This window comes from Pongo pygmaeus, chromosome 1 (assembly GCF_028885625.2).
Source record: "Pongo pygmaeus isolate AG05252 chromosome 1, NHGRI_mPonPyg2-v2.0_pri, whole genome shotgun sequence".
NCBI lineage: Eukaryota > Metazoa > Chordata > Mammalia > Primates > Hominidae > Pongo > Pongo pygmaeus.
The window spans coordinates 144,496,842-145,053,408 of record NC_072373.2 but is presented as its reverse complement, the minus strand read 5'-3'; the positions used below and the strand labels follow the sequence as shown (position 1 = coordinate 145,053,408).

Sequence of the window (556,567 nt, the reverse complement as noted above, 5' to 3'; positions counted from 1 at the left end):
CACCTTGTGACGTTTATGGTACCGGAGGGTGTAGGTAAAGTTTGTTTATGCTTCCCACGACCTCCCACTGCGGTCCGGATGGTTTGTAATTGGGTTTGCTTTATAGCAGCAAGGCCTGATAGGTAAAAGTCTGCTGGCTTCACCGCGGTGCCTAGATAGGGGCTTAGAAATGTAAAAAGGTTTGGGAGAAGGGGAGGGATGGTACGGAGAGGTTTGCGGGGGTGGGAGGCAGGGGTGTTGGCAGTACCAAGAAGCTTTTTTGGGGCAGCTTGTCCCTAACACAATCTAGCTAATAAAAGGAATGGTGATTTTTAATTAATGTGATACATGTAAAGCACCCATTACTATATGAGGCATATGAGATGTGCTTATAAATGCTGATTCCCCACTTTTTATTGGAAGACTTAATGAAAATATCAACCACGTTCATAAATTACAAGACTCAATATTATTAAGATGTCAGTTTTCACCAAGTTCATTTATAGATTCAACCCAATCTCAATGAAAATTCTAGCAAACTGTTTTGTAGAAATTAACAACCTGATTCTAAAATTCCTATGGAAGCAAATGCAAAGAATCCAGAATAACCAAAGCAATTTTTTAAAAGAAAGATAAAACTGGAGGATTTATCCTACCTATATCTATAAAGCTATTTAAGCTAAACAACTTGGTACTGATGAAGAGAGACATATAGATTACACACAGGCAATGGAACAAAATAGAATCCAGAAATAGATTCACACATATATGGTCAATTGATTTCTGACAAAGATGTTAAAACAATGTAAAGGGGAATATTAAACCTTAACAATCAACATAATGATGTTACTGGCTTAAAGGAATATATTGACACCAAGTCAAAAGAAAGACAGGAAACGCTGACATCAAAGGTTTACATAAACATTCCTGGAAAGCAGGAGAGGAGTGCATAAAAGAGAAGCGGTTAAGAGCTTATCAGTCAATCTTGCTTTTAACTTTTACAATGTTATAAGTATGTGTTTCTGGACTTGTCAGTGAGTCATTCTTGTAAATAAACATCAATACATTTATACTCATAGAATACATTTGTTTTTGTTTTTGTTTTTTGAAACAGGGTCTAGCTCTATTGCCCAGGCTGGAGTACAGTTGCTCAATCTCAGCTCACTGCAACCTCTGCCTCCCGGGCTCAAGTGATTCTCCTGCCTCAGCCTCCCGAGTAGCTGGGATTACAGGCATATGTCACCATGCCCAGCTAATTTTTGTATTTTTAGTAGAGATGCGGTTTCACCATGTTGGCCAGGCTGGTCTTGAACTCCTGATCTCAGGTGATCCGCCCACCTCGGCCTCCCAAAGTGCGGGGATTATAGGCATGAGCCACCCCACCCGGCCTCAACATATGATTCTATGTAATGCTTTTGATGTTGCTAGAATATCCAAATGGTATCTTACTACTATAACACATTTTGGTGGATGACTGACTACATATACAACCCCTGTCATAAGATTATAACAGAGTTGAAAAACTCCTATCACCTAGTGATGTGATAATGTCACTGCAATAACGTTGTAGAGCAATGTGTTATCTACCTATTTGTGGGGATGCTGGTGTAAATAAACTACTACTGCACTGCCAGTCTATAAGAGTGTAGCACATACAGTTATGTGCAGTACATAATACTTGACAATGATAATAAGCAACCATGTGATTGGCTTACATATTTACTATACTATTATCATTATTTTAGAGTATACTTCTGCTTGAAAAAAAAAAAAAAAGCCAGCTGTCAAATAGCCTCAGGATGTATTCCGGAAGAAGATGGTGTTATCGTAGGAGATGACAGTTCCATGCCTGTTATTACCCCTGGACGTCTTCCAGTGAGATAAGATGTGGAGGTAGAAGACAGTGATATTGTTAATCCTGACCTTGTGTAAGCCTATGCTAATGTATGTGTTTTTGTCTTAGTTTTTAACAAAAAAAAGTTTTAAAAAATTGAAAAATAGAAAAAGGCTTGTAGAATAAGGATATAAATAAAATATTTTTGTATAGCTGTACAATATGTTTGTGTTTTAAGCTGTGTTATTACAAAAGAAAGTTTACTCATTTTAAAAGTTTGGCCAGGCACGGTGGCTCACTCCTGTAATCCCAGCACTTTGGGAGGCCAAGGTGGGTGGATCACAAGGTCAGGAGTTCGAGACCAGCCTGGCCAATATGGTGAAACCCTGTCTCTACTAAAAATACAAAAATTAGCAGGGCTTGGTGGTGGGCGCCTGTAGTCCCAGCTACTCTGGAGGCTGAGGCAGGAGAATCACTTGAACCTGGGAGGCGGAGGTTGCAGTGAGCCGAGATTGCACCACTGTACTCCAACCTGGGTGACAGAGGGAGACTCCGTCTCAAAAAAAAAAATAATAAAAATAAAATAAATAAATAAAAGTTCATACCATTTCCATTGTGCAATGAAAAATAAATAAATGAATAAATAATTTAAAATTTTAGACCAGGAGAGGTGGCTTATACCTGTTTATCCCAGCACTTGAGAGGCCAAGGCGGGAGGCCTGCTTGAGTCCAGGAGATTGAGACCAGCCTGAGCAACATTGGGAGACCCCATCTCTACAAAAATTTTTTAAAATTAGCCAAGGATGATGGCATGTGCCTGTAGTCCCAGCTACTCCGGAGGCTGAGGTGGGAGAATCACTGCGTCCAGGAGGTCGAGGCTGCAGTGAGCCGTGATTGTGCCACTGAGCTCTAGCCTGGGCGACAGAGCAAGACCCTGTCTCAAAAATAAAAAGTTTATAAAGTAAAAAACTTACAGTAAGCTAACATTAATTTATTATTAAAGGAAGAAAAATGTTTAAAATAAATGTAGTGTCATCTAAGTGTACGTGTTTATAATTTACGGTAGTGTACAGTAATGACCTAGGCCTTCACATTCACTCACTGCTTACCTACTGACTCACCCAGAGCAACTTCCACTCCTGCAAGCTTCATTCATAGTAAGTCTCCTATACAGGTGTACCATTTTTAATCTTTTTTTTTTTTTTTTTTTTTGAGACAGAGTCTTGCTTGTTGCCCAGGCTGGAGTGCAGTGGCACGATCTCAGCTCACTGCAAGCTCCTCCTCCCGGGTTCACGCCATTCTCCTGCCTCAGCCTCCCAAGTAGCTGGGACTACAGGCGCCTGCCACCACGCCTGGTTAATTTTTTGTATTTTTAGTAGAGACGGAGTTTCACCGTGTTAGCCAGGATGGTCTTGATCTCCTGACCTCATGATCTGCCCACCTTGGCATCCCAAAGTGCTGGGATTACAGGCGTGAGCCACCGCGCCCGGCCCCCATTTTTAATCTTTTATATCATATTTTGACTGTACCTTTTCTATGTTTAGATATGTTTACGTACACAAATACCAAACACTGTGTTCCAGATGCCTACAGTATTCAGTAAAGTAGCATGCTGTACAGGTTTGTAGCCTGGGAATAATAGGCTACGCTATATAGCCTAGGTGTATAGAAAGCTATCCCATCTACGTTTGTGTAAGTACACTCTATGATGTTCATACAACGACAAAATTACCTAACAATGCATTTGTTAGGATGTATCCCCATCATTAAGCTATGCATAACTGTATTTGAATACCCAATCTTGTTTTCTGCATTTTCCATAGTTTGAATATTCACTGAAGGGTATAGTTCTTTGTAAAACAAAATGTTTTTATTGTTAAAAAAGTAAATGAGCTTATATAAAGCAACAGATACCCCAATGTCCAATCTGATAATACTTTGGAAGAACGTTTAACAAGTGAACCGACATGAAGTGCAAAATGAGAGAAATTTTCTCTCATCTGGAATATCTGTCACAAAGCAAAGATGAAATCTATCAGATAAGGAAATTGTTTTATGTGTTTTAAATTGTCACTTGAAGAATTATTTTTTAATTAAAATTTAGAATTTTTTATTTAGAATTTATTTTGCATTGATGCTTCCTTCCTTTAATGATTTTGACAGGTAGTGATCATTATTATATATAATCAAATATATACTGTTCTTCAGTATGTTGGCTGATAATAATAACAAATCATGCTTTTATTATCTTTTTTAAACCAAAATAAACCTCTGAAACTTTTAGTATAATCCTAGCACAGAAAAGATTCAGTTTATTATTATGATTACTCATTATGTTTTTAAAACATGTAAAGTGTTACGAAAACTACAAAATAACTTATGATTTCAAGAATTCCAATTTTTTGCTCCTGAATCTCAAGCCAATAGATCTCTATGACATTCTTTGTATCTGCTGGGTGAAAGGGAGCTTTTTTCACATCCTTATCTTCGCATTCAAAATTCCTATCTGTTTTAGAATAACATAGCTCAGCTGAAAGTGTCAGGTAGCCTGGGTATTAAATCACACATTTGCAAACCCAAAATACTTTTTACCTTTCTGTCTTCTTACATCTGTACCATTCATCTTTCTCCCCTTAATTTCTTCTTTTTCTCTCAATAAAATTTTTATTTATTTAACACATACGTGTTCAGCAAGTATTTATTGAGGACTCCTATTTTCCAGTAATGGTATTAGATACTGTCAATGAAAATATTAATAAAATATAGTTGCTGTTCTTAAGGATCTTACAGTCTAGAAGATGATTTTTTTAATTTTGAAAAAATTTCAAATACAGAAAAGTACAAAAATAACAATACATTAATGCCATTCAATACCCACAGCCCCCCAAATTGAACAAATTTTATATTTTCTTTTGTTTTTGGCCTTCCTAATTTATGAGGAATAAAGCATTATAAAGTTAACCAACCGTTATGGTTTGGCTGTGTCTCCACCCAGATCTCATCTTGAATTGTAATCCCCACGATCCCCACATGTCAACGGAGAGACCCTGTGGGAGGTGATTGGACCATGTGGGCGGTTTCCCCCAGGCTGTTCTCATGATAGTGAGTGAGTTCTCAGGAGATCTGATGGTTTTATAGGTTCTTGACAGTTCCTCCTTCACACACTCACACTCTCTCCTGCCGCCTTGTGAAGAAGATGCCTGCTTCTTCTGCCATGATTATAAGTTTCCTGAGGCCTCCCCAGCTATGTGAAACTGTGAGTCAATTAAACTTCCTTTGTTTATAAATTACCCAGTCTCAGGTAGTGTCTTTATAGCAGTGTGAGAATGGACTAATACACCAACCCTCTGCAAGTGCAACCTTCTATCATGAATTGGTGTGAATCATTTCAGTCCATTTGTAATACTTTTCTTGAATATATGTTCCCATTATATATAGAAATCATTCATGCATGTTTTTGTTTACAAAGATAGCATTGCTCTGTACCTAATCTTTAACACTTACCTTACCATTTTGTCTTAAGCTATATCCATCCAAGTTTATTTTAGCAGCTGTATGCCATTTTATTGATTATACCATATCATTCTATGCATTTTACTGCTGATGGACATTTAGGTTGCTGCCATCTTTTGCCATTACAAAAAACAAAAAAATTCAGCAGTGAACATCCATGAATCATTTCCTTATGCACGTGTGTAAAATTTTCTCTAGGGTAAATATCCAGAAGTAGAATTGCTAGATTATAGGAGGTATTCATTTTTAGTTAATATATGTTGCCAAATTACTATCCAAGGTGGTTGTTCCAAATCCTTTAATGAACATTTGTGGCATACCTTCTATATGCCAACATAGACTTAGAGACTGGGACAGGAGGAGTAAGCACGGCAAAAATCCCTGCCCTTGCGGAGTTTACATTTTAGTGGACAAAAACAGTCAAACATAAGTACATAGTGTGTTAGAAGGTGATAAATATTACGAGTAAAAATAAAGCGGAGAAAGGAGAAGGAGGAGGGCTGAGAAGTTGGCATTTTAAAAAGAGTGGAGAGTAGGCCTCGCTGAGAAGTTAACATCTTAGCAAAAACTTGAAGGATATCTTGTTTAAGTTCTCCAGGCAGAGGGAACAGCCAAGGCAAAAGAGGAGATGCCTACCTAGTGTGTTTGAGTAACCTCAAGGACACCAGTGTGTCTGCAGTGGTGTGAGCTGCAGGGAGTAATGGTAGGAAATGAAGCTAGTAACAGGAACCAGGTTATGCTGGACCTCGGCCATTGTGAGGACCTTGGCTTTTAAATGGAATGAAATTGGAGCTGTTGGAGGGTATTGAGCAGAAGACTGACAAGATATGACTTGTTTTAAAAGTGCATCCCTCTGACTGCAATGTTGAAAATATATCCTAAAAGTATGAAGGATGGAAGAAGAGGTGTGAAGGATGACTCTTAAGTTTGTGCAAAGTGACCCTGAAGATAAAATTGCCATCAGCTAAGATGAAAAAGACGGCAGGAGGAGCAGGTATCTGGGGAGAACCAGCAGTTCAGTTTTTAGTGTGTTTTTGAGATGTCTATAAAGTGCTTCTCAGACTATCTGTTAAAGGGTTAGTTGACGTGGTTTTGTTTTCATTTATTTCACAGACTAATAATTCTGTAAAATTACAACATAAATAAATTGCTAAAAGAATGAAATAAGGACATTTGTAATACAAACCTCAATTTTGTTCATACATAACATAAAGTTACTGTGTCAATTTGCTAAAAAGTTTTTAAACACCCAATTTCAGTACTACTTTTATTGCAGATGGGTAACAATTATTTCATAAACTAGTGGTCTAGTAGCAAATATTTCCTGGCTGGCATTGAAGGAAAGGCCAGGCTTTAGATAACTATGTATGAAACATCCAAGTGGAAATGTCTCGTAGACAGTTGGATACTCAAATCTACTTTTAATAGTCACCAAAGGACAGAGGTAATGTGTATACATTCATTTTGAACAGAATTTTGATTAATTCCGGTTCCACAACTATTCATTGAGAATATGCCACATTTGAGGCACTATCTGGTTTTTCATGGCAATGCTATGAGGAAGGGACAGATTAAAATCTGTGGGCAATCTGGACAGGCTAGTAATTTGGCATCCGTTCATACTAATACCCCTTAAAAATGTATTCACCGTTTTTCTAGTGGAAATAGGGAAAAACTGATTTCTGTTAATAAATATATATATTATTTCTTTACATTTGAAACAACTTATTAAAAACACACTTTTCCAAACTAGACAACTTTTGGGGAGAGTGCTGAACTATTCAAAATATAGGTATCAGGCCGGGCACGGTGGCTCATGCCCATAATCCCATCATCTTGGGAAGCCAAGGCAGGCAGATCACTTGAGGTCAGGAGTTCAAGACCAGGCTGGCCAAAATGGTGAAACCCCATCTCTACTAAAAATACAAAAAAAATTAGCTGGACGTGGTGGTACACACATGTAATCCCAGCTACTCAGGAGGCTGAGGCACAAGAATCGCTTAAACTTGGGAGGCTGAGGTTGCAGTGAGCCAAGATCACGCCACTGCTCTCCAGCCTGGGCGACAAAGCAAGACTCCATCTTGAAAAAATTAAAAATTAAATCAAAATGTAGGTATCAAAGCAGGCTGAACTCAGGAATGGGAGTATTGCCTTTTGGTTTACCCTCATGATTGGTACCTTTACATGGCAAATTTTTTCAACGTAGATTTTATTTCAAATCTGAAGCTATTTGGTTGAGAGAAGAATACATTTATGTCTCTCCTGGCATGTAAAAATTTCCCTATGGAAACCCAAACTAACTGACAACCTATTCGCAATTCACTACAGGGAAGTTTGGTATCTTTTGAAGAATGCCCCTTAGGGCAGCATTGGTTGCCCTCACCCTTAGTTGCTCAATGTGGTTGCTCTTGCCCTTTATCTGGCCTGGCTCTGATGAAAGCATTATCATCCCAAATTTTGCAGATGAGATTTAGAGAGTTTAATAACTTGTCTAATGCCACCTATGCAGAAAGTGACAAATTTAGGCTTCAACATAATTTCCTTACTTTAAATACAATATTTGAGTGACTTCACTTTAAAAAATATTTAAGTGCTCTAATGACAATAAAAATTATACATGTAGAACTGATATTCACTGGCTTTTAATGCTTTATGATATTGTAGGACTGTCACTACCATACAATGACCCTCCCACCACCAACTATTTCTGGGTGTAGAGAGTTAAGTCTCAGCCATACTGACAAGTAAGTCCACTCTGCTACCACATGGCCCTGTTTTTACCTCCACAGCTCTTGCTTTGGCCCTTCTGGAGATATCTGCTGCCGGCAGACTGCAGATGAGTGCTAGAGCCCTGCCTTCTCTTATGGGAAGGGCCAGCAATTCTGGAGCCACGTGGGGCCTATGTCCTCCTTAGTCCCCAGTAGACTCAAGCTATTCTGTGCAGTTAAGAATGCCTTTCTCCTGACTTTAATGTTGTATAGATCCTAATTTCTCATTGATGTTCTAGTCCATTTTTTTTCTAGAATTGCCAAAATTGGCCCTTTCTTCCAACAGCTAAATCTTTGTCCCAGGGTCAGGCTTTTTTGTCTCTTTTTCTCCTTTCTGAAGCTGAGTACTCTTCAGATGCTTCTCACTTCCTCATGCAATAGGTTGTGGTAGTTTCCCCAAGCGCTTGGAAAATATGTAGTAATCCCAGCAGTTTAGGGCTCAAACAAGAACATTTCTGCCTTCCAGACATAAAATAGGGTCCTCCACGCCTAGTTTCTAAGCTAACTCTTTTAAAAAAAATCCATAAAAAGAATGAGTCACTCACCGAAATAATTAGTAAAAATCTACCTCATATCAATTTATCAGATTGTCCTTTTGTAAACCCAATCTGAAACTTAACAAGATGTCCTTAAAGAATCAGAGAAATATTTTCAATTATGACTTCTTGACTCTTTAGATGTTCGCTCAATCAATAAAACTAAAACTAATTTTTACATATCTTCAAGTTTCAGGGAAATTCAATTCAACCTCCCCTGGAAGAGCATGGACATATTCACTAGCTACCATGATGATATTTCATTTCTGACCACTCCCATGAAAGAACAGATGGTCAATCAATCATGAATTTGTAACATGAAGAAATTTCTAAACATTTCCAATTTAACTTTTAACTTTCTTGGTATTGTGACTTATGACTCATTCCATCAAATGGACATCCCCTTGGCATGTCTCTAAAGAAAAGATGACAGAAGGGCTTGGTGTCTCAGCCAGATCACAAGGTTGTAATTCTTACTTCCTTAAATCTGACTGTGAAGGATTATAATTTTTTTTTTAAGGAAAGCCAATTATTTGGAAAAATACAAAGAAGCTTCTGTTAGAGAGTTTTTTTAGATTTACTTCCAAGAATAGTAAATCAATTACATAATTAAATATATGTTTTATTAAATACCTATGTCCAGCCGGCCATGGCGGCTCACATCTGTAATCCCAGCACTTTGGGACACCAAGGCTTGGGCCCAGAAGTTCAAGACCAGCCTGGGCAACATAGTGAGATCCCCTCTCTAAACAACAACAAAAACAAACCAAAACCTATGTTTGACATTATATCACAGTGTGATATAAAAGATGTAAAGGAAATATAAAGTAATGAGACACCATCCCTGCCTTAAAGTCTAGAGGGGGAGACATCTATGTAAACAAGCTATTGCAACACAATGTAATACTTGGTATAATGGAAAAACAGAGGAAAGAGTGTCTAATTCTACCGAGTGCCTGTACGGCTGGACAGAGAAGGTGACATTTGAGTTGGGTCTTGAAAAATAAATAGTCGTTTACCAAGTAATGAGGATGAAGAAAGACATTACAGATGGAGACAGAGGTAGAAGTGGTGGCAGCGGGAAGAGCAGACACACAGTTATAACCCAGCACAGCACAGGGGACCAGTCAGGAGCTATGTAACCAGAGCTCTGGCTCTCAGCCTGAGACCCACACACTCCTGGACCTGCACAGCAGTATGTCAGGGGCTGTGCAAAACCACAGGATGAGCATGTCACAGTTGCCTAAGGTTTCTTTGTGTTTATTCAATTTTCTGTCAATTTTAGTTGATAGTGGCTTTAGACATTTTTTAAAAAATTGAAACAAACACGAATCCATTGCAGAGCCAAATGCAAAAACTTCATAAATTCTTTATATGAAACAAATATATCTCAGTTGTAGAAGTCTATTTCATGTTATAAACCTTCTTTCCATCAACCTACTTACTACTCACTCCTGGCCCCTGTGATTTCCTGCTCCTTGGCTGTTAAGGGTCTTCAGTTAAGAAGCACTGGACTAAAATGTGGGTTGGGCTGGGGACAGAAGCAGGAAATGAGGTTAGAAAAATAACTAATTACCTTCCAGATTTATTTCCAGTGTCTTTCAGAACCCTGTTTATACAGGGTTTCATATGCCAGATTGAGCATATTTAAGCAGGGTGATGTCAGGATTCAAACTATGGAAAATTATGTGGCAACTTGGCAAATAAATTAGAGGGAAAGAGATAGAACAAGTCAAAAGACTATTGCTACCGTCTAGGTGAGAGATAAGGCATATCTGAAATAAGGCAGAGGCAGAGGATGGTTAAGAGAAAATGGATTATTTGAGAGACAGTCAAGAAAGAAAAATGACAGAACTTAATGATATGTTAACTGTGGGCAGTAGAAGAGGAGAGTCAAGGATGACTTTCAGATTTCGTTTTGCAACTGATGGACAATGATACTATTACCTAGGGTAGAAAATAAAGAAGGAAAAAACGTTTCTGAAAGATAATGAGTTGACTTTGGCTCTGCTAAGTTATGGTGCTATGGTCATTCATTCATTCACTACATTTAATCTTTATTTAGCATCTATTAAACAACATGAACTGAACTAGACAGGTAGTTGGAAATGTCCAGTAGCTAGAGGAAATTCAGGTCTGGAATTTAAGAGATATGTTAGGCTGAGAATGTAGAAATGGAAGTCTGGTGTGTTTAGTGGTTATGGCTGAAGCTAAGGGGAATATATGATGCTGATGCCACCAGGAGAGTGCGAAGAGTGAGAAAAGAAGACTCAAGACTGAGCCCAGGGGAAAACGAATCTTCCAGTTCCTGGGAGTGGACAAGCTAGAAAAAAGTTGTCAGAATGTTTAGATAATATCTCTTTTTTAGTTTTATTTTCTTCATAATTTGTATTGTAAAATTCATTTGAATTTTGTGAACACAAATTCTTCAGAAATTTGAAAGAATCTATATGATCTTTCTGCACATCATGTAAAAATCTTCATTCAGGATCCTTAAAGTCTCATATGTTATAAATGATCAGCGTCTTCTCAATTAAAGATTTTATTTAAATTGGGTGTAAAAATTAATTTCGACCAATTACAGAAGTCAATTACATTGCTTTATTAAATTCTGCCAGTTTACAAATTAGGAAGTTATTATTATTATTTATTATTATTTTTTAAGACGGACTCTCGCTCTGTCGCCCAGGCTGGAGTGCAGTGGTGCGATCTTGGCTCCCAGGTTCAAGCGATTCTCCTGCCTCAGCCTACTTACAGGCGCGCGCCACCACGCCTGGCTAATTTTTTGTATTTTTAGTAGAGACGGGGTTTCACCGTGTTAGCCAGGATGATCTCGATCTCCTGACCTCGTGATCTGCCTTCCTCAGCCTCCCAAAGTGCTGGGATTACAGGCATGAGCCACCGCGCCAGCCCCCTGAAGTCTCATATGTTATAAATGATCAGCCTCTTCTCAAAGATTTTATTTAAATTGGGTGTAAAAATTTATTTACACCAATTACAGCAGTCAATTACATTACTTTATTAAATTCTGCCACTTTACAAATGAGACAGTTATAATTATTTTTTAAGGGAAAGGAGGAGAACAGTGTTCAGAGAGTTGAGCGTCACTGTATGAATCCCACCGGACTCCTAATCACAGATAAAATGAACCTTGGGTTACTCACGGATTCAAGTTTCTTCCCCGGAGACTCATACTTACAGCTTGAGTCAAATTCTAAACAAAAGTTATTCCGGCAAGAGGGAAATGTAACCCATTAGGGTTCTGGGGCGCCCACGACACCCAGTGGAGCGCAGCTTCCTCTCCACTCCCTAGGAGGGCCCAGCTCGCTGCAGGGGGTGGGCAGGAAAGCTGCCCGAAAGGATTCTGAGCGGGCAGCCTTCTTAACATTTTCTCTCCTGGTTCCTAGGGTCCACACCCCAAAAAGATTCTTCTCTGGGTGAGATTGCGGTGGGTGTGAGGCATGGACCGAGCCTGTTAGACCTGGGGTCAGGCCGGGCTACTGTCATTAATATACCTAAGCCACAAAACTCTTTCCTTGGTAGTGGAAAGCTGCTGGCCTCACCGGGTTCGCGTTAGTGACGTCACATCGTGGCAACCAATCATAAGTCGGCTTTGAAAGACACTGTTAGGGAGCGGACATTGTATTGGTAGAGGTCCTCTGTCAATCTCGCAGAGGAATCGCCTCTTTTCTCTTAGCGACAGATGCGTCCTGGCAACAGTCGGCAGAGTTGCTGCGGTTTGTGCCCTTGCGATTTGTTTTTCTGAGAGAAGAGAGTCAAACTCCCACCTCCAGCTCTCGAAGGAGCTTTTCCCGAGGGCACTGCAAAGAGGCTCCTTTTCCTTCAGATCAGCAGTATCAGGTAAGAGAAGCTCTGAATGGGAAAGGCGGCGTGGAAAACAAGTATTTTACTCACTCTTTCAAGGGTATTTGAACACTCGCTGTGTCAGCAACGTGCTAGGCTAGTGGCAGTGAAGACTACAAAAAATATAAATCTCTCCCTGCTTTAAAGAGCTTCCAGCCTAGTGAGGGAAACAAAAATAGCAACGAGAAAGTAGTTAACGACACTCTAAGAACTTTGAGGGCATGTACTGTCTTGTTCCCATGTGTATACACCCAGTGACTATCATATTGCCTCGTACATAGTAGGAGCTCAATAAACCATGAATGAGTGAGTTAATGAACGAATGAATGAATGCCAAAACAGCATGATTCTGATTATCTGTCTGGGGCGGGGGTCAAACAATATAAGATTAATGTGGGCTGAAATAGATTACTTCAGGACTGTTTAGAAAGGGCTGGAGTAGATAAACAGTGAGGAAGATGAACAGGGAACACAAACTCTTTGAAAGTAAGGACATTGTCTTATTCCCCTAGTGACTAGTTTACCCAGTACCTAATTGCTGCTCAATACTTTCTCCTTCTTCTTGTGTATGGTGAATGCTAAATGAATTCACAGCAATGTTTTAGGAAGCGCTGAGTTTGAAGCCCTCTGCCTTTGCAGAGGCCTGACATACGTAATTACACATAGTGTGATTGGAAAGTGTCAGGGAGAACAAGATTGTTTCAGCCTGAGTGAGGAAGTCAGGGAGGCTTCAGGCTTTGGGAGAAAAGTTCATAATTGCCTTGAATGATGAGAAAGATTGAAGCAAGCAGAGAGATGCCTGCATGGTGTGGACCAGGAGCAGCAGGAGGGGTGGGAGGGAAGGGGATTCTCCAGAGAGGGAGGTGGGAAAGTCCTGGACTATTTGGGAATGAATGGAAACCGTGTGAGGCTGGAATAGAACAGGAAAGGTTGACGCAGTGAGGCAGACTGTGAAAGTATTGAAGGCCATACTTACATGAGTTCGGACTCTATTTTGTTTTGCAAAGTCTGGTGTGTAGACCACAAGTGCAAGACTGTCTCACAATGCTTTTAAAAATGCAGAGCCCCAGGCTCAACCCAGACCAGCAAAATCAAAGGAGGTCCAGGAAATTTGCATTTCAAATGAGCTCCATTTCTACAATCTGGAAGAGAATGCTACTGTGAATGATAGGGACCCACAAAAGTCATTATACAGGGAAGAGACTTGATAAGAGATGCAATTTTGGAGAACTCTGAGGTTGGCCTCTTGAGTAGTTGTTCTGGTTAGAACAGAGGCAGAGAGGCCAGTTAAGTGTCCATGATCTAGGGCAGAGGATTCAGGGAGGAGAATCTGTGGATTTTTTAAATTACATATTTATTTTCACTAACCACCAATTGAAATGTATTCAATTGGTAACAAACCACAGTAGTACTCACAGGCCTGTGACTTTGTCAGCAACTCTTTTCATATTACATTATAGAGATTGTAAATATATTATTTATACTCATCATTAACTCACAATTAAGGTAGTTATTAGAACCACAGCTAGATTTTGTTATTTAACGTGTTAATAAAGAAGTACAAATTATTTTATCATAATTTAAAAAAATATTTTAATAACTATATTTCCATATAATCTGTCTTCTTTGTAATCTCATGTTTTTATTTGATGCATGGGCTTCACCAGGCTGCCAAAAGTTCATGGCACAAAACAGGGTTGGAGCTCCAGTTTTGGAGGACATGTTAAAGACCTGAACCAGAGGAGGCTGTGGGAGAGAAGGGCTTGGAATTCAGAAGATATTTGGAAGGGAGAAGTAATAGGATAGCATCTACTCAAATAAGTGAATATCCAATCTTGGAAAGAAGTGGAAATAGGTATGGAAGGAAGGAAACAAGAGTATAGACTAATAGACATTGTAGGAATAGTTGTCTCTAGGGGTGGATGTTGTATACTTGGCAAAATATGGCTGAAGGGCCCAGGAAAATCTTGAAGTTTAATCAGGGTCTTAGTGAAGATTTACTGAGAATCAATAGTTCTTGGAGACACATTTACCAGAGGCCCAAGATGTTAGTCTTGGGTTTTATTCTATATCAATGTTTGTTTGTTTTTTTTTAAAAAAAAGATATCCCTGGAGAGGTACCTCACACCTATATTTGCAGCATTTTGGGAGGCCGAGGCAGGAGGATTTCTTGAGGCCAGGAGTTCTAGATCAGCCTGGGCAACGAAGCCAGACCTCATCTCTTAAAATAAAAAGCCGGGTGCAGTGACTCATGCCTATAATCCCAGCACTTTGGGAGGCCGAGGCGGGCAGATCACCTGAGGTCAGGAGTTCAAGACCAGCCTGGCCAACATGGCAAAACCCCATCTCTACTAAAAAATAAAAAATTAGCTGGGCGTGTTGGTGGACACCTGTAATCCCAGCTACTTGGGAGGCTGAGGCAGGAGAATCGCTTGAACCCGGGAGGCAGAGATTGCAATGAGCTGAGATTATGCCATTGCACTCCAGCCTGGGTGACAGAGCGAGACTCTGTCTCAATTAAAATAAATAAATAAGTGTAGAAAGATGAAAAGCAAGCATGATGAGCTTATAAATTATTTGGGAAGAGGAAAGAGGATGATGACCACCTAGATGAGGTCAGCTAATTGAAGAAGACCTGGGAAGATAAGACTTTTGTAAGGAAGACCCCAGTTAAAGAGAAGGTGCCAGTGCTACAAGTCCTTTCATAATCAAGATCTCTTGGCTGGGAATAAGCCACACATACACACAGGCAACAAATGAGAACATGTAAACAGGTGTGTGCTATCAACCTAGATAGCAAACAGAGAGGGGGACTCTCTAAAATAAAATGTTTATTTGGGAATAGGCATTACAATGGGAAGATGCATGTGGTAGTAAACTATATGTATGTTCAAGGAGATAAAAGGACACAAAGGTTTTTAAAGGAAAAATGAGGAGGATTATATCATTGTCTTCAGATAGTTATCCTTGGCTACAGAGTCAGTGACAAGGGTGGCACCAGTCTGAGGTTGGACAGGCAGTTCCTGGGCAGATATCCTTGCAGAAGTATTTTTGTGTGTGTGTGTAGAGTGGCAATGGCCTTTATGCAAGGTTGTGATTCTGTATAGTCTTTTGTGATAGTTCTTGTTATCAGGCATTTGTGACATACGCTCCGTTCATGGCCTTCCCTAGCTCTGTTTGTCTGAGTTTTTAACACAAGTGGCTCCATGCTGATTCTGACAACTTTCACAATGCATTACATGAATAAAGTGAAGAGAGGAGATTAATAGCTGTTTAAATCACTGTATTATGACAATTTAATATATGTTACTTATGCCTTCATCTATAGTAGTTAACCTCCTGCATAATAGAAGCATCATAAAAGGATATAGTCATGGGCAAGTTGGAGAGTTAGTCTGGAAGCAGATCGTAGACAGCTGTGAATGCATTGTTCCTCGTAATCAAGTGGTGCACCATCACAGGTTTTGATCTGTTATGCAGGGGACTTACCCAATACACACTTTTGTCAACCTCTAATGTCTCTTGCTGTTAACATAGAATCTAGAAAATGTGACCTTTGTGCATTGATGGCAAAAGGTGTTCTGAAATTGGTAAATTAATTTACAAAGAAAATAAGTAGTGTTAATATCAAGAATATTTTTAATAAAAATGCTTAAACATTTCTAAGTGTTACCTTCCAAAATTTCTATTTTGAAATCTACTCAGCTCTAGAGGTTTGAAAACCAGTCAAAACACAAGCCACTGGGTTAGGCACAACATTGATTTTAGAAGTAGATGAATTATCTCTTCTGCTACTCTTTTTTTTTTTTTTTGAGATGGAGTCTGGAGCTCTGTCGCCCAGGCTGGAGTGCAGTGGCGTGATCTCGGCTCACTGCAAGCTCCGTCTGCCTCCTGAGTTCACACCATTCTCCTGTCTCAGCTTCTGGAGTAGCTGAGACTACAGGCGCCTGCCACCACGCCTGGATAATTTTTTTTGTATTTTTAATAGAGACGGGGGTTTCACTGTGTTAGCCAGGATGGTCTTGATCTCCTGACCTCATGATCTGCCCGCCTCAGCCTCCCAAAGTTTTGGGATTACAGGCGTGAGCCACTGCGCCTGGCCTCTTCTGCTACTCTTAATAATTACAAATTGATTTCAGCTGGGAACAGAAAAAAATGTTATGCACATTTCAAAGTAAACTTAGACTAAAGTAGGATTGGGTATTGAAAATTTTTTCATAATCTTTTAATATGCAACTTAATAGAAAAAAGTTTGTTAAATATAACACATTCATGAAATATTCAATTAATTTTATGAAAAAAAACTTCAGTAAGCCCTGCTATAATTTGAAAGTAATATCTTTTATTGGGGATTTGTTTTTAAAAAGAAAGATCTACATAAAAAATAAACCTTGAATATATGTGTTTATTGAAATTATACAGAGTATATTATTCATTTGGTTTCGATACCCCTAGTTAAAAGTGATTTATTTTCTAGACATAATGTTGGTAGGATTTTCATTATTTACAATTACTAAAATAAACTGCAAAATTTTGCCTGAAACTGAAATACAATATAAGGTGGCTACTCCCAAAGTAATCATTTTCCTTTCAGTGTAGACTATATTCACCTGGCTCACTTCAGCTTATGAATGTTTCTATCTATGGTGCCTAGAAATATAGATATTATGCTTTTTAATGAAGAAGAATTAAGACCCCTAAAAGCCTTTAGAACAACCTGGTCACTAGTACCTGGTCACTAGTCACTTTGCCCTTAGTCACTAGTCAGTAATTTAGACAGAAGTCAATTAATGTTTGTGAAAGTAGTAAATGAGCTGTTCAGGTAAGGCAGCTTGCATTAATGCACATTCCAATTTTGGTGCCTAATTTATTGCCGAAAATTTGACTTTGTTTTTCCCTGAAAACTGGAAACTCAAATTATGTACAGAGCATTTAATAGCAGCGTTTGAAAAGAACAGGACACTTGTTTACTTTGATTATTTGGGGATGATCGTAAACTGATACCTATATTCAAGTTTGATTCTACGGCAGCACTTCTTAATTCCTGGAACCTGTGGATATGTTACCATACGTGGCAAAGAAGTAAAGTCACAGATGAAATTAAGATCAGTGGAACTTAACATAGGGAGGTCATCCTGGATTATCTAAATAGGCCCAATGTAGTCACAAGGGTCCTTAAAAGTGAAAGAGAAAGAAGAGGTTAGAGTATGCTATGTGAGAAAGACTTAACTCTCCCTTCTGACTTTGAAGTTGGAGGATGGGGCCGCAAACCAAGAAATGCTGGTGGGCTCTAGAGATTGGAAAAGACAAGAAAGCAGATTCTCTCTTACAGGCTCTGGAAAGAAAGGAATGCAGCCCTGCTAACTCTGGTTTAAGCCCAGTGAGACCTGTGTCAGATATCTGAACTACAAAGCTGTAAGATAATAGATTTGTGTAGTTTTAAGTCACAAAATTTGTGGTAATTTGTTACAGCATTAAGAGAAAACTAATACAGCATGCATATAGATTATTCCACAGACCATTAGGTAGAAGCCTTTTGTTTAGACTGGAAATTCATAGGCTAAGCATGGCAGAAGGGAAGGAGGACCAAGGAGTTATTAATCTAACTTTTTTTTTTTTAGTATGTTCACTGTGCTAGTTACAGGGGTTACAAAAATTGGAAAGAAAATACAATCCCCATGCTCACAGAGTTGATAGTCCAGTTTGCAATCTAACTTCATATACCTTCAATTGAACTCCTGAACTTCTCTTTCAAATCTGCTCTTCCCATGGGATCTCCATCTCAATAAATAGCAACTCCATGCTTTCAATTTCTTAGGCAAAATTCATTGATGTTATCCTTCTCATAAGTGATATGTTCAAGTCACCAGTGAATCCTGTTGGGTCTACTTAACAAAACATACCCAGAATCCAGTCACTTTTCCCATCTCACTTTCACCTCCCTGATCTAAGCACCCTCATCTCTCCCATGAATTTTTAAATGTCTCGCAACTGGATTTCCTGCTTCAGCCTTTTCCTTGCTGCAGTCTTTTCTCAACACAGCAGCCATATTGATTCTTAAACTGTGGGACAGATGGAGTAAAGTAACTTCCCAGCTGAAAGCCATCCAGTAGCTCTCCACCTCATTCAGAGTGAAAACCAAGGTCCTAATACATGACCTAGCCCCACTTGTGGTATATTATATAGTTGTTTCCAATTATATCATTCCCAGCCATTACCTCCCATACCTGTAAGAGGATCATACATTCCTACCTACTGCCAATCAGGCAGAGAATCCCTCCCCCATTATCAGGATTGACTTACTTGCTTGGGCCAATAGAATGTGAGCAGGAGGCACAATATGTCAGTGCCAAGGAGAAAGTTGGAAGCATTATGTAGTTCCGTTAGCTCTCTTGCTTTTTTCTCTGCTGTGAAAGTGGTATGTGTGAAATAGGGCCTGCTTCTTCAGCCTGGATCCCGGAATAAGAAGACTTGAAGCAGCTCATCCGCACCACAATGCATAGCATGAGAAGAAATAAATGTTTGTTATTGTATGTCACTGAGATGTAGGGGTCATTTGTTACTGCAGCAAACCTGACTAATATATCCCTGTCACCTTTCTGACCAGCTTTGCCTGCAGTCTTTCCCTGACTTTGCTCCAGCCATCATGACCTTCTTGCTGTTTTCTTAAATATGCCAGGCATGATCCTGGCATATTTAAGAACCTTTAAACATATGCCCAAAACCTTTAAACATACTGTTCCCTCCACCTGAAAATACTCTTCCTCTCCCAGATATCTGTGTTTCTTGCTTTCTCCTTTCTCAGGTCTTTGTTCCAATGTCCAATTCCTTTTCTTACCTTATTTTTTTTCCTTAGTAGTTCTCACTACTTGAAATACTAATTATATTTTCCTCCTTTATTTGTTCATTTTCTGTCTTCTCCTGGAATGTGAGCTTGTACAAGGGGTTTTGACTATTTTGTTCACTGCTGTATCCCTAACACCTAGGATAGCATCTGGTGCAGCATAGTCACTCAATATATATATGTGGAATAAATAGTGGTGGTGGTGATGGTGTGTGCATAGGGTGAGGCTAAGTGGTGTTAAGAGTTTTTTACCATGTTGGCCACGCTGATCTCGAACTCCTGACCTCGTGATCCACCCACCTCGGCCTCCCAAAATGCTGGGATTACAGCCATGAGAGCACCACATACTCCAGCCTGGGCGACAGAGCAAGACTCTGTCTTGGGGGAAAAAAAAGAAAGTTTTTCAAGTATTTTACATCAAACTAAAATGCAGCTGGGATAGCATATGGAGAAGGGGTACATTGATAAGGAATCTTCTGAAAAAAGGAATAGATGAAAGATTTGAAATTATGCTAAGACTGGGAAGTGATATGGAGGACATTTGACAGTCTAAAGAGTTGAGTCAGATCCATTCATTGCAGAATATCTTAAAAATAGAAATTGTCAGAATCATAAAATATTGATTAGATAATAAAATCCTGCTTTTTAGCTGGGCACGGTGGCTCATGCCTGTAATCCGAGCACTTTGGGAGGCCGAGGCGGGCGGATCACCAAGTCAGGAGTTCGAGACCAGCCTGGCCAATATGGTGAAACCCCGTCCCTACTAAAAATACAAAAATTAGCTGGGCTTGCTGGCATGCACCTGTAGTCCCAGCTGCTTGGGAGGCTGAGACAGGAGAATCGCTTGAACCCGGGAGGCGGAGGTTGTGGTGAGCTGAGACCACGCCACTGCACTCCAGCCTGGGCGACAGAGTGAAACTCTGTCTCAAAAAAAAAAAAAAAAAAAAAAAAAAAAAAAATTCCTGCCTTCCTAGGTAAAATCAATGATTTAAAATAGTTTCATTTGCAATGAAACACAGCAGTTATCATTGAAATCCAAGGGATCATCTAGTACAGAGGTTAAGAATGTGGCTATTGGAGCCAGGCTGCTTGGGCTCACAGCCTGACACCACTGCCTATTGCGCTCTGTGTCCCTTCAGGAGAGTCACCTGAACCTCTTGGGGCCTCGTTTTCTCATTATAAAATGGAGATGAAGATAATAGTAATAATAAAATGTGGTTATCTAGTATTCAATAGTACAGTAGGAAAATTATAGTTAACCATAATTCATTGCATATTTCAAAATGCTAGAAGAATGGTAATGTTCCCAACACAAAGATAAATGTTTCAGATGATGGATAATCCCAGTTATGCTGATTTGACCATTATACATTGTATACATGTATCAAAGTATCATATGTACTCCCAAATATGTACAACTATTATATGTCAGTAAAAATGTTTTAATGTGGTTAAGATTAAATTAAAAAGACATGTAAAGTACTTGGAACCGTGCTTGGCACATAGTAAGCACTTCACAAATGTGAGCTATTATTTTTATCATTTAAAAAATTCATATGAGAAAATCTAAAGGGAAGATGTTTACACACGAACACAGACACACTCACATCCACACTTTGGACAAGATTTTGTGATCCAGCATCTAGGAATAAAATAAAACTTGTGATATTTTGACCATGGGCTATGAAATAATAGTCTGTGTTGATTTGTTAAAGTGACGCAAACCAGTCAAAGATGATTGAGTTGATTGATGACACTTTATTTAATTAAGTCTTCACAATCACCTTGTGGGGTAGATTTTATTATTATCCCCATTAAATAGATGAATAAACTGAGACTTAGAGAAGGTAAGTAATTTGCCCAAGATCACTCAGCTGGAAAAAGTAGAGCCTGTTTAAAAACTCTGCTGGCCAGGCTCCTGCAGTCACACTCCTGACCATTTAAACAGAATGAGACAAAGGTAAGCATGGCGGAGATGACAAGGATTTGATGTCATGGTGATGACCTTGGCCAGTGTTCTATCCTGTCAAAATTGATAAACAGTTCCATGGAAAACTTTTGGAGGCATTCTCTCCGATAGCCCAAATAAGGCCTTAGTGGTTATATGTTCACATGCTAAGACAAAAGTATGAGCTCAATTACGTTAATTTAAAAATTATATATGCATATGCACATTGTGGGCCTGTCACTCCCAGTGGCCTATCTTGTCTTTGTAGCTGGGCTACCTGTTGGGAAGCCCAGCAAAAGGCAGCACAGAGCAGCTACCTGGGATGGGAACTTCAGTGAGAGGCAGGGAAGCCAAGTCCTCTGTCGTGCTTCCATGGCAGGACCTGTGGCTGAGATTTTGTTCTGGCAGGTCACCATGGTGCGCTTCAGGTAAACGGCTCCACCAGAACAGTAAGATCTCATCAGTAAGATTGTTGTTGCAATAAGCCTTTGTCACAGAACACCCGTTCTATGAAGATACAGGTTGATTTAGCCCAGGGTAAAACTTAGAAAACAGATTCTTATGTTTATTAAATGATAATGTTTAGTATTTGAAATTGTAAGTTGTTTGCAAATTGTAACAATTTACTAATAGTATCATCTCTTTATGCAGCCCAAGTCAGAACCATGGCTCCAAAACAAAAGAAAAAGTCATCACGTGGCAAAAAAAGCCCAAAACCAGTATTAGCTGGTAGGAATATTTCTTCATTGAATGGGATTTTTTTTGTGGAGTATTTGTATATATTAGCAGCAAAATGATTATGGTTTTACATATCAAATGAAATAAAATATTTCTGTGACATAAAGTCAAATGTATGAGGAATAAGATATATGGAGATTCATTCTTACTTTTGACTAATTTCATTATGATACCAATTAAATGCTATATAATGAATGCTGTAGTAAACATATCACCAAGAGATAACAGTGTGAAAGACAATTATTCAGAGTTTCTCTGTTTAATTATTCACAAGACAGTTTAAGTCTTCATTGTATATTTGTACTTATATTTTGTGTTTTGAGGTTTGGTAAAGATTATAATAAACTGGCTGGGAGTGGTGGTTCACGCCTGTAATCCCAGCACTTTAGGAGGCCGAGGCGGTTGGATCACGAGGTCAGGAGTTCGAGACCAGCCTGACCAACATGGTGAAACCCCGTCTCTACTAAAAATACACAAATTAGCCGGGCGTGGTGGTGCGCGCCTGTAATCCCAGCTACTCAGGAGGCTGAGGCAGGAGAATCACTTGAACCCGGGAGGCAGAGGTTGCAGTGAGCAGAGATCACGCTACTGCACTCCAGCCTGGGCAACAGACTGAGACTCCATCTCAAAATAAAAAAAAGATTGGCCGGGCATGGTGGCTCATGCCTATAATCCCAGCACTTTGGGAGGGCAAGGCGGGCGGATCACAAGGTCAGGAGATGGAGACCATCCTGGCTGACACGGTGAAACCCCGTCTGTACTAAAAATACAAAAGATTAGCTGGGTGTTGTGGCGGGCGCCTGTAGTCCCAGCTACTTGGGAGGCTGAGGCAGGAGAATGGCGTGAACCCAGGAGGCAGTGCTTGCAGTGAGCCGAGATCACGCCACTGCCCTGCAGCCTGGGCAACAGAGCAAGACTCCGTCTCAAAAAAAAAAAAAAAAGAAGAAGAAGAAATAAAAGATTATAATAAATTGAGATGTATTTGATTCAAAAATGTAAATTTGACTTCCTTTTATTATATTCTAGCTAGTGAAGACATGGAACCAGTAAATATGGAGAGCATGGGTAAGTGGAAATATAATTTACAACTTACGTCCTCAGTTTTATAATATTTTAATAATGCAATAAGCAAGCAGGAATACTATAAACTGAAGTGATCAATCAAAATGTACATGGGCTAAAATGATACCATTCCATTTAGAATATAAAATGAAAAATTTTTTAAAGAAAAAATAAGAGTAGAGAATTTCAAACTGAGAAACAAACTTCAACCAAGCAGTTCGTTAAAAATGCATTATATGATTATTGAAAGACCTTTTATAACTATAAAGTGTTATAAGCCTGCAACTTATGACTTTTATCAGATAAGTATTTTTTCAAACTTTTGCTCATAGGTAATATTTATCTGTACTTCACGCTAAGATGCCACTATTTCAAGGAAAGAGGCTGGTTTTTAAGCAAATAACTAGATCGTAGACAACTAAACTAATGTTGTTCCTACATGTAAAGGCTAAATAATCTTATAACAAGACTTCTTTTGGTGGGATGGAGGGGGAACCTCTCTCTTAGAGTTGACTTAGATGACGCGCTTCACTTTTAGAAACAGAAAGGAGACAATGAGGGGGGCAAGGAGGAAGACCTAAAAGCCCTGTAGGCCACTGTAAATATTTTGTCTTTTAATCATATGAAATGAGGAAATATTGGTAGTATTTAAGCAAAGGGTGACTCCATCTGACATGTTTTTAAAGGGTCAGGTCATCCTGGCTACTGTGTAGCAAATTGCAGGAGCAAGGACTGAAGCAGAGAGACTAGTTAGGAAGTTTTTCCAACAATCCAGGGGAAAGATGGTGATGACCTGGGCCAGGGCAGTAGAGGGGGCAGAGGTGTGGAGTGTGGAGGCGGGGAGAAAGTGGGAGAATGTCAGCTAATGTAAGTGGCTCTGTTATCAGCACCCAGCACAGTGCCTGCAGCAGGTTATGCTGCCCGATAAATATTTATTGAGTTAGTGAAACCTGGGAGTCATCTTTAATTTCTTTCTTTCTCTCCCTCCACACCTCCCTACCCCTTCAAACCACCCCAATTTCTATGAATTCCACCTGTTTTAAAATATATCTCAAACCCATCTGCTTCATATTATCTTCCCACTTGCAACCTTAGTCCAAACCTCTGCACTCCTCACATTGGTTAGTTCCCACGGCTCCTATTTAATATCACTGCTTCCACTCAGCCTCCTTCTGTCCATTTGGCACACAGCAGCCCAACCATGCTTAAACTCCTCTTTCTTGCTTAAACTCCCCCATGGTCTTACTTTGCCATTGGGCACACCTTGCAGTGGTCCTGGCTCCTGTGCTCAAGTGGTCCTGACCTTGTTTCCTTCTCCTCTTCACCAACCTACAGCCCATCAGCCTTGCTTAGCACAGAATGTTCCAAATTTATTCCAGCCTCAGGGCCATTGCTTTTGCTGTCCCTGATGCCTAGATAGATCTTCCCTTTATGCAACTTTGTCTTTCTTATCATTGAGATCTAGACTACCATCTCACTTCCTCAAGAGACTTTCCTTGACCTCTGTGTCACCTATTACCTTGTTTAATTGCTTTCATAGCACTTAAAATCCTGAAGTTAAAGTACAGTCAATTCTCGTTCCTGTATTCTATACAGTCCCTTTGAATACTGAATTAGCCAATACTGGACTGCTGCTCCTAGGGGAAACACAGGGTTAGGTTCCTGTGAGCTTCTGGTCACATTTTCATTAACTAGTCAATACATAACCTTGTTTTATATGTATTTCTGTTTAAATACTCCTTATTTAATGTATATTGTTGATTCCTTAACACTGAACTCATGGCCAAATCATGGCAAACAGCACTATAACTCATTACTGAATAAATGAATGAGTGAATGAGTTGTGTTCCCTCTTGTTTCTGTCTAAATAGACCACCACAGCTACCCTTCTTAGTTCCATTTCTCATCCTGTTTTCTCCCAAATAGCACTTATCACAATTTGTATTTATTTTTGTTTTTTATTTTTCTTCTTCTTTTTTTGTAGAGATGGGTTCTCGTTATATTGCCCAGGCTGTCTTGAACTCCTGGGCTCAAGGGATCCTCTTGCCTTGGCCTCCCAAAGTGCTGGGATTACAGGTGTGAGCTACCATGCCCAGCCCACAATTTGTATCTATGAGTGTACTTCATTATTTATTATCTGTCTCTCTGTCTAGATTGGATACCCTGGCACTAGCACCATGCTTTTCACATAGTGGGTGCTCAGTAAATATTTCTTAACTAAATGAATTGACTGGTAAGAAAATCTGTGAACCTGATAAAGGGGCACAGTTTGAGATGTATTCATTGAAAGTAAATGAACTGAAAAATAGGAATATGTTTGCTTAAGGGAAAGAAAAAACCAACCTCAGAACATTATGGTGAGACAAGTGTAGGTTTTGAGTTAGCATCCCCTTCTCCTCAAGCCTGTCTCTACCCCCAGACTCCCCTCAGGTAGCATCAGGACCCCTCTGACTTCCTCATGTTGGGCCCTGACCTTGCCAACTGTTAATCAGGGCTGATGGCTGTCATGCTCCAAGAAACTGAGATCCCTTTTTCTAACAAGGAACCAAGGTATCAATAGGCTAACTAAAAAACTGTCAGTCCTAAGGGCCTAACAAGGTGATGCCCAGAGGTTTCTGGAGAATAAATATAATTTTTACACATAGCTAATATTTGTGCAGCAATGACTTTGTGCCAGGCCCACTCTTCTCATTGCCTTAGCTCTATAAAGTAGGCATTATCATGGCCATTACAGACATGAAGGTGCTGTGACTCCCAAATGTTAAATAATTTACCCAAATTATAATACGAGTTAGTGGTATATGAGTTGCCTATTGCTGCTGTAACAAATTGCCACAAACTTAGTGGCTTAAACAATATAAATGTATTATTTAACAGTTCTGGAAATCAGGAGTCCGAAATTACTTTCACCAGGCTAATGGCAAAGTGTCAGCAGGGCTGATTATCTCTGGAGGCCCTGAGAGGTGAATATGTTTCCTTGCCTTTTTCAGCTTCTAGAGGCCACTGTATTTATTGACTCCTGGCCCCTTCCTTCCTCTTCACAGCCAGCAGCATAGCATCTTGGAATCTTTCCCTGTGACCTCTGTTTCCCTTGTCACATCTCCTTCCTTGACTTTGATCCTCCTGTTGCCGTCTTATAAGGCCCCTTGGGATTACACTGGGCCAATGTCAAAGGCCCAATCATCCCCCCACCTCAAAATCCTTAACCTTCAGTATCTGGGATAAATGTTTTAAAAAATGAAAAATAAATAAATAAATAAAAAGAACATAAAAACAAAAACAACAAAAAGTAAAGATCCGTGACATAATTATATCTACAAATCCATTTTCTTATGTAAGGTAACAATACAGAAGTGTATTAGTCTGTTCACATGCTTCTAATAAAGACATACCTGAGACTGGATAATTTATTTGAAAAAAGAGGTTTAATTGACTCAGTTCTACATGGCTGGGGAGGCTTCACAATCACGGTGGAAGGTGAATGAGGAGCAAAGTCACATCTTACATGGCAGCAGGCAAGAGAGCGTGTGTAGGAAAACTTCCCTTTATAAAACCATCAGGTCTCATGAGACTTATTCACTATCATGAGAACAGCACAGGAAAGACCTGCCCCCATGATTCAATTACCTCCCACTACACATGGGAGTTATTCAAGATGAGATTTGGGTGGGGACACAGCAAAACCATATTAACAAGTTTCAGGAATTAGGACATGAACATATTAGGGGGACATTATTCTGTTTGCCAGAAGTGGTTAATAGCACAGGCTTTGAAATTAGACAGACCTGGTTTAAGTCATAAACTTATGACTTAAAGTCATTTAGTGACTGTGTGGCCACAGATGACTTCACCTCCCTGAGCCTCTGCTTCTTCATCTGAAAAGCAAGATGGACTATCTACCTCATAAGATTGATATGGAAATTAAATTAGTAGTACATGCACATTTCCTTACATAGGACTGTCACAAAGTAGGTTCATGTTAACTCTTTTTACTATAAAAAGATACTATAAAGACAGATAAGTAGATCAATGCATGAGAATAGAGTCCAAAAATAGACCACATGTGCATGGTCAATTGATTTTCATCAAAGATGCAAAGATAATTCAGTGGAGAAGGGATAGTCTTTTCAACAAATGATGCTAGAACAGTTAGATAGCTGTAAGTAAGAAAGTGAACTCAATCCACACCTCACACCATACACAAAAATTAACTCAAAAGGAATCATAGAGGTAAAACCAAATATTCTAAAACTTCTAGAAGAAAACAGGAGAAAATCTTTGTGACCTTGGAGTTGGCAAAGATTTCCCAGATATGACACCCACAGCCAAAATCCCAAGAAATCTTAAAGCTTTCTTAAGATTTTCTTTTTTAAAATCTTAAAGATTTTTTTCTTTTATGGAATACTTGCCAGCAATGGAATGAACCATTGCTACATTCAACAATTTGAATGAATCTCAAAATAATTATGCTAAGAAGATAAACAAAAAGAGTACATTTATAAATATTCCAGAAAAAAGCAAACTAATCTATAGTGACAAGAAAACAGCTTAGTGGTTACTTGGGGTTACTTAGGGATGAAGGAGGTGTATTGGAAGGCAGGGGCAGGAGGAAACATTTGGGTCTTATGGGTATGTTCTTTATCTTGATTGTGGTAATGGCTTCATGGGGTATGTGCATATATTTATCAAATTGTACATATTGTATGCAGGTTATTGTTTGTCAATTATAACTCAGCAAAGCTGTTTTTAAAAAACTAGATAGCAACCAAAATGTTAAAAAAAAAAAAGAATGTACAGTTGAAATGTATGAGAGTTGTTTTAAACAACGCTCATTATGTAGGACAATATATGTGTAACCTATGATTTATATTGCATAGCCTTCTATTGTGTGCATGTAGTAAGATTCTGAGGCATGAATTGTGTAGAGCTTGAATCTGCCTTTGGTTCCTGCTAGGTGAATAACTGCCATTCACTGGATCCTATGGAAAGTCATCTCTGTTCCCTCCTTGTCTATGTGTAGAGAAGCAGGACCCTCTCCATGGATCTTCTGTGTCCACTTATTAGAGAGAAAGCGTAGCATAGTAGAGTTCAGGGACCTTGGTTTTGATCCCAGTACCACCACTTTCAACTCCCAGAGGCTAACCTTGGACATGTTATTGAACTCTGTGGTCCTCAGTTTTCTCAGCTAAAAAATGGAGACAAATATAGTAGCCACCTCTGAATGTTGTTGTGAAGACTAAATGAGTTAATAATACACATAAAGTGCTTAAAACTGTGTCTGGAGCAGTAGGTGCACCATGGAAGTGCCCTCGCAGACATTGTCCTTGTGATTGGCACTCCTGACCTCAGTCAGCTTCAGAAGGCCCTGAAGGCCTCCTCCTCTGCACCAACGCTTGTTTCACACTCCTTGCAGCAACCAGCCTCCCACTCTGCTGAAGGCTCCAGGGAGCCCATCTCATTGCTGATCACAATAGCCTCATTGCTGTAGCCTATGGTGCTGTTCTCAGTGTGTGCCTCAAAGCCTACCCAATAGCAGTTGTTTTACAGTATTTGGCTGGTGACCCTTTGGGGTGGCCAGAAGCATCAGGCCTTGCCCTGGTTAGTTTGGTTCTCATGGTGATGGAGCGTGATGGTACTGGACTATAGAAGTTTTGTGTGATCTGTTGGCTGCCAGTTATCTGCAGTTATCACTGATTGCCAACTCGAACCAGAAACAGTCCACCAGTTTTACTGACTTCTAGATAAAGGAATATTAGATCCTATATTAGAGTTGCCTTGAAAAAGTCCAATTACTGTGAAAGGATCATTTTTTGTGTGTGAAAAATATCAAGCCAGTAGAATTTGAAGTGTGTGTTTAGTAGGGGCAGATAACATAGAAAACAATCTTTGGTGCTGTCTTTCCAGTGTCGAGGATGATAGAAAGCTTTCTGGTCTTCCTGAATGCCTCTGTTTATTAGGGACAGCTGCCTTCTTTTCGGCACTAGCACAGTGTGAGTCTCACAGTCCCACCTAGTGGTTTTCTCAGACAAAACTACAGAACTTTTGTTACCCATTCGACACTACAAATGCAGTCTGTTTGCAGAGGATTACTTGATTTGAATCAAGTCAACAGTTACTTATTGAGCATCTCATAGGTGCCAAGTGTTACGGTTAGTCTTTTGAGGGAGATAAAAGTGTATAATTTGTCCTTCATTCATGAACAACTTGAATTCCCAATGTTATGCCAACTGACTGCAGTTTGAAATATGCTTCCGCATATAATCAGTGTTATGCATACAGTTATTTAAAACCTCCAAATTACCTGAATTATTGTACCACAGAGCCCCTGGGGTGGGGGAAATATTTCTATTGGAAAATAAGCTCAAAATTCCAAATGAGAGGCCACATACACTTTCCCCCTTGCTGGCACATCTATTGAGCAGTTGGAGGGAGGATGGCCTGACATCCAGGGGCGTGGGTGCTGGAGGAGATGGGAGTGGACCCTGGGAGCTGGGGAGAGAGTCCTGGGGACAGATGCAGAGCTGAAACTGTTGTGGCTGATGATAGTGATATGAAGGATAAAAAAAACAGCAAGAAGGCTTGAGAGAGGGGAGGGCAGCAGGCAAAATGCTCCTTTGTCCTCTAGTGTCCACCCTCCCGGGGCATGCTGCTGCTAAGGACTGGCCTGAGGTGCGAAGAAGGGATGGGAAGACCAGAGATGGAAGCCTCTTGAACCTCTCCTCTCTCCTCTTCTGAGAGCAATACTGGGACTGGCAGCTAGATGGGAGGAAAGGGATTCCCTACCCACTTTCCTGTGTCCGAGGGTTTATTAATACAACCAACTGAGAAGTCACTATTTGAAAAATGTGAGGAATTGAGTAACAGTAAGTTTGACTGTGAAAAAGAGAAGCCCTAAAGAGCAGAGATCCCTATATAGGCTCAAGGGAAGGTTTCTTTTCTTTTTTCTTTCTTTTTTTTTTTTTTTGAGACGGAGTCTCCCTCTGTTGTCCAGGCTGGAGTACAGTGGTGTGATCTCTGCTCACTGCAACCTCCACCTCCCGGGTTCACGCCATTCTCCTGCCTCAGCCTCCCGAGTAGCTAGGACTACAGGCGTGTGCCACCATGCCTGGCTAATTTTTTGTATTTTTAGTAGAGATGGGGTTTCACTGTGTTAGTCAGGATGGTCTTGATCTCCTGACCTCGTGATCCGCCTGCCTCGAGCAAGTGTCAGCCACCACGCCCAGCTCTAAGGGAAGGTTTCTTTAAAATGAGAGACCATTGAGCAAATCAGCTGAGGGAAAGCAGCATGGAAGTAAGAAAAGCTGAAAGGAAAGGAATAGTTGAATGGACCCTGGTGGCTGAGGAGGGCAGGTCCTCTGAGTGCATAAGGGCAGAAAGGTGGTGCCCGTTTTGATTAGCAGGTGGGCAGAGCTGCAGGACCTGGCAGGATTCTGTGCTATTCAGACCCTGTTTTCTCTGTGAAATAAAAAGCCAGTCACCTGGTAAGAGAGAGCAGCAGGGGAGAGGGTGAGGTTGGGGTGTTTTAGGAAAGTAATACAGGCTGAAAGCCTAAACAAGTGGTCATACCTTCCAACCAATAATTTCACTTTTTAAATCTATCCCAAGAAAATAATTTGAAATGCAATAAAAATCTATAAACTAGATATTTGTTTGTAGGATTATTTACAATAATTGGAAACAAGCAAGAAAAGAAATTAGAAGGCTTACCAACACGAGAATGGTTTAAAATTATTCTATAGAATTCAGTTCATCTAAAATAATGTTTTAGACAGATTACTTAGTGTCGTTGTAAAATACTTGTGACATAATGATAAATATTAAAAGCAGCATTTAGAAGTTCATATGAGGTATATATGGAGTGGCTAGAAGAAAATAAAGCAAAATATTAATAGAGGTTTTTCTTCTTGAGAGGTAGTATTATGGACCATTGTTACTTTCTTCTTTTTTAAAAATTTTTTTGGCATTTAAAAAATAATGGATATCTTTACTTTAAATACAGGAATAATAATTTTAAAGTCTTAAAATTTTAACCCAGATAATTATTAAAACCAAGCAATTGCATGTTTTCTAATGCTAATATTTTAAGTGGTCACATTTAATGTCCAAATTCCACTTTTCTTTCCTAGGTCATCCAGAAATTTATCCTTTAGTATTAACCACCAAGACCCAGGAAATATTTAGCTGCCGAATAGGTGAAGATGTCACAGATGAACAACCTTATAAGCTTATCAATAAAGAAGATATTTTTGAGGACCTGCGCAACAGAGCTGCAGTATCTGATTTCCACCCAGTCAAAAAAATTGTCCAGGTAAGCACAATATCCCTCTTTATTTTCAGTCCTACCTCAAGAAGTTCCTGGTACATAATAACAAAAGTTGGAGAGGTTGTTGGTTCAAATCTGGCCCCATTGCTTTGGGCAAGTGCTAGCTTGCCCACCCCTCCTTGGGAATCCTGTTTGATGATCCTCTGTGAAAAGCAAAGTTCCATCAATGACTTGTTATCTAATCCCACACCCAGAAAAGCTCATCCTTGCCCAGTTTTTGTTTTGTTTTGTTTTGTTTTTTGAGGCAGGGTTTCACTCCTGTCTCCCAGGCTAGAGATGCAATCATGGCTCACTGCAACCTCCACCTCCCAGGTTCAAACAATCCTCCCGTTTCAGCCTCCTGAGTAACTGGGACCGCAGGCACAGGCCACCATGCCCAACTGATTTTTGTTTTTGTAGAGACAGGGTTTTGCCATGTTGCCCAGGCTGGTCTCAAACTCCTGAGCTCAAGTGATCTGCCCGCCTTGGCCTTCCAAAATGCTGGGATTGCAGGCATGAGCCACTGTGCTCCGCCTTTGCCCAGTTTTAACTAGAATATGAATCTGTCCTTATTTTCTGCTTTAATTGTTTAATTCATAATTTTGGTTCTGATTTATCTCTATGCATGCTACAGAGCACAATACCAAACAAAAACTGATTCTTTTTTCCTGTTAGAAGTAAAAGTGCATGTACATTTCCCTGGATGCATTATATTTTTAAGAGCTTTTTAAAGTTAATAAAATAATTTTGCAATTTGGTGTTAACAGCCATAGATTAGCACAATGGTTATCTTCTATAATTGGTTGATTAGAGAAATATGAATTTTGTGTTAGCATCAAAATAAACTGAATGACCATTGAACATTAACTTCCTCTCTCAATTATATTCTTGTAGGAATATCCTGGAAATGAGCTTCTGCTTGTTTATGACAGAGACTTCAAATATGGACTTAACTTTTATCTTATTGGAACTGAAGAGGGCAAAGAAAGCTATTTAAATGTGAGCAAACCCCAAGCCCTTGTAATTTGTTTGTTTTTGTTGTGGTTGTGGTTGTTTTTGAGATAGGCTCTTGCGCTGTCACCCAGGCTGGAGTGCAGTGGCACAATCATGGTCACTGCAACGTCAATCTCCCAGGCCCAAGTGATTCTCCCACCTCAGCCCCCCAAGTAGCTGGGACTACAGGCGTACACCACCACATCCAGCTAATTTTTTTTATTTTTTGTAGAGATGAGGTCTCATATGTTGCCCAGGTTGGGCAATTTGTTGATTAGCGGAAGGAAGCGGAAGTGGTACCTCTAGGGGATCCCTATACATAGTGATGATTATTCTTGTTCAGCTCCGTCTCCTTGGGACCCAGATCAGGTTCTGGCACCTAGAATAAGTAAGCAGTAAATGGGGGATGAACTAAATCAAGTATCTCAGGGTAGCAGATTTGCCCTTCGCTGACATCGTGAGAGAGGAAACAGTGAACCTGGCGTACTGCTTTCCTAGTTCTCTTCTTGCCAACTCCACGACTTTGAGTAAGTTACTGAGCCTCTCATTGGTAAAATGGTGGCACCATTATTGCACATTTCCAGGGCTTTCATGAGGATTCATATAGGTAAAGCCCTTTGTTCAAGGTGGGCAAGAAAGGTAACAGATGTATGAAACTCTCTTTCCGATCTTCCACTCCTGTTTGGTCAAATTGAAGGAAGCAATTTGGGAGGTTTGTTTAAATTGTTTGAGGATGACAGAGAGGTTTGTGTGGCTGTCCAATAAGCAATAAGAATAAAGGGAAACCATATAATTAAAAAAAATCTAGGCTGGGCACAGTGGCTCATGCCTATAATCCCAGCACTTTGGGAGGCTGAGGCACGATCACTTGAGGCCAGGAGTTCCAGATGAGCCTGGGTAACACAGCAAGACCCTGCCACCGCAAAATAAAAATATTAGCCAGGCATGGTAGCACGTGCCTGTAGTCCCAGCTACTTGGGAGGCTGAGATGGGTGGATCACTTGGGCCAGAAAGGTGGAGGTTGCAGTGAGCCATGATCATGCCCCTGCACTCCAGCCTGGGTGACAGAGTGAGACCCTGTCTCAAAAAGAAAAAAAAAATAAAAGCTAACAGTTTATAATTAAAAATCATCTTTCATTTAGCCTTAACATTTTCAATTTTATTTTTATGATTGCTGTTCTCTTTTTAATTTTTTATTGTAATGAAATATTTTAAATGTTTAGAAAAAACTAGAGAGTAGAATAACAAATATCTACACTTCATTATCCAGAATTTTAAAATATTAATTTTTATTATATTTACTTTAAAACTTTTTTAACAAAAGAAATAAATATTACAGACAATATTCCACTCCCTCTCATATCGTCACTAATTCCATTTTCTTCACTCCTCCCTATAAGGAACCATTATTCTAAATTGTTACATATTGTTCTTGTCTGTGGTTTTACACTTTACCATATATTTATGTTCTACAATAATGGATTTTATAGTCTTATTAACTTAACATTCACATAAAAATTGTGTCATTTTTATACTCAGTCCGCAACTTCATTTTTCACCAAATTATAAAATTCTAGGATCTATCAATATCAGTACATTTAGATACCATATATACATAGATCAAATTTGTTCATTATAACTGCTCTATGGAATTTTATTTTATGGTTTACCACACTGTCATCAATCCATTCCTCTATTGGTATTCATTTGGTTGATCGTTTTTTACTATTACAAATAAAGCAGCAGTGTGTGTGTATATATATATATACACATATCTATATGTAGAGATGTGTATATATATATACACACACATCTATATGTAGAGATGTGTATATATGTGTATTAATACATCAGCAGTGTGTGTGTATATATATATATACATCTATATGTAGAGATGTGTATATATATATATACGTCTATATGTAGAGATGTGTATATATATATATCTCTTCTTGTCTACTGTCTTTTTCTTCTTTCTATATTCTTGATATCTCTTTTTTCTTTTTCCTTTTTTTGCTTTGTTTCCTTTTCATAATTCAAAAGTGTGAATTGACAAGAAAAAAAGTAAGAAGGTGCTTAATGAATTTATATAAAAGTAAAGTTTGTCACAAAATATATACATACAGCTATAACCTAAACTTGGGCATATATTGTAGAATGCTATTTATTTTACTTTAGCCCCCAGAAGTACCAGAAGAACAAGAAGAATATAAAGAACATATTCCTGAAGATGTGTATATTTATAAACCACCTGTCTCTAAACCATGGGTTTCTTTGGGCAGTGAAAAAGAAATTGAGGAAGAATCAGTTACGGAATCTACAAAGCAGGTTAGAGGGTTATATATGATCTGTAATCATTACCTCCCTGTAGCTGAACAACACTTATTCCTGAGGGATTCATAAGGTTTACTGTGTTTGCTATGGAGGCATAGTTTTTGGTGTGTTGTTTTGGTTTGCTTTTATAGAAGAATGGTCATTGTCTTAAGTGGGTGTTATGAGTTGAATTTTGTCTCCAAAAAAATGGTATGTTGAACTTCTAACCTCCAGCACCTCAGAATGTGATTCTGGCTGAAAATAGGGTCATTGCAGGTATAACTATTTAAGATGACGTCATACTGGAGTAGGGTAGGCCCCTAATCCAATACGACTGGTGTCTTTGTGATAAGATGGCCATGGGATGACAAAGAGACACAGGGAGAATGGCGTGTAAAGAAGCAGGCAGAGACTGGAAAGACGGATACGCAAACCAAGGAACACAAGGATTGCTGGGTGTCACCAGAAGCCAGGAGAGAAACAGGGAACAGATTCTCCCTCAGAGCCTTCAGAAGGAAACAACCCTCAAACACATCAGTTTCAAACTTCTAGCCTCCACAACTGTAAGAGAATAAGTTTCTGTTGTTTTAGGCCACCCCATTTGTAGTACTTGGTTATGGCAGCTGTAGGAAGCTAATATAGTGGCATTCCCTCTCAAAGGAACTCCTGTGAGGGAGAATTGTGTGTGAGTGGTTTATTAGGAAAGTGCCCCAGAAGAGAACATGACAAGCAGCTGAACAGGGATATGGAGGAAGCCCTGCCAGGCTGCACTCTCAGGCAAAAGTCTGCAGAGGGAAGAAGGCTTCAGCCAAACCCAAAGAGGAACTCTGGAGTGTAAATTTTACCTCAGAGGTGTCCCACACAGAAGCCAAGGAGAAGGGTTTATGTATCCCTCCTGCCAGTCCACCATTAGTCAAGATGAAACTGCCAGTTACTTCCTGTTCTTTGCACCTGCTGGCAAAGTGGTCCCAATAGCCCTAGAGCAGCCATCCAGAGAGGAGGAGCGGGTGCTGCTCATGTGAATGGAAAGCATGCAGAGCTGGAGGCGCTCACAGAAAGTGCACAAAGGGCTCTGAGGGATCTGAGCAGAGTACCAACATTGCCTACACGTCAGTTTTTCTTCAGGGACTTCATTATGTTACCTTTACTGTTTACATGTGTTACAGATTACGTATATGATTTCTCGAAAACGAAGTGAATTTGGTGCACCAATTAAGTTCAGTGACCAGAATGCTTCCAGTGTAAAAGATGCCTATATTGAATGTACAGCCTACCCAGATAAAAATTTTACCCTTAAACAACTTGAAAAAGATGTTGGCATGCAAGTAATCCCCCAAATAAAGGACATAAGCACTCAGACAAAATGGTAAGTATGTGATGGGTGTATGTAATTTTATAGCCAGTTACAGTAAAGTCTAGTAACTTCCATTATTATTTTGAGAGCTCTTTATAATAAATAGAGATGGATTAATGATGATGACACATAGATCTCCACAGAGTAATTCAATTCAGGAAGATCTAATTATATTCAATAATACCTTTAAAAATCATAACAGGAAAATGAGATACAAGTATAGAAGATTGTAAAGACTGGAGTGGGAAAATGAGTGATGCTGTTTATCATGACAGTGCTCGTCATCTCTCATCTGGCATATTGCCATTGCCCCTCATTGCTCTGTTCTACCACCTAAGTCATCATTCTTAAACGTCAAATCAGATGGTGTTACTTCATTGTCTAGGTTTCTTCTCTGGCTGCCATCACTTAAAAAATACATCCATCCAGAGCCCCTAGGATGGCATATGCGGTTCTCCCTCCTCCATGACGAGGCACTGTCTGCCTCTCCAGCCCCATCATCCCTTGTTCCTAAACAAGCTCTCTGTGTGCCGGCCCTATGAGTTGCTTCCAGTTCCCAGAATACCTGCAGTTCCAACTCCTCATGCCATTGCCCATGCTGAATCTTCCTCCTGTCTGTAAGTGGTAATGATATTGTTCTAATTACTCAGACCAAAACCTTGGATTTTGTTGGGTCTATCTTCAAAATTTACCCACTGCTATTACCTTAGACCATTCATCATCATCTCCTGCTTGGATTACTGTAATTCCTTCTAAGTGGGCTTCCTCTATCCATCCTTTCTCTCCTACATTCAGTTCTCCATACAGAAGCCCTGATAATCCTATTAAAATGCAAGTCAGATCATGTCACTGATCAAAACCTTCCAATGGCCTGTCATCCCAAATGAACCTACAAGGCTTCATATGATCTAGATCCCTTTACCCCTCTGCCCTAATTTCCCACAGTTCTCCCTGCTCATCCATCCAGCCACACTGGCTTCCTCATTCCTTGATTTACCACACATACTCATACCTGATGTGTTTAAGCTTACGAGTCCTTTACATAGAATGCTCTTCCCTTGTGCTTATTCCCTCCTTCATTCAGATCTCTGCTCAAATGAGGCATTCCCTGACACTCCTGTATAAAAGCAACAACTTGGCCGGGCACCATGGCTCATGCCTTTAATCCCAGCACTTTGGGAGGCTGAGGTGGGCAGATCACGAGGTCAAGAGATCAAGACCATCCTGGCCAACATGGTGAAACCCCGTCTCCACTAAAAATACAAAAATTAGCCAGGTGTGGTGATGTGTGCCTGTAATCCCAGCTACTTGGGAGGCTGAGACAGGAGAATTGCTTGAACCCGCGAGGTAGAGGTTGCAGTGAGCCAAGATCGTGCCACTGCACTCCAGCCTGGCGACAGAGCGAGACTCCATCTCAAAAAAAAAAAAAAAAAAAGGCAACAACTCCATTACCATCTATCCCCTCACTCTATTTTTCTCCACTGTGCCATAATCACTTGATTTGTGTTTTTCATCGTCTCTCTTCTCTTCACTCTGCCCTTGGAATTTAAGCTCTATGAGATAAAAACTTTGTATATTTTGTTTACTGCTATGTTCCCAACTCCTAGGACAGTTCCTGGCGTATATTTATTAAATGGAGGAGAAAAAAGAATGGAGGAGGGAAAACAGGAAGAAAAGGACATAGGTTAAGGAAGAATGTGCAGAATGATGACAGACTTGAATTCAGTGTTAAGTGAAGAGCTATGAAATACACAGTGAGACAGGTCATGACCAGGAGAATCAGGGCTCAGCAACATGGAATGCAATACAGAAGATACTTTACAGATCTATGTGAACTAACAGGTTAAAAACCATGAAAGTGCAATGTTAAAGTCAGGGCACATATATACGGACTCCAAAAGTTGGGCCAAGAAATGAGTCAGAAACAAGAGAAGAAGATGAACAGACAGGCCAAAACAAGAGGCGGTAAGGAGAAAGGCAAGAATTGGTGGTCAAGTCCTGGCAGGGAAGGAGGACATCAGATATCCGTAAATATCAAGAAGTGAGGGCAAGAGAGGAAGGAGAGAGGTGATATATTAGTACCAAATGAATTTGAATTTTGAGACAAATTTCTAAGTCAAGCCAGCCAGAGATTTATTTTATGTTCCTACTAGGGTACAGACAAGTCCCAAGAATGAGTCAGCCAGGGTAGACTCAGTAGGTAGACTCAGAAAACAGACTGATAATAATAATACTGGCAGTGTTCCTACATAGAGGGAGTAAACAGATGAGAAATAAGGGCAGGTCTTGACCCACAAAATGAAAAAAAAAAATTTTTCAAAGAATTAAAAGGAACTCAGATGGTTTAAACCTAGATGACTGGGAGAATGCTGGTACCATGCATTACAAGCAGGAAATTAGGAAGGGTAGCTGGTATGAGGTAGAGAAAGTAGGATATGTGATTATATTGAAGGGAGTCAAGAAAAATCAAAGATGAAGTTCAAAGAATAATGACAGTGAAAGCAAATGCCTAGTGTTCCACCACATACCAGGCATTCTTCTAAGTGCTTTACACACATCAACTCAATCCTCACAACTGCTCTCTGAGGTAGGCACTATCCCCATTTTACAAATAGAGAAACTGAAGCAAAGAGAGGTTAAAAATGAAAGCCCAATGTTTTGGGCATAATTTAAACCTGAAGCAATAATGAATGGTTTTGCTGAAAAACAACAAAACAAATCATATTTTGAAAGTAAGAGTGACTTAGGCATGTTGCTACTTTGATAAAACTACAAAGAAACATATCGTTTTTTTTTTTTAACTTAACCCTGTCTAGAGAGCAGAAATTAAAAGGTGAAGCTGAGATTTGAACCCAAGTCTCTCTGGTTCCAATACTAATATTATTTCTTTCTACCACTCTGCCTTCTGCTATGGATACTGACCTAAACAAGGAAAAAAAATGAATTATTCTAAAAACTCCCTTTACCCCTTTGTCTGATTACTCTCCGTTTAATATATTACCTCTCACAGAGACATTCTGCATTGTGCTGACATTTGTTCAACAAACACAAATACTACATAATATTTTGTTGATCATTTAAAATGTGCTAGGCACTGTTTTTAAAGTTTTGCATGTATCAACACATTCAATCCTTACAATGACACTATGAACTAGCTACTTTAAGAATTTCGTTTAGAGATGAGAAAACAGGCACAGAAGGTTAGATAATTAGCTCAGGAGTCATATAGCTAGTAAATGATAGAACCAGGCTTCAAAGCCAGGCAGCCAATCACCAGAGTCCACACTCTTAATGATTGTGCCCTGTGACTTTTCCAAGCTCCACATGCCAAGATCAAGGGCTCACCCAGTCTAATACTTGAGACTGATAAAGCCCAGATGTACAATGCCATATGAGGTGTTCACATACAGAGGCCACTAAGAGCATACTAGATGGAGCAAGCCTTCCTGCCACCATCACTGCTGAAATGTATCTTATTCCTAGTTTTGTATGTTTAGAGCAGAGTTTCTCAACTTCAACACAATTGACATTTGGGGCTGGATAATTCTCTTTGAGGGAAGGCTGTCTTGTGTTTTGTAGGGTTTTTAACAGCATCCCTGGGATCTACCCACTAGACACCAGTAGCATGTCTAGGTTGTGACAACCAAAAATGTTTCTAGACATTGCCAAATGTCCCACGAGGGGGTGAGGTGGACACTGACTTAATGAAATGAAGAGAGAGATAAAACGATAAAGGTGGCAAAATGTTAATAATTGATGAATTTGGGTGAAGGGTGTGTGGGAATTCCTTATACCCTTCTTACAACTTTTCTATAAGTTTGAAATGATTTCTAAATAAAAATTTTACAAAAATAAGATCTTTTTGATTATGTTGGAGAGAAGTTCATGCATGTAGACTTTGAATAGTGGTCAATATCAGTTGTCTAGGATAAAGAAAATTCAATGTATATAATTTAAATATAAAATAATATCCTAACATCATTGTCACAGAGACACATTTTTGACCTGTTGTGGCCCATATTTGCTCTTCTTTGACCTAATCTTTGGTATTGAATTTTCTTTTAATATATTAGGACATATCCTAAAAATGCTACTACGCAATATTATCCAAGAGAATTCTCAGAAGAGGAAAAAGAGACACTCAAACAATCAAAGCCTTTGGTTGATTTTCTTAACAATGCATCCATAAGGTAAAAAATTGCATATTAAATTTTAAAAATAAAACATAAAATGTATATGTTTACATAGAATAACAGGTCTAAATAAACAATTCCATATATGGTATCTAGATAAAAAGTATGAAGACAGTTGTCAGGTGTGACACATTCTACAGATTCTCAATATTTCTTTCTTCTATTGCTAAGCAACATCTTAGCCCTATCAAGCTAAGGCCACATCAAACTGTGTGAGGAGTTGAGTGTGTGAGGATGTTTTCCTAATTGCAAATTAACATTTACTTGTATTTACCACTGTTACTTTTATGTAAGTCTTTTTCTCCACTCCTCACTCCTCTTCCTCATTAACTTTTTATAGGAGGAGGAGAATGCTGTGGACATTATTATGATGATAAGTATTTGCAATATCTTTGTAGATGAGAACCTGAATTTAATTCAAATGTCTTTTTGGACATTTCACTCTTATCACCAATTCCTGTGTTCCTGCACTCTTACTGGCTTTGAAAGAGAAGCATCTTCAAAATGCCCCCTAAGCTGTTAGTAGGACCCTGGGTAGAGTTCCAGGGCTTCTAAACCAGAGAAACAGCTTGACAAGTTGTCATCAAGCTGATACTAGAGTTTAGAGAAGTGGATCCAATGGAGGACAAGTCTGCCAGTTATACTCAATAGGCTGGTTTCTATTTCTTTCCAAAATTAAAAACTTGGTGGTCAAGTTCATATATAGCCCAAGTTAAACTTTTTTATTTTTAAGAAATGTCATTGGTTCTTTCATACTGGATTAAATATCCTGAAAATTCCAACAACTCTCAAAGTTGTTACCTATGCCTAGGGAGACTGTGGCTCAAAAATTCAGTTAATGATTCAGAGAGAACATTATTTGCCACTCACTCACAGGAAGGATGCTATAATTTTTGCTATATGGGCAATGAGGTAGAAACAAGAAAACCTGAGTTTCACCCTCCCCTTATCAAAATTTAGTAGTCATTACAATTTTTCCTGTAAGAATATTAAAAATGAGAAGTTTGTTTACATATAATCAATATCCAGAGAAAACTAGATCTTGAGGAAATAAGAAAATATTCAAAATAAATCCACATTGTATATTATCTTTAGACCTGGGCTTTTATTCTTCCCTCTGAATTGCCGTGCTTATAAAGAAAAAATAGTGGACAGCTTTATGATTCCATCCCTGAGATGTGGGAAGGAGAAGCCAGATCTATAAGAAGAAAGAGGAAAATTGGCACAGGAATTATAATAGCACTGGCCAAGAGTGGATAAGAAACCCATGTTTATATCACTGCAAACGTAACTTCCAGCTTTAAAACTGCTTAAGGTTTATTCAATAGTTTTTAATTAAGGTAAGCCTGATTTTGTTCTGGAAGAAAGCCCTTTTAGAAATGGGAAATTTCTTTCTCATAGGATTTTATCTAAAGCAAACTTAAGGGAAGCATTATTTGCAAAAGAAGGTAATGACATGAGACGAGAGAGAGGAACTTCAGGGGGATTCACAAAACAACTAAGAAACCTTCCTTTTGGGGTTAAAATTCCTAGACAACAGTTTTGCTAGCCTCCAATTTGTTACTCTCAGGAGCTACATGGTTCCAGGAAAGCAAGAAACCGGAAACCAGAAGAAAGATTTCACTTCTTCCGTTTGAATTACTTCCCCATTCTGGCTAAGGAGGTAGAATCAGGAAACCAGAGCGAAAGCCACGTCTTTAACTTTTCTCTTGAGAATTCCCTTCTCATTTGGGCTTAACCAGAAAGAAATAAGATTTGGAAAATGCTTACTAATGCTTCTACTGGAAACTGTTTAAGCCTCGAGAGTCCTCTACACAGGGTTATTCAATGTTCAATTTGCTTATGAATCACCTGAGGACTCTTGTTAAAATGCAGATTCTGACTCAGTAAGTCGGGTGGAGCCTGCGACTCTGCGTTTCTAACAGCCCCAGGTCATGTTGGTGGTCACTGGATCACACTTTAAGTGGCCAGGTCTTAGGAAAGGAGTCTATTTTGAAAGATGAAATACAAGAAGAATTTAACCAAGGGAGGACTCAGTTAGGCAATGACTGGTAGTGTAATGATCAATGACAGGGGTATCAAATGGTGCCCTTTTTTAATTTTAGGAGTATCTATTTTTACTGTTTATATTGAACTATCTAAAGGGTTTTTTCTTATTTTAAGAAATTCATAATTGAGAACCACTTTTTCAGCTTACCACACCTATATAAAACCAAGAAGTTTACAGTTTTGATCAGTAGGGTAAAACCTTGGGTGGCATTCTAATTGTGGGAGGGCGCTTAGCGACTTTGGGAGTATGCAGAGCTTTCAGATCTAAGCATAAAAAGGGACAATAACTATCATAGTAACTACTTTAAGACAGGAGTCTGTCAAACCAAGGTCCCTAGACTATTAGCAAATGATCCTAGCACTCAGATGGTATCTTAAAGAAGCAATATTAGTATTTTTAGCAGGATAATTTTTCATTTTGGGGACTGTCTCATGCATTGCAGGAGGTTTGGTAATGGAATTAAACACAGTAGCACCTCCCAGGCATTGTGACAACTAAAACTACACACACACACACACACACACACAGACACACAGACACACACACACACACACTTCTAAACTCCAATTCTTCCCTTGTTCAGAATCTCTTATTTGTTGTTTTGAATTACGTATGTATTGGGGCTATCCTGTTAAGAATAAGTGATCATTTAGTACAGAATATGCCTAAGAAACTGCCATTTGTGACAATTAGGGCTTTCCAGGAAGCAAATGACATCAAGTTAGAGGCAGAAGTTTACTGAGGATTACACTGTGAAAAATAAAGGAGGAGGAGGCAGGACCGGGAAGGTAGAGCATCAGACAAATTCTCAGCCTACTCAGCAGGAGCTCCAGAGCAAAGACGCCTGCTGTGGGAATGCTGCACAAGGAGGACTGGCCAGGCCCAGCCATCCCTGCAGCTGCATGCTCAGGCATTGGCCTGGAGAGAGTACAGCCTTGGCTTGGAAACTGAGGCAGATCATGAAGTTGCTCGAGGTTCTGAGTAACATGCCACCATGATGTTTTTTTCTCTTAAGTCATTTATTTCACATGAGGTTAATCATTATTACCAAATATAATTGAGAATTATTATTTTTTGTTCAGTATAAATGAAGGAGGAGGAGTTGCTAAGATAGTCACATTATTGGATACTAAAAACCAATATCTTAATTGCTTTTTTATTTTTACAAATTAGTGTTGAAATAGCCCTGCAGCAAAATGAAATCATGAACACATTTATTGATGACTGGAAATACCTCGCAGAAGAAGAAGGCACCTTTGGGGACAAGACTGATACCCACCTGAAAGAGTACCAGTCCTTTACCGACCTTCATAGCCCAACGGAGAAAATGATTACCTGTGTCTCATGGCATCCAACTATCTATGGTGAGATGGAAATGATGGGGATTCCCTTTTGTGATAACATTGAAATTGTCTGTTGCTTTCATGTGTAAAATTGCAAACTAGTTCAATGTCAATAAGACACCTTCCGTTTGCTCTGTGCTCGCTAGGTACCTGCCATGTGCTTTCCACGCCTTCACTGTCATGTGTCCTCCCAACAACCCTGTAGGACACACACCTGTCATTATCTCTGTTTCACAACAAAAGGACCCAAGCTCAACTCAGGGAAGTGACTTGCCCAGGTCACCCAGATGGCATAAGGCAGAGTCTGGGTTTGCTTGGGCCTGTTGCTCTCCCAAGGCTAAATTTCTTCCTCCTAACACTGCCTTTCCGATTACTAGACAAGAGAGGAAATGTGCCTCCTTTAAAGAGCTCAGCAGCCAAGGGAGGTAGGTAGGGATGTGCAAAGATGGAAACATGGAAAGAGAGAGGTATTTGTCCTCTTTCTTCCTCCTTTCACCCTCCACTGGCCCTTTTCTCACAAAAAAGAAACAAAACAAGATTTTCTTTTCTTCTAAAATCTTCTGAGTCCCCTGTATATTTTATACTAACAGTACATATCAGTTTGGACCAGCCAGATTTCAAGTGCTAAATAAGTAGCATGTAACTAGTGGCAACCACATTAGCCAGCAGAGCTCTAAGAAAACTCTTGGTCTCCTGTGGACAAAGTGAAAATGAAGAGTGGCTGTGTAGAAAAGCAAAAGCTAGAGACATCTCTCCATGTATAGTTGCTGCCAACTTTAATTTCTACATGTGTTTCTCTCAGGGCTAATAGCTGTGTCAGTGGCCGTGCGACTTTCTTTTGAAGACAGAGTTCACTTTTCTGGTAAATTATTGCTGCAGCCATCACTGATTCTTTTCTGGAGCTTCTCTGATCCTATACATCCTCAGGTAATTAGGGAGAGTTGCCTACATAGACTAAATTTTCAAATACTACTTTCATGTATACCTTTAGCAGTTTTTATTGCAAAGTACTTTATAATCATGTAATGTTGTAAACATTTATAAAGTTAGGCTTTCTTCAATGCAGAACTTGTCATCATTCAATTTGAGCAAAACTAAAGTTTACAATTTGTTTATTGAACAAATCAACATGGTATTTTTTTCAAAGATTGTAAGAGGAATGTTTAAACTATTTTTAAAACAAACTCTTTTATGGACTTTACTCGAATACTAATTGGTCAAATGCAAATAGATTTTAGTTTCACATGAGTTTCCTCAATTCCAAGGATCACTGGGTAATAAATAAAGGTGAATGTGTGGGAGAGCACTGGGGAGTGGTAGGGACTGTGGCCTTGGAGAGTGCATTACCTGTCTCTAGGCTGGCTGCCCTCTTGTTGCCAGGTGGTCCCATTGTTAAGAGAATTGAGAAATTTGGAATTTTGTATGAAGTCGCCCAATTTTAAATAGCTCAACTAAAACCAAACCAAAACACACAAAAACCCAACTAAAACCAACCAAAACACATAGCAATTCAAATAAAATGAGGCTGAAGGCTGGGTTTGCTACACAGGGTTCTAGTTTTCATGGTCTGCTCAATAAGAGATCTGCCTAGTGGGTGGGTGGTGTATAGTGTTAGATTAAGTTATTTCAATGTTTTCAATATAATAATATTTTGTTTCTAAAAAGTATTCATAATTAAGACTTTCCCTAATAAACCCTAGCCTCACCTTCTTCCTTTTTCCCAATTCATTTGAATTAAGGTAGTTTTACTGTAATAGATTCTAGATACTTTAATGATTATAGACCCAGAGATCAAAATGAAAGATCTCTAGCCCTTTCTTGTCAGCCACAAAAACAGAGCCACTCTCTCACTAGAGTTTTCTAACCTTTCTACCCTATAGATCTCCTCTCCATTCCAGGAGTGCCTGGCTCAGTATTCAGCAAGCAACAAAACAGACACAGATCCTGTCCTCACAGAGCTTCCCTTCCATGGTTTTCAGGAACACTAATTTCATAGTCTTTTTGTTATAAACATTGTAACATGCTCCCAAAATAACTACAATTTGTTTCCACTGAGGGGTGGGTTGGGGAATACCTGGGTCCCCTTGAGAACATACTCACTGTCACTCGTATGGCCAATGTGCACAATAAAATTCAGCAAAAGCAGCTTTTAGTCCAGAGGCAGAACTCTGAGAATAGACTCTCTACACACCTTGCTCATAGATAGCTATAAAATTGGACTTTTAACTGTCTTAATATTATTTTCTCACCATGATCTTAATCTGTTTTCTCATTCTTTCATGAATTTGCTGGGTTTACTTTAGTTAATGCTGGAGAGCCCAGATGACATCTTCTGCTTCAAGTTCTGTCCGAGTGATCCTAATATCATTGCTGGAGGCTGTATCAATGGGCAGGTATTTAACGGAATTTTTTTCAGCTATGTATTAATGTAGACAATCTTTGGTATTAAGTTTTGATTTGGCAGTTCCTTGGACTTAAGGATTCAATTCAGCAGAAGGAAGGCATGCCAATTGTGTGCCAGACACCACACCAGGAAGCAGGGTATAGAGACGTGTATCAGCTCCTGAGGTGTTCACGGGGTAACCCAGCTTCAAAACTGAAACAGAACTGGGTGAAATCTATTTGTGTTGCTGGGACTGAACCTCATATTGTATAAGATTCCATGGAAGAACAAAAGCTACAAGCATTACTACCTCTTGGAAAAAAAGTCCTCTTCTGAAATTTCCTTGGGAGTAGGAGTTAGGGGATGATCCAGAACTTAAACAGAAATTCACTAGAAAGCATACATACATCACTGAATTTATAGACAGACAGATATATATATATATATTATATATATCTCTCTCTCTCTCAATACCGTTTGCTTTTATCTTCTTTTTAAGTTATCTAATATCAAATTTAGATCCTATCCTCCAATATCCTGTTTCTCTAGTGAAGCAAAACAATCATAAAACTGTTTTATGGTCAAAGTTTAAATTCATTGTGATTGAGTGGGTTTGACCATCAAAAGAGTATATGATTTTTGTGTGTGTGGTTTGAAAAACTTCCTTGTGGTTAAAATGTAAATGCCTGCAGCTTCCATGTCCATTTATCCAGCACCAAAATAACCAGGAAAACAGTTTTTTCTCCCTCAGTTTTGTTCAACAATAACTGAGGGTCATAATGACTCAGAGCCCATCCTCCAAGCCCTGCAAATCCTGAAATGCCTTTTTCACTTATTACAAAGGTAATGTGACTTTATTTTAGAATATTTCAGAAAAGCACAGGATGAAAATAAAATCACTTACAATTCTGTACTCCTGACATTTTGTTAAAACTTTACTGTTCTGAAATACCTTTTAGTCTTTGGAAACCTAATTTAGTGTTACATATCTACCTTATCCTGACTTTTTTTTAAAAAAATGGCCTTCTAGATACTTAAGAATTCAGAGATGGCCAAAATAGTCAATTAAATAGAAATAATCACTTCCCAGCCTTCTTTGGACAGTCGGATGTTTGTACTCAATTCTGGAGTATGGGCTGTTTTTTTCTGGGTCCAAAGCAACTGTCCCTACAATCACAGCACATCTCCAAAAACAGGAAGAACTTTTCCTAAAGCAAAGGGAATTGCATGACATTTATTTTGGATTTTTTTAAAATACTGGCCTTTATTAATGTAAGCACAAAAATGAAAGTGCTCAAGATACTTTTACAGAGCAGAAAACATTCTTTTTATATTAGCTTTAAAAATTGCTGACTTACTTAAGATATAAGCTAAATTTGATTATCCCTTAAGGTGATTGACTTATCAGGCTACAAACCAATAGTTAAAAGAAAATTAAGACTCAATTAGATATTTTCTGAAAAGGTTATGGTAACATTTATTTCTGCTTTAGATTGTCATGTGGGATATCACCGCGCATGCAGATCGCATAGAAAACATTAAGGCAGGTGGCGGTAGAAGTAAAAGAGCCACACTGAAGGTAAGCTTTTTATAATATTTCACTTGCAAGTTTTTTCCATGTAAAAGTTTATGGAAAAGTACATAATGTAGTTGCCAAGGCTAATAAAAACTCAAGAGAAAAAAGGAAAAAAAAAAAGAGAATGTTATTTCCCAAGCCTTCACCTGTGCTTGTGAACATGTTCTGAATCACTTTTATGTGGGCCCTTGATTAAAACACAATGAATCAAGTTGCACCATCTACCCAAGGATATGAAGTTCTGTCTGGTTGTTATTGTTAAATGAAATGAAGGGACCAAGTGACTTGCCTCAAGTGAGGTGATTGAAAGAGCACTAGACAGAAGAGCGGATACCCAGGCTGTGGACCGTAGTCCTGTGAGTTTGGACATGCCACCTCACCTCAGCAGCATAGCTTTTCTCATGTATAAAATGAAGGGGTTATATCATATTTGATGATAATATACCATGATTTTGTGGGGCTATGGATTCTGTTAAGACGGTTGAGAAGATTACTCCATACCTACCCACCATATTACGCATCTACTCCAGCCCAGTTCTTCAGCCTTAACATCAACAAGCCTCTTACCAAAGAATGGTAAGATGCAGCCTTCTATAGGCACAAAGAAATACTCCTTCTAAAATGAGGTGTCTCATTGATTCTTTACGGAGTAGGTCAATAATACTTGTTAAGTTTAGAGATATAGTCTTAGACCAAACTGAAGGGAAAAGTAGATAATCCTATTACCTAAATATATGATATATAGAAAAACTAATTTATGTTTTTCCTTGAACTGGTATATCTCTAAATTGTTCATTTTAATTGGGATGATAAGTAAAGTATGAGTTCATTCATCAGCCCTCTGAAATTAGCACTTAACTTTCTTTTAATATTTTTCAGCCTATGTTTCTCCTTGAACCAGAGAGTAATAAAGAAGCAATGTATATCAGACACTGTGCAGTCTCTTCAATAGAAAATGGACATAAGAAAGTAATTACAGATATACACTGGTTGTCTGACACATTTGAGGTGAGACTTGATGGCCTTATACTTTTCTGCTGCTGAATTACACATTTTCAGATTTTAGGCAAAGAAGATGTTTCAAGTCAACAATTCATTTACACTTAAATTGTGAAATAACCAGGAACTAAGCATCAAAAAATGGGGTTACTGTTGCCAGACCAGTATCTGAGTTGGAGTAAAAATAAGGCCAATCTTTCAACTCAGTTGGTTTCTAACTAAAAAATGTGGGTGGTTTCAACGCTGGTATAATACAATAGTGGAGAAGATGAGGGCTTGAAGTGTAAAAATGAACTGCAAATATTTTACACCCTTAGCATGTATGAATTTAAGATTTATGATCTCAGATATCTGGGGGAAGGGAACCCTAAAGATCTGTGGCATACCATGTAATTTTGCTGGGCACAATCTGGAATTGAGTGTGCTGAGAGGCTGGTGGGTGAATACTAGTTGTGCAGTCCATGAGCCCAGCTGACTGCCCGGCTTCTGCACTGGCGTTTTTCTTTATGGTTGTATGCTTACTTGACTATAAACCTCACAAAGCATGGGATCTATAAATTTGGAAACTGGCAAGTTCCCCAAATGTTTCCCTCAAGGGCATTAAAGATCTACTATGTACTTTGAAGAATTAACAGGTGAAATATCAAGAATATTCTGAGAAAATCACATTCTTATACACCAATAACAGACAAACAGAGAGCCAAATCATGAGTGAACTCCCATTCACGATTGCTTCAAAGAGAATAAAATACCTAGGAATCCAACTCACAAGGGAAGTGAAGGACCTCTTCAAGGAGAACTACAAACCACTGCTCAGTGAAATAAAAGAGGATATAAACAAATGGAAGAACATTCCATGCTCATGGATAGGAAGAATCAATATCGTGAAAATGGCCATACTGCCCAAGGTAATTTATAGATTCAATGCCATCCCCATCAAGCTACCAATGACTTTCTTCACAGAATTGGAAAAAACTACTTTAAAGTTCATATGGAACCAAAAAAGAGCCCGCATCGTCTAGTCAATCCTAAGCCAAAAGAACAAAGCTGGAGGCATCACGCTACCTGACTTCAAACTATACTACAAGGCTACAGTAACCAAAACAGCATGGTACTGGTACCAAAACAGAGATATAGATCAATGGAACAGAACAGAGCCCTCAGAAATAATGCTGCATATCTACAACCATCTGATCTTTGACAAACCTGACAAAAACAAGCAATGGGGAAAGGATTCCCTATTTAATAAATGGTGCTGGGAAAACTGGCTAGCCATATGTAGAAAGCTGAAACTGGATCCCTTCCTTACACCTTATACAAAAATTAATTTAAGATGGATTAAAGACTTACATGTTAGACCTAAAACCATAAAAACCCTAGAAGAAAACCTGGGCATTACCATTCAGGACATAGGCATGGGCAAGGACTTCATGTCTAAAACACCAAAAGCAATGGCAACGAAAGCCAAAATTGACAAATGGGATCTAATTAAACTAAAAAGCTTCTGCACAGCAAAAGAAACTACCATCAGAGTGAGCAGGCAACCTACAAAATGGGAGAAAATTTTTGCAAGCTACTCATCTGACAAAGGGCTAATATCCAGAATCTACAATGAACTCAAACAAATTTACAAGAAAAAAACAAACAACCCCATCAAAAAGTGGGCGAAGGATATAAACAGACACTTCTCAAAAGAAGACATTTATGCAGCCAAAAGACACATGAAAAAATGCTCATCATCACTGGCCATCAGAGAAATGCAAATCAAAACCACAATGAGATACCATCTCACACCAGTTAGAATGGTGATCATTAAAAAGTCAGGAAACAACAGGTGCTGGAGAGGATGTGGAGAAATAGGAACACTTTTACACTGTTGGTGGGACTGTAAACTAGTTCAACCATTGTGGAAGTCAGTGTGGCAATTCCTCAGGGATCTAGAACTAGAAATACCATTTGACCCAGCCATCCCATTACTGGGTATATACCCAAAGGATTATAAATCATGCTGCTATAAAGACACATGCACACGTATGTTTATTGTGGCACTATTCACAATAGCAAAGACTTGGAACCAACCCAAATGTCCAACAATGATAGACTGGATTAAGAAAATGTGGCACATATACACCATGGAATACTATGCAGCCATAAAAAATGATGAGTTCATGTCCTTTGTAGGGACATGGTTGAAGCTGGAAACCATCATTCTCAGCAAACTATGGCAAGGACAAAAAACCAAACACCGCAATTCTCACTCATAGGTGGGAATTGAACAATGAGAACACATGGACACAGGAAGGGGAACATCACACTCTGGGGACTGTTGTGGGGTGGGGGGAGGGGGGAGGGATAGCATTAGGAGATATACCTAATGCTAAATGACGAGTTAATGGGTGCAGCAAACCAACATGGCACATGTATACATATGTAACAAACCTGTACATTGTGCACATGTACCCTAAAATTTAAAGTATAATAATAATAAAATAAAATAAATAGCACTTGAACATAAAAAAAAAGAATATTCTGAGAAATTAGAGTTGTAAGAGGTGATTATCATTATACCAGTTGTAAGAGGTATTCAAATGGATGGTGCAAAGCAATGATACTTTTAGAAGTCATAATGAACCAAAATAAATAGCCCACATATAGTTTCTGTGATATATTGAAAGTTTACATATAATAATGGGAGTTGTAATACAAGTAAAGGAACTTCATATCACTTCCATTTCAACACTCAATTAAATGCATGCAATTTAATTGAGATGATTTTAAATTTAAATGAAAATAACAGGCTGGGCGTAGTGGCTCACACGCCTGTAATCCCAGCACTTTGGGAGGCCGAGGCGAGCAGATCACGAGGTCAGGAGATGGAGACCATCCTGGCTAACATGGTGAAACCCCGTCTCTACTAAAAATACAAAAACAAGATTAGCCGGGCGTGGTGGCGGGCGCCTGTAGTCCCAGCTACTCCAGAGGCTGAGGCGGGAGAATGGTGTGAACCCAGGAGGCGGAGCTTGCAGTGAGCCAAGATCGCGCCACTGCACTCCAGCCTGGGCGACAGAGCGAGACTCCATCTCAAAAAAAAAAAAAAAAGAAAAAAAAAGAAAATAACAAATCATAGAAAAATACAATAAATCAAAATAGAATATCAGACTCTGGAATGAAGATAGTTTTCAAAGATGATTAATGTTGAAAGAAATCAGAAAGGAATGATTGACAGATTCAAAATATACACATATAAATTTCTAAATTAAAAAATAATGAGAGGCCGGGCATGGTGGCTCATTCATGCCTATAATTCCAACACTAGGAGGCTGAGGCAGGAGGATGACTTGGAGTTTAAGACCAGCCTGGGCAACATGGCGAAACCCCGTCTCTATGTAAAAACAAACAACAAAAAAATTAAATAATGAGAGGGATAAAGAGAGGTTAATTAATGGGAACAAATATACAGTTAGATAGAAGAAATAAGACCCAGTGTTTGACAGATTAGTAGGGTGACTATAATGAACAATAATCTATTATACATTACAAAATAGCTAGAAGAGAATAATTTGATTGTTCCTAGTATAAAGAAAATAAATATTAATATTTAAGGTAATGGATAGCCCAAATACCCTGATTTCATCTTTAAACATTGTATGAATGTATCAGTATATCACATATACCCCCCAAATATGTACATCTGCTATGCATCAATAAAAAATAAAAAGTAAAGAACAAATAACAAAATGGAGGAAAATATTTGTACCAAATATGGTAAATATAAAAATTTTTTATAAATAAGCAAAAGACATATAAAATAAAACAGTAAATCAACATGAAAATCATTCAGCCTTTCTAATATCAAAGAAATTAATAGTAAGGCAACAATAATGTGCCACTGTGGATTTATTTAATTTTTAAATGAAAAATTTGATTAATATATTAAAAAGAATAAAGTGGTGAAACCAGAACACATTGCTGATTTCAACATAAAACTTTTGGAATGCAGTTAGTCAAGGTGGTTCTTAAGTCATCCAGATTTTCAAACTGTTTGACCAGTAATTCCAATTTTAGAGAATTCATACTAAGAAATGATCCAATTTGTATCTCTAGCTACAAAATTATATGCATACCTTGAAAAATCATGTCACAGTGTTTCCATGAAAGAAGACTGGAAGAGAATATATGGGAGAATTATATATGATTCTAAAATATTCTGTTTTCCAAACTTCTATAATACTGTTATGTTTTTGGATTTTTAGTCATTAAAACGTAAAACCCCAGAGCAAGCACATCTCGGGTCTCTGACTTCATTATAGCAGAAAAGCCTCAGTAGAGAGAGAGGTAACACCATGCAGGTTCTAGAATGAGTGGAAGTTGGTAGTTCAGGCCACAGAGATGTCCATCAGGTTTGTGGTTGCCTGGCTTCTGGATGCCTGCAGACATGACCCGGGTGCCACCTATACCTTCCCCACCCCTGTTTTCACCTAACTTCATTTGCTGCTAGAAGCCCCACCTCTGTTTATTATTTTGCTCATCAGTTCTATCAGTTAGAGAATTGAGGAAAGTCATGTGTTTCCCTCTCAGTTCCAGAGTGGCATCTTCACAGGTTGCCTCAAAGCCTGCTGCCTCCTTTGAGAGCTAGTGGGTTGGAATTTTGGACCTTCTAGGACCTGAGGAACCATAAACCCTCCTGTGAATCCTCTGTGTGCATGCAGACTTTTGCCGGTAATTACAAAAAGGTCAGGTCTTACAACAGTCATGGCACACTTTTATTTGGTGTCTCATTTAACACTTAGCCTCTTTCCCATTGATCTTACCTGCTTAGCAACCTCATAAAAGCATCTATGTTCGACTGTACAATTCAGTGAAAAACTGACAGAGCCTACATGTCTAATAATAATGGATAATGCAATGGTGGTATTATCCATTATTATGGTAATATCATCCATATATTATAAAAGGATTAGAATAATTTATGAGGCCGGGCGCATGGCTCATGCCTCTAATCCCAGCACTTTCAGAGGCTGAGGTGGGTGGATCACTTGAGGCCAGGAGTTCCAAACCAGCCTGGCCAACATAGCAAAACCCCGTCTCTACTAAAAATACAAAAATTGGCTGGGCATGGTGGCACATGCCTGTAATCCCAGCTACTCAGGAGGCTGACCCAGGAGAATCACTTGAACCTGGGAGGCTGAGGTTGCAGTGAGCTGAGATTGTGCCACTGTACTCCAACCTGGGGCACAGAATGAGATGCTTTCTCAAAATGATAATAATAATAATAATAGTTTATGAATATATAGGTAAATGTTCAAATTATGTGGAAGGAAAAATCTCAGTATAAAAATTTATATGCATTCTAATTACAACTATGTAAAAATGTTTCTGTGACAAAAGACTAGACAAGAATATGTTGCAGAATTGTATTTAATTTTAAACCTTCTGTTTCACAAACTTCTGAGATAGTGGTATGTCCTTTTTTTTTTTTTTCGGGATGGAGTCTTGCTCTGTCGCCCAGGCTGGAGTGCAGTGGCGCCATCTCGGCTCACTGCAAGCTCCATCTCCCGGGTTCACGCCATTCTCCCGCCTCAGCCTCCGGACTAGCTGGGACTACAGGTGCCCGCCACCACGCCCGGCTAATTTTTTGTATTTTTAGTAGAGACAGGCTTTCACCGTGTTAGCCAGAATGGTCTCTATCTCCTGACCTCGTGATCCTCCCTGCCTCAGCCTATCAGAATGCTGGGATTACAGGCCTGAGCCACTGCCCCCCCGCCGGTATGTTCTTTTATTAACATTTAAAACAAAGAAGAAAAGAATTTAAAAGGTAAATAGCTATGAGAAAAACAATTTTATTTCTCTTTCATTTTTGAAAAATAGATTAACAGAATGGGCTCCGTCTTTGAGAATCGAAGTGGAATATGCTGTCAACTTGTCACATGTTCAGCAGATTGGTAAGTGTTGTTTCAAACATTTCCTAATGTGTTTTCATACATGGTGTTTTTTCTTCGATGCTCCTAAAATCAGTGTCTTCTTCTCCTTAATATTTATGGTAGCAATTAAATCTAATATAACTAAATGAAAGAATGTTATGGATTGTTGCTAGCTTAAAAATTGTTTTATAGAGGTAAATATGTTATGTAAAGAAGAATTAACTAAGCTTTGTGGTTGATAACGTTGTATAGCATTATCCATAGTTCTTCTTCTTCACATTCTCATATTTGTAAATTTGTAATGTATGTTATTTATATTCAATTTTATCTAAGAATTTTGAAGATTACAACATTTAATTGGGAAAGCCTCTTTTTAAAAGTAGAAGAGTTTTTACATTTTTATTGTATATTTATAAAAAGTGATTTTATAAACAACTCGGTAGCTACATTGAAGAAGATTTACTTAAATAAAATTACATCTCCCAGTTTATAGAACTAAGAATTCATAATGAAACAGGAAATATGAAGAGTAATATCATTATCTAGCATCCAAATGCTGGACAAACTTTCCCATTCCAAATAGCTTTGACCCCAGTGGAAACAATGACACCATATGCCACAGAAAAAGTTGTGGAGTGGCAGAAGAAGGCACAAGTGATGTTAGTAGCAGCCATGGGCCAGGGATGAGGGAGACATGATTAATCCTGTGAGCATGTGTTGGGGAAGATTCTGTGACTACAGGCAATGAGAATTGACTGTGGCTAACTTAAGGGAAATAAATAAGTTTATTGGAAATAATTGTATTGGATATTTATGCCAATACTCTACTGAGTGCTTTAATAGGTTAACTATTTTTATATTTGCAACAACCCTGAAAAATATTTACAGATAGAAAATATGAGGTGCGAGATTGCGCCATTGCACTCCAGCCTGGGCAACAAGAGCGAAACTCTGTCTCAAAAAAAAAAAAAAAAGAAAGAAAGAAAAGAAAATATGAGGCTCTGAAGGCAAATTCATATTCCACCTATAGCTGACTAAATATAGAGTGAGTTATATGTAATACTACTGAATGTCCTATATTGTAGCTAGTAAGTAATGACATTCCTGAATCAAAGGAAGAGCTGACTTGGGCCTTGGAAACAGCCTCAGAGATTTGGGTAGCAGGAACAAATGGCCAGCCCCTTTTCTCTGAATGAATCAGTGCCAATCATTGTGTCCCGCTGCTCAAGATTCAAATTAACTGGAAGGGGTGTGCCTGGCTCCCACTGTATCGTGAACCCATCCCTTTAGCCAGGGAAGAAATGACAGAGCACCTTGAGTGACGATCCCAACCTGACTGCATGTAATGGAGAATGGGGTGGTTCCCCAAAGAACCACCAGAATGCCCCGTCTCTACTAAAAATACAAAAAATTAGCTGGGCATGGTGGCACATGCCTGCAGTCCCAGCTACTCAGGAAACTGAGGCAGGAGACTCACTTGAACCCAGGAGGCGGAGGTTTCAGTGAGCCGAGATCGTGCCACTGCACTCCAGCCTGGGTACTCCTTGTCTTGTTGGGTTCCTACTGTGTACAAAGCACATTATATCCAACTCTGTGTATGTTATTTTCACTATATCACTTTTAAGATTATATGACTTTGATGAAACACCAAAAGTGCAAGCAGTGAAAGAAAAAAATAGATAAATTGGACTTCATCAAAATTAAAACTTTTTGAGCTTCCAAAATTACTACCAATAAATTGAAAAGACAACCACAGAATAGGAAAAAATATTTACAAATCATATATCTGATAAAAGACTTGTATCCACAATATATAAAAGAACTCTTACCATGCAACAATAAAAACCCAAATGACCCAATTAAAAAGTGAACAAAGGTTCTCAGTAGATATTTCCCCAAAGAAGATACACAAATGGTCAATAAGCACATAAAAAGATGCTCAGTATCATTAGCTATCAGGGGAAGGCAAATAATGAGACCTAGAATAGCCAAAACAATCTTGTCAAGGAAGAAAAAAGTTGGAGGACTCACACTTCCAAATTTCTAAACTTTCTACAAAGCTATAGTAATAGAGACAGATGTACTAGAACTAGCATAACGATAGATACGTAGATCAGTGAAATAGACCTGAGTGTCCAGAAATGAACCCATACATCTTTGGCCAACTGATTTTCAACAAGGACGCCAAGACAATTCAATGGATAAAGAATAATCTTTTCAACAAATGGTGCTGGGACAACTGGATATCCACATGCAAAATATAAAGTTGGATTCCTATCTCACCCCATATACAAACGTTTAAAATGGAATAATGACCTAAATGTAAGAGCTAAAACTAGAAAACTCTTAGAAGAAAACATAGTCTCGTATCTTCATGACTTTGAATTGAGGGGTGATTTCTTAGATGTTACAACAAAAGCACAAATGCAACCCAAAACTACTTTTGATGAAATACAACTTTATACCCACTAGAATGGCTATAATCAAAAGACAAAAAGCAACAAGTGTTGGTGAACGTGAGGAGATTTGGATAAATTGGAGTGATTACACATTGCTGATAGAATGTAAAAATGGTGCAGTTGCTTTGGAAAACAATCTGGCAGTTCCTCAAAAGATTAAACACAGTTACCATTTAACCCAGCAATTCCAGTCCTAGATACACCCAAGAGAAATGCAAACATACACAAATGTTCACTGGCAGCATTTGCAATAGTCAAAAAGCTGTGGTGGGGAGGTGCGGAATTCAAATTTATTTATCAAATGTACTGATGAGTGGATACATAAAATGTAGTATACTCACACAATGGAATATTCATCAGTAAGGAGTAATGAAGTCCTGATACGTGCCAGCCACAACACAAATGAGCCTTAAAAACATGCTAAGAGAAAAATGGCAGCCACAAAAGACCATATATGATTCATTTTATGAAATGTCCAGCATAGTAAAATCTGTAGAGCTAAGAAGCAGATCAGTAGTTGTCTAGGGCTGGTGGGATGGCTTGGGAAAAACTGCTAATAGGAAGTGACTGCTAATCTGCATGAGGTGTTTTGGTGAGTCGGGAGAGTGTGATGAAAATCTTCTAAAATTGATTGTGGTGATGGCTTCCCAACTCTGTGACTATATTGAAAACCATTGAGTTATACACTTTAATTGGATGAATGTTGTGGTATATGATTTTATATCTAAATAAAACTTATATTTTTAAAAGATTGCATCAATTTCAAACTCAATTCTCATATGTTATTAGTCCCAAGATGAGGGAGGCTGTTAACTCAATAAACAGTTTAATTCTCTAAAATATAAAGTACAAAGCTGTCTCATTTCATAAAAATCTTAGTTTCAGATACATTAAAATATAGCCATGGTCACAATGCTAATATGTAGCAGCATTAATGGTAGTCCTGAGGCGGCACCTCTTGTTTGTACTTAATAAAAAATATATATAAACTTTTTTTTAGCACAATATGTTTTTGGGATATTAGACCACAGAAACTTTTAACCCCCCAAACAACAGAGAAAAAGAAGGAGGAAAGTATTGAAATTCCTTTTGATGTACCATCTACTTTTTTGCATCTAGATCTCTCCTGGAAACCTCTCACTAAGGTAAGTAATGTGGGGTTTAGTCCATCCTGTTTGCATAATACACTATTTACTTTGCATGCATAGACATACACACACTCTCTAAAAGTAGAGCAGCTCAGATTAACACAAGACTGTACAATTTGTGTTTATTCAACCAATAAATTCCTTGATTGAGAGGATTTTTAGTTTTATTTTATTTTTAATTGATACATGTTATTGTATATATTGCATAATGATTTACACAGATTTACTTTGAAAAGTTGACAATGAAGAAGTATATGGTTGCTGATGTAGCTGATGTTTGCAATATACAGAAAAAGGGAGCAGAAAAACATTTCAGTCATTCTAACTGTGCCAATAACAATGATAGGTTTCAGAGTTCCTGGGAGAGCTTCAAGCTCTCATTATTTTTTAATTATTATTTTTGGATTCGGGGGTACATGTGCAGGTTTGTCCCATGGTTATATTGTATAATTTTGGGGTTTGGGCTTCTGTTGAACCCATCACCCAAGTAGTGAACATAGTACCCAATAGGTAGTTTTTCAACCTTTGCCCCACTTCTTTCCTTCCCCCCTACAAGTTATTTTGATGCCTCTTTAGATCCAGGTAGAAATCAAAATCATCATGAATTCAAGATAGATATTTCATGTATAAACAAGCCACAATTTCCAAATGGTGTGTGTAATAATTATCCAATAGCATGTCAGTTGCCTGAAAATTGGTTGGTGCTCAAGTTAGCCCAGAAAAGCTAATTTTCCTCTCTACTGTAGCCAAAATTCTGCATATTTTGCCTATCAATAGAAGGAACTGGTATTGTTCCTTCTGTACGTTTTTTGGGATATTAGACCACGGAAAGCTTGATAATACCTATGACCAAACAGAACTGAAAATTAACTGAATGAGAAGTTGTTTGTATTTATCTCACATGGCAGAGCTTGAAGAAAAGCAGTTTTAATTTGAGAAAAATATAGCTATGGACAAGATATGTGTGGAAAATATAAATGGACTTCAAACTTGATGGCTCTCTTTCTTTAGAATGTCTAGTTTTAAGTTTAAACTTAATACTTTTCTTCTGATTTACAAATATCACAAGAATTATATTATTTTGTATTTGCTCCCAGTGGAAGAGAGAACATGGAGGAATAAGAATATTGCTGAGATAACTGGGAAAGAATTGGAAAGAGAAGATTATAAATTTGGGGGACTGGGGGTAGGATCTACTGAGCTATGAATAGTTCAAACAAACAACCCCAAACTCATCAAAGAATAATTGCATAGCATGTGTACAAACATCCTGAAGGAGAAAGAGCTGAGGGAACTGTGAGGGAAAACTGTGAAGTGTGACAGTTTCTCTTTCCAGCCACCAGGATGCAGTGCAGGCCCAGGGCCTTCTGGAACTCCAGTGCATGTGTTCCTGAGAGGACTTGGAGGTGGCCAAGCAGATGCAAGGTCCCTGCACAACTTTCTGGGGTCTCATTTAACTGAAAGATTTAGGGAACAGGGTAACAAGTTATTATTTTATATTAAAACTACTAAGGATGTATTATGGAATACAATACAATACATTTTTCAGAAAGAAAATGACACATGAGAATTTGGGATGTGGAAATGTGTCCTCAGACAAGCTCCTTTCTGTAGCTGGGTTTAGAAATGTGGTTTAGGTGCTTTCCATGGAGGAAAGAAACTAGAAATTTGAGGGAGGAAAGGGAAAGAAGAAAAAAAAGGAGGTGGGTTTCCTTCAATATGGGAGCAGAAGGGAAAGGCAAGAATAAATTACCCAAGGATAATTTCAGGATATGTGGAAATAATCTTTGCTATATGTTCTCCCAAAAGGTAAGGCTGTCCAAGGGTGAAACAAGTTTAGACCACTGTCCAACCAAGATAAGCCTGAATGAAGACCATCTTCTTTGCAAAACACAAGGTAACTGCCTTTGCTTATTTAAAAAAAAAAAAAAAGGCCGGGCGCGGTGGTTCACGCCTGTAATCCCAGCACTTCGGGAGGCTGAGGCGGGCGGATCACGAGGTCAGCAGATCGAGATCATTCTGGCTAACACGGTGAAACCCCGTCTCTACTAAAACTACAAAAAATTAGCCGGGCGTGGTGGCGGGCGCCTGTAGTCCCAGCTATCCCGGAGGCTGAGGAAGGAGAATGGCGTGAACCCGGGAGGCGGAGCTTGCAGTGAGCCGAGATCGTGCCACTGTACTCCAAACTGGGCAACAGAGCGAGACTCCGTCTCAAAAATAAATAAATAAATGAATAAATAAATAAATAAATAAATAAATTTACTAGTTTGAGTGTTAGTAGCTGATTATGACTAACGTGAGTTACTCACTAGGATAGTCTAATTTGTAAAAAGAATACAGAAAATCAAACCCTCCAATGTGGAACTTTATAATGGCAATAATAGCTATTGCCAACACATTAAAATTGCCTATACACAAAAAAGATTCAGTTCATTTCAGCTTCTCAGAATATTTATTGAGCACATTTATGTGTCTTCAAAAACTCATTACATTAAAATAAAATGAAGCCCACTTAATGAATGTTACGTGCTCAAAGAATAATGCTATAGGATGGAACACATCTGAAGTCTAGTAAAATAAGTTATTAAGTATCAAGAAACAAATTACCATTCTCAATTAGAACATAATTTTTAAAAATAATATTTATACAGCACCAAGATAAAACTGAATAAAGAAAGAAAACTGACTTTTAAATCTATCTCAGCTCAACCCACACATCTTTGTTGAAATAATTGAAGGGTGCACATATAAGCTGTCAAAACTATTAAGATAAAGGTATGCATGAATATCCCACCTGGAGAGCAATGCATAATGAAAATGTTCGAGAATAACTAGCAATTGAAATATTTCCCAAACATTCACCTTATCAAAAGGATTTCCATTTATAAATTTTTCAATGTTAAATGATAGAATATCTAAGAAAAACATGTTACACATAACTAATACCCAGCTTGAGCAAAATTTCACTTTGAAGCCATGTGTTTTATTGATATAACCCAAAACCTCATGCTAAAAAATACTGAATCACTAAACTTTTATAGACATTTTCAAAGCATTATTAAAACATTGCATGCTGTTTCTCTATTAGGGCCTCCTTCATTCTAGAGGGAATCTAACGGGAGTTTTCTCCCTCTCCACCTCTCCTCCTCTTCCTTCTTTTCCTCCTCTTTTGTATTTGATCACTGGTTATAATGTATCACATTCCAGCCATGGTTCAGGTACAGTGCTAATATTGCACATACTTTCATTCATTTAACAGATATTTATGATTTGCTTACTTTGTGCTAGGCCCCAGGGGTACGATGGTGAGCAAAAACAGATGCTAATGATCACAACAATCTGCAAGCTGGGAATTTCCATTACCATTTTATGATTAAGAAAACCAAGGCTGAGAGAGGTTAATATAACTTGTAAAAAGGTAACCTTATTAAATGTCCTAGTATTATTTTTTAACCTAATGAAAACAGGTGGCCAGGAGGATGAGACTACCTTTATCCAGTTTATAGGAAGGATATCAATATCTCTTTTAAAGTGTGAGGGGTTTTTATTCATTTTTAACAACCACACTGAGGTATAATTGACGTACAATGAACTGCATGTTGTCAAAGTGTTCAATTTGATATGCTTTGACATATGTACACACCCATGAAACCATCAACATAATCAAGATAATGAACATATTCACCACTCCCAAAAGTTTATTCATAGAGGAATTCCCTTTGGGAGACTTCCCTCCAGCACCTCCCTCACTCCCAGGCCACAACGGATCTACTTTCTGTCACTATACATTAGTTTTCATTATCTAGAATTTTATGTAAATCATACAGTATATACTCTTTTTTTTTTTAAGAGATGGGGGCTCACTCTGTCACCCAGGCTGGCATGCAGGGGCATGATCATAGTTCACTGCAGCCTCTAACTCCTGGGCTCAAGCGATCCTCCTGTCTTAGCCTCCTGAGTAGCCAGCACTACAAGCATGCACCACCACGTGCAGCAATCTGGCTTCTTTTAATCAGCATGATTATTTTAGAATTAATTCATGTTGTCTGAATGAATCGTTTTTATTACAGAGTGGCATTTCATCGTATGGATACACAACAGTTGTTTATCCATTCACCTGTTGATAACATTTGGATTTTTAACTTAGGCCTATTACAAATAAAGCTTCTATGAACATTCATGTACAAGTCTTTGTATAGACATATGCCTTCATATTTTCCTGGGTACATCCCTAGGAATAGAATGGTTGTATTATATGGCAGGTATATGTTTTACTTTTTCAGAAACTGCCAAAGCATTTTCCAGTTTTACCAGTTTACATTCCCACTAACAGTGTATGGAGAGTTCCATTTTCTCCACATCCTTGCCAACAGTTGATATGGTTAATCCTTTTAATTTAACCATTCTAAAATATACAGTCAGATCTCATTTACACTAGCTTACATAATGACTTAAGTAAGCAGATTTTCACATGTCTTTTTGCCACCTGTATATCTTCCCTGGTTAAGTGTCTGTTCAAATCTTTTGCCCATTTATCAGTTGGGTTGTTTGTTTTATTTTTATTTTTGAGACAGAGTCTTGCTCTGCTGCCCAGGCTGGAGTGCAGTAGCATGGTCTCGGCACACTGCAACCTCTGCCTCTGGGTTCAAGTGATTCTCATGCCTCAGCCAACCGAGTACCTGGGATTATAGGCGTGTGCCACCATGCCCAGCTAATTTTCGTATTTTTAGTAGAGACAGGGTTTTGCCATGTTAGCCAGGCTGGTCTCGAACTCCTGTCCTCAAGCAATCTGCCCAAATCGGCCTCCCAAAGTGCTGGCATTATGGATGTGAGCCACCACATCTGGCCTGTTTGTTTTCTTATTATTGAATTCTGAGAGTTCTTAATATATCTTATATACTAGTTCTTTCTCAGGACTAGTGATATGTGATTTTTAAATATTTTCTCCTAGTCTGTGATTTGTTGTCTCATCTCTTAGCAGTCTTTTGAAAATCAGAAGTTTTTAATTTTGAGGAAGTCCAGCTTATCAATTTATTCTTTTGTGGATCATGATTTTGGTGTTGAATTTAAGAAATGTTTGCCTAGCCCACAGTTGCCAATGTTTTTTCCTAATTTTTCTAGTTTTGTGGTTTCATATTTAGGTCTATGATTTCTTTTGAGTTAATTTTTGTAATTGGTATATGTTATGGATCAAAGTTCATTTTTTTGTGTATGGTATTCCCACACCATTTGTTGAATACACCATCCTCTTTCTACTGAAGTGCTTTGCATCTTTGTCAAAAAACACTTGTCCATATATATGTGAGTCTATTTCTAAACTCTATTCTGTTCCATTGACCTATCTTTAGAGCAATACCACACTGTTTTGATTATGCTAGCTTTATGATTAGTCTTGAAATTAGATAGTGTTAGTTTTCCAACCTTTTTTTTTTCAAAGTAGTTTTTGACTGTTTAAGTTTTTTTGCTTTTCCATGTGAATTTTAGGAACAGCTTGTTATGCATAAGAAGCTAGCTGTGATTTTGACTGAGATTGTATTGAATCTGTAGGTCAGTATTATGAGAATTAGCATCTAACAAAATGAGTCTTTTAACCCATAAACACAGTATATCTGTTCATTTATTTAGGTCATTAATTTCTCAGATATGTTTTGTATTTTACAGTGTACAGGTCTTTCACCTCTTTTGACAGGTTTCTATATTCTTCATATTTTTTGGTGCTCTTGTTAATGGTACTTAAACTTTTTAAATTTCCAGTTGTTCATTGCCAGTGTATAAAAATACAATTTGTATCTTTTTTTTTTTTTTTTTTTGAGAAAGAGTCTTGCTCTGTCGCCCAGGCTAGAGTGCAGTGATATGATCTTGGCTCACTGCACCTCCATCCCCTGAGTTCAGGTGATTCTCCTGCTTCAGCCTCCCGAGTAGCTGGGACCATAGGCATGTGCCACCACACCAGGCTAATTTTTGTATTTTTAGTAGAGATGGGGTTTCACCATGTTGGCCAGGCTGGTCTTGAACTCTTGACCTCAGGTAATCCACCTGCCTTGGCCTCCCAAAGTGCTGGGATTACAGGTATGAGCCACCACGCCTGGCCTACAATTTATCTTTGAATATTAATTTTGTATCCTGAAATCTTGCTAAAATCTCTTACTAGTTATAGTGGCTTCTTTTAGACATATTGAGTTTTCTATATAGATAATAATGTCATTTGCAAATAAAGACAGTTTTACTTCTTTTCCAATCTGGATGATTATTTTTTTCTTACCTGATTGCACTGTGTAGAGCCACCAGAATGTTAAATGAAGTATGAGAGTGGACATCCCTGTTTTGTTCCTGATCTTAGGGGGAAGGTCACTGTATGGCCATGATCTGCCTCCTGTATGAATGGCCAGCTTTCAAGACTTTGAGATCAACTATGGTATTTCAGATTTCCTTTGGTCACACTGCCCACTATCTACCCATTCTGACCAGATTTGGCCCTGTTAACTAGAATATACTCATAAGGTTCTTGATCACATTTTGATTCTTGATCCTGTACTGGTTTCTCCTTTGACTGTATCACAAGTCCTCGCTATCCCACCATTTTTTCTTGAGGCCTGTTGAGACTTAGTGTCAGTGTCTGGTACTCTGTCATTATCTAGTGGCCAGGGACCACCCACCCTTTGTCTGCCATTTTAGGTCCATGACAACCCATGCTCTTCTAAGTGGTCACTTTAAGAAATTCTGTATTTATTCTGATAAGGAAACCCTTGCTCTAAATCCTTTTGGAATTCCTCTGTTGGAATAGCCTTTAGAGCCTGACATATATTCTTCTAAGCAATGTGGCATAGCAGCTAAGACAGTAGATTCTGGAGTTGATGGTCTGGGTTTAAATCCCAAAGCCACATGTATTATTTGACCAAGTTAAATTACTTTACCTCTCTGTACCTTAGTTGTTTTTTTGCTTTTAAATCCATTTGAAAATAGAGTGAGGAAGATGAGGGGAGTAAATAATAAAGAGAACTACCTCATAGGGTGTTGTGAAGATGAAATGAGTTATACACGAAGCTCTCAGAATAGCACACAGTCAACACACAGCAAATGTTAACTACCATGTGTGAGACCTTGCATAAATTACTTAATCTCTCTAAGCCTCAGTTTACTCATCCTTGGAGGAGGATGCATGCATAACCACCTGGAAGTTCTTGTGAGGACTGAATGAAATGGTTCCTATAAAGCACACACTTTAGTACGTGGCATGTAGTAAGCATTCAATAAATATCAGTTGCTGTTATTATCACTGTCTCAAAGGATGGGAAATCCATGACCTATGAGGATGATTTTGAATCTAAGTATCCAAAGTTATTCCCATCAACTCTGAATAAACGTAGTTAATCACATTTTTCCCTAGCATCACCTTCTTTGACTCTATCATAGCCTTCCCCAACCTTTTTTGCACCAGGGACCAGTTTTGTGGAAGATAATTTTTCCACTGGGTGGTAGGGGGAGGTGGCGGGGGGGCAGGCATTAGATTCTCATAAGGAGCGTGCAGCCTAGATCCCTTGCATGTCCAGTTCACAATAGGGTTCACGCTTCTGTGAGAATGTAATAATGCTGCTGCTGTCTGACAGGACATACTACTCAGGCAGTAATGCTCTTTCACCCACCTGCTGCTTGTCTCCTGCTGTACTGACCAGTTCCTACCAGGCCACGGACCAGTATCTGTGGCCCAGGGGCTGCAGACCCCTGCTCTACCACATTAAATGCTATTAACTCAGCCTGTTTTCTTGGAGCTCACACTTCTCTTAGCATCTGTGATTTTCCTATCCTGCTACTTCTTCCGTTATTCCTCCTCTATCTCCTTTCCTGGCTCCATTTCATCTGCTGCCATCTACTCATGAATGTACCTTGAACTTTAACTTCAGCTGTGTGCTTTCCTCATTGGTAACACAGTCTACCTGCATGGCTCTAACTTTTATCTCTGCTGAGAATTCTCCATCTGACTCTTGCTGTCTCCTGGGTTTGAACCTAATCTACCCTATCCAAGTCAATGTGTCCAGAACAGGATTGATAACTTGAGTCATTCCTGATTCTCTCTTCAGGCCTCCACTTCCAGTCTCTCACTCAAGTTAATCATGTTTTCCTTTACATTTATCACACCTTTGCCTCTTCCTCTTCATTATCAGTTGTAACCCTATAGATCAGGGTCTTGTCTCCCCTTGTGAGACCAGAAGTCTCCACACTTCTAATCTTATAGCCCCTTGTTTAACATTTTTGAGTACAGATTCTCAATGTATGTATATGTATTTACAAATTATATACATATTCTACTTCTCTAACATATTTGTGTACATGATTTAAAAAGAGAGGAACAGACATTGAAATGAGAGTGAAGAATTTGAAATAAATATTTTAATGATTTTAATTGTATATATTAAATGGGTACTAAATGCCTTTTTGCTCTTCCTACATGTATTATAAATAATATCTTTTAATGAGAATAATGTGATTGACTATGCCCAGTCATGTTTGAAATGTTGGTTTACACTTTGTAATACAGCTATTTAAAGATCTAGTTTGATGTTTGGTTTATTTTGATACTCGTTTTTGATGTCTTACTTAGTGGGAAAAGATACCTCTCAAAACATGTAGATCCAAAACAAAGAAAATATTGGTTGACTATACCAACTAAATCATGATAATCATTTTTAAGTTTTGTCCAGAATTATACTAAAGTTTTTTTCAAATGTAATATGTCTTTTTAGTATAGCTGAAGTTTTATTCTCCTGTTTTAGTTTTCACTTGTCTGTTTGTTGGTTGGTTTTATGGTTTTTTGTTTCCTCTTGGGTAATATGACTCAGAGGATATATTGAGGAAGTGTGATGACAGGAGGGTTTTATGAGCATATATTTCTCTACCATCTTTTCCAGGAATTGAATATCATATTTTTGAAAATCTAGTAAGTTACCTGGAAAAATGTTTAGGGCATAGCTTTAAGAGAATAGAAAAGCAGCATATAAAACTAAAATAGGATATTATCCAGTTTTTCTTAAAAAAAGTGAATTTATAAGAAAAGTCACAATATTTTAATATTTTAATATTATCTCTGGGAGACATGATAATGGAATGATTTTTGTTCTTTTACTCACGCTTTTCTTTATTCTCAAAGGCTTAAATAAATGGCATTTATTAATTTTAGATTACAAAAAGACTTTTAAAACAAGGTAACATCAAATACTTTTAAAAAGAAACAGGTTGCCGATGATGTTTGTGTTTCAGCCCCCGAATTAGCTATGCTCTTACACTATGTGCATGTATAGCTAGAGCTATAATATAGTACAGTCATTGATGTTTGGTTTGGAACAAAAAAGGGTTCTTTTGCTAAATTAGAAATCTAAAAATGCTTGGACTTATGCTCAGTACATTGGGAAGGGAATGGGGCAAATGCAGGTGGCAAGGGGCAGAAAATGTAAACTGTCTATATTTTAAAAGATGTTTCCCTGTAAATATGTACTCCTTCTACCCACACTCCTCTGAAAGATAAAATGTTAGCACAGAGCAAAACAGAGAAGGCAGAAGAAATGAACCCATACCATAATCTGGAAAGTGGGATGGCCAATCTTCTCAAGCCAATAGATGACTTCTGCACAAAGTTCTTTGTGGGAACAGAGGTAAATTGGAATTATCTGCTTTTAAAATTAATACTTATTTATACTAAAATATATTATTACAATATCTATTGTACATTTTGCTATGTAAAGACATAAAAGTTATACCATTTTCATATTTTAGTATGCTTGTTTGCATTAAACATTTTTAACTCTGATACCTCATAGATTCACCTTTAAAATGTTCCTGAACATATGTGGAAAAATCTGTAAAATTGCATACTTTTTAACTAATAATATATTTTTCAATCTACAAATATTCATCAAATACCTTTATCATTTGGAAGAAACCATACTAAGTGTTAGAGATTTACTAAGAAACTATAGTGTTTTGTTGGGCTAACACAATCTAGTAGAAGAGACAGTAAAAAACTCACTCATTTCAAAAGATAAATAACAATTGGATATAATAATGATAATGGCTACCATTTTCTAAGGACATACTATAATAATAACCAAAGTGAGTTCACATTTACTGGACATTTTCTATGTATCAGTGTCTGTGCCAAGTTATTTTCCAAATTATATCCCATTTAATCCTAGTAATCCTGTAAGGTTGATATTATTATTGCCATTTTATAAATGAAGAAATGAGGCTCAGAACTTTATCTATAGTCATACAGAGGCAGAGATGCTCTTTTCACTCATGACTCTCATTCCCTGAAATACAGAGTATTTTTCCCAGGCCAAGTCACCATGAGAAGATGCCATAGCTCTGTCTCACCAGAATGCAATCTTCATCCACACTTTGGTATGAAGAGGAAAGCAATCAATTCCACAAGCTCTGGAGAACATGACTGTGTCTCAGGCACAGCACTGGGTGCTGGGATCAGAAGTGAATAGCATGGTCCCTCTCTCCTCAAGGCACTTTCTGCCTAGTCAAGGAGCAGACACATGATAAACACCAACACCAGTCCAGAGGCCATTCCGATAGGAAGAAGGAGGCTGGGGAAGGCGACCCACAGGCTGCTTGGATGTTGGAGGTTGAGAAGGAATCTCAAAGATCAGGTTGAGAGTAGAATTCCAAGCAAAAGTAACAGCCTGAACAATATTTTGGAGTTATGAAAGTCCAGGATTTGTCTGGAGATAGTGAAATAGTTTGGTGTAAGAGGGAAAGGTATGTCTAGAATGCCTGATTGGAATCTAATACTGAAGGGCCTTTCCTGCTGTGTTAGGTAATTTAAGTTTCATCTAATAAGCAATGCAACACTACCAAATAAATATGTGCTTTATAACTTGGGTTTCACAGCAAAGTTTAAAAAAATTTTTTAATTGTGGTAAAATATATGTAACATAAAATTAATCATCTTAGCCATTTTTAAATGTACAATTCAGTGGTATTAAGAAACTCCTTTCCCAAAGGAGTTCAATAATCTGTTGGAAAAGCACATTCATATTGTACAACCATCACCACCATCCATGTCCAGAACTTTTCCTCATCCCAAACTGGGCGTCTGTACACACTAAACAATAACTCCCTCTTCCTTTCTTTCCCTACCCACTTGTAACCACCATCTACTTTCTGTATCTACGAATGTGACTATTCTAGATACCTCATGTAAGTGGAATTATACAATATTTGTCTTTTTGTGCACCAAAGTTTTTAAAGCAGGTGAATGACACCATCAGACCAGATTTAGAAAGATCAATGACTGCAAGATCTTAAGGCAGAAATTAAAGCATGACACCCCCTGCTCAAACTCTTCAGTGACAACTCAGTGCAACATGAATAAAATCCAGACTCTTTGCACCATGACCTATAAGATTTGTCCCCTGCCTATCTCTCTACCTTATCTGCACCAACCTCCCTCTCACTCTGGCAGCTGTTTTTTCCTTTTTTCTTTTTTCTTTTATTTTGAGATGGAATCTCATTCTGTCACCCAGGCTGGAGTGTAGTGGCACGATCTTGGCTCATTGCAACCTCCACCTCCCAGGTTCAAGCAATTCCCCTGCCTCAGCCTCCCGAGTAGCTGGAATTACAGGCATGTGCCACCACGCCCAGCTAATTTTTTTGTATTTTTAGTAGAGACGGTGTTTCACCATGTTAGCCAGGCTGGTCTTGAACTCCTGACCTCAGGTGATCCGCTCTCCCTGGACTCCCAAAGTGCTGGGATTACAGGCGTGAGCCACCATGCCCGGCCTTTTTTTCTCATCCTCCTAATACAAACTCTTGCCTGCCTTTGGAGGCCTTGCCCTACTTGGAATTTCTTTACTCATCCCTCAACAGATACTCACTGTACATTTAATATATGCCAGGCATTGCTATTGGCCCTGTGGATATAGCACTGAACAAACAGACAAAATTCCCTGGCCTCATGGGGTTGGCATTCCATTGGAAGGTTCTACCAACTTGTGACACAGCTGACCCATCTACTTTGGATAGAGATGTTCAGGGAGGCCTTACTGGGATCTCGACTGGCTGGCGTGGGTTGAGGGAAGGGAGTGGAACCCTGGAAGGAGAGAAGACAGGCAGGCGGTGATTTCAGGTGGGCCAGCCCAGAAATGAAAAGGGCCTGAGCAGTGGGGCCAAGAATGTCAACACAGGGGTCAGAGAAGTGGAGTTGGGTAACAGAATTACAGAAGTGGCTAGAGAAGGATATAAAGGTTTCCAGCTAGGTAACTGATGATATGATGAGTCTTCAACACACATTTATTAGATTGGTTCCAACTAGTCCTCGTTGACTTGATTCAATTTCATTGTTTCATGTACTGGCTATGAGACCCAGGAGATATTAATAACTTTCTTACAGGACTTTGGTGAGGGCTAAGGGTCACATCCATAAAGCTCCTAAGAACGCTGGCAAGGACTGAGTGCTCAAGAAGTGGTATCCCTGAGGGTGATGTGCAACATGGCCATAGATTAGCAAAACATGTACCCATCTGTCTGCTTCCTTAGACTGTAAGGATCATGAGTGGAAGAGGGCTTGTCCTTGGATTTGGAATTTCCAACACCAAATACAGTCCTTGTTTGTTAAATGAATTAACACAGATGAATAAAAGCTCAGGTGGGTGAATGAGTGACCTTGTCCCCAGTGAGTTTATCCTTCCCTTTGCATAAATCAAATGTGCTCTCATCTCCCCTTCCTGGCTACAGATCCCAATCCATCCCCCGCTTTATACAAACTCCTGTGTTTTTCTCTTCTCATCCAGTGAAGAAACAATGGAATTAGGAGACCACATGGGGTGACCTAGAGCAAGTCATTTAACCTCTCTCAGTTTTCTCATCCATCCAATGACAGCGAGGGACTAATTATTTTCTGTAAACTTCTCCTACCTCTGTAATTCATCAGTTCTCTCTGTCTTTCCCCTTTGCATGACTGTTTCTTCCCCTTCTTACATCAGGTCCATTTGCCTTCCCCTCTCCTTAAAACGGCCATAAGACAGAACAAGAATACATATCGCTTGCTATTTTATTTAGATTGAACTTTATGTTTCCTGTTCTCAACCTGAAAAGTAGTAACTACTACCATGTATGCATTCATAGTCCCTCATTCTCGCTTATTCCACAAATATTTATTAACAATTGACTTTCTAATGGGCTGAAAAGTAATCACTGAATAAGATGGGCTGATCCCTCCCTTTATGGATCAACAACAAAAACTTTGGATGCCCAGCGGTTGGGACTATTGTCCCAGATGGAGTATCTGCAGAACTATCATGTTCTCCACATCATTATACGTGGATAAAAACACAACAAACTCATTGTTTCTTCAATATAAAATTGAGTACTTATTTTGAGGCTTTCCCTCTCCCCCACTGGATCAAATTACTTGATTAAATTGACTTGTTGTTTTGCATTTGTTTTGCTTAACAGTCAATCTTAGCACATGAGTGTGAGGTCTTTTGTCTCTTAAGTTGTCATTGTACTCATCAGGAACCTGTAATATTTTTAGGAAGGCGAAGTGATATACACAGATTGGAAAATGGAAAAAGACCCTGAAACTGGCCGACTTATGTGTAAGTTTTGTGATTGCCCTGTTATTAATAAGATGTTCCTTTTAATTTAAACTACCCAAAGGAATCTTATGCAGTACAGAGTCACCCTGGTCTTGCTAATGGGAGTCTTGCTAATGGGAGGGAGGGCTCCTAAGGTACTGACTAATAAGGTGAAGGCCTTGAATAAGCAGCATGGTCATCACCTGGGAGCTTGCTGAAAATACACATAAAAATCTTAGATCCTACCCCAGGCCTACTGAATCAGAATCTGGATTTTAATAACATTTTCCAGGGTATTTGTTTTCACACCAAAATTTGAGGAGCACTGACCTATATGTTGCTTAAATGACTGAGAAACTTGAGTGATTTAATTTAAAAATAAAGTGCTGTTTCAATAATTCAATATGTTCATCTATGTGGAAAATCTGAGTCAATGTGAGATTATAAGCAAAATGTAAGATAATCTAGAAGACCCCAGCAGAGTACGGGAAAAGGGACTGCAGGACCCTCCTTTGGGGCTAGGACAGGTTGTGTCTTTATGTCTGCCGCTCCCAGGACCTGGGCCTCTGGAAAGCTGAGCAGAAGCATGTGGGTCACATCCAGGCAGGAGAAGGAACTGCAGTCAGGAATACAGGCACCCCAATAAGCAAAGCTCCCTATCTCTAGCAGGCTCAGAGCCTTGGGGTTCACTACAATTATAACTGCTCATTTTAAAGCTTTGAATTTTGTCATAGTGTGAAAATATATTTTAATGCATTTCACAGTTTGGGATAACCATAAGCAAACGAAGAGGTAGCTCCTGGGACTGCTAGGCCCACAAAGGCTGGCAAGAAGGCTTCAGAACACCATGAGGGAGCAGTGTGGTAGAGCAGCTGGATTCTTTGCAGAAGGGTATCTAGTCAATCATGCGAGTGGAAGTGTGAGTGACTGACAGAGGCCAGAGGTCAGAGCCACAGCCTATAGGGGACAGCTATTGGAGCTCAGGTCTTCCCTTGTAACCTCCCGGCCTCACTCCTACTGCATGTGGTTCCAGAAATCAGAGTCTGTTGTAAGATCTGAGAAGACTATCAGCCGTGCCTCCAGGGTAGCCATTTAATCTTGCAGCCAAAATGCTCCCACTTTCTTTCCTGAATGGAACCTCAAATGTGTGTTGTTGACAACAGCGGGCCATTGAGAGAGGATTAGATGGATCCTAGGGAGGGACAAGTGCACACAGAACAGAGACTGATTTTCCACTTTCCGTTCATTCCCAATTTCATGATTTAAAGATGAACTCAAAATTAGATATTGGATATCATGAATTACATTCAACTTCTTTTATGCTTACTCATATATCTGTTTATTCAACACTTAATGAGTGTTCATTGTGCACGTACTGCAAGCTAGGCATTATAGAACACGACAGCAGTCTTACCATGCCCCTGGGACACAAGCTGAAGACCGGATGCCATGACTTGGTTGTGCACAGGGGACACTGATTCCTCCTGGTCTCAGAGATTTTCTTGGGGTGCCACTTCCTCCTAGAGCCAGCTTCCTAAAGTGCTTTGGAGGGGGCCCATGACAAACAGGGTTTTTGTTTGTTTGTTTGTTTTGTTTTGTTTTGTTTTTGAGACGGAGTCTTGCTCAGTCACCCAGGCTGGAGTGCAATGGTGCGATCTCGGCTCACTGCAAGCTCGGCCTCCTGGGTTCACGCCAGTCTTCTGCCTCAGCCTCCCCAGTAGCTGGGACTACAGGCGCCCACCACCACGCCTGGCTAATTTTTTTTTTTTTTTTTTTTTTTTGTATTTTTAGTAGAGATGGGGTTTCACCATGTTAGCCAGGATGGTCTCGATCTCCTGACCTCGTGATCCACCCACCACGGCCTCCCAAAGTGCTGGGATTACAGGTGTGAGCCACCATGCCTGGCTGACAAAAAGGTTTTTAAGAAGAAACTTCTAAGAGACGATTACCTTAATTGAGATGTGTGTGATAAGTAAGCCCAAACAGACTTTCCAGATGATCTAAGTGACAAGCCAAGATAAATGCTGGCTGAATGATGGCAGTTGACATAATCATATCATATACTGTACTCACAAATTGGCACAAGTCATGTGCCAGGCTTCTGTGAATAACTCATGTAGTCCTCACAGCAGCCCTATGGGTAGCTGTTGTAGCTGGCATTACCAGAATTTGAACACAGGTAGTTTGCTCTATATTGCCTCCAGCATTAGATAATGGCTCTGAAAAATGGCTTTTTCATTTTTTTATAATAACCTGGCCTGGAGGCTCTGGCAGTCCATTTAATAATTTAAGGACCACTCCATTCATTGCTGAATGACACTGTCTTTCAATGGACAAAAGAAAGAAAAAGTTTTTATGGGCTGAGAGCATCTAACATTATGTTAAAGTGCAAACCTTACGATTGTCAACATCACTATCATTGGTAATCATTTCAGTTCTTAGAGGGCCCTGCTCCCCAGAGTGAGGTGGTGTCTAAGGAAGCCTCGCTAACGCGGAGGGCAAACCCAGGCTCTGAGAAACAGGAGCAGCAGCAAGAAGAAAGCTGCTGGTTTCCAGGGGTCTTGAGCCTTACCAGGAATCTTCTAGATCACTTCAAGATGGCCTCAGAAGTAGGTCTTCTGTGCTCTCTTCAAGCAAGGGGTTTGGTTTGAGGAAAATTAGCCTTTTTTTTTAATCCAGAAAAGCTACATTTAAGTTTGTATTTATTTTAACTTAAAAAATGTTTTAAATGTGGTAAAATACACATAAGCATAAAACTTACCATCTCAACCAGTTTCAAAAATGTAGTTCAGTGGTGTTAAGTACATTCATGTTGCTGTGCACTCAATCTCCAGAATTCTTTTCTACTTGCAAAATGGAAACTCCATACCTATTAAATACTAACTCCTCATTTGTCCCTAGTCCCCCGGCCCTCGGCAAACACCATTCTACTTTCTGGTTCTATGAATTCGACTACCCTAGAATCATGCAGTATTTGTCTTCTTGTGACTGGCTTATTTCATTTAGCATAATGTCCTCAAGCTTTATCCATGTTGTAGAATAGATCAGAATTTCCTTCCCTTTCAAGGCTGAATGCTATTCCATCGTATGTATACACCACATTTTGTTTATCCATTCATCCCTCAAGGGACACTTGGATTCCTTCCACATTTTGGCTTTTGCGAATAATGCTACTGTGAACTTGAATGGAGAAATACCTGTTTGAAACCCTACTTTATAAGCTTCTTACAAGATTTCGTGCATCTTTTTCTGCTTAATGTGCCACGAGTGTTCTGGGGGAAAAACCCCATCTCTCACATAGCAATTAACATGGTAAAATTCAGAAAACATTAGTATAAAGTGGCTGGACGTTGCGGTGTGGCCTTGACAGCCATATGTTTTTGTGGTCATGCCTGGGGCATAGGGTTGTGGGCAACAAGAAATTAGGAGGATTCAGTTCTGCAGCCAACTCTCAGGGAGAGGAAACCCAAGCAGAATCCTCCTGTTATCTGAGTAAAGAGACCAGAGAAGCAGGAAGACCCTGGGACCTGGGGCAGAGGCTAAAGTGAACTCTTGATCTTAACAATAGAACCTGTAAGGCTTCCCACTGGCAACAAATGGAAGGACTGTGGCTCTTGTCAGAAACCTGGCTATCATTCTCAGCATTTCATCTCTGTCTTCCTATTCAAGCTGTCTCCAAGTCTTGTCAATTCTAGCTCACAAATATTTCTTGATTATCCCTTCTTCTCCCTTGCATCTTAGACCACGCCACCATCCTCTCTCACCAGAATTGCCACTGCAGCCTCCTCTGCTTTTACCTTCCTCTAATCCATTCTCCCCACAACAGCCAGAGACTCTTTCAGAAACGTCAATCAAATTATCTCACTTGGAGACCTAAAGGACTCATTACAACACACAACACTTAGAGTGTAATCTGAACTCCTTTCTTACAAGGCCCAGCATGGCCTAGACCCTCCTAATCCCCGTTTGTTTCATGTCTCACTCTAAAATGACCAGATTGCTGTTGGAGGTGCCTTCCTCAAGTGTGTAAAAGCACTAAACACTTCTCTCCTTAGGACTTTGGTGTGTGTTGTTTCCACTGTCTGGAATGTTCCTTCACACCAAAATCTTCCCATGTTGAGCTGCTGTTCAGGCCTACATGGTGCATCTCCACAGAAGCCTTTTCTGACCCTTCAGTCTAAATTACAAATCTCCTTGTTATTCTTACTTGTAATATTTTTTTCTTCACAACACTTTTCACAATTTTTACATTGTATACTTTGGGATGTGTTTATTGAAATTCTATCTTTCCCACTGGACTGTAAGCTCCTTGGGGGCAAAATCATGTTTATTTACTAACCATTGTCTACCCAGCCAGCTACAGTACCTGCTATTACATATAGGCAATCTATAAACATTTATTGACTAATTGAGTGAATTAATGAATGAGTAAATGAATAACACAAAGTATTCATTTGAGCTTGAAAAGTGGCCTGATGGGATGTTCCCTGGACATTCCATAATAACAGAAGGAGCCAGCCCTTGACAGATCTATTCATCCCAGCTGGCCTCTGGTTCTCCACTCCCGGACCCCATTCATGGGGCCCTGTCTGTCCATTGGAGGTCTGTCCATTCCTCACTGCAGGAATGCAAACAGTGTTATTAAAGATGAGATGGCCTTCTTTCACTCCAACAGCAAAGAAGCCAGTGAGCCACCACACCGTTCATGATGGAACTGTCCATACTATTCAGAGATCACCTTTCTACAACGACATTATTCTCACGGTTGGGGGTTGGAACGTGGCCATATGGAAAGAAGGTGTTATGGTAAGTTGCCTGCAAAATGGAGGCGTGAGTGTGTGATCTTTTGTTATTGAGAAAAACAAGAGGAACGGTTATGTTCTGACATAATAGTGCCTTTGGGACACTTTTTAGAGAAATTAGAACAGATGGCAGGAACACCAGCTTGTCAGCAGAACCACTGTAATCCTTTTGAAAACACAGTCATTTGTTTTTCCTTCCTGAGGGGAGAAAACAGTTTACAAGTTCCTTGTTCTCTGAAACTTAACAGTCTTGGAATATCTACTGTGGGCAGTTGACTTCACTGGCATTTTTGGGGGGTGGGGGCCAGGGTCTCACTGTGTGGCCCAGGCTGGAATGCAGTGGCATGATCTCTGCTCACTGCAGCCTCGACTTTGCAGGCTCAGGTGATTCTCCCATCTCAGCCTCCTGAGTAGCTGGGACAACAGGTGCACGCCACCAAGCCCAGCTTTTTTGTGTGTGTTTTTTGTAGAAATGGGGATTTCACCATGTTGCCCAGGCTGGTCTCAAACTTCTGGGCTCAAGTGATTCACCTGCCTCGGCCTCCCAAAGTGCTGGGATTACAGGTGTGACACCACACCTGAACTTGACTTGCATTTTTTCCTCCCTTGAAAATACAAGATGGGATGCCTAATTCTGATTGAAGTGCAAGGAGAAACACTAGGTTTGTCATCTTTCCCTCTGCACCAAGAATATGTTGGCAGGTGCAGAAAGTGGGAGTGAGTAAGCTGAGGGTATGTCAGCAGGCAGACCCTCACCTGTCCAGGGACATACAGTGGTTAAAGGGAAGCAGCAAGAGTGTGGTCAGGATTAGGAGAGGGGCTGGATCTAGGCAGATAGGAGCTAAACTGCCAAAAACTAGAATGATTGATAAAATCCGGTGAAGCAAGGGTGTGGGGGAATCAGTACTTTTGGTGGGATTGTAAGTTGACATCTCTTTGGTGAGCAATTTGAGATTATCAAAGCCTGAAACTATATATGTATGTGTATATGCATATTATATATATGTATATATGCGTATGTGTATACCAACTTTGAAATATATGTGTGTATGTATATAGGCATATAATGTGGAAATATATACACACACATATATATATTTCAAAGTTGGCATACATATATATGTATATAAATGTATATATATTTAACTTAACAGTTCCACTTCTGAAACTCTAACATATACAAATACTCAAAAACTGTATATTTATCATTGAAAATAATTTAGAAACTACTTAAATGGTCATCAACAAAGAATTCTGCTTTATGCCAATGTACTTCTGTACGTTTGATTTTTTTTTTTTTTTTTTACAATTAGCAAGTTTTGTAGTTAAAGAAAAAGAAAAAGGAAATTCAGGCATGATTGTCCAAAGACTATGCCAGGGTCAGGAATTTGGTTATAGAAACTCAAGGTGCTGGGAGAAGTAGACAAGGAAAACAAGTTTGAAATGTCACCTCCACAGAGTCCATGAATCTGCGACATTCTTTCTTCACAGGAAAATCTCTTACGCATGTATTGGAGGGTGGGAGACAGCTCCATGATTTAGTTTAGTCCCTGCCGACATAAGTAGGCGAAGAAGCACCCCTCGTCAGTAGATGAAGCCTGAAGTGGGTAGAAAGCACATTCTATTCTTACTTCTGAAAACCTCCCAAAGAAGGCAGACTACCCCATGGTAGAGAAAAGAGAAGATGATTGCATGATGCTTTGATGGTCTAAAATCTCTTACTAGTGTATTTATAGGTGATCAACTGCTTCCATCTGAAGTCACTTTATACGAGAATTTGCCAATTCTGATGTTGATTTTCAACATGCAGTACACAGCTGGAACTGGCAGACTTTTCATTTGTTTTACTCTCTACTGTTTACTGAGCTGTTTCCATGGGAAGCAGATATCTGATAGCAAAATAAAGGCATAAGCGGAATGTCCTTATAATCTTTACTTGTCTAATGTCCACCAGTTTCCACAGAAATAGTCGTAAGGTTAGAAGCAGTAGTGGGTTTAGAAGTCGGATTATTAGAAACTTCAACAACTTAATTGGAATGTTTAATATTTTCTGAAAAGCAACTAAAAATGGCTTCTGAAAACAAGAAAGAAAAGCTGGTGTTATATAAAAACCCTACAACAAAGAGAAGTAAGACTTCCTGTGGGCATCATTTTGTTGTTATATGATCATAGCTAGCTTGAGTTGTACTTAACGAACATCATGGTGAATTTCCCTCAGATAATAACAAAATCTTCTTTATTTGTCTTTTTAAAAATTTGTTTAAAGACTGGACCCCTCCTTCAGTCATGCTGTGCACCAAAAAGGTACACCTCAGGCCACTGGTCCCTGACTCGGCCCGGAGTTTTCTATATCGGCCGAGAAGATGGATACATTGATATCTGGGACCTTCTGGAGAAAACCCATGAACCGGCCCAGTCTCAAAACATTTGCATAACTATGATCACCTACATCAAACCCTGGATCTTTTCTTGTATGTTAATTCTAACTAAATAAGCTAAGTCATTTTGGGTAACTCGGGAACATCTTGACATTCATCTGAAAAGCCTCCAATGTTTATTTCTTAGTTTTTTGTTTTTCTTCCTGCTCATCCCTTCTTATCCCTTCCCTTCTCTTCCTTTCCTTTTCATTCTTCTCTCTTCCCTTTCCTTCCCATCTTTCCTCTTCCTTTTCCTTCTCTCTTGCTCTCAAACCTTGGACACAACCTGAGCTCTTCTCACTGTTGCCTCATCAAGAATGATTTATGAGACACGTGTCAGGCAGAGGCTGGTTTTGAACCGCATGATAGGAAACATCCTTCTCTTCTCCGGGTCAGACAGGGTGACCTGGATCTTTGTTATCTTTTGCTGATTTTTTTTTCCCAGATAGAATAAATTTTGTTTCTTCAATTTTCATTACAAATCATATTTTTAAATATTATATCACTTTTATGGTTCTCCCCTGGCTAATATCAAGCAATTCTCTTCATAAGATAAAATGATTATCTGGGGTTATATATGTATTTAAGCTTAACCTTTGAACCAACTATGAGGAAAAAGCACTATATAACAAAGCAAGCATAAATTCAATGATGTGTCCATAGAAATGTGATGTATGTCCTTTGTCTCCATTTTTTTTCTGTTTCACCCAAGTAGTAATTTCTATGTAAATCCAGTATGTTTGCCTCTTTTTATTTTATTTTTTTGCAATGACGTCTTGCTCTGTTGCCCAGGCTGAAGTGCAGTGGTGTGATCAATCCTCTTGCTTCAGCCTCCCAAAGTTCTGGGATTATAGGGGTGAACCACTATAACCCACCTGCCTTTTTAAAAAGAAGTTTCCCTTTGTTTCCAAAGGTGTACAGCATGAAATTCTCTTTCTATCCATTTCTCAGAGACATTCGATTTGGAAACTCAGTCTTCAGCATCTTGAGTGTGATAGTCAGACTACTGCTTAGCCATATGTGCCACCCAAGTATCTTTTCCCACTTTGGTGTAAAACATTGCTTTGTACGCCTACAGGGATTATGAATCCAGGATTTTGCAATTTGAAGCAGACCTACTAAAAAGGAAAAGAACACACACACAGTGAGATAGAAAATTAAAATTCTCAGGCCGAGCATGGGGGTTCACACCTCTAATCCCAGCACTTTGGGAGGCTGAGTGAGGTGGGAAGATCACTTGAGTCCAGGAGTTCAAGGCCAACCTGAGCAACATGGCCAAGACCCTGTCTCTACAAAAAATACAAAACAAAAATTAGCCGGGCATGGTGCTATGTGCCTGTAGTCCCAGCTACTCAGGAAGCTGAGGTGGGATGATTGATTAAGCCTGGGAGGTTGAGGCTAGCCTGGGCCATAGGGGGAGACCCTGTTTCAAAAAAAAAAAAAAAAAAAAGAAGAAGAAAAAGAAGTAGAAGTAAAAGATTAAAAATCTCAAATACTTTGCATATTATACCCATTTTAAATGTTCAAAGGAAGCTACTTGTTTTTACAATAAGACTTGTGATTCTGGCTACATCTTTGAAATTCTTCTGGATGATGGTACCCTTTAGCCCTTTCTGTGTTCAGTGAAAATGAACTTCACGACTTTTCTTTGAAAATCTTTCCATGTGTTCTCCTTGCTTTCTTCTCAAGTATGCCCAGTGGGCCCAGCCACAGAGAGAGTCAACTTCAGCCAGGAGCCACATTCCTTATACAGTCACCAGAAATACAAGTTTTGAGGCAGCAGGGGGACCAACAAAGGCTCAGTCTTAGCTTTCATTTCATCAGCTGGAAAAAATGACTTGTACATGTTTACATGGTCCAGCCATGAACATCTAATGAAAATGCCAAGATCACTGGAACCACAGCAGGTCCTTTGGGGGAACACAAAACAAACACATATTTCATGTTTAACTGCTTAAGATGGTTTTCTGTTTGCTGATTTCTTCCTCCCATTTATTTTAAATCTTTCAGCTAAACAGCAATTTATAGCCATAGCAGATTATTATGGAACACTGCATATATTAGAAATTCCTTGGACATTAAGTCGCCCTTCCACCAATGAGGTTAGTAACTAACTTATGACTGAGAATTAATGTGACCAGATATTGCTGAGATATGTCTTTACAAAAATGTTAGAAATGACAGCATTTTTGCTCTGTAAGGGAACAAAAGACTCATACAGTAAATAAGAGGATGTATTTCTGTTGTATGAGTTAAATAGTTTGAAGCTTTAAAAAAAAAGCCCCAAACATGACATGGGAGGGAAACCAAGACAATGAAGTCCAGATTCTGAGAGAATAATGACTTGGGGATTCATAATCAGAAAATGTCATTTTTCCCATTGTAACTGAAGTGTGGGGTGCTGATTTCAGTGATACCCTTCCCTGAGGGCCCAGTTGACATGTTCATGCATCTCTCCATCACCCACCCCCACTGGCTCCCAACCCAACTTGGAGTATAGCAGGCAGCACAGCTGAACTGGCAGTATTCTGCACCCCCTACACTGTACCCACCACCCAAGTGTTTCAAACAATGTTAATAATGAGGCTTTAAAAAGATCAATGAATAGAAATATGTAAATGTATATACAATGAACATTAAACATACAGATTGCAGTCTGCTGCAAGTCCAAACATCGGCCTAGTTACTGGCAGGCAAAAGGCTGTCTCTCCCCTGGTTGCCTTCCCCAAGGTCTCTGCTGACTTTCCTGCTTCTATTCTATGCCTACACTCGAAGCCCTCCAGGGACCAGGAGTTCAGCTCTGCTTCCAGTCCCTCTAGGATCTACAGTGATACCCTCATCTGGGTTTTCTAATTAGATTGATGATATGAACGTCCCTCAGATTTAGAAGGAAGAAGGAAGAAAGGGGGAAAAAGAAACCCCTGAATATTTCTACTACAAAATTGCACATTTTTGCAGCTCTCTCCTTCCAATCCCACTTTGGAAACCTCCAAGTCACAGAGCCCTAAATGTTAGCACAATAGCCCCTGAATTGTACCAGCTCCTCTGGTAGTGGGCCTGTGAGTACAATTTCCAAATTATATTCACCTAAAAGATTTAAAGTATTGCAAAATAGATAATCTACATAATGACTAGGTAGATGATCATTAGATAATGATCAAGTGGATTAGGGAGGTAGATTACGTAGGTCGTCTACCTAATTACAAGCAGCAGAAATTCTAACAGCCTTGTAAAGGTCATGGGGGCTTCCTGCCTGTCACCCTCTCATGGACTTCTGTTTCTAACAGATGGCAAGTGTCAACCACTACTTTGAAAGAGAAGTCAAGCATCTGGAATACGTAGAACAGCGCAAAAAAATTCGTGAGCAAGAAAAGAAAGAAATGGAACTAGAAATGGCAAAGAAAAAAGTTGTAAGTTAAATTTCAGAAATGAAAGATGTTTTCCTCGAACACCAGTGGAAATATATTTGTTTGGCTTAATCCACAGTTTCCATAGAAAAGTTATACTTTTTCACATTCTTCTCTTGTTCTCATGAGAGTCAAGAGGGCATTCCTTTGATTTCCTAGCTCACTGCCAGTTAGACACCTAGTGAGATTCTGTCCAATTTAAGTTTCTGAAATTTTCTATAATTTCAAAGTCCTTTAGTACATATACATTAATTCAAAATTTGAAAGCTTTCATTATAGAATTTTAATATCTGGTGAATAATGCATTAAAGAAGGTGGTGCAAAAAGAGTTGAATATGGAATCAAGACACGTGGGCTCAAATCCCAACTCTGCCACTGACTAGCTGTGAGATTTGGAGCAAGGCTGTCACCTTTGTTGAGCTTCAGCTCTCTTATCTTGAAAATGGGAATACTAATAACTAGGATTACTGTAAGGCTGTCAGTTAAAGAAAGTGACAAATAGACCTTCAGTAAATAGAGCTATTATAATTATAATGATAGATGATAGATTAGATAGATGATAGATAGATAGATAGATAGATAGATAGATAGATATGAGGGGGTAGAGAGAAAGAGGTGAATTTTACTGTATATGATATGCTGAAGCTATGAAACTTGAAATAGAGGAGAATTTGGTACAGGGCACATCCATCTTAAACTCTGCCAAAAAAGAACCTAAGCTCTAAAGCACCCCATGCTCCTCTTTCTCAGCTTCTCCCTGTTTGATACGAATTCTGAGACTCTGCTGGTCTTCCTTTGCCCACTGGAATTTTGGGCTTTTAAATACTCTGTGAATTAAGCTTTTCTCTCTTTCTCACTTGAGATCACCTGTCTCAATTTCTGTTTCCCTCTTGCTGCCTCTCTCCTTTGCTCTTTTGTTACCAGCATTTCATCATTGATCCCAACTGTAGGTTCTGTATAGCCAAATACATACATCCTCAAACACAATTACTCACATGAGGCCCTCAGTCTCAAAAGCATTAGCATGTGGCACCGGGCGCAGTGGCTCACACCTGTAATCCCAGCACTTTGGGCGGGCAGATCATGAGGTCAGGAGTTCGAGACCAGCTTGACCCACATGGAGAAACCCTGTCTCTACTAAAAATACAAAATAAGCTGGGCGTGGTGGCACATACCTGTAATCCCAGCTACTCGGGAGGCTGAGGCAGGAGAATCGCTTGAAGCTGGGAGGCGGAGGTTGCGGTGAGCCGAGATTGTGCCATTGCACTCCATCCTGGGCAACAAGAGCGAAACTCCATCTCAAAAAAAAAGCATTAGCATGTGGAAATATTGTAATGTGCTGCATTAGCAAATAAATTAACATTATCACTTATTGATAGATACTAATTAGTGCAATAAAAGCAAAGGATCTCATTTCAAAAACATGTTTGGTGTCAAAGTGTAAAAGAATGCCAATTAATTAACCTTTCATTGCATTCCACTGCTACAAACAAATTGATCTTAGTTTTGTTCTTTTGCACTCTTAACAAATGTTGGTTTGTTGAGATTCTATTGTGGGAGATAATCTGCCACCCTTCCCCTTCCCCAGCAATTATCCACGATTATTATGAGTGTTTAAATACCATAGCAACAGCTCCTAATTATCTACATCAGTGGGAGCGAGTAGAATTGTGGATAATCCAAAAATAATTTGCATGTGAAATACTTTTTAAACACCTGAATATTATAATAATAATATCTTAAATTGTATTATACTTTTCAATTTCCAAAACGTTCCCAACTTCCTGTAACTTCATTTCCATTTGATATGGTTCCCTCTTTTAAGTAAAGCCACCACTTCTCAAATTTTCTCTGGAACTCTTAATAGATTGTGGGTATGTGAATGAATTTGAAAGGGTTCCTCTGTTACATTTAGAACATAAAAAAAGTCACTAAGGAAAAACAACTAATGTTAGTCAGAAATGTCTCCTTCTAAGCAACGGCTGGTGAAGGGGGAAATGGCAACAGTAACAACCTCAGAAGATTGCAATGGAGCTTAAATGAGTTAAAATATTTACAGCACTTAGCCAATAACTGGCACATAGAAAGTGTTCGCATGTTTGTCTAGCAAGGCTGGCCTATATGAGTGCTCACCAGGTGCCAGGATGAGGCTGAACAGTTCAACACAGATTTCAGGAAAATCATGCACCTGTCTCTTTGCAAACATAAAATCTGGAAACAGCTCACTCCTCAATGGATAATAATAATCACTGCTCTAGTCGCATATGAAATGGGAATTTTCCTAACCAGAATTTCAGCTGGAGACTCAGCCTGGGAGAGTAGTCATTGCCGTGTGATCCACAAGCTATGCCATCCATATGGGACTCAGAAGACGGGGATTTCGAAAGAATTCTGCAACCTCTAGGCTATTAGTCACCCTCCAGTCTACATAAGGGAAACAAGAGTTATAGGGAAGAAGGCTGGAAAAAGGGGCTTTTTTTTTAAGAGACAGTGGTTGGGGACCATGTTTCCCCCCACTCCCTCCTTTCCCAGCACATCTGACTGCCTCCCGCCCACCTGCCCTCCTGCCTTCCTCCCCTCCATCCAACCCTTTCCAGAAAACAGCAGCCAGGTCAGCTATTCACAAACAGCCCCTTCTCATCCTTTGGTATTTTTAGATATCAGTGTTTTATAGGGATGTCTTGTTTTTCTTCCCCCCCCAGAAAATATATCAGAAGTCAAAAGAACAAATGCAGGCTGAATTAAAAATGGACTACGAGAGTTATCTGGAACTGGAAAAGACTGTTCTTATCAACCTTGGCCTAATCAAAGTCACAGAGAAGGGGTCATACATGGATGTGATGTAAAAAAGCTTCCTGAAGGGATGTTTTGGGGACTTCTTCCCTCTATTTTTATGTCAGGTGAACTGGCAAGCTGAACATATATATATATAGGCTTATTTATAGACTTTTATTTCCCTGCTATTAAAACTTTTGAATTTTAGCAGTGAGATCTATTTCAGTTTTTGTACCACATATGTACCAAATTTTGTACTGAATATGAAAGTGTTCTTTTTTAATGAATATTTTCAATAACAAAATTTTTATTTTCCTATAATAATAGAGAACTTTGGATGTCCCCTCCATCCCAATCCTTGCCGTCCACACAGAGGCCCTCATCCCGGGCAGAAGGGGAAATCAAACTGCTCCTACTTATCAGCTTGCTTTTGGCCACCTTTCCAAAAAAAGTGCTTCCCCTGGGCCACTGCACAAACTGTAGGGCCGTGTGCTAAACAAAATATTAGCAAATCAAATCCAGAAATATATATATATATATATTTTAAAGAGGTTAACACATGAAGACCAAGTTGGGTTTATTCAAGGAAAATAAGGTTAATTTAAGAGTAGAAAATAAATCAGTGATTAATCAAAAGAGAGAAATTATGATGCCAAGTCGATGCAGAAAAACATTTTATAAAAGTTGACATCAATTCATGATAATAACAATACATTCTTAGCATTTACAGAAAGAATTCCTGTAATGTGATGAAGGGCGTGTAAAACAATGCTACACCAAACATCGTACTTCATGGTGACAAGCAGAAAGCTTTCCTCTGAGATGTGGAACAAGACACAGCGCACACCATCAGGTGCCTAACATCGTGTACTGCAGTTGCCTTTTTGTTCCCATGCTGATTAAGCCTAGCATAGGCACCGAAAAGCAACAACAGTATGTGAAACTGAGACACAAAAGAGCTTGGAGGCAGATTGTGAAGGCTCCTGTTTACCAAGCTAAGGAGCTGGATTAGAATTTATGGGGAATGAATAGAAGGACTAAACAGGAAGTTGACCCGATCAGCTTTATTTTTAGGAAACAAGGAATGAACTAGAGCAGGGGAGTCTCATGGCAAGAAATCCTATTAGGAGGCAGGAGGAATTGTTCAGGGCAAAGGATTAGGATGCCCTGTACTAAAGCTTAATGTGAAGATAGAAATCAAAGGCTGGTTGGATGGGGAAGGGAAGACAAAGGATAATACCAAGGTTTATAAGTTAGATTGCTAGAGGAAAGAAAACTTTGTCGGATAGGTTTTAGCTCTTAACCACCTGTGTGTCCTTGAACAGATGACCCAGCTCTGTGAAACAGATTCCCCTTCCATCAAGTCAGGTTGAGAGAACTTACCTTGCAGCATTTATGTAAGGGGCAAATGAGCACCTGCAGATAAGGGGCCTGTGCCTGGCACATATTATTGTCATCATGGCTGAAATATCCCAGGGCTCATCCTTACACTTGAACTTCTTTTATTCCTTCTTTTTTCTGCACTCACTTTCTAGGTGCATGCATCCACTCTCAAGGCTTTAAATACTACCTCTGTCCCTGACCTGGCCTTCTCTCTAAAATCAAGAGATGTGTATCTATGTGACCTTTTGTATCTCCACTTGGATGTTTAATAGGCATCTCAAACTTAAACATGTCCAAAATTGAGTGCTTGATGTTTCCCTTCAAAAACCATTCCTCCAGCAGTCCTCCCAGCCATGATGCTGCTTGGGGCAAAAGCCTTAAGGTCATCCTTCATCTCCTTTCTTTCACAATCCACATCCAATCTGTTGGCAAGTCCTGTTGACTCCACGTTCAGTATGCATGCGAAACCTGATCACTTCTCTTCTCCCTCACTGCTAGCACCATGGTCCAAGCTGCATCATCACCAGCTTGGATTTTGCAGCAGCCCCCTGTTCTCTCTGCTTCTATGTTGTCATTTTCAGTCTCTTTCAGCCACAGCCAGATGGTAGTTTTAAATGGATGCTGTCAGATGCTGTCATCCTTCTGCCCAGAATCCTTCCTCAACCTCATAGTATGATCACTCAGAGTATGATCCCAATGCCTGTCTGTGCCCTGCAAGCCCTTGTGCAGGCAGGCCTTCCACTGCCTCCTGGTCCCATCCCTCCTTCCTCTCCCCTCCATCACACCCATCCCAGTCATGCTGGCCTCATGTTCACCAAACATGCCAAGCATCTTCCTCTCCCTGGGCATCTGTGCTTGCTGTTCAGTACTTTCTCCAGAGATTTTTCTAATTTTATTTTCACGAGTTCACTCTAAAAAATGGTTTGTTTGTTTTCAGAGACAGGATCTCACTCAGTTGCACAGGCTGGAGTGCAGTGGTGCAATCATAGCTCACTGCAGCCTCAAGCTGTTGGGCTTAAGCAATCCTCTTGCCTCAGGCTCCTGAGTAGCTAGGACTACAGACACATGCCACCACACCTGACTTTAAAAAAATATATTGAGTGCCTTCTATGTGCCAGGGTCTACCATTTTAAACACAATGGTCAGGGAAGGTGACACTTGAACAAGGCCTGAAAGGCATGAGGGGTTTCACCTGTAGTCTTCTAGAAGTGTGTTCCATAACCCAGTCTCCCTCCCTTCAATGAAAAGAAGCTGGGACTACAGAGAACAGGTGTGTCATGACTGAGTGTCATAAACCATGACCGGAGGCTGAGCACATTGTTGTCTCAAATAAAAGCAGGGTGTTGTTAGCATAAAGGACTGGAGTAATGGATATTGAATAAGTGTCTGCCTCAGGGTTAGCAAATATAAAGCTTAGTATAGTGGCTAGCATATGGCAAGCAGTAAATATGTTTTGCCTGATTTACAAATACAAAATGGTTGTAACATTCTTGCTATAGAAACTAAACATGGGGCTCCTTATGGTTATTATAGCAGTTATTATTAGTTCAGTGTGATTCTTTTTTGTCTTTTTTTTTGAGATGGAGTCTCACTCTGTTGCCCAGGCTGGAGTGCAGTGGCTCGTTGTCGGCTCACTGCAACCTCCACCTCCCAGGTTCAAGTGATTCCCCTGCCCAGCCTCCTGAGTAGCTGGTATTACAGGCATGTGCCACTATTCCCAGCTAATTTTTGTATTTTTAGCAGAGACAGGGTTTCACATGTTGGCCAGGCAGATCTTGAACTCCTGACCTCAAGTGATCCACCTGCCTTGGCTTCCCAAAGTGCTGGGATTACAGGTGTGAGCTACTGCACCCAGACCTGGTGTGGTATTTTCATTGTGTGTTTATAACCTCAATTTTCCTGAGTCTCATCACCTGTGGCTACCAAGAGGTCACATAAGCAGCCATAGCCCAGGTTTCATGGGACCTTGCTCCACTTGCTTCTCAGGTATGCTAGCCTTCTGCAGAGTGCCCCCAAGTGTGTCCAGTGGCCACTGGGATGAAGATGGAGTCACATATGTTCAAGCCCACAACCACCAGGTACTCAGGGATCCCTTCTCTCAAAATGCTAGAGCTGCCTAATGGCCTGTAACATGGGGGAAGGTCCTGGGACAGTGCTTCTGGATTAGTTCAAATTCAGCGAGAAGCAAACACTAAGGCAGTAGCAGAGGTGCAAGAAGCAAGGGAGAGCCTCCAGAACTCATGCAGGTCTGGTACCTGTGGAAGGAAAAAGGAAAGGACAGAAGATGATAGGATTCATCTCAGACCACTCAGCGTGGTTATTTATTCATGATACCTCTCTTGGACACTAAGACTTTGAAACAGACAAACTCATAGTGATGTCTCTTCCTTCTCTGGGATGAGTTTTCTCCGAGGCTCTTCAACCCCTTAAGCTAAGGTCCTTTTGTTTGGCCCAGACCTTCCATTTTGCAGACAAGGCCAGGCATGCTGAATCCCAGTAAAGAACACAGCTGAGGCTCAAGCGAGGATGCTAACCACCTGTACTGAAGATGTAGGAATATCAGGTGTGAATGAGAATGGAGTTAACCGGTGCACCTCCTTCCAAACCCCACAGCTCCAACCCTTTCCCCTACCACCCATTGTGAGTCAATCTGATCTTCTGACCTTAAGTCATTTGGTCTGGCCTACAGTGTAGTGAAAAGACAGGGGTCTTTAGGTCCTGGCAGACCTGAGTCCAAATTCCAGCTTCATCACCTTGGGCAAACTGCACTATCCCCCAAGTCTTAGATGCCTTGTCTGTAAATGGGGATAATAATAATACGTAGCCTACCCCATACAAAGACAATGTATATAAAGCACCTGGAATATAGTTGGCGCTTAATGAATATTGTTGCCTTTTCTTACTTGGTCACAGGTGTATGCGCATGCACACACACACACACACACACACACACACACCAGAGAAACGGCAGTGTTTCCTCTTTGTTCTATGTAGTAATCTCTGATTTTAACTTTTTGTTGCTGCTAATAATAACAGGAATGTTTCCCAGACTCAAATGCAACTTAAGCTGTGACTGTCCATGCCTGGTTTAATATTAGCCTTTGATCATTTTAATATGAGACCACAAGTGTTGGACATAGTATTTAACATAAATTTTAAATAAATTTGAACAGCTTTCTTTTTTGCAGAACTGATAATGCTACTCAGAAAATTGATCATTCTAATATTTGATTAATTTCGATTAAATTTAATGATCATTCAGCTTTACAAATTGCTTTTTATCCGCCAAGAAACATGTAATTAAACCAGCATATTTTCAGGTCCTCAGATAAGCACATCGTGTGTGTGCACTTCAGATGAAAAGGCAATTAACTCCAGTGGATGGTGGCCTAGGTGCTCTTCACGGCTTCACTAATCCAGCACTGTAAATAATTAACATCTCCCTGCACCATTCTACCTTGGAGCGCTGCCCAGGGTCAGTGCTGCTCCACCGGGTTGCTAGGTTGCCATTGCCAGGGCAGATCTGTGCAACTGAGCAAGGTCCTCACAACGGAAATTAAATATCTCAGTGAAGGGCCGATGAACCCGTGTGTGATGAATTTCCTCGTGACATGGCTGATGAGCTCTCTGAGGGCCACAGGCTCATGTGAAACAGCACACACTGTCAGAGCAGAACCCTGCACACCAGCAAAACCAGCCTTGGGAGCTTATTGGGAAACGATGGATTTTTAAAAGTTGTGTAATTGCTTTTAAATGCTTTCGTGTTAACAAATATGACATAAAAAACATAGGCGGTGAGTATGACAGATAATATGGGTTGTGTTTTTCTACAATGCCAATGCTCCAAACTTAAAAAGACAGAAAATAAGCTTTCCCAGACTCATCTGTATATGTGATATTCTGAGATGTTTTTATTCTTTATTCTTTTCTTTCTTAAAGAAGAAAAGGAAGAAAGATGTAAAATAGAAGATTTCACATTCTTCCCTGTCAACTAGAGATGCATTTTCCAGTACTTTTAGGAACCATATTTTTAAGAAGAATAATTGTCTTTAGAGAAAAAAAAAACTCTAGAAAATAATGCTAAGTAAAATCTAAAATACAGAAAGTATCTGCTTTGGCTGGGAATGGTGGCTCACACCTATAATCCCAGCACTTTGGGAAGCCGAGGCAGGTGGATTACCTGAGGTCAGGAGTTCAAGACCAGCCTGCCCAACATGGTGAAACCCTGTCTCTACTAAAAATACAAAAAATTAGCTGGGCCTGGTGATGAGTGCCTGTAATCCCAGCTACTCAGGAAGCTGAGGCAGGAGAATCGCTTGAACCCGGGAGGCGGAGGTTGGAGTGAGCCGAGATTGCACCACTGCACTCCAGCCTAGGCAATGAGAGCAAAATTCTGTCTCAAAAAAAAAAAAAAAGAAAGTGTCTACTTTATTTCAGCCTTAGTAAAAAAGCTAAATTAACAATTGAATTGATACCAATTGTTCATTTATAATGAAGTTTGTATGGATCTAAATATCACAAAAAACAGGCCAGTCATGGTTGCTCACCCCTGTAACCCCAAGACTAGCCCAGGCAACATGGCAAAAGCCCATCTCTACTAAAAATACAAAAAAATTAGCCAGTGCGGTGGTGTGTGCCTGTAATCCCATCTACTCAGGAGGCTGAGGCACAAGAGTCGCTTGAACCAGAGAGGGAGAGGTTGCAGTGAGCTGAGATCGTGCCACTGTACGTCAGCCTGGATGACAGAGTGAGACTGTCTCAAAAACAAAACAAAACAGAATGAACTCCCGATTATCCAGAATCCTAACAACCAATAGCTAGAACTTCATTATTTTCTAGTTCTGCAATGAACATTTATGACAACAAAAGACAAATAAGCAACTTTTTATTAAAGAGTTATCATCATGTGTAGAACCAAATTCAAGGTCCATCCAAATGTCAGAATTCAGCCATAGTCATGTCTGCAGGACTGGACAATAATTACTGATGGTTATCAGTATAAAGACAGCTCGTCTCAAGCTTTGTAATGTTGGGTAAATAACCTTTCTGATTCATTTCTTCATCCAATAAATGGTGATAATAAATCCCACTGCATGGAATTATAAAGATTAAATAAGATAAAACATATGAAAGCACTTTGTAAAGTCTAAGTGCTTTAAAAATATATGTAAAATACATATTAAAATATTTTACATAGATGCTGAACTGCTTTGGGATTCTGAGGTGACTTTTGAATTATCAAAGGAAGTTTAATTATATTTATTGTAGTATATTTTTATTACATCGTAATTCCTGATAGTGTTTAATTAACAGTCAGCTTGGCCTGGTTTGGTGGCTCACACCTGTAATCCCAGCACTTTGGGTTGGCTGAGGCAGGCAGATCACCTGAAGTCAGAAGTTCAACACTAGCCTGGCCAACATGGTGAAACCTTGTACCTACTAAAAAAACAGCTAACCAAGATATCCATTCTCTTACCCTATTAGATAAATAATTTACATGTATTAGTAGCTAATTAATTTAGTTTAATAATTATGTGGGTCCTTTCAGCAGATGAGAGTAGGAAAAAAATAAAAAATGAAAACAATAATTATATGGATCTTAAAGTCTGAAACTTAGAAAAAGGGAAAAATATTAGACATGGTCATATGAAAGCCACTTGTTTAAAAGGCAGGATGACATTTTGTATGTTCCTTTCAACCCATCCATGTCAAGTAGGGAACAATGTAGCCATTACTCAATCATACATTTTATTTTTTAAGACTGCTGGAATTTTGTCTGCATTTCTCTGACAGGCACCTTAGCATCAGGAGAGGGCAAACTCCAGAAAAACACCAGGGCTCTAAGTAGGGAGTACTTGTGAGGTGTCTAGTCCTCAGAAATGATATGCTGTAGACAGAATTTGAAATAAAAAAAACTGCATCAGTTCATTATGAGAATCTCAATTTTAATTGATTGAGAGTAACAGAAAATCTGGACAGGGAGGAAGATGGCAGAAAACCACTTGTGCTGGTCAAATATCCACGTGCACCTCTGCATTTACCAGCCTCCTTTGCAGTCAGATTGGAACCTTTGACTGAATCCTAGCCAACAGGATGTGGGTGGAAGTGACGGAAGCCACTCCAGGCCTGACTTTAACTCATCTCATGAAACCTTTCAACTTCATCTCCCCCTGCTATGTGTTCCAGAGGCCATAATTTACAAAGTAGAGAAAAGTGTCTCATTCTGTATCAGACTTTTCACAAGCAGGTGATAACCCTTTATCATATTAAACCACTGAGACTTCAGGGTTTATTTGTTATGCCATTAGCTAAGCCCATCCCGATGAACCCGGGCAGATTAGAGAGCACACCGTCTTACTAGAACAGGTGTGTTCAACTCTCAGTTGGAACCCAGGATTTGAACTTAAATCTATGCACTGTTAATAAGACACTAGGAAAATTAAAAAGCCAAAGACATCAAATGGAAAAAAAACCTTTCCTGAATTGAAAATACCTGCGTCAACAGATTGAAAGAGCATAAAATATTCTAAGCAAATTCCAAATTATGCAGTAAGTGGGTGAATTGAGATTTACATACCACTCCAAATCCTATGCTTTTAAATTCTCAACACTGAAGCCAAAGTGGTCATTTAAAAATCAGGCCTGAAATCCATCACTTCCCTGCTTACAACATTTCAATGGCTCCTCTTTGCCTCGGGGATTGGGTCTAATCTCTTTGCCTTCCTGTGGCATGGCCCTGCTTGCTAGTAAACTCATCTCTTACAGCCTTGCTCTCCCCTACTTCTGCTCTAGCCATTTCACTCCATGCTGTTCTCCACACATGCTATATCCTCTCACCTCTGCTTCCTTGAAAATGCTATTCCCTTTCCCTGGATAAAAAGCTACCAAAAATTCAAAAATGCTCTATGAATTAGTATGTTATGCAGCACAACAGTATCTATACACATTTGAAAAATTATTCACATATAGTCCTCCTATGGAAAAATGAACAGTCCTCCAGGTAACCAAAGTAAAGATAGACTAAATGCGATTACATCAAGCTAAAAAGCTTCACGCAGCAAAGGAAACAGTCAGCAAAGTGAAGAGACAACCCACAGAATGGGAGAAAATACTTGCAAATTACCAATCTGACAAAAGATTAATAACCAGAATATATAAGGAGCTCAAACTACTGAATAGCAAAAGAACAATCGGATTAAAAAATGGGCAAAATATCTGAATAGGCATTTCTCAAAAGATGACAAATCCAACAGGTATATGAAAAAATGATCAACATCACTAATCATCAGAGCAATGCAAATCAAAACCCCAATGAAATATCATTTCACCCCAGTTAATGTGGCTTTTATCAAAAAGACAGGCAATAATGAATACTGGCAAAGATGTAGAGAAAGAAGAACTACACTGCTGGTGGGAATGTAAATTAGTACAACCACAGTGGAGAACAGTTTGGAGGTTCCTCAAAAGACTAAAAATAGAACTACCCTATGATCCAGCAATTCCACTACTGGGTATATACTCAAAAGGAAGGAAATCAATATATCAAAGAGACATCTGCACTCCCATGTTTATTGCAGCACTATTCACAACAGCCAAAACATGGAATCAACCTAAGTGCCTATCGACAGATGACTGGATAAAGAAAATGTGGTACACACAGTGGAATATTATTTAGCCACAAAAGAGAATGAAATCTTGCCACTTGCATCAACATGGATGGAACTTGAGGTTATGTTAAATGAAATAAAACAAACACAGAAAAATATCACATGTTCTAGTTCATCTGTGGGGGCTACAAAAGTGGATCTCATGAAGATGGAGAATAGATTGGTTGTTACCAGAGTCCAGGAAGGTGAGGGGGTGGTATGGGTGAAAAGAAGTCAATTAATGGGTACAAGTATATGGTTTGATAGAAAAAATAAGACCTAGTGTTCAATAGATTAGTGGGGTGACTATAGTCAATAATAATCTATTGTAGATTTCAAGATAGCTGGAAGGGAATAATGTTTCTGGCATAAAGAAAAGACAAATATTTAACCTTAAATATTTGGACAGACATGTGGATATTCCACATGTACTGATTAATCTTTACAAACTATATAAATTAAGTGATGGTATGTACCCTGAAACTACATTACATCTATGTGCATCAGTAGAAATTTTTGTTTAAAAATAATGAAGAATGCTTATAAGAATTTGTTTAGAGATTATAAAAGGAATTGATCATGTGATATTAATAGCTTTAAAAGTCACATAGTAAGAGAAATATCTGAATCACAGTCTGGGCTTTGGAGTCAGAATTTTGAGCACTCAGCCACTTACAGCTTTAATCATTTAACCATGACGAGCTTCTGCTACAGCAGAAGGAATTCTCAAAAGTGGAGCCATATTTCCCATTCCACAGGTTCTTGCCATATCCCATCAAGAGACAGACTCCATTTCCCCTCCTCTAGAAACTGGGTGGCACTTTGTGATTGCCTCAAAGAACAGAATGCTGTGGAAATGACACTGCATCTCACCTGAAGCCAGGTCATCAAGGGTGAGACAGCTTCCACCTGGCTCTCTCTCACTGGGCACTTACCCTGGGAACCCAGCCACCATTGTGAGGCACCTCACAGAGAGGGCACATGGAGGTGTTGCAGTCAACAGCTCCAAATAAGGTTTCGGCCCATGGCCAGTGTCAGCTGCCAGGCCTGTGAGTGAATGAACCTTCAGATGATTCCAACCCTGAGCCTTCGAGCTACCCCAGCTGATGCTGAGTGGAGCAGAGATGAGCTTTCCCTGCCTCAACCTGTCCAAAGGCACATTGGTGAGTAAAGCAAAGGCTGTCATTTATTATTATTATTATTATTATTATTTTCGAGATGGAGCCTTGTTCTGTCACCCAGGCTGGAGTGCAGCAGCATGATCTCGGCTCACTGCAACCTCTGCCTCCTGGGTTCAAGTGATTCTCCTGCCTCAGCCTCCTGAGTAGCTGGGATTAGAGGCGCCCGCCACCACACCCGGCTAATTTTTGTATTTTTTTTTTTTCGTAGAGACGGGGTTTCACCATGTTGGGCAGGCTGGTCTTGAACTCCTGACCTCAGGTTATCTGCCCACCTCAGCCTCCCAAAGTGCTGGGATTAGAAGTGTGAGCCACCGTGCCCGGCCAATGCTGTCACCATTTTAAGCCACTAGGTTTTGGGACGGTTTATTATGTAGCAATGGATAACTGGAAAAACCACTTCACATGGCTCTTGTGAGGATAAACTGAGACAGAATATATAAAATGCCCAGTACAGTGTCTGAAACATAGTAGATCCTCAGTAAATATTAGTTATTATACCTATAATGTGTCAATAACTGCTTCCATCTGCACACTGCCTTTTCCTCTTCTATAGTCAAATCTCCGTTTGCCTCTCTTTCAGCAGAATCCTTGTGACTAAATTTAGGGCTCATCTAGATAATCCAGGACAATCTCCCCCTCTCAATATCCTTAGCTTAATTAAATCTATCATATCCTTTTTGCTCTATAAGGTAACATTCACAGGTTCCAGGGATTAGGGCATGAATCTCTTTGGGGCCATTATTTGGGAAATTACCTCCCAAATAGTCGGTTTATTTCTTTCTACTTTGTTCCAGGAAAGATGACAAGGAAGTATAGTGTATAGTAAATCCTTGCCTTTAATACATACAATCCAGTAGACACAATAAGCTGTGTACTCAAATACCTAGAACAGAAAACAGGAAATAAGTGCTACATGTCTTAAAAATTGATAAAGGTGGAAAAAATAAAACCTATAAATAACAGAAACCTCTAGTGAGTGGGATTGCAGATTCAGGACCATATCAAAGCAAGGCCCTAGGAGTTTGGTGCAGCTAGAGTGCCGGTGGGGAAGGCAAAAAACAGGTGAGTTGAGTTAAACAAGCCCCTACTTATATCATGAAAGGCTATTATAAACTCATTGTTTATCACCAGTTTTAAATATATAACTTTGATTTGATGTCTGCAAACTACTGGGAAGAAAAGCAATTAAAAAGAACAATAACAAGCAACAAATTGAAAAAAAATAGCAAAATTAATTACAGAACATTGTGAATAGAGCTCTGTATTCATTTCCTGACAGACTACCATGAACTCTGTACCTTAAAACAAGAGAAATTTGTTCTCTCACAGTTCTAGAGACCAGAAGTTCGAAACCAGCAGGGCTAGTTCCATCTGGAAGCTCCAATGGAGAGAGAACCCATTCCTTGCCTCCTCCAGCTTCCTGTGGGCATTTGTTGGCTCGTAGCTGCATCACTCTAATCTCTGCTTCCACCTACACACTGCCTTCTCCTCTTCTTTAGTCAAATCTCCCCTTGCCTCCCTTTCAGAAGAACTCCTGTGACTACATTTAGGCCCCATCTAGATAATCCAGGAAAATCTCACCATCTCAGAATCCTTAACTTAATTAAATCTGTCAAATCCTTTTTGCCACATAAGGTAACATTCACAGGTTCCAGGGATTAGGGCATGGATGGCTTTGGGACCATTATTCAGGCTCCTACAACCTCATAAAAACATTCCAAAGTTGGAGAGAAATTCTAATAAAGATTTTACTTATTAGTTTACTACTTTATGTGGAACATAAAGGACAAAACATTAATAAAGGGGCACATAAAGGTCTGCCTCCAAGGGAATTGTGTGACTTAGTAAACAGAAAAGAAAAAATGTTGAGTTTGTGGATTAAAAAGCAAACTTGAAAGTGTGCCTCTTCACTTTCTGCTGGCAAGGAAAAAGAAAAAAAAGAGAAAAGAAAGAACAAGAGAAAAATAAGGTTTTAAAGAAAATAATTTTTAAAAAAGAATTTAAAAAGTACTTGACATACTTTCTCAGGAAAGCAAAAGCAGCCTGCACTGTGACTTAAACATAACAGTAGTAGAAATTCTCTTTCATTGTTATTTCTCTCTTTTTTGGCCTATAAAGGTCAGGCTCATAGAATAAGGAATTCATTGGTCTTCAGAGCATTCAAGGAAGCAGTGGGTGGAGAGTGCTAACCGAGAAGCTGACAAAAGTGTTGACTTCTGGTACTAAAGAGAGAAAATAGATAAAAATGAAGCAGATGATAAAAAAAGAAATAGAAAAAAGAGAGAGAAAATATTAGCCAGAACAAAATTGTAATGTGCAGAAGGGATCTACGTGTCCATAAGTAGGAAAATGGCAAAATATGTTCATCAGACAAGGACCCTTCAGCTGTGATGAGGAACATCCTTCATTCCAACAAGAAAGGAAGTTTACAAATTATCAAGGGAAAAATCAAGTTGCAAAACAGTATATCCAATATGACCCCACTTGTGTAAGACTGTGTATGTGTATTTGTACCAACATTCACATTTCTCTGTATGTACAGAAAAGTCTGGAAGTGTAGCCATCAATGTGTTCATTATGTTTACTTCTGAGGGATGGAATGGGAGAAGGGACAAGTGTGCAAGGCAAAGAGGGGACTTTTACCAGCCCCAGCGTTTATAAACATCAGTACATGGCTAATCTTTAACCTATACTCCTCACTCCAGATTATTTTGAAGCAAAGATAAAACTTTTAATAGATCTCTGTTGCTTGAATATTTTTATAATAGGTCTTTATTATTTGATAATGGTTGTGTTTACTGCTGGAAACTGTTAATAGATGCCATACTCTTAATAGCAATAGCTGTCATTTCCTATTGCAGTGTGAGGCACTGTTCTTTTATTTTTTTTTAATTCATGTCTTACTTAGATTTTGTAGGTATGTTTAATAAATTTAATACCCATTAAATTTAAATAGATGCATCTAGATAATATACTTTCTTTTTCTTATTATACTCTAAGTTCTGGGATACATGTGCAGAACATGCAGGTTTGTTACATAGGTATACACGTGCCATGGTGGTTTGCTGCACCCATCAACCCGTCATCTACATTAGGTATTTCTGCTAATGCTATCCCTCCCCTTAGCCCCCAGGCCCCTGGCAGGTCCTGGTGTATAATGTTCCCCTCCCTATGTCCATGTGTTCTCATTGTTCAACTCCCACTTATGAATGAGAACATGCAGTGTTTGGTTTTCTGTTCCTGTGTTAGTTTGCTGAGAATGATGGTTTCCAGCTTCATGTCCTTGCAAAGACACGAACCCCTCCTTTTTCATGGCTGCACAGTATTCCATGGTGTATATGTGCCACATTTTCTTTATCCAGTCTATGGGCATTTGGGTTGGTTCCAAGTCTTTGCTATTGTGAATAGTGCTGCAATAAACATACATGTGCATGTGTCTTTATAGTAGAATGATTTATAATCCTTTGGGTATATACCCTGTAATGGATTGCTGGGTCAGCTGGTATTTCTGGTTCTAGATCCTTGAGGAATTGCTACACTGTCTTTCACAATGGTTGAACTAATTTACATTCCCACCAACAGTGTAAAAGTGTTCCTATTTCTCCACATCCTCTCCAGCATCTGTTGTTTCCTCACCTTTTAATGATCGCCATTCTAACTGGTGTGAGATGGTATCTCATTGTGGTTTTGATTTGCATTTCTCTGACGACCAGTGATGATGATGAGCTTTTTTTCATGTTTGTTGGCTGCATAGATGTCTCCTTTTGAGAAGTGTCTGTTCATATCCTTTGCCCACTTTTTGATGGGGTTGTTTTTTTCTTGTAAAATTGTTTAAATTCCTTGTAGATTCTGGATATTAGACCTTTGTCAGATGAGTATCTTGCTATTACAAATTAGTCTGCTATGATAATTTCTGTACAAGTTTTCCTTACAGATATATGCATTCATTTCTTTTGGATAAATATCTAAGAATGGAATGTCTGGATCCTGTGATATGTATATGTTGAATTTTTTAAGATGTTGCTAAATATTTTGCAAAGTGGTTGTGCTATTTTACATTCCCACCTGCAGTATATGAGAGTCCCATTTCCTCCACATTCTTGCCAGTAGGGTCACTCTTTTAAAATTTAGCCATTCTAATTGCTGTGTGGTGGTATCTTTTTGTGGTTTTAATTTGCATTTCCTAATGACTAATGATAGTGGTTAATTTTCATGTCTTTATTTGCCATTTATATATACTCTTTCATGAAGTGTTTGTTCGTGTATTTTGCTCATTCCAGGGAGCAAGGGGAGTGTTTTTTTAATTATTATTGAGGTTTTGGAATTTTTTATATATCCCAGATGCCAGCCATTATCAGATATATGCAAATATATACTCCCAATCTGTGGTTTATCTTCTTATTCTCTCAGCAGGGTCTTTCAAAGGGCAGAAGTTTGTAAATTTGATGAAGTTCAGTTTATCAAAAACAATTTTTCATGTATCATGTTTTTGGTGACCAATCTGAGAAATCTGTGCATCATCCAAGGTTTTCTCCTAGAAGTTTTATACTTTTAGGCTTTACAGTTAGGTCTATGATGTATTTTGAGTTCATTTTTACGCATGATATGAGATGTGGATCAAAGCATTTTTTTATGCAGATATTTTATTGTTGCAGCACCATTTGTTGAAAAGACTATTCTTTCTTCACTGAATTGTCTCGTCAAAAATCTGTTGTCCATATATGTATGAATCTATTTCTGAACTATTATTCTATTTATGCCATTACTATACCATCTTGATTACTGTCACTTTATAAGTCACCTTAAAATCAGATAATTTTGGTCCTCCAACTTTGTTCTTTTTCAAAGTTGTTTGGTTAGTCCTTCATATGTGTATGTATATTTTAAAAATTTACATATGCAATTCTGACTTTCATAAAATTTCCACTAGGTGATTTGTTAGAAGCCCAACAACCCCCTTGTGACCTAGGCCCTGTTTAAATGCATTAAGGATATGGCTGATAATGGCTTAAGTACTGTTCCCTACCGGCTGAGGCTGAAAGTAGACCTGAGAAGTTGAGATGGCTAATACAAAAGCCAACAGTTTTTCAGAAGTGAACATAACATGGAACTGTAGCAGGAGCATCAAGGGACCCCACAGTTAGCAAAAAGAACCAAGAGCACCTAAGGAGAACTTCCAGTACTTTCTTAGGCATAGTTTAATATGCTCCCATTTTAAAATAAAGTACAAATAAACCCTATCCATCATTAACACTTTAGCATTTGAATCAGGTGATGAGACCACATTCTTCCAGGCAAGATTGTAAAACCAAATGGAAGGCAAGATTTCCCCGGAGGTAGAGAAAGAGGAGACAGATTCTGTTGGGCACAGGAAGGAAAGGCAAGACTGGTTGGGATATCTGAGACCCAAGGCAGCCAGAGGTGGCACATGGCCATGGGGGCCTGAGGGGAAAGGATTTACCAAGAGAGGTGAGAATATGCTGTTTTGGCCACTTTGCAAATTAACTGGGTGCCCCATGGCAGCAATTGCCTAGTGATTACCTGGAAAATCTTTATGTGTTTTTTTGTTTTTTTTGTTTTTTGACTGCCTATATGCAGTTCAGCATTTCCACTTCCTGCTGCATTTACAGAAGGGTCCCAAAGTTTATCTTGTGACATTTGGTCCTTTATTAAGAGGAAGCAATAGGAGGTCATTTTTAGAGGATAACATCCTGTGCTTTTACCATTTCCATAAAAGGGAGGGGATTTTGCTACTTCTCAAGAGAAAGCAGTATGAGAGAATCACTTCCAGCTTCTCTTTAAACCCCTAATTTACTGTTCCCCAAGTCACAAAGAATGACTCATCTGAGTAGTGAATTGAGAAGAACTTGAGCATGCTTGGCTAGGGGCCTTCTGCATTCTCTCACCACACACCAGCCTGTTGGTAACACATACTTTTGTGGTGATGACAGGCTCTGCCCATGCCAGGAGAGGTCTTTTTTCATTAACTCCACCAGTGACTAGGTGGGGATGATCAGATCACAGAGGATATATGAAGAAGCTTACTTGGCCATAGACCCAAGCCATATTCTCCAGCTTATCTTTATCAAAAGTAAATTTGGTATTTTGATCTCTATGTCTGGCTCCTATGCCCTGGTTCTAATCTTAGGAAGGAAAGATACGTTTTTGGTAATTTCCTACCAACCCTATGTTGATAGTTCAGGGGAAAATACGCTGGTAGGAGAGGGTTAAAAGTGTGAGAGGAAACAAAATGAAAAAAAAAAATGTGATCAGGGAAACAGCACTGAGAAGTCCTCAAGGCAGAAATGCAGGCTGTAAGAATTGGGCTTTGGCTCTGTTCCTGCCAGTGTGGAACCTACAGGGTTCATGAAGAATGGGCCCCATTTGGGACACAATCTCAGACTGCAGACAACCTCCCCAACCCTGCTATCACTCTGTCTATCACCAGCTCCGGGTGAGAATTAGTCAAGTGTCTTACCTGGACATGGTGCTTTTGTCCCTTAAAAAGAAAACAGACTGGTGTTATCTGTGTGTTCAACTTTCAATGCAGCTTTGACTTTTCTTGTGTCCCAACATTTGTGATAGAAAAGATGGAGATTGTCTTAGTCCACTTTGTGTTGCTATAAAGGAAAACCTGAGGCTAAGCAATTTATAAAGGAAAAAGGTTTATTTGACTCATGATTCTGGTGGCCAGAAAGTTCAAGATTGGGTGAGGGCTGCTGGCTGCTTCCATTCACAGGAGAAGGTGAAGGAGAGACAGTGTATGCACAGGTCACGTGGCGAGGAAGGGGTGGTGGTGGAGGGAGAGTGTGCAAGGAAGTACTAGGCTATTTTTAACAACTGGCTCTATTGGAACAAATACAGTGAGAATTCACTCCTTACTCCACATCCCAGGGAGGGCATTAATCTATTCATGAGGAATCTGCCTCCATGACCCAAACAACTTTCACCTCCCAAGACACCACACTGAGGATTAAATTTTGACAAGAGATTTGGTGGGGACAAACAAACCATAGCAGAGACTAAACTCAGTATTTCCCAGAGTGTGGTATGCATGTTAAGGTGTACGTAACTGTACATAGAGCTCACACCTTAATTATTTCAATAGTTATGAATTCATTTTAGTGTATGGAAAAAACTGTTTAACTCGTTAATGACAAGTGATACTGGTTTTCCATATATGGCAGCAGTGTGAAGTTTTACATTTCAATTTTTTTCAATTGAAAAAATAATTTTAGATAAAGTAATTATTACACACAGTATTTAAATATGGTAGAAATTGTGCAGGTTGTCTGTGAATGATGGGAGTCTAGGATAGCTAAAAGTAATTTGGTAAGAATTACAAGATATACCTAAGGTCAGGAATTCAAGACCAGGCTGGCTGACATGGTGAAACCCCAGCTCTACTAAAAATACAAAAATTAGCTGGGTGTAGTGGCACATGCCTGTAATCCCAGCTACTCAGGAGGCTGAGACAGGAGAATGGCTTGAACCCAGGAAGCAGAGGTTGCAGTGAGCCGAGATCACACCACCACACTCCAGCCTGGGTGACAGAACAGGACTCCAACTCAAAAAAAAAAAAAAAAAAAAGAAAGAAAGAAACAATTACAAGATATTCATTACTTGTATACAAATGAATACAAAATATTCAATACTTTTTAGAGGCTATTAATAGCAATGCTGGTTCTTTCTAACAGTGATGAATTCTAAAATTTGTGATGAATTAATACCACAAATCTTTTAGAGGTTAATTATAATCACACAAAGTTCACCAACAATTGAATCTTTTTTTTGGCTTCCAAAATGACACTTACTGTGAAATGTCCTGATTTACCCACCCACTGACTTGTAGTCACTAATTTTCCCAAGACCACTTTAACTATAAAAAAAAGACAAGTCATTTTTAAAAAAGAGATAAAACATTACTTTCTTAACCACAAATAATTTATTACTCAGGAGTGGATATTTTAAAAATTATGTAGACATTGCGATTATAGTATTTAGTCTTTTCCTAATGTCCTGATGCCTGCAACTTACTTTGAAATGCACACAAAAGTATGACAAATAATGGATAGATATGTGATTAAGCAAATATAACAAAAAGCTTATAAATTATAGACTCTAGATGCTAGATATATGTGTATTCACCATAAAATTTTCAACTTTTCTATAAAGTTGAAAGTGTTCATAAATGTTGAGGGAAAAGACACCAGTATGGCTTCTTTTATGTATATTTCCTTGGCTTTATAGGTGAATTTGATATAGAGTTCAGATCAAATGTAGATTTATAACCTTGGACAGATGGCATTTTATGCTCTGACATTTCTTATCTACCAGCCTAGACAAGTAGTTTTCACTTACCTAACGATTCAAACTTGCTCTTAGGTTAAAGAGTGGGTTTTACAATGGCCACAGGGGGAAAAAAGGTAAGAACAGACGCAAACAGGCTGGCAACCTGCATCTCCTTTCTTGAACAAAGGTCAAGAACAAGCGGTCACTGTTCAATATCTGCAGCTGTGAAAAAAATGTGAGCTGCAGGCATGCTGTTTCATAACTTTCACACACAAAAAAGTCTTGAATGTGAGGGGCTTTCCTGTTTCTTCATTTTATGTGTATTGCACTTTTCTAAAGTTGAAATTTTAAACTCTCTTGGGAAAATTATTTTGAAGAGTGGAATTTCCAAAGTATATAGAATATAGAGGGCAACACCAAGTTTCTACTACATCTATACCTCCATTAAGCAAAAAAACCAGATTAACCCAAATAACTTAAAAGCATGTCAAGTGGCCTTATGAAACAAATAAGAATGAAGTTAACCCAACCCAAGGGCAATGTTTACGCATTTTCTCACTTGCTTAAAACAAACACTTGACATTGAGGAAAATAAAAACATTAAATGTAGTGCCTGTCCCTCAAAGTGGTTTCTCTGCTATTTTTTCTAATAAGGAAGAGTTCTACTTATAGGGTTCATTCAAGTTTATGAAAATGTTTTCTTTTAACAAAATGAAAAATAGTTTTTCCCAGTTCTAGAGAAAGTGCATATGAAGTAAATTAGGTCAAAATTAAGAGGATATATTTTGCTTTTTATGATTTCTATAAAGAAATGATGCATTTTAACAAAATATTTCTTAAAGATGTTCCTTTGTTATGGTGAGATGTGCATTTTCATATACATATCACATAAATAACTGTTTAGACTGTGTTCTGCAGCAAAGAAATGCTACAAAAAATCACCCCAAATTTACCCACCCACTGACTTGTAGTCATTAATTTTCCCAAGACCACTTTAACTATAAAAAAAGACAAGTCATTTTTAAAAAAGAGATAACATTACTCTCTTAACCACAAATAGTTTATTACTCAGGAGTGAATATTTTTAAAATTATGTAGACATTGCGATTATAGTACTTAGTCTTTTCCTAACAAAAAGACAACCATTCTTAAGTATCTTATTGTAGTCATTCATTGATTAACAATTAATTGAATAGCTTCTATGTTATAGTCCCTAGGCATATGGCAATGAACTGGATATACAAAGTCCCTGCTGCCATAGAGATTACATTCTAGAGGAGTGGACATAGACAATAAATGAATAAACAAATAAATAAATGAGATAATTTCAGATAATGATAAAGCCTTGATGAAAATAAGCCCAGGTGATATGACAAAAAGTGACAATGGATGTTGGTATAGTTTTTTAAACATTTTTCTTCTTAAATTTGGTTTAAATGTAAACATTTACCAAAGTGATAAATATCTGCAGTTTAGTCAGATAGTACCATAAGTATTTATTAATAGCATTTGTTACAAAAAACAGAAATCTCCATCTGCTTCTTCCCCTTATTCTCAGAGCAGGCTGTTCAGAAGCAGGCTCTTTGAAGTGACATTTGAGCAGAGAAGCGAATGACAAAAAGGAGCTACTTAAGTAACATCTGGATAAAGAGCTTTCCAGACAGGTGCAATGGCAAGAGCTGAGAGTCTCAGACAGGAATGAGGGTCCCCAGTGTTGCTAGAGCCGGGGAGCAAGGGAGAAGGCCTAGGAAATGATGCAGTTTATCTTTTTCATATTAGCTTCCATGAATAGACTGGATCGTGGGTGTGGAGAGGGGAAAGTGATAGCAGAGACGAAATATGAGATTGAGGGATGATGGTGGCTTAGACTAGGGTGTTAGCAGTGACAAACTCCAATGCAGTTTCAGACACACAGCACTTAGACCTGTTGATGGCTGGGATATACAGGGTGGACGGGGTAAGAAAGACTCCAATTTTGGAGCAACAGGGTTCAGATGATTAGGAAAGTGTTGTGTATATTTGTCACTGTTTTGCCTGCTCAGCATCCAAATCTCCTTCTGCAGTCATAGAATCTACTTACTATGTAAGTTCTAAGAAAGGATGCAAGCTAATTCCTCTCTGCCTCCTGGAAGCTGGAGTACAATCTCATGCTTCTGTCTAGGACTGTGAATCAGGAGTAATGCAGAGTGAGGATGTTTTCTAACTAACTCCAGTGGGGAGTACATGAGGCTGCTTAGTGACAGTGACAGCAACAGCAGCGTCGTAACCAGGCATGGCCTTGATTGCTGTCATTCTGACGACCTAACCTCTCTTAGTTTCTGTTTATTTTCCAAGTCTATTTCTCAAGCTTGCCCATTAAAAAAAAAATTTAAAAATAGAGGTATGACATATAAAGGGCACAAATCTTAAGTATGCAACCTGATACGTAAACACCTATGAAACCACCACCTAGACCAAAATATAAAAGACTTTCAGCACCCTAAAAGTCTTCCCTCTGATACACTATTTTCTCAATAAATTCAACTTCTGCCTGAGTTAGCAAGTCCATTTCTAGCTGAGGCAGAATGCAATCAAGAAATCTGACTTGTGGCACTTTAGTGTTTATCAAATGTGACCCTTATTGCATTCAGAATGAAAATTGGTCAGGAAAAAGAGCAAAAGAGCATTTTTGTACCAAAGTCCTCAGGTGAGTAAGCCTCAAATTAAGACTTGTTATTAATCATAATACAACTTTATCATACCAAAGTACCTAAAAATTGATATATTTAATTTATAAAATCTTAACCATCAAAGTCAATCTGTGGTCTGGAAACTAAATTCTTTTCAGGGACCCTACCAGTACTCAACCCTGTTTCTTTAGGGTCCCTAACATGTAAAGCTACATAATCTGGAATTTTCCAGACAGTTATTTATTTTTTATATTTTATTTTTTGAGATGGAGTCTTCCTCTGTCACCCAGGCTGGAGTGCAGTGGCGCAATCTCAGCTCACAACAACCTCTACCGCCCGGGTTCACGCCATTCTCCTGCCTCAGCCTCCCGAGTAGCTGGGACTACAGGCACCCGCCACCATGCCAGGCTAATTTTTTGTATTTTTAGTAGAGACGGGGTCCAGACAGTTATCATGTGGGACTTTACTTAAATATATATGAAGTCTTGCTGGGCGCGGTGGCTCACGCCTGTAATCCCAGCACTTTAGAAGGCCGAGGCGGGCAGATCACAAGGTCAGGAGATCGAGACCATCCTGGCTAACACAGTGAAACCCCGTCTCTACTAAAAAAAGACAAAAAACAAAAAAAAAAAAAACAAAAAATGAGCCGGGCATGGTGGCAGGCGCCAGTAGTCCCAGCTACTCAGGAGGCTGAGGCAGGAGAATGGCGTGAACCCGGGAGGCGGAGCTTGCAGTAGCTGAGATCGCGCCACTGCTCTACAGCCTGGGCGACAGAGTGAGACTCCGTCTCAAAATAAATAAATACATAAAGATATATATGAAGTCTTCTGGCCTTCTTATTCTAGTAGTAACTCTATGAGCACCATCACCAAGTACAGATGCATTAGTACTAATCGTTAACAGGACATTATAAGACATTTTAATAACTATTAACAATACCAACGTTCAATAGAAGGAACTCACTGAAAAAACACGGAGTCATTTCAATCTCATTTGATGGCGCTCCATCATTCAGCTGCTCAGGCCGTACTCCTTTCATAGTCCACTGGCAGATTCTTTTAGCTCCTGCTTCAAAATATATCCAGAATCCAACCATATCTCACCATCTCTATTGTTTCTATCCTGGTCCGAATCTTTCTAGCCTGGACTACTGCAAAACTGGATGCTTGAAGGTAATAGTGAAATGCCTTCAAAATTCTAAAGAAAAGTGAGTTTGAACATAGGACTGCAGGCCCAATAAAAATAAAGTGTGAGGAAAAAATAAAGGCCTTGTCAGACACACAAGGACTCAAGTTTCTCTCCCATGTACCCTTTCTGGGGGAAAAAAAAGGCACCTGTAAATATACTTCAGCAAACAGAAAAGACAAATTCAAGAAACAATGCAGCAGAATAAAAAAGAAAACAAAAGAAAGAAGGAAAAAATAGGAGAACAAAGAAAATACATCCCAAGATGATAGCTAAAAATCACTTTGTCCAAATTCGATGAAGCTGATTAAGAAGCATAAAATGATCTCAGGGTTAGAGTGAAGAACATACTTTTTTCCTTCCTGTCAATTCTGTCAAAAAAAAAAATAAAGATAAGAATACAGTTCCAGAATCCCAAGGTGAGAGCTAAAAGCACTCTGAACAAATCTAGTAATTCAATAGTATGATTAAAAGAACAGCTACAGTAAAGCAAGTGTTTTTCTTCTGTCAAGAAATAAAAGCAGGCTGGAAGCAGTGGCTCAAACTGTAATCCCAGCACTTTGGGAGGCTGAAGCGGAAAGGATCGCTTGAGCCTACAAATTTGAGACCAGTCCTGGCAACATAACAATACCCCGTCTCTATTGGAAGATTTTTTTTAAAAAAAAGAAATAAAAGCAATTACTTACTCCAGGAACCATTAAAGTATGCAAAAGCCATGACCCAATTACGTAGCAAATGACACATGGCATGATTTGGGGAAGTTGACGGCTGGCTATAAAAGAATCCATCTGGCCTTTATGAGTGAAACATTCTGCTTAAATCAGCACATACTTAAGGATATAAGGTAGATAGATAGAAGGAGATAAATCACCTGGTTTACCTGTGCATACTTTTGCATAGTGTGACTGCTAGTTACTGATTTGCAGTGTTTAGAATAAATATACAGTATATACAATATACAAATAAATATACAGTATAAAGGGAAAATATACATCTATTAAAACTGATTATATAAACTAATAGTATAACAAGAGAAGTCAGGAGGTAAAGGACAGTAATGAGTTGGAAGGGAAGTATAAGGTTGGTCATTTCCTCAATGTTAGGGAAATGTATTTAAAATCAATGGATCAAAAAAATTATTAACTAAAGTTATAAAGGAGAACAAATGAACTAAAAACATAACAAAAATGGTGAGAAGGAATGAAGTGAGATAAATTGTTTATCATTCATAAAATGACAAATTCGGCTTAAATGATAAACAGCAGCAAGAAATGTGCTGTTACCTCTAAGAGGTGAAATTGGTGTGGATGGCAGACAGAAACACTTGTACTTTTATTTTCTATCCATCTGAATTGTTTAGAATTTTTATTCATGTACATGCTCTAAAATTAAAATTGTTTTTAATCCAAAAAAATATTAGAGGCTGAGCATAGTGGCTCACGCCTGTAATACTTGCACTTTGGGAGGCTGAGGCGGGTGGATTGCTTGAGCCCAGGAATTTGAGACCAGCCTGGGCAATATACTGAGACTTTGTCTCTATTTAAAAAAAAAAAAAAAAAGAAAAGAAAAATTAAAGCTGGCTGCCTCAGAAAGGAGCAACAGTTAACACTACAGAAAGATCCTAGGAAATTATAAAAAGCAGGTATAAAAACTCTCAAAAAATATTTGCAGTAAAATGCCATTTAAAGTAAAGACATCTAAACTTATCCAACACTTCTGGTACAGCAGAGTCAATAAAAGCAGTTTATAGCTATAACTTGGTGATTAGACAACAAAAAAATGATAGAATTCTCTAAGAGGGCAGAGATCAACTTTAAAACTATTCTCATCCAAAATAACATAGTAATATAGTAATACAAGCATGGCCCTTAAAGTATCTCAGATTCTGGAAAATTTTGGACAAATAAATGTTATTTACATATATTGATGGATAATACATGATGGTCCAAAACTTTAACACCTTTGTTTAAAAAGAATATTAAAATAAGTGATCCTTAAAACCATGCGATCTCAGCTACTGCAAGCTCCGCCTCCCGGGTTCACGCCATTCTCCTGCCTCAGCCTCCTGAGTAGCTGGGACTACTGGCGCCTGCCACCATGCCCGGCTCATTTTTTGTTTTTTTTTTTTGTTTTTTGTCTTTTTTTAGTAGAGCATAACACAAAGATTATAATATTTTAATAAAATTTTTACATTTCTAGAACAATTTATTCAATTCATACATGATATAGCAACAAAAGGAAGGAAACTGAGACAGCTTTCCTATAAAACATTCAAGAGTACTTTCCTTTGACTACTCAATATATATGTTCTCTTGGTATTCTTCTGAATTGTTAACACAAAGTTTTAAAAAATGAAAATTGCATATAAAAATATTTATCTTTTTTAACAATGGGTTTTCAAATTAAATAATGTCTGTTTATCAATATTTATTGCATAGAAATATTTTAAGTACTTTAATATTTAGAAAAACATCAGGAAGTCAGTTTTTCAATGGCTGCCATATCTTAAAAGTTGGTAACTTAAAGTCTATTTATAATTTTAAAATTACATATTCTGTAGATATAAAAGTTTAAAAAAATACATTTTGATTTAATACAAAAGCCTTCTAAATTTACATTTTCAAACATTACTGTGATTCTATAACATTGTATATATACTTAGCCAAAATAAGTTAATTTTTAAAAATCAGTAACATGTAATATGCTGGCAAGACTTTAGAAACAAATCGGGGTAATTATAAAGTCAATGTTATAAATGTACTACTACAAATAAATAATTAAAACAAAGCAGAATATAAAAATGCATAGAACAGGGGCAGATTTATTAAATCTAAGTCACCAGTGCAGAAATCTGGGTACTTAATCCCTTAAGGAGTTAGAGGATTTCAAATTTAAAAGATGACTTTTCCCAGGGGACATTGTGACTTTCTGTGAATAAAGGAAAGAAAGTCTATTATTTCTATTCAGATGCTTCTAGAGTATTATTGTTCAAGTGTTTTTATGTAATTCCTCCTTTAATTTAAATGTTCTTTCCCTGAAAAAAATATTTTAAGATAATAATTTTGGCCTCATGACATATATACTTTAAAAATACATGTGATTCTACAGTAATCCCTCCCCCATCCTGATATCTATACATATATGCATTTATAAATATATACATAGTTTCAGGATTATAAAAATATTTAATTTTTATAAGCTTAAATAATTACTGTTAATACAGAAAACATTAATACTTGTATAATTTCACTTTTATTTATAAAAAGATTTTCTTATAGCAGCATTTGCATTACAAATAAAATTTGACCAAAGGATGTTGCAGTGTACCAGGACCCGTACTGCAAATCAGACTGAGCAGCTGTGATGTTCCTCTAAAAGAACCTCTAGAGGCCGGGCGCAGTGGCTCACACCTGTAATCCCAGCACTTTGGGAGGTCAAGGTGGGCGGATAATCTGAGGTCAGGAGTTCGAGACCAGCCTGGCCAACATGGTGAAACCCCATCTTTACTAAAAATACAATAATTAGCTGGGCACGGTGGTGGGCGCCTGTCATCACAGCTATTCAGGAGGCTGTGGCAGGGGAATCACTTGAACTGGGGAGGTGGAGGTTGCAGTGAGCTGAGATCGCACCAGTGCACTCCAGCCTGGGCGACAGAGTGAAACTCTATCTCAAGAAACAAAAAAAAAGGACATCTGTCTCAGCTACAGAAGAGTGGTTCCCATAAAGCAGAAAAACTTTGAGGGGCTAATAACTTATGTGAACCTCCTTAAGTGCATTTGAAAGTTATCTCCATAGAGTTGGCAAGATTTAGTAAAATATCCTAAGAAGTCCAAGTTTTATTGATCCCCAGAAAAGTTCTCTAGTGAGATAAGTAAAAATTATATTAATGAATAGTGTTTTTAATTGAATCAGATAAACTTATTAGAAATTAATTAAAGATTTCAAGAGTAAAAAAATGAAAACATCACTGTGGGTGGTATAAGAAAATAACAACAGATTTGAAACTTTAAGACATTACAAAAAAAAAACCCCTCAATCTCAAAAACTCATATTAAGCTTGTTTTTGTTGAGCTCACGTTCCAGATTTCCAATCAAAGTATCAATACTTTCTTGTAGATCTCTGAGATTGTTTTTTCGATCCACTGTAGACTCAATTGTCTGCATTGTCAAATATGTCTGAAATGTACACTCTTTGGGCATGGGAATTGGCTGTTCAATCATTACTTCTGGCCCATCCATTTTGCTATAATTTTCTCCGATTTCTCTATCTTCTGAAGGGACATCATCATAATCCACATCATTTAAATTTTCTTTTGTATTTAAAAAGTAGTTTTCCCCACAGCTGCTCCAGTCTCCTGCATAACGATTGCTAAGTGGACTGTCTAATCGGTTTTGCTTTGGCCTAAGTACTCCTGATGAATCAGTACCACTCAAATTTAACATATGAGGTCGTTCTTTCTTCTGCCTCAAATAATTCAGAGAAGACTTCTGCTCTGGGAATAAATTGTCTGTTGATTTTTTGACAGTTGAACGCTGCACTAGAAATAAACAATAATTTTGCTTTAGTGACAGTAATCCAACTGAACTTAAAAAAAAAAGCTAAAGATAAGCCATTTAATCATCAACTACAAACATGCATTAAAACAAAAACATGCACTCTATCAAAAGAAAGCATTCCATAATTATTTTTTATTACCAGACATAATCTAGATTAAGGATAGAAGCAGTATAACGTTCCATGGTGCTAATTCATGCTACATCATAACGTCCCCAAACAAATCACATTTCCAATGTCGATTAATTTTCTGTGCAACTTTATTATTATCTAGCTATAATTCAAACAATAGCTAAGCTGGTAGCTTCTCCTAAATTAAAAGCTACAGCAAAAAGCAGGCAAGGCATGTTGGTGTACAAACAAACAAAATATAACAAAAAGTTCCTTTGTCTGCAAACATCTAAATGAGGCAAAGGCATCTAAAGTGATCAGCCTAATAAGTTCTGACCCTTGTGGGCTTTTCTGCAATTCTATTAGCAGCAGAGTCATAGTTTACTAAGCAGATCAAATTTCACTTTGATAAAATGTGCTAATACTAGATTTGACCACTTGTTACCTGAGTTTGATTATACAGCATTATCTACTATCTTCATTTATTGCCTGGAAATAGTACAGATATTTTATTTTCTCATTCTGGTTAGGTATTCAACAATCCCAAATAACATTTTCCATATTAAGACTAGTTTCTTCTGAGAGTATGCATTGTGTTAGCCATATAGACGATCACCACAGAGACACATTACTTCATTACAAACCAAGGTTTACTCTTGTGTGTTGAACAAAATATTTAAGGCTATTCTGTATATAAAATAGACAATTTAAAATGCTGACACATAGCTATTAAAGATTACCCATAATATCTTTCTCTTTCTGCTTGTTTATTCTCCATGAATAAGTGCCCCTTCATCTCTATTTCCCTTCACTAAGATAAAGCAACATAAATCAGTGATAACACACCAACTTTGTACTCTCCAATATATAATGAATGCTTGTTTGCTATTATATAAAATAAGACAACTGAAAAACTATAAAAACATATATATGGTTCTAGTTTTCCAGACTTAAAGTGATATTCATAATATTTTTCAGAGATCTCATACTTTTTTAAATTTAGATTTTATTGAAATATTTGATAACTGTACACAGGTATGTTTTTAACATTTATATTGCATTTTTAAGATGGTTATTATGTATCACTATAGATAGCCAAAATTTCTTGATCTAAAATTTTCTAGAAAATAAAGGTTAGATATTTACTTCAAATTGATCTTTAATGTTAGTATTAATATAGAATGGTCCATACCATCAACTGATATAAGTGCAGAATGGATAAATGAATTTTCCACTGTGTAATTATTCATATTCTTTTTCCTCCTCTAGCTGCTTATCACCACTATCTCCTTGCTTTTCCCCCCTCATTCTTTGTGCTATTTCTGTTCTTTTTAGTGCTTAACTGTCATGCCTGTTGTTTTCACCAACCAATTACAATATTCTGCTAGCCTTGAGGTTATCTGGTCTGATCTAACCATGTATTTTTGCTTTATGTCTTAAACTTGTCCTATTGTGCCTGCATTTTCAGACATTATGTCTGCAAAATCCAGATTCATTTTGTTGCCAGTTGCTTACAGTTACTTACCTAAGACCCTATTGAAACATTATTTCTGTATATTATCTTGGAAAATATTAAGAAACCAATTAAACTGATATTTTATATCTTTTAGACTAAAAATTTCAATTTCTGAAAAACCAACATCACTGACTTTTTAGACTACTGATGTCAGAGTGGTTTACAACTAAATATATGGTGAAAATGGCTAATTTTAACCTCAAAAGTTCTGGTTTTCCCATCACTGTTGACTACCCACCTTCAATAGAATAAAATTAAAAATGCAGTCTATAAGGTTGCTGAAAAAGAATTCAAAATGTAATAAGTACTAAGAAACTTAATTTTTCCTTATCTTATTTTCTACCAGTAGATTTGTTTCTAATTACTACTTTATTATCCTTTTATCTATAAATACCTTATTTAATAAAAATATACTGACTGTCTAGTTAGTGCCAAATACTCTGCTAGGACCTGGGAATATAAAGTTAAAAATAATCCCCAACCTCACCAAACTTAAAATCTTGTAAGATAGATGAAATAAAAATAAATAAGAGAAAAACTGATACCTTTTCCAAAAAACTTACCCCAAATATATTTATCATAGAAAATGTGGTATAGCGGCCAGGTGGTGGCTCACGCCTGTAATCCCAGCACTTTGGGAGGCCAAGGCAGGCAGATCACTTGAAGTCAGGAGTTTGAGATCAGCCTGGCCAACATGGTGAAACCCCATCTCTACTAAAAATACAAAAATTAGCTGGGCGCAGTGGTACATGCCTGTAATCCCAGCCACTCAAGAGGCTGAGGTAGGAGAACTGCTTGAACCTGAGAGGCAGTGGTTGCAGTGAGTCAAGATTGCACCAGTGCACTCCAACCTGGGTGACACAGTGAGACTCCATCTCAAAAAAAAAAAAAAAAAAAAAAGGAAGAAAATGTGGTATAGCAAGGATCTAGGAATTATACTCTCTCTAAATTGATTTCTCCATCTTTAAAGTGATAGGGTGGCCAGCAGTATTATTTTCAGTATTCTTAAAACAGAAAATGAATATCTAAAAGAAACATTTTTGTGAAAACTCAATACATAAAACAGATAAAAAGAAGGCTGTTCTGGTCAATGGGCAAGTGTGTTTCCATTTTGTTCCCCTACCCCTTGCTGATCTGGCTTCTAAGCTGCTTCCAAAGAACCCCAGAGCTTAGTAGAAGACAATCTAAAAAACTATTGGCAGGATGACTTTTACCTTCTAATGCTGATATGCTGAAGTTCTAACCAATTACTTTGAAGATAGGATTTTTCAAATATAAATCTCAAAGCAAATTATCTTCTTGCCCAAAATTAAAAAACAAAAAATAACATGAAACAAAACAAAAAGTTTAGAAAATAAAAAATAAGGGGGCGACTCTCTTTAACTCTGGAATTGGAGAATTTCCAAATGGAAAAATAAGATATGCATACCAAGGAAAGCTAAAACCTTCTATTGAATGCATGGAGATAGGACAGGCATTCACTGAGTTAATATGCTATGGCCTACTAGTCTTTGCCACATTCTCTATGTCACCATCAACTTTCTCAGGCCAAGTAAGTGCACCTCGTCTACTTGATTTCTGCCTTTTCTTGAATTCAACAGCAGGTGATTGACAGGGTAAAACTGTTGTTTCTTCTCATCTTTCTGCCCTGTTCTTTGTCTGAGGTACTACAACTAAAGAAAAATAACAGGTTATAGAAAAAGGAGCAGTTATTTTTAAAACCAACAACACAAATCTTTGGAATAAGGTGCTGTACACTAGGAACAGCTGTTTAAGGCTGTCTTTAGAATACAGTGAATTTGAAATCTGAACCTGCTTTTTCTATAACACAAGATATACATTGTTTCTTCTCTCAAACCCAAAACTAAGGTGGCTACTATTACAAAACAATAAAATGACCTTAACCTCTGGCACAGAATAATTAATAATTAATAATAACAAACTCAGGCACTGACAGTAAACTTAATGGAATCTCCAGGGAAGCAAGTTTTCATTTGTGGTAATGACAAGCTGGCTTTCTCCTAAATTCTTGGTGTTTACTAGAATTAAAGCTGTTCTAGAAAAAGGAGACACAGTTGACACTCTGAAAGATCCGTTATGTTGAGCATCAAATGCTGAAATTAGCTCAATTACCCACAGAATCTTGATTCAGGGTTTTAAAATAGTTAAAATAACATTCTAATTCAGTTAAAACATGAATTAGAATAATTTTTAAGCCTGCATTTAAAAGAAAGTAAAAGCTTTAAACTTTCCAAATTTTAAAGTTGAATTTTTTTTTTTTTTTTTTTGAGACGGAGTCTCACTCTGTCCCCCCGGGCTAGAGTGCACTGTCGCAATCTTGGCTCACTGCAACCTCCACCTCCCTGGTTCAAGTGATTCTCTTGCCTCAGCCTCCCAAGTAGCTGGGACTACAGGTGCCCACCACCATGCCCAGCTAATTTTTTTGTATTTTTAGTGGAGGCGGGGTTTCACTATGTTGGCCAGGCTGGTCTCAAACTCCTGACCTTGTGATCCACCTGCCTCGGCCTCCCAAAGTGCTGGAAAATTTTTATTAACTTAATTTTTAATTCACTTTAAATGATGAAATCAAGCATTCTCTTGTACTTTAATCTTTCTGTATATATATACATAACAAAAGAGTAACCAAAGACATTGACTGAGCGCTCACTTTGTGCTAAACATTTTGCTCATTGCCTTAGATGTTTTATCTCAATCTTTACAACAACCCTGAGGCAGGCATTATTTAGAGAGAAGCAAACTGGGAGTTGAAGAGGTTAAAGTTTTTGCTGTAGCCCATCCTGCTGGCAAGTGCCACCATCCAGATCTGAACCCAAACCTAACCCCAGGGCCAAGCATGGTTACTAGTGTGCTCTACGCTAAACACCAAAGTACTTCACACTTGGTCCCATGCAGTGTGGGGCGAGAGTAGCAGGGGTTACTAAAAGCTAAGAAAATTTTGGAATTTAAATGCAGGGTCCTTTATAGAATGTCAAATTAAACACATATTTCTTTTAACTCTGAAATTATATCAGAGATAATTAGGAAAATAACTGTCAGTCTTTAGTTATTGATTGAAATAAGGATTGGATAAGAAAGATGGAAAGGTCAAAGATAATTCCCAATTCAAGCTGAGATAATTTGACTAATGACCATGAATGCAGTTAAAGACATAAAGAAGAACTGATTTAAGGAGAAAAATGAATTCTGCTTTATACCAGTTGAACTAAAAATGAGAAGAGTAAATAAATTAGTGTTTATTGAGTCTCTATTACATGTCAAGAGCTATGCTGAGCACATTACCTACACAATTTTTTAAAATCCTAATAAAAATTTATAAACATATTATTAAATCCATATGACAAAAGATGATACAAGGCTCCACGATGTTAAGAAACCAACCCAAGGTCAGATTGCTAATAAGTGGCACAACCAGGATTTAAATCCAGATCTGACCAAATCTAAAATGTGCAAATGAATCTACATGCCTACAATGTCATCAGCAAAGGCAGAAAACATTTAAATGAAAAAAATCTAAAGGGCAGATATCAATTCACAACATTTTGAAAAAGCAAAATCTAGAAGAATTTCTTCAATCATATATGAGCATATTTAATGATTAGTTAATTCAAATACCCTATCATTGAAAGTGAAAAATATTTCCATAGAATCATTTACCTGGCCAGAGTTGGAGTAAGTAATGAAGAACTTCAATGTGTTTTTTAAAATCCAAAGCACTTGCAAGTTCTTCTGAATCAGTAAAGACTCTGTTGTTATGGGTGGAAGGCTCTTGCCTCTGACTTAATAATACTGGTCCAAAGCACACAGCCAAATTCTGGCACGTCATCTTATTCACTTCATGATAGGAAGCCACCAATTTCAAATGATCCAACAACATCTTTAGGGTTGCCTAAATTAAATTAAATTTCAATTAATATAGTCATAAAGGGGCAAATTCAAGGACACAATTTATAGCAGGAAATACAGATAAGCATCTTGTCACTTTTAAAAAGATTTTTTTAAAGATTTGCTTATAAATTTGATGTTTGGAACCTAGAACATAGTTTCTAATAGAAACATTATATGGGGCCTAAATTATGTTCCAGCCGGGCACAGTGGCTCATGCCTGTAATCCTAGCACTTTGGGAGGCTGAGGCAGGAGGATCACCTGAGGTCAGGAGTTCAAGACCAGCCTGGCCAACATGGTGAAACCCCACTCTACTAAAATACAAAAATTAGCTGGGCATGGTGGCGGGTGCCTATGATCCCAGCTACTCAGGAGGCTGAGATGGGAGAATTGCTGGAACCCGGGAGATGGTGGTTGCAGTGAGCCGAGACTACACCCCTGCACTCCAGCCTGGGTAGCTGAACGAGACTCTGTCAAAAAAAAATTCTGTTCCAACTACACAATTTAGTCCATTAAATGGTTAAAATATACATTCTTTATTAAATACTTATGAATGCATTCCAAATTTCAGCTGGAATCCCCGGGAAAATGCATCCATTAACTCTTTCTCTTCTAACACGGCAACAGCAAAGGCTGTGATGAAAAGGGGATTAGGGTAAGAATGTTCATTTTTAAGTACAGATAAGTCCTGTAGTTGTAAGTTGTAATCATTATCATGCTTAAATCTAGGAAGCTAACCATTCCGGAACATGGCCAGGTTCTACAATGATTTCGATTATGAAAGACATGTTTAAAAGGCCAATGTGCTTCTTAACTAATATAAATATAAATAAATATATAGAGAGTAAATAAACCTAAAAAAGAAGAATAGTACAGTTAGAAATGAAAGAAAAAAATTACCGAAAAAAATATTTTTTAATCCTTAAAGAAACTAGTAAGGGGAGTTGGCTCAAAAAGTGGAATGGTTATTTAGGTTTCAACAATTATGGAAAGAAATCATGTTTTTTGATATAGTGGCATAGGATCAATCATTTAACAAAATGAGTAATTTTTTTCTTCAACATTGTATTGAAGACATTGATGCCAATTAAAAACTTTAATTTTTTTTTCTTTTTTTTGAGACAGGGTCTCACTCTGTTGCCCAGGCTGGAATACGGTGGCATGATCACAGCTCACTGCAGCACCGACCTTCCTGGCTCAAGCAATCTTCCCACCCCAGCCTCCCAAGTAGCTCGGGCTACAGGCGTGCTGGACACCATACCCACTAATTTTTTAAAAATTTTTTGTAGGCCAGGCATGTGGCTCACGCCTGTAATCCCAGCACTTTGGGAGGCCGAGGCAGGTGAATCATCTGAGGTCAGAAGTTTGAGACCAGCCTGGTCAACATGGGAAACCCCAACTGTACTGAAAATACAAAAAAATAGCTGGTGTGGTGGCGCACGCCTGTAATCCCAGCTACTCAGGAAGCTGAGACAGGAGGATCGCTTGTTCTGGGAGGCAGAGGTTTCAGTGAGCCAAGCTTGTGCCACTGCACTCCAGCCTGGGTGATAGAGCGAGACTCCATCTCAAAAAAAACATTTTTTTTTTTTTTGTAGAGACAGGCCTTGCTATGTTGTCTAAGCTGGTAAAAATCTTGTTTAAAGAAAAATCAAAATAACATTATTTCTGGAGCCAAAAGTGACAAATGAATTTGCTGGTCAGAAGGCCATTTAGTAGCTGTGGCAAGAACAAGTCCAGCGAGATGAGGTAGGAAGCCAGATTACAATGTGCTGAGTAGTAAATGAGTGGTGAAGAAGCGATAATAGCCGGAATAAACAGCCTTTCAATGTTTGGCTATGAAGGGAAGGAATGAAGAGAGAATGAAAACTAGAGAAGAATATGGCATTTTAAATCAAAACAAGTCAAATATATGAATCATATTTCTTTTTTAAATTCATAATTATTTCCTAACACAACTCCATACACACTGGCCTCTTAAGGGTATTTCCAGCAATAATTGTGATCATACACACACACAAACACAAACAACACACTACACCTGGTTAAATATATGTTCGATCTCAATAGCAAGCAAAGGAATGCAAATTTTTTTGTCTACTAAATAAGATGAGCCAAAAAATGTAATTGTCATGTTCCTTTTGAAAATTAGTCTGGCTGGGCGTGGTGGCTCATGCCTATAATCCCAGCACTTTGGGAGGTCGAGGCAGGTGGATTGCTTGAGCTCAGGAGTTCGAGACTAGCCTGGACAATGTGGTAAAACCCAGTCTCTACAAAACATACAAAAAAAATTAGTTGAGGGTGACGGCACACGCCTGTAGTCCCAACTACTTGGGGGGCTGAGGCAGGAGGATCGCGTGAGCCGGGGAGGTTGAGGCTGCAGTGAGCTGTGTTCGCACCACCGCACTCTAGCCTGAGAGACAAAGTAAGACCCTGTCTCAAAAACAAACAGAAAAAAAGAAAAAGAAGAAAGAAAATTAGTATGAAAACATATAAAGGCCTTAAAATGTTCATATTATTTAAATAAGCAATTCCATTTCTGAGGTTCTATTCTAAATAATTCTAAACTAAAAATAAACCTGTGTACAAATATTTACAAATCACTCAAAATCTAAATATACAAAAGAGAATACTGATAAATTATGATGTCAAATTCACTCAATGGTATATCACACAGTTATTGACTGACTGACTGACTGATCGAGACAAAGTCTGGCTCTATCGCCCAGGATGGAATGCAGTGGCATGATCTCGGCTCCCTGTAGCCCTCCCTGGGCTCAAGCCATCCTTCCACCTCAGCCTCCCAAGTAGCTGGGACCCTAGGCACGTGCCACCATGCCCGGCTAATTTTTGTAATTTTTGTAGAGACAGGGTTTCGCCATACAGCCCAGGCTTATTCAGTCTTTTTAGAAAGGATGGCAATAGCATGGGCCTTAGAGTCAGAAAGACTTGAATTTATGTGATAGACTATAATATTCACAAAAGCTATGTAACTTTTGGCAAGTGATTTAAATTCCCTAGCACTCATTTCTTCACTTATAAGTGGCACTTATAATTTTACCTAGTGCTGGGCATTGTAGCGCAAGCCTGTAATCCCAGCACTTTGAGAGGCCAAGGCAGGCAGATCACCTGAGGTCAGGAGTTCAAGACCAGCCTGGCCAACATGGTGAAACCCCGTCTCTACTAAAAATACAAAAATAAGTCAGGCATGGTGGTGCCCACCTGTAGTCCCAGCTACTCAGGACGCTGAGGTAGGAGAATCGCTTGAACCTGTAAAGGTGGAGGTCGCAGTGAGCCGAGATCGCACCACTGCACTCCAGCCCAGGCGACAGAGTGAGACTCCATCTTCAAAAAAAAAAAAAATTTTTTTTACCTAGTGTTGGGAAACCAGTATCTCTACTTTCTCCACCCACCCCCTTAAACTTCACCCCACCCTTCTGCTTCTGTACTCTTTAGCTGTTCCCTTCCCCTAATCCAAAGGAGGAGTAATTGTTAATCCAACTGGACAGAGCACAGGACATTCAGGGGACCACAGTAAACTCCCAAATAAAGTTACTGGACTTACAGTTTCTACCCACTAATTCTTGCTCTTTCTGCCCCAACATGATAAAAAAATGTAGGCAAATTTGGCCTCATCTAGACAAGCTCAGTCATATCTTTCTCCTATTTTCCCTTCTATTCTAAGGAACAACAGATAAAGTTAGGCTAAGGCTGGTTCTGAAGACCTACCTATCCTTCTCTCTCTCTCCTGGATGCTGGTCTGAAGATTTTGGAGAGGGGGCGAATGGAAAGGATAAAGAGGAAAAAATGAGGTGGGAGTGTTGTTTGTCTTAAAGTTAAGCCATGTATACCAAAACAGTTATCATATCTAAAAAATACTAAAAGGAGACACACCAAATGTTAATTATAGCTGCCTCTGGATATTGGATTGCAATTTTACATTCTTCTTTTCTGTATCTTTTCAATATTTCTATAATGAACAAATATTATTGTAATAACATTTTAACAATACAATTTAAAAAACTTTAGTGAGTATTTATTCATGCTTAGGCTAAAATCACATACAGAAAAGATAAAACTTTTCTAGATTTATTCGTTTAAGAAGCTTTTATGGACTTAGGCTGTTTAAAGGCAGTAATGGCAGAGCTTTTAAATCCATGAGTGCCACAAATGTCAAATATCTAAAATTATTTGTAGCTCTGGAGCTAGGTATACAGTTCATTAACTGGCTTTCAGGAAAAATGTATTCTGGTAATGCTTACCTTCTCAATCTCAGGCAGACAATCCAGCAGGTCAACAGTGTACTTAGAGTCACTTGGGTCATTCTCACAACCATTTGATGACATTTTCAAAGGACTTTTTGCCATTGCATCTAATACAGCCTCATAAAGCTGCTTTGTTATCAGAGGAGAAGGGAGTTCTCTTAAATAATCCTTAAGAACACCTTTAGAAAACAAACAAACCGCAGACAGTTGGTGATTGGACTGCAGAGTGAAATAAAGAACTATGGTCAATTTTTTTAAATTTAAGTATTATAGCCAACTTTCAATATTTTGAAAACAATAAAAGCAACAACAGAAAAAGAATTATAATAAAATACTAGCATTTGTATTCTTTTAAGTTGCCTTGGTAATTGATTTGTTTTGAAAGCATGCTAAAAATGTACGTACGTAATTTTCAGTTACCATACATTTTAGGTTTGTTAATCATAAAGTAAGCTATTCTTGATACATACACTCTTATTGATTCTGCCCCGTATAAAAAGCTTCTCTAAATGCATGTGAAACAGAAATTAAGAAAGCAAGGCATATTTATGTTAATTATAAATTATTCCAATTACACAAATTTTGAGTTTCTAGACTTTAAATTGATAAAGATACCAATTGTCTGAAACCCTTGGAAATAAATACATTTCCTCTTTAACACTGGAGAAGTGTCTTAAACAGATATATTGGTTGGCTGGATAAGTGCTAATGCTACATTATCATATGGAAGAAAAAATCATTCCTAAAACCAAACAAACCAAAAGCTAAGAACAGAAAACATCAGATGTGTCACTATAATGGGAATGAGGAAAGTCAATTGCAAATATTCCACATGTAGTTTTGAACTAAGAGATATTACTTACAGTAGAAGAAACTGGAAAGAATAGTGGTTGTTATATATAAGCAAGGTAGGTAAGATACTAGCTAAAGGCTGGCATGTGATCACAAGGGAAAACAGGAGATATTCCTAACACCAAAAACCTAAATATATACAATATTGATTCAGAACATGCTCTCAGCCTAGCTTAGTTTGAACTTAAACCTGATTCTATAGGAAGCTTCCCATCTCTTTTTTTTTTTTAATTGTGACAGGGTCTCACTCCATCACGCAGGCTGGAGTAAACTGGCAACCTCAAACTCCTAGGCTCAAGCAATCCTCCCACCTCAGCCTCTTAAGTAGCTAGGACTACAGGTGGTTGCCACCACAACTGGCTAATTTTCTTATTTTTTGTAGATCAGGGTCTCACTATACTTCCCAGGTTAGACTTGAATTGCTGCCCTCAAGTGATCCTCCTACCTTATTCTCCCAGAGTACTTGGCACGAGCCACTGTGCCTGGCCCCAAGTTTTAAATATTTAATAGTAACATGATTCATTAGTTTCTTATGCATCCTTCTAATGTTTATGCAAATATAAATACAATTTGTCTCCCTCATTGAGGGTTGAGTATCCTTAGTTTAAAAATCCAAAATGCTCTAAAATCCAAAACTTTTAAAATGCCAACATGATGCTCAAACAAATGCTCATTACAGCATTCTAGATTTTTGATTTTTGGATTAGGGATGTTAAACTGGTAAGCATAATGCAAATATTCCAAAACCCAAAGAAATCAGAAATAAGAAACCTGTATATGCTATTTTGTTTCTTGCTTTTTCATTTAACATCATATCCTTGAGATCTTTTCAGGCCATAGAGAGCTTCCTTAATCATTTTTATAGCCACATTATAGTAGTTCAATGTAAGGATGTCCCATAGTCTTATCTATTCAGTGTCTTACAGATGTATAGTAAAATTGTTTCTTATCTTTTGTTTTTCCAAAACATGCTATAATTAATAACCTTGCACATAATCACTTTGTATATATGCAGGTATGTCTGTAGGATAAATTCTCAAAACAGGACTACTAAGTAAAAAATGCACTTGCAATTTTGAGGAAAAAAGAGGAATAAGAATGTTTCTTTCCTAGGCTTGGAACTTGAGTATCTGGGTGGACACTAGTGACATTACTTCAAATAGAGAACACAGGAGGAAAAGCATGTTTTAGGGGGTAAAGAGAAGAGTTTAATTTTGAACATATGGAGCTTAAGGTATCTATGGGACATTCAAGGCTGCTGGATATAAAAATCTGGATGAAAGAGATGACTGGAGACATTTAAGATTAAAGAATGATCAACTTAAATATAACTGGATCTCGGGAATGATTAGCAGGGAGGCATACAGAGTGATTAAGAGAAGGCTTAGAAAATAACCCTGAAGAACATCAACTTTCCAGGGGTCATCAGGGAAGAGGATCTTCCAGTGGTGACTAAGGAAGAATGGCAAAAGATTTATGTATGGTGAGAAGAGGTGGGGATGGGGTGAGAGGAGAGTGGCAAAAGTGCTGCCAAGTCGAGGAAAACTGTTTCAAGAAAGAGTCTATGATATCTAATGATACCCAAACAATAGTTGGGTTAGATAAGAATAGTGTTAAATATTGCAGAGAACAGTGTTTTTTCAAAATTGGCTGCACACTGAGGCTTTAAAAAAAATTAGATTCTGGAGCCCCATGCCAGCCCTACTAAATCATAATCCACAGAGGTCAGAGCTCCTGTCCCTGTATTTTTAACAAATTCCTCTTATGTTTAGGCAATGGGGTTTTGTAACCAGGCATAGAAAATAATGATCTAGAGACAATTTAAGAACCCAAAAATGTCCACCAGAAAAGGAAGTCAGCAACCTTGGCAAGCACAGTTTCAGGAAAATAAAGGACACTGAAGTCAGGTTGCAGTTGGTTAGGAAGTAAATGGGCATTAAAGAAATAGACAAATGCACACACCTGTTCAAGAAATCTGGCTTTGAGAAAAGTTGATAACCATAGAGGAGAGGGGAGGGCGGGGGAGAAACAAGATCAAAGTGGAGATTTTTCTTTAAAGACAAGAGACACTGAAACATTTCAATGCTAATGTAAAGGAGATAGTAAAAAGGTTTTCAAGGTTCAGGAGAGAGGAAATACAATCGATTGACCAAAGTCCCTCAGAAGAAAGAAGAAAATTCTGAGAACACATGAAGGAATTAGAATTTGTCCAAGATGTAAGAAAGATCATTTCTCTATTATTACAGAAAGGAAGTGGAAAGAATGTATGCCAAAGAGGGCACATTGGTAGGCTGGGTTACAAGAAGTAGAGCAAGTTCCCATCTGATGGCTTCTGTTTTCTCTGTGAAGTTAGGAGGCAAGGTCGTCTGCTAAGAGTGACATGGGTGAAATGAGGTTTAAGGGGAGTGAGAAGATATTAAATAGACACTCCAGAGAATAAGAGAGCTGATAAGAAAACATACAATTATTAGGCACCATTCACAGCCTTCTAATGACTTTGAAGTACATGGATTAACACTGATACCAAATAATACTGATTTTTTTTTCTCATTGCAATCAGTAACCCAGATACAGGCTAGAAAGGCAGACCAGTGTTTCTAGGCAAGATGGAGCAATAGGGACTAGATTTACCTTCCTGCTTGCAACAACTGAAAATGCCAGACAAAATATCTGACAAAACTACGTCAAAGACATTGGACATCAGGCAAAGGACAAGGATCCCTGAGAGATGGGAACGAAATGAAGTGTGCCCACAACAACCACAGCTTACTGCCTGGAGAGACTTTCCAGGTCGCAGTAAGGAAATGAAAACCCAGGTAAAGCTCAACAGTTGAAGGGGTGCTAGAAATTCAAGGAAGCTAAAGCTGCTAGACCTTGCAGGACAGAGCACTTGGGAGTAGAGGGCTGCCTAGAGATGACTCTGGAAATCAGCAAGGAGTCCCAAGTGTTCATCTGAGTACTTGCACACGCAGGTGGGGCAACTCCCCAAGGCTGGAGAAAGAACCAGCCAAATAGATTAGAGAGAATAGTTCTTGGAGTTTTCATAGTGCAGGCAATCACTCTCATTCCATGCAGCCACACCGGAAAACTTCGTAATTCATGGGATTTGGGTACAGCATTATGTTGAATTGTGGCCCCCACCCCTGACCAAAAAAAAAACACGTTGAAGTCTGAATTCCTAGTACCTCAGAATAGGACCTTATTTGGAAAGAGTCTTTACAGAGGTAATCAAGTTAAATGAGGTCATTAGGGTGGGCCCTACTCCAATATGACTTATAAAATATGTTCTTATAAAATGGGGGACACAGAGAAAGACACACAGAGAGAGCAGATGATATGAAGAAACACAGGGAGAATGCCATGTGAAGATGGAGTATTGGAGTTATACATCTACAGGCAAAGAAAGGGCTGTCAAAGGTTGCCAGCAAACCACCAGAACTAGGAAGACGCAAGGAAGGATTCCCCTGCAGGTATCAGGGGGAGCAGGGCCCTGCTAATGCTTTGATTCTGAACTTCTAGCCTCCAGAATTGTGAGAAAATACATTTCTGTTGTTTTAGCCACCAAGTTTGTGGTACTTTGTTATGGCAGCCATAGAAAGCTAATATAAGTACACAGTATATAGAAGAGTTTTGCTTCAGTAGAGAATCAAAGAAATAGACAAAGAAGAGCGTTATTTAAAAGTAGTTCACATTCTGCCTAATAAAGCTTAAAAGCAAGACTAAAAACTCTTTGCAAGTAACGTATTTGCATACCAAACCACAGCTATAAATATAGAAATACAGAAATATCCAGCGCCCAAGAAGGTAACATTTACATTTGATGTCCAGTAAAAAATTAAGAGGCATATAAAGGAGGAGGCAAATATAACCTATAATGAGCAGTAAAATCAATTGAAACCAACCCAGAAAAGACATACACAATAGAATTAGTAGACAAGGACATGAAAACACTTATTATAACTGTATTTCATATGTTCAAGAAGCTAGAATAAAGACTGAACATATTAAGTAGAGACATGGAAAATACTGAAAAAACAAACCCATATCGAACTTCTAGTAGTGAAAACTAGGATGTCTGAAACTAAAAATGCAATGAATGAAATTAATATCGGAAGACAAGACTAATATAACTTGAAGATACAGCAATAGAAACAATCTAAAATGAAACAAAGTGGGGAAAAAGCTGAAAAAAAATACATTATCAGTGAGCTGTCACATAACGTAAAGTGCCTAATACATGCTTAATTGTAATCTTCAAAGGCAAAGTAGTGGCAGTGGGTAGGTGGGGTGGAAACAAAAACAGTTTGAAGAAAAAATAGAGAAAAACTACAATTATAGGTGAAGATTTCAACACTCCTCTCAGCGAGTAGAAAGAAAACAAAGATGTAGAAGACTGGGACATTATTAATTAACTTGACTTTATTGATAGTTACAGCAAAGTCCGTCCAAAACCACACATTCTTTTCAAGAGCTCAAATGAACATTTACCATAAAAGACCATATTCTGGGCTTCAAAATAAGCCTAAATAAATACAAAAGCATTTAGGACCTATGAACCAGAAGATTGAATGTGCACATGAGAATCATTCTCTCACATACAAAACTTATATAGATGGTAAAGATACAGTTGATTAGGTAGATCTGAATGTTGAATCACTGACATTTCCTGAAGGTAGAGCTACAAATTACTTTTGAAAATCCACTAACCTACCCCCACCTTACCTCACTTACTCTTTTTGGCCTTACCACCTACTTTAGTCATACCCTATACATATTACTCAGACCAAATGGCTCTCATAAACAATCTCAGTATATGTGGGTTGCTAAGCCTATGACCATTCCTCAACATTTAGCATTCCTTGGTGCTCGCACAGTTTTGACATCTATATGCAATCTAGGTAAAGGAAAACGGAAACAATTTGTAAGTTAATGTTCCAGAGGTCAGAGAACATATAATATGTATGGTAGGAAAATGTATAGTATGTACAAAAAAGAAAAATATTAATGTTTTCAAGATCATTTACTTATATTCTAATAAAGTTTTCCCTGAATGGCAAATAGGATAAAAATGACCATGATAGGATGAAAATCAGAAAAGGCATGGTCAAATGAACTTTCAGGTACTGAACCTACATACTGATTATGTAGCACTGACATGAAATCTATTTTACAGTAGTTAGACACATGTAATCCTCCTCAGAAGACTTATTTTTAATAATCACTAAACAATAAATGACTTTTAAAAAGTCTTCTGTTCTTTGGTAATAAGCCCTATAAAGAATTATGAATAGGCTGGGCGCAGTGGCTCACGCCTGTAATCCCAGCACTTTGGGAGGCTGAGATGGGAGGATCTCCTGAGTTCAGGAGTTCGAGACCACCCTGGGCAACATGGTGAAATCCTGTTTCTACTAAAATACAAAAACTAGCTGGGCATAGTGGCATGTGCCTGTAGTCCCAGCTATTCGGGAGGCTGAGGCACAAGAATTGCTTGAGCCCCAGAGGCAGAGGTTGCGCCACTGCACTCCAGCTTGGGCTACAGAGTGAGACTCTCTCTCAAAAAGCAAACAAACAAAAAAGAATTATGAATGGACTTTATACCTAAAATTTTGTACTTGATTTAAAAAAAAAACTGGTTTGTCTGGAGTATTTCATTCCATGCTCCAAACAAACCAACTACTAAAAACACATTAAACTGTGAACAAAATCTGTCACTCATGTCATTAATTTCTCATTTTTTAGACCTACTGAACTATTAATTATATTTCAAAGTTTATTCAGAAATGTGAGTTCATGAGGAACAAACACATTAAGCAACACTGTCACTGGCCAACTCCTCAAATCAACAATACCCTTTATTTTTAGCCATGATAACTTTGTGTCATGCAATTATTTTGCAGACAACTCTTAAAGCATTTCATTGCCTTTTTATCAAGAAAAAAATAGCTCTAAATTCTTCTAAAAAACAGCTTTACCCAAATGGAATAGTACAAAGAATTGAGCTAAGAAATATCAAATTTATAAATTACAGAAACTCTCAATTTTAGGAAAGAATGCTGTAAATCCAATATTCATTGACCTATTGTTCATATCTGCTGCATATGCTGCCAATTTCCAAAACTAGGAACCCTTTCTTCATTTCATCTTTTAAAATTACACATGTTTAACATAATTTTTATTTATAAGACAAAGCTTCACCAAGATAAAATCTATTTTTATTTATAGAGTGTACTTGCTGGAAATTTGTATTTATAAAACTTCTCTTTCATGGATTCATAAAATGAGTCTTTTGCTGATTTTGTTAATTACACATTAACAAGGAAAGAACATTCTTCAGGTATCTCAATTTTTTGTAGAAATATGCCTCTTCCTATATAAAAATTAAAAGGAACCATTATTTCTGATTTGCTAAAATATATAAGAAAAAAGTGATAGTTTGTTTTATCTTATTATTAAAATGCTTGGAATCAAAGTTTTAATGATCCAAGAGTTACATATTAAATACTTGATGAAATACAGTCTTTCAGCACTCAAAGGGTGGGAAGCTCAATTATTCAGAAAGCCTCAATCCTAAAAGTAAGCTTTAAGGATTTTCACCACAAAAATTCTCTTAAATATGTATAAGATGAACCTTCCTCAAATTTTAACTCTAACAATTAATTGTGAGTAAAAATAAGAAAGCAAGTTATAAGAGAAAAATAAATGGATTACAGCAAGAAAAAATGGCAGTTGTCAGTAGAGAGGAGAAAGAACTACCCAAATACACAGAAGATCTGGAGATAAACACTGAAGCATCTATAAATGAAAGGACACGTCTGAGATTTTCTCAAAATAATCAAGGGGTGAGAAGAAGCAAATGCGGGGGATGAATGAGACAAGTCTGTTCATGTGTTGATATTATAGAAACCAGGTGATAAACAGAGAGGACTTTTCATAGTATTCTCTCTACTTTCACATATGCTTGAAAACTTCAATAATTAAAAAATTAAAACAACAAAAACAAATATGGAATTATTATAAACCAGTAGCTCCTGAAGGTTACCAATAAGGTTATGAGCCATTTCTTAATGGCCAAATTCAAAGGCCCTTTTCTTTTCTCATATAATATCTCCATAGAATGACTGTATCACACCTTTGCTTAATCTCTGTTGTCTCTTATTTCCCAAACTTTCTGACTCCTTTCCTCTCAATCTCTTTAGGTGTTTCTTCTTTCTTTGCCTGCCTCCAAAGTTTGGAGACCCCCAAAGTTCTTTCTTTCCAAACTTTATGGACTATTGCAACGCTTTAACTACACATATATGCCAATGACTCTCTTTCCACTCTCATCTTTCAGGGGTAATAGAAGTAAGTATATTTCCAATGCCATACATTGAATTACAATCACCACTTGGGTAAATAAGAGATCCCTCAAATTCTACTGCATCCTCTTCTTAGCTGCAGATGAGCAGTTTCAACTTTGCTTGATCTACCCACTTAGATCTCCTACTAGCACTTCAAATTCTATATATCCAAAGCCCAATTCATTATCTTTCTTGACACTCCCCCACCAAAGGCAGTAGCTCTCCCTGAAGCTCTCTTTTTCTACTAATGGTACCCAATCAACCAGGTCTCAAAGTCACGTCTGTCTGGGCTCCCTCATTCTCCACCTCCTTTCAAATCTAATTCTTCCTATTTCTACTGCTACAAGCCCCTTTAGCTCTTACTACCTCTTTGCTTGGACTAGAAACCAAGGCTTTCTAATTGGTTTTCCTTCCTCTGGTCTCTTCTAATTTCAATCCACCACATAGAGTTGCCAGATTAATATTCCTGAAAACAATCTCTATGATATCACTCCCCTACTCAAAAAATCTTAATGGATCCCCTCTGGCTAGTAAATAAATTTAAATTCTCTAACCAGATAGTCAATACCCTCTATATCACCTAAGTACCAGTCAAACTCAACTTCCAAAGCATTTTATTTATCCCTCTATGAAGGTACCTTTTTCTTTCTGCTAGCTACTATAGCTAATTTAAAGTAGGTCTTACTTCCCTTCATCATGTCAGCTGTTTGCGGGCAAGGGACCATAGCTTAATACCTTCCCATAGAAAATAACACAGTAAGTAATGTTTGTGAAGGAAGAAAAGACTTCAGAATAAAAACAAATTTCAGCTACAAACGTATTTTAGTTATCTTTCTTGCAGATGTAGTCTTTCCAGAAAGAGTACATAAAATAAAATCTATTTATTACCTGTTATTACATTTATATCTGGGTACTGGTTTTCACACAGACCAACAGCTTTGCTATCTCTCTCAAAAGCCTCTCGCAGTTCTTTCTTGACTGCTGCCGAACCACATAATCGATACAGGCCTACTACCTAGGAATAAAATTATGGCCACATTATGGTAAATTTGATAAAGGGAAAATATAATTACATTATAGATCACATGAACTTTGCAATCAAATATGTTCTGATGTCATTTAATTTAAAATATCTCAAATATAGCTTTTGAAATCTCATTATATACTATGTTGATTCGTTTAATAAAAATATCCTATTCTTTCATTTAAATTCAAACAATACACTATCAGTTCGGTAATGCTGGCTACCTATCTTAAGCAAAACACAATCCCTTCTTTTCAGTTTTATATGCTCAATCAAGATCTCCATGCCCCAGGAATGTGTGCCCTTTCACATCTTTTGTTCTAGACTGAAGTAGTACAGCAGACACTGAACAAGGGTTTTGGAGTCATAAAGCCCCACTCCTTGCTTCATGAATTTGGGCAAGTTATTTAATCTCTTTAAAACTCAGTTTCTTTTATCCTTAAAATAAGTATATTGTTGAAATAAGGTTCTAGTATACTATTTATATAAAACTTTTTAAGACAAAAGATTCTCAGGAAGACACAGAAGCAAACCTAGGGTTTTTTTTTTAAGTTGTCAAATTAATTGATTATAAAATGATGAAGGAAATTTAAAATAATATATTAAAGGTAAAATAAAACCTCTACTTCAAAATTTATATAAGATACACAGACACTAGCCATCCCACCAACCTACATTGAAAAGATTTGTCTTTAAACACTGTCATACAGGTTCTAAAATATAAGTCTTAAGTTATTCACTATAAATTTACTTATAAGAAATAAACATGATCTCTGTAAAGAGAAAACACGCCCGATTAAGCTATCAAAGTTCTTTGAAAGAATAAACCTTCAAAAAACTTGAGGAGAGAATAAGTGGTTGTCAGCCATACTTCCACATCTAAGACTATTTAGAAAGATCAGTCACTTTGATTTGAAGGAAAAATTATGGAGAAAAAAACTATTTAAAGAGAGAAAGTAAAAGTAATCTTCCAGGATTTGAATTAGGAATCACTGTAAAATGCAATAAATGATCTAGAGGAAGAAGTATACAAATGAAATTTCCAGGTTTACTTATGACACTAATCTCTTCTGACTCATTAAAGAACTGATAGAATACACTATAAGGTGGGTCTCAATATGAGAAAGTGTCAATAATAGATACAGGGAAATATTATCTAAAACATTTGAGATGATAAGCTATAGGTATTAATTGAAAGATAGTAAAGAACCTAAAACTATTTCCAAGAGGTGATAATGCAAGGTGCTGCTACATTCAAAAGGATCAAGATAATATGGGAAACCAAGAAATACAATAGGAAAAAAATTCATATTTCCTACTCTTATCCACATTCATGATGCATTCACATTGAGAATGGAATGAGTTATGCTGATCACATCATCTCAAGAAAGACACAGTAGAAATGTAGACAGTTCAGAAAATCAAACTAAAATATTAAACAGGATCAAAGGAAATGCTACCATAACAGAAGAAACGAACTTGATTATAGCCCTGCTGGTGTGAGCACATTTAAGTGCCATAAAGTACCATAAAAATGACGTATCCCCTTAAACTTGAGAAGAAGATGAGCCTAGAACAACTTAAAGAAAGTACTACTTAACTAGTACACAATAAATTAATGGGATATTTTACCCCCAAAAGTTGAAATCACAAATATAATTTTTTAAAAGATGAATAAAGAAAGGAAGATCTAATACAGTTACTTCAAGGAAAAGATATTTTAGAATATATCCCTGCTTTCCGATGATGAGATCTTGAATCAAACCCTTGAAGTACATGCTCGATGCCTCTATGAAAGACAGACCATGAGTATGATCTCCATAGCAATTTCTCCCATTTTAAGCAGGAGATGGGTGGTAGTAGCATTCAAAGCATTTCAAAGATGTAAAGATGCATGCCACAAACTCTTTGTATGTGACTATCAAAGCCTATTTTCATGTTTACAATAAATACCCAACAAAACAATAATTCCTGACTAAAAGGGTAAACAAAATTTAAGCAGTATGCCAGTCTGTAAAATACAAGCACAATAAGCCTCTCTCTATTGTGGGGGGGAGGGAAGGGCAAGTGGGGGAGAAAGAAGCAGGGGAAACAAAACAAAAACGTCTTTAAAAAGTACAGTTCGGCCGGGCACGGTGGCTCACGCCTGTAACTCCAGCACTTTGGGAGGCCGAGGTGGGCAGATCACGAGGTCAAGAGATCGAGACCATCCTGGCCAAGATGGTGAAACCCCGTCTCTACTAAAATTACAAAAATTAGCTGGGCATGGTGGCACACGCCTGTAGTCCCAGCTACTTGGGAGGCTGAGGCAGGAGAATCACTTGAACCCGGGAGGCGGAGGTTGCAGTGAGCCAAGATTGTGCCCCTGAACTCCAGCCTGGCCACAGAGTGAGACTCCATCTCAAAAAAAAAAAAAAAAAAAAAAAGTACAATTCTAGGCTGGGCGCAGTGGCTCACACCTGTAATCCCAGCACTTTGGGAGGCCGAGGCAGGCGGATCACAAGGTCAGGAGTTCGAGACCAGCCTGGCTAACATGGTGAAACCCCATCTCTACTAAAAAAATACAAAAATTAGCCAGGCATGATGGCCTGCACCTGTAATCCCAGTTAATTGGGAGGCTGAGGCAGAATTGCTTGAACCCAGGAGGCGGAGGTTGCAGTGAGCTGAGACTGCGCCATTGAACTCCAGCCTGGGTGACAGAGCAAGAATCTGTCTCAAAAAAAAAAAAAAATACAGTTCTAAATAAAAATGAAAAGCATTGCTAAAAATGTTTTCTTGGCACTTAGTCTTTATATACCTGCTCTTTCTAAATATTTCAGAAAATAGACTGTAAAAATATAGTGCCATTTGAGTTACTTATTTTAATATTCAACTATAAAAGTTTCTGTTTAATAATTAGCTTTTAAGTCTGCATAATCTCTGAACTTTACACTCACTGCCTGAAAAAAGATAAAAGAAAAAAACAGAATCTTAAGAAAGAAAAAGAACTAACCAAAAGTTGGATTGGAAAAATAAAGGCCTCACTCACACAAAGACAACATAAACTGGAGACAGAATGATGTATCTGAGTTAGAAGTTTCATCCAACCCCACTGGGGGGCCTGGAGAGGGGAAGTTTCAATAGTTGAGATGTGTTACCTCTTAGCTTCAGGAAGCTACTCCATCTTTTTTTTTTTTTGCAACGGAGTCTCACTCTATTGCCCAGGCTGGAGTACAGTGGCACAATCTGGGCTCACCGTAACTTCCACCTTCTGGGTTCAAACGATTCTCCTGCATCAGCCTCCCAAGTAGCTAGGATTACAGGCATGCGCCACCATGTTGGGCTAATTTTTGTATTTTTAGTAGAGACAGTTTTCACCATGTTGGCCAGGCTGGTCTTGAACTTCTGACCTCAGGTGATCCGCCCACCTCGGACTCCCAAAGTGCTGGGATTACAGGCGTGAGCCACCATGCCCAGCCACTCCATCTATTTTTATAGATACAAGCAAGTAAGACCCACAGAGATTAAGTGACTTGCCCACCATGACACAGCTAAGTAATAACGGAGGAGAAACTAGAATCCAGGTATTCTGCATCTTAATGCAAAATTCCATTAACTTATGCTGTTTCTATAGTTTCCATGTTAAGCTTAAGTTTACTAAATAAATATTTCAGATTTTATAATATTTACTCTGTTTTTTAACTTAACTTTTTAACCAATATTATAAATTCAGATAGTACTAAAGCAGAAATAACTCAATGTAATTTTTAGTCTTAATATGTATCACAAAAATTAGTATAAAAAATTACTTATACCTCAGATTAATATCCTTTGCTTATGTTATCAGCTCTGACTTTTCCTTTTAATGCCATTTTGAAGCAATCCTGATTTCTAATTATAAGACCCATGAAGCTCTGTGTTGCAATATAAATTTATGGAATCATCTAGCATGCTCTCAATAATGGACAACATGAGTCAAGTTAAAAATTATACCCTAAACAGTAATGGAATAAAAATAAAGAATAGGAATGGTAAAATATCTAAGTTTGATTTTTTTACATTACCTTGAATTCCTTCCCCCAAGACTTACAATTAATCAATCAATAAAGGAAGCAGTAGGGAACCACAGTAAGATAATACCTGACAGCCTCTCTTTTCAATTTCCATAATACATTTCTGTATCAGAAGGGGCACCATCAGTCCTATATTTTCTTTCTCTACAACTTTTTGAATATCAACTCCAAATATTATTGGTTCTTGGTTTACATCTAGTCCATGAAGAGAATTCTCCCACTGTTCCATAAGAGTCACTTTCACATAAATAAGACCTCTAGGTTCAAGTTTGACAGCCAATTGATGAGTCTTTGTCACTCTAAATAAGGTGGGAAGAACAACAGTTCCATGACAACAAACTCGATTTTTTCTTGGAGTGGGTTCCCAACTGAATACTACTAGTTTCAAATGTTGTGCATTTTCAATTTCTATGTTGAAAGTGTGATCCATGTCTAAAAATGTTGTTCGACATGTGAGCAAAGCTGTTCTTGCTTTGTTTACTGAATCTACCTGAATTGCACAAAAGACGTCTTTTGAATCTATCCGAGGTGGTTTTAAATCCTCAGCACCATAGAAATGTACACTCATGAGCCCAGATATGTACTGTGAACACTTAGGTTGATCAGAAAAGCTATAATGCCTAAAAGCATCAATGTCTATTTCATTCTTGCTACAACTATTTGAAATTATTTCTTTTCCTTTTCCAAATTTGTTTTCAGATCCATGTTTGCTAGCTTTAGTTATAAGTTCAGGTGAGTCTCCATCACTAAGGTAACCACCTTTGCAGGAATACTTAGAACTCATGGAGTTTTTCTTCTGGTAGCTGTGCTGGGAGGATACACTGGTATCAAGATGGTATCGGCTTATAACATTCCTCTTAGCAGCGGTGGTTGTGTTCCCAGAGGGCAGTATATCAGTATGATGAATTTCTCGGCAGTTATATTTAGACAAAGAAGGAGTATTATCTGGATTGTTTATATAATTCAATGTTCCCTTAACGCTTAGCTTTCGGCTAAATTCTGGCAACTTTTTCATTTTCATGGAAAGTTTCCTCACAGTTCGTGGAGATTTTATTTTATCTGGCAATGACCAATTAATTGAACTGCCTTTTTTCACAGGGCTAAGATTTGGAGAAGATGGTTCTATAATTCCCAATTCAGTACTATTTGTAGCAGCCAGGATCCCAGAACCTTAAAAAAAAAAGAAAGAAAGAAAGAAAGAAAGAAAAATACGTTATAAAGCAGTATGTTTTGATTTCTACTTTTATTCTTATTTTATAAACCATCAACTAAACAAGCTCTCACATAGGCAGAAATTCTTCTCTTATTTCATCTCAATGGGGAGATCTCATTAGAAGTTCAGGTCAACTTCCATCATGATATTCAAGCAGAATACTGCATTATCCCAATTATTTAAAATTTAAGTTAATTTTTCATACTTTGTCTAACTATTATAGAGAAAGATCTAATAACCTCACATCAAAAGCTAATGTATGTAACACAACATTTCACAACTAAAATGAGAAAAAGTGTTTATTCATTTTAAAAATCAACAAATGACCTTTCTTTAAAAAGTATTAATATTCTCCCTCCATCCCTATGTGTCCTAATGACAAATAAGTAGTTTCTTTATAGAGAAAAAACTATTTTAAGTATGCCTACAGGGCTTTTCTATTAAGAAGATAATAGAAAATGGAGTGTTTGATAAACTGGATAAAGCATCCCCTTGTACTAAAATTATAGTTCAATTCTATTGGCTTACTAGTTTGAAACATTCTAGAGTTAATCAGGGTCCTGCTTTAGTCTATAAACATCAATCTGTCTATTTTATCGCAGCCTAGAAAAGCTATCCAGTATATAAAATTGCTTTAGATTAAATACATTATCACATAAAAAAACTGACTCTTTTTACATATTGTAAGTAAATAATTTCTACTGAAGTCCTTAACTAATTATTAAAATGAAATACTGTACATGATAGCAACTTCTACTACAGATAAGACTGAATTTATTAAAACCAAAATGCTTTGTTTTTATAAAACCCAAGAGTCAAAATATTACCAAACTCTACAGTTGCTTAAAATTAAACTACAACTATACTAATCAAATCACATACTATCTTTAAAAAGAAGGTATAAAGTAATAATCTTTAAATATAAATTTATGAACTAGGCTAGAGTCGAGTGAAACTGGCACACTCCTTCAGCACCTAGAACAGTAACCGGTACATAGCAGGAACTCAATATTTAATGAATAAATGAATAACCAATTGTTAGTTGCCTTGTAAACTGGCAAACTTTGTAGAAAATGCAATATAGAAATTAACAATAATAATTACCAGGCATAAACACCAAGTAATGATACTGGTAATTGATCTGAGTGAAGTAAAAAATATTCTGAAGATCACTGCAATAGCACTGGAAACAATCTATCAACACCTAACATTAAGGAAACAGTCAAATAGATTAGGGCACATCAACGCAGTTAAATACTGTCCTACGATGCTTGAGAAACAATACTACCCCTACATGTAACAATGCAAGATGAAGATACCAAGTAAAAACAGCAGAAATCAAAAATAAAGTCCACTATGATTACAACTAGATAAAAGATACATATATATCATGGTGGCTCAGTTATCCCATTACTTTGGGAGGCTGAGGCAGACAGGAGTTCAAGACCAGCCTGGACAACATGGCAAAACCCCATGTCTACAAAAGATACAAAAAAAATTAGCAGGTGTGGTGGTGTGCTATAGTCCCAGCTACTAGGGAAGCCGAGGTGGGAAGACTGCTTGAGCTGGGAAGGTCCAGTGTTTCTCAGGCTGGGAGGCTACAGTGAGCCGTGACTGTGCCACTTGCACTCCACCCTGGGAAACACAGCGATACCTCATCTTTAAAAAAAAAAAAAAAAAAAGGATACATATGTATCTGGGAGTTAATGAGGAAAAAAACAAGTCATAATTGTATTAGGATGAATTAGCTTTCCAATTCTCTGATCAAAAATTATTTTGAAATTCAACCATTTTCTTTGCCAATTTCTCAACAGCTTTCTGCCAATACTGCTAAGAAATAGATCACTTTAGGTAACGGTTTTTCCACCAAAATAAAACAACAAAAAAAGATGACATAAATAAACTGTCTAAATATTTCCTTTGGTCAATTTAGGATTTTTGACCAAAAAATATTTTAATTATATATTATAATCATATATTTTACAATATTAAATGTAAATATTTAATATTTGAAATATATATTTATAATTATTTTATAATTATAAATATATTTTAATTATATATTTATGAGAAGAATGAAAGTAAAAAAGGAGATAGTAAAAAAAGCAGATAAACCATACTTTTAAGTCGTGTTTTTAAAAAAATGTCTGTTAGTCTTTCCAGGTTCACAATTTGCCACAAACATTAAAAAAAAAAGCTTAAGGATAGTCACTTAAATCAAGGTGTCTGTCACTTCATGAACACCAACTTTCTGTCTTTGCTCTTATCCTTACACTCTCTTGCCTTCTCTGAACTATTCCATATCCATCGCTATCTGTAATACTATAGCCTTCCCTATCACTCCACCCTGATCACAATCTGCATTCCAAATTACTATTCTATATAGTATTTATTTCTTTCCCCATCCAGATTACAAAAGCAGCACACATTTGCTCTGGAGAATTAGCCTATAATTAGAAATGCTCAAAGAAAAAAATTTAATTACCTTCAATCTCAACACCCAGAAAAAATAAAAACAAATAAACAAAAAAACACAACATTTCCAGGACAGCTTTCAGCTTTTCTTTCAAAATTGCCATCATATAGTTCACATTGTTTTGGAACTTGCTTTTTCTCTTAATATACATTTACTCCACCTTCCTATGTCCCTGAGAAAAGGTTTGTCCCTGAGAAAAGGTTTTAAATGCAAGTAGTTTATTCGCAAAGTACAGAAACATCAGCAAGGGGGTTGAGAAAATTCAGGGGAAAATTCAAGCCGAATTATCAAGCCTGCTATCACTATGGGCAACTGGAGCTTGACCTCATGAGAAAACTCTGGGAAACAACATAGAATATAAACTCAGAATTATTCTGCCCAAGGGTTGAGGGAGCTGACGTAGTTCTATACCAGCTCTTGTCAGTCACTGGTTGAGAGGCACGCTGAGGCTGCCCTGCAGAGAGATTCTCTAAAACTTCAGAGGAAGTCGTTAAGCAGAGGTGAAGATGTTGGTGGCTGGAAATAGGATTCTCCCATTTAAATAGTAAGTAATAAAACTCAGGGGATATAAGACAAAGCACTGACAGCATCTCCTATACCCCACATCTTTAAATATTCTGCATCATTTGAAATTCTGTAAATTAAAATGACTTGATATAAAACAGAACTGCTTTCTATTCTACATTTGATATTTGCAAGCAAATGTGCCTTATGTTCTGTTTCCTGGGTAGTGTGTCTGGGACTAAAAGAAGCATATCAGAAAATTAAAGGCAATTTTTTTAGATCAAAAACTTTTGAATATTCACAATTTCAAATGGGTCAACCTAATATACATAAAACTTCAATTATTTCATTTTTCAGTTCCATAACTACTGTAGCGTTTATTTTCAAATGGGTCAACCTAATCTACATAAAACTTCAATTACTTCATTTTTCAGTTTCATAACTACTGTAGCACCTATTTGCAAGGGCCTTACTTCTACTTCTCATTTCTTTCTCTCTTCTTTCTTTTGCTCATGAGGAAACTTACGCATAAAAAACACAAACTAATGACCACTGGTACACTAAAAACAAAACTTTTCAGCTGCAGCCAGGCCAGGTGTGAATGAATGAATGAATGAAGCAAAATAAGACTTACTTTTTCTTCAACTCCCTATGATTTCTTGCTTCCAACTAATAGGCAAGCAATTACTGTCTCAAAGGATTGACATATTAAAGCACACCAGATTATAAAGTCAAGTCTGTGGCTCACAGACATGGCTCACACTCATAATCCCAGCACTCATAATCTCAGCACTTTGGGAGGCCAAAGTAGGCAGATGGTTTGAGGTCAGGAGTTCGAGACCAGTCTGGTCAACAAAGCAAAACTCTGTTTCTACAAAAAATACAAAAATTGGCTGGGCATGGTGGCAGGCACCTGTAGTCCTAGCTACTCAGGAGGCTACGGTGGGAGGATCACCTGAGCCTGGAGGTCAAGACTGTGGTGTGCCATGATTGTGCCATTGCACTCTAGCCTGGGTGACAGAGTGAGACCCTTTCTCAAAAAAATAAAATAAAAATCAAGTCTGTGATAGTAATAATTAAACCAGCATGTACGTTAAAATGTTTATAAACCTTTTTGAGTTTTATTTTCATGAAAATATATTCACTTCACAAGAAAAAGTACATGAATATAACAAACATCTTTCATATTTAGTTTTAGCTACTATCAAATAATTGAAAAACGGAAGAAGAAAGAAAAGACAGATATATGATCATTTTTACCTGCAAAAGGAGATTTCAACATGGGACTGTCCTCCACCATTATAGCTTCCTGTGTCTTGTGTCCTAGCCTTTGCTTGTACTGCTGCACAAATTCTGTGGAATGGGCAGGATCTATAGGATTCATTCCATTTGACCATGTGTTCTGAATGTCACCTGCATGTTCGGAAGAGCACAGTAAGTCTTCAGTATGCTGCTCTGCTTTCATCAGGTCACTGCCAGACAACATGCTCAAACTGACAGCAGGGAGCTTCAGAACAGCAGAGTCTGCCTCACCAAAACTCAAGGCACTTGATTTACCAAGGTCATCATCCTCAGGAATGGGGTTGTACCATATTTCTCCTTCATCATCTGCATCATCTTCCTCATTAAAATCTAAAGCACAGTTTTTCGATAATGAAGAGTTTGTAGCGTTACATACCACATATGTACAGTACTCTTTAGATGATTTGAGGAAAGACTGTGATAGCTGATGTTTAGGTAGAGACACAGGTGAGATGGATAAATGACTTCTATCTTGGCATTTCTTATTTTCTTCTTCCAGATTAAGAGGCTTCAGAACACTCTGATACAGCCAATTGCGTTTCTTTGAAACAGTGATGCTGTTAAGTGGCTTATGACCTCTGAATTCAATATTATCCTTCAGATCTTCAAGTTCTCTTCTCCTCATTGAAGACCCATAGGCATTTTCAAATAAATCTGTTGCAAAGATAGAATAGAAGGTAGAATATAATGTCTGGTATATCAGACAGACATGTCACTTCAGACCGGTTATTTAAAAAAATTTTTTTAAACAAAAAGTAACAACAATCACATTCAGAGACTAAAATTGAACTAGAAAAAATTTGAATTTTACATATAGATATGATTTACATTATTTAGAAATCAAACTGCTAATATAAGTGTCAAAGAATTCTAAGAAAAAGGATATACAAACTCTGAGACTGCCTTTATAAAAACTACAGTGCTAACAAAGCCTTTACCCTAAGCAAAACATACCTTATAAAAAGATTATCTAGAATGCTTTATACATAGTATACCTCTAATCAATATTTGAATAAGTTTCAATTCATTATTACAAGGAACAGAAGTACTTAGAAATATAATATTCCTCCTACCCTTTTCACACAAAGATTAACTTTCAAACCTAATAAGAAAGTATGCCTTACTGATATTAAAATGTCAACATAACATTGGCTTCCTATCCATATAACACAATGGCACCTTATGTAGGGTTTAAGTTCTAAATATCTAGGGCAGAACTAAAAACAAAAATCCCTTCAGAAGGCCCCAGATTAGAAGCAGGTATGCCATCTCACAGTATGCACTACACAGCTATTATTTTTTTTGGCCAGGCACAAACTTAAGCAGCAGAGAAATAAGAATGAACAAAACAATCCCTTCCCTTAAGAAATTCATAGTCCAGGCCCTGCGCAGTGGCTTATGCCTGTAATCCCAGCACTTTGCGAGGCCGAGGCGGGCAGATCACGAGGTCAGGAGTTTGAGACCACCCTGACCAACATAGTGAAACCCCGTCTCTATTAAAAATACAAAAATTAGCCGGGCATGGTGGCGCGCACCTGTAGTCCCAGCTATTCAGGAGGCTGAGGCAGGAGAATAGCTTGAACCCAGGAGGCAGAGGTTGTGGTGAGCCGAGATCGCGCCACTGCACTCCAGCCTGGGTAACAGAGCCAGACTCCGTCTCAAAAAAAAAAAAAAAAAAAATAGTCCAATGGGAGACCTCAAATGCTTAGATACATGCATATCTTAATATAAGTAAGACTCTACAAATGTATACATAACATTAATTTCATCTAAAGAGGAAAATATTTTGTGTTTCCAGAGTTGTAAAGCAGGCTTCAATGACAGTCCATAAGCTAAGTATATAACTATCATTATAATAAAAATTCACCGTACATAATTAAAACCACATTTGTAAAAATCTAAGATCATCTCAGGTTTCTAAATTATGGAATTATACGGTCAACTCATCTTATTGGCACAGCAAGTAAAAAATAATGGTCTAAAAATAGAGTGATAAAACACACTAAGCTACAAGGAGCTTAAAACAACTAAAAAATCAGATTTACGCGTAATCAAGGTTTTCAGTAACCTCCCTTCTACTGAAAAGAAAATCCTTTAAAAAATCCAAATGTCCAGCCTGGGCAACATGGCAAGACTCTATCTCTACAAAAAATTTAAAAATTAGCCAGGTGTGGTGGCACACACCTGTCATCCTAGCTACTTTGTAGGCTAAGCTGGGAAGATTGCCTGAGCCCAGGAATGTGAGGCTGCAGTGAGCTATGATTGTGCCACTGCACTCTAGCCTGGGCAACAGAGTGAGACCCTGTCTCTTAAAAAAAAAAAAAAAAAAAAAAAGTAAATTTTTCCTTTTACAAAATCCTAAACATGTACCCAACCAAGCAGATTAATAATAAATAAATAAATAAACAAACCGTAAACACAAATTGCAAGTCACATTCAATTCCAGATGCAGGAATTAGACTAGAAATCAGAAGGGAAGGAAGCTCCCATGAATACCTACTATGCCAGGCATTTATTTACTCCACAAATGAGTGACTGTTATGTGGCAGGCATGAGAGATAAAGCAGTAAGGAGGCCCCCAACCTCATTTAACCTCTAGAACAATCCTATAAAACAGGTATGATTACCATCATGGGCATCAAAGAGTATGAGAAATATGGTCAAGTCGCTAGCCCTAGGATTCAAATTTAAGCCTGTCTAACTTTAAAACCCATGCTCCACTCACCATGCTACCCACAAACCACACCATGCTACCCATACCATGCTACTCACAAACAGTACAGAAGTAGGCAACCCTCTCTGAATATGGGGATATTCATCCCAATTTGTCTTATAAATTAAAGTGGCTGCTGGTAAGAACTAAGTGAAATAATGTTCAAAATACTTGAAAAACTATAAAGTTCTACTCAAAAACGTCAAGTAACTTGTTCAAGAATACCTTGTTGGTAAATGGAAAAGGCAGCACTCAAACTCATTCTGACTCCAAAGTTTGTGGTGATATACCTAGGCTACTATAAGGGAAATTCAAGAGTCTTTCTTTGGTTCTGTCTCCATTACACTTAAAATCAACAACTGAAAATCAAAACATACTCAGCAATCACTGGGGTTTCTGGGTTTTCAGTGATCACATGATTTTGCCAGGTGCACTGAAGTCTAAATCTATTTCACATTTAAGTTCAAATCCAGTATTACTTAACAGTATTTCAGACCTTCACAGGATATTATAGTTTGACCCAATTTAAATGTGAAGCAAACAGTATAAAATTACATTACTCATGATGGCTATGAGCCACATCTTACTTTATCTTTTTCTCAGACATCTCTTAGAAATTCCAAATTTTTATATAGCTAGACACATTCATTATTTATGTCTTTTTGGAGTTTTCTGACATACACTATAAATGAGTCTTTAAACATGTTTCTACTACATTGCAAGGAACTGCAGTGAGAAAAATAAAGCTACCAGTATCCCACATTTAAGCAAGTTGATACTTCCGTTGATATAATCATTTAATGAAAGTATAATATTAAAAGGAATTATTTTTTTACTAGATAGGGTCTCACTCTGTCACCCAGGCTGGAGCACAGTGGCACTATTATGGCTCACAGCAACCTCAACCTCCCAGGCTCAGGTGATCCTCCCACCTCAGCCTCCCAAGAAGCTAGGACTACAGGCTTGCACCACCACACCTGGCTAATTTCTTTTTTTTCTTTTGGTAGAGACAGGGTCTCACTATGTTGCCTAGGCTGGTCTGGAACTCCCAGGCTCAAGTGATCCTCCTGCTTCCCCCTCCCAAAGTGCTGGAATTACGGTGTGAGCCACCATGTCTAGCCACTATTTTCAATGAAATTACAAACTATAAAAGCTTGAATCCATTCACTCTGATTGCTATTGCCAAATATTTTAAAATAAATGATGCTGAACTTTAAACTTATAGATAAATGGCACATTATTATAATTTATATTGTGTATTATAAATATATAATATTACAAAGGCCAAATTTATTTATTAAACTGAATTAATCAACACATTATTCAAGATAATAAACTTGAGCAATTATTTATAAATTATTTAAAACATTTTTAACTCACTTAAATGGATCCATATGAATGTAAATTCATAGATATGGAAAGCTATTTGCAATCTTCCCTCCCATTTAATGCAACAATGTTTAACCATATTAGCATAAATTTAAGAGTTTTAGCTTCATATATATAAAATATGTTATTTATAAATTATAAATTTTTTTGTAGAGAAAGGGTCTCACTGTTGCCTATATATTGCCTATAAATTATAAATTTTTTGTAGAGACAGGGTCTCACTGTTGCCTATATATTAAATTATATATTATATATAAAAATACATACAATATATAATAAAATATATTTCATATATAAAAATATAACATATAAGTTATATATATACACACACACACACATATTGAAAGAAGGTCCAACTAAAAATATAAAAATAAGTATGCAAAGTTACAAGGCAAAAAAGTCCTCAGTCTCTTGCAACTATACATGTTATGGGATAATTTTCAGATTCTAATTGAAGTAATTTTACTTTGAATCTGTAAGAGAAGAAATGGCAATTAAAAGTTTTTCACTCAGAAAAATATTCCACACAGAGGTGAACTACCCAAGTCAATTCTGTTTTCTCAACTATTATTTCATAATAAATCTACATTACTTACTGAACATTTAACTAGTGCCCCCAGCTCAAATGCATCAGTAAATTTTCCAAGAAATTATATATTTCAACCCTCACTGAAAATGTGTAGTACCGACCGGGCGCGGTGGCTCATGCCTGTAATCCCAGCGCTTTGGGAGGCCGAGGTGGGCGGATCACGAGGTCAGGAGATCGAGACCATCCTGGCTAACACGGTGAAACCCTGTCTCTACTAAAAATACAAAAAATTAGCCAAGCATGGTGGCGGGCGCCTGTAGTCCCAGCTACTCGGGAGGCTGAGGCAGGAGAATGGCGTGAACCCGGGAGGCAGAGTTTGCAGTGAGCCAAGATCACGCCACTGCACACCAGGCTGGGCGACAGAGCTAGACTCCGTCTAAAACAAAAAAAATGTGTAGTACACCTAGAGAGACATCTTTTCATCATTTTAAAAATTCTGCAGAAATAAACTCTCTTGCTTTTCCTTACTTCTCTTTAAAAATCCCAAATAAAAGTATCTTATGAACACTGTATTAGATGTTTAAATCTATGTTTTAAAAGCATTAAACATTTTAATATTTATTAAAATCCTGTTTCTAAATAAGTACAAGTATCCCCTGCTTACAGTCAAACTTGGCAGTCCAGATGAAATTACTAGAATAAGCTTAAGTCTTAAGTTTCTGTGTGTGTATATGTGTGTGTGTATCTTTATCTTTCCTAGACAAATCTAAAAGGGGGAGAGGGATAGAATGAAAAGGAAAGAAGCACCTTTTTTATTTTCATTCCCTTGTGGCTAGCAATAAAAACCCTAAAGAAAAAAAAAAGCTGTGTGTTAGCTTTTGAGACGGGAAAGTAGAGAAGAAAACTCTGAGACTGTTTTCAGTTCCACAAAAGTAACAGGGAGCAGCAAGAGAAAGGAGCACAAAAGATGAGCAGAATAAATAAATACCCCCAAAAAGGTACCCTCTAGCTCAATTCTCAGTGCTCCTCAAGGCAGTACTCCTCAACTTCGATCTTTTCACTCTCCATCTAGAATCCTAATGATCTGAGGCAAAGCAGTATTCTCACAAAGCCTGCTTGCCTTCCCCTTGATAATAACAAGTAAGTGCCAGGCACAGTACCAAATGGATTATCTTTTTTCATCCTCACAGCAACCTGAGGACTGAGGCTACACAAGGTTGAGTAACTTATCCAAGGTCACAAGCCTGGTAAGTGGTAGTCTGACCAGAAACCCAGAATCTCTATTCTGTTAACCATTGTACTACATGGCCTCCTCTCTTGCATTTCCAAAATCTCACTAATACTTCTTAGTGCAAGATGAGGCCAATATAGAGGGAACTGCTCAAATGTGTAATATATAAGTAGTAAGTACCTTAATTCATATACATAAAACTGAAGCAAAAAGAGCCCAAGTGCTTTGCTCTATTAGGGGTAGTTTAAGTACCAAGTATCAGAATAAGGTAGAATGTTTTTTTAAAACTTCGGGGATGTGAGAGCTCTAGAAGCTTACTATTCAAAAGCATGGTCCACCAGACAGCAGCATCTACATTGGGAGCAGAATCTCAGGTCCCACCCCACACCTATAGAATCTGCATTTCAACAAAATTTCCAGGGAATTCATATGGACATTAAGTTTGAAAAGCACTGCTCTAAAACAGTGAACCACATTTTGAGTGACAAAGGTCTAGCAAACAGCCTTCTTAAAAAATAAACACAACATTTCTTGGGAGCCACTGGTCTAGAAATGTAGGACTTTCAAATCAACACAACACTATTTTCTGCTGAATTTGTAATTCTCGAAGTTTTCCAGCCACCAGCAACTCCAATGTTCCATGGCACTCTTCCAGAAAAAGAAAAAAAAAAAGCAACTGCACTTGCTTTCTAGCACCACAATAGCAGAATCTCTCAGGAAGAGATTTAAAACTAGAAGACTGTCAAAAACTATATACCTATTGCTACTCATCTTGAAGAGAGCCAATACAGAAAAAAATTGTTGGAAAAATTCATAAAGACTATGTAATTCATAAAGATAAAAAATCAGAGTTACAAATACTTGAGAAAAGTAGATGGGAATCAAGTCATAGTGTCAACTTCACTTTAAGATGGTTAAAGATCATACCAAACTAATTAATACTACCTTAAAATAACTGTCTAAAAATTTTAGACAAAATACTAAGTTATACAGTCTAAAGTTTTTTCTTTCACAGACCATGTAGCAGGAAAAGTGGAGGCAAAGTAGGCTAATTATTTTTTAAAGCAATAAAAGGTGCTTTTGAATTTGTTTCTGAAAACTATATGCTAATTAAAACTTATTCATAAAGATTTATAATGATGTATAGTTGGCAAACACATTAAGATTCCTTTGTAATCTTAAGGCTTGCAGAAACTTGACAATTTTTATTATGTGTAATGACTTTAGATTTCTTAAATAATCATCTCAATTAGGAACAATTCGGCCAATCTGTGAACACTACATACTTAACTGCATCAAATCTTTTGGCATTATAATATTATCAAAAGTTCTTAGTAGGAGCCAGAAATCAAAATAGAAAATCATTTGTGTTTCCATTTGTCATATAGTCTCAAAAATTTTCACAATACCTATATAAAGTATCTCCATTTCACTGAATAATTATTCTGTATTACAAATTCTAAATATAATTTTATTTTGACAAAATATGAATAATACTGTACAGAAAAATGTGCTATAAACCTTTTAGGATATTTAACATCTTTACATAAACAAGAATGTACTGGTTCATCTAGACCGCTCCAAATAAGTTTTGCAGAAAACACGATTTAAAAGTAGAAGTCAAGTTACATCAATTTGAAGTAAGTAAATATTTAAAGGTAAACGTTTAAAATGGATACAGCAATTGCTTTTTTTAATTTAATTTAATTGTTTTTTTTTTTTTTTTGAGACGGAGTCTTGCTCTGTCTCCCAGGCTAGAGTGCAGTGGCGCCATCTTGGCTCACTACAAGCTCCGCCTCCCAGGTTCACGCCATTCTCCTGCCTCAGCCTCCCAAGTAGCTGGGACTACAGGCACCCACCACCACGCCGGGCTAATTTTTTGTATTTTTAGTAGAGACGGGGTTTCACCGTGTTAGCCAGGATGGTCTCGATCTCCTGACGTCGTGATCTGCCCGCCTCGGCCTCCCAAAGTGCTGGGATTACAGGCATGAGCCACCGCGCCCGGCCCAGCAATTACTTTTTAAAATGTCTTTAAACCTGGCCTAAGATTCTCCCATCTTCTCTGCAACTTTGAGGAAGTTACTTACCCCGCTATGCCTTGTTGAAATTCACCCATATCCTCAATCCAAGCAATTTAATAGAATTAATTGGATCAGACCTTTAAAGAACTCTAGAGTCTCTGATCTTATATAAACAGGGGCTTTTTTCAAACTCATGACGCCTTGGGTTTGAATCCACATAGTAGTTTGAATCCATACACAGGTACCTACTGAGTGATCTTGGGCAAACTGCTTAATCCCTCTGTTCTTTTCCTTGTAGCTGTCGTTAAATGACAGCATATCTCCATTTTGGGGGCTATAAAAATTGTATGAGAACCACCTAAATGTATCCAGAATGGACTTAATAAGACCAACTAAACTTCATGAAAAATAATTTTTTTAAAAAGCTCTCCAAATCTATACTAGATATGTAAACACTGCACAAATTATTTTTATCCCTCCTGAAAAATGAGTTAGTGATTTAAAAGGAAGTAACATCTGAGAGTTGTTTAAACCAGAGATTATGGTAGCTTTGGCTTAGATTTCTCATAAAATATCTAAAATACTATCACGTAATAATTCTGTTTCATTTTAATTTCTAAGCAGTTTCATTTAATTAGTTGCTTAATGCAAAAATCAAATTCATTCTTAAAGGAACTGTATTTATTACTTTAAAAATCCTTGAATGTTTACTACTGGGGGCATTAAAAGCCATCACATGGTAAATGTTTTAGCTCTGTGACAAAAGGGTGAAAAATATTTGACTATTTTTTGTTATGGCTGAAATTCAACTATGGTACCAAGAGTTAAAACTAAGCCAAAGTGGGGGAGGTAAAAATATTGTGGCAATAAAATATAATAAATGATTACAAATTACTCCTGGAAATGCATGTTTAATATGAACTTAATATAAAGTACACCTCTCTTAACAAAGAATTTACATTCTATTATCCTTTTGTTCAAGTGAAATGGAATATTTAACTTGAGAATAAAATTTGACAGGTATGTATTAGAGCCGTATAGACAGGAAAAAACTTTGCAAGTTGGCACACACTTTGAATGAATCATTTGATTTGTCTTCATTGATAAGAAGTTTTGTGAACTTTGTTTCTCCCCACTGTTGTGTGTTTATTGGTTAAACAAAGTTAATGTGTATAAATCCAGTCCTGTAGGATTTGTAATTACTACCAGAGAAACCGCCAAGTACTGTGAATACCTTTTACATTTCAGGATTTAATGTTTTCAAAATTATTCCTGACTTATAAATCTTTATGCTCACTAAAAATTTTTATATGTAAGAGTATTCAAAAGACCATGTTGTTGTGGCTGACTTTGAAGATATTATACTCCTTTCAGGAAAGATATTTTGATATTTACAACATAATTGACAGGTTTCTAGAATTGATAACCTAAACCTTCAGTGATAGTTAAAAATCATGCACATACAAAATAGGGAGCATAATCCTAAGGATCAATATACTTTTTAAAAAACTAATTTACTTCTCATATAAATAGGGTTTAAGTTTGCAAATGACTGCTTTAAAAAAAAAAAGTACCTGAGGAACATTTTTCTTTTGATTAAAATGTTAGTGTCCTTGATTTTTCACAATAAAAAGATTACTTACTTTGTTGAGGTTTCTTTGTCGGGGGGAGGCAGGTCGGTGTATGTGAAATACTACCTGACTAAAAAATTCTACTTATGGTAGGGTTTTTTTGTTTGGTTTGTTTGGGTTTTTGGTTGTGTGTATGTATGCATGTGTGTGCGTGCCTGGGAGAGGCAAAAAAAAAAAAAGTTGTAATGAGTAAAATGACAGTTTATGAAGCCTATAAAATCTACCTTGAATCAAATTCAAATTTACAAACTCCCCAAAAGTCTACGGATTTGCCTAGAGCTACAAAGAATAAAAATCAAGACAGTGCCGCCCATCTGTAAACTTACTAAAAGTGTGTTAAACTTAACCTTTACTCATTTAGGTAATACTTAGGGAATAGGCACACTGGTTTTTCGAGAAGAAAACACAACCCCAATTCTTCATGCCATTGTCTGATTTAAACAAACAAACAAAAAAAAAAGCAAAACGAGTAAATGCATTACATTAAGTAACCCCGAAATTACTTTAAGCTGCCACTTACATGACACTTAGTTTCGCCCGGTAACGTACCTGTCTGCAAAAACATACCTTTTTCTTGGCTCTTAAGACAGAAGCCCAGTCGGTAAACAGTAAGGCTCGCGGTGCTAGCATTTTGATCGCAAAGTATCCTACCTGTCAGCGTAATTCTTTGGTCTGGAGGCACCGACAGGACACGGTTTTCACGCACTTTCAAAGCTCCCACATTTGGGGAGACTGCCTGCGTTCCTGTGACTTTGGGGGCCGTCCTATGGGCACGACCCTTCATTCCCAGAGACAGCAGACGCCCTTTGTACATCCACTTCTGCAGCTTCTTGACTGTCACTGCCGGCGGCTTGAGGAAGGAGGGGCCTTCCTGGCGGTCTCCTTTGCCGCCGCGTATCACAGAGGACCCCGCTGGATCCCTGAAAGGGCTTCCCGAGGAGCAGCCGTGGTTCTTGGAGCCTGAAGGCTGGAGGCCGGTGGGTGCAGCCGCCCGGGCGCGGTCCCCACTCCAGCCATCCATCCTGCCTCCACGTGGCGGGGGCTCGTCCCAGTCCCCGTGCGCGCCGCACCTGATCCAGCTGTCGCTCGGCCACCGCTGGAAGGGAGGCGGCTTGGCACCCACCCGGAGGCTCTCGAGGCTTCTGCTGCAGGACGGCCGCATCCGAGGAGTCCGCAGCTGGCCTCCCCGCGACTCCCTCTGAGGCGACCGGGGCGGGGACACCTGCTGCCGAGGGCGTCCGCCCCCTCCCCGCTCCCCGTCTCGGGGGCAGGCTCGGCGTTCCGCGGCGCCGCGGGAAGGCGGCTGGCCCGGAGCCCGGGCTCCCGCGGGGAAGCCGTGATCAGCCAAGCCCCCGCCACCCCGCCGCGCGCCCGAGTCAGGGGGCAGGTCGTGCATGGCCTGGATCAGCAGATAATAGGCCTCTCGCAACTGGGTCCGCAGCCTGCCTGTCTCCAGGAGGCCGCCCTCCGCCCCCAGGGAGGAGCCCGCCGCTGGGGGAGGCGGGGGACGCCGTTCCGCCTCCGCCCCCTCAGGCTCGGGCGCAGACTGCGAGCTGCCGGGCAGGTTTTCGTAGTAGTCGGCATCGTAGTCGTCTTCGTTCTCGTCCTCTTCCTCCTCCTCTCCGCTGCCCTCGGAGCCCTCCGGGGAGTGCGGAGGGGCGTGGGCGAGCCCATGGCTCCGGGGGGCGGCCTCCTGCCCGCCGCGCGGCCGAGGCCCGAGCGCCCCCAACTGCTCCGGGTGCCCTCCGGGGACCCGCGCCCCGGGACCCCACGCCTCAGGTGACAGCGAGGGCTGCTGTAGGCTCGGCCCGGCTCCCCCGGCGTGCTCACGTGGGGGGGTGTCTGCGGCACCCCACGCGTCTCCCGCGGCTGCCGAAGAGGCCGCCACCGCAGCTGCGGCTGCCGCCCGGAGCCCTAGCCCCCCGGTGCCGCGAGGACCCCGCCTTCCCCTGAGCCTGGACAGCGTCCTCCTCAGAGGGTCCGCCATCCCCTCTGCCTTAGCCGCGAGGCTCACCCCCGCCGGGGGGAGAGGTGGGAGCCCCGCTGCGGAGAAAACCGCGCTCGCGGAGGCGGCGGCGGCTCCCCATGACCGGCGCTGGCCCTCGCCGGCTCCTCACATACTTGGCATAACTCTGCCGCGGGAAGGCGTGGGGGAGGGCGATGGCGCCGCAACGCGCATGCCCCGGAGCCCCGGGCCGCGACGGGGCGCGCGGGCCGGGGGCGGCAGTGGTGGGTTCTCGGGGTGGGCGAGTGGTGCAGGTGGAGGCGGAGGTCGCGGGCCGGGAGGTAGGTAGTAGGTCGGCTGAAGCTGACCGACGGAAGCAGGGGTGGGCGCGCAGAGCGCGAAGGGTGCGGGGAGAGTTGAGGCAGAGGAAAGAAGAACGAGCAGGAACGTGAGTCTGGGCTGGTGGCTGCAAAGTTTTGGTTAAGGAGCCCGAGAAAGGGAAAGTGCCCTCCTGGCTGTCACCCCAGCACCTTCACCGCCACCGCTGCACGAGGTGTGTCTTCGGCATAGCAAGTCCTAGCTTGAGAGAAAACAAAGATTGTTTTGACGGACAAAGTATGAGTGCAGGTGTATCTCGGTGCATGTGTTCTAGAACTGTATCAATCATTTTAATTGCCCAGAGAGCTAGCTAGCTAAAAGAAATTTACAGCGATTCCTTTTCTATGAGTTCTTTTATCAAAAACAAAACAAAACCCACCCACCGATGTCTCTTTTAAGTCTGTTTTTCCTTCTTTATTTCAGTTAATGCATGCTAACAAAATTAATTCTTACATCAGCCAAAACTTGTAAAATGGAGCCACAAACATTATGTCGCTCCATCACCCTACCTACAAGATTATCATACAGGTTTGCAGCTTTCTAATAGAAAAAAGTTAACGCTTCATTTTAATTTAAATAGTGAGTTGAGAAGCAATTGAATTGAAATTGAGACACAGTGTAATCTGGAAATAACAGCTGTCTCCCAAAAATGTTAAATTCCAGGTTCTGGATAGCAGTTGCAAACTCAAGTACCCCTCGTTGCCAGAGATTAATTGATTCAATGACTGATAAGAATCAGTCGTGCTATCATCCGTGATTTGAGTTACTTTTTTTTAGTGTTTACATAGTAGAAAGGGCCTTTTTCTGAGTTACTCATAAATATACTGACACCCAGCACAGTACATGCACTTAGTAGATACTCAAATACTTAAGAAAATATTTGTTGAATAAATGTTTGCATTACTGAATAAAATGAAATAGTTTTGCCCTAATTTACCTTATTTGCAACTGTAGTATATTTTCCTATGTCAGTTGTTTTTTTGTTGTCCAATGGCTCCAATCTCTGTGCTTTGACTATACTACCTTTATTAGTACCTAGTCTCTGCTTTCTGGAATAATTGTTATCTGCATCTGAGATTTGCAGATAAGAGAGAAGATTTGCAGAAATCTTACCCACTCTCTAAAACTGTGCTCTAGGCCAGGCGGGGTGGCTCATTCCTGTAATCTTAGCACTTTGAAAGGCCGAGATGGGCAGATTGCTTGAGCTCAGGAGTTCAAGACCAGCCTGGACAACATGGCACAACCTGGTCTCTACGAGAAACAAAAACAAAAAAACACAAAAAAAATTGGCTAGATGTGGTGGTGTACACCTGTAGTCCTAGCTACTCTAGAGGCCGCGGTGGGAGGATCTCTTGAGCCTGTGAGGCTGAAGCTGCAATGAACTGAGATCATGACACTTCATTCCAACCTAGATGACTGAGGGAGACTCTGTCTCAAAATAATAAGAATAAAATAATAAAACTCGGCTCAACAGCCTTCTTGTTTATGAAGTCATCTCTGATCTCCCAGACAGGAACTCAAGTGCTAAACTTCAATATTACTTTATTCCCACCCACTCATAGTATAGTTACTGTTTTTTGTTTTATACAATTTGTATACATGTCCTTTCTCCTTTACAAGAAAATTCATAAACTCCCTAAGGGCAGAAACTGTTTATAATTGACCTTCATATTCTCCACAGGAGTATAACTTTAGCATCTTATATATTGTGCATGATGAATAAACATTTTTGAATTAGTATCAATTTTAATTTAGAGAGAACAAGTGGCTTTAATTCCAGTCTATTGCCTAACTCTCCACTAGACCATGCTATATTAGTGTTGTTTTAAAATTCTTTCTGCGATGAGTAAGAGACAGTTTGTTAAATAATCTCAATTTGCATCTAAGAAAATGCAATGAAATGTGATGAAATGTTACACTATAATTTGCATATATTGATATTTATAGTTCTACAATATTTTCATTCCATGGGCCCCAGGCTATTTAATGAATAGTCAAGGCATAAAACTATGTCCCAGTGAAATATTCCCACAGGAAATGACTGATAGCAAAGTTGCCAATAATGGTTCTATAAATACAATTTGATCTCTATCTCAGAAATTGTTTCCATTCCAACTCTGTTGCAAAATCTTTTTATTCTTTGTAGTTAACATAGCTGTTAAGAACACTATAAGCTTCATATATATCTATATGCAGATAGATATATATGCGTAGAAAAATATAACCTTAAAGATCTAGATTGAACTTCATCCTGAATTCAGTTTATCCACTTGTTCAGGAGTTATAAAACATTGGTTATTGGCCAATATAAAATACTATGCATTGTTCTAGGCGTTACTCAGAACTAAGTTTGATGCAGCATACCACAACTGAACTTAATGCTACTTTAAAGTTGAGAATGTTCTAACTCATGAATTCACAATTTTAATCATTTTGTGTCACAACAGAAATTAATAAGGCAGTCATGGCCATGTGACACTATTTAAAGACCTTAATAATGTAAATTCCACTTTTCTGTATGTGCATTACACATCAATAAAAAGTTGGTAAAAATGTAATTCTGAAGAGACAATGCCCACAAAACTTATATTATGCCTAATATAATTAAGATAATGACAAGATGTGAACATAAACTATACTTTGTAAAATCTTTTTTTACAATTTGTATCCTATTCCCCCACTTATCTCAATTTTCATATCTTTCTAATCCATAGATTCCCATGAAAATTAGGGGATGGGAATCATTTTTCAGTGTTTATACTTGTTTCTCAGTGCCTTGGAAATCATTTTGATGCCCCATGAATTACCAACTATGTGTTGGCACTGTCACAAAAGATATAACAACTATGGGATAACAGGGCTCCAGTAAGGCAGGGATCCAAACTAGGGATGGAGTAGCACTGACTGAATCTGGGAGAAGGGGGAAAAAAGCAGGGCAAGTTGAGGCAGAGGGCTAGGTTTAACAGTAATAGAAGGGAAGTGTTTAGGTATGTTATGGTTATTTTCTCGTCAATTTAGAGTGCATTTCTGTCTCACTGATGTTCAGTCTTCCATTATACTCTTAGTGGAACCAAAGGCAAATTTAGCTCTACCATTTGTCCAGTACTCTCTCCCTAAACTGCCTTACAGGGATGTCCTGGAGTAGACCTCCCTGGTCTGCCATGCAACTCCGTTAGTATGGAGTAAAATGTACTTCAGCCTAAAGCTGACCACACTAACACTGCACTGAGAATCAAAGATAGCATGTTCTCAGTACAGCAATTTTTACTGTTTCATAATTAATATCTGGCAATTTGCAATAGTGCTTAACCCATCCCCACCCCAATCAAAGTAATAAAAAAGATAGGCTGGGCCTGGTGACTCACGCCTGTAATCCCAGCACTTTGGGAGGCTAAGGCGGGCGGATCACTTGAAGCTGGGAGTTCAAGACCAGCCTGGTCAACATAGAAACTGTATATCTACTAAAAATACAAAAATCAGCTGGGTGTGATGGCTCACACCTGTAATCCCAGCTACTTGGGAGGCTGAGGCACGAGATTCACTTGAGCCCGGGAAGTAGAGGTTGCAGTGAGCCTAGATGTTGCCACTGCACTGCAGCCTGGGTGACAGAACAACACTCTGTCTCAAAATGCAAACAAAGGCCGGGCGCAGTGGCTCACGCCTGTAATCCCAGCACTTTGGGAGGCCCAGGCGGGTGGATCACGAGGTCAGGAGATTGAGACCATCCTGGCTAACACGGTGAAACCCCGTCTTTACTAAAAATACAAAAACAATTAGCTGAGCGTGGTGGCGGGTACCTGTAGTCCCAGCTACTTGGGAGGCTGAGACAGGAGAATGGCGTGAACCTGGGAGGCAGAGCTTGCAGTGAGCCGAGATCGTGCGACTGCACTCCAGCCTGGGTGACAGAGCAAGACTCTGTCTCAAAAAAAAAAAAAAAAAAAAAAGGCAAACAAAAACAAAGTAGTAAAAAAGAGACTTTTGTTAAATGCACATGTATTTTCTGATGTTTTAAAAATGTATGCTTTAGAATAGTCACTGATATTTCAGAATCTCTTATTATATTAATATACTTGGGATATATAGAGTAACTTGCCCAAGCTCACCATAATAAGTAAAGAAGAATTCAAATCCCATCTGTCTGATTCCATAGACACTACACTCCTGTGTTATTTCTTTGAATAGAAAAAGAGACTAGACAGTTGATGTAATAATCCTTGCACTGGCTTGAACCTTTGTTTTTATAAATTATTTAGTTGGTCACCTTTCAGAAAAGAGTTTAATAGTTTATGAGCTTTTGTGAAATGCATCTGAACATTGGGAAGCTGCTTGTTAAACATTTGAATGCTTCTCAGTACAGTCCAACTCAAGGGTGTTAGAACTAAATCCTATATTTCCATTTAATGATAAATCTATTCATATTACACCACAATGCAAAAGTGCATCCTGAAATGTACTCTGATTTTAAATGTAGGACAAGCTTTAAATACATTAAACACAAAATATACACTCAGATAAGCCTGTTTCAAAAGTAAATAGGCAGTGAGAAAAGGGAAAGTTGTAGGCTGCCTTTCCTAAATTACATCATTGGACTTCAGGGTAACAAATTAGTTCATGAAGGGAACTTGCTCTGTTTCAAAGTTGTCAATCTAATAAATGAAGTAAAGTTGATACAATGTTGCCATTTTGAAATAATGGATCTAGGCAAAAATCACCAGTGGCTTCTAACATCAGAGACAGACAACCTGACCTACAGCCTCTGATCAAGTATACACCACCACCTATGATTTTATTCATGTTAGAGTTCTTAGAAAAATAAAACCTGTGTCTGACCAGCCTCAAGATTTGATTACCAATTTCCAGGAATTGTAGAATACAAAGAAGCGTGTTAAATAACACCAAGGGGATGCAATCAACAAAATCCAGACTGTGGGAAGCTACAGGACAAAGGCCCCAGTTTCTTCAACATACTAACCAATTGTAGTGAATGGACTTTATTTGGAGTCTGATCTGAACAAACATCTGTTTAAAAAAATTATGAGCCAATCAGGAAGATTTGAATACTGACTAGATATTTGATGATATTGAAGAATTATTGTAATTTTAGATGCGATTTTTTGACAAATAGCGCTTTATCTCTTAGAGGTAAATGTTGAAATATGAATGACAAGATGTAAAGCCAGGGATTTTTTTCAAAGTAATTGCAGAGGAAGGAGACTGAGGATGTGGAAGAATGAGGATGAGTTTTGGGCTGGTAAGTGTTGAAATTGGGTGATGGCTACATGGGAGATTGTTAGACTGGTATCTCTGTTTCTCTATATGTTTGAAATTTTCCGGAATAGTTTTAAAATCTTAACATGAATCAGACTTTTATAATAGATCCTGGCAACTGTTTAAAGCAACACAACTTTCAGGGCAGCCAAATGCAGAGGTGGTAAGAGAATATTGAAATCTAGGTCCAAGAACTATAATTCCAATCCAGACCTGAGGTGGTATAATGGAAACGACTGGAAATCAGACAGAACTAGTTTAAATCCTGACTTTCTCAGTCATATACCCAAAAACCACTGATCATGGAAATGAACTCTTGCTCATCTTTGCTAATTCCAGACCATTATTCTCCCTTTCTAAAAATCTGCATCTCTTTTGAAATATATGACATTAAATGATACTACTGCTTTTTGCTGTTTATAGTCATCTGCTTTTTGTAGTTATCCACTAACTTCCCTGCCTTCATTCTAGTGTCTCCCTCATTATTTCCTTTTCTTCACCATTTTTCTTGTCATCCTTTTGGTGATTTCATTATTCACAAAAAGGATCCATCCAATACCCTGGTCTCTTACTTTCTTGAGTTTCTCTTCTCTAATAATCTTAACCTCCACCCACCTCAGCCACACAGTCCTAGAGTCTTACATTAGACTTTGTCATAACCAATAACTACAAACTCTCAAAATATCACTTCCTATTTTCCAGCTCACTCCCTCTGGCAGTCAGACTCCATTAACTCCATCCCACTAACCTACAGTCTCTATCATTCCCCTTCTGTCCTTTCCTCCCTGCTTTCTCTGTTGAGATTGTATGGTCCTTGTAGAATCACTCCCTTGCATATATCACCATGCTCTGTTGTCATATAAGTCTTTGTCTTTTTTGTAGAGACGGGGTCTCACTATATATCCCAGGTTGGTCTTGAACTTCTGGCCTCAAGTGATCCTCCCTCTTCTGCCTCCCAAATGCAGGAATTACAGGCATGAGCCATTGCACCCAGCCTATTGTCTCTCTTTCCCATTGTCCTCCTCACTTGGCAAAACCTCAGCCCTGGTTGAAACTGATTTTCCTTCATACTCTGCATTGGCACTTGGAAGGCTTAATGTGGCTGGAGAAAATCACATCACAGACAGTCCCCAGGTGTTGCTAGATAACTTCACCAAATATCCCTGGTCCATTCACTCTTTTCTCAACTTTCTGACACCATCATCCTCTCCTCACTCTCAGTTATCACTTTTCTTCTTGTTACACTGAGATAAACGCTCAGGAGAGAGTTTCCTCATCCTTCCACCACCGGCTCTACCAGCCTGTTTTATCTGTACTCTGATACTCTGCCATGTGCCCGCTGCCCTGTTACAATAGGGCTGCCCCTACCCCTAACCAAGGCCAAATCTCTGGCCTCCTCTACCTCTCTCCTCACCCCTCTCGTCTCACTGCCATCCATTCGTGCTGGCTTCCTCGTTGCACACTAAATGCACTCCTGCCTCAGGACTTTTGCATCTGCTGTTTCCTCTGCCTGAAATGATTTCTTCATGACCTACTCCCTCCTTCCATTCAGCTCTCACTTCAAATGTTATCTCCTCAGAGAGACCTTCCCTGACTCCCCCACCATCTAAAATAATACCCTCTGCATTTCCTATCCACTTCATTTTGCTTTATTTTTCTTTATTATACTTACTACTATTTACCATTGTATTGGATGTCCATTTATTTGTGGTATCACTACCTTCTAAATGCCAGAACCTCACTTTGCAGAATATTTCTGTCAGGCATAGGTGCCCCATACATGTTTGTTGAATGAAAGTGTGATTGTTGTGCCCAAGAGCACGTTAATATATGTTTCCATTTCCTCCATGGTAAAATTGTTTTGCCATTGTTTCACATGGTGTTGTTAAGAGAATTAAAAGAGTAACAGTCAAGGTACATGAACCTTAAAAACATTATGTTCCAGCCAAGCTTGGTGGCTCACGCCTGTAATCTCAGCATTTTTCGAGGCCAAGGCAAGTGAAGTTCAAGACCAGCCTTGGCAACACAGTGAGATTCTGTCTCTGTAAAAAATTCAAAGAATTAGCTGGAGATAATGGCCTGTGCCTGTAGTCCCAGCTACTCGGGAGGCTGAGGTAGGAGGATCACTTGAGTCTCGGTGGTTGAGGCTGCAGTGAGGCTAGATTGCGCCACTGCACTCCAGCCTGGATGACAGAGCAAGACCCTGTCTCAAAAAAATAAAAAAAAAAAACATTACACCAAGTGAAAGAGGCCAGACACAAAATATCACATAGTATGATTCCATTTATATGAACTGTCCAGATAGGCACGTCCATAGAGGCAGAAAGTAGATTAGTAGCTGTTCGAGGCTGGGGGAAGGAGGAAATAAATGAATGCTTTCTAAAGGACATAGGTTTTCTTCCTAGAATGATGAAAATGCTCTGGAATTACATTGTGATAATGATTGCACAAACTTGTCAATATACTAGACTTTAACATGGTGAATTTTATAGTATGCAAATTTTATCTCAATTTTTAAAAAGAGGACTATTTTCTCACCTTATTTTTATTATTATTATTATTATTATTTTTGAGATGGAGTCGCGCTCTCTTACCCAAGCTGGAATGCAGTGGCATGATGTCGGCTTACTGCAACCTCTGCCTCCAGGGTTCAAGCAATTCCCCTGCTTCAACCTCTTGAGTAGCTGGGACTACAGGCGCCTGCTACCACGCCCAGCCGATTTTTGTATTTTTCTAGTAGAGATGGGGTTTCGCCACATTGGCCAGGCTGATCTCGAACTCCCTGCCTTTTTATCATTAGCTATCCTCCCAACTAATATTCATGGAAAATCTTAAAACATTTTATTGGAACTTTTAAGAGAGGATTGGAGATACAAATAGCTTGAAAGCTACTTCATTGGGTAATTGTCAGAAATACTGTCACATTCCCAAATGCTAGTTTTTCAATAAAACCTTTGATTCTATAGAATTTTCTTTCAGTATCCTTGGTGGATTGGTTCTAGAATCCCGCTCAGATACCAAAATTCACAGATGCTCAAGTCCCGTATATAAAATGGCATAGCATTTGCATGTAACCTAGGCACATCCTCCTGTCTACTATAAATCATTTCCAGATTCCTTATAATACCTAATACAATGCCTACATATCACTTCATTCAAGTGATTCAACACAGTACTCAGTGGATGGCAAATTCGAGTTTTGCTTTTTGGAACTTTGTGGAATTTTTTTTTCAAAATGTTTTTAATCTGAGGTTGGTTGAATTCATGGATGTAGAACCCACAGACATGGAGGACCAACTATCTACTCAACAAATAAATACAAATGGCTTCTTAAAGTTCACTTTATCAATTACCAAAGAATTCAAATACAGACTTATAAAATTAAACAGGACTTCTGCCCCCTCAATCTCTCACTTCCACCAAGAAAACAAAAACATTTTTCAGCATTTAGAAATAACAGCCTACTTTCATTTCCTGCTGGAAAGTCATGGTTCTTTCATGTAAACAAAACCAAAGAACATTACCCTTATAAGCAAAAAACTACCTGGAAAAACCATAATTACACTGAAAAAGATAGGTAAGTAAACATATCTTTAGCCTTTTGTATTCTTTTACTGGATAATTTTCTCTAAGGTAGAGGGTGAGGAGCTATATATTATGTAACATTTTAGAAATAGCAGAAAACCAATTAAGGGGAAAAACACAAACCAAAATACCCGATAACTTCTTTCCTGATTAAAATTATCTTCCAACAATTCGATTATATGTAAAGAGGAAACTGTGGCTACACATGTATTTATTAACTGTTTCTGGTGGTCCAGAGGAAGCTGGATTATTTTTACCATAAAAAATCAGTTATTTTCAGCCGGTTGCGGTGGCTCAAGCCTGTAATCGCAGCACTTTGGGAGGCCGAGGGGGGCAGATCGTGAGGTCAGGAGATCAAGACCATCCTGGCTAACATGGTGAAACCCCTAAAAATACAAAAAAATTAGCCAGGCTTGGTGGTGGCCCCCTGTAGTCCCAGCTACTTGGGAGGCTGAGGCAGGAGAATGGCTCCAAACCTGGGAGGCAGAGCTTCCAGTGAGCCGAGATTGCGCCCCTGCACTCCAGCCTGGGCAACAGAACGAGACTCCGTCTCAAAAATAAATAAATAAATAAATAAATAAATAATCAGTTATTTTCCTCCCAGCCTCATTTTCGTAAGAGCACATACAACTATTATTAATGATTCTTTAATTTTACTGTAGAAACACCTCAGTTTTATCTCAGTTGCTGTTTTTTGTGGGTTTTTTTGTTTTTGTTTTGAGATGGAGTCTCGCTCTGTCGCTCAGGCTGGTGTGCAGTGGTGCAATCTTGGCTCACTGCAAGTTGGTTCACGCCATTCTCCTGCCTCAGCCTCCCAAGTAGCTGGGACTACGGGTGCCCGCCACCACGCCCAGCTAATTTTTTGTATTTTTAGTAGAGACAGGGTTTCAGCATGTTAGGCAGGATAGTCTTGACCTCCTGACCTCTTCATCGGCCCACCTCAGCCTCCCAAAGTGCTGGGGTTACAGGTGTGAGCCACTGCACCCGGCCCTCGGTTGCTGTTTTAAAGGGTGTTGCATGCATGCAATTATGGCACACACAAGAAAGTGAGACATAGTATATATATATATATATATAAGTGTATATATATATATATATATAAGTGTATATATATATCAGTATATATATATAAGTGTATATATATATCAGTATATATATATAAGTGTATATATATATCAGTATATATATATAAGTGTATATATATCAGTATATATATATAAGTGTATATATATATCAGTATATATATATATATATATATATGAGACATAGTATATATATATATGTCCAGTGTATGGCCAGATATGTCCATTCAGTGTAGAAATGATACGTTCCAAGAAACATATTTCAAGTGAATTCTTCTTAGGTCAGGAGTTCAAGACCAGCCTGGCTAACCTGGTGAAACCCCGTCTTTATTAAAAATACAAAAAAATTAGCTGGGTGTGGTGGCAGGCACATGTAATCCCAGCTACTTGGGAGGCTGAGGCAGGAGAATCACTTGAACCCAGGAGGCGGAGACTGCAGTGAGCCAGAATTGTGCCATTGCACTCCAGCCTGGGTGACAGAGCGAGACTCTGTCTCAAAAAAAAAAAAAAAGAAAGTATATTCTTTCAAAACAAGAAAGTTTTTAAAGTAACGTGTTTTTAAAAGGTTATCAAAGCAGTGAAAGATTTTGCTTTTTTGTATATTTGAGATAAATACTGATAAATCACATCAGGAACTTAGGATAGTTTCTTTGCTCTGAAGAGTTCTCCCTCCAATTACTCATCAAAAGACAAAACAGTAATTGTCAAAGAAATTCTTTTCTGCATTATTATACTTTCCTTGAAGGCTAAGATCATGTGTTATTCATTGAATCCATTGGGCCCAGCACTGCACACCTCTACCTATCTTTTAAAGCCTGGACATCCGTCTCAAGTCACATTCCTGTTACCGTCTTAGCGTTTTTACTAAACAAGTCATCCAAGAGTTAACAAAGTTATTTCACACAATAACACTGAATCCAAGATGAAGAATAGAACTATCTATTTTGTCATCAGAGTAGACAAAATCACCATCTCTGACTCATTTAAGATGAAGCATAGTCCAGGTGCAGTGGCTTATGCCTGTAATCCCAGCACTTTGGGAGGCCAAGGCAGGACAGCTTGAGCCCAAGAGTTCAAGACCAGCCTGGGCAACATGGCGAGACTCTGTCTCTACACAACATTAAAACACACACACACACACACACACACACATTAGCCGGGCATTGTGGTGTGCACCTGCAGTCCCAGCTACTTGGAAGGCTGAGCCTGGAGGATCACTACTTGAGCCCAGGTGTTCTTGGATGCACTGGCACCACTGCACTCCAGCCTGGGCAACAGAGCAAGACTCTGTCTCAAGGAAAAAAAAAAGAAAGAAACATGACAATTTTCCAAGAAAAGAGCAGCTTGAAAGCTATGTTTCATTGCATAATCACTGTTAGAAATGCTTTCACATACTATATTCTAGTTTTTTGATAGAGTCCTCAAGTCTACATATTAAACAGATAAATACAGTGGCTGCTTCTTTTTTTTTTTTTTTTTTTTTTTGAGATGGAGTCTCGCTCTGTCACCCAGGCTGGAGTGCAGTGGCGCATCTCGGCTCACTGCAAGCTCCACCTCCCAGGTTCACGCCATTCTCCTGCCTCAGCCTCCCAAGTAGCTGGGACTACAGGCGCCCACCACCATGCCTGGCTAATTTTTTGTATTTTTAGTAGAGACGGGGTTTCACCGTGTTAGCCAGGATGGTCTCGATCTCCTGACCTCATGATCTGCTGGCCTTGGCCTCCCAAAGTGCTGGGATTTCAAGTGCGAGCCACCATGCCTGGCCACAAATAAATTCAGTGGCCTCTTAATTAAGAGACAAGAGGAACCTACAGAGTCATCAGCAACACTGTGATGGTCACTGGAGAGGTCAGTACCCTATGGAAGCTCAGTAATTGCTCTGAAAATAAAAACCTAACGTAGAATTCATGCAAAGACAACTTGATTTTACACATCTACAACAGGGTTCTAAACTCAGTGCCTACTGGGGCCAGGCAGGTCCTGTCAATGAGTGTTCAAGTCCAGACATAACCAGAGGACTTAGTAAAAAGGAGTAAGTACTTTCTCAGCTGCAAGAATGGAGAACTACAAAGAATCATTCCCTCACCGTTTTCCCATGTTCCTTTCTTCCACCCTTTGGCTGAGGAATTGAGTTTCACATTTTAAAATGTACTACATAGGCTAACTCTGGGTGGGTCAACCAAACACATGTGCTAGTTGCCAGTGCTTGACCTCTGATCTTCAGGGAACAACACACAAAAATTTTTTCCAGAAGAAGGGAACGCATAGTATCATAATTTTAAATAATCTACCATTAGCCTCATGACCAAAAGGGTTAAGGCTTATGGTAATGATAAAACTTCCCTTTCTTGCCTTATTTTTCATCGTTATAATCTCAGTATCAGCAGGAGCCTCACATTTGCACAGAATTTATGAGTAGTAAACTGTTTTTACTTTACCTCTTAGTCTGATTCTCACCAAAAACCTTTGGGAATAAATAAGCAGAACAGAGATGATCATAACCACATTCAGATGAGATAGCTGAGACCCAGAAGGGACAAGCCATTTAATCATGCTTATTCAGGTTTGAGGAGGATGCAACCCTAGTTTTCCAAGCTTCTAGTACAAGTCTCCTCATTTGTAAAGCATGTTTAATCTGATGAAAGTGATGCTTTCTTTAAAATCATAGATAACTTAAAAACATAGAAAAGCAAAGATAAACAAAAAGAAAAATCTCATGTAACCACTCCCACAGTCACAATTATTAAAATGGAATTCAGTTTTCAACTTCAGGTGAAGAGTAGTTGCTGGAAACCATGTTTTTCAATATTTCAACCTCATAAGTAGTACTAAAATAATATTCTGGTAATACAGAACAATTAGCGTGTGATTTTTATTGTAAACAGCATTGGTACTTGCTAGTATATTGGATGTAACATGTGTGAGGAAGGAAAAAGTTAAAAACTTATTTTACAATGAGAACATCAAATGACCCAGTAGGAATGTCATTTCTACCAGGATCTCTGTGAAATTACATTGGTGGTAAATGTTTTTCTTTAAATGTAGAAGAGGTTCGCTAACCTGAAAACTTTTTTTTTCACCATGCACGCCAGTCAGCAACCTCGTAATTAAATGCCTGAAGATTGTTCACATAAAAAGGGAACAAAGCTCATAACAGAGTTCAATGCCTAAGTCAAGACTGCCCTGAGGCATGAGAAGTTTTATGTCTCTGTTTACCCTAGAAGTAAATTAAATAAATGCGTATTTAATATATGAATCACAGTTATATTTGGTTCACATATTATAGACAAGGAGAAACAAGAGAATTTTTTTTCAGATAAAATTTCTTAACAAAAAGCGAACATACACCCACGAGTCTGGATACTTCTCCCCAGAATGCAGTCATAACAAATACAATATAAAATAACTGCAAAGCCAAAAAGCAAAACAGGGTTTTGGGTGTTCTGGTTCTGGGTTTCGAGTGTTACGTTTCTAATTATAAAACATGGACAGAATGCATGCAGCACCACACCTATTTGAAGACTCTGAAAGTGAATAGTAGCAGGTGGATCGTGGAAAATCAGAGTTCAATGGATGACCAAAATGATGATGAGTTTACTTCTTTTTTCTTTTTCTTCCAGTATCTCTTGACCTGAATGCAATGCAGCCTTAAACCTGGAAGTAGGCACGGGGGCCCAAAAAGGGAGAGCTCCAGGAGAAACCCTCTAGGTTTCTGTTACAGAGCTGGGTAGGAACTCCTAATGCTCAGAGAAAGTACAGAAATCCTTGGGGTTTTTTCTTCTCTCTGCTGTCTTGGGTTCCAACTCTCAAGCAGTCTTGTAGGGGTGATGGTGGTGACCACAATAGGAGCCTGCAGGAGTCAACACTCTATGAGAAGGAAACTTTCTCTCTGAATGGTGGAACTGCGGTCCCAAAAGAGTGGGGCAAGCCCCCATTGCTTTTTTTTCCTCTCTCTCCATCCTTCTGCTACTTGGCCCTGTATGCAAGCACAGTTATAGAAGGGTGCAGCAGAGATGGGTAACTAAAGCCACAGCTTGGTAGCCAAAAACAAAAACAGGGAGCACCAGGGGACTGGAAAGAACTATACAAACTGGGCAGATGGATTATGAACTCCTGAACTCATCAGTGAGCTCTGCATACATGAATCTGATTCTAGTCAGCAACCAAAGACTTTGAAAACCAAACTAACAAACGTGCCACCATTCAGGGCCCAAAATGGCCACCAGATGACCTATATGTGGGACAGATCTGAATAGCACAACAGAGGCTTAAAAAGCTGAGCTGACATTAGAACCACAGCTCACAGAAAGTGGGTTGAAACTTGCAGCCTATTGTCTGCTGAAAAAACAAACCAAAAAAATCAGCATTCACTATAGAATGTAAGTGAGACCCAGAGTTTCAGAATATGATATTCAATATGTCCAAGAGATGATCCAAAATTACTTGGAGGTAGTCAGGCATGTTGGCTTATGCCTGTAGTCCCAGCACTTTGGAAGACTTAAGTGGGAGGATCACTTGAGGTCAGGAGTTCAAGACCAGCCTGGGCACCGTAGCAAGACCTCATCTCTACAAATAATAATAATTCAAAAATTACTTGGGATACAAGGAACCAGGAAAATCTTAGCTTGCCTGGGAAATGATAACAGACACCAATACAAACTTAACACAGATGTTGGAATTATCTGTCAAAGACTTTAAAACAGCTATTATATAAATGCTTTACCAAACACTTGCGAACACTCTTAAAACAAATGGAAAAATAGAAAGTCTCAGAAAAAAAGAAGATATAAAGAAGAACCAAATGAAAATACTAGAATTGAAAAATACAATGGCCAGAAAAAAAAAACACCTTTACTCAATAGGCTCAAAAAAAAGATAGAGATGACAGAGGAAAGAATCAATGAACTTAAAGATATGTCAATATAAATTTTCCAATCTGGGCCAGGCACAGTGGCTCACATCTGTAATTCCAGCACTTTGGAAGGCTGAAGTGGGAGGTTCATTTAAGCTCAGGAGCTTGAGACCATCCTGGGCAACATAATGAGACGTTTGTCAAAAAAAAAAAAGAGAAAAAAGAAAGACAGAACAAATGAACGAAAGAAAGAAAAAAGAAAGAGAAAAGAGAAAGAAAGCAAGCTTTAATCTGAACAACAGAGAAAAAAAATCCCTTTTAAAAAATGAATGCAGCCTTAGGGGCCCGTGAGTTACTAACAAAAAGTCTAACTTTCCGAGCCTGGGCAATATGGAAAAACCTCATCTCTAGAAAAATTACAAATATTTGCTGGATATGGTGGTGTGTGCCTATCGTCCCAGCTGTTCAGGAGGCAGGAGGATCACTTGAGCCTGAGAGGTTGAGGCTGCAGTGAGCTGCGATCATACCACTGTACTCCAGCCTGAGTGACAGAATGAGAACCTGTCTCAAAAAACAACAACAACAAAAAAAACAAAAAACAAAGGCTAACTTATGTAATTAGAGTTCCAGAAGGAAAAAGTATGGTGCTGAAAAAATATTTGAAGACATAATGACTGAAAACTTCACAAGTTTAGCAAGACATAAACATAGAGATTTTTAAAAATCCAGTGACCTCTGAACAAGATAAAGCCAAAGAAATCCATGCCCAGAAATTATAATTAACTTACTAAAAACTAAAGACAAAGAAAAATAATCTTAAAAGCAGCTGGAGAAAAATGATGCATACCTCTAAGAGGGGCAGTGATTTCAATGACTGCAGATTTGAGCCTGGAGATCAGAAGGAAATGTTGAAAGAAAAGAGCTGGAAACTCAGAATTATATACCCCTGTAGCACTGTTTCAGGAATAAAGTAAAATAAAAATATTCTCAGAGGAAGGAAAACTAAGATAATTCATTGCCAGTAGACCAGCTCTAAAAGAATTTTAAATAAAGTTCTTCAGCTAAAAGAGAAATGACACTAGAAATAAATTTGATTGCAGTGTTCAATCTGCAAAAATTTAGTAAAATTATTGATATGTTTCAGCCAGGGGTGGTGGCTTATGCCTGTAATTCCAACACTTTGGGAGACAGAGGCAGGTGGATCACTTGAGCCCAGGAGTTTGAGACCAGCGTGGGCAACATGGTGAAATTCTGTCTCTACAAAAAATACAAAACTTAGCTGGGCATTGTGGCATGTGCCTGTTGCCCCAGTTACTCAGGAGGCTGAGGTGGGAGGATCACTTGAGCCCAGGAGGCAGAGGCTGCAGTGAGCTGTGATCACGCCACTGCACTCCAGTCTGGGCAGCAGAGCAAGATTCTGTCTCAAAAAAAATAAAAAATGAAAATTATTGATATGTTCGGATTTAGGTCTACCCTTTTATTATTTGTTTTCTGTGTGTTCTCTCTGTTATTGTTTCTCATTTTCTCTGTTGTTTGGGGTTTTTGAATAAGTTTTCATACTCCATTTTGATTTATGGCAATTTGGCCTCTGTCTCTTTGTATAGTTTTTTTTTTTTTTAATTAGTTCATCTGGGGAATAATATACATACTTAACTTTCCACATTCCACTTAAAATCAATGTTTTACCACTTCAAGTGGAATATAGAAACCTCCCAATATACAGGTCCTCTTACCCTCCCAGCTTTATAATAGTCTTATCTCTTCTATCTACATATGTTGAAACCCCATCAGAGAATGTTAAAATTTTGCTTTTTTTTTTTTTGAGGTGGAGTTTCTCTCTTGCAGCCCAGGCTGGAGTACAACGACGTGTTCTCAGCTCACTGCAACCTCCACCTCCTGGGTTCAAGTGATTCTCCTGTCTCAGCCTCCCGAGTCGAGTACCTGGGATTACAGGTGCCCACCATCACGCCTGGCTAATTTTTGTGTTTTTAGTACAGATTGGGTTTCACCATGTTGGCCAGGCAGGTCTCAAACTCCTGACTTCAGGTGATCTGCCCGCCTCGGCCTCTCAAAGTGCTGGGATTACAGGCACAAGCCACCATGCCCAGCCTCAAAAGTTTTCCTTTCAACCATCAAATACATTTTGAAGAACTTAAAAGGTAAATACTAGTCTACTGTGTTTACCTAAATATTTACCGCTTCCATTGCTCCTCCTTCGTTTCTTCAATGAAATTATTTGGTAGAATGAAGTGCATGTTTTTCTTCTTAACAGGTCTGACCTTGTTAACAACTGCTGGGAGTCTAATCTGCCATCAGCCTAGTCCACACTGAGTCTATAGAGCAGCAACCTTCATATGGAGGAGCCTAGCACCTTGGTAGCAGGTCGATGGTGCTGGATCCCTTCTAACATGGAGGGAATTTGTTCTCCCCGGCCTAGAAACATAGTCATAATATAAATTTGCTTTTCCTACAACACATCTGCCAGTACCATCATCTGTGGACTTTACAGAATGCCTTATTCTCTGTCATAACTTTGATTCTGTTCAAGGAGTTCAATCAAAGACAGATAGCATAGGATATGTGCTCAGATTTCATGGTCTTAACACTTACCCCATCACCCAGAAGCAGATAACCTACTAGAAATGGTTGAAAGTAGCTGGATGCAGTGGTGTGCGCCTGTGGTCCCAGCTACTCGGGAGGCTGAGGAGGAAGGATCGCTTAAGCCTGGGAGGCGGAGTGAGCCAAGATTGCTCCACTGCACTCCAGCTTGGGTAACAGCGCGAGACCTTGTCTCAAAAGAAAAAAAGAGAAAGAAAGAAATGGTTAATGACCTCCTGAAGGCTTAGTTATGGTGCCAACTGGGAGACAACCTCCTGTGAAAGGGTGATGTTCTTTCTATTTTACAAAATGGAGTGTGTGCTTTGTATCAGCAACCAATATAGGATATTGTTTATACCACAGTAACAATATAGGAGTCCCAGAATCAAAGTGTAGCAGCAGGGGGTAGAGGTTCTTCTCACTATTATGTCTCAACTCTCTCACAGAATTTGTGCTTCCTGTCCCTGAAATTTTGTGCTCTGTTGGCTTAGAGGCCTTAGTCCCCATGAAAAGAACGCATCCATCAAGGAACACAAAAATATCTCATTGAATTGTAATTTGAAACTATCACCTGGTAACTTTGGGCTCCTCATGCCATTGAACTAACAGATAAGAAGAGAGGTGAATTAGTCAGCTATTGGTGCAATAATAACTGTATAATAAAAATAACCACAAAATATAAGGGGCATACAACAATGAATATTTACTTTTGGCTGATGGGTCTGCAGATCAGTTGGGGCAGCTCTGCTATCAGACTACAGGTCAGCTTGACTACACATGCCTCACTCTGCTGCCTGGCTGAAGGAGCAGTGGCTACCTGTGGTATGCCTCTAAAGGCTTAGGCTTGGAACTGACATGTCATTTCTCCTGCATTCTATTGGCCAATGAAAGCCACAATACCAAGGCCAAGGATACACATTAAACTTTTCTAATCCCTGTGCTTTGAATTTCTAACTAGTTCCTATGGGCTGAATTTAGTCTTCTTCAAACCTACTATTTATACTTGATACTACCTGGCATCCCATTTCTTTGGATAGCTGCAGACTGGGGTCCCTCCCTGATCTCTTCCCATATAGAATCTAGTGATGCAAAACTAACATTTCTGGAGATCCAAACCCATGCCAAGCACTAAGTCATATATCATCTCATTTATCCTCATAACTCTGAGAAATAGGACTTGCTATCTCAACTTCACAGGCTCAGGAAGGGAAAGTAAGTCATCCAGGGTCACAGAAGCGGTAACTGACTTTTAGAATTCACATGAAAAAAAAATCTGACTTGAAAGCTAAAGCTTTCCTTCTATATCTTACTCATTCCCCAAATACCTAGTTCTTTTACCCCCCAACTCTAGCCACAGGCTTATCCCTTTGTTTACTGAATCTTGAGTTCTAGCTGTTGTCTTCGGAAAATCTGATCATTTCATAGTCTTAGGAAAAATGCTCATTGAGAAATCAAACAAAGATTTTTGATTAAAGGGTTCCAAAAAGATTCAGTGAAGGAGGCACGACCCAAATGTTGGCTGGTAGAGATGAGTGGGAAGGCATCCACCCTTGTGGAACAGCATGAACAAAGACAGAGAGGTGGGAAAGTACACTGTGTATTTTGGAATAGCAAGGGGTCTGCTTCAACAAGAATGTGAGATCAACTCCTAAGTAAGACTTGGAAGAGGGGGAAGAGGTTTAACATCCCATTCGGGGAAATGACTGCGGTGAGGTCGTGTGTGAAAGAGGAGTGAGTGCTTTTTCCCCAAAAGGAAATCACAATGAAGTAGCAGTTACTGCCAAGACCTGTCAAGGCTAAAGGAAAGCAAGGATTTCATTCCATAGCATTATGTTAACAAACGAATAAGCCAAACTATAAACTAATTCTCCATGTAAACATTCCAGAACTATTGCTGGAGAAACAGAGTATTTGGTATGCTAAAGAAAACGCGTGAATGAGGTCAATTACAGGCCAAGACAGAAAGGCAAAGAGGGATCAGAAAGATTAGTTATAACTGGAAAGATTATCAATGGAAGAGCCTGCCAGAAATCTCCCTTTGAGAAGACATGGAGAAGATAGCTATCAATATAAGCAAGAAATGCAAAGGCTGAAATTGAATTCATAATTTAATGAAAGGTTTTTTAGAAACTCATAATGGATTTCTGCCCAAACACAAACATCCTATTAATATAAAATTCCATCCTATTAATGTAATTCTTATTCATGGAAATAGGCACTTTGACCATAAATGATCTCCCTGCACCCTTTAGAGAGGCAGTGATTTCTGAACCAATAAAAATAAGAATCACCAATGATTTCTGATTACCTATGGCCAGAGAAAAGGAAGGAGAAAATGATACTGTTCTGTGTCCTTTGAAAGACAAGCAGTGGGTCAAAGTTGCTCACTTAGTTCATTTAATGTGTCCTCAGAGCATGATAAATCCATTTAGAAAACATGCTTAATTTCACTGGCATAGTGAAATGTTCTAAAGCTTTGGACTTTAGGGGCTGTCATTTAACTTTTGACTACTGACAAAATTTTAGTGCAGAAAACTGCCCAAGTTAGTTGTCATATCCATTTCCTTTCAAAATTCTAAACAAGGAGCTCTTTCCTAAATTTTAACAGTTTTACCATAGTTTTTATTTCTTTCTCTTTTTAGAGATAGGGTCTTGCTCTGTCACCCAGGCTGGAGTGCAGTGGTGTGATCTTGGCTCACTGCAGCCTTAACCTCGGGCTCAAGCAATACTCCTGCCTCAGCCTCATGAGTAGCTGAGACTGCAGGTGTGTGCCACCATGTGTGACTAAATTTTTTCCTATTTTTTTAACAATGAGGTCTCACTATATTGCCCAGGCTGGTCTCAAACTTCTGGGCTCAAGCAATCCTCCTGCCTTGGTCTTTCAAAGTGCTGGGATTACAGGTGTGAGCCACCACTCCCAGCCACGCTTTTTCGTATCTTCACATTTTTGCATGTGACACACTTGATCCTGAACACTTGTCCCCTTCACATCCCCAACTCTCTGCTGCTTAAGCCCTTCAGGGCCTTATTGCTTATAGAATACATTCCAAACCCCCTTCCTCAGCCTACAAGGGCCTGCACGATGTGGCTTCTACCTGCCTTTGTATCTTCAGTGTCTTAGTCTGTTCCAGCTGCTACAACAAAATACCATAAACTGGTGGCATATAAACAACAGAAATTTATTTATTACGGTTCTGGAGGCTGGGCAGTCCAACATCAAGGTGGTAGTAGATTTGGTGTCTGGTGAAGTCCCACTTTCTGGTTCATAGATGGCACCTTCTCACTGTGTCCTCACATGGTACATGGGGTAAGAGACCTCTCTTGGGCCTCCTTTATAAGGGCACTAATCCCATTCAAAGGTCTCATCTCTTAATACCATCACTTTGGGAGTTAGGATTTCAACGTATGGCGGGTTGGCAGTGGACACAAATATTCAAATCATAGTATTCACTTCATACCACTCTCCCCCTCCCCCTCCCACTATGCTGGTCACCTTTTTGTTTCCCAAACCTGCCAAAGATTTCCTGCTCAGGGACTTTGCACAATAGTTCCTTTTTGCAGAGAATTCATGGCTCTTGTTCAGCCTTCTGGTCTAAGCTTAAATGTCCTTGTAACAAAGAGTTTCTGGTCATAACATATATCACAAACTGTAATTATCTTCTTTGTTGATATATTTTACTTATTTACTGTCTGTCTCTCCCACTAGGATGTAAACTCCATGAGGGCAGAGAACAAGCACAGATACAACCCAACTTATCCTTCAAGTGTCAGCTCAAATATTGTTCTTCGTATACTCAGGGCCTGGCACATAGTAGTTGGTGGATGGATTAATGAATGAATGAATGAATGGAAAAGGAGTGAGGCAAAAGGCAGCGGCCTTAAAACAGACATATAAATCAGACTGAGGTTGTGCAAAAAAAGTATTTCTGAAACTGAGATACTCCACAAAATCCATGGTGTCATTAATATAGTATCATTTATAGACCTTATAATTATTTGTTTTAGGTTAAATAAACAGTGTCAATTTGATACTAGTGGGATAGGTGAGGTCCTGAAACACTGGTGGGACCTCGACCCTGGCCAGTGTCCAGGTTCTTGACAACATGGTAAGAAGGAATTCAGCAATGAGTCACAAAGTAGTGAAAGTACAAAGATTTACTGCAAAGCAAAAAATACACACTCAGGAAAAGGGAGTGCAGGCGTACATAAGAGAGAGTCACGTGCATGGGGGTTTGAGGTGGCTACCTTTAGGGTTTTCTTTAACTAAGGGGTGGAATATTCATGAAGATTCCTAGAAAAAGGTAGAGATTTCTCAGAACTGTTGTGTCAACCATTAAATATGGGTGTCCCTGGAACTGTCATGGCACTGGTGGGTGATTTAGCATGTTAATGAGTATATAATAAGGTCCTAGGTGAAACTTACATCAAATCTAGCACCATGTTGGGTCCAGTTGGGTCTTAGCCAGTGTGATCTACATCCTGGTTTTGGGGATCTTATAAGCCCCTAGCTTCTGTGGGTATTTCAACAGTTTCCTTTTGCTAGTCATGTGAAACCGCTGCCTGGAATTTTCTATTCTCCTGCAGCCGCCCCTGTATTATTTCTGTCTCACATTAGTTCAGGTTGTTACAAAATAAATTGCCTCAAAGTTGTTCATTTAATATTAAAATTGTGGCAATATTTTAAATCAGAAAACCTGGCAATTCTTGCCACTTTCATATCACAGAGCTAATTATGGGAGCAAATAAAGTTGAAAAGTTCTTCGGACTTGAATATATGCTACAAAATGATATCTTCAAAATGACTGTCCTAACAAAAAAAGGAAGGGTAAAATAAGTCATTGTTTAACATTGGCTATTTAACTATTGTCTACCACCATGGAGCCAGTTCTATTAAAGTATATCTCTTAAGAAAAGAGTACCTTGCCATATATATTAAATGCTAAATATGCTTTAAATAACTGGTAGTTATGAATATGATTTAAATAATTGGTATATATAGCTTCTGTTTTGCTTTATAGAATACTAACATTGAAAGTTAATTAATGAAATGCACATTAAGGAAGATAATGTTTTAATAGTCTATATCATTCCAATAACAAGCTTTGACTTGCTACTGTAGAACAGAATGGCCAGTTGTTATTCTTCTCCACTTCAAAAGAAGAATGCTATTCTGATAAGGATTTTTGTTATTATTAAGTGCTAACTGCCTGAGATATTTTAAATATTTACATTATTTGGTGAGTGGAAGTCCTAATCTCTCTTCTAATTACATTTTTCTGCAAGCATCCTGCCAAACAGCCTTCAAAACAACTTACATTTAAATAGCTCTTTGCATTTTTTTTACCCAATCTGTCCCAATTTTTAGGAATAAAACAGCAAATCTTAGCTAGGAATTTACTTTTCAACTGTGAATGTCAAAGATTACACCAATTTTAAGGAGGTTTTTTTTTAACTTTTACAAGTTGAAAACAGTTCTCTGAACTATCAAGAAAAAACTAAAAATTGAAATCTGTTTCTTAACAGAAGCATTAAGATCATAAATCATGGCAGACAGAGGGGAAAAGTCATCTCAAAAGGGTAAAACACAATCCTCCAAGAACAGAACACTTGAGCTCAGCCTAAAGGGCATATCTTCAAAGTGCACATGTTGGTTTGTTATTTTAGAACTGCTCTTGAGAGCTGGGGTTATAGGAAAGGCCTTGTTTCCATTGGCTGCTATAAATAAAATGTGAACCATTATATCATCTCTTAAGAGAGTTTTATAGAAACACCAGGCATAGCTTCAAGTATAGCAATTTATACAAGTACCTCTCTAAATATATGTCTTGGAATCGTTGCTAAACCAGGTAATAAGGGACATTACCGCTTTTGCTAAGGCATATTTGTGTGACAGATTAGACCCTGTTTAGGCACCTATTTACAGGTCAAAGCCTGCAGGCCTTGAAAAGAGAAAGCAGGGAGTTCACCCCGCCTGGCCTCCAGCTCCAAGGCAGCTGTGTAATCCCACTGAACCTGTTTGGCAGCTCATGCAGTAACTGCTGCAGCTTGCAGATAAGACCCTCTTGGAAAGCCTGATAGCCCTTGTCAATAATGAAGCCTCAAGAGCAACTGGAATTTTCTAAAACATCAAAACACATTATCTGATTTGTGCTGATACCCAGTCATTACAGAGAGCCAATTGTGTAAGATTTTTGTTAAGGAAAGATAGATGACAATTCTTTGCTTCTTTAAAGGTGTCATATGTAAATCTCGAATCTTACCTTGATCATAAGCACCATTGTTTGCTTACCTGTTGCATCACTGAAGCAAAATAAGTCATACTAGCCACAAAAACAAGACTAACATCGGATTTCCACAGCTCTTACGGCAGTGGGTTGGAAAGTGCTATTAAAACATGGCTGTTTCATAATTTCCCTATTGGGTAGGTATTACAAGATCCCATTTTTTACATTATCATGAATTTTATTGCCTCTAGAAAAGCAGAACTGGTCTAGGTTAAGGGGCAAATGAGTGCCCTACCTACAACCCATAACAAAGTGAGGCTTTTAGCCAGAGGAGGAATGAAGCTGTTTAGCACTCTGGATCCAGGGCTGCATACTAAGGCATCTCACTCAGGGAATATGGAATGTTCCTGAAATTCTGCTGGGTCTATCCTTTTTGCTTTTCAAAAACCTGGTCACTGAAGAGAGAATATATTTATTAAAACTAGATACCAATAAGCCTCTCATTGTGAAATAAAAGAAAAGTTGCTGGAACACAATACTCAAAAAGACCAGAAAGATGTTTCAGTCAGAGAAAGAAGAAAAAGACTGCGTGGGTAGACAATGACAAGAGGGCTGGAATGTAGAAGCCCAGGGGAGTCAGAAAAGAGAAAAATGTGTTTATGTGTCTGGCAAAGCTGTTTGAAACAGTGCCCTATCTCTCTGTGTCTAATCAGTCACAGTTTATGCTGATAGAGCTTTCACTGCTGTCTTTTCCCTTTAATACCACTTCCTAGTGTAACAGGTAGAGTTCCTTTCACAGTTATGACTTAGCTTTTCTTTTGTAAACAGCTTTTCACTTATTTAAAAGAAGTTGTACATACATATGAATGGACTCACAAGGAAATAATGAGAAACACTATAAATTCTGTGTTGAGGCTGTAGAAAGCCGAAGTGCTCTAATAATAAGTTTGTTGTAGTAAATTGATAACCACAAAGTTCAATCAGATTTAAAGAAGCAGAGTGAGGGAATAAACCATGAAATAGCAGGTCTCAGAATATGAGGTTGTGGGCCATTGAAGAAAAAAATTAAAGGAGTTCATAAAAAGTATTAAAAGAAAATAAACCTTTTAACAAATTTTTTTCTTTTGAATCACAGTGAAAAGTTTCTCTCTCAATAACAAAATCTTAGTCAGATATAACTGACTAAGTTTGCTACGTTTTATTACCTAAGGTAGCAAACTGGAAAGAAACACTTAAAAGTACTTAAATATTTTTATTGCTTTAAATCAAGTTTAAATAAAGGAGGAGATGATTCAATATTGCCTAAGTATTTTCATGACATTTCAAGTTTCTTCCTAAATTAATATCTAATTTAACAAGAAGTTTATTGAGGATTTTCATTCACTTATTTATTTCCCCAATAATGAAAACGGCTTTATGCTTTTCTGACTATATGAGTAATGAATTTTTTAAAAATTCAAAAACAAGTTATAGACAGAAAGAAAGTAAAAATGTCCTGAAACCTCATCACCCTGTGGTAACCACGTTAACATTTTGGCAACTGTCCTTTCACACATCACACATCTCCGTATACACATTTATATAAAGAGAGTAACATGCATGCTATTCTTATTACGGCCCTTAATTTTTTAAATATTGCTTGGTGGGTTGTTTTCTTCATCTTTGGGAATCAATATCAAAATTTGGTATACATATGTTCTTTTCCTTCCCCATGCTTATGAAATCAGATACATATATACCCTGTGTGTCTGTGGGTAATAGGCATTCTATGCATTTCGCCTCTCTCATCTAAACTGTCATGGATTCCCCTCCAAAAACCCTGGATAGTTCTAAATCATTCTTTTTAATAGCTGCATAATTTTTCTATTATCTGCATGAACCATAATTTATTTAATCGTTTTTCTACCTAACAATTTTTAACTTTTTTTTTTCCCAATGGCACACCAGGATGCAGTAAATATCTTTCTATGTATAGCTTTTCATACTAATGCTTTTACGTAAGTAGAAAAATTCTTCCTATGAATAGATTGCTGAAAAAAGAGTATATATCTTTTTAATTTTAATTTTGCTTTCCAAAATACTATAACAATTCACATTTCTATTAGCAATGTGTGAAAATAGCCTTTTCCACATATTCCTGAAAGCAGTAGCTGTTATCTCTTTTTCATTTTTGCCAATATGATGTCTGTAGAGAGAAAGCTCACTTGTTTCTTTAATTTGCAGTTCCCTGACTCCTCATGAGATTAATCATTTTGGCATCTTTTTCTATGTTTAGAGGCCATCTTGGACTTGCTCTTACGTGAATTGCCTGTTTACGTCCTTTGACTGTTTTTTAAATTATGTGACCTTCTTAGCCTTTTGTACAGTGAAACTCTTAACCTTTTATTTTTCACATGCACTGGAAATATTTTTCCTAATTTATTATCTGTCTTTTTAATTTGTCTGTGGTATTTTTTTTCACACTATAATATTTCTTATATTTGAGTAGTTCTCTCCTTTTACTTTTACAGCTTCTGGGTTTCCTGCTAAAAAATCCCTCCAACATCAGCTGGGCGCGATGGCTCACGCCTGTAATCCCAGCACTTTGGGAGGCCGAGGCGGGTAGATCATCTGAGGACAGCAGTTCGAGACCAGCCTGGCCAACATGGTGAAACACCATCTCTGCTAAAAATATAAAAGTTAGCCAGGCATGGTGGCGGGTGCCTGTAATCCCAGCTACGCAGGAGGCTGAGGCAGGAGAATCACTTGAACCTGGGAGGTGGAGGTTGCAGTGAGCCGAGATAGCACCATTGCACTCCAGCTGGGTGACAAGAGTGAAACTCCATCTAAAAAATAAAATCCCTCCAACATCTAGGGCAAAATTTCTTTTTTATATTTTCTTATATTGACAAATAAAAATGGTGTATATTTATCACATATGACATGATGTTTTGAAATATGTAAACATTGTGGAATGGCTCAATTGAGCTAATTGACATATACATTATCTCACATATTTTTTATTTTTTGTGGTCAGAATATTTAAAATCTACTGTCTTAGTGATTCTCAAGAAAATAATGGTTATTTACTATAGTCACCATATTGTACAATAGATTTATTGAACTTATTCCTCCTATCTGAAATTTTATAGGGCTAAATTTTCATCATTACCTTTTTTTTTTTTTTAAGAGACAGAGTCCTCGTTCTGCCAACCAGGAGTGCAGTGGTGTGATTGTAGCTCACTGTAGACTCGAGCTCCTGGGCTCAAGTAATCTTCTCATCTCAGCCTCCTGGTTAGCTGGGACTATAGTTATGCACCACCACACCCAGCTAATTTTTAAATTGTATTTTTGTAGAAATGCGGTCTCACTACGTTGCCCAGGCTGGTCTTGAATTCCTGGTCTCAAGCAGTCCTCCCACCTAAGCCTCCCAAAGTGCTGGGATTACAGGTGTGAGCCACCACACCCGGCCCCATTGTTACATTTTTAACATTTATAACTCAAGTCCATCTGAAATTTGTTTATATAGTATAAGGTAAGAGTGTCATTTTTTAGTCTAACCTATAGAGAGAGGCATTTATCAGCTAAATATGTGAAGCAAATCATTCTTAACCACTGAATCGAAGTATAACATTTTGCATTTACTAAGTTACCATATGTCCTGGGACCAGGGGTACATCCAAAATATAAACAATTAAAACAGTACGGGTACCGACCAGTCAGAACAGACGCTGTCTGTAAAGCACTGCAACAGGGATATCATGCAAACCAAGAGGATAGCAGTCCTGCCTTGAATCTATTTCTGGGTTCTCTATTCTGTTTTAATGACATACTTGTCTATTCCTATGCCAGGATCATATTGTTCTAATTTCAGTCATTTTTGAAGTATTTTAACATTTGAGCAAGCATGTCCCACACATTATTTTATTTCATAATTTCTCTGGCTGTTCTTGGACATTTATTTGTACACATGAACTATAAGTTCTGTTTATCCAGCTCCCAAAAATAAACTATTCTTGTGTAAATAAACTGTGATAAAGTTACATCAGTTTTGGAAGATGTTACAGAAACTACAATTTCTCTTTTACTATTCTCCTCTTCTTCCTTCCCAGTAAATGCTTTGGCCAGTTGCAGTGGCTCACGCTTGTAATCTCAACACTTTGGGAGACTGAGGCAGGAAGATCACTCAAGGCCAGGAGTTTGAGACCAGACTGGGTAACATAGTGAGTTCCCATCTCGACAAAAGATTTCAAAAATAGCTGGGCATGGTGGTGCATGCCTCTAGTACAAGCTTTTCGAGAGGATGAGGCAGAAAGATTGCTTGAGCCCAGGAGTTCAAGACTGCAATGAGCTATAATTGCACCACTGAACTCCAGCCTGGATGACAGAGTGAGATCCTGTCACTTAAAAAAAAAAAAGTTTACACTGGGCACATAGTCCACTAGAATAAAGGCTCCATTTCCTAGCCTTCTTTGCAGGTACCAGTATGCATGTGACTAAGTTCTAGCCAATGAGATGCTAGCAGAATTAATATATGTAACTTTCAGGAAGTGCTTTATAGTAATACTTTAGGGCAGGGCCACATAGCAGGAGGCGAGCAGTGAGCGAACAAAGCTTCATTTGTTTCCACAGCCACTCCCCATCACTCACATTGCCACCTGAGCTCCACCTCCTGTCAGATCGGTGGTGGCATTAGATTCTCATAGGAGCGTGAACCCTATTGTGAACTGTGCATGCGAGGGATCTAGATGTGGCTCCTTATGAGAATCTAATGCCTGATGATCTGTCACTATCTCCCATCACCCCCAGATGCGGCCGTCTAGTTGCAAGAAAACAAGCTCAGGGCTCCTACTGATTCTACATTATAGTGGTTTGTATAATTATTTCATTATATATTATAATGTAATAATAATAATACAAATAAAGTGCACAATAAATGTAATGTAGCTTAATTATTCCGAAACCATACCCCCTACCTCGGTTCGTGGAAAAACTGAGGTGCTTTTGGCACCAGTGACTGGTTTCTTCCACGAAACCAGTCCCTGATGTCAAAAATGTTGGGGACTGCTGCTTTAGGGCACTGCCCAGACATCACTTCAGAGCTGCTGAACTCATTCCCTCAGCTGCTGGCTCTCAGCTGCATCCTGCTTCAAGAACTGCCATCAGCTGCAGGGAGCCACCTCGCCTAACATTGCTTCCTCTTCCCAGGGCTGCCCATCAACCCACCTCCAATGACTGGTCGGTCCAGTCCCCTTACTTTAAGGGAAATCAATGCTAAAGAGCTACCACACTTCCAGAACTCCTCGAGGAATTGGCTGAGGCCTTTGTTGCAAATTTTGTGGTAACTCTTTGCCCAATAACTCTTCCCCCAGATATTGATCCCAAGATCACTTCTCAGTGAACTTCCTGCTATCAGTCTCTGGCTCAGAGTCTATTCCCCTGGAACCCACCTTAGATGTGTCCTCAAAGGGAAAGGCTATGCTCTCTCCTCCTGCTGGCTGGGTGAAGACATGGCAGAGCATCAAGGGAAAAGAAGCCTGAGGCTCTGGCATTGCGGAGCACCTTACCAGCCCTTGAAGGGCCTACCCAGACTTTTACATAGGGAAAAATAAGCTTCTAGGTTATTTAAACCACTGTTAGTATGAATATGCCCTAATATACAATAATTAACTTTTTTGTGATATTAAATTCTCCCATCCTAGAACATGTTGAGATCTTTTTTTGTACCTCTCAAAAAAATCTCATCATTTTCTTCATATGGGTCTCATACTGTTCATGTTAAATTTATTTAGAAATAATTTATAATTATTTCACTACTGCAAGTAAAATGTTTTCCCATTTCCATTTCTTAGTGATTATTTTTACTTCTTATTTTTGTTTTTGTTTTCTTGAGACAGGGTCTTGCTCTGTCACCCAAGCTGAGTGCAGTGGCATGATCATAGCTCAAAGAAAAGAAATTATAGTGGTTTATTTGTTTTTACTTTTTGTTTCAGTTTTTATTTTAGATACAGGGAGTACATCTGGAAATGTGTCACATGGGTATATTGCACTCAAGTTGTGAGCATAATACCCAATAGGTAGTTTTTCAACTCAGACCCCTATCTTTTGTTCCCATGTTTATGTCCATGGATGCTCGACGTTTAGCTCCCACTTATAAGAGAGAACAATGCAGTATTTGGTTTTCTGTTTCTGTGTTAATTGTCTTAGGATTATGGCCACCAGCTCCATCCATACTGCTGCAAAGGACATCATTTCCTTCTTTCTTATGACTGCATAGTATTCCATGGTGTATGTGTACCACATTTTCTTTATCCAGTCCATCATTGTTGGGCACCTACGTTGATTCCATGTCTTTGATGTTTTGAATAGTGCAGCAATGAACATATGAGTGTATGTGTCTTTTTGGTAAAATGGTAAAAAAAAAAAAGTGTATGTGTCTTTTTGGTAAAATGATCTATTTTCCTTTGGGTATATACCCAGTAATGGGATTGCTGGGTCAAATGGATCTCTGTTTAAAGTTCTTTGAGAAATCTCCAAACTGCTTTTCACAGTGGCTGAACTAATTTACATCCCAACAGTGTTAAGCATTCCCTTTTCTCTGCAGCCTTGCCAGCATCCATTGTTTTTTGTTTTTGTTTGTTTGTTTTGAGATGGAGTCTCGCTCTGTCGCCCAGGTTGGAGTGCAGTGGCGCGATCTCGGCTCACGGCAACCTCCATCTCCCGGGTTCAAGCTGTTCTCCTGCCTCAGCCTCCTGAGTAGCTGGGACTACAGGCATGTGCCAACACACCCGGCTAATTTTTTTTTTTTTGTATTTTTAGTAAAGATGGGGTTTCACCATGTTGGTCAGGCTGGTCTCCAACTCCTGATCTCAACTGATCTGCCCACCTTGGCCTCCCAAAGTGCTGGGATTACAGGTGTGAGCCACTGTACCTGACCTGTTTTTTTGACTTTTTATTAATAGCCATTCTGAGTGGTGTGAGGTGGTATCTCACTGTGGCTTTGATTTGCATTTCTTTGATGATTAGTGATGATGAACATTTATTCATGTGCTTGTTAACCGCATGTTACACTTCTATTGAAAAGTGTTCATGTCCTTTGCCTATTTTTTAATAGGGCTGTTTTTTGCTTGTTGATTTAAGTTCCTTATAGATTCTGGATGTTGGACCTTTATCACATGCATAGTTTGCAAATATTTTCTCCCATTCTGTAGATTGTCTGTTTGCTTGTTAGTTTCTTTTGCTGTGCATAAGCTCTTTAGTTTCATTAGTTCCCACTGTCAATTTTTGATTTTGTCTCAATTGCTTCTGGAGACTTAGCCAAAAATTCTTTGCCCAGGCTGATGTCAAGAAGGGTATTTCCTAGGTTTTCTTTTAGTGATATTATAGTTTAAAGTCTTACATTTAAATGTTTAATCCATCTTGAGTTAATTTTTGTATATGGTGAAAGGTAAGGGTCCAGTTTCATTCTGCATATGGCTAGCCAGTTAGCCCAGTGCTATTTATTAAATAGAGTGTCCTTTCCCCATTGCTTGTTTTTGTAGACATTGTCAAAGATCAGATGATTGTAGGTGTGCAGCTTTATTTCTGGGCTCTCTATTCTGTTCTATTGGTCTATGTGTCTGTTTTTGTACCAGTAAAACGCTGTTTTAGTTACTATATCCTTGTAGTATATAGTTCGAAGTCAGGTAGTGTGATGCCTCTGGCTTTGTCCTTTTTGCCTAGGATTGCTTTGGCTATTCAGGCTCTGTTTTTTCATGTGATTTTTAGAATAGTTTTTTCTAATTTAGTGAAAAATAACACTGGTAGTTTGATAAGAGTAGCATTGAATCTGTAAATTGCTTTGGGCAGTATGGTCATTTTAATGATACTGATTCTTCCAATACATGAGCATGGAATGTTTTTCCATTTATTTGTGTCATCTCTGATTTCTTTCAGAAGTGTTTTGTAGTTCTTCTTCTAGACAACATCTTTTACCTTCTAGGTTAGCTGTGTTCCTAGGTATTTCATTTTCTTTGTGGCTATTGTAAATGAGATTGTGTTTTTTATTTGACTCAGCTTGGACATTATTGGTGTATAGAAATACTACTGTTTTTTTATATTGATTTTGTATCCTAAAACCTTACTAAAATCATTTATCAGTTCTAGTATCCTTTTGGTGGAGTGCTTAAGGTTTTCTAGGTATGGAATCATATCATCAGCAAAGAGAGATAGTTTGACTTCTTTTCCTATGTGGATGCCTTTTATTTCTTTCTCTTGCTTGACTGCTCTTGCTAGGACTTCCAGTACTATGTTGAATAGGAATGGTGAGAATGGGCATTTTTGTCTTGTTCCAGTTCTCACAGGGAAGGGTTCCAGCTTTTGCCCATTTTGTATGATGTTGGCTATGGGTTTGTCAATGATGGCTCTTATTATTTTGAGGTATGTTCCTTTGAGGCCTAGTTTGTTGATGGTTTTTATCATGAAGAGATGTAGAATTTTATTGAAAGCTTTTTCTGCATCTATTGAGATGACGGTATGGTTTTTGTTTTTAATTCTGTTTATGCGATGAAACACATTTATTGATTCACATGTTGAACCAGCCTTGCATCCCAGAAATAAAGCCTATTTGATTGTCCTGTATTAATTTTTTTTTTTGAGACAGGATCTTGCTCTGTAGTGCAGGGGTGCAATTTCAACTCACTACAATCTCCGCCTCCCAGGCTCAAGCAATTCTCTCACCTAAGCATCCGAGTAGCTGGGACTACAGGCACATGCCACCATGCTTGGCTAATTTTTAAATCTTTTGTAGAGATGAGGTCTTATTATATTGCCCAGACTGGTCTTGAACTCCTGGACTCAAGCAGTCCTCCCAAAGTCTGGGATTACTGGCATGAGCCACCACTTCTGGCCTGTATTAACTTTTTGATGGGCTGCTGGATTTGGTTTGCTAGTATTTTGTTAAAGATTTTTGCATCTGTGTTCATCAGGAATATTAGCCTGAAGTTTCCTTTAGAAATTACAGTTCTTTACAGAGTATATTGAGATGATTTGTTTTTCTTTCTTTTTTTTAAGGGACAGAGTCTCCCTGTGTTGCCCAGGCTGCAGTGCAGTGGCTATTCACAGACAGGATCATAGCATACTGCGGCCTTGAGCTCCCGGGCTCAAACAACCCTCTCGCCTCAGCCTCCTGAGTAGCTGGGACTACAGGCATGTGCCACTGTGCCTGACAAGATGACTTTTTTTTGAGATGGAGTCTCGCTCTGTTGCTCCAGGCTGGAGTGCAGTGGTGCGATCTTGGCTCACTGCAACCTCCACTTCCTGGATTCAAGCAATTCTCCTGCCTTGGCCTCCTGAGTAGCTGGATTACAGGTGTGCACAACCTCGCCCAGCTAATTTTTGTATTTTTAGTAGAGACAGGGTTTTGCCATGTTGGTCAGGCTGGTCTTGACTCCTGCCCTCAAGTGATTTACCCGTCTCAGGCTTCCAAAGTGCTAGGATTACAGGCATGAGCCACCACACCCAGCCAATTTTTTAATTCATATTTATTGCATAGTGGTTAAAGAGTACTCTAACTCTGACTCTACAGTCCGACTGCCTGGGTTTGAATTCTGACTTCACTTCTTACTTTGGGTGAGTTTCTTGATTTCTCTGGCCCTCAGTTTCCTCACTTGCAAAATGGTTTGATGCACCTCACTTATAGAGTTGTCACGAAGTGTTAAAAAGATACACTTAGATACATTAAAAATATAAAGCACTTGTTTGAGCATTCAGTGATTCATGAATTGGGCAGCACTAGACCACAAGCAGTTTAGCCCTCCACTGGGTGGGGGGTGGTGAGAAAGGAAACTTTTATAAGGTGTTCATGGAAGCAAAACAAAATGTATTTGCGGCTGGGCACAGTGGCTCACACTTGTAATCCCAGCACTTTGGGAGGCCAAGGTGGGAGGATTGTTTAAGCCCAGGAGCTCAAGAGCAGCCTAGGCAACATAAGGAGACCTCATCTCTACAACAACAACAACAACAACAAAATATATATGTATACATACATAAAAATAGACATATATGTATATATGTATGTGTATATATGTATTTGGCTAAAATAGAATGTCTCTGGTTAGAAGCTAGTTAGGGGCTTCTGATTAGTCAAGCTTAGGTTGTTTTTTTGTTTTTTTGCTTTTTGTTTTAGAGATGGAGTCTCACTCTGTCACCCAGGCTGGTATGCAGTGGCGCGATCTCAGCTCGCTCCAACACCTCTGCCTCCCGGGTTCAAACGATTCTCCTGCCTTAGCCTTAGGAGCAGCTGGGATTACAGGCATGTGCCACCACGCTCAGCTAACTTTTGTATTTTTACTAGAGATGGGTTTTCACCATGTTGGCCAGGCTAATCTCAAACTCCTGACTCAAGTAATCCACCCGCCTCAAAGCTTAGGTTTTTTGTACTGTTTGCATGGGCTTTAGTTTGCTTTTGTAGCAACCCAGGGTACTGGAGTCATCTCAACCTAATGGTCTCCCAATTAAATTTATTTTTAAAAAAGGATTAAGTGAATTTATACATATAAAGCTCTTAGAACATACCTGACACATAGTAAGTCCTATATAAGCATTAGCTATTATTATTATGATTTTTGTCATGAAAATTTCCAGTAAGGGCCCATCATAATAGACAGATGGTGAGTACTTTGTCCTTCAAGTCAATTCAAAGGCTTACATATTCTGGATATTATGGTAACTTGGTCATCACTCATTGTATTAGAAAAGGACAGGTAATGTGATCATATATTGAATGTCAATACAACAAAGGTTTATTTCTCATTCCACATGTCCAGTTTGAATTACTGGGGGTTGGGAGGTGGACCTGCTCCAGTTATTCATTCAAGGACCCAGGTGAGTGGGGGCTCCCAGTGGCTTCAAGGGGAGAAAAATCAGGGAGAATTCATGTCCATTCTGAAATGCATTGCACCAGATGTCATCTACATTTCTTTGACTTACTGTCCCTTGATGAGAACTAGTCATGTGGCCTTGGCTTATTGCAAAGGGGCTGGGAAGTATGGTCTTCCTGTATTCCCAGGAAAGAGAGGAGAACCAGATATATGCAAGGAGTGACATATCTGTCACATCTATTCACCTCACTCTTCATGGTGATTTCAATCTGTTGTGATGTTTTTTATCCAGTCATTCTCTAAAATGATGATAAAAAGCATACAATCAGAATTGGACAAAAGTTGTCCATACAAAGAGTATTACAGTTGGGGATTATATTTTTGACAAAGGTCGTATCAACAATAACAATGGCAGTGATAAAAAATAACTATAATTTATTGAGAACTTATTATTAGTCAAAGACTTTTCCTGGATTATCTCATGCTGAGAAATTATTCCTAGTATTATCTGAATGTTATAGATAAGGAAATGAGGCTCAGATACCTTAAGCAATTGGCCCAAGGTCACAGGTAGTAAGGAACAGGGGCAGGAATTGAATTCAAGAGGGCTGAACCCAAGATCCAGGTCTTACCCACTATGGCACAGAGCAGCAAATGTATCACAGCTGTGACCAGTGACATGCTCTATAAACAAAGCTATGATTTGAAGCCTCTCTAATCCTTTCCAGTGACAATATCATGCTTTGATTCACATAAGTTGGTACTAGAAAGCTTCTTAGAGATCATCTAGTACAACTCTTTCTATTTTCTTCAAAAGAAACTATGTTAGGATGAAGTTAAGCCATACCACCTGGAAAAGAAGTTTCTTTTTCCTCTATATCTCAGTTTTAGTGTGAATGGTCTAGGTCTTCAGGGTAGATTTGCTCCTCATGACCACTCAAGGACTGAAATTCCTTTTAGGAAATTGCTGTGCCCTCTCATAGGGCTTTGTCATCAAAGCGAGGCCACCATGTCCAAGTTCCAGCCAGCAAGAAGCGGGAAGAGAGCATGCACAAGGTACATCTAGGCTCAGCCTTCCAAGACCTTAATGAAAACAGAAGGGAAAAGGAGAAAGAAGCCCCAAAGGGCAGGAATAAATGGTGAAAAGAGAACATGACATTCCTTTGTTTTTGTGGTAGGAGGTGATATTATCAGCTGAAAGTAGAGAATTTTATCAGCCGGGGGTTAAAAAATATACACCAGAGAACAAAACTGCTTCATGTCTTTTCCCTCTTTTTTATTTCTGTCCACCTCCTCTTATTACAAGTGTACTTATGAGGAGGGGAAAGGCTGGTGCATGTCAGTGAGCCAGCACCTCATCCCTCTAAAGAAAAGGAGCACTGAAAAGTGGGACGTGCTTTTATCCTGAAATGGTTAACAGGGATGCTGGGACTGAGGTTTTTCTGGTTAATGGAACTTTCAATTAAGCCATTAATCAGAAAATTATTTTGCTTGTTTTGTATTTTTAAGTAAATTTTTTAAAGTAAGTGATGCAGTCACATAGTTTAGAAATTAAAATGATATTAAAAGATATACACAGAGATGTGTATCAGGGGAACACACCCCTGTTCCCAATCCTGTTGTGAAAATGCACTGGTCAATTAAGGAGATTATTTTATTCTGGCTACTGTAATAGTGAGAATGTTTATCAACAAGGAATGTTTCTAAGAGAAGGCAAGGGGCAGATAAGCAAGGCATCACCATGCATAGGTCTCATGGGATTCCCGAGAAGGACAGAGTTGGATCTTACCTCAGACAGCAGGTGCTCTTTGCTGGTTCCTGGCACACAAAGAATTGGGGATTTCTTTTTTTTAATTATTATTTTAGATGGAGTCTCTCTCTGTCACCCAGGCTGGCGTGCAGTGGTGCGATCTTGGCTCACTGCAACCTCCTCCTCCCAGGTTCAAGCAATTCTCCTGCCTCAGCCTCCTGAGTAGCTGAAACTACAGGCACCCACCACCACACCTGGCTAATTTTTGTATTTTTAGTAGAGACGGGGTTTCATCATGTTGGCCAGGCTGGTCTTGAACTCCTGACCTCAGGTGATCTGCCTGCCTCAGTCTCCCAGTGTTGGGATTATAGGTGCAAGCCACCGTGCCCAGTGGGTTGGAAATTTCTTAACCTTCACTGTTTTCTGGAAGCACAGGGCTTAAAGTTTGACATTGTCAGTGTCTACCCCAAACTCCTCCTGCCCTCTATACGTGAATATTTTTATTGGTTTCTTACATGGTGACAGTATTTCCTAATACAAATGCAAGTAAGTATGAATATATATTCTTATCTTCCCCTTTCTTCCACAAAGAGTAGTATAAGTAAATATATCTTCTCCAACTTTCTTATTTCATTTTATTGTATATCCTGGATATCTTTCCACAATCATATGGAGAGTTTTTAATTTTCCTCATTTTCCCCACTGAGTAATGTTCCATTGTACTACAGTTATTTAACCAGTTCCCTATGACACTTGAATTACTTCCAACATTTTGCTATTATAAACAATGTTTCAGTTAATAACTAGTACATATATCGTACATGGACAGGCATAGCTCCAGGATACATTCCTAGAAGTGAGATTGGTGGGTCAAAGAGTCAATATATTTGTAATTTCTGTAGATATTGTCAAATTGCTCTCTATATGGGTTGGACTATTTTGTCTTCCTACCCGCATTGTAAAGGTGTGCTGTGTTCGTGTTGCCTTACCAACAGAGTGTGTTGTTAAGTGGAATTTTTCTAATCCCCAGTTGTTAAGAAATACCATTTCAAGTAGTTTCAATTTGCACTTCTCATAAAAATATATATTTGATTCAACTATTGTGAAAAATAACTTAGAAAATAGCCAGGTGCAGTGGCTCATGCCTATTAAGAGATCCCTCAGGGGATCCTCCTGCCTTGGCTTCCCAGAGTACCAAGACAGGAGGATCCCTTGAGGCCAGGAGTTCAAGACCAGCCTGGGCAACATAGCAAAACTCTGTCAGTACAAAAAAAAAAAAAAAACACAAATAGGCAGGTGTACTGGTGCACCTGTAGTCCCAGCTACTCTGGAGACTGAGGTAGTAGGATCACTTAAGCCCAGAAATTTGAGGCTGTAGTGAGCCATGACTGTGCCACTGAACTCCAGGCTGGGTGACAGAGCAACAGAGTAACACATCGTCTCTAAAAAAAGAGAGAAAGAAAGAAAGAAAATACACTCTACAGAAGACACTAACCCTTTGAATAATCAATGATCAGTTTCTCATCCCCACCAGTGCAAGCCCAAGTGAGCATTGCCATTCCACAGGAAAGAGTATTATCACGGTGGAGAGTAGCGTGTCTCAGAGTTCGTTCCGCAAAATTTTACCAAGTTTGCGACACTGGAACACTTTACCAAGAAGCTAAAGAGGCTTCTTTGTTTAATGACTCCACAAAGCCTTTAAAATGTTTTTTGTTTTTGTTTTTTTTTTAAATGGATCACTAGGAGGGGAGAATTTTGGACCCCTTTTCTCAGAGAATCTTCCATAGTTTCCATGGAACACATTTTGGGAAACATTGATGGAGAACGTTTAGGAGGTTGGGTTGAATTTATACCCAGTTAAAGGCCAACCCTGAGAAGTCATTTTATTTAAGATAAAATCCCTATTGTTTTCTCATAACTTGTTTTTTTCTAATAATAGAGAAAAGGGGAGGATCTTGGTTAATGGAAGGTTTTTATTAGTTGGATTACCTGAGGTACTGGAGTCAGAATCCAGCCTTGGTTAGTGTCCCTCAGGGCCAGCCCAAGGAAATCAAGACATTGGCAAACTGCTGTGTCTTAGGTCTCTTTACTCCTTGCCTGGTTTGCTTAGTGCCCCCATCACAAACAAGCTGGCAGGAAAAGATCTGAAAACTCATTTGCTCTAAGATGGTGTTTGTTCATTTGCTCAATTGAACAAATTGTTACTTATTGAACAATTTCTAACTTTATTGCTTTGTGCTGGGTCCCTGAGGTAGTCCCAGAAGAAACGTAAGGCTCCAGTGCACTCTCCAGCAGCCCCATCTCCTTAGGAGGGTAAAATATGCCCAGCAGTGAGCTAACAATGTAAGTGTGATTAAGTGACAAGATGAGACTTAGGATAATGTTACTTCTCCTGGGTAGCTCCTCTCTTGGGAGTCTGCTTTTTACCCTCTGGTTAATGCTTTATTGGGAGCTCTAGCTGTGGAATTTCCTCAATTCCACAAGCCAAGATAAGGAGGCATTTTCCCTCTTTTCTTTTTTGGTGAGCAGGTGTTCCCTTGTAGTTGGCTCTGGATGACTCCCACAGTGAGGCCAGCCAGCTGCTTTTGGGCATCAGAGAGGGCTGCCTGCTGGGCCACCATGGGTAATGCTTCAGTAGCCTTTAGCTCCACCTAAGGTGTATCTCTGCTAATTGCAATAATCTTGTCAATAATATACAAATTAGGGAGAAAAGGCCCAGTCTACTTTATATTTTTGTCCCAGTTCTCTTTTCACCTCCAAATTTGTCTTTAGTGCATTGTGGCCACAAATTCCTTTGGCAGAAGGTAAAATAAGTAGGTTCTCAATTTGAGCACTGATGAGTAGTTTCTTGGAGCAGTCTAAAAAGAAATGTGGTTTTTGACAGCAGCTAAAAAGAGGACATATTAGAAATGCCAAATTGCTGTTATAAAGAACTGGCTTCTGGAAGGGACTGAACAATTCAGACTTCAAGGATATGTAGACATGTTTTGAAAGTTCTTGTTTAAATATGATCTCAGGAAGTTAGAAGCAGGAAGTCAAGTCAACTAGATAAACTTTAAATGCATACGACTTCATCTTGAAATCTTACTCACAAAAAGTAGTTTTATAATAAAATACTATGGCCAAATGCTTATTTATAAAGATGTTTGTCTCAACATTATTTATAGTGGTGAAAAATTTGAAAACCATTTCAATGTCCAGTGGATAAATGGTTGATTAAATAAAGTCAAACAGCATAAAAATTATGAAAGACAAAGTCTCATTCTGTCACTGATATAGTTTGGATATTTGTCCCCCCAAATCTCATATTGAAATATAATCCCCAGTGCTGGAGGTGGGGCCTGATGGGAGGTGATTGGATCATGAACGGGAATTTTTCATGAATCGTTTAGCACCATCCCCTTGGTGCTGTCCTCATGATAGTGAGTGAGTTATTGTGAGATCTGGTTGTTTAAAAGTGTGTGGTACCTTCCCCCACTCCTCTCTCTTGCTCCTGCTCTTGCCATGTGACATGCCCGCTCCCACTTTGCCTTCTGCCATGATTATGGGCTTCCCCAGGCCTCCCCAAAAGCCAGGCAGATGCCAGCACCATGCTTCCTGTAAAGCCTAGAGAACCGTGAACCAATTAAACCTCTTCTTTGTAAATTACCCAATCTCAGGTATTTCTTTTTTTCTTTTTTCCTTTTTTTTTTTTTTTGAGACGGAGTCTCGCTCTGTCGCCCAGACTGGACTGCAGTGCAGTGGCGCGATCTTGGCTCACTGCAAGCTCCGCCTCCCAGGAGCTGCCATTCTCCTGCCTTAGCCTCCCGAGTAGCTGGGACTACAGGCGTGTGCCACCACGCCCGGCTAATTTTTTGTATTTTTTAGTAGAGACGGGATTTCACCATGTTAGCCAGGATGGTCTCGATCTCCTGACCTCGTGATCCACCCACCTCGGCCTCCCACAGTGCTGGGATTACAGGCGTGAGCCACCGCGCCCGGCCAGGTATTTCTTTATAGCAACAAAAAAAGGCCTAACACAGTCACCCAGCTGGAGTGCAATGGTACAGTCATAGCTCACTGTACCCTCGAAGTCCTAGGCTCAAGCGATTCTCTCATGTCAGCCTCCTAAGTAGCTGGGACTACAGGCATGCGCTATAACACCTGGCTAATTTTTTGTGTGTGTGTGACGGAGTCTCGCTCTGTCGCCAGGCTGGAGTGCGGTGGCGTGATCTCGGCTCACTGCAACCTCCGACTCCCTGATTCAAGCTATTCTGTCTCAGCCTCCCTAGTAGCTGGGATTACAGGCATGCGCCACCACGCTCAGCTGATTTTTTGTATTTTCAGTAGTGACGGGGTTTCACCATGTTGGCCAACACCTGGCTAATTTTTTCATTTTTTTGTAGAGATGGACTCTCAATATGTTGCCCAGGCTGGTCTTGAACTCCTGGCCTCAAGGGATCTTCTTGCCTCAACCTCCCAAGCACTAGGATTACAGGTGTGAGCCATCGTGGCTGGCCAAAAATTGGGTTTTTAAAGAATTCTTTTTTTTTTTTTTTGAGGTGGAGTCTCACTCTCTTGCCCAGGCTGCAGTGAAATGACACGATCTCGGCTCACTGCAACCTCCGTCTCCCAGGTTCAAGTGATTCTTCCGCCTCAGCCTCCCGCCTAGTTGGGATTACAGGCACCTGCCATCATGCCCGGCTAATTTTTGTACTTTTGTGGAGACGGGGTTTCACCATGTTGGCCAGGCTGGTCTCGAACTCCTGACCTCAGGTGATCCGCCCGCCTGGGCCTCCTAAAGTGCTGGGATTACAGGCATGAGCTGCCACACCCGGCCAATAATTCTTTTTTTTTTCTTTTTGAGACAGAGTCTCACTCTGTCGCCAGGCTGGAGTGCAGTGGCGCAATCTCGGCTCACTGCAATCTCCGCCCCCTGGGTTCAAGCGATTCCCCTGCCTCAGCCTCCCGAGTAGCTAGGACTACAAGGGGGCACCACCATGCCCGGCTAATTTTTTGTATTTTAATAGAGACAGGGTTTCACCATGTTGGCCAGGATGGTCTTGATGTCCTGACCTCGTGATCCACCCACCTCGGCCTCCCAAAGTGCCGGCATTGCAGGCATAAGCCACCGTTCCTGGCCAAGAATTCTTAATTCTTATCTATATTGTTTAGGATATATATAATATGTGCATAGAAAAAAACACTGTAAGAAAATACTATTAACATGTTAACAGTGGATTTCTCTACTAATAATGATTTCTATTTTTAAATTTCTTTTTCTTCCAGAACTTCTATAGTAAGAATGTATCTCATCTTCATAATCAGAAAAAATTTTAATGAGTATTACTTTTACAAATAATTTATATCTAACTATATAACATTAATGTTATGAGAATTAAAACAATGTAACTTAAGTAGAACGAATTGTTATTGTGTTTTTGTTGTAAACATTGTTCCTGTCCTTGAAAAGGCTAAGTATATTTGTAGTAATAAAACCATATAGAGTTTTTTTTTCTTTCTGTGCTTCTATGACATATGGCTTACTGTTAGTATTTCTGTGAGGCAATTGAAAAGCTGTTCTCCATCATTGTTTACCAAATTTTCACAAATCCCTCTTGGAAAAACTAGTTGAAATCATGGTAATGCTAAGAAACCCTAATCCTCCTCCACCTACTCTCCTGGGCTTAAAAAAACATTCAATGCTAGGCTGCATGATCTAAAATAAACCTCCAGGGCAAAAGATTAAATTAGGGACTGGTTTGCTGCCCAGCAAGCCTGACATAGGATAGTCTTCTTACTGTTGCAATGAAACAAAAGTGGAAAAAGAATAGAAAAACCTAAGCAGTTCATAATTAGCCAGAGCAATTGGATGAATTCAGCAACTTCTAAGTAAGTTAGAAACACACGAGACATTGTCCTATTATCTAGAAAAAGCCACTTTACTGTCTAAGATTTTAAGTAAACATTTCCAAGTTGGTGCCAGAGGCATTAAAGAAATGGCAATCCTGTTTCTTTAAAATAGCATCAAAATCTTTTTTACATATTGAGCAGCAAAGCTGGAGGGGCCTCTTTCATGTATAGCAGCAAATTCCAGTGCTTCATTCAGAATTAAATCATTTACCTCAGGGTTCCAGACAGTCTGGAACCCCTTAGTAAGCCCTTTTCCCGAGTGGCAGCTTGGTGTAGAGAATAGAGAGTTTGAAAACTCAAAAGCACCCGACAAATATAAGGGCTTATTATCTTTCTTCCCCAACTATGGAGCAGTCAAGAAAAATTAACCCTCTCATTTGTTACCCTCAATAACAGGGTTTAACTGATCTGTAGCCACGGATGGCTCAGATAATTGCCCTAATTAGTTTGGTATGAAAAGAGGCTGGGGTGGGGAATTTGGAGCTCAAATAATTAAGGCAAAATAAAAAGAAAAAAGAGCTTATGCCTTATAGATTTGACATATGGATTCCAGATGTTAAGGAAGACATTTTACTGCTAAGGCTTTTAGGCCACTTTTTTTGTGGTTAAGGACAGGATTGGAAGGGAAGGCCTCAAGGCAGAACAGCCTAAAAAAGGAGGGAAAGATCCTACTGATCGTTACCGAACACCTGAGGGTGTATGTATGTGTACCGGTATATATCTCCAAACTGAAAACTAGCAGCAGCGTCTTAAAATACCCCTAGACTGGGGGTGTTGGGGGAAGGTCTTGGAGGAGTGATTTCTGAGTTGGCTTGTTGGGAGCTTTGCTGGCAGATAAGTCACCTCCTCAGTTGGAAGTGATTGCTCTGTTAGTTCACTGCAGTTTCCCTCAGGAATTCTAAATTTAAAATGTGAATGCAAACTTCCTAGCATGCCATGCCAGGGAAGGTTGCTAGGATCTGGGTCCCATTTAGAAACAGAGACAGGTAATTACACCACGAAAAGGGCTACACTTTTACCTCAATGCCATGCACCAAATCCTGTTTCTTCCTTTCAGAAAATGGTAAACAAGGGAAAGAAAGAGGAGTTTCAGACCCTGCATACCAAAATATTACAGACACACAGGAAATGACTCTTCAAATCCAGGCTGTAAACCTGTCATTTCGTGGGCTTGTCTGTGGGCCTAGAAAAACGAGACAAAGATCACACTGAAGACATTACTGTTTGGGGCTGGCTGTACTGGAGGCCTTTCCATGCCAGATGCTATGATTCTAAACTCAAGTCATAAAATGAAATGTTAGAGGAAACCAATGAAATTTGAGGCAAAACTTGTGGCTTAAAGCTCATTTTGCTTTAAAAAATGTAGGCTTTGAAAAACTGTTCTTTACAAGCAACAAAAATTTTTTAAAGAAACTGAAAAGCTAAAAAATATTTTTTGGGGGGAGGGAGTAGTATTCTCAGCCCTATTACTATCTTTTAAGGCTTTCAATTACAGATACTCCAAACATGTAATAAGTTACTAAGTCCTTAAAATATGTATTAATCTTCCTAAAACATTTGCATATTGACTTTAATCCATGCAAAAGATGTTTCCGGTGTATTTAACCAATGCTGCTCATCTGTTTAGTGAAATGGTTTTGGATCCATTAATTCTCCAAATATTTGTATTCTGAGTGCCTTCTAAGGGTAAGACATTCTTTGAATCAAACACACACAAAGAACTAAGCCAATCTATTGGTTAATGCAGTCATTCCTCCCTCTGCAGCTTAATGTACTGGCCCTAGAGCCAGAATGCCTGGCTTTCCCAGCTCCAGTGCCTTGAACAAATTATGTAATCTCTCTGTACCAGTTCTCTCCCCTGAAAAGTAGGATTAGTAATAGCACCTACCTCATCAAACTAAATGAATCAATACATGTAAAGCACCTAGAAAAATGCCTGGCACATAGCAAGCATTCAATAAATGTTGGCTATTCATTTAGTGCCAAGTATGAGGGAAAGCAATGTAGAGGTGGATATGGAGATAAATAAAACAAAGTGCATTAAAGAGGGAATATTTGAACTGGTTCTTGGAGAAAATACAGAGTTCACAAGGAAGACAAAAAAGGGCCAAGTCAAGCAAATGGTGTGAGTGAAGGCACAGAACTACGAAACTAAATAGCATATCTGGGGAATTGTAAATGATTCATTAGAGCTAGATTAAGAGACATGTGACATATGCTGCCTCCATCCAAAAGCAAAGATTTTAAAAAAGAGAGAGAAAAAATAGAGGCACATGGGAATGAGGGAGTAGAAACCGCAGGACTTACTGACCAAACCTATGTGATGGAAAGTGAGGTAGGGCAGGTTTCTGGGTTTATGGTGATGCCATCAATCAGAAACAAAATATGGTACATGGTGTGACCTTTGACACAATGTGTTTGGACATACAGTATGGGAGGGACCTTTAAGAACCAAGTGGAGATGTACAATTGGATACACAAATCTAGGCTTTATAAGAGCACTCTGGCAAGCCATACAGTATAGGGGATCATCAAAGTGTTACTGATTGTGGTAGCCACGAACTTCGTTGAAATCTTCAAGAACAAGGGTAGAGAATGAGAAGAATAACAATGTAGACTAGACTGGCAACCAGGGGCAGTTGGAAGAGAAGGAACCAGAGAAAACAGAACCAGAATAGCATGGAGCCCTGGAAGAAACCAAAAGAGTAAAATTAGTTTTGCATTAATTGATGGTTTTAGTGGAAAAATGACAGAAAACCCAATTCAAACTTGTTTACATTGTTAATAAGACATATTGGCCCATATAACTGAAAACACAAGCCTCTGGATGGGGGGATGGCATTATACCAAGACAAATGAGAATCAACCCTAAGTCAGGGGTGAGGAATTCAGCTTACTTGTAACATTTAGCAGTCATATTGAGTGCCTACTATGTGCCAGGCATTGTTCTGGTCAAGAACAAAACAGGCAAAAAGTCCCTCATCTGTGGACAGAACACACAAATGTCTCTTGGTATCTCCCCACACTCTCTTTTCATTGAAAGGCAATGCTTCAAAAAATTGGAAAAATTATCTATGTGGAGGAAGATGAAGAGAGAAAACTTTGGAATGTAATGAAAATTCCAAAACATTTGCTGGGAATTTTAACACGATTTTGTAGGAATATGTGAAACTTCTGTACTATTATGAAATGGATGGGTGACACAGGGAAGCAGTACAGTATGGATAAAAATTCTAAAAATCCAAAATACCACCCATGTTTTAAAGTCCAGTTATGAATTCAGATTAGTCAGTTTTTGACTTAATCAAATTGAGTTGCTGAGTTTATTCGGATTATATAGACCTGTAAAAATACTTAAGAGGTTTCAAATGTCTCTGGTAGAGCTTTGTACCTAACTTGTGTGACATATTTTATATGTAGATTATGTTCAGACCTGCATTAATCCATTCATATTTTAAATTTAAAAATATAATTAGCAATAAAAGAGAGCCTCATGCTCAGCCATTATATCCAACTAAGCACTACCAGTTTCTCCATCCCTCTCTTCTCTGAAGCTAACACGCTGTACATCCATGGGTACACTGTGTCAGCTCACTGGGCCTATTTTCCATTCCACAATTTGAAAATTATGAAACCTACCTAATTGGATTTTTGGAAACTAAAATATTATGTGACTAAACTTTGTGAATTCAAAAGCACTACACAGCATTAAATTTTAAGATTAGAAAGTTGCAAGTTTACAAGTGAGTCCAGATCTTAGTGTTTTAATGGTGAAAATGCATTGCCAATTTTCTCAGTAATGTTTTTTTGGCCAAAGCAGTTGAATCAGTAATATTTTTCTGATTCCAGTTACAATGTTTCCCATAAAACCCTATGAAGCTATTTACACTTCAAATTTTAAAACATGGCCCACATATGCTTAGTTATTTTCTCAAATTACCCTGTACAAAAAGCCATTCATGCTTGATATAGTTTCTTTCTTTTTTTTAGAGACTGGATCTTGCTCTGTCACCCATGCCAGGGTACAGTGGTGCATCATAGCTCACTGCAGCCTTTAACTCCTGGGCTCAAGTGATCCTCCTGCTTCAGCCTTTCCCAATAGCTAGGACCACTATTGTGCACCACCATGCCTGGCTAATTTTTTTAATTTTTTTTGTAGAGATGAGGTCTGTATTAGTCCATTTTCGTGCTGCTGATAAAGACGTACCCAAAACTGGGCAATTTACAAAGAAAGAGGTTGAATTGGCCATACAGTTCCATGTGGCTGGGGAAGCCTCACAATCATGGCATAAGGCAAGAAAGAGCAAGTCACATCTTACCTGAATGGCAGCAGGCAAAAAGAGCTTGTGCAGGGCAACTCCCATTTTTAAAATCATCAGGTGTCGTGAGACCCATTCACTCTCATGAGAACAGCACAGGAAAGATCTGCCCTCATAATTCAGTCACCTCCCAACGGGTTCCTCCCTAGACATCTGGGAATTGTGGGAGTTACAATTCAAGATGAGATTTGGGTGGGGACACAGTCAAACCATATCATTCCACCCCAGCCCCTCCCAAATCTCAGGTCCTCACATTTCAAAACCAGTCATGTCTTCCCAATAGTCCCCCAAAGTCTTAACTCACTTCAGCATTAACCCCAAAGTCCACAGTCCCATGTCTCATCTGAGACAAGGCAAGTCCCTTCTGCCTGTGAGCCTGTAAAACCAAAAGCAAGTTAGTTACTTCCTAGATAGAATGGGGGTACAGGCATTGGGTAAATACAGCCATTCCAAATGGGAGAATTGACCAAAACAAAGGGGCTACAGGCCCTATGCAGGTCTGAAATCCAGCAAGGCAGTCAAATCTTGAAGCTCCAAAATGATCTCCTTTGACTCCATGTCTCTCATCTGGGTCATGCTAATGCAAGAGGTGGGTTCCCATGGTCTTGGGAAGCTCTGCCCCTGTGCTTTGCAGGGTACAGCCTCCCTCCCTGCTGCCTTCATGGGCTGGCACTGTCAGTGACTTTTTCAGGCGCATGGTGCAAGCTGTCAGTAAGATCTACCATTCTGGAGTCTGGAGGATGGTGGCCCTTTTCTTACAGCTCCACTAGGTGGTGCCCCAGCAGGAACTCTGTGGGGGTTTCAACCCCACATTTCCCTTCTGCACTGCCCTAGCAGAGGTTCTCCATGAGGGCCCCATCCCTGCAACAAACTTCTGCCTGGGAATCCAGTTGTTTCCATACATCTTCTGAAATCTAGGCAGAGGTTCTCAAAGCCCAGTTCTTGACTTCTGTGTACCTGCAGGCTCAACACCACACGGAAGCTGCCAAGGCTTGGGGCTTGCATGCTCTGAAGCCATGGCCTGAGCTCTACGTTGGCTCCTTTCAGCCACGGCTGGAGTGGCTGGGACACAGGGCACCAAGTCCCTAGGCTGCACACAGCACAGGAATCCTGGGTCCAGCCCACGAAACCACTTTTTCCTCCTAGGCCTCTGGACCTGTGATGGGAGGGGCTGCTGTGAAGTCCTCTAACCTGCCCTGGAGACATTTTCCCCATTGTCTTGGGGATTAGCATTTGGCTCTTCATTACTTAAGCAAATTTCTGCAGCCAGGTTAAATTTCTTCTCAGAAAATGGGATTTTCTTTTCTATCGCATTGTCAGGCTGCAAATTTTCTGAACTTTCAAGCTCTGCTTCCCTTATAAAACTGAATGCCTTTAATGGCATCCAAGTAACCTCTTGAATGCTTTGCTGCTTAAAAATTTCTTAAACCAAATACCCTAAATTCTCTCTCTGAAGTTCAAAGTTCCACAAATCTCTAGGACAGGGGCAAAATGCCACTAGTCTCTGCTAAAACATATCAAGAGTGACCTTTGCTCTAGTTCTCAACAAGTTCCTCATCTCCATCTGAGACCAACCACCTGAGCCTGGATTTCATTGTTCATATCATTAGCAGCATTTTGGTCAAAGCCATTCAACAAGTCGCTAGGGAGTTCCAAACTTTCCCACATTTTCCTGTCTTCTTCTGAGCCTTCCAAACATTCCAACCTCTGCCTTGTACTCAGTTCCAAAGTCACTTCCACGTTTTTGGGTATCTTTTCAGCAGTACCCCACTCTAGTGGTACCAATTAACTGTATTAGTCCATTTTCATGCTGCTGATAAAGACATACCAGAGACTGGGAAATTTGCAAAAGAGTTTAATTGGACTTATAGTTCCACATGGCTGGGGAAGCCTCACAATCATGGCAGAAGGCAAGGAAGAGCAAGACACATCTTATGTGCAGGGCAACTCCCTGCACTGATGGTTTTTAAAACCATCAGCTCTCATAAGACTCATTCAGTATCATAAGAACAGACCTACCCCCATAATTCAGTCACCACCCATGACACGTGGGAATTGTGGGAATTACAATTCAAGTGAGATTTGGTTGGGGACACAGCCAAACCAGATCAGGATCTCAACATGTTGCCCAGGCTTAACTTCCTTAAAGTAGAGGAAACGACCAGAAGTATCAAGTAACTCGATTCTCTAAAATGAAAGATACTTGGACAGATGATTTTTCTTACGTATATGGATTTTTAAGAGTTTTCCCCACTAGGTTTCCACTAGCTCAACCAAACTTCACCTCTGTACCCACATGGACACTTGTGCAAACACGTTCCCAGGACATCTCTAAAGGGGAAAATAATCTATTCTCTAATGTGATGATGAATGTAGAGTGATATGACAGTCCATTTTCCAACCAGGAGATACAAATGGCTGAGTCAGACTTCCTCCAAAATATTTAGACTCTTCCCTCCTAAGTCCTGTCTTCCTCCTCATAAAACATACTCTGCACATCTCCCAGGAAAGAGAGAAAAAAGTTTGCTTTCATGCTAACTTAAGAACCTTGCAATATTTCAGTAACTTCTGAGATATTTGCTCCACCAACACATGCATCCAAATTTTAGATTTCTCCAGAGCTTGGGAATCACAACTTCACAAATATAACTTGATTTGGTTGTATTTGGTGTCATGTCATACTATGGTCTTGCTTTATCACTTGATGCCACTCCTTAGTATATGATACCACAGATTTCCAAATTCATTACAAAGACTACAATCTTAAAAAAACATATTCTTGCTTTAGCAATTACTTCAATTTTGGGATTCATATATTTGCAAACCTAGAGGATGGGCAGCTATAGAATTGGTTTTTCTAAACTCGAGATATACTGGAAGCCATCATGCTGTTATGGACCTTCACTCCACAAAGCACCATGGCTGATGCAATCACTCTTAATGACTTTTATAAATTTTAATCTACTTGATACACATGCCTAAGTAAACAAATCTCGCATAGTTGTTCAAATTTTATCTTCCACAATGTGGAAAAACAGATTTAAAAAAATAGTCAGATTATGTCTTTTTCTTTCTAAATTATTTTTTTTGTAGAGATGGGGGTCTTGTCATGTTGTCTAGGCTGGTCTCCAACTCTTGGCCTCAAGCTATCCTCCCACCTCGGCCTCCCAAAGTGCTGGGATTACAAGCATAAGCCACCATGCTTGGCTGTCTTGTTCTTATACACTGAATGTGCACTGTTCTGTAATTCTTATCTCTTAAGGGCTTGAGATTCATGGAAAGATTGATGCAGAGTGTAACCTTTTTATTGTTCAAAATGCTACAAATAACTGCATTTTGGAACTCAAAGATCACACCTTCCCAACTACTTCTTGTTCATTTTATTATTACTATACGCAAAGCATTAAAACAGAAGCTGGGTAGAGAAAACATGTAGAAGTTAGGGTTACCAGATAAAAGATGTTCAGTTAAATTTGAATTTCAGATAAACACACTTTTTGTATATGTCCTGAATATTAAATATACTAAAACATTATTTATCTGAGATTCAAATTTAACTGAATGTCCTGTAAACTTACAATTTAATAAAGAAATTAATGAATAACCATAAAGCACAGATGACAAGTACACTCATACAATCAGGAGAGGAAAAGATCTCCACTAACAGATATCCAGGTACAACAGAAAAGTACCTGGAAGAGATGACAACTGATGTCATTCTTGAAAGATGACTAAATTTTGACTGGTGGACAGGTGGTTTAATGTGATGATTTTGAAGTTCAAGTGTTCCAAGTTAAATTCCAAATGAATCACTCACTAGCTGTGTAACATTAGACAAGCTACTCAAGCACTCTTTATTATAAAATGAGAATACTAATAATACCTTGCTAGGTTGTTTAAGGATCAGAGAAAATATATGCACAAAGCACCTGGAACACAGGAGGCACTCTTTAAATGGTAATACTTCTTATTACAACTTAAAATGGTAATACTTCTTATTACAACTTAAAATGGTAATACTTCTTATTACAACTTAAAATGTCACACGACAAATAGGGTACTTGTCACAGACAAACATTCAAATGTTAATGTTATACAGTAATAGTAATATTGAATAAGTAATTTTATTTCCATGATCTATTTACACTGTACAAAGACTGTTGAAAAGCACCCTACAAGTTCACAGTACATTACAATATATTTACTTTAAAAATATATTCCTTTATAAAAGGTTTATAGAACATTGGCATGTCAACATGTGACAAAACTCAAAGCATGTCACCAATTCTGTGAGAGCAAGAATGCATCCAAGTGTTATCAATTTCACAATCACAAGTCACCAGTTGAGTTTTAAATACATACATGTTTTAAATAAAAAAAGAATTTTATAGTGGAAATTTCTTGAGGCAATACTTATTAGTTCATTAATGTATGCACTTTCATGGAGATGTGGCATAATAACCCACAATATCAACTTAATCTGTCCAAAGAAACATTTCAACAAGTTTAGCAGTACAGAAATTCTGGTCATTTGTTTCTACTTTTTCTTCTTTGCTGGTTCTCCTGGCTCTACTTTGCGCTTTTTAGAAGTATGCTCATCTTTTTCATCATCTTTAAATAGAAAAGGAAGAGTTTCAATCAGTAATTTTAAAAAACCAAACATGTTAAGCATTAAAATTTCACTGGCTTTATACCAAAATTATTACCCTCATCAACTAATGTTTCTCTCAGAGTTTCCCAATAAAAAACAAGAATTAACTTTTAGAGCTCTGATTTTTAAATGCAAGTGAAAGTGAGCAATTTTTTTTTTTTCAATTGCAGCCATACAAAATTCACCAAGTGACTCTTTAGGTGCTATATTAAGGTAGCTTAAAATAAGCGACTTTACTTCCCCCAAATCAGACTTTTGAAAAAGGCTCCCAAATACTCAGCAAGCTTGTCCAACCTGCCTTATTTGTTGTTGTTGTTCTGTTTTGTTTTAGGCTTTTAGCAGCCTGAAGCCATGGTTTTTAGTTTCTGTCTCTAGTGATAAGCAGAAAAGAAGGATGACGAAGGCGCTTTATTGGCCCAACCAATAACAGAAACTAAGAACTCATGACTGTATTCTCTCCCTTGGACACCACTGCATGATAGTATTTACATTGTGTATATTCAAATACAATCAATGCTTTGTAAGAATGGAGCATATTGTTTTCTTTCTACAAAAAGTAGGTATCAATCTAACGATGACATTATTTAAGTGGCTATCAGCTGTCCTTTTCCTTTCAATCTGCTTTCTCTCCTCCAAAAACTTCTTCTTCTTCCCCATCACCTTCTCCACCCACCCCAAATCCTTATTTTGAGGTTAAAAAGCACTCACAAGTAGGTTTCCCCAAACCTCTATTTGGAATTTTATTCTAGTAAGTTCTAATTCCCACCCCCGCCTTCCCCGTCCCCATTCCTAGGATGGCCAGAACATTCTAATGGCAACAGAAAAATACGTATCTTCCTACTTCATATTATGGAGAATTTGGAGAGGGGAGGGAGGTTAGAGAAGAGCCTTAGATTAAAACAATGTTCTTTACACCTTTCCAAAATGTTAATAGTATCTGTAGCCACAGAAAATTTCCAATTCATAAAAATGTTGTCAAACCTGAAGACGTGAACTCTTTTATTCTATTTTAAAAACTCCAACTACATGGTTAAAAAAAAAAATACAGGGTAGCACAGACTAGTTGCTAATTCCATCTCCCTAAGCAAATGTGTGGTATTAAGAACTCCATATAGACAGAGTAACATGGAAAAGATGTTAGATTTATAAAATACAAATTTATTTTGAACACATTACTAATTAATTGTAGCTTTTGACTTTATTTTCTTGATCAACAGATACTCAAAAAGTTCAACAGGTTATCATGTGGAGATCTATAAAATATCTTGATATTGAAAGGAGCCTTCATATTAAAAAAAATGTGGGGAACTACTGACATCAAATCATAAATTCCTTGAAGGAAATATTAAAATCTTAAGCCTTCAATTCCCTTCTGCTAACTGTACCATAATCAGAATATCTCATTTATTGATGCAGATAACAATCAATACCATTCATCTTCACTCCCCTTCAAGCACAGCACGGTGATGTTACTCACATGCTTCACAGAGCACTATGGATTTATGTAGGCAGTGGAATAAAATACAATTCAGATCAACTCACCCCAGGAATTTACAAATCAAAGTTTTAATCAGTAGTTCATCATGTTCACACAAAAATACTGGCTCTACAAACCAAATAACATGGTATACCACCCAAACAAGCCAAACCTTTTCTTTTTTTTTTTTTTTTTGAGATGGAGTCTTGCTCTATTGTCCAGGCTGGAGGGCAGTGGCGCCATCTCAGCTCACTGGAAGCTCCACCTCCCGGGTTCACGCCATTCTCCTGCCTCAGCCTCCCAAGTAGCTGGGACTACAGGCACCTGCCATCACACCCAACTAATTTTTTGTATTTTTAGTAAAGACGGGGTTTCACGGTGTTAGCCAGGACGGTCTCGATCTCCTGACCTCGTGATCCACCCACCTCGGCCTCCCAAAGTGCTGGGATTACAGGCGTGAGCCACCGCACCCGGCACCTTTTGCTTTTTAACTGGAGTTAATTATCACTAAGCTCCTCTTTTGAGATTTTCAGTAGTGATAATATAAAAATGGAAAGTACTAAGTTTACTATAATATTCACTATGCATTAACATACATTTAGAAGATGATACTGAGATATTTTTGCTTTTAATTTGCCACTTATTACAAGCAAATTAACTCAATAACAAAACCACAAACTACTGAAGTTAAAAAATAACTGGCTATCAGTGATTTCAGCAGAAGTGCTATGCCATCTAGTGTCATGACAAGGCACTGCTTATAAACTAGAGTAGGGGAAAAAATCTGAGCAATGTTCATTTATCAACTTTACTGAGCTTTTTTACTCGGTCTCATATAGTATAGATGTACTGGTAAGGAAACAATTTTTTTTATTATGGAACTCAAATCACTCAAGTTAAGTAAGTTTAACTTATCAATATACACACTTTCTAAATTCTAAAAAGTGTAAACTAAAAATCACTATATTAATTATGCTTTTACAATTAATTATTATACATGTCAATAAAGCTACAACTAATAACTAAGCTTTGCTTACCTACATTTTACAACCACTAAAACCAGAAATGGCAGGGTGCGGTGGCTCACGCCTGTAATCCCAGCACTTTGGGAGGCTGAAGAGGGCGGATCACGAGGTCAGGAGATCGAGACCACCCTGGCCAACATGGTGAAACCCCATCTCCACTAAAAATACAAAAATTAGCTGGGCGTGGTGATGTGTGCCTGTAGTCCCAGCTACTTGGCAGGCTGAGGCAGGAGAATTGCTTGAACCCGGGAGGCGGAGGTTGCAGTGAGCCGAGATCGCACCATTGCACTCCAGCCTGGGCAACAGAGCGGGACTCCATCTCAAAAAAAACAACCCGAAGTGCTCATAAGCAGCAAGACCCAATGATGAGTTCTGAACCTTTCCCAGCTCTTCCTCTAAAGTAACTGGACGACGTTAACCGGCAATAAAAGGCCAAAGGGCAGAATGGGGAAGCAAAATAAAAAAGTAATTTGCTAATCTAAAATTTGGATAAGAGTGTAGAGTTTCTGATATATATTTTATGAATGAAAAAGAAAGGCTAAAAAATTATGACATAAATTGATTTTAAAGTGGGTTTATGATATAGGAATCTGAAATGGCAAAAATCACTTCTAAAAAGTGGGTCTTTCTCTGTTATTTGATTTTGCCTGTATTTGTTTTCCAATAAAGGAAAGGACCATCATGTGATCAAAAAGACAGAAATTATCTATGTGAACAGCAGTGTTACTTGCCACATATTTGGAACTCCTTCTAACTTAACTCAAAAACTAAGCTAGAAAAAAGATAATTCTTGCTTGCTTGCTTGCTTGCCCTGGTGTATAATCCTGTTTTTTTTCCATATAATGACAAAGATGTGAGAGCACCAGCCTATGGAAATCTAGTTTGAGTATCAACCCTAGTATCCTTACTACCATTCTCCCTACAGAAGAACAGCTATATCTCACTGTTGAGAAATGGCTATTCATCAGGAGACCAAATCCCAGTTTAATAAGGCATAATTTCTATTTAAAGGTCTGGATTTGAATGCCTACTACTCTGCCTCTTCTTTAGCTGCGTGAATGAATTTGGGTAAATTCCCTAATCTCAGATTGTTTTATCATCTGTAAAACAGTAATAATGAGTCATGTAGCACTTCTGTATCAGGTTGCTGGGAGTAATAAATTAGAAAACTGTGTGAAAGTGCCTATTTTAGAATTTGGCATTTTCTAGTTTGTGACCTTGGACAAGTTATGTAAGCTATCATTTCCACATTTCTCTATCTCATTTCACAAGGTGTTGTAATAATTAAAGATTATTTAAGCAAATATATTTTTACTAATTATGAAAAGGATTGGCCGGGTGCGGTGGCTCACGCCTGTAATCCCAGCACTTTGGGAGGCCAAGGCGGGCAGATCACGAGGTCAGGAGATCCAGACCATCCTGGCTAACACGGTGAAACCCCGTCTCTACTAAAAATACAAAAAAATTAGCCGGGCGTGGGACGCCTGTAGTCCCAGCTACTCGGGAGGCTGAGGCGAGAGAATGGCGTGAACCCGGGAGGCGGAGCTTGCAGTGAGCCGAGATGGCGCAACTGCACTCCAGCCTGGGCGACCAAGCAAGACTCCATCTCAAAAAAAAAAAAAAAAGAAAACAAAACAAAAAGATTGTACAATATGAGGTATTATAAATGTTTACATCATTTAAGGTCTGCAAAAAGATGCTACTTACTGAAGATGCTCCTTCATTAGTGACTTCTAATACATATTGGAGTCAGCAAAAGTAATGGAAAAGCTAGGTAGAATCAAAATTAAAGAACTCCTGCCAGTCAGTTCTCCTTTCTCCTAAAACAAAACATCACTCCCTGCATGACTGTTAAAAACCGGCTAAGTAGCCCTTGTATTGTGGGAAGATCAGAAATCTGTTTAACAAAAATGGCATACTCTTTCTTAAAAACAATGGTCCAAAACATTAGTTCAATTCAACAATTACTGAATACTTACAATGTACTCGATACAAACATAAACACTTCAAATCCTGCTGTTTGAGGAACTCATCATAAAGCAGACAGACTTTTTAAAAAGTCACATACAAGTGATGAGGGCAATCAACAGCATTAGCATAAACAAGGTACAGAGGAGCAAATAATTATTAGAGGTGATATCTGAGATTTCTTCTTTTGATTTGGATTTTGAAGGATGAATTAGTTTACTAGCCAGAGATAAGAAAGAACACTCCAGAATAAGGTGCAACGTATACTGAAAGGCAGGGAACCATACAATTCAGTTCTGGATTTCAAGATCTTCAAGTGCTAGAAAGGGGCCATTAAAAATGACTGTGGACAGGGAGAAAGGGCCTATCAATAGAAGGCCTTGACTCTATCCCGTTGAAGGGTTTTAAGCAGTCAAGTTATATAATCAGATACGACTTTTAGAAACTCAACACTAGCTGCAGTGAAGGATGGTACAGATTGGATAAGAGTGTATAGGCAAAGATTACTGTGATAGTCCAAGTAAGAGATGAAATTATGCTATTACGAACTAAAGGAAAACAACTCCGTCATTATCTTCCTATTACTATGTAGTAATGCTCAGTTAAATTCGTTTTGTCATACTAATTTTAGCTCTGAAGCACAACTGCTTTAATAGAAAATGAAGCCTTTGGCCGGGCACGGTGGCTCACACCTGTAATTGCAACACTTTGGGAGGCCGAGGCAGGTGGATCACCTGAGGTCAGGAGTTCAAGACCAGCCTGACCAACATGGTGAAACTCCACCTCTACAAAAAAAAAAAAAAAAAAAAAAAAGCCCGGCGTGGTGGCAAGCGCCTGTAATCCCAGCTACTTGGAAGCCGAGGCAGGATAATCGCTTGAACCTGGGAGGTGGAGGTTGCAGTGAGCCGAGATGGCGTCATTGCACTCCAGCCTGGGCAACAAGAGCGAAATGCTGTCTCAAAAAAAAAAAGAAAAGAAAAAGAAAATTAAGCCTTCAGTACTTTGTAGCTACAGTCACAAGAATCCATGAATTGATTTGTGTTGTTCTAATAATAAGGCATCATAAATCAGACTACTGGATGAGATATCAGATATTTTACTTTAAAGCCTGAATAATTTATGATCTTTCACTAAAATACAGCAACTACTACTAGCTGAGCTATCAGAGACTTCATGTTAAAGCCAAATATATATGATCTTTCTCAAAAGCAGAGCAATAAGTATCCAAAGACCATCAAATTAGTTTGCCAATTCGCTAGATTTAATTTTCATTCATTAAATATCTCATTCTTTTTAAGTCCATCACGGGTATCAAAATAGATCACTACCGGATTCTGACTTTCCTTACCTGATTCCAACGTCTCCTCCCCTTCTGGTAGAAGCCTAGCTTTCTTAGCATTCTGTGGAGCATCATCACCATTGTCCTCATATATGTTAGACCATTTTATTGCCATGTCAAGCTCTGGAGGCGGAGGCTTCTTCTCAGTGGTGTAGGTCTCAGGAGGTGGTACATAATTTGACTTCCATATTTTGAATTCCTTTGGAGGCTGTTAAGCAAGCACATTAAGAAGCACTGTGACGAACCGAGGTTCCTACAATGGACGTGGGCACATGCAACTCCCTGCCGTTCGCTTATCGTTCAGGCTGACTTTTTTTTCTTTAAGGTTGAAAGACACATTTTTCCATCAAAATCACAATACTGTTAAGTGAAAAGCCAAAGGGTTCCCTATACGAATAAAGCTAATAACTTTTAGTTACCAAAGAAGAATCCAGTCTCAGAGATACTACGCCAAGGCTGACCCCTTCAGGAAGCTGCAGCAGACACTGTCTTGGAGGCAGCACCGCAGGCACTTCGGCGTCAAAGGGAAGGGGTCTCAGGGAGAAGCTGCAGCGGGGGGGGCGGGGGAGTCACCACTGTTAGTCCTCGCCGCGCGGGGTCGGGGCACCGAGCGCGGAGGTTTGGGTCTCCTCACAAGGGGCGGGGCTGCGGGTCCGGTCTGACACCCACCAGGCTGGGGGAGGGGGCCAGGTTTCCCAGGGCTTGAGGTGGGAGGGGGTGGTGCGGCATCCCGCGGGGGTGACTGCGTGTAGGGGAACGGACAGCAGGTCCCCAGCAGGGGGCTCAGGAGGAAGGGGGCGCAGGCCGGGGCCGAGACCGGGAAACGGGGTCGGGGACCTCACCTCCTCAGGCGCCTTGACGACGTGCCTCTCCCAGTCTATCTGCTTGTTGAGCGGATTGTAGAGAAAGGCCGGGCGAGTCACGCTCCTAAACAGCTCGTCGGGTCCCGGGAGCCGCTTCTCCGCCTTGTTCCTACAGCCGCCCGACGACTTCGCCGGATCCGGGGTTCTGCGACTTGTCTCCTCCGGCTCGATGTTATCCTCCTCGTCCGAGGAGCCTGAGCTGCTGCTCCCGTATGCCGCGAAATAGCTCAGAGGGTCCTTCTCCTCCGCTGCCATGACGGCTGCGAGCTACTACCCAGCCCTCCGCCGGAAGCCAGAAACCGGAAGCCACCCCAGGCCCCGCCCCGCGCGTGGCCCCGCCCCAAGTCTTATAAATAAGCCCGCCGTTTGCGCCCCCTGGCGGTTGCGCCACGCTCCTGCTCCCCCGCGGAGGGGCTGAGGCTGGAGGCGGGCTCGGCACGTTCCCAATCCAGGGGCGGGGGCTGCTTTTGCTCATTTCTGAGGAGCTCTGAGAAGAGACGAAGTACTGAGCCAGGGATCCCAGCCAAACTTCCCGCATTCGATAGCATTTACTAAAGGCATAGAAGAGCTAAGAATTTTGTCTTTTCGCTGTCACTCCACTTTAGCCCTTGCCCAGAGAGGGTAGGATTTTTTCCTGATCCACTGCATCTCGTCTTCCAAAAAAAAATTACTCTCAGTGTATTTCCCTAGGTTGTCATGGAAGCCCTCTAGGGGTGGTGGACTTCCCAAGCCAAGAACCAAATCATTTCCTGCTTGACCTCATTCAAGTGCGCTCTGAATAGCTTTGATAAAACTCCTCTTGGATCATACCCTACCACTCGGGTAGTCCAAACTCTCTGGCTTCTCATTGTCAGCCTCTTCTCCGCCTGCTTTGCTCCATATGGCCCTTAAATGTTGGTGTTTCCCAACATATTGTACTATCTTTCCGTGATGCTTCTAACATTTTAAAGGGCATTACAAAGTTGCAAGTCAGCCCATCCCTTTCCACCGCATTAACTACTTTATGCTATGATTCCCAAATCTGGGTGTGTAATCTCAATCTTTCCACCCAAACTCTAGACCCGACCACCACCTGGATCTTACATTTTCCATATGGTATCCTTCTGGGGCCTCAAACACTCACCTGTTGGAACTGTAACCTGTCTTTTCATATAATTTTTCTTTGCATTTTTGTTCCTTCTTTTGGTAAATGGTGTAACCATATGCCTAGTATTCAGGGAAACTAGAACTCTTTGACTCCTGGTGAACTAAATGGGAATGACACCCAAATGAAGTTGTTATCAGTGTATTTAGATTTCACTTAAGGATGCCTGCTCGTTTAGATGATACTCACACTCACACATAACTTGCCATTCCTCCCTGGAAGTAGGCTCCAGGGCAGAGTTATATAACTATCTTGTTCACTCCCTCTTTCCTGTGGTACGATGTCTATGAGCTCCTTGAGGGGAGGAGCTGGACTGTGCTTTGCTCATTTTTAGATTCCTAGTACCCAGCGCAGTGCTTGTCACAGAGCAGATAGTTAATAAATATTTCTGGATTATAATAATTTATGATGGTGTGGGTCTAGATAAGTGTTTCTCAAGTTTTCCCATCCAGGTTCCTATGCTGGGCAGAGAAGAATGATGGTCTCAAAGTGCAAAGTTTGGGAGTCCCCAAAACCATCCTCACTCTTGACACCAATTTCAGGTTTTGCGAAGTTCAGGCTACCCTCAGGTTGGTTTGATAATTTACTAGAAGGACTCACAGAACTCACTGCAAGCCATTATACTCATGGTTACAGTTTATTACAGCCAAAGAATAAAGGCGGGGGGAAAAAAACAAACAGCCAAGGGAAGAGGCACACGGTGCAGAGATCCACAATCAAAGCTTCCAGTTGTCCTCTCCTAGTGGAATTGTGAACAGTATGAACTTCTCGTGGCAGAGACATGTGACAGTATGCATGGAATACTGCCATCCAGAGAAACTCACCTGAGCCTTGTTGTCCAGAGTTTTTATTGGGGCTTGGCCATATAGACACAGTTAATTGCCCACGAGTGACCTCGGTCTCGTTCCTCCAGAAGCTGAGCTGATACATTGTGACCCAAAGTCCCATGGGCATACATATTTATTTTTCTTAATACAAGATCTTGAAAATATATGGAAATTTTGCATGGTTGTGTTTAATAAAGCTCTTTTAATAGACAAAAATATTTAGACATTACCAAGTAAAACTGACACTCTGAGTGACTTTTAAAACGGGCTGACTGTTGAATGCCTCAGAGATTGAGGTACTCAGTTTGAGCAACATGAGTTCTTGTTATCAAACCATGAGTGGTCTCTGTGAGACTTGGTCCAAAGACCACTTCTTACTTGACCTTTCAACAAGATAGGTGCCTTCTTGAAATGCTTTTCTCTTGCCTTTCACTAGATCATACTGTAGGGACCAGCCCCACAGGGTCGGTGGGTCTCTCCCTGTGTGTGGCAACGAGAGAGTGTAAAAATAAAGACACAAGACAAAGAGATAAGAGAAAAGGCAGCTGGGCCCGGGAGACCACTACCACCAATGCGCGGAGACTGGTAGTGGCCCCGAATGTCTGGCTGCACTGTTATTTATTGGATACAAGGCAGAAGGGGCAGGGTAAAGAATGTGAGTCACCTCCAATGATAGGTAAGGTCACGTGGGTCACGTGTCCACTGGACAGGGGGCCCTTCCCTGCCTGGCAGCTGAGGCAGAGAGGGAGAGGAGACAGAGAGAAAGACAGCTTACGCCATTATTTCTGCATATCAGGGACTATTAGTACTTTCACTAATTTACTACTGCTATCCAGAAGGCAGAGCCAGGTGTACAGGATGGAACATGAAGGCGGACTAGGAGTGTGACCACTGAAGCACAGCATCACAGGGAGATGGTTAGGCCTCCGGCTAACTGCGGGCGAGCCTGACTGATGTCAGGCCCTCCACAAGAGGTGGAGGAGCAGAGTCTTCTCTAAACTCCTCCGGGGAAAGGGAGACCCCCTTTCCCGGTCTGCTAAGTAGCAGGTGTTTTCCCTTGACACTTACGCTACCGCTGGACCACAGTCCGCCTGGCAACGGGCGTCTTCCCAGACGCTGACGTTACCGCTAGACCAAGGAGCCCTCTGGTGGCCCTGTCCAGGCATAACAGAAGGCTCGCACTCTTGTCTTCTGGTCACACCTCACTATGTCCCCTCAGCTCCTATTTCTGTATGGCCTGGTTTTTCCTAGGCTATGATTATAGTGCAAGGATTATTATAATATTGGAATAAAAAGTAATTGCTACAAACTAATGATTAATGATATTCATATATAATCATATCTAAGATCTATATCTGGTATAACTATTCTTGTTTTATATTTTATTATACTGGAACAGCTCGTGTCCTCTGTCTCTTGCCTTGGCGCCTGGGTGGCTTGCCGCCCACATCATACACTTTAATTCTCTTCCTATTTCACAGGGCCCTTTTCAGTTTTCTCTGTTGTCTCCTCTGTATCACCTCTAGATGCAGAAGCACCTCAGGCTCAGTTCTGAGCCTTCCTCTCTTTTTTGTCTACCCTCCATTTCAAGGCAAACTCACTAAGTTCCAAGGTTTTAAATATTAGTTTATGCTAATAACTCCCACATTTATGTAACTGGTCCAAAAGTCTTCCTGAACACCAAACTCCTGTATGCAATTTCCTACTTTGATGTCTCATAAGCTCCTCAAACTTAGCATTTTTGTAGCAGATTGTCTACAAAGATAGCTGCCAACAATTCCTCTTGTCTCGTGTTTCCTAATGATTTGAGTCAGGTTATGAATCTTTGGTAAGAATATTATGAAAGTGGTATTATGGTCTTCTCATTGCCTTCTATCAGAAGGCACATGATTTCAGTTTGTCGTGGCACTGATGATTTTACCTTTGATTTCTTGTTTAAGGTTATATCTGCGAGGCTTCTCCACTGTAGTTACTTTTATCCTCCTTTGTAAATAAGTATTTTTGTAGGGAGGTATTTAAAGACCATGTCAACATCACATTCTCCTTCAAATTATTTGTTTATTTATTCATTTTGCTTGAGACAGAGTCTCGCTCCATCACTCAGCTGGAGTCATCTCAGCTCACTGCAACCTCCACTTCCCAGGTCAAATGATTCTTGTGCCTCAGCCTCTTGAGTAGCTGAGATTAAGGCACCTGCCACCACGCCTGGCTAATTTTTGTATTTTTAGTAGAGACAGGGTTTCCCCATTTTGGCCAAGCTTGTCTCCAACTCCTGGGCTCAAGTGATCTGCCCACCTTGGCCTCCCAAAGCGTTGGGATTACATGCGTGAGCCACCATGCCTAGCCTGTTCATTTATTTATATTAGCATTGACTTATGGTTTCTTATCAAATGAGTTATAATCGATTATTATTTATTTTGATGTTGAAATTGTCTCTGATTTGGCCAATGGGAGCCCCTTCAAGCAGGCTTTTGTGTCCTTTGGACATGTCCTCCCCAAGATTCTTTGATCACATGTCTGCTTCCCGGAACAAGCTGTTTCAGGCTCATGTTATACTTTGCCTTAGAATTAGCCATTTCCAAGGAAGTTTGTTTCCTTTTAATGGAGAATGGGTATTTAGAAGCCAAGGTCTGGATGCTAGGTGAGCTCATTGCTAATAAGGTGTTCATGTTTCCAGGTTCTCCCACTAATTCATTCCCACCTCAGGGCTTCTGACCTCAATGTTACTTCTGCCTGGAACTCTTCCCTCTAGAACTTCCCATGGCTGGCTCCTTTTTTATGAGTTAGGTCTCTGCTCAAAGCCTCACCTGCTCTGAGAAGCCTTCTACAATAATACTATCAAGTATCTTCCAAGTTACTTTTTAACTCATGCCTTATTTTGTCTCCATGGTAACTAGAATTATCTTAGTTTTCTTCATTTTTGGACTCTCTCCCGCAATGAAAACGTGAGTTGTATGAGAACACAGGCTTAAGAGTCAAACAGCCCTGGATTTTAATCCTAAAGAGCTGTGTGATTTTAAATCATTGACTTTATTTTGAATTTGTTTCTCATCTGTAAAAAAAAAAAGTGACAATAAAACCTTCCTTGCAGGGCTATTAGGATTAAAAAACAAGAAACAAGATCACACATGCGGAAACACTAAACTCATCATTTGGCATCTAGTAAGGCTGTGGATTCCAAATTTTGTTGCCCACTGAAAATCACCTGGAAATCTGATGCCTGGCTTCTACAACCAAACATTGTGATTTATTGGGTATGGGGTGCAGCCTGGAGATTGGGATCTTTAAGCGCTCCCCAGTTGATTCTAAAATGGACAGCAAAATTTGGGAGCCATTGCAATAAAAAACTATTTCTGGTAATTAAATAGTATGGCAAATTCAGTAGGAAGATTTTAGCAGCAGCACTCAAGTTTTTTCTGTATTATCTGTCCTTAAATTCAGCTCTCCTTTCAGAAAGCCCTCATAAGATTACATTTAAAAACTGTAGATCAGTTTGCTTCTTGGTTTGCTTTTTCTCCAAAGTCAACAGTGGACATATTTATCCAGTGATACAATATAAGACTAGAGTGTGAAACTTCCACCTCCTTTTTACATTGCTTAGGTAAAAAGATGGTAGCTGTAAGACTTGATTTCTACCTCATACCATACACAAAAATTACTTTGAAATGGATCATAGAGCTAAATGAGGAACTAAAACAACTTCTAGAAGAAAGCATAGAATATCATCAGGATGTTGAGATGGGAAAAATTTCTTAAACAAGAGACAAAAATCACTAGCCATGAGAAAAAATGTGATAAATTGGATTTAAAATAAAAAACTATTTCTGAAGACAAATAAACAAAAAACTGCCATTATCCTGGCCTGCCCCTATTTTACCAGTGTTTGACATTGCACACAATGAGTGATATGCTGACTAAAGACGAATCACCTCTTCAAAAGTGAACTCTCGCTCCCCTGAAAGTAGTGAATTATCTCAATTGATTGTTCAGTCACAGACAGAACTCCTTGCTCTACTCTTTCTCCCCCTCTCACTAGTGAACTTGGCAAGTTTTTAAAAGTAAACAAAGTGAACTCATCATGAAAAGACCTGGAAGAATTTTGATGCATATTGATAAGAGAAAGAAGCCAGTCTGAAAAAAGCTACATACTATGATTCCAACTGTATAACATTCTGGGAAAGATGAAACTACAGAGACAATAGAAAGATCAGTGGTTGCCAGGGTTGGGAGTGAGATGAGAGGGAGGCAGTTATGAATAGGTACAGCACATGAGCTTTTGAAGGCAGTGAAATTATTCTGCATAATGGCAGATACATGACATTACACATTTGTCAAAACCCACAGGACTGTATAACACAAAGAGTGAACCCTAATGTGAACAATGGACTTTGGATTAATAATAGTATCAAGATTCACTCATCAGGCTGGGCGTGGTGGCACACACCTGTAATCCTAGCACTTTGGGAGGCTGAGGCAGGTGGATCACCTGAGGTCAGGAGTTCAAGACCAGCCTGGCCAACATGATGAAACCCTGTCTCCACTAAAAATACAAAAATTAGCCAGGCGTCGGGGCACACGCCTATAATCCCAGCTACTTTGGAGGCTGAGGCAGGAGAATCGCTTGAACCTGGGAGGTGGAGGTTGCGGTGAGCCGACATTGCACCACTGCACTCCAGCCTGGGTGACAGAGCCAGACTCCATCTCAAAAAAAAAAAAAAAAATTGGCCGGGCGTGGTGGCTCCTGCCTGTAATCCCAGCACTTTGGGAGGCTGAGGTGGGCAGATCACTAGGTCAGGAGATCGAGACCATCCTGGCTGACACAGTGAAACCCCATCTCCACTAAAAATACAAAAAATTAGCTGGGCGTGGTGGCAGGCGCCTGTAGTCCCAGCTATTCGGGAGGCTGAGGCAGGAGAATGGCATGAACCTGGAAGGCGGAGCTTGCAGTGAGCTGAGATTGTGCCACTGCACTCCAGCCTGGGTGATGGAGTGAGACTCCGTCTCAAAAGACAAAAAACAAAAAACAAAAAAACCCCAAACAAACAAACAAAACAAACAAACAAAAAAGATTGACTCAATTATAACAAATGTGCCACATCAGTGCAAGATAATATGGGAAACTGAGGGAGAAGGGGATATTTGGAAACACTCTGTATTTTCTGCTTTTTTATAAACCTACAACTGCTCCAAAGATAAAGTATTAAAAATATATACATATACATAAAAATGAACTAACGTGTTTTTGTATTACAATATGGTATCTCTGAAAAGTAACTTTTTCACTGCTGCATTAATGAACTTAGTTAACAAATTGCATCCTGTCATTCATCCTAAATTACACACTTTTGGCAATGGCTAGTTTTCAGGGCTAAAAGGAAAAAAAATGACTTTGTAGAAGTCAAAAACCCACAAACCTAGCTTTATGCAAACCTTAATTTTATTGTCTATGTAGTTAGAAAACAGTCTCAAAGAAAACTCAGTGTTAAAACTAATCTATATATAGGTGTTATTGTATATCTGAATTATAATCTTTGATTCAATTTTTAAAAAGGTGTCCACAAATTGAATTTTAAAGTCTGCTTCTGCTTTTTAAAGCACCTTCCTTAAATGTAACCTATTTTCTTTCTAACACCACTATTTTTGCTATGCATTGGAGGTGAAACATTTCTCTAGAATCTTTAGAAAATGCTTATACTAAAAAAAATCCAATCTTCAAAAATTTTTAAAGCTAATATGCCAATCTTCTTCATGACGGATAAATTCATCAGTCCATCCAGAAATGCAACTCAATCTCACAACCTGAAGTAATGTTTTCTATAGATATTGCCACGTATTAAAAAAAGTTTTAGATACTTCCTATTGAAAATTTGGAACTCCAAAATAGCACTACTTTAAAAAAATTTTATTGTTAATAGCAAAATTTCCATTTCTATGTTTTTGCAATAATAATAGAAACATATAGGAGACAGATGTCAGGAAACAGATAAAATTGTAATTTAAATAAAAACAGTGAGAGCATAGAATTTATAAACATGTAAAATTAGTCAAATTTTGTTTTACAACAAAAAGACAAATCTGGCTAATGGCCCACTTATTCAAATAGCATTAAAAACAGAATTGTCACACACACCAAAAACAATTTGTTCTAGTTATTTCAACTGTACATTGGTCCTCATTAAAAGAGAATGAAAAGTACAGAGAAAATATTTTTTAAAAATCTCATCAGGCTAGGTGAGGTGGCTCATGTCTGTAATCCCAGCACTTCGGGAGGCCACGCTGGGTAGATTGCTTGAGTCCAGGAGTTCAAGACCAGCCTGGCCAACATGGCAAAAAAAATACAAAAAGTAGTGAGGCATGGTGGCACACACTTGTAGTCCCAGCTATATTACTTGAGAGGCTGAGGTGGGAGGATCACGTGAGCATGGGAGGCAGAAGTTGCAGTGAGCTCAGAATGCGCCACTGCACTCCAGCCTGGGCAATAGAGCAAGACTCTGTTGCAAAAAAAAAAAAAAGGGAAAAAATACCTCATCAAATTACATGTAATAACTGAGGTTTAGGCCAAGATATTTTTCTTTAGGAATGAAAATGATTAAGCCAAGAATGTGAAAATCCTAACAAAGTAGTATAATTAGTAAGGTTAATTAGAAATGATTTTTGGCAAACTGAGATCTTAGGTGGCTCACACCCCATCAAGTGTTCCTCCAGTATCAAAAAGAGGCTGTTTAAGTGCCTATAAGACAATGGAGTGGAAAAGATATTTTTTATTTTTATTTTTCTATATTGGCAGTTTTCCCATCAGTGATTGGTTTTACTACTGAACAGGAACAGCTTAATGCTGAAAATTTGCTGCTGAATGACTGGCAAAGACTATTAGACTCTGAAAATTTCTAGCACAAATGCACTGAGGAAAAAACATTCTTCCCAGTAAGGGTCTATTCTCAAATAGAGATATATTCCCTATTAAAATCAGTCTTAAAATAGAAAATATTTTAAAAAATACTGAAAGACCTTAAAAAGAAAAGGAAAAAAAGAAATTACTAAAAAGTACATGATCAACATGATTTACAGTTAGCTATCCTAAAAGTATGCTTTTTTAATTCTAAAAATCCTATTTACAAAGTATGCTTACATTGCATTTTAAAAGACATGTATCAAATGTAAACAAATCATTACAGCCGTTTTATAAAGAGTCATATTCTTTAAAACTTTTTTTGTCATCATTAAAAATTAAAAGGCAATAAAGTGTCATTGTCGTGAAACAGTACGTGATCTTAAGGGAAGAAACATCTCACTAGAGTTTCCACAAGTTCCTTCTTCTTCTAACTGTAGGTCTGGTGGCAAAGGAGGAGCCCCTGGGTCCCCAGGTCTGGGAAGTGTAGTTGAAGAGAAGATGGTATTTTCAGTTCTGCCTACTTCTAGAACAGGCAAATTCAGAGAAGAATTAGTAGAAAAAAAGGGTGTTGTGCTGGATTCTCCTTCTGGATGGTACATGACAGTGGATGCCCTCAGTTTTTCAGAGAAATTACTCTCATCTGAATTTGATCTGGAGAGGTTGTTCGTGGCTCCATCTGGAAAAGGTTCACAGCTGCTACATTTTAGTCCTACAATAAAATTATTCAGATGTAAATGAAAAAGCAACTAAAAAAAAATGGAGTCACTGTCCATCTTGTGACTTGTTAAAGATTACAAGCTAGTTACCCCACAATCAAAATTTAAATAGCAACTTGTAATTTCTGTCATAATCTATTTCAAATCTAATTTGCTTTTCTCAACAACAATGAAGTATACTATTATTTGCATTTTCTATATAACAAAATAGTCTCATGGAAGTTAAACGACATGCTGTTAATTCTCATTTAAGGTACAGTGTACATATAAACTTAACCACCTAAAATTTTTTATAAAATAAGAAATAGCTTTCACAATAAATATTCTTTAGTATTCTGGTACAAAAAATATTAGCTAATAAAAACAAAATGTAAACAGGGCAGATGCTAAAATTCTATCTGTTGATCAATGGCAATGGCTAATTCTTGAATAATAGGATATGAGAACTAAAAGGAATTTTAGAGGTCACCTAGGATAGTCTCTTATTATTAAAGATGAGAAAAAAGGGTGGGGCGTGGTGGCTCACGCCTGTAATCCCAGCACTTTGGGAGGCCGAGGTGGGCAGATCATGAGGTCAGGAGCTCGAGATCAGCCTGGCCAACACGGCGAAACCCCGTCTCTACTAAAAATACAAAAATTAGCCAGGCGTGGCGGCAGGTGCCTGTAATCCCAGCTACTCAGGAGGCTGAAGTAGGAGAATCGCTTGAACCTGGGAGGCAGAGGTTGCAGTGAGCTGAGATTGTGCCACTGCACTCCAGCCTGGGTGACAAGAGCAAGACTCCGTCTCAAAAAAAAAAAAAAAAAAGCACAGGACAGTTAAGTCATGTCCAACATTCCAGGACTACTTTGTGGGAAAGTGAGAACCACAATTCAATAGATAATGTCCTGTTTCTCAACCTCATCGTTTACTCAAATGACAGTGGTTGTTCCCATCAGCTACGGTACGAATGTATCTGCCAAAAGTTCACATGTTGGAAACTTGGTTGCCACTGCAGCAGTGTTAGGAGCTGAGGCCTTTGGGAGGCAACAGGGTCATGAGGGCTCTGCCCTGGACTAATGCCATTATCACGGGAATGGGTTAGTTATTTTGGGAGTTCAACTCCTTTTTCTTCCCTTTTACACTCTTGCCCTCCCTCGCTCTTCCATCTTCTGCCCTTCCACCATGGATGACCCTTGCCAGATGCTGGCACCATGGTCTTGGACTTAACCAGCCTCCAGAACTGTAAGAAATGAATACATTTCTTTTCTTTAAAAGTTACCCAGTCTCAGGTATTGCTACAGCAGAAAACAACTTAGATACCATCAAAGAATTTTATGATATGCAAAGGGTATAGTTAACCATTATCCAGAGGATTGAAAGAATAAACACAAATACAATTTACCCTTCTGTTAGGCTTAGCAAATATTCAACCTACAGGCACAGAAACCCTGAGTTGACAATTTTTAGGTAAAACCTGCATAGTCTATAAAGGACACTTACATGTCACTTCTTCCACTAGTTTTTCAACCTCACAATACAGTCAGCCTGTCTATTCCATGCTATACAAACTACTTTCTTAGATACGGCTCAAAAGGGAAAACTTGTAATGTGTCCCAGCAAGGGGACACTTATAGACTATGAGTTCCTTAAGGCCAGAGCCCTAAATTATTATTTTCTGTATCCCTAATGCCTAGAAGAGCTGTAGAACATCACATGCACGTTTATGTGCTCTGGAGAGAGACAGTGAGGAACAGAGGCAGGAGGGGTTGGGGATTTAAATTGTGTAGGTAATTCCACACAATATTCCAATCAGTGAGTGTATATTCTGGAGTGAGAGTGAAATGGGACAGGTGAATCTGCTATTCTCTTAATCTGTTTCCATGCTTTCACATCTTGCCAGACTAAAGTCATGAATATTTTATGCAACGTGATTCCTATAAACATATGCCAATTACTTCATCTCGTGATCAACTGGTGATCACAAGAAAAACTAGCAGAGTTGGACTTTCAAAATACTTTGCCTAAATACTGTTCTTTATGTGTGATGTATAGTATTTTCAGAGCTTACACTTGAATAGATTAATTTTACATTCTACTGACTTTAGAAACAAATCCTTATGTATGTAGGGATTTCATAATAGTTTTCTATAAATGGTATTAAATGAATACAAATACAGGATATTGAGAGATATTCCACTTTTTCAATGTAATAGTGTCATATAAGGTAAAATAAGTACAAATTGAATATAATTTTGAAGTTTAAACTTTTTTAAAGCAAAATGATCGTTTCTGGTTTTTTTGTTTTGTTTTTTGAGACAGGGTCTTGCTCTGTTGCCCAGACTGGAGTGCAGTAGCACAATCATGGCTCACTATAGCCTCAATGTCCCAGGCTCAAGTGATCCTCCCACCTCAGCCTCCTGAGTAGCTGGAAACACAGGTATGCACCATCATGCCTGGCTAATTTTTTAATTTTTTGTAGAGACAAAGTCTCGCTATGTTGCCCAGGCTGGTCTCAAACTCCTGACCTCAAGCAATCCTCCTGCCTTGGCCTCCTAAAGTGCAGGCACCTGGCCTGCTCTGCATTTTTTAAAAGCATTATTACATTTAAATTAGCTCTTAGATAATTAAGATATCTTACCTTTCAGATGTTCTAGTTTTATATTTCTAAGTTTCAGCACTTCATCTGTAATCTTCTGTATCAGGAAGTTCTGTGTTTTTTCTCGCCGAATAGATTCAACAAGGGTGTCTAGACCTTTTGGGTTTTCCTGTAAGTAGTCTAACAATTTTCCAGCCCTTTTTCTACTTGATGTTCGACAAGAAATTTCTTCAGTGTCTTCTCTACTGAGTATTTTTTTTGCACGTAGATGATCAAAATGTCTCTCAGCTATGATTTTCTCACACAGGTATACACGTAAATTTTCTAAGGCCTAAAAGACATAAAATATGGTTCAATGTTATTTTGTAACACCTAAAAAAATCACATACGTGACTATTAGTTGGCAGTCTTAACTGGTGTGAGACAATGTTCTAAAGTCAGGAGGCTCAGGCCTTCTAAAATGCATGCTAATTAAGATGAAGGTCCAAGTAGACTCAAGTAGGTCCTAGACATTCCTCACTGCTTTTATCTCACCTTCAAACCTAAAAACCAAGACCAGGCTGTTGTGAAGAGGGACCAGCTGAATCTAGAGGGCCTGGGTCTTTGGAAACAGGGAGGTCTGTTGAGGGCCATCTTCGGGAGTAAAGATGAGGGCAAAGACTACTGTACATTTTAGCTATCAGTTAGCAAGGAATGCAGAATTAGTCAGGACCAATAACTTAGTGAGAGGTCTCACAGTCTGTAACTTTCTCATGTTTGTTATTAATTACTCCATTTTCTTAGAGTAAAACTGTTAAAAACAAAAAACAAAACCCTAAACTGAAAGAGCCCGTAATATATCTGTCTTTGGGGTCAGCTGGAAAGACTACCCTCTAACTCAGTGAATCAGTCTTGGTGGAAGGGAGATGGAAAGATGTGTGGGGAATAGTGAGTGTTGGAAAAATGAAAGAAATAAAGAAAAAGGACACCACAAAAAAGCAAACCTAGACTTGAGAAGTGCCTGAGAGCTTAATTAGTAGAAAATCCATGTTGATCTCAATAAATGGCATTAATAATTTGATACCGGTGACTGTATTTTAGCTCCTCTATTTACTAGATATATGATCTTGGGCAAGTAATTAACTCCTCTGTGCTTGTTTCCTCAGCTGACTGTTATATGAGGAATAAAGATATGAAAAGTGCTTGGTACATAGTAAGTGATCAATATATGTTAGTAATAATGACAAAGGTAATGGAACGTCTTCAAGCACCCTAGTATATGATAGCAGGAAAGTAGGCTAGGTGAAGGGTTCCTGTGGTTCTTGGTCTACGAAGTTCCACATTTACTTGTTTATTCTCATGACAAGTATTTTACAAATCTAAATTCCTAATATGCCAAGTGCTGAGCACTGAGTATACAAAGATGAACAAGATTTGAATCCTACATGCAAAGGGCTCATGGTCTAGCTGGGAATACATATCACAGGCAATAATTATAAAACAATGTGATAGGGCCCAGAAAAAAAATATTATAGGTCAAATACTGGAAAAGCACAGAGTGAGCAAATAACTATGTCCAGGACCTGGTCCTTATCACATCTGGCATGGACTATTAACAATAGAAAGCTAGCTGTACTTACTACTTCCTTCCCCCTCCTCAACATTTCTCCTTCAGGAGAAAATGGAAATCTGGAGTATTATATGAATTTTACTAAATTTTTTTTAAGGACCTCACTCTGTTGCCTAGGCTGGAGTGCAGTGGCTTGATCATAGCTCACTGCAGCCTGGAATCCCTAGACTCAAGTGATCCCCATCTTAGCCTCTTGAGTAGCTAGGACTACAGGTGTGAGCCACCATGCCCGGCTAATTTTTAATTTTTTATTTTTGTAGAGAAGAGATCTTTGCTACATTACCTAGGCTGGTCTTGAACTCCTGGACTTAAGTGATCCTCCCACCTTATCCTCCTGAGTTGTTGGGATTATAGGTGTGGGCCACTGTGCCCAGCAAATTCTAATATTGAAATTTTGTTAATTTAAAAAAAATTTTAAAACAATGTTCTGCCCTGTCTTAAAGGATAAAGTTCCTTTACATGGCAGAAGAGTAAAGAAGTTAAGGGCATGGCTCTAAAGTTGGACCAACCTCAGTGCAAATCTTGAATCTAGTACTCACCCTTGTGAGAGCTGGCCCAAGTTACTTCACCACTCCAAGCTTCAGGTATGTTACTGATAAAATAAGGATTAAAAACTTAACTCACAGGACATCAAGGAGGACTAAATGGGAATACCATATATGAAGGCCACACATAGTCTCTGTACACAGTAAGTACTCAATAATAACTAATTATGGAAGACAAGGTTCATTGATAATATGGCTCCTACCTCTCCAGCTTAATCTATCACTACCTTTGTCCTGAAAATTTATGCTCTACCTAAAACTGTCTCTCCACATTTCCTTATGTATTTTTTGTCTTCTTTTCTTCATCAGACCCTAAAGCCCCTATTCGTCCTTTAAGATTTAGGTCAGTGGTCATCTTCTTTGGAAAGGTTTATCTAACTCCCCAGAATGAGTTAGGCACCCCCTCCTCTGTCCTTGTAGCACCTTGTGTATACATTTCACCTTTCTATACACCAGGACTCCACTTCTTTCACCTCATCTCCCAATTCATTCCCAGACATTTCCATCCTGCCCCAGTATTCTTCTCGAAGTCACCAATGACCCCCTTATTGCCAAATCTTTTCAGTCTTCATTTTATTTTTCAGCTGCATAAACACAGTTGACTACTCCCTCCCTGAAACAAGAAAATTGTTACATGAATACCACGCTCTCCTGGTTTTCTTCCCATCTCTGTGGATACAACTTTTCAATCATTTTTTGTTGTTGTTGCTACCCTACTTTCAAGCTAACAATTCACTTTTTAAAACTCTTCTCTTTAAAGGGTTTTAAACCATTTTTCTCTTCTAGCTCGCAGCTTTCTAGGTAAAATCATTCAATCCCACACTTACATTTCTAGCTCAGATCTCTCTTCTGATCTTTGACTTTGCAGATGTAATTGCTGATGTGACATTTCCATGTACTAATCTGATTACATCCTCTTCCTCAACTCCCACGTTCAATCCATCACCAGGTCATATCATTTCTATTTCAAAAATTGCATCTGGAATTCTCCTGCTCCATCCATCTCCACTGCCTTCACCCTGATCCAAATCACCATCCTCATTCATCTCTATAGATTCCAAAAGCCTGCTCACTGGCTTCCCTGTTCTTATTCTTGTTCTCCTCAGTCCATGAAACAGGCTTCTTTAAACAATACAATTCTTCAACAAGTCCCTACTATACTTGGGGGGAAAAACCCCAAATACTTTACTAAAAGGCTCTTCATGAAAATGGCTCTAGCCCACCTTCCTAACTTCACTTCAGATTACCCTCTGCCTTCCTCCGATTTCCCCAAGTCACCAGGGTCTTGCCTGTTTTAGGTCCTTGACAAATTCTATTCTGCCCAGAATGCTCTTCCCTCAGTTCTGTCAAGTCTTTCAGGAATCAGTTTAAATGTAACCCCTCCTGACCATCCTATCTCAAGTCGATTTCTGCTATTATTGTCTTAGCACTGTTTGATTCCTTCATAGTAATTGCAATAATGAAAACAAAATTTATTTGTTTTAAACTGTAACATCTCTGTTTGAAGCAGGCAGCTACGAGGTATGTTTTAGCCAACACTGTATATCCTGCACTTACTAGGGCACCAAGTAGTTAATGTTTCAGATGAATGCAAAACTCACTGCACTTATTTTGTGATTTAAAACAATCCCCCTCAAGAAATTGAGCTCTTTTCAAGTTAGGATTGTGTTTTCATTTTTAATTTTTGAACTGTTAGAACCAACCACAGTATCAGCCTCACAGTAGCATGTAATCCATATTTATTAAACTGTACTAAATCCAACCAACACAATGAGGCAAATAACTAGATAGGAGGAGGGGGAGACACTAAAGAAGTGGGAGGTCCCAAGACAAAGGGTAGTAGCATACCATTCATCAAGAAAGGCAATACAGCAGCAACAGCAAGCAACTTTGGGAAAAGGATAGTAAAAGTTCAATTTTTTGACAAGGTGAGCAATCTGTAGGATATAAAAGTAGATTTCCAGTAGACATTTGGAAATAAGGACCTAGAGTGGAGAGAGAAGTCCAAATATGTGGATAATTTTAAAACTTTCTAAGATCAGAAGACATTTTGAAAATATGAAAAAAATCTCTAAGAAAAAAGCATGCACATAGTTTTTTTCATAGACCTTTTGAAACCCATCCATGGTTTCCTCAAGGTTATGTATTTCTGATATAGGTGTAAAATGAAATCCTGAAGATAGATAATATCAATGAATTGACAGAGAAAAACAAAGACCTGGAAGCCACTCTTCACATCTGTACTTGTATACAGATCTTATTTCCTTCCACTTGTAATTTCTCAGTTCCTGTTTTATTAGCTGTAAAATGGGAATGGCAATTATCTTCTTTAGAGGTTGTTGTGAAGGTTAAGTGGGAACATTGTAAACTGAGTGACACAGCATCTGGAACATAGGAGGCCTAGCTCTTGGAAGTTCAAGGTTTTACTGGCACTCACCATGAATAAGACAACATTTATTTTACAGTAGTTATTTATGTTCCATTCTTATCTCAACTAGAATGTAAAGCAGGAAACTGATCTTCATTTTTTTGTATCCTTCCAGACCCAAGGCCAGTGCTTTCCATATAGCAAGTGCTCCATAAATCTCTGTTGAATGAGGAAACTAAGCACAACTCCCAGTCATATCCAGTTTCCTTCTGCTGGTGAGTCACACCAATTGTGAGTACAGTGTAATAAACCTTACAGGGAAGAGGAAGGGATTTGAAGTGGATGAACACTGAAAAAGTTGCCATCCTGTCCAGTTCATCAAAATGACTTTGTAAAAGTACTGCAGTGTTCAATAAGAACACGTTTCATGTTGAGTTTCTGTTTTTCATTTGACTTCAGATAAAGTATTTTAGTGATACTCATATAGGTCTCATCTGACAAAACAAGTAACGCAAAGGAAAAAGAATGTCATAGCTCAGCAAAGCCATTCGTTACAAATAAATATGAAGGTTTATGTGGTTCTGCACCATCCGAGAAGAGCATAATTTAACTACTGAATATTTTCGACGTTTACCTGTACATTAATTCTCAGCTACGTGTATTCACTCCCCCAACCCCAATTTAAATATGTGGGCGTTTGCTTACTAGGGGAATTCCAGGTTGTGCTTTCAGCTGTTGAGCTTCCTCAAGCCCCCTATGCAAAAGAGCTTCACATTTTTGGTCCACTGCTTGGGATCCTTCACCTGGTACAGCCTTCGCTCTAGGCTGAGTGAGCAGCCTAAGTAGCCTGACTCAAGGATGAATCTGAGCCGCCGGTCCCTAACGAAGCATCTCCAAGAACCCAGCTGGGGGAAAAGCATGAGGAGATGGGTGAGGAGTGGGCAAGAATCAAAACTCCACTGGGCAACAAAGCCCGAGCTCTGCGATTAGCGATGTAACACCTGGATTGACAGATCACTGGAGGATCACTGCCACCAAGGTCCCTCGGATGCAGGGCTCGCCACAGTCCTCCTGTGCTAGGACTTTCCGCTCCTCCGACCTGGAGGATCCTCCTTGTCCTCGGACTCCAGGCTTCCGCTTCCCTCTCCCGCTGGGCTGCAGCCCGCCCCCGCCCGCCCTGGGCACAGCCGCGTTACTCACGTCCTTCTTCACTTCAGTGAGGTCCTCCTCGGTGAGGGACGGTGCGGTGGGCTCCATGGTGGAGGCGGGAGATGGCGCTTCTTCCGGGTCCTGGAGCTCAGGCTGCGCCGCCCCGCCCTGGCTGGGGGCTTCGGCCTCCGGGTAATGGGGAAGAAGGAGAGGAGGCGGAGCGGGTCGGGAGAAAGACGGCCGCCCCTTCGGGAACCGAGGGACTCGGGGGTCAAACTGTAGCGCTTCCGGCCCCGCCTCTGAGGTCGACGGCGTCGCAAATCTACGCAACGCGACGCGGAGCTCGGAGCAGCGTTCCTTCCCTCTGGTAGAGGCTCAGGCGCAGGCACCGCCCCCCGGCGAGGCGCGTCCCTTGGCAGAGCCCGCCCTGTCTCTGCGGCAGCCTATCGACGCCAGCCCGCGGGCCGATCCAGTTCCCGTCCCCTACCAGAGCCTTTCGGGTGGCTCCGCCCACAGCGGGCGTTTCCTCAAGCCACGCCTGCGCAGGTAGTTGGTAAGTGTCCCGGGTTAGCTTCCTCATGAGGCGTCGTTTCCGTGAGTGGGGTCCGTCAGTGCCCAGGCAGCTGGCACTCTCAGCCTTTGCTGCCTGCTCACTTCGGGGGAGTCCGGTCTGGGCTTGTCAGTACCTTGGGTTCCTCCCCTTTTCCCAGACCCTGCCCTACAGTTTCCTGTTGCTATGTTTGCCAGTTACTGTTTTGGTCACACACGAACGCACTCATACACACATACACATGCATACACACAAACAGCCTAACTACAATACTAAAGAAATTTTTGAAAGAAAAAAAGAAACCACCTACAATCCCACCACTTTAACACCTAATTTAACGTTTGCATACTTTTTGGTCACTGTTCATTATAAACATAGTTTTTCCTCAGTTAATCTGTGTAATGGAGATAGATATGCTTACCTTTTAGGGCTGCTGGGATCATATGTAAAGTTCTTAAAGGTAGTTGGCACACAGTATGCACTCAACTGATTATTTATTTATTTATTGAGACAGGATCTCATTCTGTCGCACAGGCTGGAGTGCAGTGGTGCGATCTCGGCTCAATGCAGCTTCCACCTCCAGGGCTCCAGCGATCCTTCCACTTCAGCCACCAAGTAGCTGGGAGTCCAGCTAATTTTTTTGCATTTTTCATAGAGATGGAGTTTCGCCATGTTGCCCAGGCTGGTCTCAAACTCTGGGCTCAAGCCATCCACCCGCCTCGGCTTCCCAAAGTGCAGGGACTACAGGCATGAGCCCCCCAGCTCATCCTACTCAAACATTTATTGAGTCCTTACTAATATGTTCTAGGCCACTTGTACTATGAGTCCTCCATTTTATAGGGGGAGACTGATGGAGACGACTATCCCCAGACCATATTGTAACTACTATGGCGCTGTGTAAGAAGCAACCTGAGAAGTGTGGATGAAAAGCTACAGGTAGAGCCCTGGGCCCAAGATGGTCGCTTGGACAACATGCTAAATAAAGTATAAACTAGATGGTATTTGAAGCTACGAGAGTAGATAACAATGACAGGAGGACCAAGGAGAAACTTGGGAACGCCAATGTTTAAGAAACGGGAAAGCAAAAAAAAACACACACACAAAAAACAATGTAACCAGAGCCACAAAAACCAGAATCACAGCACAGGGATTCTGATGTTTACATTATGTCCTGTTTCCATGTTGACACATTATACAAGGACAGTTTTTTTCTAATTGCTTAATTTTTCATCATCTACTTCCGATTTACTTAACCATTCATCCTTTCATTTAACAAATGTTTTTTGAATGTCCACTATGTGCCAGACACTGTTCTAGGTGCTAAGAAAACAGCTGTGAACAAAACCAATAAAAATCCCTTTCCTCATGGAATTTATATTCTAGCTTATGTGTGTTTGGGGCAGACGAGGTAGGCACTTGAAAACTTTTATCTAAGTTTATTTATTTATTTATTTGGAGACAGAATCTCGCTCTGTCACGCAGGCTGGAGTGCAGTGGCACGATCTCTGCTCACTGCAACCTCCTCCTCCGAGATTCAAGTGATTCTTCTGCCTCAGCTTCCCCAGTAGCTGGGATTACAGGTGCATGCCACCACACCCGGTTATATCTAAGTTATTTTTAAAAAATAATTAATTAATTTATTTTTTCGAGATGGAGTCTCACTCTGTTGCCCAGGCTGGAGTGCAATGGCACCATCTCAGCTTACTGCAACCTCTGCCTCCCAGGTTCGAGTGATTCTCCTGCTTCAGCCTCCTGAGTAGCTGGGACTACAGGCACACGCCACCACGCCCAGCTAATTTTTGTACTTTTAGTAGAGACAAGGTTTCACCACGTTGGCCACGTTGGTTTCGAACTCCTGACCTCAGGTGATCTGCCTACCTCAGCCTCCCAAAGTGCTGGGATTACAGGCGTGATCCCCCATGCCTGGCTATATCTAAGTTATTTAATTTATTAGAAGATGATAAATGCTAAGAGGAAAAAATAAAACAGGGAAGTAGGTTGAGGCTGTATGGATTGGTAAAATTTAAACTAGGGTGGTCATGACCTCACTGCTCACTTTGGAGGAGTCTGTTCTTGGCTTGTCAATACCAAGATAAGGAATTTGATTTATGCTTAAAGGAAGGGAGGGAGTGAACCGTGTGGATATAAGGAGAGAGCATTATGAGTACAGCCAGCAACCAACAAAAATACTCAGTGTAACTGGAAGGAAATGAACTCCTTGTGTGTTGAGTCATATGGGTGTGCTGAGTCAGACGGGAAGCCACTGGAAGGTTCTGAGCAGAGTGACATGATCTGATTTGTGATTTGAAAAGAAGCACTTTCACTTCTGTGCTAAGGGGAAAGAAGATGGAAGAGGGAAAACCATTTAGGGAGCTATTGCTATATCCAGGCCCCAGGAGGTTGTGGTTCAGACCAGGGTGGAGCAGTGAGGGTGGTGGGAGCATTTTGAAATGAAGCAAGGAAGCAGTTTGATTTCATTTTGAAAGGATCACTCTGGCTGCTAAGTGGAGAGTAGATGGCAGGGGCAAGGGCAGAAGCAGAGACTACGTGGAGGCTACCACAATGTCAGGTTCACGACTGAGCCAAATGTCATGCTTGGGGTCAGGTTCCAGCCCATGCTGAGGTCCAAGGGGAGTGGGTGGATGAGCAGAAAGAACACTCAGGGGACCGTAGGCAGGTGAAAGATGATTTTACTCAGCAGCAGCTCTCATCAACAGCTTTCTTACACTAGCTCTCTACACTGTCTGCCCTGTCTCAGGTGCTTAGTCTGGCGGTTCCCCCACACAGCTGCGTGGCCGACTCTCCCTTGCCTTCGAGGTCAGCAGCTTAACTCTTCCTCTCTCTGGGCATGAGCAAGCCAAGCTGTGTCCTGGCTCCCCACTGTCAGTCTCCAAGACGGACAACTCTGGCTCTCTCTCTCTCTCTGGGTGCCAGCACGCCTGCACAGTGTCAACAGGGCAGTTATGCCTTTTACAGACAATAGTGGCTTAGAGCCAAGGGATGGCCTTCCCATGTTATGGCTACATAGCTGTGATAACAAGTGGAGTTATATGCCTGCACTCTAAACTCACTGAGTCCCTGTGGATGTTTACCTCATCCTATCCTTGACCAAAGCACAGCCATGTTCCTTACACACAGCCATCCAGGCACAGCTTAGGATGGTTTGACCAGGGTGGGGGCAGTGGTGAGCACTCCCCACTGACAACTTAAATCCTTCCCAAGTGTTCATTGTTATTAAAAAATTGTCATAGAATTTACGTATTTTCATCCTTTTTCCTTTCAAATTATCATTGCCTTTGCATAAATTCCCAGAACCAGGAGTAAAAAGCCCAAGGAAATGAATATTTTATGGCTTTTCGTATATATGGGTGCTCTCCAAAAGGGCTGTATTGATCTATCTGTGTGTGGGAATGAACTGTTTTTACCACAGTCAAATCAGTTCTGCCGATGAAGGGGAGGATTCACCCATCAAAGCAAGTGAATTGAATGCTGCCAATTTAATGCACTCATTTTGATCTGGCCATTTTGAGGTTGCTACTGCACTGTTGTTCTTTTTTAAAGGAAACATTTTAAACCCACCAAACTATAAAGAATATTACAAACACCCTACGCTCACTACCAAGATTGAACAGATAGTGATATATTGCCACATTTGCTTGTTATGGCTTTTGATTACCAAATGTTAGTGGCAGACATCTTTGATTCTTGAACATTCTTCCATGCCCTTACTATACATCTGAGTCTTTCTCTTTTCTTGACCATCATCTCATTTCTGACACCTCCAACCCTTTTCTATCCTCAGTATTCATTCCCTTGTTTATTTAGTCAACTAAAAAGTTAAGTGTCTGCTCTGTGTTAGAATTGGGAGTTACAGAATAAGGATCAGGGATTGGGTGGGACTGAATGAGGGTTCCGGGAGTTTTTTTTTATAGCTGAAAGAGTAATATTTTGCTTTTCAGACTATGTGTCAATGTTCCCAAGATGAATTGCCTAGCTTAAAAAGCCACATCTGAGTACCACGTGCTTAATCACAGAGCTTGTTTGTGGCAGGCTTTGCAACTCCCAGTCCTTCTTGCTTTCTAATGCATCATAACTCTTTCATTAGTAAACTAATTTTCCTCTTTCTGCTAAATCACAGGATCTGGCTAACAATGAAGTTTGGGCATAGTTTCAAGAAAACAGCCCCACCCATCCACTACCTTGCAATAATCCTACTTCTTCCTCATCCCTTAACACAGCCTCCATACCCCCTCAACTTCCAGGTGCTCCATTTGCCTCCTACTGTGAAATAGAAGGCACCTGAGAAATGTGCCATGAGGAATACGGTTTAGGTGCTACAATCATAAGGCTGCATAACATCATGATACAGATGAGATATCATTAAGAATGAGGATGTCTGATATCTGACAGACAGTGTATTAGTTTCCTAGGGCCATCATACCAAATTACCAAAAACAAGGTGGTTTAACAGATATTTATTCTCTCACAGTTCTGGAGGCTAGAAGTCCAAAATTGGCAGTGCCATGCTCTCTCTGAAGCCTCGAGGGAGGATTCTTTTATTGCCTCTTCCTTGGTTCTGGTGGCTTCTGGCAATCCTTGGCATTACTCAGCTTGTGGCAGCATCACCCCCACCCCAGCCTCCATCTTCACATGACCTTCCTCTCTGGGTCTCCTTCTGTGTTTCTGTGTCCACATTTCCTTCTTTTTAAGGACACCAGTCACTGGATTTAGGGCCCACTGTAATTCAGTATGACCTTATCTTAACTTGATTACATCTGTAAAGACACATTTTTTTCTTCTTTTGAGACAGGGTCTTTCTTTGTCACCCAGGCTGGAGTACAATGGCACAGTCATGGCTCATGACAGCCTCAAATTCCTGGGCTCAAGCAGTTCTCCTCCTTAGCCTCCCAAGTAGCTGAGAATACAGTCTTGTGCCACCACGCTCAGGTATTTTTTTTTTTTTAAATTTTTACTTTTGTAGAGACAGTGTCTTGTTATGTTGACCAGGCTGGTTTCCAACTCCTGGGCTCAAATGATCCTCCTGCCTCAGCCTCCCAAATTGCTGGGATTACAGGCATAAGCCACCATGCCAGCCAAAGAAACTATTTTGAAATAAGTTCACATTCCAAGTTCCAGTAGATGTGAATTTTGGGGAGATGCTATTCAAGTCAGTACAGCTGAATTCTAGATTTGCCAATTATTAGCTGTAGGATCTTGGATCAATTAGTAAGTATGCAATAAAGATAGTGATAATAAGAATTCAGAGGTAAGGAAGAGGAAACCATTCTGAATGATAAAACAACATGAAAGAGGAGTTAACCCAGTATTTAAGCTGGGTGGGAGGATTTTTAACAGGAGGAGCTTTAACTGCTTCTTGATTATTTATTCCATACTTCCTGTCAGATGTCAGATGTGTATTGAGCAACAAACACTATTCCAGGTGGTTGTGGAATTATAAATTGTGGATTATACATTTTCTGTAAATGGTTGGAAGAAAAAAGTGGCCAATTCTGAGACAGACACTCTTAGGTTTTAATGACAAGATACTATGTGGTGAAATTCAGATGTTTCAGCACAGGGACTTTGTGAAGACTCCTGGGGGTCCTGTCTCTAGGAATGGCTCTCGGCTTAGGAAGGAAAGACCAGGAAAGTGTAGGGTGGTGGGCATGGACCTGAGAAAATGCTCTGACAATATTTGCTAGTGCACCCCAAGACTAGGACATTGCTGGGGCTGATGAGGGAATCAGAGATAAGGGATCATTTCCTTTGCCTTCCCCCTAGAGGACTGGTTTGAAGAGTGCAGGCAGGCACCTGCTATGAGTCCTGAATGTTTGGAGGTTGCATACCTATATACCAGCAGGGGGATATTGGAGGAGGGGCTAGATCTCCCAGTCTTACAACTCCCTGGGAAGAAATAATCACTAGCAGTTTATTTCACATTCACTCTGAGCCAAGCACTTTACATCTGTGGTGGGAATTTAATGCCTATAACAGTCCTTACAGGTAGGCTTTATTATCCTCACTTTAGAGATGAGAAATCCGAGGCTTAGAAACATGATTTGCTCAAGACCGTTCTCCCACCAAGTAGCAGAACCGGGATTCCAGTTCAGCCTTGATAATAAGGCCAGTGTTCTTAATTACTAGCTGTAGACTGAGCTAAGTGCTTCAGGACATAATGATTCAGAGAAGCTAGGATGCTTGAGCATTCTCTGAATCATTATATCCTGAGCCTCACAAATGGGTGTATCTGCTCCAGCTTAGGATCCATGAAGGGCACTGTGCAACAATGAGAGTAGCTGAAGACCGGCAATGTTAACTAATGCAAGTCTCAGAAAGAGGAAGATGATATTTGCAAACTCCAGGTGGGGTTTGATGGCAAGCATAATTCCAGAAAATAACTTTTTTTTTTTTTTGAGACAGGGTCTTGCTCTGTTGCCCAGGCTGGAGTGCAGTGTTGCAATCTTGGTGATGGCATGGGTGGCCCTTCTGGAGTGGCTGCTATCATGACACTGGCTGCAGTGGGGGAGGCATGGCCAGGGCTGCGAGCTCTACAGGGTTGGGAGGAGCCAGGAACTGTGGAAGCCCTGCCCACTTCCAAGTTGGCAGGGCAGGAGCCTTGAGCTCCCCAGGTACAGCCGCAGCTACCCAGGCACAGCTCCAGACCTGGACATCCCTGTGCTCTTGGGGGCCAGAATCAGGCAGGAGCCCAGCCCTCAGACACAGCTGCAGCCATCCAGCCATGGCTGTGGACCCAGGCATCTCTTGGGGGCCAGGGAAGCCCCCCTGCCCCTGCAGGCTCAGAAGTACCTGCTCCTATTGCCTGGTCTCTCCCCACTCCCGGTGCCCACTCTGATTTTGGAGCAAAGTTGAGGCCAAGCCCAGGCCCTGTTGCAACCCAGCCAGGTGTATGCATGCTCAGAGCAGCACTGACATGCCAGCCCCCTGCTGCCTTGGCTCCCCTCCAGGCTTTGGGCACTGACGAGCACAGGAGGGAGGCTGAGGGAGCACTGAGGGTGGCTCGGCATGGGCCTGCGGGAGCCCCTCAACACAAATAGCTTGGGCAGTGGCAGGAGGCAGACAAGCCCCTGGGCAGAAAGGGGCAGGTCCTTGGTGAAGCCTCACCTTCAAGCCAGGGATGGCCTAAAGCCTGGTGGTGGGGCTGATGGGCCAGAATGGGAACTTATGGTGCTATTTTCAGGCCCACCCATTCCCACCTGTGAACCAATCAGCATGTACCCTCCCCTCTGAAGCCCATAAAAACCACTGGACTCAGCCAGACTTTGGTGACCAGATGACCTGCCTTTGGAGAGGAGCTACGTGCTCCAGGATCTCCTGTCTGCTGAGAGCTGGGCATAAGTTGGGACTACCAGCTGCAGAGAGGAGCTGCCCACTCTAGGGTCTCCTCTGCTGAGAGCTGAACACTGTTGGGACAACCTGCCTGTGGAGAGGAGCTACCCACTGTGGTTTCCTCTAAGCTGTTCTGTCACTCAATCAAGCTCCTCTTTGACTTGCTCACCCTCCACTTGTCTGTGTACCTCATTCTTCCTAGACACAGGACAAGAACTCGGGATGCACTGAATGCCTGGGCTAAAAGAGCTATAACACAAATGGGTCTAAAATACGCCCCTTGCTCACCACGTTGTGGGCAACAAGGAGAGAAGAGCTGCAGCCCTTCTGGGAGCCCAGACCTAGGACCTCCCCAGGCCAGGGCTGTGACACCCTCTCTGGGGCTCTGTGGTTCCTGGCATCTTCAAGCTTCCGAGTTCCACCGCGTTCCTCAGTGCCAGCCATGGAAGCTGCTTGCCGTCCACCTGGTCCAGCCACAGCCTCACAGGGAGCTGGCGCCTATGCTGGTGCTTGGAGCTGCCTGCCCCACCACAGCCAGTGTGCCTGGCTGTGCTCAGTGGCCGGGCACCATGCTTGCTCACTCACACACCCCTTGCTGCTCTGTGCCTGGCTCTCCCTTGTCAGGCATGAGATTCAGGCCAGTAGCGCAAGCTGAGCACAGCCTGCCAGGCTGATTGGGTGGAACAAGCCCAGCGGGCCCAAGTAAAAACTCAGGCAAAAGCGCCACCGGCCACACAGGTTTCCGGCTGGTGAAGTGACACCCACAGGATCCCATGACATCAGCTCACTGCAGCCTCAACCTCCTGGGCTGAAGTGATCCTCCTGCCTCAGCCTCCCAAAGTGCTGGGACTACAGGCATGCACCACCATGCCCAGCTAATTTTTGTATTTTTTGTAGAGATGGGGTTTCACCATATTGCCCAGGCTAGTCTTGAACTCCTGGGCTCAAGTGATCCACCTGCCTTGGTCCCCGAAAGTGCTGGGATTACAGGCATGAGCCACTGTGCCCAGCCTCAGAAAAGAATATTAAAGGAGTAGCTCTTGAAAGCCTAGAGTGGGAACATCTAGGCTTTCAAGAGCTACTCCTTTAATATTCTTTGAGGGTGACATCCCTCAAAATCAGTCATTTCCCTTCCCATTCCCATGACTGGAGTCAGTGGTTCTCAGTCTAGGCTATTTAATAGAATCACTTGGGAATGGACATCCAAGTCCCACCTAGATCAATTAAAAAAATTCTTTGGAAAAATCCAAAGTGAAGGGAGGAGGATGTGTGCCTGCTAGCTATAAGTACTGAGCTGTTACTTCCACCATCGTCTCTATTGCTTTCCAAAGCCCAGCCCTCTCACTAGGGAGAAGCCATGGTTTTAACGTATGTGCTAGAGAATTTCCTCCATTTAAAGGAGGTATTTGCTGCTAAGGGGACACTGTATATAGAAAGACCAAGAATGGAATATGAATAAGAAAAGGTGCCTTCACTCTCAAAAATCACAGAAGCAAACAGAGCTATGTCTTGGAAATATGAAGGAAAGGCCTGTATTCCAGACTAGCCCCAAGGGTGTGGGGTCAGAGAAAATTTCTTCAAGCAGTTCTGGAGGCTGAAAGTCCAAGATCAAAGCACCAGCATTTGGTGTCTGGTGAGGGCTGCGCTCTGCTTCCAAGATGATGCCTTATTGCTGCATTCTTCAGAGAGGAGAAATGCTAAGTTTTCATATGGTGGAAGGTAGAAAAAGAGCAAGAGGAATGAATTCGTCACATGAAGCCATTTTATAAAAGCACCAATTCTATTCCTAAGGGAGGGGCCCTCATGGCCTAATCACCTTTTAAAAGCCCTACCTCTTAATACTGTCATATTGGCAACACCTGAATTTTGAAGCTACCCATTCAAACCATAACACTTGTTTTATATATATTTAAATTGTTCTTTAATAAAATATTTTACCTAACAAAAATTCTGTGGAAGCGAAAGCAGTGGTAGTTATTATCTTTGTAGTAACAGTTTTATTGAGATATAATATACATACCATACAATTTAAGTATACGTTTATACATATACAATTTAAAGTATACAATTCAGTGGTTTTAAGTATATTCACAGAGTTCTACAACCATCACCACAATCAATTTCAGCATATTTCATCACTTCAAAAAGATAGTTGTATCTGTAGCCACCACCCCTAATCCTCTCATCTTTCTTAGCCCTAGACAACTGTTAGTCTACTTTCTATTGCTATAGATTTGCCATACTGAACGTTTAATATACATGGAATGATACAATATATGGCCTTTCGTGTCTGGCTTCTTTCACTTAACAATGTTTTCAAGGTTCATCCATGCTGTAGCACAAATCAGTACTTCATTTCTTTTTATGGCTGAATAATATTCCATTGTATAAATATGTCACATTTTGTTTATGCAATCATCAGTTGAGAGAGATTTGGATTATTTCCACATATTTTTGGCCATTATGAATAATGCTATTCATATAGCTATATGGCTGTTATGAATAATATTATAAAAATTCATGTGCAAATTGGGACATCTAGTCCCTCCCCCAGTATTTGCCAGCTGGTATATAGGGATGTGGCCTTCAGACATTTGAACTTGGGTCTTCATTTCTCTTGGGTATATACCTAGGAGTGAAATGTCTGGGTCGTGTGGTAACGATATTTAATTTCTTGAGGAGCAGTGGTAGTTTTAAAACTTCCCAGTTGATTCTAATGCAGATCCAGGGCTGAAAAGCAGTGATCCCGACAAATGGTGAAACTCAGAAAGGCACACTCTGACAGCTTCAGGGAGACATTAACAGGGTCTTTCTTAAGCCTTGGGGGTCCATGTGGAACAATGAGATTGGTTCACAACTGGCTTTCCTGCCCTACCCGAGACACAGTGATTGCCATCAGTATGCAGGGAAATGTATCTTAATGCTCTGCTCTCAACTCTATTCGATTCAACATTTATAATAATGACTTGTGGGATGAATATCTGGAACAGGGGTTTTCAAATGTTTTTCTAACTGTCCAACCCTTTCTTCCAATAAAATTCTGTGTGGAAACTAAACTCAAGGCCCTATCTACCAGGTCTGTAGAAGTTTTCTGTCTTGCCCACCTACCCTGCCCCACTACTTCTGAGTCCTTCCTCAAAGCACCAAGGGCTTTATAGAGCATTGTTTGAAAGCCACTTATCCAGAAAGTATTTTTATTAATTTGTGGATAACCCCAAACTGAAAATATAAAATGATTTTTTAAATGATTTTTAAAAAATTAATTTTATTTTATTTTAAGTTCCAGGATACATGTGCCAGATGTGTAGGTTTGTCACATAGGTAAACATGTGCCATGGTGGTTTGCTGCACCTATTGACCTATCACCTAGGTTATAAAAAAATTTTAATGTCAGAGTCAATATAAGGTAAACAAAACAAAACAGAACCTAAACTTCTCTAGAGTGAGCTGCATTGGGAAGCAATGTTTTCTTTCCTGCAAGGTATTCAAGCAAGCACAACCCAAACTATATCTATATGTGTGTGTATGTGTTTTTTTTTTTTTTTTTTTTTTTTGGTGAGGGAGTCATAGAAGTTAATTAAAAAATGAGAAGGTGGCTGGGCATGGTGGCTCATGCCTGTAATCACAGTGCTTTGGGAGGCCAAGGCAGGAGAATCACTTGAGGCCAGGAGTTTGAGACCAGCCGAGGCAACATAATGAGACCCTGTCTGCACCTGTGGTCCTAGCTACTTGGGAGGCTGAAGCGGGAAGGTTCCTTGAGCCCAGGAGTTAAAGGCTACCATGATTATGATTGTGCCACTGCACTCCTGCCTGGGCAACAGGGCAAGACTCTGTCTCTTAAAAAACCCTTCAAAAACCAGAAGGTGATGTGATTTGTCTAGTGATTTTTATTTTTCTTTGGGACAAGGTCTCACTCCATCACCCAGGCTGGAGTGCAGTGGCGTGAATAAGGCTCACTGCAGCCTTGACCTCCTGGGCTCCAGTGATTCTCCTGCCTTAGCCTCCCATGTAGCTGGGACCATAGGTACACACCACCATGCCCAGGTAATTTTTTGATTTTTTTTAGAGATGGGGGTCTCACTTTGTTGCCTTGGCTGGTGATCCGTCTGCCTTGGCCTTCCAAAGTGCTGGGATTATAGGCATGAGCCATGGTGCTTGGCTTGGCCTAGTGATTTTGAGTGTGTCCAGCTCTAAGCCTCTGTATTCACACTGCCAGAGCCACTTGTATCTTGGGCATCTCTGCTAGACAGGGGAAGAGCTTGGCCTGAAGGGTCAGAAGTTGTTATTTTTGTCCTTTATTCTTCCTCTAATTTCCTAATCTGGTTTTACTGGGGTTTTGCCTTGGAAAGGGCTGCCTAAGACAACAGGGCATATGCAATCTATTATTTTTATTGTTTAATATTTAATCTATTATTATTCAACTAGGGTGTAACTCCAGGAACTCCAGTGAGGCCAGTATTTTATCTGCTTTTTCAGTGCTGCTCCTAGAACAGAGCCTGACATATGGTAGGTGTTCAGTAAATACATGTTGAATGAGTGACTGAATCAGAAGTCATTCTTTTTTTTTTTTTTTTTTTTTTTTTTTTGAGATGGAGTTTTGTTCTTGTCACCCAGGCTGGAGTGCAATGGTGCGATCTTGGTTCACTGCAACCTCTGCCTCCCGGGTTCAAGCGATTCTCCTGCTTCAGCCTCCCAAGCAGCTGGGATTACAGGCGCCCACCACCATGCCTGACTAATTTTTTTGTATTTTTGGTAGAGACAGGGTTTCGCCATGTCAGCCAGACTGGTCTCTAACTCCAGACCTCAGGTGATCCGCCCCCCTCGGCCTCCCAAAGTCCTGGGATTACAGGTGTGAACCACCGTGCCCGGCCTCAATTGGAGGTCATTCTTAACCCCTTTTTATGTCAGCATACTTTTTCTATCACTTTCATAGTTCCTTTCAACAACCATTCTTACTTCTGGGATACACCAGGAAACAGCCAAAGGAAAATTCAGTGTTCTGTAGTTCCTCCTTGCCTTAATTCTAATCCACCTGCACCAACCCGTTCCTTGCCCCATCCTCCATCCTGACCTCCGTCTTTGTGGTTTCTGACTCACGCCTCATTCACTGGTTTTCAGCCTTACTTTACTTGGGCTTGAGTCACTCCCTGTAGTCCTGTTACTCACTGTTTGGATTCAAGCAAGTTACCTAAATGCTCCATGCCCCAGGTTCCTCATCCACCCAGGAAAAAGCTTAAATAGGAGAAGAGGGGTAAAGGTGGAATATTGGGAAACACTGACATTTAAAGAAAAAGAAATAGCAACATCTTATTTCATTGATTCATGTAAAGGCTGGAGAGTGCTTAGTTTCTGCATATACCATGCAGGCAGGAGATGTGAGCAATGATCACGATTTCACTATTCTTGAGACAGTATCATTATTAATTCATCCTTCAGATCTGAAACTTGTCAGCACCATCTTCTTGATGATAACCTTGATTTATTTCAGCTACACTGCAGTTTCTTCCTTCAACCATGCTTCCTTGAGGAAACCCAGCCCCAGACTGCTTCCCTGGGTGAGTTTCCTCTGAGCAATGCCTGTACACTGCTGACCTACCTTCAGAGCAGAAACATAACTCGCTATTGCTAAGTGAGTTGATTCTGTGTTTCTGATTGGGCAATCGTGTACCTAGTTTGCTTTCACCCATATCAAGATGCTAAATTTAGGGATTAATTTGCAGCTCAACTTCCAGGCAGTGAGCTTGCTTCCTGTGCTTTAAACTGCTTGGTGACAGCTCTAAAGCCCCCAAACCAACCACTCTGATTATCTGGATTGCTGTTAAAATTAGTTTACCTCTGTCAATGACCTATAGTTCCTTAGAATCTTTGCTGTTTATTTCAACTATGGGTAATTCCTAAAGCAATGAAAAGCATGTCAACCCTCTTTAATAGGAGTAGCATTTTGCTCTGGTTTCATGACAAAAATGGATTCCATTGTGCTTTTTCTAGGTATGCTTCTCTCAGCAGATGAGTGTGTGTCTCTCAGTGTGTATATTATCAGGGACTCTTTGGAAAGCATATTGCCAATTTAGGATGTCTACTTCAGGAAAAAGCTAGTGCCAGGATTTGATTTGTATTTTAGGGGACAATCAATCCACCAGGCAGCACTATGGGGAGTGAAGTGGATGATAGTTTAAGAGTGGGGCTCCAGAAAGGACTGCAGCTTGAAAGCTGAGGTGGTCATCCAGGCAGAACTCAGGACCTGAACTCTGCAGTGGCGGAAGTGAGAGAGTGCGGAGAGGTGGATTTGAGGGAATCCACAGAACTTGCCAGAGCCAGCCGGGAAGCAACGCCCCAACTCTGTTTTCTATAAGACATCTAGTCACATTGGCATTTTGTGATGCTTAGGAAGCCACAGACTGAGGATATTTTTGGAGAAAATCTCATATCACCCCACAGCTTTCTGTCATCTCCAGTCTCTGACTCATGCTCTCCTGCCTCCAAAGTCCAAGACATTCCTTTCTACACCAAAAGGGCAGTTTGGTCTCCACCTTCTAACATACGCTATCATTTCCTTAGGGTTATGGTTTATGATGTCTTCTTATGCTACAGTGTAAGCTCCAGAAGGGCAGAGGTCTTTGTTTTATTTTCTAATATACTGAAGATATTTACAACACTGCTTGGCTTATAGTAGGTACTAATAAATATTTATTGCAATGGAGTGAACAAAAAAAAGGTTGTTCAATATGTTGCATGCTGCAGAAAATTGAAGTAGGAAGAGAACTGAGAGAAGACCCCTGGTATTAGCATAGGGAGTAGCTGGTGACTTTAGAGAGTAATTTCAGTAGAGTGTGTTGTGGAAGGAAGCCAAAATGAAATGTTATTATTATTGTTATTTTAAATTCACTTTTTGGAAAAGATGATGAGGCATATGGTTTTGGGGGGTAAGGAAATAAGGCTACAAGGTTAGACTCATTTTCTGTATAATATTTTGTTCATTTATTATGTTGGCTGATGGAGGTTGAAATATATTGGCCTTTATTTGGTGAGATGTTGGCTCCAGTGAAAATGTGCCCGGCCATAATCATCTAGATTCTCAAAAGGGTATTCCATTTTGCATAAGAGAAATGGAGACAAAGTACAAATGAGCAGGAAGGAAATTTCCAGTTTCATGGGATAAATAAATCACAGAATATTTTGTTAATATATGTAGACGTAGACATTTTGGGGTCAGGTTTCTTCTAGAAATATTTTAGTGCTTGCTGATGTGAAACTGCTCTTTCTTCTTTGCTCCACACCCCCACAGGGCTGTGTTGTGTGTCAGGTGTTGTTTGGCATCACTATAAGTCATGTTCCCACTCCTTGGAAAGCACTTCTTCTAGGAGAATTTATGAACAGTGCCAGAGCTGATCTGCATCTCATCTGGTCATTGTTTTTCTTTGTTGTTCTCAGAGGCATGGACAGAGGATTCTCTGAAGTCTTCCTGACTGAAACAGCAGATTGAGAATTAATTCACTTGTGGCTGGGCAGAGTGGCTCACGCCTGTAATCCCAGCACTTTGGGAGGTCGAGGTGGGTGGATGGATTGCTTGAGGCCAGGAGTTCGAGACCAGCCTGGCCAACATGGTGAAACTCTGTCTCAACAAAAAAATACAAAAAAATTAGCCAGGTATGGTGGTGTGCACCTGTAGTCCCAGCTACTCGGGAGGCTGAGGCACGAGACTCACTTGAACCCAGGATGCAAAGATTGCCGTGAGTGGAGATTGCACCACTGCACTCCAGCCTAGGCAACAGAGCGAGACTCTGTCTCAAAAAACAAAACAAAACGAAAAAGAGAATTAATTCACTTGTGACCAGGGTGTCCTGACCTCACCATCTATACCTACAAAAATTTAAATTTCCTTTTAAATATAAAATTGTGGTAGCTGGTACTTCCTCCTCTTGGTCTGGTGATTGGAAACTGTCCTCTGGCCTATCCGAGGGTCCCCAGGGCCATCTTAAGTGAAAGCAAGATGAGTCCTTTGTGTTATGCTGCCCCAGGCTCCTTGATGCCCAGGCACATTGCTGTTGGTGACACTTGAGAGGTCACCCCGCTGCTAAGCACAGCTATCTCCTTGAGTGCTGCTACTGCTCCCACCACTTTGGCCTGAGGGAAGTGGACATTGTTCTCTTCTTTGCTATTCAGGCCCCAGAATGGGAAGACCCTTCCCCTAGGTTGTCAGCAGAATACACCCTGCTGTGACTTTTAGCAAGTGTTTACTCCGTAAAAATAATAGAAAGTTCAACAGTGAGAAGAAGTTAACTAACAGAAGATGTGGCTATCCTTAGTGCTTATGGGCTTAGAACAATCATATCTTAGGTTGGATTTCCCAGAAGCTGACTTGGAGGGAAGGAGTGGACAGCAAGTAGTTCACTTGAAGGATGATCCCAGGAAGCATTGGCAAGGGAATGGAGGCATTCAGGGAAGGAAAGGAAATCTAGATAGGGGACATCGATCAGAAGATTACCACTGTGGGCAACTGGGGCTCAATCCCACTGGGAACCTGTGAGAAATAGTATAGAGCTTCGCTGACCTATAATATGGTAGCCACTAGCCACTAGCCACTAGTGACCCCTGAGCATTTGAAATGTAGCTAGTAAGAATTGAGTTGTGCTCCAAATGTAAAATACACATTGGATTTCTAACAGTATATATATATATAAAATGTAAAACATCTTATTGATTATTTTTTATATTACCACATTGATACAATATTTTAGGTAGACAAGGTTCAACAAATGTATTAATATTAAAATTAATTTCACCTGTTTCATTTTGCTTTTTAAAACTGTGGCTACTAGAAAATGTGAAATTACATATGTGACTCTCAGCATATTCCTATTGGACAGAGCTGGTATAGAACATGCCTCAGAATTGTCCCACCCTGGTACATATCCCGAGATCCAGGTTCCCCACTCAACTCTGCAGCAGGACGTCCACAGTTCAGCCCAGACTCTGCTGAACCAAGCCAAGTCCAGCTACTTTTCCTGCTTTCTCCTCCATGTGAGGTCCACGTGTCTGTCCTGTAGCCCAGCAAGAAATCATGTGAACGAGAGCACACAACTCCACAATAACAAGGCTTATATACAGGCGCAATACCTGATCCTATACATGAAGTAGGTTAATGTTTTAAATAATTCACTCTGTGTTCTTACCCACCCCGCAGCCTGCACACCTCTTCCAGCTTTGTGCTCTCTGATTTTCTTCACTTGCGCTCTAATGATCTTCCTCCCAGCCCAGAAAACTAGATATGAGTTATCATTGCTTTAGGGGAAGGATGTCGCTCTTGAAGCAGAGAATTAGCCAAATTTATAGTGTTTAAGTTCAAAAGTCACCAGTGCAGGTATAAGACAGAAACAGCCTGCTGCATAACTGCAAAATTGCAAAGAAAGCTTTGCTCTCCAGACTAAGGAGTCCACAGGCTGGGGGATAGGGAGATGGTAAGGACCCCAAGGGCAGAAGGAGAGATAGTTGTCCTCTATGGACTGTAGCCCATCAGCTCCACACTCCTGGAGACCCCCACTGGTCTTGAGGACCTAGATTAGATGTCCCATTTGCCTGTGGTGAACATTGCTCATGGCCTGCAGTCACAGTGATGACTAGCAAGGCCCAAAGACAACCACCTGTTCCCTAGGGCTTTGTTCAGCCCTCTGCCCCTCACAAACCATGTGAAAAGTCCCTGCTTCCAACGGTCCAGGTTACTTAGAAGCCCCAGGATTGGAGACTTGGTCTCCTAGAGGGTCTTCATGGAAGAGTACCCGGGCAAGATGAGACCAGACAGAACTGGCCCCAAACCTCTCAATAAGTCAAGACAGTGGTGGACACACTGGGTTACATATTCTCATATTCTTCGGGTAGGAATATGTCTCCAAAGGAGACATCATCTTTGGAAATGTGTCTCTGTCCATAGTTAAACCAATTTCTTACTTTAATGTGCAGAGCCACATCTCTCTGAAGCCACATTATTTTATGCCCGTCTTCCTCCCATCTCTCTTCCAGTCCATCAACAAGATTCCCTCAACAGAGGAACAGTTTCTTTTTTTTTTTTTGAGACAGAGTCAGGCTCTGTCACCCAGGCTGGAGTGCAGTGGCGTGATCTCAGCTCACTGCAAGCTCCACCTCCCGGGTTCACGCCATTTTCCTGCCTCAGCCTCCCCAGTAGCTGGGACTACAGGCGCCCACCACCACGCCCGGCTAATTTTTTGTATTTTTAGTAGAGACGGGGTTTCACCATGTTAGCCAGGATGGTCTCCATCTCCTGACCTCATGATCCACCCGCCTTGGCCTCCCAAAGGAACAGTTTCTTAAACATAAATTCGGTTGAAAATTACCAAGTATTAAAAAAAACAGGGTATGATCTCACCTAGTGTCACCTTATAACACAATACACCTGGGCTATAAAGCCAGAAAACCAATGGAATGAGTCAGAAATAGTCATCGCAGGAGGCATAAGGCTGCTTGAGCTGGCTTCATAATTACCCACAGAGAGGTGTGTTTGGGTTGCATTCAGAATATACTCTATCTTGTTTTGTTGAAGTGGTTGGACTTAAGTGGATACATTCCAAGCGTTTTCTCAGGCCCTGACATTGATGAAAGAGGAAGATGGAAAGCTGCCCACAGGATTTCTGCAGCATTTGGCTTCCTTAGGCCAGTGTAGACATTAAAACATTGCTCTGTCATTGACCCACGACCTCTGTTTTAGCTTCCCTAACACTGGAAACAAGTGCTTAATGCCCTTAGTGACCCAGCAAATATTTCAGAGGGCAGCCTCTTATATTTTATGCTTCCACTGCCAGGTGATTGTGGGCTAATGACAGAAAAGACAAATGGAAAACATCTGGACATTTAAAGGGCAATGACAATAAACTGCTTCTCAGATATTGGAGTCTGACCACACCATCTGTTGACTAAGGTAAAGATGGTAAATGTTTTTGGGGTGATCCCCAACTACATACCCCTTTTTCTGAACCCTGTACCAGCTGCCACACCTATACAGTGTGACCCTCTTCCCTTCATAGTTAAGTGGACAAGATGTAGACACTGTACCCAAGCTGGACTCACCAGGTTTTCCCCTGCGGAATTGGGAAATGGGCCTCTGAGGTTCTTGAGCAGCATGTTTGGCTCCTGTGCACAGGTCTGCAGTGAGAGAGCAGGAAATGGATGCACAGAGGAGAGATGAGGAGAGTGCAGCTGGCAGAGCAGCAGTGTGGCAGCCCCTGGCCCCTGGCTGGCCAAGTCTGGCTCTCTCCTGAGGTCTTGTAGTGCCACGTTTCCAGGTGCCATGACATATCAACAGTAGCCCTCACCTCTGCTTAAATACCTGTGGGTGTCTGTGAAACCTATGTTCCCTGCCATCCTTCCAGAAGCTCAGTCTGTACAATGAACACAGGTGGTATGGCTGGAACCATTTCTAGAAGGGCTCTGCACCTGAGCATCACCACATTCCTGACGGTGTTCTTTTGCATCTTGAACTGTTCTCCCAGTAAAGATGTCTTTTAGGCCCTGCAGTCCGTGTTAAAGGGCCAGGTGGACAGATCAGCAAAGGACAGAAGAACAGCTTCTTTTTTGTCTGTGGTGGTCTACATTTTAAGGTGTCAATTCAAGTGGGCAAAAGGGAGAGGAGAGCCTGCCTACCTTTCTCAGTTTCTCTGTTTATTCATTCAATGGACTCTCTTTTTTTTTTTTTTTTTTTGAGATGGAGTTTCACTCTTGTTGCCCAGGCTGGAGTGCAGTGGTGTGATTTCAGCTCACCGCAACCTCCACCTCCTGGGTTCAAGCAATTCTCCTGCCTCAGCCTCCCGAGTAGCTGGGATTACAGGCATGTACCACCATGCCCAGCTAATTTTGTATTTTTAGTAGAGACAGGGTTTCTCCATGTTGATCAGGCTGGTCTCGAACTCCCGACCTCAGGTGATCCACCTGTCTCAGCCTCCCAAAGTGCTGGGATTACAGGCGTAAGCCATCATGCCCGGCCTTTTTTTTTTTGGAGACTTAGTTTCACTCTTGTTGCCTAGGCTGCAGTGCAATGGCATGATCTCAGCTCACTGCAACCTCTGCCTCCTGGATTCAAGTGATTCTCCCTCCTCAGCCTCCCAAGTAGCTGGGATTACAGGCACCCAACACCATGCCCGGCTAATTTTGTGTTTTTAGTAGAGATGGGGTTTCACGATGTTGGTCAGGCTCGTCTCGAACTCCTGTCCTCAGGTGATCCACTGGCCTTGGTCTCCCAAAGTGCTGGGATTACAGGAGTGAGTCACTGCGCCCAGCCTCAATTGACTCTTGTTAGGCACTTATCATGTGCTAGGCACTATTTAAGATCCTAAAGCTATTGTACTTCATGGAGCTTACTTCATAGTGGAGAGAGTCAGGCAATAAATAAACATACAGTTAAATAATTTCAGATCACAAACAGCTATGAAGTAAATAAAACAGGAAAGTAAAATGGAGAGTGACTGTGTGGTGGCTCCTTTAAGAAGGATGTCAGGAAAGGACATTCTGAGGGGGTGATGCTGAATGGACACAGGAATGAGAGAGAGAGGAGGAGCCAGCCACAGGGAAACATGTAGGAGCAGCTTTCTAGAGGGAGTGCCAGCATATTCAAGGGTGCTGGGACCTCTCTCCCTTCTGCCCTCCCTTGCTTCTTTCTTTTCCTTTACCTTTTCTCAAATATTAACTGAGCTGGCACTAAGAGTCAGGAGCTAACTGAAATGGATCAAAAGAAGAATAGAACACAGGCCTTTTTTTCTCTTTTCTTTTTTTGAGATGAGGGCTCCACTATGTTGCCAAGGCTGGTTTTGAACGCCTGGCCTCAAGTGATTGGCCTCTTGAGTAGCTCGGATTATAGGCGTGAGCCATCATAACTGGCTAGGACAGAGTTTTTGCCTTGGAGAAATTCACAGAGCAGGGAAGGAGAAAGAGAAACAAGTCATTAAAATATAGATGGTTGTACTTAGTAGAAGGAAGCACAAAGTGTTATTGGGAAGACCATGGAAGCGTAGACTGCCTGCCGGGTTCTCCTAAACACCTGACCAGCAGCTGGGTCCTCAAAGGAGAAGGCTGAGTCTCTGAAGAATCAAAAAGCTCCATTTCTTTCCAGTGTAATGCTCTGTACCTTAGGAGCCTTCAAAAATTCTGCAGAGTGGGGAGCTTCTTTGACCAATCCAGCAAAGCACACACACCAAACACTAATGGGAAAATGGAAAACTGGAATTGATTCAAATCGCTGAGAAAACAGGAAAGGTGGCTTTTATTTGCAGGACCAGGATGCAGACATAAAATACACACACACACACGCACACACACTCTCAGAGGACTGAAGGCAAAAGGAGGAGTTGGCAGTCATCCCTGGAAATGTGTAATCCAAGAACGAAAGTTTACAGAAAAGGAAGAAGCCTTACACAGGGTCACAGTGAACCCCTGGGGATTTATGTAAGTGACTTAGGGTTTAAAGCGAAACTGTGTGTTGACTTAATGGTATGACTCATTTAAATGGAATGGACTTTTAAAAACACACACATGAGGATTAGGCTTTCCGTTTATTGTTGTTGTGAGGCCATGTGATACTTAATGACACTGAGGTCCAAAGATACGGAAGCTGCCAACAGAATGCGTCTGTGTAAGAACAAAAGAGAAGCAGGTTGCATCCCTTAAGCAGTTGAAAAGGAAATGCTAGGCTCAAGCCACAATACCCTGTGGGCCGTCAGACTAGAGCGGGTGGTGAGTGGGTGCTGGATGCTAGGTAAATGGAAGAAGTGACTGCAGTGGTGGGAGGTGTGAATGCCAGCACATAGCTTTGGTTTGTGGTAAACATCAGACAGGGCATGGAAGAGCGTGTTTTAGTTATTCTGTCAGAATAGCATAGATTAGAGGGTGACCAGATGTTCCTCTTGAGGGAACTTGTCACTCTATAAACATTTTGCCCTGAGAGGACTTTGTGGGAAAGGAACAGTTCTTGGCTAGCACTGGTCCCTGTCAGAGTTCCTTCTGTACCTGGTGAATTTGGGAGGAAAAACTGGGAGCGTGGCTCAAAACCTTATGTCCTCCTCCTAGGAGCACTCATCTGCTGTGAGCACAGGCTCTGCTCAGCTCCTCCAGGCAGGCTCTGGCCAGGGTAGAAGCTTTCCCTGGCCCAGCACTCCCATGAAAGGGTTGCACCTAAAACTCAGGTTCCATTTGCCAAGAGATACAAGCTGGGCCTTCCAACCTAAACTTTATCAATGGTGAATGTGATATTTTGGCCTCTAACCACTTGGCCTTTTATCTTATTCCTCAATAGGTTCAGAAATCAGGGTGGGAAGTGAAACCCTATTACTGAGACTCCAACAGGGTCCTGGGGAGCACCTCAAAGGGTCTTCCAGAGTTGTTGAAATTGAGGTTCAGCCAGAGGCCTGTGTACCTGCCAATCTGGAGAGACAAGTCTTGTATGTTAGGACAAAGGAAACACGTATGGTTTCTGATACAATCCCCACATCAAAAATTACAAGGGCAGACACACTGAGTGCCAGGTGTTAATTTGTAGTTGAGCCACTACTCACCTGTGCAGATCTAGGTAGCATGCTCCAGGAGGAGGGTCACCGCTCGGGAGAGTCATGTCTCTATCCCAGTCATGCAGGGATGCCAGCTAGGTTCTCAAAATACCGCTGATTGCCTTAGGGACTGGAATGCGCACAGCAACCAGAACCAAAACCCCCCAAATAAACCAACCCAGCACTTTAACTGATGGTATCTAACACATATTTAATAGTTCTTGTTCTGAAAAATGAAACAATAAAGCATAACTTTCTATATAGCATTTTAGAGTTAAAGCACTTTTAGACACATCTACTTTGACCTACGTCACAACCTCAGAGTGTTAACTATGATTTCCATTTATATGAAAGGATGAAAAGAGGAAAAAGGGTGGGAAGGAATAGAGGGGGATAGAGAGAGGAAGGCAGGAAGTGAGTTACATCTGTGGGGGCAGATGTCTGGGACCATCATGTGCAGCTGTGTATCACAAGTATATGTACTGCACAATCATCTACGGTGGTCTCAGAGATACCTGCCAGGTCAGAAAGAGCATAGAATTGTCAGATTATTGCCTTTTATATCTCTAACTACATCAAATTCCAAAACAACTTATGCTACCGAGTGAGGCAACAATTCTGCCACTCAGCAAAGTCACATTGTCCAGGTCTCATGTCCAGGTTTTGGGTCCTAAGTGTCTTGCTGTGCCAGAACTGGGGCCTTTCCTAGGGTTTTCTGGGGCAGGCATGACCACAGTGGAAGAAAAGTTCTATTTCTTGAGCACCCCCAGTGTACCACACCTGCACGGAATAGGAGCACGCATGTTATCCTCTGCAGTTCTCTTCATGACCCGTGTGGTAGGTCTATACTAGCCTCATTTTATAAATAAAGAATTTGAGCCTCAAAGAGGCTAACTTTCCTACCCAATCCAACTCTGGGGTCAAATGGCCTCTGAAATCTCTAGAAGGAACAAGACAAACATTAAGATGAATTAAAGGAGTTGGTGGATGGTCGCAATGGCTCACGCCTGCAATCCCAGCAATTTGGGAGGCTGAGGTGAGAGGATTCCTTGAGGCCAGGAGTTCGAGACCAGCCTGAGCAACGTAGGAGGATACTGTCTATACAGAAAAAAAATTCACTGGGTGTGGTGGCACGTGCCTCTAGTCTCAGCTAGTCAGAAGGCTGAGGTGGGAAGATCACTTGAGCCCAGGAGATTGAGACTGCAGGGAGCTGTAATCGAGCCACTGCACTCCAGCCTGGGTGACACAGCAAGACCTTATCTCTCTATATAAAAAAAGAAAAAGGTAAAAAAGAAAGAAGTTAGCAGCAAGAAAGGTGAATACTTACTGAAGACAAGGATGAAAGTGTGCCCCTGAGAAAAAGCCACCAAGAGGGGAGTGTCATCCGGGCTGGGAGCCCAAAGCAAGCAATCACCCAGATCCTGAGAATGGGATCATTTTTTACTTTTGTTGTAGTATGGGAAGTGTCCAGTTTTCATAGAATGCAGAATAAAATTACACTAATATATGAGTGTGGTATTTTCTGAGGCAGATTAACTGAGATAAATCACTTTTTAATGTATCTAAACCTCTACTTTTTACCTTGGGAATTAAAAAATTACACAGAACTAGAAAAATATAACGGAACCCCATGTGCCAATTATTTGCCTCTGTAGTGATCAGCATTTGCCGCTCTCACATCATGTGTCTCTCCACATGTTTTTTTCTGGATTATTTTAAACAAATCCCTGTTATCATATCACTTTTACTATAAATACTTCACTATATATTTCTATGAGAAAAAGATATTTTTAATATACTCATAATGCCATGATCACACTAACACAAATAACAGTAATTTCTTAGCATCATTCAATATCCTATCTATATTAAAATTTGCTATATATGTCTTTTTATAATTGGTTTGTTTGAACCAAGATCCAGACAAGGCTTGCATGTTGCATTTATGGTTATGTCTCATGTGGAACTTTCCACCTATACCCATTGAATATTTATTGGGCATTGCTAAAACCATTGACCTCAAGACAATCTGGGGTCAAGGGGCTGTGACCTACTCAAGCTAACCAGAATACTACACTGGAGAATCAGACACTTGCAGAGGTTAAGAGGGATGATCAATAGAAAATAATGGATTGTTAAAAATCTAAATATTGCACCCAAACTACTTACTAACTACAAATGGAAAGATAGTTAGGTTTACAGTGGAGAACTCAGCAGACACCAGCTTAACCAAGTGATAAATGTAAACATCTCCAGTAATGACACATCAACATTATGAAAACTTTGATGTGATGAGAAGAACACAATATCAATTTTGTGATATTCTTGCCAAAAATGCATAACATGATTCCAATCATAAGAAAACATTCTACAAAATGAGGAGACAAGCTACAAAAGAATTGACCAGTACTGTTCGAGGGTGTCAAGTTCATGAAAGACTGAGGAACTGTTCCAGACTGGAGTGGATGAGAAGACATGTCAACTAAATGTAATGTGGGGTCCTGATTAGGATTCTGGAACAGAAAAAGGACATTAGCAGAAAAAGTGGTGGAATTCAAATAAGGCCTGTGGTGTAGTCAATAATACTGTATCAATGTTAGCTTCTCATTCTTGATCATTATCCTATGGTCATGTAAGATGTTATCATTAGTGGAACATGTTGAGGGGTATAGATAACTCTTTGTACTATTTTTGCAACTCTTCTGCAAGTCTCAGACAAGTTCAAAATAAAATTTTTTTACAAAAGCCTGATGTGTTCTTTTAATATGCATCCTGGTTTTTGCAAATATAAGGTCAACCACAAATAAGCCGCTCCTCCAGCAAGAACTAAATCTGTATTTTCTTTAAACAACCAGTGAGGGTTTTAGTTCATCTTTCCTCATTGCTGGCTGTCCTGAGGGATGGATCATGATCACTTTCTCCTGATACCACGCATGGCCCCACATCATGCTCGTGGTCACCGTCATCATTGTCATACACACTGGTTTTCTGATAAAAAGCTTTCAGACCCAGTTCCCTAATAGGCAGAGTTTCCTAGGTATTTTACTTCCCATTCCTACCCCTTCTATCTCTCCTCTCCCAACCCCCAGGCACAGGGCTGGCTCCCCTGCCTTCCAGTCTTTCCCCTTCCCGGGTCCCCAGGTCACTCACTGCCCAGTTCCGATCTGCCCAAGGTCAAGGAGGGTTTGGGAGACAACAACCACTGCACTCCAAATGGCAGTGGGTAGTATGAGCACCTGTGTCCAGGCTCCAACAAGGAAAGCCTTCTGATCTGAACTCTGCATCCACTTTCCAGCCAGCAGTATGTGCAGGGGTTTGCAGCAGCCTGGACTCTGAATTGTGCCACCTCAGAGTAAGGGCAGCCCCACTCATCCTTCAGCAGATGGGAAGGAGGGGAGTGGAGGCCTAAGGGGCAAGGTTGGTTTGTAGCTGAGGACAATTCTGGCAGGGGGAAGTCCATTTTCATTCCAACCCTGGATTGTGGTATTACTGTGTCTCTGCTTCCATCTTCAAGTAGCTCCTAGCTGTTGCATCCTGGCTGTGCTCCCCATGGCTTACCCACTCTTTGAGGTGGAGGCTAGGAGGTAGGCCGAGGCTGTGATTGTGAGAAAAGCCTGGGACAGTACATAAGCTCATTCAGGATGGGGAGAGAGACTATAATCTTTTCTCAATAAAGTTTTGTTGAGTGAATGAATGAGTGGTGAAGGAAGGCAGTTCCATTTAGTCAGTCTTCCTAAATCGGTTTTTCCAAATCCATGGGCTTTTTGAAGTACTCAAACTCCTTGTTTGCTACAGTTTGGGAAGTGGCCCAGGGATGCCGAGAGAGAGAGAGAGAGAGAGAGAGGAGAGAGAGAGAGAGAGAAAGAGAGAGAGAGAGAGATCTGTTTTTTAAAGAGCCTTTGCAGTCCCTGGGTTTTCAGAGGGATGTTCCATGAAGAAACTGGCCAAGCAGGGCCAACCCTTGTCTTTCCTTTAGGGTGTCTAACTCTTGGTGTTTGCTGCCAGAACTGTTGTTTTGAAGACCTCAAAATGTACAATTCTTATTATTCATTCAGTCAATATTCAAATCAATATTTATTGAGCTCCTTCTGTGTGCCAGGCCACGTGATGGTGAGCAAGCCAGGATACGATGGTGAGAAAGCTGGGTCTTGTTTTTCCCAGGAATGAGCTGTCCCATGGTTGCACACTGGATCTTCGGCCGGATGAAGTTCAGGCCAATCCTCTGCATTGGCCTGAACTTGATCCCAGCAATCAGGGGAGGGATGAGGGAGGGTTTCTCTGCCCTTTCTCATGGGAGTGGCTCACCTCCCCTTGCACCTCAGCCCAGAAATTGCATTCTGAGCCTCAGAATTTTATGTTTTTTTCCCCTGAAACCCTGAAAACCAGTCCCATGTCCACTCAGAGAAGCCCTCAAGATTTCTCTGGATTTGGTAACATGCTGTCTGGGATTCTAGCCAGAGTATTCTCATTCTTGGACCTGGATTTTAGACTCATTTTGGACAATTGGAAATGAGCACGTGTTATGCTGCTTTAATGCAAAGAGCAAACAATATCGATGTTTATAAAATCCTGAAGAAAAAACTTCAAGATATGTGAGCATCCCAGGGTGAGGGGAACTGGGAAGCCTGGTTCCTTGTGGTTTCGCCAACCCCATGGGATTGCCTTTGTCTTCCTGGCTGAAGCTGCTTTACCAGGACCAGGTCTGGGTTTCTGCATATTGGGAGGTAGGAAATGAGAGGAAGGGCATGTGGCTTCTGTTTTAAGGATGTGTCCTATAAACTGTTCATGTAATTTCCATTCACATCTCATTGGCTAGAACTTACTCCTGTGACTATAAATTAGCTTTAAGGGAGGCTGGGAAATGTAGTCTTCAGCTGAGTGGCCAAGTGCATGGTAAAATTTCAAGAACCTATTACTAAAAGGAAGAAGGGGAGAGTGGATATAGCTGGATAATGACCAATTTCGATCACACACTCCTTTAGCCCCTTTTCACATGGCCCAGACTGTTGTGTCCTTACATTATTGGCCTTCAGACCTCATACCTCATTCCCATGTTCCCTGACCTAGTGGCTCTCTCTGGAGTCCTAGACCTGGGCTACTTTGGATTGTTCCTTTTTTTCCCTCTCCCTCTAACTCCTTGTAAGTAACTTGCTTAGGGAGGGGCCCTTCTGAGGGGAGGGGCTGTCACCAAAAGAGAAATAAGATGTTGACAGCCAAGGCCAGGGACATCAAGGCCAGACCCACTTACTCTAGAGATCTGTGCAGGCCCCCTCTTTACTTCAGCTGAGTGTGGATGAATAAAACCACGCATGGTGACACTGCTGAGACACTTCAGGTCTCGTGGTCAGGAGGGACAGCATCTGTGGATGAGCACTTGAGGGAGGGTCTAAGTATAAGCTGGCATCTCTGCCCACCAGGAACCATGATTTCATCTTCCTCATCTTCTTCCTCTTCCTGCTTCACTTCCTCACCTGCAGCCTCTCCAACATCATTGTAATCATTACAACTGTTAGAACTGTACCATTGAGCACCACCAGGGCCAGATATCCCACATGCATCTTCTGTTTTTAGCCCCCACTCCAATCCCAGGAGGTAGGTATTATTGTCTCTATCTTTTTAGAAACTGAAGCACAGAATGGTAAGGATCTACTTCATATTGTTGTTGTAAAGATTAAATGGGATAATTCACATAAAAACATCTGGCTCATTGCCTGGCAAACAGAAAGTACTCAATAACTACATTAGCCTTTATTGTTGTAACAGAGAAGAAAACCAAGGTTTAGAGAGGAATGGAGATTTGCCAGTGTTGGCTCCAGAATTCACATAGAGGAGGGGTTTATGGTGGTGATGGGGTGGTGGGGGCATTGCTCAGGGAATTGCCTTGATGCTGTGTTTGCATGAAAAGCACACATATTAACTTAGATTGTGATAAAAAATACCAAAAAATTCTCATATGGTTATATTTATACTTTACGTAAGTGTGAGAACTGTCCATCACGATGATGATTATTATCATCACTTGGGACAGCTTGGGAACTCATGGAGGTCACAGCTGTTTAACATCCCTCCAAGCTTCCCTTTGGTGCTACCACAGTAATGGGCCAAGCAAGTAAATGACAGAGCCAGGATTTGAGAGCAGCTCTGATTCTAGGTCCCATATCTTCATTGCTACCCAGTACAGTCTCTGTGAGCTGGCAGAAAACTTGGCTAACCAGAGGTTTGCTTTTCCCTCCCACCTGAGGAGCTGGGGCTTGCTGTGCTCCCTAAGCTTCTGTGAAAGCTCTGTACCTACCTAACAGCTTCTCTTCACTCACCTGTGATTCTCCCTGGGGCCTTCGTTATTTTATTTTATTTTATTTTATTTTTTTGAGACAAAATCTCGCTGTGTCGCCCAGGCTGGAGTGCAGTGGCGCCATCTTGGCTTACTGCAACATCTGCCTCCAGGGTTCAAGCGATTCCCCTACCTCAGCCTCTCAAGTAGCTGGGACTACAGGCACGCACCACCACGCCTGGCTAATTTTTTGTATTTTGGTAGAGACGGGGTTTCACCATGCTGGCCAGGATGGTCTTGCTCTTCTGACCATATGATCTGCCCGCCTCAGCCTCCCAAAGTGCTGGAATTACAGGCATGAGCTACCGCGCCTGGCCTATTGTTAATATTTTTACAAGCAAAACTGAGGCACAGAAACCCAAAAGGTAGATTTCTCTTTCTTGCATTCTCTGAGCAGCAGAGACTTTTTAGTAGGTAAGTACAATAAAGTCGAGTCGGATCTCTTCACTCTCCTCCAGATTGTTCTGGAAACCTGTCTCCCAGCATTAGGGCAGCTCTCCAGTCAGCCCAGCAGGCTTGCTAGGTGTGACAGAGTCCACCTAATCAGAACTTTCTTTTTTTCTTGTTTTTACCTCCAGTAGGAAGAAATCAGAACTTTCATCCTCCCCTGGAAGGGCCAAGGTGTTGTCATAGTCTCCTGACAGACAGCAGTAATTGTACAGCCTTCCTGGCTTTTCCCCCAAGGAGTCCTATTGGTTTTGACAGTTTCTGGATAACTGTGGTGACAGGCAGCAAGGTTGGAATTTTACAAAGGTTTCTCAAATCTGTTTGAAGAGAATATCAGGATACCAGTTTGTAAAAGCCTGTCTCTGATCCTGACCACAGGTAAGAGTAACTCTCAGCTCCAAATGAGAATCTGAGCCCGCTCCATCTCTGGGGAGACAGCTGGCTGGCTTCATTCTCTCCCTCACTGACGGGTCTATTCATCCCTGCGTCACCAAATATTTACTGAGCACCAACTATGTGTCAAACATCATACTTAGCACTGGGGATGCAGTGACCTACTTGGCCCCTAACTCAAGGAGCTCACTGTCCTCTATAAAGGACATAGATGTATAATGAGACAACTACTATATGGCTTGGCGCAATCTCGTCTCACTGCAACCTCCACCTCCCGGATTCAAGTGATCCTCCTGCTTCAGCCTCCCAACTAACTGAGATTACAAGTGTGCACCACCATGGCCGGCTACTTTTTGCATTTTTAGTAGAGACAGGGTTACGCCATGTTGCCGGGCTGGTCTCAAACTCCTGACCTCAAGTGATCCACCTGCCTTGGCCTCCCAAAGTACTGAGATTACAGGCATGAGCCACTGTGCCTGGCCTATATTTTCTTTATATCAGACCCAGGTATGTGCATTTGTTCATTTGTCCATTTTTTCACTTTTAAAACATCCTGAGCACTTACCATTTCCTGTGTTAGTTCTTGTGCTAGATACCGGGATCTTGTGCTAGAAAAGGCTGTTTCTGCCCTCAGCCTCTACTGTCTAGTGGGTGAGCAGCCTGGCACAAGCAACCAGAAGGCAGCGTGGCCGACAGGTGCTGCTACTGCCAAATGGGAGGGTAATTGCATGTGTGCACTTGACTGGGCCACAGGGTGCCCAGATACTTGATTAAGGTGATTTCTGTGTGTGTCTGTGAGGGTGTTTCTGGTTAAGATCACCTGTGAATGAGTGGACTGAGGAAAACAGAGCCCTCCCACTCCCAGTGTGAGTGGACTTTATTGTCTGTTGAAGGCCTGAATAGACTGAGAGGCTGAGTAAGGATGGATTTCCTTTCTCTGCCTGGCTGCCTTTGGGCTGAGACATTGGTCTTCCTCTGCATTCAGATTTGAACTGGAACTTACACCATCATCTCTCCTGGATCTGCAGTGTGTTGATGGCAGATCTGGGACTTGTCAGCCTCTATAATCCCATGAGCCAATTCCTTATAGTAAGTCATATATATTGCATATGTAGCAATTCATATATATGAGATATATATTTTTTCTATTGGTTCTGGTTCTGTTTCTCTGGAGAACTCAGAGTAATACACTAAGCAATGGTGGTAGTCCGTGGGAGCCCTGAAATGTCTTGCGAATTGAACAAGAGTGCACTTGCAAATTCTTTACGCATTTGAAGCCTAGACTAGGGCAATGAGGACTGAGTGAGACTGCAGAAGGATCTAGCTGGCCTCCTCCCCACCCCTCTCCTCTCTCCTCCTCTGTCCTCTGCTTCCCTCCCTTCCTTTCTCCTTCCCTCCTCTCCCCTCCCTTCCCCTTCCCTCCTCTCCCCTCCCTTCCCCTTCCCTCCTCTCCCCTCCCTTCCCCTTCCCTCCTCTCCCCTCCCTTCCCCTTCCCTCCTCTCCCCTCCCTTCCCCTTCCCTCCTCTCCCCTCCCTTCCCCTTCCCTCCTCTCCCCTCCCTTCCCCTTCCCTCCTCTCCCCTCCCTTCCCCTTCCCTCCTCTCCCCTCCCTTCCCCTTCCCTCCTCTCCCCTCCCTTCCCCTTCCCTCCTCTCCCCTCCCTTCCCCTTCCCTCCTCTCCCCTCCCTTCCCCTTCCCTCCTCTCCCCTCCCTTCCCCTTCCCTCCTCTCCCCTCCCTTCCCCTTCCCTCCTCTCCCCTCCCTTCCCCTTCCCTCCTCTCCCCTCCCTTCCCCTTCCCTCCTCTCCCCTCCCTTCCCCTTCCCTCCTCTCCCCTCCCTTCCCCTTGCTTCCCTTCCCTTGTCCTCCCCTCCCCATTGCCCTTCCTCCCTTTCTTCTCCTTTTCTCTCCCCTTACCTTCCATGCCTACTGCAGGCTCTCATTATTCTTAGATTCTTTCTTTTCGCCTGAAACACCTGCTACCAGGTAAGGGTCAGATGAAAGTATATCTCGCTAAGTTATAAATAACTAATTAGAATGTTGCTACCCATACCTCAACCCTAGAGCTTGGTGATTTTTTTTTTTTTTTTTTTCCCCAAAAGGGAACAATCCCTTAGCTAAAGAGCCGCTGCTCCAGGGCAGGAAACGTAGGCTTGGGCCCAGAGATAAGTGGCAGCAGGGGTTTCTGGCCACGAAGCCTTCAGGCCCTCCCAGGTCCCAGCGTGTGTGGATCTTAAAACACCCCCTACCAAAGGCTTTGATTCCAATTTTGGTTTCAGCTAATTGGTTTCAGCTAAGGTGGGAGAGGCCACGCCTCAGGATCTGCATAGGCCAGGACTGGGAATGGGTCTCCCAGGTGACTCCGCGGGCCCATAGGCAGGCGGGTCCTGGGAAGACGCCCTTTACTCAGTAAGGAGGTCCCAGGCGTCCAAAGCCCACTAGGGGGCAGCGGCGGCATTCTTAGCCTCACTTCTCCGCGCTCAAAGGCCGGCTGAGAAAACGCTAGTGACCACCTGAGGGCGCTGTTACTCCACAATTTTTCTGCAAAAGCTAAGGTCGGCAAACATGGATATTCGGATTTCCTTTGTTTTTGAGGCTAAATCAAAGGATGCCTCTGCGGAAAAGGGGCAACATGCACTGTCGGATCGGCATTCATATGGAAAAGCAGAGGTAGGAAACATTTTACACATTTTGAAAATACTTTAATGTGCAGTAATTTTGAAACTTTCGTAGGGCACCTGTTTTTCAATGGGCGGTGTAGAGTAATGCTGCCAAACACAGAGTTTGAGCCCTAGTACCACACCCACTAGCGGTGTGACTTTTCCTGGTGACTGAGTCTCTCTGGGCCTCAGTTTTGCATAGGGGACTTGTTCCGCCCCTCCTTGTCCTAGGTGTAAATGCCGCGTTGGTGTTGCACTCATATGCTCACCTGGCCAAGGACCAGCTTCTGTCTATACTACTCTCAAACTTGCCACTTGGAGCATATTTCATTCTCATCCCCTTTGGCTTCACACTGCTATTCACCCCAGTTCAGAAGGGCAGAGCAATGGCCAAAATGTAAGGCTGGGATTGGGACTGTGAGAGGAAAGGAACAATTGCCAGTTAGCAAATTATTATAATGGCCACGTGGGCTCCACGGCTGACATAATGAGGAGCTCGGTATGTGTGGTAATTACACACACTTGAGTTGAGTCTTAGGAAAACATATAAAAGAAACGTTATTTTCTTTTTTTCTAAAGGCTATGAAGGTAAGAAGCATTCCATAAGCAATTATTATGCAGCACTATTTCAAGGGTTGGGCTCTGTCAATGAGTTTTAACCACTAAAGAAAAGGAATTCTAATTGGGGGCGAAGGTAGTTTTAGGAATGGCAGCTTCGGAGTTTTGTACTGACAGGTGCTGGTGAAAAGCTGATTAATCCCATTCAATACTATAATAGGCTACATTTGTATAGCACTGCATAGAGTACCAAGTACTTTTATATAAATCCTCTCATTTGATGTTCCCAACCACCCTTTGAGATATGAAGAGGACAAAGAGAATTATTGCTGTCATTTTAAAAACCAGCTTTATTGAGATATAATTCATATACCAAACACTTTACCCATTTAAAATGTGCAATTCAATGATTTTATGCATGTTCACAGATATATGCAACCATCACCACATCAATTTTCATCACCACAGAAAGAACCCTCTACCCTTAGTTATCACTCCCTTATCCTCCCTCTCCTCCCTCCTTGCACCCTCCCCTCCAAAGCAATCACTATTCTATTTTCTGTTTCTACAGATTTACTTATCCTGGACATTTCATATAATATGTGGTCTTTTGTGACTGGCTTCTTTCACTTAGCATAATGTTTTCAAGGTTTATTCATGTTGAAGCATGTTCAGTACTTCATTCCTTTTTACACCTGAATAATATCCCGTTGTATGGGTATTTTTGTTCATCTGTTTATCAGTTGGCATCTATTTCATTTATCCATTCATTAGTTGGTATACACGGGTTGTTTGCACCCTTTGGTTATTTTAAATAATTGCTGTAAACATTCATGTACAAGCCTTGGTGGGGGCATATGCTTTCATTTCTCTTAGATATATTCCAGGGAGTGGAATTGCTGAATCATATGGTAACTCAATGTGTAGGTGTTTGAGGAACTGCCAGAGTGTTTTCCACAGTGGCTGCATTTGACATTCTCATCAGGAGGGTATGATTTCTCCACCTCCTTACCAATGTTTGCTATTACCTGACTTTGATTCTAGCTATTCTAGTGGGTATGACGTGATATCTCATTGTGATTTTGATGTGCACATCCCTGATAACTGATGATGTCAAACATCTTTTTCATGTGGCTGTTGGCCATTTGTATATCTTCTTTGGAGAAATGTCTCTGATCCTTTGCCTATTTTCAAACTGTCTTTTCTATTATCAAGCTGTAAGAGTTCTTTATGTATTTTAGATAGAAGTCCCTTATCAGATATATAATTTGCAAATGTTTTCTCTGGTTCAGTGGGTTATCTTTTCAGTTTTTTGTTTTTTAAGAGATGGGGTCTCACTTTGTTACCCAGGCTGGAGTGCAATGGTGAGATCATAGCTTACTGTGGCCTCGAACTCCTGGGCTCAAGGGATCCTCCTGCCTCACCCTCCCGAGAAGCTGAGACTACAGGTGTGCACTACCGTGCCTGTCTTTCCCTTTCTTGATAGTGTCTTTTGAAGCACAAGTTTTAAATTTTGATGTTGTTCAATTTAGTTTTTCTTTTGTTGCTTGTGCTTTTGGTGTCATACGTAATTGTCAATTCTGAGGTTATGAAAATTTATCACTAAGTTTTCTTCTGAGTTTTATATTTTAGCTCTTATATTTAGGTCTTTGATTCATTTTGAGTTACTTTTTGTATATGGTGTGAAGAAAGGATCCAACTTCATTCATTCTTTTGCTGGATATGTGGGTATCCAGTTGTCCCAGCAGCAGTTGAGATGACTGTCCTTTCCCCTCTGAATAGTCGTGGTACCCTTGTTGCAAATCAGTTGACCACAGAGACATGGACTTATTTCTGGACTTTCAATTCTATTCCATTCATCTGTATGTTTATCTTTACACCAGTACTGCATTGTCTTGATTACTGTTGCTTTTAAAGTTTTGAAATTGGGATGTGCGAGTCCCCCAAGCTTATTCTTCTTTTCAATATTGTTTTGGCTATTTGAGGCCCCTTGTAATTCCATGTGAAATTTAGAATCAGCCTGTAAATTTCTACAAAGAAGCCAGCTGGGATTCTAATTGGGCTTGCATTTAATCTGTTTATCAACTTGAGGAGTGTTGTCATCCTAACAATATTAAGTCTTCTAATACATGAACATAAGCAGTTTTTCTATCTATTTAGGTATTTAACTTCTTTCAACAATGTTTTGTAATTATCGGAGAATAAGTTTTGGACTTTTACTAAATTTATTGCTAAGTGTTTTATTCTTTCGGATGCAATTATAAATGGAATTGTTTTCTTAATCTTATTTTTGGATTTGTTCACTGCAAATGTGTAGAAACACAATTTTTAATATATTGATCTTTTATCCTAAAATTTTGCTGAATTCTTTTTTTTTTTTTTTTTTTTTTTTTTTGAGATGGGGTCTCACTCTCTCACCCAGATTGGAATGCAGTGGTTTGATCTCGGCTCACTGCAACCTCTGCCTCCTGGGCTCAAGCCATCCTCCCACCTCAGCCCCCCAAATAGCTTGGACCACAGGCATGCGCCATCATGCCAGGCTAATTTTTTGTATTTTTAGTAGGGATGGGGTTTCGTCATGTTGCCCAGGCTGGTCTCGAAACCTGAGCTCAGACGATCCGCTCACCTCGGCCTCCCAAAGTGCTGGGATTACAGGTGTAAGCCACCGTGCCCAGCCTCATTTATTAATTTTAATATATTTTTAGTGGATTTCTTAGGATTTTCCATATAGACAAGCATGTTAAATAGAGATAGTTTTACCTCTTCCTCTCTGATCTGGATGCCTACAACTTAGCCTTTACCTACAAGGAATCTACCAATTTCCTCTCAATTGCCTTTCACCACAACCACAACTGTTTTTGAGAGCACACTTAGACTTGAACTTCACACTCTGTTGCAAATGAAGTCAGTTCTCTAGGGAGGGATTCGGAGCTCTTCCTTCCACAGCCTGATTGTCCCCCTGGGGAAAATCTCTGAGCCATCCTCTGCAGAGTTGAGGGCAGGGAAAATGTGGTTCACTTCTCTCTGAATGACAACCTTGTTTTTGTTTCTCAGTGCCAGGTAGAGAGGAGGCAACAGACTCAGGTCTTTTTGGTTTGCTTCTCTGGGTTAGAACTCCTGCACCATGAGCCAAGGCAAAGACATTCAGGCTCCCTGTATCATATTGGTACCATGCTCTCAGAGTGGAGCCTTTGTTCCCTGAGAGTTCGGGCTTGGAGGAAGAAAAGAGACCCTCCTGGCAACACCCACCCAGAACTTAGTCTCAGCATTAGGTCATGAGTGGGAATGGCAGGATAAGCAATGCTGACATCCTGTCTCTCCCCAGGAAGACTGACTTTCAATTAGGATCTGTGGGGAAAAGGAGCCTTGTGTTCTTCGCTCTACCCTAAGGTGTGGAGCTTCTGCCTCACTGAGCTGTGAGCGGGGAGGAAGGGTGTGGGTCTTGGGTCAAATATCACTGATTCACTGATCTTACCAAGTTTTAATAGATTTTCTTGAATAAATGTTTCTTCATTTGCTATGTACATTTATGACCATTTCCAGAGACTTTAAATATTTATTTATTTATTTTTATTATTATACTTTAAGTTCTGGGGTACATGTGCAGAATGTGAAGGTTTGTTACATAGGTATACGCATGCCATGGTGGTTTGCTGCACCCATCAACCTGTCATCTACATTAGGTCTTTCTCCTAATGCTGTCCTTCCCCCCACCCCCCGATCCAACAGGCCCTGGTATGTGATGTTCCCCTCCCTGTGTCCATGTGTTTTCATTGTTGAACTTCCACTTATGTGTGAGAACATGTGGTGTTTGGTTTTCTGTTTTTGTGTTAGTTTGTTGAGAATGATGGTTTCCAGCTTCATCCATGTCCCTGCAAAGGACATGAATTCATCCTTTTTATGGCTGCATAGTATTCCATGGTGTGTATGTGCCACATTTTCTTTATCTAGTCTATCATTGATGGGCATTTGGGTTGGTTCCAAGTCTTTGCTATTGTGAATAGTGCCGCAATAAACATACGTGTGCATGTGTCTTTATAGTAGAATGATTTATAATTCTTTGGGTATATACCCAGAAATGGGATTGCTGGGTCAAATGGTATTTCTAGTTCTAGATCCTTGAGGAATTGCCAGTTTCAATTGGGAGTGAATCCGTAGAGCTCCTCATGCTACCATATTGAAGCTGTAACCCTTACTACTGTCATTTAGTAGATGCTGTGATTTGAATGTGTTCCCCAAAGGTTCAAGCATTGGAAACTTAATCATTAAAACAACAGTGTTTGGAAGTGAGGCCTAAGAAGAAGTGATTGGGTCATGAGGGTGGTGCCTTCACAAATGCATTAATGTCATTGTCATGGGAGTGGGTTAGTTATCATGGGAGTGGGTAGTTATAAGGTGAGCCTGATCCCTAGTGCCTCTGTCTTGTGCACTTGCTTCCGCCTTCCACCATGGGATGAACCTTGTTAGATGCTGGTGCCATGCTCTAGGACTTCCCAGCTCCAGAACCATGAGCCAAATAAACTTCTATTGTTTATCATTTACCCAGTGTGTGGTATTCTGTTATAGCCACAGAAAATGAACTAAAACACTAGATGAGGGCAATGTTCATCTATTTGGGAGACTAGGGGTAGAGGGGAAATGAAAGTCACCCAGAATCAGAATATAGTACAAAGGCCTACTAAAAGATTCCAGGGTGGGAAAGGAATACCTTGGTATGGATGTTAAGTATATCAGATGTTATTGGATAGAAGGACCACTCCTGCACATGGTCCTTCAAACACTACTTGAACACCCCAGGAAAGGGGAATTCACTACTATTAGTTTAGACTGACTATTATCCCCATAAGCAATATGACCAAGTAAAACCAAAACAGCTGTGCCTGCCAAGATGAGCAGGATGTACAAACAAAAGGAAACAGAAAAGAGGTACTTCAGGATCCTAAACAACTTTATGTTACCAGAAGGTCATGGGCATGCTACAAAAAGGCAACTAGCTGTTTTGGGATACCAGGTGCCCAAGAGACTGCTCTAATTTTAGAAATAACACAGTGCTTACTAAAGAGGTCTAGGACTCATGGGTCTGGAATGCAACGTTCTTTCACCCTCAGGCCGTGCATACTCATGTTCTGGTGTTGATTCTGCTCCAATTATTTTCTGATATTGAGGGAGGGAGGACCAGACCACAGAACTGGCATGTGCCTAAGGAATCTGCCAAGAGTTATTAAATGATAACTTAAATAATAAATTATTTAAATTTGCAGAGAGTTGTAAATTTACAGAGTTGGTGATGGCCACTGTCTGATAGGCTAAGAGCTCATTTTCACTGTGGCCTTGTGCTGATATCCTCTGACTCTCCAGATCCATCCTCTGCCCTTCTCTGCCAGTTCTCAGCCCTAGAAGGCTGACCTCCTAGGCTGGAGGCATCCCCTTAGCCCCCAACTGCATCTTGCGGTAGTGTTCAGCCAATGGGGAGCACCAGCAGATCAGAGTGAGGAGAGAAAGAGGTTAAGGTACTTCTTCTCTGCTCTCTGGCTGGGTCTGTGGCCCTGCCTTCTCTGTCCTATATTTTGCAGCACAATTTTCTGTCCTTGTCCTGCTGGGCCTAGGAGTGCTGCTGACATCGGTCTTCCGGGTGTCTTACCACCCCTTGTTTTTACCCTTAACACCCATACTTCTGAAACAGACCTTCATTAAGGTCATCTCTTTATTTGAACCAAGTGGGAATGAATTCTATTTCCTAACAGACTCCTTGACACTATTATATCTCGCCCTGCTAACAACATTCCTTCTGTCTCTCCCAATTATTATCAAGCCTGGAAAGAAGCAAACCCCATGTTACTGTCTTAGCATTAACTCTAGGGGACCTCATACCCTCATCCGGGTCCCCTGTAAACAAAATGATGACTGCTCACATCCTTCCCTGGAATTTTAAGCCTCTGTGGCCCTGTGAATCAGTATTTATTCCACTAGCTCCTTTTACACAGCTAGACTGTTGCTTGAAATCAGAACTTGTTTGGTTCCTGAGCTTTTCCTGCATCAATGTGAAATATGCAGTCTTTGTACCCTGGTGGGATAGAGGCACATTCAACCTATAGCATATAGGATCCTAGTTTAATTTTGAATGGTCATCCTCTGAGTTCTTACCTCAAAGCCCTAGCTAATAAATAAGCTTTCTTGTCCATGAGCAGGAACTTAAAGTTCCTGCTTTTAAAGTGCTTTTAAAGTGAGAAATGGGGAGATGCCAAAGGGCAGAAAGTTTCAGTTTTCAAGATAGATAAATGCTGGAGATCAAATGTATTGCAATGTGACTATAGTTAACAATACTCTATTGCATACTTGAAATTTGCTAAAAGGAAAGATTTTAAATATTTGTTATCACCAAAAAAAAGAAAAAAAAAGAAAGTGATAACTGTTAGGTGATGGCTATGTTAATTGACTTGATTGTGATTATTTCACAATGTCTTTCTAAGCATCAAGTTGCACACCTTAAATATATACCATTTTTATTTGTCAATTAGACTTCAATAAAGTTGGGGCAGCAAGCTACCTCCTTAGGCCTGTGTTAATTCACTCAAGCTCTTTCTCAGTATTCATAGCCAAATGACTAAACTTTCCATTTATAAATAGAGGGGGCCTCCCAAGACCTAGAGACCCATCATTGCTTTTAGGCATTCATGTCACACGCCAGCTCAGGCAGTATTTTACCAAGTTCATACTTGTTTGAATCTTTTATTTATTTATAGTGACAGTAATATATTTGGCACTTACCCGTCCTTCTAAAAGCCTGATAACCCCAGTTATCCTGTGCTATAAGCGGCCTAGCTTTCACTAACTTAGAAATGAGGGTTTGGAGGGGGAAGGGAGACAGGGAACATTCCGATTAGCCAACAGTTTCCTAATGCAAGTATGTCTGTGGCACAGCCATGTCAGCTACCAGGGAAACCTGTGAATTCACCACGGAAGCTGTCAGGCCAGCTTAGAGGCATCCATGATGAAAATCCAGAGTTCTTTCTGGAGTAGGTGATTGATGTTTCAAATAGAAGATGACATTTTGATGGGATCTAAGCTTGCTGTGATCGGAGTTAATAAGGATAATGATGATGATAATGATATTTACATTATCTCTTTCATCCAAAGAACCCTTCAGTTCCTTTGTCGCATTTGCCTTGAAAATGTCCCTTCGGAGTTGGGAGGGGAAGGTGTTATTAATCTGTTCTTCAGGAAAGAAAATATAAAGAGACTTAATTGCCAGGCTTTCAGGCTCCATTTTGGTGGTAAGAAGAGATATTTAAATAACAAATTAAACTTGGAGAAATTAAGCTTGGCGAAACACCAGTCTTTCTCAGTTCCCAGTCATCCTATATAATGCTGCCAGATCAAGCTCCAATAATATCACTTCTTGACTGAAAAGTCTTCAGGGGATCCTGGCAGACTGCCAAATTCAGTCCACATATCCTAACTCAGCAGGCAAGGCCCTCAATGTTCCAACCAATGTTGTCTCACCATGCTCTTATACTTACCCTGTGTTTCAGCCAAATAAATCCGCTTGCTTGCCCCTATGGCCTGCTCTAAGCACCCCATTCTCCTTTAATAATGTTCATTCCCCTTGCCCTAACTTGTTCAATGTCAGTCTTCCCTGTTGCATGTACATTCCAGGAGGGTAGGGACTGTCACCACTGTATCCTCAGGGCCTAGCAGAGTTAACTGGCACATAACAGGGGCTCAAATACTTGCTTCTGAAGTGAACACGATGCTCTCCCACCTCCATGCCTTTGCTTCTGCGGCTCCCTCAGCCTAGACAGCCTGTAGTCCCATCTCAACCTATTGAAGCCAGAGCTGTCCTTCCAAGCCCAGATTAAACCCCAATTCCTATGTCTGGTCTCCCTGACTTGGGAACAGACACGGCATTGTTCTTCTGTAGTTCGTACATTCTGCTGTATCATAATACATTTGTGTAATTGTGTAGTCATCCTTCCCTGCCTCTCCCAAACCATCAGCTCTTGAAACACAGGAGCTGTACTCCAGAGCCTGGCAGAGTATGGGCACTTGTTAAATATGTGCTCACTTGCCTAAAATCGTTGATGACCAGCATTCTTCAGTCAGCAAAATTCCCACTTCCAGAATCTGTAGTTTGCCACGGAGGGTATTTTTCTGTTTCCTCTCCCCTTATTCTTTCAGAGGTGGGGAGGAAGGTCAGTCAGGGAACCCCTGCCAACTCTTCCTTTAAGAAGTATCTCCCTTTCTCCTCTGGGAGGAGCAGTATATCTGGCACTGAGGTGGAGGGCTCCATTTCCGACTGGGACCCACAGCAGGTTTGTAAGGTGGCATTTGGCATTTTTTTAGCATCACTGCCAGTGACAATCTAAATAATGCAGAGATAATCAATGCAACATCAACTGAGAAGGTGTGAGTAAATCAATGACATCCCCAAGGAATTTTAGAACTGGTCTTTGCATCTGATGAGCATTCACACAGACCATTCAGTTATGATAAAAATATGCCACATGAACTAGCTCTGGGGCTGGGTGAAAGCTTAGAAGCGGCGCCTTTCTGATAGACTGAAGACCCCTGGCTAATAGCAATGTGGGCATATTGACTATCTGTGACGTAACACTATGTATAATTTAGAATGAGCTGCTTGAATAACCGTGTTGTAGAATATTCAGGGCTGTTAAAACTGATGATGTAGATCTACATTTGTTGAGATGGAAAGCGGCCAACAATATTGCTAAGTTGAAGGAAGCAGACTACAGAACAGCATGATTATGTAAAATTATTGCATATTTATACTATCCATTTACAGATCTGTGAATATTCTCTGAAATGTTAATAATAGTTATCTCTGGGTGATAAAATTGTGGGGTAGTTTTTAAATTTACTTTTATAGTTTTTTGTGTTGCTTGGATTTTAACAGTAAGCAGTTATTTTTACAATCATTGAAAGAAAACAATACAGACTGAAAAAACTTGTTGAAAAAAGCCTCATTTAAAAAAAACCTTCAAATTTCCTAAAAGATGCTTACTATAAAACAAAAACAAACTCTTGTATGAATGAGCAAATAAAAAAATCATTCACCTGCCTCCATAACTGAACCACATAACTGACTATGTGCTGAATATGGATAACAGTGAAAGGGATGAAGGGATGCCGTTTGAGGAGAGGCACAGGGGAACTCAAGCTCTCCTGACCTAGTGTGCATAATATGTACACTTTTTAAGTGCCTGAAGTATGAAGTATCACTTCAAATATTATTTTAACCCAAGCTTTGATGGCAATTGATTTACAGGTACGGTATTTTTCTAAGTTCATAGCCTAAAGGACAAGAGAGAAAATATCCCATGACTGACAGCAAAGAAATGATGACTTCATTCCCCATGACAGTTTCTGTTGCAAAGAAAAGAGACATACACTGTTGATCACAGTACAACTCACACTTTATTCCATCGTGATTGGTATACATGTAAGATTGAGACAGCAAGAGACTAAAAATCAGTGCAGAACTTCTCTGAACTAAAGGGCCGTGAAAGGCATGATTGGTTTTGGCACACAGAGTGGATAACCATACATTGGCTGGAATGAGGTGGTCAGGAAAATAAAATGCACAAATCTAACACCATGTTGAAATCATGTCTGAGTTCTGGAGAAAGTTAAAGAGTAAATAATTACAAAGACTGACATGCAACTCTTTACCTTACATTATTCATCTACAGACTATTTTTCTCCCTTAGAGATGAGGAGATGGCCTTAGTAATCTGTTCAGAGTAGCTGAAAAGACCAATCAATACACATTAGAAAGATCTGCCTGATTTCTATAGCAATTCATTATAGCTGAAGAAATAATGCTAAATAATGTATTTTCTCTATATCATCCTTTAACTAAATTGAATCACATCACCCAAGTAATTCTGACTTAACTTTTACTTAGTTAAATATAATTTCTCATGTCTTTTAATGTCAAAAACCAGTTTCTGTTAGTTTATCCATTGGTGTATATCACAACGGACAAGAGGAAAAACTTATGTGATAGTATCTTTCCTTTTCAAAAATAACATTACGCTAATGAGAACATCAAAGAAGTAATACTATGCTGCAAGTAATTTAGGTTTTCACATCATCAATCCCATAGGGAGTCCAAAGAAGCCAGCCTAGCAGGTAACGTAGCAGAGCAGAATGCAATGTAGAAGAGGCACACAGAGTCTAAGTGATTTCTCCAGACAAAGAGAAGGAAAGACAGAAAGAAGCAAAAGAAAGGAAAAGTGAAAAACAGCCTTCTGCAGAACAAATTGTTACAAAGAAAAATCTATTTGCTTGCAATTGATTAAACATAATAGAGAAGAGTTCTTTGATTTGGGATGATAGAAGTAAAGATATTAAAAATTATATGCTGGTAAGCCTAAACTGGCAGATTGGGCCATTTTTCCTGTGGTTGTATTTGAGATGTTGAGCTCTCACAGGGAGAATTTTTGCTTTTGCCAAGGAAGGGCCAGATTTAACCCAAAAGGGCAACCTTGAGAACATTTTATCTTGTTAACTCGGGCATGTGGCTAACATTCATTCTCTCTCTGGTAAAAAGATATTATTCATCTCTGATGAGACGGTTCAAAATATGACAGTGACCAAGACGTGGTTTATTCACAGGATGCACATAATTGGATATCTACATATGGCATGAATTAAAAAGTTAAGCAACAAGGAGGAGAAGGAGGAGAAAAAAACTTTTGCAAATTTCTGACATAAAATAATCAAATAAAAGGGAAAGATAGTGGTTAAGGATGTTTTCATTTTCTCACTTCCATCTGCTACGGGGGAAATGAAATGAATGAAAGTAATTCTCTTTAGGTCACCAACATAAGGAATAATTTGACTGCAAACATAGAGGTGAGCAGAGCAAGACTTGAAGTGATATTTCTTAATCTCTTTGATTCTTAATCTCAAACAACAAGCCACAGGCAATACAGGAAATGTGGAGATGACTAGGAAGTGTGATAATGTGCCTGGATCAGTTACCATTCATTGGAAAGTACCGTTTCCCCTGCCTGTTAATAGGCTGATTCCTGCAGGTTTGAGTAAAGGAATCATCTCTTCCTTCAGTGCTGCATTGTTCTTTGTAAGAGACCCGTGTCAGTTGAAAGTTATGTAATTTAAAGGCTAGAGAAGAAAGAAATTTAAATTGGATTCCACAGTAAATATTCATGGATATTTCAAAGTAGAATTGTCCACTGTCTGGGGTTGGGTTCAAGCATCAAGGTGATCGCTTCCTGAACATGTTCATTGACCATGAGGAGCTGTTTACTCTGGCTCATATTAGACTACTAGTAATCATTTTCAGACATGATGTCTCTTTTGAAAGAAATGACTTTGCTGGCCCAGGATAACTACAAGGGGTAGAAGACTGGAAATAGGTGAGTCAGGGTAGGTGGAAACAGAAATGAGTTGAAGGAAAAAAAAAAAAGAGTTCCTCCAAGGTCATATATGGTCAGTAATGAAGCAAAAATTCATGGTATGTGACTTAAAGACTTTCTAAGACATCGTACCCATGAGATGTTTCCAAGCTTCTTGATCTTTAATCTTTTAGCAACCTTCTGATACTGGATTTACCTTCCTAGGTGTGGTGCCCTACTTCTGGAATTTAGATCTCTGGGGCAAACCCTGTCAGGATGTGCCTCTGCGTAGTTAACACTGCCCCAGACAGCAGCTCTGATTTCAGTCACAGTTCTGCTGAGAAGCCTGTCTGCCCCTGGCAGGGGTGAGGGGAGGGTTGTTGGTGGCAGATGTAGTCAGAGGCAGAGGAGACCAATGGCAGACAGGGTGGACCTGCAGGAAGGTAGCCAGAAGGAAAGACCTTGGGTTTTACCCAAGGTCAAGGTGGCTGTGATAGAAGAGCGAAAGGCAAAAGTAACTAACTGAATTTCAGAATTCAGAAGTAAAAGAGAAAGGAGGAGGATCCCTGGACCAGGGACTTTCACAGGAACCAAACATGATTCATGAAAAAAAAAAAGCAAGCTTATCTGACTGATCAAGAAGACATTCTTCAGAATACACTGGCAACTAAATAATTTTCACACCAAAAATACAAACACTAAATGAGTGTTTCCTTACTAGGATTAATCACATTTTGATAATTCATTAGCTCTGTATCTTCTAGGTTGCTTAATTCATTTAGCAAATCCACAGCTTAGGTACCACCGCGAGGGGAGGGAGGGTGGGGGTGTTGAATGAAGCAATTCAACTTAGAATCAAATTTTGTAAACAAGAGTTAGTAGCACAGTGGCACAGTAGATTGTCAAGGAAAACAACAGGAGTGGGCACAGAGTCATCGGCCTTGCCTGCGCGGTCTTGCCGGCTACCAGGGGGAACTCTGCAGCTCAGGAGTCTACTTTCTTGTTAATTAAAACTGAGCAGCAGGTGAGCAGCCCATCCACCTTTTCCAGTTCAGACATGCTCACGGGGATCAGCATATGGTCCTTCAGTTTCTCATAAACCTACAGTGGGAATCAAGGAAAAGGAAGAAAAGAAGGATTATGTTTTACCATCCTCAGAAGTGGAGAATCAATTTGATTTGTACATCTAGGCTTTTCATTCATTTAATCCCAAGACACACATGCAGTCTCAACCACACACATGCCCACAGTCATCCCCATAGAGCTGGTGGGAACTGGTTAACCACTAGCTCTGTGCTTTAACCTCAAGGCCAAAGATGTGTCAGAAATGTGGTTTTGCTAGAGATGCCTTTACTCTGCCGTTGTCATTGCTAGATTAAGTGGTACGTGGAAGTTGGTGGCCATGTGTCAGTCTGAATATTACTTTCTCTTCACACTTTATTTTTATTTATTTATGTATTTTTGGAGACAGGGTCTTGCTCTGTCGTCCAGGTTGGTGTACAGTGGCGCGACCATGGCTCACTGCAGCCTCGACTTCCCAGGCTCAAGTGATCCTAAGTACCTGGGACAAACAACAGATACACACCACTATGCCTGGCTAATTTTTATTTTTTATTTTCTGTGGAGACAGGGTCTCACTATGTTGCCAGAGCTGGTCTTGGGTTCCTGGGCTCAAGTGATCACCCTGCCTTGGCCTTCCAAAGTGCTGGTATTACAGGCATAAGCCACCACACTAGGCCTTCTCTTCACGCTTTAAAACCCTCTCAACTGTACTTCAGGTTTATTTTCTTACCAACACCACTGGAAAAATTTGACAAGATATAACTTAAGTATTTCAGGTTAAACTGCTTTTAAATTACAGGTATGAATTTTATTAGCATCTTTTGACACTAATAGAAAGCATATGTCAAAACTTCAATTAACAGTTCATAGATTTTTCTGTGATGATCAAACAAAGCATATTTTTAAAAACAGAATCACTTGAAAGTGTACTGCCTAATAACAATCTCCTGTGCTTCTTTAGGAAGCACTGTGTTTCTTAAAATTCAGCACAGTGGTTAAGTAAGAGTGTTGGAGCCAGAGTAGGGTCCCAAACCCAGTTCTGTCAACCTACTACTTAAAGAATTATTTCAGTGAAGTGACATTCCCTCTGAGCCTCGGTTTACTTCTCTGTAATATTGGAATAGTAATGTTGCCCCCATAGGGCTGTTACAAGGACTGAATAAGATAATACACCTGGGATGCCTGGCACCCTGCCTGGCACGGGGGAAGCCCTCAGTAAACAGGGATATTATTAATACTATTGTTATTTTTGAGAGACACATGGCTGAATCGGGGGGCAGTGAATAATCATCTGCTGGTCAGATGATCAATGTGGCTGAAGAGGGATGAATGATTCAGACCTGTATTTCTCAAAGTGAGCTCTGTGACTGGGTACTTGTTGATATTGCAGATTCTAGGGTGGGGGTCCAGGAACTTGCATTTTTAGCAACCCTGATGTGCATTAAAGTATGAGATCCATTACTCATCTAAGAGCTGGGTAAGCCCCAGTCCTGGGTCAGGAGTCCTCTATTTTCCTCAGGTTCACACTTTCAGCCATGGAAATAGAAAAAATTATCTATGTATTCCCTCACCCATTTCTTTTTATCTGCTCAGAAAGAGGCTGTGATTAGAGAGTGAACCTAGTAATTATATAATATTGCATATTTAAAAGGTAGTATAAAATATTTTCTAATATTTGCAAAGCTTAAGACAAAAAAAAAAATCAATGATTACTAAAGCCTCTTCTGTAATGCATAGTATAAATATCTTGTTCCTCCGGGCAGAGATGAGATGCTGAGTGCCTAGAAGATATGGACACTTGAAGAATCTATGGACGAGCACTGTTATGTTTGCTTGGTAGGGTAAAATCGAAATTACTAAAGTATATAGATGAGACTGGCAGAGTACGCTGAAAAACAAGGGAGATTTTCTTAGACCAGGAAAAGCATTCCAGATCCAGAGAGAGCTCCCTTATTGGAACACAAACACAGAGACTCCTAGAGCGACCAGTTGGCTGATTTCGAGTGTACCATATTACTACCTGCTGTATCTTTTCAGTGAAGAGCTTTTTGCTACCTAGCACGGGCAGTTTCTTCTTTCTGCAGCCCTGACAATGAACACCCACCACTCTGGGTCATTCATACTCCTCTACCTAAAGAAACAAATGGCCAGGTGTGGTGGCTCATGCCTATGCACTTTGGGAGGCTGAGGTGGGAGGATCCTTTAAGCCCAGGAGTTTGAGACTAGCTCGGGCAACGTAGGGAGACCCCCGTCTCTACAAAAAATAAAAAATTAGCCAGGTATAATGGTGCATGCTTGTAGTCCCAGCTACTCGGGAGGCTGAAGTAGGAGGATTGTTCAGCCCGGGAATTTGAGGCTGCAGTAAGCCATGATTATGCCACTGCACTCCAGCCTGGGCAACAGAGCAAGATCCTGTCTCAAAAAAAAAAAAAAAAAAAAAGGACTGGGCATGGTGGCTCATGCCTGTCATCCCAGCACTTTAGGAGGCCCAGGAGGCCCAGACAGGCAGACTGCTTGAGCTCAAGAATTTGATACCAGCCTGGGCAATATAACGAAACCCCATCTCTATTAAAATACAAAAATTAGCCAGGTTGTGGTGGTGTATGCATGTAGTCCCAGCTACTCAGGAGGCTGAGGTGGGAGGATCTCTGGAGCCCGGGAGGTGGGGTTGCAGTGAGCCAAGATCGTGCCACAGCACTCCAGCCTGGGTAACAGAGTGAGACCCTGTCTCAAAAATAATAATAATAATAATAACAATAATAAATAAAAAAATAAAAAGAAATAAAAAGAAAAGCTGCCCTTTTCTGAGGGGCAGCTCAGATCTGTCAGAAAACAATGATACCGTTGACCATCTAATTGTAGGTCTTCATGCTTAATGAGTATCTGAGGGTGGGAAAGTACATTTAATCAGAGCTGGGGCATAGACTTGGGTGAGTACTTATTTGAAAATCTGAGTATTTATTTGAAAAGCTTTGAATACCCGGCATGATCATCTCAATTACTATGCATGCATTAGTGAGCAATGACATGAATGAGAAAAGTGAAACACATTTTCCTTGTGCCCTAAATTGTATTATCCTTTCTTTTCTTAATTGTTTGATATGTATACAGGAAAAGGAGGCTCCTATTGGTCACTCCATTATGAAAAAATCCCCAGGGAGGCCGACCCAGCTGCAGTAGCCAGAAGGGATATTGTTTTACCTTTGCACTTTCTGGATACTCTTCCGGGGTTCGGTGCAGTAAGACGTGCCCTTTGCTGGGGATATTTAGATATATACAGTTTGCTGCTATGTCATCAGGCACAGTGAGTTTGTCGTAGCGGTGGTCACTCATCTGTTGCATGATCTATAAAGAGAAACAAAGCAGGCCTAAGAAGAGTATCTCCCCACATTTTCAAACAGAAGGAAGGCAGTGTGGTAGGATACAAGCTTGGAACTGACACTTTAGGCTGTTCCTCTGTTCAAATTCCCATCTATTACCTCCAGTCACTTAGAACCAGACAAGGAAAACTTGATTAAGCTATGAGTCTCTGGAAGAATCGCAAGGGTTTTTGTTGTTCTTCAAAAGTATGTGTTTGTCTCTCTTTTCTTTTAAGGTTTTAAAACTGTCTATTATTTTTCTAGTCTTTGTTCGTAAGACCTATCAGTAAGATGCAAAATGGCCACATGTAAGGCCCAGCAGGGGTTTTGATATCTTTGGTCTTTGGCTAAGCAGGGCTGCCTCCTCTATAGGAAAGAAGGGCCATACCAGTAATCAGAATAGTCAATAATGTGAATCTGATTAATCAGTAACACCACACATGTGTGTGTAACACACACACACACACTTTGCTCTTCCATATACTTTTAAACTGAATTCACCTGTTCATTGGCAGGTGATGGCCTTAATACAATGAGCATAAAAGCCACCTGGGGAGAATGAGAAAATCATATTCCCAGGCCTCACCCTTAGGGAAAGCTGGTTTGGCAAATTTTGGGTGAGGCATAGGAATTTTGCATTTTGAAGCCCTACAGATAATTTTGAGGCAGAGGTTCCCTGGACCACAACTGGAGAGAAAAAAAAAAAAACCTACTTGGCAGGTCTATTCTTCAAATGATGAACTTATTAGTATCCTAGCATAAAATAACTTTAAAAACAACACAAAAATGAACTCTGCACAAAATTTAAAATTTTGATACCTCATCCTTACTTCCTCAACATAATCAAAACTCTCAAAAAACAACACTCCTCCCCCTAACAACAAGAATATCCAAATTTAAAAAAATCCCACAAAAACAAATATTATTTGGGGTTTAGTCATGTAGACTCTTTCTACTCTTTATCAATATCCATACAGTTTTAAGGAATCTGCTGAAATGTCATGCTAGGAAGGTATAATATGATCTTTTCCACAATCTGGTTCTAATCTACCTTTATGGTCCCATCTACTTTTACTTTTCAGTGTCTGTATGGAAATGTGCTTCATATTACTAGGCAGACATGCCCACTCAGTCATGGGGGCACTGGATAGTAAGATTTATGGTATGAAAAGCAGAAGAGAGACAGCATGCTTCCTGTAGAAAATTCATTCCTAAGAGTGGCACACAGTAAGCCCTTCCTGACTCACCAGTCAGGTAAATCATTCACTTCTAGTGTGGAATATGTCAAGGGTGGAGAGAGGCCAAGAGCAATCCCATAATGGAATACCCTTCACTTGGAAGGAAACATCAGGAATGGGGATGAGCTTAAGCACTGTATGAAAGGCTGAGACATACAGATGAACAGGACACAGACCCAGTTTTCCAAGATTACAGTTTAGTGGAGGAAACTGACAGAAAAATAGATAATTATATTACAATAAGAACTAGCAGGACACCATGCCAAACATTTTACATTTATTATCTAATCTCAAAATTATATTTTACAGATGAAGAAACTGCACTGAGAGAGGTCAAATAACTTGCTTTAGGTCATATAGGTAGATTCAAACCCAGATCTGTGCAACTCAAAATGTTTCTTAATCATCTCACTTTGCTCTTTCTCAACTTCTGTAGCAGCAAACTACCAACTACAAACTACATAACACCTACTTTTTCACATTCACTTGATACTTATTATTTATTCTCTGGCAGTACCATTAATTCTTCTCTTGTATGTAATCCTGTTATGACCTGCTAAAGTCTGGTATAGGTAAAGGACTTAAATGGACAGCTCTCTTGCACTTTTGAATTTAAATTGTTCTTGAAGGGATAGGCCCATAGAGGGGATCACCTATGGAGTGGGTCTTTCTTTACAGCCCTGATTAGAAACCTTAGATCTAATCCAACATGTGGGCAATTAAGTTAAAGACACTCCTAAAGATTAATTTTTCTAAGAAAATTAACAACATATTCAATTTAGCCCTTTATAAAATGGATATGCCCAGAAATAATAGGAAGAAGCTTGAGAGAATGAAAAAATAGACCCAAGTAGCTCTTTTGTTACAAATTGCAATTTAGTTCTTCTTATGCAGATTTTCTTTTTGGCTGCTTTCAAAACACAATAATAGCAGCTTCCATTTATTATTGTGTGCGAGGGAACAGATGAAGACCGCCTGAGCCCAGGAGTTTGAGACCAGCCTGGGCAACATGGCGAAACCCTGTCTCTACAAAAAAATTAGCTGGGTGTGGTGGCACACACCTGTAGTCACCTCCTCAGGAGGCTGAGGTGGGAAGATCATAGAGGTTGCCACGAGCCGAGATAGTGCCACTGCACTCCAGCCTGAGCCACAGATAATCTGTCTTAGAGTCTAATCCTTAGTCTTAAAAACCACAAAAGACTAGACCCACCATATTCTCACAATTACTTCTTCAGCTTCCTTCTTTCTAAGGCCTACGTTAACATGTAATCTAGTAGTGTTGCAGGCTTAGCATCCCTTCTACCTAGATCCCCTAGAGAGATAATTGCTACAAAGTTCCCAAGCTTTTTGGAATAAGGACAAATTTTACTATGAGTTTTTGTGCAGTTTCGCTCTCTTCAACCAGATTGCTACCTCCTTGAATGCAGATCCAGGCATAATGAGGTGGACAGAGCATGGGCTTCAGAGTCAGAAAGGTCTGGGTCTGAAGCCTTGCTCAGCCACACACTAATTGTGTGACTTTGGGAAAGTCACGTATGCCCTGTGAGCCTCAATTCCCTCAGCAGTAAAATGGGATGGGAATGCTATACCTATCCTCCACAGGGTAACTCTGAAGATTATTTTTAAAAAACCCAAAACAGATAATGTACATAAAATGCTTAGCACAAGCTTCTAGCAGATATTAAATGTGTAATAAAAGTCAGTTCACTTCTCTCTTTGTTTCTTGCAAGTCACTTGACATATAGCAGGTGACCAAAATATGTTCGCACTAACTGGTTCATTTCTTCATTCCTTTCACCTTTTTAAAAGCTATGGAGAACCTCAGGAGGGCACTGTGATGAACTGTGGTCAATCACATGGGTAAACAATTGGATTCCCTCAGAGAAACAAGGTATGGTCTATGTCTAGAAATAGAAATACAATTCATTATTTTTAATGTGAAAAAACATGGCTAAAATCAACGAGGCCAAGGTTTGTCTGTTTTTCAAAGCCATACAGAAGGGCACTATACTCTATGGTCCTAACTCAAATGACTCTGGATGACAAAGTAAGACAACAGGGGGGTGGACCTGGAATTACCTACAGAGTACGTGGCACCTAAGGACATTCACAGAAAGAAAGAAAAGAAAAACTTTTGTGTATATCAAACTGAACACATAAGCCTCTGTCAGGTTGTGACCCCAATTTAGTAAAATAGTCCATAAACCCAATGGGCAGATTGACTTCTTCATAGTAGAGTAGGGCTGCCTTGATACGCAAGGTGGCAGTTAGGATTTGTGAAGCTTCTAGACAATAGCTTTTGATCAGTCTCACAAATGTGCTTTTTTCCAGGTGCAGGGAATGGGATTCCACTATGTCTAAATCTCTGCTTATTATGTGCTGTTGAGGGTAGAACAAGATGGCCAGTCTGCTCATGTTTGCAGTCAGAACTGGACAGTCATCCTGTCACACGAATTGGACCTAGTTTACCCAAGAAGTTCAGAATTTCTTCCAGACAACTGGGGAGGCAGTTCTCTGAGCCAGAGGTTTACTAAGTAGGACCCCAGTGGTTTGAGGACCTCAGAGAGATCCTTACAACATGTATACACAACCACTGCTACCTGGTCAACCTAGACACAAAACAAAATCTAGAAAATCTATTACTCCCATTGACTTACTTTTCTAAGCAATTGGGAGAACTGTGTGTGGCATATTTTGGCCCACACATTCAGGCTAAGTGCTCCCACCACTCATCATCACCAGATAACTGCCAGTTGGTTTTCCAGTTTAATTTGTGGTCTGCAGATGCCTCATTGTACTCTTTATCCACAGACAAATAAATCACCCGTGTCTCTTAGTACCAGATGAGTTGAAAGAGAAAGCAGCATGGCAAGACTACATCTCCTAGGCCTGACTTTATTCACTGGATCTAGCGGTCTGGGCAAATTCCCCACCTTTCAGCGTGACTCATGCATGTCCGGTGGTGACTACAAAGCAGAAGCATGGAATGTCATACATTCCAGAGGAAGTGTTCTCAGGGATTGTTATCAGTGCTGACTTCTTGTTTACCAGTGAGGAAACAAACTAAAATCTCCAAGGTTGTGCCCATCTCAGAAAGTACCACGTGTCACTGGAGTGACAGGGCCTGTCCAGTTGACTTCAGCTGTTTCCATGCTCTGCCCTATCCCCCAACCTCACCTCCTTGAGTGAACAATCCTCTCCCCTACTTGGTTCCTATTTGAATTGTTCTTCAGTTACTGGCATGTATTTGAAATTCTAATCACTCTTCACTCTTTAATGCTTCTTCCTTTTCTGAGCCTTATTTTTATCATTTAAAGCTTCTGGTGGGGACATTCCTATACTTACTAACATAAAGGCCAGTATCTAATTTAGAATTATTTGAGGACAGTTTCAATTTTTCATTACTGGGAGGAAAGGAATTATATCTTTAGTGGGGAAATAATTTAATGCTGAGAATATATGAAGTAATTCACTGATAAATTCTACTGAGAGTTACTCTTAAAATAAATGTCTTAACAAAACCCCAACAAAGCTACCTTAGCAGAAGCTTTTAAATTAATTTATCAAGACTCCACGGTTATCATTTTAATACAGGTTTAAGAATATGCCCAAAGAAATGACTTTTAATAATGAACAGGCCCCATTTGGAGCAGTGAGTAGTTCTGCTTAACTGAAAAAAATTACAAAAGTTATGTCAGGTGTAGCCTTTCTAAATGAAAGGGATGTATGAAGTGGTAACTGCAGATAACAAACAAGAAATATGCTTTTCCCCCTTGAAAATGCTAAAGGTGCTTATTATAGACACAAAGAGTTTTGTCTTTTGGGACAAAGAACAGATCTCTCCTTTCCTGTCGGAGTAATTATTTTCCTTTCTCTTGTATGTTGTTATTGTCTGAATAAGCTTACCATTTATTTGTAGCTGGGTTCAGGAGACACATGTATGTACACAAGACAGGGTGCTGGCCATTCAGTAGGGAACATGCAGAGAAAGATGCAGGAAGGCTGTGTCGCTCTTGAATATCTTTCCCTTTTTACACCCTAATGGGCACTGTGAGGATGTGTTCACACATCCTGCCTGGTAGGGCATCACCTTAAAGAGCTCAGTCTCCTGAGGACTGAGCAACAGTGAGGCCAAGGAACAGGTTCTGTTTCCCCTTTGTGGATGCACAGAAGCTTTGTTAAAAGATGAGCACCATTTCAAATATCCCGAGAATGTAGCTGTTGGGCCGTTTAGTTCTGTGTTCCAACATTTTTTTCCTAAAAAAGCATGGAGGAGGTGGTACTGCTCCAGTGCTGTATGTAGTGTTTTTCCAACCCCAGGGACTGTACTTCCTGCTTCTCACTGTGTCTCAAGCCAGAATGGAAAGGAGACACACCTAAACCCTCCACACGTCACCATAAATTCCTTTCGCTAAGAACAGATTACTCGATATCCTGAGAGGCCCCAGACTCAACTCTGAATGATACAAATGAGTTCTACAGGATTTGGGGGAAAGATCTGAGAAGTCAAGTTGCCGTTCTGAATGCCCTTTCTGAATTTTGCCAAAGGAATGATTCCACTTTATGGAAACTAATTTGAGTGATTATTATTGGGATTAGATCAATTGGTGGTCAGCTCTGTTCAACAATCTTTTATGGTATGCCCCCTTCAGGCTCAGCACAATGGCAGTGTGAGGTGGGAAAGGGAAAGAGATGCCTTCAGGAGATGAAAATCTCATTTAAGGCAGGACAAGCACATGAAGAGTATGCTAGCAGTAAAAAGACAGTCAACCTCACTTTTATCACAGGCAACTCCTTAACGAAGAAGGCACGCAGCTGTAGGGAGGAAATAGCTCTGAGAATCATTGTGGCCACACTGTCATGGTCTGTTATGCAGCTGCTGGTTGGAGGAATTGGCCTTGCTCCCCAGGGTGGAGCTGTCACAAAATAGAGTGGGAATTGTCTGGCTTTCAGCCCAAGAGAATCTGCATGGCAAGCTGCATTAACAACCAGGCATTTCCGGCAGTTCCCAACATTTCTGGGAATTTTCTCATCCAAACGACTGAAAGCCCACTCCATTCTCTTGCTTCTTACTCATACTTTCTTTGTATAACGGTAATTATGTTTTAAAAAATCCTGGGCTATGTTGTTTCATGGAACAATTTAGAACTTATTGGTCAAACTCTGAAGCAAAGGTATATAAAAGGTAGTCAGAGATGTTTAGGGAATATTCAAAGCACATTTTTGGGTCACTCATAATTGATCTTTATATTCATATATATATATTCATATATATGTATATATATAACATAATGCACCCATCTTAACATATCAAAGCTAAATCAATATTAAAAACAACTGACTATAGAGTCTATTGATACAATATATGATGCCCAAGTACACTCTTCATTGCTACTGCATATCTAAAATCATTTATTGATTTATCCATCCATCAAGAGTGTATCGAGAGCCTGACAACATACCAGCATCAAGCCCTGGAGGTCTTTTTAAGGCTGAGCCAATATAGCTATGGATAACATTCTAAAACTGATAGCATATTTTCATGTTTTATAGTCTTTCCACAGACTAGTTCAAAATGAACACTGCCTGAGAGGGGCTTTAAGATGACTGACTAGAGGCACTGGACACCTGTTTCCCCAGCAAAGAAGAGCCAAAATAGCAAGTAGATAATCATACTTTGAATAGACATCTAAGAGAGAATGCTGGAATTCAGCAGAGAAGTGACAGAAAACACCTGAGATACTGAAGGAGAGGGAGGCAAGGTAGACAGCCTGGCTGGAATCAGCTGGGAGCCCAGAGAGGGTCCCTAGTGAGAGGAAAGGGTAAGTGAGAGATTCCCAGTGGTCCATGTTCCCATGCTGACTCCCGAAATCCTAGTCGTAAGAGTCTCTCAAACCCCAAGGACCCTGAAATTGGTATTCCCAGGGTCCGTGTGGCAGCATTGCTCCAGAGAGGGAGCCCACTCGGGTCCCATGTACCCACTTAGTCCTGGACAGATAAAGAGCCAGTTAGAGAGCCCATTTCCCACCAGACTGCATTGTGCCCTGGGACCCAGCAACCCCTGTATCTTCACATCCTTGGAGCCCCACTAACAGAGCGCTGCAGGGTGCAATGCAGGCTGGACACAGTAGAGTGGCAGGGTCTCCAGAACTCTAGCCCACACATTGTACTGCACACTGGGGAGGGTGATCCTGGGACAAAGGGAGCTGAAGCACGTGTTTCCCAGAGCATGAAACCTGACTTCCTGGGGCCACTGTCAATGAGAGAAAACCCTGCTCCCACAGTAGAAGGGCTACTTCACACTAGCATGTGTCCTGAGGTCAGGCTGCCACCATTGCCATAGCCACCTGAGCATACCATCTGGGGCTTGGAAATTGCTCAGCCTTGTTCACCACAGCCTGGGTCCAAGGGCCCCATGTGGGGCCTGAGAATAGGCCTGTCTGGCCTGGCACCACCCCTGTCCTCCCTCAATGCCCAAGCACATTGCCTGGGGGCCTAAGGATTGCCCCTCCCCATTGGTTGACCCAGGTGCACATGCATGCCATCAGGGTGCCTAACAAAGGTCCAGAAAACCTGCTGCTGAAACCCAAGCATGCTGTCTGGAGGCTGGGGGACTGCCTCACCTTGACTACCACAGCTGGCATCTGGGCAATCCTCCCGGGACCTGAGAATAGGCCTGCCCAGCCTGCCACCACCACCACTGCTGGCAATCTTCTGCATGCACTACCTGGAGGATTGGGGACTGGGCTGCCCAGCCCATTGCAGCCACTGCTAATATCAGTGAGTGCCCATGGGGAGCCTGAGGACTCATCCAGTCATCTGGCACACCGCTGCCATAACCAGCACCCAAGAAAGCTGCCTGGAGGCCCCAAAATCAGCCCGTCTGGACTTGCTAACACTGGCGCCCACATATGCCACCCTGGGACCCAAGAACAGGCATGCTTGGTCTGCCGCTGCCAACAGCAGGGCCTGAGGACTGGCCCACCTGGCGTCCTATCCCCAGGAAAACCTCAGCATAACCTCCACTAACAACTGCAGCCTATGCCACTGAGGAAATCATAGACACCACTGATGGTATATAGCCAAAGAAATCCTATGGAGACTACACCACTATATATGCCCAGAATAAAAGCAAAAGTGCCCTAACCAACCAACACCATAGATCCATCTACAGGAAAATGTCTTCCCCTATGAAAGCCAATCTAAAAAATTGGAGGAAGTGACTGTTACACCAGATGCACAGATATCAATGAAAGGACACAGAAATACGAAAAAGCAAGGAAATATGACACTTCCAAAGGAACATAATAATTCTCCAGAAACAGATTCCAATAAAAACTAAATTTATGAAGTGCCTGAAAAAGAATTCAAAATAACAACATTAAGGAAGTTCCATGATATACAAGAGAACACAGATAAACAATAAAAAGAAATTTAAAAAACAACTCAGGATATGAATGAGAAATTTACCAAGGAGATAGACATATAAAAAAGAACCAAAGAGAAATCCTGAAACTGAAGAATTCAATGAATGAAATAAAAAATGCAATGAGAACTTCAACAGGATACTAAATCAAGAAGAATTTCAGAACTTTAAAAAGAAGAAAAAAAAAACAAGAAAGAAGAAAGCCAGTGTGACCTATGGGCCACCATAAAGCAACAAAATATTTGAATTTTGGGTGTTCCCAAGGGTGAGAGAAGTTTAATGGCATAGAAAAACAATTTAACAAAATAATACCTTAAAACTTCCTAAGTCTAGCAAGAGATTTAGAAACAGGAAGCTCAAAGATTCCCAAATAGATACAACCCCAAAAAATCTTTTCCCCAGCATATTATAGTCAAACAGTCTGATATGTCCCCACCCAATTCTCATCATGAATTATAATCCCCATAACCCCCAGGTGTCTAGGGAGAGACCAGGGGGAAGTAATTGGATCACGGGGACGGTTCCCCACATGCTGTTCTCATGATAGTGAGTGAGTTCTCATGAGATCTGATGGTTTGATAAGTGTTTGGTAGTTCCTCCTGCATTCATTCTCCTTCCTGCTGCCTTGTGAAGAAGGTGCTTTGCTTCCCCTTTGCCTTCCACCGTGATTCTAAGTTTCCTGAGGCCTCCCCAGCCTTGCAGGACTGTAAGTCAATTAAACCTCTTTCCTTTATAAATTACCCAGTCTTAGACAGTTATTTAAAGCAGTATGAAAATGGACTAATACACTGTAAAAAGTCAAAGACAAATAATTCTAAAAACAGCAAGAGAAAAACATCTGATATGGTTTGGCTCTGTGTCCCCACCCAAATCTCATGTTGAATTGTAATTCCCAATGTTGGGGGAGGGACCTGGAGGGAGATGATTGGTCATGGGGGCAGATTTCCCCCTTACTGTTCTCATGATAGTGATTTCTCACAAGATCTGATGGCTTAAAAGTGTGGGCATTTCCCCCTTCACTCTCTTTTCCTCTTGCTCCACCATGTGAAGAAGGTGCTTCCTTACCCTTCCACCATGATTATGTTTCCTGAGGCCTCCCAGCCATGCCTCTTGTACAACCTGCAGAATTGTGAGTCAATTAAACCTCTTTTCTTTATAAACTACCTACTCTCAGGTAGTTCTTTATAGCAATGTGAGAATGGATTACTATAGCATCTAGATACAAAGAAGTCTCCATCAGACTAACAGCACATTTCTAATCTGAAACTTTACAGTCTAGAAGAAAATGGGATGATATATTCAAAGTGCTGAATGAAAAAAACTTCCAATTAAGGGTACTATATCCATCCAGTAAAATTATCCTTCATAAATGAAGGACAAATTCAGAGTTTCCCAAACAACCAAAAACTGAGGGAATTCATCACCAAGAGACCAGTCCTCCAACAAATGCTTGAGAAAGTCCTATTCCTGGAAGTGAAAGAACAATACCTTCCATCATGAAAACACACAAAAGTATAAAACTTATTGGCAGAGCAAACACACGAATGAGGAAGAGAAAGGATTCAGATGTTACCAATACAGAAAACCACCAAACCACAATGATAAACAGTAAGAGTGAAAGAAAAGAACAAAGGATATATAAAACATCCAGAAAACCATTAAATAACAGGAATAAGTCCTCAAATATCAATAATAACCTTGAATGTAAATGGCTTAAATTTTTAACTTAAAGATATGAAGTGGCTGAGTGGATTAAAAAACCCGTGACCTATCCAAAGTAATGAGGGTTATTAAAAAATATTTTTGTAAAACCCATGACCTAACTATATGCTGCCTAGTGAAACTCACTTCACCTATAAAAAGACAAACATGGGCTGAAAGTAAAGGGACAGAAAAAATATTCCACACAAACAAACCAAAAGCAAGCAGGAGTAGATATATTTATATCAGATAAAACAGATTTTTAATGAAAAACAGTAAAAAGAAACAAAGAAGGTTATTATGTAATGACAAATGGATCAATTAAGCAAGAGAATATAACAGTTCTAAATATATATGCACCCAACACTGAAGCACCCAGATATAAAAAGCGAATGTTGGCTGGGCATGGTGGCTCACATCTGTAATCCCAGCCAGCACTTTGGGAGGCTGAGGTGAGTGGATCACTTGAGCTCAGTAGTTCAAGACCAGCCTAGGCAACATGGTGAAACCCCATCTCTACAAAAAATACAAAAATGAGCTGAGAATGGTGGTGCATGCCTGTAGTCTCAGCTGCTTGGAAGGCTGAGGTGGGAGGATGGCTTAAGCCTGGGAGGCAGAGGTTGCAGTGCGCCAAGATTGTATCACTGTACTCCAGCCTGGGTGACAAAGCGAGACCCTGTCTCAAAAATAAAATAAAAAACAAATGTCATTAGATCTAAAGGGAGAGACAGACTCCAATACAATAATAGCTAGGGACTTCAACACTCCACTCTCAGCAAAAGACAGAAAGTGAACAAAGAAAGTTAGATTTAAACTGCACTTTAGACCAAATGTACCAAAAATCTATGGAACATTTCATCCAATAGCTGCAGAATACACATTCTTCTTATCAGCCATCAAGAACATTCTTCAGGATAGATATTAGGCCCCAAACAAGTATCGACAAATGTTAAAAAATCAAAATTAGGCCCCAAACAAGTATCCACAAATATTAAAAAATCAAAATCATAACAATTCTCTTCATAGACCATAATGGAATAAAACAAGAAATCAGCAATAAGAGAAATGTTGAAAACTACAAATACATGGAAATTAAACAACATGCTCCTGAATGACTACGGGGTCAATGAAGAAATTAAGAAAGAAAGAAAGAAAAATTCCAGAAACAAGTGAAAATGGAAACACAACTTACCAAAACCTGTGGGATACAGAAAAAGCATTGTTACAAGGGAAGTTTATACCAACAAATGCCAACATTAAAAAAGTAGAAAGATTTCAGAAAAAGCAACCTAATGTTGCTCCTCAAGGAATTAGAAAAGCAAGAACCAAACACAAAACTAGTAGAAGGAAAGAAATAATAAAGATCAAAACAGAATGAAATGAAATAGAGAGTTAAAAAATAATACAAAGGATCAATGAAACTAAAAGTTGTTTTTTTGAAAAAATAAACAAAATTGATAAACTGCTAGACTAACCAAGAAGAAATGAGAATAGATCCAAATAAGAGGAGGGAATTCTTCCTAACTCATTTTATGAGGCCAGGATTACCTTGATACCAAAACTAGACAAGGACACAACAAAAAAAGAAAACTACAGGCCAATATCCCTGATGAATATAGACACAAAACTCCTCAACAAAATACTAGCAAACCAAATCCAACAGCAAATCAAAAAGATATTACACCATGATCAAGTGGGATTTATCCCAAAGGTGCAAGGATGCAAGGATGGTTCAACATACATAAATTAATAAACATGATATATTGCATCAACAGAATGAAGGACAAAAACCATATGATCAATAGATGGTGTGTATTCTCTAACTCAGCTCCAATTAAAATCCTTATTCTTGTTTCTTGTTTTATATCATCTTTCCCTTCTATTTTTAGTTATGTTATTTTGCTGTACTTATGTATCTTTGTAAGCTGCTTTTATGAGGTGAGGTGTGATTATACAATGTCAAACAGTTCTTCTAAAAACATGTTTTTAAATTATCACACTATTACAAGTGCATCTTGTAAAAGATTCAAATATGAAAAGTTAAAGCTCTATTGGACTTAACTGCATACACTTGTCAAAACTCATTGAATTATCCATTTAAAATTGTAATTTTATTGTAAGGAAATTATGTTGCAATAAAACTATTTTTTTTTTTTTCGAGATGTAGTCTCACTCTGTCACCCAGGCTGGAGTGCAGTGGTGCCATCTTGGCTCACTGCAACTTCTGCCTCCTGGGTTCAAGCAATTCTCCTGCCTCAGCCTCCCAAGTAGCTGGGACTACAGGCACACACCACCATGACCAGCTAATTTTTGTATTTTTAGTAAAGATGGGGTTTCACCATATTGGCCAGGCTGGTCTCAAACTCCTGACCCCGTGATCCACCCGCCTTGGCCTCCCAAAGTCCTGGCATGAGCCACCGCACCCGGCCAATAAAATTAATTTTTTCAAAAAGTTAAAGTCCCCTTTCCTTCATAGTCTATCCATTTTAATAACTCTGAAAACCCTCCTAAAGTCTCCTGATGCAATTTCCTTTAAAAGACACACTCACTCAGAGCTCTGCCTTCAATGAAGAGAAAAGAGCTGCCAGTCCACACTTTTGCATTATCCTTCTGTGCAATCCACACCAGTCACTGAACTGCCAACTTTCATCAGCTTTGGTTGCTCTCCAGAGACCTTTCTCAAATTCTCTCTAACAAGCTTCAGGGATGGGACGAGACAAACTTCTCCCCCAAACAGAGATCTGGGTTTCCTTCCTCCTGCCACTATTCCTTCTTGTAGAATTTAGTATCATGTATTTAGTATCATACCACAGGACTTCTTAGCTGGGAAGGAAGGCAGACTTTTCTCTATTTCTGAGGGACTGTGTGCCTAATGAGAATGAGCATAATAAAAACTCACTGCAGATTCATTGTATTTTAATATACATACGTTATCAACAGAGAGAAAGGCACTATATGGAAAATGTGATAAATGAAAATCTTTCATTCTGTAGGCATTTCTTTCTAAAAAGACAGCATTTTAGAGAAAAGTTAGCATTTCATAAGCACTTGTATTTCAGTAATCTAGGGGAGTTATGCCTGATTTTCCTTCATATGAGAGCTATTTCTCTAAAGTGCCAGGTATTTTACTCAATATGATATTATTCTGAATGATTTTAGGTGACATTTTCTGTTCAAGGACATAACAATTTACTTTAGGAATAGATTTTCTCTCCCTGCCCTCATGTAGGAACTGACATCTGGTGAACTCCAGACACAGCCAGTGTTCTCACAGCGTATGGATTACCTGCATCAGAATCACACCATGGTTCCCAGTCTTGCTGAATCAGAATTTCCAGCGGTGAACCTCAGGAATGGGATGTACATTTTAAATGTGTACTGTGTGTGATTCTTGGGTACATTAAAGTTTGAGGACCACTAACTTATACTATTCAAATTAATATGATCTGGCTGGGTGTGGTGGCTCATGCCTGTAATTGCAGCACTTTGGGAGGCAGAGGTGGGGGATCATTTGAGGTCAGGAGTTCAAGACCAGCCTGGCCAACATGGTAAACCCCATCTCTACTAAAAAAACAAAAACAAAAATTAGCTGGGCATGGTTGCATATGCCTGTAATCCCAGCTACTCAGGAGGCTGAAGAAGGAGAATTGCTTGAACCCAGGAGGCGGAGATTGCAGTGAGCTAAGATCGTGCCATTGTACTCAGCCTGGGCAACAGAGCAAGACTCCGTCTCAAAAAAAAAAAAAAAAAAAAAAAAATATATATATATATATATATATATATATATATATATATGATGTTCACACCTAACACATATTGTTGCTGCTATTGATAATATGACTAGTAGTAGCCGAACTTTATTGAGTTCTTATCATTTGCCAGGGTGTGGATAAAAAAGAAATAAGTGATTAGGAAACATACAAAAACTGTAATAGATTCAGCGCTTTTCATTTAGCTCCTAATTGTTTTTCGTTGTTGTTTTTGGAATCCTATAATGGTGAGTCACCTCTGAGTATGTGGTCACAGGTTTAAACTTGGTCCCACTTTGGGAAGAGATAAAGGGAATGGCTGCTGTAATCTATCTCCAAAGCTACCTTTAACATTTGCAGACAGATAGTGTGATGAGTAATATGGGGACCCAACAGCAGCAACAGAACCATAACTGAGAAAATGAGATTTAGAAATATTCTTAAAGATTATTGGACAAATACAACATTTTGAAAGATGAAAACAAGGAAAAATAGTAGGTGATTAAGAGCAGGGCAATGGTAGTGGGATGGTTTTGCAGGAGGGTTGTAGAAAATTTAATGTGTTTCTTTTGCATGTCAGTATTTCTAAGGATGATCCAAATTCTAGTATTGTGTCATGTAGTGGGGAAGTTTTCCCTAGAGGCTGCAGAATAATTAACGGTCAAAATGTCACTTCTAATTTAGGGTCTATGTTTCACCCTATGCTTTATTAACCTTCAGCCAAGCAATAGGATACTTATCAACACCTACAGCATTTAATACATGTGATTTCCACAGAGAAACAGTAACCCAAAACTCAAAACCCTCCTCCTTCCAGCTCAACTGACACGTTTCCTAATCCCTTCAACACCAAAGGTACTGGTGTTGGCATGGCTGAGAGTATCACATAGGTCATGCTGTGATGTACGATCTCAGCCCATGAGACAGAAATCATCCTTTTTTTTTTTTTAATCTTTTGCCAAATCAATTCAGCCAAGAAACAATCTGACACTGCTAGAGATGGAAGGCATGCAAACGTTTTTAAGATGATTTTTTTGGTGGGCCTTGAGAGAGAGTAACAGATGAAAAAAAATGGAAAAGGGTAAAGGACAGAGACTCCAGACTTGAGTGAGCACTGATTCCACTGCTGCCAATGGAAACTGAAATGGAAGCCAACCCCATTAATGTCTTACAAGCTTAGGCATCGGATGCCTACCAGAGCTGCTGTCATATCTGAGTACTGCTCCATTCCTAAAATGTGAATCTAGGTCAGTGAAATCCAGCAACATTTGCCCACCAATTTTTGATGGTTTGTTCCTTTGTGGATGAGGAGAGCTGAATTCATGGTGACAGGGAGAGTTTGAACTCTTTTCCAAAAATTCTACCAAAGGCACGCCATTGTGGTAGTTATTTCTGAAGTCATTTTGTTCATCATTGTCCCCAGGGGCACAGAACAGGAGTTCTGCAATTATCTTCCAAAGTGTTGATCTGGTCCCGTTTTCTCCCTTTAAAGTCCATCAGTCACGATGTTCTGTTACTTCTCTAAGTGGGCCTCACTTTCCGCACTGCCCTTTCCACTTTCACAGCTACTTTCCTAGTCCAGATCCTCCACTCATTTATTCATAGACTGTGCTGTGAAATAGCATCAGCTAGTTTTATTACTCCTAATCCTTATTCCTGTTAAATCATTATGGGAACAGTGCCAGACAGATCTTTCTGAAAAAACACCTTCAGCTTCTACTCCTCTGCTAAAAAAAATCTGTGTTGTCCCCCACAGCCCACAGATAAGAAAACCCCGATTTCATTGGCCAAGATAATTTGAAGCAGCCCCAACTTGTATCTTTCACCTTCTCTCTCTCTGTTTCCCTGCATCCAGCCCCCATTCCAGCCATTGTCTCTTGACGGTACTACTGATACTTCCCCAGGCTGTCCTGTTTGTAATAACCACCACTCTTCTGTGCCAGCTATGCCTTACGTTCATTCAGGTGCACTCAGACTTTGAGTCCTGCTTCTGGTTGATCACTCCCTCTCCAGAACTCCTACCACGTTTCCTAGGACCCTGAACCATTTATTAGCCACTTATGTTGTGCTGCACGGTGACAGTTTTTATCTTTTAATGTTCTCTCTTGTTTCTCCAGCTAAATGGGAGCAGCCTTGAGGGCAGAGATCATTTCTCATCCGACTCAGTATCCCTGTGCTTGGGATAGTATCTTTCATATCTTAATAGTTGCTGCTCAGTAAATCGTACCACTGTGATGTCTTTTCAATTGCTGGTTTAAAAGTCTTTTTGCAGAAGAGACAGTAATAAGAGGTTTTGAAAATCTGAGCTGCTTTTCCTATCAGAGTTTTATGTATGAATTAGAAAATCATGTTTGTTAGATATCCAGCTGAGTAGTTAGTTATATATGTAATTGAAGCTGCTTCTAAGAAAATGGAATGAAGTTGGAGTCTTTCTGTGGTTTTCCTCAAACAGGCATAAAAACATTGCTAAGCACAAACAGATAGAAAGATGTTCCGGCCAGGCAAGGTGGCTTACGCCTGTAATCCCAGCACTTTGGGAGGCCGAGGCGGTGGATCACGAGGTCAGGAGATTAAGACCATCCTGGCTAACACGGTAAAACCCCGTCTCTACTAAAAATACAAAAAATCAGCCGGGGAGGTGGCGGGCGCCTGTAGTCCCAGCTACTCGGGAGGCTGAGGCAGGAGAATGGTGTGAACCCGGGAGGTGGAGCTTGCAGTGAGCCGAGATCACACCACTGCCCTCCAGCCTGGGTGACAGAGCGAGACTCCGTCTCAAAAACAAAAACAAAAACAAAACCCAGATGTTCCATCACTTACAGGCACTGAAAGGACAATATCACATTAAGATTCTACAGTGAGCCCACTCTGAAGTAATCCTTACCGCTAGTGCTTTATAATTACATGGTTGCTACTTTTTGCCAAGTAGTTGTTTGCTCCATCCTAGGTTTAAGACACGGTATTTCACCTTGACTCGCTGTTATAAAATTTCCAATGGGAAGGAACAACATTCTTGATTCCTACTGAGGCTGACTCAACTTTGTTTTTTCAAGAAGAGAACAAGTATAGGAGATAGGGGTCACATAGGGAGAGCTGGAGGCAGAGCCAGAATGGCAATCCATGAAATGGATTCTAAGTTCTCTGCTTTGTCCTCATGGGCATTTTGGCCCTGTAGGCAATTATGCTTCTTTAGTAGAATCAAAATATGATTATTTTAAAAAGTAAGGTATTCTCTAATATCAGTAACAGTGTGAAGTTTAACTTTCCCCCTTTTTAGCATATATCTTCACACAGTAAGATCAGGTCCTGTTGTTAGGTTTTTCTATGAGTGTGTGTGTGTGTGTGTGTGTGTGTGTGTGTTGGAGGAGGAGGTATGGAAATATGAGTCAAATGCAAGCTTTCTGTTCTCAGAAAATGATAACATTAGTGATTTTGGTAACTTGGAATATTTTAATGAGGAATTTTAGCATGTCAAATGGATTAAATCATGGCATCCAAATTATTACCCAGTTAGGTATTATATTTCAAGTTTATACAATGTTTAATTCTGGGCAGGAAAAACCTAAGAAGTTTCTAGTTTTCTATGGCTTTAATTTGAATACTTTCTTTACTTTTACTGCTAATGTAATCGGGATATGTTATTTTGCACCTATATGACAAAAAAGTTGGCTTCTTCAGGTGCACATTATTCTGGATTCTAAGCTAGGCACTTTTGGAAGTTGCAGGTATCCTTGAAAGCAGTGGCTCTCAACTTGGCCTGTGCATTAGAATCACCTGCAGAGCTTTTAAAAAATGCAGATGCCTGGGTTCCATTCCAGACCATCAGAATTTTCTGAGATAAACCCAGGGTAGTATGTTTTCAGAAAGCTACTCAGATGACTTTAAACCACTCTCTCACTAGGAACCACTAATTTAAGGTCACTTACAGACTTTTTCTTTCACAAGTTAGAGTCTTGGATTGAAAGGTCCCTTATAAGGCTATGTGGCCAACCATCCAACAGATGATTACCCCTACAATATCCTATAGAGTCAGTTTAATACTTTTTGATGGTCTAGTATATACTGGACAGGATGAACAGCACTTTTAAATATAATTTCTTCCTTTTTCCCTTTGACATTTTCTTGAAAGCCCAAAAGGAAAAAAAAGCACATTATTCCCTTTCTCCTACTTGGCCAATTTTGACTTCTTCCTGCCTTGGGACTAATGCTAAAATTCAGCATGGCTGTTTTGGTGTCATAGCTTCAAATTATTTATTGGCTTATTATGCCAAAACATTTTATTTTGGCCACCCTAGCCTTGTTGGCATACAGCTCTGGGAATATTGTCAGATGAGGCAACTTCTGCCAGGAAAAGGAGCATAAACAGTTGTTACAAATTCAGAGGCTATTTGGTTTTGTGTTTTAATTTCTTAATACACGCATGGCAGATTTAAAAAATCATTGTTTTGTGGAGCTGGTGAATACAACAGCCAGATAATAAGACAAAATTAAACCTACAATGGGATTGTCAGTTTGCCTTTCATAGCAGAGACTCAAAGTGGAAAATCTTGTGGCTACACACTATAATTCCCTGTGACAGCAATAACTAAAAATGCAAAGTCTTTATTTTTTCCATTTCAATCACTCTGTTGATATGAGTTAGTTCTCATTCTGTCTTTTGGGTTTTGCTAGTTGTCATTAAAGGAAATTCCAGGCAATAAAAAACATATAAAATCCAAACACATTAAGGGTTTTTCCATCTTCATTTTTTATATGACCATCTATAAAATAACATGGACATTTTTGGACATAAAAGCAATGCTGCAGCTGAGTCAAAACAAGAGGAAATACAGTCTGAGTGATCTCTATTATATAGTTAGTCATTCAAAAGAAAAACAGGCTGTGTGCTATGCAATTTAAATGAGGTACAAAGCAGCTCTTGTCTTCATTCAAGGAATCTTAGAAATTCAGTTAGTTATTTCAGGAAGTAGATAAGAAACCTAAAAGACATTTCCATTGAGATGCATTGTGAGCATTTTAATTTAAAATTACAAGTCTATTGAAAAACCGCATACTGTATTTAAGCTCCATTTACATGACAAAGGCACAAAAAATGGAGTGGTGATCTCATAATTCTTTTCTTACCATGTCCTTGTAGTATTTTTATTAAAAGTATTTTTAGGTAATGATTTATTGTGATACAAAAGAACAGAATTACTAATTTAAAAAAAAGTCCACCAAAGAAAACTATAGTGTATCCCATAAACATACACAAATGTAATATATGAAAAAAATGAAAACAAAAACAAAACAAGATAAAACAACAAAAAACTCCTCTCGCACGGGGTTAGGAAGGTGAGGATGCGCCTCCTGCTGCCCGGCCAGCAGATGGCACAGTCCCCCAGCCGGTCAGTGCTGCAGTCCCTCCCAGGTGGGGGTCAGCAGCTTCCTCCTCTGAATAGTTTCAGGAAAGTTTTAGCTAAAGGTACCACCTCCCCTGACCTCCCTCCCTCCCTTCCTTCCCTTCATCCTTCTCTCCCTCCCTTCATCTTTCCTTCCTTAAGAAATTTTTTTTTTCTCCAATTGACTGGAAGAGTGAATGCTACCAATGAGGTCGAGTTAAAAATCATTACTGAGAATTACTGTGAGTCCCTCCTGAGGCAGATATTACTATCTGTCCTCCTGTGACGATAGCATGTAATTAATCCAGGTTTTTGGAAAAGAAGGCAATTTCAGGGATGGATCTAGAAAAAGAACAAGGTGAGATGTGGTATAGATTTACTCTTTCTTATGTCTTTTTCCCCCTTAATTAAAAAAATTAAAAACAGGGTAGTCTGTGGAAAAGACAGGCATCATGTAGAATGGTAAAGCAGGGGGTTAGGAGTTAGGCACACTTAGTTATTGGAGAATTATTTCTGTAAGTCAATCATAGCCTACTTCCAACAATGTAACATATATATTTTTCCTAAACTTTAAAAAATTAAAGTATAACATACAAAGTGTAATATATAAAGTATAACACATAAAGTGGCCCTCTGGACCATGACTGCCTCCCTTCTTAAAATAACTATTATTCTGACAGGTAACAGTAGAGAGTAGCTTTGCCTCTTGTTTAACTATGTGCATGAAAGAATAGAATATTTATTCTTTGAGGGGTTGGCTTCTTTTGTTCAAATTATGTTTTTGAGCAGCATTTCCAGCTTTGGAGTAACTGGAGTACTCATCTTTTTAGAGAAGGTAAACATTCCTTCTGGAAGAGTACGAACAGGTCTAATGCCTGTGCGCTAATTAATTTGTCTTACATTATTTTTTTTACAGGTACACGGGTATGAAGGTGAGATGCAAAGTTGGGAGAAAAACTATAGGAAATGCAGGTCGCTCTAAAAACTAATTTGGCTTAAATAATAGTATTTCTAGGATCAGACTTGCTGTTAAATATCTAGCATTTGTTCAAACCAACCTAACTTCTAGTACCTTTGCCATATGGATGGTAAAATGCAGTAATAATGTCTTCCTTTCTTCTTTCCCTAGATTGGTACCCTGTATTAAATGTGTTCTGATGGCCAGGCGAGGTGGCTCACGCCTGTAATCCCAGCACTTTGGGAGGCCGAGGCAGGCAGATCACTTGAGGTCAGGAGTTCGAGACCAGCCTGGCCAACATGGTGAAACCCCATCTCTACTAAAAATACAAAAATTAGCTGGACGTGGTGGCAGGTGCCTATAATCCCAGTTACTCAGGAGGCTGAGGCAGGAGAATCTCTTGAAAGTGGGAGGCGGAGATTGCAGTGAGCCAAGATCAAGCCACTGCTCTCCAGCTTGGGCAACAGAGTGAGACTCCATCTTAAATGAATGAATGAATGAATTTACGTGTTCTGGGCTTTTTAGCTGAGAATTGCTAAATTCTTCCTATAAACTCTTCCTAGATGGATGATTTCATTTAAATATACAATGCACACACTATTAAGTCTACTATAATCTCAACTGGCAAGATGATGATCTCCATAAGAATCTACTTCATTAACCAAGAGTAGATTGCAACTCATTACAAAGTATTTCAAATGCAATAAAACTACCCAGAAACCCTTGGGGCTCTCAGCTTTACCTAAACATGTAAGAAGTAGATTCTGAAGGAACCAAGTACTCAGAGAGCAGTGACAGAGGTGAGAAGTAATCAAGCTTTCAGTGTGTAGCACAGGAAGGCACAATTCACCTCTGTTTAAGTAATATGCCCTTTAAAGAGATGCCCAAGTGGCCAGGGACTTCTCTACAGAGGAAAGAACTGAGACACCAAGGTTTACAAGGGAAAAAATAAATATCTGGTACCAAACTCACACCTTTCCTGAGACTGCTCAGATCCTGGATACCAATAAAAAATGGAAAGTCAGGAGGTAGGTGGAGAGACATGGAAGGAGCAGACAAGCTCGGCTAGAATCAATCTATGGCAAAATAATTAGAAAAGGTTTTCTAATTAAAAAAGAAGATTCAGTATGGAGTGGGGTGGGCAACTGGAGCCAGGGGAATCAGGGCCCAGGAAACCTGTTTCTGGAACTGTAAGATCCCACTCAAAATGATTATTTCATCAGGTCTCAGTATTTTGAACTGTAAAATGGGAAAAACAAAACCAATCACACTTTTATCACTTGTAAGTGATATATTTGTCTCTATTCATCTGTCTTCCTGCCTGTCTATAATAACATGGAGTATTTATATTTCTATGTTAGTAGTTAGCAATTAGTAATTGCCCCATTAGATCTAATTAAACTAAAGAGCTGCTACACAGCAAAACAAACTATCATCGGAGTGAACAGGCAACCTACAGAATGGGAGAAAATTTTTGCCATCTACTCATCTGACAAAGGGTTAATATCCAGAATCTACAAAGAACTCAAACAAACTTACAAGGAAAAAAACAAACAACCCCATCAAAAAGTGGGCGAAGGATATGAACAGACACTTCTCAAAAGAAGACATCTATGCAGCCAACAGACACGTGAAAAAATGCTCATCATCACTGGCCATCAGAAAAATGCAAATCAAAGCCACAATGAGATACCATCTCACACCAGTTAGAATGGCAATCATGAAAAAGTCAGGAAACAACAGGTGCTGGAGAGGATGTGGAGAAATAGGAACACTTTTACACTGTTGGTGGGACTGTCAACTAATTCAACCATTGTGGAAGACAGTGTGGAGATTCCTCAAGGATCTAGAACTAGAAATACCATTTGACCCAGCCATCCCATTACTGGGTATATACCCAAAGGATTATAAATCATGCTGCTATAAAGACACATGCACATGTATGTTTACTGTGGCACTATTCACAATAGCAAAGACTTGGAACCAACCCAAATGTCCATCAATGATAGACTGGATTAAGAAAATGTGGCACATATACACCATGGAATACTATGCAGCCATAAAAAAGGATGAGTTCTTGTCCTTTGTAGGGACATGGTTGAAGCTGGAAACCATCATTCTCAGCAAACTATCACAAGAACAAAAAACCAAACTCAGCATGTTCTCACTCATAGGTGGGAATTGAACAATGAGAACACTTGGACACAGGATGGGGAACATCATACACCGGGGCCTGTCGTGGGATGGGGGAGGGGGGAGGGATAGCATTGGGAGATATACCTAATGTAAATGACGAGTTAATAGGTGCAGCATACCAACATGGCACATGTATACATATATAACAAACCTACACACTGTGCACATGTACCCTAGAACTTAAAGTATAATAAAAAAAGAAAAAAAATTGCCCCATTATTAATTTTATTGATGGTTGTAATATAGAAACCAAACTGCTCTCAAATAAATAAAGCAGCTGAGTTCATGCAAACCTGAGTTTCACCAACCCATTTCGAACCTGTGACTATTTCCTTAGGAGAGCTCATTATTCCCCAGATGAGTTTGTCCTCTTATTTTCACTACAAGGTAACATGACATTTTTGATGCTAGAAACATGGCAGGTGGGCATTCACCAAATCCACAGGCCTGTGGTTTAGGCAGTACATTTGCTGATGGAAAATGCCATCTCCAACGAATGCCTTTCTAGCTAGTGAGGATTATTTATAGGTTCTGACAAGTAGAAAAGGAACATCATTATTAACACTAACTCGAATGAACTCTACAGGGAGGAGGACTATAAAGTCTTCATAGGATGCCCTTAACAGATGTGGTCTGAGAGAATTTGACCACGGGAAGGGAAAGATGAAGAGAGAAATAGGGGTGACTTGCCAAGTCATGCAATAGGACTTAGGGCTTGGGTTTTTTTTTCCTAGGTCATCAGCGGTCCTCTTTTCTGACTACAGGGTCTTCCTTTTCCAATGTTGGTCCAACATCTCTGAAACACTACAGGGCTTTCTCCTCAAAGACCTGCTGGTACCCAGATTGCTCCCTCACAGTGATAATCTTGTCTTCCTCAGTGTTAAGTTCCTACTTCTTCAGATCTCACCTGCCCCTTCCACCTGTACCCCTGGAAATCCACTAGAAACTCCTTTACGAGTTGAGCTGGTTTGCTCACATCTCATGAATGTGCTTTGCTCAGTCTTTGCTTATGCCATGTCCCTACCTGTAATTTTCTCTCATTGAATTCTACCCTGTCAAATGCCATCCATCCTTCAAGACTCACATCTAGTCTCATTTTCTCTACAAAGCTTTCTCTGAATATCTAGGCCTCAGGGAACGCCCCCTTTTCCTCTGAACTTTGAAGAGCAGTTAGGGCCTATATCATATAATGTAGTACTAATTAGTCATATTTGATTACCTTTTATTTTGTTATGTGTTAGTCTCTCTAGACTATTTGAGTTACAGACCTATTGAGGTAGGGACCAAACGATTTGAGTTAGGGACCTAGTCTACCCAAAATGGCAGAAGGGGCCACTTTTTCTAGTTGATCCACCCAGAAGTTGTTCTTTCTGCTAATACACACAAATGCATGGTATAGACCAGCTTAAACCCTCTCATCTTATAATCGATCTCAGACATATGCAGACCAGCCTAGCTACCACAGATAGATAGATACCACAGTCCCTAAGGAGAAAAATAATCTTCCTAGACCTCCTGAGTGACACCATTTATCAAATGTTTTCTTTCAAGACACCAGCTTTTTTTATATGCAAGAAGTTGACATGAATTTCCAGATCGAGCAGAACAAAAGACATTCTCTAAAGTAAATGAACAAAAGCCACCATGATACAAATCAAATTCTGAGACAGATTGTTCAGCAACAATTAATAAAAGCCTTAGAAACAGAATCAAAGATACAGTTTGGGAAGAGGTGGAAGAAAGGCCAGGTGAGCTAGCTGAAAGAGTGGCAGATAATACAGAGGGGAAATTTAGCTCAAGGAAACGATTGCTTCCCAGCCAAACCACCACACTTGGCACTGAGGTAGAAGAGAAAAGACCTGAAAGAGCCTCAGGGCCCACAGATTTGCTGTCTGTGACTAAGAGGAACTTCTGGCTTTGGCCCTTTAATAAGTCATGCATGCTGGTGTGCAGGACCAGCTAAGAGGAAGGGGCTGCAGTCCTGACCCACCATTTAGTATTAGCACTATGACTTGGGGTGAGTCACTTGATCTAGTTTTCTCATCTGCAAAATGGAGATAATACCACCTCTCTCATTCATTTATTCATCCCTTCATCAGACATTTACGAAGGGCCCACTGTGGGCCAAGTGCAAAGGAGCATAATGATGAGCAAAACAGACACAGTCTTTATCCTTATTGGGTGTCCAGATCATCTCATGGGGTTGAAGTTACAGAGAAGGAAAGGGAAAGCACTGCACTGTAACAACAGAAGGTCATCTACTTTATCAATGACTTCCACTCTTGATTTAGCTGTGTGACCTGGGCAAGTCTAATTTTCTTCTGGCAAGTCTACTATCTATAAAATGAGGAAATTTCCGGTCTTAAAATGTTATTATTCCAAATGCAAATGAAGAAGTTAAGCTTTTTAGGTACTTCTGAATGATGGCTTTCTAAAAGATTATTATGAAATAGTCCAGATGCAACAAAAGGATAAGAATAATATAACAAACCCTGTGTACCAACTCTCCAACTTAAGTGAGAAAACATTACAAGGAGCTCTAGCTGGTGGCATGCCCTCCTTTCCCCTGAGGGATAATGTTGATGAGTTTGGTGTTTATTATTTTGAATCATGGCCTTTTTTAGGAAATCTGGTGTGTAACTAAAAACAGTTCACCAGTGAAGAGTTCTTCCTACACTTAGGCGTTCCTGGCTTCTAATGAATGTGAGGTCACAATAGTGCACATCACAGAAGCTCAAATACCTGCCTGTTCTCTCCCTGCCAACCCTGCTTGTTACTCCCCCAGCAGAGAGAATGTGAAAAACCCTGTGGCAGGCATCCCCACTACATTTAGAAGGAGCACAGTTTTGTATTTACCTTAAGGGCCTTCTGTGCAGATTCACTAGACCCAATTGCGATCAGGTTAGGCCCAGCCATGCTGCAGAAACTCTTCAAATGCAACCCATCTGCCACCGGCACTGTGGAGACTGCATAGTCCTACGTGGACAATAGAAAAACAAGCAGTTTAGTATTGTAGAATAATTCTAAAACTGATTAAAAACCTCCCTGAAATACACCTACTCCTTGAAGGCTGACAGGGACCTTGAATATTTGGAAGAAAAACTGGGACCCACAGGTTTGGATATTGCTAGTTAAACGAAGACTGCTTCTAAGAAGACAGCAGAGTCACCAGATGTGTGACTGCTGCAACATCTTTGCTGGCTATTTGATCTATGGAGTGGGCTACTCTGGGAGGGTGTGTTTGAATACCCTGTGTAAACAGTGGCTCAGCTGGAGACTCACATCCTCATGGGGAACGGAGCATCTTGAGAGTTATATCCCTTCCTATGCAGTGTAGAGAGCCAATCTATTAATAATCAGTAGAGTAAAGGGACCTTAAGAGGATGTATGTGCAACACCTAGCACAGTTTCCAGCACACAGAAGGCACTCAAGCACAGGTGACCCCTGATTTCAATCTAAAAAAATCTGTATTTCATAACAGAGTCAACTGGGTTTCCAGGTTTTTTTTTTTTTTTTTTTTTTTTAGAGACAGGGTCTCACCATGTTGCCCAGGCTCATTTGGAACTCCTGGGCTCACGCAATCCTCCTGCCTTGGCCTCCCAAAGTGCTGGGATTACAGGTGTGAGCCATCACGCCCGGCCTTCCAGATTTTTTTTTTAAGTTGTTGATTGTTCCAGGAACATCTGCCAGGTGGTTGTATAATTATACACTGGGGGAAGACAGAAGATGCCCATGCTAACTTTGTTGTTCTTGTGGTAGCCCAGTGAAGCTGAATTATTGAGGAATTTGAATTTTATAGCTTCTAAAACTTCTAGTAAATGTACAAATATTACGAATTATTGTACAAAGCCAGTGAAGCGTAAACACCATTACTCATGACATTGATTCAATGGTTCTATGATTATTTATTAAGTAATTACTTTGTGCCAGGCATAAGCTACCTTTTACCTACCTTAAAAGTATCAGCCAAGATTTCAGCACCTCGTTGATTTGTCCTTTTGGAAAGGCCCACAAAAAATTCTCTGCCTATAATAGATGTCATGGAACACAGTGAGTGGGTGGCACCAGTGACTGTACATCATTTCTTTTATCTATAAATAATGACCTTAAAGCATCACACAGTTCTCTCTTACCACAGAGGACAGCTTCACTAAAGAGACTACAAAAAATGATTTCAAACTACTGCCCTTAAGAATAAAGGTTTTCAAATTCAAAAGGGCAGAAAGCAGGATGGTGGTTTCCAGGAGCCATGGGGAAGGGTAAATGGGGAGTTATTGTTTAATGGATAGGAAGTTTCAGTTTGGGAAGATGAAAAAGTTCTGGAGATGCCTGGTGGTGATGGTTGCCTAACACTGTAAATGTTCATGCCTCTCAACTGTACACTTAAAAATGATTAAAATGGTAAATTTTATGTATATTTTACCACAATAGGAATGAAATTTTTATTTAGGCAATAATAAACACATTGATAATCTCTGATCAGAAATTAAGTAATAGCAATGACAATTTAACAGTAAAACAGTTCCTCAAATAATATCATTTTGCTCAACTTTGATGAGGAAAAAGAAAAAATCGATTCTGAGCTGGGGCCACGGTCTGTAGGGAGTTTGTACATTCTCTCTAGGCCTGCATGGGTTTCCTCCCACATCCCAGAGCTATGCACAGCAGGTGAATTTTCATGTTTACAGGGTCCCAGTCTGAGCAAGTGTGGGTGTGTGTGGGTGAGTGTGCTGTGATGGGACGGTATCCTGTCCAGGGCGGGTTGCCGCCTTGCACCCTGAGCTTCCAGGATACCCTCCAGCCACCCTCGATGACCCTGAACTGGAAGAAGTGCGTTAGAAAATGAATGGATACAAATGATTGTAATAAAGTATCCAATAATCATACAAATGTACAACAATAAACGATGTTGTAGGAAAGTGCTCAATGAGCCCACCGTATTTGTGATTGTTTTGAGCTGTATGGTGGGAGGCGGGGCTCCTTACAGTTTTAGCTTTGCAAACATTTATTCCCTGATTTAACCCACCACCACTACAACTGCTGTCACTCAGTAATTGGCCAAAAATTGGGCAATTATCTTGTTTTTATTAATTAAAAAAATGTGCATATGGCTGACATTTATTTCAATGCTTAATATTATAAGTGTTTTGGGTTTTGATTTAGAAGCTGGGTGATATTTTTGTGACTAGAAATATGCCAGAGGAACTTAACTCTTGTTTATATTAGCCTACGGTAAAAATGGTTTTGTTATATGTCACTTCGCTTAAAAGTCACAGTTTCCACAAACCTATCAACATTGTTAAGTGAGAATTTATTATACTACCTTTTTTTTTTTCACTAAAAGAACAGTACTAGACATTGTTGATAAATTCGGATTCTTTTCTTATAAAATGATCACGTGAGGCCTGAGGAAACAATCTGGGGAAAGTGAGTTCAGTGCTGACTGGTCTTCAGGTCCAACCTCTTGAGAGCCGTGTCTTTGAAACTACACATCCATATATTTGAAATCAAAATATCAAAAGATACCTATGTACAAAGTACAAAATTTCTGCAGGATGAAACTTCCTTCTTATTTGACTTTTCTGAAATTCAGCAGTTTTTCTACTCAGAAGGCAAAACACTAGATAAAAATGGTCTCTTAGTTATAGGCAAATAATTATAGTATGGAGTTAGGCAATACATAAATGTGGGAATTCTCATCTTCCCTTTATTTATTGAAATTCCACATAATATGTGGAAAAGATAGTCAAAGAGAAATTAGTATCTTTTTGCCTCAGAGTATTATGGTAAAGTATAAGAAGAGTAGCCATGCAGAAGGAAGTGCTTGATAGATTTTATAAATATTATAACTTTAATCTTTATAATGTCCTTATTAAAGGGGCAAATGACATAGATCAGGTGATGTTATGACAACATCCAAGGGCTTATGTTGTTGGCAGACAAAGGAATCTTTTGTGGCACACTGACAGTTTTTTGGGTAATGGTATGATTGTGTTGTCCTTTAAGAAAACTCACTATATAAAGATCAAAATTTAACTCAAGGAGAGGTATTTTACTTGAAAAAAGTATTGTGCACTTTATTAAATAGTCAGCTACAATGAAAAAATACCAAGTTTCCTCAATTCTTTCAAGATAAAAATAGGTTTATAAATTAATTTATTTATAACTTTTAAGAAAATCTTTTAAGAAAAACATAATACTCTGAGGCAAAAAAATACTGATTTCTCTCTGAATATGTTTTCTCACATTTCATGTGGAATTCTTTTCCAAGAAACAAAGGGAGGATGAATATTTCCACATTTATGTATATAACAAATTTATAGGGTGGCATGCATACCATTTCCATTTTAAAAGACTTAGGTGTTCAGAGCGTGATGCGGGCTGATTGAAAAAAAGAAAAAAAAGGCTAAGATGTGATGGGAAAGTACAAAGAGAAGGATGCTGCTTATCTCTTCAAAGTAGGTTGGACTTCTGTCTCTGGCAGTACGTTGGATGAGATCTCCTAAATAATCTTCCTGATGGAAACAACTAAAATACTGAAATGGACATCTACATTTTTTTGATGTCTTTTGTGTCATTTTCTTCTATGCCAATTTACATTTTTGTTTTTCCCCTTCCTGTCTCAGTCATTTATAGGAGAAACCAGGCCATTTTTCCTACTGACTGTCCTACATTCTTGCTTTGACTGGTTGCTTCCTCTTATAACTTAGCATTTAAATTTTTTCCTTTATCCTTTGTATTTTCAGTAAGCAGGCAGTTTCATATAGATGGTTAATTAGATGCTCATTCATATATTTTTTAATAGGACTACTGTGGGTTCAAGTGGCATCAGCCTGATTCCCTCATTATAAAGTTTCCTGTCAAGCTTTCATATAGCAGTTTTAATATCATTTGTTGATCATTGCACAGATCCATTATTTTTATCAGGAATCTGCATTTACTGGCTGCAACCCTAAAAAGAAAATCTCTCCTCAAGTGTTTGGTCTACTTGAAATAAAATTCATAAAGGAAAGAAAAGCTAAATGCTTGAGTTTTTCTTTTACATATAAATTATTAGAGTTATGAGTTAGTGTTCCACCAACTTGCAATAATAACCAATAAGTTTTTAAAAAAAAACATCATTACCTTTGAATGAATCAAAGATTAAATCACAGTGGAAATTAGAAAACATTTTAAAAAACTAAATGATAACAGAAATATCCATATCAAAATAAGGAGTCTGCTAAAGTAGTACTTGGAGGCCAAGTTACATAGCCTTAAAAGCTTACATTAGAGAAGATGAAAGGCTAAAATTAATGAGATAAAATTCCAACTTGAGATGTAGAAAAAAAGAGAACAGAGTAAAAAGAAAGAAATGTGAAGGAAGGAAATACAGAAACAGAAAAGAAACATTCAAGAGAAAGAGTTCAACCAAGCCAATAGTTGGTCCTTAGGAAAGATTAATAAAATTAACAAACCTCTGGCAAACAAAGAAAGAAGGCATAAATTAACATTACCAATGAAAAGATAGTATAGCTACAGTTGCTGTGAAGCTTAAACAGATATTAGAAAATATAAGTAACTTTATACCCAACATATTGAAAACTTAAAATAGATAAAATCTTAGAAAATGGAACGCATCAAAACTGACTCAGGAAAATCTAAATTGTCACATAATCATTAATCAACTAAATCAGTTTTAAATTTCTCCATAAAGAAGGCACAAGAGCCTGTTTCCAAAGTTTAAGGAATATATAATTCAAATAGTATTGATTTCAGAGAATAGAAAAAGAGGAAATATTCCCTAATACATTCTATGAGGCTAATGTAACTCTTTTATCAAAACCAGACAGGGATAACAAGAAATATAAATTATAGGCCACAAAAATAATAGTCATAACAAAATACTATCGAACTAAATTCAACACTGTGTTAAAAAGAGAATACATCATGATCAAATTTGATTTCATGCCGGGGTTGCAAGACTGGTCAAATATCAGAAAATGAATTAATGAAATTAACTACATCAACAGATTAAAGAAAACCATATAATCATTTCAGTGACACAAAAAAGAGTTTACTCTATCACCTGAAATTCATTTCCAAGTGTTTATTTAGAGAAACTCTTGTATATGTTCCCAGGAGACACACACAAGAATGTACATAGAAACACAGAAGATAATCCACAAAAACTGGAAAACATCCAAAAACACATCAGTAGTAAAATTAATACATACATTATTGTGTATTCTCATCACAGAGAACTACACAACATTGAAAATGAACTACAGCTACACACATCAACTTAGATCAAAAGTAGAAAAATCACCTAAGAGTTCACATGATGTGACTCTAATAAAGGTATCTTGTAGCTTTATAAAACTACAAGACAAACAAAACTAAAACAACATACACTTTAGGAATACATGCATGGAGGCAAAACTCAAAGAACAACAAAGCAATAATTAACACAAAATTCAAGACAGTGGTTACTTGAGGCCAGGGGAGAGGCTGGTTGTGACTGGGGACCCCACAGGGGTGTCTATGGTCCTGGCAATGTTCTATTTCTTAAGTCAGGAGGTAGACACCCAGGTGTTCATGTTATTATTGATCTTTAAGCTGTACATAAACATTTTATAACTCTTTTTTAATGTACTCTATATTTCATAAAAATAAATAAAAGTAGAGGTAAGTTGCTGTCTATTTAAGAGAAATGGGATTGAAACAATTTTTGCCAGTAGCTGCTTGCCTGACTGACAGATTTCCCAGCAGGAACAGGATTTGGAAAGCAGCTTTCCTTCTGTCCATTTCCTGATAAATTATTAATGAGGCTTTGAATTACAGAGAAAAGAGGACATAGAGCACATAGAAAATGTTACAGACCTTATTTCTTATCTAACTCTTCCTAATCCAAAAATTGAGTGGTAATAGTTGTATAACATTATGAATGTAATTAATGTCACTTGAATTGTACACTTAATAATGGTTAAAATTGCAAATGTTATGTGTGTTTAACCACAATAAAATAAAAGAGATGAAGAAAAGTGACAAGCAGAAAACAGAAGGCAGGGACACACATTAGGTGTGAATGGAGTGCCAAGGAGGTAAAGATATCCCAACATCATCTCAGTTTTGAACAAAGTAACTATTAACACATTAACTTAAGTATTGAATATAACAAATAAAAAAAGTCTACAGGTAGTATCAAAGGCAAGCCTAAATGCTTAGTACCTACTTTGAAGATAGGTCAAAACTACTAGGCTTGAGATGCTACGGAAAGACCTTTGACCAAAAGAAGAGACTCCTAGTGTAAGTTGCACTTTCACACTGAGGAGATTTTAGGGGGTCTTTCTGGCTCAGCTGCTAAAATAAATGGTTGTGAACATAGCTTGGTTAAGCCATATTTCAAAAGTTAACAGTACCTGCTTACAATAAGTTATTCATTGCATGGCTATGTTCTGATAAAAAAGAGTTATATTGTAAGGAAGTATGATTTACACATCTAACTCTTCACAAAAGTCTATTTTTTGTTAGAGAAACAGACTGTTGTTCTGTACTGTCAAAAAGAATGAAAGTGCCATCAATGGGAGACACAAAGAATATTCTAAGGGGAACTTACTAGGCAGATTCAAAGAATGCCTGAGTCTGCTTGGGCACACCCAGAGCTAAGAATGCAGCGTAGGCCTTCTTGACTCCTTGTTCTGTGTTCTTAGGGTTCAATGGGCATGCAAACCAAACCCCAGAGATGGACCACTGCATGTGACAGTGGCAGCACAGGTGCAGTACACAACTCCAGGGCATACTATTCACACAATCCCTAACAAGAATGGCGCCCCCAGAGCTGGCAACGTGGTGGCCCCACCCATAGCGACAGTATGTGACACTTAGCAAAGAACTACTTAAACGTCACAGAATAAACACTATTCCTTCTTCAGGAACATTAATTATGTCCAAAGTAGGTAATGCAAAACATTATTTTGATATTAAAACAAAAATGGCTATATCTTGACTATACATATATATGACATTCAACATAAAATTAACATCAGCCAAAATATTAGACTTCCAAGAAGCTTCACGCTTTCAGTGGGCCACTTGGGGCCACATTCCCAAGTCCCTGAGGACCAGCCTTTGCTGTCAGGGCTACATTGGTGAAATGTATTCTCTGACATGTCTGGGAAAATAAACTCTCACTATAAATTAAAATTACTATTGATTATCTTGCTCATCAGTATAACCAGAATGAATTTGGGGACCCAGATTTTACACATGATTTTATACAACACTAATTATATGATAAATGAGTTGAAAAGGTTAAATGCTAAAATTACTGTTTCTTTAGTAGCCACATTACACATTGTAAAAACTGACTCCAGTTAGATCAATAATAATATTAGCTGTTCATATTTTGTTGAGTTCTGCTATTATCCATCTGGCATTAAGCCAAGTCGATTTGCATAGAAATTATTTAAATCCACCTTGCCATCTGGAAAGAAAATTATCTGTAAATGACACTAATCTTAAGAATCCTTTAAATACAAACCAGACATACAGTAACACAATGGAAAACTATGCAACTTATAAATTCATGTTGTAGAAGAATAAAGTAGAAGCAAGATACAAAGTGGTGATGTACATACCAATAATGTTCTTGTAAAAATATGCAAATATATATATATACGAAGTACTAAAAGGACATATATACTAAATACTAAAGTGATTATATTTGAATAGAAGGTCATTTTTTTCTTATTGTGTTTTTCTGTATTTTCCAATTTCCCTCCATTTAGCATCTATTACTTTGGTAATTAAAACTACTACAATAGGCCGGGCACGGTGACTTATGACAGTAATCCCAGTATTTTGGGAGGCTGAGGTGTGCGGATCACCTGAGGTCAGGAGTTTGAGACCAGCCTGACCAACATAGTGAAATCCCATCTCTACTGAAATACAAAAATTAGCTGGGCATGGTGGCACACATCTGTAATCCCAACTACTCAGGAGGCTGAGGCAGGAGAATCACTTGAACCCAGGAGGCGGAGGTTGCAGCGAGCCAAGATGGTGCCACTGCACTCCGGCCTAGGTGACAGCGAGTCTCTGTCTCAAAAACACAAAAAACTATAATAAAACAAGTAAATACAAGCCAAGTATTAAAAATATTCTTGGATAGAAAAAATAAATACAACTATACCTGTGAATAAAACGTCTCCGCCATCTAAAGTTGCATTTTCATCTTTCATCTCTACTATATTGAGCTGAAGTTTTTCTAATGCTTCTTTCATCATGTCAACCTGTTTGAAAATAAAATGATTCAGATTAATATGCTACAATTTCCTAACAAGAAAAAACCATCCCAAACATCTAAACACTAAATCATGCTCTCATGCACACACTCACACACATCCACACTCATACACACACTCATCCTTGTGAATATATAATGTATGACCAGTCATGATCATTTGTAAGAGAAGAAATGATCTGTTAAAAATTGTTTATTTTGTTCCTTTCTAGTGTAAGACTGAGTCAATATAGTGTCATTTTTTCTGTAGAAAGGCTGAGTAGTTGGAGGCCGACTAGTTAAGACACTGTTGGAGTACAACCAGTTAATGCACCATTGGAGGCTGACAAGTTAGGGCATTTGTTAGAGGTTGACTAGTTAGGATATTGCTGGAGTCTGACCAGTTAGCACACTATTGGAGACTAACCAGTTAGGGCACTGTTGGAGGCTGACTAGTTAGGCACATGAGTAAAGGAAGGTGGGAGGCAAAGCACCCAATTATCCTACCCTTGCCAAGAAATAGAAGATTCCATTTTAAATCTTATGTCAGTCATTTAGTCAGAATTGCACACACACAGTATAATACATGGAAGGAATATCAATAACTCGTAACTTGAAATCTCAACCCATAGGACAATCACTGTTTTCTATTCAAATATTTTCTAAAATGTCAAAACATCCTTTGCTTCTCTGTAAATCTAAACTGTGTTAGTTATATTCAAACAGTTAATATGATTACCCATCGCTTAAAACCTAGCTCCTTAGAGGTGATTAACAAGTTCAACAATTACAATCAAACCAATGAATATCTGAAAATAAATTTCAGGAATTTCTATGATTCCAGGGCATGTCTAAAGCACAGAGATATTCTGGGTTGAATTAAGGAACACTTCTATTGAGGCTTACTTTAATATAAGAAATGAATGTGAAGCATAACAAATTGAAGCTCACAATTTAATTCAAATCCTTCCAGTAGCTCAACAAAACAATTTAAATATTTTCAAAGGTCTGCAAAACCTTTAGGATAGTAAAGACACACAATGAGATAACTTGAATAGGGGACAAGGGAACAAGAGATCACATCACACTGGGCAAAGCAGGTAGTTCTGCCAAAATACAACATGCTGAGTACACAGTGTGAATTGTCAGTGAAGAGTTTAAGAGACACAAATAGAGCAGAGTTACTTCTAAAGTAATAAAAATATGGAAATACTTTGACAACAAGCCTGACATTCATGCATTCAAAAAACATTTAAAGAGGATACAAAGTAAAATAAATATATCATCTCATCCTTGTCCTGGAACTCATGTAAAAATTCCACAAACCAGAGTGACTCAGAACAATAAAAAATATTTCCATGGACAAAATGGTTTTAATGTTGTAGTAAATACATTCAGTGACCTCTTTTAACAGCAGAATAGGTTTTCCTATGTAATAGGAAGTGGAATTGTTGCTACAGCATAAAATAAGGAGCAAACACAATATTTACCATGACTTGTTGGGCTACTATGAACCCAGGAAAACACAACTGTTTCCTTTTGACATCTCTGCCTCTTTGTCCATGGAAAATTCACTGAGCTTAGGAAGAGATCATGAGAACAGATGTACAGTTACTTTTTGTTTCTATTACTAATGCTACTGCTTCTATTATAACTCAACATTTCAAAGATTAGGAGGAGTTGAGCAATAACATAAATGTTGGTTTGAAAAGTTTGTATGTAACTATGCAACATCTCAACTCAGGAACTGTATTTAATTCTTAAAAGTTAGAGGAGAATAGAAGTAGGGAGTCTACTATATACCAGTTTCAGAAACATTACATCTCTTTAAATGTCCTATGTCTTTGAAAATTTAAAAGTTTTAGAGAATAAAATGTTTGTGGTTTTCTTTTCTTTTTAAGCAAGAACAGCTGCACTGACATTAAAAAAAACTAGCTTTTGTGCAGGCGCAGTACTTAAAAAAATTCAATCACATCTATACAAACAGTCATCAGGATAGGTCCATACCACACATGTTGATGATACTACATTACTTTCAGAGTTAAGCACATGGACAAGATTTAAAAAAAATTGTAAACATCAAGTAAACAGTTTTGAGAACTGCAGGGCCATATGGCATCAAATCGGCAATGCTAACCCGAGGGAGATTTCTGGAGAAGAAGTGAGAGGCTGAACTCGGCAGGCTGTCCATTGGGAACCACACACTCTTGGCACTGAGGTTCCGTTGAAGCAGACAAACTCAGCTGCAAACAGGCCTGACACATGGGTCCATAGCAAGCCAGCTATTCAGGCAGTTAGAACACTAAATATAACTATAGAAGTGGGAGTTTTTGCAGGAAAAGATCCAAACCATGAGCCTTTAAGAAACTGCCCATTCTGTGGTTACATGGCCATGGTTGATGTTGACTCAATTAACTTCCAAGAGGAAAAAAAATGACCAAATAACACACCCACCTTTCATTGAGACAGTAACCCTGCAGTGTGGAACTTAGCATTACTCAGAGAAACCATCAGGACAAACAGTATTAATTCCAACGGCTGAGCTGAATGGGTCATTTTAGCCCACAAAATTAGAAATAAAAAGGGAAAATTAGAAAAACAACCGACTTAATTTAAGCCTTAGAGTATAAAGTATATACAGTAATTTTCATTCTTTACTCAAAAGATTTACAAGACCTTTCTTCCCTCCCTTTTCATGCTACGTGCACTTTGCATTTCATTTTAAAACAATGTTATACTTGCATTTTTTGCCCCATTTTTCTCCTTGTACTATTTATCACAGCATAGATTTCTTCTCTGGTCACAGCTGCTACAGATCACCTCTGCTGCTTATTGGGTTCTGCTACTTATTAGCCAGTGTCCTCAGGTTATTTAATATTCTGAGCCTCAGTTTTCTCACCTTTAAAGTGGGTATTTATTCATTATAGTATCAACTTTTTAGGCTCCCTCTGGTCATTAAATACATACAAGTCACACAGTATTTGCTGAATAAATATTTTTTTTTAATGAATAACAGCTTGTGTATACACAGTGACAGATACTTGTACTATAAAATTGGTGCACAAGAAAAAAGCTGTTGTTTTTTCTTATATTTGGACATGTTTCTTGTGTTTTATCCCTCCATGACAGATCCCATCTGCTTTCCTGTGAATTGAAATTATAGATTTTTTTTTTTTGCAAAGCCAGTATACAGTTAGAGCACATACATTGAGGATACATTTAAATTTAAATTTAAATAATCCAAATCTGATTTCCTTCCAGCTCCTGGAAGCTGTCAAGACATGTGGCAAATTTCTTGTGTAACCTCTGCTTTGAAATAGCCCTTGGAAAGTACTACATAAGGTGGGAAGTGGGCCTGTCTGGTAGGATGTTCCACAGGACTCAAAAGAGCATCAGCTAAGATGATATGGAATGATCACAGTCACTGAGAACATTACCACTCTAAGGGACCCAATCAGTCTAAAGAATTCTTTCTCTTTCTTAATGCCTGGTCTCCCTCTTTACCTTTCCCTTTTCTACTCTCTTCTTTCCTTCTTTGATGGCTCTCATTTCTGTCCTATCATGTTTTCATCATTATCCTGTCTTCTCTTTTCACTCCCTTTAGACCTTCATGGTGAGTGGCAAGAACCAGGGATTAGAATAAAGTCTTTATCACTTATTAGCAATGTGACTTGGATAAATTCACCTCGCTGAGTCTCAGTTTCTTGACCTGCAAATGGGAATAGCGCTTTCTCTCTAACAGGGATTATGTGAGTAACAAATAAGATAATACATGTAAAACACCTAGCTCAGTGCCTGGCATATTGTGCTCAAAACTAGTAGTTGATGATATTATTATTTTGCCCTAAATTAACTCAGTCCTTTGTTTGGATTTTGGCTACCTTTCAAAAACAAGTAAAAGATAAAAAATACAATTTTCTGTATTAAATAAAACATCTTTTAAGTTCAGTTTTCCTTTTGTTCTTGCAAAATCTCCCTCAAACCTAAAATACTAAAAAAACTCCCCAAAACCCCAAAACTCTCCCTAATATAAAACAAAAGAAAAATAAAGCCTTATATAGTTTTACTAGGAAGCTATATTCATAATAACTTGTTATAGCACTGTTAGTTTAATACTCTTTATTTCAGGGCAATATTTTCCAGTTGACCCTTTCCAAAATTGACTTTTGCTGTTTATTTTCAGTAATGCTCCTTTTGAATGTTTCACATCTTCGTTCTAAATGTTGTGAATGTGCTTGTGGGGCCTGGTGAACAGTTCTGAGCTATGGCTCCTTAAAGAATATGCACCAATCTGTTAGCCAAGCTGCTTTCCTTCAGCTGTTTCTGCTGCTAGATACTATGAAATAAACGTGACCCTCAAAGTTGGCCTGTCTGTGGTTGACATGTCTCAGTCAACCACAGTTCTGCCATGTGCTAGAAGCTGTGCTATCACCAATATCACTACTATGTTTTCAATGCCTGCTTAAGTTTTCCTGGTTTCTTTGTAACTCATCACATTACAGGAGCTTTAAAATTATAGAATCATTCTATCCCTACACTTGTCTAGCTCCAGAGAGTTGAACAGCAGCAACATAGCTTTGTTGGTAGTGAGATGGTTTCATTTTCCAACTTTTTGCTGATTTTGTTTTGCCTTTTAATGTTGAGTGTGACATGTAGATAATGCTGAGGAAGCTGCTCAAGAAGCTGTCTTGGCACATCAAGGCACAGATGGCTTGGAACTTGCTGATGCATCAAAATCACTATATTGTCTGAGGTCATATTCAAAAGGCCACATTTTATTTCTTTATGCTACTTTAATCTTCTTTGTTAATCAGCACATCTTTGGTCACTGTGGCCACTTGCTAGTATACTTGGCTAATTTTATGACATTGCTTAATGTTGTATCACACTTTCACATATATTTTGTCATGTGAATAACATCTCAGTTCAACAAATATTTGGTGGATGTCAACTTTTTTTTTTTTTTTTTTCAAATCAGGCTACAATTCTTTTTTTTAAGCCACAGCCCTTGCTTGCCCCTGTGAAATTAATCTAGTGGGACAGATATACCTTCTGAATATATAGTGACAATAAAATGGAATATTTGTTGTGATGCTCACAATAACTCCAAAAAGTAGAAAGGGTAGATATTAGTATACCCATTTTATATATGAGTAAACTGAGGCTAAGGGAGGTTGACTGACTTGCCAAGTCAAGCCTCCGGAGCCCATCCTCATTTTCACTTCACTGTGTGATTATGATTCTCCTGAGGTCTCATCATAGAGTGCAGCCCATATCAGAATTGGAGCCCATGCCTTCTGCCTTCCAATTCTGTACATTTAAGTCCACTGGGTATTATAAGATCCTGTGCCAAGGTGACTTTGTATTCCATGATCTCTTCATATCAGAGATAAATGAAATTTCTGTATATTAGGGCCTTAAGATGTTAAGTTATAGAGTGATTAAGAACACTAAGTAATATGAACAGAATATATAAACCACACCAACCTGTTTCACCAAGAAAAACCTGCATATTCATTACTACCCTTTGATTTGGAGATGCCTTAGGTTTGTTCAGTGGTTCATTCCTAAATTTTTCCATATGTGCTGATTACTTTCTTTTTTTTTGAGACAGAGTTTCACTCTTTTTGCCCAGGCTGGAGTGCAACGGCATGATCTTGGCTCACTGCAACCTTTGCTTCCCAGGTTCAAGCGATTGTCCTGCCTCAGCCTCCCGAATAGCTTGGATTACAGGCTTGTGCCACCACATCCGGCTAATTTTGTATTTTTAGTAGAGACGGGGTTTCGCCATGTTGGCCGGGCTGGTCTCGAACTCCTGACCTTAGGTGTTCCGCCTGTCTCAGCCTCCCAAAGTGCTGGGATTACAGGCATGAGCCACCGCGCCTGGCTGTATGTGTCGACTACTAAAACTAGCCAAAACTACCAACAAAAAAGGATCGAACAGACGTTTTGTATACTCAATGATCCGGTCTTAAAAATTTCTAAACAAAAACATATTGGAATCCTCTTCTATATTCTAATTTTAGGACAAAGCTCTCAGAAGGAATTTAGTTAGCAATGGTAACAGCAAACATTTGTATAGTCTTCCTATGTGCCAGGCACTCTACTATGAACTCATATTAACCTTATTTAACTTTTACAACCTGATGAAGCAAGTACAAGAATGATTTGTTTTACAGATGAGAAAACTGGGGCAGAGTAAGTAAATTTGATCAAAGTCTCATAGCAAGTAAGCAGAGAGCTGAGATTTCAACTTAGCTTTGCTCTGAAGTTTGTGTTATTCTTTCCTATACAATATTATTACTAACAAACAAATTTAGGTATCTACAATGAAATCGAGTGACTGTGAGGAGCTACAGTACTCTCCAAAACAGATTATGTTCACTATTATTTATTTATTGAACAAAAATGTGGACTCAGACATTCTGGAGAAATGGAAGGATAGAGGCTACAAATTGCAGCAGTCTGAACTTGCATTTGGTTTCTAAACAGTCTAAATTTTGCCTTTCTAAGCATACACAAAGTAAGGCTAATAAATTTTGGGAGCCACTACTTTCTCATCAGAGTATGAGGAGGAGTTATTTGTGTAAAAATCTTTAGATAGTCAACAGTGTATTTTAAATAGTGAGGTTACCAAAGCATATGGATATGCAGACACACTCCAAACCAAGACATTATATACACTCCAAACAAAAGCGACGAATTTAGAGAGATGAGAAGGGTTTCTACCACACTAGGAAGTATAGTAGGTGGAATTCTAAAACGGTGCCCATGATTGCTGCCCCCTGATGTACATGTCCTGTATAAATCTATCCCCCCTTTGAGTGTGAGTAGGACCTGTAAATATGATGAAGATATCATATCTGTGATTGGTTACTTTACATAGCACAAGTAAAGAAATTTTGCAGGTGTAAAGTATCTACTTAGATGACTTGAGTTAATCAAAGGGAAATTACCCTGGGTGGGCTTGACCTAAGGAGAACCCTTAAAAGTAGGTTTAAAGGTTAGAGACAAAGAAGTCAGAGAGATATTCTGATCTTCTGTTTTGAAGAATGTAAACATCCATGTTGTGAATTGCCTGAAGAGGGCCTACAGGGTGGCCTCTGGGAACTGAGAGCAATTCTCAGCTGATAGCTGGTAAAAACAAACAACCAACAAATCGTATGGGAGCCTTAGTCCTACAAAAATGGTCAACAGAACTGGAAATTATTTAATCACGAAAATCTTTAAAAGTTATCAAAGTCAAATAAATGTTAACCCTGTGATTATTCAGAGAACTCATGATTTTATCAAATGGTCAACACGTGTTAAAGTTTTATAACCACTTAGCTCATTTTCCCTCTCATTGAACTTTTGTTATAATTTTTACATGAATAAGATCTCTTGAAACATTTCCCACAGACTGTTACATACCCATTTCATTTTTTCCCATTGATTTCTTGGATTTCCAAACACATGGGTTTATTTCTAGTGGAAACTGCTAAAAATTAACCAAGATATTTAGCATTTTGGTTTCCATATTGGTAAACGGAGGCCACAAAGCTTAAAAATGAGGCCATTTCCAGCTCTAGACTTCTAAAAGTTGCAGTCTCAGAAAAAATTTTGGCATTCATAAATGTGACTCTAACTGTAATCCTATTTCCCTCCCATAGAATTTACTGAAAATACCCCAGATGGAGTAAAGTATTCTGGTGTTTAACCAAATCCAATGAGAGGCAAGAGGCTGGATATATGAATGCAGACAAGATAGGGCAAACCCAAAAGTGGATTAAAAAAACTCCAGAAAGATGGGAGTCCTCAGAGGCAAACAGAAGATTCCAATGCAATAGGAAACAAAGAGTGTGAGTGTCAACTCAACAATAACTTATGATACTTATGTTTTATTTTTTTGGAAGAACCCATCACACAGTTTCTCCAAGGATGCTAATTACTTGCCAGTAGTGAGATAAGTATATGACTCAGAGAATCTACAATGCTTTTCCTGTAAGAGAGATGTCAGGCTCTGCTTATTTGACAACCTTTGTGTATTTTCTTATTTATATTCACATGCAGTATAGTAGATTTCATCAACTTTGGGTTCATTCCCTAAGTCGGACTGAGCTGTTAAATCCAACCCTAGAGCCCTGGAGTTCTTGATATATGAGATTTTTCATTTCCCTAACCAATCTGAGTTGAGTTTTCTGTTAGCTGCACCTAAAAATAACTCATTTATTCCCATGATCGATCTTAACCTGAAAAAGAAGGATCTAACAAGCTCCAGGCCAATGCTCTGAGACACAGGGTCAAGTCATTCTTTCTGCTTTGTCCTACTCCTGACCATATACCTGGGTGCTGCTTTGGTTCTTTTCCCTGAAGTCCTGTTCTAGTTACCTATCCCCATTCCCTTCCTATGAGTAGGGTCCTGCTATGCGCTCTGAGGATTTGAGTAGATGGGCTTCCCCAGGTGATCCCTGTTATCTTTATCTCCTCAACACACAATCAGTATCAACAAGGTTTGAGGAACTAACCTTTTAACCACTCATAACACTATCATTAATAATAAATACAATTTATTAAGCTCTTTCTAAGTGCCAAGCATTGTGCTAAGTGATTTTGCATGGATTATGTCATTTAATTATCACCATATTCCTTAAGGTACCTCCCAGTCTAAATCAGGCATGGCAGTTCTGTCTCTTATGCCAGGGTCTAGTGCAAGTGACCCAATATTGGCCAGTGAGGGGGTGTCTGTTGAGAGGTTCCTGGAGCCATAGAAAGAAACATAATTCCTCTTCTTCCCTTGGACATTGTCCTGTATAGATGTTGTATCTGGAACTGGTGAGAACACATCCATCATCAAATATGGCAGGGCAGAGAGAGGGAAGCAATTTGAGTCTTTGATGACATTTTGAGCTGCCAAATCCAACCCTAGAGCCCTGGAGTTCTTAATATATGAGATTTTTCATTTTATTAACCAATTTGAGTTTTCTGTTAGCTGCAACTAAAAGTAACTCATTTAGGTATACAACAAAATTGACAAGTAGTATCCAAAGAGTCAGTAATAACAGGCCACTTTACTAAACTTGTTAAATTCTGACACAGAAACAACTATTAATGGAGGATTTTTTTCTTTTTATAGGAATGAACCATGCTATTTATAACCACTTACAACACTAAGACCATCCTGCCTATAGAAGACAGTAGATTGTCTAACTAAAAGCATCCCAGGATTATGTTAGTTTATAAAGCACAATTGTTGCAGCTCTGTATATCAGAGCTGGAATTAATGTTTCAACACTCTTCATCTCCGAACCAGTGCTCAGATCCAAAGGGCATATAGCATCTAGGAAGATTAGACAGAAATGTGGAAGGCAAACCCACGGAGCCAGGAAAAATAAAAAGCACTCTGGGCAAAACTGGGAAAGACCCTTTTCATTATCTGGAGAAGATACACTGAGAAAGTTTCAGAGGTTCAAAGGTCCCTCCATAATGATGTCACTACAAGACAGTTTCCTGGAAGAAGGCTGGAAGTGACATTTAGATTTCTAAATGAAAAACAAGGCAGGAGCTCTGCTGGTCTTGTCAGCTCTCTTGATATATAATGTACTAATTCAAGTGGTCCAATTCTTTGTTGACGATAATGACACAATGCATGTATTGAGAACTTAAAAGCCACTGACATTCTGTCTGCAGGGGGCAAATAAAAATATGATTTATCACCAAATACCGAATGAAAATAAGTGTCAGCTGCCAAAAGACCTGCAAAATTTAGTAGGCTAAAAACCAGGGAACTGACAAGTTTATAAAATTTTAAACTAATTTTCCTGAATGTTGAGAAGCATAAAAATTTGCTGTGCACATGATCCAAAATAAGCACCAGAAATAGTACTTGAAGTGTCCATAATTTTCTGTGAATTCAGAGGAATCGCATGCTGCCAGACACAGACAGATTAATGTATGGGAAATATTTTGTATGTTCAGTATACAATTTATACATTGTAGGCATTAAGTTGCCTTAAAAGCCTTCAGCATATCCCTGCTCCCAGCCCAAATGTAGGTCCTGGCTGGGTCAGAGATTCCTTCTGTGTGCTCCCATGGCTCCCAGGGGATTCTTTTTTTTTTTGAGATAGGGTCTCACTCTGTCCTCCAGGCTGGAGTGCAGTGGTGCCATCATGGCTCACTGCAGCCTCAACCTCCCTGGCTCAAGCAATCCTCCCACCTCAGCCTCCTGAATAGCTAGGACTACAGGTGTGTGCCCAATGACCAATTTTTTTTTTTTTTTGTAGAGATGGGGTCGCCTTATGCTGCTCAGGCTTGGGGCATTCTATTAACAAGTTCTGGCCCCTAGTTGACTCTCTGTATATGTTTACTGAATGAACAGCTGAACAACTTTGTAAGTCAGACAGAATTTCTGGAAATGTTATAAACAAGTATAAGGCAAAAATATCCACCTTGTTTAGACAAGGCATAGCCACGGCAAGAGCCATACAACCTGTGTGACCTCTTTTAAACAATTCTTACAACATTTCAAGGGTGGGCAGATTCATCTTTATTTCTAAAAACCCGCAGGTGAGAAAACTACCGTTGGCCTATTTGTCCCAATAATCACTAACCACCACTCATCTCCAGTAATTCTGTTCATCTGCTTAGTCATTCAACAAACATTTATTCAGCATTTTCAATATACTTGGCACTATTCTAGGTTCCGAGAATACATCAGCAAAGAGAGAAGAGCCCTGTGTATATTCTGGTAAGGATATGGAGAGATAGGCAATAAATAATAAACATTAAAAATATTAGTGGTAAGTGCTATGCAGTTATTTAATTCAGGAGATGTGATATAAAATGGCTAGGGTAGTTACTGTAGTTTGGAAGGTCAGGAACAGCCTTTCTGAAAGTGTGACATTTGTGCTGATATCTGAGTGACCAAAAGGACCAACTCTATTGCCCATAGGAAGAATGTTCCAACAAGAGCCAGTGCAAAGGCCCTAAGGTAGGAACAAGCTTAACTTGTTCAAGGAACAGGAAGACAGCTAACACAGTGCTAAAATGAAGAGGTCAAGTGTTATGGGCTATGTGTCTCCTCAAGATTCATATGTTGAAAACTCCCAGGACTTAAGAATGTGACTGCCTTTAGAGATAAGGTCTTTAGAGAGATAATCAGGTTAAAATGAGGTCATTAGGATGGGTCCTAATCCATTATGACTGGTGTTCTTATAAGAAGAGCAGATTAGGATACAGAGACATAGATGAAAGGCCATGTGAAGACAGGTGGCCATCTGCAAGCCAGGCAGAGGCCTCAGAAGAAACCAACCCTTCCAATACCTTGATATCAGACTGCTAGCCTCCAGCATTGTGAGAAAATATATCTCTGTTATTTAAGATGTCCAGTCAGTGGTACTACCAAACTCATATGGCATGTTACCAGATAAAGCTGGGGTTGCCGGATGGGGTTAACTGAACTTGGTAAACTCACATAAAGAATTGGAATTTTAAGTATTATTGGAAGTCACTGGAGAGTTTGCAGGAAGGAAGTGATATAATTTAATTTACGAATTCTGGATAGTTGCTTTGTGGGAAATGGATTGGAAGGCACAAATGGAGACAGGGAACTTAGTTAAAATGCAACTGCAGTAGTCCAAGTGAAAGAAAATGGTGGTGAGCACAAGTGTAGTGATAGTGGAGACAAAGAAAGTGCTGAATTTGGAATGTGTTTTGGAGGGTTGACAGAAGTTGGTGGATTGGATGTGGGGGTGAAGGAAAGGAAGGGCCCAGGGTGACTTTTAGATTTTTGTCTTGAGCAATTGAGTGGATAGGTGTACTGATTTCTAATATGAAAAATTCCGGGGAGAGGAGCAAGGCTGGAGAGAAAAAATTCAAGAACTGTGCGGCCATACTGAGTTTGAAATGACTTCTAGATATTCAGATGGAGAGATCAAGGGGAGTAGTCAGAACCAGAAATAAAAATTGGGAGTCAATGATACAAAAAGGTACTTAAATCTAAGAGATATTAGAAGAACTAACTCAAACCATGATCTGCAGGAAGTGATGTGAGGAAACTTGCCTTGTCCATTAATATTAACAGTACGATTCTAACAAAAAGACTCCAGGAGACATTGCTCATTCATTACTGTTGCAAAGTTTCATAGCTGTTTGCAGCAATGGATGCAAAAATCCCCCTTTGGCAGGAAGAGCTAATTGCACCAATACCATCTAGATAAAAGGTCTGGAAACAAATAAATGGATTGTAATGAACTTTCCAGAGGTAACAGGTAGTGAAGTCATCAAGTGCTACTTCTTGCCACTTGCCTGTACATTTTCTTGTTAAATTCAGTTTTGTAGATGCTATAAAACATAGCAGTAAAGCTGGGCACAGTGGCACATGTCTGAAGCCTCACTACTTGGGAGGTTAAGGTAGGGGGATCCTTTGAGGCCAGGAGTTTGAGGCTGCAGTGCACTATGTTCACACCTGTGAATAGCCACTGCATTCCAGCCTGGGCAACATAGTAATACTCTGTCTCAAACAACAACAAAAAACAGCCATACCAGTAGCATAAGATTTTATTATTTCAGAAATCAATTTTGAAATTATAATCACTTGAATTGGAGACAAGGTGAAGTGCATTAAGCAAATCAATAATGTAGGCAAGGCTATATAGCAAGAACAACTTTCAAACACATTTCAGATCAGTCAGTCCAAAATACATTCACACTGTATAGCACCATAGGACTAAATGAACGTTTGCTGTGCTAATTAAAACACATTCGTATTCACTTATTCAAGTAGGTCCCCTAAATATCTGAACTGAGAAACACTTCATTAGTATATCTTCAATGATTGCTGCATAAGTAAGGCTGCATTTCTTTTTAAAATATTGTATTTGCTAATTTTTCACCAATTGTGGAGCTTTCTCAACAGCTGGTACAAGTTGGTGCTTTTTGACTGTTCTACATTGCCCCGGGTTTGAGCATGCTATCCAAGATGGTTTTTGGAACACTGCGATGATTTTTGGGGGGGAATTTTGCTGCTTTTTTTTTTCCTTCCTAGTCCTTAACTTTTTTGTGTGTTATTAAAGCCTTCATTAGAGATGGTTGTGAAAGGCTCTAGTCAGGATAAGCAGAGTGCATAGTAATTAATTCCGAGAAGCTGCCTTCTGATTCCAGGCTGAAGCATGGCAAATTATTTTGTAAATATTCACCCTTTGTCATATGTTCATACATTTGCTTCTCTTGGAACTTGTTTAAAATATGTTAGTGAAAAAACACCAGCTGAGTATTTGGATGCTTATAAATATTAAGTAAAGGCTCATTTCCAACCATAGTTGTACAAAATGGCTAGTTTCAAGAAATTGTCCTTGGTTTTGATAACTGTCCATGTTCTAACATTGTGTTAAAAAATAGTGAAGAATTTTTCTTCACTATTATCAAATCTGGGCATCCTCAGCTGGAAAAGACTGGAACAGTTCAACAGTATTTTCCTAATAGAAACATTCTAGTCAATATTCTACCAAGGAAAACTAATTATCATCTAGCTAATGAGTTTTGCCTTTCCTAAATTACTTTGAAAAATATGGTAAGCCATATTTTTCTTGCCATTATAGTTTTTTTCTCCTTTTAAAAAAGTTATTTTTTACTTCTAATTTATCACTAAATATTAACTAATTTTTAAGTAAAACACTCATTGGAGGAATAACCATTAGGAATATAACACAGCAGGTACTTCATATCTGGTTTTGAGTAATACTCAAAGTACAATAACCTCAACACCATCTAGATCCTCTTCCTATGACGCAGAGTATAATGAAATTAGATTCTCATAAATGTCACTGCCCCCTATTTATTGTCTTTTTCCTTGAACCAAGGCAGAGCTGGCTAGGATCCATTGTCTCTCAAGCAGATTTATTATAGATCAGGTGCATTCCATTTCAGAACAGGAATGTGCTTGTTATGAAATGTACAAAGCTTACAGTCGAACAAAGCACACAATCTGTTGGCAAAAAACCACTTAGTTTAATAGTGGGTATGGTTTGTAAAATTTTTCTGATGTATCTTAACTAAATTTAATATTACATAAGTTGATATTCAAATCTTGAAATAAGTCCCTAGTGAACACAGTTCTGTTTATGCTGTCAAAACTAAATGCATTTCAGTATTATGCAAATATATAAGTAAAGTATTTCTTACTGACGTTATATAGTTAGCTAGATTTTTCTTGTTGCTTCATTTCCTCCTGGATAGTACCACAGGAACTTTGAAAAGTAGATTAACTCTTTCAGGTCTTCAGGGCACAATGTAACATACTTCAGTGCTCAATGTCATTTAGAATCTGTGCAGTGAACTAAAGAGTATCTGATATGGTTTGGCTCTATGTTCCCAACCAAATCTCATCTCAAATTGTAATCTCCATGTCCCACGTATCAAAGGAGGGACCTGTTATCTCCAAGCATTGAGGGAGGGAGATGATTGGGTCATGGGGGTGGTTTCCCCCATGCTGTTCTTGTGACAATGAGTGAGTTCTCATGAGATCTGATGGTTTTATAAGTGTTTGACAGTTCCTCCTTCACACACTCTCTTTCCTGTTACCTTGTGAAGAAGATACTTGCTTCTCCTTAGCTTTCTGCCATGATTTCAAATTGCCTGAGACCTCCCCAGCCATGCGGAACTGTGAGTCAAATAAATCTCTTTCCTGTATAAATTACCCAGTCTTGGGTAGTATCTTTATAGCAGTGTGAAAATAGACTAATACGGTATCCTTATAAATACCCAGGGAGAAACTAAGAGACAGCTCTAAGAACAAAAAGAATGTGGGTAAATTTAGCAGTTAAAAGACACAAAAAACTAAGATCGCAACAATTTTTTTTAAAGTATGCCTGTTAAGTATACCTCTTAAGACTTAAAGGAAATGTGCAAAAATGCAAAGAGCTGTGGTTGGTTGGCGGAAAATGGTTGATGTGACGCTGGTGGAAGAAGTTAAGAGATACTTGGGACCCCAAAGCCTGAATATTTAAAACTTCACCTACTACCTATAATTCCAGTAACCATTGCTCATTCTGGTTCACAAGGCAGGGGGCACAGCTTGTCAGTGCATACTTTCCATTATTCTAAACATCCAAATACTAACGTGACTCTAGATAGGGGAGACTGGACCACTGGAAGCTGTATTACCGGAGTCTTTTTGGCTTGGGTTATCCACCCCTGGTTCATCTGTGGTCTACTCTATCCAGGCTCTCACTGTTGGAGTCCCCATACTTCCCTGGGCTATTATTTTAGACTGAACTCGAAACAGCCCCAGACCAACTTTTTCTCCTACATGACCCATTTCTAGTCCATGCAAACACTTGCACATCCTTTGTTTACAAACTCTGGCAGTGCAGCTATGACCAACACAGTAGTACTTTCTTGGCTTCCTACCTAATCTGTTAGTCACCAGCTGCTAATCCTCTGTATCTCCTAGACACCTATCCTTGGTGTTTCCAAACTGCAAAAATATATTTAATCTCTCTGAGAGGTTTATTTAAAGCCCACTCTCTCTGGACTTGAAGTAAAAAAGGTAACATATCCCATCCCACAAATTTAAGGTAGAGAAATTAGAAAGTATAGATAAGTCAAATAGAACCATTAAAAATCTTTGTAATCCCAGCACCCATGCATAGATAACACTTACTGTTAATAATCTATCACACAACTTCAACACATTCCTATTATTTTTATGAGAATTTTTTTTTTGCTCATACTGTTATAAAATTATACTATAAGCACAAACATAGTTAAATAAAACACAGGGTACTATTATAAACCAATTTAAAAATAAATTCATACTATTTAAATTGAGATTGCTTTAAATTAGATTTTCTGAAAAAAATTATCTTCTGAAAACAGTCTTTTGTTGTTAGGTAACTGCAAATAAAATAAGTAAAGCTCCTTGTATTGAATTTTAGAGTACTTCAAGACCTAACCCAAAGCAGAGATACAGACTTTTATAGTGGTAATAGAATTTGAGAACTTTATAAAACATTTAAATATTTAAAGAAATACTCCAGGATCAATTAGGATAGGTGTTAAAATTTGAGGATAAAAAGCTACATCACAATTCACAGAGTATTTCTTCTCTAAATATGCATGAATCAACCAGAGATAGAACAAATTAAAAATATTTAGCTGCCAAAAAGAAGTTGTTCTGAGACATCAGTACGGGTTTTCTTCTGTGATGATATCAAGTTTTTAGGTCTTGCAGCAAATGTTGAGAAAGTAACCTTACAACTGCAAAATAATCATTGGATGTTGCACAGAGAGAGGTCCCTCTGTTCTCTGTGGATATACAGAGCAAACCCAGAATGCACCTGGTCAACTCGAGCCCTCATTATCTTGAAGACACCTGATATTCCATAAGACTAGATGAGGCTGCCAGCTCCTTGTCCACACTGACTACATGCCATGTACCCCATTTTATAACTAAAAAGGATTTAAAATTCATGAAGCTTGTTGAAAGCTCAACTGTCACATTCTACTCATTCCAAAGTGTATGGGAAAAAGAGCAGAACAGACATTTCAACTGAAGCCATTATTGTGCTTGAATAGCCATATTCCATTAAATTGCTAATAAACCTACTAGACGATGTTGATCACATCAGCCATACAGTTGCATTCCTTTCCTTTATACCAACTTGCCCAGTTTCATTCTATGCAGTATTACTCTTTCTGTGCCCTTTATTCCAAGGTTGCCCAGAATTCAAAGCACTTATTCAGTAAGTTTGTAATCCAGTTTAGTATGCTATTAACAGAATTCTTTAGAGGAGATCATGGAAAAAGAAACTCAAACTTTTTTTTGGGTCAATGACCAACCTTAAGGGAAACACATATTAAACCAGTTTAAAGAAAAAGGTCAGGATCCATGAGGTATTAAGGAAAAAAAGGGAAGAAAAAACATTCATTTCCACAATTTTCCAACATTCCTTAAAAATAAAAACAAGCCCAAGCATGGAATGGCAAGGCCCTGGTGCCCCTGTACTAATGGTGGTGGACAATACTGCTATTCATAGGAAGTGAGAAAGCAAAGGTTTTTCCTCAACACCAGGGAAGTTTTGGCTTCTCTTACCTTCATTTATTCTGGGGTTCAAACTGGAACCTTATAAATCTTAAGTTTGCCTCTCAAAGCAAACAATAATGTACAATGGATTAAATGCTTTAAAGTTTGCTTTTTAATAGCATAACTAATTAACTGCCTCTATTGTAAATGGCTTATTAAGCCACTCCTATTAGGGTGTTAACTACTGAAAATATGTAAAGCTGAATAGATACTGTATGGAATTAGGCATTTAAAAATAACTAGTGCACTATTTACACTACCTGCCTGATGAGCAGTTTATCCCCCATTTAGATATTAACTGAAAATATGTAATGGAAAACAAATAAAGGAAACAGATGTCTTAACTTTAAAATTCTTTCATCAAACAACAAAGTTATTTTCTTATAATTTTTAAATTCTATATCCATCTTAGAGCTTTAGAAGAAAGTCTAGGTCTCTCCAAATTCAGGGTACTAAATGCTTGCCTCCATCCAGGCAGTTTTCCAGCGAGCAGAGTTGGAGAAGCTTTTCTTTTCACAGGGTAACTGGCTTGGGATAAGCTGCCTGTGTATCCAGAATGGTCTCTTTTTTTAGCAAAATCAAGCTGGAGAAAAGTGAAATTCACTCCCTGGATTACCTTATGATTATGAAAATATTTGTATCTGTTTTTTTAGAGTTCCCAAGATTAGGCAAAATAAAGTGTGTGTGTGTTTTTTTTTTCCTGCAGCTTCCCTGCTGAAATACCTTAGTGAGAACGCATAAAAACCAACTCTAAATGATGCACAAAGCCACCAAGAGTAAGTAAATGTTAAAGCAACAATAATATGATTCAACACAAATGAGTAATAGCCCCAATATAAAAAGCTGCAAAATTACAGTAATTTTACAATCCATCTGCAGTAGCAAAACACATTGTTACTTTACCAGATATTAACTGATCACCTAATGTATGTCAAAGCTACATGCAGATATGTGTGGTAAATTTCTGGACTGGAGAATTAAATGAAAAGAAACTAGCACAGGATATTTAGTTCACAGAATCATGAAATGTAAAACTCACAAGAGACGTTTGTGGTCATACAGCTCAGGTGAGCAACCCCCACTAGGTTGGCATGACTCTCCCCTGCCACAGAGGCAGAAGCAGGATTAGAACCCAAGTCCCCTTGTTTACAGTTTAACAAGATTCCTGATAAACTAAAAATGGTTTTGATATGAAAAGCCAATGTTAAGACTATGAATAGAAAGCTGTTTCTACTTTTAAAGTTTTAGAATCATTAATACATTATTAATTATATATACATATATATTTAAATTGTCTTCTAGACTCCAAGCACAAATTAACAGACTTCATTTCAAGTTTTCATATTGGCTGGGATTTCATCATTTCATGGCATCAAATGAGGAGCCATCTGCCATCTAACCAAACCCAAAGGCCACAGAATAAATGTGGCCTGGCACTGAAAAACAAGAGTGAGGACCATGGCCCTTTGTGATATTAGGCAGGCAGGTACATTTTTAGAGGTTTCCATACAATTCAAAGTTAAGGGTCTAGGTGTTTTTCAATTGGTATTTATAAGGAAAATGTAAAAATCAAAGTGATTTACAATGTCTGCCAGATTTTCCTTCATAGATTCTTTTAGGAAGAAAAACATCTTTCTCTTTCCTTCTCCCCCTCATCCCCCCACCCCCATACAAGCAGACACACACACACATTCAGTAAAACTTTTGAGTAATCTATTTGATGACTGAAGATTTGGCTTCCCAACCAAATTGATAACCTCTCTTCTTCTTCATTAATATTTGAAGGCTGCCCACCTAAAGAACTGGAAAATATATAGTACAAACTGTAACAAAATTTTTGTATTTGATCTCTAATTTCTGACAGCTGAACACTTGGCAAATGTATATATAATGTGAGCATAAAACATGTCATATGAATAAAGTTTTCAGCATGAATATGAGGTAATAAAGTAATTAGACTAATTTTTATAAGTGACTTATTGGACTTCATTCCTTATTTCAATCATATTTTGCATATTGCCATTTTATGAGGGACATAAGTAAAAGATTATTCTGTTCAATACAAATGGTATCAAATTTGGAAAACCAAAAAGGGCTAAGTTAATGAGGGTGAATGGAATCACCCCTATTAAAGGTAAAGTGATAGAGCAGGTGTAAGCTATTATGATGAGGCCATTTTGTATCTCCTCCTCCTCATAGTTTCTCCCTAAATATGCCAAAATGAAAATCTTAGCTTTGGTTATGTGCTTAGCATGTCTTCATTAATAAAAATTTCTAGTAACGTAACGGAAAGAGGATTGTGCTCTGCTATAGAAGGCAGAAAAAGTAATAGTAAATGAGTACCCTCTGTATGGAACCTGGGATTTTTAATTTTTATTTTTATTGTTTTTTTGAGACAGGGTCTTGCTTTGCCACCCAGGCTGGAGTGCAATGGCACAATCACAGCACACCGCAGCCTTGACCTCTGGGATTCAAGAGATCCTCCCATCTCAGCCTCCCTAGTAGCTGGGACCACAAGCATGTGCCACCACATCCAGCTAATTTTTGTATTTTTTGTAGAGACAAGTTTTCACCATGTTGCCCAGGCTGGTCTAGAATTTCTGAGCTCAAGTGATCTACCCACCTCGGCCTCCCAATGTGCTGGGATTATAGGGATAAGCCACCATGGCTGGCCCTCTGGGATTCTTTTTAACAAGTGGAAATCCTAGCAAACGAAATGCCCTATTCTATTCTTGCAAATAAAGTAAGCATCCAGACAGCTGTTTTGTGACATCACTAAGCAAATATAACAGGAAAAGTCAGAGAAGACACAGTACATTTATCTGAAACTCTACAGAAAATTTATAGTGATAGGTAGAGATAATGAGGCACAGCTAAAATTCTAAATTAAAAATATTTCCAAAGGCAAATTTCAAAAAGCTTTTTACCTTTACCATTTCTAAATTTCCTAATGTGCTTTAAATGCAAAAATATGTCTTAGGCTAGGCACATAGATACTAAAATAGCACTTAATCTATTGCTCCATTACAAGTGAATACATTATTTCCATTATGGTTTATCTATAGCAAATTTTGTTTTTAACCTCAAGGGAACCGTATAATATTAAGGGATGTAAGTGGCCTTATAGAGAATTATCCAGTCCCTTGTTTTCACAGATGAACAAACTGAGGCCCAACTGAACCTCTTGTAAAAAGCCACCAGCTAATTATATTTCAGAGCTGTGTCTTCTGTCTCCCAGGGCAAGGAGCAGTGCTCTTTCCATCACATCCACAGCATCGGCCTCCCACTAAATGGTTGAAATAGCTATAGTCAATAATGGTGCCCTACTATGCTCTCTTCTTGGATGACCTAATATTTAAGCTTCATAACAAGTCCATGAATTATGTAATATTTGAACCACTATTCTACAGAAAGGAAACTGAGGCACGGAACACTTATGTAACTTGTGAAAGAGTCAGCCTCCAGAGCCACACCACATACCACTCTTCACCATTATACTACTGTTCACTGTTCTCTTCTTTTCCAAGGCATTTGTTGACCCTATATTCACTGTACTCTAAACTGAAGTTATCTATTCCCCAAACCTGCTGGCATCCTTACTTTCCAACTCAGTTAATGTCATCACTGTCCTCTTTAATCACCAACCTTGGAATCTTAGGTCATCTTTGACTTCTTCTGAGTTCCTCACTCTTTTCCATGTTTCTACCACTGGAAAGGATCTTGACCCCATGTACACGGCAATTTCCTAACAAAAGGCCTCATTCCCTGTTGCCTGAATGATTGCAAAGCCTCCTAACTGGTCTCCTTCTAACAGCTGTCCCTTCATCTCACACACTGGAGCCAGAGTAATTCTGCCAAATTCATCTCACACACTGGAGCCAGAGTAATTCTGCCAAAACAACAGAGAGCTCGTTGGATTAAAAACCCAAGCTTACCTAACATTCTCTGTTACATTTTTCTTTTAAGTGTATGAAGTTTTCTTTTTCTTTCTCAATCTTCTCCTTGAAGCCTTATACAATTGTGTAAAGTTGGTATTATTTTCCCTATTTAACAGATGATGAACCAGGCCATATAACATTAAGTAATGTTTAGTAGATAATTTAAAAACTTATAAATTCTGTTATGTAAAAATGTAACTTCATTTTCTTATAACTAGATAATCCGGGTAAACACAGTCAAGTCCAGGAATTTCTCAATTATTTTAAGTTCCAACTCAGTTAAATTCAGGTCCATCCCCTCCTCTCCACTGCTTTCTTCCTAGGTGACATTCACAATGAGCATTTACCCAGCATTTTGTGCTGGCATCTTCCAGGATGTACAATCATCCCAACATAGTCTCAGATTCTTGGTCCCTGGCACTGGCATAGCTGAAATGGTCATACTCCCACTGGCCTCTGGTTACATGATCCATGCTGCCTTCTGTAGTCACATATTATTTGTGATAACAAACAAGGTAAGGATTGGTAAGGATCAGAGGTAAGGCAGGCATAACATGCAGAAAACTGACTAGCACAAGGCCTCTTATTTACAATTCTGAAAGCCCAAAGTTCTGAAAACCAAGGGTATTCTTTTTTAATTTAGTGCCTGAACTAATTTGCTAGCAAAACCTGATTTGATATGAAAGTTTTAGACTTTATCTCATCTAGAATGAACATTCCTAGGTTTTGCTGCACATATATTAATGTGGTTGATTAAAGGGTGCTATCTTAGACTTATGTGTGTGTGTTATGAAATATGGTTGACATACTGCATTTACTTTCAAAATATAAAAAATTATAAATTTTGAAACACATCTGGCGCTCTGGGTTTCAGAGAAGAAACTATAGACCTGAAAGATATATTTTGGCTGGGCGTGGTGGCTCTCACCTGTAATCCCAGCACTTTGGGAGGCCAAGACAGGTGGATTACCTGAGGTCAGGAGTTCAGGACCAGCCTGGCCAACATGGTGAAACCTCATCTCTACTAAAAAATACAAAAATTAGCCGGGCGTGGTGGCAGGCGCCTGTAATCCCAGCTACTTGGGTGAGACAGGAGAACTGCTTGAACCTGGGAGGTGGAGGTTGCAGTGAGCCGAGATCACTGCACTGCAGCCTGCGTGACAAGAGCAAAACTCCATCTCAAAAAAAAAAAAAAAAAAAAGATATATTCTTTGGATACAGAATTCTAGGTTGGCAAATGTTTTTTGTTTTTTGTTTTTTTGCACATACAAAGATTGTCATTACAATGTTTTCAGCCTGCATTGTTTCTTTTCCTTATTTCAATAGTTTTGGGGGAACAGGTGATTTTTGGTTATATGGATAAGTTCTTCAGTGGTTATTTCTGAGATTTTGGTGCACCTGTCACCGAGAAGTATACACGTTACCCAATGTGTAGTCTTTTATCCTTCACCCCCCTCCCACCCTTCCCCCAGAGTCCCGAAGTCCATTATATCATTCTTATGCCTTTACGCCTGCATTGTTTCTAATGGGAATTCCACTGTCATACTAGTCTTTGTTCCTTTATACACAATGAGTATTTTTCCTCTGACTGCTTTTCAGATTATCTCTTCACTACTGGTTTTCAGTTACAAGCATACCTTGTTTTATTGCACTTTGCTTTATTGTGATTTGCAGACACTGTTTTTTTACAAATTGAAAGTTTGTGGCAAACCTGCATCAAGCAAGTCTATTGATGCCATTCTTTCAACAGCATGTGCTTGCTTGTATCTCTGTGCCACATTTTTGTTAATTCCTGCAGTATTTCAAACTTACCATGTCCACATAAGACAGCAAACTTAATCAATAAATGTGTGTGTGTTCTGACTACTCCACTGACTGGTTTGTTTCCCTGTCACTCCCTCTCCTGGGGGTCTACCTATTCCCAGAGACATAGCAATATTGAAATTAGGCCAATTAATATCCTACCATGGCCTCCAGGTGTTCAAGTGAAAGGAGGAATTGTACATTTCTCACTTTAAATCAGAAGGTAGAAATTATGAAGCTTAGTGAGGAAGGCATGTTAAAAGCTAACACAGGCCAAAAGCTAGGCCTCTCATGCCAGTTAGCCAAGTTGTGATTGTAAAGGAAGTTGTTGATTGAAGGACATTAAAAGTGCCACTCTAGTGAACACACGACTAATAAGAAAGTAAAACAGCCTTATTGATGATATGGAGAAAGTTTTAGTGGTCTGGATGGAAGATCAAACCAGCCCCAATATTCTCTTAAGCCAAAGCCTAATCCAGAGCAAGGCCCCAACTCTCTTAAATTCTATGAGATCTGAGAAGAGGTGAGGTGAGGAAGCTGCAGAAGTTTAAAGGTAGCAGAGACTGGAAGTTTAAAGGTAGCAGAGGCTGAAAGTTTAAAGGTAGCAGAGGCTGGCTTATGAGGAAAGAAGCCATCTTTATAACATAAAAGTACAAGGTGAAGCAGCAAGTGCTGATGTAGAAGCTGCAACAAGTTATTCAGAAGATCTATTACAGCTAACACACAGCATTGTATGTTATGAATATGGTTGATGAAGATGTTATACTAAACAAGTTTTCAAATTAAATCCAATAGACTTATATTGGAAGAAAATGTCATCTAGGACTTCCCTAGCTGTTAAGGAGAAGTTAATCCTGGCTTCAAAGCTTCAAAACACAGGCTGACTCTCTTGTTAGAGGTTAATGGAGCTGGTTACCTTAAATTAAAGCCAATGCTCATTTACCATTCTGAAAATCCTTGGGCTGTTAAGAATAATGCTAAATCGACTCTGACTGTGCTCTAAAAATGGAACAACAAAACTTGCATAACAGCACACCTGTTTATAGCATGGTTTGCTGAATATTTTAAGCCCACTGTTGAGACCTACTGCTCAGAAAAAAAGATTGCTTTCAAAATATTACTGCTCATTGACAATGCACCTGGTCACCCAAGAGTTCTGATAGAAATGTTCAAGGGGATTAATGCTGTTTTTACGCCTGCTAACACAAGATTCATTCTGCCACCCATAAATCAAAGAGTAATTTCAACTTTCAAGTCTTATTGTTGAAGAAATACATTTCATAGGGCTATTGCTGCCAAAACAGTGATTTCTGTGATGAATCTGGGCAAAATAAGTTGAAAACCTTTTAGAAAGGATTCATCATTCTAGATGTCATTAAAAACATTTGTGATTCATGGGAGGAGGTCAAAGTATCAACATTAACATAAGTTTGGAAGAAGTTGATTCCAACTTTGAATGGTTTAAGACTTCAGTAGAGAAAGTAACTGCAGATGTGGTAGAAATAGCAAGAGAACTAGAATTAGAAGTGCAGCCTGAAGATATGACTGAATTGCTGCAATCTCATGATAAAAACTTGAATGGATGAGGAGTTGCTTCTTATGGATGGGCAAAGAAAGTGGTTTCTCAAGATGGAAACTGCTCCTGGTGAAGATGCTGTGAAACATTGTTGAAATGATAATAAAATATTTAGAATAGTCCAGAAACTTGGTTGATTGATAGAGCAATGGTAGTTTGAGAGGACTACAATTATGAAAGAAGATCTACTGTGAGTAAAATGCTATCAAACAGCATTGCATGTTACAGAGAAATGCTTCATCAAAGGAAGAGTCAATCAACAGAGCAAACTTCACTGTTGTCTTATTTTTTAAAATTGCCGGTCACCTCAACCTTCAACAACCACAACCCTGATAGGTCGGCAGCCATCGACATTGAGGCAAGACCCTCCCCAAGAAAAAGATTATGACTTGCTAAAGGCTCAGATGATTGTCAGCATTTTTTAGCCATAAAATATTCTTTAACTGAGATACATATATATTTTTAAGACATGATGCCATTCCACAATTAATAGACTACATTAAAATGTAAACATAACTTTTATATGGACTGGGAAGCAAAAAAAATTGTGACTCCCTTTATTGTGGTATTTGCTTTTATTGTAATAATCTGAATGGAACCTGTATTATCTTTGAGGTATGCCTGTATTTGATTATGATGTGTAAAGTTTCTGGTATTAAGTAGTGATTTCCCCTCACTGCTAAGGCAAGACTCTTCTGAGGCTCTACTCAAAGCCCTATGTATTGTGAGGTCTCTCCTTTCTGGCTTTTAGGAATATAAGCTCATTTCTGCATGAGTTCTGGGAATTGTCTGGCTTATTTTCTGCTAGTTCTTTCTCTAGCTTTGGGTAGTTCCTCTTATGCATGCACAGACAAATACATACCTAGCCAAAGACTCAAGTACCAATCCTGCATATCTCTGGAATGCTGTATTTGAGCAGCCCCTCATCTCCAGTACTCTGCCCTGCAAATTCTACCATTTTAGTTCTCCCAAACTCTGATTTTCGTCCCCTCAATTTGATAAGACCAGTAGGTTCTGTTCTGCATCCCCTCCTCCACCTCTGTGGCCTGAAAACTGCCTCCAGACAATAAGCTGGGAAAATTGTAATCTCAATTCATTTGTTTTCCTTCCCTCAGGGATCAATCCTACACTTCCTGTGTGCACTGTCTGAAAAGCTGTTTCACGTAGTTGGTCCAGTTTTCTAATTACTTACAGCAAAAGGAAAATTCCTGTAGCAGCTAATCTTTCATGATGGAAGTCAAAGCTTCAAGACTATACACCTAAACATTGTTACTTTTCTTTCCTGACCACCTCTGTGACATTATATAATGTCCCATAACTCAAATGACAATTTTTTCTCGTTTAAACAATGAGGAACAACATTTCTCCCCTTAACAAATGAAGAGAACGGAGGTCTAGAAATTGCTTCTCTAAGAACAAATTTAGTGATTCTTGATGATCTTGGTGACGTTGGCATGAAAGGGAGCAGACAGTGAGTGTGATAAAACTTCTTTAGGATTTACTTACATGTTACTTAAAATGCTAAGCTCTGATACAACCTTAACTCTAATGGAACTTGGAAGCTAATTAAGGAGACCTTTTATAACTGTATAGCAATCTGTCTCTGGACTATTTGGAAGATGAGTCTGAATCAAAGTGGTTAATAAGCAAATTTAACCATGACATTACAATTAACAGAGTCTCAGAAGTACAAGTAATAATCACTGCTGATTCTTTTCCTCTTCTCCTCTGCAATATCTATTTAAGCTTCTGAGTAAGACAGACTTGGTCTGCCAGAGTACCTTTGCTGAAGAACTCAAAGCCACTGGCACAGAGCAAAGCAGTTGGAAACACAGAAACATAGCTATAGCCAGGGAGCTTTTCTAACGTGAATCAAAAACAAATTCAGAATGGCTTGGAGAAAAACAATCCACTGAAGGCTGGTGAAGAAGACCAGGATCATCTTAGAAATAAATAAAGCATTAGTAAAATACATACTAAATTACAGCTTACTGACTGTATTCTTTAACAGTTTGCTTTTAAGAAAGCAACCTCATTTTAACACATATTTCAAAACAATATTATAAAGTTGGAAAATGTGAAACCTTTTCCTCAAATAATTTTGCCCACTGGGAAACCCATAAGTTTGGACCACAAGGCCTTAATCAAGGCATAACCTCTTATCTGATGCAAGTTTACTCTGCAGTTAGAGCGGCCTGGCAGGAAGATGGTATAGGAGAGCAGTTGAGCTCATGGATATTGGAACAAATGAGGCCTCATTTTGAATATAGGATCTACCACTTACTTACTAGTTGTGTGACCTTGGGCTATTACTCCATGCCTTAGTGCATTTGCATTGTTATAAAGGAATACCTGAAGCTGGCTAATTTATAAAGAAAAGATGTGTATGTGGCTCAAGGTTCTACAGGTTGTACAAGAAGAATGATGCAAGCATATGCATCTGGGAAGGGCTTCAAATCACTTCTACTCATGGTGGAAGCCAATGGGAGCAGGTATGAGCAGAGATCACATGGTGAGAGAGATGAAGGAGAAGAGAAAGGGAAGGAAGATGCCAGGCTCTTTTTAACAAGCAGTTCTTATAGGAACTAATAGAGTGAGAACTCACTCATTACCAGGAGGATGGCACCAAGCATGAGGGATCTACCCCCATGACACAAACACTTCCCACTAAGCCCACCTCTTAACATTGGGAATAAAATTTCAACATGATATCCAAAGTATGTAATCCTTTCCCTGGTTCCCCAAATCTCATGTCCTTTTCGTATTGCAAAATGCAATCATTCTATCCCAACAGTCACCTAAAATTTTAGCTTGTTCCAGCATCAACTCAGAAGTCCAAAGTCCAAAGTCTCATCTGAGACTCAGGGGAAGTTACTTACAGCTGGGAGCCTGTAACATCAAAGACAAATTATTTATTTCCAAGATACAATGTTTGTATAGGCACTGGGTTAACAGTCCGATTCCAAAAGGGAGGAATTGGACAAAAGAATGGGGTAACAAGCCCCATGCAAGTCCAAAACTCAGTAGAGCAGACGTTAAACCTTAAAGCTCCAAAACAATCCTTGACTCTATGTCCCACATCCAGAGCACGCTGGTGCAAGGGGTGGGCTCCTAAGGCCTTAGGCAGTGCTGTCCCCACAGCTTTGCTGGGCAGCACACATGGCTGATCTCATGAGTTGGAGTCCAATGCCTGCAACTTTTCCAAGCGGAGGGTACATGCTGCTGGTGGGTCTACAATTCTGGGATCTTGAGGATGGCAGCCCCATTCCCACAGCTTCATTAAGCAATATCCCAGTGGGGACTCTGTGTAGGGGGCTTTTACCCTCCATTTCCCTGCCACACTGTCCTAATAGAGGTTCTCTGTGGGGGCTCCACCCTGCAGCAAGCTTCTGCCTGGGCACTCAAGCTTTCTGATATATCCTCTGAAATCTAGGTGGAAGCTGCCAAGCCTCCATCACCCTTGCATTCTGCATGCCTGAAGACTTAACACCATGTGGAAATTACCAAGGCTTATTAAGGCTTATACCCTCCAGACAGACAATTGGAGAAATAACTGGCCGGAGCTAAAAGCAGCAGGGACTGGGGGGTAGTGTCCTGAGGTGGTGTAGGGCAGTGGTGCCCTGGGCCATTCCCCCCGAAACCACTCTGACCTCCTAGGTCTCTGGGTCTGTGATGGGAAAGGTGGTCTTGAAGGTTTCTGAAACACCTTCAGGATCTTTTTCCCATTGTCTTGACTATTAGCACCTGGCTCCTTTTTATCCATGTTAATCTCTCTAGCAAGCAATAGATCAGCCACATCCTTGGATTTCACCTAAAAGTGCTCTTTCCTTCCTACTACATGGGCAGGCTGAGAACTTTCCAAAATTTTCTGCCCTGTTTCCCTTTTAAATATAAATTCCAACTTAAGCTCATTCTTTGCTCCCATATCTGATTATAGGCTGTTAGAAGCAGCTACACCACTTCTTGAGTGCTTTGCTGCTTAGAAATTTCTTCTACCAGATAACCTTCATTGTCATCACTATTAAATTCAGCCTTCCACAAATCCCTAGGACATAGATACAATGCTGCCAAGATCTTTGTTAAGGCATAACAAAAGTGACCTTTGCTCCAGTTCCTAGTAAGTTCCTCACTTCCATTTGAGACCTTGTCAGCTGGGCCTTCACTATCCATATTTCTATCAGGAATATGGTCACAACCAATTAGCCAGTCTCTAAGAAGTTCCAAACTTTCCCTTGTCTTTTTGTCTTTTGAGCCCTCCAAACTCTTCCAAACTCTGTCCATTATCCAGTTCTAAGGCTGCTTCCCCATTTTCAGGTATTTTTATTGCAATGCTCCACTCCTCAGTACCAATTTTCTGTCTATGGTGCTATAAAGGATACTGGAGGCTGGGTAATTTATAAAGAAAAAAGGTTTATTTGGCTCACAGTTCTGCAGGCTGTACAAGAAGCGTTGCACCAGCATCTACTTCTGACAAGGGCCTCAGGCTGCTTCCACTCATGGCAGAAGGTAAAGAGGAGTCATTGTGTGCAGACATCACACGGTGAGAGAGAGACAGCAAGGGAACTTGGGGAGGTGCCAAGTTCTTTTTAACAGTCAGTTCCAGGGGAACTAATAGAGTGAGAACTCACTCATTACTCTGAGAATGGCACCAAGCCTTTCATGAAAGATCTGCCCCCATGACCCAAACACCTCCCACTAGGCTTCACCTCCAACACTGGGCATCAAATTTCAACATGAGATCTGGAGAGACAAATATCCAAACTATATCACTCAACTTCTACAATTTTTGGTTCCTTGTCTGTAAATTGGAGATCACAATCGTGACTATCTCATAGGGTTGATATGATGATTAAATGAAATAATACATGTAAACAGCCTTAATGAAAAGCCTGACACAAAGTGATCCCTCAATCTTAGTTATGTACCATTACTACTATTGTTAAGAAAAAATAAACTTTCTCTTGAACACCGGTCTTAGAAATACAAGTCATATAAATAGACAGTAATTGTCATTAAACTACATTACAGAAATAATGAGATTACAGAAATAATGTGAATGAAAAAGTCATTATATAAAAATAATTGTAAGCCTTGTTCACAGTGACCCATGAAAAAATGCAATTGGAATCATAAAGGGAAACAACAACTAAATTTGCCTCATTTTTCTGAGTTCCATTTCAAAATGTATTGTCCAGAATCATTAGAATACTTAATAAAGTATAAAATGACATGTTACATGAAAAAATCATGAAAATATCATTTTAACAACTCAGAGCCATCTCCTCTTTGGCTTATCTGGATGTAGCACCCAGTAAATCCTAGTAGATAGTAATACTCTAGGACAACCAATGGCTCTCTGAAAAATGTCACAAAGGAGAAAGTGTCACCTTCACTGTGCTCCTGATGAAGCTATTTCTATCTACTTTCAGTGTGGAGTATTTGGCATCCTGACTGACAGTCTGTTTAAAGTTCCACTGGCCCAGGATTCACTTAAAGGAATTCAAATAGACGACCCCTAAGAGGCTATGTAGCAAAATGATTACATTCACAGGTTTTGAAATTAAACAACTTGGTTCAAATCCTTTTTCTGATAGTTGCTAGTTGATTGGGAAAGATACTACACTCTGAGCCTCAGTTTCCTCACCCATAAAATGATCATTAACAGTTGTTTTTAGGCCAGGTGTGGTGGCTCACACCTGTAATCCCAGCACTTTGGGAGGCTGAGGCAGGAGGATACCTTGAGCCCAGGAGTTCAAGACCAGCCTGGACAATAAAGTGAGACCCTGTCTCTACTAAAAATGAAAATTAAATGCACTCCAGCCTGGGCAACAGAGTGAGATCCTGTTTCAAAACAAAAAAACAAACAAACAAAAACAAACTGGAAAAAATAAAAAGTTGTTTTTATCTCAAAGCATTGTTGTGATGAATAAAATGATGTTTATAAAGCTCTTAGCATGGTGACCTACTCAGTAAATGTTCAATAAATATTATTTACTAACTATTAAATTTTAGTCTGGGAGTCTAGACAATCCCATACAAAAGTCTCAGAATACCAACTCTGTGCTACTTCCAGCACTGCTGAGTTATCCATTCACTGAACAGATGTGTGTTGAGTGGCTGATGCTGTCTCAGACCCTGTGCTCAATGCTTTACTTACTTAGTTGAAATACTCTCATCATGATGGGCTTCATAAGAGATTGTGAGCTCTGTGAGGCTAGAGTCTCTACTCTGATGTTGATGACTATATAACCATGTAATGTACAGGGCCTGGCACAGTGCCTACCAAACAGGAGATGTTAACAAGTTTTATGGAATGAATAAATGAGCAAGGGATGAATGAATACGACACAAGGAAGATTAACTCCTTGACCACAGGGAACTCATGTTCTAGCTGGAGTTGGAATTAGCCCCCTAAAAGACAGTGGAAGCAAAAAGTGTTAGGGAGGGAATTTCAGACAGTGGGCTCACCATTAGTAAAATATCAACGATTTCTGTTACAGTTATGCTAATATAATTCAGTGATAAGAGCAAAAGAATGTGTAATCAAAGTTGACGATTCTAGAAGACCTCTTAACTTCTAACGAAAAACAGAAGCATCTTTTTTACTACTTACCATAGGAAAATAAACTCTAGTCGTTTTTATATTTGAAGTCAAAAGATAGAAAGGAATATGTGGTCATATATCTTTCTATGTTAAGTCAAGCCCAGTCCTGCCTCAGTGTCCTCACCCTATTTGCTGGTGGTTAGGGGTGTCAATCACCACCTCCCACCTCTTCTCTACCTTATGGCTAATTAGGAAGAGACAAATGACAAATAGGGATCATATATCAGCTTTATCCAGGGTCCCTTGGTAATGGCCAAATTGGAGAACTGGCAAGGTCTCCTACCTTCTAGTTAGAACTGAACACAGCCTGATCTGCAATTAGAGTGAATCTGATTTAAAACCCAACTGCACCATCCTCTACTCCACACACCTGTCCCAAGACATTCTACAGCGTATGTGGGGATTATAGGAACTACAAGATGAGATTTGGGTAGGGACACAGCCAAACCATGTCACCTACTGACCTCCAGGAAAGGGGAGGGGGAAAGACTGGAGATTAGACTCCATAAAAACTTCTGAATAATAAGATTTGATAAGCTTTGGGGTTGGTGAACACATGGATGTGCTGGGATGTAATGTACCCAAAGACGGCATGGGGGTGCCACACCCACCCCCATACCACAGTGCCAGCTTCTTAGACGGTAGTCACAGTAAGTTATTACTGCAGGGGCCTCTTTATTTGTTCTCTTCTTGAGCACTGAGATCTTAGAGCCAAAGCCATCCTAGCTCTGAGAGACCCAAAATCCAACATAAAAATGGGATTCCCTAATTTCTAAACATCTGACAACTCTGCCTTCCAGTATGTCTGCCTTTTTCACGTACAGAATTATGGCTCAGGAAGCTGCAAATATCAAATCTTACTACAGATAATATAGAATTACAATGGCCACTATGTAGAATGTTCCAGATGAACAAGACCATTCATATAAGTGTACTTGAATCCCAAGTTTCTATAATTAGGCAGAGAGAATGGGATTGTTATTCTAATTGGCATTCAGAAGCCTCAAGCAAACAACAGGATTCTAAAATTGCTTTTTAAAAAAATTCATTGCAAAGAGCTAATAAAAAGTTACAAATGTGAGATATTGTCCATACCAAGGACAGTAACATTAACATGACTTATTCTGCTCCCCTCTGTCTTTGCCTGAATAGTCAGTCTACTAACTCTGTCTTAAATGCCTTCCTTTTCTGAAAACACAATTACATGGTTTCCTTATAAGAAAAACCACCCCAAATTCAGAAAATAATCCCTGAGTGACTTATACTCTTTGGACAAAAACAGAGCCAAGGGCCATAGTTTAAAAAGTTCCTAAACCTACAGAAGACCTCAAAATATTTTCTGAAGAGAAGCCAGGTGTAGTGGCACATGCCTATAACCGCAGCTACTTGGGAGGCTTAGGTGGGAGGATCATTTCAGCCCAGGAGTTTGAGGCTGCAGTGAGTTACGATGATGTCACTGCACTCCAGCCTGGGCGACAGAGTGAGACCCCATCTCTAAATAAATGAAAGAAAGAAAGAAAGAGAGAGAGAGAGAGAGAGAGAGAGAGAGAGAGAGAGAGAGAGAGAGAGAGAGAGAGAGAGAGAGAGAGAGAGAGAGAGAGAGAGAGAGAGAGAGAGAGAGAGAGAAAGAAAGATAGATGTAGGAAAAATTTAGGGTCTTCACTGAAACTTATAACCGCAGGATATCTCATCTCAACCAACTAATACACATATTGGTGAGAATTAGAGAAGCCCCAAAATAGGTGAAAGATGCAGAATGGTATTACCTGACAAGCCCTGCCTGGTCCATTATGGAAAGCAGGGAAAAAATGCAAATAACTTTTTGAAAGCCATTACCAAAGTGTTTCAGTTGGATGGCAACCAACAACCTAGGCTGGCCTTTTGGCCTGCTCTGGGGCACTTCTTTAATAAATGACTGAAAAAACAGTTTCCAAAAAACTGTTGGTATTGGTGCAAACAAGTAGGACATTGGAAAAGAGACTGCCCCAAATATTTCCAGGGAAAACATTATAAACAGGCTGTCTACCCTCTGATAATCTCCACATTGACCACCAGGATTGACAGGCCTTTGGGGGAAGCTCCAGTTGTTATCCTGTAGGTAGACACCAGAACTGTGATTTGTACTTTATCTATTTATTAAAAAAAATTTTTTTTTCAACAGGTTTTCGGGAACAGGTGGTGTGTGGTTACATGAATAAGTTCTTTAGTGGTGATTTCTGAGATTCTACATTAAACTCCATTTTTGTTTTTGTTTTTGGCTTAAGCAACAAAAATGTATTGTCTCAGTTCTGGAGCCTAGCAACTTGAAATCAAGGTATCTGCAGGGTTGGTTCCTTGCTAAGGCTATGAGGAAAGCATCTGTTCTAGGCCTCATTCCTTGGCTTATAGATAGCTGTCTTCATATTCACATTGTATTATCTTGGTATGCATGTCTATATGTCCAAATTTCCTCTTCTTATAAAGCCACAGTTATACTGAATTAAGGCCTACTCTAATTATCTCATTTTAATTTGATTACCACTGTAAAGACTCTATCTCCAGATAAGATCACATTCTGAGGTACTAGGGGTTAGGACTTCAACATATGAATTCTGAGAGGGTATCAGTTCAACTCATAACATAAGTGCTGCTGAGCTTTTGTTAGAAAATGAACCCCTGGGCTGGGTGCGATGGCTCACACCTGTAATCCCAGTGCTTTGGGAGGCTGAGGTGGGTGGATCACGAGGTCAGGAGTTCGAGACCAGTCTGGCCAACACAGTGAAACCCTGTCTCTACTAAAAATACAAAAATTAGCTGCACATGGTGGCATGTGCCTGTAATCCCAGCTACTCAGGAGGCTAAGGCAGAATGAGTTGAACCAGGGAATCAGAGGTTGCAGTGAGCCGAGATCGCGCCACTGCACTCCAGCCTGGCAACAGAGCAAGACTCTGTCTAAAAAAAAAAAAAGAAAGAAAATGAGCCCCTGATGACTCTCAGGCCTGACATTTCCCATTTTGAGATGGGTCAACTACGATGCAACTACAAGGAAAGGGAGTAAAATCTCAGACCCTTCACAGATCCTGACTTCATGCGGACTGATGTAAGAATAAAAGTCCTGCAGTTTCCAAAGGTCTTTGACATGGACACTCTAAGCATCTGACATACATGGCTGATTCCTAGTATTTGGTCTCTCCTAGGTCATTTTGCTCTATAACAATAATTCAGTTGCCCATTCTTTTAATTGTTTTATTCCCTCAAACAAAATATTTATTTTGCACAAGACACTCCTTAATAGCAATAACAACATCAACAACTAATACTTATAGCATTGTTCTATACACTATGTATCATCTTTACTTCTTAAAATACCCCTCTGAAGGAGATATTATTACCTCTAGTGTACAGATCAGGAGACTGAGGCATAAGTCATACAGTTTAAACCCCACTTGTGGGGACAGTCTCTCCCTCAAAATAAAAAAGAAAATTTCAGTTGTGAGGAATATCAAATCCAGTTCTATCCATGAGTCCAGGCAAAGAAAATGCCTTCTTTGTCCTATTCATTAGAGGGCTCTACCCTGAAGACAGTGATCCAATTAATAAACAATCTAAAATGACCACCTATTGTACTAAATTGGTCTCTAAAATACAACTTTCTAACATTTAGCTGGCTATTTAAAAACTCCTTGTAAAAGAAATTTACATCTATAAAGAAAATCTCCATTTCTAAGGGCTTCTCTTTCTTTGCACCTAAAACCATTAGAAATTTTTCCAGTGAGAAAGACATGCTTAAAATTCACACAACAAACCTTAACTGTGTTTACAGTACTTTTCCTGCCCATCTTGTCTTATGGGGTCTTAATCTTTGCCCTTGTCTCAGCAAATAATGGTGTTTAGATCTAAGTTGTGTGCTTTGAGATGTAAATTTTCTACATTGTCTCACCTAAGAGTCATGCCTTTGGAAGTACAAATTTAGGGTTGCCTAGCTAACAATAATTTAAAACAGCAGAACAGGTAATCAGGGATTGATAATTTAAAGAAGAAAGAGAAACTATTGAAAAACTGGCAAATAGAGAATCTTATAAAAGCTCTAAGATCTGCTTCTGGCTGTGTGTCTGTATGTCTACATGTGTTATATGTACGTGATATTTTGCTACCAAAATATATGAAAAAGCTTTAATTAATTGGTTTAAAGAAAAAGTAAGTGACAAAATATAATATTTCATCAGAAAAAGTGCACTAAATGCTATGGTTTGCTGTGTGTCTGCACCAAAATTCATGTTGAAATTTAACTGCCAATATAACAGTGTGGGGAGGTAAAGCCTTTAAGAGATGATTAGGTCAATCACATAGATTAATGTCTTTCTCATGAGACTGGGTTAATTCCACAAGACGGGATTAGTTCTCAAAGGAAAACAGGTTGTTATAAGGTGAGGTCACGCCTGTGTTTTATCCCCTTTCCATGCCTGCTTTCCCTTCTGTTTCTCCACCATGTTATGATGCAACATGAGACACTCACCAGAAGCTGACCAGATGGGCTGCCCTGTCTTGGACTTTCCAGCCTCTAGAATCATGAGCTAAATAAACCACTTTTCTTTACAAATTACCAAGTCTTTGGTATTTTGTTATAGCAAAAGAACATAGGCTAAGAGACTAACTCAAATACCTTTCAGTTCATGCGACAGGTAAATCTTTGGTAAATAAGGCTAGTTCAATAAAACAGCTGTGTCTTCTGACCAACAAAATAACCTCATATTTAACTTTAGGGCTCTTGTTTATGTAGCAACTAACATTGGCATACTGTAAAAACGGTTAACAAGGAAATAACTTGAGATAATGGCTAGCTTTGTTTAACGACCAATTGAAGCATAATTTTTAAGAACAAGTAAATTAGGTGAAAGTAAATGAGTTAAAGGTTTTAAATAAACTCTTCATAGTTTCAAAAATCTTAAAGTAACATAATCTTAAAGTCATATGATTAAGTAACATTCCTGAAATGTCGGTCATTTCCAAGTAAGTTAGAATACTGACTCATTAATTGCTAAACATGATTAAAGTATAGATACTTTGTCATCTTGTGTTGTTATAAAATGTTGGTATATGATAGTTCAAAATTGCTTCCTTCCTAGGTTTCACTAGAAATTAAGGTTACTAAAAGTTAAAAATTCTAATTAATATATGTAATTCTATATGCAAAGTATACCAAGACAAAGTAAAATGTGTTTTGGGCGAAAAAATTTATAAAAAGTCATGAGAATATATTTTTGTAGAAAAGAGTAATTTCAGCTAATTCAAAGGTTAAAGGCTTTTCACAATATAGATTTATGAAGAAAATGGAAACAAGGCAGGAAGGAACTATTAAGTAGGAAAAAGAGATACAAAAAAGTTGTAAGTCTGAGAATATATTTTTGGTAAAGAAAGCTGAAAACAGACTCATTTTTTTGAATGACAATTCTGTGTGGTCAGAAAGATAAGGGAAAAAGAAAAGTAAATTTTTGCCCTAAGGTAGAATGACTGGTTGTTTCAATATGAAAACGAAGAGCTCGGGCGCAGTGGCTCATGCCTGTAGTCCCAGCACTTTGGGAGGCCAAGGTGGGCGGATCACCTGAGGGAGGGAGTTCAAGACCAGCCTGACCAACATGGAGAAACCCTGTCTCTACTAAAAATACAAAATTAGCTGGGCATGGTGGTGCATGCCTAATCCCAGCTACTCAGAAGGCTGAAGGAGGAGAATCGCTTGAACCCGGGAGGCAGAGATTGCGGTGAGCTGAGATTGCACCATTGCACTCCAGCCTAGGCAACAAGAGTGAGACTCCATCTCAAAAAAAAAAAAAAAAGGAAAAAGAAGAATGCATGGAATGCATGGGACAAAACTGAAGGTTTGAGCAAGCTGCAGGAGGTCTTTGCAAGTTTTAGAAGATTTATGGACGATGAATCTTATGAAAGGAATTTTGAGTGTGATCAAGTTGGCTAAAATTAAAAAAGAATTGTTTTTAGGTTTTTCTAAAAATTAAGCTTTATTTTTAAAATTTTAAAACAAGGTTTTCTTGATGTGTACTGATCTTTTCTTACTAAAAAATTGTGAGACTTTTTAGGTATGTGGCCTAGAAAAGAAAGATTCTGTGTTTTGTCAAAATAATTTCTGTGCTTCATGTTTTCTTTCTTAGGTCATTAATTACTTAGGAAAACTGAGTCTCCTCTTTATTATAAGAGTTGAGATTTTCTACAGCTATGTAACTTCTTTTGAAGTATTTTAATTATCACTGTGGCTAAATAAGTATTATATTCAAACACTTCATCAAAAATGTGATCCTATTTTTTGATCAAGTGTTTGAATTTTTTTGACAAACTTCCCAAAATGAAATTCTAAGTCTCCTTGTCTTAGTCCCTTTAGAGTTGCTATAAAGGAATACCTAAGGCTGGATAATTTATGAAGAAAAGAGGTTTACTTGACTCACAGTTTTGCTGGCTGGAAGACTGGGCATCTGACAAAAGCCTCAGGAAGCTTCCACTTCTGGCAGAAAGCAAAAGGGAGTCACAGTACAGAGATCACATGGCCATAGAGGGAGCAAGAGAGGAGTGGGGAGGTGACAGGCTCTTTTATATACCTAATGCTAGATGACGATTTGGTGGGTGCAGCGCACCAGCATGGCACATGTATACATATGTAACTTACCTGCACATTGCGCACATGTACCATAAAACCTAAAGTATAATAATAATAATAATAATAATAATAAAAGAAAAAAAAAATAAAAAAAAAAATAAATAAACAACCAGCTCTCACAGGAACTAATAGAATGGAAACTCACTCATCGCAAAGAAGACATCAAGCCATTCATGAGGGATCCATCTCCATGACCCAAACACCTCCCATTAAGCCCCACCTCCAGCATTGGGGATCAAATTTCAACATGAGATTTGGGGGACAAACATCCAAACCACAGCCACCTGGAAGTCCAAAAGAGAGATATTAAACCAATTAGGTTTATTTGATATGTTAAATTATATAGGAAATATTGTCAATAAGAAATAACGTTTAACTGTCTTTTCCTTACCTTTGTATAGATATGATATTAAAATATTTATTCAGGCCAGGTGTGGTGGCTCACACCTGCAATTCCTGCACTTTGGGAGGCTGAAGTGGGCAGCTTGCTTGAGTCCGGGAGTTCAACACCACCCTGGGCAACATGGTAAAACCCTATTGCTACAAGAAATACAAAGAGTAGCCAGGCATGGTGGCACACAGGTGTAGTCCTAGCTACTTGGGAGGCTGAGAGGTGGGAGGATCGCCTGAGCCCAGGAGGCAGAGGCTGCAGTGAGCCCTGATCACATCACTACACTCCAGGCTGGGTGACAGTGTGAGACCCTGTCTTAAAACAAACAAACAAAAAAAAGTTTTTTCAAATTGCATTAAATTTCTAGAAATCAATCATAATTTTGGTTATTATGTTAAAATGTTGTATGCCACAGAAATAACACAATTTCTTTGTCAGCTGCATCATTACGGACTCTCATCAGGTTTTCAATGATGGCTATTTTAAGTCTTATTGTCCTCAGTTAATTGCTTTATTCTGATGCCGTTCTGAAAGCTTTTTGCAAGAACCATAATCTTCAAAGAAGTTCATGGAAAGAATGGAAAAAATTCTGACAAGTACAGGTTTGTGATAACTTTGAGATAGCACTGGATTGGGTAAGAATTTGTAGAACTCTAAGAAAGAAACTGGTAGATTAGTGAAACTATCAACTAAGATCAAACAGAGCAAGAATTAATTACATTAGACTGGAAAACTGATAAGGAAAAAGTATGGGTTTTTATTGCTTTTTTATTTAAAACATTGCTGGTTCTCTTAATGTTTTATTTTCCAGATTGAAGAAAACGATTTTTTAAAGCTACCTCCAGCTCACAACAGTTTGGTAGAGTATACTTTTATAAACAAAAATTGAAACATTCCATCTTTCTCCTTAATATGATTATTTTCACAAGCTCAATAAGAATTTGCTCTCTGTATTACACAATACAATTGGAAACACTGGTTTAATTACCAAGGCTTTGACTGAAATGTAATATTTGAGAATTAATAGAATGCCTCGCTTCAAGGATTCCCAGTGTGATACAGTTTGGATGTTTATCCCCTCTAAATCTCACGCTGAAATCTGATCCCCAGTGTTGAAGGTGGGGCCTGGTGGGAGGCCTCTCTCGCTATGTGACTCTACTGACTCCCCTAGCCTCCTACCATAAGTAAAAGCTTTCTGAGGCCCTCACCGGAAATTGAGGAGATGCTGGTGCCATGCTTTTTATACAGCCTGCAGAGCTGTAAGCCAAATAAACCTCTTTTTTTTTTTTTCCATAAATTACCCAGTCTCACATATTCCTTTATAGCAACACAAAATGGACTTACACACAGCATTACAGTGAGTGAGTAAAAAGCTGTCACTTCCTGGCAGGCCTAGGAACCATAAGACACTAGATAACCATAGACGAAGTCTGATGTCAGCCTTTGTTTGGCTTCCTAGTGATGAGAGGTTTTTAAAAGTCTAATCTGAGATTCTTTGTCAAAATTTCCAGCAAATCAAATTTAAAAAGAACTGTGTGGTTATTCTTGCTGTACTTATATATAAAATAATCAGGAGAAGTTTAATGAGACGAAACTTATTTTGCAAACAAATTAGTCTTACTCCGATTATCTTTGGTAGAAATGGGGGTGATTATAGACAGAAAAATTATGTTGCAAAAGAAAAACTATAGTACACCTTTTAGTAGATTGTAGCCTTGTTCACTTTTTCCCTAGACTGGACTGGATCCTGTATTCTTTTAGTGTACTACCTCCAGTATCTAGCTTCAACTCTTCAACTAAGAGCAAAAGTGCTAAGCTGGACAACTTGATATAAATTTCAAGGGACAAGTCTCATGTGTGATGTGTGTGCCATACAGAGAGTTCACCAGAATATCTAACGCCACAACCAGGGACATTCAAACTGCAAACCAGGATAAGAATTTGCTAACTGCATGCCGTGGACAGCTTTTCCCAAGGCCATCAGACGAAGACTTCTTATGATATTCTTACCCCTCTTAATTTTTCCTTGCTTATGCCTACTTCTTTCACTTGGCAGAATAAGGCTATGGTTAAAGTTTCACAATCCTTAGTTTTTGTGAGTAATCTGACAGCATGTTGAATTTGTTCTGTCAAATCTGAATCTTTAAAAAACCTGAGATCCTTTAGTCCATCTAGTGGGTAACTTCAGCAACATCCCTAATGGAACTGTTTGTTCAAATTGTACTAGTGATCTCTTTTATAGAGTTAGTACTGTCTGCTTTAATTTAACCCATTCCTGGAATGCTATATGATAGAATTGCTACTGACTAACTGAATAGGGAGAAATCTGTGCAATGGCTAATACTTCTTGTTACCCATAGATATAATGAGTATCCGGCCTGGCTCATTCTTTGATCTATTTAATTTCAGTTGGTTTAGTTTATGGGGATCCTAGATAAAGGAGCATACTCCAAACTCCTGGCATTATCCTTTTGATACTCATAATAGTACTTTCTCTGGTACACTATATCCTCTCAGAAAGTTTTAAAGGTTGCACACAGCCATTCATCAAACACCAAAGCGTCTCTTTTCTGCTGGAATGACAAAAACTCAAAGAAATGCATGATGATGAGTACACCATAACCTATGAATGACTTGTAGAGACCAGAAACCCAACATGATGATAAGAGTAGCACTAATGCCCTTAGTTTTGGTCATGCACTCACCCAGGTGAAAGCATGACTGAAAGGGGAAAATTGTTAAATAAAAAATATAGGAGGCCATTGTTTTGGACTAAGCTTCTGCACTAGGCCCCACAGCCCCTGCATTAGGCCCCAACAGATTTGACTAAAAATCAAAATGGAGTTATCCATGCTGAAGTTCCATAACAGCAAACTGAAACTAAGTTGTTATATAACATGCCAAGAAAGCAGGAGAGAGAGATAGCAGCCAATTTCCCAAATAGGCCAATTTCAATCTTCAATCAGTAGGATATTAATTCCCTCTGTTTTAATCCTCAAAAGTAACCTGATGCTAACCAATCTTTCTATTTTTCTGCCTCCCTGTCCCTGCCTTTCAAGGAAAGTAACTTTGAAATAATCAATCTGTTTTTTGTTCTTCATTTTTGCTTTCCTTAGCCCTTTCTGTCTATAAAACCAACCCGTTCTGTTCAACTCACTGGCAAATTTATTGTATTTTATGGCATAAAATGTTGCCTGATTCTAGAATTGCAATAAAGCCAACCATGATCTTTAAAACGAAATCTATTGTAATTTTGTTCTTGAAATGCCCAAGTGGACTCAAATATTTTTTTCTTTGGAGAATCTTGGCCTTGTTTTGCTGCATCCCAGCCAATTGTTCAGCAAAAAAATCTTGAGCTCACTGGCATTATTTATCAAAAACAATCAGGGAGGACTGCCTGAAGGACACATAGTCTACTCTTGCAGAAATTCTTTTCTTTTCTTTTTTTTTGAGATGGAGTCTCAATCTGTTGCCCAGGCTGGAAGTACAGTGGTGCAATCTCGACTCACTGCAACCTCCAGCTCCTGAGTTCCAGCAATTCTCCTGCCACAATCTCCCAAGTAGCTGGGATTACAGGTGTGTGCCACCATGCCCAGCTGTTTTTTTGTTGTTTTTTGTATTTTTAGTAGAGACAGGGTTTTGCCATGTTGGCCAAGCTGGTCTTGACTTCCTGATCTCAGGTGATCTGCCTATCTGGGCTTCCCAATGTGCTGGGATTACGACGTGAGCCACTGTGCCTGGCCTACTCTTGCAGAAATTCTAAAATGTACGTCTAATTAGAGAGTTTACTTTCTATAATATTGAATTAACTGAACTGTACCTACTGGTAAAAATGTGGTAGATGATGCTATTTATATCATTACACACTGTCCACATGGGATCCCCAGGAAGAAATTTTTCTCTGAGCTTAGCAGTAATCACATTTTCACTTCTCAGAATCTGACCTGCCTGTATCTTTAGGCCCTCATAGACTAAAATACCTACCAGATTCACTTCTTTATGCTGGTGGTTAGAAAGCTTTCAGTGGAATTTGTGACCCATCTGTAACAGTGTGTAGATCATATATTGTGTTCCTGGCCACCTAATGGTAATCATTTTATCTTATTCCTATATCCATCTTTTGATTGGTTCTACCTTTATTATATATATCCTTCCAAGCTGCCTTCTATCCCTTCTGCAGTACAATGGTACATAAATGAAAACCATAAAAATGTAAGCAGAGAGATATGATCCATGCCCACAGTGTGACTGCCTTCTTCAAAGACATTGTAGGCAAATGTCCAGGGTTTCTAAAGCTTTATGTAATACCAGAACATTGGGCTAAAGAGTAAACACTTTTGAGTACAGCAGACTAACACTATCTCTCATCATTAAAAGGTGATCTTGGCGCTGCTCAAATGTAGCTTTCACAATACACTGCCTTCAAACAGTCTAGCAATAAAATTACAGGAATCGATCCTTTCTTCCAACAGGTTACAGTTCTAAAATGAAGAGGGCCTACTATGAAAACATTCATGAAAAGTGAAATCTTTCATTATTGGTATCTTCTTTTTACCTGGATTTATTCACTTCCTTGGAGCAGTAGAGAATGACCAAATACATCAGATAAAGATAGTCCAAATAGCACATACAGAATAGCATGGTTTATATTTACTTTTAGGAAAAAGAGTTGTAATGAGGATGAAATATAATTTTACCTTGGATTTTAAGAGACGCAGCTTTTCTTTTTTCTTTTTCTTTTCTTTTTTTTTTTTTTTTTGTGAGAAGGTTTCACTCTATTGCCTGTGCTGGAGTACAGTTGCATGACCAAGGTTCACTGTCACCTTGATCTCCTGGGCCCAAGCAATCCTCCCATCTCAGCCTCCCAAGTAGCTGGGACTACAGGTGCACACTACCATGCCCAGCTAATTTTTAACAATTTTTTTGTAGAGATGGGGTTTCACCACGTTGTCCAGGCTGGTCTCAAACTCCTGCACTCAAGTGATCCACCCACCTTGGCCTCCCAAAGTGCTGGGATTATAGGCATGAGCCACTGCACCTGACTAAGAAGCAGCCTTTGAGCTCTTTTAAAATTCCTATTATTGAACTGTAGAATTAGATTTTCAGTTATACGTAATTTTGTTTTAAAAAGAAGCACAATTACTATCTTACTTGAAAGAAAACATTTTCAAAACTATTTTGCATCTTGTTCCTTTTTAATGTGTTCTGAAGGCAATGTATTTTATTTTACTTTAATTAATTTTTTTAGAGACAGGGTCTTGCTATGTCACCCAGGCTAGAGTGCAATGCTGCAATCACAGCTCACTACAGCCTCAAACTCTTGGGCTCAAGCAATCCTCCTGCCTCAGCCCCTCAAATGGCTAAGACTATAGGTCTCACCACTCCCAGCTAATACTTTTAATTGTTTTTTGTGTTTTTTTTTTTTTTGATAGAGACAGGGTCTCACTATGTAGCCCAGGCTTATCTTGAACTCTTAGCTTCAGTGATCCTCCTGCCTTGGCCTCTGAAAGTGCTGGGATTACAGGTGTGAGCCACTGTGCCCAGACCTGAAAGCACAGTCTTTTTAAAAATCTGCCTCCAATTTCTTTCTTCTAGCCAGGGTCTAAGTGTGAATGCTTTTCTTCAGGCAGAGTCTTTCAACTATAGCAAATAAGGCTACTTGTCAAACTATTTTTATAGACAAAATATTTTCAAAAATATTTTCAGTACAAATTAATTTACCATGCTGTTTTTATCTCAGATTTAATATTTTCTTCAGAAATGTATAATTTCAGTTACAAATACTAAGATATAAAAGTGCTTTGTATATTTTTCTGGTAAATATAGCTGAACTAAGATTACACTTCTAGAAAACACAATTAATAAAAATCTTCTGGCTGGACGCGGTGGCTCACACCTGTAATCCCAGCACTTTGGGAGGCCGAGGCAGTGGATCACGAGGTCAGGAGATCGAGACGATCCTGGCCAACATGATGAAACCCCGTTTCTACTAAAAATACAAAAAATTAGCCAGGCACGGTGGTGGGCACCTGTAGTCCCAGCTACTCGGGAGGCTGAGGCAGGAGAATGGCGTGAACCTGGGAGGCGGAGCTTGCAGTGAGCCGAGATAGCGCCACTGCACTCCAGCCTGGGTGACACAGCGAGACTCCGTCTCAAAAAAATAAAAATCTTCTGACAATTCTCATTTTTTGCTCCAAAAATATTAGTTTAACCTCAACAGATACCTGTTTTCTTAAGAATGCTGGGTATGTACCCATGGAGGAGTGTCTGTTCCAAGTGATAAGAAGGGATCTGTGTGTATTGGCTGTGGACTGGGACTGTCCCTTAGGGACCGCTAATGTTTCATCTGGTGAGTAACAATCGCAAGTTTGAGGGACATTTTCCCTTGGATATGTAAACTCCTAGATTTACCACATATATACATATACATATATATATATATGAATACATATATGTGAATATATATGTGTATATATATGCGCACACACACGCACGTACACATATCTACATATACATATATGTGTATGTATATATATGTATGTAAAGTAAAACAGAATAGTTATATCCAAAAAAAAAAAATCTGAAAAGAATCATTCAAAACGTGTGAGACACATTGTACTTAAAATGTACTTGAAGGCTTGTTTCTGTAAGGGTTGCCTAAACATCCCTAGGCTCTACTTTTCAGGAATCCTATTTCCAGGCACAGTGTCCTGGAGCATTTGCAATTTTTCAATTGGAACTCTCAGCACTTTACTTTAAAAACAGTCTAAAGTCAGAAACTGAAATAGTGATCTATTTTTCAACCCCCAAGTTGCTCCTTAGTCAATATAATGCTGAACATTTCTGAACAAAGGATTCTTAAGGCTGGCTGTGGTTCAGGCAAGTCCTAAACTTATTAAGGGTAAAATAAGTTATTCACAAAAGAAAAAATATATAGTCTATTCTCAGTTGGAGAAAGATCTATTTTCCCCCAAAACTGAATTATGTATTAAATCAGTTCAAATTTTATTTTGGACCATTAATCTGTAATTTAACATAGTTGTTAAAATAAATGGATGTTTCAGTCTATTTTATGTCAAGTTGTTTACTAGAAAAATAATTCAATGGGTAGAACATTTAAAATATTGTTTTCCCTGTGTGCTTACTTACAAATGGATACTTATTGTACTCTTGGCAAAATTTACTTGTTACATTTTAACAATGTAATTGCTGACAATAAAACACATTAGTACAAAACGATTTCTATATCTTAAATCGTAACTATATTCCTCCTGCCACTTTTAGTAGGATAATGAATATTTCTATAACTAGTTTTTAACAAGTTTCTAAAATATTTTTAAGCCCATATGAAAGAAAAAAAGGCTTATGGAATTTTTCTTTAAGAACTACATATTATATTTCACAAATAAAGCTAAACAGAAAAATGCAGATCAACATTACAATTCGCAAGTATTGAGCATTTAATGACCTCCATTTCTAGAATCCACTTCTCAGAAGATGCCACCAGTTCATATTGACCCATTATACATGAAACTTCTGCCTGTAAGATTGCAGTTGACAAAGCCTGAAAGACCACATTCTAGAAGGTACTGCTAAGCTTCATTTGTCCTTACCATAGCTGACTGCCATCAAATTGCCATCCAGAACTGCTTTTGGGAAGCAGTTCCTCCGCAATCTTTTCAACAGATTCCCTGTTTTAACATCCACCTGTGTTACTGAAGAACAGTCTGACCCGGATTGAGCCATGGAGCAAATAATAACACTAACTGCAGCTCCAGACAGAAAAAAAAATAGGAGTTCATTTTCCAGACTCTTGTGGGAATACAGAGCATGTCTGCTGAAACTGAATCCAAGAGTTCAATGATATTGTAGACTCAAGTATTTCTTTATATTCCACGTAATAGCTTTTCCGTTCTTGGTGTTTTATAACACACTTCTGAGCCATGATTCAGAAAGTGAGGGAAATTCTCTGTCTTTCTCTCTCTTTCTCAAGTTGAGTTATATAAAAATTACAATTGCAACGTGAAGCTCTAACAGAAGGCCACAGGAGTTGCTATATATGTACTGTTCTCACTGACCCATCACTGCAACTTAAGTCAGTTCATGTGGACTTTCTGTGAGGGAATGCCGTTTCTTTAGGCATTAAATCTAAACTTCTTTCCTTCGGGTTTTGTTTTGCTTCATTTTTGCCAGACTCTACAATCCACCCTAGAAAGCTTGAGTATTACATCTTCATTCTGTCATTTTCAACCCTGTTTTCTCTCTTGACAAGGACAGACATGTTATTTTGCTGATATCACTGTTGAGTTGTACGAGGCCTCCTTCTCCTTTCATGTAGAGGCCACCAGAGTAATCAGTTTTATGTAGCTGCCACTTCATACTACTGCATCCTAACAGCAGACACGCTAGCAATTCTCTTCAGTTTAATTCAATAAATAGGCCACATGGGTCTATTTATTAGCTGATATTAGCCTCCAACATCTAATATAACAAATATTACCTAAAAGAAATAGGGTTTAAAATATACCTAAGATTACAGAGGGAAACAGCCAAGTATCTGAGGAAAAGATCTTGTTTTTCCCTGCTATTAAAAAACTTCCTGTAAAAAACACTGTATGTAGTTCTATAGACGGCGTGCATCATCAGGTTGTGAGTACAGACACGGAGATGGTTCCTTTAAATAAACACAGGTGTCAGGACGCTTAAGCATGTAAATGGAGGTCACACCTTATTTTTTCTGTAAGCTTAAAGTCTTAAAAAGTCATGTTCTGGATCAACAGGAGCAGGGGTGGTACCAAGGTATGGTCCATTCCCTGCTCCGCATTTGGCTGGGAAAGACTTGGTCCTTGGCTGGATCTAAAAAATGCCCTAAAAAAAAAAAAAGCCCTACTTTATAGCAGTGAATAGTAAACTGGAGATAGCATGTTGGAATACAAGTCTTGAGAGAAGGTGGAGTCCTCTATGAAAAAGAGAGAGCCTCAGACAGAGAGGGGAGACAAGAACTCAAGAATCACAAATGTTTTGTTTCTCTGCAAGAAAGAAGGCCAAGGTGCAAGACTATCCCGTTCTCTTATTCCAAGCTGCCCTCATGTAATGAATGCTCTCAGCCACTCACTCGAATACATTTCTTTTGAAATTAGAAGTAAAACCAAACACTTATGTTGCCAACTTAAAGAGGTTTGGTTGTATTTAAGAGCACACGGATATTAGCTTCCAACAGTTTTAAAGAAGCTAAGAACTGACGTTTATCCAGGACCCACTATGTGCCAGGACTACCTACCATGTTTCCTCATTTGAATTCCATAACCACCCATGGTGGTGTGCATTATTATGTTTACTTTATAAACGTGAAAGTTGGAGCCCAAAGATGAGGAGTAATTTGTTCAAGGCCACACTGTCTAGAACATGGAGAAACCAGGCCTGTCCAATTCCAAAAGCCACGTTCTATCTCAAAAGCTCCTTTTAGAATATTTGATACAGTCCTCATAGAGAGTTATGAAATAGAATTTTATCTTGAGAAACTAAGAAATGCAGAAGTGAAGCTTTCCTCATCAATACATCTGGATCCAATAAACTTAAAAATATTTTTTTAAAATACATTATACTTGGTTTCTTTCTCTTTTTAAATTTGTAGTCCAAATTATCCCCGTCCTCTCAGCAAAATGAAATAGTAACCTCTATGATAAATTATGAGATTCTCTATAATGTGAAATCATCAAGTCCAAAGAGAAAAGAAATGAAGCAACTATTATGTTTTAAAACTTGAAATAGTCAAGAAGGATACATATAGAACATAATATATGTTTTTAAAAAATTAATTTTTTAATTAACAAAAATTGTGTATGTTTATGGCATACAGCATTATGCTTTGAAATATGTATACATTGTGGAATGGCTGAATCAGGCATATGGCTTACCTCGTATACTGATCATTTATTTGTGGTGAGAACACGTAAAAATCTACTCCTTTAGTTTTTGAGTATACGAAGCACTGTTATTACATATAGAGAACAGAATATACTATAAACATTCATAAAGGGCAAGCTGAAAAAATTACATTCCTTTATTTCATGGTAGTTTTAAATTTTTATATTAAAAAACTATTATATTAAAGCTTTAAAATAAAATGCTAAATTACAAGGGTCTTTATGACTCAAAGAGAAACAAGGAAAATTAGAGTATATTTAATAAAATTTAAAGGAAACCTCTTTTATTTGAAATATATAAGAACAAAAACACATTATATTTCTTTAAGAGAGTTTAGACCTTCCTCCTTGAGTTTTTGTTTTTCATGTGTCCACTTTTTAAATGTTTCCATTTCCTCCACACACATATTTCTGAAGTTATGAGCAGGAAGTTTTCTCACGTATTTTCCCAAGTAGAAAGGCCTCCAGCTGCACACAGACTTTCCCATTGCCCCAGTATTAAAGTTCTGGGTAAAGTTTTAATTAATAATTTAGGAAAGATGAGACATTTTTAAATTTAATATAGTTTGCCCTTTTTACAGACCATGTAGAATAAAGCCTCAGTATGCTTGAAAAAATCTCTTAGCAACTGAGAGCGGAGCTGGCCAACAATGGATGATTCATTGATTTAGCTTGAGTGTGCAGGAATGTCTGCCAAAAGGTCTGAATAAACTCACATTGCTAGACACTATGGTAAAATGTACCCTGACCTCTTTTAAAACTCTATCAGAGCGGAAAGTTAAATTTGCAGCTTTCCAGCAATTCACTGGCATCTGGAAACACACTTGAATTATTATATCTTGCTTTTATAACAATCGATAGATTATTATTTTCACCTAATTAGACAATGGCTGCTACTAATTGGAGGTTTCTAAGGGGACACCACCGTGTTTTTAAGCACGAAAAATAATGGTTTCCTATTCAATTTAAATCTGAAAGGAGGCTTTTTGAAATCCCAAACTGAAAGAACTGATTGTTGGTTTTTGGTAATATTGACCCAAGGGTTATGAAACATTACCCTAAACAATAATTTGTGCATTTAAAATTGGTAAACATTATGTAACAGATACCCCGTGTCTCTAAGTTTATGCATATATGTAAAGATTATATATACCAGGACATCCTAGCTTATATTTATATAAATTTCAAAAGAGCTCGGCTCTTTTGGTTACATCTGTCATTTGTCTCCTCAACATCCTTTTTAGGGGCAAGTATTATTTCTCCTGCTTTAGAACTGGAAGACCACGCATGTGGAATTTTAAATTGTTGGCTTGCGTTCATAGGTATTCAAATCAAGTGCAGGCCCGGGTTTACAAATGGATATTCTAGTTTAAAATTGAGTATTAGACACATTGCACTACTTTATCACTCACAAGTTCAGCAGCTATAATAAAAATAATCCATGAAACCAAATCCTTGTTTCTCAGTGGTGAACAAAGATATACTTCCTAGTTTCCTTTGCCCTTCACAAACGTAAGCATAGAGCAAGAAACGTTCTGCCTTGAAAGAACTGTGCTTTTGTCTGCTTTACTTCTTCTTCCTCATCTTTCCCCTTACCTTTTTCTCCTTCTCCCTCTTTTTTTTTTTTTTTATCTTTTTGTGGTAAAATATTCAGGATTAACTGAACAATTCTCTGCTCCACCAGAGGTAACCATGTTTATCAATTTGAAGTACTCCTTTTCATATTGTTTTGTGGAGCATTTCCATGATTAAATGAATAATAAAAGTATATCATTTTGATTTACATGTTTTCCCTTTTTAATATATTATCACATATTGTTCTACAACTTACTTTACAAAAAAAGTACTTCTTGGAAATCTTTTCATACCTGTACATTTGAATCCATTTCATTTTTAAAACTGCTAAAAAGTATGTCACAGTGTTAGCTTACTTTCTGAAATGGGGCAAGTTATACACATCCACTAAAAATACAGCTGTTCTTCCAGCATAACCTAGATGGTCATATAGAACAAAACAGCATATGGAAAAGCACAAATGAGTGAAGAAATTTAGCCTATTTTTTTTAACTTACTTCACTCTTGACAATTATATGTATCCAATAGCACCAGAGGCAATGAATGGGGTTGTTACATTGGATGCTAAAATCCAAGTAGTAAGACGAATATAATGGGGATCTTGCCAGAAAGGGGCCTTGTCACTTGGAGCAGAGGAGTAGAGAGCTTTATGGGTCAAAGCTGAATAGAACACACATGGTTCCTGCCCTCATGGGGGTAACAGTCTTCACTCTTAAAGACCTTCCAACTTCACCCCTCCTTTCCATTTCCACAGTAACTGATAGTCTAGACCAAACTTGTCCAACCCACAATCTGCATGCCACATGCAGCCCAGGATGGCTTTGAATGCAGACGAACACAAATTCATAAACTTTCTTAAAACATTATGAGATTTTTTTGATGATTTTTTTAGCTTACCAGCTACTGTTAGTCTTGGTGCATTATATGTGTGGCCCAAGACAATTTTTCTTCTTCCAATATGGCCCAGGGAAGCCAAAAGATTGGACACCCCTGGTCTAGACTTTCCACATTTCTGGTGTGAACTACTGCAGGAACCCCTACGTGGTTTTCTTGAGTCTAGTGTCTTGAACTGCTAATCCACAGCAGAGATATTCCCAAAGAGAAAGATCTGATCATGTCACTGCCCAAATAAACACCTTCATTATTTTCCCTTAAATGACAATACAGGACAAAGTGTAATCATCTCAACCTGACATTCACAGTCTAACTTCCCAATTTTTCTCCTGTTACTTTAAGTTCTAGTCACATCAAACTTCCTACTGGTCTGTGGAGATTCTATGTCACACTTCTATGCTTTTTCACATACTGCCTAAAACGTCCTTTACCTTTTTCCACCTGGATCTCCTGCTTGTTGCTCTAGACCGGCTTCAACATTGCCTCTTTGGTGAAGGGCTACCTGACTTCCACAGCAGGGATTTACTTCTTCTGTGCTCCCAAAGCAGGTTGCATTCACCTCTATAATAGCATTTCATGGTGTTTCAGCATTATTTGTAATGCATATATAAGTTTTCAACTTTATTTATAAGAAATTGTACATATTAGTTAAAAATCAATTGTGAAGCACCTATGCTAAAGTTTTTGTCAAATCTTAAGTTATCAGTCATAACTCATTGCTATACTAGTCCTCAGCCCTACTTGAGTTGTTGGACTGCAAGTTAATTGGGAAGATCCAAAGCCAATTGTAATCATAACAATTCTCCTTATGTATATATCAACAGAGATTATGAAATTATAGATTAGCTGAGCACAGTGGCTCAGGCCTGTAATCCCAGCACTTTGGGAGGCTGAGGCAGGAGGATCACTTGAGCCCAGGAGTTCAAGACCAGCCTGGGCAACATGGCACAACCCCATCTCTACAAAAAATACAAAAATTAGCCAGGCACACTGGCAAGCACCTGTAGTCTCAGCAACACGGGAGGCCGAGGTGGGATAATCGCCTGAGCCCGGGAGGTGGAGACTGCAGTGAGCTGTGATCATGCCCCTATACTCCAGCTTTAGCAACAGAGTGAGACCTTTTCTCAAGGGGAAAAAAATAGATTTACAGAAATTTCCTTAAAATGTAATAATGTTTATCTCTTTTTGAGAAAAACGAAATGAGGCCAGGCATGGTGGCTCATGCCTGTAATGCCATCACTTTGGGAGGCTGAGGTGGGTGGATCACCTGAGTTCAGGAGTTTGAGACCAGCCTGACCAACATGAAGAAACCCCATCTCTACTAAAAATACAAAATTAGCTGGGCATGGTGGCACATGCCTGTAATCCCAGCTATTCGGGAGGCTGAGGCAGAAGAATCACTTGAACCTGGGAGGTGGAGGTTGTGGTGAGCCGAGATGGCACCATTGTACTCCAGCCTGCAATAAGAGCGAAGCTCCGCCTCAAAAAACAAACAAAAAAAAAAAAGGAAATGAGATTAACATTGAATATTCTGGGGTTCAGGTACTGAGTATAATTGAGTTTAAAACACATAATTTGAATAAATTTTTAAAGATGACTTCGTAGTAGTTGGCTTGACCTAGTCCTAAGAATATTTTGATTCTCAATTTTACTTAAGTTTGTCTCATAAATAATTCTTTGCTTCCCTGCTAGAATGCCAAAGCATACAAGCCAATGAGAAATATCCCCTTGCTTCTGGTGGAATATGAACCTATAAGAAGCAGGCATTCTGATGGCAGGTGTGGGAAAGAGGGAGGGAGACAGTATAAAAGGGTAGAGTCAACCATCATAGAGGTCGTAGGCTGTTGTAGATAGCATTGTTCATCCATGGTGCTGAGATGATATCTTGAGACCCAACTCTACCCAAGCATATTCTTCACAGGTCCACTGACTGAGTGTCTTGGCAGGGATCCAGACCAGCCATCTTAGTCTAGCCCACAAGTTATCACAGCATCACAAAAAACACTGCAGTGCATATGAAAACATTTAACCACTGTCATCCATGAAACAGACCAATAACAGTTGACAGTGAGGCAGGAGTCTAAGAAATAGCAATAAATTGTTATGAATTGCCTGGAATTAATAAATTAAACATTTGGAACAATTGCAGTAAGTAGCTTAGAGTAATATTTAAAAAACAAACGACAAGTGTTAAGGTCAAGTAGGTCAAACACAGGAATTCACATAACTAGAGAAACAATTAGAAAGGTAACAGGCCTGCCTTAAGTAGGATGCTCACTTGCTTGACAAAGTAAATTTTGACCCTGATGAGGGGACTGATGCTGTGTTCACTACCACGCTGTGCTGTCCTTCTGTCTTCTACACCAAACTACATGAGCTCATCTGGGGGCAGGGACTGTGTCTTTCATTTCTAGACTCCCCAGCTCTTAGCAAAATGGCTGTCTTGTATACATCTGTCTAGATACAGATCAGGACAACAGACAATTAATTCTATTGGGTCCTAAATATAAAGACTGTGAAAGAGACATCTGCAGTTCCTGATAGCTGCCATGATGGCAACTGCTGAGCCATTTGAAGGTAAACGCTGTGTTTCACTATGATTCTGAGGCTCCCTATAGGGACTGCTGCTGCTGCAGATTCCTTAGAAGTATTCTGGTCATGCTGGCTTCTGCTCTGAAAGAGAGGAATCTTGAGAAACCAGAGAAAGGTCAGCCGACACCTCAGCCTCAGCACTGTGGAGGTCAATCAATAGCTGGAAGAGGGTATAGAAAGGAATAAAAGCAGAACCTCTAATCTACCAAGGCCTGCAGGAATTTTCTCCACTGATATCATTAGAACTTCCATCTAAATTATCCCACTGATACAGAATGTACTTGTGGAATTTAAGAGAGGCATTGGACTGATTTTTAAAATTCCTACATGTACCAAATTCCACACATAGTGCCAATGGCAGAGAAAAGAATATTTTTTTTAAAAATTAACTTAAAACATGTGAAAGGTTTTGTTTTAAGGCCTGCGATAGTCTCTTGTTTACTATAAACTGTCTTTATAATTCAACTCCATGTGACTACAGGAATTTCTTGAGTCGGAGTCTACTACATCATGCTAGACGCTCTAACGCTATTTGTTAAGTGACACAAATGAACACAGAAATAATCAGTCTACTGTTGGAACACACTGAATTTCATCTTTCAGGGTCTTCTAACAATTGTTCATTTGCCTCTTCTAGCTACTCCCTCATGGCAAACCACAATGACCCCTTCACTCAAGGCAAGACGATCTTCCTGTGACTGAAGTCTCTTGGTCATTACTGGCTCCAAGCCTTTGCTTGGTTATTTCTTTCACTGAGAACATCTTCCCCTCTTCTTTACTACCAATCAGCGTAGCATGGCCCAAAACTTCCCCTTTATTTCCCCCTAATCCCACCTCTTTTTGGCTTCATCATGTTGAAGGCATCTGTTGAGAGGACATTTGTACCCCTCATCCTTGGAAAAGCATCAAGGTAGTTCCCTAGAGAATGATGAGAACTGGTCTAAAGAACAGTGCAAATGGCATGTATAAAATATTTTGAGGGCCAGGCACAGTGGCTAGCACCTGTAACCCCAGCACTTACAGAGGCCAAGACAGGCACATCGCTTGAGCCCAGGAGTTTGAGACCAGCCTGAGTAACATGGCAAGACCTTGTCTCTACAGAAAACTAAAACATTAGCTGGCCATGGTGGTCCACGCCTTTAGACCCATCTACTTGGGAGACTGAGGTGGGAGGATTGATTGAGCCTAGCAGGTCGAGGTATCAGTGAGCTGTGATCGTGCCACTGTACTCCAGCCTGGGTGACAGAGCAAGACCTTCTCTCAAAAAATAAATTTTTTTGAGGAAGGGTTACTTTGTTAATTTATTCTAGAAATAGATAGCCAGAGAAAAACGTAAAATAAATCCATTACTGTGAATACCTACACACCAGGCTGCTACGTGACTATTACCATTATCAAGTTCTTACTACTTTTGATGGAATCAAGGAAATTTAGTGCACTTTAAACAACTGAACTGCATCTATGATAAGTGGAAAGTAAAGGAAATTTACTTAAAGTTTTACCATTTAAGGACACTGGATCCCAGTCCTACGAACCTGTGCCTTAGCACATATTTTTTGCAGCTGCTGATACACTTCAGAGCCAAAGCTAAGCTTTGAAAGTTTGGATTCCTGTGTGTTGTGATAATCAGCTGGGGTTTGGAAATGCCTTCAAAAATCTAATGCTCTGGCCCTTTAACAAGGCTTCTGAAAAAACAATTTAACATCTGGAATCAAGTATTTTGTGGAAGTCCAAGACCAACAGGACAAAGAACATTTCTTTCAGTAACAGTTAAAATGTGGGACTTCCTTCTCCTTCATCAAATAAATGGGTTTATTTAACAAAGATCCTCAGGTGGTTTATAATAAGTTAAATATGGCATAGAAGCAAGGTATAGAAAACAGGATACTCCAGATATTTATCACTGAAAATCTTTCCTAAATATGCTGCTTTATTCTTCCAGCATCATTTTCTTTTCCAAAATTCAAATCCGAAAAACAATCAAAGTCAAGCCTCCTTCATTTAACCTTTCTAAGAGACTGCAGAGTGAGGATGAGTAAAGAAATTACAGAGTTCATCTTTCATCTTTTCCAACATACTTCAGAAGAAGACAAAAACAGTAACTGAATATATGGATTTCTTAAGTCTTTGGGTAGCTACAGTAACTCATATCAAATGCAAAAACAGAAGTGGTTATATCTATTGAATGTTGACTAATTCTCTACAGATTTTAGATATTGTTTAAAACAACATATGAAAATGTGTTCCCTACTAAAATAATAACAGATGACATTTATTGTATGCTTAACATGTATCAGGTCAGGCACTGTACATTTAACTTTCAAAATAATTGTTATCCTTTTCTTCTTGTGATGAGTAATTAATACAGTGGTACGGTAGAACTGGCATAGAGAGAGACAAATAGAACAATAAAATAGAAGGATTAGAACCCAGAAACAGATCCACACATATATAGGGCTATAGCTCACAACAAAGAGAGCATTGTAGATCAGCAGGAAAAGGACAGACCATTCAATAATGGTGCCAGGAGAGTTAGCTCTCCATATAGGGTGTGGGTAACAAGAAAAAGAAGGAAATTGGATCCCATCCTCACACAATATATAAGAACACATTCCAAATGGAAGTAAGGTCTTAAACATGAAAGGCAAAATGCTAAAGCTTTTAGAAGACAGTATAAGGAAAGGATCTGACCACATTAAAATTAAGAGCTCTGGTTCATCATCAAAAAGTACCACAGAGTAAAAAGGCAAGCCACAAACTTGGAGACCATCTTTGCAACACATACAATCAACAAAGGATGTTTCCAGAACATATAAAGAATTCCTCTGAAAAAGAGAAACAACTCAATAGAAAAATGGGCAATTGATCGACAGGTACAGTGTTTCTCCTCCACTTTCTAAGAAATGGAGGAGAGAGATTCTCCTTTACCCACTAACCTACAATGCTCTCTTTGTCGTGAGTTATGGCCCTGTATATATGTGTGGAGTTGTTTCTGGGTTATTCCTTCTATTTTATTGTTCTTTGAAAGTGGAGGAGAGACTCAAAGACTGCCTGGCACATGGGATGTACTCAAACAACATTTGATGAATGAACAAAAACACAAATGGCCCATAAACATATGAAAAGATACCCAAGCTCATTGGTAATCAGGGAAAGAAAAATGAAAACCACAACGGTTTTGTTTTTTAAAAAATAGAAGGAAAATTTTAAAATCAAAATTTGGAAGGCCCCTGTGACTTTAACGAAAATCAAATATTTCAAGTGTTGGAGAGAATGTGGTACAAGGGGCACTTTTTTTTTTGAGATGGAGTCTCGCACTGTCACCCAGGCTGGAGTGCAATGGTGCCATCTCAGCTCACTGCAATCTCTGCCTCCCAAGTTCACGTGATTCTCCTGCCTCAGCCTCCTGAGTAGCTAGGATTACAGGCGCCTGACACCACACCCGGCTAATTTTTTGTAGTTTTAGTAGAGACAGGGTTTCACTATGTTGGCCAGAATGGTCTCAAACTCCTGACCTCGTGATCCACCCACCTCAGCCTCCCAAAGTGTTGGGATTACAGGTGTGAACCACTGCGCCTGGCCAAGCGGCACTTTTACCCGTTGCCTGTGAGAACATAAATGCTTGAAAACTATTTCAGCAGTACTTACTATAGCTTAAAATCTTGTACACTTTACAAGCCAGCTCTACTCCTAGATATCTGAGAGAATTTCTAGCACGTGTAACCTAGGAGATATATTTCAGTTTATTAATTGCAGGGTTGCTCATAATATTAACAGCAAGAAACAATCCAAATATAAATCAGCAGAAAAAATTGAATATATTCATACACTGAAATACATCATACAGTAATGTTAAGTAAAAGAAGTCACACAAAAACATATAAAGTGTGATCCTATTTATGCAAAGTTCAAAAACAGAAAAAATGAAACACTATATTATTTGGGGGGGAAATAGACAAGTAATGAAATTATGAAGAAAAACAAGGGAATAGGCTGACATAAAATTCAGACGAGTAGTTACCTCTGTGGGGAGGATTGTGATTGAGGAGAGGTTCACAGATGCCTTCTAAATTTTGATTTTTTAAATCTGTGTAATAAGTATACAGGTATTCATTTTATTTTCTTTAAACTTTTCAGTTGTTTTAAAACACTATTCTGAATGTATACTTTTCAATAATTAAAAAAGTATATGTCAGCTACATTTTAAAATGAATCAAATTCTTCCTGAATCCCACCATAGGAATTATCTACTTATACAAATTGTATCATGAAAGCTTTAGAAAAGCAAATAATATTAAAGAAAGAAAAGCAAATAAAATAACCCCTTAATTTATTAATACTGATGTTCATACTTTTAGTTTTGAGTTTGCTTATGTTAGGACATATTTGCATGTAATTTACTTTGAGGTATGAAAAAAGAATATAAATTTTTTGAATCTTTCACTCTAACAAAGTCTTATCACAGTCTTCGTGTGACTGTGATTTTGGTTTCCTTCTATATATAGTATTTGGTTTTTGTTTTTTTGGGTTTTTTTTGAGACGGAGTCTCACTCCCAGGTTCAAGTGATTCTCCTGCCTCAGCCTCCTGAGTAGCTGGGACCACAGGCATCCACCATGACACTGGCTAAATTTTGTATTTTTAGTAGAGACAGGGTTTCAATGTGTTGGCCAGGCTGGTCTCAAACTTCTGACCTCAGGTGATCCAGCCACCTTGGCCTCCCAAAGTTTTGGGATTACAGGCATGAGCCACCATGCTCAGCCTACAAACAGTATTTGACTAGTTTGATTATCTGCAGGGAAATGTTCATAAAGTTCATAATATTCCCAAAGATATTTATTTTAAAAACAGTTGTCTCTAGTTTCTGGAAAAGAAGAAACAATTTAGAATAGTGTGGTCAGACCTGGAGTAGATCAGACAACCGAACTGGTGCTTTCTTTTCTTTTTTTCTTTTTTTGAAACAGGGGCTTGCTCTGTTGCCCAGGCTGGAGTGTAGCTACATGATCATGGCTCACTGTAACCTTTGCCCCGTGGGCTCAAGCAATCCTCTCATCTCAGTCTTTTGAGTAGCTGTGACTGCAGGTGCACACCACTACATCCAGCTAATTTTTGGTTTTTTTTTTGTAGAGACGGGGTTTCGCCACGTTGCCCAGGCTGGTCTCAAACTCCCAGGCTCAAGCAATCTGTCTGCATTGGCCTCCCAAACAGGTGGGATTACAAGCATGAGCCACTACTGCACCTGGATGAACTAGTGTTTTTCTAACCAAGGTTCTCTCAGTGGCTTTTACCGGGTAGTGGTCCTACATATAACATCATGAAGACGACATTAGATTTTACTGTTTAGAAGACCATTTTTCGTGGATGAAACCCACCAACTGTAAAATGATCAAATTATCAGGTGGAAAAATATTATTTTAGTGAAGGGACTCTGCTGGCACCTTGAGATGAAATCTGAGACCCCAACAGCCAAGCTGGTTGGGCTGGAAGGCTCTGTGGAGCACAGCGTGCCGCCAGGAGTTGGCGCTGGTGAAGGACACACACCTCCTGGAAGGGCTGGATCAGTATACTGTGCTGGGCGAGTGGGAACAGCGGGGAGGGAAGCCAGGCCCGGCTGTGTGCAAGAGCCCCATTCACAGAGAGGCAAGTGGGTTCGATATGCTTGTGTTCTAGGCCTCATCCCTTCCATCATGCCAGTCTCCATCCCCAATATCACCACCCCCACGCCCTCTAAATGTTGACAGGTCCCTTCCTGAGGGCAGGTTCTTCACCACTCTTACAGCTCAGTCGACTGAGAAGTCCAGTCATATTTTCTGAGAACTTAAGCAAATAGGATCCCTTTGAAGAAAATCAAAGTTGGAATGTAAATCCTATCTCCTTCTAGGGAAATCTAAAAGCCTGAAAAATATTTCTCTTTATCAATCTTAATACATATAACTCTCCTTGTAATCAGCAGCAGCTTCCTGCAAAATTATTCAATACAAAAAGAATAATCTCTGTCCTCTCTAATGCCCAAATAGTATGTATTTATTTGCCCTATAAAAGTCATTTCTCTCATGAATTGAAGAGTGAATTTAGAAAATCAACTGCAAGATAATTGAAAAATACCCTGATTTGAAAACTAAAAATAGGCAGTTCATTGTCAAGCTGAGATCCTTTAAAAGATGGTCTTAAAGACTGTTTTAGAAATATAATTATTACATATATTTACATACCACATACCATTCTACTAAGGATTACAAATCATAGTTGCTTTGCGGAGAGTCTATAGGAAATGGTGGCAGAAGATAAGCTTTCAGACAGTTTGATTAGGATGGGCATAATGACCAAATCTACAGAGCTCTTTGAAAACATTAGGATAAGAGGCTGAAATAGCTGCTTCATCTTTTTGAACCTCATTTGTTATTAAGCTTGGTGCTGCTGCAGGCAGATAAGATCCAAGACCAAACAGAAAAACATACATTTGAATCAGCAGGAGGCTTATCTCAGCAAGTGGACCAATCAAAAAATTGGTCCAAGAAAAGCATTTCCCTTTTTCGTCCCAACAATTCAGGGTCTCTCTACAGTGTAACAAGTGAAAACATGAAAGGTTAATTTGTTTTTTGTCCCACTAAAATGAGACCAATAAAACTCGGTAAAACAATAAATTTATGAAATTCCTTAAAAAACAAATTTCTTTTTATTTGTTTATTACATAATTTGACACATCTGGGGTTTATAATTTATAGGAACAGAAAGTAAAAGACCATTAATTTGGTCTGAAATGGGCGAACTTTATGATCTAAACTCTGGTGCAACGTAATTTATGGACCAAATACCAGGAGAAGGCATCACATTTCATCAGTATTTAAAATTTCATTTACATTTTTCAGTTAAATGCTCGTTTGCAGAGGAAGTCAACAAAAGTTTTTATCTTTCAGCCTTTCTCTCTAGCAAGCTGGAAAATGTAGCATCTCTTCGGATGTTGGAAATGTCCTTTTCAGTGTTCAGGAATGCTGTCACTTCTCCTTTTAACACAGTATCCATATCCCTGCTTTCCCGTCCATTTGAATTGGTTCCTGGTGCAACAGGAACGCTACCTTGCCATGCTATGGGTCCTATCCCATAATCAATGTTAGTGGTGGATAAAGGAGTGGAGTACAGGTTATAGGTCAGGACAGGAGAAGCCAGTCATATCTCTCCAACTTGGCTCCCTCTATGCCCTCTGCTCATATCGTAGTTGGGCTGATGTCTGCATTACAAGAGAGAAACAGCCTTCCATGCCTTTGCCTATAAAAGACTGGTTCTGCCCAGCCTTTTCTAGCTGGACAAATCAGTTAAGTAGGATCTGTAATCAATTTATGCTAAGTTTTACAGGAAAAACAAGTTGATGCATGACAGATGTGATTGCTTTTCCTAGGAAAAAGCCATTAAAATTGTAAAAGTGATACAGCCTTGAACAACTCCAGGAGAGACCATTATATGAATGGTGTCTCCTGGAATTGTGCGATGAAGTGCTCCTTCAAACAGCAGCAATAAGAAAGTTTGGGCAATGTGGCCAGAAGTGGTGGCTCACGTCTGTAATCGCAGCACTTTGGGAGGCCGAGGTGGGCAGATCACCTGAGGTCAGGAGTTCGAGACCAGCCTGACCAATATGATGAAGCCCTGTCTCTACTAAAAACACAAAAAATTAGCCAGGCACAGTGGCATGCGCCTGTAACCCCAGCTATTCGGGAGGCTGAGACAGGAGAATCACTTGAAACCGGGAGACAGAGGTTGCAGTGAGCCAAGATTGCACCATTGCATTCCAGCCTGGACGACAAGAGCGAAACTCCATCTTAAAAAAATAAAAAAGAAAGTCTGGGTAACGTATTTTAAAAATAAACTTCCTCTTTGGGACAGTTTTAGATTTAAAGAAAAATTGTGAAACTAGTACAAAAAGTTCCTATATGGACCTGCAAATGCTTTCCCCTATTATTGCCTTCTTACATTAGTATGATACATTTGTTACCATATATTGGTTCACCTAATGTCCTTTTCCTGTATTGGGATCCCATCTAGGATACAACATTGCATTTGAGTCCTCATGCCTCCCTAGGCTTCTCTTGGCTATAACAATTTTTCAGACTTATTTTTTAAGACCTTGAGAGTTTTCAGGAGAGCTGATCAGATTTTATTTTATTTTATTTTTGTAGAATGTCCCTCAAGTTGCATTTCCCTGATTTTTTTTTAATAACGATTAGTCTGGGTTTATCATTTTTTGGAGAGAATCACAGGGGTGAAGTGCCATTTTCATCACATTTTATCAAGGTTGCAAACTATCAACCCTCTGGAGCTGTGGTCTGAGCTGGGGTTCGACCTGGGCTCTTCTGAGCTGTGGCTAGAGCTGGGGTTCGACTGGGATGCAGGGAGCAGTGTCCTGAGGCTGTGCAGGGCAGCACACTCCCTGGGCCTGTCCCAGGAAACCATTCTTCCCTCCTAGGCCTCAGGGCCTGTGATGGGAGGGGCTGCCATGAAGGTCTCTGAAACGCCTTTGAGGACTTTTCCTCACTGTCTTGGCTACAGCACTTGCCTTATTTTTAGTTATGCAAATTTCTCTAGCAAGTGGTTGCTCAGCAGCCACATGGCCAGGTTGCAAATTTTCCAAACTCTTACACTCTGCTTCCCTTTTAAATATAAGTTCCAGCTTTAAGTCATTTATTTGCTCCTGCATATGAGCATAGGCTGTTAGAAGCACCCAGGGCACATCTGGAGCACTTTACTGCTTAGAAATTTCTTCTTCCAGATAGATACCCTAGGTCATCACTCTAAAGTTCAAACTTCCATAGATCCCTAGGGCATGGACACAATGCAGCCAAGGTCTTTGCTAAGGTATAACAAAAGTGACCTTTACTCCAGTTCCCAATAAGCTCATTTCCATCTGAGACCTTGGTAGCCTGGACTTCACTGTGCATATCACTGTCAGCATTTTGGTCACAGCCATTTAACCAGTCTCTAAGAAGTTCCAAACTTTCCCTTATCTTCCTGTCTTCTTCTCAGCCTTCCACACTCTTCCAACCTCTGCCTGTTACCTAATTCCACATTTTCAGGTGTCTTTATAGCAATGTCCCACTCCTCAGTACTGATTTTCTGTGTTAGGCCATTCCCACATTGCTATAAAGAAATATCTGAGACTGGGTAATTTATAAAGAAAAGAGGTTTAATTGGCTCAGGGTTCTGCAGGCTGTACAGAAAGCACAGTAGCATCTGCTTCTAGGGAGGCCTTGGGAAGCTTCCAATCGTGGCAGAAGGTGAAGCAGGAACAGGTGCTTGACAAGAGAAAGGGAGCAAAAGAGAGGGAGGGGGAGGTGCTACACACTTTTAAACAACCATATCTTGTGAGAACTCACTCACTATTGTGAGGACAGCACCAAGGAGATGGTGCTAAACCATTCATGGGAAAATTGACCCCATGATCCAATCACCTCCCATCAGGCCCCACCTCCAACATTGGGGATTATAATTCAACATGAGACTTGAATGGGGACACAGATCCAAACCATATCACAAAAGAAATAACTTTATCAATGAGAATACTGTACATTCTTTTTGTGTTGTATCTTTTGTTTTTAATCTTACAGATTCCACTCATTTCCAAAGTTACTGAGGTCAGCAGCTTTCTCCCCCACCCCCTTCACTGAGGTTGCTTCACACATTGTAACACAGTTAGATTGGTTTTATCATATTCTGCTTTCCATTCTGGGACTCCCAACCTCCTGAATGATTTTTTTTTAAAGTTTGCATACATTGAGGTTTATTCTTTGTGCTGTGGAGTTAATGGGTTTTGACAAATTACATATCTGTAATTATAGTATCATACAGAATAGTTTTGCTGCCCACAAAATCCCCTGTGCTTTACCTGTTTAATCCTCTTTCTCTCTCCCTGAGCCCCTGATCTTTTCACTATTGCTAAAGTTTTGTCTTTTCTAGATGTCATATAATTGGAATCATACAGTAAGCAGCCTTTTTGGATTGGCTGCTTTCACTTAGCAATATGCATTTAAGATTCATCTGTGTCTTTTAAAGATTACTCATTTCTTATGATGAAAAATATTCCTTTACATGCATGTACCACAGTTTGTTTATCCATTCACATATAGAAGGACATCTTGGTTACTTTCACTTTTTGGTGATTATGAATAAAGCTGCTATAAACATTCACATGCAGGTTTTTGTGTGGACATGCTTTTTCAATGCATTTGGGTAAATACTTAGGAGCATGATTGCTGGATTGTATGGTAAGATCATGTTTAGCTTTGAAAGAAACTACCAAAATGGCTGTTCTTACTAGCAATAAAAAGAGTACCTATTGTTCCGTATGCTTGCCAAGCGATTTCCAGTTTTTTTTAATTTTAGCCATTTGAATAGGTGGGCAATGATATCTCATTTTAATTTGCAACTCCTTAACAAAAAATTATGTTAAGCATCTTTTCAACTTTTTTTCCATCTGCATATCTTCTTTGGTGAAGAGTCTGTTCAGGCCTTTTTCCTACTTTTTAATTAGCTTGTTTTCTTATTGCTGAGTTTTAAGAGTTCTTCGTATATTTTGGATACAAGTCCTTTATCAGATATGTGTTTTGCAAATATTTTCTCCCAGCCTGTGGCTTGTCTTTTATTAATTTAACAGTTTCTTTCATAGAGCAGAAGTTTTTAATTTTAATAAAGTGTAGATTATAAAATTTTTCTGTCATAAATCATACTTTTGGTGTTGTATATAAAAATTTATTGCCAAACCCAAGGCCACCTACATTTTATCCTGTTTTCTTCAAGAAATTTTATAGTTTTGCATTTTACGTTTTGGTGTATGATCCATTTTGCATTCATACTTATGAAAGGTATAAGGTCTGTGCCTAGATTCACTTTTTTCTTATGGACATCCTATTGTTCCAGCAACAATTGTTGAAAAGATCCTTTTGCCACTGAGTGGTGCTATGGACTGAATTGAGTCCCCCTAAAATGTTGATGCCCTAACCCCAGTGTGGTGATATTTAGAAATAGGGTCTTTGGGAGATAATTAAGGTTAGATGAGGTAACGAGGGTGGGGCCCTCATGATGAGATTAGTGAAGAGACTCCAAAGGGCTTGCTTGTTCTCTCTGTCTATGTGCACAAAGCAAGGAAAGGCCATATGAGCGCGCAGCAAGAAGGCAGCTGTCTGAAAGCTAGGAAGAGAGAATCCAACCATGCTGCCACCCTAATCTCAAGACGTCCAGCCTCCAGACCTATGAGAAAATAAAAATTTCTGTTGTTTAAGCCACCCAATCTATGGCATTTTGTTATGGCAGGCTGAGCAGATTAAGAGAAATGGCTTTTAATCCTTGTGAAAGATAAATTGCCTATACTTGTGTGGGTCTATTTCTGGGCTCTCTATTCTGTTTCATTGATCTATGTGCCTATTCTATCACCAATATACACTGTACTGATTACTGTGACTTTATAGGAAATCTTGAGATCAAGTAGTGTGAGTCTTCCCACTCATTCTTCTTCAGTATTATGTTAGCTATTCTAGGTTTCTCACCTTTCTATATATGCTTTAGAATCAGTCTGCCATTATCTACAGGATGGCTTGCTAGAATTTTAATTGGGAATAAATCAAATCTATAGGTAAAGAAGAGAATAATTAACATCTTAACAATATTGAGTCTTCCAATTCATGAACAAGGAACTGGATTTCTTTCATCCAAGTTTTATGGTTTTCCACATACATCTTGTACTTATTTTGTCAGATTTATATGTAGGCATTTTTCCTCCTTCCCTTCCTTTTCCCCCCTTGCTTCCTCCCTCCCGCCCTTCTTGCTTTTTTGGTGCTACTGTAAATGTATTGTTTTTAAATTTTAAATTCCAATTGTTCATTGCTGGTATGTAAGAAAGCAATAAACTTTTGTATATTAACATTGTACCCAAGATCTTGCTATACTTCCTTATTAGTTCTAGAAGTTGTGTTTTCTTTTTTGTCAATTCTTTGGGATTTTCTTATGGAGACAATCATGCAAAAAATAGCTTAATTTCTTTCTTCTCAGCCTGTGCTCCTTTTATTTACTTTTCTTTTCTTATTACACTAGCTAGGACTTTCTGTACAGTTTTGAATAGCAGTGGTAAGAGAGGAAATCCTTGCTTTGTTCCCAATATTAGAGGGCAAGCATTGAGTTTGTCACCCTTAAGTATGTGTTGCGATTTTTTATCATGAATGGGTGTTAGATTCTGTCAAATGTGTTTTTCTCCATACATTAATATCATCATATATCTTTTCTTCTTTAGCCTGTTGATGTGGTGGATTACATTGGTTTTCAAATGCTGAATCAGCCTTGCATACCTGGCATAAATGTCACTTGTTCATTGTGTATAAATTTTTTATATATTATTAGATTCAATTTCCTAATATTTCATTGAGGATTTTGTATCTATGTCCGTGAGAACTATTGGCCTATAGGCCTTTCTTGTAATATCTTTATCTGGCTTTAGTATTAAGATAATACTGGCCACATAGAATGAGTTAGGAAGTGCTCTCTCTGCTTCTGTTTTCTGGAAGAGATTAAGGAGAATTGGTGTTATTTCTTAAGTCTTTGGTATAATTTAGCAATAAAGTAAATTTGAGCCTGGTATTCTTCTCTTTTCAAGTTATTAATTGCACTGAGATCAAGACAGTATAGGGAATGTGAGACTAACATACAGAATGAATTATGCAACCTGATTATCTTCAAATACCTATATTTTTCAGCACAAATATGAACTAAGGTGATATCTGTCCACACACTATATAAATACAGAAAAGAAGATCTTTGCAGATATAGAGATAGTCTGGTGAGCATGCTTTTTAAAAAACTATTTTTCCCCCTTAGCCAGAATCTCCATTTTCTCAAATGTAAAAATAGATACCATTATCTCCTTCCTTTTTAGTTCACAGGGCTATATAATTAGAAGAACACCAGTCAATTTTCCTGAGTTCCCTAAGGATTTATCATAGGCATATATACCACCTTAGTGAAATTTCTAAGTGCTGTGTTATTAAATTTAATTTTTTTAAATTTTCCAAATTCTCTCCAATGAGTATATATTTATTAGTTCTATAATCAGAAAAAAGTTATACAATAAAGAGAAAATGACCTTTGGCTTTCCTTTCTAATGTATCAGTGTAAAAAAAGAAGCAAATATAAACACATAGGGAGAGATAAGAATTAGTTATATAAACAACAATGAGAATGATCACAGTCATCCAGTCTATTGTCGTTGGCTGTCTATAGAAAAGAGTATCCCTTTTTTTATTGAAACATTTACTTATGCTCTGTTAAGAAGCCTTCAATATTTCAATTATTGAGATCATACAGTATCTTTTAAAATTAAGCATTTATTTGCAGTTCATTTTCATGTGAGCTGTCATGTCACATTAACTACCAGCTGAAGTTAGGCATTACATTTCACATTGCAATTCTTTCATGTTGAAACCAAAATCTCACTTCAGGACCGTAGTTTTAGACTTGCACTTTTCAGAGACAACCCATCACTTCTTTTTTTATTTTTCTTTCTAGATTTTCACTTGTCCATCTCTGCAAGCTAGTAATTTTACTCAGTTTTCTTCAAGTATTTTTTTTTATTGATCTGAATTTGTATTCCTTTCCCCACAACTCCCACTCCCTGCTTCTATAGCTAGCCATGCCATCTCTCAGACATTTATATTTCTTTGATGGATAAATCAGAGCTAGACTTTCCTTATCTATAAGAAATACTTTTGCCAACACAAACATAAAATATCAAACACACTTAGAGAACGCATTCTTAAGCAGAAACACCAGAACACTTAACAACTGTTTTCCAAGTCTGATCACCATCAATACATAACGATTATATCTCCAGCCTGAAGTTTTACATCAAGTAAATGTTTCTTTGCAACAACTTAAATCCGAGGATAAGAGAAGTTATTACGTTTTTCTACGGTAGTTTAAAATTTCCCTCCAAAACACACATATTTAGTTTTGGCTGGTAGGTTATTTTGTTTCATTTTTAAAACAAGGATAGCTTGTGGTCTTAAAAGAATTCTGGAATAAGCTGTCTGAGTTCAAATCTTGTACCCACCTTGTATTAGCTGAGTGACTTTGGTTAAGGACAGTTACTTAATTATCCTGGGCCTCAGTTTCTCTCTTTGAAAAACAGATTCACTAAAATAATATTTATGAAGTATTCATTTTGTGATAAGCACTAGTCTAGCTACTGGGGATATAAATTTACAAAACAGATTTTAAAATATCCTGTCCTGGTGGACCTCACATTATGTTCATTACTAATAGGGATAATTTCAGTGCCTCTCTCATAGGATTGTTGCAAGAATTAAATTGATGAATACGTACGTAACACTTAGAACAGTGTCACACAGTGAGAGCTCAGTAAAAGCCATCATCACCATAATCAAATATTTAATTTTCATAAAAAGTTTTCCTTTATGTTTTCCCATTCCTTGTTTCCTTGGAACTTAGAAATAATAGATTTAAGTTATAAAATAATAGTGTTAATGTAGTATCACTAGGCCTCAATTTCCTTACCCATAAAATGGTGATTTCCCCCTCTACAGTGTTGGTATAAAAATCAAATGAAACAATTTAAATGAAAGTGCTTTGTAAACTATCAAGTGCTACACAGACTAAATATGTCATTATGTAGCAAGTGCCTTGGCTTGTCCTTGTACTCAGAAGTCCTTCAATACACATTAATTGAATTAATTTATGGCCTAAGCAATTGCATAGCTACTATTTGAGCAGTTCTGAAATACTTGAGACCCAAGACACTAACCTATTATAAGTAGGTAACAAGCTACTCAAACAACTTCTGCTAATTTAATATTGCCTATCAATAAATTACCTGACATCTCAAAGGAGTTGAAAAACAAGCCCAGTGTGGAGGCTCACGCCTGTAATTCCAACAGTTTGGGAGGTCGAGGTGGGAGGATGGCTTGAGTCCAAGAGTTCGAGACCAGCCTGGGCACCATAGTGAGACCCCATCTCTACAGAAAGTTTTAAAAAACTTAGTTAGGCATGGTGGTGTGCACCTGTAGTCCTAGCTACTTGGGAGGCTGAGGCGGGAGCATTGCTTGACCTCAGGAGTTTGAGGCTGCAGTGAGCCACAATGTGCCACTGCATTCCAGCCTGGGCAACAGAGTGAGACTCTGATTCTTAAACAAAAAAAAAAAGGAAAAAAAAAATTACATTTTCCTTGACTACCCACTTGGGCTAAAACTTCTAAAACTCATTATCTTAAGGATGATGTTAGTTCAATTTCCTTATTTTATACGAAGGCAAATAAGTCTCAGAAAAGTTAAGTGACTTCCACAGGATCATAGTTAGTGTCAATTTCCATTTCACCTTTAAACCAAGACAAGCACACATTAGGTGCCTTCACATATAAAAGAGAATACAGGTCTCTGATTCTCATTTAAACGCTACTAAGTTCCACAATGTGTTAAGAACTCATCATGCTTGGGGCTCTGTTTTTGTTTTTGTTTTTTTTCCTAGTGAGCTAAAAAAAAAAAAAAAAGTGGAAGAGACAATGGAAAACAAACTGGAGAAGAGGGCATTCTGTACTACAGCATGTCTGAAAATCTGTTCATTTCCTGAAATTTTTTAATGCAAACATCAGATCTCTAACTGTCAAAAAGCCTGCTCAGAAGGAAGAAGCTAGTTAAGGAACTTTGTTTAGGATTTTTATTCCAACTGGTTCATATGGTAACTTGGATTCAAGCAAGACTTTTACAGCAGTGAGATCTTTATCTAGAAATAGCAAGTACAAAATGCTTGTGTCTTGCCAGTCCATGCAGAGCCAGCTCAAAGGGACAGACTGAAATAGTCATCATCTTCTTACATGATCATTAAACTGGGTATGTTTACATGACTGTCTGTTGTCAATTGCTCTGGGAAAACAAACAAACACAGCGTAAATATTTTGTTTCTCTCTAAGGATGTAACAAAGAAAGAGAGAAAGAAAGAGGGATAGAAAAACTTGCATTAGGAGCCCCTGATATTTGAGCATACATTTTTTTTCCTTTTTGTACTCCTCTCACCTCATAAACACGTATGTGTTTCCTAACGAACTAGCTCCGCAAATATCACAGGTGAGGGAGGGGCTAGGAAAGGCTCCAGTCTGTCAGGTGTCAAATGTCTCCTCTAATAGTGTGGCTGAACACAGGTGAGAGAAGTATAATCCAAGATAGGGAGACCCAACCCTTACATTCATGGCACCCACATCCCCGTCTTATTGGTTATAGAAGGCAAGAGGAAGCTGTGGTGTTAACCAGCTGAGTCACAGCTAACTGCCATGAAGTGCTTTATCTAAATAAGAACCCAAGTAGTTTGTGTGACCCAAGATCCTTCCAGTTATCCATCTTTTTCAGACTTCTCAGAACCAAGACTCAGAAGAAGGATATTATTGTATGTGTACAGGTTTGATTGGAGACTGCATTAGTCTGCTCTCAAGCTGCTAATAAAGACATACTTGAGACGGGGTAATTTACAAAGGAAAGAGGTTTAATGGACTCACAGTTCCACATGGCTGGGGAGGCCTCAAAATCATGGCAGAAGGCAAAGAAAGAACAAAGTCATGTCTGACATGGTGGCAGGCAAGAGTGTGTGTGTAGGGGAACTGCCCTAAACCATCAGATCTCATAAGACTTATTCATTATCATGAGAACAGCACGGGAAAGATTCGCCCCCATGATTCAATTACCTCCCACCTGGTCCCTCCCATGACACATGGGAATTATGGGAGCTACAAATTCAAGATGAGATTTGGGTGGGGACACAGCCAAACCATATCAGAGACAAACACTACTTAACAAGGGTAAGGTTGTTGCCAAGGTCAGAGAACTGATATCTGAGAAGGCAGTGGAAATGGTCTTGTTCCTCATCAACTTCCTGCAGCAAAGACTCAAGAGAAGTAACTCCAGACAACATAAATAGCCAGCAGCATGCCTGTTTACTCCTGCTTGCTTGGAAGACAAAGAATGCTGTGCTTTATTCAGGAAGATCAAGCATTTTAGCTAGAGGATCAGAACCCTGCTGGATTAAAATTTTCTGGTGCAGCCTTCTTCTATTGAATATGTATGATAAAAGGTAAGAATCTGTGGCCATATGGCTAGAGGGAGCAACATAAGGAAGTGAAACAAGCCAAGGTGGCAACTGTTGGAAGTCTAGAGCTATAGACTGGAAAGCTAGGAAACTGGGGACGGCTGTAGGGATAGGAGGCTTTTTATTTATTTATTTTTTATTTTTTTATTATATACTTTAAGTTCTGGGATACATGTACAGAATGTGCAGGTTTGTTACATAGGTATACACATGCCATGGTGGTTTGCTGCAGCCATCAACCCATCATCTACATTAGGTATTTCTCCTAATGCTATCCCTCCCCTAGCCTCCCACCCCCCAACAGGCCCCTGTGTGTGATGTTCCCCTCCCTGTGTCCATGTGTTCTCATTGTTCAACTCCCACTTATGAATGAGAACATGCAGTGTATGGTTTTCTGTTCCTGTGTTAGTTTGCTGAGAATGAGGGTTTCCAGCTTCATCCATGTACCTGCAAAGGACATGAACTCATCCTTTCTTATGGTTGCATAGTATTCCATGGTGTATATGTGCCACATTTTCTTTATCCAGTCTATCATTCATGGGCATTTGGGTTGGTTCCAAGTCTTTGCTATTGTGAATAGCACTGCAATAAACATACATATGCATGTGTCTTTATAGTAGAATGATTTATAATCCTTTGGGTATATACCCAGTAATGGGATTGCTGGGTCAAATGGTATTTCTGGTTCTAGATCCTTGAGGAATCACCACACTGTCTTCCACAATGGTTGAACTAATGTACACTCCCACCAACAGTGTAAAAGTGTTCCTGTTTCTCCACATCCTCTCCAGCACTGTTGTTTCTTGACTTTTTAATGATCACCATTCTAACTGGCGTGAGATAGTATCTCACTGTGGTTTTGATTTGCATTTCTCTAATGACCAGTGATGAATTTTTCATATGTGTGTTGGCCACATAAATGTCTTATTTTAAGAACTGTCTGTTCATATCTTTTACCCACTTTTTGATGGGGTTGTTTTTTTCCTGTAAATCTGTTTAAGTTCCTTGTAGATTCTGGATATCAGCCCTTTGTCAGATGGATAGATTGCAAAAATTTTCTCCCATGCTGTAGGTTGCCTGTTCACTTCGATGGGAGTTTCTTTTGCTGTGCAGAGCTCTTTAGTTTAAATATATCTCATTTGTCAATTTTGGCTTTTGTTGTCATTGCTTTTGGTGTTTTAGACATGAAGTCTTTGCCCATGCCTATGTCCTGAATGGTACTGCCTAGGTTTTCTTTTAGGGTTTTTATGGTTTTAGGTCTCACGTTTAAATCTTTAGTCTATCTTGAGTTAATTTTTGTATAAGGTGTAAGGAAGGGATCCAATTTCAGTTTTCTGCATATGGCCAACCAGTTTTCCCAACACCATTTATTAAATAGGGAATCCTTTCCTCATTGCTTGTTTTTGTCAGGTTTGTCAAAGATCAGATGGTTGCAGATGTGTGGTGTTATTTCTGAGGCCTCTGTTCTGTTCCATTGGTCTATATCTCTGTTTTGGTACCAGTACCATGCTGTTGTGGTTACTGCAGCCTTGTAGTATAGTTTGAAGTCAGGTAGTGTGATGCTCCAGCTTTGTTCTTTTTGCTTAGAATTGTCTTGGCTGTATGGGCTCTGTTTTGGTTCCATATGAAATTTAAAGTAGTTTTTTCTAATTCTGTGAAGAAAGTCAGTGGTAGCTTGATGCAGATAGCATTGAACCAATAAATTACTTTGGGCAGTATGGCCATTTTGACGATATTGATTCTTCCTATTCGTGATCATGGAATGTTTTTCCATTTGTTTGTGTCCTCTCTTATTTCCTTGAGCAGTGGTTTGTAGTTCTCCTTGAAGAGGTTCTTCACATCCCTTGTAAGCTGGGATTCCTAAGTATTTTATTCTCTTTGTAGCAATTGTGAATGGGAATTCACTCATGATTTAGCTCTCTATTATTGGTGTATAGGAGTGCTTGTGATTTTTGCATGTTGATTTTGTATCCTGAGACTTTGCTGAAGTTGCTTATCAGCTTAGGGAGATTTTGGGCTGAGATGATGGGGTTTTCTAAATATACAATCATGTCATCTGCAAATAGAGACAATTTGACTTCCTCTCTTCCTATTTGAATACCCTTTATTTCTTTCTCTTGCCTGATTTCCCTGGCCAGAACTACCAATACCATGTTGAATAGAAGTGGTGACAGAGGGCATCCTTGTCCTCTGCCGATTTTCAAACGGAATGCTTCCAGCTTTTACCCATTCAGTGTGATATTGGCTGTGGGTCTGTCATAAATAGCTCTTATTATTTTGAGGTATGTTCCATCAATACCTAGTTTATCGAGAGTTTTTAGCATGAAGGGGTGTTGAATTTTATCCAAGGCCTTTTCTGCATGTATTGAGATAATCATGTGGTTTTTGTCACTGGTTCTGTTTATGTGATGGATTATGTTTATTGATTTGTGTATGTTGAACCAGCCTTGCATCCCAGGGATGAAGCCGACTTGATTGTGGTGGTAAGCTTTTTGATGTACTGCTGGATTCGGTTTGCCAGTATTTTATTGAAGATTTTTGCATTGATGTTCATCAGGGGTATTGGCCTGAAACTGATAGGAGGCATTTTAGTCCTGCTAAGGATAGCTAGGACACCTGTGCAGGGCACCTGACAAATGCTTCACCTTCTTTGTCTGACAGTGAGAAAACAAAAGTTTCAGGGACTGAAGGGGACTAGGCTATTCCTTAAGCTAGAATCCTCCTCCTTTGTCTAATAACCAGAAAACCTATCGTCTCTCTCTCCTTCTTTCCTTCTTCCTTCCTTCCCCACCTCTACCCCCTCCTCTCTCCCTCCTTCCTTCCCTCCCTTCTTTCCTTCCTCTCAGAAAGCTCTACGATAGTGTTAGAAACACTTCCACATGCCTTCCCTTGTGCAGTAATGCATTTGACCCTATTAGGAGCCTCTTGATCTGTTACTCAGTAATCAGCACCTCCATCCTGACAATGCTAATGCTTGGAGATATAAGCAATATTCCTTACATATATTTATTAACAGCTTCATAAGATAGGCAGAAGGGTCAAGCTAGGTGAGGTGAATGATCTTAAAGTGTCCCGCCATTTCTCACACATGAAGTTGCTTTGAAATTAATACAAGAGGCAGGATCTCAGAGCATGATAATTTCCCACAACCTCAGGCACCTGATCTATGCTAACATCCCCAATGAGTACAATCTATGTTAACACAAACATGATGAGCTTTACAGTTAAATATTCTGTTAACTCCTAAATACAATAAAAGGGATTTCTAAAAGAACCTCAGGAAACATGTGGTAACTTTGTGGAGTTAGAAAGTTGTAAAACGGCTATGTAGAATGTACTCCCTCTTTAGGTCCATGTCCTTCTGCACCTCTCCCTAGACTGTGACCTCCTGTTTGGCAGTCCTAGAGCATGAAGAAATGAATAAAGGCTCAAGATAGCAAGATTGAACATCACCACACTGGAACTCCTTGAAAGTGTGGCCTCTTCATCTCCCATTTTTCTCTTTCCACAGGCTAACAGGTACATGGTTAAGCAGGCCCTCAGCTAGCTAGTGATAAATCAATGAGACAGCTTCCACCTATCCCTCCCAAAGCTATGATTCTGAGATGTCTAAGCAACACTAGAACAGAGATAATGCAAATTCTGTCATTATGCATGCTTCTAAATATCATCAAGCCTATTTTATTTTTGTGTGTATTGTTTCTGACCAATTTCCAGTACATTCCACCTTTCCTGGAATGGTCAGCTTTTTTCAGTAGATTCCATCCTGCCTGGAATGATGAAAGAACACCACATCCCTTAATGGCACAATTGAATTGTACTCAGGAAATGCAGTTATTTTAATATTGTAAACCAAAGATAATTAAGAATATGAATTTTCCCAGGAAAATATCACAGACATACTGCAGAACGAAACAGAAATGAATCTCAGTTTACTTGATGATTTGGTTTATCTACTTCACCTTCCATTAGTTAATTTAAATGTTTAATATTTAAGGCATCTAAAAATCAACAGGAACTTTTCACTTTTAATTCTGGTATTTCAGCATCTTGAAGGCATAGCATGGTGAAAGCAAATTAGGGGCATGAACTGATCAAGACCTGGACTAACTCCCACAAAACAAACAAAACAATACCCTAGACCTTATAATTCTCCATTTTAGTTTTGGCTTAAATATATTAGTTCAGAGAAGATGACTACAGATGGTGGAATCTACTCTATGACCATGATATTTACACTGTGTGATACCAATCCATATAACAAAACTGTTTTTTGGCCAGACTATACATATATATATGTATACATACATGCATACATATACATACATACATATATAATTCAATCTTTTTTTGTTGTTTTTGTTTTTAAGGTCCTCTATGTGCCACTAGTGATTTTTCATGGAAAGAAAGGCTGAGGTGCCAAGCAGAGTTGTAATTAGGAGGTAAAACACCCAGGACCTGGCAAGGGACTCAGGCTGGCAGACCTAGGAAGAGGGCAGCAGAGGAGCAGCAGGGATTTGAGCTTGGCAGGGGCGAGGAGACAGGGCTTTCTTCTCCACCTTCGCACATGAAATCTACCTCTCTTCAGTGATTTCTGGAAAATGCATCAAGTATTTGGTTGCCATCTGTAGAGATTCCCGTCCTTAATGCAAAACAACAATGACAACTGCAATAACGTACAAGCAGCACACAGTCTGGGAACATCCTCAGGATTTTCTGAGGAAAGCTAATTAATATACTAAATTGTAAGGAATTTCACAGGTATTATTGTCAATTCAACAACTAGGCAAACAACATGCATAAAACTTGTACTAAATTCTTAAGCTGGAAAAAAAATTGAGCAATTTTTTCAAAATCTCAAGCTTTTGTATTTTGTACTATTCCTTCATAAGGACATCATTAAAATATTCATGTTCTTTCATAAAAACAACAATGTCAACAACAAGCTAACAGCCATGCAACATAATCTAGTTATGTTATTTGTAGCCTAAGCTATGTTAATTATGAAGAGTAATACTAAGGAAACTTTAAACTTAAGATACAAATAAAATATTGTATTATTTCTGATTTAGCTCATTCAAAATCTACGTATGTTAAATGTTCTTGATATTTGATTTTGTAGAAAAGAAACACACTTAAATCTTCAGGTAATTATTTATGTTACTTAGATCAAATGTAGGATTCAAAGAAAATAATTTAACATTTTTTGTACAGTATTTATTAATTAAAAATTAAAATACATTTAAGATACCATATCAGGATGTAAAATGTAATCAAAGTGATTGATTTTTCCTATTGTGATTTCCTTGTTCTACTTACACTGTTTCCCTCACCCCCATCCTAACAGCACATCTTAAAATCACCTGTTTCTCATTGTTTTATTACTTTATAGTTATTATATTTTAGTTATTACATTTAACATTTTGATCCATCTTGAATTTTGATGTGTCATATGATGCCCCAATTTTTAAAAATGATTAATCAGTTGCCTAGCCCCATTGACTTGTGATGTCTCCTTACCAGATTTTTATGTATACTTGAGTCTGTTCCAAGACTATGACATTTCTCTAATTTTTATGTCTATTCTTACACTAGTACCACTTTAATTATTAAAGTATCATATTGTGTTTTGTTTTTTTTTTGAGACAGGGTGTCTCTCTCCGTCACCCAGGCTGGAGTGCAGTGGCATGATCTTGGCTCACTGCAACCTCTGCCTCCCAGGTTCAAGCAAGTCTCCGTCCTCAGCCTCCAGGGTAGCTGGGACTACAGGCATGTGCCACCATGCCCAGCTAAGTTTTATATTTTTAGTAGAGTCAGGGTTTTGCTATGCTGCCCAGGCTGGTCTTGAACTCCTGAGCTCAAGCGATCCTCCTGCCTTAGCCTCCCAAAGTGGCGGGATTACAGGCATTAGCCACCATGCCTGGCCTAATATTCTGTTTTAATGTTACAATAAGTGACATTCTCTGACCAAACACTATCCCTTCTTCTTCAAAATGCTCTTGGCTATTTTCATCTACTTATTCTTGAATCTAGGCAAACTTTAACTTACTTCCCAGGCAAAAAATCCTTTTAGAATTTGATTGGAACAATATTAAATATAGGATACTGAAATTAATAATTATATAATATTAAAGAGTATTAAATATATAAATTTAGAAAAAATAGAAATCTTGACAATATATAATGATAAGTAATGATTACCCAGATTATATACCCTTTTATCTTGTTCTATGTCTCTAAGTTTTACTATTTTCCTTGTGTTGTTCCTATAAGTGTTTTAATAAAAAATTTTTCCAAGGCATTTTATATTTGCATAAGATTTAAAAAATATATTTACTAACAGATTATTGATGCTATATAAAATAAAAATGGATTTTTCCACTTAATTTGCCCATTAGTTGTTGTATTATTAAAGACTAGTCAAGTGCAATAGTGAGAAGGCAGGGGAAGGGTAGAACAAAGAGTTCGATCTGTAACTGACTGTAATCAACTGAGAAAACTCAGTACGTTTGGACTAGCCTGCCCATTAGTTTCAATATTATTCTATTTGATTGCCTTGAGGTTCTAATTAAGTGATTTAATAAAGCAAATAACATGATTTTGTTCTCTTCCTTTCCAACAGTTATTCTTTCATTCACTAAATATTCATTGACCATCTACTATATGTTGGGCATACTACTAAATAATGAAAATAAATGGGTGAGCAATACATACAAAATCCCCATCCTAGTGGAGCTTACATGCTAGTGGGGGATAAAAAATAAATAAGTACAACAAGTAAATGTAGTATATGAGAAGGTAGTAAGTCCTATGGAAAAGTAGTGAAGAGTAAGGGGAACAGAAATGCAGGAGGTGGAGAGTTGTGCAATTTAAAATAATAAAGTGGTCTGCGTAGGCCTCCCTAAGCAAAGGCTTGAAGAAAGTGAGAGGGCCATATATATATATATATATAAGGAGCGTTTGAGGCAGACAGAACAACTAGTGCAAACTTCAAAGGAAGGAGTGTTTCTGGGCAGTGGCTAAATGGGAGTGAGCCTAGAACAGAAGAGTAAGTGAAATAAAAGGGACATATGATTGTGCTGGACCACTTATATCTTTTTTATTTTTTTAAGACAGTCTCTCTTTCTCCCTCTCTGTTGCCCAGGTTGGAATACAGTGGCACAATCTCGTCTCACTGCAACCTCTGCCTCCTGGATTCAAGCGATTCTCATGCCTCAGCCTCCTGAGTAGCTGGGACTACTGGCGTGTGCCACAGTGCCCAGCTAATTATTTTATTTTATTTTTTGTAGAGATGGAGTTTCACTATGTTGTCCAGACTGGTCTCGAACTCCTGACCTCAAGTGATCTGCCCGCATCGGCCTCCCAAAGTGCTGGAATTGCAGGCTTGAGCCACTGCGCCCGCCACTTATATCTGTTTTATATTTTATTGCATTGGCCATAAATTCAAGAACAATACTAAAAATAAAGGTGAAAAAAAGGTCTCCTTAACAGAATATTAGGCCAGGCATGGTGGCTAATATTCTTGTGATAATTAAAAAAAAATTTTTTTTCTTTTATTTTATTTTTAACCTCTGGAAGAAACTTGTGATGATTTTTAATAGAAATACTTTTATGCTTTTGTATTGACCATTGATTAATATTTATCATATTTTAAAGCGATATGTGAATTCACATTAACAAGACAAAGAGAACATGGGCATAAAATATACTAAAATGGACAATAAAGCTTTTGGCCAAAACCCCAGGGAAAGCTGTTGCATATCATTAATACGAATGTGTTAGATGAGATGAGAAAGCATGTACTACTGATGTGAAAACATATATGCTATAGCAATCTGGGACACCATGAACCTCAGTCAGAGCTGGCTCAGGCACAAAGTGTTGCTGATGCTGCAGGAGCTCTGCTGGCTGTGCTGGTAATGGTGCTCAGCTTATCTCTGGGCTTCAGTATCCTGGGCTAACTAATCAGTCAGATGAGTATTACGGTGGGGGTGAGAAGAGGTGTGAAGTGGGAGAAGAGAGCAGTTCTATGGCCACACAGGCCATTACTGGTGGGAAGGGAGGCCCTGAAAGGAGGTGAGGGTCACAGTTGTGAAGCGGTAGACATTTTTGACAACTCTCAGTTCTTGCACATTTCTGTCCAGGGCCAACCCTATCACTTTAAGTTGAAACAGGTGTCATGGGAGACACTACTCAAGCAAGCTTCACAGGTGCCTCCATGGTTTTAAAACAAGTTCACAAATTCTTAGACATTCTTCCCACAAAAAATAAAGACTAATTTCCTTTCCCTTGAATATGGGCCAGTTTTAGTGGCTCACTTCTAACCAAAAAAAAATGTGATGGAAGTGATGCTGAGTGACTTGGAGGCTAGCTTAAAAAAGACAATGCAGCTTCCACCTGGTTCTCCCTCTCTCGCTGCCTGCCGCCAGCCCCTCCACACACATTGGGCAACCTGAGCCAACATGGACATGGAGGAAGCCTGGCAACTCTGATTCCGCCATACTGGACAGACCACATGACACGTCCACACAGTGATGAAGAGAGAGGCCTGCGGAGCCTTGCTGTGCCAGCCTCTAGTTAGTTATCCGAGTCTTCCCAGTATCAACTGCCAGATATTTAAATAATTATAGTTGACCCTTGAACAACATGGGTTTGAACTGAGGGGGGTCCATTTATATGCAGATCTTCTTCTGCCTCTGCCACCTCTAAGACAGCAAGATCGACCCCTCCTCTTCCTTCTCCTCCTCAGCCTACCCAATCTGAAGACACGGATAAGATCTTTATGATAATCCACTTCCACTTAATGAATAGTAAATATATTTTCCTTATGATTTGCTTAATAACATTTTCTTTCTCTAACTTACTTTATTATAAGATTAAAATAGATAAGACATACAATACAAAATATGTGTTAATGCACTTTATGTTATCGGTAAGGCTTCCAGGCAACAGTAGGCTATTTGTAGTTGTTTTGGGGGAGTCAAAAGTTATATGCAGTTTTTTTGTGCCAATGTATTTAATCTCTTAAATGTTCAATGTAAAGTTATAAAATTTTAATAAACACATAAGCATAGTTTACCACTAAATACAGATTAACCATTAATGTTAGGACTTCTATTTGTTTCATGTAATTTGTTCTCATTAACTCCTTATTTCTCACAACAAATCTAACAGATGGCAATTTGGAACTTCTCACAATAGCAAAGACATGGAATCAACCCAAATGCCCATCAATGGTGGACTGGACAAAGAAAATGTGGTACATATACACTATGTACTACTATGCAGCCATAAAAAAGAATGAAATCATGTCCTTTGCAGCAACATGGATGCAGCTGGAGGCCATTATCCTAAGTGAATCAATGCAGAAACAGAAAACCAAATACCAGCATCTTCTCACTTATATGTGGGAGCTAAACACTGTGTGCACAGGGATGCAAAAAGGGCAACTGTCGTGACACTGGGGCTTACTAGAGGGTGGAGGGTCGGGGGAGGAGGATGAGGATCAAAAAACTAACTTTATGCTCAGTACCTGGGTGATGAACTCATTTGTACACCAAACCACAGCAACATGCAATTTACCCACGTAACAAACCTGAACATGTACCCCCTGACCTAAAATAAAAACTAGAAGAAAAAAATTTTAGGGCTCCTTAAAATGGCTCTTTATGAGATTAAAATAATTGGCTGAATTTCTATTTAAGGGTGAAATTTGCTCAAGAATGTAGAGGTTTAAAATCTATTTGCCATCTGAGAACATTCTGTAGTTCTTCCACTTTTTGGAAGATGAGCCTAATGACAGGAAACGACTGCAGACTTCTGACTGTGTGAAAGTTGATGCCCTGACCCCCATGCTGTTCAAGGGTCAACTGTATTCTAGTCCTCTTTGAGCAACCCCAGCTGACACCAAGCAAAGCAGAGACATGTTATACCACCAAGTCCCGCTTAAATTGCAAATTCATGAGCAAATTAAATGCTGCCATTGCTTTAAGCCACTACGTTTTGGAATAATTCGTTGTGCAGCATTAAATAACTAGAACAGGGATCAAGATGATCCTGGAGGAAGATCTATTTTTAAAGGGCTCTTAGATTTTTAGGTATGATATACTGATACCTAGATACTTTTGTTGAGCAGACTAGGGTAAGCCAAAATATAACTTCTTATGAGAAACTAGTAGTGAAGGTGAATAAAAAGCTTTATAACAGTATGGTAATTAAAAGGATGGGTATTGAACTCAAAACAGACCAAATCTGATTTGAAATAACTCGTCTTCACTAAGTCTGTGACCTTAGTCATGGTATTTAACTTCTTTGAACTCCAACTAGCTCATTTGAAAACTGTGATAATATCAAATTCATAGAGTTGGAAAGATTAAGTGAGCTGATAAAAATGCTTAATTAATGGTGACTATTATAATCAGTCATTGTTATTTCTGCAGTTTTACTATCTTTGCATTCTGCCATAATTAGCAGGGGTGGAATACGAATGCTCCAGCTTAGGCTGATTACCAAGCATCCTTCTGTACAGACAATTCGCCAATTAATCAGGAATTTCCCACTGTACCCTTTACCTTTTCTGCATTCTGCTAGAACTGTGGAAGCTAAAGAAAAACATCAAATATCACCCTGGGAAGCCAACAACTTAAACATCCTAAACTGAGTAACATGTGAGTAAATGTCATAGGACTGCAGCTTCCCAAGTGTCTGACACAGTTCTGATCTCTCAGCTCTCTGCCAGGGGGCTGCAAAGCCGTGGAAAAGGCTTCCATTACATCCCTGGCTGCTACAGAGATTTCTGCACATTATACGTATCATCAGTATTTAGTAGTCAATACACTATACATGACACTCTTGTTTCTTATATCTGTTTTCTGAAACTATCTGCTCTTCAAGACAAATTTTAATCATCTAGTTACTACACATTGAAAAGTGCTTTCGATGTAAAATTTAGAAAGAATTCAACATACAGTTCAGCTAACACTTATTGTGTGTCTATTAGGACCCAGGCACAATCAGCTGGAAACTGTCAAAGTGAAATTTAACTCAGGGAGAGTGACCTAGCATCTTGTAAGAATAACAAGACAATTTTTCTGTAATGAATGGAGTTTTTACTAATTTTCCTACTTTAAGATATTTAAAATTTTTAAGACTGATAGAAAAGCAAAGAATTAATTCATAATGCTAATAAGACTACAGCATTTTAAATACATGTGTTCTAAAACAGTTCAGATAGTAGCCTTTGATATGATATGTCATAGTTCTACATAAAGAAGTTCATACTTCTCTGAAAGGAACTCAGAATTCTACTTGGGAGCCTGGATGAGGATCCGGGTCAAAACAAAACAAAAGCTGACATGGGCTTTAAAAGCCTTTAGTTTTACATAAATTTTGCCTAGCTTATTAAGATTTTTTTCTATTATTTTCCACAATAATGAATATTGAGGATATATCTGATATTTATGAGCATTAAACAGCATAAAAAGAAACACAAAATATCATTGCATAATTAAGGTACTTTTAATTTTTGTTATACTTTTTCCAAATCAACAACATGCTTTTTCCCTTAAGGAAAAGTCTGATTTTTTTAGTGGGGGAAGCCCTGAGTCAGATCTTCAATCTTCTTTGGAATTCCAAACACCTCCATGCTCTTTTGCTATTAGCCTCTCTCCTCTTCAACTTTCCAAAATCCCTCTGAAACTGATGTGCAAGACCCACTTGCATTGTGAGTTCACAGGGGTCTAACCAGAGGTGAGTAGCTGGGAAAGACTGCTATATGGTTCTATGAATTATCTTCTGAGACTTGGAAGTTTATTTTTCATCCCTGGCCCTATACAGGACTACTCTCAATAATTCCAGTCTTTGAAGGGGCTGGAGAATGTTATGTAAAATTACTCAAGCTTCAACTTTTCATGGGTCAGAAATACCCAGGGGCTTTGGTTTTTAATGTAACTTCCTTAGATAAAAGTCAGTTTCCTTTTTCCAATCCGGGAAGTGGATGTCTGTAATACAACATAAATTACAAAGTTTCTGATTTTACTGTCTAGACACCATCAACCCCCTTAATACTACCTTCTCTGTCAAAAATCTGGGCAGGGCCCAAAAAAAACTGATGTCCAACTAAGCTCGGAAATATATTTCTTCCAACTAAAGCTGGCAGGATTCTGGTGAGCACATTTGAAGCCAACAAAAAGCAGGATTGGAAAATTAAGAATGGTTAAAAAGAAAGAAAGAGGGCAAGTACAAAACTCAGAAATTAACAAGGCTCAATGGCATCAAGTACTTGGAAAGTTTCCATCTCCACCCCAACTTCTAAATAAAGTGGCATGTCAGCCCTGCAGATAAATGCTGAAATTTTGAGAGCCTCACTATCCTCGGTGAAGTCTCCATGTCTGACAGATGCAGATAATAAGAGAATTAAAGCACATGCTCAACAGGATAGCAACACTCACCTGGATTTTTACAGCACTTCTCTGAGCTCAAAGTCATCCTCACAGCACACAAGGAAGGAAAGATTACATACAGTATTGAGAAAGGAGGTAAGAAATCAGTTGCTGGCTGGGTGCGGTGGCTCACGCCTGTAATCCCAGCACTTCGGGAGGCCGAGGCAGGCAGGTCACGAGGTCAGGATATCAAGACCATCCTGGCTAACATGGTGAAACCCCGTCTCTACTAAAATACAAAAACTTAGCCGGGCGTGGTGGCATGCGCCTGTAGTCTCAGCTACTCGGGAGGCTGAGGTAGGAGAATCACCTGAACCCAGGAGGTGGAGGTTGCAGTGAGCAGAGATCATGCCACTGCACTCCAGCCTGGTGACAGAGTAACACCCCATCTCAAAAAAAAAAAAAAAAAAAAAAAAAAAAAGAAATCAGTTGCTTGTTCAGGGATAGAAAGTGGCAGACTACACAAGGATTGAAAATTTGTTACCCCTCTCAGATCACCCAACTGCTTTCCTCCAAGCCAGCTGAATAAACACTACTTTATCCTAATAATAGCAGTAGTAATAATAGTAATGACAGCTATCAGCGAGTGACTACTATGTGCTAGGCACTACACCAATGTTTCATATTTATTATTCTCACAACATTATACCTTTCAACTTTATGTTTGCCATAGAGCAGGATTCAGCAGAAGAAAGATCTGTCTTATATCACATCTAAAGAAGATTAGTTTCAGAAATTCCAAAAGAATGGTTTTGACGATATCTTCCTTATAAACTGCACTTTAACAGTATAAAAACTTTTCATATATATTTTTTCATTTCATCGCCGTGAAAGTCTTGAGTGGTAGGAATCATTACCCATATTTCATCTATGAGAAAACTAGGCCCAGGAAGATGGTGACCAAAGCCACATACTCTTTTTTTTTTTTTATTATGCTTTAAGTTCTAGGGTACATGTGCACAACGTGCAGGTTTGTTACATATGTATACATGTGCCATGTTGGTGTGCTGCACCCATTAACTCATCATTTACATTAGGTATATCTCCTAATGCTATCCCTCCCTCCTCCCGCCACCCCACGACAGGCCCCGGTGTGTGCTGTTCTCCATCCTGTGTCCAAGTGTTCTCATTGTTCAGTTCCCACCTATGAGTGAGAACATGCGGTGTTTGGTTTTCTGTCCTTGTGATAGTTTCCTGAGAATGATGGTTTCCAGCTTCATCCATGTCCCTACAAAGGACATGAACTCATCATTTTTTATGGCTGCATAGTATTCCATGGTGTATATGTGCCACATTTTCTTAATCCAGTCTATCACTGATGCACATCTGGGTTGGTTCTAAGTCTTTGCTATTGTGAATAGTGCTGCAATAAACATAAGTGTGCACATGTCTTTATAGCAGCATGATTTATAATCCTTTGGGTATACACCCAGTAATGGGATGGCTGGGGCAAATGGTATTTCTAGTTCTAGATCCTTGAGGAATCGCCACACTGTCTTCCACAATGGTTGAACTAGTTTACAGTCCCACCAACAGTGTAAAAGTGTTCCTATTTCTCCACATCCTCTCCAGCACCTGTTGTTTCCTGACTTTTTAATGATTGCCATTCTAACTGGTGTGAGATGGTATCTCACTGTGGTTTTGATTTGCATTTCTCTGATGGCCAGTGATGATAAGCATTTTTTCATGTGTCTGTTGGCTGCATAAATGTCTTCTTTTGAGAAGAATCTGTTCATATCCTTTGCCCACTTTTTGATGGGGTTGATTTTTTTCTTGTAAATTTGTTTAAGTTCTTCGTAGATTCTGGATATTAGCCCTTTGTCAGATGGGTAGATTGCAAAAATTTTCTCCCATTCTGTAGGTTGCCTGTTCACTCCGACGGTAGTTTCTTTTGTCATGCAGAAGCTCTTTAGTTTAATTAGATCCCATTTGTCAATTTTGGCTTTTGCTGCCATTGCTTTTGGTGTTTTAGACATGAAGTCCTTGCCTATGCCTATGTCCTGAATGGCATTGTCTAGGTTTTTTTCTAGGATTTTTATGGTTTTAGGTCTAACATTTAAGTCTTTAGTCCATCTTGAATTAATTTTTGTATGAGGTGTAAGGTAGGGATCCAGTTTCAGCTTTCTACATATGGCTCGTCAGTTTTCCCAGCACCATTTGTTAAATACGGAATCCTTTCTCCATTTCTTGTTTTTGTCAGGTTTGTCAAAGATCAGATGGTTGTAGATGTGTGGTATTATTTCTGAGGGCTCTGTTCCATTGGTCTATATCTCTGTTTTGGTACCAGTACCATGCTGTTTTGGTTACTGTAGCCTTGTAGTATAGTTTGAAGTCAGGTAGCATGATGCCTCCAGCTTTGTTCTTTTGGCTTAGGACTGTCTTGGCAATGTGGGCTCTTTTTTGGTTCCATATGAACTTTAAAGTAGTTTTTTCCAATTCTGTGAAGAAAGTCATTGGTAGCTTGATGGGGATGGCATTGAATCGATAAATTACCTTGGGCAGTATAGCCATTTTCACAATATTGATTCTTCCTATCTATGAGCATGGAATGTTCTTCCATTTGTTTGTGTCCTCTTTTATTTCATTGTGCAGTGGTTTGTAGTTCTCCTTGAAGAGGTCCTTCACATCCCTTGTAAGTTGGATTCTTAGGTATTTTATTCTCCTTGAAGCAATTGTGAATGGGAGTTCACTCATGATTTGGCTCTCTGTCTGTTATTGGTGTATAGGAATGCTTGTGATTTTTGTACATTGATTTTGTATCCTGAGACTTTGCTGAAGTTGCCTATCAGCTTAAGGAGATTTTGGGCTGAGACGACGGGGTTTTCTAAATATACAATCATGTCATCTGCAAACAGGGACAATTTGACTTCCTCTTTTCCTAATTGAATACCCTTTATTTCTTTCTCCTGCCTGATTGTCCTGGCCAGAACTTCCAACACTATGTTGAATAGGAGTAGTGAGAGAGAGCATCCCTGCCTTGTGCCAGTTTTCAAAGGGAATGCTTCCAATTTTTGCCCATTCAGTATGATATTGTCTGTGGTTTTGTCATAAATACCTCTTATTATTTTGAGATACATCCCATCAATACCTAATTGATTGAGAGTTTTTAGCATAAAGGGCTGTTGAATTTTGTCGAAGGCCTTTTGTGCATCTATTGAGATAATCATGTGGTTTTTGTCTTTGGTTCTGTTTACAGGATGGATTACATTTATTGATTTGCATTTGTTGAACCAGCCTTACATCCCAGCGATGAAGCCCACTTGATCATGGTGGATAAGCTTTTTTGATGTGCTGCTGGATTCGGTTTGCCAGTATTTTATTGAGGCTTTTGCGCTGATGTTCATCCGGGATATTGGTCTAAAATGCTCTTTTTTTGTTGTGTCTCTCCCAGGCAAAGCCACATACTCTTAAGAACAGGCATCCTGACCTCAAGTCCTGTGTCAAAGTTCCACCTACAATGTGGCCTCACAGGGTAGGTCCTGAGAATATTGTGAGTGCTAAACTGTATTGAATATAGTCTACTCAATTCAAGACATTCACTGAGCGCCTACTGTGTGCTCCTCACTGTGCTCTGTGCTGGAGGCTCAGAAGTGAAAAGGTCACAGGTGCTGTGGGAAAGGAGTTCATAGATGTGTGAGTAACCATGCAAATAAGTGAGGACAATATGGAGCGCTATGTGCTGACCAAAGTAGGGGGATTAGTCAGCGTTCTCTAGAGGAACAGAACTAATGGAATAGATATATAAATAAAAAGGAGTTTATTAAGTATTAACTCATACAATCACAAGGTCCCACAATAGGCCATCGGTAGGCTGAGGAGCAAGGAGATCCTGTCCAAGTTCCAAAACTGAAGAACTTGGGAGTCCAATGTTCTAGGGCAGGAAGCATCGCGCACAGGAGAAAGATGTAGGCTGGGAGGCTAGGCCAGTCTCTCTTTTCACATTTTTCAGCCTGCTTATATTTTAGCCATGCTGGCAGCTGATTAGACTGTGCCTACCCAGATTAAGGGTGAATCTGTCTTCCCCAGCCCACTGACTTAAATGTTAATCTCCTTTGACAACACCCTCATAGAAACACCCAGGATCAATACTTTGTATCCTTCAATCCAAGCAAGTTGACACGCAGTATTAAGCATCACAGGGGGACATGATAGCTCTAGGAATGTGGGGTGCTTCGAGGAGGAGGGGCATCTGAACTAGGTTACGAGGATGAATTCAGAAGTTTTAAGCATACTCTTTTTTAATTATCAAGAAAAAAGCATAAAAGATTAGTGATTTGTGCAATACTAGACAGTGCCTTAAGATCAAATATTTAGAAATCTTGACAAATGTTAATCTGCAGGCCAGCCTATATGGCATCAATTTAGGACAGATGGTTAATGTAAAAAGCAAGTGAAGATATGTGAAAGAATAATGAGGTCCTTCTGTCCTTCCTAAAGGACAATGAAAATATCACGTTACATTGAATTAATTTACTTACCTACTTATTTATTTTTGAGACAGGGTCTTGCTCTGTTGCCCAGGCTGGAGTGCAGTGGTGCAAACATGGCTCATTGAAGCCTTGACCTCCTGAGCCCAATCATCCTGCCTCAGCCTCTGGAATAACTGGGACCACAGGTGTGTACCACAATGCCCAGATAATTTTTTTTTAAGAGACAGGTTCTCTTCATATTGCCTAGGCTGGTCTCAATCACCTGGCCTCAAGCTATTCTCCCTCCTTGGCCTCCCAAAATACTGGGATTATAGACATAAGCCATCACACCTGACTTCATGTTACATTTTAAAGCCAAATGAAGTGATCCCAATAGTTAAATGCCATCTGCAATTCTGACCACTTGTTAGAATGGCAAATTCAAAATATTACAGTCCAGTAAGGACATCAGGAACAGCTAGACACTTATTTGCTGGTGCATGTCTGACTGTGGCAGGTCAGAAGTTGAGACATTCATGCTGTGAGCTGTACTGCCCCAGCAATTGCTCATGGACTTGTTGTATTAGTCTGCTTTCATACTGCTATGAATTGTCTGAGATTGGGTAATTTATAAAAGCAAGAGGTTTAATTGACTCACTGCTCAACATGGCTAGGGAGGCCTCAGGAAACTTACGATCATGGCAGAAGGTGAAAGGGAAGCCAGGCAACTTCTTCACAAGAAGGCAGGAAAAGTGCCGAGCAAAGGGGGAAGAGCCCCTTATAAACCATCAGATCTCATGAGAACTCACTGACTATCATGAGAACAGCATGGGGAAAACCGCCCCTGTGATTCACTTACCTCTACCTGGTCTCTCCCTTGCCATGTGGGGATTAAGAGGATTACAATTTAAGATGACATTTGGGTAGGGATATAAGGCCTAACCATATCAATTGTCTACTGGTGGGCTTTCAGGAAAAGGGAAAATGGAAAACCCACCTGGCCCACTTGATCATGTCCATTCCAAGTCCTATCCTTTGGCAACATCACGCCAAAGACATCAAGGTGGAATTTCTACCTTCTGAGGCCTAATATCCAAAATCCTTTCCTTCCTGTTATTTGCCCCCTTGTTTCAATCCCACCTCCCTTCCTCTCCCTCTCCCTCAATTCTCCTGCCGCCCCTCCCCCAATCCTCTAGCATATGGCTTAGTGTCATGGAGATGTATCAAGTTTCTGGGTAGAAACTGAGGATTTCATTTCCAGTTAGTTCTTCCTCCTTTCTTCTTCTCCTTCTCTCTTCCTATTTGCCCCTTTTCTTCCTGATGTCCACTCTTCCTGCAGCAATAGCATTTTACATTACATTTAAATTTCACCTAGGATAGGAGAGACGTGTGTCTCACTGAAAGGATATAGGGCAGACCACCTTTCAACAGGAAGAAAGAAAGGTGGTCGTCATTGAATTTTAAAACTCAATGGAATAAAAGATCAGAATGTGGCTTCCCCACACAAGGTACTTTCTTTCATGACAGGTCAGTGTTTGGATTCACTTATTAGCATGAGGAAGTCAGCTACACAGGAGACACCAATCACTGCCTGCCTATTTATATGCAAAAATCTGCCTGCTGCTCTAAGCAAACCCACTTTGATCTTGGCCTCTGAAGCTACATCTGGTTGAACCAGAGCTGGGCACCTGAACTGAATTCAGTCTATTTATAGGCTGGCCAGCTATCTATCACTTGGTTGCCTGCATCAAAAAATTAGTATGGGCCCATGAGGCTCTCTCCATTTAAACATTTTAAGTTGAGAAACTGGAAATCTGAGTCAGAATGCCACAGCAGCTAAGTTACAGGAATATGAAGTAAACTCGGGTGGGCCACAAGGAAGCTTAAGATAAACCAGAGAATCGAATGAAGCAAGTGGACAGTGAGAAGAGATGGCATGAGGAGAAAGAGAGACTTCATGTCCCTAATGATTCTGTGGTTTCGATTTGAGTCTATCCTTACAATCTTCCTCCTCCTCCTTGCAGGAATATGTTTCAGTTATTTGGAACCTAAAGGAATCTGAGTAGAATGTAAAATCATTGACCTAGTAATATGACTGCTAGTCTGAGCCTGGAGGTAGCTCCAGTTTACTTCCAAGGCTTGCCAAAGATTCAAGTGGAGTTACCAGGAATTGTAGGTTTAGTCAGTCTGAATTATGCAAAATGTTAACCAAAAGCTACACTGACCTTTGATGTCTGAATTTCCTCATCAACAGGCTAATCCTTGACAGAAACACTGGAAGGATTTCTTCTCTGCAAAACTACCCTCTTCCTTCACACTGAATCATCAGAAAGAGGAGCCGGCTGCATCCCTAAATTCATCCCTTATTTTAATTAACCCAAGGATGACATGGAGGCCTTCGAGACCTTGTACAGTGCTGTCTGTTCAGCAGTAAATATCCACCCATTGTAGTCAGGAGCCAGTATCTTCATCATCCTTTCTTGTTAGAACAAGCTTGTTCAACCCATGGCCCACGGGCCACATGTGGCCTAGGACGGCTTTGAATGTGGCCCAACACAAATTTGTAAAGTTTCTTAAAACATTAGGAGATTTTTTTGTGATTTTTTTAAAGCTCATCAGCTATTGTGTTAGTGTATTTTATGTGTGGCCCAAGACAATTCTTCTTCTTCCAATGTGGCCCAGGGAAGCTGAAAGATCGGACACCCCTATGTTAGAACACCAAGGTCTATTACTTTGAAGTTGTTATCCTGGATTACCAATCAGAATTTGTGTTTTCACCATTACTAAGCCTACTCTTTAATTCTCTCAATCATCTCTGTTCTAAGACATAAAGAATGGCAGGAATTATTAAGAGTGAGAGGTTCTGAAAATCTGGTTGGTTTATTTTAGAGTTCTATGAAGTATTCATTTCCTCCTTGCACCACCTCCCCTTTGTTTACAAGTGAGTATCCCTCTGTTGTTCTCCTTTGGCACAAATATTCAGATGAAAAACATCCACATAAATGAGTGGTGTCTTAATCTGAAGAAATGTGCTCTGCATCCCATCAATAGAAGCTCTAATTCCCCTATGGTTCAGGACACTCCAGTGACTCAAATGACCTTTCTGCCAAAGGATCTGCATCACTTCCTTTGTTCCTATTCTGCACAATATGGAATTACAATAATATGAATAATTTTTCTTTTATTAAAAAACCCCACGAAACACAGGAAATCTATCAAAAACAGTTTTGACAATTGAGAAAATCACATTTTAATCTGTTTAATTAAACACAGTGAAATTTCTTTTCTGCCAGCAAAGAATTTTCCAAATTTTACAAAATTGGACTAAATTCAGTTTAGTGAGCATTCCAAGAACAAGTTTGTTAAACTGAGACAGAAAAGTAGCATTTAATTGATAAGCTATATAGCTAGTTACTACAGGAGAAGGGGAAAGAGACAGAAAATTAAGGGTGTGCCTCAGTCAAGTTATCGTACCTCAAACTTCCTAAGAGGCTAAATCTAGTAAATACTTTAAAATATAAAAGCACACATTGGTTCTGAGTCCAGTCAGTAAAATGGCCCCACTAGCACAAGGCCAGTGACCAGGGATGGTTCCAACTCTGGGCAAAAGAAAGAAGACTCAGAATGGCAGCTGGCATCAGGGGCCCCCACAGAATGGGCTAGGCTGAGGGCACAACCCAGCATAAGGCAGGTTGGTGTCTGGCCCAATGCAGACGTATGAGAAGGCTGGCAGAACATGGCACCAAGAGGACATAGCAGTATGTTTGAGAGATTCTCTCATATGAGGACTAGAGGTCAGCCTTGGGGTCTTTTGCAGGGAATCTAGGCAGGAAACCAACAAAAGGGGTCAAGATGTAAACCCAGTTAATGGAACCAAGGCACTACCTGAGCATATGAAATGAATAAGGGTCATGGTGGGGTAGGGCCATCAGCAGAATGATGAGGCTGACCGACAGACTTATTGAACAAGGGACACTTTATTTCTTCTAATAGCCAGACGGCTTCCAGGGCTTGGAAGGGGGCCAAGACAGCTAGAGAGAATGATGGATTTAAAGTGCTGGCACCCAGTAAATACATGATAAACGATACTGCTGTTGTTTATTGCGGGTGAAAGGATTAGCTGGGAGAAGGTGGGTAACACTGGAAGGGGTCTCTGAACCTGAAAACTACATGAAGCACAACGGAGATGCATGTGTGGTGGGTGAAAGTCCAAGCAGTGGGGCTGGATCTCTGGAAAGCATGGCAGCAGGAACAGGTGGCAGATGAAGCTGGGAGGTGGAGAAGAGGTGTGCTTGTACTGGAGAGAGAGGTAGACCACAGGGTCCAGAAGTCAGAGCTGGCCAGAAGCAGGTGCCCATGGTGCTGGAGTACAGGGGCAGGATTCTTGTCCCTTCCAGCAGAGAGAGGGAATATTCCTAAGAATAAAATCAGAGGTGTACAAACAGGAGCAACAGCATGGGTAATCCACTAATTCCTCTGCAACACAGGTAACACTGGTCTCATCTAAAAGCTGATACTCAGGTCTTTTGCAAGTAAGGTCTCTTATTGACATTTTACAACTTTATGAGACAAGTTGCGTTTTTCCTTTAGGACACTTACTGGTATTTTTAATTACACATATATTTGCGATTATTTATTTCATGCTTATCTCTCCAATTAAACTACAGGCTCCATGAGGGCAGGCATCATATTTGTTTACTTTATGTTTTGCATGTAGTAGGCACTAAACAACAATTGCCTGTTGAATAAATAAAAGTAGTGTCACCCTTTCTTACAGGTGACAAAACTGTATCAAAGGTTTTTTTGGCCAAGTTCACCTTGCTAGCAAGTGGCAGGTCTGGGTCTTTAGAGGTGACTGAAGCTTTCTAAGAGTAGTCTCTTTCTATCAGGACCTCTCTCTAAGGTTGTCACAGCTTGGTGTCACAGTTATTGTGCAAAGGATATTGGTCAAATCTAGTCAATCCGATATATCATCAAGAATAGGCTAGTTATCGCCAGTCCATAAATAATAATGTTACTATTACCATACGTACAATCCATCACTCATCATAACATTGCCACCGTAACCACTGTTGTATAGAGCATCACAGCATTCAGAAAACTTTGATCTTCAGCATCCTTGGGAAGAAGGCATAAAGATATTTTATAGGAAACTGAAACTTGAGTTGCCCGAGATGATATAACTGAGAAGTGGAACTGAGACTCAATTCCAGGTGGAATTTCACCTGCAATGTAAGAGGAATTTTTTTAAGTACTTAAAATGGAAAATATATCGAATGTGTAAAGATACTTAAAATGTGAATTCAAATGCTAATATATGACTAGTTCAAGACCAGATGATAAGCTTAATGGCAGAAATATCTCTAAGTATTCATTCACTTAGAAGATCAGAGGATGAAGAGAAATTATAGAAAGGGTAGTACCTTTTGACTCAGTTGAGTCTGATGACCTACTCCTAAAACCATGAGCTGGAGAGGAGGCCAGTGCCCACACGAGACCTGCCTGTAGAGTGGCACAGGCGCTGGGTGACCGGCCCAGCCACCAGCTAAGGATCAAGTGCATATCTCTAATGGTCTTACCAACCTCCTGGCATGTTTCAGGTGGAGTCAGCATAGGGGTCCAAAATACAAGAGCAATGAATGCCAACTGCTGGACAGAATCTCAGTCTGGGCAGGCCACAGGCGGTCTGGCCACAGCCCAATGGATGGAGGTCTCCAGTTTCCAGGAAGAGAAGATAGCAAGAGAAGAGCACAGCCTTAATCCTTAGGGGCTTGAATAACAGCCCTTTAGAAAGACAAAAAGCATATAAAGGCAGAAAGAAGAGGGACTGATCACTGATGGAAGAGCTACTCTGTGCATGGTACTGCTCAGTACCTTACCTGTATTATTGCATGTATTCACCATAACAACGCTATAGCGTAGTCAAAACCACCTCAACACTACAGATGATGAAAGTGATGCTGTACTTGCTCAAGGCCACACAGCTAATAAGCACTGGAACCACAATTTGAATTTATAGCTGTCCCTTGCTAGTCCTCAGGGCACATGGAAAGGAAGAGAACGCCCCGTCTCAAAAGGACCCCAGGAGTCAAGCAAGTCTGCCTCCTGAGTCAGCTTAGAAGCATGTGTCTCTAGATACCTGGGTTGAGTGAGAGGTATGCATGCTAGAGGGGTGATGAAGACTGAATCTTGTGTTGATTTGATATCTCGAGTGATTGTGGGTCTGGGAGCAGGTGGGCAGTTCAGTGAGGAGCAGAGGAAAGCAGAAACAGTAGAAATGAGACTGGAGTCAATAGAACAGAAAATGTACTAGGCTTTCATATGGCCATTTTAATAAGTGGTATGCTTTCTGAACACCTGCCATCCTGGTCTATAATATCACAACATTATAATTTGGTTTACAAATGAGTGTATCACTTCAAAGTGTACATAAATACTCTGTAGCATTAATGCAGGGGAGTCTTTGATATTTGAAAATGCCTGTTTACTGGGAAGAGCCTGAGACTTTCCACCTACACTGTTTGTTTTCCTTCTCTTCCTCTCCATCCCCTGCATTTTGCTGCCTTTGGATGAGTGGCTTTACCTTCCTACTAGGTAATGAAAAACCCAGTGCCCTGAGATCAAACAGCCCATTTGCTCAATGGAAGTCAAGTGCCTTTGACACATGCCAAAATTCTGTTGCTGCAAACCACAAAGAATGGCAACAAAAGCTAAAATGACAGCATTTATTTAAGGTATTTTTTGGTCTCCTAGATAAGTAGATTTAAAACCTCTTGACAACAACAACGACATAAATAAATAAATAAAGTAAATAAAGCCTCTTGACAATGACCCACAGTAAGAAGTACACTTTATGTTGCAACCTACAGCATAAGAGGGAACATGCAGATGTGTGTACGTGTATAAATGAAACAAAGGTTACATGAAAGATTACCTGGCTATATTACGGGTTGTGAATACACTCTGATATTTTCTATTCTATTTCAGTTCCTTTACAAACAAAAAAAAACTGGAGTGACCTACTAGAGTAACTTTACGATCCACTTATGAGTTGAATTTAAAATTTGAAAATCACCATCTAGACCTGGAGTATAAGAACAAACTCGTAGTGTTATAGGAACTCCCCTAAAAAAGGAAGGTAAAGAAGGGTAGGGAAGTTCTAGGAACTGCATATATGCTTTCTCCTCCACAGATTGCACCATAAAAGCCCATCCCAATGGTGAAATGAAGACGACCTGCATGGAGGTGATCACAGGCTGAAAAAGCCCAATAAAAAAGGCACAATTCATTAAAGCAAACCAACAACAACAAAAACTTTCTCCTGGCTAAATGACCACTGAAATAATGTAACTCAAGAATCCCTGTAAACATTTTTGATAATCCACAATACCACCCAGCATTCACAAGGAGAGCACTGTTAGAAAACTGATTTTATCCAAACCTTGTGTGTGTGTGTGTGTATGCTATAAAAACAGGCCAAGTGATAGTAGCTGTTACATTTGCAGAATTTCCAGTCATTAGGTTGACCTCAGGGAAGGCGAGTGTTTAGGGAGCGTGTTCTGAATCATAATTGAGCCCTCAGCTGTATTGAGGCCAACAAGCTATACCTTGTGTGTTTTTTGGCACTTACTTTCAAGAAAATGTTCTATCTTAAATCCCTATTACCCCATCCACTCACCAAGAAACTTCCTTCTGAGGACTGGACAGTTTAGAAGCAGTATTAATCCTGCTTTCCTGCAAACCACTCAGAGGCTTCAGTTATCCAGCTCAGTGCTCACAAAGAAAAATGCAGACATGGACATGACAACTGCACTCCCCATTTTTTCTCATGTAATTACAGCTCCAAGTCTCACAATTCCAAGCCCTTTTCCTACAAACACACAATTTCTCCAGTCACAGCCACACACTGTTTGCCTCTATCATTAATGTCTCTCATCAGAATCTTCAAAGCACTCATTTTTGGGGGCACAGAAGAGCATGTATAAGGGAATACATTCCACTCTTAGTACTAGGCTGCTCAGCTAGAAGAAAGGGATCACCACTGAAAACTGGGTGCTCCATTTCCCTGCAATCACAGATTGACCCATTACTAAACATCCATATATACTTTGTCAGAATGAACCCCAATTTCTATGTCAGTCCAAATGCCTCATACTTAATAGGCACCATTACCAACAAATATTGCTGAAATGGATTACTTGGTGGAGAAAACTAAATTTTCTTTGGATTCTTACATAAGGCAGGATTTCCACTTATCTAGTGTTGTATAAGTGTGAAGGAAGGAGAGTGAAACTAGTTATTTCCAAGATCTCTTTTAGGCCTTTAGCCAGTGATTTGAGAATGACATGAACATTATAATCACATTTTAGCACATTCTGTATTTGAACACATGCTGGGGTTAAAGTAAGTGTGCTGAGTTTCGGTCCCTATCCCAAGAGTGTCTGTGGTCAAATCCTGATGTTGGATCCTGATGCCTCCCAGTGTCTGTGTAGGTCTCAGCCCCCACCTGGATGCTACTGCTTCCTACCGGGTACAACCCCTGGCAAGGGATTCAGGGAATGCTACTACCACCAAATTTCCCCCTCCCTGCCTCTGAATAATGCAAAAGATGCAAGTTCAGAAGGAAAACTATGCTCTCCTGTCTTAACATAAACTTCCCTTAACCAGGTTAAAATTTGTCACCAAAGAAGGAAAGGTAGAATCAGCTTCTAGCAAATGGTGAAGTTGACAATCTCCCCCCTCTTCATGTTCTCCGATCACACCTACCAGACCACACAGAACTATGGGCTCAACACTAGTTTGCTGAATGGGCAGGGGTCCAAACAGTCAGGAAACCATCACTGTAAAGAGTCAACACAAGTGAGAGGAAATAAAACTTGACTTGATAGAAAGTAATGCTGAGATTTTGGCCATGATTCCCAGGACCCAACTGGCCAACGGGAATGGCCCTGCAGAATTTCTATAAAGAGGCTGAATGGTGCAATCCAGTTGAAAGGGGATGCGGTGGATTTTTCACATTTATTTTTTACCATGACCTAGTGTAAGAAATGTATTTACCTAATCAGTATACACAAACATAGTGTGTAAAAATGAAACAAGTTTTACGAAACAATACTTACCCTTATGACGCTATGTTGCAGTATACACTGACATTTTCTACTGATTATATTACAATAAAAATGAAAGATCTGGTCATGACCCACTAAACTGATTTCATGACCCACTAGTGGGTAGAGAGCAGCAACTGGGGTAAAAATGGTACAAAAACCTTGTCTTGAAGCTGTGATCTAGTCATAATTGGACTGTTTCTACCTTTGGGGTGACTTGGGAAGACTCAGAGATTAGGGAGGCCGAAGCCTTAATGATGTTTAGTTTGAGAGTAACAAAAGACAAAAATGAAGAAATCAGTAACCTTTTGACTAGGACCCTTCAACATCCCAACTGTGTATTTTTCAGAGAAAAGGGAGCTGGAAAGCCAGGGTCCCTGATAGAGAACAAGGATGGCATGCAGAAAGTTAGAAAATTCCAAAAACAAGATTTAAAAAATGGTTTGGGTATTTCAAAATAAAGTACTAGATCTAAATCTCTTCACACAAAACTCTAGAGCTGGAAAATATGATTACATCATAAATGGCCTAAAATATGACCTAAAGCCAAACTGTAGTAATAATAATCTTTCTTCCTGAAATGATGGTTCCCTTATGACTCAAAAAATAATTAAAAGAATAAAATGGCTATGTTTTTCTTCTATTACTATTTTGAAACTGCACCAAGATTAATTCATTAATTTCACCTTTTTCAATCATTTCAGGCTAAAAATGACTACATCTATACCTTATTTGGCTAACATGTGTACACAGCTAATTATAGGAAGGCTACTTTTAAGTAGGTATCTTTTTTTTTTTTTTGTCTTTCTTTAGAAAAATAACTTCATGTAGTTTTGGAAGCCAAAAGTTAAATATTAGAAAACTAACAGTTCAGCATCAGGAATAGAAACCAGCACACATATATGGAAGGTTTATAGGAAAGAATTACCATGGGTAAGTCAAGACTTAGTTATAACAGAAAACACAACTTACAGCACATACCTCATCACCATTTACTCTCCATTTCTTCAGGCCACTGGTTCACATTCACCACACAAAAACATCAACTGACAGACACTGAGGAAAGTGATGTGTGATGGCAGGCAGTATGTGGGTCTAGGATCTTACACTATTTCAATGGTTTTTATTTAAAGCCTTCTATAGAAAAAATTACTTGTCAAATGTGCTATAAATGGTTGAGTAAGCAGAGCTTTTGAAACAGATTTAGCAATTTCAACTGCATCTCATAATGAATTATCATTAACAAGGCATGAGTTCATATGATTAGTTAATTAAGCAGAACAAGTATAATGTCTTCGGTTGAATAAAATCCAGTATTTTTTATTTATCAAACTCCAATTCCATTTCACAAATGTAAGTTATCATCAGCTCCCCATCCACTTTCCCTCATCTTCTTATCTCTTTCCCACTCTACACTTTCTCTCCCCTACAACCTGGGCTCCAAAAAGAAAAAAAAAAAAATCCCTCAGCTATTTGATCTTAATATCACTGCAAAAATCAAAACCAGTGTCTCCTGCCCCCAGGACAGTAGGTATCCCCACCTGGCTGCCTCCTGTAGCTCACGCAAAATTCAACCCATAATTATAGATGCATTCTCAGTTTACGCTGCACTTGAGATTCAATGGTGACTACTGTCAAGATGGAGAGATTTGTGAATAAAAATACATTTCAACAGCAAATAGAAATTAGTTTTTTCTTATTTGTCATTGACATGGGTAATGTACAGATGGTACCTGATTTATGATGGTTCAACTTTCCATTTTTTGACTTTACAATGGTGCAAAAGTGATATGAATTCAGTAGAAACCATACTTTGAGTACTCATACAACCATTCTGTTTTTCACTTTCAGTACAGTATTCAATAAATTACATGAGATATCCAATACTTTATTTTAAAGTAGGCTTTGTGTTAGATGATTTTGTCTAACTATAGGCTAATGTAAATGTTCTGAGCATGTTTAAGGTAGTGTAGCCTGAGCTACAACGTGCAGTAGGTTACAGGTATTAAGTGTATTTTCAATTTATGATATTGCCAACTTAAGATACATTTATCCGGATGTAATTCCATTATAAGTTGAGGAGCATCTGTATATAACTACTTACTACAAGATGACAGGTTTTCCTGATACACCCTCATGTAACAAATTATGGGTCAAGGGGGAAAATCCCCCAGCAAAGAATATACTGATAACTTACAGGACCCCCCACCCTCCACCGCCAAAAAAGTGCCTTACCAGAATCTAAATGGCAAGCTCAGGAAATGTTTAAGTTTCAGACTTAAAGTAGACTTTAGTCAACTCCAGAGTGGGCTACATTGTTCCCAAACTGTGCTAGTCAGGAATCCTAGAAGGGGTTCCAGAACATTACGGAGCACGTGGATAAGAGTAAGAGGGAAGTACACTTAGAAATGAGGTGTGCAAAGTGGCCAAATCCCTCTAGACCCAAAACAAAGAAATACAGTTCTGTACGTGTTTCTTTTGGTGAACTTGGAATTGGATCTGAAATTTCAAAAGATCTGAGAGGGCACGGGTGGGTTTTTCTCAATTCTACATCTTTTCAACATTAATAAAATTAATCTTCACTGGACTATTACCCCCATGTTATCTCATCCTGTTCTCTGTATCTGGAAGGTTGCTCTTCTCTGCCTTCCCCTAGTTAATTCTCACTCAATAATCGCTCCTTCTGGGAAGCTTTGGTGTGGGTGAGACACATCTCCTTGAGCTTCCATGGCACTGGGCTGAGTTCTGTCATAAAATCTGCCCCCGTGTTCTGCAAGTTTCTGTCACTGATCTGCCTCCCTCTCTGGACTGTGAGATCCTCAGGGGCAGTGGAAGTGTCTAATTCATCTGTATCTCCCCAGCACCAAACATTCGGCCTGGACATAATAGACAGTTATTGAATATACTAACAGATATGAGTAACAAAACTATTATCCCTTTACTATCAAAAGCAGTCATTTTTCATGCAATCATGGCACTCATAATTAATGCCACACAAAAACTGGAAAACTTTAATATTTCTTAAGCAAAATAATGACAAAAGAATCAAGGCAAAAGGATGGAGATGGAGTTTCGCTCTTGTTGCCCAGGCTGGAGTGCTGTGGCGTGATCTCGGCTCACTGCAACCTCTGCCTTCTGGTTTCAAGTGAGTGTCCTACCTCAGCCTCCCGAGTAGCTGGGACTACAGGCGCCTGCCACCACGCCTGGCTAATTTTTGTATTTTTAGTACAGATGGGGTTTCACCATGTTGGCCAGGCTGGTTTTGAACTCCTGACCTCATGATCCGCCCACCTTGGCCTCCCAAAGTCCTGGGATTACCAGCGTGAGACACCACACACAGCCCAAAACGTCTTTTAATAAAGGCAAAGGTTTACTTACACATATTCAAATAGAGGAAAATGCTGATGTATGTATCTTCACTGGAATGATAACACCTATAAGCCCATCCAGCTGCAAAAGCAGCTTAAATGATATAGTCCTTTTAATTTGCTAACCTAAACTAAGTCGGGTTCTTGTCCACACTGATTTGTTGGACAAAATTAAACCAACCCTGTATTAGTTTGTACTTTTCTTTGTACTTTTTCGTGCTGATTCCTCTTGTCATAGTTGCTTGGATAATCTAAACATTTAGCAACAAAAGTCTAAAGTCTGGTGATTTATTCCTTTCTATGTGATGCTACTGCTCCTTCAGCAGCATCAGCTTCAGGAAAATGATGTACATTATTAAATTACTTGACAATGACAAAGTGAACTAGGATGGCATTACGCACACTTTTTTTTTTTTTTTTTAGACAGAGTCTTGCTCTGTTGCTAGGCTGGAGTGCAGTGGCACTATCTCTTCTCACTGCAACCTCCACCTCCCGGGTTCAAGAGATTCTCCTGCCTCAGCCTCCTGAGTAGCTGGGACTATAGGCACCACACACACATTTTAAAATGGGATTTGTTGCTTGAGATTATGCCTGCTTGTCCATTCAGATGAAAAGCGCCTGCTTATGAAATGAGCCTGAGATGTCTGACAGATTTAATATCTAATATCAGTTTAGGGGAAGTAATGGAAGCTAACTTCAAAGGTCAGGTGAATATTTTTTGATGGAACTTCAGAGGATTCAGTTATGTAAGTAAATATTTATGGACAACCTGAAATAAATACTGCACTGTGTTCTGTGTAAGATATAAATGAAACTTTTTTCTCTCTTATTTTTAGTCATTTTCTCTTTAATTATGGTACTCCCTTGATAAGAAGGAAGGAACACTACATATATCCAGATCTCTAGTCAAAAAATTAGGCTTTCTGAAATGGTTACAGATTTTAATAGCAAAAGCCCATAAAATTAATAACTAGCACTCATTTTTAAAACATGCACCTCCAAATTTATATTGAGAATCATAAGATGCCATGAACAATTTACTTATGACACAAAGGCAGTGGAAGGTAAATCTGTTTGTTCAAAAGTCTTAAGTAGATTTTTCTGTTTTTGTGGTTTATATTAATGGATGGACACCTACCATTATTATAATAAAAACTAATTTTGAAGAAATCTGAGCTTAATAAGAATTCAAATACATGCAAAGGCAATTTTCCAGCATATCTGAATTACAAGGGATCTAGCCCTGCCTTCTTAGTCTTATAATGGTTCGCTAATGAGTCTAAGAATCTCTGCAGAAAGCTCATTTTCAGCTAATAGTATCTAATAGAAGTCACTCCCTACTCATTTTGTTCCTTATTTTCAAGGCTTTCAAGATCAACTGTACAGGAAGAGACTACATTATTGGATGCATCCCAGTCTCTGGGACACATCAATTTCCAAACGTTACTGCCAAGGCCATGTGGAAGAGTCAAAACAATAAAAAAAAATCCTGAAAAGGAGCAGTTGTTCTAACTAGTTGGAGGTGATGATTTATCAAGAACTATTAATCTGCTGCCATGTGAAGAGCCTCCAGCACATTCACTTTCCATCTTGGTGTCAGAATAATTTCTAATTATGGTTTGGGGCAGTTTTCTCACTTGAAACTAAACAGAAGTTTGAGGAAATGTATGCATTTAAAAACACAATCATCTACTATGCTGGTAAATAAGATACAATTACGCACAAACTGTGCCTAGGCCATTTAGGGGGTTATATAAATGACTGAATTGTTATTTTTAAACTAAAGTGAAAACAACGTATTCTCATTTACGAGAGAAGGGAAGTAAAATGATTCACTTAGTGTTCGAGTTAGATTGCATATCATTAATGTGTAAAATAGGATTTAAGTAGTTATTCTACCTAGATTTAATGTTATGTTAGGATTAACCACAACTGGCAACAAGCACTTCATGCAAAAAATGACCTTTAGATTTTCATAAAAACCTCATTTCTGCAACTTATTACTGTGTATGACTTTGGACAAGTCACTTAACCTCAGTTACCTGAGCCTCAGCTTCCTTATCTTTTGAATAGGGTTAATAATACCACCTTTTAGGATTCACACACATTTAAAAACTTGGCATTCGTCAGCTATGGCTATTAGACATTATCTTGATGTTCACTTGCCTCCAGGATGAACATATTTAGGCTTTTTCCTAACCAGAGAATAAACCCAGAACGAAAATATATAGGTCCTACTAAGTACCCTAATAAAAGAGGAACATCTATCCAAATTATATTCCCCATCCCTTCCATTTATGTCCCCATTCCCCCATTTGATGCCTAATTCCACTTTTGGGATTTATTACCTGGTGCTAAGCATTGACTTCTTCCTGAAGAGGCCCCTATAAATGCAAAAGCTCAAGGAAACAATAATTAAAGCTATTATCACTTTGTAAGAATGCATTTGTGTGGTTTTCTCCAAGACAAAATTACCCCACATACTAACACTTGGTACCTGGGAAAGGATAAAATAGCCGTTAAAAAGGAGCAATCCTAGTCAACAGGGTAAATGACAAATAAATTTTAAAAAAAAGTAAAGGGGCAAAAGGGCATAGGATATATTTTGCAATTTTGCTTAAGTTAAGTTTTGTCAGTTAATCATTCATTAGGTACTAAGAACCTTTGGACAGAAACTCAAGAAATTGGCATTAGTAGTTGCCTCTAAGGAGGAGAACTGGTTAGGCAGGTGCAAGAGTGGGAGTAGAAGGGCAACACCCACTTTCACTGTATATCATTTTGTACCTTTTGATTTTGGCACTGTAGGCATTAATTATCTACATAAAAGTTTTAATTAAAAAAATTCAATCCTCACACCCTGTTATTTCTCCTACATCATCTTTTAGATTGTTTACATTATTTGACATTTAAACATTGACTTTTGGCCGGGCACAGTGGCTCATGCCTGTAATCCCAGCCCTTTGGGAGGCTGAAGCAGGAGGACTGCTTGAGCCCAGAAGTTCAAGGCTGCAGTGAGCTATGATCATGCCACTGCACTTCAGCCTAGGTGACAGAGTGAGACCCTGTCTCTAAAAACAAACAAATAGAGAAGTTGCATTTTTTCCCTAAAAAGTAAGTTGGAGTCATGTAAAATTTGACAGGCCTCTAACAGCTGATTTTTCTTTAAAGTATTAAACATAAAAAATACTCAAAATCTAAAGAAACAACATTATTAGACAATTAACATTATTTACTGACTTTCTGTATATACAGTTTCCTTCACTAAAAGTTAGGCTTCCTGCACACAGGGCCTGTGTTTTATTAATCTTTGAGGCCCCATTCAGGCAAACACTGGGCTTTCACAGGAATACGTTCTTGAATTCCAAGGAAGAAAAGTCATTAAATGAAACACGATGTTTTGATTAAGAAGGAATTTCTCAAGATTTTTATAAAAACAAACAAAACAACAATAACAATAGAAACAGACAGGGACAGGGAAAGTGAGAAGAAGAAACAGCTATAAACCACCTACATACATAATAGAACTTTTGGGACCTTACTGATTGGGAATGCTTGTGAAACACCAAATATGTCATAAGGAGGGAGAATTAAGGTTAATCTAAAATAATGAGAACACTTGTTCAACAAAATATTTGCTACATGCCTATTGTATGCAAGGCCTTGGTGACAAAATGTTGACCAATACAGACATGATCCTAGCCCTGACAGGTTACATAATAGTGGGAGATACAGAACGGTAAACAGGCAATTATCATGTGGTATGATAAATATAAAAGGAAATTTATAGAGTTTTAGGAGCTCATAAAAGGAGAACCAATTCCATGCTTGGAAAAGTGATGTCTAAGTGGGACTAGAGCTTTGGAGTTCTCTAAACCCGAGTTCAAATCCTGGTTTTACAGGTTACACTCTATAACCCTGGCCAATTTATTTAATCTCTCCAGGCCTCAGTTTCACCAACTTTAAAATAGGAATTACGATAGTATTGAGTTCAAAGAGTTGATGTGAGTATTAATGAAATGCACATCATAAATCTGGTATGGTGTATGGCAAGTGGCAAGTACCCAATAAATATTAGCTACTAATATTAGTGATAACAGTAAGCTGAGAACTTAAGACAGGTAAAAGCGAAGACAGGAAAGAGGAAGAGTACCCAGACAAAATAAAAGCAATAGTCTGGTGAGCTTCAGTGAAAGAACCTCGCTTGATCCATGGGTCAGGGGGTGCTTGGGGTGGGATCAGAGGTGAAGCTGAAGCTGGAAAGGCAAGCACAGCCCAGCTCAATGGGTTTATCTAAGCTCAGTGGGGGCCTCTTGAGAATTTTAGTCAGAGAAGGGACAGGATCAGATCTGAGTTTTTAAAAGACCAGCTTGGCTACAGTGTGGGAATGGAATGGAAAATGACAAGACTAGAGGCAGAGATCAGTGACGATAATTTTAAAATAATTCCTTGACTACTGTGGATTTTCACAGTTGGGAATGCAGACATCACATGAAAAAAATATACAGCAATCCAAAGAGGGTCTTGAAGTAACTACCTTCTTGTATTAGCATTTCATTCATTCATTCATTCATTCACTCACTCAACAAGCATTAACACCTACCAAGGCGGTGAGCTGGTACTGTGAGAGATTTCTACAAGCATTGCCCTACATGACTCTGCCCTCCAGAAGCATCCCATCCAACATTGACTGCCCATATTCCTCTCCCTGCCTAGGAGGCCTGTTACCCTGGTGACCCAGATCATGTGCAATGCAAAGGCAGGCACCAGCAGGAGACCCAAACCCAGAGGCAGTATCACATAGTAGAGAAATGTCACTAACTACATCAGTGTATAGCTGACTTCTTATTAAAGGAGTAAATCTTCCATGACCCATTGTTAAGTGAATAATAATAGCCAACATTCATCAAATGTCCTGTCCTATGAATTTCAGGTAGATTAATACATTTATTACAACAACTTTGTGAAATAGGTATTATTATGTCCACCATATAGATGAGAAAACTGAGGCAAGAGACACTCCCTAAAGGTCACAGAATTAGAAAGTGGTAGAGCTGAGATTCAGTGTAATGTTTTTATCCACTATACCATGTGACTTCTGGCAGTGTGCCACCAGGCTGATATCAGAATTAAATCAATTTAAAATGTATGCTTCAAAATCTGGGCAGGGGAAAAAGATCAGTGCTCACTTAGGTATCAGGGAGGCCAAAGCTTGGAAGCTTTTATTATAGGAATAAAATGAAATGGGTGAATAAATATGGTGACAGTCTCTTGAGAAGAAATTGGACTACTCTCATCAAAAGAGTGTCATTTTGAAAGGATTTTGAAATCGATTTTGCTCTTTTAAGTTCAAACCATAGCTCTGCCATTTGGCCTAGAACACATTAGAAAGTATTCAAATGGGATTACATTGCTTATCAGTTTAAGAGTGGGACATCTCACAGACTCAAAGATGGAGAGGTGTGGCAAAGACATCAAAGGGCTAGCAGAGATCTGTTACTCTTTTGGTTTTCTGTTAATGGAGGGTGGAATAAAAGCTGATTATCTCAGTGAGAAATTAGTAGAATATGCTTATTTTCTCAGACCATGTAGGATTCCATCAACCAAGTAGTGGAGCAGGTGAGGAATAAGCATATTTTATCATAAGCTCTATGAGGCATTTCCAATGTGAAGTGAATACAGACAAAATAGAAAAAAAATTCTTAAATCTCCAGAAATGAAAGAAACCACTAGCTTCTTGCAATGCCACTGGATGCCAATAGCAACGGAGTCTTGAGCCTGGGCTCTTAACTGGCAATGAGAAGAATCCCAGGCCAGATGGCATTTTAAAATCCAATCTCACTCTGTCTCTCCCCACTAACCCACACTGCACTTAAAGCAATCAGCCATTTCACAAGCTGCAGTATTTCAAAGTAGTTACAACCCTTGAGAACAGAAAAGCTCTCTTAATTGCTGTGAGTTTAAAAATATAGAGAATAAAAATTATGGAATTTGTGAAACAACCATCTCTAATTAAACACGCTCGCTAGCACACACACCCAACACCGCACAGAGTACAGCTTTTCAAACCTAGTCCATTCATGCACACATGTAGCACAGCTCACCAACACACCACTTTCCTTCCATTCATTCACTTACTAGTCCCGTTCTTTGGGACTCACTCGCCACCACTGAAAACTAACTTGAGAAGCCCCAGGTCTGTGGGCACCGACACCCCGTTAATTCATCCAGCTTGACCTGCTCCGAGCGCCAGGCAGGACTTAGGGGCTTCGGTGTCACGACTGGCGCTGCCCCCTGGAGGGACGTCCAGCCTCCACCCGCCCTCCCGGAGCGGCACCCCTCGCGACCCCCGCTCCCTGGGAAACACTCAGAGTTGCATTTTCGTCGCTGCCGTTTAATTTTCACAAATAAAAATGCCCGTGAGACGGACTCCCCCGCCCACCCACCTGCCCGAGACCGTACAACCACACTGAATCGGATCCTCCAGAAGGCTGCCGGCAGCCGGGAGGTGTGAACAATGAACTTCTCTCTGACTCTCTGACACACACACACACACACACACACCCCGACGGGAAGTTGTGAACTAGCCCGGGGGCCAATGGCGCGACTCCCAAGGCAACACGGCTGCCGGCGGCGGGGGAGGGCCTGGCGCGCGCCCCGGCCGCGCCCCTCGAATCGCCGGTCGGGCAGTTACCTCCTTCCTCCGGCTCGGCGCCCCGGGTCGGGTGATGAGGGCCGTCTCCTCGCACACCACGACCACGTCCTCCACGAAGACGCAGTCCGGAAGGCTCTCGTCGGCCGGCAGCTCCACCACCTGCAGCCCCAGCTTGCTGCCCAGCACGCCCACGTAGAGCTGGTGCTGCCGTTCCGCGCGGGCGACGTCCACCTCCTCGCCCTTGGCGCTTCTCAGCGCGTGCTGGCCGAGCGACTCGGGCAGCGCCCGCACCACGGCGTGGGTGGCCCGGCCGAAGGCGGCGGGGTGGCCGAGCCCGGCCATGGCTTCGGGAGGCTTAGGGGCAGGGGCGGCGGCGGCGGCGGCGGCGGAGGCGGCCGGGTCCTGCCGCGGGCAGCGCGCGCTGAGCCTGCGAGCGCCCGGCGGCTCCTCTTGGCAGTCGCTGAATGTGGTGCAGAAGGAGCCCAGCTCGCGCCCGGAGCCCTGCCCGCGCGACTGAGCATGCCCAGAGCTCCGGGCGCCGGCCCGCGCGCAACCCGCGCGCCCACTCCGGCGCTCGCGGGTCTCGCGCCAGCCCAGGCGGGAGTTGTAGCGGCGAGCGCCGGGCTAGGAGTGGGGGCAGGGTGAGGCGGCTGGGGAAGCAGCGAGGGCAAGAAGTATGCGCAGGCGGGGGACCTCGGCGAAAAGCCATCCCTACCCGGACCTGGCGGTACCTGTGTTCTGTCGCAGGTGCACACCTCCCATCGTCCCCAGCGCGGACTTGGAGAGACAGCCTCGGTCTGGACAGAGCAGCTGGAGGGCTTCCTGGTCTTTACCTGAACAGTTTAAACCTTGCTTACTTACAAAGTCTAGCCCACTTTTGAAGAGCTATAATGGTTTATAGATTCTTCATGTTGAGCTTAAATCCCACGGGTCCCAGTTCTGTTTTCTGGCCTTACCTAAAGTACAAGTTTTTTTTGTTTTGTGTGTGTTCGCGTGTGTGTGTGTTTTCACAAAACAGCATTTGCATATCTGAAAACAGTTCTAATTATCTATGCTGCCTAACACCATCCTCTACCCCACACCCTAACCCCCCTCCAGTCCTGGAGCCCAAACCACTGAAAAGTAACTAGTGATTTGGTTTCCAAGTCCCTACAACATTCTGGTCAGCTTCCTTTTGATACACACCAATTTGCTTGTATCCTTTTAAAATCATAGTATCCGGAAAATAAACAATTCTTCCTGTGTGGTCTGACCAGCACAGACTACAGCAGCACCCTTGTTCCGGATGCTGGGCCTCTATGAACACTGCCTAAGCCTGTATTCACTTTTTTGGTGGTCTAGGGCCAAGGCCCAGGCTACAGCCTTCTTGCCAGAACTCTGATCCCAGCTTTTAGGAAACTGGATTTCTAGGAGCAGGTCTCTCTGAGCATCCTAGAATGGTTGCCCCAATTGAGCCCAGAGATGTGATCTGCCTTCTCTCCCCTCCCACAAGGGTGGTGTGAATTTATAAATGAGCTTCAAAATTCTCAGCTTCACATTTGAGGAGTTTTTTTTGTTTGTTGTTGTTTTGTTTTGTTTTGTTTGGATGGAGTTTCACTCTTGTTGCCCCAGCTGGAGTGTAGTGGTGCGATCTTGGCTCACTTCAACTGCTGCCTCCCCAGTTCAAGCAATTCTCCTGCCTCAGCCTCCTGAGTAGCTGGGACTACAGATGCACGCTACCACTCACGGCTAATTTGTATTTTTAGCGGAGACAGGGTTTCACCATGTTGGCTAGGCTGGTCTCGAACTGCTGACCTCAGGTGATCCACCCGCCTCCACCTCCCAAAGTGCTGGGATTACAGGCGTGAGCTACCACGCCCTGCCCAAATTTGAGGAGTCTCAAGGACAGCTCTGACACTGACACTGGGAAGTGGGACCAAAAGTAAAATAACAAACCTTTAAGACCTACTAGGTAGTTCTCCTAAAGCAAAATGCTTGGGGGATCCAGGCAGCCCCATTAGCCCCAGTTTAGCGTCAGAAATCACTTAATGGTGTCCTCAGATGGAGGATTCCCATCAAAGTTACAGGTGAAAGTTGATCTTTCACCTTAAGCTTGCCCTGGTTAAATATAAAATTTATTTATTTTTAAATTAGTTCATTCTTTATTCTTCTTTTTTTTTTTTTTTTTTTTTTTTTTTGAGATGGAGTTTCGCTCTTGTTTCCCAGGCTGGAGTGCAATGGCGCGATCTCAGCTCACCGCAACCTCTGCAACCCAGGTTCAAGTGATTCTGCTGCCTCGACCTCCTGAGTAGCTGGGATTAACAGGCATGTGCCACCACGCCTGGCTAATTTTGTATTTTTAGTAGAGATGGAGTTTCTCCATGTTGGTCAGGCTAGTCTCGAACTCCTCAACTCAGGTGATCTGCCTGCCTCAGCCTCCCAAAGTGCTGGGATTACAGGCGTGAGCCACTGTACCCAGCCTATTTATTCTTATTATATATTGTTTATTTATTTAGCTCCCAGGTTAAATAAAGTATAGGACTTCATTCTGCTCTTTACTGCAGACTTTACCAGACATTGAGCCTCCATCTGTCTCTAGCTGGCCACCATCTAGCAATCTTCATTCATGCTTGTGCCTTGTTGGAGCCTGAATATTTCACCTACCACTCAGTGCCCTGAGTCTAACTATGAACAGGGATCTGTGTACCACTCTGGGCTCATGTCAATCTAGCAGCCAATTAAAACCTGATGTTAGCCATGTCTTTCCATACTGAAATTGGGTAGCTGTTCTTTTAAAATCTAATTTTGTAGTTATCCCTGTTAAATGTTATTTACTTATTTCTAACTTGTCTAGTTTTGATTCTGTTATCTCGTGCCTTACTTATTATTTCTAATTTGTGCCATCTGAAATTTGATAAGCATGCCTTCTCTCTTCTCTAAGCAGTGGTCAAAAAGTGTTAGAATGTATATATTAGTAAAAAAGAATAATAAAAATACCAAATCCAGTAGATTATAGTTTACATGCTTTCACACTTCATCAGTGAAGGACTGTTTTTAGGAAAATGGACTTTATTGAGCTTAATACATTGATATGTTCATTTTTCCCATGAATATTTATTGAAAATTCCCAAGGCACATCACCATGTTATGCACTTCAGAGTCACAAAAGAAGGAAGCACAAAGACATGATCCTTACCTTGAAGAGCTCACAATCTCACTAGGAAAACATGATATCCAGAATTGGAGCTGGGGTAAGTACACATAAGAGGTATAGATAACAAAGTGCTACAGGAGGGTGAGGGAAAGAGAGATCTCTGTGATGGGTGGGAGTGGAAGAAAGCTGCTTGAAGGTGATTGGACTTGGTTTAGGCCTTGAATAATTTTTGGATGTGAGTAACTGAAGGAGAGAATGAGAATTCTAAGGGAAAGGCATTTTCAAAGGACAGTAGGTAGATCTATTTACATCTCTATAGCTGCTGTAACAAAACAACTCCAACACATATAATGGCACAAAGTTGATAGAAGCTTATCTCTTGTTCACTTAAAGTCTAGCACAGATGTTCCTGATTGGTTCTCAACTCTTTTTTCCAAGCAATATTCAGGGATCCATCCTTCTTCTACTTTGTGGCTCCAACTCTTGTACATGTGGCATCCAAGTTTTCCATGCTCACTGTATTAGTCAGTTCTCATGCTGTTAATAAAGACACACCCAAGCCTGGGTAATTTATAAAGGAAAGAGGTTTAATGGACTTATAATTCCACATAGCTGGGGAGGCCTCATAATTATGGCAGAAGACGAAAGAAGAGCAAAGGGATGTCTTACATGGCGGCAGACAAGACAGCTTGTGTAGGGGAACTCTCCTTTTTTTTTTTTTTTTTTTTTTGAGACAGAGTCTCGCTCTGTCACCCAGGCTGGAGTGCAGTGGCGCGATCTCGGCTCACTGCAAGCTCCCCCTCCCGGGTTCATGCCATTCTCCTGCCTCACCCTCCCGAGTAGCTGGCACTACAGGCACCCGCCACCACACCCGGCTAATTTTTGTACTTTTAGTAGAGACGGGGTTTCACTGTGTTAGCCAGGAAGGTCTCGATCTCCTGATCTTGTGATCCACCCGCCTCGGCCTCCCAAAGTGCTGGGATTACAGGCGTGAGCCACCGCGCCTGGCCGGGAACTCTCCTTTATCAAACCATCAGATCTCATGAGACTTATTCACCACCACGAGAACAGTACAGGAAAGACTCGTTACCATGATTCAATTACCTCCCACCTGGTCCCTCCTACAATACATGGGAATTATGGGAGCTACAGTTCAAGATGAGATTCGGGTGGGGACACAGTCAAACCATATCACTCACCTTCCTCAAACTGAAAGAACAAGAAAGAACATACAGCCACCACATGTGAAAGGCTTAATGGGTCAGGCCTAGAAGGGATGCATATCACCTCTGCTTCCATTCTTCTGGCTAAAATTCTGCCACCCAGCTACAATAACCATGAGCAAGGGCTGGAAAATACAGTCTGCTGTAGGCCCAGGAAGAAAAGAAAACACGAGGTTGGGGAAACAGCTAGCTGGTGTCTGCCTCCAGAGAACAGTGGGGAAAATGGAAAACAAAGGCGGAAAAGTGGGCTAAGCCTTCATCACATCAGCTGTGGGGAGGCATATGATGTGGAAATTAAGAGCATAGCTTCTAGAGCCAGACTGTGTAATGAAAGCTTGGCTCCACTATTTCCTTGTTTTATGATTTTAGACATGTTACTTAAAAACTCTTTACCTCAGTTTCATTGTCATCTATAAATGAGGACTAATGAACACATTATCATAGAGTTTTATAAATGTTAATATTGCAAAGTGCTTAAAAATTGCATAGAATCGTAACTAGAGCCTAATAGATGCTCAGTAAATATTATCCATTGAGAGGTTTTGGACAGAAGGCTTTGCATATGATTTCCTATCGAAGGCCAAACCACACGTACACATTCACTGAATTACCAGAGTCATATAGCTGCTTGAAGGTATGCTTTCCAGCAAAACTTGTGGCCTTCCTAGGTTGACAGACCAAATGTCACCCACAAGTGTAATCATAGATTCAATAAATATTTATTGAACCCTTGCTATATGCCAGGTATTGTGCTAGGAACTGGGGATGTAATTATGAATGATAATTATGGCTTATGGTCAAATTGTTCCTTTTCCTCTTCTGGATATTTCAAGACCTTTATAAGCAATTTCCTTTAAATTCCTTCTGTTTGACATACCTAAAGCTATTTCTGTTCTGGTTGGATGTTGATTAACACAGGGGCAAGTTTTCTTTTCCATTGATAATATTGCTGGTATCTTGCCTTATTTGAAGTCAATTTTAGATAGCAAGTATCTGAAGATTAAAACAGGCATTCCTGTCTTGTTCTTTTCTTACTCCATTTTAGCAGATACAAGATTTACTTTCATAGGAGACAGGTGTTTTGAGATGGGGGTGTGTATTAGTCTGTTTTCACATTGCAGATAAAGACATACCCGAGACTGGGTAATTTATAAAGAAAAAGAGATTTTATGGACTCACAGTTCCATGTGACTGGGGAGGCCTTACAATCATGGTGGAAGGCAAAAATGCACGTCTTACATGGCCACAAGGCAAGAGAGAAAATGAGAATCAAGTGAAAGGGGTTTCCCCTTATAAAACCCTCAGAGCTTGTAAGACTTATTCAGTACCACGAGAACAATATGAGGGAAACCGCCCCACATGATTCAGTTATCTCCCACTGGGTCCCTCCCACAACATGTGGGAATTAATGGGAGCTACAATTCAAGGTGAGATTTGGGTGGGGATACAACCAAACCATATCAGGGTGGGAATTCTCAACGAGAAGGAGGGCTCAAGGATGTCCTTGTCCAACCTAAGTGCTAGAAATATTGGATAAAGTAAGTACCATAAATCTGCAATTTGACACTAAGTCCTGAGTGTTTTAACATAATTGTCACATAAATGTTTACTGTGAAAGAAACCCATTGCTGCAGATTGCCTGTTATATCCAAGGAGTGAGTGGTGTTTGGTTGAATGGGCAGGCAGTGAGTTACAGACCCAGAGATGGTTCCACGGTAACCAGGACTCTGGTTCCTAAAGTCAAGACACACAGACTCCTAATCTCAGTTTCTCCAACTTTCATCTGGGGTTTTGTTCATTAAAGAAACATTTACTAAGCATCTGCAGTATGTATGGTAGAGGAATACATAAAAGCAGTGGATAAGGCATGGGTTTTAGATTCAGACTAGCCTGAATTTGATTCCCGGCCCTCCAACATTCTGGCTGTACCACCTTAGTGTACCCAAGACCCATGTTTCACCATTTTCTGTCTTGCTTGAAGCTGTGGAGGACTGATCTTCATGGACTTCATCACCTGCGATCCCATTTTTGTTGGTTTTGGTGAATGGGATATACTTACAGGAGATTGGAGGACAAGAGGGGAGAGAGATTGGGGTATTTATTTCTCTGGCTCCCTTCCTGCTTTTTCATGGTTGTAGCAACAGCTCCATCCTTCTACAATCGTAGCTTCTGCTTGCAGCCCCTCTTCCATGGTTCCAGCTCTCGGCTGGGTTCTGATAATTCTGTTGCCTTCCATTATTCCATCTAGGGGTAGTATTGGCTTCTCGTTTTTGCTAGTCCTTGGGTTCCTCGTTGGTTCTCTTTACCTGCCTACACCTCTTAAAAACATTCCTTTTATTAAACATGCTCTTCAGAATTCTTTAAGTATGCCATTTGTTTTTTATCAGGGCTCTCACTTATAACTCATTATTATATACATATATGTGTATATATGTGCACACACATTGTCTTGAATTGATGTGTAAAGTGGGAGTTATAATACCTTGTTTTCAGAGTTTTGAGGCTGAAATGTGACAGCATATACAAAGGATCTGAGCATTGCTTCTAGGACACAGTAAGTACTCAATTGTGATAGCCACTAATATGAACAGTTATTGTGCTCTTGTGCCAGGCATTGTATTCATTATGGAGTATCCATCTGCCTCTGTATAAAATGCCTATTTTCACCACTTAAAATACCCAAGTCCTTCAAATGAGATAACATAAAGTGCCCACGACAGTGATAGGGACACTGCAAGCACTCAGTGCTTTCTGCACTTCAAAGCTCAACCTTCTGTGGTCCCCACCTCCTCCTGTGCAAGTAACACATCCCTTTTCTGAATTTCTGTAGCTCTTTCTGTGTTCCTCTGTTGGGGCTCAGAAAACAATGCCCCAAAATGAAGGCCTCAGAAGCAGGCTCAGAGGTGTAGGTTTGTTCTCTGAGCTTCTCCTGCCCTCCTGTCTCTCAGTCCCATGCCCCACTGAGGCTAGCCTCAGAAACTAGAATCCCTCTTCCCCAAGGCGGGTCATAGAAACCAAAATGCCTTTTTCCCCAAAGCCAGACATAAAACCTAAAAATATTACTCCAACTTTCCTTCTGCCCTATTTCTGTGAAAACAGACCATAAAGAAATTATCTGACGTACCTTGTTTGTAGATCATAAGACCCCCATTCCAGAGAAGGTCCTGTCCCATCCCCAGAAGGAAGGAATGCTGCTCAGAGAGGTGAAGAAGAATCTAAGCAGACAGACCTGGCTGGGCTTCCTTGCTCAGTTCATTAGCATTAGATCATACCCTTTTGGTCCAATCGTATTTCTACACAGCTGTCCATACTTTGTTAAACCTAAGCATAAAATAAGTCAATTTCTCCTGTGTCTTTGGGTCTTCATTCTGAAGGCTCCCATGTGTACATGCTAAATAAATTTATATGCCTTTTCTCTTATTAATCTTCCCTTTGAGAGTTGATTTTTCAGTGAAACTTCAAAGGGCCCTTGGTCCCCACACCACTCTTATGCTGCTTATTACTTTCTCCTAGCACAGTGTAATAACCCACAGATGCCAGAGTCATTTGCCTCATTACAACCACATTAGGGGCTAATGAGATAATCAAAATATCCTGTAAAGTTCAAAGTACTATATAAATATGTTGAGTTTTAACAAGTTTGTGATGTATTATGGTAATAAGCAGAGAGAGGTTAAGTGTTGCTCCAAACTTTTTTTTTAGATTCAGTGGGTACATGTGCAGGTTTGTGACATGGATATGTTGCATAATGCTGAGGTTTGGGCTTCTATTGAACTCATCATCCAAATAATGAACACAGTACCCAATAGCAAGTTTTTCAGCCCTTCCTGCCTCCCCTCCTGCCTCTTTTTGGAGTCCGCAGTTTCTGTTGTTTTCATCTTTATGTCCATATGTATTCATTGTTTAGCTCTCAATTTTAAGTGAGAACAGTATTGCAGTATTTGATTTTCTGTTTCTGCTTTAATTCACTTAGGATAATGACCTCCAGCTGCATCCATGTTGTTGCAAAGGAAATGATTTCATTATTTTTATGGCTGTGTAATATTCCATAGTGTATATGTACCACATTTTCTTTATCCAGTACATCACTGATGGGCACCTAGGTTGATTCCATTACTTTGCTCTTGTGAATAGTGCTGTGATAAATATACGAGTGACAGTGTCTCTTTGGTAGAACGATTTCTTTTCCTTTGGGTAGAAGGAGATTGCTGGGTCAAATGGTAGTTCCCCAAACTTTTATATTAGCTATTTTTTCAGTTTTCAGAGATTTTTGCAACATTATTTTTGCAGAAGTATGTTTATGACCATTTGATATTCAATATATATTTATGGGGAAGAAATAGTTTGAGGGGAAAGACCTTTCAAATTCTAGGAAATCTAAATGTAGAAGAAAAGAAAAACATTTCTCTACAATTAAAATTGTTATATATGTATATGTATGTGTACACACACACATGCACATGCACAGGGCTCTGATAACCCCCTTCATTTCCTTGTGAAATGAAGTTGCTTCAATTTCTTATGAAGCACAGAGAAATGCCAGTTTCGCAATGCCAGGGAATCACTGTATTTGCTTTTGTGGTATTAATGCACAATGGTTTTAACATAGAATTGGTATACACATGTCCAAAGAATCCTTTGCTTCAGTGATGCTTCTCTCTCATGACTTCTTTTCTTCTGCCAGTCTGTCTCTCTCCCTCTGCTTCTACTCCACTGCTTTTCCTCATTCTTTCCTTTAAATGTTGGTATTTCCCAGAGTTCTCTAGCCTCCATCTCTTTTCTTCCAACTTTACATGCTTCCTGCTTTGGATGAGCGAATCTAGGCCCATGACTTCAAATACACCCCAGTGCCAACATGGCTCAAACTTTCATTTCTGGACTTTTCCTGCCCAGCTTCAGAACTGCCTAAAAGACATCCCTATTTGGCTGCTCGACAGGCGCTCCAAAGTTGACATCCCAAAGCACAGCTCATCATATCCTGCCCAGGATTGCTCCTTCCAATCCCTATTCCATTCATACTGGTAGATGCTTAAGCCAGTAATCTGAGTGTTATCCTTTGCCTCACGTTCTCCTTTACCTCCACATTTAATCAATCACCATGTTTTGACCAATCAATCCCCTTAAAATGATTCAATTCCACCCATGTCTCTTCATCCACTCTGCTACCACTTAGTCCAGAAAATAATTATTGGTTTCCTGGATTGCTGCAACAGCCATCTTATCCAAGGTGGTCTTTCTGAACTGCAAATCTAACTGCCACTCTCTTGTCTAAATCCTCCAGTAGCTTCCCAGTATCCTCAGAATGAAGTCCACATGTTTTACCATGGCCCACCCAACACCCCACCCCCATGATGTGGCCTCTGCCTACTTGCCATCCTCATTCTGATCTCATCCCTGTTCTCTCTTACTTGGGCTTCTGTGCATGGTTTCCGATTTCCTGGAATGTGTGTGGCCCCATCTCTGCTTGGGTAATTCCTAATCCTCTTTAGACTCATTGAAGGCATCACTCCATTCAAGAAGACTTCCCTGGGTCCCCAGGTTGGATGAGATGCATCTGTATCCCTGTTTTGACTCCTATGACAAAGCACCGTTTTACTTGCTAATCCAAGGAGCTCTTGGCAGACAGGCACATCTTGTTATTACTGGATCCTCAATTCAGGTGTGTAGGGAATGGCTGAATTAAAGCAATAGATGGCATTCCTTTCTCCCCACTCTCATCAGCCCACTTTCATAAGAATGGGTTTCAGTTCCTATAAAATAAGAAAATTATACTAGGCCCCTTCCAGCTTTAAGAATCTATGATTCTGTTGCTCCCAATGCTTATAAATTGCTATGGGAGAATGGAGAGTTCATGGTCAGGGTTTGAACCCTGGCTTTGTCACAGCTGTGTGATCTTGTACAACTTGCTTGACCTTTCTGAGCCTAAGACCCTCATTTGAAAAATGAGGATAGTAATATCAATCTTACATAGTTATTATGAGGACTAAATTGAATTAACTTAACATATGAAATATGTTCCTCTCCCTTCTGCTGAGGGAGCCCTTTGTTCAAAGGAACCCTTTGCTCAAATGCTGGCTCCACTACTTACTATCTGTACAATCCTGGTCAATTACCTTCACATACAGAGCTTCAGTTTTTTTCATTTGTAAAACAAAGATTACACATATATTATGATGTAATGAAGATTAATGAGATGATCCATGTAAAGCTTTGCAGCATGTAGATATAGCAAGTGCTCAACAAATATTAGCCACTTCCATGATGATGGAGGAGGAGAAGGGGGAGGAGGAGGGAAAAAGAAGAAAATATGCAAAGCATAGCAATAGTTGACTTTCAACAAAGGTTACTCCCTTTCCTCTTTCCTATTCCATTATTGGTTGGGGAAAGCTTCATTTACCCATTCTAGGGTCAAATTCCATTACAATAAAATTGTTGCCCAACTTCCCCTGCTGAATGGGAACCTTCTTATATTAAATTTTGGTAAGAATTTCTTACATTTTAAATAATTCAGGTTACTTAATTCAATATGTTTCACAATGTATAGGCATAACTCTTAGAAACATAGATCATGTAAACACTGTCAGATTATTTCCCCACACTTTCTTTTTCTTGCCAGCACCATTATAAAATTATAGAGGGGTTCCATACATCGGGACCTGCATCATGCAAAAATGGTTGGGGTGGGGTGGGGGTAAAGGTTCCAAACTTCTAGTGGTTTTATGGAGAAAGCCTCACTGTCCCTATTACCTGAACTCTTACCTCTGAGGTGGTTGGGTTTTGTTTGTTTGTTTTTGGTTTTGGTTTTTTTGAGACATGGTCTCACTCTGTAACCCAGGCTGGAGTGCAATGGCACAATCTCCGCTCACTGCAACCTCCACCTCCCGGGCTCAAGCGATTCTTCCACCTTAGTCTCCTGAGTAGCTGGGACTAGAGGTGCACGCCACCACACCCGGGTAATTTTTGGTTTTGTTTTTGTGTTTTTATAGAGACAAGGTTTCGCCATATTGCCCAGGCTGGTCTCAAACTTGTGAACTCAAGTGATCTGTCTGCCTCAACCTCCCAAAGTGCTGGGATTACAGGTGTGAGCCACCATGTCCATCCTCAAGATAGTTGTTACACGCTTCTTTATTTTGCCCTTCACCTACTTTCTCCTCTGAATTATCTTTCCTCAGCTCCTTCTTCTCATGCATTTACTTTTCTTACTCTTTGTTTCAGTTATTGTTGATGCACAAAAAACTACCCTGAAACCTAGTGGCTTAAAACAGTCATTTTGTTTGGACAATGATTTGTGGATTAGGAATTGGGGAAAGGCTTGTGTCTCTGATCCACATGGAGTCCATTGGGGCAGCTGAAGCTGGGAACCACTTTCCAGCTGACTTTGTCACTCACATCTCTGGTGCCTCAGTGTTGTTCAGCCTGACCCCCAGCTCACCCCCTCCACATAGGTCCCTTCTTCCAGAGCTGCTTCATGTGGCTCAGGATTCTCACAGGATGGTGGTCCCAGAATAGTCTCATTTCTTAGTGGTTGGCTTCCTGCAGGTGAGAAGTGGAAGCTGCCATGCTCTTTAGGGGCTATGCACATAGCTAGCATGGCATGATTTCTGCTATCCTGTACTGGTCAAAGCAGTCACGGGCCTGCCCATCAAAGGAAGGGGAACAGACACTTTCTCTCGACGGAAGGAGTGTGTATCATTAACCAGTCACACTCTTAGTATCAAGTTCTGTTATTCTTCCAAGATAGTATTTCGATAATATTTTCAGAAAAATTTCTTTCATTTTCTGAAGTTTTGCTAACTTTTTTCTGAATTAAAAACAGGGTCCATAATGCAGATTTATTTACACAACTAGCACTAGTCACTGACTAGTAGTAGGTGCTAATACTGTCTAGCAGAGAGACAGCTATGAATCAAACCATCACTAAATACTCACAAACTAAGTGCTATAAAGGAAAAGGACTGGGTACCATGAGCGTGTATAATAATGTAAATCCCATATGTCTGGGTGAATAAAGGAAGACTTCCCTGGAGAGGTCACTTCTGAGCTGCGAATTGAAAGATGAGTAGGTATTAATTAGGAGTGGAGAGAAATTACCAAACTGAGCCGAGCATATGAGCAAAGACACAAGGTGGGAGGGAATTTAACATGTTGGAGGAAGGAAGAGAAAAATCTATGTGCTACAGCTGGAATATCAGTGATATTGTTAACCTTGTTTTAAAGCTGAGGGTCAGCTCCTGGCTGAGAGCCCTGACACAGGTAAGGGCTCCACAAATACGTGCGTCCCCAGTGACGGGGGGCCTGTCAATAATATGCATCCGCCCTCAGGCCTTTTCTACAGCCTTTACAACTAGAAGAGTGTCCCCTACAACCTCATGACATCTTACGTGAGAACCATGCAGATTCAGAGAAGTCAGCATTGAAAACCACCCGAAGAAAACATTATCTACCGAAAATATAACACATCCTGGTGGTTATTATAGAGTGGAGTTAAAATGTAAATCAAGATTAACTCACGCCAAGATTATCCTGCTCTTTAGAGATGATATATGACTCACACTACTATCTCTGCTGCTATACTATATATAGCAGAGATAGTATATGTATATACTATCTCTACTATATATAGAAATATATATAGTATATTATGATGTGAAATTTTGATGTGAAAGCTAGAAGAAAATGGTAATTTGTGTTCATACAGGTCACATATGTAGCTACTTACCAAATTTTTCAAGGAATTTATTTATTTAAACATCTCAACCATCAAATTAGCATATGCATCAATAAAAAAATGCTGTACAGATTGTCTATAATTTATTGTACAGGAAATTTTATGCTTTTATTCCCTAGTATATGGGCTTCTATTATCTATCCAGTATTTGTTATTTTAATATATTAACCATAATTGCAAAAAATTAATGATCTATGCCATCTGCCAACTCAAAATCTCCTAATCTCAGTTTCTCCAACTTTCTTTCTAAAAAAAAATTAGAAAAGCCTTTAAAGAAAGGATTTTTCAAAAATATAGGGAAAAAAGGGAAAGGAAATTGCCTTGGAAAGCAAATTTTTCTTCTGTGAGAATGCTGACAGATAAACCATTTTGGAGAGAAATGGGCAAGAATATTATATAGAAAAATCAGTTTCACTTTTATAGAAAACATGGGTTTCCACTAAAGACCATATCATAGGATATATCTTTAAAAAGAAAAGAGAAGTTTCCACTCTACCTTGCTTTTTACCAAGAACGCTTTCTGACATCTTAATTAATTTTAGGAATTATCTCTATTAGTCTGCTCTCACGTTGCTAATGAAGATATACCTGAGACAGGGTAGTTTATACAGGAAAGAAGTTTAATAGACTCACAGTTCCACATGGCTGAGGAGGCCTCACAATCATGGCGGAAGGTGAAGGAGGAGCAAAGTTATATCTTACATGATGGCAGGCAAGAGAGCTTGTGCAGGGGAACTCCCATTTATGAAACCATCAGATCTCATGAGACTTATTCACTAACAGAATGGGAAAAACCCACCCCCATAATTCAATAACTTCCCATTGGGTTCTTCTCGGGGATTATGGGAACTACAATTCAAGATGATATTCGGGTGGGGAAACAACCAAACCATATCATTATCCTTTCAGTTGTATCCTTCCTATTGTGACTTAATGTTTCTTGAATTTTATAATATTGTCTGCCTTATTGCAATAGTGTTCAGATGCTCATCAGAAGTGGTCATTGACGGGTAAGTTGGAGATCAGGGAATAGGTTTGGCCTTGTCAGACAAGACTAATGAATATCAATTAATAAAGAATGGGTGGTTAATATTATGGGGGATAGTCTAAAGCATATTACATTACTGTATAATGCTGTATTCTATATAATTGTATATTACTTTACAATATTCTAGAAATATGATGAAACTAATACATGCTTTAAAAGAAATTATATTTTTATTGCCTTTTGAAAGTTTACATTTAATTTTTATTTTGCTTTATTTTGCATTTTGCTTTTAAAAGATTAATGATTTGCTATAGCCCAAGAGGTAGCAGGTGAAAAGCTTAAAGTAGTTAATAATCTGATATTATTTTTCCTCCCTTCTGTTTTTCTTTTATAAAGACACCAGAAGGAAATTAAATGCTTAATTAAATTAAACAAATTAGGCACTAATATTACCACAATCGGGGTTTGCACCACTAATTGCTTATTGAGTATTACAACAGTGTTCACACAGTCTGAAAGTAGAGTGATTTTGGCCACATATCAAAACAGGCAGTGTTATAACAGTTCCAGATGTTATGGTAACAGGCACTCTGGATGTGGGGTCAATGTGAGCATCATCAGAACACCAGACAATTAGATATTGCTAGTTCAGTTTGCTGGGCCTTGTCTTGATGCCTTTAGGGTAAAAATGGTGCTTCCAGCTTCCATCTGTTTGGCCTTGCTTGGGAGAGAGTCAAGTTGGGCCAGGCTAATCACATGTTCTAGAAGAGGTCACAAAATTCTGATTTGGGAATTTTTATAAACGACTATGCCCATCTTACACATACTGAAATCTAAGAAGATAATATTTCCTTGTCACGTTTTTCTGAAGCAGACGTTCCATTAAATTCAAAGAGCACATATCTGCTCTCATAGGAACAACTATGAGCAATTAAAAGAGAAACAGAACAAGTGACAAAACAGCTCCTTCTTCAGAAGAGCGGGAGAAGTAACCCACTGTGGATGGTTCAACACTTCTGTCAGTAGGTAAAACTGTGACAGAGTCAACATTCACCTTAGAAATTCTTCTATATGCCCCTGCTCCACCCCACACACTGTTAGCAGTTCCCTATCCCTGGGTTGCCTCTCTGAGCACAGGCTTAAACTTCTCCCTTCCACACCAAAATATATGTGCTCTGGAGTTCATTTTGTCAGATTCCTCTTAAGCTTCTAATAAAACCTAATAAACCTATTCAGGATAGGATCTCAGATGAAAATAACTTTTCAATTCAATACTTTTATATTAAGTGACTAAGTGTGCTAGATACTGTGGCTAACGCTCTGATTAAGAAATGGTTTCTCTATTCATCATTTTAAAAATCAGGAACAGGCAGGTGCGGTGGCTCACACCTATAATCCCAGCACTTTGGAAGGCCGAAGCTGGCAGATCACCTGAGGACAGGAGGCTGAGAGCAGACTGACGAACGTGGTGAAACCCCATCTCTACTAAAAATACAAAAAGTAGCCGGGTGTGGTGGCGAGCACTTGTAATCCCAGCTCCTCAGGGGACTAAGGCACGAGAATCACTTGAACTGGGGTGATGGAGGTTATGGTGACCCAAGATCGTGCCACAGCACTCCAACCTGGGTGATAGAGCAAGACTCTGTCTCAAAATAAATAAATAAATAAATTAATTAATTAATTAAATTAAAATTTAAAATCAGAAACAATTGGAAAGCCCTATAATAAAAGAGTAGTTAAATAAATCAAGGTATATCCATACCTGTGGGATATTCTGTAGTCATTAAAAATAATGGTTTTGAAAATAATGTTTTAATATGATAACAGTTTTACTTTAATGACATATATAGGAGAAAATGCTGAATAAAATATAATAGTAACTTTTGTTATCTTTAAGAAATGGGATTATAGGTGATTTTTGTTTTCTTTAAAATTTTATGTATTTTCCAATTTTTCTTTAAGAAGCATATACTTTATAAAATAATAAAAATCATTTCTTTGGGTTTTTGGTGGTTTTTTTTTTGAGATGGAGTCTTGCTTTATTGCCCAGGCTGGAGGGCAGTGGTGCAATCTCAGCTCACTGCAGCCTCCACCTCCCAGGTTGAAGTGATTCTCCTGCTCCAGCCTCCCAAGTAGCTGAGATGACAGGTGTGTGCCACCACACCCAGCTACTTTTTGTATTTTTAGTACAGATGGGATTTCACCATGTTGACCAGGCTGGTCTCGAACTCCTGGCCTCAGGTGATCTGCCTGCCTCAGCCTCCCACAGTGTTGGGACTACAGATGTGAGCCACCTACCCAGCCTAAAGACAATTTCTCTCTGAAAGAGTTATGTCTAGTCCAAATTAAAAGATTGAAAACAAATTATTAATACATTATAAGTGTTACAGTTACATACAAGATGTTATGAGAACAACTACCCATATGGATGATATCACTTAATATGATTTCTTCCCCAATGATTTCTCAAAAATCTTTTTTACACATTATAAACCAGCTAGTATTTTATTTTGTAGTAAGATATAGAACTTTTACCATGCAGACTGAAATACCTATGTTATCATGAACAGTACTTTTCTTCCTAGAGGCAGTTACATGGAAAACCAGGTTATTATCAGGTTATTTAATGAGTGTGAAATCCCAGCAAGAGGAGACTAACTTTAAGACCTATAACTCATCCATGAAGGCTGGGGGCACACTTTCCCACCACAGGAACACCTTAGCCTCCAGAAAGCTTATTGAGTCTTCTCTCCTCATCTTGGTCTGGCTGAGCACTGTCACTGGTCAGTGACTTCCTGCAGCCATACAGTCTGGCCAGCTTGGCCTAAGAGCTGTATCTCTGCTCACTGGTTTGTGTTGTTACTGCCACTGTTACTAACAGTTAAGGTTCTGAAGGGGGTACATCAGTTTCTCCCATGTACCAACTAGGAGACACAATAATCCTGTTAGTTTGTTCTCCCAAACCCACTCCACTCAAGTTTATCAGGTAATATGCTCCGTAAGGTTCTTTCCAACCCCGTTAGCACATGAATAGATTACCTATAAATTGACCTAATGTAACCTATTTCCTACTGAGGATTGAGGTTTTAAAGTTTTGTTTTCCCACTTTCTTGATCAGTGATTACCAACCATGTAGGAGTTAATGAAACCAATTCCGTATCACCACTGCAACCAAGACAGAGATACCAAGTGATATGTATTTTTCAAATCAATAGTATTTTATTCTCTATAATGTAAAAAACAAGAAGATGCAGTCCTCGACTTAGTACTCAATACTAGGAAGGATCAATTTGTCAAAAAATGTCTTTCAACAGTAGAAAATGTTGCTTTCCAATTAAAAAACAAAACTGGTATTGCAATCATGTAATAATGATAAAATTACAGAAAAAAACATATTCGGACTGAGCCACAGCATTCACACCACACCAGAATTTTGCCTGTAACAAAACAGTGAATTTTGTTTCAAAAAGTAGGTTAGGTCCATGGCTGGCTAAAAACTTCAATCCCAGACCCAATAAATGAGGATGAAATACATAGTGCATGCTTAACAGACATTGCATATACATCAACCATTCTTTAATGCCCCTCACTAGGGTTTTGAGGGATGGAGGGATGAAATGTGGATGGACACGTGCACTCACAAAGGCAGAATTTTCTTCCAATTATAAAAATTCATACATGTGACGCTTTACTATGTCTTGGGCAATAGCTAAGATTTTATCTGTGGGAATCCACCTTTGAAAATCACAACAAAAATCAATAGGAAATGATTTAATGTAAAATATATAAATTTCTTAGGATGAGGACTTTCAAAGAAAAGGAAGAAGGGGACAACAATAAAAATGAATTTTTGGCCAGGCATGGTGGCTCACGCCTGTAATCCCAACACTTTGGGAGGCCGAGGCAGGCAGATCACCTGAGGTCAGGAGTTCGAGGCCAGCCTGGCCAACATGGTCAAACCCCGTCTCTACTAAAAAACTGGGCATGGTAGCACATGCCTATAGTCCCAGCTACTCGGAAGGCTTAGGCAGGAAAACCGCTTGAACCTGGGAGGCAGAGATTACAGTGAGCCAAGATCGTACCACTGCATTCCAGCCTGAGCAATAGAGCAAGACTGTCTCAAAAAAAAAGAAAAAAAAGAATTCTCTTAAAAAATAACATTCCCCTTATTTTGTCCCCTTATTTTGACCAACACTCAAAAATAAATCTGTACAAAACTAGGAACACAGAAAAGAACCAGAGAGGATGTTACATTGTAAAGTCTTAGGACCTACCCTAAACTTCTGCCCTCATCAAGACCCTCATCTACAGATTTGCCTTTCGTAAACTTCAAAACCTGATTGGCTCGCTCTCCCCAGTAAAAAATCTTTAGCATTTTAAGGAAAGGTACAGTTAACGATTTCTTACCCAAAATATTTGATGCTAGATGTGACATTTTTTGGATTTTAGGAAGATAATGTGGTGAGTATATCTGTTTATGTAACACCCCCAGTGGGTCCTGGGCAGCAACCCATAATCAAATGTACTAATATTTCCATTAAGTGAGATGAATGGGGACTATAAAGCTTCACATCAATTTTGGCCACCAAATTTTGTTACTAAAACTTTTGCTTTTCAGAGCCCTTTGGATTTCTGAATTGCAGACCATGGATCGTGGACCTGTATGAGAAAAGTGGGGACTCAGTGCTACAGCCTGTGAAAGATGCATCTTCTGTTATCTAGTCTCAACTCATTAAGCCCAACACTCGCTCTGATTATAGAAGTCATAAAGCTAATTTCAATTCAGAATAGAACATATGATCATATTTGATAGTAGATACACACTCCAGGAGTGAAAATCCTCTAATGCTATGTCTTAAAGACACAGTGCCTAAGGGGCTGGGGTTGTTTTGAAGGAGGAGGAAATGTTATAAACCCAGTTTGCAAACATTTAAAGAATATCAAGAAATATGTGGGTCATCTAGGTAGAAGTAATATTAATAGAGCTGGCAAAAATGCACTTCTCAGTACATTTTAAAGGTTGCCTCTAGGCCAAACATTTCTTAATCTCTCTTGGAAGAATACTAGTGGCAAGTGACCAGAAGGCTGTGGTTTCAGAACTTAACTGTAAAACTGCTGAGTTTATTGATAGATAGCTGGTTCAGGATAAATTTTATTTATCTACCTATTTATTTATGTTTAATATATAATATATTTATATGTATTATATATATTTTTTCAACTTTGTGGTATAATGAATTATGTGTAATGTCTGAGCTCATATTGCATACCACTGAGGGCAAGTGGCAATTTCCATAAAGTGACAGATAAGCGGTTTTAGGGGGAAAAATGCTGCCAAGGATGATTGATTTGAAATCAACCTTGACAGTTTTCCTGCTGATGAGGCTGATGGAAGGACTAGAACAAAGGTTAAATTCTTTACTTCTAGGAAACTGTGCTCTGTGTTTAAGGCTTGGTCCTCTGAGCTCTGCTAGTCCATCAAGACTAGCATGTGGATACAAGATCTACAGTCAGACTAACCATGTAGAGCTTTTGATAGAAAAAGGAATTTCTCCACAGTTCTACAAACAGTGCATTTGATAATGCATGTCGATTTAATGATGCAAACTGTAAATGTAAATTCCACATTAATCCCTAAAAACAATGGTTTAACAATCATTATCACCATCTCTCTCAGTAACCCTATCACCAGAACCACCAAAACATAGAAGTTGGCTGATTTGACCTTCTGTATGACTTTTCAGCCTCTTTCTGGAAACATAAAGGCTGAAACAGCTCTAGAGCAAAAGCAGGTGAGCAATTTAAGGGACACATGTACTCTGAGTCATTGGAAGTTGGCTATTTTGAACATTTCATCAACTGCTTTCACATAATACTAAACCCTTCTTAGTAACTGATACAGGTTACTGTGTGCTATGAATAGCATACCAGAGCTTCAGTAACTTTATTTTTTGATGTTAAACTCACATTACGTCAGCATGCTATAGAGTCCCGTCTTCATCACACTCAAATAATTATTACCTGTTTAATATCATATAATGCTGTGTGGGTGCCACAGAAAATAAGGATACTCAGGTCCTGCCTTCTGGGACCTAACAATTTTCTACTGATAATGACAATGACAACACAGAGAGACACATAAGCCATATGATAAACAATTGCATGAACTAGGTAAAGCATCATATTAAGAACAAATAAAAGAGTTAGCTTAGGTAGTTTTTTTTTAATGAGTAAAGAGGCAATTATAGAAGCAAACCACAGGAGAACCACTGGCTTTTAAATAAGCTTAATTAATTATTTAATTAAGACAGTGTTTCCTGGAGGAGGACAAATCCAGAAATTTTGCAGATTTGGTAACTGCAGAATAACTAAAATCCTAGCATGGGAAAAATATTCCAGGATTCCTATCATTTTTATCCCCAAACTTTACAAGAAATGGCATCAGAACTAAAGTCCTGCAAATTTTGTTGGATTTACGTTTTGCCTTCAGCCACATGTCAGTAAGATCAAATGTGCTATTTATATTGCGATTAGTGCCAGGATTTTGCTCAAATGTATACTGAACTCAGGCTTGTGACTATGCTCATTACTATAGAAAATGAGCACTAACACATTAAATATATCAATGGATGCATTTAAACAGCATCTGTAGGACGATTAAAGTCAATGGACTCTGAAAGCAAACCATTATGAAGCCATGTTTATGCAAGCATGTCTAAATAGGTGGGGTTCAAGCATTTATTTTGTCTGTTTTGTTCAGAGTGAACTGAATTAACAAAAGATGGGCTTATCTCTGAAGTCTGCCTCATTAGTGGCCTATTGACACAACTGAAGCCCACCAAAATCAACCCCTTTAACTTGGGAAGTGAACTATTTTGGCTAGAAACTGTTAGATTTTTCTGGAAATTTCACACTTTAAAAGAAAATCTTTGAGAAAGACACATGAGAAAGACATCTAACTACAAAGTAGTTGAGTTTGTCCTGCTGTCACTCTTGCTCTCTTGCAAGCAAATGTGGATCTGAGGTTTGAGCTGAAGACTCACTTCTGTAGGGTGATTTTCATAGATATGGAACTTAGTACCACAATGCCTAAGGAATGTGGTTTTCAGGAGATAAGGATGAAAATCCACTGGATTGCAAGCTGTCATCTATGCTTTAGAATATGAGAAGTAAAATGCTCTTAAACAGAGGAGATCATCAAAGAGCTACCTTAGTATGGGAATGCTCACCAGAGTTTTCAAACCACACACACACAAATCTGCAAAATTGAAAGCCTTCCAAAAAATCAAAAGGCTCAGGGAGAATTGTCCTGACAGAATTCAGCTCTTACAAATCAATCTGAGGCTGAATTACACTCTCAAAATGCAGAGTTAGAATCCTCCTGCAAGGCACTTTTCCTAAGCCTTGGTTAGGATTTTATTATATGGTACTACAATGTTCTGTCTTTAAAACTTCAGCTAGACTACACATTTATTCATTCATTCAACCATCAAATGCTTACTGGATGCCAGCATTGGAGATGCAAAATGAATATGCTATGGCCCCTGAACTTCTCAAGTCTGATAGAAAGGACAAGCACATAGAGAATCTCAATGGTGTGCAATAAATACAGGGTGATATTAGAAAAAGAACACTCACTTTAATTTGGAAAAGCATCATCAAAAGGAAGAAATAGAAGGGTAGTCCAGGCAATGAAAATGGCATTTAAAAAGGCATGGAGGTAGAGTAAGAAAAACACTTTGGGGTCATGGCAAAACAGCTCAAAATGAGCAGATATGGGTAGAGAGATAGGCTGAAGCCTGATGACCAGAGTCTTTGAATATCATATTTTGAATTTTGGATTTTACCCTGAAACTAATAGAGAAGAATTCTTTGATAGATATTAAACAGAAATAAAAACATCAGAACTACATAAGGACAATGCTCTGGGGCAGTATGATATAGTGTCCATAAAACAATTGGATGTTTAATTGGCCAAAGTAGGTTGTGAGAAAAGTTACATTTGTGTACTTGGAAGAGACAGTAACCTTCTTCAAATGGATGACTGGATCCTTTTCTCAGTAGTTGCTCTCCTTGTACTTAGGACCTCCAACCAAGGGAAGTTGAAGGAGAAGGTGTTACTCTCAGGCACTATCTGAGCATTATTGAGAGTACTTGAGAACTTGTGGTTGTCACCTTTCAATTGAATACACGTCATGTGGGCACTTCCAGCTCTGCTGGCAGTAGCCAATGCAGATCCAAGAAAAGGGCAGTAACAATAAGAACTGCCTACACTATCATGGGAGTTATTAAAGATCTGACTGGGAAAGCTGTTTAATACATCTGCTCCTATTCTTTCATCTTGTTCAAATTGTGCCTGCATCAAATGTAAACTTCTGCTTTAGTTATTCTGCTAGTCAGCCATCTTCTTTCAACATAATCAGTATTTTTCTTCTTTGAATATAATCTTATTTTTCCAAATGAAATGTTTTTGTTATTAAATGTTTTTGTTTTATTACTTTAAAAAAGTAAATTTTATTTATTTAATTCCTTGAACTGGTAGCACATTCACATAGTTCAAGCATCAAAAAGTATAAAAAGATATACAGCAATGTCTCCTTTCCTCCCCTATTCTCTATCTGCCTATCCTCACAAAACAGGTAACCAACATTTTCAGTTTCTCATTTACACTTCCCAAGATTTAAAAAATATATATGCAAGCCAGTACAAGTATATTTTCTCTTCTTTTTTTTACTCCCATTGCAGTACACATTGGCACTCTTTTCTCCTCCACTTAAAAATAAATCTTGGAGGCTAGATGTGGTGGCTTACACCTATGATCCCAGCACTTTGGGAAGCTGAGGCAAGCAGATCACTGGAGGTCAGGAGTTTGAGACCAGCCTGACCAACATGGTGAAACCCCGTCTCTACTAAAAATACAACAAATTAGTCAGGTGTGGTGGTGCACACCTGTAATCCCAGCTACTCAGGAGGCTGAGGCAGGCAAATCACTTGAACCCGGAAGCAGAGGTTGCAGTGAGCTGAGATTGCACCACAGGACTCCAGCCTGGGTGACAGAACAAGACTCTGTCTCAAAATAATAATAATAATAATAATAACAATAATAATAATAATAAATATTGGAGATTGTATTAGTCAGCTCAGACATCCATAACAAAATACTATAGATTGGGTGGCTTAAACAATGGAAATTAATTTTCTTACAGTTCTGGAGGCTGAAAGTCCAAGATCAGGGCACCAGCATGGTCAGATTCTGGTGAGGGCTCTCTTCCTGGTTTTCAGATGGCTTTCTTCTCGCTGTGTCCTAACATGGCAGATAGAGAACCAGCAAGCTTTCTGGCATCTATTCTTATAAAGGCACTAATCACATCATGAGAGTCCCACCCTCATAACCTCATCTAACCCCAATTACATCCCAAAGGCCTCATCTCCGAATATCATCATCATATTGAGGGTTAGGACTTAAACACATGAATTTTGAGGGAGACATGAACATTCATTTCTTAATACAGATCTTTCCATATAGACACATAAAGAGCTTCCCTATTCTTTTTTACAGTTGCACAGTATACTACTGTGGCATCAAATACCCTTAATGTCAAAACTGGGAAAACTGAAGCTGTCCTTAATCATTTTTTTGCTAATAGGATCTGCAGAAACAAAGTTAGAGAGCTAGAGTCCTAGAGACTGAAAGGTGATGTTTCTGATGAGGTTAGACATAAACTGCAATTATATTCTGATGACTGGTGAAAAAGTATTAAAACTCAGGCAACATGTTCAGTGTATATTCATTAGCACGTCTTTAGATCCTCAAAATTTCAGCATTGTGAATCAAATACGGTTGACTTTGCTAATATGAAGATGCTGACTGTATTTGAAAATGCAAATTAATAAAGACATACAGCTATGAAATGTATTTTTGTCATGTCACTACTTATAAACAGTAGTCAACTTGCACCCAGCTGTTACTTACCAGGCATGTTATACAGGCCATTCTAGCCATTCTAAACATGTTTAGTGGAAGTTCTGAGAAAATGTTAGCATAGAAGATTTAGTGGTCTTTGTGAATAAAGTTAAAATTGTTATTCAGACCAGAAAAGGGAAAGAACTAAGGAACAAAGAAGGGAAAAAGAGTATGACCATAAAATACGTTTGGACAACCCTGCTGAAAGCAAAAGTAACAGGGTGTGTGCTATTCCAGCAGCCTGAACTATCACTGCCTCAAGGAAGAGAAGGCAGAGACAGAGTAAATGTCTGTAAAATATGGCTGAAATTAGATTCAGGGATAAGGAGGAGGAAAAAATCAATCCTGGAATTAGGGTTTCAAGCCTAGGTGACTCGGTAAAAGAGTAACACTGTTGGCTGAGATAAGGTGGAAGATATTTGGAGTGGGGTAAGAGTTTATTTTACTATACATTTTCTTTGGGGGCCAGTGGGACATCTAGGTTAAAATTATCAGCAGGCAATTAACAGAGGTTGAAGAAAAGAATGTGTTGGTGGTTTCAAGGAGGATTTATGAGAATCAGAGAGAGAGGGAGAGAAGGAAGGACAGAATGATAGAGATCACTCACATTTAGAGGTAGAAGGGAAAAGATGGACCTTGAAGGAAAGAGGAATGGGTAAAGGGAGAGGAGGCAAACCAAGGTAATGAGGTTACAAAAACCAAGGAAGGAGGATGTAGTTAACTGTGTCAAATACTGGAAGATAAAGTTATGAACCCCCAACATAGTATTTTAGGAGACAGAATCAGATTTTAAGACATTAGGTAATGAGTTGAACAGTGATATAGTAAAATTAAAAAATATTTTATATTGATGGTTTTTTGAAATGATCATGGAGGGAAGAAGAAAGACAGGATTATGATATTATTCCATATTTATATTCCACTTCAGAGTAACAGAGCACTTTCCCAAACATGATCTCATTTGATACTGTTTCAAGAGTTGGCTTGTGGTGGATAAGTGGAGAAAGAAGCAATGAAGAGAGAGAGTTAAAAATGCAAATAGAAGATGAAAGAATGAATGAAGTTAGTTTTCTAAGGAGGTGGAAGAGGGAAGTATTTAGTGCTGGAAAAGACTAGAAATACCTCTAATTTTGAGACAGAAAAGAAGAAAAAGTGAGTTCATGAAAACATAGGAATAATTTGAGGTAAAAATAGTTTAGAAAGATTCATGACTAAAAGACCTGAAAGTAATCAAGGTAACCTTGAATTGAGGGCTGAACTGGCAGGAGAAATGTGAAACCAGTGGGAAAATAATGATGTTGGCATAAAAAGTCAAAACACTGACTCTTCACCCAGTCACAAGCTCTCCATATCTCTAACACAGTATAATATAGTTCTCCCACTAATGTAATGATGAGTGGTCATTGAACCACTGGAGACAAGGGCAAACAGTTCAATGTCTTAAATAAACCCAGCAAAGCCATTAAGCAAAGTTCATTCACTATACAATCCAATTTATAAGTCTGCTTTGAGTATCACTCCCCCAAGCCCATGCTACAGGAAGGAAGAGCATTAAGCAATCTGTAAAAATAATGCTTTCCAACAGGACAAGACAGCCTGCAATTTTTCAACCAACAGGGATGTTAGTCTGTGGTCCAGCCTTTAGTCACTCTCTTTAGAAAGTTCTGCTTTCTCTAAGATAATGCCCAAATGTTTATAACTTCCTTCTTTAAATAGTATGCATATTAAGAAATAAATTTAAGTCTGTAGTCTATGAGATAACACAAGTGGGGGACAAAATTATGACAGACCTCCTTTCCTGGCTGAGCAGTCCATGTGACATGTCTGCTCAGGGCTCATGGCATCTCAGCCAGACATTCTGAGATTCTGGCCTCTTGGCTGCTTGAGCCAACTCTACCATTAAAATATTAATTTATCTATTATAACTCATTGAAGGTAAAGGTTATGATTTTTGCTTGCCCAATACACTTCCCTCTATTCTAATGACAACAGTAACATGTACTCTTTTTTTTTTTTTTTTTGAGACAGTCTTGCTCTGTTGCCTAGGCTGAAGTGCAGTGGTGTGATCTCCACTCACTGTAACTTCTGCCTCCCAGGCTCAAGCGATCCTCCCACCTCAGCCTCCCAAGTAGCTGGGACTACAAGTGTGTACCATCATGCCCAGCTAGCTTTTTTTGTATTTCTGTAGAGATGAGGTTTCACTACGTTAGCCAGGCTGGTCTAGAGCTCCTAATATGTCGTGTGCTCTTAATTGGGCCAATTATATTACTCCATCTTCCTGGCTTGGTGATTGGCTTAGGGAAGAGTATGTGACCTAAACTGATTCAATGCAAGTGATTCTTAGGATTGTTTTCAAACTGCAGACAAAGACAAAGAAATCCTCTTTCTTTGCTGGTAGAACTGCTGTTAGGATGAGATGAGAGATCATAGTTGCTAGGATTCATGTTCCCCATGGCATGGAGAAAGCTCATCTGCAAAGAGAACTGGAAACATACATCAGAAACAGAGAGTATAAGCCCTAAAAGTGTACTTGCCACTGAGTCCAGACATCCATAGGACCAGCTGTCCACATTCTGTGTTTGGGTGACATCAGCCAGCAAATTCTCTTTTTTGTGTGATCAAGTTGGAATTCTGTCATTTGCAAAGCAGCCCAACTTCTACACAGAATGTCTTATACTTACAAGGTGCCCAATAAACATATATTGGTTATCTGGTTGGCTTGATGTCAGTGTTTTTTCTGTATCTTTTCCTTCTGTACTTTGTACTCTATACCCTCATTCTCAATAAGCCTTGTTCAAAACAAAGTCTGCAGTTTGCCTGTAATAACTAGGTGCCCTAACCCCCTATACTAGCATGAGGAATATGTCTGTGTTTCAGTTTCCTAATTTATAAAATATGGCAAATAATAATAGCAGCTACTTATTTAGTATCTACTAAATTTCAAGTGCTGGTCTAACACTTAACATACATTATCCTAATTCTTACGGCAACTTTATGAGACATGCATAATGAACCTTATTTTGTGGATGAGGAAGCTGAGATGCAAATGAGATTAAATGAAGTGACCAAAGTAATACAGCTTGACTGGCAGAATTCAGATTCATACCCAGGCTTGTCTGAGTCTGTGTTCTTTTGAATGTCCTATGATGTCCTACTTATTCAAAAAGGTTTTGTGTGTGTAATAAGATAATGCAGGTAAAATTGCTCTAAAAATAGAAAATGTTTAGAAATCATTCTCTAATTAACAATCAAAAAATGCAAAAATGGACTCAAATATTAACAAGGAAGACTTAAGAGGAACATTGTGACTACCCAAATTGTGGCATTAGAAACAGTAATAGAAAAAAATAAATGTTGAATCTCATATAAATGTGAAATTTTATGAAGAAGGAAAGTGCAGCCAGGATTCTGTTCCATTTCTGAAATCTCAGTAAAACTCGAAAGGACATAGGTAAGCATTGCTAAGCTAGGGAGAACTAGATCTCACTTCTCATTTTCCTCATTGGACCATTGATATCAGCACGTGGAATTCCCTTTGTGGTCCTGTTGATGGACAGTATTTATAAAATAATGAACATTCTGACTTACAGATCTGAATGGCAATATCAGTAATGTTTAAAATGAACAAACATATATACTTACACTGTCTATGTAGCATTAAGATATATATAAACCTAATTTTTGTATAAGTTTAACTGAAAGAAACATAAGGCCAAGTCTATGTGTTAAGTGACATTTTGTAGTAAAACCCTTATGTTTTTCAGCTTGTAATTACTCTTTCGAACAATTTCAGGGGAACCAACCACATTATGAACTGTCTGTTTTATGTCCATTTTCTTCATTAGACTATGAGTGCTTTGGGTACAGAAACTGTGCCCTACATATCTTCTTACCCTTAGAATCTAGCATAAATAAAACTTGGCATATGTCATGAAGGGTTGCATTATCACTTTATGGGTCCTGGAAACTTCTGCCTTCATGGGCCCCTTCCTTCATTAAAAAATATTTAAAATTACATTTTATGATCATGCTGGTATGAAAATGAATATATTAATATTATATATACTTTCTTTGACCTAAAATTTTATCTTTTTCTTCTGATTTTAAAATAAAAAAAAATTTTTCTTCTGATTTTAAAAGACTGTTTTTATAGGCCTCTAAAAGTATCGTGGGCCCCAGGTGCTATGCCTACCTTGCTTAGGGATAAGTCAGTCAAGTCCTATGTGTCAAATATATTTTTGTTGACTGAATGAAATGAATAAATGACTTAAAGTTAACTTGGTGGTAGTAATTCTTACAGCTTCTATTTTGGAGTGACTTTCAGCTTAAAAAATTTTTCAAAAGCAACTAATTAATAAAATCACCACAACATACTAATATTCATTTAATCTGAAGCCAACTATTGAAATTTAGTACTGTAAACAAAATTAAAACCCAAGGGCAGTGTAGAAGGCTGTCAAAGTGGCAAAATAAATATTTTAAAATAATATCAGAGGTTGCTCCAATATTGAACAAACATAGCACACCTCTTAAATAGAGAAATTTAAATATTTTCTTTTTAAAATTCTGACATTCCAAAAGAGTCAGTTCAGAAGGTAGATACTTTAAAAAATGTGGGTTTATACTTGGAGCCACAAGGTTATTGACTAGAATTTAGTTAAGCATGTGCCTGGAATGCTAGACCTGCTGCCTTTCACAACATTGCTTTTGGAACTCAGCATCTCTCCACTGTTGCTTCCAGAGACAGCTTTTTAAAATGGAAAATTGATTGATGAAATCTTAGGCATGAATACATGCTAACGCATCTAATAAATTAAAATACTGTCATTTCATAAGAAAGGTTTATTGGCTAACTGTATATTTCTAGTAATTCAAAGTCTAGTGTTTAATTTACAGAATGAAATGCAGAAATCAATTACTTGGTCAGTAGTAAGGTGAAATCGATGTTCAAAAGTATGTCTTGGGATGCCAACAGGCTGACTTATCCACTGACTTCAAATGTAGAAGGTCATATCTGAGCAGTTTTTTCCCCCTTCTGAATGTATTGAACAATGTCCAGAATATGAGGAAGCATCTTTGCATTGTCTGGATGGGGTTGTGTGCAGATTAATATCTGGATAATAATTCAGATTTGCCCTTCCAAAAAGGATATCACACATATAAAGTAGTGCTAGTATTTATAGGATGGGCATTTACCAGAACAGCTCTTAAAGGCTACATGATAAAATTGCATTAAGGCTGCCTAACTTAATTAACCATAGATACCGAAATGAATTCAGCTAATGGATTCTGCTTCCCCAAAGAGTACTCTCTCTTAATAATAATTTTAAAAGCAAAAACATGTTTTTCCTCCTCTTTTTCATAATATGTAGCCACCTGACCAAGAGTAGAGTTGGGAGAGAGACTGTCCCTACCACCCAGGAGACAGCAGGAGGGAGAGGTCACCTAGTGATCACACTCCTGCTTCTCCTCTCCAAGGGCAAAGGGCTGCCTCAGCAGCTGTCACATCCTGCTGCCCTTTGAAACAGAAAACCAGTCTAGAGTTTCACACTTATCTCCTGCTTTGCATTACCAAATTGGCAGTCTTGCTAGACCCTAGTAAATGCCTTTCATAGATGAAGGTGGTGAACGCTCTAGGGAATGGTGAATGGGGAGGGCATTTGCATTTGGGAAGGGGCAGTACCTGGTTCAGCTGTCTGCCATCCATCAGATGGTTCTGCAGATGAAACAAGCACAGAGGAGGAAGAGAACACAGAAGGTCACTTGGTCCATCTCAGGCAGGCAGGCAGAATCATATCTTTGTGCACAGTGAACCATAGAGTCTTGTGAGGAGGTTGCTAGTCATACAAAGGCACATCATGAAAGACTTCAAAGATCCCCATTGTGGACTCACAAATCACAGTTACTCAACTCACCTTCTAGTCAGACTAGCCCCTGTTTTCTCACATTTCCCATACCATGTTCTACTTTTGCCATCTTACTGCTCATTAGCAGTTCCAGCAGAGGGCAGGCAGGGGAAAGGAGAGGAGTTGTATATTATAGCCAAAGATCTCTTCTGAACGTGTTAAGGCAAATTTTCTGAATTACTTAGAGCAACAGATGCCTTTCTGTCCAATTTTTTTTTCTTTTTTTTTTTTTTTACTGTCTATCTGTCTGTATAGGTATTTCTAGTTTTCAGGGTCTCCTCTCTCAAGGAATTTACAATCTGGCTTGGGAAAGCAAAATGAAGACACATGAAATAATGAGAAAGCCATGCCATAAAGCCATCCCTGTTATTCCAAGCAAAGTCATGGGTTTGAAGAGAAGGAAGAGAGGTCTTCATACACTGAAGTTGGTCATAGCATTTGTACCTTAAAAATATAAATTGAAGTCAATAATTAGTGCAGAGAAGTGAGACTCAGCAAATGGGCAGATGTAATTGTTGAAAATTCTCTAAACAGGCTTGGGTAGCAGTCCCATAGAGAGGACTTGTAGGCATCCAGTGAGAATGTGGTTTTTGTAAGACAAAACCACATTCTCTTTTGTAAGACAAAAGATCTCAGTACCAAGCCTTTGCCATGATCAGCTGGAGTGAAGGGGCTGGGACACTGAAGATTGGTTGGCATTCTGGGAGGAAAAATATTCAGTATCTTTCTATATCATTCATTAAGGTCTGTGTGACAATGTCATGAGCAATTCACTACTGGGAGGTCTTCATCAGATAAACAGGGCTGCAAAATTCATGGCCAAGGAATGTGGGCTGGAGAGACACTCCCAGCCACAGCTGCTACCTGAACACCCAGAGCTGGCTGGGAACCAAGGAGACATGCCGAAACCAGGAGCCTCAGCGACGAGTGGCAACGTTACAGACGCTTAATCCTGAAATGAAAAGTAATTGCTTCTGGCTTAAAGAATAAAGGAAAAACAAGATCAGCCTTGGCTGGATTACATTTTTTTAAAATACAACCATGCTAAAGACCGGGTTCTGCTACTTGTCTGGTATTTGAAAATGTGAGGAAATGGATGTTTTCTGTCAATGTAATTTAAATCTATCCAGGAGTATTGACATATAAGAACACTTGAATGCAAGTACATTTTGATTAATACAATTAAATAAAATGTGTTTACTTCTAGCTGTAAAGGAGGACATCTAAAATTTAACTTACCTAATATAAATTTAGAAGGTCTTTCTTGAAAATAGCTCTTGCTTTGTATTTTGAAGCATTTCCTACTGAAAAGTCTTGGCCAAAGTTACCAGAGCTCCTTTTCCACACAGATGAAACTGCAAATGGAGAAATATGGAAGAAGAGAGAGGGGAAAGGCATTTTAAAACCTCTAATATATTTCTGTGATGAAATAGTCTTCTCTAGAGAGAAGAGAATTCATGAAAATTCACTAAGGAAGAGCTGCAAGTTTAAGTTATTGTTAGAATAATAGAAAGATGACTTTAACTCACAACTGAGTAATGATATTTGTGTTCTTACTTGTTTATCCCTCAAGACCTACAGAATGGCAAATGTCAGGAGATGTTCTGTATATAGAGTCAGTATCTTCCTTGAAAGCAAGAGAGCAATGACACAGAGTAAAAACAAAGTAAGAATAAGAGGAAAACAAATCTTTCCTTTCTAGTTCCAATTTTTAAGTTATATGTATTAAGATATTTGTAGCAGACTCACAATGATGTATGGCAAATTAATTGAATTATATCTTGTATCCTAGAACTGAAGATGCTTTGTTTCCTGTTTGGTTGAGTCATATGAAATTGTCTACACAAATAGCAATTTCATATAATTTAACCTAATACCATAAACCTTCACAGGAATTCATCAACCAATAATAACCAGTAAGAAATAAAACCTAGCTGGTTTTCCTGCCATCATTCTGCATGAACGCTAATATTATAAAGCTAATATAACACATACTATCTTCTTGCAGGCCTTAACATTGAGGACATTCTGCATAAAGGAATAAAGGCTATTTACAGACAATGTTCACAGTTTGTGTTTCTGCTTCATTAATTCAAAACAGAAAAAAAATAATTCTTATACCAGAAATGTTTTGGATACCACCAGGATGACTTAACCTAACAGAACAGCACAATGACTGACAATTGTGTCTGCTTCTTGTGAGCTCAGACTGATGAACAACTGGAAGGCCAGCCACAGGCCCAATAACCTGATGCACAGTGATCACAAACATAAAGACTTATTTAAATAAAAGGTGTCATACAGCTCATGAGGTAAAGAAACAGCTACAAATAGCACTAAGAATGCAAAAAATGGCTGAGTTGTACTCTGTATTGGTATTATAATACACAGCTGGTGACCCAAAAACCCACGGTATTTCCAAAGGCGAGGGACTATGGTACTTAGTAACACTATGCAGATTTAAAAAGAAAAGACAGCAGTCCTTTTTACAGCAGTGCTCTATCATTGTCTGCCAAGAAAGGGTACTAACTGTTAAATTGGCCCCAACTCTCTTTTTCACATTGAACATGATTCAGATGTTAACTTGGTTTCCATTATCATTACAGAAAATTTTTAGATAATCTTGCTGTTCTTGCAAAATACAATAATGTCCAAAGGAAATATAAATTTAAAGTATAATGTGAACATATATTTTAACTGAGATACACAATGATTGCAAACATTTAAATGATTAGGAAGTACATATTTATGGTATGTTGAATGCAATTTTAACTCAAATATGATACTTGCAGATTTAAGGCAATCTGTTCTCTACATAAAAAATAAGATTATAAAATGTAACATAATTATACTAATGCAATTTCTCATGTTATATATTAAATCATCAATGACACATTTTCTTTAAACACCAGATGACCTTGAGAGGAGCAAAGTTCTTTCTTCCCCCTAAGATTTCAAGTAAAGAGTCATCCTTTACTACTTGCATTTTGCTTTCTCGTGATGGAACTAGAATTACTGACAATTCAAATATAATTACCAGCATCTCTTTGGGTGAACTAACCCCCTAGTGTCTTAAAACTTGCCTTCCAAAAGGAAATATATCTCTTCAAATTATACTTCATTAAAAGTGAAGCTTAACGAGCCTTTAAAATACAGTCTTAAAGTGGTTTCATTCTCCCCATCTCCTTGCCAGTATTTCCCTTGCTCTCTAAGCATCCTTCTCTTCTCCTTCTCCAAGGTGAATTTTGAAGAGATTCTGAGGGATAGCCAACAGGACTATAGCAGTGACTTCCCTCAAGGATTGCTTCATCCAACCCAGCAGGTAGGGCCTGTAAAGGACTTCACATACGACATTTGGAAAATACAGTAATCAGAGTAAACCTAGGAAGTTTTCCAGAATTGCTCTAATATCAACCTTTATTTCATTTCTTTTAAAGACAATTGATTATTTAAAGCAAAAATAATAAAACTTATCGTGGAGCTGTTAACTTATGTAGAAGTATGACAATAGTGCAAAGAACATATTGGAAAACAGAAAATTTGCTTTTGTAGGTTTTTTATACTACACATGTAGTGATGTGAAATCATAGTAGATTCTGCTAAGCTAAGGATACACATTTCAGTCCCTAGATCACCCAAAATAAAACAACAACATATAGTTTTCAAGCCAATAGAGAAAATAAAATGAAATATTAAAACATTTTCGAGCCCTGTGTGGTGGCTCATGCCTATAATCCCAGCACTTTGAGAGGCTGAGGTGGGCAGATCACTTGAGGTCAGGAGTTTGAGACTAGCCTGGACAACGTGGTGAAACCCTGCCTCTACCGAAAAAATACAAAAATTAGCCGGAGGTAGTGGCGTACGCCTGTAGTCCCAGTTACTTGGGAAGCTGCAGTGGGAGAATCGCTTGAACCCAGGAGGTGGAGGTTGCAGTGAGCAGAGATCGCGCCACTGCCTTCCAGCCTGGGCGACAAAGTGAGACCCTGTCTCAAAAAAATAAAAATAATAAAAAAAATTCTCAACAAATTCAAAAGAAGGAAGAAAAGGAGAAAGAAAGGAACAACAACAAGAGACAAAACAAAACAAATAGATGGGAGAAAATAGCAAAATAGTAGCTGTAACCTCAAAATCGAACAAAACACTCCAATTAACAGGCAGAGATTATCAAACTGAATAAAAAAACAAGAACTAATGCTATAGAGTTTATAAGAGAGATGCTTTATGTATAAAGCATAAGTATAAACAAGTTAGAAGTAAAAGGGATAAAAAAGAATATATATATTTTTAATTTCATTGATATACTTGTCTGTCTTTTTACTATACCACAATAACTTTATTAATGTATCTTGAATTTAACAAGATCCCTAGGTAATTCATATATACATTAAATTTAAGAAATAATAAGTAGATAGCCCTTTTGAGGTATTTAGCAATGATAAAAAGAAACTTCTTGAGGCCGGGTGTGGTGGCTCACGCCTGTAATCCCAGCACTTTGAGAGGCCATGGCAGGCGGATCACAAGGTCAGGAGTTCGAGACCAGCCTGGCCAGTATGTTGAAACTCCATGTCTACTAAAATTACAAAAAAATTAGCTGGGCGTGGCGGTGCATGCCTGTAATCCCACCTACTTGGGAGGCCGAGGCAGGAGAACTGCTTGAACCCGGGAGGCGGAGGTTGCAGTGAGCCGAGGTTGCAGTGAGCCAAGATCGCACCACTGCACTCCAGCAACAGTGAGATTCCATCTCAAAAAAAAAAAAGGAACTTCTTGAATTGTTACCAATTAGAGTGGAATATCAAGTATTGATTAAGCCACTTACCTAAGGTTACAGAAGTGGACCAGATCCCAGATTTCCTGATTCCCAGACTATTGCAATGTGTACCAAAAACTCAGCTTTATAATTAAGTTTTACTCATTCAATAATAGGCAAGGAAAAAAGTAATTTCTATTTACCCACATATTTACCACTTCTAGCACTAGTCATTTTTTTATGTTGATCTGAGTTTCTATCTGGTATCATTTCCTTTAGCCTGAAGAACTTCCTTTAATATTTCTTACAGTTTATGTGTACCATTGATACATTTGGTTTTTGCTTGGCATTGTTTTTCATCTTCCCCTTCCCATTTCTTTCTCTCTCTTTTCTTTTTTCTTTCCTTCCTTCTCTTCTTCCTCTTTCTTTCTTTTCTTTTCTTTCTTTTTCTTTCTTTTTTCTTTTTTTCTTTCTTTCTCTCTTTCTTCCTTCCTTCCTTTTTTCCTTCCTTCCTTCCTTCCTTCTTTTCCTTTCTCTCTCCCTTCTTCCCTTCCCTTCCCATTTTCTCTTCTTTTCTTTCTTTCATTTTTTTAAGGGATCTTTATCTTTCACTAGGTTTCTCATTCCAGGTTGACAGGTTTTATTTCTTTTAGCACCTTAAAGGTGTTATTCAATTCTCTTTTGGTTTATTGATAAATCAGCATTATTGTTCCCCTGGGTCTTGCGCAGAATGAGTCTTTTCCTCATACTGCTATTAAGACTTTTTTCTTTGATCCTTGGCTTTCATAAACTTGGTTATAATGTATCCAGGAGTGGTTTTCTTTGTTTTGGGGTTTATTCAGATTCTTAGTTTATGGGTTAATATTTTTCACCAAATTGGGAATTTTTTCAGTTATCACTTCTTCAAATATATTTTCTGCCCCAATTTCTCTTTCATCTTTTTCTGGAACTCAAGTTTCACAGATGTTAGGCCACCTCATACTATTCCACAAGTCAGTGAGGCTCTGTTCATTTTTTTCAGTGCTTTTTCCTCTATGTGCTTCAGCTGAGATCGTTTATATTGCCCTGTCTTCAATGTCACTATTTTTTTTTCTTCTATGGCATCTATTTTGCTGTTAAGCTCATTTAGGGATTTTTTTTCATTTTAGGTATTACATTTTTCAGTTCTAGAATTTCTAGCTGGTTTTCTTTTATACTTTCCATTTTTCTAGTGAGAATTTCTATTTACTGGAGTCCATATTTTCTTTAAAATTTTAAACATATTTATAAGAGTTGTTTTAAAGCCTTTGCTTGCTAATTTTAATGTATCTGCTATCTCTGAGAATGTTTCTATTGACTTAAAAAAATCTGTTGTGGTCATGCCTCTTCACATATCTAGTAATTTTTGAATTGTATGCTAGACATTAAACACTACATTATCAGGTCTGGATTTAAAGAGTGTTAAGTTTTGTTATGTTAATTTACTAGTGGAGAAGCTTGATTTTTACAAAGCTGTTTTTAAACTTTATATGGATGAACTTAGTATAGCCTTGAGTCCAGGGCTAGAGTAGCCCTCCTCCTACTGCCTGGCCTTTCTGGGTTCTTCACTGAAAACCCCAGGGAATCACTGAGAACATCTCCACTCAGAACATCTACATCTCCAGTTTTGTGCACCTTCTGGAATCTCCATCCAGCTTACAGCTCCCCAGTAGCTATTTGCCACCAGACTTTGTAGAGTCTCACCCAGAAAGTGAGAAGCTTAGCATTTGTCCAAAGACTTTATAGTACCCATATGCAGATTTCTGGACCTGTTTCTCTGTGCAGCTTTCTCTTCATTACCCTGACCTACAAATTCCAACCACCTCAATAGCCCTGAACTGTGATCTCTGCCTCCTCAGAACAGTAAAGCAACCATTATCAACTTGGGCTCCATTTTGCTATGCCTCCAGGAAAAAAGACAAGGTGACCAAGAGTTTCATCTCATGTGTTTCCCTTTTCCCAGGGATCAAAGTTCAACACTGGGTGAATTCCAATGTCTGAAAACAGTTGCTTCATATATTTTGTCCAGTTTTACAGCTATTTATGGCAAGAGGGCTGGTACTAGTAACTTCATCAAAGCCAGAAGCAGAAGTCCTTCACACTGGATACTTTTGCTCATCATCTCCTGTTTGAAATTCTCCCTTATTTTTACTACTCTAATCTTGATTTTCCTCCTAAATTTCTTATTATTCCTTCGCTATCTTCTCCTCCTCTTTATCCTTTAACCATGCTTCCCATGCCTAAATTATATCCATTCTTTAAGACCCAAAGTTTCTCCATAAAGCTTATCCAGTCCCCTATGCTGGAATTTATGCCAGGTATAAGTATATATGAACATATATGAACATACTTAACACTTTATTGGCACTGCTTCAGACAGCACTTTGCACTCTCTGCCTTTCGAATGATCATGTCACTTCCATATTGTAAACTCTTTGAAGACATGGACAATGTCTAATTTATCATTGTTTCTTCCGCAGAGCTTAACACAGTATTCCTCTATTCAGCTTTAATTCTGATATGGTGCTACTGGTGGTTGCCCAACAATGAGAGGAAACAACATTTGCTGACTACACCCCACACACTCTGCTAGATGCTTTGCACATGTTATCTTGCTTAATTCTTGAGAATCATACTGAAAAGTAAACACAACCAAATGACAACAAAGCCAATGGCTCTGACTGAGATCACACATGCTCAACTGCTGGAATTTCAGTTCTTTGAATCCTTTCCTTTCTCCTGGGAAAATGTGACACTTTTGAGGACCTCCTTGCTGCCCCTTGCTTGTCACTGCCATCACTGCCCCCTTCTCAGTTTCCTCTGGCTTGAGCCTGGTGAGAGGCTGCTTCCCTTGTTAGTACCTCCCTAAGAAGTTTTTCTTGTGGCACCACCAGCACTGCTGCTTCCACCTATCCCTGCCGCCACCATCACTGCCATTGGAGCACTGGGCTGCTCCAGGCCAGGCAGTTTCTCACTGCAGCCTGGCCTGCATTAAAGAGTCCTCTTTTGCTGCTTCTCTTCTGGGTTCTCCAGAGATAGCCCTGCCTCTCCTGCCTCCTACCACCTCTGTCTGCAGAGCCATGGGGAAGCCCTGGAGGAGTCACACTACCAGAACACTCGGTGCCTCTGCCTGCCTTTGTCTCCTGGGGTCAGATCTGCTTCACCTTCAGCCAGATTTTCTCACTATCCATAGCTACCAGTCAGTGGATTGATGTCCCCCTGGTGGTGGATCTCATTGAACAAGGACTCAGTAAATTGTTAAGTGTTTGCTAAGAACTTTTTATGTGTATGGAATCCTATTAATTGTCAAGAAAGAAGTTAAAAAAAAAAAACAACAACCAAATTAATAATTTAAAAACAAACATTTTGTTTGATAAGAGTTCCTTGCTTTAAAAAAGTTGAAATATATTAGACTATATAGATGTTCTTTATCTTTTGGTTTGTTCATTTGTTTGAAATGGAGTTTCACGCTTGTTGCCCAAGCTGGAGTGCAATGGTGCAGTCTCAGCTCACTGCAACCTCCACCTCCTGGGTTCAAGTGATGCTCCTGCCTCAGTCTCCTGAGTTGCTGAGATTACAGGTATGCGCCACCAGGCTAATATTTTGTATTTTTAGTAGAAACAGGTTTTCACCATGTTAGCTAGGCTGGTCTCGAACTCCTGACCTCAGGTGATCCACCCACCTCGGCCTCCCAAAGTGCTGAGAATACAGGCATGAGCCACTGCACCTGGCTGATGTTCTTTAAAGTTCATTTATCTATCTATCTATCTATCTATCTATCTGTCTGTCTGTCTGTCTGTCTATCTATCTATCTATCTATCTATCTATCTATCTACTAAGCCCATGAAGGTACCAGATTCTGTTCCCAGTACTTGGAATACAAGATAGACAGGATGCCTGCTATCATGGAGCTTCCAATAAACACACAAGCTAACATCACCTACTGATAAGTACAATATTGGACAGTGGTAAGTGATGAGAAGAAAATAAAGCAGGAAGATGGGATAGGAAATAGTGGCAGGAAAACATGAGATAGGAAGGTGAGGGAAGATCTCTGAGGTGACATCTGGGCTAAGTGGCAGGTGATGATGGGGGAAAGAGCAGTCTAGGGAGGGAGAACTTCAGTATTGCTGGAATGTAATGATCCAGGAGGTGAATTACAGGGGATGCGGTCAGACAGACAGACTAGCCCAGATCAGGTTGGGCTTACAAGTCCACAGTAAAGAGTTTGGATTTTATTATAAATACAGGGAAAGCATTGGAAGGTTTCAAACAGGACTGGCAGGCTGTGATGATATTGCTCAAAGATCGCTTTGGCTGCAGTGTAGCCTGCATTGTAGGGAAGCAAGAGCATAAGACCTCAAGACTCCAAGACCCATTAGGAGCTGTCATAACCTAAATAAGAGATGATGGCTCTATAACTCCATGAAATAAATGTGTGTTTTATTAGATCATGCCCTCTGTTGATAGCCCACTGTACAGGATACTGGATCTACTGTATAACAAAACTAGATGACAGGGTCATTGGCCTCAAAGACCTTTCTGTAATTCAAAGGAGATGACAGGTAAAATTAAAGAGAACAAAGGGTGATAACTTATTGAGGCAATAAAAAGTTGGCAGAGATGAGCAGGCTCTCAACAATAGTCTTTGGCTGTGATAAAATCTCCTGGGTCACTCTTCTGAATCACCATAGTGCTACAGAAGAACCAAGAAAACCATCATTCAGATTTTGAATCACAGTAACATAACCAAGCAAACTACAAGCAAAATATGAATATGATTGTTACATATTTGCTGAGCACTTAGAATGTTTTAGACATTCTAAGTGCTCATGCTCTAAATGAGTCATTTAGTCCCCAGAACAACACTGAGACAGTGATTATCATCCCCATCTTCTAGATGAAAAAATCACAGCTTAGGACGTGGTGACTTGCCCACTGTTACATACGCTAAAAAGCATGAGAACCCATCCTCAAACCCTGACTAGTCTGCTTCCAAACCCAAGCTTATAAGGATGATGGCAGTGTCTTCCAGGGGTGCCTGATAATAAGAACTACCTGTGGCACTTGTTAAAAATACAAATACCTATCCTCATTCCCTACCCCATGCCAGACCCACTGAATCAGAATTTCCAGGGAGGGGTCTGGTAAGCTATTTCTTTTAACAATGGCCCTCAATGATTCTTTTTCTTTTCTTTTTTTTTTTTTTTGAGGCAGAATTTCACTCTTGTTGCCCAGGCTGGAGTGCAATGGCGTGATCTCGGCTCACTGCAGCCTCCGTCTCCTGGATTAAAGTGATTCTCCTGCCTCAGCCTCCCGAGTAGCTGAGATTATAGGCACACACCACCATGCCCAGCTGATTTTTTTTATTTTTAGTTCAGACAGAGTTGCACCATGTTGGTCAAGCTGGTCTCCTGACCTCAGGTGATCCACCTGCCTTGGCCTCCCAAAGCCAAATATTATTATTACCGTATTATCTTTTTCTAAATATCATAATTATTCTTATTATATGTCTTACACCAGAGTAGGCCATACCTAACAAAAAAGAAACACAGATAAATGGAGAATATAATACAGAGGAACAATCAAGGCAGGTGATAGCAGACACTTCTAGGAAGAAGTAAGTTTTGAGCTGAATTTTGGAAGGCCTGCTAGGAGGGAAAAAGTGTTTCATTAAAGAAAGGCATGAAAGAGACAAGAATAAGAGAATCAGGTGCATACAGTACTGATAGGAATTGACGTCCCAAAGAGAGAAGGTGATTTGATTCAGTGCACACCCCACTGCTCAGTTCTTACATAGGTTCAAGCAGGTTTAGAGCACTTGTGGTTTACTGAACCTGTCTATATCCTTGGCCTGATCTTGACCAAGATTGTGCTAGAAGGGGAATCCTTGAAACAATACTCTATTATCATTATCTGAGATTAAAGGATCAGAAAGAATCCTGATTTGAGAAATTTTTGTTTTTTAAAACTAAACTTATTTACCTGACTTCCTACAATAGACAAATGATCTCAAAAGAGAACCTTACTTGGAATATTATAATAATAGAAAATTTTCTTTAATTGATTTATAGACATTTTTAATACATTTTAAACTGGATGTCATAGAAGCCATGTCCTAAATTCTTCTATAGCATTACCTTTAACAGCCTGCAACTTAACCAACAGATGTTCATTGAATGCTGACTTTACACCAGACACTGTGAGCAGCTCAGGGGAGACAAAGATGTATAAAATGTGGCTATTAATCATGAGGATTCAGAATCCAGTGGCAGAAGACAAACAACCAGATATGTAATTCCATGACAAGTTCTAGAAGGAAGGTTGTACAAATGAATGGCTGGAGTGCACTAAAGAGAGAGCCCCTCAGTCTGCCTGGGCCTGACAGGGCAACATGAATGGTCTTGCCTGATGGGTTTTGAAGTGTTCACCAGATTTCACCAGGAAAAGGATGCAGAAAGTCTTCCCACCATGGAGAGAGAAGGAAGAATGACAAAGAGGTCAGTGTGAAAGAGTGAGCATTCAGTCCCATGGGTTATCACAGAATCACACTCTGCAGTTCACAATTTTTTCATTCTGCAGCAGTTTTTTTAAAAAAATAAATAACATATTAGCATTTAAAATAGAGCAGTATTAGTATACAAATCTTTTTTCTGACTTAATGGAAACAAAGATTTCACAACACTTGGCCCACATCCTCTCACAGCAACACTCACCTGGTCCCAAGTAATAGCTGCCCCCTTCAGACAGGGCTCCTGATTCCCAGTCCACCCTAGACCCACACCCTAAACTACTTTATTCTCAGCCCTCTATGCGGGCATTTGAGTTTGTGACCCAGGTAGAGCTTAGGCTATGAGGCGGTAGGAGAACACCTTGAACAAGGATGTGATGTCAGTGTAGCTTGAAGCAAAAGTGTGAATGGCCTTGCTTGCTAAGCTTATTCAGACTTTACCATGTGGGTGATGAGGAAGGGAATGACTACTGAAAGAGTGAAGCAAGGTAGAGAAATGGTGACAACTGATTTTTAGGAAGCTGCCTCGGATAGATGGCTTGGAGGCATTTAGACTGAAGACAGAAACATAGGAGGCCACCACAAAGGTTCAGGTAAGAGGCGATGAAGAGCGGTAGTTAGAGAATGACCACGGGGATAGAAAGGAGTGCCAGAGGCACAAAAGAAGAGGGGGTAGAGGCATAAATTCTTTTCTAAATTGTTTAACATGAAACATCTAGAAAATTGGAAAGAACAGTAAAATAAATATCTCTACAATCTTTTCAACGTAGATTCAACAATTGTTACTATTTTGCCATATTTGATTTATCTTTCCATACACACACAAATATATATATGTATGTGTGTGTATATATATTTTGAAAGTTGTTGAAATCATTACACCTCACACCTAAACATTAACACCTAAATATACATCTTCTATAGGACAGATGCAGTGGCTCATGCCTGTAATCCCAGCACCTTGGAAGGCTGATACAGGCAGATTGCTTCAGCCCAGGAGCTTGAGACCAGTCTAGGCAACATGGTGAAACCCTGTCTCTACAGAAAATACAAAAATTAGCCAGGTGTGCTGACATGCACCTGTAATCCCAGCTACTTGGGAGGCTGAGATAGAAGGATTGCTTAAGCCCAGGAGGTTGAGGCTGGAGTGAGCCGTGTTTGTGCCACTGTACTCCAGCCTGGGTGAAAAAGTGAGACCTTGCTTCACAATAAATAAATAAATAAATAAATAAATAAATAAATAAATAAATGGCATCTCCTAAAAATAAGAATTTTCTTATACATAACCACATTGTCATTATCATTTCTAATAAAATTAATATTAGTTCCTTAATATCATATAATACCCATGTTATTTAATATATGCTCATATTCATGTTTCCCCTAAATGTTTCTAAAAGTTTTAGCTGTTTTTATCAAGCTAAGAGTCCTTTGAGGTTTTCGTATTTGGTCATTATGGCCTTTTAGTCTCTTTTAACCTGGGACAGCTCCCCCAGTCCTTCTCCCTACATGAAAATGACTTTTGAAGGAATAAAAAAAAATAGTTGTAGAATATCTCAAATTCAGATTCTTCTGCAGGTTTCTTTGTAATTTGATTTTTCTTTGATTCCCTGTAACTCCTATTTATTTGAGTTTAGGCCTGCCTAAAAGCTTACTTAGATTCAGGTTAAGCCCTTTTGGCAAGAATACTTAATAAATGATTTCATGAATTTCATCTGTACCCCATCAGGAGGAACATAATGCAAATTTGTCCCACATTAGTGATTCTAAGGTTGATCACTTGGTTAAAGTGGTGACTGCCAGATCTTCTCCTTTGTACTTTCCACAATTAGGAAGTGACATGTTCTGTGATGCTTTGTAACTGTGTGAATAACCTGTTCTGCAATAATCTTTTACAATTAAAGATCCTTGCCTGAATCAATTATTTCATTGGGAGTTGCAAACTAGTAAATTTCAAATATTATCACTCCTTCATTGGCATTCTTCTCTAAAGATAAGTTTTCCCTCATCAAGTAGATGATATAAAATTCCTTTTAAAAAGGCAAGGTAAGATAGGCCAGGATGGCCAAATAGGCCACTTGGTCTGCAGCTTCCAGTGTGATTGACGCCAAAGACGGGTGATTTCCGCATTTCCAACTGCAGTACCTGGTTCATCTCATTGGGACTGGGTTGGACAGTGGGTGCAGCCCATGGAAGGCAAGATGAAGCAGGGCAGGGTGTCACCTCACCTGAGAAGTGCAAGGGGCCGGGAGATTTCCATTTCCTAGCCAAGGGAAGCCCTGATAGACTGTACCTGGTAAAACAGGACACTTCTGCTCAAATACTGAGCTTTTCCCAAGGTCTTAGCAACCGGCAGACAAGGTGATTCTCTCCCCTGCCTGGTTCAGCAGGTCCCACACCCACAGAGCCTTGCTCATTGCTAGGGCAGCAGTCTGAGATCAATCTGTGAGGCGGCAGCCTGGCTGGTGGAGGGGTGTCCGCCATTGCTGAGGCTTGAGTAGGTAAACAAAGCGACCAAGAAGCTCGAACTGGGAAGAGCCCACCGCAGCTCAACAAGACCTACTGCCTCTAGACTCCACCTCTGCGGGCAGGGCATAGCTGAACAAAAGGCAGCAGACAACTTCTGCAGACTTAAACATCCCTGTCTGACAGCTCTGAAGAGAGCAGTGGTTCTCCCAGCCAGGTATTTGAGCTCTGAGAACAGAAAGACTGACTCCTCAAGTGGGTCCCTGACCCCCGTGTATCCTAACTGGGAGACATCTCCCAGTAGGGGCTGACTAACACCTCATATAGGCGGGTGCCCCTCTGGGATGAAGCTTCCAGAGGAAGGATCATGCAGCAATATTTGCTGTTCTGCAATATTCGCTGTTCTGCAGCCTACGCTGGTGATACCCAGGCAAACAGGGTCTGGAGTGGAACTCCAGCAAACTCCAACAGACCTGCAGCTGAGAGACCTGACTCTTAGAAGGGAAACTAACAAACAGAAAGGAATAGCATCAACATCAACAAAAAGGTTATCTACATGAAAACCCCATCTGTAGGTCACCAACATCAAACACCAAAGGCAGATAAAACCACAAAGATGGGGAAAAACCAGAACAGAAAATTCTAAAAATCAGAGCACCTATTCTCCTGCAAAGGACTGCAGCTCCCTGCCAGCAGTGGAACAAAGCTGGATGAAGAATGACTTTGATGAGTTGACAGAAGTAGGCTTCAGAAAGCCAGTAATAACAAACTTCTCTGAGCTAAAGGAGGATGTTCGAACCCATCACAAGGAAGCTAAAAACCTTGAAAAAAGATTAGACGAATGGCTAACTAGAATAAACAGTGTAGAGAAGACCTTAAATGCCCTGATGGAGCTGAAAACCATGGCACGAGAACTTTGTGACATATGCACAACCTTCAATAGCCAATTCGATCAAGTGGAAGAAAGGGTATCAGTGATTGCAAGTCAAATTAATGAAATAAAGTGAGAAGACAAGGTTAGAGAAAAAAGAGTAAAAAGAAACAAACAAAGCCTCCAAGAAATATGGGACTATGGGGAAAGACCAAATCTATGTTTGACTGGTGTACCTGCAAGTGATGGGGAGAATGGAACCAAGTTGGAAAACATTCTTCAAGGTATTAACCAAGAGAACTTCCCCAATCTAGCAAGGCAGGTCAACATTCAAATTCAGGAAATAGAGAAAACACCACAAAGATACTCCTCGAGAAGAGCAACCCCAAGACACATAATTGTCAGATTTACCAAGGTTGAAATGAAGGAAAAAGTGTTAAGGGCAGCCAGAGAGAAAGGTCAAGTTACCCACAAAGGGAAGCCCATCAGACTAACAGCAGATCACTCAGCAGAAACCCCACAAGCCAGAAGAGAGTGGGGGTCAATATTCAACATTCTTAAAGAAAAGAATTTTCATCCCAGAATTTCACATCCAGTCAAACTAAGCTTCATAAGTGAAGGAGAAATAAAATACTTTACAGACAAGCAAATGCTGAGAGAATTTGTCACAACCAGGCCTGCTTTACAAGAGCTCCTGAAGGAAGCACTAAACATGGAAAGAAACAACTGGAACCAGCCACTGCAAAAACATGCCAATTTGTAAAGACCATCGATGCTATGAAGAAACTACATCAATTAATGGGCAAAATAACCAGCGAACATCATAATGACAGGATCAAATTCACACATAACAATATTAACTTTAAATGTAAATGGGCTAAATGCCCCAATTAAAAGATACAGACTGGCAAACTGGATAAAGCGTCAAGACCCATCAGTGTGCTGTATTCAGGAGACCCATCTCACCTGCAAAGATGCACATAGGCTCGAAATAAAGGGATGGAGGAAGATCTATGAAGCAAATGGAAAGCAAAAAAAAGCAGGGGTTGCAATCCTAGTCACTGATAAAACAGACTTTAAACCAACAAAGATCAAAAGAGACAAAGAAGGCCATTACATAATGGTAAAGGGATCAATTCCACAAGAAGAGTTAACTATCCTAAATATATATGCACCCAATGCAGGAGGACCCAGATTCATAAAGCAAGTCCTTAGAGACCTAAAAAGAGACTTAGATTCCCACACAACAATAATGGGAGACTTTAACACCCCACTGGCAATATTAGACAGATCAACGAGACAGAAGGTTAACAAGGACATCCAGGATCTGAACTCAGCTCTGCAACGAGCAGACCCAATAGACATCTACAGAAGAACTCTCCACCCCAAATCAACAGAATATACATTCTTCTCAGCACCATATCGCACTTACTCCAAAATTGAGCACATAGTTGGAAGTAAAGCACTCCTCAGCAAATAGAACAGAAATCACAACAAACTGTCTCTCAGACCACACTGCAATCAAATTAGAACTCAGGATTAAGAAACTCACTCAAAACTGCACAACTACCTGGAAACTGAACAACTTGCTTCTGAATGACTACTGGGTAAATAATGAAATGAAGGCAGAAATAAAGATGTTCTTTGAAACCAATGAGAACAAAGACACAATGTACCAGAATCTCTGGGACACATTTAAAGCAGTGTGTAAAGGGAAATTTATAGCACTAAATGTCCACAAGAGAAAGCACAAAAGATCTAAAATCGACACCCTAACATCACAATTAAAAGAACTAGAGAAGCAAGAGCAAACACATTCAAAAGCTAGCAAAGGCAAGAAATAACTAAGATCAGAGTAGAACTGAAAGAGATAGAGATACAAAAAACCCTTCAAAAAATCAATGAATCCAGGAGTTGGTTTTTTTAAAAGATCAACAAAATTGATAGACCACTAGCAAGACTAATAAATAAGAAAATAAAGAATCAAATAGATGCATAAAAAATCATAAAGGGGATATCACCACCGATCCCACAGAAATACAAACTACCATCAGAAAATACTATAAACACCTCTACGCAAATAAACTAGAAAATCTAGAAGAAATGGATAAATTCCTGGACACATACACCCTCCCAAGACTAAACCAGGAAGAAGTTGAATCTCTGAATAGACCAATAACAGGCTCTGAAATTGAGGCAATAATTAATAGCCTACCAACCAAAGAAAGTCCAGGACCAGATGGATTCACAGCTGAATTCTACCAGAGGTACAAAGAGGAGCTAGTACCATTCCTTCTGAAACTATTCCAATCAATAGAAAAAGAGGTAATTGTCCCTAACTCATTTTATGAGGCCAGCATCATCCTGATACCAAAGCCTGGCAGAGACACAACAAAAAAAGAGAATTTTAGACCAATATCTCTGGTGAATATCAATGCGAAAATCCTCAATAAAATACTGGCAAACTGAATCCAGCAGCACATCAAAAAGCTTATCCACCACGATCAAGTCAGCTTCATCCCTGGGATGCAAGGCTGGTTCAACACACACAAATCAATAAACATAATCCATCACATAAACAGAACCAAAGACAAAAACCACACGATTATCTCAACAGATGCAGAAAAGGCCTTTGACAAAATTCAATAGCCCTTCATGCTAAAAACTCTCAATAAACTAGGTATTGATGGGATGTATCTCAAAATAGTAAGAGCTATCTATGACAAACCCACAACCAATATCATACTGAATGGGCAAAAACTGGAAGCATTCCCTTTGAAAACTGCCACAAGACAGGGATGCCCTCTCTCATCACTCCTATTCAACATAGTGTTGGAAGTTCTGGCCAGGGCAATCAGGCAAGAGAAAGAAATAAAGGGTATTCAATTAGGAAAAGAGGAAGTCAAATTGTCCCTGTTTGCAGATGACATGATTGTATATTTAGAAAACCCCATTGTCTCAGCCGAAAATCTCCTTAAGCTGATAAGCAACTTCAGCAAAGTCTCAGGATACAAAATCAATGTGCAAAAATCACAAGCATTCCTATACACCACCAGCAGACAAACAGAGAGCCAAATCATGAGTGAACTCCCATTCACAACTGCTTCAAAGAGAATAAAATACCTAGGAATCCAACTTACAAGGGACGTGAAAGACCTCTTCAAGGAGAACTACAAACCACTGCTCAACTAAATAAAAGAGGACACAAACAAATGGAAGAGTATTCCATGATCATGGATAGGAAGAATCAATATTGTGAAAATGGCCATACTGCCCAAGGTAATTTATAGATTCAATGCCATCCCCATCAAGCTACCAATGACTTTCTTCACAGAACTGGAAAAATCTAATTTAAAGTTCATATGGAACCAAAAAAGAGCCTACACTGCCAAGACAATCCTAAGCAGAAAGAACAAAGCTGGAGGCATCATGCTACCTGACTTCAAACTATACTACAAGGCTACAGTAACCATAACAGTATGATACTAGTACCAAAACAGAGATATAGACCAATGGAACAGAACAGAAGCCTCAGAAATAACACCATACATCTACAACAATCTGATCTTTAACAAACCTGACAAAAACAAGAAATGGGGAAAGGATTCCCTATTTAATAAATGGTGCTGGGGAAACTGGCTAGCCATATGAAGAAAGCTGAAACCGGATCCCTTCCTTACACCTTATACAAAAATTAACTCAAGATGGATTAAAGACTTAAATGTTAGACCTAAAACCATAAAATCCCTAGAAGAAAACCTAGGCATTACCATTCAGGACATAGGCATGGGCAAAGACTTCATGACTAAAACACCAAAAGCAATGGCAACAAAAGCCAAAATTGACAAATGGGATCTAATTAAACTAAAGAGCTTCCGCACGACAAAAAAAACTACCATCAGAGTGAACAGGCAACCTAGAGAGTGGGGAGACAAAGTTTGCAATCTACTCATCTGACAAAGGGCTAATATCCAGAATCTACAATGAACTCAAACAAATTTACAAGAAAAAAAACAAACAACCCCATCAAAAAGTGGGCAAAGGATATGAACAGACACTTCTCAAAAGAAGACATCTATGCAGCCAACAGACACATGAAAAAATGCTCATCATCACTGGTCATCAGAGAAATGCAAATCAAAACCACAATGAGATACCATCTCACACCAGTTAGAATGGCAATCATTAAAAAGTCAGGAAACAACAGATGCTGGAGAGGATGTGGAGAAATAGGAATGCTTTTACAGTGTTGGTGGGAGTGTAAAGTAGTCCAACCATTGTGGAAGACAGTGTGGTGATTCCTCAAGGATCTAGAATTAGAATTACCATTTGACCCAGCAATCCCATTACTGGGTATATACCCAAAGGATTATAAAGCATGCTACTATAAAGACACATGCACACGTATGTTTATCGTGGCACTATTCACAATAGCAAAGACTTGGAACCAACCCAAATGTCCATCAGTGATAGACCGGATTAAGAAAATGTGGCACATATACACCATGAAATACTATGCAGCCATAAAAAGCATGAGTTCATGTCCTTTGCAGGGACATGGATGAAACTGGAAACCATCATTCTGAGCAAACTATCACAAGGACAGAAAACCAGACACTGCATGTTCTCATTCATAGGTGGGAATTGAACAATGAGATCACTTGGACACAGGGCGGGGAACATCACACACTGGGGCCTGTCAGGGGATTGGGGGCTGGGGGATAGCATTAGGAGAAATACCTAATGTAAATGATGAATTGATGGGTGCAGCAAACCAACGTGGCACATGTATACCTATGTATGAAACCTGCACGTTGTGCACATGTACCCCAGAACTTAAAGTATTTAAAAAAAAAAAGGCAAGGTAAATGTTTAGTTCTTTCCCTTTTACTATCAATGTCAGAGTAAGGATTTATTGAATGATCACTTCCAATGATGGCAAATTAGTTTTTTTTCCTTTTCTTTCACTTTTTTGGGTATTACTATGGACTAATGAATTTTTATGTATTCAGCGTTTTGCAATCAATATAGCCATGTTCAAACTGTCCAAACTTTGGCTAGTGGGAGCCCTTTCACACTAGCCCCTGTGTCCTTGTATCATGCTCCCATAAATCACTGAGCACTTCCTTGGTATATCAAAATGTCCTAAACTTACCTTGTAGTTTCCATGCTCAACATCTAGAATCAGCTATTTCTCCAAAGATAGTTTCAGTAAACGAAGATGAGTAGAAACCAAGATCTGGGTTCTAGGTATTGCTCATTGCTAGAGGAATATCATTGCTTCTATGTTCTTTCAGTGTACAGAGCTAGAATACACACACACATATATGTTTTTAATTCATGAGTCCATATTGATATTGCCAATTCAAATTTAATATAGTTTAAAATTACAAGTGTTGGCTGGGCATGGTGGCTCACACCTGTAATCCCAGCACTTCGGGAGGCCGAGGCGGGCAGATCACTTGAGGTCAGGACTTCAAGACCAGCCTGGCCAACATGGTGAAACCTTGTCTCTTAAAAAAAAAAAAAATTACAAGTGTTTTTATTAGACATTTTAAAAGAAGCATGAACAGACTTTGAATAATGAGTTAAACGTAAGAGGCAAGGACAAAGAAAGAATGAAGAATGAGTCCCTAAGTTCCCAGTTTGAGAACCTGAACTTGGGTTCATGGTGTTGCTGCTGCCATTTTACCCAAGGTAAGGAGTAAGAAAAAGAGAAAAATTCATAGGGCAGGGGTAGGGGATGAGAAGTCAGTTATACATAGTTCAGTGCTTTGTTTTATTTGTTGCTTTGTTATAAAATTAAATAATCTATTTGAGAACTGACACAGGTGAGCAATAAGAAAAGGAATTTACAGAGGTATAAAATGTAAGTTATATCCAAAGTACCATTCAAGACTCAGCTCAAAGACTGAGCACTCTTTGAATACTGTTAAAATTTGTGGAATCTTTGTACTCCAGTATGTGGATGAAGTTAGAAACCTGAGTATGACTTCTTAGGGTGTAGAAATCCAGCTCAAGCAAAGGAGGAAAGAAAAACAAATTTAAAATTAAGGTTAGAAAGTTCTGAAAAAAAAAGAGAAACTTAAAAAAAAACCTGGATTTAAAACATAGTGGATGAGTTTGCTAGGGCTGCCATTACAAAATACCACAGGCTGGGTAGTTTAAACATCAGAAATGTGTTTTCGCACGGTTCTAGAGACTAGAAGGCTAAGATCAAGGTGATGTCAACAGGATGGTTTTCTTCTGAGATCTTTCTTCTTGACTTGTGGATGTCTACCTTAGTGCTGTGTCCTCATACGGTCGCCCTTTGGTTTCTGTGTTGTTTGTGTCCTAATCCTCTTTTCTTCTAAGCGCAACAGTCGTAGTGAATTAGGGACCACCTGTATGGCCTCATTCTACCTTAACTACCTCCTTAAATGCCCTATACCCAAACAGTCACATTCTGAGGTACTGGGGGTTAGAATTTCAACATATGAATTTGCTGGGGAGAATACAGTTCAGCCCATAACACATGGGATAGAAAAAAGCTATGTGATAGAACAGATACATGCTTGAGAAACTCAGGAAGTCTTCTCTATGGCTGGGTCTCATTTCTAGCTGGACAAAGTTCAGTGGCATTATTACTCCACAATAGCTTTAGCAAGTTGGAGATGATGATTAATGGTGAGCCACATGTTTATCCACATTTCTATGGTCAACAATAAATACATACAGAGAAAATTGAAGACAGAAGAATATATCCACCCTGTTTCCACCAAGATTTTCTAGGCTTTGGATTTGAGTCATTATGCTTAGTTTGCTTTCTGCCTGGGGTGGGTGGCATTTAATCATTGCATTTTCCCTCTTTTTTCTGAACAAGTAGCCCTGTGCCAATGGCTTCATCTGATATCAGCCTTAGTTGTCATAAATGATATGGGAATGGTGGGTTTCATCTACCTTAGCACAGGAAAAACTAAAGAAGAGGAAATCAAGTTTTGTTCAGGATGCTAGAAGTTTGGCACTTTTACAGATGAGAAAAGCACAGGGCTGGGGCTAGTGAAGTGATTGGTTCAGGGAATTGCATGGCTAGTTAGGCACACAGCTAGGGCTCCATCTTCTGACTCATATCCCAGTGTTCTTTCTGCTTCTACACAACTAAGTAGTGCTGTGTTTAGTTTTTTCTGGTTAAAAAATGTTCCTGGAAGCATTGCTTACAAATAACTTGAAATGCCAAGGAAAAGATGGCCGAATAGGAACAGCTCCGGTCTACAGCTCCCAGCGTGAGCGACGCAGAAGACGGGTGATTTCTGCATTTCCATCTGAGGTACCATGTTCATCTCACTAGGGAGTGCCAGACAGTGGGCGCAGGTCGGTGGGTGAGTGCACCGTGCGCCAGCCAAAGCAGGGGCGAGGCATTGCCTCACTCGAGAAGCGCAAGGGGTCAGGGAGTTCCCTTTCCAGGGGTGACAGACGGCACCTGGAAAATCGGGCCACTCCCACCCGAATACTGTGCTTTTCCGACGGGCTTAGGAAACGGTGCCCCAGGAGAGTATAGCCCGCACCTGGCTCAGAGGGTCCTACGCCCACGGAGTCTCCCTGATTGCTAGCATAGCAGTCTGAGATCAAACAGCAAGTCGGCAGCGAGGCCGGGGGAGGGGCGCCCGCCATTGCCCAGGCTCGCTTAGGTAAACAAAGCAGCCTGGAAGCTTGAACTGGGTGGAACCCACCACAGCTCAAGGAGGCCTGCCTGCCTCTGTAGGCTCTACCTCTGGGGGCAGGGCACAGGCAAACAAAAAGACAGCAGTAACCTCTGCAGACTTAAATGTCCCTGTCTGACAGCTTTGAGGAGAGCAGTGGTTCTCCCAGCACGCAGCTGGAGATCTGAGAACGGGCAGACTGCCTCTTCAAGTGGGTCCCTGACCCCTGACCCCCGAGCAGCCTAACTGGGAGGCACCCCCCAGCAGGGGCAGACTGACACCTCACACGGCCTGCCAGGTACTCCAACAGACCTGCAGCTGAGGGTCCTGTCTGTTAGAAGGAAAACTAACAGAAAGGACATCCACACCAAAAACCCATCTGTACATCACCATCATCAAAGACCAAAAGTAGATAAAACCACAAAGATGGGGAAAAAACAGAGCAGAAAAACTGGAAACTCTAAAAAGCAGAGTACCTCTCCTCCTCCAAAGGAACGCAGTTCCTCACCAGCAACGGAACAAAGCTGGACGGAGAATGACTTTGATGAGCTGAGAGAAGAAGGTTTCAGACGATCAAATTACTCCAAGCTACGGGAGGATATTCAAACCAAAGGCAAAGAAGTTGAAAACTTTGAAAAAAATTTAGAAGAATGTATAACTAGAATAACCAATACAGAGAAGTGCTTAAAGGAGCTGATGGAGCTGAAAACCAAGGCTCGAGAACTACGTGAAGAATGCAGAAGCCTCAGGAGCCGATGCGATCAAATGGAAGAAAGGGTATCAGCCCTGGAAGATGAAATGAATGAAATGAAGCGAGAAGGGAAGTTTAGAGAAAAAAGAATAAAAAGAAATGAGCAAAGCCTCCAAGAAATGTGGGACTATGTGAAAAGACCAAATCTACGTCTGATTGGTGTACCTGAAAGTGACGGGGAGAATGGAAACAAGTTGGAAAACACTCTGCAGGATATTATCCAGGAGAACTTCCCCAATCTAGCAAGGCAGGCCAACATTCAGATTCAGGAAATACAGAGAACGCCACAAAGATACTCCTCGAGAAGAGCAACTCCAAGACACATAATTGTCAGATTCACCAAAGTTGAAATGAAGGAAAAAATGTTAAGGGCAGCCAGAGAGAAAGGTCGGGTTACCATCAAAGGGAAGCCCATCAGACTAACAGTGGATCTCTCGGCACAAACCCTACAAGCCAGAAGAGAGTGGGGGCCAATATTCAACATTCTTAAAGAAAAGAATTTTCAACCCAGAATTTCATATCCAGTCAAACTAAGCTTCATAAGTGAAGGAGAAATAAAATACTTTACAGACAAGCAAATGCTGAGAGATTTTGTCACCACCAGGCCTGCCCTAAAAGAGCTCCTGAAGGAAGCGCTAAACATGGAAAGGCACAACCAGTACCAGCCACTGCAAAACCATGCCAAAATGTAAAGACCATCGAGACTAGGAAGAGACTGCATCAACTAACGAGCAAAATATCCAGCTAACATCATAATGACAGGATCAAATTCACACATAACAATATTAACTTTAAATGTAAATGGACTAAATGCTCCAATTAAAAGACACAGACTGGCAAATTGGATAAAGACTCAAGACCCATCAGTGTGCTGTATTCAGGAAACCCATCTCACGTGCAGAGACACACATAGGCTCAAAATAAAAGGATGGAGGAAGATCTACCAAGCAAATGGAAAACAGAAAAAGGCAGGGGTTGCAATCCTAGTCTCTGATAAAACAGACTTTAAACCAACAAAGATCAAAAGAGACAAAGAAGGCCATTACACAATGGTAAAGGGATTAATTCAACAAGAAGAGCTAAGTATCCTAAATATATATGCACCTAATACAGGAGCACCCAGATTCATAAAGCAAGTCCTGAGTGACCTACAAAGAGACTTAGACTCCCACACATTAATAATGGGAGACTTTAACACCCCACTGTCAACATTAGACAGATCAACGAGACAGAAAGTCAACAAGGATACCCAGGAATTGAACTCAGCTCTGCACCAAGCGAACCTAATAGACATCTACAGAGCTCTCCACCCCAAATCAACAGAATATACATTTTTTTCAGCACCACACCACACCTATTCCAAAATTGACCACATACTTGGAAGTAAAGCTCTCCTCAATAAACGTAAAAGAACAGAAATTATAACAAACTATCTCTCAGATCACAGTGCAATCAAGCTAGAACTCAGGATTAAGAATCTCACTCAAAACCGCTCATCTACATGGAAACTGAACAACCTGCTCCTGAATGACTACTGGGTACATAACGAAATGAAGGCAGAAATAAAGATGTTCTTTGAAACCAACGAGAACCAAGACACAACATACCAGAATCTCTGGGATGCATTCAAAGCAGTGTGTAGAGGGAAATTTATAGCACTAAATGCCCACAAGAGAAAGCAGGAAAGATCCAAAATTGACACCCTAACATCACAATTAAAAGAACTAGAAAAGCAAGAGCAAACACATTCAAAAGCTAGCAGAAGGCAAGAAATAACTAAAATCAGAGCAGAACTGAAGGAAATAGAGACACAAAAAACGCTTCAAAAAATTAATGAATCCAGGAGCTGGTTTTTTGAAAGGATCAACAAAATTGATAGACCGCTAGCAAGATTAATAAAGAAAAAAAGAGACAAGAATCAAATAGATGCAATAAAAAATGACAAAGGGGATATCACCACCGATCCCACAGAAATACAAACTACCATCAGAGAATACTACAAACACCTCTACGCAAATAAACTAGAAAATCTAGAAAAAATGGATAAATTCCTCAACACATACACCCTCCCAAGACTAAACCAGGAAGAAGTTGAATCTCTGAATAGACCAATAGCAGGAGCTGAAATTGTGGCAATAATCAATAGCTTACCAACCAAAAAAGTCCAGGACCAGATGGGTTAACAGCCGAATTCTATCAGAGGTACAAGGAGGAGCTGGTACCATTCTTTCTGAAACTATTCCAATCAATAGAAAAAGAGGGAATCCTCCCTAACTCATTTTATGAGGCCAGCATCATCCTGATACCAAAGCCTGGCAGAGACACAATAAAAAAAGAGAATTTTAGACCAATATCCTTGATGAACATTGATGCAAAAATCCTCAATAAAATACTGGCAAAGAGAATCCAGCAGCACATCAAAAAGCTTATCCACCATGATCAAGTGGGCTTCATCCCTGGGATGCAAGGCTGGTTCAATATACGCAAATCAATAAATGTAATCCAGCATATAAACAGAACCAAAGACAAAAACCACATGATTATCTCAATAGATGCAGAAAAGGCCTTTGACAAAATTCAACAACCCTTCATCCTAAAAACTCTCAATCAATTAGGTATTGATGGGATGTATCTCAAAATAATAAGAGCTGTCTATGACAAACCCACAACCAATATCATACTGAATGGGCAAAAACTGGAAGCATTCCCTTTGAAAACTGCCACAAGACAGGGATGCCCTCTCTCACCACTTCTATTCAACATAGTGTTGGAAGTTCTGGCCAGGGCAATTAGGCAGGAGAAGGAAATAAAGGGTATTCAATTAGGAAAAGAAGAAGTCAAATTGTCCCTGTTTGGAGATGACATGATTGTATATCTAGAAAACCCCATTGTCTCAGCCAAAAATCTCCTTAAGCTGATAAGCAACTTCAGCAAAGTCTCAGGATACAAAATCAATGTACAAAAATCACAAGCATTCTTATACATCAATAACAGACAAACAGAGAGCCAAATCGTGAGTGAACTCCCATTCACAATTGCTTCAAAGAGAATAAAATACCTAGGAATCCAACTTACAAGGGATGTGAAGGACCTCTTCAAGGAGAACTACAAACCACTGCTCAAGGAAATAAAAGAGGATACAAACAAATGGAAGAATATTCCATGCTCAGGGGTAGGAAGAATCAATATCGTGAAAATGGCCATACTGCCCAAGGTAATTTACAGATTCAATGCCATCCCCATCAAGCTACCAATGACTTTCTTCACAGAATTGGAAAAAACTACTTTAATGTTCATATGGAACCAAAAAAGAGCCTGCATCGCCAAGTCAATCCTAAGCCAAAAGAACAAAGCTGGCGGCATCACACTACCTGACTTCAAACTATACTACAAGGCTACAGTAACCAAAACAGCATGGTACTGGTACCAAAACAGAGATATAGATCAATGGAACAGAACAGAGCCGTCAGAAATAATGCCGCATATCTACAACTATCTGATCTTTGACAAACCTGAGAAAAACAAGAAATGGGGAAAGGATTCCCTATTTAATAAATGGTGCTGGGAAAACTGGCTAGCCATATGTAGAAAGCTGAAACTGGATCCCTTCCTTACACCTTTTACAAAAATCAATTCAAGATGGATTAAAGACTTAAATGTTAGACCTAAAACCATAAAAACCCTAGAAGAAAACCTAGGCATTACCATTCAGGACATAGGCATGGGCAAGGACTTCATGTCTAAAACACCAAAAGCAATGGCCACAAAAGCCAAAATTGACAAATGGGATCTAATTAAAGTAAAGAGCTTCTGCACAGCAAAAGAAACTACCATCAGAGTGAACAGGCAACCTACAAAATGGGAGAAAATTTTCGCAACCTACTCATCTGACAAAGGGCTAATATCCAGAATCTACAATGAACTCCAACAAATTTACAAGAATAAAACAAACAACCCCATCAAAAAGTGGGCGAAGGACATGAACAGACACTTCTCAAAAGAAGACATTTATGCAGCCAAAAAACACATGAAAAAATGCTCACCATCACTGGCCATCAGAGAAATGCAAATCAAAACCACAATGAGATACCATCTCACACCAGTTAGAATGGCAATCATTAAAAAGTCAGGAAATAACAGGTGCTGGAGAGGATGTGGAGAAATAGGAACACTTTTACACTGTTGGTGGGACTGTAAACTAGTTCAACCCTTGTGGAAGTCAGTGTGGCGATTCCTCAGGGATCTAGAACTAGAAATTCCATTTGACCCAGCCATCCCATTACTGGGTATATACCCAAAGGACTATAAATCATGCTGCTATAAAGACACATGCACACGTATGTTTATTGTGGCATTATTCACAATAGCAAAGACTTGGAACCAACCCAAATGTCCAACAATGATAGACTGGATTAAGAAAATGTGGCACATATACACCATGGAATACTATGCAGCCATAAAAAATGATGAGTTCATGTCCTTTGTAGGGACATGGATGAAATTGGAAATCATCATTCTCAGTAAACTATCGCAAGAACAAAAAACCAAACACCACATATTCTCACTCGTAGGTGGGAATTGAACAATGAGAACACATGGACACAGGAAGGGGAACATCACACTTCGGGGACTGTTGTGGGGTGGGGGGAGGGGGGAGGGATAGCATTGGGAGATATACCTAATGCTAGATGACGAGTTAGTGGGTGCAGCGCACCAGCATGGCACATGTATACATATGTAACTTACCTGCACATTGCGCACATGTACCATAAAACCTAAAGTATAATAATAATAATAATAATTTAAAAAAAAAAGAAAGAAATGCCAAGGAACATTATAGTACAGTGGTTAAGAGTGCAGACTGGCCAAACAAGCCTGTGTTTGCATCTCAGCTTTATCATTCTACTACTATACAGCCTTGAGCATGTTGTCTAATTTCTTAAAACTTCAAATTCCTCAACAGTGAAATCGGGATAACAGTAGCACCTACCACAGAACAGCCCTGAGGACCTAAATAAGTTAAAGCATTTTGAAAAATTAATAGTGTTAGGTACATAGTAAGTGTTCAATAAATAGGAGGTGTTATTATTCATCATAACGCTCTAAAATTTATCAGAATTCAAACTTCCATTCTTGTTTCTTAGGTAAAATGAAGCAAAAATAAAGGAACAACAGACAAACCTCTTTAACTTGACATCTTTCCAATTCACAACCAAGAGGATGTTTACTGCAATGTGCTAGGATCAAGCAGTTGAGTGCAAGGACAAAAAACAAGCCTAATAATTGAGTCAAAGGGTTTCACAACTCTAATTATTTAACATCACAGCTGAAGGAGAAAACAAAAATTTCCAAGGCAGTAGAATAAAAGGAAGTTCTGAAACAAAGGAAAGAGCGTGGGAAAAAAGAAAGGATGCTATCAGATCTGCAAGCTCACCAAAATATTGGTGCAAGCCAGCAGTAAAAGAAGCCACTTTCTAGCTTTTTCCTCAAGATAGTCCCTAAAGCAAAGGAAGTCCTTTCCCCTTCCAAAGCAGAAGCTAAAGCAAAGGTTTTGAAGGCCAAGTAGACAGTGCTGAAAGGCATCACAGCCACTAATAAATATCTACACATCACCCACCTTCCACAGTCCTAAGACACTAAGGCTCCCAATGGCAGCCCAAACCCCCAGGAGAAACAAAGACAGAATAGCGCCCTCGGAGAAACAAGCTTGAGCTGTATGCCACAATCAAGTTCCCCCGACTACTGAGTCGGCCATGAAGATGGACAACAACAACCCATTGTGTTCACTGTGGATGGCAAAGCCAACAAGCACCAGGTCAAACAGGCTATGAAGAAGCTTTGATGTTGACATGACCAACGTCAACACTCTGAGCAGGCCTAATGGAGGGAAGGCAACATATGCTCAACAGGTTCCAAACTATGATGCTTTGGATGTTGCCAATAAAATTGAGATCATCTAAACTGAGCCTAGCTGGCTAATTCTAAATACACATTTTTATCACCACACACAAAAAAAAAAAAAAAAGAAAAGAAAGAAACCAATTTCTATATCTAAAAAATGAAGGTAAGATGCCCAAAGAAAATAAAATTATTTCCAACAAGAAACACTGCTTGTCTTTCAGAGCCTGGGCTTTGCTAACGTGAAGAGGTTTCTTCTGATGTAGGGTCACATGAGAAACTGGCCATTACATCCTGATGGGAGCCTTCATCAGTGACTCCCATAAAATGCTGGCTACTCACTGGGCCCTCATGTTTGAGCTGGCTGCTACGTTAATTTCTTAAAATCAGTGATTCCTTTCAACAGTTGGGTTCCAGGGCCCTGTTGGACAGCCTATCGTTCAAATTAATGAGATGCTATTCATAAAGTATCTAATTGTGCACATGGGAAACTCTAGCCTCCGTTGAAGAAATATAGCATTTTTAGAACAGATGTGTGGCACAAGTGATACTTAAAAACTATTAATTTTGTCAGTCTTTATTGCTTCAAGGGCCAAAGAGCAAGACCCAGAAGTAAAAGCACAAAGTAATGAATTACACAGTACATAAAGAAAACAGAGCCAGAGGGATTCTTTCAGAACAGACATCTGTAGGCTTTCCATCTAAATTGAAGGAGAAAGGGACTTTCAGTTTTGTGGTCATTTCAGTTCTTTGCTTTTCTGAATTGATCACCAATGAGTCAGAGCCATTAATACTCTTTGTTAATTTTATTTCTACTGATTTCAGTTCTTGTCTATGAACTGCATTGGGAACCCTTTGTAAGGCGATTTGACAGTATTTATTTAAAAAATGTTTAAAGTGCATATCCTTTGACCTAATAATTTCATTTTTAGGAATTTCTCTATAGAAATTCTAAATTCTGAAGTGTATAAAGAGAGAGCTGTGAGGAAATCTGTCCCATTGTCTGAAATACTATAAATTGAAAGCCACCTAATGCCCACCAATAATGGACTGGCTAAATAAACTCTGATTTAGCTATATATATGCACCTTGGAATCAGACTACCTGAGCTCCCATTTCACTACAGCTTATTAGTTGTGGCTGCTTGTATTCATTTCCATTGCTGCCTTAACAAATCACCACAATTTTATAGGCATTAAACAACACAGACTTATTATTTTACAGTTCAACAGGTCAGAAGTCTGGTATGAACTAAAATCAGTGGGTGGGCAGGGTTGCACTCCTTCCTGTACAGTCTAAGAGAAAATCCCTTTCCCTGCTCGTTCAGGTGTTGGCAGAATTCAGTTCTATGTGGTTGTAAGACTGAGATCTCTCTTTCCTTGCTGGCTATTAGCTGAGGGCTGCCCTTAGCTCCTAGCGGCCTCTTGCTTGTCCCTGCACATAAATGTCGACCTCTCAAAAACAGCGACAGGGTGGTGAATCCTTTTCAGGCTGCTGTCTCTCTCACCCTGCTTCTACTATCACATCTCTCTCTAACCCAGCTGGAAAAGGCTCCACCTTTAAGGACTCAAGTGATTAGATTGGGTCCACCTAGATAGTCCAGCATGGTCTCTCCATTTTTAGGTTCTTACTATTAATCACATCTGCAAAGTCCCTTTTGCCATGTAAGATAACATACTCACAGGTTCCAGGGATTTGGACATAGACATCTTCGGGGACCATTATTCTATCTGCCACTCCTCTCTAAGCCTCAGATCCCTCATCTCTAAAATGGGCTTCTTTTGACATATAATTGTTGTGACTTTTAGATGAGACAAAGTTCTTAGCACATAGCAATTACTCAGAAAATGTTAGCTATCATCATTATTGCTATGTAGCCATTAGAAAGAATGAGATAGAACTGTGTTACTGATATAGAAGGATATTCAAAAGTTATAACTGCAAAGTAAGTTATGGAAGAGTGCATATAGCATAACCATTTTTCTATAAAACAAGAAAAAACGAGGAAAGATGGATCATCTTTTTTTTTTTTTTTTTTGTGAGATGGAGTCTCGCTATGTCACCCAGGCTGGAGTGCAGTGGCACGATCTTGGTTCACTGCAAGCTCCACCTCCCAGGTTCACGCCATTCTCCTGCCTCAGCCTCCCCAGTAGCTGGGACTACAGGTGCCCGCCACCACGCCGGGGTAATTTTTGTTTGTATTTTTAGTAGAGATGGGGTTTCACCGTGTTAGCCAGGATGGTCTCGATCTCCTGATCTCGTGATCCGCCCGCCATGGTGTGAGCCACCGTGCCCGGCCAAGGATCATTGTATTGGCTTAGGGAAAAAATGGATGAATTATCAACAGATTGAGACTGAGAAGATAAATACAGACTTGGAGTTTTAAAAATAGTGTATAAGTTTTATTTTCATATTTAAAGTGGCAGCCCCACTAAAAAGACAAATAGAATGTTTATTTTCCAAACCAGTGTGGAAACAAAAAGGAATTTTAAAATGATTGCTTACAAGGACAAAAAAGAAGAAAAGCATGAAAAATTTCAATAAATAAAAAATTCTAAGAAAAATGCTAAAAACAATCTTAAACTTATCAGTAATCACAATAAATATAAAAGATCACATCTACTTATCAAAATACAGAGATTCTGAAGTTGGAGAAAATAACAAAATCCATATGTGTAAAGATATCACTTGGGTAAAATTTTAAAACACAAACATTAATTAATATATTGATCACAGAAAGATACATATTTAGTAAAATTATAGGAACAGAGAAAGGAAATAAATGCATCAATTTCAGGCTTGTGGTTGCCTCTAGGAATAAAAGGAGGGAAATGGCATGAGGGAAGGCTACAAAAAGGATATCAACTATATTTGTAATGTTTCATTTCTTTTTTTCCCTTTATTTATTTATTTATTTATTTATTGGACGTGAATAAGTTCTTTAGTGGTGATTTTGGAAGTTTTGGTGCACCCATCACCCAAGCAGTACCCAATGTGTAGTCTTATATCCTTCACTCCCCTCCCACTCTTCCCCTTGAATCCCCAAAGTCCACTGTATCATTCTTATGCCTGTGCATCCTCATAGCTTAGCTCCTAATCTTTTTCATAAAAATAAAATATCTGAAACATGGTACAAGATATTTACCTTTTTAAATTCTGCTGTGTTACATCCTGTACTTTTCTGTGCATATAAAATATTTTGAATATTTGTTCAAAGAACTGTACTTAGAAGTCAGAAATAGAGATGCTGACCTAATGGCATATATATTTTGGGTTCTAGAAAAAGTTCTAAACTTTTAAAGGTAGACGTGGAACTAGGGCAGATAGGGAAATGTATTTCTACTACTTGTCCATTGGTTACGCTTGTCATCTATTGAACAGTTGCACTAGGTTAAGGATGATACTGTTTGAAAATGCCCAAAATATGTACACGATATGTTTAAGAAGACTTAAGTAGACACTTATATGCAAAGTTAATACAGTTCAGAAATGTTGAAAAACAAAGAAGCAATTGGAATAGTGACTAAATTTCTCAGAGAAGTTTAATTTTGAGCCAGAATATGAAGAAGTTCATGGATTTCTAAGAGGGAACAATTCAGATAGGAAAATGGACTGTGCCGAGGCACAAAGAAGGGACCTCGTTACCAAATGCAGGGGACAATAGGAGTTCAGTGTGATTGGAACAGATTTCCTTCCGAAATTCTGAAGAGCTGTGAAAGCAGATACAGGAATTTTATGGGCATAAACACAGGAATATGTCTATGTGCAATTAAATAGAAGAGGTGGGCTACCAGGTGAATAGGTCTAATGTCACAGATTTAGATTAACCATGCTAATTAACTTCTTCCTTATACATTTGCGGGCTCCACAGTAAAAATGTAAAGCATAAAGAAGGTATTTATGAACTGCTTTGAAAGAAAAATGGGAAATGCCGATGGAGAGCTGTGAGTCAGCCTCAGCTCCTTCCCTGCTGAAAGTGTTAAGTTACCTCTCCAGGGCCAGATACAGTTATTTAATAGATCGACACAGACAAATATCCTCCCCCAGAAAGGATCATCTATTTTGAAAATATCCCACTTCATGTCATCACAATACTTTAGTGTCTGGCTATTCATCATTCTGCCTTCAAGTTAGTTTGAGTGCGAGACTCAACCTATGTTCTATTTTGGGTGATGCAGACAGCCACAACCACTGATTGAAAACTTGAGTCCGTCCAGATCTCGTGGCTTACAGCCCAAGGCACCTGTGACCTGCCTGGTTCATCACCGGGTCCCACTGCTTTGGCCTCATTATTGCCCTCCACACCCTGATTCTTACCAGTGTTGTTTCAGATCTGGGCTCATCCCATTTTTCCCCAACACTGTGGCAGCTTCTAGATGCTGTCTCCACCATACGGCCGTCAGAGTGAACTCACACTGTCTTTAATGGCCAATCTGAAAGATCCCTGCTATGCTGAAAACCTTCCTAAGAGAGCCTTACCACGGATTGCCTCACTGTTGTGTTTCTGTGAGTTGTGAGGTGGGTCACAGGCCATTTGCTACTAATAATAAAACCCCAAAGACTCCATAGACTCGCTCCTGTATCTAGATGCCTTCCCCCGTCGCTGAGTCACCAGCTGTGCTGCCTGGCAAATTCCTTCTCCTCCCGCAGGTCTCGGCTCAGATGCTCTCTCTGTGAATCCATAATCCTCAGTGCTCACCCCCACCCCATCCGGCTCACGTCCTTCTCCTACAGGCTTGCTGTGCTTCGTATAGACTTCCATTTAAGAATTGTCTTGTTTCATTGCAATTGTTTAGACAAACGTCTCCCATTTTGTTGTAAGCTCCTTAAGGACAGAGGCCAAGTCTTAGCTCTTCTTACATCTGCAGTAAATAGCAGTTTGTGGCACATTTTAGGCACACAGCAGATGTTAATGGATGAATTAGTAAATTAGTACTACCGCTCACACGGAGTAGACTCCCCAGTTAATCAGAGCAACAATTTTTTCCCATTCCTACTATATGTGGCAGCAAAGAAAAACCTTTCTTCCTAATTATTTCATATAACACTGTATCATGAAATATCTGCATTTTGAGAGTAAAGCCTGAAGGAAGTTATTTTTTCCCTCATAAAATTAAAGACTTTAATTATTGGCAATAAGATGATATTACATTCATTGGAAGAAAGAATGGTCTAGCGATTCTTTCTATGTTCCTGTAACTAATTATGGGTGAGTAATTTTTAAAAAATTGGTACCCATAAAAATTGACCACAAACCAATAAGAACAATGAGTTGAATCATAAAAATTCCATGCTATTTATATTTCTCCACACACACTCAGTACATTTATTTATTCTAAATGGAAAAGTACAAATATTGGGATAAAAACATTTAAACTACAGAAATAAGAAATTCCAAATGCTAATTCTGCCTAAGGGGCAAATTTAATTCTGTGCTAAGCTACTGTATGTAGGATTAAGAGGCATAGTTAACCAAACATTTGAGAACAAGTAATTACCACTGCATCTCTCTATCACATATTTGCCTCACACATAATTTATACAAGTCCACAGAGGGGAAAAATAAAATGCTGTTTGAAACATTTTTTTTCCAGCCACACATTTTTCAGGCTTACTTTTTTTTTCCTTGTCAAAGACTATTCATTTTTATGGTCTTATATTGGATAACAGTGGGATATTTTCTCTCTGATATATAGGGACAGACAAACAACATCTCTAACCAGTTATTCTTGGCTGTGTCCTTCCTGCCAAATCTTGGGCATCTAAATGTGGAGGTGCACAGTCCCTGAAGTTGGTTTATGTAATACTTTCAGAGTGGTATGGACATGCAAACAACACTGTCATTTATTCATTCAGCAAACATTATGAGACACTTTCTATGTGCCCAGAATTGTGCTGGGCTCTCAGGATACCCATGAATAAGAGAGGGTCCCTATCCTTGATGAGACTGTAGTCTAGCAGTAGAGACAATTAAACCAACAATTACAAAATAAAACACTAAGAGCTGTTGAGGGTGGGATGCATGAGGAGTTGCAGGGATACCAACACCTGTCTGAGATGGTCAGAGGCCATTTAAGTTGCTTCTTGAATGGCCTGTAGGGCTCACGCAGTTGAAGGAGGGTAGGAAAGTGGAAAATTCAAAGCTGAGGGAATACCTGGAAGAGATCAGAGTATGAAACGGAAAGTGGAAGTAGATGAGGCAAGGTGACGCCTACTGATGCAGCAGAGCAGATATTTACAAACAGAAGTGAGTCTGAGTCTCTAGGTGACTGTTTTCTGTGCTCACAACCAAGTAACAGCTTCTGCAGCCTTCTCTGGGGCACATACAGTACAGAGAACTGTTGAGAGCTCAAGTATATTTGAGACAGATATTTAAGTCTCTATGCATTAGCATCTTGGTTGGACCAATTCTGGTATTTGCTTATTTTAGCATTTTGTATGAAACATGGAGAGATGGTGCCATCAAACCATAACTTGTCTGCAACTCCAGCCCAGCTCTGGCTACAATGTGGTATTCAGCAAGAGCCTGGCCTGGAGCAAGGAATTTAACCTTCTTGTACTTCAGAGCCTCATCTTTAAAATAGATTGCAGCAAGAATTAAGTGAGTGAGTGCGTGAAAGAGCACAGAACAGAGCCTGGCATAAAGCAAATGCCCAAAAAGTATCAGCCATAATAACTTTACTCCTTATGTGGGAAGTGTCAGTGAAACTAGTTGCCTAGTTATTTAAATAACAAGCATGTCATTTACAGGAACTGGGTTCAGGAGTAAAGCTGCTATTGTTGGTTGTCTTTGGCATTAACATTAAGGATATTAGGAAAGTTAACTCTATGAACACAAAGGCTGAACTTTGGCAGCCTTTCAAAAGAGTTAGCAATCGAATTTTTTGCCTATGTCTATTCATTGAACATTCATTATCCCCACACTTATTGAGTGTCTACTGATGTCAGGCATGAGGATGCACAGATACCTGAGAAGGCCGACCATCTATTATTCATTCGACACACATTTACCAAGTACTTTTTTTTTTCCCAGCAAGTCACTGCTGGGAAACAAAAAAAAAAAAACGATGCATCAGACCCTTCAGTAGCTTACAGGTTAATGGGGGAGATAAGTGGTGTGTATACAATGGAGACACAAGGAGGAAGATGATACGTACTACAAAGAGGTAGGGACAATAACAATGAACACTTCTTTACACAGGCTCCATGCTAAGTGCCTTACTTGGACTATCCCAGGGTGCTGTGGGAGTTGAGAGGATGCAGAGATGGCTCTCAGCTGGGGTGATCTGGAAAAACTTCATGGAAGTGGAGGCATTTGAATAGGACCTTAAAGAAACACTACTTCTGGAGCATTTTGCTTAACCCTGGTTGTACAACAGAATAGGCCCAATGGCTTTCTCTAAAGATGTTTGGTATAAAGCCTATCTTAAAGGAAATACTGTATCTGATAAAATGGGATTGTTTCTGCTGAAGACTCATCTGGCTACAAAACAGAACTACTATCAACCTGAGAAAGAATCCAGCTGTTGCTTTAAAATGAACAACTTCCCATTACATCATCAAGCCTGATAATCATCTTGCCTGCAACTCCAATTCCATCTCACCCCTTAATACTCCTTCTTTCCCCTAGGTCACTGGGAAGCTTGCTTGCGGCACTCTCTGGGATCCTGTTTCCAGTTACTGGTTGCGTAATGTATTGATAAAGCAAAGCCAAATATGAGTAAGAAGAAAAGCCTAATTAGAAATGAAGCACGCAGTGTCCCAACAAGAAAAATGCCAGGGCTTCAAAAATAGGAAATCAGTGATGCATAGTTTCTTCTGTCACTGAAGAAATCATCCCAGTACTTAATAAGCCAGAAAATGGATTAAGCAGATGGAGGAAAGTTGTCAGCGGCAAAGAATGGGCACCTATGGAGAAACAGAATTATTTAGAACCAAAATGACTGACTGGCACACATTAAAGAATATCTGTTTGTGTCTTGAAATGAATGCTATAGAAAATCTGTATTAGGTGTGAAAACAAATGCAAAATCGGCCACCAAGAGAGAACATCACAGGCTATGGGCTGATGTAGAAATGCTGGCGATGCTGACTTTTTTTTCTTTATTGAATTGACTATTTAAGTGAAGCAACCAAAATAATAACTTGGAGTAGAGTGTGGATACAGCTTAATTCTAATAAACTTGCCCTTAAATATAAAGAAAACCGTTCTTTCATAGGAACCCACTCGTACAGCATATGTATCTACATATTCTTCTCTCCCTACACATATCTGAACATGTTTCTAGCAAGCTGACTGTTGACACTTAACTCAGTTGATAGGACATGTCCTCTGGCTCATAGGAGAAACAGCAAAGGTTCAGTACATTTAAGTCTTTGAAGATTATAGGAACAAAAACTCAGTTTTAAGTGTCAGGGAATTGCTGTATGATCTTTACCACATCACTTAACTTCTAAGTTTTCTAATTATTATATTGTACAACTGAAAGAATGATATTCACACACACACACACTGCATACCCTTGAACACTGAGAGACAATAGGCTGATCAGGAGGCTCTTACATCTGCAAGAAACAAAACTGGAGACTAGCAGGACACATAGCTTCTGAGTGATGGCGTAACAAGTTGCTATTTATAACCCATCTTCCATTCACCAATGTGAACTAGGGGTCTATCCCTGCAAGAGAGTAATTTTAGAGAATGAGCTTCCAGGTGAGCTCACAGCTTAACACTGCTTGTATCACCATCTTGAGTCAGCAGTGGATAATGCTGTGCAGAATAAACTAATTTTAGTCATCTGCAGTATCCTTGTAAACACTTCATAGTGATTCTTTAAAAAGTCAGTGGAAACTTGCTATCTCTGCTTCATTTCCTACTCCCAATAATTCACTAGGGTTATTTTCAGGTGACTGTGTCTTACAGGATTTGTCTAGGTGAGCTCCTCTGTTTCAGAATGGCCATTTGAAAATTCTGCCACAGATTTTGAAGTCAGAAGGCTGTCTGGTTAAATGGATCCAGAGAAATTACTAACAGATATGGTGACAAAGGACATGGAAATATAAGTGTCCTGTATGTGCTATAGGAAAAAGTGCTGCCCATCTTTCTCTCATTTCAGCAACACTTTCAGTGAGCCCCAGCACATGGAAAGAGAGATGAGGAGAGAAAAAGGCTTATTCCTGAAGCTAATAGCTTTCTTCTCTCTCTAATACTATATGTTTGCAGTGACAAATGATCCCTTAGCTTCCGAATCATCTCCTCATTCTGTGATGTACCCCTGAGCTCTGAGTTTCATTTCATTGGCAGTCAGTCACATGCTGAATATAGAGCACCTCTAATTTGTTCAGTGTCTCATGGATCACTGAGAAAGAATAGGGCCCTATGACAAACTCCACTGGTCAGAGCACCCAGATCTAGGTGTGTGATCACAGCCTTTAACACTTGACCAGGAACTCATATTTCATGGAGTGAGAATTGTGAGACCTTGCACTAGGGTTTTGTGATTCTGAGAAAGACGCTGGATTTGGCTGTATTTATCAAGGAATGTGGATACCAAGAGGAGGGGCTGAGTTGGGAAGAAGGGGGTAAAGAGAATTCTAGGCAAATTAAACCTCTCGGTTAGCAACGAGTATCCCATAGGCCAGAAAGAGTGTGAAGGGATTCAGTCATATGTGAAAGAAGTTCTGTGGTTTTTGTCTTGTCTTTCTTGAAAACCTCTGGCCCTGGAATGTTTGATATCTATTTTCCCTGGTCTAAAAAGAGAATTAGAGAATTTCAGATGAAGTGTATGTGACACAAAGTGAGAAGAGAAGGAGGGACGGAGAAAAGAGAGGCAGAATCGGAAATGTTAATACGAAAAAGGAAGAAAATGGTGTGTCCTGTAATTATTTATATAAGAAAGGCAGCTAATAAGTGTTCCAGGGTAGAATTTCTATTTCTTGAATTCATTAAAAGTAATTTTGAGACTCCTGGATTGGTGGTGGTGGAGGCAAGATTTTGCTAAGGAGAACTTTGTTTAAATGCCTCTTTCCAAAGCAAATACACATCATACCAAGATATACAACCTATGTGTAGCTTCACTGTGCTGCTGGAAACTCTGCCTCACTAGGTGATTCTTCTTTACTGAGGATCCTGCTGTCCTCATCTACCCCTTGAAAAGCGAGTTTGATGGACTCTGGGTGAGTAAAGCAAGTCTTTCAGAGGAGAGGAGAGGCAGCACCATTGGCTGTCTGCCAGTGAAAGGCTTGTGCAGTGGTCTGGTCTCTGAACCATGCAGGCAGTGTTGCTGCAGGATCCTAAGAAACCAACCTTTTCAGGAACGTTGTGTAAAGGAATGTCTGGAATGTGTTTAGCCTTGAGAGTTTGCAAGAAGCCTTTATGGTTCCTAATGAAGAATGGGAAAAGCAGTATTATAATGTTAGGCAAGACTGGTTCAGATCAGAGAGAGACGGAGGAAGAAATCATTAAAATGAAGGATAGGACTGTCTCTTTGCAACCATTAGATGCAGTTTCAGAATTTCCTTCTGGATTCTGTGCATCACACAGACCATCTACTCTCATCCCAGGGTAATGAGAGGGTAGGTACTATATAAATAGGTTATAAACTTTAAAATAAAGAAGCAACTCCCTGCAATTTTTTTTTCATATTGGTCTTTAGCTTAGAGTAGATGAATGAATGAACACTGTGAAAATATCAGCATAATTGCGTCTTTTACTTTATATTATTAACAAATGCTATTCATGGAATCAGAAGTTCTATTGTGAATTACATTTTAAAGGTTTTAAATATATTTGAAGGTTTTAAAAATTCTATTTATGGGTAGATGTCTGTATGCATGTACGTATACACATATGGGAGTACATTTTGCCTCCATGCCTCTTTTGTTTATTAAACAAATTTGTAAATTTGTTAAAGCTGAAGGCATTGTTTTAACAAATGTTATTTAGTGTTTAAAATCATATTTATTGTGTAATATGGTTATTTATATTTTACCTCTATTTTGAAACTCTTCATTTTAGGATTTCTTAAATTTTTTGTCTGCATTCCACCGTGAGTTAGTACACTCACACGTATATGTTTATATGTTATTTGTATACACATATAAATATTTGTGACTATATATGTGTATATGCATGTATATGTGTGTAAATGTATATAAAACTAAAACAAAATTTCACAAAACAAAATCTACCTTTACCAAGTGTGATGCATTCTGGTATTTCTATTCCATTCTATTACCTCATTTGTATACAATTTATATTAATTTCCAGGCTCACCAATGGGTCATGACCCGGAGTTTGGAAAATACTGCTTTACCAAGCCCTTTACAAAATTTCATAATTGTATTAAAGTAAATGAAATATTATAGGGCAATAATATGGGTATGATTTTAAATGATTCAAGGAAATAAAAGGTCTCTATTTTTTACTTACATTAGTTATGATAACTGTTGTTATATTATCATATTCTGAAGAATATTAACTTTTTAAAGAGGAAGATAGATATGCAATCCCTTTTTTGCTTTTTAAAGAACATTTTTTGTAACTTTTCAAACTTAAAAATTAAGCTACTTCCTTCCTTTAAGCTTCCTATACCCCATCCAATTTTTTTTAAAGAAAAGATAACGAGGCTCATACCTGTAATCTCAGCACTTTGGGAGGCTGAGGCGGGCGGATCATGAGGTCAGGAGTTTGAGACTAGCTTGACCAACATGGTGAAACCCCGTCTCTACTCAAAATACAAAAATTAGCCGGGCATGGTGGCACACACCTGTAATCCCAGCTACTCAGGAGGCCGAGGCAGGAGAATCGCTTGAACCCCGGAGAGGGAGGTGGCAGTGAGCCGAGACTGCACCACTGGACTCCAGCCTGGGCAACAGAGCACAGAATTAAAAGTCTGGTTTTAGAGCAAGCTCACTTGAGACTATTCTAAGAAGGCCATATGCAGCAGGAGGATGAATGCAGATTCAGGCTCTGGACACTCGATGGTTCCTTAAAATTTAAAGTGTAAATTTAACTTTTAAGATAGGGTCAGATATTAATTACCAAAAAAAGGGTAATTATTTAAAGAAACTTTGTGGTGATTACATCTGTGAAAATGAAGAATCATTCTGTAATGTGAATCCTGACTCTAATTCAGAGGTCCTTCACTCATTAATTAAAACTGATGGACTGGTCAGAACCGAGTAGGTCCCATGTATTCCAACTTAACACGTATGGTTTATAAGTATAAATTTTTGTATATTGAGCTGGATTAAAATAGGGGCCTATCCATACCTTTCCTTGATGCTGCCTGCAGAGTTTACAAATTGAGACTGAGAAATATATATTTCAAAACTCCACATATGACAATATAGATTCCCTGGACAGCAAAACAGACTGTTCTAATAAGAATGACCCTTTGAGAATCTCCTTTTTGGACTGGCCCCCTCCTCAGTGGCAGGTGGGGTAGAAACACTGCACAAACTTCTCCCCAACCAAGAGCAGGGAATTCTGAGTACACGATTCTCAATACGCCATTCCACTCCCATTCCCACCTGGCTTTCTTCATATTGCCTCGCCTGAATTGCCCACCATACTCAGTTGTAAGTGCCTGCTGACTTCTGCCTCCTGTGGTAGATTGTGGGTGGCAGAGGCCAGGCAGGGTGCTATCCTGTCCAATGTTGCGTCCCTACCCTAGCACAGTTACTGGGCACATTTTCTGGTCACTCCATAACAATGTGTTGAGGGAAGGAATAGATAAGTAAATGAATGTTAAATTAATCACCGCTTTAACTAGTAGACCCATCCCAGAGTCAGCTTTCTCCTTACACCTGGCCCAGTGTGAAGCAGGTGCCAAGTACTCTTCAGGGAGCTTACTTCCCAGGCCCTCCCACCAGTGTCTGACGACAGCTACAGCTCCGTGGGAAGGACCCTGGGCATCTCGGAGGGGTTGGAAACTGCTGACCCAGGCATTTGGAAAACCCAGAAATAGCAGAGCTGGTGGTACTCAGGTTCTGAAAAAAATATTCAGATGTCATTTTTTGGCTTATCTTCCTCCAAACCTTTTGCAACAAGTATTTCACTGATAAAATGTGTGGGAGGGAGGTAATATTTTACAGGTAAATTGCTATGGACAGCATGGTCCAAAGTATATAGTAAGCTTTCCATAAATATTTGCTCAATGGAGGTACAAACTGGGATAATCCAGTCCCCACATACTAATCATCCTCCTTCAGGTATTCGGAAGGAGTACCTGAACCAGGTGGATGCAAATGGCACTTGCAGTCACTGTCCTAAGTACTAGTTTGAACCATATGAAATTGTCATTTTAGTAGGTCAAAAATGTTCAAATATCAGCAATTTCATACAGTTCAAAATGTTACAGGTTGAAATGTGCTGCCTCATCACTAGAAACAAGTCAAGGCTGAATCCTGCTGATAATAAAAAGTCCGAATCATAAAGCAGGCCATTAGCAGCCTTTTGGGAGAACAAAGGACCAAAGCAAACATGAAGGATACACAATTGCCCTTGGTCAGTTCTTCAAAACGTGCATTCTAAGCCATTTTATGAGGAAAAAAGAATAGGATTCATTTGGGAAATGCTGCAAACCACATCCTTTTCCTAGAGTTTCAAAATGAGAATTAAAGGCTGGGCGTGGTGGCTCACACCTGTAATCCTGGCACTTTGGGAGGCTGAGGCGGTCGGATCACCTGAGGTCAGGAGTTCAAGACCAGCCTGGCCAACATGGTGAAACCCTGTCTCTACTAAAAAAAGAAACAAAAAATTAGCTGGGCATGGTGGCACATGTCTGTAATCCCAGCTACTTGGGAGGCTGAGGCAGGAGAATCACTTGAACCTGGGAGGCAGAGGTTGCAGTGAGCCAAGATCATGCCTTTGCACTCCAGCCTGGGTGACAGAGTGAGACTCTGTCTTAGAAAAAAAAAAAAAAGTGAATTGAAGTATATATTAGCGTATCAAAGAATCTGAGTGTATATACAATAAAGAAAGTCATTTAATGATATTTAATCCAGGGCATTCTAAATTTATTTGACTAGTGAAACCTTATTTGAAGATAATGCCTACTCTCACAGTTAACAGTTTGGGACTACCAGGACCTACTTCTGCCCCATGATCCAAGTGCCTCTACCCCTCTCAATCCTGACTTCTTAGGCCTAAACATACTACACATTGAACCCCATCTGAGACATAGAGGCCCTTGATAGAGGTCCATTTCTACTCTTTCTTGCTGTTTCCTCATAATGTAAAAAGGGTAGACTCTCAGGATACTCCACGTGTCAATACACAGGTTGCATTCTATGGATACAGTATTCAGTTTGTGCATATCTCACACTGCTATCAGCCCAGTGTTCATGGATTTTAGTGAATAATAGTGGGGATAATTTGGGGAATAACAAGACCTACGGTTTATTATACATTTACCATGTGCTTTTCACACTGCACTGTGTCTTCACATTTCGAATATCTCTCATGTGTATTACATTCCTCACAATGAGCCAGGGAAGTGGGTATTTTTTTTCCCTATTGTACAGACAATTATTAGTGCCTCTAAGATGTCAAGTTTGTGACCCAAAGTCCATAGAGAGATTAAATGATACCAGTTCCTATGCTTCCTCCACATTAATAAAGGCCGATACGTGAATAACGCTTACTGTGAACCAGGCACCAAATTCTAACTCAATTGGCTCATAACAAAACAACATAGGTGCTATTAGTATTCCCATTTTCAACTGGGGAAACAGAGGCTGAAGAAATTAACCAATCTGCTTAAAGTCACACACAGCTAGAAAAAGGCAGGGCTGGAATTCAGACTACTACTGAATAGTGAATGGTTCTACAATAAATTAAGGCAGTTAACCATGTTTAAACCAGGACTTTCCAAGCCTATTTGACTAGGTAATCATTATTTGTAGGGCATGCCTATTACCACAGTTAACAATTTGAAGAATGCAGTTTGGGAATCACCAAACCAACTTCCTCCCATTGATCCAGGCACCTCCAGGTCCCAATCCAGAGTCCATGCCTTTTTATTCTACCTGCTGTCTTAGAGACCCCATAGTCTGTTTTCTGCCTGTCTCCTGGTTGCAGAGGCTACGTGTCAAAACCTGTCCATCTGCACTCTTGATTCTCTCTAAATGCCTTATAATGTGACCAAATCAATATAACACATTTGTAAAGGTTAATGTAAAGTAAATTATTTCAGAATATAAAGTGAATTTTTCCTCTAACATCCCTATAAAGAAAAACAATCTTTTGTGCTTTGAGTAACCAAAAAACATAGAAGTCTCTAGTATTATAAAGCTATGAATTACAATGTGAATATCAAATTCTATGAAGGTTTTCTAAAAGAATTGAGTTCAACACAAGTCACCTTCAGTTTCACCACGTTTGGGACAAATAAAATCTAACATTTATTGCATGTTTATTATGGACCAGGCACTCTGCCATGTGCTTTACCTAGATTATCTTATTTCACAGCAACTTATGAGTTGGATGCTGTTGTTACTCCCATCTTATAGAAGGCACTAGGATTTTAAGTAACTTGCCCAAGACCACACAGCTATCCAGCAAATGGTAGAGCAGCATATGAAGGGGAGAATCCCTCTTTTAAGTGTCTTCTGCCACTTTAGATGCTAACTCTGGGGTTCACAGAGCAAAGCCAAATATGAGCCCCCAGGTTTTAACAAAGTGATCATTTGCTTTTTGCAACCCTTCATTAGAAAGTGTATGACATCTACCAAATGGGCATCCTTGGGGAAGCTTCAAAATCTGTCAACTGGAAATAAGAATCTAGAGGGGAAACCCTAAAACCTTTAATTGCTCCAAGATGATACGCTGGTTTGGCAGATCTGGCTCATCTTAAAAGGAAGTTTTTTTGGAAGGTATAACTAGCATTAAAGAAACATGATTCTTGTTCTCATACTTATAAAATCATAGTTGTCATTTCTAGGTTTGCTGAAGACTTGGTTTTATAATCTTTTACTAAACTGGAGAAAACTCACTTAGGTACATTCTGCATTTTTTGTCCCTTCACCATAGGGTCTTAAATATTTTTAAGCTACTCAAGACACCAAGTATTAATTTTCACCATGTAGACATTAGAGAGAAAATCTCTTTATATTCTAAAATAATTTATTTTACATTAACCTTTACAAATTGCTACATTGATTTGGTTATATTAAAAGGCTTTAAGAGAAAATCAAAATTGCATTAAGAAAGTATTTTTTTTCTCTTCTTTTCTTTTCTCAATTGAGATGGGGTCTCACTATATTGTCCAGGGTGGCCTCCAACTATCCTCCCACCCTGGCCTCCTCAAGTGTGATTACAAGCATGAGCCACCACACCCAGCCAAGAAAGTATTGTAAAATCTAAAGTAACCAGAGCTTTAATGAGTTTACTGTTTTCTTAGAAAAACAAGTGCAGATGGATTTTCAAGGAGGTAAAAGAGATGAAAACAGAAGGTAAAAATGATAATTTAATGAGGCATAGAGGTGAACTCGAGAATTTGCACCTAAAGAAAAACTTAAAAAAAAAACAGAATAAATAATCCTGGGAGGCTGTACAAGAACAAAGCCTTAGAGTCCCACAGCATGGGCTCATTAATTAGATATGTGACCTAGTGCAAGATACCTATTCTGCCCTACTTGGCTCCTTCCTATTTAAATGAGCTTGCTAATAAGACCTACCTCATAAGGTTGCTTGCTGTGAAAATTAAATAAGACAATGTGCAAAAAGCCCTTAGGACAATGTCTGGTAAGTGTTCAATAACTGTTAGCTATTAAAAGCAGAAAATGTCATTATGGCTGCATATTTGGATGGCAGTGGAGAAGGTAAATTAAACAAAGGTAAGTTAAAACAAAACGCAGGCAATCATAGGTCTGCTGAGGCATTAATACTAGAACTGACACATTGTAGGTGCTTAGTAAATATTGAATGAGTGAATGAATCAGTCAATCAATCAGTGAATAAATCAATGAAAGGAGTCACAGGAAGAAAATCTTACTCTTAGAAAAGCTCAATTCTTTGCATTCTACAGGCTCCGTAATCTCCCCTAATCTATCCATAAGACAGAAGTTATCTGCCACAATTCAGAATAGCCTTTCCATGTCTCAGGTAGCATCTCACGTCAGTGCAGTAAATTTTTAGCTTCCTGCAAAAACTACCCTAAAATATACACAAAGACATCAAGAACTTATAAACAAGAACTCTAACTTGAAGTGACCTCAACATGAGGATAGGAGAAAAAGATGTTTAAAGATGAAGTAATATTTAACACATCCCTTATTTCTGCCTAAATAGTGTGATTTGAAATGTCTGAGTGTTGTGTGAAAAAAAATATATATAGATACACACACATTTTTTTTGAAAAATATAACTATAAAAGAAAAGAGAGGGTGTTGAGTGAGGAAGCTGAAATGAGAAGCCAAGATATTAGTTATTTTTCTGTCACTAGGAGAGGTGTCATTATTCTATGTTCCTTCAATTCAGTTATGTACCTTCAGAAATTACTTTCAGCTTCTTTCCAATTCTGAACCATGAGTAAAATCACAAACACGTTCAGCAACAATGTGTTCCTCTTGCATAAATGTCTCTTCTAGGCCACATACATAATTAAAATCCTGTTGACTCAGGAATAACATCTCAGAACTGAATGTCCAAACTCTGTAACTTGCTTCCTTTTCTAACCAGACAGCACAGCTGCCAAGGGCTTCTGGGCCCTCTGCCTCTTTTCTCCACGTATAATTATTATATATTATATAGCATATATTTGATTTGCCAAAGCCTCCCAGTAAAGGTTCCTGTGACTACTTATTTGAACTTTGTTGTGTATACATGTGACCAAAAACACAGTGTACCAAAGAAAAAGAAGAAAAGGAGGTGGTGTGGGAGTGGACGTGCTTAGTAATTCTTTTTTTTTCCGTGGAAATGAGATGAAAGTCTTAAGGCAAAGGAATATACACTGCTTTGTAAAGCAAAATTCACTTAAGGTGAAAGGATATTTTAACAATTAGTGATACCATTACATAATTAAAATCCTTGGTTTACAACATTTGAAATGAGAAAATCGATGTTAAAAGTTCTTCAAAATATATGTGGGGCATAAAATAAAACACTTTGGCTTTCTTTCACCTTTGGGCAGCACCAGATTTAAACCAGACATGAAAATCTATCGTATTTTTAAAGATCTCTAGAGAAAGAAGTTGCACAATGTTTCTTAGGAAGTTGTTCCAATATTCCTCCCAGTCATAAAACTCTTAACATTCTAACCTAAATCCCGCACGTTCTAGTTTCAGCCCATTTCCCTTTGCTCTGCCTAAGTATGACTGGAGAACAGCTGCTCACTTAACAAACCAACGTTATGAGACTATCCCCAGTGCTGTATATAGTTTTCAGCAATGGAAATTAAACACATAGCCCGCAGTTGCCTGGATCTCTTCTATTCCTTCAAAAATATTTAGATATGATGTTGGCTGTTTTTCAGTTTTCTGAAAGTTCTCCATTCTTCTGCAAATTTTCAGAAAAATCTGCCCATCTTTTAAAGCATTTCTCCAGGCAACAAAAGCAAAAGTAGAAAATGGGATTACATCAAACTAAAAAGTAAAGCACAGCAAAGGAAATTATTAACAAAGTAAAGACACTACCTATAGAAGGGAAGAAAATGTTTGCAAACTCCACATCTGGCAAGATGTTAATATTCAGATATATAAGAACTTAGCTCAACAGCAAAAAAGTCCAAATAATCCAATTTTTAAGATGGGCAAAAGGCATTAATACACATTTCTCGAAAGAAGACATACAAATGGACAACAGGTGAATGAAGAAATGCTCAGCATCAGTAATCATCAGGGAAGTCCAAATCAAAACCACAACGAGGCCGGGTGCAGTGGCTTGTGCTTGTAATCCCATCACTTTGGGAGGCTAAGTTGGGCGGATCACCTGAGCTCAGGAGTCCGAGACCAGCCTGGGCAACATGGTGAAACCTTAGCTAGGCATGGTGGAGCGTGCCTGTAATCCCAGCTACTTGGAAGGCTGAGGGATGAGAATTGCTTGAACCCAGGAGGCAGAGGTTGCAGTGAACTGAGATTGCATCACTGTACTCCAGACTGGGTGACAAAGTAAAACTCTGTCTCAAATAAAAATAAAAAAATAATAAAAATTAAAAGGCCCGCTGGGCGTGGTGGCTCACGCCTGTAATCCCAGCACTTTGGGAGGCGGAGGTGGGTGGATCACGAGGTCAGGAGATCGAGACCATCCTGGCCAACATGGTGAAACCCCATCTCTACTAAAAATTAGCTGGGTGTGGGGGCACATGCCTGTAATCCCAGCTACTTGGGAGGCTGAGGTAGGAGAATCGCTTGAACCTGGGAGGCGAAGGTTGCAGTGAGCCGAGATCACGTCACTGCACTCCAGCCTGGCAACAGAGTGAGACTCCTTCTCAAAACAAACAAACAAAGCAAAACAAACAAACAAACAAAAAAACACACACACAATGAGATACGACTCATTCCAGTTAAAATGGCTATTATCAGAAAGACGAAAGAAAACAGTGTTGGTGAGGATGTGGAGAAAAGGGAACATTTACACACTTGGTGGGATCCTAAACTAGTAGTCATTATAGGAAAAAAATATGGAAGTTCCTCTGAAAATTAAAAATAAAACTACCATATGATCCAGAAATCCCACTACTGGGTATTATTCAAAGGAAATAAAATCAGTTATGATGAAGAGATATCTGTACTCCCGTGTTTATGGCAACACTATTTACAATAGTCAAGTTATGAAATCAACCTATGTCAAACAACAGATGAATGGATAAAGAAAATGTGATATATATATATATATATATATATATATATATATATACACACAATGGAATACTATTCAGTCATAAACAAGAATAGCCGAGTGCAGTGGCTCATGCCTGTAATCTCAACACTTTGGGAGGCTGAGGTGGGCATATTGCTTGAGCTCAGGAGTTCGTGACCAACCTGGCAAAACCTCATCTCTACAAAAAATACAAAAAATTAGCTGGGCATGGTGACATGTACCTGTAGTCCCAGTTACTCAGGAGGTTGAGGTGGGAGGATCACTTGAGCCTGGGAGATGGAGGTTGCAGCGAGCTGAGATTGCACCACTGCACTCCAGCCTAGGTGACAGAGCGAGGACCTGTCTCAAAAATAATAATAATAATAATAAAATAATCCTGTAATATGCAACAACATGAATGAACCTGAAGGACATCATATTAAGTGAAATAAACCAGACACAGAAAAATAAATACTGTGTGATCTCACTCACATGTGGAATCTGAAAAAAAAACAAGGTTGCTATCACAGAAGCAGAGAGTAGAACAGTGGTTATCAGACACCGGGGAGGGGAGATTGGTCAACAGTCACAAAATTACAATTAGACAGGAAGAATAAGTTCTGGTGTTCTATTGCAGAGTAGGAATAACTATGTGCAATAGTTATTAGTAATAGCAATAAGTTCCCTACTTATACTAAGTTTTCTAACTAATTTCAAACAAACAGTAATCATTAAACTTTAAAGTACATTAGAGAATTAGGGAAGTTTCTTGAAAATAAGATGCCCAAGTTTTGACCCAGACTCAGTAAATTATAATCTTTAGGACCCTGGCATATTTTAATTGTTCTCATTTAAAAGTATTAATTTATTTAGTTAATAAGTGCACTTTAAAAGTTATTAAAACCATTATAAAAACAGAAACAAAAAACCAAAAAACAAAAAAACCCACTAAGCAGATAAGTGTTCTCTTTGTCTTTGGAAAAGCCAATTCTGCTTTTACACTTAAAACTGACACATTAACAGAGTCAGGCATTCAGGGTGTACTGAATGTAGACATCACAATCCCCATCAGCAGGAAAATAAAAACCATACCTGATCTGTTCCTACAAGTTTCCCACACTAGAACTAAATGCACTGCCAACAGGCTATTGATGTATAATACATTATCACATGAAAATGTGATTACGACAAATACAAGACTACCACTGTCTGCAAGTATATAATGCATTCAACATAAGTTATGCAGGAACTTTCTCAAAATTTAAGCTGGTTTTAGTGGACATGAGCTCATTCAAGGACCCTGAATGGTATGGTATGGAAAGAAATAATTACTGCATAAAATAACATGAAAAGAGAAACATCAGGATAGTACCAAAAGCTGAGGACTGGGAAAGTTCTATGTGAGAGGTGGCAGCACCTTTTCCAAGAAACTTTAAGGTAAATCAGGCTAAGTCTGTACTCAGATCCTAAACCATATGGTATCATTATTATTAGTGTTGGATTGCCCTAAAAGGGGAACACCCGGGGGCCTACCTCAATGATTTGCCCAGGTGGGCTCGGTTTCATTTCTTTCACTGACATTAAGCATCTTAAGCATCAGTGTTGGATTACCCTAAGGGGCTTCCTCAGATCGCCTGTGCTGTGCATTTTCCCACAAGTACACAGGCAAGAGAGGGAAACAAAAAAAGAACAACTCAAAGCTACTAAATCAACCACAGAAATGCAGGTCAAAATGAAAAGGCTCTGAAATTGCTGAGAAAGGAAAGAAGTGAAAGCAGCAAAAAGATGGCAGCCAAATGCCAAGAGAGATTCAAGGGCAACTCAGATGTGTAAAGAAATAGATTTCTGTTCCTACCAATTTGTGTTTATGCTCACAAATGTGTGCCTGCGGGATCAATTATACTCTGCACTGTTGGCCAGCTTTTCTTTTCTCTTTGGAGAAACGTTCCAAACGTTCAAATCCTTCTTTTTCTGGTCTCCCCACTTCTTTTCAATGAGTTATCTACAGCATGTTGTTTTCCTCTAGAGTTTCCATTCTTCAACCTCTTGTCTTTTCCCCCATTATTCCCTTCCTTTAAAAATCTTATCTGCAGCCAAGGTTTCAATTACCATCTAATGAAAATGACTCTAAAACTCCATGTTTAGTTCCATCTCTTTCTTAGAATGAAGTTACAGATTTCTTTTACTTTCTTTTCTTTTCTTTTTTTTTTTTGAAACAGAGTTTTGCTCGTCACCCAGGCTGGAGTGCAACGGCCCAGTCTTGGCTCACTGCAACCTCCACCTCCAGGGTTCAAGCGATTATCCTGCCTCAGCCTCCCATGTAGCTGGGATTACAGGCTCCCGCCACCACGCTCAGCTAATTTCTGTATTTTTAGTAGAGATGGGGTCTCACCGTGTTGGCCAGGCTGGCCTCAAACTCCTGAGCTCAGGTGATCTGCCTGTCTCGGCCTCCCAAAGTGGATTACAGGTGGGAGCCACCGCGCCCTGCCAAAGTTACAGATTTCTAAATGCCTCCTGGATAATCTCCATCTGGAATTGGATTCAGTGTTTCCCAGATCAAACATATCCATTTCCTTCCACATTTGTTTCTTCTCCCATACCTTTGACTTCTGTTAATAGCACAGTTCTCTCAATCATATCCACTTCTCCCTTTTCTGTACCGTATCAGTTGGCAGGCCCTGTCAACAGCACCCCTAAGGGAAAGCTGGGCCATTCACTTTCATAAGTTCTCCCCCTCAATTACCCCTCATTAACTCTTTTCCAGACTATTATAATAGTGTCCCAGATAGGTTCCATCCCTCAATCAATTCTTTATATTACTGGCAGGTGATTTTAATGACCCAGTTTGATTTGCCTTTCTTCTTTTTGAAATCCTTCAATAGTTCTCCATTGCCTGTCAAACTTAATTCAACTCTCTTTCTATAAAAATAATAACTTTATTGAGCCCACTATGTGACGAGTGCTTTACATATATAATTTTATTTATTTCTCCAAAAAGTTTATAAAGTAGATATTATACTATGTCCTTGAAAATGAAATCAATTTTATAACTATGAAATATTAAAATATTTCTATCAATTATGAATACTCCATTGATTCAATAACCTTTTTAATAAAAAATTATTACATTAAATAAACATTAAGATTTTTCTTGATTTAAAAAACACTAAAATGAGAAAAAAAAATGTGAATCTTAGAAACTAGTAAATAGAGTATCATCCCCATTTTAAACTAAGTCAACGATCTTTCCAATATACTATATTCCCTTTTCCTTTGACCTGGAGTTATACCTTTGAGTCTTATTTCCCTATCTTCCTCTTTATGTTCCTTACATTTACCCAGCCCTGGGCCTTGGCGTTGATTTCTGCTGTGCCTGGACTATGAATTCCTCCTTACTCTACATGCCCAAAGACAACCAGGTTTCGAAGCCCAGCACAACACCCACTCTTTTGTTAACTCTTTCCTGATTCCCCAAATTAAAATGACCTCTTATTCCTCTGAACTACCGTACATTTTGCACTCTTGTATGAAACTACTCTTTGTATCTTGTGCTAGGGTTACGTATATGCTTTCTCTCCATTAGAGTATACTTCTTCAAGACCTAGACTGTAATTCACACATCTTTGTACAACTACCTCCAATGCTTTCCTCCTAACCCCACCATAAAGCCCAGCAACTTCTTGCATATAACAGGCTCTTTAAAAATATTCATCATTTGGCCAGGTGCAGTGGCTCATGCATGTAATCCCAGCACTTTGGGAGGCCAAGGTGGGTGGATCACTTGAGGTCAGGAGTTCAAGACCAGCCTGGCCAACATGGTGAAACCCTGTCTCTACTTAAAAAATACAAAAATTAGCTGGGTGTGGTGGCGCGTGTCTGTAATCCCAGCTACTTGGGAGGCTGACGCAGGAGGATTGCTTGAGCCTGGGAGGCAGAAGTTGCAGTGAGCCAAGATTGTGCCACTGCACTCCAGCCTGGGTGAAAGAGTGAGACTCTGTATCTCAAAAAAAAAAAAAAAAAAAAAAGTATATCTGTATCTATATCTGTATCTATATCTATCATTTGGATGACTAATCAGAACACTTTGAATGATTTTTCTCTATTATTCATTATGACCAAATGAATACCAGTTATTGTCAAGTCACCAAGCATGTCACCACTACTCAGCCAAGAATTGAGATGTCATATTTCAAGAGACGTTCATTCTCCTGCCATGATCCAGTCACAACTGACGGGCCTGCATGGTAGCACTTTTCTAAGTGATAGCCTTTATATTTCTTTAGAACCAAAACTTTTTTGAAGGATTCTCTGTAAGCACTTAGGCTAAGCACACCTTGCTTTAAAAAATATAAAATCCTTCTAAACAACAAATGGAAGAAATGTCCCGTGTGCTAAAATGGAAATTGTTTTGTCATTTTGTTCTTGCTACTGCCTGGAAGAGAAGGAGTTGCTAGAATCCTAAATATGTCTTGGCCCTGGCCCTAGTATTTCATAGGAAACTGTTATTTTTTTTACAAAGTATTTCTCAGGTATTGCAACTTCAGACATTAGTAAATGATGCTGTGTTGGGTTTTTGCTTGTTCATGTGTTTGTTTATGTTTTATAGGTTATAGCAAAATCCTGTGGTGATCTATCGCTAAAACCCTTCATTTGGGTGGTAGAGTTCACAGAAATTTTTAAACACTTTGCTACAGACTGAATATTGTAATTCATTTGTTGAAACCTAATTCCCAGTGTGATGGTATATGGAGGTGGGACCTTTGGGAGGTGATTAGATCATGAAGTTGGAGCCCTCATAAATCAGACTAGGGTCCTGGTAAAAGAGACCTCAGAGAGCTCCTTTGCTCCTTCAGTCACGTGAGGACAAAGTGAGAAGACGGCCATCTATGAACCAGGAAGCAGGGCATCACCACATATTGAATCTTCTGGCATCTTGATCTTGGACTTCCCAGCTTTCAGGACTGTGAGAAATAAATGTATGTTGTTAATAGCACCCAGTCTATGATATTTTTGTTATAGCAGCCTGAATGGACTAAAACATATGTTTTCTCATTTAGTCCTCAAAACAACTTCTTGATGTGGATATTAATATGTAAACTTTGCAAATGAATAAACTGAGGCTGAGAATTATTGAAAAATCCTTTCGCCTAAGGTCATATAGCTAATAAATGGCAGAGGTTGGATTTTAATCCAGATTTTCTTACTTCAGGGCCTGAACACTGTCTATAATACAACATGGGAATGCCTATAAGAAGCTGGTGTTTTCAAGTACGGGGCCATTCATAGAAGAGTCTGACAAACTGCTGTTGTGTCATGATCTTTGAAAAGACACCAAGAGTGAATATTCCTGAAAGGCGGCAGCTTGGACATGCATAGAATCTATGTGATTTTAAAATGTTTCCTCAGCCTGTTACTGATTAGATTCTAAGGAAATCAGTATTCTCTAGCCCCTCAAACCTCTTCTCCAACTTCTCCTATTTCCAGATATCTGGCTAGGAATTTCTGTCACAAGAAAACGAGGTTTGTATCACCTCATATCTCAATTTCTAAAAATTTCCCAACACCATAAAGGGTGACAAAATTTGAGGGTTCAAGAGCTACTTGGATGGTTTTCCAGTCTTTTTAAGGAAAGAGCCTTCTGTCTATTCAGACCCTCAACCAATGTATTGACTTACAAAAAGCTACCCACAAACAGGGAGAAAGTGATGGCATCAATGTTCAGATCCACCTTGTCCAACACAAATACACTTTCATACATATGACCTCCTGCCATTTTCCATTCTCTTTCCACTATGGTTAGTATTGTTATTGGACAATAATGTCAAAGATGAAAAGGAGAAACACAGGTTTTTAAACTACATCAAGGAAATCTTTGAAACAAACCTATGTTGGTTGGCTAACACTGGGTGATTTCACAAAAATTTGCATAATATTATGTTTCCTTTTTATAACGACCTGGAGAGATGGACATCATTATCTCAGTTTCATGAATGAGGAGACTGAGGTTCAGTAAGGTGAAGTAACTCGCCCAAGATCACATAGCCAGAAAGTGGAATCCAAAGTCTGTTTTCCTTCAAAGTCAATGCTTTTAATGATTCTATTATACTGCTTCTCAGATCTTTTTAAATATGATATTAACATGTAGATGAAGTCCAATATTATGAATCCCCAGGTTATGTTCACAAGGAGCCAGGAGATATAACAAAAGACAAAAATGATTCAACTCTTCCACTGGTTTCTATTTCCTCCCTCATCTCAAGAATTACTGTTAGTTAAATTCTCAGTCACAACTATCTATATACATGTTCAACACATTGAAATTTTTAAAATTCCAAACATTTTGTTGTTTTGAAGAGAACAACAACTGCTGTACAACATGCGCGGGGAATGCTGGGATCCACCTGCGTGGCAGGCTTCACCTAGACTGGTAAGAGGCAGACTTGCTCACAGTGCACACAGGAAACAAGCAACTGCCTCCAACCCTGTTTTTCATCAATTCCTGTGGCTCTGGACCAATGACAAAAGTTGATCACTTCAAGGAAACATTTCCACAACAGCATGCAATTTTGATATCTGGTAATTTCTGCAATGGTTTAGACAGGTTAAAGAAAGGAGAACACTTAAAGAAAGGAGAAACATAAGCACTTAAATTGGTCATGATAAAACTGGACAATGGCAGGTATAGCTATTCTGTCTGGGCAGCATGGCACCATCTTTGTACTAGAATACTTGTTTAAGTAATTATTAGAATAATTTGATGGGTTTTATCCATATACCTCTATCAAAGCAGGGCTGAAAATAAATTCTGATACTGTTGATGAGAAGGGTTAGTTTCATAAACTTAATACAATTAATATGAACTTGGAAAACAGCAGGCAAGCCAAAAACAGATAAACTTTTGCCTCAATTGGATGATGGCTGGATGTCAGCCAGTATTTCATGGGTCTAGTGGTGAAAGGAAAGCATTAAAGAACAAACACGATGCTGGAAATATATGATTAAAGACTACCTCTAAAAACATGATGTATTTAGGGATTTTATAGTATTTTTGGTTCATTGGTACTAGAATTCCATTTACAATTATTCTGTTCTTGTAGGTTTGTTCATATTTTCAAGAATGCATTATGCACTGATGTACATAGAAAACTGCCTGTACCTAGTTGTTTTGTCTCTATCCTTATTCATTTAAGCTAAACAAACAAATTGGATGTCAGAGTGATGAACACTGCAGAATAAGCAAATGAAAAACAAAACAACTTTAGATTCAGGAGCTGGGGCAAGCATCCAGATCTCCATACAGGGAAGAGCTGAGGTTAATGCAGCTGCAAAAAACTAGGCGCATGCACGTGGCATTGCTTGACAGACAGGAAGCCTTTCCAGGGTTTCCAACTTCTTTCAGATGTTGTGGGGAATAGTTAAAGGCACTAGATACATGAATTGAATTGCATTTAACTCTATATTTTAAAGAACAGCTAAATAAAAACTCCCAGAGCACAATGTCTATTCCCATCCCCAGGAATTTCTTGAGCTGGGAAGAATGCCTGCCAGTGAATGCCTAACTCTGTCCTCAGTTTACAGTCACAGTTTTTCTCTTCACAGTGAATGCCTAACTCTGTCCTCAGTTTACAGTCACAGTTTTTCTCTTCACTCAGACACCCAGAAGGCTTCTCTTAGGTGTGGTTTCATCCAGCCAGCCCTACCTATCTTAATCAGACTGCCTTCCTCAGTACTAAATAAAGTGGAGAGGAAATTTCTACCCACCCACTCATCAGGGACTATAAGACCCAACTCACATCCTGCAAGCCTCAGTATGGAACACGACTCCTTTTAACTACCTGGGCACAGTAGCTGACTATCAGGAAACTGCCCGTGGCCTCCACACATTGCCACACTATTTACACAGCTGATGGAAGTTTGCCCTGGTTGAGGAATTTGGCTCTAGAGGAGTCCCCTTAAAATTCCCAAAGGGCCTATTCACCCTGTCACACCCGCACAGATGCCTGTGAAGATAGCAACAGTGGGGGTCATTTTCTAACTCCTCTGTAAACAATTATAAATCTACATGTTTATTTAAAAGTGGGGGGTTGGAGAAGAGCTAGGGGAGCTGCAAAATCTAACATTATATGAGATATTTTCAAGAAATATTTTGAGTAAAGTCAACAACCCCCTTCCCCTGCCTCTCAGACATTCCTCAGCTTCATTCAGCAGCCCAGACTCTGCCCTCCATACTCACAGACACGAAGCAGAGCCAGGATGTGACTCCCAACAGAAAATGAGCCTTTCTAAGGCAGAGGGAAAGAAGCTGAAAGAGTCAACCAACTCTCAAAGCAGAGAGGGAGAAGCAGCAAAGCAGAGGGTCGACATTCCTCTCCTTTAATAATTTAAAGCCCTGCTATTAGCAGAGGAAAAGAAAATATCAGACACATGATTGTATCAAGACAACAAGGCACAGCAGAGGTGATAAGATGAAGGGAGTAATTTCCTGAAGCCTTTCTTGCTTTTTTAAAGATAAGGATCAATTCTTATTCTTTCAACTATTAAAACATGATAGAAATGGCAATAAGCTATTAATTTTGCAATTGCAGTGGCAGGCCCATCCTGGCAGCAGTGGGGCCTGCTTTCCCTAGCTGTGAATGACCTCTTTCACTAGGAAAACTGTTCAGGAAACAGCTCTCCATTTGGAAAGAGGTGTATATGAGAGGCAAATATATATCCAAAATGTTCCCTTTCTTAATTTCCTTCCCCTCCTCCTAATTTTCTCCTAGCCTAAATAATTAATCTTCTTATGTTAGTCAAATAAATTCCATTTAAATCAGTTCGTTCTAAAGGAGAAGAAGAGGCAGAAATGGTGGAGAAGGTGGGAGGAGGAGGAGATGGAGAGGGAGGAGCGGGCAGAAGAAGAAACTGATCTTCCCATGTATTGCCTACTTCTTTCCTTCTGAGGAGGCAAAAGTCTAATCTCAAGTGTGTAGGTTTAGATTTTGGTGCCAAACTCCCTGAGTTTGACTTGGATTCTGCCAAATGACTGACTATGTGACTTTGGATAAAGCACTGGCATCTCAACTTTCTTATTTGTATCAATGTTCTTGCTTGTAAAATGGGAGCAACAATAGTCCCAAACTTCTGGGGTGATTGTGAAGATTGAACATAACACACCTTGAATAATATCTAAAACAAAGTAAATGCTGAGTACAAGTCTATGACTACTATTTGCTATGATTTGACTGTGTCTCCAAAAAAAACATGTGTTGGAAACTTAATTGCCATTGCGGAAGTATTAAGAGGTGGGACCTTTAAGAGGTGATTAGGCCATGGCAGCTCTGCCCTCATGAATGGATTAATGCCGTTTTCTCAGGAGTTATCTTGGGAGTGGGTTCCTTATAAAAGGACAAGCATGGCCTCCTTTCATCTCTCTAGCCCTCTCACCTTCTACCATGGGATGATACAGCAAAAAGTCACTGGCCAGATGTGAGTTCAGTATTGATATTGAAATTCTCAGCCTTCAGAACTGTGAGCTAGTAAATTTCTGTTCATTATAAATTCCCCAGCTTGTGGTATTGTTACAGCAGCACAAAATGAACTAAGACATTATTGTTGGCTCCTCCATCTCTAAACTGTCAGATTCAAGGCAGATCATGCAAGAACAGAAGGCAAACAACACTAACTAGAGATAAAAGTCACACACAGAAGAGCTCTAAATCCTTACTAGAACAGAAGCAAATGGAAGTAAATACAGTCACTCTTTTATTAAAAATCTAAATATGATATTAAACTGGTAATTACTTATAGGCTTATGATTTGTAAGAGATGGGGAGAAAATGATCTTTCTGTATACATGACAATAGGCAGAGCTTTATTTGAGAAATTAAGGAGAACTTAGAAAAAAGCAACTAAAAAAACTACTGAAGGATTAAAAAAAGAAGAAATAAATAAACAAAGAAGAAAATGTTAATGAATAAGCAATAAACTAACCTCATGTTCAGCTGACCTCTATAATGATACTGGTGTTTGGGGACAGAAATAACTTCATATTACAGGCTTTCTGGGATTCAGGGAGGGAGCTGCACTATAAATTAGCCTGTACTCTGGGGATTGAGTTAGACCCACAGTGTAACTCAATCTCTGTCCTCATCCATCTCAAAAAGTCCAGCTCAAACCTTTTCCCATCCTCTCAGAGGAGAAATTTGGCCTTGTGGTTAAGAGCGAAAGAGGCCAGAGTGGAGAACACCCGGGTAGGAGTACCGGAACCACCACTCACTAGCTATGTGTTAGCAGGTTAGCAACCTCACTGAGCCTCAATGTCCTCATTTCAAAAATGGGGCTACTAATAGTACCTATGTCAGAGGGCTGTGTAAACATTCAACAGGAGAATGCACATTGTAGATAAAGGTTTTCTACCAGAGGTTGGCACCAGGCAGAACCTAATTCAATCATCCATTTTACAGATAAGAAAACTAAGATCTAGAGAAGTTGAGACTATCCCAGGGTCACACAGTGAGTTTGTTTCAAAGTCTGGAAACGTAAATTAGAACCTTAGTCCTGATTCCTTATTTAGTGTTTTTGCACTAAACATGCTTTTGCCTTCACAGGGCTTCACAAATACTCTCCCACATTGATTTTGTCCTTTGCCGAACATCAAGTGCATTTTCAACCAGTACCATCAGGATAGCTTTGGAATACTCTCTATGACTGCATTCCATCAACTACATTATAAGTTCCTTGAAGTGACAAAAGTGGTTTAACACTTCTGTCTATCTAAAGATGTCTGCTCAAATACTGGGCACAAGAGTGATTGATAGCAATTGATTGATAGAGAGGTTTCTTTAGGAAGAGCTTTTACTCTGAATAAAATATTCCTGTGAGGAAGATGCTGACTGGCCATCCAGGTCTGCAGAAGACAAGACCAGAGGAAATGGATTTTGAACATGCCCCGAGAGACCTATAAAAAATTAACTGCAAGGGAGTTTAAACACAGGAATAACGGAACAAAGAAGGCTGAGGGCTCTCTCCTGAAGTGAATGTTTTAAAAATAGAAAGTCTATTTGTAGATAAAATAAGTTGACACAGGCCGTTGGTTCTTAACCTATAGTCTGTAAACCCCAAATATAGCTGTTATTGCTAAGTATCTGCAAATTGATTTGCATACCAAACACTGTAGAATGAATAATGTCTTACACTTCTATGCAATACCTTTTTTCAAATCCATGTGGTGAAATATATTTAATGTGACTTAATAAAATACAAATTATTTAAAAGCATTATGAATTTTGTTGTAACTTTTGTTCATTATGTATATTTTAATCAAGCAATAAAAACAGTGGCTAACATTATTGAACATTTATAGAGATAATTTTGTTTAACTCTCATTAGCACCCAGGAGGTAGGTATAATTGTCATCCACATTTTAGGGATAAGAAACTGATATTTGAAGAGTTTAACTAACTCACCCTTTATTTTTACTGGTATAAATAATGGAGCTGCCATCTGACTGCAAAGCTTGTACTATAATTACCCAGCATTAGGTCACTTTTTAATTAACCAGTGTAAAACATTTTACCTATTTTCATCCATGTACACATGTGTAAGGGGTGGGATATTTATCCATAAAATTTTATGTTTAAAGAAGATTCTCATATCTGCAAGGGTTAATAACAACACAAACTATAGATAAAGAGTAGCTTCAGAATAATTCACTTTGACTTTCAGCAAGCCAGGTGCTCAGAAGTAAGGGATTCAACTGGTTGATCCCTAGGAATAGCTCCAAGCCAGAAATTCTATCATTCTATAATTTAGATTTGCATTTCCCAAAATGGATTCTGCAGAATTCTGGTCTTAAGAGATGCTTCACAGAAGTTTGAGGAACACCATAAACTAAAAGAGCCATACACAAAAGTGAATATCCTCTTTTGGAGATTCATAATTACATTCACATAGTGTAAGCTCTGAGAAGTCCTCCAGAGCACTGGATCATACAAAATGAAACAGGTCCCCTTATTATAAGACTTAGCAAGAAAACCTTTTTCATTTTGCATAGCCTGGGGTACCCTGAAAATATTTGGGCATCGAACTCCTGTTCTACATAAATATTTTAAATATTTCATGGAACTGGTTCCACATAAAAGACTTAGGCTAGAACTCAAATTGGGCAGTTGAAACATTTTTGTATTATGTGGCAGGCTACGAAAAGTGAACTTTTGAGATTCTTCCTAAAACTGTCACTCTGTATGAAAGTATGGGTTTTCATGAAGGTTTTTAGTCAAAAGCCATATTATCTAAGCACTGTACAGACTGCTAAGTATTTTTGTCTCTCTTTCAGCACGGAATAAAATTTTTATTACACTACACCACTCTAAATGTTATACCCTTCTATTCTTCAAAATTCCTTCTAGACTAAAGATTCTCAAACTTTACCATTCTCAGAACCACCTGGAGTGCTTGTTTAAACAAGAGTTGCTGAACCCCTCTCCCACAGTTTCTCATTCAATAGATCTGGAAAGAGGCCTGGGAATTGACATTACTCACAGTTCCCAGGGAATGCTAATGCTGCTGCTCAGGGACCATACCACTCTTGTGTGAGATGTAGACCACGCAGTGGACACAGAAGGCACCTGGTTCATCTCTGCTTCCATCATCCAGGGCTGTTATATTTTCTCTTGCTTTCTGTAAGCCTGGATCTTGGATATCCTGCCAAATATTTATGGTCTTTGTGCTTTACCTTTTTAAATTACAAACGTTTTTAAAACTTCAATCAGTGATGAAGAAAGGAGTTAAGAGAACAGAGAGTGTCTTTGAGCTTTAAGAGAAGAAGATATTCCGAAAATATTCAGCATTAATTTATGTGAGTTAATCTCTTATTTCTCATTCAATCATATAAATTAAATTTCAGTAGAATGAGTTTATTCTCCCCACATTGGAAGAGTGATTAAGTAATCATTTGTAAATATAAGTGGACAAGTTTTATATCATTGACACTTTGACTGGGGATCCATTCACTGGAACCCAGAGCTCTTCCAGACCTTTAATTTCTATAATAGAATATTCTATGATGCTAGAGAATCTATACTGCCAAGGGGCTCTTTAAAATGGTAACTAAATGTAGCTACAGAGTCATAAAATCCTCAGCATGTCTGGTATAGTAGATGTGTTCCCGAGAAATTGCAAGTCAAATTACCGTCAGTTGGATTCTATTTACATATTTACATATTCTAATTTTAGATATGCCCAACTACCACTGTTTCCCAACTCTTTAGTTTAAAGTTTCTGCACCTTTCGCCCCTCCCAAGACCTACTGACCTGTCTAGGAAACAAGGACAGAAATTAATCTTTGCTGAGACTCTTCTAAGGGCTACATTATTCAATTTATACCAAATCTGTGATGAGGGTTTCATCCAAAGAAAAGCTGAGGCCCGGAGAGGTTCTGGTCAATGGAACAGCAGTAGCATGAGGCTGCCAAGTGTGCCCACTCCAAAGGCCCCTCTCCCTTCACCCCACCTCATGAACTACTCTGCTCCAAGTTCTTGGTGATTCTTAAACAAAATAGGGAGCTCCATCCTTAAAGGATAGCTATAGGGGAGAATTATTTGGTGTTGTGACGAATTGCCCATAATCGGTATGTTTTAAAAATTGTCATTTTCATAAATGTGTCTCCTTAGAGGTGAAAACATCTGAAACTGAAATTAAGTGAGAGAGGCAGCATGGGTGTTGGGGGTAAAATTAAGTCAAACATTTTAGTCAGGAAGATGCAAAATGTTACATCTTTGTAACATTTTGTAACTAACATTTTGTAACTAACATTTTGTAACTAAACAGACCATTGTTTAACAAGCCCGGTGAATAACCCAAGTAAGTAATAATAAAAACACACACACACACACAATTTAGAGGCTCTCCCTGAGCACATATGTATTAACTTGAGGCTTAAGAAGGCAGAAGTGTCATCTATCTGCTCTAGCCATTTGAAAGCAGCAACAACTTGCTAGCACTGACTTGATTACATAAAGCTGTTCATGGCAGAGTTCTTGGTAAAAAGGAAAACATCTCTACCCAAGTTCTGAAATCTTGTGCAAACAAAGTTCTCTCAAGTAAGCTGAGCTCTGCCCACAGAGCATTCTTCAGGGCTTAGTCTATGTATAAGCTGAGTTACCTGCTATTATCCACACAATGTCAGGAAAGATTTTATGAATGTATGACCTTAGCTTTTAAAAGGTGACCACAGAAGTTGACAATGACCTAAACTACTCACGAATGTCAGGCTTTCAGAAAAGAGAATGTTACTGACAATCCAGGGGACTACACGGTGCAGCTCTGCACTCTGAAACCAGGCAGGGAATTGCTGGTTTTAATAGTTGCTGGGGTGTGAGACACATGGAAATTGGGCTGCTCATGATACCTCTGGGAAACGGTTTGTTAGAAATAAACAAGGTTTGTGAACAGAGCTCTACTACTCTGGGATCTGCTGGTTTTCACTGGCTAATTTCCCAGATTACTTCAGTAACTGCATGTCAACAGAAATCCAGCTTCTTCTGAGCACACTTAACCACCACTGTTTGCACAGAATGGAACCAACCCCTTGCTTACTCAGAGTGTTAGGATTTCTAGATCAGAAACACAGACAAATATGAGTTAAGTGAAGTTTCAACTTTCACTCCTTCATGTAACATTTACTGATCACCTACTCCATGCCAGGGCCTATGAGAGACATTAGTGATACAAAGATGATAAGGAGCATTCTGCTCCTTCAAGGGGCTCAGTCTAATCCACAAAAATAAACATGAAATACACATGATGCTAAAATGGGACAGATGTTACAATAGAAGAGAGAACATCTTGGGAGATCAGAAGGCAGTAGCCTATGCATCATGCTTCACAGAGGTGACATTTCAGTTGGGTGTTAACTGATGGCTAGGAAGGTAAAGAGATGATCATATGCAAACGTGGCAGTGAAATAGAGCGTGGCATGCTCAGGGAACGGCTATGGGGTGGCAACAAAGAGAGTTTAGAGGATTGCGGAAGAAACAGCTGAGGGTCTGGGCCCTCTTAGCTAGCGCAAGAGTTTGAAGTGGACTTGGGAAATTGAAGGTTTCCAGGGAGGCTGAGGCATAGATTCACTGGGAAAGGGGTGCGAGAGGTGGGATGAAATCCCAAGTGGATAACTGGTCCTACCCAATATCCAATCCAAATACAACTGGACAAATCTTTGCTGAAAGAAGGCCCAAATCTAGTGATGAATAGTACTGGTTTCAGCCATTATCTCTGGAAAAAGTCATGGCTACTGTTTCTCTTATAGACCAGAAAAGAAAGAAAGCCCTCTCCTTTCCATTCACCTGGATACACTAGCCCCCTACATACTCCGGTCATCTTTTTTTCTCTATGATCTCACTTCTCCAGTGCATCTTCCACATTGCTATCAGAGCTTCATCTTAAAACACAACTTAAAAACCTGGTTTCTCAACGCCTATAGAATCTTAATCCCCAATTTTTTAGTACTCTTAGCTTTTCCTCGCACAATATACCTTTCATTTCTACATTGCTGTGCCTTTGCTCATGTAGGAATGACATGCCTTTCTCCCCTATTCTCAATGTATCAAATTCTACTTGTCCATCGAAGTCCAGCATAATGGCCGCTTCCTCAAGGAAGCTCCCTTAATTCTTCTCATCATGATTATACCTTCCTCTGACCCATATCATCTTGCTGGTTCCAGCTAAGACCCATGAACTCTGCCTTGTCTTTTAGATGGCCTGTGGGAAGCTTCTTAGAAGCAGGCCTCTTAATTAGGTGGAAAGGAAAGAAGGGAGACCAGAAGGGAGGAAGAAGCTTGCTTTTCAGTAGACAAAATAACTGACTCTTGGACAAGAATCAGGTATTCAGAGTCAGTTGAACAGTAAGCAAGTAAGACAAGGTTGAAGGCCAAAGTAGATTATGTTTTCCAAAGATGACCTCAACAAAATTTCCTAAGCTCTTCTATAGGTAGCCTCGCATCAAGAAATGGAGCCTAACTTCCCTCCTCTTGAATCTGGGATGGCCTTATGACTGCTTGAAACCAACAGAATGCAGCAGGACTTTCGAGGCTAGATGAGAAAAAAAGAGGGCTTCCTCCTTGTTCTCTTGAAATTCTTGCTCTGAGGGGAGGCAGCTGCCATGTAAGATATCTAACCACCCTGAGACTAAGGTGCCACATTATGTATTCCAATAGATAGTCTCAGGTGAGCTCACACTTCCAGCCACCCCTACCAAGGTACCAGATGTGTGAGTAAAGTCACCTTAGAACCTCTCAGCCAGCCAAGCTGGCAGCTGGGTACCACTAAGTGACCTTAGTCATTTCCAGGAGGAACAGTAGAATCACTCAGAGGAGGCTCGCCAAACTGCTGATCCACAAAACCCATGTTTTAAGTTACTAAGTTTGGGGGTAGTTTATTACACAGCAGTAAATACTGGAAAAGCCAGGGAGTGAATTTTTGACCCTGCTTTTTATTCCTAAAGCTAACCAGTCTTCTGAAAGAGTCAAAATCACTGTTCAATTCATGATTAAAACTTTTGGGATCTCTAGAAATCATGTAGTTGCTTGGTGAGAAACAGGGAGTGACGTGGGTCCTAACTATGAAGATGAGGCCAGAAGAAACTGGAGGCCCAGAGGTTGGTTACCAGCAAAGGGCACCATTGCTGACCTAACCATAGACAGCAGGCAGACAGGCACAGGCCTGCAGATGCTCACTGCACTTTGCAGAAGCACAAATTGGAGGTCAGAGGCATGAACAGATTCTTCATTTCTGATAGACAGTACAGTCTAGAGGTCTGATATTTGTTGTATGAATCCACTGCATCTGGGGACTGTCAGCAATATTGGTGGTAGTGTTTACCGTGAAGCAATGGGCCACTAAGGGGTCACAGGTGCCACATAACTGGATATGTGATCTGGACTCTCCTTCCTTCTGAAACGTTGTAGTGAGAGAGCTCAAAGGCTGGAGAGTTGGAGCTAGTCTGCCAGACTCTCCATGGAGGGACTTTCTGGGGATTCTCGCTGGGAGTTGTCTGTCTTGGTTCACAAGGAAGCCCAGGCCTCTGTGCCTGCCCTGGACATCTTGGCTTGAAGATTACACTTGCTGCTCACACAATGTTACATCTCACTTTGCAGCATTCCATGGAACTCATTTGTTAAATGTTAGCACCCACATGTCCTCCACTAGTTTTCAACCATTCTTCTGAGCACTAAATGGAACATTCCTCTTTTCTGAGTTCACAATAGCTTCTTTTTCCTAAGGACCATCTTTAAGATCTCTCATAGTGATTTAGATCTAGTCATGCCTGAAAGAGAGGCCAGCTCAAGACCAATGTACAGGCCCTCGTAGTTTTCCTAAAAAGGAAATTGTAAGATTTTTTTTTTTTTTTTTTTAATCTCTAAAGCAGCTTTCTTTTACTGGGAGAAGAGATCAGTATCATGTCCCATACTTTCCAAAGACCTCTAGTATTCTTATTCAATGAATATTTTTAAAGCCAGAATTCTGACTGAGAATGTGCTTTGATTTTTACAAGAATAATATTTTGTGGTGATTTTTAAATGACTGGAAATTGCATAATTTTCAGGATTATAACTGTGTATATTTCCCTCATGTAAATATTAAGATTTCTCAATCTCCTGGAGAAGTCTTAACTTTGTCTCTACTTTTATAATAAAGTCAAGGATTTATTAACTGCACTGCAACTAAAATATTAAACAAAAGGCCTTTCACACACAGATTCAGTGTTAAAAAGCCTCAAATCAAAACAAATGGAGAAATTGGCTTTAAAGCCAGAAAGAATCAATTGTTTTTAGGTCAGTTTTGGTTTGGGGAACCTAATGAAGACTGATTGCTCAACAAGGGCTGTGATTAGTGCACTGTCAGTCATTGCTAATCACTACAGTACCTCACATTGCCTGTCCTGAATCAAGACACCTTTCCCTGCACAGACATTTCTCAGTATTCTTGACTACTAGCATACATGTTAATAAGTCTATTAACAGGCAAATGCATACTAATTAACATGTACATTGTTATTTAAATATTTAAGAGGGAGTGCTAAGTCCCTTTTTAAATGTCATATTATGCTCAGTTATGACATCATTTGAAGCTAAATTAGAGAAACCAAGCAGAGCATTTTTCAGTAGTTTATCTGCCTCCTTATATCCTAAGTTCTTTGAGGGCAGGATCTGGGTATGATTCATCTTTAAATGCTTCTTGGTGCCTGGCATAGTGCCTTGCACACTGGAGTGGCACAGTAAATAGTTTTGGAATGAACAAAAAGAAAGAAACCTCCTTGAATAGGAGACACTGGATTTGGCTTGAACATATAGACTGGTTCTCTGACAACCACAGGATTTAAGGAACATTTGTACAGCATTGTATAGTTGGCAAGCACTTCCATACATTTATTGTCTGTCAGCCAAGTGTCAATAAGTTTAGTTCACTATTGAGTAAATTGACCTTAGGAAGGTTATGGGATTCAACCCAGATTTTTAAATTCCCTACTATATGGAATTACTATATTGTATTCATACATGAACACAAACACATACACACAATCATCTGTCAAAAATTCCTTCAAGAGGCCTGTGCTTTTAACATGTCCTCATCTACCCGCCTCATTATTGTCAAAGCTATATTTGCAGGGGAAGGATTGAACAGCATATCTAAGATATAAATTTCTTCACTTGAAGCCAGAGATGCCCACACCCATGCCCACAGAATACACAGAGTGGCTGATCGACTCAACTTCTCATGAATGCACAAACACTCAGTGCTTGGCTCTGCAAACATTCACAATTAATCATCAAGTATAGTTTAGGAAGACGACAAAAAGTCAATTTGAATTGGTAAAACCTGAAGGTCTGGTCCAGAAAAAAGCTGAAATTAAGGATTCTTGATCCAAAATGTTTAGGTCTTCCTTGCAATAGCAGCAATATGGCAGTAAGGTAAAATTCTCCATGCTTCTTATTTTGACATGTTTTTAAACATTATATAAATACACTTTCCATCAAAATAATTTAAAGGCAGTCAGCACCCAGGACAGGAAAATGTGCTAACCATCCTCCCTACCCTACATTTCCGCAATACAGGTATGAGTGGCGGGTAGAACAGAAGGCATGAGCAGGCTGGGGAGTGCGGCCGCTGCCGCCGCCACCGCCTCCTCCTCCTCCTTCCCCTCCTCCTCATCCTCCTTCTCCTTTCCCCTTCCTCCTTCTCCTCCTTCTCCTGGGAACCAAAGCCAAAAAATGTTCCTCGTTACTGCTGGTTCTTTGATCTCTTACTCTCTATTTTTAGAACACTCCTGTCCAACACCCTCTGCCCCATTGCCATGACCTTTCATGACATGCTTCTCTTCTCCTGGTGGTTATTTTGGGATCATATTCCTTTCCCAAAGTATTACTACAGCTAGGATTAATGTATGAGGTAGATCACCACAAGTCCTTGCTTGAAAATGTACCCAAAACACATGTTCCTACATGCGGGTGAGAAAGCGGCTGTATGAAGGACACGTCATCTGTATTTTTAGTCATCAAAGCATTCTAGAAGGACTGCTTAATGAGGTAGATACCACACTGTCACAAGACAACATTATCTAGATGCAGAATTTGGGCATGTGGAATTAGATAATGTGTCCAGCACAGCTAAAGGGGTGTGTGTGTGTGTTGTTTAAGGGGTAGAAAGAAAGGAGACATAATCATAAAGGAGATATAGGATTTATTACTTTCAAGTTTCTTTCAGAGTTTACATCTCCCTAAATCTACAAACCACGTATAACAAGAATCAATGCTTTCAATGAAGGAAAGTCAAAGAGATCAAACATGCTTTGACTGTTCAGTATCCCTTAGAAAAGTATTTCTATACAGAATTTTTTAAAGTAGAATAAAAATGGCTGGGCATAGTGGCTCCTGCCTGTAATCCAAGCACTTTGGGAGGCCGAGGCAGGCTGATTACCTGAGGTCAGGAGTTCTAGAACAGCCTGGCCAACATGGTGAAATCCCGTCTCTACTAAAAACACAAAAATTAGCCGGGCATAGTGGTGGGCACCTGTAATCCCAGCTAATCAGGAGGCTGAGACAGGAGAATCACTTGAACCGAGGAGGCAGAGGCTGCAGTGAGCCGAGATCATATCACTGTACTCCAGCCTGGGTGACAGAGCAAGACTCTTTCTCAAAAAAATAAAAAAGAAAAGAAAAGAATAAAAGCTTCCTCACCAGAAATAAGACCAACATCTAGATTCAGGGGAAAATCTCTCTTCAGTGAAGACAGGAACTATCTTTTGCATTTACCACTATATCTCTCGTATTAAGTACAGTGTTAAATAGCTACTCAGATGAGATAATTTGATATAACAGTAACAGCTAATCTTTATTGAGCACTTAGTGTATGGCTATGTGACATGCACTATTCTTGAGTTCTGCATCAATTAAATAATTGAATGCTTACAACAATGTTATAAGATATGTGCTTGTGCCATCCCCATTTGAGAGATGAGGATACTGAAGTGTAGAATGGCCAGATACCTTGTTCAAAGTTGGACAGCGCTTAAGTGAGAGAGCCAAAATTCAACAACAGACACTTTTGGATTCAAAACCTATGCTTGGAAAGTAAAGAAATTAGCTTTTTTTCACTGTAACATGCATGAAAAATTTAAAGAGAAGAACTGAACTTAGTGTTATGGGCTAAATTGTGTCTCCCCGCCCCCAAATTCATATATTAGAGTCCTAACCCCCAGTATCTCAGAATGTGATTGTATTTGGAGATAGGGTCTTTAAAGAGGTAATTAGGTTAAGTGAGATCATTCAGAGGGCCCTATTCCAACATGACTGGCATTCTTATAGGAAGAGGAAATTTGGACACAGACATGAGTAGCAGGAAGAGTATCTGAAGACACAAACAGAAGGTGGTCATCTGCAAGCCAAGAAGAGAGGCCTCAGAAGAAACCAACTCTGCTGATACCTTGATCTCAGACTTCTAGCCTCCAGAATCACGAGAAAACTAGTTTGTGTTGTTTAAGCCACCCAATCTGTGAGACTCTGTTATGGCAGCCCTAGCAAACGAATACATTCAGTGTTAAGATGTAAAATAGGAGCCAAAGAAAATGCACTTGGTCCAAACCAGTAAAAAAAAAATGTCAATCTGGTTGCGTGCAGTGGCTCATGCCTGTAATCCCAGCACTTTAGGAGGCCAAGGCAGGTGGGTCACTTGAGTTCAGGAGTTCGAGACTGGCCAACATGGTGAAACCTCGTCTCTACTTAAAATACAAAAATTAGCTGGGCCTGGTGGTGGGCACCTGTAGTCCCAGCTACTTGGGAGGCTGAGACAGGAGAACTGGGTGAACGCAGGAGGCAGAGGTTGCAGTGAGCCAAGATCGCACTACTGCACTCCAGCCTGAGCGACGGAGCAAGACTCTGTCACAAAACAAACAAACAAAAACCAAAGTCAATTTAAGACATATAGTTGTTTCTGTTCCATGGATATAAATTGACCAGTTATACAACTTTTGCAAGTTCCATTGGGTGGGATGCCTATCAGGACACTCTTTTTGATGGCCCAGACAACTCCATTGTCACAAAATGAATACAGAAACAAAAAAGTGACTCCAGTTCTAGTTTGTGATGGGTCTCTATGTTTTTTGATTTTATCGCCCTCAGGTATTTTCATGTTCTGAGTAAAGCCTCTTTCTTTTCTATATACTCATTTATCAGGTGCCTCATGTTTTTAAAATAAAAGTTTTAAAAGTAATAATGCAAAAAGTAGTATATAAGTTATACTAAAATAAAATAAGAATATGAAAATCATTCATAATCTCATCATCTGGAGATAAATGCTATTACCAAAGAATATATATTATCTTTATGTAAAAATGGGATCTTGATGTACACAGAATTTTTTGCTCTGCTTTTGTCTAATTAACATTGGTTTGAAAGCCTTTTCTCAAGTCATTAAATAGTCTTCAAAAATCATGCTTCTTAATGGCTGCATAATTCCTCCCAAAGGAAATACTATAATTTATTAAATTCAATACTAACAAGGTTATTATGAAGCAGGCACTTTTCTAAACTGGTAGTGGAAGTATAAACTGGAAAACAGTTTGACATTATATATCATTATTAAAGAATTCATACCCCTGACTCAGTAATGAAAGGTATAAGAAAGGTATTAATGTGCAAGCCATCACTTTCTCAGTGAAGTCATTTCTGACCATTGCATTTGAAATTGCACACCTGACTTTTCACTTTGACTAGTAGAGAGCCCTCAGTGTCATCCTAGGTCATTCAGTAGAGACACCAGTAGAGTCACACCTTAGTAGGAGGACTGAACTATCTCTTGAGTGAAAGTTATTCTAGACCTGCCCTAGAAATATATTAAAATAGGCCTCAAATGGGTCAAACTGATCTACATGTAATTTACTCCCCAAGACAAAGCTCAATACTATTTAAAGAATGACAACAAATCCCCAACTCAACAACATAATAGCCATAATACTCAGCTTTCAGTTAAAAATTACTGGACATATCAAGAAGCAAGAAAATGTGATCCAAAAGAGGAAAAAAAATCGATCAATAGAAGCAAACTTAGAAATGATGGAGATAATGAAATTAGAAGGTAATACCATTAAAACAACTATTATAGCTATGTACTAGTATTTAAAGTAAAACATAATGTGATGAGAAGTGAAAATCTTTTTTTAAAGAATGAAATAGAACTTCTAGGGATGAAGAGTATAACATATAAAATAAAGATTTCACTGGATGAGTGTAGAAGCAGATATGACTCTGCAGAAGAAAAGATCAGTGAACATGAGGGCATAGCAAATTAGAATATATCCAAAATGAAGCACACAGAAAAAGACTGAAAAAAAAATTAACAGAGCTTTTTGTCTTGTGGAATAATAGCAAGCAGTCTGACACATGCAAACTTGTCCACATGGAGAGAAGTAGGAGGACAGAACAAGTATAAATTATGGTGAGAAATTTTCCCAATTTGATAAAAAGAATAAACCCACAGATCCAGGAATCTAATTAAATCCCATGCAGGATAAAAATGAATGACACCAAGACAAATCATTGAAAACCAGTGATAAGGAGAAAATACCAAAAGCAGCCAGAGAAAAAAAGACTAATTACCTACAGAGTAATCAAGATGAAATAAACAGCAGACTTTTTGTCAGAAACATGTAAGCAAAAAGACAATGGAACAACATCTTTAACATGCTAAAAGAGGCAGGGGAGGGGAAAGCCTGTCAATCTACAATTCCAAACCCAGCAATAATATTCTGCCTAAATGAAGGCAAAATAAAAACTGTTTTAGCAAAATAAAAGCAAACAGAACTTACTGTTGGCAGACCTGAACTATAAGAAATGTTCAAAGAAGTTCCTCTAGTAAAAGAAAAATCATATGAGAGAAATTTGGATCTATACAAAGGAATAATGAATGTCAGAAATGATAAACATGTGAGTAAATATGAAACACTTTCTTTAAAATATAATTGAAGAAAAAATATTTACATTGAAATATGGAGTGTGTAACATATATAGAAGTACAATGTATGATGCAATAGCACAAAGACTCTTGGGGGAAAATGAAAATATATTATTGTAAGGTTCTTACATTATATATGAAGTAGTCTAATACTATTTGAAGAAAGACCAGTAAGTTTAACAATGCACATTGCAAACCCCAAAGCAATCAATTAAAAAAATAAGTAGCATTAGAATGATTTTTACATTGGAACTATATAGAAAATAATAAAAAGAATAAGGCTTAAATCCTTTGGAGAAACTAAGTATCAATTCTGACTGAACTGATTATTGCTTATAAGAAACTGGCAACCTATTTTGAAAAAGTGTATGTTATCTAATGAGAATCTTTAATGTGTCTGTAATTAATATTAATGTATAAACATTAAGGTTTTTTTCCTATTGATTCTACATTTTTTTATGGAAAGTAAACAAATTAATGAGCATCTTTAACACAAAATTAACTGAAATTTTTAAAAATGTATGTTCTTTGTGTAATAAAATCTATATTATGTTATTCTACATCATTAAATGTTTACTTTTCCTCATACGACTTTAACAAAAAGATAATGTCATTCCATTCAGGGAATGTATCCTAGTGGTTTACATATAGACTTTAGTATCTGACTATCTGGGTTCCAACCTCAGCTTGACTATTTACCAGACATACGACTGTGAGCATGTTACTTAATACCTTTGTATTGTAGTTTCCTGTAATGTAGGGAAAATAGTGCCTACCTCAAAGAGTTATTAGGAGGATCAAATGAATTAATATATTGAAAGCATTTAAAAACATACCAGGAAAATAGCAAGTACTATAAGAGTGTTAACTATAATTTATAAAAATTACTATACTATGGCTAGAGAACTGAGATCCAAAGAAATAAAAAATACAGATGTTGTAAAAAGAAAAAACTACTTGGGAACTATTAGGTTGGTGCAAAAGTAATTGCACCAACCTAATAGAAGAGCTACTTTAGTTCTACCCTATCACTAACTAGTTGTGTGGCCACAGACATGATGCTAAATGTCTCTGGGCCTCATTTACTCATGTGTTCTCTTCTCCCTCATATCCTACTGTGATCTCTTGCACAGATATGAAGAATCTAGTGTATTATATTATGTTAAGTACCAAGACATTCTCTCAAGGTTCTTATTGGGGAGAAAGTCACATTTAAAATTAAAGTCATGTTTAAAATTAAAATTAAAGTCACAATTAAAATAGTACAACATGTTAGGTGTAATGATGGAGACCAGAGAACTGCCTGCCACTACAGAAAGCCAGTGAATCCATGGGCATTACTAAACTCTTGTCACCCAAAGGAAGGTCAACTTAGAACGTATACTTCTACGGCTACTGTTCTAATTTTGATTGTGCTTCTGCCATTGATGATATTAGCTCATGGAACTAAACTTTATTGGATGTTGGATTAGTAGGTGAATGATCCCTTTTGCAGCTTCTTTCTAAGGAGAATTTGCAAATGGCATCAAGGGTCACCCTGTTTGACACAGTTGCTTCTAATCCCTCCAAATAATGAAGCCATAATTGACTACGCATTTTTATTCTTATGTAAGAAGCTACTTTTAAGATAGCATCATAGCAGCTAATTACTACAATTTTAAGTTTGAACCCCTTCTAATCCCTAATAATCCAAGGTAGAACAAAAGGCCAAAAAATATACAATGGCTTTATTAAAAAAAAACCAGAAAACATGAGAAATTTTAATGCAATAATCTCACTGTATTAAATCATATTTAAGAAAAGATAGATATGAAGTTGATTTAGAAATTATTATGACTATCATAAATACTTGAGGATATTTAAAGATAAACTAATAATGCAGGGCATTTTTAATAGTTTACCACAAAGACCAGTCACGTTTGTTCCCTTTAAAATATGATTTAATCAAAAAGAAGAATAAAAGTTTCTGTTATGGGTTGAGTTGTGTCCTCCAAAAAGACAGGTTGAAATCCTAAGGCCTAGTACCTGGGATTGTGGCCTTGTTTGGAAATAGGCTGTTTACAGATGTAACAAAGTTAAGATGAGGTCATACTGAATTGGGATGGACCTAATCCAATGACTGGCGCCCTTCCATAAAAAGAGGAAATTTGATCACAGAGACACAGGCACATGGAAGAGAAGGCCACGGAAAGATGGAAGCAGATATTGGAGTGACACACACACAAACCAAGGAACACTGAGAACTGCTGGAAGCCACCAGAAGCTAGAAGAAATAATTATTTTCTATAACCATTGAAGGTAGCATGGCCCTGCTAACACCTTGATTTCAGACTCTCAGCCTCCAGAACTGTGAAAGAATAAATTTCTGTTGTTTTAAGCCACCCAGTTTACAGTACTTTGGTATGGCAGCCCTCAGGAATTAATACAGTTTCTTCAGCAAAATTCCAATGGCAGGACTTCTACTTTCAAGCCAAAATGGAGGAACAATGATTTTCCTGCCTGAAACAAATAATAAAACTGGACAAATTATATAAAACAACATTTTTCAGACATAGGACACCAAATTGCACAGCATAGTGATTGCTTAGAGTGGGGAAACAAGACAAAACCTACAATTACCCCAGCTTACTGCTTGAAAAGAAGATCTAAGCTGTAGCACAGGCAGGGGGAACCCAGGCAGTCGGAACCCAGGCAGTCTAGCAGTCTCCCTGGGTTGATGAGAGCTAGTTTTTTGGTGAAGCAATTATGTCTAGAGATAATGGGCAGAGTGCTGGACAGGAAAGAGCTACACAAAGAGAGCTCCAGAGATCTGAAAAGGGCACCCCTTATGTCTTCAACTAAGTTCTGTTCAGTACATTCAGATGAAGAAATTATCCCAGGCTGGGGAAAGAACTGCCTAAAAGGAGCAGAAGAAACAATTCTTGCAACATACAAAGAGCTGGGAATATTTTGTGTTCTCAGCAGCCAGAGTGGAAAACTTCACAAATTATGGGGCAGCAAGTGGGATATTCAGAAAGGTTTTGCCTCAGTCCTGGGGACAAATCAGCCCTAAATTAAATGCCACTTTGGTCTCTACAAAACTTAAAAGTAAGACTTGAAAGCATTAAACAGTTTCCAAGTAACTGTGTTCCAGAACAAAATTCAAGAATATTTTAAGGAATATAATATCTAACACCCGACAAGGTAGAATTCACAATGTATGACATCCACTCAAAACTTACTAGCATGCAAATAAGCAGAAAAATATGATCTAAAATTAGGAGAAAAATTAATCAATGTAAACAGACTCAGAAAAGACACACATGATAGAATTAGTAGGTAAAGAGATAAGAGTTATTAACTATATTCCATATATTGAAAAAGGTTAAGGAAAGATTAAGCATGCTAAGTAGCAACATGGAAGATATTTTAAAAGATCGAAGTCAAGCTTCTAGAGTTAAAACTACAATGTCTAGGGCTGGGCGTGATGGCTCACGCCTGTAATCCCAGCACTTTGGGAGGCCAAGTTGGGCAGATCAAAAGGTCAGGAGATCGAAACCATCCTGGTCAACATGGTGAAACTCCATCTCTACTAAAATACCAAAAATTAGCTGGGCATGGTGGTGTGCACCTGTAGTCCCAGCTACTCGGGAGGCTGAGGCAGGGGAACCGCTTGAACCCGGGAGGCGGAGGTTGCAGTGAGCTGAGATCGCACCATTGAGCTCCAGCCTGGCAACAGAGCAAGACTCCATCTCAAAAAACAAAACAAAACAAAACAAAACAAAACTACAATGTCTGAGATAAAAAAATATATATAATAAATGTGATTAACAGCAGATTATATACCTCCCATAAAAGATTAATGAACTTGAGATATAGCATTAGAAATTTTCCATAGTGAAAACAGGGAAAAAGACTAAAAGTAAAAAACAAAGAGAGTTCCAGTGAGTTGGTGAAAACTTTGAATGACCTAATACATATGTAATTGGAGTCTTTGAAGTGCAGAGAAAGGTAGTGGTGAGACCAAAACACATTTGAAAAAATAATAGCTGAAATTTTTGTTTAAATTTCATGAAAAATTTAAACTCACAGATCCAAGAACACCAAGTGCAAGAAACATGAAGAAAACTACACCAAGGCACATCACAAATTGCTTAAAAATGGTAATAAAGCCAGATGCAGTGGTTCATGCCTGTAATCCTAGCACTTTGGGAGGCCCAAGAAGGCAGATCACTTGAGGTTAGGAGTTTGAAACCAGCCTGGTCAACATGGTGAAACCCCTCTCTACTAAAAATACAAACAAATTAGCCAGGCATGGTGGCGGGTGCCTGTAATCCCAGCTACTCAGGAGGCTGAGGCATGAGAATCACCCAGGAGGCAGAGGTTGCAGTGAGCCGAGATCGTGCCACTGCACTCCACCCTGGGCGACAAAGCAAGACTATGTCCAGAAAAAAAAAAGGAGAAATTCTTAAAAGCAGCCAAAGAAAAGATACATTGTGTCCAGGTGCAGTGGCTCATGCCTGTAATTCCAGCACTTTGGGAGGCCAAGACAGGCGGATCACGAGGTCAGTAGTTTGAGACCAGCCTGGCCAACATGGTGAAACCCCATTTCTACTGAAAATACAAAAAAAAAAAATTAGTTGAGTGTGGTGGCACACACTTGTAGTCCCAGCTACTCAGGAGGCTGAGACAGGAGAATCAGTTGTACCCAGGAGGCAGAGTTTGCAGTGAGCTGAGATCGTGCCACTGTACTCCAGCCTAGGCGATGGAACAAGACTCCATTAAAAAAAAAATGCACAGAGAAGAACAAATTTTCGAATGTCAGCTGATTTCTCATCAGAAACAACATAAGCCAGAAGCAGCAGGGCTATAATGCAATGAAAGAAAATACTGCCAACCTAGAAGTCTAATATCCAGTAAAAATATCTTCTAAAAATTAAGGTGAATATACAAATCAGTGCATAAAACAACTGGTTAAAACCTTATTAAAGTCTGTAGTCTAGTTATTAGTATTGCTCTCATGTCAGTTTCCTGGTTTGATATTGTACTAGTGATAAGATGCCACTCTTGGAGGAAGCTGGGTGAAGGGCTCATGAGATTGACTCTATGAACTATTTTTGCGACTTCCTATGAGCCTATATTATTTCAAAATAAAAAGTTGAAAAAAAGAAAATTAAAAAAAAGTTTTTCAGATATGCAAAAGCTAAAAGAATCCATTGCCAGCACACCTGCACAAGAAACATTAAAAGAAGTGCTTCAGGCAGAAGCAAAAATAATACCTAAACAAAGGAATAAGGAGCACCAGAAATGGTAAATATAAAAGACTTTTGTCTCATTTTGTATATCTTTCTAAAGATAATTGGATGTTTAAGGCCAAAGTATTGGCTGGGTGAGGTGGCTCACGCCTGTAATCCCAGCACTTTGGGAGGCCAAGGTGGGTGGATCACCTGAGGTCAAGAGTTCGAGACCAGGCTGGCCAACATGGCAAAACCCTGTCACTACTAAAAATACAAAAATTAGCTGGGTGTGGTGGCACGCGCCTGTTATCCCAGCTACTCGGGAGGCTGAGACAGGAGAATCACTTGAACCCAGTAGGCGGAGGTTGCAGTGAAACGAGATCACACCATTGCACTCCAGCCTGGGCAACAAGAGCAAAACTCTGTCTCAAAAAAAAAACCAAAAAACAAACCAACAACAAAGAGTTATAGTTCATAAGCCAATAAAAAAGGAAATACAACAGAATAATAAAACAATTCAATCCCCAAAAGGAAGAAAAGGTAGACAGTATTAAAAAGTAGAGAATGGGCCATGTGAGGTGGCACATGCCTGTAATCCTAGCACTTTGGGAGGTCAAGATGGGTGGATTGCTCCAGCCCAGGAGTTCAGCCTGGGCAATATAGTGAGAGCTCATTTCTACAAAAAATTATCTGGGTGTGGTGGTGCACACCTGTAGTCCCAGCTACTCAGGAGACTGATGTGGGAGGATGGCTTGAGCCTGGGAGGTGATGGTTGCAGTGAGCCAAGATTGCACCACTGCACTCCAGCCTGGGTGACAGAGCGAGACCCCATCTCAAAAAAAAAAAAAAAAAAAGAAGAAGAAAGAAAAATAAAGTAGTAGAGAATGTCACATTGAATAAGAAGGCAAAACCCAAACTATAAGAAACCTAATTTAAATATAAAGACACAAGTAGGTTAAAAGCAAAAGGATTTTTCAAATAGCATATAAATACTAATCAAAAGAAAACTAGAATAGGGATTAGATTTCAGAACAAAGAATATTACTAGGGATAAAGAAATTGTATTAGATTAGTTATGGTTCTCCAAAAGAAACAGAACCAGAAAAATGTATGTATGTATATATGTGTGTGTGTGTGTGTGTACATGTGTGTACGTGTGTGTATGTGTAGAAGTAGAGAGAGATTTATTATAAGGAATTGGCTCATGTGAGTATGGAGGCTGATAAGCCCCAAGATCTGTAGTTGGCATGCTGGGAGACCTAGGAGAGTTGATGGTGTAGTTCCAGCCTGAAGGCCAGCAGGCTTGAAACCCATGAAGAATCAATGTGTCACATTGAGACTGAAGGCAGAAGAAACCTCACATCTCAGCTCAAAGGTAATCAGGCAGGAAGAATTATCTCATACAGAAGAGTCAGTCTTATTGTTCTATTCAGGCCTTCAGCTGATTGGATGAGGCCCACCCACGTCAGAGAGTGCCATCTGCTTTACTCAGTCTACTGATTCAAACGCTAACCTCATCCAAAAACACCCGCACAGACACACTCAGAATGTTCAACCAAACATCTGGGACCCTGTAGCCCAGTCCAATTTAATGCATAAAATTAACCATCAATGATATGGTTTGGCTCTGTGTCCCCACCCAAATCTCATCTTGTAGCTTCCATAATTCCCATGTGTTGTGGGAGGGACCTGGTGGTAGATGATTGAATCATGGGGGTGGGTATTTCCCATGCTATTCTCGTGATAGTGATGGGTCTCACAAGATCCAATGGTTTTAAAAATGGGAGTTTCTCTGCACAAGCTCTCTTTTTGCTTGGTGCCATCCATGTAAGATGTGACTTGCTCCTTTTTGCCTTCCACTGTGATTGTGAGGCCTCTTCAGCCATGTGGGACTGCAAGTCCAATAAACTTCTTTCTTTTGTAAATTGCCCAGTATCAGGTATGTCTTTATCAGCAGCGTGAAAACAGACTAATTATGAAATGAAAGAGTCATTTCATAATCACAGATGAGTCAATTTATCCAGATGATATAGCAATTCTAAATGTTTATCCATCTAACAACAGAAGTTCAAAATACATCAAGCAAAGCCTAACAGAACTAAAAAGAAAAATAGACATATTCATAATTGTAGTTGGAGATTTCAATATTCCTCTCTCAATTATCCAAAGAATAGGTAGACAAAAAAATCAACACTATCAAACAATTTTGCCTAACTGACATGTATGGATCACTCCACCCACAATAGCAGACTAGAGATTCTTTTCAAGATGGACTATATTCTGGGCCATAAAACCAGTCTCAAGAAGTATAAAAGAATTCAAGTCAAACACAGTTTATTTTCTGACCACAATAAAATGAAGCTAGAAATAAATAACAGAATCATACCTGGAAAATATCCAAATATCCTAAATAACACACTTCTAAATAACCTGAGTCAAAAAAAAAATCAAAAAGGAAATTAGAAACTCTTTTAAACAGATTAAAAATAAAAACATAACATGTCAAAATATGTGAGATGCAGCTGAAGCAGGAGTAGAGGGAAATTTATAGCATTAAGTGCTTATAATAGAGAGAAAATGTTTTCAACCAGTGACCTCAGCTTCCATATTAAGAAACTAGACAAATAAGAGAAAATTAAACCCAAAGCAAACAAAGGAAAGGAAATAAAGACAGATGGCACATCATGAACAACAGTGGAATCAAATAAAACAATATCCCAAAATGCCACTAAATGTAATGGAATCCTGCAACACTGTCATTTTACCCAATATGCTCTCCCTTCTTATCCACTGTGCCCACTGCCTAGGGAAGGGTTTCAAATAATCAGGCTCACCTTTAACACTATACAACAGAAACCTTGCATCATTTCAAGTAAGGCCAAGAACATAATTCACACATCCACTAGCTATCATTAGAGCACCAGAAGGCACACGTTTACCCAAAAGGCTATGCACATTAGGAAGCCTAGATTGCTTACCAAAGGGAAGTGCAAAGACATTTAAAATAAAAATATGCAACTCCTTATGAATGAGAGTTCATAATTAAAGGATCCTTATTAAAGGATCCTCAAGTCTTTGCTAACACTATGTCCAAAGCATAATAAATTATATCCAAGCAGAGAAAAACACAACTTGCCCTTCCAAGCTTTATGGAGGAAGCTCTGGAAGTCTCAAGAGCAGTACCATCCAGTGTGACAAGAAGACTTCACCCCAGTGTGGGGCAGTGTTCAGGCAGGGCTCCTAAAGCAGCTCATGTATACCGTACCTTTATGAAGTCACTCATTGTATACACACTGTTTATGCAAGCTCTCCTCTGGACTGTGTCGTCCTCAAAGTCAGGGACCACATCTGTCATCTTTGTATCCCCAAACCCTAGTATGGTACAATCATTTCACAAATGTGCTTTAAAAGGCCTCCTTTTACCACCACTCCCCAAGAATCTACTGAGTTTTAAATAACACCTGATGCGATTGCCTGAAGACTGAACAGTAAAAACAAGACTTCAGATCCACATTGAAACCAAAGAACAGAGACTTATGTCTCCTTTCTGAGTTCAATTAGATTTTTAAAACATTCTTTTTAAAGTCGATTTGTTTTGTTTCCAGTCTACAGTAAGAGTTTGAGTGGGTCCAGGTTTTATCTGAAGCAGTCTGCCCATCCTTTTCCCATGATGTTCTGGAAGAAAGCAGACTGCTGATGACTCACAACTCAGCACACTTGTTAGTTCCTATGTACTGACACCAAATTGTGTTCCAAAAGAGAAGCCTTTACAAAGGATCAAAACCTGGCCCTAGGATGTGGTTCATGTTCTAAGCTTTCCAACATGGTGCTATATTAACTGCATTTGGTTCCAGGTGGGTTAATGACTAATAGCTGGAGAGGTGATTTCAGGCAGAAATTGTCTCAATTCTCACTTTCTGTCACTTCAGAAGTTTTCCCTGAGTTTGTTTCCAACCCCATCTTCGTCCTCCACTTCCTTCTCTGGCCCCAGCTTTCAGGGTTGCAGCTCTTGGAAAAAGCATTTGCAGGATGGCCCAGCTATGCACGCTGGCCCTTTCTAGTTGCTTTTCCTGAACTGGGACTCAAGGACTTCTCCTCTGTTCAAAATAGCAGAGCAATGAAAGTGCAGGAAGCCCAGAGGAAAGAAAGGTGGAGGGAGTCTGGATTAGTGGTGATAACAAGAAATGAATCCATGAGAATGTCCTAATTCATGGTTGCTCTTCAGCTCTCTTGATTTCCACAACCTAGTCTTGCTAAGTCAGTTCTTCCTTATCACTCACTATACCCCATGCTCACAGTGACTGCTGACTTTCTTTATTTACCACAGAATGTGACCCTCCCCTCCCAAAGGCTCTCCAGGAGCTTCAGATTTAAACCAAGCTGACGCTGATCACAAACATTTGTAGGGCACATCTCAGTTTCTGGAGAGCTGAAACAAGACTTCATTCAATCCTCCCAATAATTCTGTGCGATATTATTATTTCTGTTTTACCACCCACGAGACTGAGGCCCGGTGAGATTAGGTGGTTAACCTGAGTTGCACTACAGCAAGTGTACCCTCTGACCCCTGCATTCTTTCTTGCTACCACGTAGCCTCAAAGCCTCTACAAAGAGTTCAGCCTTTCTTCTCCTGATGCCTGATATTTTCTATTTTTGTTTCTGAGCCTTCTCTCCCTTGCTTATTCCATACCTTTGATCCTTAACCTCCCCTCTCCAACACACACACTGTCACACACACACACACACACCTCAGTGCACTTATCTAACACCTTCTTCATAAAGTCATCTAACTTCCTTCTCAAAGCAGTCTTCCAGGTTACAGCATAGTACTCTAGTGCAGCCTCAGACTGCCCGTGGCAACTCCCATCCATTTTTCAAACACAAAATAAGAAAATCATACTTCCTTAGTTATTTTTAATTATACTGCACCATTTCCTCTGGAATCTGTCATCTGTCCCTGGAAAACAGAGATTCCATATGTCTAAATCATTCTACCCAGTGCCTAGCAAAGAAGCAAAGATAAGTGCAGGCTATCACCATGCCTGTTCTCTGATCAAACCGATGGTGACAGGAATGTTCACGTGATGGCAATGATCCCATTCACTTTAATCTGTACCTCCTTTTAAAAGCTAAAGAGTCATCAGTGGCTCAAAGACTTCAAATCAGTGCATCTGAAAGTGATAAGGAACGTGTAAAGGGCGGGCTCTATAAAGGCGAAGTGGTGGTAACAATAAAAAAAAAGAGAAAAATGGCAAACACACATAAAGGAAGTGAAAACTCAAGGAATCAGGACTGTGTAGCAGAAATGTAGAAAGAGGACGGAACTTGGAGTCAGACAGGCCTGGATTAGAATCCTTGTTTGGTCACATTCTAACTGTCTGATCCTGGACAAGTTGCTTAACTTCTCTGAGCCTTCGTTCCCTAAGCTTAGAAAGATGTCAAAAAGCTCATCTCAGAGGGCTCTCCTGAACATGAACCTGTAAAGCGTTTGGCCCATGACAGTGCCCTGTAAATGTCACTTCCCTTCTCTTTCCCCTTCTGAAAGAAGGATCCATAATGATAAGAATTTTCAATAGCACCCAAAGTGTTGGTCCCATCTGTAATCAATGCATTTTAAGAGGCTCACCTGAAAGTTCTCACTTTTAGATGTTTTCTAATCTCTCAGGAATGTGCACATTCCTTGCAGTCCCCAGCTTCAAAGGGAACGTGTATGTTAGGGAATAACTGTGCCCAATCCCTCTCATCCACAAAAACATACACACTAACAAGACCTCACATCTTTAAAGGGTGAGACTCAGAGTTGGACATCCCTTGTCTGTACACCCAAAGCTGCACTGCTTTTAGAGCTTTAATCCACAGTATTGTATTATCTATTTAAACATCTGCATCTCCCCTAGGCAGCTAGAGCCATGAAGCAAAGTCCGTATATTATTCCTCTTTGCATTGCTGCCTAGCATGCAGCATGCCATACATGTCATGTTAATTAGAATGAACTGAATCATCTATCTTCTGGGTCTGCAATGCTTTAGCATATAGTCTACACTTTCTAATTCTCCCAAAGACATTTTCCAGAGCCTTGGAAATTTTAAGCATACAATACATATTGCCTTTGTCCTTTTAGAATGAACTGTTTATAAGCTTTTTTTTTTTTTTTTTGTCTTTTGAAAGCCAAAACCTAACTACAAAGGAAGGGGTAAATGATTTCAGAGAAGCACCCGGCACTATGTTTTTTCCTTATTGCCATAATCTTGGGCAACCCCCACCCCACCAAACATTCAATGCTCAGGGACACCTTGTGTAAGGCACACGCAGGGTGTGCTTGGCAGGGGCCTGGAGGGCTCCGTGCTTAGTAACTCTGTTGTAAGGATAACCACAGGCTGTGGGAGGTGGCAGCTCTGCCTGCCTCAGGTAACAAAATTGATGGTGATGACTAAGTTACAGTAGACGGATCTCTCAATCTCTGAGAAGTTCCACCTCTGTTCTGACACATCTCTTTCTTTTTTCCTCCCAGAGGAAGTAGAAACAAGCTCAGGCAAGGGCGCCCTAAGGAGAGAACCCTTTTTCATTGTTTAACTTGTTTATTACCAGACTCTCATTAAGAAACTGTGGGCCACAATTACTGAAAACACAAGCTAAAGACACATTTAGAACAATATTTAAGTGACAGATTCACAGTCAGTTGTTAAGGGGAAGTCAAGAAGTTGCAGGCAACTTCCTGAACTTTAAGGCAGATTTCATGAAAGACAAATACCATGCTCTCCCTGAAAGGAATGGTCTTTGAAACAGGTATTCTGCTCTACCTTAACAACCCTGCCCCCTTGTACCAATTACCGACATCTAGCAAAGCTTCAATTTTCTCATCTTTTTAATGGAAATAAAATACCCTACAGAGTTGTTTATAAAGATCAGATGAGATTGTGTATACTAACCATTTAGCCATTGGGAGGCAAAGCCCGGGCCCCATAGATGCTTCCAACTATCCCTATGTCTCCCAAGTGCTAAGGCCAAGTGTCAGCCAGCACTAACGCTCAGGCATGGCATTTTTTACCTCTCTGATTCCTGGGGCACTTGAGTACACCACTCCTGAGCTGGTGCAATCCTATCATCTCATAGATGAGGAAACCAAAGCAAAACCTCACATGGCTCACCACTGCCTGTAGGCAAAGTCCCAGTGCCATGAAAGGTAAGCCTATCTGAGTGGTTTTTTGGACAGTCACTGGTGTCTCAGTGCAGCCAGAATACCCAGCTGGATGGATCCTTTTAATCATATCATCTATATACCATATACCAAAGAATTTTATTGATTTTATAACTAGAGTTCTAAAGAATAGAAAGTATTCTCTAGAGAATAAGACTAGCTCATTCTATGTTAATTGTAGTGAAGGTAAAGATAATGGTGGTGCTTGGCAGTAGGAATAATTGTAATTTATTAAGTACTTACTATGTGCCAGGCATCAGGCTGAGCAGTAAATGTCTTATGTTTTCTTTCACATAGTAAGTCCAACTGCTTGAATACTCCCTTACACTCAATCCCCAAGACTTGCAAAAGTTTGTCACAAATAAATCACTTCAATCTGTCTGTAGAATCTGTGTGCTCATCTACTGTGCCCAGAGCAAATCCTTTCTAAATTCTGGATGTGCTATGTGTGATGTTAGTGGTTGGTTAAGAGACAGGTATCTCCAGAAATAAAACACGAAAGGCAGAGGTTAATTGCTGATTCTCTCAATCTGGAGCCAAGCCATTTGATAATGACTTATAATTATTATATTTCATATTGCTCAATCATCTCTAGAAGACAGATTGCAGGGTGTGGTGGGAGAGATGCCTTCCAGTCCTTTCCAATAAAATGTTTCTGTGTTATCACAAAACAAGAAGTTCTGTAAGGTAAGGGAGTTAGGAATGCTGGCTTCCTGCAGATAGATGCCAAGCGGAGAAAATAAACAGATAAGAGTTCCCATGGGATACGGATGCCCTAAAAAAGTGTTTCCTATCATATTGCCAAGGCGATGCCAGCTGCTTACAACATCAATTCAGGGGGACAGGAAGGAGGGAGATAGAGTAGTGGCTGGAGAGTGGATGAAGTAGAAAATTTGTAAAAAGCTAATTCCAATTTTGTTAATAGGTTATAAATTCCTACAACCAAGAGGTAAGTAGCAGCCCTGATTCTTAAACAAAATAAAGTCTAGACAACTTGACAATTAAATGGAGCCCAGGGTGCTGTTCCCTACAATTTCACAGGTGGCTGGGAGTTACAGAATGCTGGAGCAGGACAGATTCTTAGAGATATTCAGTCTGGAGATCACAACTGGCACCCACAGACATTGTCTTCTTGGATTTTCCAAGGATTAGCCTAGATGGCATTTTAACATTGTAATTAATTGCCAACATTTTAAAAATTTGAAGACTTCACATAAAAATTCAGATCTCTAGTATCTCTTTTTAAAATGAGAAAATAGGCAAACAGTGAACTTACATTTTCACCTAGTAACCATTCAGCCTCTCGTAGATGGTCCCAGTGTCCCCATGGTTCCCAAGGCTGAGGCCAAATATCAGCCAGCACTAATCCTGAGTCATGGCATGGTGTTACCTGGCTGAATCCTGCAGGCACTTGAGTGTGCGTCCTCTGAGCTGGGAGAATCCTGTTATCTTATAGACAAGGAAACCTAGGCAAAAAGCTCACATGGCTCACTCTGCAAAGTTCCAATGCCATGACAGCAAGGCCATTCGCAAATGGTCCCAACTGACATCTCTTGCCAGTTTTCAGAAGGAATCCTATGGTCCAGTGCATCAGACTGATTGTTATGCCCAGTCAAGGCCCTGTTCCCTTCCTCTCAAATGTCCTGCCCTGCTATCAAACTACTGTTCATCCTTTCAGCCCCAGATTAGTTGTTCCCCCTAACTCCTCTCAGGCAGTGAAGTATCCGCACAGCATTTATGTACCCACTTCTGCAATATGCCTTACAGTCCTGTGGGGGACGTTCAATATTAAAATCCTCTTTTTCATGTCACCAGTACCTAGCACTATGCCATGACACATCACAAGCTCTGAATAAATCTGGGATTCAGGGAAGGGTAAATACACTGTCCTCAAATATATGGGTAATTAGTCCAGGCGCTATGGCTCATGCCTGTAATCCCAGCACTTTGGGAAGCCGAGGCGGGTGGATCCCTTGAGGCCAGAAATTCGAGACCAGCCTGGCCAACGTGGTGAAAACCCATCTCTATTTATCTATCTATCTATCTATCTATCTATCTATCTATATGTAATTAATTATAACACAGTTGGGGAGAAAACGGGTTAAAAACAGATGGGGAGCCTGGTGCAGTGGCTCACACCTGCCATCTCAGCACTTGGGGAGGCTGAGATGGGCAGATCACTTGAGCCCAGGAGTTTAAAACCAGCCTGAGCAACATGGGGAGACCCCATCTCTACAAAAATTAGCTGGGTGTGGTGGCGTGAGCCTGTAGTCCCAGCTACTCAGGAGGCTAAGGTGGGTGGATGGCTTGAGCCTAGGAGGTCAAGGCTATGGTGAGCCTAGATCATGCCACTGAACTCTAGCCTGGGTGACAGAACTAGACCACATTACAAAACAAACAAACAAAACAAAACAAAAAACTAACAACAAAAACAGACTGGGTCCACAATGAACACCCAGACTGATGAACCATCAAGTAAGTGATGCTGAAACCTTCATCTCAATGACAAATTCAATTCCTACCAGGCCAAGCCTTATTCCAGAAATAGGGATTGCCTGAACAATGTGGCTTATGAGGTGTCAAAAGAACCCCAGAGGTCCTAATTATCTTCCCCACCAGCCTGCCAAGGCGCTTAAAGACCACTCTGTAAATGTATCTGCATTAAGACCTTTTCTGTTAAAATACAACACTCCTTTTCTCCCTCCTTCCTAAGAGCCAGTACATTAGGCAATTCTCAGGGGTTAGCACAGCTTCAGGTAATTTATCAACTATTTTTTATATCTGATGCATTTCAGCTAGACTATTTGGGTAAGCTGTGATAGAGTTAAATAAAGGTAAATTTCCAGGAGAAGAGGATGGGCCTGAATGTCTGAGGTAAGAGATGGAGAGTAGGCAGTATAGCACAGTAATTAAGTGTGAGACCTTATTATCTGGGCCCAAATCCAGTTTCGCTGCCGGCTAGGTGAGTGACCTTTGGCTAGTCACTTACCTTCCATGCCTCCATTTCTTCATTTAGATAGAAAATGGTGTTACTCAGGAAGGGGAACATCACACACCGGGGCCTGTTGTGGGGTCGGGGGAGAGGGGAGGGATAGCATTAGGAGATATACCTAATGTTAAATGACGAGTTAATGGGTGCAGCACACTAACATGACACATGTATACATATGTAACAAACCTGCACGTTGTGTACATGTACCCTAAAACTTAAAGTATAATAAAAATAAATAAATAAATAAAATTTAAAAAAAAGAAAAAAAAAGAAAATGGTGTTACCAAGATAACCTGCTTCAATGGGGCATCTGAGAATTAAACGAATCAATATATACAAGGCATTTAAAGTGATGCCCAACCTATGTGAACCCTATATAATGTGTTAATTTCTGTCATTATTAGAGGGGATGACATGAGATTTGGCCCTGAAAGGAGCTGCTCTGGCTTTACTACTTGCTGCCTCCTTTCCCAATTTACTGAGAAGCAGGCAAGGTCCCGAGAGGATGAGCAGCGTCCCCAAGGCCACAGGCTACTGATGGCAGAGCCAGGACTTCCTATCCAGGGCTCCCCACACGCGGAACTTCTCGAGGAGGAAGAGGGGAAGGGGTCGTGGGAGGCCAGGAGAAACCGAGAGCCAGCTTTACCATGTGTCCCTTCTGGGGATAATGGAATCCAGGCCCTTCGGGGCTTTTCCCCAGAGTTGGCTCCACGTCCCGCTCTCGGGTGCGCTTGGTGTCCTCGCAAACGCCATCCTCCGAACATCTCCCCGCCCACACACACACATACACACAGAGCCCCACACCCTTGGCCGGACGCACCCTCTACGTCTGGCACAGCACGGCAACTCGTTGCCCCGCTGAGAAGACCAGTCAACAGGGGGGCGGACGGGAAAAGTGACACAATTGGGCCGCGGCGCCCTCGGCGCCAGCCTCCCACGCAGCGCAGAGCAGACTTCGGCCCTCAGAGGGGTGAGGACTGGGGCCGAACTGCCCGGGTCTACCCCGCCGCCCGCAACGCTCCGGGGTCCTGCGCGGAGGGAGGCCTGGGCGCTGGCGGCCGCGGCGCACTTTTCAGGAACGCGGCGGCCGCAAGGCTGCCAGGCCCGGTGGCAGGACAGCCGCCGCCGCCGCCACCGCCACCGCCCCCCGAAGCTAGATGACGGAGTCTTGAAAGACTTTCACCAAATATGGGCCGGGGCTGGAAACGTCCTGCGCCGCGCGCCGCCGGAAACCTCGAGTCTTGGCAACCGCGGTGACTGTGGGCGCGCCGGCGGGGTGGCCGGCAGGGGGCGGCGGTAGCAGCCGGGCAGGCGCGTCCGGATGCCTCGGGTCCCGCGCCCTCCTGCCGTGCGGACCCTCTCCGCTCCCTCCGCAGGGGTCCCGGGGCCGACCGCCCTCTCCGCGCGTCGGCCACCCAGTTCCTGCTGTAGCCACCAGGATCCTGGCTTCCTGGGGCTCTCCTGGCTGTCAAGCCAAGGGGATGGGGACGGGGAAATGGTAGAGGAGAGAAATGGGATGGTACGGGGGCGCCACCTTAAAGCCGCTCTTTTGCAGACACCATTAAGTTCTGTTCATTAAGGTGACTTTGAAGAGTGGAGTTGTGAGATTGGGTGTGCAGGCGAGGATCTATGAAGACACACACACACCCCCTTACTACAGGCACTCCGGTCGTCCAGGGCAGTGGTTCTCAGGGTGTGATCTCCGGACCAGCAGCATCACCATCACCTGGGGGCTTGTTAGAAATGTAACAATCAGAAACTCTGGGGTGGGACCCAGGAACCATTCATTAACTAGTCCTCCAGGCGACTCTGATGCACGCTAGTCTGAGAGCCTTCCTAGGGCTAGGAAACCGGAGTCGCCAGATTTACCGTTATTATTCTCGGTTGCCGCCAGACAGTGAGCCCTTCATTAGGTAACCTAAAATTCCCTGGCAGCAGCGGGTGAGAGACGTCCCCATCGCTCAGCCCGAAGCCAGGAGCTGCAGAAGACAAATAGCCCCTTCTCCGTGGATTGCAACCCAAGGCAGCCCAAGGAAACAAGGCAGTCCGTTATTTCCTCCTGGGGCACCCGTATGGGGTGGGTGAAGGAGAAACTAGCAAAAGAGCCATACAGAATTAACACCCGAAGCAACACTTACCCATAAACATTTGCACATTTCGCCTCCTGTCCGTCAACTTGGACTGATCTGCGGCTCCCAGCGGAGGCGGCGAGAAGGCGACCGGAGGCTGGGGTTTCTGGACGGTCTTTGGGCAGGACTTGAGGAGCCGCTGTTTCTCTTGCCTAATGTCGTCGATTACTAGCAGGCGCACCAGCACATGGTATATGGAGAGGCTGTGCACATAGGTTACTCTAGTGTCTCCCGCTCCCACACCTCCTGGCCCTGTTGCTCCAGCTTCCCACCCCCATCCCACAACACACCCCCTGCTTTAAACGGGCAGCTGACGGTAAGGTTCTCTAAATTTCTCCTCTGGGGCAAACTCATCCTCAAGATTCCCCAGTTGAAGTCCAGAAACAAACCACACATCCTTGTTAAAAAAACTTTAATGTGATTTTAAAGGAATCTCTGGAATGGCGTGTGTTTGAACGCAGTGCGGCAGACTGGATCTCTGCCGTCCCCCATCCCCAACCTCCAATTAAGGTATATACGGCCAGTTGGATGATCCACTGTGCTTTTATTTTAAATCATGATAGACAGATTGCGTGAAAAACAAGGAATTCCAAAGAATTTCCTGCTCTGGGAAGAGAAGTTAAATCTATATTTAACAACATTTGAAGCTGTCAAGAATGCTTTGTGGTTGGATAACAGAGGCAGAAAAATGTTAAAAACGCAGGCTACTGCTATACCCAAATATGGAAATATTGTTACGTCTGGTGTCTGATTCACCATCTGGAAATACTTACAACCATGAAGTCAAATAGAAAAGACGCCACAACAGAAGCCAGGAACCCTCCTCTCCATTCTTTCTCTACCATCTCCCTCTGTTCAACCCGTACTGTCCCTACACCCCTCCTCCCCCCCCCCGCCCCCCAGTCACTTCATTAAGAAGGAAACAATAATGAAATGATAAGGCAAGAAAAAGGGTTTTGTAAATAATAATTGATGTATTAACCTGTGTACGTGTTGGGCCCACACTTTCCTCATTGTATTTGTATAACACCTGACAATCCATTGTCTTGAAAAGTCTCCCACCCCTAACCTTCCAACAGAGCTTTAGAGATCCCACTCCCTCTAGCAAATGCTGCTTCCATTTATGAAAGGGCACTTTGGAATGAATGAAACTGAACTCCTTCCTGCAAGATTTCTCTCCACTGGAGTGTGTTTTCATCCTGACAGCTTCTCATTGTGCTTATCAGGAAAGTCAGCATTAGCACTAAGGGACTTTTCAAGCAAGACTGCTAAATTATGAAGTCTGAACAGCCCTAAACATTAAAAAGGATAAGTAGTTATCCTAGAGCATATGAGTCTCACATGATAATTTTTATTAAAATTATGCAAGAAGTTTTTGAAACTTGCAGGGAAAGTTTATCAATCACACTAATGGTATTGGCGATGTTCAAGTAAATTGTCTTGTGGTGGGGTCTTCTATTGAGTGTGTTGCAGGTAGAACAGGATCTTAAAATCTGCTGACATTTTTACGGCAAAATATTACATCCTAAATCTCTTTTCTTTACTTGGAGAGAAGGGCATTGCAATTCATTTAAAATGGGAGGCTTCCAGTGGTCCCTAGGAAAGGAGTTAAAAACCCCACAAAACGTCCAGCTTGAAGAAGTCTGCTTTTTTATTCATAGGGCACAATGGTCCTGGAATCTGGTTTGGCCTTGCGGTCTTTGCAGGTGACGATTTCAGGCCAAAGCACTCCACGGTGGTCCCCTGCACTTCTGGCTGGCTGTTTGGTTAGCATAGCCTCCTGCCCGCGGAGGGAGGCGGAAGGGCTTACCCCGTCTCCTGCATCCGTGAGGAAGTATAAGTCAGCCTCCCGGAGAACTCCCCGCATTCGTTTCCTCTCGGACTTCCAACCCAGGCAGTGGGCTGGAACTAAAGTGGGAACCTCCAAAAACAAACAAGTACAACATACCCAAAAGAGGGAAGGGCTGGAGGAGTGGGGGAGACCTCTGCCTGGGAATTTGCCAGACGATGGAGAAGTTTCCCCCCGCCCCCCCGCCTTTTCATTCATAAATGCCACTGTGGGTATTAATTTGCAATTCACTGAACTTTGCTAATAAACATCATGCCAAAGCTTAGGGACTTGTTCCGAACACGCCTCTTTGAAGTCCACAAATATTCCTGGCTCAGAGACACACTCCTCTTCCCCGTTCTACTCTTTCAACAGATAACTTGCCTCTCACCTTCGCTGTAAACAAGCAAACAGCTCACTGCCTTCCCGGGTGAGGGCTTCAGTGGCTGCCCGGTCAACTCGCATCACCAAACAAAACGACTTTTGTTCTTCCCTCTCAGGTCCTCCCACCCACCCAGTCCAGGCAAAGTTCTGAAATGGCCCCCCTCGCCCCTCACGACCCTCCAACCACTATCACCACCATCACGCCCCAAAGAACCCTTCCCAACATAAGTCGTAATTTAAGGTGGAAAAAACGAACTGTTTTCTTGACCGGTCTGGGACACACACTGGGACACACACACACACACATACACACACACACAGACACACACACACACACACACACACACACACACAAAGGTGCAATGGAGCCAGGGGAGGCGCTTGGCAGCAGCCCGCGCCAACCAGCATTCCTGAGATGTTTGAGAATTCTGGAACGCGCAGACAGAGCCGACGTCACTGCAACACGCGGCGCCTCCGCCGGCCCGTATAAAAGGCGGGCTCCGGGGCGCCTGGGCAGACCGCGAGCGAGAGCGCCCCCGAGCAGCGCCCGCGCCCTCCGCGCCTTCTCCGCCCGGACCTTCAGCGAAAGACGCCCGCCAGCCGCCCAGCCCTCGCCTCCCTGCCCACAGGGCCCACCGCGCCGCCACCCCGACCCCGCTGCACACGGCCTGTCCGCTGCGCACCAGCTTGTTGGCGTCTCCGTCGCCGCGCTCGCCCCGGGCTACTCCTGCGCGCCACAATGAGCTCCCGCATCGCCAGGGCGCTCGCCTTAGTCGTCACCCTTCTCCACTTGACCAGGCTGGTGAGTTGGACTCTCCTTTTGCCACCGATTCCCCGTCCGCTCTCCAGCCCCTTCCCCTGGTCCCAGATTGCCCACGGCAGGAAAAGTTAAAATAAGTTCGCGATCGTTTGTGGGTTGCCGTTTCTTTAAGCACTCTCCCCCTCCCCCCGAAGACGTGTCGGGACCTCTTGGTGGGAGCAGCCTTCCGAGGTGGCCGGGCTGGACGAGATCAGAGGCTCCCCGTCGACAGGGTCGGAGACCCCCGTCCCTTCCTGAGGCAGCCGCTGCGCCCCTCCTGCGAACCGCGCCGAGTCTCATGCGTATCTTCTCCCCCTTCCAGGCGCTCTCCACCTGCCCCGCTGCCTGCCACTGCCCTCTGGAGGCGCCCAAGTGCGCGCCGGGAGTCGGGCTGGTCCGGGACGGCTGCGGCTGCTGTAAGGTCTGCGCCAAGCAGCTCAACGAGGACTGCAGCAAAACGCAGCCCTGCGACCACACCAAGGGGCTGGAATGCAACTTCGGCGCCAGCTCCACCGCTCTGAAGGGGATCTGCAGAGGTAAGATGCTTGTGGTTTGGCCCCTTTAAAAAAAATACTAGTCCCCATAGTCCAGAAGTTTAGTAATTTTGAGACCATGTATGGTGATGCTTTGTTGTTGGTAGCTTGGCAGAAAGGCACATGATTTCAGCAGTCTGGAATGCAATTCAGTGTGTCTGGGCCCAACGAAAGCGCATACGGAAAAGTGATTCCTGACTAACTTATTGTTCTGGTCTGGAGTCTCCGGGGAATTGTAGGGAACTTTACCATAAATTGAATTTAACAGCAGAAAATATGTATGAGTTTCAGGCGGTGGTTTGGAATCTTAACTTATCCCCTTCTACCTTTCTCTTTTGGTGATCTTTGCAGCTCAGTCGGAGGGCAGACCCTGTGAATATAACTCCAGAATCTACCAAAACGGGGAAAGTTTCCAGCCCAACTGTAAACATCAGTGCACATGTATTGATGGCGCCGTGGGCTGCATTCCTCTGTGTCCCCAAGAACTATCTCTCCCCAACTTGGGCTGTCCCAACCCTCGGCTGGTCAAAGTTACCGGGCAGTGCTGCGAGGAGTGGGTCTGTGACGAGGATAGTATCAAGGACCCCATGGAGGACCAGGACGGCCTCCTTGGCAAGGAGCTGGGATTCGATGCCTCCGAGGTGGAGTTGACGAGAAACAATGAATTGATTGCAGTTGGAAAAGGCAGCTCACTGAAGCGGCTCCCTGGTAAGTGGAGACTGAGCACTTCAGACACTGTACTGAGATGCATTTCTGGTCTAAATCTTTGTAGAAATGAATACTTGAGCCTGTTTGTGTCGGTATGCCTCTGAGAAGTCTTCCCTCTTATTTGTCTCTAGTTTTTGGAATGGAGCCTCGCATCCTATACAACCCTTTACAAGGCCAGAAATGTATTGTTCAAACAACTTCATGGTCCCAGTGCTCAAAGACCTGTGGAACTGGTATCTCCACACGAGTTACCAATGACAACCCTGAGTGCCGCCTTGTGAAAGAAACCCGGATTTGTGAGGTGCGGCCTTGTGGACAGCCAGTGTACAGCAGCCTGAAAGTAAGTTCCTTCAGGGACGTGTAGACTGTTGCCTGGCAGGTGGGTGGGACGTGAACATCTTTTTGAAGAAAGAGAAATATCACCCCTAACTTTCCTTCTCTCTCTCTTACAGAAGGGCAAGAAATGCAGCAAGACCAAAAAATCTCCCGAACCAGTCAGGTTTACTTACGCTGGATGTTTGAGTGTGAAGAAATACCGGCCCAAGTACTGCGGTTCCTGCGTGGACGGCCGATGCTGCACGCCCCAGCTGACCAGGACTGTGAAGATGCGGTTCCGCTGCGAAGATGGGGAGACATTTTCCAAGAACGTCATGATGATCCAGTCCTGCAAATGCAACTACAACTGCCCGCATGCCAATGAAGCAGCGTTTCCCTTCTACAGGCTGTTCAATGACATTCACAAATTTAGGGACTAAATGCTACCTGGGTTTCCAGGGCACACCTAGACAAACAAGGGAGAAGAGTGTCAGAATCAGAATCATGGAGAAAATGGGTGGGGGCGGTGTGGGTGATGGGACTCATTGTAGAAAGGAAGCCTTGCTCATTCTTGAGGAGCATTAAGGTATTTCGAAACTGCCAAGGGTGCTGGTGCAGATGGACACTAATGCAGCCACGATTGGAGAATACTTTGCTTCATAGTATTGGAGCACATGTTACTGCTTCATTTTGGAGCTTGTGGTGTTGATGACTTTCTGTTTTCTGTTTGTAAATTATTTGCTAAGCATATTTTCTCTAGGCTTTTTTCCTTTTGGGGTTCTACAGTCGTAAAAGAGATAATAAGATTAGTTGGACAGTTTAAAGCTTTTATTCGTCCTTTGACAAAAGTAAATGGGAGGGCATTCCATCCCTTCCTGAAGGGGGACACTCCATGAGTGTCTGTGAGAGGCAGCTATCTGCACTCTAAAATGCAAACAGAAATCAGGTGTTTTAAGACTGAATGTTTTATTTATCAAAATGTAGCTTTTGGGGAGGGAGGGGAAATGTAATACTGGAATAATTTGTAAATGATTTTAATTTTATATTCAGTGAAAAGATTTTATTTATGGAATTAACCATTTAATAAAGAAATATTTACCTAATATCTGAGTGTATGCCATTCAGTATTTTTAGAGGTGCTCCAAAGTCATTAGGAACCACCTAGCTCACGTACTCAATTATTCAAACAGGACTTATTGGGATACAGCAGTGAATTAAGCTATTAAAATAAGATAATGATTGCTTTTATACCTTCAGTAGAGAAAAGTCTTTGCATATAAAGTAATGTTTAAAAAACATGTATTGAACATGACATTGTATGAAGCACAAGAAAGATGCTGAAGCTAAATTTGTGATTTAAGAAAACAGCGCTTTATGTTCATCAGAATGTAAAGCCTAAGAGTCTCCATCACTCTGTGAGATGGCTATAATAATTTATTATTTTAATCACCAGGTTAGTGGGCATGTCACTTTAGTAGAGTAGAGAAACCCTTTAATGAAAAGGGGTAGTTCATAACTCAGGCTGCCCACATCCAGATCCATGGGCAAGACTGAATATAATTCATGTATTCTAAAGACTTGCTTGTTTATAACTTTATATTTTCCCAATACCGTTCCTAAAAATTAGGAGAACTACTTAGAAATTTACCCTTGGCTGTTATCAGGAAAAATCTGAGTCTATAGGAGTCAGTTTGTTTTCACTAAATGAGCTTGAAGCATGACTTGTGTTAATCCTAATAAGCTGGTGATTAGGTAAACATGCTGTTAAATGCAAAGGAATGCAAGGAATTTCAAGTACTTTTCCAATAGCGCGAGAGCCAAGCTACCCCATCCCCCTTTCCTTTTTATAATATATGTTATATTGATGGGGGAGGGAGCAGTTATATAGAGTTGGCTATTCAGAAGGTCAAAGGTCCAGAGCATTCCTAAAAGAAAGGGACCCAAATCATAGGTCTAGGAGAGGTTGAGAAGGCTGTGTCAATGTTTGTGAAAATGTCGGTAGCCTGTTTCAGAAGCATCTTCATCTTTAGAAAGTGCTGACAATAAACCTTTTATAGGGAGAAGTTTTCCTTTCATCATCATTGTTGGCTCCTGTTCAAATCCATAGTGAAATATTTCAGTCCGCACTTAGTTAAGAGAGTACTTGAGTTTTTAGGCAGAAGAGAAAGTGCTTTTAAAAGGAATGGAGGGGGACAGCTCCTGGGATCCTGAAGGGATTTTTCCAAGTAGATTAAATAATATCCATACTTTAATGAAGACCCACAGAAAAATACTGCCTAAGCAATGGTTTTAAAGCCTTATGGAAATGCATAAAGGTTAATATAAATGCACTAGTAAAATCTGTGGCCAAAAGCCTTCACTTCTGATTTTGACTTGCCTGAAATATTACAGCTTGTGCCTTCTGAATAGTCAGTTTTCTTGCCTGAGGCATTCAGATGTTAAGGTATTTGAGAATTTAAACACCACGTGGCCCAGTCGTGGATGCAGTTAAACTTGTCAGTGCAATGTAACATGTGAAACATAATAAAGGTGTGAGGTTTTTGTGGTGCAATCTTGTTAACAGACATCTAAATCCATAGGCAAGATTTACACATTCCCAAGCATCAACCCTGAAGTATTGCCCTCCAACACTGGAGTCCAACAAATTGCTTCTTATGCAGAGATCAAGGAGCAATATTTTATAGATCCTTTCAGTGTGCAGGGAAGTAGTATTTGTCCAAATAAGCTCAAATCTGAAACAGAACCTAGTATGGGAAAACACTGAAACTTTGGGTTATTAATCTCATCCTAGTAAATACAATGAGGGTGATTGAAAGTGCCAATTCCATTTACAATAAGTGTGTTCAATTAATAAAGAAGATGAATACAAGCAAATTATGTCTTTTGTTTAGCTATAGAAAAAACTGAAGAAATTAAAAGTAGTGGAGAATAAAATTATGATATTTAGAACATGTAAGTTTTACCTACATCCAGAATGGAGCTCTGTCCACTTTAAATATGAGAAAACAAACCAAAAATTATGCATCTGCATATATGAAATAGAAGTTACATATAGAAATATTCATTATAATATATATGTACCTTCCCAGGCACAGTAAAGACCTTGGGTTGTTCTTGCTTTTCAATCCAAAAGATCCTGGTGGTCTTGAGCTGTTTTTTGGTAGAGATTTTAGAACTGAGAGAGTGATCTCAGAATCTTAGGCATTCCACGAATTTTAAGAAATATTCTATGGGACATTTAGCAGCACAGCAAGTAGTCTCACTAGGACTATTTTTTCATATGAACATATGTGTTGTCTGCTCCACAAAGAGATGCAACTGAGTCAAAATTAGCAAAGCATATTTTAGAGTTATGTTTTCCAACAGAGGGAACAGACTTGGTTTGTCCACAACGTCTTCTGGCAGCCTTCTGGCACTATTTGAAAGTCAGTTGAGCAATAGCAGTGGTTCAGTATGACCACAGTACAGAGCAAAGCTATGCTCTGGGCAGAATGGCAGGTGATACAGTAGGAAGAATCCCATGGAATCATGTCTTTTAGCACCAGCTCTGCCATGAATTCACTAGGTGACTCTGGGCAAGTTTCTGTTTCACTCCCTCATGTTAAAGTAGGAAAATAGCTTTCAGCATTTTTGTCACCCCAAAAACCCTTTCTCATACACCCACTTCAGTACATTGGCTCTCATACCTTAAAACCTTTGTCTCCTCAAGTAACCACATGTGTGAACTGAAAACTGCTTAAGACTTTCTGTCATCAAATGCACTTGTTTCCATGAAACGTCTGAAAATGTACTGTGGCTAGACACCCCCCTCCCTCTACTTTTTAAAGCACCCTTGGTTAGAGGACACAGCAATCCCTGGATCTCAGAGTCTACAGGTCCGTACTTTAACCTCACTGTATAGCCCTATCCAGACCTCATTAACTCCCTGCCCTAAACAAGTGATGCTTTAAAACAAAGCATATTCTGAAACATGACAATGACCCATTTGTCCTACAAATAGATTAGATATATCTGTGACTTACTTCATTGGTGGTGGGCAATATTCATCCATGTAATCTTATAAACTACAATTAATAAATACTCAGATGCATTTGTTACTGCTTTGCTGTTTCCATATATTCTGTTCATATATTCTGAATCTACCCCTTTCTCATCTCCAGAGCAAACCTCTAGATGAGACCACCATCATCCCTTGTCTGAATTACCAGAATGGCCTCCTCATTTATAGCATATTGTATTTTCCAAAGGTGGCTGCAACAATATCTCCCACTCCATGTGCCCTTCTGCAATGTGCCTCTGTTGCTCCCCCATTAATAGGTGGGGTCTATTTCTCCACCCTCTTGGATCTGGGTGAGCTCTTGACCTGTGAATGTGGAGGAAGCAATGCAATGTGGTACCAGTTCCACGTGCAGTACTGGCTAGGAATTCCTCCATCCTTTCTCTTAGAAATGAGCTTCCATATAAGAAGTACAACTACTCTGAGACCAGCAGACTGTGAGAAGCTGAAGCCACATGGATAGGCCTTAGAGAATGAGTTGCCATGTGGAGAAAGAGAAAGGACCAGGAGCACTTGAGCATTATACCTGTCCATGAAGAAACTATCTTGGAAGTGAATCCTCCAGCCTCAGCCACCCCAGCTGATGTCTTGTGAACCAGAGATGAGCTGCCCAGCTGAGTCCTTCCCATAGTTCCTGACCCACAAAATAGTGGGCAAACCAATATGGTAATTTTAAAGAAATAAGTTTTGGGTTTGTTTGTTACAAAGCAATAGATAACCAAAATATCATTGGTTTCCATTCTCACCCTTTTATATTTTTAAACTGACTGTTTAAAAATGTAAATTGGCCGGGTGCGGTGGCTCATGCCTGTAATCCCAGCACTTTGGGAGGCCGAGGCAGGTGGATCACAAGGTCAGGAGATCGAGACCATCCTGGCTAACACGGTGAAACCCCGTCTCTGCTGAAAATACAAAAAATTAGCCAGGCGTGGTGGCGGGCGCCTGTAGTCCCAGCTACTCAGGAGGCTGAGGCAGGAGAATGGCGTGAACCCGGGAGGCGGAGCTTGCAGTGAGCCAAGATCGCACCACTGCACTCCAGCCTGGGCGACAGAGCGAGACTCTGTCTCAAAAAAAAAAGAAAAAAGAAAAAAAAAGAAAAAATTGTAAATTAGACTATATGGATCCTTGGGTTAAAGGCTCCAATGGTGTCCCACTGCTGTCAAAGTAGAGATTTAGCTTCTTACTTGGCACCCAGGTCCTGGACCCTGCCTACTTCTTACCATTCACCCTCATTCACTGTACTTCCACTTGCCTTTTCTTCTTCTTTGAAAAAGCCAAGCAAGTTCTCCTGCAGGGCCTTTGCACTAGCGTTCCTCTGCCTCAAATGCCCCTTCCCCTGACCTAGGCTTCTTCTTGGCATGTAGGTCTCAGCACAAATGTTACCTTCTTAGCAACCTTTCCTCACCACCCAGTCTAAATTATTAATAGTTCCTTACACCAAGAAGTTTTTTAAGGGGCAGAACAAAAAGGTGGAATAAAAATCCCCAACAATCATCTCCCCTACAGGAACACCAAATTTAACAACTACCTACACAAAAAAGAACCTTTACAAGAACCAGAATTCAGGTGAGCACTCAGTACCAGTTTCTAACTTTATATCATTGAAAGAGGCACTGAAGCGGGTAGGAAAGACAGTCTTGAATCACTGCCACCACCCCTCCCCCATTCTCTGGCAGCAGCCACATGGTGCCGAGAATCTGTGCTCTTGGGAGAGGGAGAGTACAGCAACTGGGAGACTGCCTGGAACGCAGTGCTGCCCTGTCACAGCAGAGATGCCCACCTATGGAGGTAACATTCAGCCCTGCCCTAGCCAGAGGAGAATCACCCATCCCAGTGGTAAGAGCCTGAGTTCTGGCAAGCCTTACCACCATGGGCTGAAGTGCCTTGGGGACGTAAATAAACTTAAAAGGCAGTCTCGGCTGTAAGGACTGCAAGTCCTGGCACTGAGCTGGGCTCAGAGCAGGTGGATTTTAAGGACATGTGACTTACTGAGATACCAGTTGGGGCAGCTAAGGGAGAGCTTGCATCACCCTTCTCCCAAACCCAGGCAGCACAGCCTGTGGCTCCAAAAGATACCCCTACCTCCCACTTGAGGAGAAGAGAGGGAAGAATAAGGAGGACTTTGTCTTGCATCTTGGATACCAGCTCAGCCACAGTGGGATAGGGCACAGGTCACAGTTGTGAGGCCCCCATTCCAAGTCCTAGCTTGCCAACCACATTTCTAGACACATGTTGGGCCAGAAGGGAACCTGCTACCTTCAAGGTAAGGACTCGGAACTGGCAAGACCTGTTACCTGCTGACTAAAGAGCCCCTGGGCCCTGAATAACCAGCAGTGATACCCAGATAGTATGCTGTGGGCCTTGGATGAGACTTTGAGATGTGATGACTTCAGGTGAGACTCAGCATATTTCCAGCTATTGTGACTATGATGAGAGACTGCTTCTGCTTGAGAAAAGCAGACGAAAAAGCAAAGGGAACCTTGTATTGCATCACAGGTACCAGCTCAGCCACAGTGGAGTATAATACCAAGAGGGGTCTTGGGTCCCCAGTTCCAGGCCCTGGGTCTTGAATGGCACTTCTGGACCTGCCCTGGGCCAGAGAAGAGCCCACTGGCCTGAAAGGTGAATCCCAGGCCTGGCACCATGCACCACTAGCTGACTGAAGAGCCCTTAGGCTTAAGAAGAATATCAGTGGTAGTCTGGCAGTACTCCTCTTGGGTCCGTGGTGGTGGTGGCTACAGGGTGAGGCTCCTCTTCCTCTGAAAAGGGGATGGAAGAGTGGGAAGGACTGTGTCTCATGGTTTGAGTGCTAGCTTAGGCACGGTAGTGTAAAGCACCAGATAGACTTCTAAGGTTGTTGACTCGAGTCCCTAGATCCTGGATGGCATCTCTGGACCTTCCCAGGGCCTGGGGGAACTTGCTGCCCTGAAGGGAAAGACACAAACCTGGCTGCTTTACCACCTGCTGATCGTAGAGCCCCAGGGCTTTGAGTCAACACAGATGGTACTAGGTAGTGGTTACAGGGGGCCTTGGGTGAGACCCAGTGCTGTGCTGTCTTCAAGTCTGACCTGGCACAGCTCCAGAGGTGGTGGCTGCAGGGGTGTTTGTGTCACCCTACCCCCCCAGCCCCAGGTGGCTCAGCACACACAGAGAGAGACTCCATTTGTTTGGGAGAAAGTAAGGGAAGATAACGAAAGTCTCTGCCTAGTAACCCAGAGAATTATCTGGATCTTATCCAATACCAACAAGGTGGTACCTCTGTAAGCCTGCAAGAACCACAGCATTCTTGGGTTTGGGGTGCCCCCTAATACAGATATGGCTTAGATCACAACACCCAAGTCCTTTTGAATACCTGGAAAACCTTCCCAAGAAGGATAGGTGCAAACAAGCATAGACTGTGAAGAGTACAACAAATACCCAACTCTTCAATGCTCAGACAAAGCTGAACATCCACAAGCATCAAGACCATCCAGGAAAATATGACCTCACCAAACAAACTAAATAAGTCACCAGGGACCAATGCTGGAGAAACGGAGATATGTGACCTTTCAGACAGAAAATTCAAAATAGCTGTTTTGAGGAAATTCAAAATAATACAAAAAAGAAATTCAGAATTCTATTAGGTAAATTTAGCAAAGAGATTGAAATAATTAAAAAGAATCAAGCAGAAATTCTGGAGTTAAAAAATGCAATTGGTATACTAAAGAATGTGTCAGAGTCTCTTAATAGCAGAATTGATCAAGCAGAAGAAAGAATTAGTGAGTTTGAAGATATGTGATATGGTTTGGGTCTGTGTCCCCACCCAAATCTCATCTTGTAGCTCCCATAATTCCCATGTGTTGTGGGAGGGACTTGGTGGGAGTTAATTGAATCAGGGGGTGAGTCTTTCCCAAGCTGTTCTTGTGATAGTAAGTTTCATGAGATCTAATGGTTTTAAGAATGGGAGTTTCCCTGCACAAACTCTCTTCTCTTGTCTGCCACCATGTGAGACATGACTTTCACCTTCCACCATGATTGAGGCCTCCCCAGCCATGTGGAACTGTAAGTCCATTAAACCTCTTTCTTTTGCAAATTGCCCAGTCTCGGGTATGTCTTTATCAGCAGCATGAAAATGGGCTAATGCAATATGCTATTTGAAAATACACAGTCAGAGAAGACAAAGAAAAAAGAATAAAAAAGAATGGAGCATGCCTTCAAGATCTAGAAAATAGCATCAAAAGGGCAAACCTCAGAGTTGTCAGCCTTAAAGAGGAAGTAAAGAAAGAGATAGGCTAGAAAGTTTACTCAAAGGGATAATAACAGAGAACTTCCTAATCCTAGAGAAAGAGATCAATATTCAAGTACAAGAAGGTTATAGAATGACAAGCAGATTTAACCCAAAGATTACCTCAAGGCGTTTAAGAATCAAACTCCCAAACATCAAGGATAAAGAAAGAATCCTAAAGGCAGCAAGAGAAAAGAAACAAATAACATAAAATGGAGTTCCAATATGCTGGGCAACAGACTTTTCAGTGCAAACCTTACAGGTCAGGAGAGAGTGGCATGACATATTTCAAGGGCTGAAGAGAAAAAACTTTTACCATAGAATAGTATATCTGGTGAAAATATTCTTCAAACATGAAGGAAAAATTAAGACTTTCCCAGACAAATAAAAGCTGAGGGATTTCATCAACAATAGACCTATCCTACAAGAAATGTTAAAGGGAGTACTTCAATCAGAAAGAAAAATGTTAACGAGTAATAAGACACCATCTGAAGGTACAAAACTCACTGAGAATAGTAAGTACACGGAAAAACACAGACTATTATAGCAGTTTAACTGTGGTATGTAAACTACTCTTATGTTAAGTAGAAAGAATAAAAGATGAACCAATCAAAAATAATAACTAGGCCAGGCATGATGGCTCATGCCTGTAATCCCAGCACTTTGGGAGGCTGAGACAGGTGGATCATCTGAGGTCAGGAGTTCAAGACCAGCCTGACCAACATGGTGACACCCTGTCTCTACTAAAAATACAAAAATTAGCCAGGCGGGATTGCTCATGCCTGTAGCCCCAGGTACTCAAGAGGCTGAGACAGGAGAATTGCTTGAATCTGGGAGGTGAAGGTTGCAGTGAGCCGAGATCACACCACTGCACTGCAGCCTGGGTAACAGAGCGAGATTCCATCTCAAATAAATAAATAAATAAATAAATAATAATAACTACAACAACTTTTCAAGACACAGTACAATAAAATATAAATGGAAACAACAAAAAGCCTTGAAGTTGAAGTGTAGCGTTTTTATTAGTTTTATTTTTGCTTGTTTGTTTATATAAGCAGTGCTAAGTTGTTATCAGCTTAAAATAATGGGTTATAGGATAGTATTTGCAGACATGGTAATTGGAGGTCAAAAAACATATAACAGATACACATAAAATAAGAAGCAAGAAATTAAATCATACCATCAGACAAAATTATCTTCACTAAAAGGAAAGAAGGAATAGAAGATGACAAAACAACCAAAAAACAAATTACAAAATAGCAAGAGTAAGTGCTTACTTATCAGTAATAACAGGGAATATAAATGGACTAAATTATTCAATAAAAAGACATAAAATGGCTAAATGAATAAAAAAACCAAGATCCAAGGAGCTGTTGCCTACAAGAAACACACTTCACCTATAAAGACACAAGTAGACTGAAAATAAAGGAATGGAAAAAGTTATTTGATGCCAATGTAAACCAAAAAAGAATACCTATACTTATATCAGACAAAATAGATTTCAAGACAAAAACTGTAAGAAGAGACAAAGAAGGTCATTCAATAATAACAAAGGGGTCAATTCAGCAAGAGAATATATTATAACAATTGTCAACATATATGCACCCAACACTGGACCACCCAGATATATAAAGCCAATATTATTAGGGCTAAAGAATGAAAATACATGATGATCTCACTCCAACTTGAACTCTCTCACTGATTACTTGATGACAATAAAATACCTGATATTCTGCAAAAAACAAACAAAAAACAAAAACAAAACAAACAAAAAAAGAATGAAATAGATCTTAATACAATAAAAGTTAGAGACTTCAACACTCCACTTTCAGCATTGAACAGATCTCCCAGAGACAGAATCAACAAAGAAACATTGGACTTTCTCCACTACAGACCAAATGGACCTAATAAATACTTATACCCCAAAGAAAGGAAATCATATATTCATTTCCATGTTTATTACAGCACTGTTCACAATAGCCAAGATTTGGAAGCAACCTAAGTGTCCATCAACAGATGAATGTATCAAGGAAAAAGTGGTACATACACACAATGAAGTTCTATTCAGTCATAAGAAAGAATGAGATTCTGTCATTTGCAACAACATGGATGGAACTGAAGGTTATTATGTTAAGCAAAATAAGCCAGGCACAGGAAGTCAAACTTTGCATGTTCTTGCTTATTTCTGGAAGCTAAAATTTAAAGCAATTGAACTCATGGAGATAGAGAGTAGAAGGATGGTTACTAGAGTTTGGAAAGGGTATTGGAGGGTTGAGGAGGAAGTGGGGATGGTTAACAGGTACAAAAAGATAGAACAAATAAGACCTAGTATTTGCCAGCACAACAGGGTGACTACAGTAAAAAATAATTTAATTATACATTTTAAAATAACTAACAGTATAATTGGATTATTTGTAACACAAAGGATAAATGCTTGAGGTAATGAATACTTAATTTACCCTGATGTGATTATTATGCATTGCATGCCTGTATCAAAATATCTCATGTAATCCATAAATATATATACCTTCCATGTACCCACAAAAATTGAAAATAAATTTAAAAAGTTTTATGTTCCTTGTAGCACTTAGCACTATCTGGTATTTTCTTGTTTATTTATTACATCTCTTCCTTCAAGAATGGGAGCAGAAGTTTCCCTGGACAACATGGTGAAACCCCGTCTCTACTAAAAATACAAAAATTAGCTGAGTATGGTGGCGCATGCCTGTAATCCCAGCTACTTGGGAGGCTGAGGCACGAGAATCACTTGAACCCAGCAGGTGGAGGTTGCAGTGAGCCGAGATCGCACCACTGCACTCCAGCCTGGTGACAGAGCAAGACTCTGTCTCAAAAAAAAAAAAAAGAAAAGAAAAGAAAAGAAAAGAAAAATTGCTTTACACTGTGACCAGCATAAAGTAGATGCTCACTAGCATAAAGTAGATGCTCACTAATTTATAGAACAAATGTTGTCTTATGCTGAAGCTAAATTAGAAGGCACCCACTCACAGGCACAATGTCTTCCTTCTACTTCACCTTGGACTTTTTTCTAGCCAACTGCTAACCATTCTTTCATTTTTTTCTTGCATTCGTACATCCAGTCACTAGACACTTATCTGGTACCTCTATATTCCAGGCATAGTGCTATGCAGTAGTTAAAGAAGCACAGTTCCTTTACTTTGTGGTAAGGGAGGCATATGTGTAAGCAAAATTGAGTTAAGATTAGGTTCAGCTACAAGTAACAGAAAATCCAAATCATAATGGCTTAAGAGGTGGGCATGGTGGCTCATGACTGTAATCCCAACAATTTGGGAGGCTGAGGCAGGAGGATTGTTTGAGGCCAAAATAGCCTCTGCTATTTTGTTGCTTCACCATGCACAGCCTCTGTTCCCTAGTTTGCCTTATGGCACATGGCCTCGCTTAGCTGCAGGGAAGAGTAGGAAATGTAGTTTTTACTCTAGGTTGCTATGTACTTAGGTGAAAATTAGAGATCCTGCTACTACAGAAGGGAGAACAGGTACTGGGGGACACCTAGCAGTCTATACTACATAGCCAAAAATAGGCTGTAACAAGTCTAATGAGCACAGAGGAGGCTGGAGGAGAGTTACCAACTTCCTGGTTCTGGGATCAAAGAGAGCTTCCTGGAGGAGTTGTCACTTCAGCTGTTTTTTAAAGATAAATAGATTGGAAACTATTCAAAAGCCTTGGTTAACAGGTTGAAAATTTCTGAAATAACCAGTGATACTTTCCCCATTTCAGCCATAAAGAGAAATCAAAGACAGCTGTGCCACCTGGGTTTGGAGTCTGAAAGGCCATTTGTATTTGAAATAGTTTGTGTTTTTGCTTTGGGTTTAGAAATATCATGAAAAGTGTACTTGTATCAGGGTTCTCTGGAGAAACAGAAGAGAGAGATTTTAAGGAATTGGCTTATGCAGTTGTGGGGGCTGGCAAGTCCAAAATCCTTGGGGTAAGCCAGCAGGCTGGAATTCAGGTTGGAGTTAAATCTGCAGATCAGGCCAGGTGGACTGGAAACTCAGGCATGGTTTCTATGGTGTAATCTTGAAGTCAGATTCTTTCTTCTTTGTAAAACCTCAGTCTTTGCTCTTAATGCCTTCAACTGAATACATGATGGCCACCCTACTATGGCAGGATGCTTTGCTTTATTCAAAGTCTACTGATTCAAATGTTAATTACATGTGAAAAATACTATCACAACAATATCTAGACTGGTGTTTGGCCAAACAAATGGGCACCGTAGCCTAGTCAAGTTGACATATAAAATTAACCATCAAAGTACCCATTTAGTGGAATATTTTCAGAGGCAGAAATTCTTGCCCATTCTCTAAACTAGAGTAAATTTGAGCAGTCAGAAAAGCAGAAGTTTTGCTGAATCATACCTAGCGTTCCCCAGCCTTGTCATTGAGCCCACAGAAGTGTGGGGAAGGGCTCCAGCATATATTTTGCATTAACTAGATTCAGGGGATACCTCAAAAAGGCTCCTGGGCCACTGACCTCAAGCTTCATGCAGAACAGCAGGATCTAGCCACCTCTCAGTCAGGATGGCTATGGGGTGGAAGACTGCAGGGAGAGCCTCCTAAGAGCTCTAGAGAAGGGCCCTCTCCAAATCTGCATGGACATGGCAGGCCACAGCCCAGCACTTGCACAATTAGTGAACCTTTCTCTGTCCTTTCATACAAATCTCCATTGTAGCAATGATATCGCCCCACTGTGATTGTCTGTTTAACTGTTTCCCCACCAGATTTTAAACTCCCTGAAGTTTTGTCAATGAGTGAGTACCAAGTAAGAATAGATTGAAAGGAATTTAAGAGCTATCTTACAGCACCTCCAGATCTCTTTTGGAAAAGAGAGAGCAAGTTTTTTCTACATTGCCCCAGGGCAGAGGTCCAAGGCTAGTAGTCCCACTAGAATCTGACAAATAGACATGTTTTGTTCAGCATACATGGCATTTATAAAACTGGATTGGGCTGGGTATAGTGGCTCATGCCTGTAATCCTAGCACTTTAGGAGGCCAAGGCAGGAGGATCTCTTGAGCCCAGGAGTTCAAGAGCAGCCTGGGCAACAAAGTGAGACTCTGTCTCTATAAAAAAAATTAAAAAAATAGCCAGGCACTGTGGTGGATGCCTGTGGTCCCAGCTACATGGGAGGCTGAGGCAGGAGAATGACTTGAGCCCAGAAGGTGGAGGCTATATTGAAACAGATTCATACTAGTATACTCCAGCTTGGGTGACAGAGTGAGACTCTGACACACACATGCACACACACACACACACACACAAACTGGCTTGTCGCCAATGTTTGAAAACTGGGAGGTTTTTTTTTTTAAAGTAAAATATCTGGCTTCCTTTGAAAAATTTATACATATGAGCAATTTCTACATGGTGGGAGCTGAGTTGCAGCGCTCTCCTGAGAGGGTGCTCTGCAGTTCACTAGCATAGAGACTGATGGAGAACAGGCTGGGCGTGGTGGCTCACGCCTGTAATCCTAGCACTTTGGGAGGCTGAGGGGGGTGGATCACTTGAGGTCAGGAGTTCAAAAACAGCCTGGGCAACATGGTGAAACCTCGTCTACTAAAAATACAAAAAAATTAACTGGGGGTGGTGGCGGGCACCTGTAATCTCAGCTATTCGGGAGGCTGAGGCAGGAGAATCCCTTGAATCTGAGAGACGAAGGTTGCAGTGAGCAGAGGTTGCACTGCACTCCAGTCTAGGTGACAGAGCAAGACTCTGCCTCAAAAAAAAAAAAAAAAAGAGAGAGAGAGATTGATGGAGAACAGGTGTGTGTGTGTGTGTGTGTGCCCATGCGTGCACATGCACACACATGGTCAGGGGAGTTAAAGGGCAGGAAGAGATTTCTTTAAAAATTCAGATTCTTTCTAAAGAAAGCACAACCTGGACCACCCCTTTTACTGTGGAAGTACTTAGAAGAATAATTTTAGGCATGGAAATGCTGTTATAAATTCAGGAAAGAATAGAGATCATCTCAAATCACCATGCTGCTGTAAACATGCCCCACCGCCCAGCCCCGCTTCCTTCTACCATTCCAGTCTGTGTATTTTTGTGGGGAAGTGTACCTATTCCATTTATAATAACACGTCATATTTTCCAACTGACACCGGATAAGTTAATCAAAGATATACACTGCATCCTGAACGTCTGCTGAATTTAACCATCTATTTTTATGGTAACCAAAGAGACTTCCCAGGGGCATTGCTGCAGATAGCCAGGGGGTTGGCTCTAAAATTTTTTTAATTGACTCAAAGTCCTTATTTCCAGTGCTACCAAATAAATAATACTTATATTTGCAGAGGCATTCAATGAACTCCGAGAGATAGAAGACTTGCCCAAGTAGTTATAGTTAGTTAGCCACTTATGAAGTAAAAGGTAGACCCCAGAGGATTTATTCTCTGACTGTCTCCCTGACAAAGGCATTTGGGGCACAGGAAGGCACTTGGGTCACAGGGAGGTCCGTCTAGGAGACAGGTTCTTGGTGTCAACTGGGCTCCTGGGAAGATTTCCGCCCACGGATTTCCTAGAGGCGAATCAGCACCACCAACTTCCCATAACAGAGGTAACACCTTTCTCCAGCAAACGGAGATTGATCCGAGTAGTGAAAACTCAGCTCTTCTGTTAAGAGCATTTGCTGGTTAAAATAAAGGAGCTCATCCACAGTGGGAGTTTACATTCTGGGCTCCTAGGGCAAACTTTCAGACAGGTCTCTCTTATCCTCCAAATTAGTTCGTTCTTGGAAAAGAGCCCATGTCTTGAGTTGACCTCTTTCATTTAAGATGAGACTTGGCCATTTAAGATGTTCTCTTTAATGTTTGAGTTCTGATGTTGTTGGTTTCCCTATGGGTTGTAACTCATTATGGATCAATGATGCTGAAGGAGAAATCTTCTGTGAGGAGAGAAACTTCTGAGAAAGGAAATCCTTGATAATAAAAAGAGATCAGTAGAAGAAATTCCTTCTTCTTTGCTGAATATCACCTTTCCTGAGCCAGGAAGGAGATATGACTGACACACTGGAGATAGTGGAGCAGCAAGGGAAAAGCCTCGGGGTCCCTAAAGAGATCCTTGAGCTGCTGGATTACCTGGCCCTGGACCCAGCTGCCATCCAGACCTCTTGTTTGGTGGATAATAATCTCCCCACTGTTTAAATTTTTTTTGTTAAGCTGTTACTTGCAGCCAAAACTATCCCAACTGATATACTTGGGTCTTTTTTTGCCCATTGACTTCATAAATAATACAACAATGGCTACTTCCAAAGGAGAAGAAAGTATTTTCTGAGATGTGAATGAATGAACAAACAAACAAATATTTGGCAGGAGTATAATTCTTTCATTCATTTACTTATCATTTGCTGAGTGTG

The 556,567-nt window shown here is 39.7% G+C and overlaps 6 protein-coding genes and 1 non-coding gene across 32 annotated transcripts; 3 read left to right on the top strand and 4 right to left on the bottom strand.

The window, feature by feature from the left end:
* Positions 1-11,523: 11,523 nt before the first annotated feature.
* On the top strand, positions 11,524-85,308 carry DNAI3 (dynein axonemal intermediate chain 3). Of its 5 annotated transcripts, XM_054478126.2 has the most exons (23): positions 11,524-12,491; positions 21,938-22,015; positions 23,051-23,089; positions 31,213-31,394; positions 32,283-32,387; positions 34,560-34,709; positions 35,861-36,060; positions 40,122-40,238; positions 43,465-43,655; positions 44,437-44,561; positions 45,938-46,027; positions 47,510-47,596; positions 48,473-48,601; positions 54,461-54,534; positions 57,973-58,117; positions 59,930-60,017; positions 67,637-67,767; positions 71,658-71,721; positions 76,376-76,506; positions 78,769-78,973; positions 80,930-81,021; positions 82,207-82,329; positions 85,029-85,308. In XM_054478126.2, exons 2-23 carry the CDS (start codon positions 21,952-21,954, stop codon positions 85,170-85,172), a joined length of 2,676 nt encoding a protein of 891 aa, XP_054334101.1. In that variant the 5' UTR covers positions 11,524-12,491; positions 21,938-21,951; the 3' UTR covers positions 85,173-85,308. The 5 variants fall into 5 exon arrangements, 4 of the variants coding, with proteins under 4 accessions (XP_054334101.1, XP_063509520.1, XP_063509517.1 ...); XM_063653447.1 differs by lacking the exon at positions 21,938-22,015 and having other exon boundaries at positions 12,320-12,491; XR_010124149.1 differs by lacking the exon at positions 80,930-81,021 and having other exon boundaries at positions 12,321-12,491; positions 85,029-85,156.
* A 19,339-nt stretch (positions 85,309-104,647) lies between these two features.
* SYDE2 (synapse defective Rho GTPase homolog 2) lies at positions 104,648-152,204 on the bottom strand. Of its 2 annotated transcripts, none has more exons than XM_054478123.2 (7): positions 150,731-152,204; positions 140,524-141,219; positions 135,138-136,240; positions 130,883-131,009; positions 121,803-121,984; positions 117,315-117,546; positions 104,648-111,995 (listed from the first exon to the last, which is right to left on the bottom strand). In XM_054478123.2, exons 1-7 carry the CDS (start codon positions 152,064-152,066, stop codon positions 111,496-111,498), a joined length of 4,176 nt encoding a protein of 1,391 aa, XP_054334098.2. In that variant the 5' UTR covers positions 152,067-152,204; the 3' UTR covers positions 104,648-111,495. The 2 variants fall into 2 exon arrangements, with proteins under 2 accessions (XP_054334098.2, XP_054334099.2); XM_054478124.2 differs by having other exon boundaries at positions 104,648-111,990.
* A 49,895-nt stretch (positions 152,205-202,099) lies between these two features.
* Positions 202,100-210,452, bottom strand: C1H1orf52 (chromosome 1 C1orf52 homolog). The gene is made up of 3 exons (XM_054478118.2): positions 210,113-210,452; positions 209,280-209,478; positions 202,100-203,421 (listed from the first exon to the last, which is right to left on the bottom strand). The coding sequence occupies exons 1-3, from the start codon at positions 210,386-210,388 to the stop codon at positions 203,348-203,350; spliced, it is 549 nt and encodes a 182-aa protein (XP_054334093.1). The 5' UTR covers positions 210,389-210,452; the 3' UTR covers positions 202,100-203,347.
* Positions 210,453-217,991: 7,539 nt separating this feature from the next.
* BCL10 (BCL10 immune signaling adaptor) lies at positions 217,992-228,805 on the bottom strand. Its single transcript, XM_054478115.2, has 3 exons — positions 228,011-228,805; positions 222,331-222,619; positions 217,992-219,705 (listed from the first exon to the last, which is right to left on the bottom strand). Exons 1-3 carry the CDS (start codon positions 228,065-228,067, stop codon positions 219,350-219,352), a joined length of 702 nt encoding a protein of 233 aa, XP_054334090.1. The 5' UTR covers positions 228,068-228,805; the 3' UTR covers positions 217,992-219,349.
* A 41,393-nt stretch (positions 228,806-270,198) lies between these two features.
* DDAH1 (dimethylarginine dimethylaminohydrolase 1) lies at positions 270,199-536,814 on the bottom strand. Of its 21 annotated transcripts, none has more exons than XM_063653371.1 (13): positions 536,306-536,691; positions 535,815-535,900; positions 534,165-534,237; positions 447,772-447,887; positions 447,397-447,484; positions 446,310-446,342; positions 439,867-439,966; positions 416,630-417,423; positions 310,402-310,501; positions 303,184-303,257; positions 302,087-302,206; positions 276,427-276,570; positions 270,199-273,264 (listed from the first exon to the last, which is right to left on the bottom strand). In XM_063653371.1, exons 8-13 carry the CDS (start codon positions 416,930-416,932, stop codon positions 273,148-273,150), a joined length of 858 nt encoding a protein of 285 aa, XP_063509441.1. In that variant the 5' UTR covers positions 416,933-417,423; positions 439,867-439,966; positions 446,310-446,342; positions 447,397-447,484; positions 447,772-447,887; positions 534,165-534,237; positions 535,815-535,900; positions 536,306-536,691; the 3' UTR covers positions 270,199-273,147. The 21 variants fall into 21 exon arrangements, with proteins under 21 accessions (XP_063509441.1, XP_063509410.1, XP_063509405.1 ...); XM_063653340.1 differs by having other exon boundaries at positions 446,310-446,976; positions 535,702-535,900; positions 536,306-536,689; XM_063653335.1 differs by having other exon boundaries at positions 446,310-446,463; positions 535,702-535,900; positions 536,306-536,689.
* Positions 536,815-538,920: 2,106 nt separating this feature from the next.
* CCN1 (cellular communication network factor 1) lies at positions 538,921-541,966 on the top strand. The gene is made up of 5 exons (XM_054478089.2): positions 538,921-539,310; positions 539,630-539,843; positions 540,192-540,548; positions 540,680-540,888; positions 541,001-541,966. The coding sequence occupies exons 1-5, from the start codon at positions 539,248-539,250 to the stop codon at positions 541,301-541,303; spliced, it is 1,146 nt and encodes a 381-aa protein (XP_054334064.1). The 5' UTR covers positions 538,921-539,247; the 3' UTR covers positions 541,304-541,966.
* Positions 541,967-550,842: 8,876 nt separating this feature from the next.
* On the top strand, positions 550,843-550,919 carry LOC129023598 (small nucleolar RNA SNORD81). Its single transcript, XR_008496856.1, has one exon. It is a non-coding gene; the product is annotated as a small nucleolar RNA SNORD81 (small nucleolar RNA).
* Positions 550,920-556,567: the final 5,648 nt, after the last annotated feature.

Excerpts from the sequence above, each read along its gene's own strand:
- DNAI3 (XM_054478126.2), top strand. The coding sequence starts at position 21,952 with ATGGCTCCAAAACAAAAGAAAAAGTCATCACGTGGCAAAAAAAGCCCA. Across the intron at positions 31,395-32,282 it reads CAGTCAAAAAAATTGTCCAG|GAATATCCTGGAAATGAGCT; the intron begins GTAAGCACAATA and ends ATATTCTTGTAG. Across the intron at positions 76,507-78,768 it reads TATGGAAAGAAGGTGTTATG|ACTGGACCCCTCCTTCAGTC; the intron begins GTAAGTTGCCTG and ends ATTTGTTTAAAG.
- SYDE2 (XM_054478123.2), bottom strand. The coding sequence starts at position 152,066 with ATGGCGGACCCTCTGAGGAGGACGCTGTCCAGGCTCAGGGGAAGGCGG. Across the intron at positions 131,010-135,137 it reads TTGAAAAGAGAGGCTGTCAG|GTAGTAGGCCTGTATCGATT; the intron begins GTATTATCTTAC and ends TTTTATTCCTAG. Across the intron at positions 121,985-130,882 it reads AGATATAAATGTAATAACAG|GTGTTCTTAAGGATTATTTA; the intron begins GTAATAAATAGA and ends TGTTTTCTAAAG.
- C1H1orf52 (XM_054478118.2), bottom strand. The coding sequence starts at position 210,388 with ATGGCAGCGGAGGAGAAGGACCCTCTGAGCTATTTCGCGGCATACGGG. Across the intron at positions 209,479-210,112 it reads TCGTCAAGGCGCCTGAGGAG|CCTCCAAAGGAATTCAAAAT; the intron begins GTGAGGTCCCCG and ends CTTGCTTAACAG. Across the intron at positions 203,422-209,279 it reads GGAGGAGACGTTGGAATCAG|ATGATGAAAAAGATGAGCAT; the intron begins GTAAGGAAAGTC and ends TTCTATTTAAAG.
- BCL10 (XM_054478115.2), bottom strand. The coding sequence starts at position 228,067 with ATGGAGCCCACCGCACCGTCCCTCACCGAGGAGGACCTCACTGAAGTG. Across the intron at positions 222,620-228,010 it reads TCACTGAAGTGAAGAAGGAC|GCCTTAGAAAATTTACGTGT; the intron begins GTGAGTAACGCG and ends TATGTCTTTTAG. Across the intron at positions 219,706-222,330 it reads AAAACTAGAACATCTGAAAG|GACTAAAATGTAGCAGCTGT; the intron begins GTAAGATATCTT and ends ATTTTATTGTAG.
- DDAH1 (XM_063653377.1), bottom strand. The coding sequence starts at position 416,932 with ATGGCCGGGCTCGGCCACCCCGCCGCCTTCGGCCGGGCCACCCACGCC. Across the intron at positions 310,502-416,629 it reads CGCCGAGCCGGAGGAAGGAG|GTTGACATGATGAAAGAAGC; the intron begins GTAACTGCCCGA and ends ATTTTCAAACAG. Across the intron at positions 276,571-302,086 it reads CTGCACAGAAGGCCCTTAAG|ATCATGCAACAGATGAGTGA; the intron begins GTAAATACAAAA and ends TTCTCTTTATAG.
- CCN1 (XM_054478089.2), top strand. The coding sequence starts at position 539,248 with ATGAGCTCCCGCATCGCCAGGGCGCTCGCCTTAGTCGTCACCCTTCTC. Across the intron at positions 539,311-539,629 it reads TTCTCCACTTGACCAGGCTG|GCGCTCTCCACCTGCCCCGC; the intron begins GTGAGTTGGACT and ends TCCCCCTTCCAG. Across the intron at positions 539,844-540,191 it reads TCTGAAGGGGATCTGCAGAG|CTCAGTCGGAGGGCAGACCC; the intron begins GTAAGATGCTTG and ends TGATCTTTGCAG.